This window comes from Engystomops pustulosus, chromosome 2, assembly GCF_040894005.1.
Source record: "Engystomops pustulosus chromosome 2, aEngPut4.maternal, whole genome shotgun sequence".
NCBI lineage: Eukaryota > Metazoa > Chordata > Amphibia > Anura > Leptodactylidae > Engystomops > Engystomops pustulosus.
Window position 1 is genome coordinate 220,979,220 of NC_092412.1, and position 574,907 is coordinate 221,554,126.

Sequence of the window (574,907 nt, forward strand, 5' to 3'; positions counted from 1 at the left end):
GTCCATGGTGCTGAACTCATAGTAAAAGTTTTCTATAATGTGGCCTCTGCTCATTTTTAGCAATACAATAATAGGATATACTCATTTTGATCACATATGTATAATGTATTTCTGTGATTTAGTATCCAGTTAGTGCTGCTGGTACACGGCCGGTCTGTGCAGTTCAGGAGGTGTCATGTCATGCTGAAAATCAATTTTACCTTTTAAAAACTATTGATTGACATTGTGTTGTTTACATGACTCAGTGGTCGTCTGAAATCATTCAAGCCGTCTGTTCGACATTCTGCGTAGATAGCGACAAAATCACCAATACGCTCTGCAATTCAATGTCGGCAATGTGTGTGTATGTGTTTTTTTCAGGAAAATCAATACTTTCCGAATCTTTTGCAATGTTCTTACTGCAGTTACTGACTGACCATTATGTAATAAACACTATTTTTGAAAATGAAGATTTCTTCCTATAATGAGTATTTAAAAGAGTATCCTGAGATTTTATAATTCTGTACCAGAAATATCTCTTTCACAAAGCCTGGCTATAGCTGTAAAATGAGTTGTAATCGGTTTGATAGATGACCAATATGCAAATTAGACAGCTACCACTAATATCTATAACCTTTAAGGGAGTTCTGACTTCAGACAGAGTCTGTGCCAATAAGCATGTTTCATTCTGGATGACCCATCACAAATCACGTTAGTTGTGGATAGCAGATCCTCTTGTCGATGATGAAACCCCCGGCAGTGCTGAGAACACGGTCCGACAGGAGACTTATCCTAGTGAATCTCTGCAGCGATTACACTGAAACACATCCTCAACATGACACTTTCAAACATAATCCCTAAGAGCCCCCCTAGGCCCCCCCCCCCCCACCCGGGATTATGTTTTAAAGTGTCATGTCAAGGTTGTGTTTCAGTGTAATCGCTGCAGAGATTCACTAGGATAACTCATTACCTTTGAGGAAAGGCTTTTCTCAAATATCCATCCTATAGGACAATATCGACATGGGGTTTTAACGTTTGAGCATGATTTAGATATGATTACTTTTTATTAAAAAACCCATAAAGGTTATATTTTAGGTCTAACCATGAGGCTTTATCTGTATGAGGACAGTTTGTAATTCAGTTATTAATTAGCCTTGGCAGTCCTAAAAGGGTTAGTTAGTACGTAAATAAACTGATAGGAGACTTTGCCGCAGGGCAGGCCAGCACCTCCAATGCCATGGCCACTGTTCAATTTAAAAACCCAGAAACTGAACTGGGGGGACCCATCGTTCAGTACTAGGTGACATGTCAATTGATAATCATCCATCATGCGAGTCAAGAATCTTCCTCCTACTAATATGGGCCATATCCGATAGTGGTGGATGTTGCAGGCAAGTAAACAAGGTGTTCCATATCAAAATGTCCAAATCATTCCATGGAAGCGTTCAGTTTTCTATCCGCCACACAATGGAGAGAAAGCAGAAGTTTGGCCCATCTCACCCATGAGCCTTGGTCTTTGAAATGCTCCCATTCAGGCTATTGGAGAGCTTTACGTATTTTATGTTGGTGGCTGTCCCAAGATATTTCTTTCCCAGTTGCTGCTACTTTTCTTGGCAGGCTATATCTTCACCAACAGGTTGTAGAGAACTGGGCAATCCTCAATGCCATTAGTAGCAAGGTGCACATTACAACTGACATTGTGGGACATGGAAAGTGAGTAAGTAGGACATGGACAAGTGAAGGCTTGAAAATGCCTTCATGGATAAGGTAAAATGTTGCCTACTTCTACTGACTTTTTTGTGGACCCGAACATGAACTCTGAGCTGAAGTCTTAGTTTGGTTTCCCGAACCCTGAACCCACAATGTTCAGAATAGAGATGAACAGTGCAGTTTAGGTCCTCTCATCAATACTAACATTCCTAAAAGTGATCCCACAAAAAAAGATTACATGATATAGCAGGTGACTCAAGTATCCTGCAAGAAATAATATCCTTAATCCTATTGGAAATAACATTTCTCCATGGCCTGTATTTCCAGCTGTGACTCAGTATGTGATCCATGGTAATTTATTTCTGCACCTCTTCATTTTGAGTCTAAAAACTTTCTTCATAATAGACAATTATCGTCTGCTCATTTTCACCTCCGAGGGAGAAGGGTTTAATTTGCAGCTTGACCAGTTTGCCCTCACCTATGATTATTACACCACTTATGCACTTGTCCAGCGTTATAATCACTTATGTCTCAGTTATTTAGTTTTCAAATGTAACCAAATGTGTCTCTCATCAAATAGTTTTAATAGAAGAGATATTACTTTCATTTGTTTCAGAAGTGGGATGGTGAACTTTAATCATATCTGAATGAATCACCTTATATAATTATAAAGATCACCAATTATTCAGCCTGACCAAACCTTATTTAACGAAAAAAATAAGGAGTAGGATGCAGAAGAAATACTCTATCATGTACTAAAGGACATTCATGGTGAAAAGTAAAGTAGTCTTCCATCTCCACCAAGTGTTATGATTTGTTTGCAATAAGTTGTAGCGAAGTGCGATATGATTTCCAACACATGTACTATATACTACAGGGGGCTAGCTATATACTACAGGGGGCTAGCTGGTTATATACTACAGCTGGCTGGCTATACACTACAAGGGGCTAGCTACATACTACAGAGGGCTGGCTATATACTACAGGGGGCTGGCTAGCTATATGCTGGCTATCTACTGGGGAGGCTGTGACAATTGCATTTCCCACCCTAGGCTTATAATCAAGTCAATAGGTTTTCCCAGTTTTTGGTGGTAAAATTAGGTTCCTCGGCTTATACTCGGGTTGGTTTATACTTTATTATATATACGGTAGACTTGAAATCATTTGAAGATTGCAAAATAGACATAAATAATAAACTTCTGTATGATGGATTTTGAAAAAAGAAGACATCCAGAATAGTGGTATACAGGAACAATAACACAAAAGATATTTATGAATTCTAGGATAAATACTATATAAAAATATTTTATTACAATACAGTATCATATTTAAAAGAAGTCATCTGCAATCCGCACCAATTTCTTTAACTAGAGACTTGCCAATTCAATTGCATATACGATAAATTGTCATTATCTTAGCAATTGCATCTCTATACAAAGACCACAATCTACATTGTGTGAAAGTCAAAATATAGAGTTTAGCTCACCGGAGCTTTGCAGGATCCCTCCTGTATTCGAGACGAGAGTACTCCAAAGTAAAACATATGACCTAGCGACAAAACAATTACAGCTGTGTCTTCAAAGGCAGTGCTTCATGTTTTATTATGGACCGTGATCATATATATACCGTATATTCCGACGTATAAGACGACCTGGTGTAAAAGACGACCCCCCTACTTTCCTGTTAAAATATAGAGTTTAAGATATATTCGCCATATAAGACTACCCCTTTTCCAACGCATACAAAACACCGGTAAAAATTTAAAAAAAAAACAGATTTGAATTTAACATGGTCCTTTTTTAAATTTAAATTCTTATGACATGCAGGTATATAGCAGGAAAACTGTCGCTCATAAACATAAGGCATACAACAACAACATTACCATCGTCCATTTTACTGTAAATGTTACCTTACTGTACCTTAAATTTTTATTTTATTAAATATTCCATGCCATGTACTCCATTCCAAATGCAATGAAAATGGTAAAAAAAATCCATTTGCGCCATTTTCTTGTGGGCTTGGATATTACGTCTTTCACTGAGTACCCCAAATGACATGTCTACTTTATTCTTTGGGTAGGTACGATTAAGGGGATACCAAATTTGTATAGGTTTTATAATGTTTTCATACATTTCCAAAAATGAAAACCTCCTGTACAAAAATTATTTTTTTGATTTTGCCAACTTCTGGCGCTAATAACTTTTTTATACTTTGGTGTACGGAGCTGTGGGTGGTGTAATTTTTTGCGAAATTTGATAATATTTTCAATATCATTTTTAGGACTGTACGACCTTTTGATCACTTTTTATAGATTTTTTTCTATTTTTCAAAATGGCAAAAAAGTGCCATTTTCGACTTTGGGCGCTATTTTCCGTTACGGGGTTAAACGCATTGAAAAACTGTTATCATATTTTGATAGATCGGGCATTTTCGGACGCGTCGATACCTGATGTGTTTATGATTTTTACTGTTTATTTATATTTATGTCAGTTCTAGGGAAAGGGGGGTGATTTGAAATATTAGGTTTTTTTATTATAATTTTTTTTTTAACTTTAACTGCTAGCACCGATTGCGGGTGTTACCGGTAAGCCTTTGCTGCAATATGCAGCAAAGACTTACCAGCTATGGAGAGGGCTCAGCCCGTGAGCCCTCTCCATGCAGCGCGACCCGGTCGCGGAATATACGGTATGTATATACCGGCGTATAAGACGACTTTTGAAGACTGAAAAATCTTCAGTCTGGTCTGGGGTCGTCTTATACGCCAGTAATGTTTCCCACCTTTCCCGCGATCCACCGAAGCTCCGCTGCTACACTCCGGCCGCCGGTGACAGCTAAGTGGGTGCCGACGTTGCAGAGAATATGACGTCGGCACGCGGCTGACGTCATATTCTGTGAGCCACCAGCGCTCAATGAGCTGTCACCGCCGGCTGGAGTGTAGCAATGGAGCTTCGGTGGATCGCGGGAAAGGTGAGAAGCTCTAGAGATCCACTTGCCATGCGGCCAGCAAGCCCCCAGTATACAAATATACGGTAATTCAGCAGAATACTTTTACAGGCTGGCAGTATACTGGGGGGGGGGGGGCAGTTTGGCTATATACAGGGGGTTGGCTGTATACTGGGGGGACTGGATGGCAAAATACAGGGGGAGCTGGCTGGCAATATATAGGGGGGGCTGACGGTATACTGGGGTGGTTGTTTGGCTATATGCAGGGGAGGGCTAGATATATACTGGGGGGGGCTGGCGGTGGTATATGGCATAGTAGTTATATTCCTGTACATAAGGGGCAGTATTATAGTACAGTATGGTAACATTTACAGTAAAATGGACGATGGTAATGTTGTTGTTGTATGCCTTATGTTTATGAGCGAAAGTTTTCCTGCTATATACCTGCATGTCATAAGAATTTAAATTAAAAAAGGACCATGTTAAATTCAAATCTGTTTTGTTTGTTTTTTTTTACCGGTGTTTTGTATGCGTTGGAAAAGGGGTAGTCTTATACGGCGAATATATCTTAAACTCTATATTTTAACAGGAAAGTAGGGGGGTCGTCTTATACACCAGGTCGTCTTATACGCCGGAATATACGGTATATATATATATAATGGCCAATGCTTTTCAAACGCACCATGCATTCTTCCTCATGGCTACTAACAAAGAATGTTGCAACAGCAACACATACACTTATATCCATACAAATTGATAGATTTCGGTACATTTTTTGAGGAATGCTTGTATATGTAATTATCATTAGACACCCATTTAACATCCTTGTTAAATTCTTATCCCTATGCATACTTATGGATACCATCATATTTATATAATTATATAACCCCGGCTTTTACCACATTATTCATGTTTAACACAATTTATTTTTAGGGATCTAGATCTGTAAGTAGTGAGCGTAACCTTTTAAATGTAATCTATGGAATAGAGGCGATCCCTTAGCTCCTGCTCCACTCCCCATGTTGTAACCTACCTAACCTGGCACTTGCGTTTGTCCTCCACTCTCGCCATGAAAAGGTGAACGCCATGCATGCGTGTGTCCGCACCTCTGTAACTAAGAGACAACAGAATCCATGCATGCGCGCAACCACCCGCCCGAAAGTATAAAACAGTTATTAGCGCCAGTAGATGGCAAAATGAAGAATATTGGATAAAAACATTATAAAACCTATATAGATTTGGTATCCCCATAATCATACAGACCCAAGGAATAAAGTAGACATGTCATTTGGGGCGCTCAGTGAAAGCCGTAAAATCCAAGCCTACAAGAATACGGCACAAATGCATTTTTTCACCAATTTTACTACATTTGGAAAATTTTCCCGCTTGCAAGTGAACAGCATGGAATATTAAATACCGTCAATATAAAGTGAAATTTGTTACACAGAAAACAAGCTCTCAAACAGCTCTTTACATGGAAAAATAAAAAAGTTATAGATTTTTGAAGGTCGGGAGTGAAAAATGAAAATGCAAAAAGCAAAAAGGGCCTGGTTGTTAAGGGGTTAAGACATGTTGGGGAAAGAAGCCAGACATTGTTGCATAGTGACTGACTGATTTTGCAGATTTTTTAGGGAAATATGAAAATATGTTTTCCAGGATGGGATAAGAAAAACATAGTTGCCTATTTCCCACCATCCCCTAGTGGAGCATCAATAGCTATAAGTCTCCACACACCTGCAAGGCGGCCTTAACTGTCTCTGTATGTCTTACTCCCTTCACAGTTCTTCAACAGTTCTAAGTAGAAGATCCAGCTGGGTGTGGGGTGTGACTGTGCACATCTCACACAATGGACTGGATTTATATACCTTATATATACCTTATATTTATATACCTTATATATCATTTATAATGTGATTCCCATCAGGAGATACATTTGTTGCATATTTATCTCGCATAATTTTCTTACATTAATGCATGTAAAACTTCATGCCTATTCTGTTGAGCGCCATGCCATTGTAGATCAAAAAGCAAAACACACTGGGACAGAATTATCAATCTGTTTTATTTGATCTTTACTTGACCTTTCACCACATTTATCAAAAAGTCTCAGACAGTTGTAAATGATGCACCAAAGGAGCACCAACTAACAGGAGGTGCAAAGTATGATTAGTCTTAAACTGTGATAAATCTGGCACAGTATAAGGGCTCATTCACACGGCCATGCGGTTGCCTGGAATCCAGTCCGGAGCGGGAGGAGGAGGTGGGAGGAGTGTGGCCAGGAGGATGAGGTGGGGGATGGGGCCAGGAGGAGAAGGCGGGTGGAGTGAGCGCTCATCAACCCTCCTCCTTCCATAGGCAGAAGAGCGGCTACAATGCTCACTGCGCTGTGACCAGGAGCCATTGAAATTTATGGGACCTGTGATCTGGTCGTAAATCATGTGACCAGTTCACGGCCCCCATTGTGGCCATGTGAATGAGGCCTAAGACTGATGATCAACTTGAACAATAATTCTGGCACTTTTAGCATAGAAAAGGTCCCCTACTATGCTACTAAAATAATATGATTATTAGTAATATAATTCAATATGATTATTTATTATAATACAATTACATTGTCTTTCCATGTGTCTGTAATGCTGTGAAAACTTTTTACCCACATTGATATTTTTACATAGTTTGTTGAAATAAAGAAAAGTAATGAAATACTTTCATATGATGATCATGAATTGCTTGTGTTGACTGCAGCTCATATTGGGTTCCCAAGTGTAACATACAGTAACATACAGCGTACAGATGATTTCTGATCTCTATGAAAATAGATTTTTATACTTTAGTTTTTCTTCTTCTTCCTTTTCTTGCATCCTCATCTCCAGCATTCTTATTTCTTTCTTTACTTGACGGCTCATTGTTGGATCCAGATCTACGACTTTCTCAAAATCTTTCTTTGCCTCAGTCTCATTCCACACTTCTGCATTAGCTTTAGCGCGAAGAAAATAAGCCTTCACCAAACCTAGGATGAGACGAGCAATTCTGATCAGTGGAGCAGTGCAATACAGTACTTGATGTTCTCAACAAGTCTTAGCTTACAGCATGACATTAGGAAGTAGGAAACTATGAGCACAAGGGAACAGAGAATTACTCAGCTAAAACTAGACAAGAAACAAATCACACATATTATTTTGTTGATCTTATTAGAGTCTAATGTTCTCAACAAATCCCCATCCCCATAAAATAAGTAAGTCTTCTGTTTACATTATGGTGGAATAATACTACAGTATGTCCAAGTTAAAGTCACAATACATGACCAGGGCCGGATCAAGCAGTGGGCTACCCAGGCTAGTACCGGGGGCCCAGAGCTGCTGGGGGGGGGGGGGCCACATAAGGCTGTACATATGGAATCTATAGGAGGGAGGGGGGATTTATATGAAATAACTGTGAGGGAGCTGTATATAAAATAACCATTAGGGTCTGTATACAAATTAACCATGAGGGGGCTGTTTGGTAACTAGGGAATATTTTAGGAAACAGGGGACTGTTTTAGTCTCTGAATTTTTAATGCCGCCATGTGCCTGCAAAGGGGCCCACTGAGACTCTGTCGCCCAGGGGCCTACTGAAACCTGGAACCGACCCTGTACATGAGCATTGTTGTTATGGTATTACATGATTTTATACACTGTTCAATCTTATACTATAGGACAGAGCTCTTTACCAAGAACTATGCGGAGACCCCTCTTCACTTCATCAGTGGGACACAGAAGTCAGACATTTATCTCCTACCATGTGTGTAGGGTAAGGGATTTGCCAGGGTTGGGCATGGAGGCACCAACAAGCAGAGTAAGGACAGTGAGCTATTTTTTTTCAACAATAGTTATAACAATAGGTAGTAAAGATTACATAATCACCTTTGCAGAGGTGGAGAATGATATTTAACAATGTATATAGATCATTTACTGTTAGTTGAGTAGTGATATTTTGATTTATATTTTGAAGAGGGTCAATGTATTGGCCATAAGGTATTTGCTGTGATAATAAACAGAGAAACAGTATAACAGTAACATTGTTTGACCATTACTTTGCAGTACTGGTGTAACCACTTCGCTCCACATATCATTCACCACTAAGGCTTTCTTTTGTTGGTTTGTGTGGTTTCTTAAAACCTAGACAACATTTCTTTATAATTTCAGAATAAGATCTGCAATCTAGTATATAACGCTGAGTGTATGCATGTGTGTGTGTATGTATGTCCGTAAAGGAATCTGTATCGTCATGTTTACAATCACCAAATGTTGCACAGCCGCTCTCTGTGACTCAGGGAACGTCATAGCCTTTTGCTGTTTTGCCACGGGTCATTAATATGAACTCTGAGCTTTGATTGGTTAATATAGGGAATGAGTATAAGAAAACTTATGTGTGAGGTAAGATGGATAAAGATGGTAAGATGGATAAAGGCAGGGAGACAGAGAGAGACAGCCTGTGACAGAGACTGACAGACAGTTAGTGACAGATAAAATATTTGTTGTTAACCCATTCTATTTTGTTAGAACTAAGAGCATTTATTTACTGTCCTGAGCAATGCCAGGAGTTACAGCTAGAACTTAATATAATTCAAGAATAGAACAAAAAAAGAAGGGAACTCCTCCTCTGCATCTATCCCACTGTCTATTACTACAAATTTCCATAAGATATACTAGTAATATAAAACCTTTTGGAGCATAACATGAAAACTTTATGATATTTCGTATGATAATTGGATACAAGTAATTCACTCTGTTCTTTTGGATATATATATTTGGTAGCGATTTACCATTAATCCCTCATGAGTGCCAATAATTACATCTACCTGGAGAAACAAAGAATAAACCTTTGAGATCCATTTGTTTCAATATACAGAACGACAATACATCAAATTAATTACTCTCAGAGATTTGGAGAGAGCTCCTCATAGGCTGTTATGTGCACCGCATGTTTTTATGATGTTATATACGGAATATTGGATCTGTAAATTGGCCAATTTTCTTTGAATTTGTGTCCTTCAAATCCTCTGGCTTTGAAGTAGTGCTAATCTCCCAGCTCAGAAGATAATCTCGGGTTGTAAGATGTTTACAGTTTTACAATTGCCAGTGGAACAAGAAGGCGCTTAGACACTTTATGGGAATTTTCTTTATTTTGTATATAAAAAATAATGCTTTCCTTCAACAGCTGAAGAAAATCTATGACTGTTATTAATGTACATTACGCAATGGTGTCCTTGCAAGGAGAATTTGAGAAAGCTATTGGGGAAAATGCTTGACATAAAGACAGAAGACAAGATGGTATTTGTGCTTGTTACTTTAGCAACTTAACCGTATAAAGACGCCTTTGTTTACTTCATTCAATATCTTGATCTTGAAATGGCCTTAGTTCCTTTACAATATACATACTGTATGAACATCACATGGAACATCAGAAAACGTATTCCACATATTTACTTAAAGTGCCATTAAGACTTAATTTATTTATGTTTTTAAACTTTTTACTTTTTTTTTTACAGTTTTTAGGGTACTTTAACCCTAGGCTGATTTATCCTACCAAATGCTGCCATACTACAGTATAGCAGTATATTGGGATTTAACTCATCATTCATTACAATGTGCAAATCCCACATTGTTATGAAAGGATTAAATTCACGGGGAGCGACGATCTTCACCGCAATGGCAATGCCAGTACAAACTTGCACCAATTGGGGGTGGGACCAGTAAGTGTTTGCTGCAATATGCAGCAAACACCCTCTGGGTATGGAGAGGGCTCAGCCCATGAGCCCTGTCCAAAAATTGCCAAGCGACGTGTGATGTACTAGTGTAATCATTTTAATGTCGTTAAGGGGTTAAAGAACAAGTCTTTTTTGTATAAAAATCCATAGCCCACCTCTAGCTAAAATCTCTTTTAGTTGCTGGCACCTTGCCAGGACAAGTAACGAGGGACTTATTCTCTCTTGCTCAGCTCCCTCATTCCCCTCTCCTTCAGGAATGAAGAAGGGGGCATGAGGGAGTTGAGAGAGAAGTTGGCTGTGTGTGGGAGTCACTGAAGAAAATTCCAGAGTCACCTGAAAAGGTGGCAGCAACTTTTTTAAAAGTGATTTAAGCTAGATGTGACACATGGATTTTTAGACAACAAAAGCATTGGGCATAGTACGAAGACTTCTGTCGGAACCTCTAATTAGGTTTAATGGTAGAAACCTGATGACAGGTTCCTTTTAATAGAATTGTGGGAACTGTAGTATACCCACTGATGAGTGTGAAGCATACAGCTCTGTTCTCTATTTAATTGTCACAGGTAACTGAGAGTCAGCTTCAAATCATTTAAATGGGAGGTAAACTACACAGAGAATGCTTCCTGCTCTATTCAATCAGTTGCTTAGAATGGCTAATCTGTGGGGGTGCTGGTTGTTGGACCTCCAATATGATCTGGTAACTCTGAAACTTCCTATAAATAGGTGGATACACAACAGATATTTATGATCAGAGAGTCCTAATGCATTCACAACAAAGAATCTACGGTGCGAACTCATCATGCCATGCCCAATCTCTGTATCATCCCCCGCAGAGGTGCTTCCATGGCCAAAAACTTCTTTATAGAGAGCATGGTTGAAAAGTGTGTTGACTAATGCAGATTTTCATAAAACAAAAATTGCAGCCAATTTAGCAGCCAGGACATAAAAAATAAAGGGATTGTCTACTTTCAGCAAATAACTTATATTGCTTGTGCATTGAGAAGTTATACAATTTTCCAATATACTTTCTATATCAATTCTTCAAGGTTATCTAGATCTCTGCTTGCTGTCTACGTGCTGACATTGTATTTGAAGCTTCTTCGTCTACTTCCTGTGGATAAAAACTGTCATTTGATGTCACACAGGTGCACGGCTGGTTAGTATCACAGAGAGTAATCAGAGCTGTGTGATATACCAAGCTGTGCACCTGTGTGATATCACATGACCATCCACAGGAAGTAAACAATAAAGTTTCCTGTTGAATGACAGCAAACAGAGATCTAGGAAACCGTGATGAAAGTATATTGGAAAATTGTATGACATATTATTACACAAACAATATCAATAATTTACTAAAAGTGGACAAACCCTTGAACCAAGCTAACAATTTTTTAGTTACTCATGTTAAACAGGGTTTTTTCAAGAAAACAAACCTCTATACGCCCCATGCAAAACGCCTGATGTATGGATATACACATCATAGGTGCCCGCAGATCATGTGGGTCTAGCACGCTGGAGCTAATCTGTTATGATCCGCTCTATTGTGCAGATAAATACAATCTATTTTCCCTTTACATGTCCCATGGTAGTGCCAAAGAGAACAGTGCTCAGTGTATTCTGGAAGTACCATTGAGAATAAAATGGCGAGGCAGGGTGCAGGCATAAATTAGGGGGAACCACAGCCCCCGTTTTTGTGATCAATGGTAGTCCCAGCAGTCAGTCCCCCATTTATCGGTAAAGGTGGTATAGGGATTGGTGCATGAATGTGCAGGCAGAAGAGGTGGTCCTGGGGTGCAGAGGTCAAGACACAAATGTAATAAGATTTAAACTTGGAACAAGCTATTGATTGGGTAAGAGATTGGGTAATATTTCTCATTGGGATTTTTAACTGGGTCCTCCTATAATAGACCTCTGTTATACTATATATCGAAGCCGACTCATATTATTCTGGAAAAACAAAAAAAAGTGTAAGGTCGTGGCTTCCCCTTATTTCATCTCCAGCTTTCCTTGCCCGTGAGAGTTCAGACACAGATATCCCCACAAACCAACTTTGACAATGAGCAACAGAACACATAACCTCAGTCTTCAGGGAGGCACAAGAGGTCACGGGAGCCATCAGATCTAGCTCTAGTAGCACAGACTAGCCTATTCTGCTATGTCACATTTTATTAGTGTGTAGGGGATCAAATTGTCCAGAGAGAGTGAGGAAAGTGAATCTTCTTGTATAGGAAACAGTATTAGGACAAATTTACCTGGAAGGACAGATGGGTACAAGAGTAGGCAGGTCCATCTGCTCTCACATAGACTCATTAAGGATGCATCACAGCAATACATAGCTTGTGGATTATGGTCGGGAGCTATGCCAAGTGGAAATACAAACAGTGCCACCCTGTGACCTTTGAAAGGAAATTAAAGAGAAAACGCAGAGCGATCCGCTCTCATCCTAAGTCATTCTGCAGCCCCTTGTCTCTATAATCTTATCTTTACACTGGCTATAATCCAAGAACAGAGACAAATAACAGACAGCAGTGATGGGGAGCGCAGTGTTTTCCAGCTAACACATGTTATTTCCCACTGTTGCATATGGCACAAAGTAATAATAATCTTAAAGGAAATGGATGTTTTCTCTTGTCTTTATTTTTGGATGTTTATAATGTGGCAAGTAGATTTTTTCTTAGCGATAGATTAGTTTAGATGAAGTAAAAATCTATATGAAACTAAGTTGTATATTTGGGTTCCAGGTATGTAGGGCATAGGACTCTTCTCCATCTTGTATATGCCCATGTAAGACTGGGACATTGTATGCACTCCATGATATTCTATGCAAGTACATTTGAGACATCACATGGAACATGACTAGGAGTTATCTATATAAGATTGTGTAGTGGCTAAATAGATTCACTACAGCTCAGTTCCCATTCACTATAAATAGGAATTGATAGTAACCAGGTCTGACCAGCACACTATGCACACCCTGTTTATGACTTCAGAATAAAGAACATACTGTTTAAATAATTTAGCAATATATTTATCCTAGATTATTGCTTTAAAGGGAACCTTTCAGATAAATCAACTCATACTAACTGAACATATCTGTGAAAACTGCTATTATGCAGCAGTACAACTATCCCTATATTGTTCCTCTCCTTGCCATATGTTTCACCGTTCATTTATAAAGTTGATCCAGCATCTGTGTATATGACCCTATGTGAAACCAATCATCGTTTTACCTCTTAGCTAAGTCCAGCATATTCATGTCTTTCCTACTCAGCCTGTGATAAGAAGAATTCTTTCGGGAGGGGTGGATGAGGAGATGATATACAGCGAATCAGTCACACAAAGAGGGGATAACGGTGCAGCATAGCTTAGTTCACTCAGTTGAAGAGAAAATACGCCCCTTGGCAATAGGGTAGCTTAAAGTGTGGCTATGCTAGAAGAACATTTGCATAGATGGGTTAACTTTACGAATGGACTGTGTTACTTTACAGACAGGGGAGGAAAAATATAGGGATAGTTGCACTGCTGTATGATAGCAATGTTTAAATATATGTAAAGTAATTGTGGGTTAGTTTATCTCTTCAAGCCAAGAGGGCAACATGGGGTAGGTTTTATTAAGGGAATGCTATGTACCCTGGATACTTGCATCTAGATACATTTTCTAATTACTGTATATACTCGTGTATAAGCCGAGTTTTTCAGCACAAAAAACGTTCTGAAAAACGTCCCCTCGGCTTATACACGAGTCAATACTTGTAAAAAAATAATTAAAAATGGACTAAAAAAAAAAAAAAACTATTTACTCACCCTCCGGTGGCCCCCATGCGCAGCGCTGCTCCCCTGATGTCATCGCGGCTCCTCTTCTGGCTTCCCGGCTCCTCTTCTTGCTTCCGCGCTGTCTTCTGTCTTCTTTAAAATCTTGCTGGGCGCCGCCATTGTTCTTCTCCCGTGCGGCGCCTAGTATGACGTCAGCAGCGGCGCGTCATACTAGGCGCCGCACAGGAGAGAACAGTTGCGGCGCCCAACGCATGTGTCGCTGCTGCGCTGAGGTCCGTCGGAGTTCACCTTCTTCTTCCCGATGCATGTGAGTGCTTGATATTGCGACACAAATCCTTTTTTAAATTCCGTAGTTTGTCCGAATCTGTCGAGTTGTCCGACGGCCCCGACCCCCGATTTCTGTCACATGCAAGCCGGCGCCAATGCGCCAAAATCCGATCGCGCGCACCAAAATCCTGGGGAAATTCAGTGCAAAATGGTAATATTCGGGAAACCCGACGAAAGTTCGGCATTCTGACCCTTAGTAAATGAGCCCCTTAGTAAATGTGATCCCTGAATACCTTGTACACAGTAAGTATCCTATGTGCGGCATGATTTCTACATTCTAGCTACCAGCACAGCTACCAATCACCCCGGATTCGGCGGGACCGTCCTATTTTTTGGGCAGTAGAGAGAATGTCCTATGCTGTCCCGCAATGTCCTCTCTCTCGGTCTCTGCCTCCTCATCTTGGAGCCCCTGGGAGAGGAGGAAGCAGGACTGTGGGGGAACAATGGAAATGTTAGGAAAAGAGAGAGGCCGCAAGATAAGTGAGCATGGGGAGCAGAGAGCATGGGAGGGGTAGCAGAGACTGGTTCATAATAAGAGAGGAAGCAGAGAAAGAAACCACAATAAAAGGGGATGGGGAATGGGACTGGGTGAGAAAATACTGTGTAAGAGCCATTATTCTAGGTATTATACGTTGTGGGCATACAAGGGGGTGGGATAAGGTGGAGGGACAATGGATGCCACTCTTTTTGTCCCTCTTTCATCAACCCAGAGGTTGGGAGGAATGCACCAGTGACATAACTTATTCAATTTGTAAAGTTTTAGTACACACAGCAGAGAACAGTGAAGGGGGCTGCTCTGGTTTTAAAATTTACAATCATGTAGCTTGGTAAAATGAATTGCATTGATAACATGCGCTTCTCCTGATGAAGCTGCCACAGCAAATCATATCTGGGACCATATCTGTTTTGAGACCTGGGTCTCACAGTTCCGGTGTCTTGAGAGGTGGTCCTGCATACATGGCTATCTCTTTTCACTCCTATGGGAGATCAGAGAGCATACAAGCACAAATAATCAACTATTCTGAAATGCTTATATAACTTAAAAAAGGGGAACTACCCTTATATAACAAAGAAAAGTTTGTGAACCCACTGTGTCATTTAACAAGTATGTTTTTGGGCTAATCCCAACAGTAATATCCAAGTGTTGCAGTTTGTATTCATCTTGTATCTGCACTGCTACCTCTCAGAGTAGTCCTAGTGTAGGTCACAGTTAGCCTGGGTGGCTTAGAGATGCACCAAGAGTCAGATAAGCATAGACTGAGGCAGCCTAACAGAGACTAGAAATATCCTCATGACAATCCGTAGGTCAGGGACAGGCAGCAAACAAGCAAAATCCAAGCTACAGGGCAGAGATTGGGGCAAGCAAGTCAGAGTAGAATCAGAATCATACTCATAGATATGCCAAGGAGTATGTCCAAGTGTACTGGCCCTTTATCATGTGTATGAACCACTTAGGACACAGGCAACATACAGTCAGGAGGCCACATCCAAGCATGAAAGGAAGTATGCTGGACTCATTTCCACCTAGACCAGGGGTGGCGAACCTATGGCACGGGTGCCAATGGTGGCACTCGGAGCCCTTTCTGTGGGCACCCAGGCCTTAACCCCAACATAGAGTTTGCCAGACAGGACTCAGGGCTTCCTCCTGTGGTTCAATGCAGCCCAGGACGTACCATGCTCAGCACCATTTTAAAGCATGTGTGGACAGAGATTATTGTTGGAGCGTCTGCTCTGGGAACCCTTATTGTTCCTCTTCAGGGGTCCCTGAATCCAAGTTCTCCATCATCTTTCTATTGTATTGGTGAACTCAGGACACCAATACGATTGAAACCTGTTGCCACTTTGCAACATATAAGTGGTTTTTGGTTGCACTCCAAAAGGTTTGCCATCACTGACCTAGACAATGTGGCCATGCACTGCACACATATGACAGAACAGTCAGTCCTTCAATAGATACTGGTCTCAGAGATGGGACTTGTAGTGTCTCCCAAGGAAGGATATGCTTGTAAATATTATATTCAGTAAGGGTAACATAAGACCTATACGTTGTCTGTAGCAGCCATCCACGCACTGGCTTTCTAATAACCATTTGCTGCAGTTACAGAAAGATCACAGAAATAAAGTAAAGATGAACTACAGTAAAAGTAAAATCATAAGAAAAATACTTCAAATTACACACAAATAATGAAAATATAATGTTGCATTCTAAGATGATTTAGGGAAAATAGACAAAATTGATGATGTTTGAGGACACTTGCAGCAACATGTAAAAGTACTGATAACATTCATCTGTCAGACCACATAAGTCATTACCTGGGTGGTGCTGGATGAGGTCAGTTGTGTGCTCCAGAACCTCGTAATATTCCTCCATGCGGAGCAGGCACTGGCAGTAATTCAGAATCAAGGTGTTGATCATCTTCTCCAGCTTCATCCAAGGCACCTCCCAGGGCTTCTCCTGGAAGCAGACATCAGTATGTCAGGGGCACTGTGACGGCCATAAATCAGGCACTGTCAGCGCTATGTCGGCTACGCTATAAATCTGATCTTCTCGGCATTCAGTTATAACTTGTGAAGTGTTTTGTAAGATTTTGTGACCTCCTGAGGGTTTTTAAGATCAGAAGAGGTAAATCAATACCAGTGCGATGACTTGGCAGCATACTGCCTTCTGTCTATCCTATTAAAGAAGAATTTATGCAGTATATAACAATCTGCAGACTTCTATCTTTAAATTTTATTGTGTCACTAATGTTCTAATGGTATCCCATTAGAATGGTATCCCTTGTAATAAATGTCACGTGTAATGGTGAGCGGGACACACAAGCTGGAGAGGGGTCTATACAGCAACATTACAATAAAACATAGAGGCCCCAGTATCCTACTGTAAGGGTCAGGAGCACTGCTCCCCTGCTAGACAGTGATATTCTCTCCTTTCTTAATACACTGAATTTATAGCAACTGCAGTCTAATATATAACATAATGGGGGTCATTTACAAAGGGCCCGATTCGCGTTTTCCCGACGTGTTACCCGAATATTTCCGATTTGCGGCGATTTTTCCTGTATTGCCCCGGGATTTTGGCGCACACGATCGGATTGTGGCGCATCGGCGCTGGCATGCATGCGACGGAAATCGCGTGCATTCGGGAAAACCCGACAGATTCGGAAAACCCGCCGCATTTAAAAAAAAAAAGTGTCGCTGGACTCGCGCTTACCTTCACCAGGAATAGGCCGGTGAACTTCAGTGCATTCCGGCAGGCCTCGGCGGACTTCAGCGCAGCAGTGACACCTGGTGGACGTCGGAGAAACTACTTTAGTGAATCCCGGCCGGCAGGGCCGATTCTAGCATATTTGCTGCCTGAGGCGAATATTAAAATGCTGCATCCCCCCCCCCCCCGCTCCCTGTTAAGTAAATGCTGAAAACTTTACTAACAAGTAACAACCCTACAGACAGCTCCCTGACACTGTGTGACTGACTACAGGTTCTGGGACTCATTGGTGGCATCTAGTACCTTATAGATGACAATCTCTTCCATCAGGAGGACTTTATACCGGTTTCTCCAATCCATGACGTATCACAGGTGAATTCACGGCCAGATATCTTCAGCTCCGTGCAGCATCTCCACCCGGCGTCCCTAAAAATACCACAGTCACTTACAGTATGAAGTATATACCTCTCACAACACAACTGACTGCACTCTCCACACATATAAAACATCCCTTCATTATATATATTCTACTGGAATTATAGCATACACAGCACCAATCAATATACAACACCCCCAATTTATTAATACAGACCCCTAACATTTAGTTTAAATGATGAAAAGTAATCTATTGTATCCTATAACTAATATATCCCACCCTGTTATTATGTTACATGTGATTTCATATTCAGTGCTACCCTGATTAATGTAAATATATAGCATCCCCTAATATACAGACCCCCCCAGCTTAGTAATATACTGTATCCCATATACATCCCCCCAGCTTAGTAATATACTGTATCCCATATACAGCCCCCCAGCTTAGTAATATACTGTATCCCATATACATCCCCCCAGCTTAGTAATATACTGTATCCCATATACAGCCATCCCGCTTAGTAATATACTGTACCCCATATACAGCCCCCCAGCTTATTAATATACTGTATCCCATATACATCCCCCCAGCTTAGTAATATACTGTATCCCATATACATCCCCCCAGCTTAGTAATATACTGTATCCCATATACATCCCCCAGCTTAGTAATATACTGTATCCCATATACATCCTCCCAGCTTAGTAATATACTGTACCCCATATACAGCCTCCCAGCTTAGTAATATACTGTATCCCATATACATCCCCCCAGCTTAGTAATATACTGTATCCCATATACATCCTCCCAGCTTAGTAATATACTGTACCCCATATACAGCCTCCCAGCTTAGTAATATACTGTATCCCATATACATCCCCCAGCGTAGTAATATACTGTATCCCATATACAGCCCCCCAGCTTAGTAATATACTGTATCCCATATACATCCCCCCAGCTTAGTAATATACTGTATCCCATATACATCCCCCAGCTTAGTAATATACTGTATCCCATATACATCCTCCCAGCTTAGTAATATACTGTACCCCATATACATCCTCCCAGCTTAGTAATATACTGTACCCCATATACAGCCTCCCAGCTTAGTAATATACTGTATCCCATATACATCCCCCAGCGTAGTAATATACTGTATCCCATATACAGCCCCCCAGCTTAGTAATATACTGTATCCCATATACAGCCTCCCAGCTTAGTAATATACTGTATCCCATATACAGCCCCCAGCTTAGTAATATACTGTATCCCATATACAGCCCCCAGCTTAGTAATATACTGTATCCCATATACAGGCCCCCCAGCTTAGTAATATACTGTATCCCATATACATCCCCCAGCTTAGTAATATACTGTATGCCATATACAGCTCCCCAGCTTAGTAATATACTGTATCCCATATCCAGCCCCCCAGCTTAGTAATATACTGTATCCCATATACAGGCCCCCCAGCTTAGTAATATACTGTACCCCATATACATCCCCCCAGCTTAGTAATATACTGTACCCCATATACATCCCCCCAGCTTAGTAATATACTGTATCCCATATACAGCCCCCCAGCTTAGTAATATACTGTATCCTATATACAGCCCCCCAGCTTAGTAATATACTGTATCTCATATACATCCCCCCAGCTTAGTAATATACTGTATCCCATATACATCCCCCCAGCTTAGTAATATACTGTATCCCATATACATCCCCCCAGCTTAGTAATATACTGTATCCCATATACAGCCCCCCAGCTTAGTAATATACTGTATCCCATATACATCCCCCCAGCTTAGTAATATACTGTATCCCATATACAGCCATCCCGCTTAGTAATATACTGTACCCCATATACAGCCCCCCAGCTTAGTAATATACTGTATCCCATATACATCCCCCCAGCTTAGTAATATACTGTATCCCATATACATCCCCCCAGCTTAGTAATATACTGTATCCCATATACATCCCCCAGCTTAGTAATATACTGTATCCCATATACAGCCCCCCAGCTTAGTAATATCCTGTATCCCATATACATCCCCCAGCTTAGTAATATACTGTACCCCATATACAGCCCCCCAGCTTAGTAATATACTGTATCCCATATACATCCTCCCAGCTTAGTAATATACTGTATCCCATATACATCCTCCCAGCTTAGTAATATACTGTACCCCATATACAGCCTCCCAGCTTAGTAATATACTGTATCCCATATACATCCCCCAGCTTAGTAATATACTGTATCCCATATACAGCCCCCCAGCTTAGTAATATACTGTATCCCATATACAGCCTCCCAGCTTAGTAATATACTGTATCCCATATACAGCCCTCCCAGCTTAGTAATATACTGTATCCCATATACAGCCCCCAGCTTAGTAATATACTGTATCCCATATACAGCCCCCAGCTTAGTAATATACTGTATCCCATATACAGGCCCCCCAGCTTAGTAATATACTGTATCCCATATACATCCCCCAGCTTAGTAATATACTGTATGCCATATACAGCTCCCCAGCTTAGTAATATACTGTATCCCATATCCAGCCCCCCAGCTTAGTAATATACTGTATCCCATATACAGGCCCCCCAGCTTAGTAATATACTGTACCCCATATACATCCCCCCAGCTTAGTAATATACTGTACCCCATATACATCCCCCCAGCTTAGTAATATACTGTATCCCATATACATCCCCCCAGCTTAGTAATATACTGTATCCCATATACAGCCATCCCGCTTAGTAATATACTGTACCCCATATACAGCCCCCCAGCTTAGTAATATACTGTATCCCATATACATCCCCCCAGCTTAGTAATATACTGTATCCCATATACATCCCCCCAGCTTAGTAATATACTGTATCCCATATACATCCCCCAGCTTAGTAATATACTGTATCCCATATACATCCTCCCAGCTTAGTAATATACTGTACCCCATATACAGCCTCCCAGCTTAGTAATATACTGTACCCCATATACAGCCTCCCAGCTTAGTAATATACTGTATCCCATATACATCCTCCCAGCTTAGTAATATACTGTACCCCATATACAGCCTCCCAGCTTAGTAATATACTGTATCCCATATACATCCCCCAGCTTAGTAATATACTGTATCCCATATACAGCCCCCCAGCTTAGTAATATACTGTATCCCATATACAGCCTCCCAGCTTAGTAATATACTGTATCCCATATACAGCCCTCCCAGCTTAGTAATATACTGTATCCCATATACAGCCCCCAGCTTAGTAATATACTGTATCCCATATACAGCCCCCAGCTTAGTAATATACTGTATCCCATATACAGGCCCCCCAGCTTAGTAATATACTGTATCCCATATACATCCCCCAGCTTAGTAATATACTGTATGCCATATACAGCTCCCCAGCTTAGTAATATACTGTATCCCATATCCAGCCCCCCAGCTTAGTAATATACTGTATCCCATATACAGGCCCCCCAGCTTAGTAATATACTGTACCCCATATACATCCCCCCAGCTTAGTAATATACTGTACCCCATATACATCCCCCCAGCTTAGTAATATACTGTATCCCATATACAGCCCCCCAGCTTAGTAATATACTGTACCCCATATACATCCCCCCAGCTTAGTAATATACTGTATCCCATATACAGCCCCCCAGCTTAGTAATATACTGTATCCCATATACAGCCCCCCAGCTTAGTAATAGACTGTATCCCATATACAGCCCCCCAGCTTAGTAATATACTGTATCCTATATACAGCCACCCAGCTTAGTAATATACTGTATCTCATATACATCCCCCCAGCTTAGTAATATACTGTATCCCATATACATCCCCCCAGCTTAGTAATATACTGTATCCCATATACAGCCCCCCCCCCAGCTTAGTAATATACTGTATCCCATATACAGCCCCAGCTTAGTAATATACTGCATCCCATATACAGCCCCCCAGCTTAGTAATATACTGTATCCCATATACATCCCCCCAGCTTAGTAATATACTGTATCCCATATACAGCCCCAGCTTAGTAATATACTGTATCCCATATACAGCCCCAGCTTAGTAATATACTGTATCCCATATACAGCCCCCCAGCTTAGTAATATACTGTACCCCATATACATCCCCAAGCTTAGTAATATACTGTATACCATATACAGCCCCCCAGCTTAGTAATATACTGTATCCCATATACATCCCCCCAGCTTAGTAATATACTGTACCCCATATACAGCCCCCCAGCTTAGTAATATACTGTACCCCATATACAGCCCCACAGCTTAGTAATATACTGTACCCCATATACATCCCCGCAGCTTAGTAATATACTGTATCCCATATACATCCCCCCAGCTTAGTAATATACTGTACCCCATATACAGCCCTCCCAGCTTAGTAATATACTGTACCCCATATACAGCCCCCCAGCTTAGTAATATACTGTACCCCATATACAGCCCCACAGCTTAGTAATATACTGTACCCCATATACATCCCCCCAGCTTAGTAATATACTGTATCCCATATACAGCCCCCAGCTTAGTAATATACTGTACCCCATATACAGTCCCCAGCTGAAATCTGGACCCATATAAATATATAACCCCCCCAGGAAAAGAATAATCTGGCCTCATACAATATATACAGCCCCCCAGTATAAAATTATTCTGGCCCCATATAATATATAGAGCACCCCCCCCCCCCGCCCCAGTTTAAATGAATCTGGCCCCATATAATATATACTGCATCCCCCCAGTATAAAGCAATTCTGATACAGTGCCCCCCCCCCAGTATAAAGCAATTCTGGCCCCATAAAATATATACAGTACCCCCCCCCCCCCCCAGGATAAAATAATTCTGGACCCATACAATATATACAGTACCCCCCCCCCCCAGTATAAAATAATTCTGGACCCATACAATATATACAGTACCCCCCCCCCCCAGTATAAAATAATTCTGGACCCATACAATATATACAGTACCCCCCCCCCCCAGTATAAAATAATTCTGGACCCATACAATATATACAGTACCCCCCCCCCCCCAGTATAAAATAATTCTGGACCCATACAATATATACAGTACCCCCCCCCCAGGATAAAATAATTCTGGACCCATACAATATATACAGTACCCCCCCCCCCCAGTATAAAATAATTCTGGACCCATACAATATATACAGTACTCCCCCCCCCCCCCAGTATAAAATAATTCTGGCCCCATGTAATGTATACCCCCCCCTCCCCCCCCCCGGTATACATCAATTATGGCCACATATAACTCCCCCACATAAAATAAATGACAGTAAATGAAAAAGAATAAAATCATACTCACCTGTAGGCAGCTGCTCCCTCGGCGCGCAGGTCCCGTCTTCACGCGGCTCTTCTCGCAGCCGCCGCTCCGCACAGTGACACAGGCGCATGACGTCATGACGCCTGTGTCACTGATTAGAACGGAGCGACGCAGCTGCCGGAAAGGCGCTGCGTCGCTCCGAATATAAATCGCGCCTGTGTCTTAAAGAGACAGGCGCGATTTATTTAACTGGTGGGCGATTCGGGCGTTAATGGACGCCCGAATCGCCCACTTTAGAGCGGCGAATTTCGCCGCCCTTTACAGGGACCCGCATTCTGCCGCCTGAGGCGAGATTTTCATCTCGCCTCATGGCAGATGCGGCCCTGCCGGCCGGACCCGAATCCACCGCAGAGAACGCGCCGCTGGATCGTGAATGGACCGGGTAAGTAAATCTGCCCCAATGTACCTAATTCATCTAAATTAAATGACCTGTCACCTGTAAAAATGGAATTAGGAGCTGCTTACTACAGCAAGCAGCTCCTAGTGCTACAACAGATATGCAGTGTTACACTGCTAGCGTTATCGGAAACCTCCGATAATGTTAGCAAACACTGCGGCGCTGTACAACAGGAATGCCGGACCGCGATCAAAGCCTGGCAGTCCGGGGTAGAAGCAGTGCCTCAGACCGCCCCCCTCATAAATACGCCTATTAAACAGCACGACAGGGTCTTCTAACATTATTAGTGCTATCATTCTAACACTGTGGCATTTGTTGTAGTGCAGGGAACGTCAGATTCAAGAATAACATGCGCCAGAAATCCTGAATCTGTCACGCCCTGCACACTACACAGGCTATCTGCACATAATGCAGTTTGCACTGTTTTTGATAAATGGGGGCCAATAAAATTCCATAATATTGTCACAAATTGTTATGCTCTATGTGTCTAGGTGCCATCCCCCAGTCATTGGCCCATATTTATAGTGTAGGTAGGGATTCATGAATTGCGCTGCATGTTATTCATGAATATGGCGCCCCCTGTACTGCTCTGAACTTTTTTTTCGATGCACCTTTAACATGGAGCGTGCAACACAATTCTGTCGGACATTGCTTGATAAATGAGTTGCATGGTCCGATGGACTGCCCCTTTATGTGCAATCAGTTTTCACTAAAAATTTGCAAAGCCCCACAGAAATTTGGTGGAAAGGCTGTAATAAATGTGGGCCCATGTCTTGAAAGGCTGAACATCTCCTGACACATACATCTGATGAGAGAAATACAAGAAAGGGCACAATAAATGTGCATTCCATGTGTATAAGTCAAGAACATACATGGTGAAAAACAAACAATAAAAAATATTTTATTGGATGGATTTATATTTCCTACCTTGGTCTGTACATTTTTTAGGCAGATGAGCGCTTCCCTGTACTTGTTAGTTGCATCCTCATAGCGTCCTAACTTGAAGAGCCTGTTCCCTTCTCCATGTAAGACTGGTACAGCTTTGAGTTTCTCATCATTGTTCAGTGCCCATGTCTCTCGTTTATACATACTGGGGGATTCTACCTGTAGGTAAAGAAGTAGAGTAGAAGCCACAAAAACCAATAAGATCTGTGGATACAATATATTACCTGAAACAATAATATTACACAGAGCTACTTATAGCCACTGATAAATGGACCTACAAAAGACTGACAGACACTGTAACTTCTTCCTCAGAGGAAGACCGCTAACTTCCCAGGGTAAGTACAAGATCCTAATAGGGCCACCCATATAGTACTCCCAGGTAAAGTTTGTGTAAAGCTGTGGGGAGCCACCGGTGGAGGTTGAGGGAGCGTGTAAATGTCCTTGGCATGACACTCCAACCACTGATATGGGATTGTTCATGACAGAGTGGGCATGCATACAGTAATAAGTGCCTGGCTCTCCTCCAAGTGCCAGAAGGCAGCAGGACACGGAACTATTCAGGAAGTCCTAAGCCCTGCTGTCGGCCAGTCACGTGAACTGCGGGCCTTGGAGGCTTTACAAAAACTACCAAGGTAAGGCCCCTTCCAAACTTGCGTTGCAGATCAGGTCAGAGTCTGATCAGGGTGCGATCAGGGTTTGGTCAGTGAAAAACTGACATTTTGCATCAGAGTTCAATCAGTTTTCAGTCAGAGTTTGTTCAGTGTCTCAGTTTTTCACGTGCATTTTTAATGCAATTTCAATGCAATTTCAATGCGTTTTTCACACGCAGATAATGGGGGTCATTTACTAAGGGCCCGATTCGCGTTTTCCCGACGTGTTACCCGAATATTTCCGATTTGCACCGCTTGTACATGAATTGCCCCGGGTTTTTGGCGCACGCGATCGGATTGTGGCGCATCGGGGCCGGCATGCGCGCGACAGAAATCGGGGGGGCGTGGCCGAACGCAAACCCGACGTATTCGGAAAAACCGCCGCATTTAAAACCCGAAAATGTGTCGCTTGGGGAGCGCTCACCTTCACCTTCTATGGGATGGTGCATTCCGGGGCGTTAAGATTATTTTCGGCGCTGCAGCGCCACCTGGTGGACGGCGGAGGAACTACCATCTTAAATCCCAGCCGGACCCGAATCCACCGCAGAGAACGCGCCGCTGGATCGCGAATGGGCCGGGTAAGTAAATGTGTCCCAATGCGCGTGAAATGGACTCAGGACTGAGCTCTATCTTTTCTATGGCAATTGATGCGTGAAAAACGCATTGCACTTTCATTGCACTTGCAAGTGTCTCTGAGTGCAATGCGTTTTTGATGTGTCTCCATAGACTTGTATTGTGCGTTTTTCACGCGCGTGACTTGCAAAAGTAGAGCATGCCGAGATTTAAACGCACGTTCTGCATGCGCAGAAAACACGCGTGAAAAACGCAATTGTGAAAGGGGCCTAAGTATTATATAAGGTGACCCTTATTGAGACTTACTCTGGTAAAGTTTAGTGATAGCAGCCAACCCATTTAAGGCCTTCCTGTTAATGCCATTTTTTACTCCGCTTCTTTAAAAATCCATTACTTTTTAAAATTTTTCTGTGTATAAAGCTTTATAAGGCCTCGTTTTCTGTGTAACAAATTGTACTTCCTATTGGCAGTTTTTAATTTTTCATACCGTGTACTCGGAAACAGGAAAAAGAAATCTAGATGCAGTGAACTAGATGAAAAAAAAACACTTTGGTGTTTGGAGTTCTGTTAATAAGGCTTTTACTCTGCTCTCCAAATGACAGCTTCTTTGGGTTGGTGCAATCACGGGGATACCAAATTTATATAGGTTTTATTAGGTTTTAATAAATTAGAAAAATGTAAACCACTTAGTATGAAAATTTTTATAAGTTGCAAAATACAAAGGCCCACATTTATTAATGTGTTTGCACCAGTATTTTAGGGTCGTGTACACATCAATGCTTTGCATATGTGTTTAGGATGTGTGTGTGCACATTTGTGTGCCACATTTATGTTGGCAAGTCTGACATAATTGTGGTGCACTCGGTTTATGGGCGCTTTGCATGTGCAGGGTGCCCAGATTAATAAAGATCGTGCCTGATCTTCATTAATCTGGCGCACTCTGTACATTAGTGATGTAAACTGCACCAAGTGGTGTTTCGGAAATTTGGGTGCCAATTTTTATTGTTTTATTGTTTATTTTTATACCAGTTTGTGTGCCCGATATCCTGCATGTGTCGCTTCCCCACTCAGGTCCGCCGGAGTTCACCTTCTTCCTGGTGCATGTAAGTGCATTGTCTTGCGACACAATTTGAACGTTAAATCCTGCGCTCAGTCCGACGGCATGCCCCCCCTCCCCCGATTTCTGTTGCATGCCAGCCAGTGCAGTTGCGCCAAAAAACTTTTGCGTGCGACAGAATCCCAGCACAAACCCCTGTTAAATACCTGTCAAAGCTGCGCAAATCCCGAATAAAGCGCCCAGTCCAACGAAAGTGCGACCCACTGCCACTGCCACATTGTAACAGATCTTCAGAAATGACAAGATGAAGTTGCAGACTAGTTGGCAGCACCAATACATGGAAAGGCTTAACACCTGCGATCAGTGTGATTGCGGGTGTTACTGCTGGGTGTTTATCCATTCTGTATGTCGTTGACCCCTCACCATACACACCTTGCCCCATGCCAATGTACAATTACGTCAGTTAGTGTTTAATATTTTAATACATATATTTCCTTTAGTTACCTTTAAAAGTTCAATAATGAATATCAAAGGTTGTGGTTCTTTCTGCAGTTCATCCAGATCTTCATATCCCAAAGTATGATAAGCAAACATATTAGCCAGCCCGCAGGTGTGCATGTGCCAGTCTGTTGGGTCCTTCCCTTCCGCAATGCGTCGTAAGCTCTTGGAGACAAGCGGGTACAAACCAGTGTGCTGAAAGAGTAAGACACAGAGGAAATTGAATTGCGATAAAACACAAAAATTTAGAAGCATGTGGCCACTATGCTCAAACATTACAGACTTAGTGAATAGCTGGTAATTATTAGGTTAATATTAGTCATAGTAAACATTCGAGGGTAGTTGTTGGCTGAAGAAGGGAGGTTGGAACCAGCCACCTGTCAATAGACACCTAATTGACATATCGGGGGGGGGGGGGGGGGGTTTATTTATCAGGGCTTCTGCGCCACGGCAGTGGAGTAGAAGCCCTGAAATAATTGCAAATGCTAACTCATTGCTTGCACTTACGATTATTTTACCCTATCCACCACCTCCATGTAAGGGGAATGTGTAGGGCGCAATCGGCAGGGAGTGGGCCGGCGCGGGGCATTCCTGTCCCTGCGTCTGTGTACTTGCTGGAGCCAGTGAATTTTCATAATAAAATATATGACATATATATATATGTATTTATATTTTATATAAATATATGACTAATATCTTAACCTGCTCTCAGATAGAACAAATATCACATAACAATATTGCTTTTATTGAATGTTATAGACAACAACATCAATTTCCAAATTCCATAACTCTAATAATTGCAAAAAAAACACATTAATCTTACTATAACAAAAATGTGTTTGTTTATTTTTGTATATTAGTGATTTTCTTTTAACAAGGCCGATATAAATGATCTTCCTTCCATGTAGATCCATTTAGACAATCTTGCTGCCTTTACATATTTCATTCAAGTTCCTGCTCTCAAAGCAATATATTGAATTAAGCAAGATGCAGATATCCACATCATTAAATGTCAGCGTGTCTCTGAAGGGAGAGAGATTGCCCGCGCTCACTGTTAGACGGCATAATTAAACCTCCAATCAAAGTCACAGGCAGATAATTTTGCTGATTTTCCAGCAAGCACAGAGGAAATGATTAGAAGGTGCTGACCACATATAAACTTCAATCACTGCTTAATAACAAAAGAGAAATTTCCCTAAGGTCTATGGATGCAAAGTACACGAATGGTAAGTATGTTAAGCAGGGCCGCCATCATGCTAGTATCAGCACCACTGCCATGACAGGCTCGGTAAAGGCTCCAAGAACATAGAGTCTGGTGCCCCATATTTTTATTACTAAAAAAGGGCACTTGATTTCTAATTTAGTTGTGAGTAAAATTATAAATTGTTCCAGCGCCACAAGTATAATTAGTAAGACACTAGTATAATTGATTATGTAAGCTGAACTCTCCCAGATGCAGGTGGTGATGTGATGTCATAGCACCGCCAGTAAAGTGATGTCATCACGGCCAAGCAACGTGAGGGTATCAAACGCCAGCTTCATGTTGGTGGGTTGCATATATATAATGATAATTGTGGAGGGCAGTATATATACCGTACTACTTATTTTCAAGAACCTACTGTATATATAAAATATAGTTATTTGCGGGCAATGTGTATATTACAGTTCATTAGAGGTCACTGTACATGATATAATTCTTTGCCAGGAATTATATATACAGTATATATTATTAATCATGGGGACATGATATATCATTTAATTAGAGGGTTAGGACTGCATAAAATATAATTTTTCCCAAGGTAGGACATATAATATGTCAGACACTGCTAGTACTATAACTATTAATGGAGGCAGCAAAATATTCAGCCACGCACTGAGGTAATAAATAATCAACTCTGCCTTTCATATCATCAGCTATAAACGTGCATATGGTATGACATGTAGAAGGGATCTGCCTTTCTCTATAAATCGTGGATGTATAGTATAGTTTGCATTGAATGAAAGGTCAGCAAAATTGGAAGGGGGAATTCTCTTCAAGGCACAGGGGAGCCATGGTGGAACATGAGGTCTATCCATTTAACATGGTCAGTCTTTCACTTTAATAGCTGACACACAATGACATACAAATTTCTTCTGCTGCTACCACCTCTGGTGGTAAGAACTGATCACTAGGGAATACTGGGGAAATACTGGGGCACATTTACTTACCCTGTCCAGCGGAGTTCCCGAAAGGGCATTGTCCGATGAAAATGTACTCTGCCGCGATTTACTAAGGCCGTGCATCCGATTTCCTGCATGTGTCGCTTCCCCACTCTGGTCCAACAGAGTTCACCGTCTTCCTCCTGGTGCATGTAAGTGCATTGGTTGCGACACAATTTTAAAGTTAAATCCCACGCTCAGTCTGAATCCGTCTGATCGCCCTACGGCCCGCCGCACAATTTCTTTCCAGTGCGATTACGGCAAAATCCCCTGCTAAATCCAAAACCCAAGGCACACAGAGCAATCTGCCGCACAAGCTTTGTGATTCACGCCGGACTTCATCTTCATCGGACCATCCGAATCGGGGATCGTGACCGGACCAGGTAAGTAAATTCAAGGCCGTGACTACCCAATGCGCGTTTCCTCCTCTTCCTGGGAGAGAGGGATTAATTGGTTCCGACACTGATAATATAAATGCTCGCTCAGCTAATATCTTTCCATCCCAACAAACAAATGGTTGTCAGGAAAGCCGACAATTAGAAATGGGATGGGTGGAGGGGTAATGATATTACGGAAGACTCCTGGTAAGTGCACCCACATAAAAGCTTATTCTGAAAATTCACCTGAAATGTACGCTGTAAACTCTATGTAGCTTCAGCTATAATTATTATACTATAAGTCTCTGTTCATGTATACGAGGTGATAAAATTAATATCCTGGTAAATTAAAGGCAAGTTGTTTTCTTTTTGCCATATTATTTTTATACCTCTTTGTAAAAAATATGTATCAGATTGTTACAACCTTATTAGCTCTTTTCTCCTGATACTTAAAATGCTTGTAAATGATATTTATTTTCCTGTAAATAAGGCCTTAGAATTGGAGGCTTAAGTAACAACCTTTGTACAGCTAGGTTTTACTATGTGGTTTAAATTTTATAAAAATAAAATATAAAAATACAGTAGGGATCATGTTTTTTTATAAGCAAATATCATAAAGCAAATGTATCACTAATTCTTTATTACATTTTGAGGCATCTTTTCCTGATCTGCTTTTTTTCCTCAATATAGATTTTGGTTTCTTTTCATGGCTATAGTTGCTCTGTTATCCAAATTAACATGATATGTAACAAAAAAATCATCAAAAGTTCTCCCAAAATATCTTTAACAACTAGAGATGAGCGAGCACTAAAATGCTCGGGTACTCGTTATTCGAGACGAACTTTTCCCGATGCTCGAGTGCTCGTTTCGAGTAACGAGCCCCATTGAAGTCAATGGGAGACTCGAGCATTTTTCAAGGGGACCAAGGCTCTGCACAGGGAAGCTTGGCCAAACACCTGGGAACCTCAGAAAAGGATGGAAACACCACGGAAATGGACAGGAAACAGCAGGGGCAGCATGCATGGATGCCTCTGAGGCTGCTTAATCGCACCATTATGCCAAAATTATGGGCAACAGCATGGCCATGACAGAGTGACAGAATGAAGCTAGATAGCATCTAAAACATCCAATAATTGACCCTGACACTATAGGGGACGGCATGCAGAGGCAGCGGCAGCAGCGGAAGGCTAGAGAGTGGCATGGCGACATACCCTAAATGGACTCAGGCTTCAAACCAATGGGTAGCAGAGAGGAACCAAAGAAGGTGAGCAAGAAGCGCTCAAATAATATTGGTACATGATAAAAGTTTGCCAGTATATTTTGTGGATTACACAGCAGGGTGGCGACAAAGTTAACATGGAAGCCATGAAAACAATCCAAAATTCTGCCTGACACAGCTCGTTTGATAAGGGGACGATGTATGGAGGCAGTGAACTAGTAGTAGATTAAAGGTACTGCAGTTAAAACTATGTTAGTTGGTTCTTGGCATGGAGCTGGCGCTCCGCTGCCAGGCGAGCTTTCGCCAATCCAAGCCCCTGTCTCTAGGCTACTCCCCAAACAGCACTTCTAAGAACCTTTCGGATAAGATCAAGTGTAGTAGCGTTCTTATAAGTTTGGGATATGGCGGGTGAGGGGAATGTAAACATCTGCGCAAGAAGCGCTGAAATAATATCCGTAAATGAAAAAAGTTTTCCAGTATATTTTGTGGCTTACACAGCAGGGTGGCGACAAAGTTAACAAGTTTGATGTGGAATGCCCTGCAATAGCTCTTGGGCGGTGTGCCTTTTATCACCAAGGCTCAGCAGTTTGAGCACCGCCTGCTGTCGCTTAGCAACGGCACTGCTGCTGTGCCTAGAGCTACCGACTGATGGCGCCATGCCCACGGATGGTAATTCGGAGGAGGAGGAGGTGGAGGAGGGGTGGGAGGATTTGGAGGTATAGTAGGCCTTTGAGACCTGGACCGAGGTAGGCCCCGCAATCCTCTGCGTCGGCAGTATATGACCAGCCCCAGGGTCAGACTCGGTCCCAGCCTGCACCAAGTTAAGTGTAGTAGTGTTCTTATAAGTTTGGGATATGGCGGGTGAGGGGAATGTAAACAGATGCGCAAGAAGCGCATGGAGCTGGCGCTCCGCTGCTAGGCGAGCTTTCGCCAATCCAAGCCCCTGTCTCTAGGCTACTCCCCAAACAGCACTTCTAAGAACCTTTTGTATAAGATCAAGTGTAGTAGCGTTCTTATAAGTTTAGGATATGGCGGGTGAGGGGAATGTAAACAGATGCGCAAGAAGCGCATGATGCGCATGGAGCTGGCGCTCTGCTGCTAGGCGAGCTTTCGCCAATCCAAGCCCCTGTCTCTAGGCTACTCCCCAAACAGCACTTCTAAGAACCTTTTGTATAAGATCAAGTGTAGTAGCGTTCTTATAAGTTTAGGATATGGCGGGTGAGGGGAATGTAAACAGATGCGCAAGAAGCGCATGATGCGCATGGAGCTGGCGCTCCGCTGCTAGGCGAGCTTTCGCCAATCCAAGCCCCTGTCTCTAGGCTACTCCCCAAACAGCACTTCTAAGAACCTTTTGTATAAGATCAAGTGTAGTAGCGTTCTTATAAGTTTAGGATATGGCGGGTGAGGGGAATGTAAACAGATGCGCAAGAAGCGCTGAAATAATATCCGTAAATGGTAAAAGTTTGCCAGTGTATTTTGTGGATAACACAGCAGGGTGGCGACAAAGTTAACAACTTTGATGTGGAATCCATGAAAACAACCCAAATTTCGGCCTGACAAACCTCGTTTGATAAAGGGACGATGTATGGAGGCAGCTATATGGACGACTTTTGGAGGTAGCAATGGAGACAACGTGTGGAGGCTGCTATGGAGACAATTCAATTTGGATAGTGCCTGTATGTGGCAGTCCAAAAAATTTTTCAAACCAGAGGAGCAGGTAGGTGGCCCTCCAGAAAAATGGAATAGATTGAGTGCCTGTATGTGGCAGTCCAAAAAATTTTTCAAACCAGAGGAGCAGGTAGGTGGCCCTCCAGAAAAATGGAATAGATTGAGTGCCTGTATGTGGCACTCCCAAAAATTGTTTAAAACAGAGGACCGTGTCGGTGGCCCTCCAGAAAAATTAAATGCATAAAGTACTATACCTAGAGCCAGTGGGCCCTGTCAAAAAACAGCCAGTTTCCTCTGCTTTACTGTAGAAAGAGGAGGAGAAGGAGGAAAATGAGGAGGAGGAGGAGTGGATAAATTATTCAGGTTGAGCTTCCTTCACCTGCTGGAGATTTGAAATTAGGAGAAATCCATGTTTTATTCATCTTGATAAGCGTCAGCCTGTCAGCGCTGTCAGTCGACAGGCGTGTACGCTTATCGGTGATGATGCCACCAGCTGCACTGAAAACCCGCTCTGACAAGACGCTAGCGGCAGGGCAGGCAAGAACCTCCAAGGCGTAGAGCGCCAGTTCGTGCCACATGTCCAGCTTTGAAACCCAGTAGTTGTAGGGAGCTGTGTGATCATTTAGGACGATGGTATGGTCAGCTACGTACTCCCTCACCATCTTTCTGTAAAGATCAGCCCTACTCTGCCGAGACTGGGGACAGGTGACAGTGTCTTGCTGGGGTGACATAAAGCTGGCAAAAGCCTTGTAAAGCGTACCCTTGCCAGTGCTGGACAAGCTGCCTGCTCGCCTACTCTCCCTCGCTACTTGTCCCGCAGAACTACGCACTCTGCCGCTAGCGCTGTCAGAAGGGAAATACTGTTTCAGCTTGTGCACCAGGGCCTGCTGGTATTCATGCATTCTCACACTCCTTTCCTCTCCAGGGATGAGAGTGGAAAGATTTTGCTTGTACCGTGGGTCCAGGAGAGTGAACACCCAGTAATCGGTGCTGGAATAAATTCTTTGAACGCGAGGGTCACGGGATAGGCAGCCTAGCATGAAATCTGCCATATGCGCCAGAGTACCAACGCGTAAGAATTCACTCCCCTCACTGGCCTGACTGTCCATTTCCTCCTCCTCCAACTCCTCCAACTCCTCTTCTTCTGCCCATACACGCTCAACAGTGTAGGACTCAACAATGGTCCCCTCTTGTGTCTCGCCAACATTCTCCTCCTCTTCCTCCTCATCCTCCTCCACCTCCACCTCCTCCGATATGCGCTGAGAAACAGACCTAAGGGTGCTTTGGCTATCAACAAGGGAATCTTCTTCCCCTGTCTCTTGTGAGGAGCGCAAAGCTTCCGACTTCATGCTGACCAGAGAGTTTTTCAACAGGCCAAGCAGCGGGATGGTGAGGCTGATGATGGCGGCATCGCCACTGACCATCTGTGTTGACTCCTCAAAGTTACTCAGCACCTGACAGATATCAGACATCCACGTCCACTCCTCATTGTAGACTTGAGGAAGCTGACTGACCTGACTACCAGTTCTGGTGGAAGTTGACATCTGGCAGTCTACAATCGCTCGGCGCTGCTGGTAAACTCTGGATAACATGGTCAGTGTTGAATTCCACCTCGTGGGCACGTCGCACAACAGTCGGTGAGCGGGCAGTTGGAGGCGGCGCTGCGCTGCCCTGAGAGTGGCAGCATCTGTGCTGGACTTCCTGAAATGCGCACAGATGCGGCGCACCTTCGTGAGCAAATCAGACAGATTGGGGTATGTCTTGAGGAAACGCTGAACTATCAGATTTAACACATGGGCCAGGCATGGCACATGTGTCAGTCTGCCGAGTTGCAGAGCCGCCACCAGGTTACGGCCGTTGTCACACACAACCATGCCTGGCTTCAGGTTCAGCGGTGCCAGCCACAGATCAGTCTGCGCCGTGATGCCCTGTAATAGTTCTTGGGCGGTGTGCCTTTTATCGCCTAGGCTCAGCAGTTTGAGCACCGCCTGCTGTCGCTTAGCGACGGCACTGCTGCTGTGCCTAGAGCTACCGACTGATGGCGCCATGCCCACGGATGGTCGTTCGGAGGAGGAGGTGGAGGAGGGGTGGGAGGAGGAGGAGGCATAGTAGGCCTCAAACACCTGGACCGAGGTAGGCCCCGCAATCCTCGGCGTCGGCAGTATATGACCAGCCGCAGGGTCACACTCGGTCCCAGCCTCCACCAAGTTAACCCAATGTGCCGTCAGAGATATATAGTGGCCCTGCCCGGCAGCACTCGTCCACGTGTCCGTGGTCAGGTGGACCTTGTCAGAAACGGCGTTGGTCAGGGCACGGATTATGTTGTCTGACACGTGCTGGTGCAGGGCTGGGACGGCACATCGGGAAAAGTAGTGGCGGCTGGGGACCGAATACCGAGGGGCGGCCGCCGCCATGAGGCTGCGAAAGGCCTCGGTCTCTACTAGCCTATAGGGCAGCATCTCCAGGCTTTGCAATCTGGAAATGTGCACATTAAGGGCTTGGGCGTGCGGGTGGGTTGCACTATATTTGCGTTTCCGCTCCAGCGTCTGGGGTATGGAGAGCTGAACGCTGGTGGATGCTGTGGAGGATCGTGGAGGTGACGATGGGGTTTTTGTGGCAGGGTCCTGGGCAGGGGGCTGACTATCAGCTGACACAGGGGAAGGAGCAGTGGTGTGCACGGCCGGAGGTGAACGCGCTTGTTGCCACTGAGTGGGGTGTTTAGCATTCATATGCCTGCGCATACTGGTGGTAGTTAAGCTAGTAGTGGTGGAACCCCTGCTGATCCTGGTTTGGCAAATGTGGCACACCACAGTCCGTCGGTCATCCGGTGTTTCCTTAAAGAACCTCCAGACTTCTGAAAATCTAGCCCTCGCCGCAGGAGCCCTCGCCACGGGAGCTTCACTAGTTGACACATTTGGCGCTGATGCACCAGCTCTGGCCCTGCCTCTCCGTCTGGCCCCACCACTGCCTCTTCCAACCTGTTCTGGTCGAGGACTCTCCTCCGTCTCAGAAGCACTGTGTTCACCCGGCCTCTCAACCCAGCTTGGGTCTGTCACCTCATCATCCTCCGATCCCTCAGTCTGCTCCCCCCTCGGACTTCCTGCCCTGACAACAACTTCCCCACTGTCTGACAACCGTGTCTCCTCATCGTCGGACACCTCTTTACACACTTCTTCCACTACGTCAACAAGGTCATCATCACCCACAGACTGCGACTGGTGGAAAACCTGGGCATCAGAAAATTGCTCATCAGCAACCGGACAAGTGGTTTGTGACTGTGGGAAGGGTCCAGAAAACAGTTCCTCAGAGTATGCCGGTTCAAATGGCAAATTTTGCTGGGAGGGGGCAGACTGGGGGGGAGGAGGCTGAGGTGCAGGAGCTGGAGGAGTGCCGATTTCGGTGACATGGGTGGACTGCGTGGAAGACTGACTGGTGGACAAATTGCTCGAAGCATTGTCGGCAATCCACGACATCACCTGTTCGCACTGTTCTGGCCTCAACAGTGCTCTACCACGAGTCCCAGTAACTTCAGACATGAACCTAGGGAGTGTAGCTCTGCGGCGTTCCCCTGCTCCCTCATAAGCAGGTGGTGTCTCACCCCGCCCAGGACCACGGCCTCTGACCCCTGCAGTAGTTGGACGCCCACGTCCCCGCCCTCGTCCTCTACCCCTAGCCCTCGGGTTAAACATTTTGAAAATGAGAGTTATAACTTGTATTTTTTTTTTAACTTTTTTTTTTTTTTTTTTTTTTTTTTTTTTGTGTTTTTTAGTTTTTAAAACCAAACGATGCTATCCTATTGCTATGGCTATTTTCTAGCCAAGTATTACAGCACACTACTATGCCAGATGAGATGACGCTGAGTTATGAAAAAAATAAACGTAAAATAAAAAAGGAAATGGCAGACTGTGCCTAGTTGAAATACAACCCCGGGCCCTAATAAATTTTCCCACTTCGGTCTTTGCGATGGATATGTGCGTCACTAAAACACAGTGGTCGCAAGTCTGACTCCAAATTGCTCCCAATTTGATAGTAGATGCACTGCAGCAAGTACAGCCACCAGCAGATCAACCAGAAATCAAATATATATAACGCTACTGTAGGCGTAATTAAGACGTTTGTATTCTCCTATGGCTATTTTCTAGCCAAGTATTACAGCACACTACTATGCCAGATGAGATGACGCTGAGTTATGAAAAAAATAAACGTAAAATAAAAAGAAACTGGCAGACTGTGCCTAATTGAAATACAACCCCGGGCCCTAATAAATTTTCCCACTTCGGTCTTTGCGATGGATATGTGCGTCACTAAAACACAGTGGTCGCAAGTCTGACTCCAAATTGCTCCCAATTTGATAGTAGATGCACTGCAGCAAGTACAGCCACCAGCAGATCAACCAGAAATCAAATATATATAACGCTACTGTAGGCGTAATTAAGACGTTTGTATTCTCCTATGGCTATTTTCTAGCCAAGTATAACAGCACACTACTATGCCAGATGAGATGACGCTGAGTTATGAAAAAAATAAACGTAAAATAAAAAGAAACTGGCAGACTGTGCCTAATTCTACTCAAACCCCTAATAAATTTTCCCACTTTGGTGTTTGAGGTGGATATGTGTGTCACTAAGAGCTAAACACAACGGTAGCAAGTCCCCCTGCTAATTCCTCACAATATGGTACTAGCTGCAAATAAAAAAAAAAAAAAATTATAACGTTATTGTAGCCCTAAGAAGGGCTGTTGGGTTCTTTTAGAATCACTCCTGCCTAACAGTAAGCTAATAGAACACCCTAACGCTTTCCCTGAGCAGCAGCAGCTCTCTCCCTAGCGGCATCCAGACAGAGAATGATCCGAGCAGCGCGGGCAGCGGCTAGTCTATCCCAGGGTCACCTGATCTGGCCAGCCAACCACTACTATCTACGTGTAAGGGTACCACGTCATGCTGGGTGGAGTGCAGAGTCTCCTGGCTTGTGATTGGCTCTGTTTCTGGCCGCCAAAAAGCAAAACGGCGGGAGCTGCCATTTTCTCGAGCGGGCGAAATACTCGTCCGAGCAACGAGCAGTTACGAGTACGCTAATGCTCGATCGAGCATCAAGCTCGGACGAGTATGTTCGCTCATCTCTATTAACAACCTGTTTTTTTTATGTCAGTTCCTTGTAACACATTTCCTGTCATAACTTCTGTTGGAATTCTTTTGGGCTGAAGTAAGTTCAATTGTTTAGTGATTTTACTCTTCCATCCAGCTCATTAGGCAGGTATAAAACCTCATTCAGCCTGGGTTTCCATGCCAGGTATTGGTTAACCTTCCTGTGTGTAGCTACTTCCTGATAGAGTGGAATAGTTACCTGCCATCTGCTCTGTTTTCTGCCTGCCGCTTGAAGTTCTAATTTGGTAACACAGTGCCATCTTGTTGTGACTGTGGTTGGCAATCTTTGTAAATTTTTGTATGACACTCTTACTGCATAAATATTATCAATTACTGTTTGTTTAGTTCATTATATAGAAATGCTGTACTGCTGCAGAGAAAACAGTTTTAAAAAAAACTAGGCCCAAGGAAAAAGTCTAGGTGGCTCCACTGTAGTACCTTTCTAAACCACTTGGTTTGATTGCACTTCCCTCTAAATTGTAATTTTTGAAATGCTAGGATTTTGTTTTTGATTTTTTTGACTACATTATATTGAATATTGAACAGTTTTTACAATCACTGATATATGTAAAGCAAAAATTACTAAAAAAAATGCCTCCAAAAGGGATCCAGCCACTTCCTACAGAACTACAGTAGTTTAACGACCAAATCAATTTTCATTTTCAGAGCAATGTCAGACTGTGACATAACCAGTTTAGCAATTCTTCACAACAGAACTTTGTTTTGATTCTGGTTTAAATGACTCTTCAATATTGATCTACCTTATTGCCCAAGACGTTAACAGGCTACAAAACCCAGCAAGCAATGTCTTTAGATGCTGTATTATGGTGCCTTTGATGTGTCTCCAAACTTGAACAGAATACACAACCCCTAAGCAAGGTGTATAGATGCTGTATATACACATGGATACAAGCAGTACTGTCTGTCACCCCCACCAAAGCTCCTGGTCTTCCACAGGCAGGTTTAATCTTCTATCCCTTCACTGTATCTATAGCATCCCTTCTCTCAGCGTCTCTCCCCGTGTTCAATCAGCAAGCAAATGGTGGAGATGGTGCCGTGAGATGCAGTATATAATACAGCAGACACCTGCCCTGCATGGAGCCTTGGACATTCTCTCTCCATACAGTCTCCATACAATAGCCAACCTATTAATTAAGTTGAAGGGGTATTCCAAGGAAGACGACATTCTTAAATATAATTAGGATAACAAAATAACACATTCTCTAACTCACTGTTATTAACAAAAATACAGCATTTCACAAGTATAATTCCAATTTGTCTCTATCAGCCCTGCTGTTTACAATTTCGTTTGCCCTGGAATCCAAACATAAATCTTCAGGTATTTATGGTCGGGCAGGACAGATTCTTCTCATGAATTGCTTCTGTTGTCTGCTCGATGCAGTGTGATCTCTGCCCCTCCCACTTCATTACCAGAGAAGCTCACACATTCACATACACTTCCTGCAAGCAAGCAGCGTGCACATACTTACTCTACAAGCTACAGATAAAATAAGTAAGTTATAGCAGGGGAAGGAGGCCACTTTGTGTGTTATATCCATCTTTATCTATTTTTGTTAGTGCTGCTTGGATCTTTTCTTACTGTATCTATCTATCTTTCTATCTATCTACCTACCTAAGGAAAACTTCAGCACAGCACATGAGGGGACAGCTTGAGTACTTTGAGAGTCTCTCCTGCCATTTCCTACTGTGGAATGTGTGGTCATGGGGGAGGGGGGACTGTGATCACTATGCTGCTTGTGTCTGTGGATTATGTGTTTATATACAAATGTAGGGAAAGCTGAGGGAGAGATAAGTGTAGTTGTAATATAACTACCACATTAGTTAGGGTGTCTGTCTGCACATGACTGAGTGCTGGAGCACTGATCCATGAGGTAAACAGCTGAGAGCAGGGAGAGGAGAAGAAAGAAGAGAGAAGGGGGGTGTCTCCCTTTGTCGTCGGCTCCTTTGTGAAGACGGAATGTGCCTAGCAACAGCCATATAAAGAGTCACTGACATCAAGGGGAAGTCTGCAGAATACAAGAGGAATGAACCGGATTCAGTTAACTAATCCAATAGCAGAATTGCTTAAAATTACCTGCCCTACAGCATGTGAAAAGTTTTTTGAAATGACGGTTACTCTTTAAGATTAATATTTCTATCACACCTTCTCCTCTAAGATTAATATTTTCATCACAAGGACCCATAGACTTTTCGTGATCTGCATCCGCGTAAAAATAGAACATTTTTCATAATTTTTTCCATGGACAATAGATCATCGAAAAAATAAGCCAATATGAAAATGTAAACACCCATCGAAAACAATGGCTTTGTGAGGCATCCGTGGAAATCACTGAGCTATGGAGGTGAAAATGAACGCCAATGTTAAAGAGCTCTAAGACCGAAGTCATATGAGGATATTCAGGCTTACACATCCGCACACATTTATACAAATCAGAGGATCTGGAGCAGATAATTGTTTAATTACTCTAAGATGAAAATCATTTACTGCTCATCTTATGAAGACTCTTATCCCCTACATGCCAATGTACCTTAATTACAACTTGGATTACACCAATCACTCATTATAAGCTTACATAAACAATTGCTGATTTGCCATGCATGGTTACCTGCTTTCAGTAGTATATCGAGTTCAGCACTACTAATGTTCAATACATGTGTTTCTGTATATTATCAGTATGATTAATATCTAATTAATAAAAAATTATCACTATGAGAAGACATGTTAGGAGTCGTCAATAACTAATATCAAATTAATTAGCTCAATTTATCTTATTTATCTTGTTCATTTCATGGTGGGTTCCAAGTACTGGAACCATATTATTTTTAAGAATTAAAGGAAACAGCTTTAATCTCTAGAAGATAGGTTTGCCCTTGTTGAGGGCAATAAAAATAAGGTATACTTGCCCCACTCTGGGTCCCACATCACTGTGGTACTTATAATTTTCAGGCCTGTTCTCGGCCTGAAGTTCTAGAGAGCCTGGCTTTTCAGTCTTAACATTGCAAAGAGTGAAATCCATACCAAAATCCCCAGCTCTTAGGCTACAATCACGTCTTGTTTTATAAATATGTTCATCATATATGCCAGGAAAGTGCTGAACATATCTGTAGACATATCCTTTTTGCCTCCTTCTGCCCAGTATATGTTGGATCCTGGAGGAAACACAGGATGAAAAGACGCCCCAATCTAAGTCTTTCCATTCTGCTTCCTCCTGCTGAATGATGTACTCGTAGATGTTCAGCAGAGGCCATAATAGCCTAGGTGGGAAGAATACAACAGTACTGCATCCAGCTGTGGCCTGGGTGTGGTGGGATGTCCCCAGTGATGTAACTGTCCATGTAGGTGGTTACATCACTGAGAGACACCCTGAACATCGATAGCAGCTAATCCCTGGCTGCTGCAGATCTTCACTCAACTTCCCACTTTGTGCATCAGGGAGTGTGTAACAGGGTAACGTATCCCACCATATAATTCATCCTAACCCTCCATTATAAGGTCACATTCGGAATCTGTCCAACGTATACTTAAAGGGGCAATAAATGAGATATGAATGTAGCCTAATTAACATGAACCAAATCGTAAGCCCAAAGTGCAGACCATTTTGCACTGCAGATTCTTTGCTATCTTGCAACAACTCTTCTATGATTGTTCTACCTCATGTGTCCTTAGCTTGAGATTTTCCCACCAGTGACATTTAAGTGAGTAGGGAATAAGTCTTTGAACATGAGAATAAGGATCCCAGGGCATCCCGAGAAGTGATGGGGCACTTTAGTCCAGTGAACGAAGCTGTGGTCAACCATACAAAATAAACAGGTGATTGCTGTCCTGTCCATATATCCTGGGTTACTAAGTATTGTGTCTTTGAGGGCTAGCCTGCTCATCTGTAAACTTGCTGAAGTAGATACACTAGTAGAGGTAAAATAAGGTTATAATGTGTGATGTGAGAATGTCTGGGATAAAATATCATCAAATACATAACTACTTGGGGAACATAAACTCATTATATGTGAATACCAATGCATTATTCATGGCGGCTTGAAAGGTGGTAGGTAGTGCAGCTCCTGGTAGTTCTGTATGCTCTGTAAGGCTCCGCCGAGCTTAATGCACCTGTACACAGTGTAGCCTGCAGCCTGCCAGCAGAGGGGAGAGGAATCAGCACCATATGTTATGCATCTCATCTCCGCAATCACTCAAGGACTGCTCTAATCTCCTTACGAAATGATGAGCCCGCAGTTAAAAGGATTTAGAAATGGTCCCAAAATAAACCTTTGTGAAAACCTTTCCATAAACAACATACACTGAGGTTCAAGAAACTATTCTTGGGTTGGCATTTATCTGGATTATAGAGCGTGAAAAATAAAATATCACGACCTTTACAAAATAGTAGGATAACAATGCTGATGCAGGACGAAATTAATCAAAAATTTCATACCTAAATATTAAAATTTTTTTAACAATGTGAATTATTTGCTTATTTACCGATTTTGGGGGATTTTGTTTTTTGCTTGTACATTTAAGGAGTTATTTACATACTTCCCAATCCCAGTTCCTGTACTTTGCCTATGATAAGGCTCCATTCACATGAATGGGTGCCCGCCGTACCGTAGCATGGCGGGCACACGTTGGCGCCTGGGAGAGGAGAAGGTGGTGAGCGCCCCCCGCCCCTCTCTATAGAGAAACATGGCGCACAGCCCCGTATTAAAGGGAAAGAAAGAACAATATAATGAGATGTCCTATCTTTTCCCAGGGTACGGAACGGTACGGTACATACCACTCCGTACGGCGGCGTGCCTCCATTGCCGGACTATGGGGGACATATATACAATGTATATATATCGGCCGTATATACGTCCCCCCACCGGCCGTGTGAGTGCAGCCTAAGTCTTTTAACAGGACATGTGATGGAATCATGATAGGCGAATCAGAGATCTGCTCTGGCTGATAATGTGTTTCATAACCAGGTCTACAGATATTCCTATACAGATTTGTATGTACAGTTTTCAAACTTTGTTCTTCTGCTTTAAAGAGAACCAGTGAAGGGTTTTTAGCTGCTCCCCAATTATGACATTATCAAATTTCCTTTTGCAAAATCATTTATGTATGCTATGATGCATCGCCCAGTATACAGGTTATGCTCCCTCTAGTGCTGAATATTGGTAAATAAAAAATAGAACATTTCACATTTTTTAATATTTACTGAAAGAAAAAAATGCCCCAAAAATTCTATAAAAATATTTAGTAAATAATAAAATAATTGTTACTTTACTGCATCCATCCAGTAGCAACATATCGTACACTTTTATACTTTTTCAGTAAACCATAGGTCTGTATGGCAATACTACTAGTAAGAGTTGTAAAAGTTATTCAAAAATTACAGGGCACTAATATTTAGACAGCATTGTGTATGGTACTTACATTTAGGTAGTGTTTAGTTATTTGCATGTTTATAGGCTAATACTCCTTTTTAACAGAAGGTACTGGAGGGAGCACCATTCATCTTTACACTTAAAGGGGTTAACCAGGTTTTCAAGTTAACTGTATAAATCACTGGAAGACTTGCTACAACCTCTTTAAAGGGAACTTGTCATCAGAAATTGGCCTAATAAACCGCTAGCAGTATGTTGTCAAGCAGCTGAGCAGCTTCTAGATGATGTTTCTTTCATGGCCCAGCTTGGTGGCATCATCCAGAAAATCAACTTTGCAGACAGATGGTTTTATGAAGTCAAGAAGGCGGAGAGTTTAAGTCAAGCTTTTCCTACATTAGAAAGCCCCCTTCACTGTAATTGGTGGTCCTGAATCCAGGGACATCATTGATTAGATCCCCTGAAGTCTGGTGCATGATGTCAGTCAAATGGGAGGAGGCGTTCAGAGGCAGGGAGAGCTTGATTTCAATGTTAAACTCTCCGCCTCCCTGACTTTATACATCTAACTTCAAATTTGATCTTCTGGATGAAGCCACCAAGCTCGGTCATGAAAGAATCATGATCTAAAAGCTGTTCAACTGCTTGAAAACATACTGGTAGTGGTTTATTAGGCCAATTTCTGATGACAGGTTCCCTTTAAGGCTATCAGTGGATACAGGAACAGTCATTTTAGATGACATTAGAATATCCTCTACAACTTACATTTCTGTAAGTAGAAAATAGATTAGCTCACTGTATATAAAAAGCAAAAAAACTTTCTAGACTTTTCTAAACTTTCAAAAAGACCTTTTTTATTTCTAAGCATCGTTCCTACTTCATTCACATATCAGCATTACATTACGTCTTGTTTGAAGAAGCTTTTTGTGTACATTTATTTTATATTTTTGATTTGCTTTTGTATTTTACTTGAAGATGGTAAGTGTACGCTCCAGTAAAAAGCTTTCTAACTCTTTGTGATAGCACTTACTGAGCACTCCGTCTGAAAGGAAGCAATCTTCTTTATATTTACGTACGACAGACAATAAATTCACAGAAATATTATTCGATTGGTGACCTTTAAAAACTGTCCATCTCACATAATGGAATCTGTACTTTATATGTAGAGCTGGCTGGTGCTGAAGTTTTACACAGCCAGAAATCATAATGGGGGGGGGGGGGGGAGAAACGGTAGAAGTATTCAGATGACAGGAACAGTACAAAAGACAGGATTCACACAGTATTCATAGATGAGATACAGTAATAAATCAGAGAAAACAATGGCTTTCTGAGCAGACAGACCAGGAAAAGGGTGTAGCTTGTATATAACAGATTGGGGCACATTTACTAAGGGACCAAACACTGCATTTTCTTCGGGATTCCCGACTTTTTACCGTTTTGCCCTGAATTGCCCTAGGTTTTTGGTGCATGCGACCGGCTTGTATTAGACACAAATCGGGGGGTGTGGACGTTGGTCAGCCCGACTAATTCGGACAAACCACGGAATTTAAAAACAAAATTGTGTCGCAAGATCAGCACTCACATGCACCGGGAAGAAGAAGGTGCACTCCGGCGGACCTCAGTGGGGGAAGCGACACATGCAGGAAATTGGATGCACGATCTTAGTGATTCACGGCAGACCCGAATCCTAGTCGGACAACGCACAGCGGGGATCGCGACTGGACGGATAAGTAAATGTGCCCCATTGTCTTTTCTATTAATAAAAGATTTTTTGAGAAGTCAGAATTCTAAATCCATTTGAAATTGCTGAAGATCCATCACTGATTGGCAGCTGCTAAATAGAGAATGGAAAAGGAAGCAGACAACTTTCTTCTATCGAAACAATACACAAACGGTTCAGCTCACCATCAGAAAGATCTACATTTCAGTACAATATCATGTGCTGAGCTAGCAAGGTGCAATGTGATGGCCTGCCGGAATCCAGGGGCTTCATATGATGGGAAACAAAAAGTTGGATCCCAACACTATAATAAAATCCAGAATGTCTTAATTGAAAATCCTTTAAAGGGAAACTGTCATATTTTTCACAAATACAGCCAGTGACAGATTCCCCTAGAGCCCTATTAACTAAATACCACCCTTCTTTTAGCTAAAAATTGTTTTTCTCACATCCCCGTAAATCATCTTTATGTTATCCTACCTGGCATCAGCTTGGCCATTTCCTCCCACCTACTACTCCCCATGCCTTATGTCTCCTTACTGTTCAGCACGTCATGTCATATGGCCAGGGAGATGTCATCAAAGGTCCTTTGCCCAGTAGATTATCATCTACCCCATAAATATGTCTGATCACATGAAATCACAGCATGCCACCATGGACTTCTACTTCTCTTCATCCTCAATGTAGGCAAGCAGTTATTTCATGTGATCAGATAAATACATGAGCTGAAGCATATGTTGCTGGGTAAAGGGTATTATATTACATCACACTGGTCACATGATATGAAGTGCTCAATGATGTAACAGAGCTCTATTTCAATTGTACAGCCAGGCACTGTGTATAACATTTGATACTGCTTTCTATACCCCTAATCATAAGTAAACAGATCTGTATATGTCTGTAATTGAATATTGGCAGATAGTCCTTAAGTACTAGTTCCAGAAGTATATCCTAGCAGTGAGTAATTTTATAACATTGAAGCCATTTAGGAACCATTTAAGGTTAAGGGCAATGCTCGATAATCACAGTTATTTATGAGATATTTATTTTGGGTGGGTTAATTTAAATGGCAGGATACCTTTAAAATCATTGCATGGAATGGTAGACGCTGGACCTATGTGTTTCAAACAACAACGTTCTTTGTCATAGCCAAATTTTAACTTTGTTCTATGTCTATGCAGCATAGGAGTGAATGGGAGATTATCACAGTAACCAGTCACGGTGGAGGTGCTGGATGTTGCAAATCATCCAATCTGATAGTCAATACATGGGTTAGGCTATATGCTGAAGCAGAAATTCCAGAAATCCTGGAAAAACCAATGATGGCTTGGGCAGGGTTATTAAAAAAAATGAAGTTTTCTTACTCTTGTCAGGCTTCTGATTTCACAGATGCTTAATCGAGTCATACGACCCCTGACACTTATGGCCCTTGCCAGGGTTTTGCTTGGAGTAGGGGATCATTGAATCATAGGAACCAGGAGCCATAGCAAAGTATCAACCTCCCTACTCTTTTTTCACAAACCACGATTTAAATTTCAGTTAAAAACTGAAGTCAGTCAACGCCAAGTTTCAACTGCCTGTAAATATAAATATATATATAATTATATTATTATATGTAATATATATATATATATTATTATATTTATTTGTTTTTTAAATACCAAGCAGTCCGGACATTTTACAGGGCTGGGGTTGAGAGGCAGGGGAACTGTAGCAGAATGATTACAAATCAGTGCTCCAGAAGTTTTAACTATGCATTATATTTTATTTGTGAAATGTTTTATATACTTACTGTGACATCACACCAGAATTCGGCAACCTCTCCAATTCTCATTGAAGCGAGCAGAGTTTCCCACACCTCCAGCTTGAACATGTTGCCAATAATAATTTCCATTGGCACGCCGACCTTTTTGCTGTCATCAATAACTGTTCTATCACTATCACATTTTAAAGTCTGAAAGTGGAACGTCACCTAGTAAAACAAGAATAAAACCATGTTAACATCAACTGGATACACAAACCAAGTGTACAAGCTGCAATGAGCCACAAATTAGCACAAGGTGGACAAATTTACCTGCTTTGCGCTACAGAAAACTGGCGCACAAGACATGCAAAAAGTCACAGTTTCTTGTACAAGTATAGAATATAGTGACTTTTTTGAGATTTGGCGCACACTCACCACTTTGGTACTCTTGCTCCCAATTGGGGATGAAGGCGAGCTGGAGAAGGGGGACCTCAGCCCAGACAGATTTATTATCACTTGCAGCAGAACATTGGTATAAGTTACACTTAAATTCGATACTAATCCCCGGCAGGCACAAGGTGAGATGGCTGAGATGAAATTAGCATTGTCTCTGCCACACTTGTTCTATACTGTTTCTGGTAAACCCATAGAGGTGAACAGTAGTTTCTGTAACTCAGCATGACAGATGAATTCAAATATGGGAAAACCTGAGACCAGGTTCTAGAGTGTTTTACACTAACAGGCCTGATCAATAAAAGTGGTGCAGGGTCCACCTGCGGCATATACCGGCAAGTTCCACACTACTGGTTTTTTCCAAGTGAGTAGAAATAGAAAGGCTGTGTTTGGCGCCCTTCCACCCTAACTTCTACTTATGGTACTCCCACCACATGCACCTCTACTGTGTCCCATCTCCTTCACGTTAAAGATATGGAGAACATGTTCAGCTAAGATTGCCCTGATAACACAGTGCTTACCCATGAAGACCTTTCTACATACTCCATCTACACTCACCGGCCACTTTATTAGGTACACCATGCTAGTAACGGGTTGGACCCCCTTTTGCCTTCAGAACTGCCTCAATTCTTCGTGGCATAGATTCAACAAGGTGCTGGATTTTGGTCCATATTGACATGATGGCATCAAACAGTTACCGCAGATTTGTCGGCTGCACATCCATGATGCGAATCTCCCGTTCCACCACATCCCAAAGATGCTCTATTGGATTGAGATCTGGTGACTGTGGAGGCCATTTGAGTACAGTGAACTCATTGTTATGTTCAAGAAACCAGTCTGAGATGATTCCAGCTTTGGTGGTTTGCAGCCAGATCTTGTGCAGTGAGCTCTGCAGATTTTTGTGGCAGATAACTTTTAAAAAAGCATTAGCAAAGCGAGTGTGTGAGCTTGGCGGCGAGTGTGCATTGATCTGAAGTGTGTGCAGTGTCTTAAGTGTGACTTACGTTTAAGGGACTTAAGTTTGAGGGGCTTTAGCAGGTAACTGCTGTGTTTTGTGTTACTCTGACTGTAGATTCTTCTTTCTGTGCATATTTCTATTGTAATCCCCATTAGAATAATGGACTCCATAAGTGGCATTGCTACACGGTGTACATCCTGTGCCATGTATGCTTTCCTTGAACAGCCATTCGAGGGGGAATACTTCTGTGTGGGGTGTGTGAAAATTGCTCATCTGGAAGCCCAGATTCTGGATCTAAATGAGCAAGTTTCAAGGCTACGGGCAATTGATAATATGGAACGAAGTTTGCTGCTCCTGGAGCACAAACTCTCTGGGGAAGATGGTTGTGGGGAGGGAAGTATGGAGGTGCAGAGTGAGGGGGCAGCTAGTTGGGTAACATGTAGAAGGCGGGGTAGAGGGAAGAGTTGTAGAGAGTCTAGTCCTGATCTGGTGCACCCCAATAAGTTTGCCAGGCTGGCGGATGAGGGGGATATCAGCTCTGGGGTAGCAATGCTGCAGAAAGATGTGGCCGCTAGCAACCAGGGGAATGTGTGCTCCAGTAAGAAGGGTAATGGGAGCACAGGCAAGGTCAGACAGGTGCTGGTAGTGGGAGATTCGATTATTAGGGGAACACACAGGGCAATCTGTCACAAAGACCGTGCATACCGAACAGTGTGTTGTTTGCCGGGTGCTCGGGTTCGGCATGTTGCGGATGGGGTTGACGGATTACTGGGAGGGGCTGGTGAGGAACCAGCGGTCATGGTCCACATTGGCACTAATGACAGAGTAACAGGTAGGTGGAAGGTCCTTAAAAATGATTTCAGAGATTTAGGCCATAAGCTCAGGGCAAGGACCTCAAAGGTAATTTTCTCCGAAATACTGCCTGTACCACGTGCCACACCAGAAAGGCAGCGGGAGATCAAGGAGGTAAATAAGTGGCTCAAAAGTTGGTGTAGGAAGGAGGGGTTTGGGTTCATGGAGAACTGGGCTGACTTTTCTGTGGGCTACAGGCTCTACAGTAGGGATGGGCTGCACCTCAATGGGGAGGGGGCTGCTGTTTTAGGGGAAAAAATGGCTAGAAGGTTGGAGGAGTGTTTAAACTAGAGACCTGGGGGGAGGGCAACTACACTTGTGCAGGGCAAATAGACGGTGTACATAGAGAGCTGGGAAGAGCCATAGTCCATGGGGGAGGAAGGGGGGCTGGAATGAGATTGGGGAATAAGGACAAAAGGAATACGGACAGGGAAAACCATATAAAGTGTATGTACACAAATGCCAGAAGCCTCACAAACAAAATGGAGGAACTGGAACTCTTGATGTTGGAACGGAAATATGATATAGTGGGTATCAGCGAGACATGGCTGGACAGCAGCTATGACTGGGCTGTTACTATAGATGGTTATAGTCTTTTTAGAAAGGATCGTATAAATAAAAAAGGGGGAGGGGTTTGTTTATATGTGAATTCTTGCCTCAAGCCCGTCTTGCGAGATGACATCAGTAACGCAAATGTGGAGTCCCTATGGGTGGAGATAAGAGGAGGGAAAAATAAAAATAAAATATTACTAGGGGTTTGTTATAAGGCTCCAAATATAATGGAGGCAGCAGAGGAAATGCTGATAAGTGAAATGGATGCGGCTTCAAAGCATGGTGAAGTACTTATCATGGGAGACTTCAATTACCCAGATATCGACTGGGGGGCAGAAACCTGCAGGTCCTTCAAAGGCAGCAGGTTCTTGTCAACAACAAAAGACAATTACCTGTCGCAACTAGTCCTGGAGCCAACAAGAGGGGGGGCACTGCTGGACCTTATCCTTACTAACAGACCTGATAGGGTATCAAAACTACAGGTTGGGGGGAACCTGGGGAATAGTGATCATAATATCATTGATTTTGTATTACGCTTTACTAAGAGCGTTAGTGAAGGGGCAACCAACACTCTAAACTTCAGGAGGGCAAATTTTCATCAACTAAGGGAAGACCTTAAAGGCATAGACTGGGATAATGCTCTCAAAGACAAAAGCCCCCCCCAAAAATGGGACTTTTTCTCATATATTCTGAAAAAGTCCTGTGAGAAACACATACCTTATGGGAAAAAGCATAAAAGGAACAAGAAAAAGCCTATGTGGCTAACTAGTCTTGTAAGGAAAGCAATAAGCGAGAAAGATAAAGCGTTTAAGGTGCTAAAACGTGAAGGTAGCGATGAGGCATTACAGGATTATAGAGAGAAAAATAAATCCTGTAAAATACAGATAAAGGCCGCAAAAATAGAGACTGAAAGAAATATTGCCAGGGAGAGCAAAAATAATCCCAAATTATTTTTCAAGTATATAAATGATAAGAAACTAAAAACAGAGAGCGTGGGTCCCCTTAGAAATAACATGGGGGTCATGGTGGAAGGAGATGAGGAAAGGGCCAATCTACTGAATGTCGCCTTCTCAACTGTCTTTACCCAGGAAAATCCCCTGGTGGAAGACACAATGAGGAATAATGTAAATTCTTTTTATAATGTCAACAGTTTAACCCAGGAAGAGGTACGGCGGCGCCTCGCAACCACTAAGATAGATAAATCACCTGGGCCAGATGGCATACACCCCCGGGTTCTGCATGAATTACGTACGGTGATAGACAGACCGTTATTTTTAATATTTGAAGATTCACTGAGGACTGGTTATGTTCCACAGGAATGGCGCATAGCAAATGTGGTACCAATATACAAAAAAGGATCAAATAGCGATCCTGGAAACTACAGACCCGTAAGTCTAACTGCTGTGGTGGGGAAAATATTTGAGGGGTTTATTAGAGATGCTATCCTGGAGTATCTCACTGTGCACAACCTTATAACCCAGCGTCAGCATGGGTTTATGAGAGATCGGTCCTGTCAGACTAATCTGATTGGTTTCTACGAGGAGGTAAGTTCAAGACTGGATCTGGGGGACGCTGTGGATGTTGTATATCTGGACTTTTCAAAGGCATTTGACACCGTGCCACATAAAAGGTTGGTATATAAAATGAGACTGCTGGGAATAGGAGAAAATCTGTGTATCTGGGTAAGTAATTGGCTTAGTGATAGAAAACAGAGGGTGGTCATTAATGGCACATTCTCAGATTGGGTTGATGTTACCAGTGGAGTGCCACAGGGGTCAGTATTGGGGCCACTTCTTTTTAATATTTTTATTAATGACCTTGTAGTGGGTTTACACAGTCAAGTTTCAATATTTGCAGATGATACTAAGCTGTGTAAAGTAATAAATACTGAGGTCGATAGTTTAGCATTACAGAGGGATTTGTGGAAGCTTGAGGGATGGGCAGAGAAATGGTTGATGAGGTTTAATGTAGATAAATGTAAAGTTATGCACTTGGGCCATGGAAACAAAAAGTATAATTATGTTCTAAATGGTCAATTACTTAGTAAAACTGAAGCTGAAAAGGACTTGGGCGTATTGGTGGATGGTAAACTTAATTTTAGTGACCGGAGCCAGGCGGCTGCTGCTAAAGCAAATAAAATAATGGGATGTATCAAGAGAGGAATAGATTCTCATGATAAAGACATAGTTCTGCCCTTATACAAATCCCTGGTCAGACCACACATGGAATATTGTGTACAGTTTTGGGCACCAGTATATAAAAAGGATATAGTAGAGCTGGAACGGGTGCAGAGGAGAGCAACCAGGATTATTAGGGGAATGGGGGGACTAGAATACAATGACAGATTACAAAATTTGGGATTATTCAGTTTAGAAAAAAGACGACTGAGGGGAGACCTCATTACAATGTACAAATACCTGAACGGACAGTACAAGGATCTCTCCAAAGATCTTTTTATACCTAGGCCTGTGACCAGGACAAGGGGGCATCCTCTACGCCTAGAGGAGAGGCGATTCTACCATCACCATAGACAAAGGTTCTTTACTGTAAGAGCAGTGAGACTGTGGAACTCTCTGCCGCAGGAGGTTGTTATGGCCGACTCTATGTACATGTTCAAGAGAGGCCTGGATGACTTTCTGGAGAGAAAAAATATCACGGGTTATGGGGATAAAACATTTATTTAATTCTTGAAGGTTGGACTTGATGGACTTGTGTCTTTTTCCAGCCTTATATACTATGATACTATGATACTATGACATGGCGCATTATCCTGCTGAAAGTAGCCATCAGATGTTACCGGGTACATTGTGGTCATAAAGGGATGGACATGGTCAGCAACAATACTCAGGTAGGCTGTGGCATTGCAACGATGCTCAATTGGTACCAAGGGGCCCAAAGTGTGCCAAGAAAATATTCCCCACACCATGACACCACCACCACCAGCCTGAAACGTTGATACAAGGCAGAATGGATCCATGCTTTCATGTTGTTGACGCCAAATACTGACCCTACCATCCGAATGTCGCAGCAGAAATCGAGACTCATCAGACCAGGCAACGTTTTTCCAATCTTCTACTGTCCAATTTCGATGAGCTTGTGCAAATTGTAGCCTCAGTTTCCTGTTCTTAGCTGAAAGGAGTGGCACCCGGTGTGGTCTTCTGCTGCTGTAGCCCATCTGCCTCAAAGTTCGACGTACTGTGCGTTCAGAAATGCTCTTCTGCCAACCTTGGTTGTAACAGGTGGCGATTTGAGTCACTGTTGCCTTTCTATCAGCTCGAACCAGTCTGCCCATTCTCCTCTGACCTCTGGCATCAACAAGGCATTTCCGCCCACAGAACTGCCGCTCACTGGATGTCTTTTCTTTTTCGGACCATTCTCTGTAAACCCTTGAGATGGTTGTGCATGAAAATCCCAGTAGATCAGCAGTTTCTGAAATACTCCTTAGACCAGCCCTTCTGGCACCAATAACCATGCCACGTCCAAAGGTACTCAAATCCCCTTTCTTCCCCATACTGATGTTCGGTTTAAACTGCAGGAGATTGTCTTGACCATGTCTACATGCCTAAATGCACTGAGTTGCCGCCATGTGATTGGCTGATTAGAAATTAAGTGTTAATGAGCAGTTGGACAGGTGTACCTAATAAAGTGGCCGGTGAGTGTATGTAACACATATGGTCAGGGACCGATATCAAACCATGGCATGGTAAAGGATTGTTTATGTTTGCAGATATTGTAGACTACAGGGTTAGAAAAATACTTCCTTTTGGCACCCTACAAGAAAAATTTGTCCTTCGGCATTCCTCTTATTTCCATTACACGCGCATTCGACATGTACTCCAATCACTTAACAACTTTGAAGAGTCTCTAAAGCTATTAAGTTTGTATAGATATGTAAGGTCCTTGCTCACACCTCAGGTCTCATTTCTGACATTTACCTGATGTTTCTGCACCCTGACCCTGATGCACTTGTTCCACATTCCTTTAAGGAGAAATGCGATGACATGGCAACAGATTTGGCGTATAGCGGCCAAAACCTCCCTGTGTACTACACAGAAAAATCAATAGAAGCTGATGATTCACTGGTATCACACACCCTGCCTATTGGACAGATTATTTCCTCATGCACCCGATAAGTGTTGGCGCTGAATTTCAGTGGGGGGTTCCTTTCACCACATATTCTGGGCATGTTCCCGGATACAATGCAATTGGCAGGAGGTACGTGCCCTTCTCTGCCCAGAAATTACGGTGGATATCCTGCTCTCTCTGGGCAAGAAAGCCACCAAGCTAAGGGTACATTCACACAGCGGTATGCCCGCCGTGCGGGCATACCGCCGTGTGCTGGAGAGGAGGAGGAGGCAGCCCCTCCTCCCTCCATAGAGAATAGCGGCGCACGGCCGCACACACGCCAAAAGATAGAGCATGCTCTATCTTTTTGCGGTGTGCGGGCTGGATCGGTGCCACACATGTGTGGCACCGCATCTGCGCCGCGCCGCTATTGCCGTCTATGGGGACGTACATGCGGCCGCAAATTTGCGGCCGCATGTACGTCCCCGCAGACGGCCATGTGAATGTGCCCTAAGCCTATACAATCTTACTGCAGGGTGTTTAATATCACAATTCTGGAAGAGAATGCACTCCCCCCCCCATCTCACCTAGAACTCCTAACAAGAACCCGAGAAGTCTGAAGTATTGAATCTTTAACTGCCTCCTTAAATAATCAAGTTTCTTGGAGGGTGTGTGGCAGTAACAGGAAATTTGCCTGATCACATAGCTGTTAATATTGCATTCACATAAAGGATGCATTAATGCAATGTTAATGCAAGTGTTAACACATTCATTTGTTAACACTATGTTAACACGTGTGTTAGCACATGCTTTTGTAAACACAATGTAAACAGCTATGTAATCATTCATATGTCCTCTTCTCATCTGTTCTGAGTAATGTGCTAGGCTTAATATATAGCTTCAATATTTAGCCAAAATAAAGTTTATAAGACGAGTAGTTGAAAAAATGAATGCATATAAGTCCTTATAGAAACAGAAGGGATGCAGTTTGTCTGTACAAATGTCTACACAATGGAAAAACCAGACTATGATATCAATTGTGATCATGCGGTGATTTACTGAGCTCATAAGTGCGTGTGGCATCTGTGCGATTACACAATTGCAGAGCTGTAATCTCCGGATCTTGTATACACCACATAGAGCTATTACTCTTAAACTAGCAGAAAATCATTTTATATTTCTTATCTCTGTTTTAGTTGGGAACATTCTCCCTGATTATTTCGATTGTTCTTTTCTGATACTGTTAGGCCATTATTTTAGAGGGTCTTGAAAATCATTAGCGACCTCATCAAGGCGTCTCCTATAGTGTCTTATGAATAATGGACTATTCATGGACAATTCTCCAAATCTTTTATCCTCCAAAAATCTATTTTGTTTACAACAAAGAAAAGGGAATTATCATACAGATAAAAAGGGGACAAAGAGCATATGTCACAGTTAATAAATTACACAAATATAAAATATATAACAAATGTATAAAAGTAAATCTACCATCAAAATCAGGCATGATAAATCAAGGACACTTACTCATAGATCCAGGCAGCCTATGAAGCTATAACACGAATGGGCTCAATAATGCCCCAGAGCCATTCTGGCTCATTAACATAATTTTCAACGTTGATTTTAGAATGAAGGAGGCCATGGATACCAAATACAAGATGGTTATCACAGTCACAGTGCCTTGATCTATGTATAAGTTTGCCTGGTTCATCATGCCTGATTTTGATGGTACATTTCCTTTGAATCCATATAGAATATTATTCAGTGACTTCTGCACACAAGGTCCTTTATATATTTTGATCAAAGTCTATAAGACTACTAACCACTTCACTGTGACCTCATACAAGGGTTTAACTAGAAGAGGCAGACTTCTAAATGGGGTCCCCCTACTTCCCCCTCCCCCCGAAAATATGCATATTTGTATACTCACACATTTATACACTATTACACACAAATATTTATAGACTTACACAGATCTGTCCCAGTAGCTTCTGACCACCGGTGTACTGAGGAAGATGTGCAGTGTTATACACAAACTTTGCTGTACAATGTGCAGCATAATATGTATATAACGGTGCACATTCTTTAGTGTGTCAGGCTGGATGCCAGGGCCCCCTGACACTGTGGGCCCCATAGTAGCTGCTATGGCTACTACCACTGTAGTTACGCCCCTGACCTCATTTTACACTAAATTGAGGTGGTCACTAGTACAAACTAGACATGAAGTAGTTAATTCATATAAATGTGAACCTTGTTTTCAGTTTTATGAATATAAAATGGATCACTGTATAACATGTGCATGTTTTTTCATTACAAGAGTTTCCAAAACACGTAGCTAAAAATAATTTTTTTGTCAGTGGTGGATTTCGTATCTCTAGGCCCTCATGCTAATTATTCCTTATAAATAGCTCCCTGTCCTGCCATACCTGTATTGGAATACTGAGGTCTTTAGTGTGGCCCCTCTTGATATCTGGGGCCAAGCAATTGCATGGTTGCATTGTGGTCCAGGTTTCTGCGCCAGGGAAATTTAGAGTGACCCTGTCTCCACTGAAATTGATAGTCTCTTTACATAATGCATGGATCGGTTGGCTATTGGAAAAGAGAAATACTCTTTGTAGCCTGCTACTACATTTCTATAGATGCAAGTATTGGGTCACTCTTCCATTTCCGTTTGTAAAAATCGATTTCCTAAAACGGACAATGATTGGAGCCCTTTTATGAGACAAATAAGATATTTGTTGAAAAGTCAATTGTGGGTACCACGCTGTATAAGGCCATGTTGGGAGATCATTGGTGGCTTATTCGTCCACAAGCAACAGCCACCAAAGGCCAACCAAAAAGAAAATTGCCATGTCTGAATAGCTTAAGTTTGGTAGAGGGGGGTTGTACAAGACCGTTATTGAAACCATATTTCCAATTTTTTTTCATGCGTTATTGTGACTGTGCCAAGGACAAGTAGGAGCAATGGGTAGAAAAATGAGGGAAGGAAATATAAATCCAGGTTTGGTTAATTTCCCCTTTAAAATTGTTAGTGCAAGTGATACAATTTTATAAACACAGCAAGATTAATTACTCCATGTAGCAATGTGCTGCCACCCAGGGCCTATATAACACTGGCAATGAAATACAATTAAAAATGGATGGGATCAGGGGACTTATTTCATTTCTGTTGTAGCCTAATTAACTGAGGAAATACGCTGACATAGTTCTTCTACAAGTTATTTAGATCAAGAAAAACATATTTGAGCATAAATCCTCAGAGGGTGTTTGTATAAAACTATTTTGTCGCAACCTGAATGACAATTACATTTATTTCTCCTTTACAGCAATTTTTGGTATTTTATCACAAGCCAAGCTGTTCCCTTCTTATTTCTATTACACATGCAGAAATATTGGGCACCACAATTCACCCCACTAAGCTAATTGTCCCTAAAATTCCAGAAATCTTCCTTGGAATAAATTTCACATCATCATAGTGTGGCAGCTTTTCTGCTAAACAATGTTCCAATACCATCTATATGTATGGAAGCTACTAACCTTTCATTGATTATTACATGGACAGGTATATATTTACTGCCTGAAAAAGGCTTAAAGGGAACCTGTCATCAGGAGCCATTTTTTGTCTTCCCCATAGAGAATAGTGTACACATTGCCAAAGAATTGTTGTACTAAAACAATAAAGAAAAAAGATAAATTACCTATCTGTATGCAGAGTAGTTTCCCTAGTCCCATGGGAGGGGCCAGTGAGGAGTGGAGTAGACATGTATAACGTCCTGATGGGGGAAATAACAAGGGGGGGGGGAGATATGGGGGACATGGAAGGTTTTTTTCTATTTGGAATCGATACATGACAGAGCACTTTTCTGAAGGTTGGGGGAAACCGCTCCTCACTGACCACTCCCATGGGACTAGGGACACAGCTCTGCATAGAAATTCTGCCTGAAAAGAAGAACACTTAAAACTACAATTTAATGAAAACCTTTAAAATTGGGCCACTCTTCAGCCACTGAACTATCAATTTAATTCAGGCTTTCAACACTGTGGGGATAGTGACACAGGGTATGGATGTGTCCACAGTCTCACTCTCTTAGTATCTCCTCCTCCACTGCTGAACTAAGCTGTAGCTATGTTCTCATAGCTGTTGTGTACTCCTTTTCAATTGTGGATCACAGAGTTCTGCCGAATACAGATTTTTACATGAATGCTGCAGATAGTAGCGATCAGCTATCCTAGTCTCTCTATGTATCCCATTTCTGCAGCCCCAGTCAGAGGGTGCTGTGTCATCAGAGGCAAAGGGTTAATTCCAGGTATACATAGTGTATACACAATTTATATTGGTGCAGCCGCCGGCATAGTCTCAGCAATACTGGGCCCAATATAAATTGTGTGGTGTGCAGCCGCAACACTATGTATACCTGGAATTAACCCTTTGCCTCTGATGACACAGCACCCACTGACTGGGGCTGGAGAAACGCGTCAGGCATGGGATACATAGAGAGACTAGGATAGCTGATCGCTACTATCTGCAGCATTCATGTAAAAATCAGTATTCGGCAGAACTCTGTGATCCACAATTGGATAGGAGTACACAACAGCTATGAGAACATAGCTACAGCTTAGTTCAGCAGTGGAGGAGGAGATACTAAGAGAGTGAGACCTGAAAGCCTGAATAAAATTGATAGTTCAGTGGCTGAAGAGTGGCCCAATTTTAAAGGTTTTCATTAAATTGTAATTTTAAGTGTTCTTCTTTTCAGGCAGAATTTCTAATCTCTTGGGCAATGCTTACACTATTCTCTATGGGGACATGGGGGATCTAGAAAAAGAGCTCCTGATGACAGGTTCTCTTTAATGGACAGTGAACGAAGCACACTGATCATGAGAATTGGCCCTTGTCAATCACAATACCAGATCCACCATTCTCATTAAAGGGGCAGATGTAGCATGTATCCTGGTGATCCAGCCAATACTATAGGAGCTATATAAATTACTTGGCTCTGGCACACCCACTGACAATGAATGAGAGTGCTAGAGATAGCCTAGAGATGTGCTCTGTCATCGTCGGACCCCTATCTTTGGACAATCCCTCTCAGCATTCTCATGATGTCTTATTTAAAGGGGCTATGGTTCCCAGCCTCAGCACAACACCTCACAATGGGTATTGACTGTGCTTGGCACTACATTTAGCTCTGTCCTAGTCACCTGACTAAAATGTAGTACCAAATACAGCCACTATAATAGATGTGGCAATATGTCTGGTAGACAAGATCACCTAGAGTCTAAAAGGAAAATTGGCCCCTTTGCTGAACTAATACTGATTTGATCCCTTTTTGAATAAGATCATCGCCGGTGAAGTTCCCTAAACAGATCTGTGTGACCCATTCCATAGTGTGACCCATAGTTCATAGTTCTTACTTCAATACCAAAAAAACAGGCATTATTGTAATCTTAATTATAAAAACTAGTAAATAGCTACATTGCACTTATTCAATTGTGAAGCCTTTCCCTCACTCCCTCCACGGGATAGAGCCTAACTTGCTGATCAGCGGGGGTCTCAGTGATATGATCCCCACAGATCAATAGAACGATGGGGTCTGATGTACCTCAGTCTTACCCCTCATCGTTTCTCAAGATGAACGGTACAGCAGGACGTGCATGTCTGGGCTACCCCATTCATCTTTGGGAGCAACGAGGTACACCGGACCCCCCCGTTCTAGTAATCTGTGAGGGTCTCATCACTGAGACCTTCACAATCAGCAAGTTAGACCCTATCTTGTGGATAAGGCCGAACTTGTTTTGTGGGAAAACCCCTTGTAAAGAGTATTTAGATGCCACAAATACATTGACTAATAACACTATGCAGTCTATGACCTTTCTTCCAACCAGCCTGCAGGATCACAGATATATAGGCAGCTCAGATCTGCATACACATAGTTGCTGATGCTATTAGTGCAGGTCCTTGTCTCCCAAAATCCCATCATTTTTGTGACAGGGGTTTTCTGCAAATACTTAACGATATTTACAAATTTCCTAGACCATAAATTCAATCAATAAGAGTATTAATCACAGCTGTCATTATATGTGTCACCATCTGCTATGGTGTAATCTGACAGTCCTAAGTGATAAAGCCACTGAAATCCCAGGTTACACACGAGCAGCAAAAGATCATGCGGTGCAGGCACTTCTGGCTTCGTAAGTGATGGATTATATTATATGGATATTACAAGCGTCTATCCGGGTGTTTGTGATATAGACCTACAGTATTTTATACGCATGGATGGTTAGTTTATAAGAAAGGTACATTAACCCAGTAATAAGTAGATAAGGATCCAAGATAAAGAAAAAAAATCTCATTTACATTATCTATCTACAAAAAGAAAGTTCTTTGGAAGCACAGTACATTAAATTTGTGGGTGCACGCTTACAAGGGCCAGGCAGAGGTCCTCCCAAAATAGTAAAAATAATGGTTTTAATCCAAGCTCATTGCGAGGTTTGGCTCATGGAGAGCCCTTCTCAAGCTTGTAAAACCTTGAAAAAGCCTCTCCATGAGCCGAAAAGTCACATTAAACATGCATTAAAACCATTATTTTTTCACTGGATCTACTGGAGTGCTGTTATCTATCTATCTCATATCTATCTATCTATCATATTCAAAAAACGGGCAGCACTCCCAATTGTGGAAAAATGTGATTCTTTTATTCCATGGTGAGCAACAACAGCAACGTTTCGGCTCTAAAGAGCCTTTAGAGCCGAAACTTTGCTGTTGTTGCTCACCATGGAATAAAAGAATCACATTTTTCCACAATTGGGAGTGCTGCCCGTTTTTGAATATCATTATTGGAGGATCGGAGGCCTGATATCTATCTATCTATCCATCTATCTATCTATCACATATCTATCTATCTATAATCTATCTCCTTTCTATCTATCTATCTATCTATCTATCTATCTCCTATCAATCTATCTTTTATTTATACAGTTGGTACATAAACTATTCAGACCCCTTTACATATTTCACACTTTGTTTCATTGCAACTGATTAGTAAGCCATCTTGACTGGAAAAAACTGAAATGTAGATATTTTTGCACATTTATAAACAAGAAAAACTGAAATATCACATGGTCTTAAAGGGGTATTCCAGGAATCAGCATAATGCATATGCAAATGCATACTCAAAATATAAGCTAATGTGTAATTAGTTGTTATTTAAAATTTTGCTCCCCTTAGCAGAAAAATGCTGGTGACATAGACTGTAATGAAGAATTAAAATGCTACTGGCCCTTTAATCAGTCCGTCGATTTCCTCCGCGCGGTCCGTCGCAGAACAGAAGATGGCCGCTGGTCACATGTCCACATCACATGTCCTGCACCTGCCTGGGCAGGTCATGTGATCACCACTATGTTTGGCTGTAGTCGGTTGCTTGCAGTGCATCCAGTATGATCAGTGTTGTGGTGATGGCAGTTACACATCATTACTATGGTAACAGAGCAAGAAAACCTGTTACATCATCACTGGGAGCAGAGCATAAGAGGGAGGAGGAGCTACTGAGAACTAAAGCATCATGGAACTTGTATTTTCCAGTGGCGGCCATCTTAGTGATAACTCCACCTACTTTAGAGAGGACATAAAATGTTGTGAATCATAAAATCAAACAATTTATGCTCCGTTTTGTGACTAATGACATTGAGTACTGTTGTATTCATTTATTTATATCATCATGGGTTTTTGTGTCAGACATTCATATTCCCGGAATACCCCTTTAAGTATTCTGCCCCTTTGCTCAGTATTGAGAAGAAGCTTTGGAGCTAGTACAACCATGAGTCTTTTTGGAAATGATGCAACAATTTTTTCACACCTCGATTTGGGGATTCTCTGCCTTGTCCTTGCAGATCCTCTCCAGTTCCCTCAGGTAGGATGTTGAAGAACTGTTCTAGTAGCCCATGGCAACCAATTAGCGTTCAGCTTCATTTTACCACAGCTGTTTATGAAATGAAAGCTAAACTCTGATTGGTTGCTATGGGTAACTAGAAAAGATCAGCTCTCCCCTAAATTGTCTTGTTGGAAGATGAACTTTCCGCCCAGTCTGAGGTCCAGAGCACTCTGGAAGAGGTTTTCATCCAGGATATCTCTGTACTTGGCCACATTCATCTTTCCTTCACATTCCATCTTCCTGCCGCCATAGCATGATGCTGCCACCACCATGTCTCACAGTTGGGATTGTATTTGGCAGGTGATGAGCAGGGCCTGGTTTTCTCCACACAAACCACTTAACACCAAAAAGTTCAATCTTCATCTCATGAAACAGAGAATCTTATTTTTCATAGTCCAGGAATCCTTCAACATGGCAGGTGTCCAGATTGCAAAAGATCCCTGTGGCCGAATTGTCTCTAAAGGCTTCAGCTGATTTTCCCTCCAATTTTCAAACAGGAGACAAAGAGTCATAAAAACTCTAAAACCAATACGTTGATTAGGGACAGTTATGGAGCTATGGTCCATCTCAGCCCAAAGGTTTGGTATCAATGCGATCCAGGGATTCACTCAGATCCAATGATACCAGAACCATCCCCTTCTTCAGGGTTTGGGACGTAATACCAGGTAGGATGGACCCATGAAGTGTGTAGTGCTACCGTGATACGTGTAGTGCTACCTTTGTATTTTGTACTTTACTTAACTGTGTATATCTCTATTGTATATATTGTTTTGTCTAGTGTGCCCTTATCTCGATACCGAACCCAATTGTCCATGTTTTTCGGTCATATACATGCTACAGGGTTAGTTCCTCACCCTATATAATCCCTTTACAGACTGGGCTTATATTAAAGGAGAACTGGTGGCGGCTCAGGGTTGATAAGATTCTGTTTCACTGAGGCTGGTGAAAGGGATCTTATAGCCATTCAGGGTTGTGATATATTGTTGTGCAATATCCGAAAGTTGTGTGGACAACTTTAAATCACTTCCTGCGCCTCTCAGAACCCGTGCATCCTGGGAGTGTCTATAAAAGGATAACTAAGGGACCTTGTGTACCCTTCAGGGGTCCGAAATGTCACGGTTTCCTATACATTGGGCTTCCATACATCTTGAGGAAAGGCTTCCGTTGGCACACTCTGCATAGTTTTGCTGAACATCCGGTCAAGGAAGAGTAGTGTTTGTCTCAAACTTCTTCCATTTAAGGATTATGAAGGCTGCTGTGCTCCTAGGAACCTTGAGTGCTGCGGATAGTCTCTTTTAACCTTGGCAGGTGAGCTCCACGGCAGTTCCTAAGACCTCATGATTCTCATGGGCTTGAAATGCCATGAGAGCTGTGAGGTCTTATATAGAAAGGTGTGTGCCTTTCCTAGTCAAGTCCAGTCAGTTTAATTAAACACAGCTGGACTCCAATGAAAGAGAAGAACCATCTCAAGAAGGAAATGGACAGAATGTGAGTTAAGTAAAGGGTCTGAATACTTATGACCATGTGATATTTGAGTTTTTCTTGTTTAATAAATTAGAAAAAATATCTACATTTGTTTTTTTTCTGTCAAAATGGGTTGCAGAGTGTACATTAATGAGCAAAAAAACTACTTTTTTTATCCTACCAATTGGTTGCAATGATACAAAGAGTGAAGCATTTAAAGGGGTCCAGGATATCCAGGCTATCTCTGTATTTTGCCGCATTCATCTTTCCTTTGACACAAAGTAAAACATTTATAGGGTCTGAATACTTTCTGTACGTACTGCATATTGTATTTATCCATATTTCCCTCTTTTATCTATATAAAGAATACATCCCTTAATTATCTATAAACAGATATATCAACTATATATCAATATATCTATCAATCTATCTGTCCAGTCTTATCTTTATACAGTATCTATCTATAAATTCCTCTATTATCTATATACAGAATTGTATCTATCATCTATTTTCAATATGAATTAAAATGTTCCACTACTATCTATAAACAATATCTATTTATGCCATATTCATGTATAGCATCATGTTCTGTGACAATAATACAGCTGTACATACAGATTCCCAGGAGGGGACACATAAAGGTTGTTAGTGTGTTGTCTTCTGTGATAATCTTCCCACTGCCCTTTTACAGTACATACAATAGTAACACAGCAGATTAACGATGACTCCTATGGTCAGTAAATTTACAAAACAACAAGACAAACCTTGGATCCGGTGATAAATTTAGGCAGGTCTCCTGTGCCCCCATGATAAATTCTCTTCTTTACACCTTCTATGTTCAAACCTATTGCTTCCTCCATTGCACCTGCTATCTGTGGATGAAAATGGATTCAGACTGCGAGATTAACCTTTATATAGAGATAAGGAAGGATCTACGAAACTGCCTTCAAGGCATATGACCTGAGGATTGAGCGGTCTTAGCACAGATTGCCTGACTTAGTGAGGGAAGCTGGTGTTCTTATATAAGCAATATTTCAAAATGTCTTTCTGGAGCATAGGGAAATATTTCCTTTGTAGGTAGGTTTTCCTGTCTTGTCCGAATATAATCCTCACAAAATAACAAAATGAAAATTTCCTGGATGTATTTTTTCTTGTAATGGAGAATGCAACATATGAGAGGGTCAATCTTACTCTGACTTATTGGGCCAAGCTTAGAGGTATAGAACCCCATGTAGCAACAATTAATGGGCTTGTACAACAAAAGACAGAATAGGGCAGTGATGGCGGACCTTTTAGAGACCGAGTGCCCAAACTACAACCAAACCCACTTGCTTAAATGCAAAGTGCTGCCAAGGAGTAACATGTTGCTACCTGTCTTGTCATGGCTTTTAATTGTATCAGCGTCCTGAGGACACCAATACAGTTGAAAGAAAGAGGAGAAATTCAGATTACTTTATATACTCGTGTATAAGCCGAGTTTTTCAGCACAAAAAATGTGCTGAAAATCCTCACCTCCGCTTATAAACGAGTCAATACAGCACTTAAAAAAAAAAAAAAAAAAAAAACTTTTATACTCAACCTCTGGCGGCCCCGATGCGCAGCGCGGCTCCCCGATGTCAGCCTGGCTCCTCTTCTGGCTTCCACGCCCGTCTTCTTTCTTCGGTAACAGCCTGCAGGGCGCGGCTATGTCTCCTCTTGTCCGGCAGGCGCATACTATGATGCGGACGCTGCTGACGTCATAATATGCGCCGGCTGGAAGAAAACCTAGGCCAACTTTAGGCTACTCTTACTGATAAATAGAAAGTAGGATTGCTCCCAGCCATGACTAAGGATATACTCTCTGTCCGTAGGTGGGAATATCTGATGGTGCTATATAAATAAAGATTATTATATCTGTTTAATGCTACCTGCTCACTTTTTGAAGTTTTGAGGAAAAGGAAATCTAAAATCCAAATCCATCCTGATAAACCAGGGACATTACTCATAGATCCCGACACTGTGCCTGATCTTCTTATATTTGTTATCCATGGCCTATTTCTTTTTAATGAGGCCTATTTCTTTTTAAATAAAGCCCTTCCGTGCTCTTTCTTCACAGGCTGTTACACTGTCACTCCCTCCCCCTGCTCTATCTACACTTACCCTCCCTCTTTCTACTGTAATCTCACAGCAGCACATACAGGGAGGGGGAAGTGCTGAGGAAGCAGGGGAGAGGTTGAGGCAGTGTAACAGTCTGTGGAGATGGAGGGGCACTGCTAGGGGCACAAATGTTTTTATATTATCCTCTAGAAGAAGAAAAAACAAAGTAGACCAAAAGAGTAAAAAGGAGATTCTGTGACCCCTTTTTCACTTGTCCCTGCCACAAGGCACAGGATGAGCACAGTTATGTCACAGGTTCGGTAAATCATTTAGTGTGCATGATTATGCTTGTGTCTGCGCATCATTTTGAGATTAGCATTGCCTTGGTGCGAGCAATGTTTTTTGAGCATCTAATAATAAATTAATAATAATAATTCCTTTATTTATATAGCGCACAGATTACACAGCGCTGCACAGAGCTGCCAAATCAGTCCCTGTCCCCAATGGGGCTCACAATTTAATCAACCTACCAGTATGTTTTGGAGTGTGGAAACCCATGTAAACACAGAGAGAACATAAAAACTCTTTGCAGATGTTGACTCTGGGAACTGAACCCAGGTCCCCAGCGCTGCAAGGCTGTAATGCTAACCACTGAGCCACTGAGTGTTTAATAGTAAACAATCAGTGGACAGTTTGAGATGGCCCTTGTTTTGCAGATGCTGCATTTTAGTGTAGGGACTCCCTTTTAACGGATAATCAAAAGTTGAACACACCACAAAATTATAAATAAAATAAAGCTTACCCAACACATATGATTAGCAAAAGGCGTGGTCCCTAGCCTTCATTCTAACCAAGGGAGTGAAACAAAAAATTGACCATTAACCAATGGTGCTCATTTGTCAAAAATTGAAGTTGACCACCAGATCCTTTCATCTTCTCTGCTACATCTTTTTGAGGTTCTGAATCATGTGATGATATCATTGCGTGTGTCAGCTTCAGAGCCGAACACAGCCGTGTCTTTAGTCACGGCCATGGACTAGATGTACCTCTTGGTCCAAGCCCTGGCAATTGGGTACTAGAGGGACAACAGACCCTTCATGTCTTGTCATGAGGATGAAATGGTGCTATGAACCATCTGCATTTTGCTATGCTATCCTAGGATACTCCCTATGAAATGAAATGATAATGGTCTAAATGTCATCTGACTTCATGTTATAATAATAATAATTCTATATTCATATAGCGCCTACAGATAACGCAGTGCTGTACAAAGAATGGCAAATTGGTCCTTGCCCCCATAGAGCTCACAATCTAAACAACCTACCAGTATGTTTTGGAGTGTGGGAGGAAACCGGAGGACCAAGAGGAAACCCATGCAAACATGGAGAGAACATACAAACTCTTTGCAGATGTTGACCCTGATGTTGACCCTGGGACCCCAGAGCTACAAGGCAAAAGTGCTACCCACTCATCCACCGTGCCGCCCATCATGTAAAATGTGAACAATTTTCAGTGGTTTCAGTATGATGTGGGTTTTTTTATAGACAGACTCTCTGCAAGTAAACCAAGACCTTCTTCTCATTCTGAACCTCAGTGTACAGGCAGTCCCCGGGTTACATACAAGATAGGGTCTGTAGGTTTGTTCTTAAGTTGAGTTTGTATGTAAGTCGGAACTGTATATTTTATCATTGTAATCCCAGCCAGAACTTTTTTGGTCTCTGTGACAATTGAATTTTAAAAATGTTGGGTTGTCATAAGAATCAATATTAACACTAAAGCTTCATTACAGACACCTGTGATAACTGTTACAGCTGCTTATTGTAGCCTAGGACTAAAGTACAATAAATTACCAACATCCAGGGGTCCGTTTGTAACTATGGGTCGTATGTAAGTCGAGTGTTCTTAAGTAGGGGACCGCCTGTATGACAGTGTAATTTCAAAGACTAGAGAACCTATTATTTTGTTAGCGACTCATTTCCTTTAATCAGTATAATTAACTGTACTACACATAATTATTTAACCTATTCATTATCACACAACATATTGTCAGCATCATTGTGTTACCAGTGGATATGGAACACGCACTAAAAAAAAAATCCCCAATCCCTTGAAGAATGAAGTGCGCTGCTCTAATGACAGGAAGATGTGTAAAGCTGCTGGAGAGGTGACCAAGTGCTCCAGATGGTATTTAATAATACAAAACATCGCCTTATACAATGGGATATAACCCAGACAGAAATGGATGTTATAAATGGCTGCAGCTTTGTTTTGCTTGACAATGTGATTGTATAGTAGAAGTCTGCTTCTCTACTGGCACAGACTTGCAGCAAATTCACACCAGAGAAGTTCACTGATAAATGGCCGAGGTGAAGTGGCTGCACAATTACCGTGACTGCTGTATAATGGTTTGTTGAAAAGGAAAAATGTGGATTCAAAAATTATGTTTTCATATCACAGATTTTTCTAAATCTGAGATGTGTTGGCATTTTCCAACCAATCGTGTTCTGTCTGCAGTAAATATTGATGAAAAATCTAATATAATTTTGTGCATACAGCTCCTATACAAACCTATAACTCCTTACATATACGTATGTTACAGACCTCAAACGTAGTCAGATCCGGCAGTCTTGTATTATTTGCTTCCAACTCTCTCCTCATTTATTATCTATGGCTTAGAGCGATGTTTACACTGAGTTTATAATTCTTATAAAGTAACAATATTCCTCAAAAAGTTATGTACAACACCACTGCCTCCCTCACTAATATACAGTATATGCAGCAGCGGCACTCATTCATTAAGTTATTATGTAATTAAGTTATTAAGTTATATGTAATACTGCACCCCACCATTAATTAAGGTACGAGCAGCACCCCCTTATCAATCCATATGTAGTCAGCATTGCCCCCATTAATTAATATGCAGCTTAACAGCCCTTATTAATATAAAATTCAGCAGACCTTCTTATTAGTTTATACAAAGTTGAGTAGTCCCTCGTTCTTTATTCATTAATAAACTGTCCAGCAGCCCCCTTATTAATGTACTATCAAGTAGTTAACAGGACCCCCACCTTATTAATGGAAGCCAGGCCCCCTACATATACTGTCCAGTAGCCGCCTTACATACATATAATATCCAGTAGCAGCCAGGCTTCCTAATATATATTGTCACGGGTGCTCCTGCGACACAAATCCCGGGTTGCAGACGCACCTGTGCCCCCTCTGTTGCGGTCCCTTCCCCTGGCATCACTCACCTCTCTACACTCCTGCTCACATCCTGGCTTCCCAGCGCTCACGTCCCCGTCTGCTATGTTGAGCGCGCAATTGTAAATTTAAAGGGCCAGCGCACCGCTGATTAGCATTCCTCACCGGACCTTTGTGCTATATGCCTAAGAAAGCTTGTTCCCTTGCTATATTTCCATTTATTGATCTCCCGTTGTGACCCCGGACCTGTTCCCATTTACACTCCTCCGCTGCCAGCCCTGACCTTCTGCTCCGTCCCTGACCCTGAACCTTTGCCGCCTGTCTTGACCTCCTGCCAGCCCCCGACCACAAACTTGCCTTCTGACTCTGTACCCCGCCTTGGCTGTCACCGTGGACAAGTTGCACCTGTGGAACTACCTGGTGGTACCACGCCACAGCAAGTCCAACCTGCTTTGCGGCAGGCTCTGGTGAACCTGGTGCCATTTAAACTCCGGTCCCAGAAGCCTGACATACACACTGTCCAGTAGTATCCAGGCCTCCTTATTTATATACTGTTCAGCAGATCCCTTTTACATATAGGGTCTAAAAGCAGCTTGGTCCCCTAATATATACTCTATCCAGCAGCCTCTTTTTACATATACTTTGCATGGGCAGCCAGGGCCCCTTATTTATGTACTGTCTAGCAGCCTCCTAATACATATACTATATAGTAGCAGCAAGGCCCCCTAATATACATACTGTCCAGCAGCCTCCTTATACATATACTGTCCAGTAGCAGCCAGTCTCATATATATGAAATGTCAAACAGCCTCCTTATACATATACTGCCAAGTTGCAGTTGGCCCCATTAAAGACACACGTATAATTGATTATCTATCCCTTCTCTCGGGCCAGCATCTGATGGCTGGCAGTTGCGGCCCCCCTCCAGCTCCTTATGCCCCTGCCCTTGATAGAGGGGCATATGATTACCTCAAAAAAAGCTTCTGCACATGCACTAGATTCATGACCGTTGAATCGAAAGAAAATAAACCCAGGTGCAAATGTTGCAAAATGACATCTCTTGACACACATCCATCATGTGGTATTTCATGGACATTAAAATGAATTTGTTACCATGTTTAACCCGTTCATGACCCGTGACGTAATAGCACGTCACAGGTCGGCCGCGGGTGCATGGAGAGGGCTCACGCGCTGCCGCGATCGGTGCTATCAGCACATTGTAATGTATGAGTAGTAACATCCCCATATACTGCCATACTGTAGTATGGCAGTATATGATAGGATCGTGCAGACACCCTAGGGCAGTGGTGGCGAACCTATGGCACGGGTGCCAGAGGTGGCACTCAGAGCCATTTCTGTGGGCACTCGGGCCATCACCCCAGGACAGAATATGGATTAAAACTAGATTGGCTGTTTAGAACTGTGGGAAAACTGAGAACTGTTGAAAGAACTGCAATGTCTTTGGAGGTCATCCTGCTCGACCAATTATTCTTCCTCTACAAAGAGGAAAGGCCAATACAAATGAAAGATGTGGAAGAACAGGTAGCAATAAGTTACTGCTTAAAATGCCATGTTGGCACTTCACGGTAAATACGTGGATTTTGGCTGTAGTTTGGGCACTCGGTCTCGAAAAGGTTCGCCATCACTGCCCTAGGGAGTCTGAAAAGTACTAAAAATAAAAATAAAAAAAAGTTAAAAAAAAAAAAATTATAATAAAAAACCCTAAAAACTCAAATCACCCCCCTTTCCCTAGAACTGATATAAATATAAATAAACAGTAAAAATCATAAACACATTAGGTATTGCCGCGTCCGAAAATGCCCGATCTATCAAAATATGATAACGTTTTTTCACTGCGTTTAATCCCGTAACGGAAAATTTTTTTGTCATTTAAAAAAATTTAAAAATTCTATAAAAAGTGATCACAAGGTCGAACAGTCCTAAAATTGATAACATTGTAAACGTCATCAAAATCCGCAAAAAACGACACCACCCACAGCTCAGTACACCAAAGTATAAAAAAGTTATGTTATTAGCGCCAGAAGATGGCAAAATCCCCCAAAAAATTTTTGTACAGGAGGTTTTAATTTTTTTAAATGTATGAAAACATTATAAAACCTATACAAATTTGGTATCCCCGTAATCGCACCGACCCAAAGAATAAAGTAGACATGTCATTTGGGACGCACAGTGAAATCCGTAAGATCCATGCCCACAAGAAGGCGGCACAAATGTGTTTTTTTACCAATTTCACTGCATTTGGAATTTTTTTTCCCGCTTCCTAGTACACGGCATGGAATATTCAATACCATCTCTATGAAGTGCAATTTGTTACGCAGAAAATAAGCCGTCACACAGCTCTGTACATGGAAAAATAAAAAAGTTATGGATTTTTGATCATGGGGAGTAAAAAATGAAAATGAAAAAATAAAAAAGGACCAGGTCCTGAAAGGGTTAAAGTGGATCTGTCAGGTATGAAATTCCCATTTTAATCTGTATGCTAATGAGGCAGTTGGTGCACCCAGGGCGTGTTCTTAGCACTTGGAGCACAGCTGTTCCTGAATGGACCACTACTGTTTCCTCTACATACGTGATTAATAGCATCAGAAACAATGACCAGAACCCAATGCATTAACTCATAGACAATCATCTGTGCACAGTGGGTACCACTTTAAAAAAAAAAAAAGTTTCATTCTGCACCCCATCTTGACACAAAATGAAATGTAGATAGTTTTTCAAACTTATTAAACAAGAAAAACTGAAATATCACATGGTCATAAGTTTTCAGCCCCTTTGCGCAGTATTCAGTATAAGCAGCTTTTGAGCTAATATAGCTATGAGTCTTCTTGTGAATGATGCTACAAGTTTTTCAAACCTGGATTTTGGAATCCTCAGCCTCTTCCTTGCAGATCCTCTCCAGTTCCCTCAGGTTGGATGGTGAATGTTGGTGGAGGCTATTTTCAAGTCTCTCCAGAGATGCTCAATTAGGTTTAAGTCAGGGCTCTGGCTGGGCCAGTCAGCCCAGTCTGTGGTCCAAAACACTCTGGAAGATGTTTTTAACTAAGATATCTCTGTATTTGGACATCTCTGTACTTTTTCCTCAATTGCAACCAGTGGCCCTGTCCCCGCCCCATAGCATGATGCTGCCACCACCACATGCCACTGTTGGGATTGTATTAAGAAGGTGATGAGCGGTGCCTGGTTTTCTCTACACAGACCACTAAGAATAAACACCAAAAGGTTCAATATTCATCTCATCAGAGCAGAGAATCTTATTTCTCATAGTTTTGCAAACTGTACATGGACTTTCATATGAGTCTACTATAAAACGCAGACTGGTAGAAGCAGCAGTGATAGTTGACTTTGCGGAACTTCCTCCCATCTCCCTATTGCATCTCTGGAGCTCAGACACAGTGATCTTGGGGTTCTTCTTCACTTCTCTCACCACAGCTCTTCACCTACGATTGCTTAGTTTGGCTAGACAGCCAGGTTAAGTAAGAGTTGTGTTTGTCTCAAACTTCTTCTATTTAAGGATTATGGAGGCCACTGTGCTCTTAGGAACCTTGAGTGCTGCAGAAATACTTTTGTAGCCTTGGCCAGCTCTGTGCCTTGCCACAATTTTATCTCTGAGCTCCTTGGGCAGTTTCTCAGACCTCATGTGCTCTGACATGCACTGTGAGCTGTGAGATCTTATATAGTTCTGTATCTGTAGTTTAATTAAACACAGCTGGACTCCAATGAAGGAGTAGAACCATCTCAAGGAGGTTTAGATGGGAATGGACAGCATGTGAGGTAAATATTGGTGTCACATCAAAGGGTCTGAATAATTATGACCATGTGATATTTCAGTTTGTCTTGTTTAATAAATATCTAAATTTCTACATTTCAGTTTTTTTTCTGTAAGGATGGGTAGCAGAGTTTTTAATGAGCAAAAAAGAACCTTTTTGAACTTAGCAAATGGCTGTAATGATATAAATAGATAAAAATTTTAAAGGGTCTGAATACGTTCCGTTCTCACTGTATATGCAAATCAGCCTGCAAGCGCATCAGGGACATGGGTTAAAATGATAAAATTGCCCACCGATATCAACAATTGCTCCAGCTCTCCTCTAGAAAAGGACAATTTTATGGGGCTGCTTCTTCATTTTATACAATCACAGAGACCGAACCTTATTATGGATCCCCCTTTATCTGGGAATCACATGTATCTAAAAGAAGCCCCTTATATGCTCATCTCCCAGTTTTGTTTTACATGAAACATTTTTTTCCACAAGAGCGGAGAATTGCTATTTTGTTTTCACAGTTATCTACCTTACAGTTATTTCATATTTAAAGCCACAATAAAAAGTGACTATATGCTATCATCAAGGCTACAAAACCCAGCACAATAATGTCCCTGGCAATGTTATCTGACAAATGATTGTGACAATATTCTGCAATATTGTAAATATTTACCGCTAATGAACAGGAAGAATGAAGTTAGAAGGTCTTCTCATTTCAGAAGCATGGATGGAAAATATAGATGGGTTACTGGCTCCCTCCTGTGTTCAGAGGAAAGCTGTGCCCGAGCGTCACATTCTTCTATTCCATCTACAAAACAATGACAAAGCTGCAGCAACCTCTCATTGTAAGAAGCTACATCCCTATAAATGTGGGTCGGAGGAGTTCACAGAAAGTACATTGTCCGCCGATAATATACCGTGCCACGATTCGCTAAGATTGTGCGCCCAATATCCTACATGTGTTGCTTCCCCGCTCAGGTCCAACGGAGTTCACCATCTTTTCTGTGGTGCATCTAAGTGCATGGACTTGCAACACAATTTGAATGTTAAATCCTGCGCCCAGTCCGAATCAGTCGGCACGTCCAACGCCACGCCCCCTAATTTGTGTTGCATGGGAGCCAGCGCAGCTGCACCAAAATCCGATCGTATGTGGCAAAATCCCACTGCAGACACTTGCTAAATACCTTGTATATAGCGAAGGTACCGCACTCTCAATAATGATGTGATATTCAAGCAAATCTTCAAGTGTGTGCCAAAAAAATCTGTCTTTACTTGCTAAATACCTGTCCAAGCCGCACAATCCTCGAAATGGTCCGACGAAAGTGTGCTCCGCGACCCACAGTAAATGAGCCCCATTATGTTTTACTCCAACAACTTCTCACCTGTTACCTCAGGATAACTAACACATGCTAAGACTTGTAGCAAAACTGCACCTTAAGTTGTTTCACACAGCACACGGATGCATACAAACATGAGCGCTTAATTTTTTTTTCTTTCTTTTAACATTTCCAAAACATCTCACTCAATCCTTTCAAAGGTTAAGATTCTGCTTCAAGGGACTCACCAGAGTCTTTTTCTAGAATTCCCTCTTGTATGTGAAAGCTCACCCTTTTACCTATATAAAGCTATATAGAGGACAGAAATTGACCATGGTCAAAGAAGCTCTAGTTCAGTGGTGGCGAACCTATGGCAAGGGTGCCAGTGGTGGAACTCAGAGCCCTTGAAGTGAGCACCCAGGCTGTTGCCCCATGGCAGAGTTAGTCAGACAGGGATCCTCCTAAAGTCCCAGGACTTGCCATGCTTAGCATTATTTTAATGTGAAGCATCCTGGTCTACCCGAGACTACAGGAAGAGAAAAGAGGTTTGGACAGGGTCAGGTTATCATTGGAGCTCCTTGTGTGAGACCCCTGAATCTTCCTGTTTAGGGGGCTTTCAAGGAAAGTTCCAATGGCAATACAAATTTGCTCTCCTTCTGACAAAGATATTTGTGCCCTGGTGTCCATTGAAAGGTGTGGTATAGTACGGAGCAAGAAGATTGTAATAAGTTACTGCTTGGATTGCTGTGTTGGCATTTTGCAAAAAATATGCAGGTTTTGGGATGCAGTTTGGACACTCAACCTGTAAAAGGTTCGCCATCACTTCTCTAGTTACTCTCATATATATAATGAGCCCTGCACCTGTGTGACCACCATCAGCTTTTTGTCCACTGGAATTAAAGAAACTTTTATACAATGACAGCATGCAGAGATTTTTTGCCATTAGGTCACGAAAATCCTATGATAAATGTGCTCTATAGTTGGATATATGAGCTGAAAATAAGGATCGAGTTCACGTCTATTTCTTTAACTGCCAGTATCTCCGGTTCTGATTGCAGTTTCAATAGATCCAAAGATAGAAGCAGTTGAAGGGTTACTCTCCTGCCGCCTCTAACTTTTCATATTTGCCATGATTTTTTTTTTTTTAGGTAAATGGAAACAGGAAATTCTGCAAAGACATTTCATACCAAACGTTCCAGGGCTGGTAGTTTAATTAACTGAAATCTGGTGACAGTGCCCCTTTAATCCATGATGAAATGCTGGGTATGTCACACAATGGGGCTCATTTACTAAGTGTCGCATGCTGCACTTTTGTGGGCTTTGCACCTTTTTTCGGGGATTGCACGGAAGGTATTTAACAGGTGTCAGTGCTGGGATTGTGTTCCATGTGATTGGATTGAGGCTAGCTTCCATGCAACACAAATCAGGGGGCGGGCCATCGGAGGATCCGACTGATTCGGACTGAGCGTGGGATTTGACTTTCAAATTGTGACGCAAGACAATGAACTTGCATGCATGAAGAAGATGGTGAACTCTGTCGGACCTGATCGGGGAAGCGACACATGCAGGATATCAGGCGCATGATCCTAGTGAATCGCGGCACAGTGCATTATCATTGGACAATGTAATTTCAGTGAACTCCAGGGGGAATGTAAGTAAATGTTCCCCAATTGCTTATAAGTTCTGTCCCTAGTGCTGTGGATACATACTGAATCTCAAATACGTGCTTGCCCCTGACACCCCCTGAAGTGTAACAGTATTGGCTCTTCTGTCAGTAAGCAAGAATTCCTTGCATCATATCCCGAGGCGCTGTGCTAGGTCCATGGAATCCAACCGCCACACTGTCCGAACATAGTTATGTGCTGGCAACCTGACTCCAGAGTACAAACATTCCCACAGAAAAGACTTTATAAAAGAACATATGAATTTAGAAGTTTTGGATCTAGTACAATGTGCATGTATCCTGTCTGCGTGTATGTTTATACAGATCACTTATAACAGTGATCCTGGGGTGTCAGCCATAGTCTTGTCTGGGGGGTCTGGTGCTGCGTCCATAGTCTGGTCTGGGGTGTCAGCCATACTCTGGTCTGGGGGGTCTGGTGTGTCATCCACAGTCTGCTCTGGTGCGTCATCCATAGTCTGGTCTGTCAGTCATAGTCTGGTCTGGGGGGTCTGGTGCGTCATCCAGTCTGGTCTGTCGTCCATTGTCTGGTCTGGGGCATCAGCAATAGTTTAGTGAGGGTGGTCTAGGGCATCAGCTATAGTTTGGTCTGGGGGTCTGTAGTCTCAACTATAGTCAGGTCTGGGGGCAATGGTGTTAGACAGGGCCTGGTCGGGGGAACTTCTACATAATCATAGTCTTTTCTGGGAGGCCTGGGTCATTAGCCATAGTCTGGAGTGACAGCCATAGCTTGGTATTAGGATGGTGTCAGCCATATTCTGCTCTGGGGGTGACAGCCATAGTCTGAGCTTGGGGCGTCTAAGGCAACAGACATAGTCTGGTCTGGGTTCAGCGGAATCTATACAAATTTGGTATCCCCAGTGATCACACCGACCCAAAGAATAAAGTAGACATGTCATTTGTGGCGCACAGTGAAAGCTGTAAAATCTGAGCCCACAAGCGCAATTTCACTGCATTTTGAATGTTTTTCCCGCTTCCCCGTACACAACATGGAAGAATAAATACCATCACTATGAAGGGCAATTTGTTATGCAGAAAACAAGCCGTCACAGAGCTCTTTACGTGTGAAAAAAAAAACAAAAAGATTGTGGGGAGATTTTTGATTGTGGGGAGTGAAAAATAAAAATACAAAAATAGGGTGAGGTCCTTAACCCCTTCCCGCACCCTGACGTGATTCTACGTCATAGGATGCGGGTAGTTCCCGCACCTTGACGTAGAATCACGTCATGGCGATCGCCCGAGCTCAGAAGCTGAGCCCTTGCGATCGCCGCGGGATCCCAGCGGTACGCGGTAGCTGGGATCCCGCAGTACCAGCCGGGATCGCGACTATCGCGATCCCGACTGTTAAACCCTATAGACGCCGCGGTCATAGTGACCGCGGCGTCTATGGTGTATTGGCGCGACGATCGGCACCCTCCGTGCAGGGCACGGAGGTGCCGATCGTTGCCATGGCAACCTAGAGGCACGATCAGGTCCCCTGGGCTGCCTATGGCAGCTGCCTGCTAGGATCGTGCACTGTGCACGATCTAACAGTGCAGCTGTCAGCCTATGCAGAATGCATAGGCTGACTATGTCATATGCTGCAATACATTAGTATTGCAGCATATTACAATGAACAAGTGATCAAATGATCACTTGTTCATGTCCCACCCTGGGACAAAATAAAACAGTAAAAAAAAAGTTTTAAAAAAAGGTGCAACTAAAAAAAAATTATTTAAAAAGAATAAAAGTCCCCTTAAGTCCCGTCCCATGCAGTAATCATATAAAACATAAAAAAAGTGAAAATCACAAAAAAAACACAACATATTGGGTATCACAATGTCCGTAACAACCCGTCAAATAAAATAAAATGGTCACTGAACCCGTACGGTGAACGCCGTAAAAAAAAACACAAAAAAACCTCACAAAAATTATTAAATTTTCACATCTGACCGCATAAAAAGTGCATAAAAAGTGATCAAAAAGTAAAATGTACCCCAACATGATACCAAGAATAAGTACAGCTTGTCCCGCAAAAAATAAGCTCTAAACCAGCGCTGTAAACAAAAAAATATAAATGTTCTGCCCATTGTTACATGGCGATACAAAAACAAGTAAATGTCTCACAAAATGAGTTCTATATTCTGCAAAACAAGTTAACCATAAAAAAGGCATGTAAATGGGGTATCGCCGTAATCGTGATGACCCGTAGAATAAAGATAACACATTATTTTTATGGTACGGTGAACGTCCGAGGAAAAAAATGCTAAAAACCATAAACAAGAATTAATGATTTTTTTAACCATCACCAAGAAAGAGTTAATAAAATCTGATTATTGGCTATTGAGCCCCCCCGTAAATGATGTACCTGAAAAGTGGATCTCATCCACAAAAAAATAATCTCCCATATGTCCAAATTACAAAAAAATAAACATTTTATAGCCTGTAAGATGTGACGTTGCAGATCTGCTCTGAATGGCGCCTCCTTCCGTTCTATGCCCGGCTGTGCGCCCGTACAGCAGTCACCACCACATATGGGGCATCCTCATACTCGGGAGACATTGGGTATCAAACTTTGTGGAGTTTTTTGTCATTTAATGCTTTGTGACGGTTTAATTTTTGGCCAAAATTAATATATTGTCTAAAAAAAATGACAGCTTGTAAATTAGACTTCCATTTTGTTTTAACCACTGTGAAGCATCTAAAGGGTTAACATACTTCTTAAAGTTGATTTTTTACACATTGAGGGGTGTAGTTTCTAAAATGGCATGATTTATGGGGGTTTACTGCTGTTTAGGCCACTCAGAGTCAGTTAAAGCTGAGCAGGTGCCTCTAAATAAGGGTTTTGGCGTTTTTCATAAAAATGAGAAAAATTGCTCCCAAAATTCTGAACCTCCTAACAACCTAGAAAAGAGAGAAGATGCATAAAACCCTATGCCGATATAAAGCAGACATTCGGGAAATGTTAGTTATAAAGTTACTTGGGTGCTATGACTATCTGCCTGAAAAGCAGAACATTTTGAACTATGAAAATGAAGAATTTTTAGAAATTTTTGCCAAATTTAAGTTTTTTTCATAACTTAACACAAAAGATATCATCAAAATTTGAATATTACTTTGAAGTACAATGTGTGACGGTAAAACAATCTCAGAATCCCCTGGATATGTTAAAGTGTCAAAAAGTTATAACCTCCTATAATGACACAGGGCAAATTTTAAAAATCAGGCCTGGTCCTAAAGGTCTAAAATGGCATAGACACGAAGGGGTTAAAGGGTTAAACAGATCCAAAACGCAAGTGGGAGGGGGTTTTGCCAAAACGCATATGCATTATCTATGAAATGCACATGCTTTTTTGGCAAAACCCCCTCCCACTTGACTTTTGGATCCATTTTAAACGCAACAAAACCGCCACATTGGAATCTGCCCTGAAAGGTTCTTCATTTAGTGCTGCTGTATGACATCTGCTCAAAACCACGTCTGATTTTCACCATCTTCTGCCTCTACATTCCTACGCCCCAAGCTCAGGTGTCATTATAGGCGCCAATTTCCTTTTCCTATCAAGTTTACTTTGTTTTACTTACACTACACCTAAATGGTGTAATAAGAGGTCATTCTGTGCCAGCGCAAACAAAAAGCCTTCACACGATGCATTGTCATTTTTTTTTATGTGTTTTTGACGCATTCCAAAGGGTGGTGGCACACGTGGTGCTTTGAACCCGTTTTTGGGCCAATTTAAGCTGTCCGTTAGTAAACGCATCCATTTTTGACCAGTTTTAAATAAGATATTTGGTAAAACCTGTCAAAAACGCATGCAGTTTTTATCGCACAGCTTAAAACAGCCCAAAAACAGGTTCAAAACTCCACGTGTGCCACCACCAAAAGGCGTCAAAAACGCATTAAAAAACGTGACACAACGCATCATGTGAAAATGCCCTAATTTTCCTGAAATAGAAGCAAGGCATGTGGCACATAAACCTCGCACCTAATCCTGGTCTGTTATAGGATCAGATGCTGTCACAAAAACGCAGGAAATCCCCATTCACACACGCAGGTTTCATTAGTGCAGTTTCGAAGCCAAAATTAGGAAAGGATATTTGGAGTTCATGAGATACGGAGTCAATTACTGCATCCTAAATCCTGCACGTTTGAATTCACCCTAATGGCACCCTGCATCCCCTCACATCCCTTCCTCCCCTCACACACAGGACTGTACTATCAGGACACCGCCCGCTCCCACTGAGGCGCAGTCTCCCGCCCAATCCTTGTCCTGTGTAACCCTACACCTCCCGGCATCTCCACTGCTCCTACTGCAGCATCCATAATGATGTCTCAGCACACAGCACCGCAATGGTTAACGCCTTTAGAATCCGCCAACCAATGGGAGCGGAGCAGCGAGGAGCGGGCGGGAGCGGCGCCGGATTCGAACACACAGAGAGACAGATACGCAGAGTGTGAGCGGGTGAGTAGTGCAGCCGGTACCGCATGCTATAATGTACCATGTACACGCGCCCTGTGTGTTCCCGCGGCTTGTGCCCAGTGCTTAGCGTCACCTCTGGGGCAAACCTTTGTCTGGTTGCTCTCTGTGCTGTTCATTGTGTGGTTTCTGAGGCTTCTGATATTATGTAGTGTGTTTTTCGCTGCAGAAGTGCATATTTTTTTGCATAGCGTCATTTTTTTGGGGGGTGGGGTCCATTTAGACTGCAGACTGATGTATACATTTTGTCCACCTGCTGGAATACAAAGCCTGATACTTTGTCCCCCCCTTTGTACTATCCTGCTTTCCATAGCTTATCAAACATATAGGAAAAAAAGTATATATTTAAAAATTATTTTTAAAAGGCTTCTGTTGAAGGTTTTTTTTTTGTAATTCTAGGTGGAGATTTGGTAAAACAAACAAAATTCCATAGTTTTGCCCCCCACTTATCCCAGTCTCTGGGGCTTCCTGAGACCCCTGAGTGATGTATGATCTGACCACCACTTGGGTTGAGTGTGATATCAGGAGCCTCCCAGTGTTTCTTCTTAGCCGTCAGCCTGTAAAATCTTTCCCTTCTGGAGAGTCTGTGTGTGCGATTAACTACATGATCTTTCTCATGACAATGATACATTTCTATATAGCACCGTTGTATTCTGCAGCACTGTACAAATCATTGGGGACATATACCAATAGAATACTACATTACAGAGTACAGCCATATGGAACAGTCTATGAGGATGAGGGGGGGGGGGGGGTGACACAAGACCTTACAGTCTATGAGGATAAGGGGGTGACACAAGAGCTTACAGGCTATGAGGATAAGGGGGTGACACAAGAGCTTACAGGCTATGAGGATAAGGGGGTGACACAAGAGCTTACAGGCTATGAGGATGAGGGGGCGACACAAGAGCTTACAGTCTGAGGATGAGGGATGAGGAGGTAACACAAGAGCTTACAGTCTATGAGGATGAAGGGGTGACACAAGAGCTTACAGTCTATGAGGATGAGGAGGTAACACAAGAGCTTACAGTCTATGAGGAAGAGGGGGTGACACAAGAGCTTACAGTCTATGAGGATGAAGGGGTGACACAAGAGCTTACAGTCTATGAGGATGAAGGGGTGACACAAGAGCTTACAGTCTATGAGGATGAAGGGGTGACACAAGAGCTTACAGTCTATGAGGATGAAGGGGTGACACAAGAGCTTACAGTCTATGAGGATGAGGGGGTGACACAAGAGCTTACAGGCTATGAGGATGAGGGGGTGACACATGAGCTTACAGTCTATGAGGATGAGGGTGCGTTCACACGTTGCGTTTTGGTTGCATTTTCATTGCGTTTGAAACGCATATACAACAGCTGATGTGAGGTGATTTGCCTAATTACATTACCGTATGCGTTTTGTAAACGGAAACGTTAACAGTGATGTAATTAGGCAAATCACCTCTCCTCAGCTGTTGTATATGCGTTTCAAACGCAATGAAAACGCAGGTCAAAATGCAACGTGTGAACGAGCCCTGAGGGGGGGACACAAGAGCTTACAGTCTATGAGGATGAGGGGGTGACACAAGAGCTTACAGTCTATGAGGATGATGGGGTGACACTAGAGCTTACAGTCTATGAGGATGATGGGGTGACACAAGAGCTTACAGTCTATGAGGATGAGGGGATGACACAAGAGCTTACAGTCTATGAGGATGAAGGGGGTGACATAAGAGCTCACAGTCTATGAGGATGAAGGAGTGACACAAGAGCTTACAGTCTATGAGGATGAGGGGGTGACACAAGAGCTTACAGTCTATGAGGATGAGGGGGTGACACAAGAGCTTACAGTCTATGAGGATGAGGGGGTGACACAAGAGCTTACAGTCTATGAGGATGAGGGGGGTGACACAAGAGCTTACAGTCTATGAGGATGAGGGGGGTGACACAAGAGCTTACAGTCTATGAGGATGAGGGGGTGACACAAGAGCTTACAGTATATAAGGATGAAGGGGTGACACAAGAGCTTACAGTCTATGAGGATGAAGGGGTGACACAGGAGGTAAAGAGCTTGTATAATGGTCCAACCATTCGTTATAAGGGAATGGAATAAAATAATTTATTGAATTAGGATGCTGCTACTAGTACAAGTCATCAGCCCCCATCACATTTTGTTTCTTGTATACACTCAGCATTTACATCAGGAAAGCTCCTGGCGTATACATTGATATATACTGGCAGATGGAGGCAAAGCTTTTGCCTCTGTTTGACCACTATACGTCATATCCGGTGAAAAAGCCAGGATGGATAGATGTAGCAATCTAAGTCTTTCCATCCTGCTCCCTCCTGCTGAGTGATGTATACGATCAGCGCAAGTAATAGAAGCCCGTGGGGAGCGGATGCAGCATGTTGCATCCGGCAACCCCAGATGCCAAGCACAAACATCGTTGCGCATGAGGGGGGAACCTGCCGTGGTCACTCTGAACAACCTGTGGCAATTACTGGCTGCTGCCATTGTATACTTCTCCCCCGCTGGATACGTACTTTGTGATGTATGGTGAGGGGCGGGGCTTCAATTGTAAGGCCGCACACAGTAAATCTACATATCTTCAGAGTGGATCGGTGCACTACTCCTCCATGCATAACTATGGGCCTGTCAACGTGCCTTGTTGTCCCAGTGGAGACCTCCATGCAGAATTTTCCCTTTTTTTTTTGTGCATAGGGGATAAGTTTAGATTTTGATGAAGGATGTATGGATGCACCTAAAGGCACAACCATCTACAGCTGTTTTCTGGATCCCTAGCTGCTCTCTTTCAGTGATGTCACTACTTGGTGGTCTTGTCACCACAATGTGTTAGACAAGGTTCACACCACTTTTTGTTTATATGCTGAGCATATACCAGGAAATCTCCCCAGGTATACATGGCCGTATACTGGCAGACATGGGTATAAATCTTGCCTTCATCTGCCCCCAGTGGGATATGCAACATATGGCCAAACTAGGTATGATTGCAGCTTTAGGAGCAGTGCACACCTACATTTAGACCTCCATTATTATCTTAGGCTGCGGTCACACAATGCGTTTTGTTTGCGTTTAATGCTTGTGTTTTCAAACAGTTGAAGAGGAGATTTGTCTTAATTACATTGTTGAACAAATGCATGTGTTAAGATTGTGTACGAGTATAAGCAATGTTGACAACCATGTAATAAGACAAAATATTTGAGAAGGCCAAGAAAGATGATGCGTGGCTATCGCAAAATATCAATTTTATTTCAATACAACATTAAGAAGATGAATAAAACAGTGTAAAGACAAAAATATTTAACAATTGGTGAAATGTATAGACCACACAGAGGAATAAAAAACATGTAGGTCACCAGGTAACGCCCTTATGGGCTTCCGGCAGGTTATATGGTCAAATAAGGTGCAAACAATGTAAACAACAAATATGCAGCTGAATGCTGCTGTACAAAAATGCAAAGTGAGCAAACCAGAGACCAATACCATACCAATAAGTAGGACCCCACACGTAAGACCCCGACACGTGTTTCGCCGTCGCGCTTCTTCAAGGGAGTGAAGAAGCGCAACGTTTTTTTTTTTTTATTCCTCTGTGTGGTCTATACATTTCACCAATTGTTAAATATTTTTGTCTTTACACTGTTTTATTCATCTTCTTAATGTTGTATTGAAATAAAATTGATATTTTGCGATAGCCACGCATCATCTTTCTTGGCCTTCTCAAATATTTTGTGTCATTGACTTTGACGGATGGCGAGCTGGCCTACGCTTATTTGTCATACTTTCTTTTTTGGTAACCATGTAATAAGGTAAATCTCCACTTCAGCTGTTTGAAAACGCATGTGTTTAACGCAAAGAAAATGCAACGTGTGGCCGCAGCCTCAACTAACAGATCTGTTAAACCATCCATTGATTTCAATGAACTTGCAATGGCCTCTGTTGATGTTCATTTGTACCACTTCCATTGGTGCTTCTGCTTTTTAAGTTGAAAGGAAGCTGCAGCGCTATTTTTTTTTTTTTTTTCTAGAATCCATTAAAAGTCTATTGGCGTTAATGGACATTATAACAGATTCTTTAGACTTCTATTATTAACAGCCTATTGTACCTCCTAACATCTAGGAAGAGTGTAATCCAAACGAAAGCATGAAATAATACAAAAATGAATGTGTATTCAATAAAGTTTATTAAATAAGACAATTTACTGGTTAAAAAACTTGGCCCCACAACAGGGGGAACACAAGGCAAAAACAGTTTGAAAACCAGGCAAACAGATCAGGTAATTTAGACAATGTAAGTTAGTGATGTTGCTATAATAGCCATAGAGATACATACATAGTGCGGAATGGGAAGCACAAGAGGATAGCATGTGGACAAAGGATTACAAGTGTAATTGTCAGCAGTATGAGAGCGGCTTACCCATATTGAACCTGATCGCTGCCTGGAAGTCAAACGCCCCGACGCGCGTTTCGGCTGCTGCACAGCCTTCGTCTGGGGGTAGAGTCTTCAGGGCAGCGAGCCACATTAAAAATCTTTTAAGAGCCAATGAGCGTGCTGGATGAATTGTCACGTGACCACATGGTTGATCACACAGTGACACCAAGATATCGCGTGATGTGGGGCATGCCGCGCGTGCGCATAGTGCTTGCTTCGCCTGGTGGATGACGCAAAGTTAGGTGCGCTGTGATGTACGGGTATCGTGAGACTTAACGTACCGCGCATGCGCATCACGAGAGGACAGCTGGAAAATGGATAAGGGTAAGTTTTATCGTAGAAACACATTAAAAGTGGACAATTGTACATGTTCATTGAAAGACATTTCATATTAAAGTACCTAGAGTAAAAAAGAGATTCTCGAAAGAACCTACAAATGTGCTTATTGAATATATACAGGGGGAGAGGCATCATCAAGCCACTGTATAAGAGAAATACATATGTGCAACAAAAGGCTGTCTAAACAGCGAAAAATATACACGATAAATAGTGTAAAACATGTGGTAATATTATGGTTAGCATTATAGTGCAGTTTAAAACAGATATAAAAGAATTGTTTATGACAGTACAAGAAATAAAAATTAAAAATAACAATGATACCATAAATAATGAAGATGAATAGGGATCAGCATAGAATAAAATCTATCCTTTTACATTATTAAGAATCAGTATTCTAAACCTAACATATAGTGGTCAATTCACGCTAGAAATATCTGTATATAAGTGCTAATTACTATTAAAATGCAAAAAATGCAAACAATGAAGTGGATTGATGCATTACATATTATACAAATTGTTTGGAAAAACAAAAGAAAGTATTGTGATGTGAATTGGGGAGGGAAGGTGAAGGAGTGATGGACGTGATAGTGAAGGGAGTGAGGTGAGTGTCAAGGGAGGTGTGCTACATACACAAACATATAATGATAATACAAAAGAGTTAGTGCATTTGTTCATCAAAACGAAAATTTATGATAAATTTATAATGAAGAAGACCCAGCTGTACAAATGATGGATTTTTCTAATTGTTGAAACACGTACTTAAAGAGCAGATTATCCACTCGAGATTCATAGGAGATGGTTGTTCATAAAGGAATATATGGCGAATGAGTAGAACACTGAGGTGGAGAATTCCTACAGCGCCCATACATCTAACACGGAAACTCAAAGGGCTCGGAGAGAAACTGTGGCAAGACAAATTGGAAAATGAGTTAAAAACATAGAAATACAACAACACATAAAAAGTGAGGGGAAGCCGTGAACGCGGTTACCTCACTATTACCCTGAGGGATAACTCAGGTCAGGATCGGTGGAGTGTGGTACACAGAGCAGAAACAGATGAGATTCTATAAAAAAGGAACAAAGCTTAATGTTTCATTTAATCCTTTGGGTTGAAGTGTGTTCAATGTCCAAATCCATCGTGCTTCTTGTTGCGCAAGTCGTTTTTGTATAGGGCCTCCTCGAATATTGGTCATAATTCTATCTATGCCCCGCACAGAGAAGCCACGAGGGTCAGCATTGTGATGGATTTTGAAATGTTGGGCTATTGGTCTGCCTTCAGTGTTATAATCATCTTTTTTCGCAGAAATGATGTCTCTTATGTGTTCCCGTACGCGAATTTTTAACTCGCGTGTAGTGAGGCCTACGTAGATCATGCCACATGGGCAGGTGGCATAGTATATGACTGCCCTTGTGTTACAGGTGATTGTTTGAGTGATTTTGAACTCTTTTGTACCTGTGGAATCATGAAATGTTGTGGCACATACTATATTGGGACAGGCAATGCACCTGCCACATGGTCTGCAACCCCATGCTGGTGGTCTAGAGTTGAAAATGGTTTTGGGTTTGGCTGCCTCGTAATGGCTGCGGACCAGTAGGTCTCGTAGGTTTTTCGAGCGACGTGCCGTAATGCTGGGTTGGACATTAATGTATTGAGATATTGTGTGATCAGTTTGTAGAATCGACCAATGTTTTCGCAAAACATCCCTCATATGTTGCCATTGTGAATGGTAATCGGTGATGAATCTTACCTTAGCTGGATTGGACGTCTTAGGCAACGGATGTAACAGAGTTTGGCGTGTTGTAGATTTCGCTCTTGAATATGCTTGTTTTATTGATCGATTACTATACCCACGCTGTTGAAATCGTATTTTTAATTCCTTTGCTTGCGTCTCAAACTCCTCATCCGTGGAACAGATTCTGCGTACCCTAAGGAACTGTCCAGTAGGGATCGCGCGAATTGTCTGGGGAGGATGAGAGGATGAAGCGTGTAATAATGCATTGACCGCTGTCTCCTTTCTAAATACATTGGTTTGTAAGAAACCATTACTGTCTTTTGTTAACTTCACATCTAAAAACGTCACAGTGGTCCTATGAACTTCATAGGTTAATTTGATGTTGTATGGGTTCTGATTTAATTGACAGAAGAAGTTTTTCAATTCCTCCCGGTTGCCTCTCCAGACGATCAAAATGTCGTCAATGTACCGGGCCCAAAACGTGACCCGGTCCATTAACGACAGATGATCGCCCGCCAGAAGGTCCCTCTCCCACAGCCCCAGGAACAAATTTGCATATGAGGGAGCGCATGCTGCCCCCATAGCTGTCCCCTGGAGCTGTAGGAAAAAGGACCCGACGAACGTGAAGAAGTTATGGTAGAGGATAAATTCCAAAAGTTGTATTAGGAAATCAGTAAGATCAAGAGGCAGATTTTCCATGGAGAGGAAGTAGCGTGCTGCCCGTATGCCATCAGCATGTCTAATGCATGTATATAGTGATTCTACATCACAAGTCACTAGATACATATTGTCATCAATGTGCAATCCATCGATTTTGCACAGTAGATCAGTGGTATCTTTGGTATACGAAGGCAAACATTCCACGATTTTTTTCAGATGGTGATCGATAAATTTACTTACATTCTCTGTCAAAGACCCTCGTCCAGAGATTATTGGTCTTCCCGGAGGTAGTGTGGCATGTTTATGAATCTTCGGTAGAAGATACAGTGTGGGAGTTACGGGATCGGAGACCTGGAGACAAACAGACAGTTCTTTACTGATGGTTTTACTGTGCACTGCTTGTGCCAGTATCTTATTCAATTCATTTGTAAATTTGATGGTTGGATTGTAGGTCAAACGCTTGTAACATTGCGTGTCATTAAGCTGGCGATACGCTTCCTTTTCATACATTGTATGTGGCCAGATAACCAAATTCCCCCCCTTATCTGCCTGTTTAATCACAATAGATTTATCGCGTTTGAGATTGTTAATGCAATGTCTCTCTTGATTTGAGAGATTGTCGCGACTAACCTTATGTTGAATTTGTGAAAATTCATTGGAGACAACCTTGACGAATAAATCAACAGCTGGGCACGAATTGAGTGGAGGAAATAGTTGGGATCTTCTCCTAATGCATTGTGGAATGTCATTCTGTGGGATGTTCTCGTTATGTAGTTCTTCAAGAATCCTTACTGCTTCAATTTCCTCCGGAGTATCAAATATTTCGCTTGCGTCGATGGTGTGGAACCATTTCTTAAACAGTAAAGTTCTTCCGAAAATGTGAAGGTCTTTTATGGCTGAAAAGGTGTCAAAGTTAGCGCAGGGAGAAAAAGATAAACCTCTTTCTAAAACACTAATTTCATTCTGTGTTAGTACACGTTCAGACAGATTTATTACCTTTAGTGAGTTGTCCGTTTTTGTGCTGCGTGTCTCTAAGCGTCGTTTGTTGGCAGATTGGGGGGGGATAGTATTTCCTCTTTGTCCCTTGTGGTCTTAGATCCATTCGAGAGTTGTCATCTCGATCACTCTGGGAAGCTAGAGAGGATACAGATGACGCCTGACTCATCGTACGTCTTCTCCCCATATTACTGGGAGAGCGTCTCCATCTATACATATTTTTTTGTGTTAAATCATTTAGGTCTCTTTGGAACTTTTTTGACTTGAAGTCACATATCTCTTTTTCCCATTTGGTGAAGTCCGTGTCTAATGTTTTTTCAAAGGTTTTTAGACTCTCAGGCGAAGTCAAAGATGTCAAGGAATTCCGTATAGTTTCAATTTCCAGCTCTATCTGCTCAAGCATTTTTTTGTTAAGTTTAATGAGCATCTCCATAAATTTAACTGAGCCGTTTGTGCAGATATCTTCCCAGCCTGTGATGAAAGATTCATCATCAATGGCAAAAGACGGGAATACTTGTATGCGTAGCCCTCTAGGTATCAACCCGCGTTCAATATATTTTTCCAAAAAAGCTTTGTTCCACCAAACTTTCATGCGTTTATGTAGCAAATTCTTCAATCTGCTCTGTGCCACACTTACACCGACCTGACCGCTTGCATCCCCACCTGATGCGGCCTCATTAAAAACCAGATTAAGTTGTGTGAGCCAGGATTGTTCTCTGGCTTTAAAATCCATGGTGGTGGTAGTTCCAGAATCTGTGAAAAATCCACAGTACAAATTAATGACAAAAGAGTTTAGAACAAGCCAGAATATAGGGTAAGGTGAAATGTAATATATTATACAATATATTGTATTGTAGCATATAGCTATTCTGTGTTCAATGTTATAACCCTATATATAGATAGGCACCATGTAGCTATGTTGGTGATTATACTAACAGCCTATTGTACCTCCTGACTTCTATTATTGTTTTGGTGACTGCAGGTAATAACAGATGTACAAACTCAGGTGTGTACTGGGCCTTACACTTCTTTCTAGTGCAGTGCCGAGCAGGGGGGCCATGGTCCGGAGTATTCAGGTTCCCTGACCTTAGCATTTTTTTCTTCCCTTTTGTGAACCAGTTTTACAGGATGTGTACATGTGAGCCTTCTGTCAGTACAGTACATATTTCTGGTTTCTTACTGCTAGTAGCGCTACTCTGTGCTCCTTCCTCCATAGATTTGGCAGCAGATGATGGGCTGAGTTCTTCTCTTTTTCTAGGGCACTTTGTTTATTTGTACGTTTCCCGCCTGTTACTTAGTTATTGTAAACCTTACAGTATCCAAACCAGATACAGTGTAGCAATGCCGCAGGGATCACACTACTGACATTCCAGCTGTTACTGTACACATGAATGGGGAACTGATACTGTTTTATTAACATAAAAAGCGCATGTTTGTGTTTTCCATTACTGAATGATAAATGTTAATCAATAAACAAGAAACACACATTATTGGGTAAGTTTCTGTGATGCTTATGTGTAATAATAATTTAGGCTGGAGGTTTAATCTCAAAGTTTTGTCATTTCTTTACCTCAAAACCACAGCAAAAATCACTACAGTTGTTATTTTTTTGTGGTAAAATTGCATAACCCTGTAGTCAGGCCACACACAGGATCTGTCATCAGTGTTTTAATTCTCTGTTAACCAATATGTCCATAAAAACAGTCCGTGTGTCCTATATTTTTGAAAACCCCCAGAAAAAAACAAGGCTGCCGAATAATGTCATTGCTTGTCCCAACCTTCTGAAGAAGTTTCATATGAATTTATTTTAAGGTAGTGCAGAGCCTCAAACATCAGCAGGAGTATAACCTGCCCTCTAAACGGATCAGTGAAAAATATGCCCGGTTTGCGGTTGTCCCAAACGGTATGCTGGGTCTCCCAGACACTGTTATGGTGTCGCCACAAGTTGCTGCTCTCCGGAAGGGATGGTAAGGTGGGTGCACCCCAATGGAAAATAAGTCCAGAGAGTCAGGGTCTGCAGTGAAAGGTTTCATTCTTCAATTGTATAGATTCGGGCACAAAGCAATTCAAGCAAATCAAAGGGCTGAAATCTGCAATCTCCTCCCAGGCAGCAGAAGGGTTAGTTTCCTAACTGCAAGACAATAAGGACTGGGACTATTCTCCTATATACTTTCTACCACGGGAGGAGCGGTTACATTTTAGCACAAAAACAATAACAAGCAGTTTCCCATAGACTTACATTAAGTCCCCCATAATATAGTATGGCAGCAGGTTTCTAAAGTGTAAACAACTTACCAGACAGCACCTGTCATTTCTGACAATCTGTGGAAAATGATTGGCTTCTCTGATAGATACACAGTCAGAAATGTGTATTCAATGTTCATTAACCCTTTCTAGTAGTTTATACAGATACAGTAATAATAAACAGAATGTATATAACAAAACACAGTAATGCGAGTATAGAGTAATACAAATTTACCCTTGATGTAGAATAAAGTAAGAAGTGCTGAGTTCGCTTAAAGGAAATATACAAATGTTCAAAGTTCCTCTTTTATAGAGCACTACACTGATCCATTAAAATTAATTTGTCCGTGTGCCATCAGAAAAAAACAGTGCAGGGATAAAAACTTTTTAGTGAGCTGGCGGATGAGGCTTGAGCCTCCTGGTCTTTCAGGCAGGGAGGACGCTCATTGTATATTTTTAGGAATATTACGCAGTATTCCAAAGTATATTCCGCACTTCTAAAAGTTTCATGAGCTGTAGCGAGTGCACCGACGTGGGGCAGGTAATGCCGTGCACCAGCCCACTCTGCTGCTGACCACGCCCCTTTGACATGGAGCTGGAGTAAAAGGAATATGCTGGCAGTTCTCAGGGCATTGCAATTATTGAAGGGCATCTATGCCAGATTTATGGTGTAAAAGCCCTGATAAATGCCCCCCAATGTCTGTGTGCATGTAGCCTAATGTATAGTCTGACTTTACACTGTTTACTTTCTCAATTGCTTCCATTCATCTTGTGATTGTAGCAGATTTCCACATTTACTTGGTATATGCATAAGACTTACATCTCTTTTGTGTCTTCAGTGTCTTATCAGGGAGAAGAAAAATGTCTTCAATCTTTCAAAGTGTTGGTTGGAGGAACCACAATGTGTTGGAAAATATTGATGAGCAGGACAGTCCTCTGCCAGACAAGTTCAGAAAGCGACCGTCATCGAGCTCCCTTAATACAATGCGCATGTCCCTGCGGAAGAGGATGCCGCTAAAACCAGTGGAAATCAACATAGAGGCCGTGCCAGACTGGAGCAGGGTGGGAGTAAAGGAGAAGCAGCGCCCCCTGCAGTCCATGACTGTTACAGCTAAGAACATGTTTGGAGCCATGTCAAAGGTAATAGTTGTGTATCTCATATATATTCAGATATTGTAACCTAGTATGTTGTCACTTTAACCTGCATTGTATCCATATTTAGCCCTCCTAAAATTTATCAGCATGCTATCCGTTGTTTCAACACATAGCACATGGACGAATTCATTTTATATGGGCTCATGCACACAACAATGGTTTTCTCGCCCTTTGTATGATCCCGAAGCGACTTCTGGAACAGCAATGTTTGGAGCAGGTCCTATTCCTGCACGTTTGCACCTCAGGCAGGCTACATTGTGGTCTTCACACACTGATGACACACGGGCCAGAAACAACAGACATTGGATCTTCTGCTTACGCTCTGTGAAATAGTCATATCCACTGTTGTCCACTAGGCTTACATTTATAGCTGTTTTGTGTGTGTATTTCTATAGGTTTATGTCTGCCTGCCAGTAAATACTAGGCTGTGTCACACAGTCCATGATCAGCCCTTATCAGGGCAGACCACACTGCTAGGGACAGGATCCCATGCATCATATCAGTCTATTATTATCCTATCCCTCTAAACAGCAGATAAGTCCATATGATTGGCCCACGCTGTTGCTTACTATTGCTCCAGAGTACTAAGCACAACCGTATATAACTCGGTATAAAAATTTGGTGCAACCGAATAATTATCCTCCCTGCAGCAGCCATCCTCATCAATGATGGCTGTGATCTGTTCATTGCTGGGGTGGCGTGGACAACCCTTTTAAACTTGCCTGCTGTCTGGGGGTTTCAGACCTTCATATTATAAAATATGAAGTATGTTTTCAAATGTTTCCAAGACCAGAAATGGTTACAATAAAAGAGGGGGCAGTAGCACCTGTTCTTTATATATCTTCTCCCTTTATGGCCCACACCTAGTTTTGGCCTCAGAAACATTATCCTGAACATGTAAATGCACAATCCCCCATCCCCCAGTGAGATTACTGGATTCTATCCCGGAATCATGGGGTTAAGTAATAGGAAACAGATGTGTGGTGGATCGGTTCAAGGAATTTTACATGACATTCCTTACAGAAGTGTGATACATGTATGGAAAGATTTCAATGTCAGCTGAAGACTAAATAGCAAGGTGACTTTGTGACTATTGTCCATGTATTTCTGTAAGCAGCTGTGTATTTACAAGACTTACCCTTTTATTTTTTTCCTTTACGCATACTTTTACTATATCCAACTTACTGGGGCTTATTTGCATGCATATTCTATGTTCCTCACTTCTAGTCTTATCCAACTATGTGGCTATCTGTGCAGAAGACGGCTCTATGGTTTCAGCAGTGATAACGCCGCAGCACAGAGAAGAGCACCCAGGATTTTTCTGCTTATCACAAGATTAAAACTGGAGACTCTGCTTCCCATGGTCATACTGTATCTCTAATATAAAACTGGAGACTCTGCTTCCCATGGTCATACTGTATCTCCTTCCCATGGTCATACTGTATCTCCTTCCCATGGCCATACTGTATCTCCTTCCCATGCTCATACTGTATCTCCTTCCCATGCTCATACTGTATCTCCTTCCCATGCTCATACTGTATCTCCTTCCCATGCTCGTACTGTATCTCCTTCCCATGCTCATACTGTATCTCCTTCCCATGGCCATACTGTATCTCCTTCCCATGCTCATACTGTATCTCCTTCCCATGGCCATACTGTATCTCCTTCCCATGGCCATACTGTATCTCCTTCCCATGGTCATACTGTATCTCCTTCCCATGCTCATACTGTATCTCCTTCCCATGGCCATACTGTATCTCCTTCCCATGGCCATACTGTATCTCCTTCCCATGGCCATACTGTATCTCCTTCCCATGGCCATATTGTATCTCCTTCCCATGGTCATATTGTATCTCCTTCCCATGGCCATATTGTATCTCCTTCCCATGGTCATATTGTATCTCCTTCCCATGGTCATATTGTATCTCCTTCCCATGGTCATATTGTATCTCCTTCCCATGGTCATACTGTATCTAATATATAACTGGATCAGAAACTTAGTTGTGGTTGAATCAAATGTTTAACTATTTATTACAGTGAGTTCTCTTCGCCCAGAGGATAGAACAATGTGCTATTTGTCTGCAGTGTTCTTCTCCTCTCCTGTTATAGGGGATTTTTCACTTTTCTCTAATATCTGGGATACATTGTTCCCACTTGGGCGTGAGCCCTTGGGCGGGAAAATGCAAGGCATCTGTGGAATGTATCCGTTATTTTGATAAGTTTGCAGAAATATTTCCCTCTTCAATACTCTGTAAAGGTTTCAAGGGCCCGAGATAAAGATAAGACTGTCTGCTCTGTTGTCCTAAGTGCAGGAAGGCTGTGTGCGCTGCAGGTCATGTGATATATGACTTGCATGTATAGCAATTCTGTAAGCTCCTTTATCCAGAAATGTCATATAATAATAATAATTTAATTTATATAGCGCACACAGATCTCTGCTATCTGTAATACAAAATTATTGCTGTAGTCTTAGGAACAACGTGGCTACATTTATGGAAAATTATGCTCACAAGGGAACATTTTAATAACATGCAATTGAAGAAATATATATATATATATATCAGTTAAATTTATGTCCATTAAATGTCGTCTCAGTCTGTCAAAAACAAACAAAAGAAGGTGGAGTTTAATGTTGCCCATTCCTAACATAAAGAGATCCTGTCTGTGGGTCCATTCTAGTTGAGTAATGAACAGAACAGCACCCTGTAAGGGTGATGCCACACATGGCGTTTTTGGTCAGTTTAAGTCAGTTTTTCCCAATTATCTTAATAGATAAACAGGTTGTAAGCAGCCAAATGCAAGGTAAACAGCCAAAAATGGACCAAAAACGCCATGTGTGGCATCACCCTAAAGGATCCATCTTGAAAGCCACCTTCTACTCGGAAGGACTTTCATCTTGGAAAACATAGACTTCAATAAGTTTCCTTTGAGAATCTTATCCTTGTTCCTGCTCACTCCTGAAACAGCATCCAATCTTCATTTTGCTTCTAATAGCTTATTTTTTGAGAATAAGGTCTTTTAAAATTGTGCAAATGAGCCTCGGGGGGGGGGGGGGACTTCTGTCTATGTCACAGGAGCCCCTTCCGGCTCCATCGTCCGCCAGTTATTCACACCTCTATTTGGTGTTTGTGGAAGGGGAGGGAGATAGTGTAAAGAAACGCAGAATGCAGCAGGATGCGTAGAAAGGCGCCCCTGAGGCTCATTTACGTAATTTAAAAGAAAGACTGAGCTATCAGAAGCAAAATGAAGAACGTGTCCTGTTTCAGGAGGCTTATATGTGAGTGTGCTTGGGTTTGAGGCCCTGCATCCATGTGATAGATTTCCTTTACATGCAGATACAGAGAGACATGGCTGCGCCTACTTGACATGATAGGGGATTCATCTTGTTCCAGGCTAATTTCTTTCACTATGTTCCCTCATACCATGAAAATGAAGAGGCTTATAATATTGTAACATGTCTTTAGACGCTAATGTGGCCCTTACTGCATACTGTCATGTGTATATGCTCTACTGTATGTTTTCTATAGCCCTAAGTAATGCCAATTTACTCCCATATATCAAAGATATATGAGGGGCACTGTACCTTGTGCAATATCCAAAATACGTCCTCAAAGTCTATCTCTCCTATACACACACACATGCACACACAGGCTGCAGGGGGTGTGGCCACCAGCACCAGGAAGCACATCATTATACAGCCTCACATCATTATACAGGCTGTCAGTCAAGCACTGGGGGTGTGGCTGTGCCTCCCACTCATGAATAGAGTGGACAGCTTGAATATGCTAATGCTTCATTGGACATTTCACAGGTCATTTGCATACAGCTTTAGGGCCTCATTGCTTAGGTTTACAGGCATGTAGAGGGACAATGAAGGGATAGATGCAATGCTCTCTAATGGCAGTTTATGAAAATATATTTAGTTTAGGGGGTTATTTTGCATGACGGGTTCTCTTTAAAGCGTTCAGTCTTAATTCCAACATCCCATTAAAAACAAAGCTGCGGGAGAGAGGAGTAGAGCAGGAACCCACTGGAGTCCTGCCTTCCCTTTATATCATCCTGACCTGTAAACGTTTCATTAATGAATGTGGTAGAAATAATGAATTATTTCCGTTGAATAAATTCTAAATTGATACATTTTCCTTATTGATGTTGACCCCAGTGCGGTAAGGGGGCAGGGCTATGGTAACAGACTAGGAATGTTTGGGGGCAAAATATCCTAGCTTCTTTCTTCCCAGACAGCACCATGCCTGTGTACAGGTTATTTTTGGTATTGCAACCTTATTCACTTCAATTGCACTGGCCAGAAATGTCAAACACAACTAATGGACATGTTTGGTGCTGTTTTTTCTTTTTAGTTTTTGGTTTATTTATGAATTAACTGGGTTTTTCTTTTTTTTCTAATCCTGGAACCACGTTTTTGATCTTGTTTTTGTCATGTGGAATATTCATTAGAGATTAGAGATCTTCCCACCTGAAAGGTAACAGCACACTCATTACAGCGGCCCTTTATTGTGTGTTATTTTATGTTTTGCTGTAGTAGTTTTCTGTCTGTTGAATATATGATAAACCAGCGCTCAGACGTACGTGTTATTTCAGGTGAGCACATTACCTTCTTTTAACCTTCAGGCATTTGATAGGATCCTTCATATTCTCATTCATCCAATTGTAGATATTGAAGTCTCCACTACAAAGGGCCGTGTGAAGAAGTAATCCCCTTAAGATGTTCACACTAGCGGCACCTAACACATAAACATAAAAGGGAAAAAGAGCAGCACAAATTACTCTGCAAACCAAATGCAGCCAAGCTAAGCCCGGCAGTGGGATTATGGGAAATGTCTCTGAAACCTTATATGTGTACAAACCAAAAGTTATTGGAAGAAAAGTGAAAACTTTTATAAAGTTTGGTATAGATCATTATATTTTTATTAATCCGGGGGACAATTCATTTATCAGCCATACAAAGAATAGGTGATAAGTGTTTCATTGCTGTTCCCATGTTTCCCATGAGGGATACACAACCTCTTTGTTAAAACATTGCACAACAGTTGCAAATGTGGCACAACTAGTTGGTAAGTTTTGTTCTACGTCAGGAAGGGACTGAGTGTATCTGTACCTAAATTCTGAACTTTTTGAAAAGTTGCACATCATAAATCTGTCTACCACATCTGAGTTCACCCGATAAATCTTGGTTGAGTTGTATGAAGTGAAAAGTGCAGAGGTTTGGCAAAAAGTATAAAATTCTTCGCCAATCAACTGATGTGACTGCAATGATATATCCCCCAATGATTTTTGTTGAAACTGAATGAAATTGATTCATTTTCTATATTGCAAAATTTTTCAGAAAATAAAGAAAAATGGCAGAAAAACAAGTTCGTATTTATTGGATTCGCCAAACCAGATGAGAGGTACCACGAAACAAAGCCGCACTCCAAAAAGCAGCAGAAGGTCCTCTACTCCAAGAACTCCTCGATGTCGGCGTTTGGTAGAAGAAGCAACCCCTGATAGTAGGGTCACCCCACGATCCAGCAGGAGGGTTTCGCCCTATACCAGAAGAGCAGGAGGCTCTCAGTGGAAAAGCTTCTCCAATATAGTGGGGAACGGAGGACTGAACCTCAGGAGATCTGTGAGGGCAGCGTCCCTGAACAGCCCCTATGCCTCTCCCGTCACAGTTAACAGAAGGAGGTATGTCACATGATGGATCTGTAAGGTCATACTAGCTCATTGCGCCAAATCATGCATCAATGCTTCAACAATTGTTAGCAACAATCCAGATTTTCAATGGGGAAGGTAAAGAACAATCAAAGGGAAATTGTCAACAGAATTTGACATAATATACCATCATTATGTTGTCAAACAGCTCAACACCTGGAGGAAAGTCAATTGTTCCAAAGAACAAGCATCCATTAATATATATATGATTTAAAGGGAACCCAACAGCAGAAATTGACCTAGTAAACCACTACCAGAAACTTCTCAAGAAGATTAAAACCTTCCACATTGTGGTTCTTTCATGGATCATCAACATGGCATCATATAGAAAATATACTTTAAAAGAGATATGCAGGCGGTCCCCTACTTAAGAACACTCGACTTACATACGACCCCTAGTTACAAACGGACCTCTGGATGTTGGTAATTTATTGTACTTTAGTCCTAGGCTACAATAAACAGCTATAACAGTTATCACAGCCCTTAAAAGGGCTATCCTCATGTCCCATTGATCCACCTACCAACCGATCTACCTTTTATAGGTAATTTGTGGTGGTAGGTTCCCTTTAAAAGGCACTTTGAAAGTAATAAAATGTCAGCATAAATAAATATCGATGTCAATAACTGTGGCAAAAATATATAAATACAAGCACAGGATATACAAAAGGTGTTTATACAAGTAAGCAGAGTTACTCAGGCAAACATGCCATATTAAAGTATTAGCTTAACTACCTGCGCAAGCGCACGTTTCAGCTTTTTTAGCCTTCTTCCCGGGGACACAGTTACTGAAGTTGATATTTATTTATGCCTACATTTTATACTTTATATAACGAAAAAGAAAGAGAGTGTCATACCAGCCCAGCAATTGTCAATAATAATAGCAATCTTTATTAGAACAAATATAACGACACAAGACCTCAAAAACATAAAAACACTTAAAAGGTGCAATGAAGCACACTGTACACGACTCGGTGAGGTGAGTACAATATAGTCAACCTCACAAATCCCCTCTGGCTGTTAGAGATTCACATGGTGTTTATGTAAACAAATGTTGTAAACAAAACAGTTAACATGCAATACAAGAGTATAATAACCAAGTGAAGCAACCCTCACTATATAACCTGTCAGAATCCTATGTCACAGGGTAAGTAGGTCCAAGCACAGGCAGGGTGTAACAGGAAGGTAAGATACACCAAGTACAGCCAGGGGCCTAGGTAATCACCCCACGTGTTACGTCACTAGATGTGACTTCATCAGGGGATGTAGTCCCTAGTGACGTAACGCGTGGGGGGATTACCCCTAGTGGTTTACTAGGTCATTTTCTGCTGACAGGTTCCCTTAAAATCTTTTATATATATATATATATTAATGGATGCTTGTTCTTTGGAACAATCGACTTTCCTCCAATATGTCTGACTAGGAGAAGGCGTCTCCATTGCAATAGTCTGATCATTTCTTCCATGTCTGCATTCAGCCATTTTGGTTGTTTTTATCACTTTCTTTTTATCCGTGTTTGCAGGCAATTTGAAAGAGACCTGGAATCTGTATCTGCAGGAATCCGGCAGCTGAAACGCCTCTCCAGGGTTTTTGATGATGCCATCTTAAGGGAAGAAAGGTAAAATAGATTATTTTTGTGAAGCATCCCCTGAGTATGACACTGTCTGAAGCTTAGATCTGATATCGGCGCGCCATTATCCAGGGCTGCTCGTGCTCTGACCCCCTTATCCCCAAGAGAAAGTACATTTTAGCTTACACTATATCATCAGTTTAAAGAACAGATTGTTAACCATTTTCTGCTCCCTAATGTGCTGTATATGTATAACTTGCAATCCCTTTAGTTTAAAGGGGTTGTCCCCTATTCACAGCATAGGGGATAACAAGCTGATCAATTAGGGTCAGATTTCTTGGACCCCCAACAATTCATAGATGGGAGTCCATTTCTTACCTAAAGTATAGAAGTGTCAGAAATTCCTGAACATGTGACTCTTCCATCTCTGGACTCCACTATCTCTGGTGGTCTCTTAGATAAGTACAGATCATCACTATCCCTGTTTATCCACTACTCTTTTTAAGCTTAGGATACAAGGGACCTCTCGCCCTTGTGACTAATGAGTCATCCACACTGATCAACATGTTTTTCCCTTTACTGTGGAAAAGGGGATAAGTTGTCTACAGGTAAATCTCATAAAGTGGTTTGCCCAAAATTAGCCTAGAGCCCCCATCATCTCGTCCCATAGAGAATAATTCAAGCAGCCGGCTTCTCTATTAATTTTGGGAAGTGTTACCCACGTTGTCATGAATGTTTATGTATGGGTGATAACTTTGATTTTTAGCCCAACCCCTTCAAGTTCTGAAATAGGCCATAGAATAGAGGCTTACTTGTCACTGGAGAACCCCTTTAAATTAAATCTACCATTAAAATCAAGCATGATAACCAGGGGCACTTACTCATAGATCCAGGCATCATGACTGTCGTTATCATCTTATATTTTTTATCCATGCCCTCCTTCCTTCTAGAATCAACTTTTAAAATTATGGCTACTTGGGTGTTATCAAAGCCCCTCCATGTTGTAGCTTAACAGGCTGTTATGATGCATGAGAACTTTTCGCCCCCTGCATTATGTGCAAAGGAAGCAGGGAGGAGGGTTACATGCTACTGCACAGTGTAACAGCCTGTGAAGCCAGAGCTTTAAGTGGCACAGATAACTCTGCCCTTAGCATAGCCCACTGCCTCATTACCATAATTCTAAAAGTGGATTTTAGAAGGAAGTAGGCCATCGATAATATATATAAGAACATTAGCTCAGTCACAGTGCCTGGATCTTTGAGTCCATAGATCCCTGGTATATCCATGCTTGATGTTGATGGTAGATTTTCTTTAAAGGGGTTCTCCAGTGAAAAGTTAGCCCCTATTTTTGCTGATCAGTGGGGGTTTAAGTGATGGGACCACCGTGGATCACAAAGATGCATTGTACCCTGCGTGGACAGTGCGCCAGTTGCTGTATTCATATCAATGACGCTGCCGGATATAGCGCTCTGCTATCTCCATCAGCGCCATAGAGATGAATAGAAAAGCTGGCAAATGTGCAACCGGTTGCACTGTTCATCACTGATTAAGATGGACCCCCATCCTTGTGATCAATGGTGGTCCCATCACTGAGACTTGTCACCGGAGAAGCCTTTTTAAGGGATATAGCTACACATATTTATAGTAAGATGTTATAAGACACACAGACACTCATTATGATTAACTGTATTTAACGTTTTACGAGACCTGCAGACAGACACATTTTAGGATTCCTGGCCTCTTAGTTGGCAGTGTCTGAAACCAGAAACACACACACAGGGCTGCATTTATAAGTTCTGTCCTACTAAGGAAAACTTTTCAGGAAATGTAAAAACTGAAGAATTTGTTCTCTGTGAAAGTTGCTGCCATTGATTACTGTGAATACATAAATTGTGATTAACTGCCTAAATATCTTATGTAAAAAATTGCAACATGTAACGGATCCAACCTGTAGCAAGAGTTTTTTCCTTTTCATTTTAAAGGGAGTCTTCCAGCTCCTAAAAGAAATCTTCCATCAGAATCCATCATGATGAACCAGGGACATTACTCATAGATCCAGGCACTGTGACTGTGGTCATCTTCTTATATGTGTTATCTACCGCCTCCTTCCTTCTAAAATAAACCTTTTAAATGATGTTTATTAGCCAGAAGGGCTCTGGGGGAGTTACCAGAGCCCCGACTTTCTACAGCTTCACAGGCCGTTACACTTTGTAATGAGCACTTCCACCACCCACTGTGCGTTGAAACTTCCTCTGTTGCACTGAGATTACATCAGGCAGAGGTAGGAGAAGTGCTGAGCGTGAAACAGTCTAACAGCCTGTGAAGCTGTAGTAGGGGCTCTAGTAACGCCTCCAGAGCCTTTCTAGCTCAATAGCATAATTGTAAAAGTGGATTTTTATAAGGGAGAAGGCCATGAATTATAAATATAAGATTACCATAGTCGCAGTGCCTGAATCTATGAGTAAGTGTCCCTGGTGTATCATGCTTCATTTTGATGATTTGGTAGATTTTCTTAAAACCACCTTACAAGTAAACATAGCATTTTGTAGGGTATTTTATACATTTCCCAGAAATGCCTTCCAGTTTCCCACTAATCTTTATGCAAATGAAATTCTCTGTGCATCGGGGGTGTGGCCATTCCAAAACCGGTGCACAGGAAATGGAGCCCCGCCTCAGGAGCATTGGGAATTTGCATAAAAATACAAATAATTTTTTCTTCAATGTAACAGATAACTGGGAAAATGGAAACCTTATAAATTGCCCTACGCAATGCTGGTATTTAGGAGCTGGTAGGTTCCCATTAAAATAACACCTCAGATCCCCCAGTCACTGTAAACCCTACTACAACTATAACTAGAAGAAACCCAAATCTGGCCTGATGTACACCAAACCGTACAATCTTTGCTGACACTTCTTGTTCTTCCATCTATCATCAGCGACATGACAGTTTCTCTCATTGATAACTGAAGAATGTATTGGGCAGGTAAAGTTCCAGAATTTTATTTGATGTCTTCTACAAAGCTTTGCATGACGTGGATGTACTCACTAACCCCCCGGGATGTTCTCCTCCTTCCTTAAACCCCCTTATGTCTGACTCTAAGGGCACTAGTATTCCTTCTTCCTGTATATGGTGCAGTATTGTCACATGTAACAACACTGTAAAGATTGTTGTATCAGGTCCCTGATGATGTGTCCCCCCCATGTAGTGTAATGTTTTTCATTTTGTTGTTGGTATTTTTTTTTTTTATCTCTTTTTTGGCCTTTGCAGAATTAGCTGTTTTTTTCTCTTTTTATAGTGGCAATAAAAAAAGCATGTAATAGTCCATCCTAGATTATTGCCTTGTTAGTGTTATGTTGTACCAGGTTAATCAATCTGATGGAGTATACGACTATCTAGTTGTACATTGCTTTTCCTATCCTTTACACCAGAAAGGTGCAGCGCTTTTTTTTAGGTCAAGCAGTATTTTTTTTTAAATTTAATTTGTTGGATACCCGTGACCTCCACTGATCAGCTGATCGATGATGTGGCCTGTGCGCAGATTGGGGTTATTCAACTATATGGTGGAGGATAATACTACCAAGCACAGACACTTTTCAATGTATTGCACTGGGCTGGGTGAGGAGCTAATAAACATAACAAACAGCCGGCTCTCTTACCCCTTGCTGCCGCTTGGATAGACACTGTCCGGACACAGCGAGGTAGGTAAATACTGCATACAAGGAAATCCAGCATGATGTTCTTTTCCAAACAATTCAGGCTATTTTTGTGGCTCAGCTCATATGTTGGATAAAAACATAAGACCGATCAACATGTTTCGGTCTTGATCTACCACAAATTTTTTGGAGAAGAACGATGTTCTGAATTTCCTTGTATGCTTTTTAATAAGCTAATAAGGCACAGCATTTGTCTGTACATGATACATAGGATAGGTCAGTGATGGCGAACCTTTTACAGACCGAGTGCCCAAACTAATACAAAAAACCCACTTATATTTCACGAAGTGCCAACATGGTATTTTAAGCTGTAACTTATTGCTACACGTTCTTCCGCATCTTTCAACCGTATTAGTCCCTGAGGCCACCAATACAGTTGAAAGAAGGAGGGCAAATTCAGACTATCATTGCAGCGTCTCTCCAGGGTCTGTAGAAGAAGAATGGTGGGTCCCGCAGGATGACTTTCAAAGATAATGCAGCCCTGTCCACACCTTCTCACTTTCCCACCATTCCAAACAGCCAATGAAGTGTTGCTTTAAAATAGCGCTAAAAGCAGCATCTCTTAAGTCGCCTGGGACTGCAGGAAGATTTGTTGGATTTGTTCCTGACTGGTGACCTCTGTCTGTTCTGTGATGGCTTGAGTGCCCACAGAAATGGCTCTGAGTGCCACCTCTGGCACCCGTGCCATAGGTTCCCCACCACTGGGATAGGTGATCAATAACAGTCAAATGATTTTATTTTTTTTATACCTGAAATGTGTTAAACCTTAAATGGCTGCTATAACTTTCCTGCTTTTCGATTTTCCTTTTCTCTGTTTGGAACACTTGAGTATTTTTTGAAGACGGCCAGGTTGGGAGAAAAGGCAAATACTTACCCTACTGCAGTTCTCAGTTCCCACCTGGCTCTGCTACTTCCAATGCTCCAGCTTATGCCTGCTGTAAGTGCAGGATGGTCATTGAATTCATTTTAGCCAATGAGTGGCCTCCTCGGATCAGGGAAGAATAACGAGGGAATTTAAGTCCCCTTGGAAAATGGAACTGATATCCTGGGTCAAGGAGGCCACACATTGACTTAAGCAGGCCCCGGGACTTCTGTCTAGGCTCAGACCAAAATACTAAAAATACTGGAGCGGATTCAGTAAGTGTTCCTTTTTTTTCCAGCACTGGCCCCTTTAAATGCAAAAACTTAATTCATATGCAAAACAATGTTTATAGACACAAAGCCGTTTCCTATACTAGTATGGAATTGTGTCTGCAGCATGTGCATTGTTTTGTAAAAACCAGCATGTGGAAAGCACAGACATTTCTGCACTTAATCTCTCATGTAATAAGAGACAAGAAGCTATTGTATATTATCTACAGGCTATATTGTTGGTCGTGGGGAATGCTTACACTACACTGTGTGGATTACACTTTTTAGCCTGTCTGTGTTTTTTCACTAGGAAAGAAGCCATTTTGAATTACCACAATGTAATGGCCAAGAACCTGCGTTGTAATCGCAATTCTCGGCTCTCTTGGAGAAGTACAAGGAGACTCCAGCGTACACTTGAAGGCTGGACTGAAGTGGCTTTAACCAGTATTGGCAACATTGGCGCACGTTAATATATTATGTGTAACCAGCTTTGTCATATATATATGTGTGTATGTCCATATATCTGTTACTAACTTCATCTGTTTGCACTTGGATTTTATGTTTTTCTACAAGAAATGTATTCACTACACTCCATCCCAATGTTACGGTTAATAGCGTATTTAAAGCTTAACGATATATTAGATAGTATAAGGTTATTATAGAGTTTATATGGCCAACACAAATATATACCCCTACACCTACTTCCCTATGGGAAACCCTGAACTGATGAGGGTCTTATTAGCACCCATGGCATCTTCTAATAGATGACCATATGTATAAACGTGGGATCTCTAAACCCATAATAGGTTCAAACTTTGAATAAAATGTCACATTACACTGAGCATTGTAAATGTAAAATTCCATAAACCTAAGAAAATGTTCCCCTGATATATCCAGCAAGGCAGCAGGGCTCACATAATTTGATACATTTCCTCATTTTTGCCATAAAATTATTATTACTTTTTTAACTGAACACATTTTATTATTTAGAAGTTATTAAACCTATACAACAAAAGTCAGAATTTTTATTTATGCCAACTTGTGCATTGCACTATATTTCAAACAACAAACAGGGCAATACTCCCAATAATGGTTAATTAAAATGTATTCAGTAGCTCGGTGTCATGCAAAAGCTTCAACTGTTCCTGCAACAAAAACAACCCCTCAACAAAAAAAATGGGCAGCAATGAAAAGATATGAAATCATTGGTCCTTAAGGTCAAAATAATCTGACTACTAGGTGTTAAGGCCAGCTTCATAATTGCCTCAAAATCTAATAGAAAATGCACATGTTGAGGTTGATGACGCGAGATATACCCAAAGGAGGGAAAAATGGGGAATTCTGTTTGGACAAATTCTGAAGTGTCCGTGCTTAGCTTTTCACAAGTTTTAATTCAAAGTTAGTCAGAGGAGAAGTTAAGAAAGATGCATCAGTAGGTCCGCCATGTTATAGGCACTAAATATTTCTCAAGTGTTGCCCCACTTTTGACAGAATAAGATAAAATCCTGTGTCGCTCACTATGCGGTTAAAATTAGATTGAACAAAGTGATGTGATCACTGCCACACTGCAGCTATTTCTGGATGTTACTATAATGAATTGTGATCAGCTAATAACTTGCTCATATGACGAGAGCTGTTCACTACTATAATGCAGTAACCGTTCTATTATAGCGCTACTCTTGTCTACCTATGCCTGAAATGAAGGAAACCCTTTTTTTATACTTTTTATATATCTGAATTGTGTATATCTTTTGTATTATAATTATATCCTTTTCTGGAATGTGGCTTTTGTGTGTTATTTTTTTATTGTGATTTTTTTTTTTTTAATACCTAAATCAATATACGTGTCAAAGAAAATATTGCCAATTATGTGATCAATTCCTGAAGTAGAAAATGGTCACCTGCTTCTTAAGGCTTCCATAGGCGCAAAAGAAAAGTTATAAAAAAAAACAATTTAGACTTTGTTATCTGGGGGAGTAAGAATTTGCCAACATCATGTTGTGCGACAAGGGAATTCTTTCTGAATTTCATATTGATACAAACTGAGCGGTTTATTAGTTGTAACTGAAAAGGTAGTTCTGGCTATGACCTTACAGTTCCTCTATGATGAAGAACAATCTTAAAGCTTGTGTATGTCCACACTGGATTACTCTACTGTGCTAGGAGGTGTTCTTTACTCACAGTGGTCAAGCGTGTGTAGCATCTGGAGCAAACTACTGGGCAGCTGTATCTCCCAATCTTGCAATGTACTCTTGCGGTGTATATGCTGCTGAGGGAGGGAGTGCATCTGGTGACTTAAATCACACACTTTTAATTATTATTTCAAATCCATTATACATCTGGTTTATTCAGCTAAAGCCTATCACTTTACACATCACCTAGCACACAAGAACATTAATAAACAGTTATGGCAAACTCCTTTAGTTTTTTTAAAATTCTGATTCTGCCATGATTTTCTACCGTGGGGCCGGTGCCAGCACCAAGCATACCCAGACAAGTGAAACACACACCTGAAACTCGGAACCCAGAAACATGGCAAACATTTGATGGGGGGGGGGAGGTATATAAAAGAACACTGATAAGTCTTTATATACTAAAGCCTGTGAGCGGGCAATATATAAAATAATAGTTTATGAATCTTTAATGCCTCCACGTGAGTTCACTACAAAGGGACCCACATAGGCTCTGTTGCAGAGGGGCCACTTGGAGCAGGCCCTGTTTCTACCTATACCCTTTCAATGTGTTACTTGCAATTAGGATTGAGCATACCTAGACAGCAATGTTTGGGTCTGGGTTCCCAAACCTAGACTTGTGTCAGAAGGTTGGCTTCAGCATCCAGGTTGTAAAGGATGTTTGAAGACAACCTTGTGGGTTGTGCTGCATTAGCACCTGAGATCTGTGCCGCCGGCAAAGCTCAGGATCACCATTCAGGACTGATGACCCGTTCTCATGACAGCCTGTAGTCTCACAGCGTGAGTAGCCAGTTACTGTAGTACTGCACTATATGGTAGGAGCGACCAGAACCCCGGGTTCCCGAATGAATCCGTTCATCAATACTTGCAATTCAGACAGAGCCTGGGAATGTATCCTTCTAAATAACAAATATATCATGTTAAAACAATACTCTGTGATTTTGTAATTTTATTCTGTTTGAGGGTGCAACTCTCCCTCCCCCTACCCAATATAAGAAATGGGGTTTGGATCCCGTCCATAGACTTGTTAAGTGGTGCAGTACAGCAACAGCACATTCTCTCTTCCTGCATGAACATGGCAGTCCACATGTAATTTTTCAATTTACCTTCTTAACAATTATAATATTTATATTAGCGTTAACGCTAGAAAGCATACTGGCTGTCATATGATTCACAATCCCTATCAATCATGGAGAAAGTAAGGAATACAAAATGACACTAAAATACAAACATGTATATATAGTGCGGTACATTGCAATTTTTTGTTTCTGGGGAGAACCAAGACATTAAAATATAAAAACTGCAGTTTGTGGGATACTTTTTATTTGTTTAAAAACAAACAGACATCAAAAAGTATACTGGCTGTAAAAATTGTACATTTTCATTTTAGAAATACTTACTAAATTGTACATTGTTTTTTCTTCTGTATTTTACAAGGCATCCATAAGAAATATAAACCATTTGTCACCGGGTATAACTTTTTTTTTTTAAATTTTGTATGAACAGACACATTTTTTTTAATTTTTAAAACTAGACGCATAGTTAAAACTCTAGACCCAGAAACCAGTCTCTATTTTTCCACTGGAATTCACAGACCAAGTAAACATCTTCTCACAAATATATAAAAATAAAATACTTGCTTCGGTGGCGGTGGGGAGGTTGTGAGTCTGCCGAGGACTATGATGTGAGCTCTGCTGGGATAGTCTATTTACTCTTTATGGTCAACATCAGTATTAGATCTTGGAAAGGTCAACAACAGGTTTTTGTGGGCAAAATCTACATTTTAGTATGTTTTTAAGAAATTATTTGATGTATTTTGTGAGATTTTTTTTATATATCAATCATGTAGCAAGTCATGTTTTAATGTTTTTATATAGAATTCTGTGAATATTCAATCTTCCATATCCATCACACTGACCATAACCCCCCTTTATTTGGGCACTTAGAAGAGCAAGACATCAATTTATTGAAGGATAACATATATTACCTTGGTATTCATTATATTGCAGATGCTGCAAAACAGTTGCAATGATATTTTTAGTGAGCAGTCTTGAGGTTGAAGTTGCAGTTTTTGAAAGAAGTTTTAGACATTTTCCAGCTGATACATGAACACACAGGACAGGTGTGAGTTTTTGCAGTAACTACACACAGATAAGATATAATGGAAAGACTTGCGTCTGCTCTGTGTGTTCAACCAATCCTGGTTGGCTCAAAACACCTTAAGGAAATAATTGAGCTAATTGAGGTATGAACTGGCCTTTAGTGGAATGACCCAGTCCAGCTATACAGTTAACTTGGATGAAGATTGACTTGGGTCCTACTGTCAAATAAACTTCACCCAAGGTAACTGTATAGCTGAATGAGGTCATTCCACTAAAGGCCAGTTCATAGCTCAATTATTTCCTTCAGATGTTTTGAGCCAACTAGGAATGGTTGAACACTCAGAGCAGATGCAAGTCTTTCCATTACGTGTAATCTCTGTGTAGTTGCTGTAAAAACTTGCACCTGTTCTGTGTGTCCCTCCACTCCTGGTTTTGGCTCAAAGTAACTGAAGATCTAATGAAGATTTAAACTGAACTTATCCAAAAAAATAAGGCTTCTAGCTATGTAGAAGACATATAGAGGTCACATCAAAGCTCTATTGGGAAACTATGTTTTTTTTATTTAGTTTTTTACTAAGATTGAAATTGGTTGAATAGGTATTTTATTGACCTGTAACTCCATTCAAGTGGGTGACCAACGAATTGGGTTCTTACGATCATCTGAAGTCCTTGAGGTTGGTCCCGTGATTATCCCAAAAACTAATGTCATGAGTCTCCCTATTTGAATTGCACAAGTGCTCATCTCTGATGTACACCCTAAAGAGAATACAAGAGCAGAGCTTCAGTAGATCATTTTACCTAGAAAGGTAAATAAACGTTTTCTGGATTATTCTGATATCTAGAGTAGACGGATTAGAAGGTGAATTGATGTTAATTCTGACTGCATTTGCTTACTGTGCGAGTCTTATGTGTCTGCAGTCAAAATGCTTTATAACTCAATATAATTAATATTAATGAGTCTGTTGGCATGCATAGAACATGTAGAGGCTGACATTCCCACCAGATAGGTGTCCTTGATGGTGCTTACATCAAGTGAATGCAAAGCATGATAAGTAAGAATTACTATTAACAAGATCACATTGCACGTATAACCCTAAGGCTCACAATATCAACACAGAATGAAACCTGTCAAACAAGTGCAGTCCCTGTAGCTTTGTGCGTGTGTTTGATTCCTAATACTTTGACATTTCTGATAATCTGGTTCTGGGCGTGAGACCGACCATAGAGACCCTGAGCCATCATAGGAAAGTGTGCCACCAAGTCCCATGTGTACCAAAGTTTCATCTTACTTGTAAAGTTTCATCTTACTTGTATGGGACTGCCAGAGTATTGCAATTGGCTCTAATAGAGGGTTTACACATGCTTTGCTTTATCCAGTTGGGGGCTCTAAGACCACTGTATTACAAAAGTGGTGGTAGCAGAGGTTAAATCCTTGGCAATCTCATGGTTAATCTAAATCTAATAGAGTCCTGAAAGTGCTGAACCCCTTAATGTGCAGCTGAACAGAGAGAAGGAATAGTGGCCCTATGACGCTGTGCCATTGTAGTAGTTTGATATCCTGGTATTCATACAGAGCATCACATTATATTCCAAGCTGCAGACTCACAACTCCCCGTATAAGAACACAGAATAGTGGGTATAGAAATCTTGACGCCAATCACCTGGAAATATAGAGATATAACATGCCACACACTAAAACAAGAATACTTTGGTCAAGCAATAAGATATCTTTTCCAGTACCAAACACGTAGGCGGACATATCATCAACACTGTAGACTGAAGTAGCTGTTTTATTTTGCTTAGAAGATGCCATGTGGGTAATACTATGGCAGAGAAGTCCCTTACATACAGAATACAAAACTGGTGTTCAAAGATCTCATTGAGGGTGCTGGGTTACCATCAGGTGAGCTTCAAGGTTCATACATGGAATATGCCTGGAATGCTATGTACACAAACATATCTATAGGGTAGTGTTTAACCAATAAATGGTAAAGAAGTGACCATTTTGAACTCTGGTCGGTTTATATGGATATACCCTTTTCCATCTCTATATACAATTTTGAAAGTGAACCTGTCATCCATGTGCTGTTATTATCAGGGGACAGATTGCTATAGACAAAGTACAGTATATGTCAAATATGTTTTTTTTTTTTTTTTTAAGTCTGTGTTATATGGTGTTTGAAATAAAGTATGTAAAACTTTACCTGGCTCCCTGCCAGATACCTCAGCTCAGAGTCCCATAGAGTAAAATTTAAATGACAATTTCTGTCTGCTCTGTAATATATTCACTGCTCTCCTGCTCCACTACCCCCTAAAATGCCAGAGGGAGAGATTGTCTCCAGTGAGTCAGGGGGTGGGGCAGGAGCCAGGAGAGCAGTGAATATATTATAGAGCAGACTGAAGTTGCCATTTGAAATTTTGCTTTCTGGGACTTGGCTGAGGCATCTGGCAGGGGGCGAGGTAAAGTTTTACACACTCTTTTTTTCAAACACCATATAACACAGACATTTTTTATCAACATCTTTTCCATATACTGTACTTTGTCTATAGAAACCTGTCCCCTGATAAAAAAAAAATAGCCCTCTGTAACCTGTCCCGCCTATGTCCCGCGTTGGGGTCAATCTGATCCGTGCCCCTCTTTGTTTACAGAGGCACAGAAGCGGCGCACATGGAGATTCTGTCCGGCTCCTCCCATTCGTCCCTTTCTCTCAGCATTGTAAGTGCTGGGAGATGGTGTCGGATGGGAGCTTCCGGCCAGCCAAAAGCTCCCTGTTCGCCCTTGTAATCAATTCAGCGCACAGATCAGATGGACAGTGTCGCGAGGTAAGTACAAGTTTATTATTTTTAAATATCCCGTTGCAGCCTGGCGTTTAATTATTAGTTAACTCGGATAACCCCTTTAAAATAAACATTAATATTCCCCATTCAATTTTAATGCTATAAAAAGCATATAGTTGCCCTGTTTGCCCAAGACTATACATATTATATATCAAAACAAGCATCACACACTAGGGAATTAATTTATAATTGTAATTTTGAGTTAATTTAAAAGCTGAAAAAAATATATACTATACATTACAAATAATTATATATTTCGCTCCGGTTTTGTAACTTTAACCCACCCAAAAAAAAATAAAAATGAAAAAAGGTACTTTAACTTTTTTTATTTTTACGAAGGAAAACTTTTACGTATTGCACAAAAAAAGAAGCTGTGGCCCTTAAACCAATAAGTATGAAATTCTATGGTCAGTAACGTCCTTTAAAGCCTTGTCAGAATGGGATTAAAGGGAATTTTAAAAATTCTATATTCTCTAAATTTATAGGAGAGGCATAGATTTCTGATAATGCTGTAAAATCATAGAAACGGTTATAATTGCCCCCTGAGAGTGATTTTTTAGAATGCACATTTTTTCTTTAAGTGTTTTGTGAGGTGGAATGGAGAATATAAAGGAAGAACTGAACTGCCGCCCCCCCCCCCCTCCTTCCCTGACTAGACCAGCTTATGCCATAAATTATGTGTGTGGAAACCCCCTCTAAAGTGAGAACAGATTCTTATATTTCGTCCCAATGGCCTTTTTCAAACTGAAAAAAAACGTACTTCCTTATGTAAACTTACATGGTGCGTTGCTTACAAGAGACCTAACATGTAATTTAATATATTCGCTGGTTCATGTTTAGTAGACATCCTGTAGATGGCAGTATTGGCGCACTGAAAGTCATGTTTTTTTTGAGCGTAGACCAGAATGTGATTAGAGTAGATACAGATAGGCTGCAGAATCTTGGTATCTGATCTTAAATACAGTATTTGCCCTGTTGATTTATCAGTCGTGTTAAAGGGGTTTTCCATTCATAAGTATGTATTATCTTTTTTATGTTTAACTAAATTTCAGGGGGTTGACCGTTTTTATTAACTATAGATGAAAACAATTTTCAAAACCTTAAAAAAAAAAGCTAAATAAAATTTGGTCAACAAGTAGGCAGATTTTCTGGAGACACCTTGTCTTTAAGAACTAATTTAATGATATGGACCCCATGGGGCCATGAGCTCAACATAATATAATCTATTTAGGATTACATTAAGAAAATGATTGTGCCTATAACTAAAGTGATCAGTTATCCAAGATTTTTGGAACAACCTCCCTGTCGAGTTCCTTGGTACAGGCAGTCCCCGGGTTACATACAAGATAGGGTCTGTAGGTTTGTTCTTAAGTTGAATTTGTATGTAAGTCGGAACTGTATATTTTATCATTGTAATCCCCAGCCAGAACTTTTTTGGTCTCTGTGACAATTGGATTTTAAAAATGTTTGGTTGTCATAAGAACCAGGATTAACAATAAAGCTTCATTACAGACACCTGTGATAGCTGTTATAGCTGTTTATTGTAGCCTAGGACTAAAGTACAGTAAATTACCAAAATCCAGAGGTCCGTTTGTCACTAGGAGTCGTATGTAAGTCGAGTGTTCTTAAGTAGGGGATCGCCTGTATTGCGCCTAGTAGAACGTTTTCTCTTCTCTTGTCCTTTCACTAATCATGTGGTTAATTGGGAAACTTAAACTATTCAAATTTATATTTTTGAACATTAAGTTGTAGAATTTATTCCATTCCTGCCTAAAACTTTCGCACAGTATTGTACCAATTAATCAATTTAATTGTCATCCTTATGAAAAGCAGTATGGTTTGAAAAATAACTTGGTATGAATTTTGTTATTCCCATTGTGTATAAAGCTCATAATGTATGTTCATAATCTACCCCTCCGTTAAGATATCCACGTGATTTTTGGCTTTTGAGTTAAATATAACAATCCCGATGTATAACCATCTCCTGTTGGTAACCCAGCAAACTAAGTGCATTATTGCAGATTAAAAAACAAAAAAGTTACATAATTCAAGTTGTGGCTTCAGCCATGCTCTATATGAAACGTTTAACAGCTCTACCTTTTATATAGATAACATATCTAACAGAACATAGCCAACCAAACAACTATTAAAGAGAAAGCATATACAGATCACCAACTGCTGTAATAGCTTTGACTAAAAATATCACGGAAGGGTTTACGAAACTTGTAATTATATACACACACGCTGCCTCTGCCGAGAAGGATCGGTATATGCCCTGTGCAGAATTCAATGTGGTTTCCCAACATTACAAAAAGAGGTTTCCTGGTCCCTTTAAAACAATGACCTTCTATTTAGAGAAGGTCGGTTTGGTCTACAAAATAGGTATTAACCTTGTCTTGGTCTTTATAATTGCTACCCTGCACGTACTCGTTCCATACAAGAGGCACTAGGAGGTTTAGTGGTTAATGAATGAAAATCAAGTCTTACAAGAGGTAATGCTGAGTATTTAGAGTGATATCTACAGAGAACCTACCATTAGTACTACACCACTGATGTGAATCATGACGTTAACTACTGTTTTCATCGAACACAAGTGAAAACCTGCCAGATTCTAGTGCACTTTAATAAAATGACTCAGTATTGGTTATATTTAACAAGGCAAAGCTGGACACTACGCTGTTTCTTCGAGGAGTCGCTTAGAACAAAAGTCATAGTAGATGATAATCTCCTGAAGTGCAACATCGGTTATAATATTCAAGGCCATATTTCCGGAGGCTAAGACAAAATATTGCCCAGCTGTCCAAAAATTGACAAAATGCATAATTATTGGGATTCTGGAACAGAACAAAGCAAAATGTGTGTTCTTTTTGCTAGGATTGCTCAACTTGTGGGCCCTAGTGCAAAGTTTTTTAACAAATGCCCCCTATCTAGCCCATCCATTTATAGTAGTAATGTCTTGGGACAAACGTATACATGATAGCTTTACCCCTCCGATAGCTGTTTCTTCTAAAGATATTGAATGGGTTTTCTGAATATAATAAGTTAATATGTATAGTTCATATCTGGTAGATCATTGGTGGTCCATCCGCTGGCACTTCCGATAATTGCATAACAGAGATCCCATGGGCAATATTACCTCCTGCCAAAAGACCAAACCATAGAGCAGTGATGGGTGCCCAAACTTCAACCAAAAGCCACTTATTTATTGCATAGTGCCAGCGCAGCAATTTAAGCAGTAATTTATTTCTCCTTGTTCTTTGACAACTTTCAATCGTTCAGCCTCCTAAGGACACCAACGCAGTTGAAAGGAGGAGGGCAAATGCGCCTATCATTGTAGGAAGATTCTATAGGAAGATTCTTTGAGTCCTGTCTAGTGAACTTCATGCTGGAGTGATAGCCTGGGTGCCCACAGAGAGGGCTCCGAGTGCCGCCTCTGGCACTAGTGCCATAGGTTCGCCACCACTGCACTAGCTTTTCCCAAAGTGCCGACACTGCAATTTAGGCAGTAACAAACTAATTGCTACCAGAATCTTTGAGCTCCAATCCGATCCTGTCCACACCTTCTCACTCTTCGGACAGTACCAAGCAACACAGGATAGGTCACTTTAAAATAGCAGGGCACTACTTGGACTGCCTGAGACTGCAGGAAGGTGCCATGTCAGGCAAACTCTGTGCCTGGGAGACAGCCGGTGTGCCCACAGAGAGGTCTCCGAGTGCCATCGCTGGCACCAGTGCCATAGGTTCACCACCACTGCTATAGAGAATACATCCTCAATCACCGCTCCATCCAACTACAGCCGGTAACAACCTCGTAGCTGCGGAGAAGAGGACATGTGGGAGTCTGAGTTGTTGGACTCCCTCTGATATTGTTATTATTCCATTCAGTGGATAGTAGTAATGCCCCTTTAAGCTAGATCCTATTATCAAGATATGGGGGTTCTATCTACTATACAGTATAATGTGCACATTGACCTACAGGAAGGAATCACAGCAAAGTTATAAGTAGTGCAAGTTACAGTAAAGACTTTGTGTTGTCTTTATGAAAATACAGCATTTTTACCTTGTAAGCATGTAAGTAATCCCCATGTAATGGTTGCCTGCAGAGACTATTGTTTTAAAGGGTTTTTCCAACCATGTCCTGGTGATAATAAATATACATTTACTTGGGCTGAATAGGTACATATAGCAGTATGAAACAACGTATTATTAAAACATGAACAAATCACATAAGATGCACCTGACACTGCGAGATCCATCCAGAATTTGGTGAAGGATGTCATTCAGAGTTTAAATCTGTCCTATCTACATGTAGACGTAGGCTCATATAGTCAAAACCATGGCACAATTGTTCTTTAAAACCTAGTGCAGGTGCACCATCTCCTGGGCATCATGCTCATCTAAGCCAGGGCAATAATAGAAGGCATTTTTCTAGTCAATCAGATAGAAAATTATAATAAAATTCACCAACTGCTCCCAATAAATTATGCCAGAAGATTATTTTGTCCAGAGTGTTTTAGTCCTTTCAGTTCAACCACAGAACAGCAAAACTAGGTTTACCCTGCCATCAAAGAAAGTTGGTCATTGAACATTGGCCTGATACATTAAAAAGAGTAAAAAAAAGCATGAAAGAGGCAATACTTACCCCACATCTCTCTTCTGCTGCTGCCCCACTTCCCTATCGGGTCCCTCTCGGGTCATTTTCTCTAGGAAATGCTATTCAGCCAATCACTGACGGAGGTGGGTCACCATTGTAGTCAGTGATTGCCTGAGTATTTTTTTCCAGTGTGTAAAAAGTAACTAGAAAGTAGACGTGAAATGGGGCCAGGAAAGCAATGGAATGTAATCATTGAGGTAAGTACTGCCTCTTAAGTTTTCAATCCAATTATGAGCCATCTGAATAAACAGTTCTGGAATAACATTTGGTCCACTGTTAAAAAAAATAACCTACAGTAAATCACAGTGTAAATCATATCGGAACATAAGATATTTGAGATGTATAGAGAGAGATTAAGCGACCTGCAAGTGCCTTTTGGCTCTCCTCAAGTAACACTATGCAAAATACCATTGACTTAGAGGGCATCACTCGGGCTTGATTTGGAAACATCTACAATTCTCATGACTAGTGAATCCCATTCACTAATCTTGTATAACATGAGTTATGTAATTTTTTATCTACTGAGGAATATATCTACTTATTCTGTGGGTTATTGGTATAAGAAGCCTTGGTTATGAGAGTTTATATCATTGGTCACTCTTTTATTGACTATATCTAATGTGTGCTTGTTCCCTGTACACACAAGTGAAACTTTTTGGTTCCTGAGCACCAAATTTAAGCAGATTTATGAACAATTGTTAATGAGCAAGTTCTAATACATTATTGATATATTCATTGGCTTATAATGCAAATGTGGTGACCATAAATGTGATTTGTTGTGTTTTTGATGTCCAAAACTTGGTTTAAGTGCTACAGGGTGAAGCAAAACAGTGTGCCACATCTTAAATGCATCGTATACTTTATATCAGAAAATACATTAAAATGTCCCAAAATCTTCCCAAAGCCTTCACTGAAGTGGTTAGCATAAGGAAAGGATCTTATTGGAAGCCACCACAGATCCATCATATTGCTGTTTGACGCTGCACAGCTTCTCTGCAATCCTACAAGGCCTACTTGCAATGTGCACTACAACCCATGGACATCTCTGAGTCTTTGTTATGGTGAGGGCTCAAATTTGTGACTCGCATTCCTCACCCAGGAGAGTGGGTTTAAATGTCGATCATGATCTTTATCAGACTCTGGTTGGCTCTGTGCTCGCTCTGGTTTGGGGTTTGTAGAGGGTGGTTCAGGCTGTTGAACAGACATAGTCCTTCGAAGGTGGTTCCTTTTCCTTAGAAATTCTGGTTGTGTGTGCAAACCAAAGCTACCCTTCCTCAGGATCATCCTGGAGTTGTTCTTTTTAGGGCGAGAATGGTGACCAAATTCCAAAGTAGCCAAATGTGCAGCATATCCGTCACTGATAAACTATAAAAGATAGAACATACATATGTTACCTTAGGGAGGTCTCTATCTGTTTGAGACTGTATTTTTTAAAGAAGTTAAACATCCCAAAAATATCTCCCTCAGCCATGAAGTCAATGTACTCTTTTAAATTAGTATAAGAGGCATCATGGATTAACTTGTAATTATTTGGAGTACATAGATATATAAGAAATGGGCTAACATGGTTACCTGACATTGATTCTGATACTTCTTAGCAGGACGTCCAACTATATAGATTTGAGATGAAGATAATCCGAGAACATTGTACACTGAAATATCTTTCATTGAACCGTAGGCAGCGCTGATTTTAATGTGACACTAAATTAAAAGGAAGATACATTGTAAAAATAGGAATTTAGGTATTTTAGAATTATTCATCTTTTTACTCTATTACACGTAATTGTGAGTTGAAGTTGTCCATAAACTTTGCCAAAATATATATTAGACTCTTGAAGGAAATCTACTGTACCATCACAATCAAGCATAGATAAGCCAGGGACACTTATTCATAGATCCAGGCACCGTGACTGTAATAATCTTCTTATATTTGTTATCCATGGCCTCCTTGCTGCTAAAATAATCTTTTAAAATTATGCTAATGTAAAGAACCACTATTTTTAAGTGTCAAGTTCTGCTTTGTAGCTAGTGATTGCACCCCTGATGTTGCCTCCCATCTTCTTGCGCTGCCTGAGGCAAGACGATCAACTCACCTTATGGCTGATGTTCCAGTGACCAACACTATGGTCCCATGCTCTATGGAGGCACTATTGTGGCTCTATTCAATACAGAAATCTAAAACATTAATTTACCTAATATTGTCATTTTATATTAAGTATTATCTTATCCACTTACCGAAGTGTGACATATTAGTACGTCACACGTCAGCTGTTGGTATATGGAGAGGCTCACGGGCTGAGCTCTCTTCATACAAGGTAACAACCTTCAGTAATAACCCTTCGAAAGCTACCGGCGACAGTAAAAAGCTGGCGGTGAGTGGGCACCGCCATGTTGGTGATGATGTCATGGGGAGCAACGATCTGTCTCTATCACAGCCTTGGGTCTTTGTAAGACCCATGGCTGTATGTTTTCTGCCCATCTGTTATAATATGCCAGTGGCACATTGTAATATATGGGCAGTAAAGTCACCTTATTTTATCATACTGTAGTATGGCAGTATGTGGTAGGATCAATCAGACAACCTAGGTTTAAAGTACCCTAGGGGGTCTGAAAAATAGTAAAAAATAAACTGTAAAAATCATAAACATGTTAGGCATCGGTGCATCCCAAAATGTCAGGTATATCAAAATATAATGTGGCTTATTTACTAAACGTCCCGCGGCTGCATTTCCGTTGGGTTTACCGAGATTTTCGGGGCATTTAGAAGGCGATTGTGTTGCACACGATCGGATTGTGTCGCAATTGCGCCGGCTTTCATGCAACACAAATCGGGGGGGGGGGGCGTAAGATGATACGACAGATTCGGACAAATCGCAGGATTCAACTTTAAAATTGTGTCGCAAGCCAAGCACTTACATGCACCGGGAAGAAGATGGTGAACTCCAGCAGACCTGAGCGGGGGAGCAACACATGCAGGATATCGGGCACACCATCTTAGTGAATAGCGCTAGACCCCCTGATCGTCGGACACTCCAGGCCTCATGAACCTCAGCCGGGTAAGTAAATGTGCCCCAATATATTTATTCATGGCGTTCAAACCCATAAAGGAAAATAGTGCCTAAAGTCGAATGTGCCACTTTTTTGACATTTTGCAACACATAAAAATGTAATAAAAAGAGATTGAAAGGTTTAACAGTCCTCAAAATGGTAGCATTGAAAACGTCATCTGATCTTACAAAAAATTACACTACACACAGTTGTGTACACCATAGTGTGAAAAAATTATTAGTGCCAGAACACGAAGAATTTTTTTTGTGACTGGAGGTTTTACTTTTTTGTAAATTTATCCCTGTGATCGTACTGATCCAAAGATTTTTGAAGGTGGGGAGTAAAAAATGTAGATACAAAAACAAAAAAGGGACCGGTCGTTAAGTGGTTAAAAGGGTTTTGCCACAAAAGAAAATTCTCACTTCTCAATCCCCTAGTGATGTTAACACAATAAAGATCATTTTAACCCCTTACTTTACAATGTTACTCAGTGGTATTGCTGTTTTAGCTCCTATCACTCACTAGGCTGCTCAGTGTAATATTCCAGGGTGTGGGAGGGGACTCTCTAAGCAGACACATTACTGTATTATCCATCTAGTTCTGTGGGGTGACAATGTAGTTAGATTATCATGGTACAGGTGTATATACATTTTCATCTGACTTCTGACACTGTACTAACACATTGAAAAATAGAAGGTGAGATGAGACAGATGAGAGATAAATGAGATACCTATTACACAAAGGCTAACAGACAGAGGCAGACAGAAAGAGGCAGTTTGTAGTTTGCAGCTTCTCTCTTCTTAGGATGTGTTGGCAGAAAGTGCTGAGTGTCTGTGAGCTCCGTGCAGGGGGCGTGGCTACATGCTCAGAGCAGAAAGACACAGAAACTCAGCAAGCACGGCCTCACACAGAAATCCAAGATGGCTGCCGACCCTAAAGTCAGAAGTTACAGGGTCGTGTCTAGGCGCAACTGAAATTGTGTACACTAGGACTTATAGAGACAGGTTGTGCTTATATCTGTGAAATGCTGTATTTTTGTTAATAACAGTGAATTAGAGAATGTGTTATTTTGTTATCCAGAGTATATAAAAGAAAATTGTCTTCATGGGAATACCCCTTTAAGTTTAACCGTCCTTCTGGTCCTTCTTTGCAAACAAATCTTTCCATCAGATAATTTCTGATAAATCCTCAGTTTGATGTATGATGTATAATTTGATTACAGAAATCCCTACCTCTTGCATGAGGTTTCGGAGAAATATTGTCTTCTGACGCAAGGGGTCATGTACCAGGCCATCAGAAAAAAAGATCATCCCTTGTGGGAAGTTGTGCTGGGATAACCAGGAAACTACTCGTTGCTTCTGCATGTCTGGACGGCCAGTGATGTATATTATCAGATAACCCAGATCTTGCCAGTGCCTGGAATTTAGAATAAAAGCATAAAAATGCTGATTAACAGTATTATATTATTTGTATTGTACAGTCACACAACGATTACGGGTGCTCGGAATCCCACCCCTTGTATCAAGTAAAAAAAAAGAAATATTGAGCATTCCTTGACAATTTAAAGGAAACCTACCATTTAGAATGGTCGGTGTAAGCTGTAAGTACTGAGCACCAGCTCAGGGTGAGCTGGTGCCGGTACTTACTTTCGTTAGTGTTATAAACTGCGGTATCACGGTTTTAACACTTTTTAAACATTAGAGCAGAAGGGGCTTCGGCGCTGCGCGCGACCGTGCGCGCGCAACATCTTCGCTATTTCCTATGTAAGCGCGCGCACGATCGTGCGCACGCAGCGCCGAAGCCTCTTCTGCTCTAAAGTTTAAAAAGTGTTAAAACCGCGATACCGTGGTTTATAACACTAACGGAAGTGAGTACCGGCACCAGCTCACCCTGACCTGGTGCTCGGTACTTACAGCTTACCCCTGCCATTCTAAATGGTAGGTTTCCTTTAAGATCTTAAACTTTGTATTCTCTGTCACTTTTGGTGAAGTTTTGGTTGCAGTGCTGCTTCTGTGGATCTTTGGAGCACTTCTAGATGCAAATGGGGTGACAAAACTGTGTTGGCTATTGGTCTTGTATTGTACATCTATGGAAAATACATTACCTGACAACATCCACTGCTCCTGCCCTTACTTTGGGATCACTACCCATGATAGACACACTAGCTGCAAAAGAGCCATCAATGCTGAAAACGACACACTCCATCCCTCGAGGAAGCACAGTGAGGTAACTCTGTGCACTGCTCTGATCTCCTCTGTAGACCAAGAAGAAAAAGACTAACCATTAATCAAATAAAAGTTATTTATATGGCAAAATATGAAAGTGCTCTACGGTCATATTATATAGGATGACCATAGCCTGGAAGAAGCCTAAGAGAAAATTAGACCATGACTTCCTATGGCTTCTGTTAAATAATATTAAAGTTAAGGATAGCTACATCTGTGTGATTACATACAGTCTGTACGGAAAGTATTAAGACCCCTTTATATTTTTTGCTATTTGTTTCATTGGTAAGATGAAAAAGTTCTTTTTTTATGCTTATTAATGTATGCTCTGCACCCCTTATTAACAGAAAGTTTTTAAAACCTGGATTTGGGGGTTCTCTGACTCTTCCTTGCAGATCCTCTCCAGTTCCCTCAGGTTGGGTGGTAAATGTTGGAGCAATTTTCAAGTTGGTGTAGATCAGGTCTCTGGCTGGGGAAGTCAGGGATGGTAACAGAGATGTTCTGAAGCCACTGCTTTGTTATTTTAGCTGTATGTTTAGGGTCATTGCCTTGTTGGAAGGTGAACCTTCATCCCAATCTGAGGTCCAGAGCATTCTGGAAGAGGTTTTCATCCAGGATATCTCTGTACTTGGACTCATTCATCTTTCCTTCAATTGTGAGCAGTTGTCCTGTCCCTGCAGCTGAACAACACCCCCCTAGCATGATGCTGCCACCACAATGTGTCACTGTTGGGATTGTATTTGGCAGGTGATGAGCAGGGCCTGGTTTTATCCACACTTACAATTAACGCCAAGTTCAATCTTTGTCTTATAAGACCAGAGAATCTTACTTTTCATAGTCTGGAAGTCCTTCATGTGTTTTTTGTGCAAACTGTATGCTGGCTTTCCTATGTCTTGCACTGAGTAAAGGCTTCACTCGACAGACTCTGCCATAAAGCCCTGACTGGTGGAGGGCTGCAGTAATAGTTAACTTTGTGGAATTTCTCCCATCTTTATATTGCATCTGGAGCTCAACCACAGTGATCTTTTGTTTTTTCTTTAACTTTCTCACCAAGGCTCTTCTCACTTAATTGATTACTTTCGCTGGATGGCCAGGTCGAGGAAGAGTTGTAATTGTCCCAAAACTTCTTCCATTTAAGGATTATGAAGGCCACTATGCTCTTAGAAACCTTGCGTCTGCAGATACTATTTTGTTACCCTGGGCAGATCTGTGCCTTGCCACAATTCTGTCTCCAAGCTCCTTGGGCAGTTCATTAGACATCATGATTCTCATGTGCTCCGACATGCACTGTGACCTGTAAGGTCTTATATAGACAAGTGTGTGCCTTTCCTAATCAAGTCCAATCAGTTTAATTAGTCCAACAAGGGATAGAACCATCTCAATTAGGATCAGAGGGAAATGGACAGCATGTGGGTCTGAATGTCACAGCAAAGGGTCTGACTAACTGATATTTCAGTTTTTCTTGTTTAATAAATAGTCAAAAATATCTACAGTGTACATTAATGAGTAAAAAGAGGACTTTTTTGATCTTACCAATTGGTTGCAATGAAACAAAGAGTGAAAAATGTAAAGGGGTTTGAATACTTTTGGTACCCAGCGGGGAAAAGAAAGGCGAGGGGGGCATTTTTTAATAAATAAATGCAGCAATTATGTGTCGCACCTTGAGGTGCTGTATATTACCTGGCAGTTTATTAGTTTTGATTAAACAGGATGATTACTAAAGATGCCGTACATCTGCATGACATGGCAATTATAGGTAATGGACTTCTTTGTACACATAAAGTCAATAAACATAGATCTTACTAAGTTCCTGTTATAAACATTGTTTTAATTGTCTGTTCTTTTGTATTGATCCTTTATTCTTATGCATTCAGTCTTAAATCTTGTTTGCAACTCTGTGCATTCATTCTTCTGCCTCCGGGGACACATCCTACTACTAGTAACTTCTAAAGGCTCACAGCTTTTAGATGTGTAATCCATCCTCCCAACATGAGAAGCAAAAAATCATTTTCCCCTTAAATACCGGGGTGAGCTGGTGCCGGAGCTGGTGCCGGAGCTTTTTTCGTTAGTGTTTTAAACCGCGGTATCGCGGTTTAAAACACTTTTTAAACTTTATAGCCGGCGCAGGCAGGTACGCGCTCGGCGCTTACCGTGCACGCGGCTACATAGGAAGTGAATGAGAGCCGTGCGCATGGTAAGCCCCTAGCGCATACCTCCCTGCGCCGGCTATAAAGTTTAAAAAGTGTTTTAAACCGTTATACCGCGGTTTAAAACACTAACGAAAATAAGCTCCGGCACCAGCTCACCCTGAGCTGGTGCCCGGTATTTCCATCAGAAACCTGCCACTACAAGTGGTAGGTTTCCTTTAAGTGTTCTGTGTAGTTTCATAGTTAGGGTTTGAGATCACTGTGATAAAAGCTCATAATAACTGTTTGAGGTTATCTACTGCCAATATTGTGAAATAAAGCTGCTGTAGATGATCTATCCTTCCATTGTGGTCTGTTGTAGATTATATTTCCTCTACACTGTACTATTAGTTGCCGTTGAAGTATGTTCTCTGCAGTGTACTGTGAGCTGCTGTTGGTGATCATTTTCTGTGCTATAAACTATTGTAAATGATCTTCCCTCTGACTGTCTGTAAGTTTCTGAAAAAGACTTTTTCCCTGCACTTTACATTGAGCTTCTATATGATCCTCTGTAGATGATCTTCCCTCTTCCCTGCGCTATACTGTGAGTTTCTTTAGAGGATCTTTGCACTGCTCTGTACTATGAACTGCTGAATTTAATCTTCCATCTGTTCTGTACTACAAGCTAACTGTACAGAGAATGGATATGTTACACCTTCACTGTATGATCAGTAAGTCTTCAATATTCTGTTCTTAGAATGTTCTTCAATTTTCTGTTGTTAGAGCCAACCAACTTCATTTGTGTTGGCTTAAATATTAGACTAGTAATATTGATAACACCAAGCACAAAAAATTACAAAAATTCTGTAATAAATGATCCATTTATCCAAGTATCATTACGCAGTGTCCAAAAGCACTGTATGTATGTATAAAGTTATAGTAATCGAGTAAGCTCTCACCTTACAACCATCTTGATGGGGTATACTCCAACTCCTAGTCTTTTATCCTCAGGTAAGGTATAAGATACTCGCCCGCTACTATTAGATATTTCTGTATCAAAGTAAACCCATCTTCCACTCGATGGCTCCATCATAATAAGAATGTCTACCTAGAATACGAGATTCTAATTCTTAAATTTGATTGAATTAAAGCAAGTTAAGCTAACACGGAGTGGACGAAAATCATAAGGAAATTCAGTATAAATGAGATTAAATGAAGATGCAAGATGCTTAATATATATAATATATATATTAAGCTTTTAAACAATAAGCAAAAGATTAAACAATAAACAAAAGATTAAACAATTAACAAAAGATATCCAAAAATATCCGAGTCTCATCTCTGTTGTCATTTGCAACATGGGTTGCATGGTACAGTGCTCCCTACTCTACTTTTTTATCCTGTTTCTGAGGAAACAGATAAAACTGGCACCTTCACATACCTACCACTATGTGGGACATCAGCTGAAATCCTTGACTGCCCCAGTTCACTCTCGATGGTTCTGTACATGCAGTTTCTCAGGGACTTTCTAGTCCGCTTAAGTGGGTATGGGCAGGTCAATGTTGGGGAACTAGACAGTGGGTCAGCCACAAGAGGGTTCAATATTTTCAAAGCTCTGCTTACTAGGGGTGTGAGAAGACACTCAAACCATCTAGTGAGGAGGATCTGGAGAGGGGGTAGATGCAGGTAGTGGTGATAGTGGTGGTGGTAAATACCTTTTCACCTGTCAGAGCTACCATATCGAGAGGACCATACATGAAGCGACCAACCAAGATCTGAGATCCTCCTTCCACTGCAATCACATCATTGACTCGGTGATTGGCTGTAACATTCTAAAAATAAACAAAAAACAATTATATTATTTAAACTTAAGTTATTCATCTCACAGTTTTTTTTTTCCATCCATATACTAGCCAAACCTTAAAGCATAACTCAACATCTGTTAGTGGAGAGCAACTATAGCCCCCTACACCATGACACATGGGCAATTATGTGTAATAAGGAGGACTTGTCATCTGACTGGGATTACAAGATATTTGCAGTCTTCATGAAATCACAATCCTAAGGGAATCTTTTTGTTTCCTTGTTACTATGTCTGGTGCTATCCATTGTCCTTCCCCCCACAAGAAATCTATAACTAAATTGACAACTGGGTGTTAACACTTGGGGGTAAATCCTTCAGTTCTGACAGTATCAGCCTGTGTAGAAACATATGCCGTGCTACTTTCCAGAGCCCTTAACTCTGCCTTGCAGATAAAAGTATGGTGTGAAGTGTCCATTATAGCATTTTTATATGATGGGGAATACAAAAACTTTTCAAACAAAACTGTCAAGAGGGGTGATAGGTCCATTTTAATAGTCCTAGATATTTAACCCTGCCGTATCTATCTCTATTATAACGACTCTATTATATACTAAGCTGTAATAATATTTATCTATGTCTTTGTTGTATTGTGCTCATAAAGCTTTGTTACTGAAGGACACTTAATTGTAGCGGAATGACAGAAAAATAAAATTTGATATCAACAAAATCACGCATTATCATTGTATGTAACCTGCAGGACATATAGGTGACTACCATCTGATTAGCGTGGAAGGGTTTTATTACCCCCAGCGGCCTTTTTTACTGTTGGTTGACAGTAAATATCTCTTATTTTGGTCCCTTCATAGAATACCATGCGTTTCTTGAATATATATATATATCTCAAGCTTGAGAAAGGCTCCAGGCCATGGGAGCCGAAACGTAGCTTGGCACATGTTGGAATAAACTACACTTTTTTATTCACAAGCCTTTGGAGTGCTGCCGTTTTTTCCGATAACTAAGTATTTTGGGACCTCTCGTCCTGGCCCCTGGATGTGCACCCATACCTGAATTTCTTTGAGTGCTGCGACTATCTTTTCTATATATATATATATATATATATATATATATATATATATATATACCTGGGCAAGTGCCGGGGCCCAGAGCTGCTCTGGGGGCCCACATAAGGCTGTACATAATGAATCCATGGGGTAAGGGTGGCTTTTATAAAATAACCAATGGGGGCTGTGTATAAAATAATTATGAGGGGTCTTAATGCTATGATAAACAAGGGAAAATTTTAGGGAACAGGGGACTGTTTCAGTTTTCAAATTTCTAATGCTGCCAAGTGAGTTCACCACAAAGAAACCTACTGAGGTTATATATATATTCAATAGGAATGACTTGCAGCTAGTGCAATGGAAGGTCTGGTAAAACACATGAAATTCATGTAATCAGTATTTTGCATTAGTATTTGAAAATCATAACTGGATGAGGTACAAATCTTGCTATTACATTTTCTCTCAGTAAACTGCTCTCCTGTGAGTTTTATGGCTATTAGATGCATTTTTTCCATTTGAGGACTTAGCTTTAAAACATCTGGTGTCTCAGTCTCTCTTAAAGGGATTGTATCCAATTTAATTGTTATCCCCTCTCTCCCCAACCTTTTTGTGACAAGGTACCGCCTACACTTAAAAAAAAAATTTCCGTGGACTGGAGGAGGTGCACCTTATGTGCCCACAAAGGTTACTATTACACTATTATGTCCCCCCTTATTGTCCCTCTTCCTTTAGTCCCCCTTACATTGCCTCTTTTCCTCCAACTGCCACCCATATTGCAATACCCCCTTATAGAATACAATAGAATAGAATATAACTTTATTAATCCCGTTGGGAAATTGTTTTGTGCATGTGGAGAGGGTTTGGGAGGAGCAGGAATGAGGGTGTGACTTAGTCCTTCACTTTAGCCACCGTATGATTAAATAGCAGATGCCGCGTCTCCCCAATAGTGCTCTGGGCTCTCCGGATAACCTTGTTGAGCCTGTTCTTTTCTCTTCTGTTTAAGCCTCCTCCCCAACAGACAACCGCATAGAACAATATGCTCCCCATCATCGTTTGGTAAAATATTTTAATATGAGGGTGGAGATTTGGAATGACCTCAGCTTCCTCAACAAGTGCAACCTGGTCATGGCCTTTCCGCATAACCAGTCAATATCATGACCCCTTTCCTGTAGCTCCCCGATATATTGTCCCCATTCCTGTATAATTGCCCTTATAATTCCCCTCTTTCATGCATCTGCCCCTAATTATGCCCCCTTTACTGCAGATGTTCCCTTATACTTCCCCCTTTGCTGCAGACCCCCTGTTATAATGTCTCCTTTCCAGGAGCCCCTCTCTTATATTACCTCCTTTCTTGTACATATTTTATTTTTCTGCTTTACTATGATATTATTAATATTATGGCATTTACTCTGTAAACTTTGCAGTAGGTTTTTACACAGCACATGCTGCAAACCGTCTGGCTGGCGCATAGAGCTGGATGTCATTGCCAGCAGGTGACACTACTAGATGTCCCCGGTAGATAGAGCAGTGTCACTCAATGTGCAGTAGAAAGGCTTTAGGTTTGAGCGACTCGAATTGATATGCAACACCAGAGATACCCAACGCCATCTGAGATGGATAGATGACTATCGGTCCCCGGGGCCTAGTGTAAAGTTCTATGCATGTAGTTCATCCTAAATAATGTAGAGTCCTTGACTTGATGACATACGCGCAGTTTGACGTGATTCCTCTTTCGCAGCCATTTCTCCTGCCGACTTGAGGGGCTCATATTCATAGCGTCGATTCCTTCTTTCTGCTGGATCTGCACACTCTCATATCTCATAAGCTGAAAGACAGTGAGCAATGATTAAAGGGGAGAACAGACATCATACGGTAGTACAATAATGAGTCCCAGATCAAAGCCATTAATAATTAAAAGGAATATACATAAGATGTTGGAGCTTTAATATGTCTGCATATTAAATATATATTAAATAATATATCTGCATTGTATACCATTCATTCCCATCACAAGGCGACAGGTAGTGTGATGTCGGATATATATTGGCCCACATTGTGCCAGACAATGCTATGGGCAACTAAGAACATTCTTACTTTTAGACAGCTTGATAAATCTGCCCAACTGTTCTTGATAAATGTGGGTCATTGTGCGTAATGAAGTGAGAAATTAGAACTGTGTATATAATTCCTTCTTTTGTGATCTAGCTTGTTAAATCATCCATTTCAGCATTGCTGCTGACGGTGCCCTACTCAGCTTTTCATCTGTAAAGGATCCTGCCAAAGTGTATACAATTTTTGAGCAGAACCTTTGTATTTAAGGTGAACCAATCAACAGGGGTGTGATTTTTGGCTAGTGACAGTTTCCAATAGCCTATGTAATTTATACTAGTATATTTTATATTACCTGGCTCCCTGCCAGCAGCATGTGGTTAGTCCCGGGAGTGGGCAGCTGCAGCCTGTGTGTGCCTGTGTCAGACACCTCTCCTCCATGGTCATCCAGCTCTCTCAACCCCTCCCTACTACTTGTGATGTGCATTGAGCAGTCAGAGGAGGGAGGGAGGGGGATGGTGTGCAGAAGAGGAAGAATGCATGAGGAGACACAGGTACACTAATTGCAGCTGCCCCCACCCAGGACTCACCACATGCTGCTGGCAGGGAGCCAGGTATTGTGTAATAATTCAGAATGGGATTTTTAAAATCAGAATACCATACACTATTGTTACCTGTCACCAGCTCAAAATGACATCCCTGGTAACAGGTCCGCTTTGAACTAACTAGTAATATAAAATCTTACCTGCCGTAGAATAAAAGCCACCACATCTGTTGATTCCCAGTAACTAGCATGGAAAAGGTGGGGTAGTGCTACAGTTGGAAAGGCAGTGAGTACATCCGGACAGTACAGGGCATAGTCTATGCGCTTGGTTCCCCACCAGTTAGCTGTAACTGCATAAGAAAAATACATATTTAAACTATAAATTGAATATATTATAAAGCAAGTGGAGCAGAACAGCAGCAGCTCTGTACTATAATGTGGGTCACAGTTGGAATGTACAAATCATGGAATGCTATGGAAAGTTTTTCCACTGTAAAACTGAAAAAACTACTTGATACAATCCATTCAGATTCATCTCCCCAGATTGCATCTTACCTTTATACTCATTCAATGGAAGATACTCTACCTTTAACACATCTTACATTCTGGGCTATAAAAATGATTTTCATCTTAGCTCCCTAAGTTTCAACAATTCCCAAAACACGTTTGAATACAATAAACCCTTTTACAATAAACCCTTTTATGATTTAGCAGCAATGCTTTGAGAATTATCCACATGTAAAAATATAAGCATTTTATCACAAAGAATCAGCACAGAAGCCGTGCCTAGCGATAAAAGAACATTTTATAAAAGCAACAAAGTAAACCTATTCTTAGATTACACCACAATCTAACACAACCTTTCTGCTATTCTATTGACAACATGTAAGTTTTCCAGTTCTAGAGATTTGCCTGTATGCGGTACAAACATCTAAATGTACATTTAAAGTAAATCTTCCATCAAAATCGATCATGATAAACCAGGGGCACATACTCATAGATACAGGCACTGTGACTGTGGTAATCTTCTCATATGTGTTATCCATGGCTTTGTTCATTCTAAAATCAACTTTAAAATTATGCTAATGATTATGAAAGGTTACTCGGGCGTTTCCCAGAGCCTCTCGTCATGCTGATTCACAGGCTGCTAGTCTGTCTACCCTGTTCCTGCTCGGCACTTCCCCCTCTCTAGCACAGGAAGTTTTAGCACACAGTGGGTGGGGTAAGGGGTCCTGCACACTGTAACAGCCTTTAAATCTGCAAAATGGAGGAGCTCTGGGAATCATTCCAGTAGCTTTTCAGTCTTGTTAGCATATTTTTAAAATCTTAGAAGGAAGGAGGCCATGGATAACAAATATAGAAGAAGATTACCATAGTCACGGTCCCTGGATCTATGAGTAAGGGTGCCTGGTTTATCCATGATTCATTTTGATGGTAGATTTCTGTTAAAGGGGTTGTCTGGCATTAATAAAAACTTTATTATATTCAAAATATGTTTAAGACCCTCACTGTCTGCTACATGTTGTTTGCGGACAGGTGGGTGTCTTTTCGACATATGTAGTCCACTCTTGCACTAATGATGGCAGAAAAGATTTCCCAAGCTTCAAACAGGAACAGGAGCTGCTTGGAGCTTTGTGCTCAGGTAGTTGGGTCATATGGGTCTATGGAAACCACATATGTGTGTTGAGCTAATACAAATGAATTTGTGTGGTAGCCATTGAATCAATAACACATGGACAAAAAACATCTGTGTGCTAAGAGTAAGGAAAGGGGAGTGGACATAGGGCTCAGCCAATCACTGGCAGTGGCTGATGCTTGGTAAAGGAAATGATTGGGTGATTACAAGTGGGATCAACAAGTTGAACACAGCAGGGAACCTGGGAAAGTTTTAAACAAGAACATCGGGGTATCTGTGAGGCATATCTGAAGTGGTACCTTGGGAGAAGCATCTTCTATGTTAGGTTGTCGAAACGTTTTACCCACCTGACACCCTCTTTAATGTTAAATTTGATAGCACGTATAAATACCTAGGCACAAATATTGGAATGACTTACTGTTAGCAATTTTTGCAGAAGGTAGACTTTCTGACGAACTTGACATCTCGCTGCTCATGCTCACCAGGCTGGACCGCCTGGCTTTGGTTTGTGTCGGGGTTGACTGGTCGGAGCATGTCGGAGGCTCTGTAGAGTTGTTGTTGGTTGTAGTCTCCACAAATGCTGCACTACAAGCTTGTATAGCATCCACTAGAGGGAAAAAACACAGCACAGAAATAAATTGTCTGGTTTTGTGATATCCACCAGAGACAAAATTGTATTTATGTGTTATCAACACCCATTGCTGTTTAGAGTATTATCTTGTAATTAGACAAAGATTACAGTAACAATAGTAACAAAATGAAATTACGGTATTTTAAACCAGAGAAGAGGAAGTGACCCACAACCCCAAATTGTTATATCACACTAAACATCTGTGGTAAATATACCACAAATGACCAGAGCAATGACCTAACTCATATATTGGGGCACATGTATCATAAGTCTAGCTTTGCCATCTGTTTTTTGGGACTTTTCTTGGCTTTTCTGCTTTCTGATGTATCCTAGCGTTTTTTTCTTAGTGATACATGTGGCGTTTTGTCTTTAGGGAATTTGTGACAAATGAGCACAATGAAAAGTCTCAAAAGTTAAAGAAAAAGGCAAGCAAAAAGTTGGATATATGTGTCCCATTGCGTCATACCATGGTTAAACCTTTATATATATATAATTGCAGCCCTGACTGCAATAGGAAGCGAAAAGGTAGATTTATTGACCTGCACTTTTACCACAATGGTAGCAACATATTGGAGATGGATGTCCCAGAGATTTTCCATCATTCAGAAACATGGACATGAATAACAAACACAACCTTAAAGGAAACCATCAAAATCCATCATGATAAACCAGGGGCACTTATTCATAGATCCAGGCACATTGACTGTGGTAATCTTCCTATATTTGTTATACATGGTCACCTTCATTCTAAAATCATCTTTTTAAATTTACCCCTTCCCACTGTGAAGCGAAGGGAGACGTAAAGTGCTGAGGGAGCATGAAGATAGTTTTCTCCTGCACTGAATGATAGTCTGTGAATCTACAGCACAGTAACATGGGCGTCATAGAGCACATCTGGCTCCTTAGCATAATTTTAAAAGTTGATTTCAGAAGGAAGGAGGCCACAGACAACAAATATAAGTATATTACCACAGTCACTGTGCCTGGATCTGGATCTATGTCTGGTTTTCGTTCATGCTTTTGATGGTAGATTTCCTTGAAGCATCAGAAGGCTGCGTGATAATGAAAACCAGAGTGCAATGTGCTGACATTGTCGCTTGCTGATGTCAACTATAGTAAATGTATTATTATCCATTAGCCAGAGCCACGGATAAGAGAACAATTCATGAAATGTTTCCATATACACATATAGGAAATCCAATTTATATTCAATTATTCACAGTCCCTTTAAAATGCTTGGACTGGAAAAAAAAGAAAGTTCTTTTCATCACATGGCGGCGCTTCTTCCATATCTGAGCAGCATCTTCCTCTGCCTGGAGCTATTCCGTGCTCTATTTCCAGACTGGGGGGGGGGGGGAGCTGACGCCCAATTGGAACAGCTGTTTGCAGACTGGATTTTACTGTACCTCTCCCAGGAGTCCTGCCTCATGAGCACAGCATTAATACTATCAATTATTTACTTTGTTACATAGAGACTTCTGTTCTGAGCGGAGCTGATTCACTCTTCATATGGGTTCAGCGGATATATGAATGCACATGAAGTTTATGTATAAAACTAGAATAGGCACTTGTAAGGACCAATCAGTGTTTACTTTTCGTCTTTTTGTGGACAGTTTAAAAATGAATACAGCAACCTGATTGGCTGTCATTGGCAACTCCTCTACTTTCTTCCCGTCCAACAGTAAGCCCATGGGGAAGGGCCTATTTATTACAACTGGTCCACATGTGGGACTCTCTACTGGTTGGACATACTGTACACCGCAACTGCAAAGAGAAGGAGGTGACTGCCAAGGATGTCATGGAGACTTTAAGTTGAATACTTAAAAATGTATATGTGGGGCTATGTAGCTGCAGACAAATGTCTATGTAGACCCTTTTGCACCTAGATATGTGACCTCCTGCACCTATAAAACACCATAAAGGTTGCACATACTTACAAAAATGTAGGTCATGCATTAAGCACCAACTCCATCAACATTGTTGGAGGCCAAATACACCAATTTTGTAGGACTTTTGTATTGCCTTTGGCAATGTCGGTAACATTGTGTCCTAGTGCACTGCAAAATTGTTAGGTATTGGTACGTCAGACATGACAAAGACTTTAAGCTATTAGGAGCTATTTAGTGTCGGTTTTACTGGGCTTTTTGGGCATTAAAAAATTCTAAAAGTCTAAAAGCCGCATTGACTTTTCACTGCTAAAAAGTTGTACAGGACTATTTACACTTGACTATTCTGGTGTAAACATAGAACTACTGCTTGTGCGACGCTGTCTCATGACTTGTGATTGCGATTTTGCGACTTTTTTGTGAGTTTTTGAAAAAAAAACAAAAACATGTAGCTTTAATGAAGCTGATGGGCAGGGAAGCTTCAAAGACGAACAAATAACTGTCCCAAGAAGCTGCCTAATAATAAATAGCCCTCATTGACTTGACTTGAAAATTGGCAAAATCTCAAGCCAAAAAAATGTCTTATCCATAGAGGCCCTAATTTGCAATTTATAGGATTTCAACGGTCTACATCTAACATCCTGGTGTTACATACAGCACTGCAAGACACCTACAAGGATCTTGATTTAAAAAAAATGTAGGGGCATACATGATGATAACTGGTGATTTTTTTGCTATATATTGTTTGTATATACCAAATGAAGGATGGTGTATGGAGAGGAACTGCATAATAAAACAGACTCTATTGCAGACACTTGGTTGGATGACTATCTAGTCCTGAGAGCTTTGATGGGGATGAAGATAGGCTGATGATGAAGACAGCCAGGGCAATAAGAAAATTGACAATTTGATAGCTATCATTTTGAACTTTAGGAACCTTTGTAAAATTAATCCAAACACTTCTTTGTTTAGATCAGGGGTGAACCAAGCCTTTCTGCTGCCTAAGGCGAGCCATAGAGATGCCCCCACCCCCCATACATGTAACATATCAGGGAGTGTCAGGACCAGATCCATCATATTGGTTTGGTGTGAAAGTAAAGCAATGCAGGGACATTCAATAACACTAGATCTTAATCGTTCTAGGATATACAGATGTGATAACCTCACAATAGACCATACCGGGGACAATATATAATGGTGATGCCTCCGGGTTATTTCATATATTTGGGAATCAACTGCAAAAATTTATATAATTTATATAATTATATAATTCTTTACAATATACCCTACTGCTATACCCTACTGCCGGTGTGTGCTCCAAGTACCAATGCTTATAACCTCGCTATGTTCTCTATGCATGTATATGTCTGACTGTTATTTTCATAAGATTTATGTTTACAATATGCTATCAATACCCTGTCTTGTAACTACGTTATGCTCTTTATTGTCGAATTTGTCCACTCTGTGTACATTAATTTTCTCGTATTCTTCATATTTTCATATTATTCATTTGTCATTATTTGATATTTTTCATTTGATTCATTCGTAGTATTTGACAAAGGCCGAAACGTCACCAAATGATTTCTTTGATCGACAGATATTAATAAAATTTCACTTGGCATCTTAACAAAGGAGTGCTTGGATTAATTTTATATTGGACTTCTCTTGGGGTGGATACCCTAGTCCAGAGAAGCACCCATTATGTAACTCAAGGTGCAATCGCACAGTTGTGAATTTTTAGAAGCCTTTGGTAAGGTTGTGCAACACCCCTGCCAATGCATGGGATAGGTAGGTGTTGCAAAAATGTCCCTCTCCATGTCAGAAGCTACCTGGTGAGATTGATCACCTCTTTAGCATGGTAAACTTGGTAAATGCAGCTGTAAGTCTCTGTCAGGGAGGCTAAGAGTTAACTGTTTTAACCAATGATGTGCCCTGTAATTACTGTAAGGAAGGAGTAAGCTGGTTATAAAACCCCTTGTGGGTGGGAGCACAGGGTCCACACTCACAGAGGTTCCAGTCTTTGCCAGGAGGTCGGTCTGCTGACATAGTCAGTCAGAACAGGAAGTCAGCCCAGGAAGAAGCAGTGTCTGCGGCAAGCTGCCCTGACACCACACCAGAACAGAGGTCCACATCAGGGCTCTGTTCTTACCTAACCAACCCAGGCTGAAGATACTTTACCAAGCTGTGAGCAACCACCTTCCTGCAGATCTGCTCCAACCAGCTACTTCTATCAACCTGTAGTCTGATGATGTTTAGGGCCATTACCTGCTGGTTGCTGAATAAAGAACTGTAAGTTATTCTTCCCCAACGTACCTCAGAGTGATGCCTGGATTAGGCTGTTTACCACCACGGGCTCCCCATCCTTCATCTCCAAGGATTCCTTCTACACATTAGGTTTATCACAGAGAGAAATCAGCCTCTCCCTCCATTTTATTGCACACACCTCCTGCTGGAGACCTGCCAGACTGTGGACGAGGCCTCTGCTCCTGATACCAAGGCCGCATTGCCAGCCACTCCGGTAGTTAGGACTCCGGCTTCCTCCAGCCATCCCAAAAGAGGTCAGGCTCTGGTCGGGGATGTTGCAGTTGCCTTACTTAAATGTTCCTGACCTTCGCTTATCAAAAGGTTGTCCAACCTACACTCACCGGCCACTTTATTAGGTACACCTGTCCAACTGCTCGTTAACACTTTATTTCTAATCAGCCAATCACATGGCGGCAACTCAGTGCATTTAGGCATGTAGACATGGTCAAGACAATCTCCTGCAGTTCAAACCAAGCATCATTATGGGGAAGAAAGGTGATTTGAGTGCCTTTGAAGGTGGCATGGTTGTTGGTGCCAGAAGGGCTGGTCTGAGTATTTCAGAAACTGCTGATCTACTGGGATTTTCACGCACAACCATCTCTAGGGTTTACAGAGAATAGTCCAAAAAAGAAAAAACATCCAGTGAGCGGCAGTTCTGTGGGCTGAAATGCCTTGTTGATGCCAGAGGTCAGAGGAGAATGGGCAGACTGGTTCGAGCTGATAGAAAGGCAACAGTGACTCAAATCGCCACCCGTTATAACCAAGGTAGGCAGAAGAGCATCTCTGAACGCACAGTACGTCGAACTTTGAGGCAGATGGGCTACAGCAGCAGAAGACCACACCGGGTGCCACTCCTTTCAGCTAAGAACAGGAAACTGAGGCTACAATTTGCACAAGCTCATCGAAATTGGACAGTAGAAGATTGGAAAAACGTTGCCTGGTCTGGTGAGTCTCGATTTCTGCTGCGACATTCGGATGGTAGGGTCAGAATTTGGCGTCAACAACATGAAAGCATGGATCCATCCTGCCTTGTATCAACAGTTTATCATCAGATAAATGATTGATAAGGAATATGACTGTTTAGCATTGTCCTCATTTATCGAGGCATTTAAATATTTATGTGCACCTATATTTGAGTGTTCCGTCAATATGTGGTGTATGTGTGGGTAGTGTATATATATATAGACATTATACAATAGATTTCACTGTTCTCCCAATGGTGATCTCTAAGTCATGGACCATTGCCATTTTAGTGTAGCTTACCTAATAAGTATGACTTTCCATCTCCCAGGGGATCCTTTTGGTATCGGGGAACATTGAACGGAGGAAGCATGTGGAAGGTCTTCTCGAGCAAAGGTTCCAATCTTGAGGCAGATGGATCAGCAGAATGGAAAAAACTGTAAACTTGACTACAAGCAGGACGGGCCCGGCACACTGCAAATACAAAAAAAAACCTTGTGCATTAGAAAAAGGATGTGAATCAATATGATGATTTATATGTAAAATTTAGACATGTCCGCATATAGTTCTATTGTGGTCTGGTTAGTAAGATGTATAATGACCACAGAGATAATTTATGGTTACCATCCAAGTGTGGATCAATAGAAGGAATGTATTAGTAACGATTTTCCATGGTAAAATTGTTTTGATTACTGCGATACAATTTTGCTTCTGTAGAAGTAGTGAATGAATATGTCTAAACTGTGAAATATTTCATCTGATTTGAAGGAAGTATTTAAATGTAAGCTAGCCACAACATTATGGACAACATTTCCTGATCATATTTTATTTTACCAGCATAAAAAAAATCTTGTCCAAAGTCATATGCAAACGAACATACAAGACTCATAATTTGCCTGAGTTGAGTCAAGTTTAGGGGTTGCAGGGGTAGTGTCAGTTCAGACACAGTTGATCTTTGCTTCTATAGCACATAGAAACATGCTTTCTAGATCAAAATCTTTTCAGATTGCATCGTCTGTGATTCTTTGAGCTACCAACTGGATGCACAGGTGCAGGTAGTAGGCGTAAATTGGGTCTTTATCTGAAGCTTGCATTTCCAACTATGTTTTTAACTGCTCACAGGACCAAAAGCCTCATGTGATCTGGAAGAGAAGATTCGAATTCATTAAAGTGTGGCTCTGAAGTGACACTCCTGCTGCAGCCTCTAAACTTGACTCATGTCAAGCATATATGACTCTTCTCTGCTCATTTTTACATGACTCTGGAGGAGATCTTGTATAGTTAAATGGGTGAGTATAAAAGAGGGAATTCTAGAAAGGATAATTAATACCTACCTAAAGGTTCTAATTTAATCAGGTAAAATAGTGTCCCAATAAATGAGTTACGAGAAATTTGATGATCTCTACTAAGGATAGGTCATCAATGTTAAATCCTTGGGGTCTGACACCCACTAAACATCAGCTGCTCTCAATTACCTCCAGGCACAAATAGCTGATCAGTTAGGAAGAATTCAATCTACAGGGAGAAATCTTGGTGGGAATGCTAGAGGAGACCACTGATGAACCAATATGATCCCCCCAATGCACTTATTTGTGATCAGAAAAACTAAAGAAGAGAAGACCACATCAGGTAGCAGCACAGGGTCCCACGGACAACTCAGATCACATCATATTCTGTAGGGATGTGGAGTCGGTAAGCCAAACTCCGTTTCCAACTACTCAATTTCCCTAATCTGACTCTAACTCTGACTGTCTGTTGTGGGGTCTCCAGTATTTGTCTGCTTTGGGTTTCTCCAGCATTAGGACACATTGGGGCAGATTTATAAAAAGTGTCCTAAGGTAATACCGTGCAGAGTTAGACTAGACAGTCTTATTCTGCACCAGATCCATGTAAGTGTCTGGTACTGGATGATAAATCTGTCTTAGTGTAAGATTGTCGGGCCAGTATAATTTCTGGTGCATGGACCTTTTTGGTGTGAGACCATGTCCCCTTTTATTAGGTCATGCCTCTTTTGCCAAACTATTCGTAGGAGAGCCAGAAAACTGTCTAAAACCCTTTATAATCCCAATATGGATATTTATGAGATGCTGTTGGACCAATAATTGTTGTTCACCCCTGGTTTAAATCCTAGTGGATTGGATCAAGAATGGAACAGACTTTTAAAGGAAATTCCATAATTTTAATATATTATATATTTGTGGTGTCAGTCCCTTTTATCACTACTCCAATGCCATAACTCCAACTCCACAGCGGTGATATTCCGACCTGAGACACTACATAATACTTGGTAGTACATAATTCACCAAAGTTCAAGCCACTCCATACATTGCTTGTCTGCAGTGAATAACAGACAAAATACATGTAATGTATGTAAAAATGGGTCTTCTAACTCCTTTTTTCACTGCATCAGGTAGTCTCTATCATTCCTAAGAAAACAGTGTCAAAATCTCTGTACTGTTAAATGGGTGGAGTTGCTCCCGCCTAGGACCACCTATAGTTTTAGGGTGGTTTTGAGTAAACAAAATGCTTATTGATATCTATAGCCTCTAACGAGCTATAATTATTCCTAGTATTAGCCAGGACACTTGGGGGCATATTTATCAGGAGCCACATCAGAGGTTGCAAATGCTAGGCTATTGCTAGCATTAGCACTTATTTGCCCCAATCTGCCACCTTCACGCCAGTGGGGGGTTGTGGCCGGCCGAGCGGAGAGCACAGCCCGGCCGGCGTGGGGCGTTACTGTCTAGCATAGAATAAACGCTGTGCAGCCTCCTGCCCTGATACGGCTTCGGCCTCTTGATGTATCCAGCTGCGAATATGCGCACGAGCGCTAGCGTATGATAAATTTCCCCCTAGCAGTTGGTTTCCTATTACTCCGGTGGCCCCGATGCATAGCGCTGCTCCCCCGATGTCAGCGAGGCTCGTCTTCAGGCATCCGCGCCCGTCTTCTGTCTTCTGCAGGGCGCCGCCATTGTTTTTCTCCCGGGTGGCGCCTAGCATGACGTCAGCAGTGGTGCCCAGGGTCCGGTAACATTTGTCTATATTTGGTTTCACAGGAGCATAGTACAAAAGGCCTTAACAACCATGCGTTGTCATATATGCCCCTTATTAGGTGAGGTGTGGCAGAGATGGCTTTAGTGCACTTATATGGGCAGAAGAGTAGAGGTAACTTTGCTTTCTTCGAGGAGATGAGAGGTCTAAGGGTAAGTGTGCAAGCTCCAAAGACATTCCTTCTAGTGCAAAGTCAGACAGGAAACTGATCTGGTCTAATGTCTCCTAATGTACGGAGCCCACTTCTACTCTCCTTGCCAAATTTTTGGCTAGTAGTAGGAACTTCTCACCCCATACACTCTCTGCATCTGGTGCCACTTGCATCACTGCCCTTCCCAATCCATGTCTAGGCACAAGATTGCAATGGGACGAGTTATGGATGGTACACAAAGCCAAGAGTCTGGCTAATGCAATTGGACATCCATATATAGTTCCTCCTACCATCTGGGTTTATCAGCACAGATTATGACTGCAAGGGAATGACAACTACAATGTAACCAACCCACCATGTGAATTATTTGAAACTGGGAGCAGTAAAGAGCCCCCCTTCTACTCTTTTCTAAGATTCCAGCATGTAGGCTGGGGTACTTCTGAGACAAGAAGATGAAGTTTTGGACGCATCTTTAGTGTAGCATGCAACCGCTGCAAAACTGTTGTTATTAAAACAATGGGAAATAAATAGGCTAAGATCTGTTGGCCAACATTTTCCTATTTACAGGAGAAGTTATGTGACTTGAGTTACATAACAGGACTTAATTTCAGTTTAGTTATTTAAGTCAGTTTAGTTATTTCTTGAAGTCTGTTTCCATGAATCTGAGTTGGTTTATGGTGTCATTTCTACAGCTACCAGTGTGAAAGGTATGAAACAATTCACTCTAGTTTAAAGGAAAAGTCACATGAATGGTAACTAAAATAAGGAAAAAGATGTTGCCCTTTGTGATAAATTGAATTCCCCAAAATAAAAATTTGGTCTTAAGTGAATTTGTGACTTTTTTGCAACTTTCACATCTGGATTCTGGTGATAATTCAGGTAGCACTCCCGAAAACTAGATAATGGCGAACTTTAAAGGAGACTGATTTAGGTGCGAAAAAAGTTGCAAATGAACACAAGGACCATGAAAAGTCTCAAAAATTAAAGAAACTGACAAGCGAAAAGTTTGGTACATGTTCCCCTATATGCTCAGCACATTTTCCAGGATGAATTTACAAATATAGCCATTCCAAACACCACTGAAATTTTTGGCGCTCAACACCCCAAAGGTATCTAAAGACCCTGGTCGTAGTTTCATCGACAAGGAATTGACAAGGCTGGCTTTGAAGTATCGTTTGGCCACAATCTTAAGCAGCCGTTTTAAAGGACCTGGTAAATCACAGATGTGAAGGAGTCGCAGAATCTGCATTCATTAACATTTCTTATTCATGGGCAGGGGAAGCATAAGGGGGGACAGGATAAGTATTTGACTTAGTTGGTAGGATTAAAAGATTACAAGACCCCTCTGTTTTTTTTTTTTATCAACGCCTAGTAGGGAAGACCCACAAATAGAAATCCCATCCTCTTCCAAATTGTAAATCTATTTTGCTGATGTAATATATATATATGAGAATGTGGAGCAAAATCAATAATATAAGAAAAATGTAGTACACGTGTAAGGTTATCACAATAAAAATATTATCACAGTGTGAAATACTGTAGTTAAAGTAAAAAAATGTATCACTTCATTTTAAGCTGCATCCTTTGCTGAAAAAATCTCTCATTAGATCAAAATAGCACAAACAACCAAGGCAATGTTTTTTCTGCCCAATGTTTCCCAAGGTCTCATGACAATGACAAGATTGTTTATTTTGCACAGTGCAGCAACATCTTGTTACTCAGTTTCAGAAATGGTTACAATTACACAGACGATTTACAGTAGAGAGATGAAGATTTCCAGCGTCTCTGGGTAATTGTTTTGTTTTTCTTCCTGTCATCCTATTTTTATTCGTAGCACATTACAATGACATCAAAAATATGTTTAATGAAATGTGGAGCTGAAGAACAGAAAAAGTTTTTACTGGCAAATGTTTTTTTTAAGAAGCCAATTACCTTAAGAAGCCGAATATTGTGTCCCACAATATTGGTAAGTAATATAGTGGAAGCCATTTTGAATACAGGTCTGAGGTGCCCTGTATTATTAGTTTTATTGCATACTAGCTGTAGCTCCCGGTGTTGCCGGGGATAGTAAATAAATGCTGTTAGCTATAACAAAATATAGGTTAACAAAAAATATTTTATTTGCATCTCTCTCTCTGATTGTCTATCTGCGTCTATCTGTCTGTGTCTCCGACTGTCTCTGTCTTCAACTTTCTCTGTTTATGTCTCCGTCTGTCTTTGATTGTCTTTGACTTTCTCAGAATGTCTCTGTCTCTGACTGTCTGTAACTTTGTCAGACTCTCTTTGTCTCTGGCTTTCTCTGTCTCTGACTGTCTCTGTCTCTCACTGTCTGATGTCTCTGACTTACTCAGACTGTCTCTGACACTCTGGGAGTCATTTACTAAGGGCCCAATTTGCGTTTTCTCAAGGTGTTACCTGAATATATCCGATTTCCTGAATATTGCGCAGATTTTTCGTGAATTTTGGTGCATGCTATCGGATTGTGGCGCATCGGCGCCGGCGTGCACGCGACGGAAAACGGGGGGTATGGCCGAACAAAAACCCGACGGATTCGGAGAAACCGCCACATTTAAAAAAAAAGTGTCTTCTGGACACGCGCTTACCTGCACCAGGAATAGGATCGTGAACTCCGGCGGACCTCGGCAGACTTCAGCGCAGCAGCGACACCTGGGGGACGTCGGAGGAACTGCCTTAGTGAATCGCCGTAAGACCCGAATCCACTGCAGAGAACGCGCTGCTGGATCACGAATGGACCGGGTAAGTAAATCTGCCCCTGTATGTCTCTGATTGTCTGACTGTCAGATTGTCACTGACTGTGTCTGATTGTCTCTGACTTTCTCCGACTGTCTTTGGTTAACTCTGTCTGTCTCTGACTGTAACTGACTCTGACTGTCTCTGTATTTGCTTGACTGTCACTTCGTCTATGGGGGGATTTATCAGAAGTTTCTGGGAGCAGAACTGTTCTAGTTGCCCATGGCAACCAATCAGAGCTCAAGTTTCATTTTCGAACAGCTGTTTATAACAGACATGATGTTATGCATGAAACAGAAAATTCACAGCATTTTATACACAATAAACAGTGATCATCAAAGGATATTAAAAAAAACAACAGTTTGATAAAAAAAGGGACATCATATTTGATGGCAATAAAAACATTAAGAACCTGTGAGGCGAGACACATGAGCCCTGGTTCTTATCTGCTTATGGCCTCCAGAAGCTCCAACCGATTCTACATAAAGATACAAGACTAAAAGAAATATTTCCAGTCCCTCCTCTCCTGTCCTTCTGGCAACCACCAAACCTGAAACAACTGGTTGTCCGGAGTGCCCAGAGACCTCCATCAGAAAATGGTACCTCTCCCTGCCTGCAAAGCAGGTGTAAAACGTGCCAGCACATTCTCACAGGTGACCAGGTACCTGTACCTCAATCACAGCAGGTACATCAGATCAAGGGGACCTTTTCCTGCAGGTCCTCTAATGTGGTCTACCCTATTATGTGTCAGCAGTGTCCAACCACAGGACTTTATCTTTGGGGAAACAGGTCAGAGACTCCATCAACATATGAACTCACACAGATCTGATATTAAAAATGAAAGGAAAGATCTCCCAGTGGCTGCACATTTCTCCAGAGAGGACCACACTATGGAAGATTTGCAGATTACTATTTTAATGGGACATTTTAAGACACAGAGAAAAAGGAAAGAATGGGAGTATAAATTAATAAGGAGACTCAACACCTTTCAAAGTGGTCTTAACATTCATGCCAGCTTCATGACCTCCTACCTCTGACCTGGAGGCCACAAGCAGATAAGAACCAGGGCTCATGTGTCTCCTCTCACACGTTCTTAATGTTTTTATTGCCAATCTGTTGTTTTAGAGGGTTTTTTTTTTTAAAATATTCTTTGATGATCACTGTTTAGTGTGTATATAGCTGTGAATTTTCAGTTTCATGCATAACATCATGTCTGACGAAGAGAACTAGTATTCTCGAAAACTCACCATCAAATATACTCAGTCAGCCTCAAAAAGGTATCGCCTGATTTTTTCACTCTTCTTCTGCTCTCCATGGCTAACACCCCTGGGGCATTTCATTAATGAGGGGGAGCGCTGCTGGGGGCATGTTATATGGTGGGGAGCACTGCTTGGGACATTGCATTGGGGATTCTCTGTTTCGGACATTTCATTAAAGAGGGGAGACTGATGGACATTTTATTAAAGAGTAGCAGCTGCATTTTCCACCCTAGGTTTATACTCAAGGCTAAGTTTTCCCATTTTTTTTTGTCGTAAAATTAGGGGCCCTGGAATAATCGGCTTATACTTGCGTATATGTGGTAGCTATATTTTTTCCTTGCAGTGAAAAGCCCAAAGACAAGATGACATTATAGGTGTGTGAGGGTTGCTATAGAAAAAGGGATATTATAATGTCCCCTTTTCTGTAGCCCCCTTCTTATCAAGACATTTAAATGGGACTTCAGAAAAAGGGGCACTATAGAATGATCTTGAGTGGCCTAGCCGGAGCCTTGTGTTGAATCCAACTGATGATTGCTGAAAACATATGAAAATGGCAGTCTATGAACAGTCCCCATCCAAACTTGAGAGGACCTGAGGTGAAGAATGCCACAAAATACCCCCAGGCCCAGTGTAAACCTGATAACCAAGAAGACACAAGGCTGTAATTCTTCCAAAAGATTCCTCATCAGAGCAGTGATCAATGATCAAATATCTCTAACCATCGCCAGTTTTCACTGATGAGTATCACACAATCCTCCCATTAAATATTAAATATTGAATGTGTATTCACATTCATTTGCATGCACAGTGCTCATAAATAGAGATGAGCGAACATACTCGTCCGAGCTTGATGCTCGATCGAGCATTAGCGTACTCGTAACTGCTCGTTGCTCGGACGAGTATTTCGCCCGCTCGAGAAAATGGCAGCTCCCGCCGTTTTGCTTTTTGGCGGCCAGAAACAGAGCCAATCACAAGCCAGGAGACTCTGCACTCCACCCAGCATGACGTGGTACCCTTACACGTCGATAGCAGTGGTTGGCTGGCCAGATCAGGTGACCCTGGGATAGACTAGCCGCTGCCCGCGCTGCTCGGATCATTCTCTGTCTGGATGCCGCTAGGGAGAGAGCTGCTGCTGGTCAGGGAAAGCGTTAGGGTGTTCTATTAGCTTACTGTTAGGCAGGAGTGATTCTACAACAACCCAACAGCCCTTCTTAGGGCTACAATAACGTTATACTTTTTTTTTTTATTTGCTTGTGGCTGGGCTTGCTGGCACTAGTAGTGCAGCTAGTACCATATTGTGAGGAATTAGCAGGGGGACTTGCTACCGTTGTGCTTAGCTCTTAGTGACACACATATCCACCTCAAACACCAAAGTGGGAAAATTTATTAGGGGTTTGATTTCAATTAGGCACAGTCTGCCAGTTTCTTTTTATTTTACGTTTATTTTTTTAATAACTCAGTGTCATCTCATCTTGCATAGTAGTGTGCTTTAATACTTGGCTAGAAAATAGCCATAGGAGAATCCAAACGGCTTACTTACGCCTACAGTAGCGTTATATATATTTGATTTCTGGTTGATTTGCTGGTGGATGTAGTTGCTGCAGTGCATCTATTAGCAAATTGTGAGCAATTTGGAGTGAGACTTGCGACCACTGTGTTTTGCGCTTAGTGACGCACATATCCATCGCAAAGACCGAAGTGGGAAAATTTATTAGGGCCCGGGGTTGTATTTCAATTAGGCACAGTCTGCCATTTCCTTTTTTATTTTACGTTTATTTTTTTCATAACTCAGCGTCATCTCATCTGGCATAGTAGTGTGCTTTAATACTTGGCTAGAAAATAGCCATAGGAGAATCCAAACGGCTTACTTACGCCTACAGTAGCGTTATATATATTTGATTTCTGGTTGATCTGCTGGTGGCTGTAGTTGCTGCAGTGCATCTACTAGCAAATTGTGAGCAATTTGGAGTGAGACTTGCGACCACTGTGTTTTGCGCTTAGTGACGCACATATCCATCGCAAAGACCGAAGTGGGAAAATTTATTAGGGCCCGGGGTTGTATTTCAATTAGGCACAGTCTGCCATTTCCTTTTTTATTTTACGTTTATTTTTTTCATAACTCAGCGTCATCTCATCTGGCATAGTAGTGTGCTTTAATACTTGGCTAGAAAATAGCCATAGGAGAATCCAAACGGCTTACTTACGCCTACAGTAGCGTTATATATATTTGATTTCTGGTTGATCTGCTGGTGGCTGTAGTTGCTGCAGTGCATCTACTAGCAAATTGTGAGCAATTTGGAGTGAGACTTGCGACCACTGTGTTTTGCGCTTAGTGACGCACATATCCATCGCAAAGACCGAAGTGGGAAAATTTATTAGGGCCCGGGGTTGTATTTCAGTTAGGCACAGTCTGCCATTTCCTTTTTTATTTTACGTTTATTTTTTTCATAACTCAGCGTCATCTCATCTGGCATAGTAGTGTGCTTTAATACTTGGCTAGAAAATAGCCATAGGAGAATCCAAACGGCTTACTTACGCCTACAGTAGCGTTATATATATTTGATTTCTGGTTGATCTGCTGGTGGCTGTAGTTGCTGAAGTGCATCTACTAGCAAATTGTGAGCAATTTGGAGTGAGACTTGCGACCACTGTGTTTTGCGCTTAGTGACGCACATATCCATCGCAAAGACCGAAGTGGGAAAATTTATTAGGGCCCGGGGTTGTATTTCAATTAGGCACAGTCTGCCATTTCCTTTTTTATTTTACGTTTATTTTTTTCATAACTCAGCGTCATCTCATCTGTCATAGTAGTGTTCTTTAATACTTGGCTAGAAAATAGCCATAGGAGAATCCAAACGGCTTACTTACGCCTACAGTAGCGTTATATATATTTGATTTCTGGTTGATCTGCTGGTGGCTGTAGTTGCTGCAGTGCATCTACTAGCAAATTGTGAGCAATTTGGAGTGAGACTTGCGACCACTGTGTTTTGCGCTTAGTGACGCACATATCCATCGCAAAGACCGAAGTGGGAAAATTTATTAGGGCCAGGGGTTGTATTTCAATTAGGCACAGTCTGCCATTTCCTTTTTTATTTTACGTTTATTTTTTTCATAACTCAGCGTCATCTCATCTGGCATAGTAGTGTGCTTTAATACTTGGCTAGAAAATAGCCATAGGAGAATCCAAACGGCTTACTTACGCCTACAGTAGCGTTATATATATTTGATTTCTGGTTGATTTGCTGGTGGATGTAGTTGCTGCAGTGCATCTATTAGCAAATTGTGAGCAATTTGGAGTGAGACTTGCGACCACTGTGTTTTGCGCTTAGTGACGCACATATCCATCGCAAAGACCGAAGTGGGAAAATTTATTAGGGCCCGGGGTTGTATTTCAATTAGGCACAGTCTGCCATTTCCTTTTTTATTTTACGTTTATTTTTTTCATAACTCAGCGTCATCTCATCTGGCATAGTAGTGTGCTTTAATACTTGGCTAGAAAATAGCCATAGGAGAATCCAAACGGCTTACTTACGCCTACAGTAGCGTTATATATATTTGATTTCTGGTTGATCTGCTGGTGGCTGTAGTTGCTGCAGTGCATCTACTAGCAAATTGTGAGCAATTTGGAGTGAGACTTGCGACCACTGTGTTTTGCGCTTAGTGACGCACATATCCATCGCAAAGACCGAAGTGGGAAAATTTATTAGGGCCCGGGGTTGGATTTCAATTAGGCACAGTCTGCCATTTCCTTTTTTATTTTACGTTTATTTTTTTAATAACTCAGTGTCATCTCATCTGGCATAGCAGTGTGCTTTCATACTTGGCTAGAAAATAGCCATAGCAATAGGATAGCATCGTTTGGTTTTAAAAACTAAAAAACACACAAAAAAAAAAAAAAACACAAAAAAAAGTTAAAAAAAAAATTAAAGTTATAACTCTCATTTTCAAAATGTTTAACCCGAGGGCTAGGGGTAGAGGACGAGGGCGGGGACGTGGGCGTCCAACTACTGCAGGGGTCAGAGGCCGTGGTCCTGGGCGGGGTGAGACACCACCTGCTTATGAGGGAGCAGGGGAACGCCGCAGAGCTACACTCCCTAGGTTCATGTCTGAAGTTACTGGGACTCGTGGTAGAGCACTGTTGAGGCCAGAACAGTGCGAACAGGTGATGTCGTGGATTGCCGACAATGCTTCGAGCAATTTGTCCACCAGTCAGTCTTCCACGCAGTCCACCCATGTCACCGAAATCGGCACTCCTCCAGCTCCTGCACCTCAGCCTCCTCCCCCCCAGTCTGCCCCCTCCCAGCAAAATTTGCCATTTGAACCGGCATACTCTGAGGAACTGTTTTCTGGACCCTTCCCACAGTCACAAACCACTTGTCCGGTTGCTGATGAGCAATTTTCCGATGCCCAGGTTTTCCACCAGTCGCAGTCTGTGGGTGATGATGACCTTGTTGACGTACTGGAAGAAGTGTGTAAAGAGGTGTCCGACGATGAGGAGACACGGTTGTCAGACAGTGGGGAAGTTGTTGTCAGGGCAGGAAGTCCGAGGGGGGAGCAGACTGAGGGATCGGAGGATGATGAGGTGACAGACCCAAGCTGGGTTGAGAGGCCGGGTGAACACAGTGCTTCTGAGACGGAGGAGAGTCCTCGACCAGAACAGGTTGGAAGAGGCAGTGGTGCGGCCAGACGGAGAGGCAGGGCCAGAGCTGGTGCATCAGCGCCAAATGTGTCAACTAGTGAAGCTCCCGTGGCGAGGGCTCCTGCGGCGAGGGCTAGATTTTCAGAAGTCTGGAGGTTCTTTAAGGAAACACCGGATGACCGACGGACTGTGGTGTGCCACATTTGCCAAACCAGGATCAGCAGGGGTTCCACCACTAACAGCTTAACTACCACCAGTATGCGCAGGCATATGAATGCTAAACACCCCACTCAGTGGCAACAAGCGCGTTCACCTCCGGCCGTGCACACCACTGCTCCTTCCCCTGTGTCAGCTGATAGTCAGCCCCCTGCCCAGGACCCTGCCACAAAAACCCCATCGTCGCCTCCACGATCCTCCACAGCATCCACCAGCGTTCAGCTCTCCATACCCCAGACGCTGGAGCGGAAACGCAAATATAGTGCAACCCACCCGCACGCCCAAGCCCTTAATGTGCACATCTCCAGATTGCTAAGCCTGGAGATGCTGCCCTATAGGCTAGTAGAGACCGAGGCCTTTCGCAGCCTCATGGCGGCGGCCGCCCCTCGGTATTCGGTCCCCAGCCGCCACTACTTTTCCCGATGTGCCGTCCCAGCCCTGCACCAGCACGTGTCAGACAACATAATCCGTGCACTGACCAACGCCGTTTCTGACAAGGTCCACCTGACCACGGACACGTGGACGAGTGCTGCCGGGCAGGGCCACTATATGTTGCTGAAACATTGGGTTAACTTGGTGGAGGCTGGGACCGAGTCTGACCCTGCGGCTGGTCATATACTGCCGACGCCGAGGATTGCGGGGCCTACCTCGGTCCAGGTGTTTCAGGCCTACTATGCCTCCTCCTCCTCCCACCCCTCCTCCACCTCCTCCTCCGAACGACCATCCGTGGGCATGGCGCCATCAGTCGGTAGCTCTAGGCACAGCAGCAGTGCCGTCGCTAAGCGACAGCAGGCGGTGCTCAAACTGCTGAGCCTAGGCGATAAAAGGCACACCGCCCAAGAACTATTACAGGGCATCACGGCGCAGACTGATCTGTGGCTGGCACTGCTGAACCTGAAGCCAGGCATGGTTGTGTGTGACAACGGCCGTAACCTGGTGGCGGCTCTGCAACTCGGCAGACTGACACATGTGCCATGCCTGGCCCATGTGTTAAATCTCATAGTTCAGCGTTTCCTCAAGACATACCCCAATCTGTCTGATTTGCTCACGAAGGTGCGCCGCATCTGTGCGCATTTCAGGAAGTCCAGCCCAGATGCTGCCACTCTCAGGGCAGCGCAGCGCCGCCTCCAACTGCCCGCTCACCGACTGTTGTGCGACGTGCCCACGAGGTGGAATTCAACACTGACCATGTTATCCAGAGTTTACCAGCAGCGCCGAGCGATTGTAGACTGCCAGATGTCAACTTCCACCAGAACTGGTAGTCAGGTCAGTCAGCTTCCTCAAGTCTACAATGAGGAGTGGACGTGGATGTCTGATATCTGTCAGGTGCTGAGTAACTTCGAGGAGTCAACACAGATGGTCAGTGGCGATGCCGCCATCATCAGCCTCACCATCCCGCTGCTTGGCCTGTTGAAAAACTCTCTGGTCAGCATGAAGTCGGAAGCTTTGCGCTCCTCACAAGAGACGGGGGAAGAAGATTCCCTTGTTGATAGCCAAAGCACCCTTAGTTCTGTTTCTCAGCGCATATCGGAGAAGGTGGAGGTGGAGGAGGATGAGGAGGAAGAGGAGGAGAATGTTGGCGAGACACAAGAGGGGACCATTGTTGAGTCCTTCACTGTTGAGCGTGTATGGGCAGAAGAAGAGGAGTTGGAGGAGTTGGAGGAGGAGGAAATGGACAGTCAGGCCAGTGAGGGGAGTGAATTCTTACGCGTTGGTACTCTGGCGCATATGGCAGATTTCATGCTAGGCTGCCTATCCCGTGACCCTTGCGTTCAAAGAATTTATTCCAGCACCGATTACTGGGTGTTCACTCTCCTGGACCCACGGTACAAGCAAAATCTTTCCACTCTCATCCCTGGAGAGGAAAAGAGTGTGAGAATGCATGAATACCAGCAGGCCCTGGTGCACAAGCTGAAACAGTATTTCCCTTCTGACAGCGCTAGCGGCAGAGTGCGTAGTTCTGCGGGACAAGTAGTGAGGGAGAGTAGGCGAGCAGGCAGCTTGTCCAGCACTGGCAAGGGTACGCTTTACAAGGCTTTTGCCAGCTTTATGTCACCCCAGCAAGACACTGTCACCTGTCCCCAGTCTCGGCAGAGTAGGGCTGATCTTTACAGAAAGATGGTGAGGGAGTACGTAGCTGACCATACCATCGTCCTAAATGATCACACAGCTCCCTACAACTACTGGGTTTCAAAGCTGGACATGTGGCACGAACTGGCGCTGTACGCCTTGGAGGTTCTTGCCTGCCCTGCCGCTAGCGTCTTGTCCGAGCGGGTTTTCAGTGCAGCTGGTGGCATCATCACCGATAAGCGTACACGCCTGTCGACTGACAGCGCTGACAGGCTGACGCTTATCAAGATGAATAAAGCATGGATTTCTCCTAATTTCCAATCTCCACCAGGTGAAGGAAGCTCAACCTGAATAATTTATCCACTCCTCCTCATTTTCCTCCTTCTCCTCCTCTTTGTACAGTAAAGCAGAGGAAACTGGCTATTTTTTGACAGGGCCCACTGGCTCTAGCTATAGTACTTTATGCATTTAATTTTTATGGAGGGCCACCGACCCGGTCCTCTGTTTTAAACAATTTTTGGGAGTGCCACATACAGGCACTCAATCTATTCAATTTTTCTGGAGGGCCACCTACCTGCTCCTCTGGTTTGAAAACTTTTTTGGACTGCCACATACAGGCACTCAATCTATTAAATTTTTCTGGAGGGCCACCTACCTGTTCCTCTGGTTTGAAAACTTTTTTGGACTGCCACATACAGGCACTCAATCTATTCCATTTTTCTGGAGGGCCACCTACCTGCTCCTCTGGTTTGAAAACTTTTTTGGACTGCCACATACAGGCACTCAATCTATTCCATTTTTCTGGAGGGCCACCTACCTGCTCCTCTGGTTTGAAAACTTTTTTGGACTGCCACATATAGGCACTATCCAAATTGAATTGTCTCCATAGCAGCCTCCACACGTTGTCTCCATTGCTACCTCCATACATCGTCCCTTTATCAAACGAGGTGTGTCAGGCCGAAATTTGGGTTGTTTTCATGGATTCCACATCAAAGTTGTTAACTTTGTCGCCACCCTGCTGTGTTATCCACAAAATACACTGGTAAACTTTTACCATTTACGGATATTATTTCAGCGCTTCTTGCGCATCTGTTTACATTCCCCTCACCCGCCATATCCTAAACTTATAAGAACGCTACTACACTTGATCTTATACAAAAGGTTCTTAGAAGTGCTGTTTGGGGAGTAGCCTAGAGACAGGGGCTTGGATTGGCGAAAGCTCGCCTGGCAGCGGAGCGCCAGCTCCATGCCAAGAACCAACTAACATAGTTTTAACTGCAGCACCTTTAATCTACTACTAGTTCACTGCCTCCATACATGGCCGCCTTATCAAACGTGCTGTGTCAGGCAGAATTTTGGGTTGTTTTCATGGCTTCCACTACAAACTTGTTAACTTTGTCGCCACCCTGCTGTGTAATCCTCAAAATATACTGGCAAACTTTTACCATTTACGGATATTATTTCAGCGCTTCTTGCGCATCTGTTTACATTCCCCTCACCCGCCATATTCCAAACTTATAAGAACGCTACTACACTTAACTTGGTGCAGGCTGGGACCCAGTCTGACCCTGGGGCTGGTCATATACTGCCGACGCAGAGGATTGCGGGGCCTACCTCGGTCCAGGTGTTTCAGGCCTACTATGCCTCCTCCTCCTCCCACCCCTCCTCCACCTCCTCCTCCTCCGAATTACCATCCGTGGGCATGGCGCCATCAGTCGGTAGCTCTAGGCACAGCAGCAGTGCCGTCGCTAAGCGACAGCAGGCGGTGCTCAAACTGCTGAGCCTAGGTGATAAAAGGCACACCGCCCAAGAGCTATTACAGGGCATTCCACATCAAACTTGTTAACTTTGTCGCCACCGTGCTGTGTAAGCCACAAAATATACTGGAAAACTTTTTTCATTTACGGATATTATTTCAGCGCTTCTTGCGCAGATGTTTACATTCCCCTTACCCGCCATATCCCAAACTTATAAGAACGCTACTACACTTGATCTTATACAAAAGGTTCTTAGAAGTGCTGTTTGGGGAGTAGCCTAGAGACAGGGGCTTGGATTGGCGAAAGCTCGCCTGGCAGCGGAGCGCCAGCTCCATGCCAAGATCCAACTAACATAGTTTTAACTGCAGCACCTTTAATCTACTACTAGTTCACTGCCTCCATACATGGTCCCCTTATCAAACGAGCTGTGTCAGGCAGAATTTTGGATTGTTTTCATGGCTTCCATGTTAACTTTGTCGCCACCCTGCTGTGTAATCCACAAAATATACTGGCAAACTTTTATCATGTACCGATATTATTTGAGCGCTTCTTGCTCACCTCCTTTGGTTCCTCTCTGCCACCCATTGGTTTGAAGCCTGAGTCCATTTAGGGTATGTTGCCATGACACTCTCTAGCCTGCCGCTGCTGCCGCTGCCGCTGCCTCTGCATGCCGTCCCCTATAGTGTCAGGGTCAATTATTGGATGTTTTAGATGCTATCTAGCCTCATTCGGTCACTCTGTCATGGCCATGCTGTTGCCCATAATTTTGGCATAATGGTGCGATTAAGCAGCCTCAGAGGCATCCATGCATGCTGCCCCTGCTGTTTCCTGTCCATTTCCGTGGTGTTTCCATCCTTTTCTGAGGTTCCCAGGTGTTTGGCCAAGCTTCCCTGTGCAGAGCCTTGGTCCCCTTGAAAAATGCTCGAGTCTCCCATTGACTTCAATGGGGCTCGTTACTCGAAACGAGCACTCGAGCATCGGGAAAAGTTTGTCTCGAATAACGAGTACCCGAGCATTTTAGTGCTCGCTCATCTCTACTCATAAAATATGGGCTATGAAAAACCCTCAGTGTAAATTAATTTATTTGGGAATTGCAGGAAGCTGGCACTGTAATTGGTTTCAGATACGCAGGCCTGTATGTAGAGTTATCATGTATAGACCTAATATTTCATTTTCTGAAGCCTTCACTTACTCCAAAGTCACATTGCAGGCAAGCATTTACCTATCCAATACAGTCAGAACTGTATCTGAATGCCTAAGAGTAAAGCATGTGGTGCTGTATGATACCTTTGAATCTTCTGTTTTATTGTGGGTTATCTGGTAACAAGTCACATTTGCATTCTCAGAGTTTTAACTTAAAGCCACTGGACTCAAAATTCTGTAACAGTCCCACTTTCAATGGATCACTTCATGGGCAGACAGACTTGGCAATAAATGGTTAATACTCCCAACAACATCAGGGTGTCCCAACAACGTCAGCACCATGAGTTTTTCTAAAAGTCAGTTGGAACTACTTTATTGTATTCTTTAAGCTATGTGCCCTTTCTCAGATACAAATCATGTTTCCTTATGCTGAAAGCATTGCACATTGTAATGTAACCAGAGCCGGACTGATAAGGTCTGATAAAGAAACTAAAGCATTCTACCTATAATATTGGTGAAAAATTTACTTTTTACAGCTTATAAATGCCATCTCTGCTATCTACTGTAATATGCAGCATTACATCACATGTGCATTAACCTTTACAAATTCTGCATTTTACAGTATGCACACCCATAGTGCTATGATACCACATTTTCAGGTGTCTGGATGGCTTTCTTTCCTATGTTTTATCTGGAATCAGAACAGGATAATATTGAGAGGATGGGAAAGTGTCCTCCAGGTCTCATATTTTCTTTGATGACATGACCCCTGGACAGCTCTTTTACATGTCTTTAGCAGTAACATACAGGGAAATACAGCAATCTGAATGCTGTGAAACAGTGCCAACCTGAACAAATTAAAGACCTAACATGGCTATCTTGAAAGCAACTGATTTATGGTACAGGTAAGGCCTGTAAACAGAGCAGCCCATATTATCAGTAGCCAACTGAGAATCTGCCGGGGCCTGATTGTAACCGTCAAGCCCTTAATCCTCATGTTGGAAAAAAGTCCAAAGTCCTGCTAAAGTGAGCACTGCTTGTGGTGGTGGTGTCACAATTAAACTTATATTTCTAAACTTGGGTTAGTGGGCACTTATAAAAAAAGATTATACTTCTTTCTGGTTTTGGCTTCAAAAAAAGCTTTTCAAAACATTTTACTAAACATGTACGAGGCATTTATCATAAAGATTTTATTATAAGGAACAAAGTTAATTTTTCCAACTCAAAAGACAAGAAAAGTGACTGAAAAGTTATTAACAGGGCTGGATTAACATTCAAAGTATAAATACTACAAAGTAGTAGTAGTCGTAGCAGTGGTAGTAGTAGTAGTAGTAGGGAATGCTGTGGCCAAACAAATTTTTTGGTGCAGGGCTATAACTTAAATCTTAAAGTTCTTAAAGGTACAGACTAAAACTTGAAACTAAGATTTCAATTTTGATTGCACCTGAATTTGCAAGAGATCTGAATGTCTTAATTCTGACTTCTCCCATACTGGCGCACAAAATGCCACTCCTGACATATTGGGGCACATTTACTTACCCGGTCCAGTCGCGATCCAGCGGCGGGTTCTCCGGCGCTGATTCGGGTTCTGCCGGGATTCACTAAAGTCAGTGCGCCGAGATTCACCAGGTGTCGCTGCTGCGCCGAGGTCCGCCGAAGTTCACCTGCTTTTTTCTGGTGTATGTGAGTGCTTGATCTTGCGACACAAATGGCTTTTTAAATTCTGCGTTTTTTCCGAATCCTTCGGGTTGTCCGGTGGCCACGCCCCCCGATTTCTGTCGCGCGATTGCGCCAAAAATCGATCGCGTGCGCCACAATCCCGTGAAATACAGCGCAAAGAAGAAATATTCGGAAAAACCCGACGGATTCGCGGCTGCGGACCCTTAGTAAATGTGCCCCATTGACCTCATTCTTCTCAAAACTTTTGCAAAACGAGTATTAGCCTAGTTTTTCAGCACAAAAAAATGTGTTGAAAGCCCAAACTCGGCTTATACTCGAGTAAAAAAAATATAGGTTTTAACAGGTTTTGTGGTAAAATTAGGGGCCTCGGCTTATACTTGGATCGGCTTATACTCGAGTATATACGGTATATAAAGAGTAGTTTCCACCTTGTGGCTTTTCCTGCATGATAATCCAGACATTGAGAGTTATATCTGGCAAGCCACACTTGGTGAACATACTGGCTCCCATTTATTTAAGTGTTTTTGCCAGTTTTCTGTCTGACTTTGCATTGAAAGGAACGTGCATACTGCTTGCAACTTGTGTTTGTGCAAGTTTTATGTTACATGTATTCAATAATCTGATGCACCCTGCACACTCTACTATTTTTGAGAGATCTGGACCATTACATGTTATTTTAATATACAATAATAATCTTTATTTATATATCACCTTCACCGTCACATTCTGTAGCACTTTACAACTCATAGGGGACATGTACAAATAATATAACACATTACAAACAGTCATATGGAACAATACAATTCAGAATGAAGGTTATAGCAGTTACACTATGACTGCGGGAACCAATGTGCAAGATCCTGTCACCCAGAAAGCTTCCAGTTCTGGTTATGACCGAGATAATAAGATATAGAAAGATTAGGGGGAATGTGACAATAAGTCACATAATGACAGTGAAAAGAAGACAGAGATAAATAAGAAGCTGAAATGCTTCCGAGAATAGTTGGAAAGTATTAGAGAAGTTAATCAATGAACCAGTGGAAAGCTGCTCAGATTTGCTTGACTGCACAATTGCATCATAAATGCTGTGCACTGAAGAATCACATCTGCCGGGAGACACATAAATGCACATTACTTATGCCGGCGAGGACTTCTGGTAGTCATGTGTGCAATAAATGGCAAATATGATTTTTGCTACCACATGAGCACTTGAACACAAGAATGCTAGGCCAATAATTGTAGCTTGAACTTCACATAAGTCTATTGTTAAAATTTTTTCAATTGGTTTAAATGGGTTAAAAAGTATAATGTATATGTCACAGGTGACCTCGCGATCCATGACTCGGGTCGCGGATGCACCCGTGTTCCGCACGGGACCCTGGCCCGGACCTATGTCACAGATGTCCCTACGATCCACATTGCGGATTGCGGATACACCCGTGCTCCACAGTGGCATGCCTACCCCGTCCCCCGTTCCCCGTCCCAGAACACTAGTGATTGTCTCTCTGCCATCTCTAACATCATGTTCTCTCTCTTGTTGAAAATTAAAGACTGAACTTCTTGTCTTTCCACCATTTACTAACTGACCCAATCCAATTTGGTCTGTGGGATCACTATAGCACCGAGGCAGCAGGCCTGATGTCTTGGGGTTGTGCTGGACTCGTTGTGCTGGACCTCTTCTTTGCACTGCATATTCAATCTCTTTCTCACTCTTGCATCTCAGAAACATCTCCAGAATCTAACCATTTCTACCCACTAAAATAATTACCCTCATCCACAAAGCTCTGCACAATGCTGCACCTTGCTATCTCTCCTCTCTTATCTCTTGACCCTCTCGACCAACCCTTGCTCTTCGATCTGCCAGTGATATTAGATTAATCTCTACCTTAATTCTAACCTCTCACGCATGTCTCCAGGACTTCTCCCGAGCTGTACAAATTCTCTGGAATGCTCTTCCCTGGACTATCAGACTAATACCTAACCTCCAAAGTTTTAAATGTGCTCTTAAACCTATCTCTATAGGCAGACCTATGACACTTGCTAACTGCATGAAACTTCAACTCCCTTTTTACTAGGACCATCCTATGTCCTCCTTCGTCTGTCATCCAACAACACCCGATACCAGGCTCCACGCTTCTCTGCAGTCTCCTTGACCTTGGACTTTGTATATCAGATGGCAGCTGATGGCTGGTTCAAGAAGCAGCATTTTCATTTATTTATTAAATAATTTTATTCTGTTCCTTATAAAGAATGGTGAGACCATTATACAAGCTCTTATACCTCTTGTGTCACCCCTCATCCTCATAGACTGTAAGCTCTTGTGTTACCCCCTCATCCCCATAGACTGTAAGCTCTTGTGTCACCCCCTCATCCTCATAGACTGTAAGATCTTGTGTCACCCCCTCATCCTCATAGACTGCAAGCTCTTGTGTTACCCCCTCATCCTCATAGACTGTAAGCTCTTGTGTCACCCCTTCATCCTCATAGACTGTAAGCTCTTGTGTCACCCCTCATCCTTATAGTCTGTAAGCTCTTGTGTCACCCCCTCATCCTCATAGCCTGTAAGCTCTTGTGTCACCCCCTCATCCTCATAGACTGTAAGCTCTTGTGTCACCTCCTCTCCCTCATAGACTGTAAGCTCTTGTGTCACCCCTCATCCTTATAGACTGTAAGCTCTTGTGTCACCCCCTCATCCTCATAGCCTGTAAGCTCTTGTGTCATCCCTCATCCTCATAGACTTTAAGCTCTTGTGTCACCCCCTCATCCCCATAGACTGTAAGCTCTTGTGTCACCCTTTCATCCTCATAGACTGTAAGCTCTTGTGTCACCCCCTCATCCTCATAGACTGTAAGCTCTTGTGTCACCCCCTCACCCTAATAGACCGTAAGCTCTTGTGTCACCCCCTCATCCTCATAGACTGTAAACTCTTGTGTCACCCCCTCATCCTCATAGACTGTAAGCTCTTGTGTCACCCCTCATCTTCATAGACTGTAAGCTCTTGTGTCACCCCTTCATCCTCATAGACTGTAAGCTGTTGCAAAAAGGGCCCTCACTCCTATTGTTCCATATGACTGTTTGTACTTTTTAATGTAGTATTTTATTTGTATTTATTCCCTATGATGACGCTAAATAAAGATTATTATTAGAAATCAATTATATTACTTTAAATAATAGACCAATAGCCACCAGGTGGGCATTGTCTGTCAACCAGGCTTCCTCACCCTGTGGGTTGAATGATGCAGGGGCTGCATTGGTAGCATCCATGAACAGGAGAAAGAGCTAATCCCCATTTCACTGAGGGCTGGTTATTTGTTTCTTCTTAGACCTGACTCTATGTACCTCAGTATGATCTGGTACTTATGTGACCTGTGGTTCTCCTGCCTTAACCAGCCTGAGCTGGTACCCTGACCACCATCTCGACCTGGAATCCTGTGTCTAGCCTGTGACGTTACATTGAACCCCATTGTGATCTGGAATCCTGTATCCAGCCTTAGCTGGTACCTTGAACCCCACCCTGACCTGGAATCCTGACCTGATCCAGAACCCTGTTTCCTGAACCTTTTTCAGATCTCTGTATCCTGACCTGGTCGAAAACCCTGACCCTGATATGTTAACCCTGAACTCAAACTTGTATCTCGAACCCTGATCATTCACCCTTCCTGAGTTTCTACTTCTATTCCGTTCCTGTTCCCTGATACTCATATGGCTACATATTTGTCTACCATGACAGAATAAATAAATATTTATCTGCAACCGACAAATACTTCATAAAATACATTGCAGTTATAGACACAATTACTTTACAATTTCATTATACATTTAGTTATTAATTCATGTCAAGAAATTACTTATCTTACAGAATGATCTAATTTTAGTGAGTGGAAAACACATATTTCCATGATAAACATCATTTTCACATCTTAACTTGATTTCATTAACCTATTACAACTTCCATTAAACACCTATTAGCGAGGTGAGAACCAGATAAAATAGGCTTCAGCAGGAAAAGAAAGAGGATGGTAAATAAATGTAAGTAATGCTCATCTCAGCTATTAATATAGGTGTCCTACTTAATTGAATACATGAAGTAGAAAAATCTATTAGCAATGTACAGTATATTTTCATATTTGTTCGTTCACAGAGCAAATTACTGAAGTGAATGGTTGTTATACAGCAGTTTTGCAGATAATGTAGTAGATAATGTTCCCAGGTGAAACATTGGCACTGGCCCGTCGGAGGAGAATAATTCTCCAGGGGTCAAGCTCTCTCTGGAGACAAGACCTGTGGGCAGCTAATTTACATGTCATGTGCAGCTTTTCCCTGTAAGCTGAGATACAGTTTTGCAGCCTCCAGAGCTGATATGGCTACTTATGGAGCGATGGACGGACTTGTGTCCTATTTTAGAGCGAATATAACAAAGGTTATCAAAGCAGAGATTTGCTTGGCTGGGCAGATTGTGATCAAAGGCCTGCAATGAGTAACTGCTTCCCCGTTGGAAAACACTTCCATACTATTACCATGTTTTTAGCATGAGATGGAATTCCCAAATGGAGAAATAGATCTGTGAGCCAAAGTGTCACGCTTGGAAAATTAGCTCGCTGTATCCTAAAATGTACAATAGGTTTTTTTATATGTAATATTTGTTCATCTGTTTCTGACTTTTGTGATTAGCGCCAAAAGGCTTTACAAATGTTATGAAGTGCATGACAGCAACATTATTAAAATCCCTAAATCAAGTACCTAACACAAAAGGATGCAACACAGAGCGGAAAATGGAGAGTGGGAAGGAAACATCTTGACATGCCAGTGGTGCTAATTAACTAACTTCAACTGATCTTGTTCTCTCTGTAGGTCAAAATTCTGAGCTATTTTTGGAAATTCATTGACAGGCAAAATGCCATTCTAGCACATAAATAAAAACAGACATATGTTCATAGCATATTGTGGAAAGTGCCATTGAGGACTGACCACCACCCAATTAGCATGTTGTGTGCCAAAACATATTGCGCTGACCATCATTTTCTTTATATTTTTATCTCAAGTTATTAGCTAATAATTATAATGGAAAACCTTCTTACCATCCAGTCCAGGCAAAACTGTCCTTCTCATTGCCAACACCAGGCCCAGCGGAGAACCAAAAAGGAAAAAGTCTGACACCTCAAAGTCAAAACGGCCCAAGTTTTCTTCACAAAGATTGGAGCTCCCAGTTCTAGGAAAGTCCATATCGTCCTTTAGTACGCTTGAATGGATGCTGGAAAAATAGAAAAAAAATTATAAAAAAATCAAAAGTCAACTGGACACATTTTTAATCAGTTCGAGATAGGACCTTTTTTTTCATTCACCTATTATATTCTTAAAGTTTTTGTAACATATTTTTGTATTTGGAGTTGCCTCTCCGGGCAGTGAGATCAAAGGTTACACTACGCTGCAATAGCCTTTGCTGTCCCTCCTACCTGCCACTCAAGTTGAAGCTTCTGAAACACCACAGTCTCCCGGAGCTCTCCTCATGCTTTGTCACGCATAAACGTGTTCATGGTCGCTCTTGCTGACATGGAGGTTGTAACTCTCGGAGCCGGCGGTGCGACAGAAGCTTTGACCAGGGCGTGCAGGTAGGAGGGACAGCAGAGGCTACTGGGTTATGTAAAAGTTTTTGCTCCCACAGTCTGGAGAGGGTACTCCATACCCCAGTAGCCTCTGTCGAAAATTAACATATTAGTTAAAGTGTAGATAAGGTTAGAAAGTATTATAGGACTATAGAAAAGATAGTTTAGGATCTACCTCAATAGGTAGATGGTAGGTTTCCTTTAAATGTACAAATATAGAAATACAATACAGATACCTTTAATAATTGTTTTCCCTCAGTCATAGTCATTTTACACGGTGGGGATATAGGTTTTCTATGGTCATCTAGGGAGAGCTACAAGCTAAAGTCAAAATTAACTGGTGCCCTTCTTTAATTATTGATTTCCTTAATTTTATTCTATTCTATATTAGACGGTGCCCCACATTAGTTCTCAAAAGTCCTCGTTGGCATTGTAAACCTTGTATATTTTTCTATATTGCTGAATTTCCTGGTAATTGAAACATATAAGTCCCTGTCCCAAAAACACTTAAGATAAGTAGTGGCCCAGGTACAAATCACAGGATATACTACATTTATTAAATACAACTACTACCTCTGCATCTCCACTACTGTTACGCCTACACTTATTCCGATCAGCAGGACACAGACTGGCCTGTAATAACCCGTATTTACCTGGACAGGAAGGCATGGTGCTGTGTAATGGTATCACAGTCATAGGTAGAAGAATCGCTCTGTTTCCTCAGTAGAGGCGGCCGGGGTTCTCCATTGTCCAAAACTCCTGAGATGTCAATATTGCTTTTGCTGAGCCGCTTAGTACCTCGCAGATTGGCGATGCCTTCATTTGACAGGATAGGATTATCCTTATAAAATAATAGAAAAAGGAAACCGTTAATAAGTAGAAAATAATTGCAGAAACCGTGTAAACCAAGGCAGTGCTTACATTTGATGTTGTAATAATGTGCTGAATTTGTGACAAGATTACAAATTGGAAAATGGAACCCTACAACTGAAGATGTTACTGCTTTGCTGAACGAAAAATTGAACAGCTTGAGTCATTAGGTTTAATAATCTTGCTGAAAAATGGCATTTACCAGATTTTGTAAATTTAAGATGCAAAAACTAAAAACAATAGAATAGTAGAAAGTCTATACTTCCCCATAAGGGTGTGTTTTCTTTTCTCTGGCTCCCCCTGAGTGTCCTTCTTTCTGTGCAAGATTCCCAAATAGATCACAGTGATTGGAGGGGTTGAAAGTCGCACCACATATACCAGAGTCACCGGCCTCTTAGTATACAAGGCTCACGACTGTGTGGCCGGGTATTTCTATGCCTGGCCCTGAATTGCACTATAACCTTTGCCAGAAACCACTGCAGGCAATTTCACCAGTTCACCAATGCATTCCCTGTCCCATGTGGGCCCACTTGCAGCCAGGTACGGCCCAATACACACCCCTCCATGCACACTTGGTATGAAGGTGGCGTAAGGGGGAAAATATTCCCAATATTTGGCCTTGAAACTTCAATCAAAATACAAGCCTTGATGAATCTCCCGCAATAAATTGTAAAACTTTGTTTTTCACAGTTTATTGTATGTCTTTTAGTGTGGATTTTTTTATTTGAAAAGTTAAATAAATAGGAAAAAAAAGGGCCATAAAAGAGTCGGCGTCCAAGCCAATATGAGGCCAATATCACAGAAAACGAAAGAACGAGGCAGATTTAGTGATATGAGGCAGTAAATGTAGATAGATTTCAGAAACTGACCTCACTAGCTAAACTAGAGGCAAACATTAACACGTACCTCTGATGAGTCGCTAAACTTCTAGGGCGATGAAGTGTGCTACTCCATGTGAATGAACATATTGGGGCTTATTTACTAAGGGTTTTTGGGATTTGCATGGCTTTGACAGGTATTTAACATGTGTCTGCGCTGTGACTGTGACGCACGCGGATTTTTCCATAGCTGCGCCGTGGGACGATGCGACTGATTCGGACAAAGCGCAGGATTTAACTTTCAAATTGTGTGGCAAGACTATGCAACTACATGCCCCAGGAAGAAGATGGTGAACTCTGTCGGACCTGAGCGGGGAAGCGACACATGCAGGATATTGGGCGCACAATCTTAGTGAATCGCGGCACAGTGCATTAACGTCGGACAATGCACTTTTGGTGAACTCCAGTGGACGCATAAGTAAATGGGCCCCATTGTAACCTGGCGTGAAGGTGGCGGGTTGTGGCTAATAATCAATAAGCAATAAGCTAGCATTTGCGATTATTTCAGGTCCTGAAATATATGTCCCCTATTGTGTATCCGACCATAATCCTGGGCTTGAGAAAGGATTATGAACAGGATCCGAAGCGTAGCACTTGGGTAAATAAAGTACCCACTCTTTACATTTTGGTGTGCGGTTGATTTTTGCATTTTTGTACTAGGAAGTGGAGAGTCAAACCACTCAGGAGGGCAAGCACCCGCACTGAACTTACTAAGTGGTGCAGTTGTGAAAATTGTTTTAATATGCGACCATAATCCTGATTATCTAGTAATAAATTACCCCACTTGTATTGTCAGTGTTTCCCTGAAACAATAAGGTGGCTTAGGAAACTGGTAGCCAAATTTTTAAGTATAAATAAAGTATCTGTTTTTAGTGTTCTCTTCATGCAAGACTTTAATCTTAAATAAAAAAAATAAGAACTACTTGGATAGAAAAGTGCTGTATTTTCCACACAAAATCTTATTTTCTATATATTTCAGGTGGAAGTTTTCCTATTACAGTACTCAGAATGCAGTTCAAGAAGTGTTTTAATTGCTTTCTCATACAAGGTTACAGGTGGCACTATGGCTCATGGATGGGAAATGGCTGATTGTAAATGTTTTAAGTTTTATCCGTATAGACTGTGCTTTATTCTATATTTCCAAACTGTTAATAAAAATTGATGGAAAGAATAGTTGATTAATTAAAAGAATAATGTCACTAAAAAAATCATTTTTTTATTAATATTGTGAATTGTTGCTTATTCATTTATTGATTATTGGAGGCATTGGAGCACATTTACTAAGGGTCCGCACGGCACATTTTTGTCGGGTTTCCCGACTATTTCCCATTTACGCCACATTTAAGTGAGTTTGTTGGCGCACGCGATCAGACTTTGGCGCCGACTTGCATGCGACACAAATTGGGGGGCGTGGTCGAACGAACAACCCGACTGATTCGGACAATCCGCAGAATTTACAATTCAAATTGTGTTGCAAGACAATGCACTCTCATACACCGGGAAGAAGAAGGTGAACTCTGGCGGACCTCAGCGGGGAAGCGACACATGCAGGAAAATGGACCCACGATCTTGAAGAATCACGCTGGATTTCTTCCTTGTCAGAGAACGCACCTCGGGGATCATGACAGGACCGGGTAAGTAAATCTGCCCCATTGTTTTTATTGCTTTGAATATTCTACAGTATATTTTTCAGTATATCAAACTGTCTTCCATACAGTCTCCCATGTTTTGAAAAATAGTTCTCCTGCTTTCAGGAGAACAAGACCAGGATATCATGAAATCATCAGAGGTTCTTAAAGGAAATCTACCATTTGTTTTCATGCATTATGAACCAAACACACCTTGAGAATGCTGTAGCTTCCATGATGCAGAAACACATCTTGTTTAATGCCTGAATTGAATGGTTTTGCTGAAAAAGCAATTATAAAATTATGATAATGAGACTCTATTGCTCCTGTGGCTGGCTCAGAGATTCTCCTCACCCTAATTATTCACTGCTCCAGCCTTGTCCTGCCCAGCATAAGCCAAGAATAAGTAATCAATCGCTGCACCATCCCCCAGTTGCGGTGTATGAATCAGACAGCTGAGGTTGATTAGTCCTGTCTGGACAGTTCAGGATGCTACATGTAATGTGTTTATGAATGGCAGCCAGCCTGCAACCCAGCTCTCCCAAAGTCCTGAATTTTATAATAGTTTTTTTTAGCAAAACCACTCGGATCATGGATTGCACAAGATATGTTTATGCATCTGTGGCACTACAGCATCCTCAAGGTATGTTTGGGTCACAACGTATGAAATCAAAAGGTAGATTTCCTTTAACCAAATACAAATTATTTGTGTTCGGTGACTTATATCAATATAAAAAATTAGATGTTTCCCTTCTATTGAATAAATATCCGTTGCATCTAGTTTATCAATTAAACCACCAACTATATATTAAGCTCAGCGCATAAAATAAGTGAATTTCAAGCTACTTATGTAATGTAGTGTGGAAAACTATAAAAATTTTTCATCTTTCAGCAGATTTCGGGAAGTAAATATTCACATAGGATTGTACCGTATGAGACTTTTACTGGTTCTGGAAAACATAATAACAATGTTTGTTTCAACATTCAGCACTCACATATTATTGCAGGGAGAATATGATCCCAATTTGTTTATTGTTGCAAATGATCATGTTCGTGGGGTTTTGGCACTGATTTGTGCTAGCAAAAGCAGTCAAGGGGACAATAAAACAATCCCATTGCATTAGTTCTGCATAAAACATTGTATGTTAACAGCACCAGTCAGAATAAGCTTTGTTTTATTTCCCATTTATAATAAATACAAAAGAACAATATAATCCAAAAAAATAGCTTTTACAACCCCTTCTCCGGCACTCTAGCTACCGAGAAGGGACATTAGGAAAATATATGAAACCTTGTAATTTATTTTATTAAAGGTAAATGTCTCTTTCTCCACGAATAAGTTTTCTTTCCTCTCTGCATGAAGACTCTGAGTTGTTTATTGTAAATTCACCGATGGGAGAATTTTTGGCTCAATGAGAGATCAATTTACAGTTCTAACTTATCCATCGAAAGTCTGTAGAAGATGTGAGAAGGGTGAAATAGGAACAAAATACTAGCTGATATGATATTTTCCATACATATTTTATGATAATGTAATATACCTTCAGAAGTAGCAACATGGCGTACGTAATAGGGCACATTTACTTACCCATCCTATCGCGATCCCCGCTGTGTGTTGTCCGACGAGGATTGGTGTCTGCCGCGATTCACTAAAATCGTGCATCCAATTTCCTGCATCTGTTGCTTCCCCGCTGAGGTCTGCCGGAGTTCACATTCTTCTTCCCGGTGTATGTAAGTGCAGATCTTGCGACACAATTTCGTTTTTCAATTCCGTGGTTTGTGCAAATCAGTCGGGTTGTCCAACGTCCACGTCCCCCCATTTGTGTCACATGCAAGCCGGTGCTGATGTGCCACAATCTGATTGCGTGCGCCAAAGACTTGGGGCAATTCAGGGCAAAATTGGACGAATCCAACATGGATGAATAGAAAATTTATGAGAGCATTATCTAGGAGTTCTTTACCTCCTTCCTACCTCCACATACAATTCTTTGGCGACCTCCTCCTTCACTCTCTATGGACTTTTATGGTAAGATGTAATCTGATCTCTCAGTGAACTCATAAAACTGGATGCTCTTGGAAAACTGATTTTATCAATTGTTTCATAGTAGTTATACAATTTATGAAGCAAGTATGTCAAGGAAAGGAACTAAACAGAGGAAAAAGTTGGGTTTTGTTTTTAATAAAATATATTAAAGTTTCTTTATTTTTGCTTAGATGAATGGATAGTTGTTTATTATACAAAGTAGATGTTAAGTAGGTTAACACTTGTTCAGGGACAAACAGGTCAGTATTCTGGTTAATATTCCAGTTTTGGCAGTGCTTGTACTACTCATACGCACCATATAGCATTTAGGAGAGAACTAAACATCGAGGGCTAGGTTCTACAGCCAACAGGAGATGGAGAGGATAAGACGAAGAGCCACAAAAATGATAAGAGGTATGGAGGGTCTCTTATAAGGAATGAATAATATAATAAGATTTATTTAGTCTTGATAAGAGATGACTATGAGGGGTCATGATAAATTTATATAAACTCATACCAAAATATGGTAAAAGTCTCTCTGTCTCTGGGTCACTCTCTCTGTCTGAAGAACAAAAGATTTAAAGTGTTACTGTAAAGCTCTAGTGATTTTATCAAATTATTATATGTGATTCCCCCTTTGAAAACAAACAGAATGATGCCTACTTTGTGCTGATAACCTTTTTCTTTCCAAAGTTATGGCATTTTCTGTTCTGAAAAATCTTTCTCATCAAAGGTGCCGGTGGAGACTAATGTCTGTCAGTCTATGCCCTTAGGCTGATGCCAGTTTGCTTGCCCTCAGATCCCATGATGCCTTGTGTTCTCTGTCAAAGTTATTTAGCATTAAATCCATTTAGTTTAGCACAAGTAAATCCAGTGAACCCTGCACATGCAGCCATCACATGGAGGAGCAGGGGATATGTAATAAGTGATAGAAATCATTAGAATATAAAGTATATGCCTGTGCTGTGTGAGCTCTAAGGGTTAATAGCTTATCTGCACAGAGCTGATTCTGCGATGATAAGGTGGGGAGAGTGAGCAGCATGAGGTGCAGAGAGAGACAGAGAAAGTTCTGTAGAATCACAGACTGGGATGGAGGGACTGATGAGGAACAGTGAAGATTTTGTACCTCAATATTCTGTGCAGGAGACAACTGCATTCCCGCATCCAGCTCTGCTTCATACACTGTCACATGACCTCCTTTTCTGTGAGCAGGGAGCAGCAGATCCTTCCCTCCCATGAAACCGACTCAGTAACAAAGTGTAAACAAAATACAGATTCATGTGGCTTATCAGCACAGGCAGAGCAAGCAGCTACTGCAGCCGTGAGGTAATCTGAGGGTTTTGATTTCCAGATGTGAGAAGGCTTCTCAAACATAAGAACTGTGAAATCCTGGAATGGCTGAGCTCAGGTGCTGATCACAAGAGCTTCAAACAGGGTCTAGATGCCTCATTACAGAAAAATAACATTTATGTATCATCTGGAGGTGCATGGTGGGATAACATAATAATAATCTAATTTGTTTTTAAAGGAATAAAGGCAAATTTGATAGAAAAAAGGCAAAGTACATATTACTGAAACTGGAAAATATGTTTGTATTTTATGATTGTCTGACTATGTTAAAAACTCTGCAGGTGGGGAGAGCTGATAAAAAAAATAAAACTGTACTTGCCTACTCTGGCGCTCCTCGTCTCCCATCCGTCATAACCGTGCCGCTGTTTGTTAGGATGATCATGGCTCCAACAACTTCCAGCGGGCTGGCACGCCCAGCTGTCCCCTGTCCCAGCAATGTAAACACAAAGGGGCATGGCATCGATGGACCAAGAGTACAGGTTTTTTTTACAACCCACTTGTAGAGTTTTTAATATAGTCTACAACCCCTTTAACTTTTTCTTTATTGAAAAAAAAGACATTGCAGCACCTTTCAATCAATGTCTTACGTAAGTAAAGTAAAACGCTGGATTTGCTGTACAAGTCACTGTAATATCATTTTACTGTGATTAACCAAATATCAGGACTTTCTGGAATGATCTAGATGTTTCTTGAAAGGGGAACTTTAGTTAACACATTAATAAAACGAGAAAGACGCAGAAAATCATGGATTCTAGATTTCTTAAGGCAGTATCAAGTTTTACCACTAGATGGCAAACACACAATTGTCATAGGCCTATGCTGCAGGACACTTCATCAGTAGACTGGATAGGAAAAAGTTGATATGGACTTTTGGTTTTAAAAATTACTATCAAAGTATCTCCAAAGCAAAACAAAATTATAAACATATTGATTACATTATCACTGGCCACAAACAATTGTGCTTTTAGCAGCACTATAGAAGCAGTGAGATGGTAGCTCCGAGATTGGTAGGATAGGTAGTACAAACATGGATTTGCTTTCTACAGTTGGAAAAAATGGAAAAAATTTAATTATTGCTTAAAGGAAATCTACCATTTGTTTTTATGCTTTATGAACCCAAACATACCTTGAGAATGCTGTAGCTACACTGACGCAGAAACACATCTTGTTAAATCCCTGAACCGAGTGGTTTTGCTGAAAATACAATTATAACCCTTATCGACGTGTGATGTATAGTTATGTCACATGTCGGCCAAAATGAACAAATTCGAAAATTCCACTTTTTCAACATTTTGTAACATTGTGACACTATGAAGTGCAATTTTTTTGCGCAGAAATAAAGCCCTCACACAGCACATGAAAAAATCCAAAAGTTATAGATTAGAAAGGAGAAACAAAAGGAAAGAAAGGAAATCTACCTCTATAATACACTAAAACTAAGCTAAACATACTCACCTAATGTCCTCTTCATCTTGATCCGGCCACCGGTCTTCTTCAAGCTTGACATGTTGGGATCGCCTGAAAGAAAGACTTATAAAAAGTATACTGGTGCTGCTAATTATTCACACCCCTCGCCACCTCCCTTTCCCATGTTGGAGAGGGAGGTGACATCACTTATGAGGCGTGAATAATTAGCACCAGAGCGCCGGGCGTCATGCCCCACCCTTAGTCTTTTTTTCATGCGATCTCGACATGTCACGTGGTGGGGTTAAGATGAAGGTGTCACGGTTACACCCGCGATCCTTGGTACGGATTGAGGGTGTACCCATGCCTGCTGCTGCGGTCCCTGCTCCCCCAGCCCTCACCTACCTCTCCTGGCTCCGGCCTGCACTCTGGCACCCAGCATGTAGGCCGCATGCTTCTTCCCTGCAGTTGTCCGCTCCCACCACTGGGGGTGGGGCGCGCGGGGACTTCTCCCAGCCTTAAAGGGCCAGCGTCCTCCTTATTGGCTCTGGCATACCTGGCTCGGCTATATAGCCTGGCGACTCCCAGCATCCCCTGCCGGATCTTCAGGTCATTCTACTGGAGAGAAAGCTTTCCTGAGCGTTTCCAGATGCCACTGTGTTTCCGTGTTCCTATGGTGATTCCCGTGTTCCATGTTGTTCCCGTGTTCCTGGTGTCCTGTGGCGGTCCTGGTGTCCTGTGGTGGTCCTGCCAGCCATCCGAGGTCTTGCTAGCCATCTAAGGTCCTGCCTGCCACCCCGAGGTCCTGTCTGTCATCCCGAGGTCCTGCCTGCCATCCCGAGGTCCTGTCTGCCTTCCCAAGGTCCTGCCTGCCTACCCATGGTCCTGCCTTCCGGTGGTCCTGCCTGCCTTCCCGTGGTCCTGCCTGCTTTCCCGTGGTCCTGCCTGCCTTCCCGTGGTCCTGCCTGCCTTCCCCTGGTCCTGCCTGCCTTCCCATGGTCCCGCTTGCCTTTTCGTGGTCCTGCCTGCCTTTCTGTGGTCCTGCCTGCCTACCCATGGTCCTGCATGCCATCCCGAGGTCCTGCCTGCCTTCCCGTGGTCCTGCCTGCCTTCCCGTGGTCCTGCCTGCCTTCTCGAGGTCCTGCCTGCCTTCTCGAGGTCCTGCCTGCCTTCCCGTGGTCCTGCCTGCCTTTCCGTGGTCCTGCCTGCCTTTCCGTGGTCCTGCCTGCCTACCCGTGATCCTGCCTTCCCGTGGTCCTGCCTGCCTTCCCCTAGTCCCCGTGTCCCTACCCTGGCTGCCACCGAGGGCCTAGTCGCACCGGCGGAGCGACCTGGTGACTCCCCGCCGCAGCAAGACCATCCCGCTTTGCAGCGGGCTCTGGCGAAGACCAGGAGTTCACTTAGAGTCTGCTCCCGGGTTGCGGCTAAGGTCGGTATTCCCCGCGGTGGTCCAGGGAGTCCACTGTCTATTCCCCTGAGACTGTTACAGAAGGTAATGTTAGGTGAGTATGTTTAGCTTAGTTTTACTGTAATATAATGGTACATTTTCTTTAATGCTTTTTGCTTTGCCACAGCTCGTCACAGTTTTCATTACCAATGAAGAAAGAGGGGAAATCTTGATTCTCATTGGAGCATTCTTACAGGGTCAAGAAAAAAAAAAAAAACCTCTGGCACTACGTCTCTTTATTTAAAACATTCAGTTCTTTATTAGGAGCATATACAATCCACAAGGTAAAGAAAATGGACACAGACCGACGCGTTTGGGGGTGTGTAGCTCTTACTCATAGTCATAGTAGAGTTATAGTCACAATTCCTTACAGGTTCCCCTGAACAGGGAAAGCTGTGTGGCCTCGAGCATGAGGTCCAATGTTAATTGGTCCTGTCTACACGGAGCGTTGCACATTCTGAGCTACCAAGGACTCTGGTAAAGCCTGTGCTGGATCAACAGTTCTTGTGCCCACATAGAGTGACAGCTCTGTCTCTAAAGGTTTGTCAACACCAAGGCATTAGTTTAGAAAAAAAAATATTTAAAAGCCCTTTTTCCATTATACTGGTCTTGGACTAGAGCTTCAATTAATGTTATCTTTCCGCGAAACAATTTTTAAAAACCCTTTAAGGTTTTTTGATAGCTAATAAAATAACAGTTTCAACATATAGTGCATGTACCAAAATAATAACAGAGTGTGTCATGGGAAATGCACCATACGAGATCTCTGTGACCTTGTCAAGTAATGTATCATTCCAGACTCAATTACTGGATATGAAGAAATGATAGAAGAAAATCTACTTGTTTTCTCAGAGATGCCATTCATGCAAGGTGAAGGTTAGGTTGTTCTAAATGGAGTATGGATATGATGTGGATATCCTGAATTACAATCATAGGTTTAAAGAGAAAAAACATAAAATACATGTACGTCCTTGAGCGTATAATACAAAAATTGCTACAGATTCTATTTAGCAGATTTTTACTTCTATGTTTCTAGGAAAGTGGATTTTAAACCTAAATGGACACTGACAGCTCCCATAAGGCATACCGACAAATCCACCCTCCCGTAAAAGGGGTCCGGAAATAATAGTGTACCCTAAATTCTCTTAGATCACACGTATGTAGCTACTCTCCTTATTTTTCTTATCTCCCATGGTATTCTCATATTATACGTACTGCATCAAAACTTTACCGTGATGTACACTCTGGGGGCATTTATTATTTTTGGCGCTAGATGTTGTTATTTCAGATTTTAGCAGTGCTTTTCAATTGGATAATACTAGAAAAGGGACCTGTGTGAATATAATTTCCAAAAATGTAGCCATGCTGTCCCTTACAAATAAGATTGTTGTCCTTGGATACAACCACCACTGCTGGAACAATTGCACAAAGAAATAAATAGTTTTTGCATATAAAATGGTCTAGAGATACTCCATGACTCACAACCGTCCTGTGGTAATGAACCCTGTTATGTAGGCATTAGTAGGGCATGTCATGCAGTCGGATTGTGGTGCATCGTCGCTGGCTTGTATGCAAGAGAAATGGGGGGGGGGGGGGAGTGTCGTCGGACAAACCAACGGATTTGGTAAACCGCAGAATTTAAAAACGAAATTGTGTCGCAAGATCAAGCACTTACATGGACCAGGAAGAAGATGGTGAACTCCAGCGGATCTCAGCGGGGAAGCGACTCATGCAGGAAATTGGACGCACGACCTTAGTGAATCGCGCCAGACCCGGGTAAGTCGGACAACGCACAGCGGGATCACGACAGGACCGGGTACCTAAATCTGCCCCATTATCTTCACACAGGATTTTTTTTTAATAACATGCAATTGAAGAAATGTTTATATATTATCTATTAAATTAATATATGACATAGTTGTGTTCCCACTTTCTCTTGAGAAGTTTACCCTGGATCTTAACCCCCTTATGCTCACTGTCAGAATATAAGTGAAACCGCAGGATCTGGGTATTGATTTAACAGACAAGTTCCTTTGAGAAGAGAATTATCTAGGGCATCTTTGGAGGTTTTTGTTTGATTCGTTGAGGTCTCTTAACAGCAAAAGCGAAAGGATTAGAACTAATTGATTTAGCTGACAATTTGATCTTTCAAAAATATTTTTGAATTCTGGCCAGACATGTGTATGGGTTTTGCTAAGAAGTTTCTTTGTGGTTAATACAACTGTTTTATATTATCATCCAGTAAAAGGAGATAAATATCTGAGACAATAATTGCTAGATGGTGCACTATCAATTTAAGCAATTTTTTTTTTTTTACTACTATCTACCCAAATTGTTCACTACCGGTCAACTCCTAAAACACAGACTCATTTGGACTTTGCTTTCCTACTTAACTTTATTTAAGATCAACTCTTTTTAACCCTTACAGGACTCAGCCCTTTTCTTTGGATTTGTGTGTTTCTGTTTTTACTCCCCTTGATTCCAAAAGCAATAACTTTTTTTCTCATTAACAGAGATGTATATGGGCTTTTTATTTGCAGGACAAATTTTACTTTTAAGTGACAGCATTTCATATTCCATGAAATGTACTGTAAAGCTGGAAAAAAAAGTGTGGGGAAATTCACAAAAAAACCCCATATGCAGTATTTTCTTTATTCTTTGGGTCAGTATGATCACAGGGATACCACCTTTATATAGGTTTTAGTAGATTTTTAAAAATGATATTCTTTACTACAAAAAAATAAATCAAAAAAGTGGCATTTTGGATACTTGGGTGCTATTTTCCGTTAAGGTGTTCACTGCCTAGAATAATCTTTTTAATATTTTGATAGAAAGGGCATTTTGGGATGTGGTGACACCCAACATGTTTATGGTTTTTACTGTTTATTTAGGGGGGTGATTTAAACTTTTACTCCTTTATATTTTTTTATATTCAATTTTTTTAAATATTATTTCAGACCCCCTTGGGTACTTTAACTATGGAGGGTCTGATAGCTCATGCTATATACTGATATACTGCTGTATTGCAGTACATACCGTATTTTTCGGCCTATGAGGCGCACCGGACTATAAGGCGCACCTCTAATAAATGCCTGCTAAGACATCTAGGTTCATATATAAGGCGCACTGGAGTATAAGGCGCAGGATCAAATGCAGTACCTAAAAATGACCTGTGCACAGTTCAAGCCAGCTACACTTCCCGGGAAACTTGTCTTCAGCCTGTCAGAGAGCTCCGATCTCAGAGGTATGGGCTGCTGGGGGTTAATGCAGGGTGATGCAGCAAGGGTTAAGCGGTCTCCCTCTGCCCCTTCTCCTTCCCTCCTCAGCCAGGGTGTTATTCCTGTGGGGTTCCCTGTGGCTCCTTCTCTTTCCCCTGTTACAGGGCTGTCAGGTATGGGGGATTGTTTACTGATGATGATGATGATTGCCTCGTGGTCGGCACTATGGCAGCTCCGGTCTCTCCGTGATAGGGGAGGGCAGGATGGGCACAATGTTAGTTGTGGTGCCAGGGCACTTCAGGAGCTAGGGACCCTGTATACTGTGGGGGAAGGTGCAGGAAATTTCTGGGGTTGGAGCTATTAAACACTGGTAAATGTACAGTACATCTTGTCTGTAGTACATTTCTGTATAAGTTCATATATAAGGCGCACTGGCCTATAAGGCGCACCTTTGATTTCTGAGAAAATTAAAGGATTTTTTGATGCGCCTTATAGGCCGAAAAATACGGTAGTCATTTTACTGCTCAACTCTAATAGCCTATTAGAGACTAGTATCCACGGCAGGCCTACGGGCCTACAAGTCCTATCAGACTGTAGGTTTGTATTGCAACCGATCGGTGCCCTCTGACATCAGCTTAATTGCCGCAATTGGTGCCACCACTGACCGCATCAATTACAGGCGGGTGTCAGCTGTGTCATAACGACACCTGCTGTGTATGAAGAGAGTTCAGCACATGAGAGTCCATACACCCCCCCCCCACCCTGTAATTATATGTAATAATATGTCCTGGTGCCTGGAAGGGTTAAAATATGATCATGTAACATACGTGTCTGTTCAGGTTTCAGCGTCATCCTCAGTATATCAGAAGATATAGTGCTTCCTACACTTAATTTTCATTCTGTCCTGTAGTAGTCTGACTACTGTCTTATTCCACGCCTAGCTGAAAACAACCACTGAAAAAAAACAAAAAAAGGTGCATAATACTTACCTCTGCTTCTATATATCTGGATCCCGGCACTGTACATCGCTAGTCTTGACACCTAGAAAGAAAATCTTATTATTAGCAGCACGGAGGATGGGAAGAAGACATGCGGCACTCCGGAATGCTAATTATGTATGCCCTCACAGCTCCCTCTCCCATGTTGGGAGCATGGGAGAGGGAGGTGATGTCACCCAAGACGCGTGAATTCATGCCTCTTGCGTGACGTCACCTGACATGTGAGAGGGAGGTGCAGGGGCATGCATAATTAGCAGCCCAGTCCCCGACATCTTGTTCCCATACTCTGTGTTGCTAGTTTTAAGTTTGATTTCTATGTGATCCCGGCGTGTGAAGACTAGTGACGGAGAGTGCAGGATCTAGATAATGAGGAGCAAGGGTGAGTATTTCTAGCCTTTATTTTGTTTTTTTAAGTGGTTAATTTCCATTAATTGATTTTCACCACACCCATCTCTCTCTTGTTGACTATGTTCTTGACAGTTAAGTTAGAAGTGATGGACAGATGTCTCCACCAATCACTTTATGGACTGGGACTCTATATCTAACAAGAGCATTGTCTACCTATTTCCGACTACTTGTTAGGCTACATTCACACGGACGTATGAAAACGGCCGTATCCGGACGGTTTTTTTACGGATTACATACGGCCACATTCATTTCAAAGGACAATACGTCTGACCATTTATATTGCCGCTGTTAACTCCGTTCCGTACCGTACCGTATACTGGCCGTATAAAAATATAGAGCATGTCCTATTTTCTCCCGTATTTCAGTTCCGTATGCCCTAGAAGTCTATGGGGACGTATAAAATACGGGTTACATACGTGCTGCATACGGATGAAAAACGTCACGTATATACGGCCCGTAAATACGGGACTGGAGAAATCATACGGTCGTGTGAATGTAGCCTTATAAGTCTTCCTTGCAGCTTGCTTTGGATTTTAGGGCTGCAGTATTTTTGATTCTTTGACCTATTGCCATTCTTCTGACCACCTGCTTGCCTCTTGGCAGTATAACTGTTTTTGTGCATTTGTTTTAATCAGTTTTTGTCTCTGTGTTCTTGCTTTGGTATAGGGAACGTTGACCAGTTATCACCTACCACGGGGTTGGTCTAGCTTTAAGGCTCACTGTCATGTCTGTCCTGCCTTTCCATCCTTGTCTATTCGATCACAACAGCATTACAGTTCACAATTTAAATAATATTGAAAAGATTATGCATCTGAGCAGCAAAGCTATGTATATTAGACGTCTTGTGTTTGTGAGCCTCCAAATTAAGTTTTGTCATTAGGGTACCATGATATTTATGCTGTCATTACTGCTAACATAAAGAGAGGCAAAACCAAACCGCTGGACATCCAATTTACCTCTAGTGTTACATGACTTTTGGCTGGCATACAACAGTATTTATGGGGAAAAAAGAAAAAAACGAAAAAACAAACCGCTATAAATCTACAATTTTAATTGGATAACAACTAATATACTCTGTTATTTTAGTTTTATCAATTTACGCTGTAAAGTTCCAGACGTGAAAATAATCTGTGGATGTGATTCAATTAAGATTTTAATTATTGTCTGCAATCGGCATAAACAACATTAAAGTATGTGTAAAGAATTTTTCATCTCTGCAGTAAACTAAAATATTTACAAAAACATTAATGATGTATCAAACTATGAAATCTTTATTAAGAAGTTGGCTAGTTGCCTTTAAGTATTTGGGTGATTTTCTGCCTGATTTATTTCTACAGCTTCCATTTGCTTTCCACTCCTCTCTTACTAAAGGTTATAATCTAGACAGGGTTGTCAGAAGAAAGGCAGCCTTATAAATGAATCTCATCCAATTACTTTCTTTGTCAATATGGGGCTTGACATTACCTAATACTCTCTTTCTACAATATAGATTTATTTCATCCTGACGTCAGTACTTGACCTTACAAAATGTAAAATAACGGATTTACTGGAGAAGATGAAAGGTTGTAGGTCACAGAACTGTAATTAAGAATTAAAGTTCAAGAGCAACTTGAGTCTTATCGGGCTTAGTTAGCTTTGGTAGTGGCATCTCAGAACTCTGCACAAATCAGGAGTGCAGTGTGTGTACACGAGGATTTACAGTGGGGGGAATTTTTGGATGCCAGTCTTAAATGTACCCCCACTCGTGGTTCTGTGCCCAAATCCTCTAAGAGGCTCTGGCCTCTTAGTAAATACAAGTGCAAACTCTGCCAGATTGGACCTGTAGACCAGGTCTCCACCGGAGAACCGTACTAAATCTGGTGGGCGGGCGTTCATACCTGCTCTTCATCTACGACGCTCCCTGTTCTCTCTCTGCCCCAACACACCCAAGTGTTTTGCATGTGGGAGAAGCCCAAAAACTGACAGAGAGAGGGAGAAGGCATGATAAAACATTTATAATCTTCATTTTCCATCAGTCCTACTCTGCAGGTTCTGTCTGTAATCGGAATTTCTGTAAATCTAAGAGGAAATCTAACTTCTGTGACACACTTCTTCCCCTCTCCAATGTCTACTGAAACCTCAGTCAACTTTTGTCCATTTAACCAACAAGTCAAAATTTAGGAAAGTTTACAAAAGATGGGAAGAGCTGATTAGGAGAGGAGGTAAGAAAAAAAGGGTCAAAGTAAGCAGAGAAAGAGGCGTCTTGGAATGATGAGTCAAATTACCAAGTTTACTGTATTACTTCTGAATTCAGAGGCAGTGGACAGCTAGATAGAAATATTAGACAACATATCAGAAATTTAGTTACCGTACCGCAGCAGAGCTAACCTAGACCGATCTATAGGAGTCACTGGCAGCAGAAAAGTCAATTCAGACCAGCCCATAGAGATTACTGGCAATGACCGCATAACATCGTGGGGCCCCAACACTAACCTAACGTGGGGTGTCCCCACCGCTGTTATAGCGGGTATACCTCTCTACTTGAGGGCTGTCTCCATATCAGCCCCCCTCCTTGTGGGTCACAGTGGCCATAAGCTGCCTGATAAATTCTACCTACTTGAAATATAAATTCTAGCACCCGCACTCTGTGAACTTTTAAACTTTTTGGACGGAGCACATTCATCTTTTAACATACACCAATAAAAGTTATATTTTATGTGACAAATGGGTTTATATGTCCACGTAGGACAACTTTTTTTGCTATGTTGAATTTCAAACCCAGTCGCACTGTGGTCCTAGTGATAAAAACTTTTTCTGACAACTATATTGTTGTAAACCAAGCACACTCACATTTAGCTGAGTGCACGCGGATGCCTGACTTCTTTTCTTTATCCATAAAACAATGTCAATTCAGCAAAAATTATCTTTAAGTTATGCAAATTAGTGCCGGCCACTACAGTACACATCAGACAGTGCACCAGGTGCTCTTTGAATAATTCATTTATGCCTCCTGCTAATTTTAGTTCCTGCACCCTCTCTCGAATCCAGCAGTTACCGAGAGCCATTGACACCACCCAGCTTTCGGGAATGCTCATACATGTGCACGCTGTTAACCTTACTTTGTAAGTAGAATAAAAAGATTTTTTTTGTACCTGTACCCAAGGGTTTTGCACTATCCCCGATTTCCCAGCAGGTCTCGCTTTGAAAGATTACATACGAGAATAGGTTGGCCTCAGGAGTGGTGCCAGAATATTGGAATTAAACTATCAAATCAACAGTCAAAGATTGGTGAAATTTCCTGTAAGGTGGAATTCTTCTTTTTCCATTTTGTAGAAGAGTAGAGGGATTGGATGCCTCAGAAAGAAAGCCCAGACTGATAGGAGAGAGCTCTGACAGAGAGTGGAACCATTTTACAACCTAATGCTGGTTTTCAGAGATGCCAGAACTTTGGAAGGAAGGGGGTGGATATAAAATTAGCAGACACATGAATAAATTATTAGAAGAGCGACTAAAAGGTTGCATGTGATAAATTTGTCTTTCAGACTAACCACCCCCATTTTCAAACCACTTTGAAAAGTGTGTTGCAAAAGTTGACAATGCTGATATATATTTTGGAAAATAATATGTTAATGTGTTAAGTTGCAAATTCCTGTATCGTAACTTGTATATTTTTTGTTTGGCGCTGATAGCTGTTGTACATGGCACTTTAATCTGCTGCAGGGATGATGGGAAAGTGCTGAGGAAGCAGAGGGAAAGGGGGAGACAGTGTAATAGCCTGTGAAGATATAGCATTAAAATTATGCTAATGAACCAGAACCAGAGCCCTTCCGGTTCTTAAGCGTAATTATTAAAGTTGATTTTAGAAGTAAAGAGAGGTTACACTTTTCGTCAGACTTGTTCCAAGTACCACCTAAATAATGTTGTTCTCTTTGTAGCGTCAACCATGGGGAATAGTGTGAAATGATTAAACAGATGGGAATGTGAGCTGATACATGGAATTACTGCACAATGCCCTACACTTTCCAATTTGGTGTTAATGATTACTTATATAGGAGATTTTATCAGAAAAGTATATTACATTTCCCCATATTAGAAATCCCCCAGAGCACTAGATATCTTAGAAGTTGAGAAAGTTCCATGTCAGTTTTGGATAAATTCCGGCAAATGGGTATCTCTCATCATCACCAGCACATTGTGCATATTGAATTAAGGGAATGTGTTCCGTACATGTTCCCCACAAATCTCTGCTTTGTGTTTTACAACTGTGTCTGAAAAATGTTATAGATCAATCCTGCAGTTATCATGGGGATTCACTGGAAAAGGGCACAATTTTATCATTTCACTTACAGGAAACAGCATTCCTGTTGTCGCAAAGGTAGAGTCTATCACTATAAAAAAAGGCCCTACTGCAGGAGAAAATCAATAAACCAAAAATAAAAGTAAATCTACCATTTCTTTTTTTGCATTGTGAATCAAACATACCTTGAGAATGCTGTAGCAACACTGATGCAGAAATATATCTTGTTTAATCCCTGAACCAAGTGGTTTTGCTCAAAAACTATTGTAAAATTCAGGACCTTGGGAAAGCTGGGTGCAGGCTGGCTGCCGTACAAAAATACATTTCTTCCACATACAGAGCTTCCTGAACTGCCCAGACAGGGCCAATGAATCTGAGCTGGATGACTCATATGGAGCAGCTGGGGTTGGTGCAGTGATTGATTACTTCTGTCTGTAGGGACAACACAGTAATGACATATTCTCAGCTTATGCTGGGCAAGATAAGGGTGGATCAGTGCATAATTAGGGTAAGAAGCACCAGGGCAGCCACAGGAGTGATAGAACCTAATTATCATAATTGTATAATTGCTTTTTCAGCAAAACTACCCATTTTGTGGGCTAAACAAGATATGTTTCTGCAACAGTGTAGCTACAGCATTCTCAAGGTTTGTTTGGTAAGGCATCCTTACTCTAAATCTACTTTTCATTGTAAAATTTCTGCTGAATTCCAACTAGAAAACAGGACAGAAGCTCAAAGCGGTTTCAGATTAGATAAAAGCTTGGAAAGGGGAACAACAAGTCCCAGCATCCAGATCTCCATCAACCAGCTTTGAGAGGATTGCAAACTAGAGATGGTGGTCATTATATTGCACTGATAACATTATTCAGAATACTTTTTGTATTTTGGTTTGAAGATGTCTGACGTCTCTTGCGTATTATATTCTTTACTACTACTACTACCAGATCCATCTATTAATATAATCATCTGCTTTGCATTTGATCCTCACACGGCGCAGAGAAAATGATTAAGTATATCTAATTTGTTATAGAAACAAAACGAATGCTATATGGGAAATATTTAAGAAGCAGGAATCTCAAAAGTACTCAAAAGCACAAATCTAGTGAGTGATTGAAAATCCTCCCATCAGGCCCTTAAGGCGTCATTACGTTTTCATGTAAGCCTGAAGACCTCATCTTTCGGACGCATTACTTTTGGTATGTCCTTTGTCTGTGTTTGAACTAAAGTTCAATTTGCTACCATTGGTTCTTTACAATTAAAAATTTCTAAAGTTTTCACTTTTCTTTTTTTTCTAATTCTTTTTATGTTTCCATTTTTATTGCAGTTTTTAAGGGTTATCTATAAACACTGGGGTGCCAATATATGGTACATGCCTATTAAAAGGTCTGGCCAATTACTAAACAATTTTCTAAAATGTGAGAAAGTGTTGGGCACTATTATAGGAAACCATAACCCACAGTACAGGGTCCACTACTAACCATGGATACTGGGGCACATTTACTAAGAACAGGGCAAGCTGCACTAAATGCAGTTTGGCTGTGTAGTGTACAAGGGGTGCCCCTGAATCTTGCGCCCCATGCACTGCCTTGACAGAGTGCACCACTTTTTTTTTGGTGCACCTTTAACATGGGGCTTGTGACACATTTCTGTCGGATTTTGCCTGTTAAATCCGACACATGGTCTGAAAGAGCGCCGGAACAGCCCCTAATTTGTGCAGCTGTGCCACAAAAGGGTCGTGTGCGACACAATTGTGATGCGGACCCTTCTTAAATACCTGTGCAAGCAGTTTGCACCTCAAAGAATGTGCAAAGTATGATGGAAAACTGGAGCGTGTGCCTTAGTAAATGTGCTCCACTGTGTGTAAACATCAGCCAGATGAACAATTTCTGATTTCGGTCATGTTTGCCACTTCACTAATACAGCAACTGCACGCTGTCCGTTTGGCAAACACTCTGAACATCCCCCCCCACCACAAATGGGACCCTACAGTAGTGTAGCATGAGAGGTCTACAGAGAAGTGTATATTGGTATTAAAAAGTGAAAATTGTTTGTATGAAGGTATCAAAATTATTCACGTGTAGAAGGAAAAGTAGATTGTCTCCAGCGTCACCATAAGATTTATTGCTTTTATGCATTGATTTTATGAAAATCCATGGCAGCATTTTTAGTAAATATGTCTTTAAGGCCCCTTCCACACTAGCGAGTGTGATGCGATGAACTCGCATCACACTCGCAACGCAAGCTGCCGGGAATGCACGGCCCGAACGCTGCACCGCGGGAGTGAACTGACATGCTGAGTTCACTCCCGCGGTGCAGCGTTCGGGCCGTGTGTTCCCGGCAGCTTGCGTTGCGAGTGTGATGCGAGTTCATCGCATCACACTCGCTAGTGTGGAAGGGGCCTAAGACTTTTCATATCGGCATTGAATTTTGCCTCTTCTATCGTTGCTTCATGTAGAGACGCGATCGATCACATAGATCTATGGAGGCACACTGGATCAACATCCAATATTTAAACATAGGCTTTGGGGGGGGGGGGATGTATCATTGTTTCTACACTAGAAGCAGTGAAATCACTGTAAATTCTTGCCCAGTGCAATACGCCAACTCTACACCATGTGGTCGTGGAAGGGGCGTAGAGGGGCACAGTGGCTGGTGGAGGGGACATTCCCGCCCCATGCATGCGTTCTTTTTAAAAACCAGCGATGCCGCTGTCATAGGCCGATAAATCCCCCTCTAGAAGGGGATATTTCTATCATAAAGAATCATGAACGACCCTACACGTCTTTAGTAATTTACCTGTATGCTACTGACACTTCCTCGCCGGCTGCTGTTCTGACTCTCTCCAGGTGTCTTTGCACTATAACATAGAGCATCAAAACCCAGGATTCCACCAACACAGTCTCCAATAAGACAGACCTGCAAAAGGACAAACAAAATATTATTGCAGGTAACAGTTGGAAAGTATGTAAGAAATACATCAAGAACCAGACAAGTTAAAGCAAACTTGTTACCAGGAATGTCACTTTTAGCTGCTGACAGATTCCAATAGTCTATTCTATACTTATTTTAAAAATGGCATTGTCAGCATTCTGAATACTTCCACTACTTTATAAAACTTTATTTCACATTACCTGGCTCCCTGTCAGCAGCGTGTGGTGTATCCCAGGGGTGGGAGGCCATCTGTAGCAGGTGGTGTGCCTATGTCTCAGTCTCCTCATGCATTCTTCCTCTGCTCCACACTCATCCAGCTCCCTCTGCCCCCCTCCTTTCAATCCTACCCCCAATAAGTCTTGACATTTCAAAGCCACCGTTCTGAATATGGGACTTTATTGTCTACATTTAGCCAACATATTACAACAAAAAGACAATGGGGCAAATTTACTTACCTGGTCCCTGCGCGAACAGCGAGGTGCGTTGTCCGACGAGGATGAAGTCTTCAACAAGATCGCGTGCCCGATATCCTGCACGTGTCGCTTCCCTGCTGAGGTCCGCCTGAGTTCACGTTTTTCTTCCCGGTGTATGTGAGTGCATGTCTTGCAACACAATTTGACTTGTTAAATCCCGCGTGTAGTCCGAATCAGTCGGATTGTCTGTCGGCACGCCCCCCGATTTGTGTCAAGTGAAAGCCGTTTGTGACATAATCCGATCGCGCACGACACAATCCCCAGCGCGATCCCGAAAACGTCGGAAACCCCGACGGAAATGCGGCCGCAGGACCTTAGTAAATACGCCCTAATATCTCTTGTTTCCTATTTCAACAGGCTTTATCACCACACATGGGCATTGATCTGGAAGCCTACACATGTTTTTATGAAGTGAGATATAGCATATGTAAACTAATACTAAATGGCTTTAGTCGAGTTATATTTTAGGTGTTTTTTTATCATTATTTTTATATTATTATTGTATGGATGTAAGTATTTAATGAGTTTAGTAAAACTGATAAATGATTAATATTTTCCATGTTTTCTGATGCCAGACTTTTTACATTCTTGTTCATATAAAGAAAGTCCAGCTTAATGTGCACCAAAAAATCTTTAGCCTGTAACGTGGTTAAAACATCCAGCATTTCATACAGATAATGATCACAATACATCTACACGTTCCAGGTAATCAAAAGTGTCCTTAATCATAGCTGACACACTGAGGGAGCTCTCACTATTCAAGCAAGACGGCTACTTTAGGATATTTTTTTCAAATTTTTACTGAATTTCCCCACCGCTGGGAGGCCAGTACTTTGGTTACAAGCCAACATAGGGGAAGGTGAACTGGAATTTCTGTGTTTTGTGTTTAATCCCTTACTGCATTTGGATGTTCCTGAACGTCCTGTAGCGGAAGGGGAAGTATGAAGACGAGTATGAAGAGGGCCCACAGGCTGACACCCGTTGCTAGCACCCGGGATCAGTACTAGCACCATTCATGGGTGTTAATTCTTTAATCCGGCTACTCCACACCCCAGTAGCCTCTTCCACTAATTTGCATATTATGACAATAAAAGATTTACAAACTTATCAGGCACTGAAGGATTAGCCCTAAAAAAGGTCTCCAATGGCATTTATTAGAGGAACCTGCCACTGGATCTACCTTAATGGGTAGATCCAAGATGGTAGGTGTCCTTTAAGTCAGGGACTGCCTGTACTTAATTTATTGTTTCCAAATGTATGCCAATGAGCTAAAAACGGCCCCGGTTCGTGAAAACTCAATGAAAGAAATCTCATACTGTACAAGACGGTAACACATTGAGGAATGATAATAACTGTCCCTTCAAGCAATAGAAGGTTTGAGAAAATGTATGATCCATTTTCCAAGAAGAGACTGCTATTTCTCTATGTGTATAATACCCTCTTCTAATTGGTGTAATATTTCTTCTCCTAATCTTGCTATTCAGCGCTCTCGGCAGGCGCACTATGCTAGCGCTTATTAAAGTGGCTGTAAGCCAGAGCTGTTTTGGAAATTCGGATATCCTCCAAAATAGATCATATAATTGTTATTAAACAAACAGATTACATTGTAGGCAATGTGGGTGTTCTTCAGTATAATTGCACAGAAATTAAGGGGCTGGCTGGTTTTTCATGTTGCTGGATGGTGAAATTGGCCATATTTTCCCATTTTATCCTTTTATACTCCATATTTCCATGTCAAGATGCAAAGACTAAACATTATAATGACAAACTTGCTCCTCTTCGAATAAATTTTTCATGGGCGCCGTTCCCACGCTTGCACTCTTGACAGAAAACATAGCTTTACTGGAAGAAGCACAGCCATTATGGCACTAATAGGATCTTTAATGAAGGGAAAATAGTGCATTTCATATATTCTAAAGACTAATGAGAAATGCAAATTGTAAGTTAAAGGGGCCTATCGTTTAATGTGATGGCAAATAGGATATTATATAACATTATAACTAGCTGGGGGGGGGGGGGTCAGACTTCTTGGAGATTAACCAGTCACAGTAGCAGGATTTACATTGGCATTCCAGTCATTAAAGGGGTTGTCCACTTTCCCTGCCCGGGCCATTGGAATGGTGAGTACTTAGTTTATTTTTTTTATATACCCGAGTATAAGCCGAGTGAGGAATTTTCAGCAACAAAAATTGTGCTGAAAAACTTGGCTTATACTCGAGTATATACAGTAATAAAATTACCTTCACCACCTGTGATGGGTGGTAATCTTCTTATATTTGTTATCCATGGTCTGTTCCTTCTAAAATCAACTTTTTATTATGCTGTAGTTTCACAGGCTGTTACGATGAGCAGAACATTTCACACCCAACTCCAAGCTCTTTGTCATCTCTCTCTCTGCCTGTGTAATATAGCAGCAGCAGGAACTGCAGGAGAGGTGGGCTCTGCTGTGGACATTTTATTAAAGGGGGGGCAGTATGTATTGCAGTGGTGTCTTTGAGTGGAGGAGATTATGGATTGGGGCATGAGGTTGGTGAATCTGAAGCATGGAAGGGCTCTGGTAAACACCCCCCAAGGCCCCTAAAGATCATTCGGTTAATTTTAAAAGTTGATATTAGAAGGAAGGAGGCCATGGATAACATGTATATGGATATTACTACAGTCACAGTGTCACAGTGTCCCTGGTTTGTCATGCTTAATGTCAATTTTAATGGTAGATTTCCTTTAGAAAAAAAGGGTAATGGGCATTTTATCTACATGTTATGGAGTTACATTATGAAACAAAAGGTCACATTTTGTGCTTTCATTATTTGTCTGTATTATTTTTGCCCCTATGAAACAAATTAAGCTCCATATATACAGCTTTTAAGAAGGATATAATGGAGGGGGATTGGTTTATCTCCCAGGTTTGGCATGGTGACATCACTGCTAATTTCCTCTCCGGGCCTTTCTTAATGATTTCACAAATATTTTTAATCATTATGGAGTCTTTTTTTTTCTTTCAACAATAAATAAAGTTTTTTTTTAGCGCAGCATCTTTTCTGGAAATAGCTGCATTTGGAGTTTGTGTCAGCGCTGGCTGGTGATTTGTCGGAAGTTAGCAATAATGATGTGTTACCAGTGTCTGGCTGTAAATGGAATGGAACAGCTGGATTTCTGTAGAGTACAGGCTCACCGCTGGCCTCCTCAACCTTTTCATACTGTCTTCAACGGAGACAGGATGGATTGTATTGTTTATATAGAGCTTTTGCTTGTGCGGTGTAAAATTAGAAGCACAGAGTCAGTACAAAGTAACAAATGCCCTGTAAAAGCAATTTGAGAAGAAGAAATTTGGCGGACTGGGTGATTCAATGACTTTTACCTGAAAAGTCCTGATTGAATGTATCAAGTGATACTTGGATGCAATACTTTATTGTAGTCAATGTCATGGATGTCACATTCAACAATGTCATTGCGGTCTCCCCCTGTATATACATATTCCAAAATGCAGACGTATCATTGCTGCTTAGCTCCGTCTTACCAAGGACAGAGAATCGGTGAGAGACAAAACACTTATTGGGCCCCCCAGACCCATCTGCCTCACCACAAGCTTTTTGGCTGCATTATATATGAAATACATTGTATAATTGTATAATCGCTCATCGTATTATTTACAGAACATTCAGCTGAGTTTCCTCTGGGCACATTTTAAAGATGCTCCAATAAACTTTGCACATGTGACTTCAATTGATAGCATTTTTCTGGTCTACCATACACCATCGCGCCCCGGGGCTGTCACGTAGACATCCTTAAAACAGGGAAGGAATGTTGGGAGATGTCATAGTGACATGCACATGAGGAAAAGGGAATTGGAAGGAATAAGAAAAAGGCACATATAAGTGTGTATCTTAAAAGGGTTGTTGGTAGAGCGGAGCTGTGAAGGTTCTGTTTGAGTTCAGGTACCAAACCTGAATGCTCATCCCCTTTGATAACACATGCATTCAGTATTACCCTTAAATGGCCTTACAACACAGGGGGTGCATTCTCCTTAGCATAATTGCTCCTCTGATGACACTTTGGATTGGAGGCGCACTTAAACTTTAATGCTGCCGGCGCCATTTTTATACTTTATACCAGAAGGATGGGGTAAGCACAAACTGTGGGGCAGAAACCCCCAATAACAGAACAGGTCCTCTCATCCCTAGTTGGGACCATTACCAATTACCATTACTGGCCTGGACTCAGTCTATCCATGTCTCATTGTGGTGGTGGTGGGGAGGGGGGGCATGACACCCAAGCCCACACTGACTACCTGTTTATCTCTGTGTAAACACAGGGCACAGAGCCGAAAGCAGTTGCCTCATACTCTTGGTTCTGCCTGGAAACTCCAATTCCAACAGCCATCTTTCCCATAGAATAGGTTTCCTCTGGGTCCTCCGGTTTCCTCCCTCACTACAAAAACATATTGGTAGTTTGATTAGAATATGAGCCCAATGGGGACAGGGACTGATTTGGTAAGCTCTGTGTAGCGCTATGTAAAGAAATTATTATTATTATTATTATTATTATTATTATTATTATTATATGCATACACAGTGCATGGACTAATTCAGTTTTACTGTCTTGTGTTAGTTTATACATGTTCTATTATTCCTATATGTACTGTGTTAAAGAAGGGTTGCTTTCTGTAATCATACAATATCTTTTTTGCTTTGGTGCTTTTGAACATTTTTGAAAATTCCAATTAAAAAAAAAAACTGTTAAAAAAACCCCCCTGAATGGCGTGGAGGTCAGTTGTGGCTCCTCTTTCAGAAATGATGGCCTGTAAATAGGCCAGAAATTGTGTTACTTGGACAACGCCTCGAAGAAAGTATAGATCTTGAATTTTGTACCTGGTACCAGTATATATAGTAGATACAATATTTCATTTGCTTTATTAATTTCATCATTGTCTGTGATGGATGATAGAGCATAACATGGGTGATGCTATAATTCTATTGACACAGAAGCATCTTGCCCACTATTGGGAATATCTTGACCCAGAGGCTAGAGGTACAGATCTAGCAGAATGAGTTAGGATCTAATTTGTGAATAGCACACATGTCCTTGGGGATACAATATGCATCCTCAATGGTATGAAAGTAATAATGTAATGTGGGAGAGTAGCACAGTGTACTAACATTGAATACGAATCCACATGAATAAGTGAATAGGATTTCAACAACAGAATGATGAAAACAGAATTTTTATAACAAATTTCATTGTTAAGTAGATTGTTACAGATATTAACTTTTTTCGGAATGTTAATGTAGGATGGATATTCTCTGACTTTTTTTGTCTGAGTTTGCAGGTGGATAATCCACAGTATAGAATAGCAGCGAAGCAGATGAGATTTAAAGAAATATTATCTGCCCAATGCAGAAACGTGCACAATTAGAGATGAACAATGTTGGCCTGTAGATAAGATATGAATCTGACATTTTTCAGGCACCAAAGCAAATCTGAATCTTTTCTGCTTCGATTCAGACAAATCTTTTCTAGCTATTGCTGTCATTCCTATCAAATCTTAGGGAAGGATATGAGGGGAGGGGGGGTGTGGCCGAGGAAAAATGAAAAACAATTGTAAAGAATCATCAAACGTGATGGGACCTTTTCATGACCGTCCTTATATACCAATTTCCAGGACCATTGGAGCAACATCAGTTTGGAATGAATAAATTGGAACCAAACTAAATCTTTTGAAAAATTGGGTAAAGTTTCAGTGAATCTTGGATGATTCGCTCTTCTCTTTTCACAATGGAAATTGGTATGCAGTGCAAAACATGGCATGGAATTCATACTATAAAACTACATGGGTTCCCTGATGGTAGATGAATAGTCCGCCCTCTGTGCAGTAATCTTAGTCTGATATTTCTTGGAATGACCGCATTTTGAATAAAACAACATTTTATAAATATTTAAGTTAGCCAGAGGGGCTCTGCAGAGCATCTCTTGGGTCTGTTGGGATGTAATTTATGTATGCCCACTCCCCTGTGCTTGCCCGTCGTCAGCACCGCCTACAGAGCTTGCAGAGATCTGGCAATCTACAAATCTCATGAATGCAAGATGATTCCATTCCTTATAAAGCCGGATGGGTAGCAAGTATTGTAATCATTTTGCATTCGCAAGATATGCAGAGAGCGGTGTGTAGCACTGTGTTTCTGCAGGGTATGTAGGTGGTGCCAGTGTGCAAACTCAGGGCGTGGGGCATACATAAATTACATCCTGGCAGAGCAGAGAGGTGCTCTGCAGAGCCCCTAAGGCTAATTTGAATATTTTGGAAACATCTTCTTCAAAATGCGGCCATTCTAAGAAATAACAAGATTACTGCACTGATAGACGGTACAGGGAGGTGAGTACTAATCATCTACCATCAGGGAATCTTATAGTAGATGTCCTTTAAGAAGTCCACATGTAATACATTTAGTTTTTTTTTACAGTACAGCCCGTGAGCCCTCTCCATGCACCCGCGCCCGGGATGTGATGTGCTATTACGTCACATGTCAGTAAGGTGTTAAGACTGCCATGGGCTCTGGGCTGTATGAATATTATAGCCCAAACAAGTCTGGAAGTAATTTCCTACATATGGTACTAGAACCAGCTTCTTGGGGAATGGAGGACGTGTCCTTTCTGGCTGCTTACAATCTGCAGTTTCAGGACCTTTGGATCTTCAAAGGTCTTGAAATGGCTCTTGTGTACATGTGTATCGAGAGCAGGAACAGATGAACAAGGATTTCATGAATGAGGTCCTTTTCAGTATAAAATTTGGTGGGTGGTTTGGGTGACCTCGGGCTACTGACCAAACCACCTATCTTAAAATTCACTACTGCTGATATTTGAAGAGTTTAACACTGGGATCCCCAATAATGAGTAGAAAAATCATCTCTAAATCTCAAGGTAATTGGAGCTAAAATTTTTGACCACTACTGTATTCGATTGTTTGGAAAAGGTCCATCAGTCTTCCTGACGGACTAACATTAGTTGGGAAGGGCCTTGATTTCTGGATTGATGAGAGCCCCAGCAGATGGAACCACAAAGTTCTCAGTCCATGGGAAAAACCTTTTAAAATTGTTCAAATTTTTCATTTTTGTTTGTTTGAACAAACTTTAATCTATGAATGATCCAGCCTGCAGAATAAATTTACAGAAGTTAAAGCGTTTTCAGACTACATCATTACCCTGTGCATTTTGTAACAATGTCAAAATTGTTCACATTCCTCTGAATAATGACCATGAAAGTGGATGGCACTGATGTTTATTCTATTTCCCTCATTGACAGATGGTAAACCTAATTAGAGATGAGCAGCTTGGATCTGTGTTTTCGGAGCTGGGATTTATTCAATGATATGAGCAAAGTGGACTGGATTTCTAAAAGGATGAATTGACCTCAACAGAAAACATTTACCCAAAATATGTCTTTCAGCTGCATGCATAATAATAAATTATAGGAAAATGTGCGTAGGTTGCCTGGGTGTCTATTGCTGCCTGCTGTCTAAGGAATTAGACATCCATGTTTTATAGATATTATGACATTAAGCAGTTTTGCATGGGAAAATAACTGTCTTTTTAAGCTTCGTTGTAACTGTATTGTATGCTAGGATTTGGGGAAAAACATTACTACAACCATCAGGGATGTCACTACGTCAAAAGATCCGGGGCTCGTGCCACTGATCTTTTGGCAGGAGCCCTGCATCTCTCCGGATCAACAGGACATTTGTCTCACTGCCAGGCATTCCTCACCACTATCCTAGCCACTATCCTCATGACACAGATCGTAATGAGAAAGTGTGCACCAGGCACTGATTTCCCTACTGGTCCTGTAGCCTCGGGAGAATATTACTACCCGGAGGCTTCATGACCTGTGATGTCATGTGTCACATGACCTGCAGGGGAAGAACTGCACCAGTGAGGTGAGTGGGAAACATGATAGGGGCTAGAGGATGGGGGGGGGGACATAAAGGGCAATTGTATGAGGACATTACTGGGGGGATGTTTTGGGGGCTGGGTGGGCACATTCCTGGGGGGATGTGTGGGGGACATTACTGGTGGGACATGTGCAGGACATTACTGAAGGGCTGTGTGGGGGACATTACTGGGGGATGTGTGGGCACATACTGGGGATATGTGTGGGGGACATTACTGGGGAGATGTGTGAGGACACTACTGGGGGGCTGTGTGGATACATTACGGGGGTGTGTGTGGGCACATCACTGGTGGGGTGTGAGGATATTACTGGGGGCTGTATGGGGCACATTACTGAGGGTAACTGTGTGGGGGATATAACTTAGGAGCTGTGTGTGGACATTACTGGGGGGCTGCATGGGGGACATTACTGAGGGGATTAAAAATGATCTTTATTGTGTAAACATCACTAGGACCATAAAATATGAGAACTTTCTTTTATGGGCAAACCACTTTAAGTTTACAGAGATGTATGAGGGCTTGTTTTCTGTGCAACAAAAGTATGTATTTCCTAGTGGCAGTATTTATTATTCCGCACAATGTACTGGAAAGCTGGAAAATAATTTCAAATGCAGTAAAAGTAACAAAAAATGCATTTGCTGCATATTCTTGTGGGATCTGCTTTTACAGCTTGTAGGGTCCAAATGATACCTCCAATTTAATCTTCTTGCCAGTACAATCATGGAGGTACCACATTTTGTCACATTCTAACGACAATAACACCTTGGTAAGGTGTCATTTTTGTGGAATACGCTGACAATTTTTTTACTACCATTTTGGGGACTTTGCAACGATTTGATCACCTTTCATTCAAGTGTTTATGTGTGACCTTTTTTTCATGATGGTCAACGCTGCAGGAAATAATAATTTTTATATTTTGATAGATCTCGCGTTTTTGGATGCAGATATACTGAAAATGTTTATGATTATGTATGTTTATTTTTATTACTGTTCTAGGGAAAGGGGAAAAGGGGGTTGATATGAACTTTTAATTTAAACAAATGTTTACTTTTTTTTACAAATTTTTTAGACCCCTAGGGTACCTAAACCCTAGAGCAGTGATGGCAAACCTTTGGAGACAGAGTTCCCAAGCTACAACCAAAACTCAGTTGTATGTTGCAAAGTGCCAACATGGCAATTTAAGCAGTAACTTATTGATCCCTGCTGTATCACCGGTTGTAATCGTATTGGTCTAATGAGTTCACCAAAACAATAGAAAGATGGAGATATTTGGTTTGTAGTTTCCCTCCAGGTTCCCATGAAGAGGAAGATCCAGAGGACCCAGAGCAGGAGCTCCAATGACAATCCATCTCTATCCACACCTTCTCGCTCCTTCTGTAGTTCTGGCAGTGAAGGATGTCACTTTAAAATAACGCTAGCATGCCATGTCCTGGGCTGTATTGGACCACAAGAGAAAGCCTTGAGTCGTATCTGGCAAACTCTGTGTTGGTTTGAAGGCCTGGGTGCCCACAGAAAGGGCTCTGAGTGCCACCTCTGGCACAAGTGCCATAGGTTCGCCACCACTGCCCTAGAGGGTCTGATCGCTGATACAATGTACTGTAATACTACTACTGTGCAGCAGTATATTGAGATTTCACTGCATCTAAAAAAGAGCCTGCCCATTGCTTGCTTTTTTACGCCAACTCCGAAAATAAAAATGATGGGATGAATGCAAACCAATGATCAATGCTCAATACCTTATTGTATTACCAAAATCTTGTGGATTAATCTATTCCTTTACACTGGTAGAAATCCCTCTTCTGAAATGCTTCAGTGGCAAATTATTGATCTTTGGTCTTTTTATTGTTCACTGCTATATTCCACTAATGTACTGAGCCTTAGTAATGTACATCTGTATCTCACTTTAACTGGACATCTGACTCTTCATTGGGTTTTGCATGTAACTGTATTCTATAATTATGGAGAACATCTGAAGAAAGCTTAGTTTAGTCATTTCAAGCATCTTCAAAGATCACAAACCGCTAAAGGAAACATTTTTTTTAATAAATAAAATTATTATTTTAAAAACAAATTAGCAGGCTCCTTGATATATTTTACATAAATGACCTGATTACATCACTACTGACAATTGATGATGTCACATCTTATCTCCTCCTCCCTATACAATGACCTCTACATAGATAACCCTGTTCCATCATTACATCACTACTGACAATAGATGATGTCACAGCTTATCTCCTCCCCCTCCCCGCACAATGACCTCTATATAGATGACACTGACCCATCATTACATCACTGCTGACAATAGATGATGTCACAACGTATCTCCTCCTCCTCTCTGTACAATGTCCTCTATATAGATAACACTGACCCATCATTATATCACTACTGACAATAGATGATGTCACAGCTTATCTCCTCCTCCCTGTACAATGACCTCTATATAGATAACAATGACCCATCATTACATCACTACTGACAATAGATGATGTCACAGCTTATCTCCTTCCCCTCCCTGTACAATGACCTCTATATAGATAACACTGACCTATCATTACATCACTACTGACAATAGATGATGTCACAGCTTATCTCCTCCTCCTCCCTGTACAATGTCCTCTATATAGATAACACTGACCCATCATTACATCACTACTGACAAAAGATGATGTCACAGCTTATCTCCTCCCTGTACAATGACCTTTATATAGATAACACTGACCCATCATTACCTCACTGACAATAGATGATGTCACAGCTTATCTCCTCACCCTCACTGTACAATGACCCCTATATAAATAACACTGACCCATCATTACATCACTACTGATTAAAGATGATGTCACAGCTTATCTCCTCCTCCCTGCACAATGACCTCTGTATAGATAACACGGACCCATCATTACATCACTACTGACAATAGATGATGTCACAGCTTATCTCCTCACCCACCCTGTACAATGATCTCAATATAGATAACCCTGACCCATCATTACATCACTACTGACAATAGATGATGTCACAGCTTATCTCCTCTCCCTCCCTGTACAATGACCTCTATATAGATAACACTGACCCATCATTACATAACTACTGACAATAGATGATGTCACAGCTTATGCCCTACCTCCCCCTGTACAATGACCTCTATATAGATAACACTGACCCATCATTACATCACTACTGACAATAGATGATGTCACAGCTTATCTCCTCCCCCCTCCCTGTACAATGTCCTCTATATAGATAACAATGACCCATCATTACATCACTACTGACAATAGATGATGTCACAGCGTATCTCCTCCCCCTCCCTGTACAATGACCTCTACATAGATAACCCTGACCCATCATTACATCACTACTGACAATAGATGATGTCACAGCGTATCTCCTCCCCCTCCCTGTACAATGACCTCTACATAGATAACCCTGACCCATAATTACCTCACTACTGATTAAAGATGATGTCACAGCTTATTTCCTCCTCCCTGTACAATGATCTCCATATAGATAACCCTGACCCATCATTACATCACTACTGACAATAGATGATGTCACAGCTTATCTCCTCTCCCTCCCTGTACAATGACCTCTATATAGATAACACTGACCCATCATTACATCACTACTGACAATAGATGATGTCACAGCTTATCTCCTCCCCCTCCCTGTACAATGTCCTCTATATAGATAACACTGACCCATAATTACATCACTACTGACAATAGATGATGTCACAGCTTATCTCCTCCTTCCTCCCTGAACAATGACCTCTATATAGATAACACTAACCCATCATTACATCACTGCTGACAATAGATGATGCCACAGCTTATCTCCTCCTCTCTGCATGAAGAAGTCGGCTATGGGGTCCAGCCTCTCCTAGTTACGTCTCTAATCACCAAGTGGCATGCAGTAGTCTCAATACGCCATTATTGTGACAGTCCGTATTTTATCAGCAAGACATGAGAACTGCAGGTGAAAGACAACTCTGCCATCTGTCTAATAGCCTGATGTCCTTCTAAGACAAGGTCTTGCCACTGGTGTCACTTACATTATGTTCCTTTTATGTTATAGTTAGAGATGAGCGAGCACTAAAATGCTCGGGTACTCGTTATTCGAGACGAACTTTTCCCGATGCTCGAGTGCTCGTCTCGAATAACGAGCCCCATTGAAGTCAATGGGAGACTCGAGCATTTTTCAAGGGGACCAAGGCTCTGCACAGGGAAGCTTGGCCAAACACCTGGGAACCTCATAAAAGGATGGAAACACCACGGAAATAGACAGGAAACAGCAGGGGCAGCATGCATGGATGCCTCTGAGGCTGCTTAATCGCACCATAATGCCAAAACTATGGGCAACAGCATGGCCATGACAGAGTGACAGAATGAAGCTAGATAGCATCTAAAACATCCAATAATTGACCCTGACACTATAGGGGACGGCATGCAGAGGCAGCAGCAGCAGCGGCAGGCTAGAGAGTGGCATGGCGACATACCCTAAATGGACTCAGGCTTCAAACCAATGGGTGGCAGAGAGGAACCAAAGGAGGTGAGCAAGAAGCGCTCAAATAATATCGGTACATGATAAAAGTTTGCCAGTATATTTTGTGGATTACACAGCAGGGTGGCGACAAAGTTAACATGGAAGCCATGAAAACAACCCAAAATTCTGCCTGACACAGCTCGTTTGATAAGGGGACCATGTATGGAGGCAGTGAACTAGTAGTAGATTAAAGGTGCTGCAGTTAAAACTATGTTAGTTGGATCTTGGGATGGAGCTGGCTCTCCGCTGCCAGGCGAGCTTTCGCCAATCCAAGCCCGTGTCTCTAGGCTACTCCCCAAACAGCACTTCTAAGAACCTTTTGTATAAGATCAAGTGTAGTAGCGTTCTTATAAGTTTAGGATATGGCGGGTGAGGGGAATGTAAACAGAAGCGCAAGAAGCGCTGAAATAATATTGGTAAATGCTAAAAGTTTGCCAGTATATTTTGTGGATAACACAGCTGGGTGGCGACAAAGTTAACAACTTTGATGTGGAATCCATGAAAACAACCCAAATTTCTGCCTGACACACCTCGTTTGATAAAGGGACGATGTATGGAGGCAGCTATATGGACGACTTTTGGAGGTAGCAATGGAGACAACGTGTGGAGGCTGCTATGGAGAAAATTTAATTTGGATAGTGCCTGTATGTGGCAGTCCAAAAAAGTTTTCAAACCAGAGGAGCAGGTAGGTGGCCCTCCAGAAAAATGGAATAGATTGAGTGCCTGTATGTGGCAGTCCAAAAAAGTTTTCAAACCAGAGGAGCAGGTAGGTGGCCCTCCAGAAAAATGGAATAGATTGAGTGCCTGTATGTGGCAGTCCAAAAAAGTTTTCAAACCAGAGGAGCAGGTAGGTGGCCCTCCAGAAAAATGAAATAGATTGAGTGCCTGTATGTGGCAGTCCAAAAAAGTTTTCAAACCAGAGGAGCAGGTAGGTGGCCCTCCAGAAAAATTGAATAGATTGAGTGCCTGTATGTGGCACTCCCAAAAATTGTTTAAAACAGAGGACCGGGTCGGTGGCCCTCCAGAAAAATTAAATGCATAAAGTACTATAGCTAGAGCCAGTGGGCCCTGTCAAATAATAGCCAGTTTCCTCTGCTTTACTGTACAAAGAGGAGGAGAAGGAGGAAAATGAGGAGGAGGAGGAGTGGATAAATTATTCAGGTTGAGCTTCCTTCACCTGGTGGAGATTGGAAATTATGAGAAATCCAGGCTTTATTCATCTTAATAAGCGTCAGCCTGTCAGCGCTGTCAGTCGACAGGCGTGTACGCTTATCGGTGATGATGCCACCAGCTGCACTGAAAACCCGCTCGGACAAGACGCTAGCGGCAGGGCAGGCAAGAACCTCCAAGGCGTACAGCGCCAGTTCGTGCCACATGTCCAGCTTTGAAACCCAGTAGTTGTAGGGAGCTGTGTGATCATTTAGGACGATGGTATGGTCAGCTACGTACTCCCTCACCATCTTTCTGTAAAGATCAGCCCTACTCTGCCGAGACTGGGGACAGGTGACAGTGTCTTGCTGGGGTGACATAAAGCTGGCAAAAGCCTTGTAAAGCGTACCCTTGCCAGTGCTGGACAAGCTGCCTGCTCGCCTGCTCTCCCTCGCTACTTGTCCCGCAGAACTACGCACTCTGCCGCTAGCGCTGTCAGAAGGGAAATACTGTTTCAGCTTGTGCACCAGGGCCTGCTGGTATTCATGCATTCTCACACTCCTTTCCTCTCCAGGGATGAGAGTGGAAAGATTTTGCTTGTACCGTGGGTCCAGGAGAGTGAACACCCAGTAATCGGTGCTGGAATAAATTCTTTGAACGCGAGGGTCACGGGATAGGCAGCTTAGCATGAAATCTGCCATATGCGCCAGAGTACCAACGCGTAAGAATTCACTCCCCTCACTGGCCTGACTGTCCATTTCCTCCTCCTCCAACTCCTCCAACTCCTCTTCTTCTGCCCATACACGCTGAACAGTGAAGGACTCAACAATGGTCCCCTCTTGTGTCTCGCCAACATTCTCTTCCTCTTCCTCCTCATCCTCCTCCATCTCCACCTCCTCCAATATGAGCTGAGAAACAGACCTAAGGGTGCTTTGGCTATCAACAAGGGAATCTTCTTCCCCCGTCTCTTGTGACGAGCGCAAAGCTTCCGACTTCATGCTGATCAGAGAGTTTTTCAACAGGCCAAGCAGCGGGATGGTGAGGCTGATGATGGCGGCATCGCCACTGACCATCTGTGTTGACTCCTCAAAGTTACTCAGCACCTGACAGATATCAGACATCCACGTCCACTCCTCATTGTAGACTTGAGGAAGCTGACTGACCTGACTACCAGTTCTGGTGGAAGTTGACATCTGGCAGTCTACAATCGCTCGGCGCTGCTGGTAAACTCTGGATAACATGGTCAGTGTTGAATTCCACCTCGTGGGCACGTCGCACAACAGTCGGTGAGTGGGCAGTTGGAGGCGGCGCTGCGCTGCCCTGAGAGTGGCAGCATCTGTGCTGGACTTCCTGAAATGCGCACAGATGCGTCGCACCTTCGTGAGCAAATCAGACAGATTGGGGTATGTCTTGAGGAAACGCTGAACTATCAGATTTAACACATGGGCCAGGCATGGCACATGTGTCAGTCTGCCGAGTTGCAGAGCCGCCACCAGGTTACGGCCGTTGTCACACACAACCATGCCTGGCTTCAGGTTCAGCGGTGCCAGCCACAGATCAGTCTGCGCCGTGATGCCCTGTAATAGTTCTTGGGCGGTGTGCCTTTTATCGCCTAGGCTCAGCAGTTTGAGCACCGCCTGCTGTCGCTTAGCGACGGCACTGCTGCTGTGCCTAGAGCTACCGACTGATGGCGCCATGCCCACGGATGGTAGTTCGGAGGAGGTGGTGGAGGAGGGGTGGGAGGAGGAGGAGGCATAGTAGGCCTGAAACACCTGGACCGAGGTAGGCCCCGGAATCCTCGGCGTCGGCAGTATATGACCAGCCGCAGGGTCAGACTCGGTCCCAGCCTCCACCAAGTTAACCCAATGTGCCGTCAGCGATATATAGTGGCCCTGCCCAGCAGCACTCGTCCACGTGTCCGTGGTCAGGTGGACCTTGTCAGAAACGGCGTTGGTCAGGGCACGGATGATGTTGTCTGACACGTGCTGGTGCAGGGCTGGGACGGCACATCGGGAAAAGTAGTGGCGGCTGGGGACCGAATACCGAGGGGCGGCCGCCGCCATGAGGTTGCGAAAGGCCTCGGTCTCTACTAGCCTATAGCTAGTACAGGCTATACAGCATCTCCAGGCTAAGCAATCTGGAGATGTGGACATTAAGGGCTTGGGTGTGCGGGTGGGTTGCACTATATTTGCGTTTCCGCTCCAGCGTCTGGGGTATGGAGAGCTGAACGCTGGTGGATGCTGTGGAGGATCGTGGAGGCGACGATGGGGTTTTTGTGGCAGGGTCCTGGGCAGGGGGCTGACTATCAGCTGACACAGGGGAAGGAGCAGTGGTGTGCACGGCCGGAGGTGAACGGGCTTGTTGCCACTGAGTGGGGTGTTTAGCATTCATATGCCTGCGCATACTGGTGGTAGTTAAGCTATTAGTGGTGGAACCCCTGCTGATCCTGGTTTGGCAAATGTTGCACACCACAGTCCGTCGGTCATCCGGTGTTTCCTTAAAGAACCTCCAGACTTCTGAAAATCTAGCCCTCGCCGCAGGAGCCCTCGCCACGGGAGCTTCACTAGTTGACACATTTGGCGCTGATGCACCAGCTCTGGCCCTGCCTCTCCGTCTGGCCCCACCACTGCCTCTTCCAACCTGTTCTGGTCGAGGACTCTCCTCCGTCTCAGAAGCACTGTGTTCACCCGGCCTATCAACCCAGCTTGGGTCTGTCACCTCATCATCCTCCGATCCCTCAGTCTGCTCCCCCCTCGGACTTCCTGCCCTGACAACAACTTCCCCACTGTCTGACAACCATGTCTCCTCATCGTCGGACACCTCTTTACACACTTCTTCCACTACGTCAAGAAGGTCATCATCACCCACAGACTGCGACTGGTGGAAAACCTGGGCATCGGAAAATTGCTCAGCAGCAACCGGACAAGTGGTTTGTGACTGTGGGAAGGGTCCAGAAAACAGTTCCTCAGAGTATGCCGGCACAAATGCCAAATTTTCCTGGGAGGGGGCAGACGGGGGGGGAGGAGGCTGAGGTGCAGGAGCTGGAGGAGTGCCGATTTCGGTGACATGGGTGGACTGCGTGGAAGACTGACTGGTGGACAAATTGCTCGAAGCATTGTCGGCAATCCACGACATCACCTGTTCGCACTGTTCTGGCCTCAACAGTGCTCTACCACGAGTCCCAGTAACTTCAGACATGAACCAAGGGAGTGTAGCTCTGCGGCGTTCCCCTGCTCCCTCATAAGCAGGTGGTGTCTCACCCCGCCCAGGACCACGGCCTCTGACCCCTGCAGTAGTTGGACGCCCACGTCCCCGCCCTCGTCCTCTACCCCTAGCCCTCGGGTTAAACATTTTGAAAATGAGAGTTATAACTTTAATTTTTTTTTTACCTTTTTTTGTGTTTTTTGTTTTTTTTGTGTTTTTTAGTTTTTAAAACCAAACGATGCTATCCTATTGCTATGGCTATTTTCTAGCCAAGTATGAAAGCACACTGCTATGCCAGATGAGATGACGCTGAGTTATTAAAAAAATAAACGTAAAATAAAAAAGGAAATGGCAGACTGTGCCTAATTGAAATCCAAGCCCTAATAAATTTTCCCACTTCGGTCTTTGCGATGGATATGTGCGTCACTAAGCGCAAAACACAGCGGTCGCAAGTCTCACTACAAATTGCTCACAATTTGCTAGTAGATGCACTGCAGCAAGGACAGCCACCAGCAGATCAACCAGAAATCAAATATATATAACGCTACTGTAGGCATAAGTAAGCCGTTTGGATTCTCCGATGGCTATTTTCTAGCCAAGTATGAAAGCACACTGCTATGCCAGATGAGATGACGCTGAGTTATTAAAAAAATAAACGTAAAATAAAAAAGGAAATGGCAGACTGTGCCTAATTGAAATCCAACCCCTAATAAATTTTCCCACTTCGGTCTTTGCGATGGATATGTGCGTCACTAAGCGCAAAACACAGCGGTCGCAAGTCTCACTACAAATTGCTCACAATTTGCTAGTAGATGCACTGCAGCAAGGACAGCCACCAGCAGATCAACCAGAAATCAAATATATATAACGCTACTGTAGGCATAAGTAAGCCGTTTGGATTCTCCGATGGCTATTTTCTAGCCAAGTATGAAAGCACACTGCTATGCCAGATGAGATGACGCTGAGTTATTAAAAAAATAAACGTAAAATAAAAAAGGAAATGGCAGACTGTGCCTAATTGAAATCCAACCCCTAATAAATTTTCCCACTTCGGTCTTTGCGATGGATATGTGCGTCACTAAGCGCAAAACACAGTGGTCGCAAGTCTCACTACAAATTGCTCACAATTTGCTAGTAGATGCACTGCAGCAACTACAGCCACCAGCAGATCAACCAGAAATCAAATATATATAACGCTACTGTAGGCGTAAGTAAGCCGTTTGGATTCTCCTATGGCTATTTTCTAGCCAAGTATGAAAGCACACTGCTATGCCAGATGAGATGACGCTGAGTTATTAAAAAAATAAACGTAAAATAAAAAAGGAAATGGCAGACTGTGCCTAATTGAAATCCAACCCCTAATAAATTTTCCCACTTCGGTCTTTGCGATGGATATGTGCGTCACTAAGCGCAAAACACAGTGGTCGCAAGTCTCACTACAAATTGCTCACAATTTGCTAGTAGATGCACTGCAGCAACTACAGCCACCAGCAGATCAACCAGAAATCAAATATATATAACGCTACTGTAGGCGTAAGTAAGCCGTTTGGATTCTCCTATGGCTATTTTCTAGCCAAGTATGAAAGCACACTGCTATGCCAGATGAGATGACGCTGAGTTATTAAAAAAATAAACGTAAAATAAAAAAGGAAATGGCAGACTGTGCCTAATTGAAATCCAACCCCTAATAAATTTTCCCACTTCGGTCTTTGCGATGGATATGTGCGTCACTAAGCGCAAAACACAGCGGTCGCAAGTCTCACTACAAATTGCTCACAATTTGCTAGTAGATGCACTGCAGCAAGGACAGCCACCAGCAGATCAACCAGAAATCAAATATATATAACGCTACTGTAGGCGTAAGTAAGCCGTTTGGATTCTCCTATGGCTATTTTCTAGCCAAGTATGAAAGCACACTGCTATGCCAGATGAGATGACACTGAGTTATTAAAAAAATAAACGTAAAATAAAAAGGAAATGGCAGACTGTGCCTAATTGAAATCAAACCCCTAATAAATTTTCCCACTTTGGTGTTTGAGGTGGATATGTGTCTCACTAAGAGCTAAACACAACGGTAGCAAGTCCCCCTGCAAATTCCTCACAATATGGTACTAGCTGCACTACTAGTGCCAGCAAGCCCAGCCACAAGCAAACAAAAAAAAAAAAAGTATAACGTTATTGTAGCCCTAAGAAGGGCTGTTGGGTTCTTGTTGAATCACTCCTGCCTAACACTATTCTAATAGAACACCCTAACGCTTTCCCTGACCAGCAGCAGCTCTCTCCCTAGCGGCATCCAGACACAGAATGATCCGAGCAGCGCGGGCAGCGGCTAGTCTATCCCAGGGTCACTTGATCTGGCCAGCCAACCACTGCTATCGACGTGTAAGGGTACCACGTCATGCTGGGTGGAGTGCAGAGTCTCCTGGCTTGTGATTGGCTCTGTTTCTGGCCGCCAAAAAGCAAAACGGCGGGAGCTGCCATTTTCTCGAGCGGGCGAAGTATTCGTCCGAGCAACGAGCAGTTTCGAGTACGCTAATGCTCGAACGAGCATCAAGCTCGGACGAGTATGTTCGCTCATCTCTAGTTATAGTATTTACCCAAGAAACCTCAAAAACATCCCTCAGCTGCCTTAGGAAATGTGGTTTTTATGTGCATCTTTTTTTGGACTTCCAATTGTTTAGTATTTTTCTCACCTTATTTTTATCAATAACTTCATGGGATTAGGTCATATAAAGCTTGTGTATATTATACTTATACATAGCTACAGCACATGATATATTTTATACACAGCATAAATATTCATACATTTTCCCAGGCCATGGAATATTTGTATAAGATATTCAAATGAATCCAACCTACTGCAGTATTACCTGTCCATTAAAGCCAGCTCCATCCGGAGACTTGAGAAATTCATTGTAAACTTGGTTTGCTCTGCTGATCACCATAGCAACTGCATCTTGGTATTGAGGGGAAGAGATGGCCAGCAGTGGCAAGGCAGCTAGTGGGATGTGATCTTCACTAATGTTTAGGCAGTTCTCATCGTAGCTGTAAGGGTTAAGACTGGAAGGACAAAACATCAGAACGTTAGTTGGTCATAGTGATCAGTGAAGGAGACACTAGGATAATATAGCAGATCTAGACTAGCATAACAATTGCATTTATAGTAGTCAGGGTCAACATGTCTGCAGGGTTGGCAAATTGTAGGAAGTATCTTAAGGGTACTATTAATACCATATGTTAATCACTGAAGAGAGTTAATAAAGAATGGCTCCAGTTTTGGTGGACTGTATACTACTAAGCAATGTTACCTATGGTCCACCAGTAATATTTGATCTTGGGGCCCACCACCGCACAGCTATGTTTAGAGTTTCTTATATAGCCTATCCATATTATATAACGTATACATAGGATGGCTGTATGTAGGGTATCTGTATGAAGAAACATAAGGGTACCCCATCAAGCATGGAGTGGATGCCCACCTAGAACTAGTGGATTCTCCTGTTCAAGTGAGGCCCAGTCGGAGCCTACTACCAAGGATTATGTGATCACAGAAATGTCTCCCTTGGTCCCAGAAATTATGAGTTGGGTAGGTTTCTGATGCTACCTGTCTGGGTCACAATTCTGGTCACAGTGCTCAAGACAGCAGCTTTAGTACTTGGTGATTGGGTGTCATCACATCATCAGTGACCCATAAAATACTCCCGACTGGACCATGATACTACCATATCACCAGGATTTCCCACTGTAGAGATAAAGTCCAATGTACCCCTGTTGATGTAGTCAAAGGGGGTTGGCTGCTAGGGTACAGTGGCCCACCAGAGCATCAAAGGATCCTTCAGTCAGCACAGGCTCTACTGCAATAATAAGTCCTAGAAGGGTTTACCCTCTGGTGGGCCCTGGGAGCCCCTGTCAAATGCTTGTTGACTGTCTCAGTTCATTAGCTAAGTTAACCATCTCCTATGAAGAATTGTGCAAGAATAGACAGCTACCCTCTACAGGCCCTCCATAGCCTAAAAGCATAATAATAATAATAATAATAATAATAATAATAATAATTCCTTTATTTATACACTGCACACAGATTACACAGCGCTGCACAGAGCTTGCCAAATCGGTCCCTGTCCCAATGAAACTTACAATCTAATCAACCTACCAGTATGTTTTTGGAGTGGGAGAGCCCAGAGGAAACCCACACAAATACGCAGAGAACACCCAAACTCTTTGCAGATGTTGACCCTGGGAATTGAACCCTTGTCTCCAGCGCTGCAAGGCTGTAATGCTAACCACTAAGCCACCGTGCTGCCCAATAGCATAGCCAACAAGGAGTAGGGAGTCTGTGCTATAATAAGACACTTCATGCCAATCTACTAAAAAGTATAAATGTAAGTGAAATTTATTTTACAGTTTAAAATAAATAAAAAGAATTTTTTTGTCCTTTGACAACACCTTATATATTCTCTATTTATAGGTTGAATGCTTGTTCTAACTTAGTACTTTCAAGAAATCAATATAAGCAGTCATGTGTGAGAAAAGGACAGTGTGACAACTGAATCTAGGACAGATATTTAGCTATGTGAGAAGCATTGGGGTCGGTTCACTTAGGGCTGGTTAATAACAAAGATTCAGGAAAAGAAGTATTTTGGAACAAGGGCAGCAAAAAATATAAGCAGATATTTAAAAAGAATCAAAGACTCACAATACATTGTGCTACTGATTGTTTACTAAAATACTAAATATATAAACCAACATTTATAAAGGGAATCATAACTAATTTAAGTCAATCTCCTTCCTGAGGTTTTTCCTGTGATCTGAACACCATACGTATATTCCATATATAAAGCAAAATGTTATCATTTCAGATACATTTACTGTGTTCCACTCTTTTGTAGAACAATTCATACACTTCATCAGTTGGACCCGACCTTCATGCCTTGTGTTCTATTATTCATGTTATCTTATCCTTCAGGTGATAGATTATATTATTTTCTAATATTCCTTATTACAATTCTCTTTCTTTTGATGACACACTACGCAGAAGAACAAATAAGTCTAGTTTCTTACCAGATGTGCCTGTACTTGTTCAATACATCTAAGGTTTAATCTAATTCTACCGCCTTGTTGTGTTACGGTATATATATAAATGTCATTTTACCATAACAAAGTAGTCCAATGAAAATTCCTTTACAGGCGGTCCCCAGGTTACGTACAAGATAGGTTCTGTAGGTTTGTTCTTAAGTTGAATTTGTATGTAAGTCGGAATTGTATATTTTATAATTGTAACCCAAGACAAAATTTTTTTGGTCTCTGTGACAATTAGATTTTTAAAATGTTGAATTGTCATAAGAACCAGAATTAACAATAAAGGTTCATTACAGACACCTGTGATAACTGTTATAGCTGATTATTGTAGCCTAAGGCTAAAGTATAGTAAATTACCAACATCCAGGTCCGTTTGTAACTAGGGGTCGTCTGTAAGTCGGGTGTTCTTAAGTAGGGGAATGCCTGTATTTATATAGCACACACAGCTTGCCAAATCAATCCCTGTCCCCAATGGGGCTCACAATCTAATCAATCTACCAGTATGTTTTTGGCTGTGGAAGGAAACTGGAGGACTCGGAAGAAACCCACGCAAACATGGAGAGAACATACACCATCAAGGTGGGATCAAACCTTGAAGTAATACATTTGCCCTATAATTGTATGCTATTCGATATAGCCCTACAGATTTGCCATTGGACCAGCCTCTCTTTAAATAGCTGGGTTGCCAGGCTCCTGAAGAAGCAGATGAAGAACGTGCGTCGGAGGGAGAGGAACCAGCGCTAAGAAACTGAGGTAGAACTTTAATCTGTGCTTATATTTTCTGTATATTCAAGTTGTTTGGTAGTTGTAGGATGTACAAGGAAGCAGATATACAGGACAAAATACATTGCAATATGCTTTTTTATACATCCCACCATTTTCTAAGTAATATATACTGTATGCTATATTCCTGGTTTTCTAGAGCTCTGCCTTGAATTCCCACATGCATTTTGATAGATTTTTAGAGTTACGTATAATTTTAAACTTGAGTTAATAAAATTGATATGAATTTATATCTATTTATTGATTAGGGACCTATACCCTACCACTATAGAGCAAATATATATAACTGTAGACCATCCACAGAAAAGTTAACCAAAGTTCAGACTCAATGCTTTGGACTCTATGTGGGAAATTATGATTGGCCACATATAAGAAAGTATACCAAGGTAAGTGCAATAGTCTTATAGGGCCATCCATATTGGATATACCCTGGAAAACAGGCTGTGAGCACTACACCCAAATCCCTGGTTGGAGGAGTGAGCAATAGGAGTGGGCAATCATTAGAAGTGAACAATCCAAGGAATGTCTGTTCCTGATCATATCCCGCTGGGTCTTAATTGTCTGATCAGTGGGTGTTTGATCTCTAAGACCCAACCAATCATAAGGAATAAGGTAACACAGGGCCCAATATTTCATGAGATCCAACAGTTAAGACCCCCATGGGGTTGATAAAAGAATTGTTTTCTTCATATCAATGGAAACCTCTTCTGTGATCTGTATTGTACTTACTTAAAGCTAATAACTTCAAATAATAGAGGATGTGAAGTAAATCTAACTGCCTCAGCATGTGCCAATTATGCAAATAAAGTGAATACAAAACTATTTACATAACAAATACATTTATTTTTATTTTTTAAAGGAAATAATGTATTTATTAGAGATGAGCGAGTATACTCGTCCGAGCTTGATGCTCGTTCGAGTATTAAGGTACTCGAAACAGCTCGTTGCTCGGACGAGTATTTCCCCTGCTCGAGATCGAGCATTTAATTAAAAAAACACAGTGAAGAACAATGAAGAATAGAATAAAAACAGTGAACACTGTGAACACAGGATCATTTAAGTGAAAAACACAGTAAAGAACACAGTGAAGAATAGATTACAGATGTTCGGCACATCTGCTTACTTGTCGGGAGATACGCGCGGAACGGTGCGAACAAAATAGTATGTGAAGAACAATATATATGTGTGAAGAACACATTGAAGAACACGGTGAGCAGGACAGAGACACCGGGGAGCAGGACAGAGACACCGGGGAGCAGCACAGAGACACCGGGGAGCGGCACGGAGACATCGGGCAGTGGCACGGAGACATCGGGCAGCGGCACGGAGACATAGGGGCACGGAGACATAGGGGCACGGAGACATCGGGGCACGGAGACATCGGGCAGCGGCACGGAGCGGCATGGAGACATAGGGGCACGGAGACATAGGGGCACGGAGACATAGGGGCACGGAGACATCGGGGCACGGAGACATCGGGGCACGGTAACATCGGGGCACGGAGACATCGGGGCACGGAGACATCGGGGCACGGAGACATCGGGGCACGGAGACATCGGGGCACGGTGACATCGGGGCACGGAGACATCGGGGCACGGAGACATCGGGGCACGGAAACATCGGGGCACGGAGACATCGGGGGAAGGTTACATCGGGGCACGGAGACATCGGGGCACGGTGACATCGGGGCACGGAGACATCGGGGCACGGAGACATCGGGGCACGGAGACATCGGGGCACGGAGACATCGGGGCACGGAGACATCGGGGCACGGAGACATCGGGGCACGGAGACATCGGGGCACGGAGACATCGGGCAGCGGCACGGAGACATCGGGGAGACTTCAGTGGAAGAAGAGCAGCGGATCCCGGGACAGCGTATCTCCCGACAAGTAAGCAGATGTGCCAAACATCTGCAATCTATTCTTCACTGTGTTTTTCACTGTGTTTTTCACTTAAATGATCCTGTGTTCACTGTGTTCACTGTTTTTATTCTATTCTTCACTGTTCTTCACATCTGCTAACTTGTCGGGAGATAATATACGCGCGGAACAGTGAAGAATAGATTGCAGATGTTTGCATACATCTGCTAACTTATCAGAAGACATTCTTTTTCAATTAATTAACACATTTTATTCCCGAACCATGGTCCCTTTGAAAAATGCTCGAGTCTCCCATTGACTTCAATGGGGCTCGTTATTCGAGACGAGCACTCGAGCATCAGGAAAAGTTCGTCTCGAATAACGAGCACTCGAGCATTTTAGTGCTCGCTCATCTCTAGTATTTATCTGTCACTAAAACGTCTAAACTGATTTTGAATCTATAATTTATGTCATTCGAAACTTAGTCAATTGAAACAGAATACAGAAAACAGAATGTTCATCCATACAAAAATTTTCAAAAATCATAGTTACATAAATATATGCAATGCACTAGAAAAATGGAATCACCATCAGTAGGTGTGACAGCACATAAGTAATTACAGCAGCAGATGTCAAAATAATAAAAATAACAATGATGTATCTTAATTGCAAATTTTTGTGAGACTTTTCGCAGTTTGAGACTTTTTGGGCGCAGAATCAAGCAGCACACCAAAGTTCGTTGTCTCAAAGATTTAGTGCCGTGGCCGGATTTATCTTTGTAGCCCAGATGTTTGTTCAACTTGTGAAACTTTTGGGCTCTGAAATTGTCTCATTCTTGCACCTAATAAGTCCCAAAACAGAGTATGCTAGATCCAGACTTACTTTTGGGACTAAATAGTGGCACACTACAAAAAGTCACAAAACTGAAATAAACAGACAACTCATCTATCACATGCGGAAAAAAAGTTAAAGGGAACCTACCACCACAAATCTACCTATAAAGGTAGATCGGGTGGTAGGTGGATCAATGGGACGTGAGGATAGCCGTTTTAAGGGCTAATCCTCATGTCCCCGCACTTCTTTAGTAACTTTTATTTGACTTTTATGGTAATTTTATTATGCGGCTACTGGGGCGTGGAGTAGCCGCATCTGAGGTTACACGAGGCGGCTACTCCAAGCCCCGGTAGCCACTTTACCCCTCCTACTCACCATCTTCGGCGCGCAGCTGCTCGTAGCTGCGCGCCCTCGTCCGCATGGGCAGAACAGCAGGCCCGCGCCTGCGCGGTCACTGCTCCGAAGCAGGATCGTCGGACGATCACCGAAGATGGTGAGTAGGAGGGGAAAAGAGGCTACCGGGGCGCGGAGTGACCGCCTCGTGTAATCTCAGATGCGGCTACTCCACACCCCAGTAGCCGCATAATAAAATTACCATAAAAGCAAAATAAAAGTTACTAAAGAAGTGTGGGGACGTGAGGATTAGCCCTTAAAAGGGCTATCCTCACGTCCCATTGATCCACCTACCACCCGATCTACATTTATAGGTAGATTTGTGGTGGTAGGTGCCCTTTAAAGAGAACCCGTCATGCAAAATAACCCCCCTAAACTAAATATATTTTCATAAACTGCCATTAGAGAGCATTGCCTCTATCCCTTCATTGTCCCTCTACATGCCTGTAAACCTAAGCAATTAGGTCCTAAAGCTGTATGCAAATGACCTGTGAAATGTCCAATGGAGCATTAGCATATTCAAGCTGTCCACTCTATTCATGAGTGGGAGGCACAGCCACACCCCCAGTGCTTGACTGACAGCCTGTATAATGATGTGAGGCTGTATAATGATGTGCTTCCTGGTGCTGGTGACCACGCCCCCTGCAGCCTGTGTGTGCATGTGTGTGTATAGGAGAGATACAGCAGCTCTAGGCAAGCCATGTTACAGCAGAACATGTCAGATTCATGTGTAGCTGATGTCTGTGTCTCTCACATGTCAGCAGATGCAGCACACATATAGCATCTTTACTATACATTACACACAGACATGAGCAGGGGGAGGAGAGGGGAGGGGTTACAGGGGTGACATCACTGCCTCTGACCATGTGACCAGCCTCATTTACATGATAAAAAATATGTGATTTTACAATGAATAATGTATGAAATAACTAGATAAAGGCTGGGATGGGATCCTTGTGAGCTGCTCCAACAGGAAGAGGTGACAGGACTAGTGGCAGGGACCTGATGACAGGTGTCCTTTAAGGTACATTGCAATGATTAAGTAGACCAACTTCAGGAAACTTTAAAAAGTGGCAGCCAAAAACCTATGATACATGTGACCGTATGAGGATTAAGGAGATGGCAGCGCTTGTATAATGGCCCAACCATTCTTAACTTGGTGCCACTCAGCGACGGATATATGAGTCACCGAACTCTGCTAGTTAATGTTCAGTGACGAATATATAGGTAACAAGAAGCACTGTAACAGTCGGAGTGTGCTCCAATTGCGGGTGTTTAACCTGTTAAATGCCATAGTCAACCACTTTTTTGTGAGGGGGGATATATTAATTATAATTTCTTTATTATTCCTTTATATAGCACACACAGATTACACAGAGCTTTCCAGACCAGTCCCTTTCCCAATGGGGCTCACAATCTGATCAACCTACCAGTATGTATTGGAGTGTGGGATGTTGACCGGGATGGGAATTGAACCCAGGACCCCAGAGCTGCAAGGCTGTAGTGCTAACCACTGAGCCACCGTACTGCCCTATTGTTGCTTCAATTTTTGCTACATCCTACAAAAAAGTGGATACATTTTCATGAATAGAGCAAAGCCATTCCAAAATAGTATAACTGAAAAATGCATCCCACCCTGCAAAAAATAAGTCCTCACATGGTAACATTAACAGAAAAACAAATATTTTATAACTCACTAAAATTTGTTACATCCTATAGGGCAAAACTGGCTTCTGCATGGTCCTCCTTCCCATCTGTGCCCCTCTCTGCACCCATACAACAAAAAACATCAAAACATATGGGGGGTCATATACTAAGGGCCCGAATCGCGTTTTTACCACACGTTACCCGAATTTTTCTGTTTTGCGCCAATTTTTTCTGAATTTCCCTGGGGTTTTGCCACACGCGATCAGATTGTGGTGCATCGGCGCCAGCGTGCATGCGACGGAAATCGGAGGGTGTGGCCGTACGAAAACCCTGCATTTAAAAAAAAAAGTGTCGCTTGGTGAACTTCAGTGAACTCCAATGCAATTCAGCGCAGCAGTGACACCTGGTGGACGTCGGGGGAACTACCTTAGTGAATCGCCGGAATCGAATCCTCCACACAGAACGTGCTGCTGGATCGCGAATGGACCGAGTAAGTAAATATGCCCCATGGTGTCTCTGTACTCAAAAGAAATTGCATAACAAATTTTAACATGGGTTTTCTCCCTTTATCTTTTGTGAACATGTAACATTTAGGGCTAAATGAACATTCTAAATTTTACCTCCATTTCGTTTTATTTACTATGAAGCTCTCAAAGTGTTAACAAACTACAGTATGGCAGTATATGGGGATTTTACTCCTCATGCATGGGTTAACCCGAAGTAGCCTACCCGAGTGAGACCCGAGGCTACTATGGCGACCGATGGAATCACGGGGAGGGGCGATCCTCGAAAAGATGGCGACGTAAGATTGAAGCCGCCGGCAGGTTTGCCTGCGGCGATCGCGGGTGTAACCGGTAAGCCTTTGCTGCAATATGCAGCAAAGACTTACCGGCTATGGCCGACCCGTGACGTGCTATTACGTCACGGGTCGTGAACGGGTTAATGGATTTGGTCGAGTGCTGGACACATCTCTATGTCTCTCTCCTATATCTACTGACTCCGGCTCAGATACTCCGTGAACTGGCTACACAGGACATCGAGCTGAAGAAATATCTTTGTTCTCTTTTCTCTGTAGAAAGAGATGTTTTTTAAAGTCCTGTTTGAAACTTTGGTATTTAGTTTACATTCCATTATTTCAAAAAATGTTGAATCAACCTCTTAATTTCCTAAAATAAAGTCAAGAACATGGGGAGGTGGGGACCTCAGCCATGCAGTCAAGCTTTCACCACCTTATCACCTCCACCACCTCCTGCGACGGGACTCTCTTTTTCCGGCAAACACCCATGTATGTGCTGTTGCCGAACAAGCCGGACGTTCCGAAATGACAGGAGCTTTATGACGTCGGCACTTAGGGGTGGTGTTAGGAAGCTAAAAGGCTGAGAGGAAGCGGAGGGAGCCTGACTACATCATGTAAACTGGAGCTCCCCCACCTTCCTGACTTTATCTTACTGAACGAAGAGGCTGAATAAAAAGGATTATTTCGAAGATTGGTGCATCCTAAGAAAATAAGAAGAGCAGCCATTACTACTGTCATTGTCACGGACATTGTCAAAGTAACAGATCCCTTTAACTTCACTTTTGCTATCAAAATAAATTTCTGTGATATTATTCCATTTGCTATGGCTCGGCAGAAGAGGGCAGGTCTGGATTCTACCAAAATATCCTGGTCATACCGATCCCGATGAAATCAGTTGTTCTGATAAAATAATGTGTCTTTCAGATGTAATGAGTACAGACTATTACACAGCACCTGTTTCCTTTTTACTCCCTGATGTTTGCTTTCTGTCATATCTCAAATGTGCGCATTTATTATGCTCCTACAGAAAGGAAAATAGCGGAAAAGCAGCCGCCAAAGAAGTTCAGACAAGCTGTAATAAAGCGGAGTTGTTTCAGTTCTTTGTGTCGGCCCTTTGATCATACTAATGCACACATGAGAAGGGAGCGGCATTGAGAGGAGCCTCTTCAGCTTCTACTACACACAATGAGCTTTTTAGCTTTGTAAAAGAAAACACTGTGGGGCAGATTTACTTACCCGGTCCATTCGGGTCCGGCCGGGATTTATTAAAGTAGTTCCCCCGCCGTCCACCAGGTTGCGCTGCTGCGCTGAAGAGCATCGGAACGCACTGGAATACACCGAGCCGGGCTGAGTGAAGGTAAGTGCAATTTTCGCTACACATTTTTTTTTCCGAATCTGTCGGGTTTTCATTCAGCCACGCCCCCCGATTTACGTTGCGTGCATGCCAGCACCAATGCGCCAAAATCCCGAGGCAATTCAGGGGAAATCGGCACAAATCGGAAATATTCGGGTAACATGTCGGGAAAACGCAAATCGGGCCCTTAGTAAATGACCCCCTATGACTTTAGCTGTTGCACAAAAAGTTTTTGAGGTTTTTGCACTTTGGTTTGGTGCACTTTTTGTGTGTATTTTTGGGCTAAGGTTAAAATGCTAATTGTCATGACAAAAACTGTTTGTAAAACCACTAAAAATATTCACTTTTCATACCGATTTGTGTCATGTGCATTTTTGGTGCCGTTTTTACATGTTTTTTTTCCCCTTGTTATTATATTACCTCTATTTTTCGCTTGAGTTTCAATTGCAGGAAAAATCTCCATCAAAACAAAGTTTTAATGCAGATTTTCTCTAGCCCAACGTAGAAAGAAACACAAACAAAAAGAAGCAAAAACAAGGCAGAAAAGTGACATGATCATTAATTTGTTTTCCTGATTAGACATCAATTTCTGCACAGAAAAAAACATAATCTTCATTACTTTTTCCAAATCAAATGTACTTTACTGCTACTGTAACGCTGCAGATTTTGGGCAACAAAATCTGTCCTGGAAACTGTATGTAATATGTAATTTGTGAAGATAGCCTAAAGCAATACATAGCAGGGAATGCAAAATATAAAGAAAGAGCTTATTCTTTTCTTTCCCGCAAAATTAATTCCTGGATTTCTGCAGATTCCGCACCAAAAAAAGCAGTTATCAAGACGGAGTTGTGATTTGTGCACCGATATTAATAATTTAAGACCCAAACATATTGCCGGATTGGTGGCCTTGCAGCCAATGAGCCAAATTGACACCTCTAGCTACAAGCCAAAATTGTGGATGGTCAGGGGGACACTTGGCCAATCGCAGCCATGACTAGTAGCTAGGGGTGTCAATTTGGCTCATCGGCTGCACGGCCACCAACTCGGCAATATGTTCAGGTCGCACAGGATGCACTCGTACCTGGACCCTAACTTAAAGTTCGGATCCACTCATTTCTATTTGGAAACATGTTGGGATATTCTACTGGACTTTTTGCTATTTTAACTACTTAGGCTTTGGTGAAGAACTGTAGGGTTGTCAGGAGTTTTCATTTTTTTTTTAATGGCGTCATGGTATATTACCAGTTAGTACACTGAGCCATCAGTACATTAGGACTTGCGTGGTTTCTACTACCCATCCGACACGGTGGGATGAATTTAGTAATGCATTTGTACCAGAATTCTCATGGACTTGGCACTTTTCCGACTTGTCAAACTACGAGGGCATGGCCTTTGGAAAATGGACAAGGCCTCGCGAGAAGGGGGCAGGGCCTGCAGGAAATTGTCAGTGTGCCAAAAATTCTGGCCCACAGTTTGGACCAACTTAAACTAGGTCTGAAGTAGGAACTGACAGTCTTACACTTCACCAGAATTCATCATCACAGTGGTAAATCTGGTGTAGCAGAGACAAGTGTTTTCCAACTAGAGATGGCGGAACCTGAGAATAGCATCCAGAGAGCTTCACCAGAGGTCACAGTGTAAGTCGGGTGTTCTTAAATAGGGGATTGCCTGTACCATTAAGTCTTTTTTGCAACTAGACAAACAACATGTAGTTGTAGTGACTTTTACTGATACTTACAGTTACGCCATTCCCTCAATGTACAATTTAGATTCCCACAATCTATTCCCATCTCATACATTGTAGGTCTTACCTGTACTATACTACATATACTTGTGTATAGGCCGACCCAAGTATAAGCCGAGGCTCCTAATTTTACCACAAAAACCTGGGGAAACCTATTGACTCGAGTATAAGCTGGGGGTGGGAAATGCATTGGTCACAGCATCCCCATTATATAGCCTGCTGGACCCTGCCCCATAGTATATAGCCAGCACCTGCCCCCAATATATAGCCTGCCAGCCCATATCCCCCAGTATATAGCCAGCCCCCTGCCCCAGTTTTGATATATTTTTTTTTTTACTCGAGTATAAGCCGAGTTTGGGTTTTCAGCACATTTTTTTGTGCTGAAAAACTAGGCTTATACTCAAGTATATATGGTACTTTGTATATTTTACATGTTACATTCTTTCTACTGATTAAAAAAAAGAATCATACAAAAATATTGAGGGTAAGCCAATGTCAATTTTGCCTTTTTTTCACATGTGAAATCCTTTTCCCTTGAGTAATCTTGGGAACAACAAGAAGACTTAAGCTCATCAAATCAGACTGATATCCCTCTTCACACCTCCAATAAAGAATGGATCAGTGGATGCATTTATTAGCTTATTGAGGCATGATATTAGAACAAACCGCTGGGGGTAAAACGCAGTCAATTTCCCAATGCTGACTTTCATCTCTATACAACAATCAATCCCTGTTGGCCCAAAAAACGACTCAAGAAAAAGCTATGGTGAAATAAAGTTAGTAAATGTATTCCACATATTACAAATATGTTCCGATAAATATGTAATAAATCAAGAAAAAAGGAAAAAAAAATTGGGAAATGTAAACTTTGTTCTTTGTGCCCTGTACTTTTGGTATCATATACTGAGCGTTGGCTCTGGGCTGTGGCTGAATTGTAAATACTTACTGTAATATGTGAATTATTTTTCCCAAAATTCTCTAGGAAACTACTAGCACTGAAAGTGATGTGAACAGTTTTATATGTCTTTGTGATTATGACGCATTTTTAAATGGGTCTCTATTCAACAACATTCAACATCTGCCTAAAGGGGTAGGTGACAAATAGGGGCCAGACCACTGGGGCCCCCACAAACCATGAGAACCATTAGGTCACCGATATGAAAATGGAGGAGGTGAGACTGACATGGACAACTGACCATGAAGCATCTCCCCTGTATGATGATATCACTGTGTGCATTATCTCTGTACTGTAACATCACTATGTGTGTTACCCCTGTACTGTGACATCACTGTATTATCTCTGTTCTGTAACATTACGGCCTGTATTATTCCTGTAATGTTACATCACTGTGTGTACAATCCCTTTACTATGACCTCACTGTGGGCATTACCGCTGTAGTGTGACATTTATGTGTTTCTTATCTCTGCATTGTGACATCTCTGTGTATTATTTCTGTTCTGTGATATTACTGTGTGTACTATACCTGTACTATTACCTCACTGTGTGCATTATCCCTGTACTATGACATCACTGTATTTATTTTTATTGCACTGTGATTGCACCATAATGATTATCTCTGTACTGTTACATCACTGTCTTTATTTTTATTGTCCTGTGACATCACTGCTTTGAATATTTCGGTACTGTTGCATTACCATAATGATAATTATTACACCTTTACTATGACATCATCCTTAGTATAAATTCATTACAGTGACATCACTGCATTGTCATCTCTGTACTGCAACATCACCACAATAAATATGTCTACACTGTGGCATCACTGTCTAACTGTCAGGATTCAGGTTAGTGGACCCATTGAACCACTGAGGCCGATGACATAAGCCAACACAATGGAGCGGAGTCTAAGTGGCACCCGGTCTTCACCAGAGCTTGTCGCAAAGCAGGTTGGACTTGCTGCGGCGTGGTACCACCAGGTCAATCCGCAGGAATTGGATCTGCAGTTCATATTCTCAACTCTGTGTTTAATTGCTCACAGAATCACGCACCTGATATAGAAGATGATATTCATATGTGTGATATAATACCAAAAGCATGGCTCTAGATAACGATGGAGCCCAAGATATAGTCATCTGAAGTGACATCAGACTCTATACATGACTCGTCTCTGGTCATTTTCACATGGCTTTGGAGGAGATTTTTTTAAAATGTAAATGGAGGAGATTTCACATAAAAGAGGGAACTCTGGAATGGATATTTCATTCCCTACCTGAGGAGTGTATTAGTTTAATGGTGTAAAATCTGGTGGAAGGTTCCCATTAAAGGGGTATTCTGGGAAAAAATATATAATCCTATAAACAGAATGCAATGTCATTAATCACTTAATAGTTTAAATAGTTTGCTTTTATGTTGCACAACATTTTATCGGGTTAGGCGGAGTTTTCTCCAAGATAGCCACCATCTACAACTACATCTCCCATGATCCTTCAGTTTTCAGTAACTCCTCCTCCCACTTAGGCACTGCTCCCACTGATGGTATAACAGACTGTCCTGCTCTGTTACCATAGTAATGATGTGTAACTGCCATCACTGCACATTACCTCACTGAGATGATGTCTCACCAGAACACTGGTCATACTGGATGCAATGCAACCAACTAATTACAGCCAAACTTAGTGATTATCACATGACCTGCTCAGGCAGGTGCAGGACATGTGGTGGGGACATGTGACCAGTGGCCATCTTCTGTCCTGTGTCTCCTCCACAGGGACAAAATAACAGGACTGATTGAATGGGTAGTAGCATTTTAATTCTTCATTGTAGTGTAGAAAACAAGTGTCTGGAGAAAACAAGATTTAATTATCAGAGGTGACAAGACTTTTTTACTATGAGAACTGTCTGTGGAATAGCCAAGCAGAGAGCTTCAAGAAAGGTCTAGATGCATTTTACATCTAAATATCATTGATGGTTATGTTTCCTTCAAATTCCTTCCTCAACCAGTCCCTTTCCTTCCTTGGTTGAACTTAATGGGCATATTTATTTTTTCAACCGTATAAACTGTTTAACTATGTCCAAAACATTTTTCCGTTAAGGGGAGCAACATTTTAAATAACAACAAATTACATATTAGCTTATATTTTAATGACCATATATACTCGAGTATAAGCCTAGTTTTTCAGCACCAAAAAATGTGCTGAAACTCCAAACTCGGCTTATACTCGAGTAAAAAAATATATCAAAACTCACCTCTCTGGCTTCCCCTGCTGCTGGCTATTTACTGGGGCAGGGGGCTGGCTATATACTGGGGGATATTGGATAGCAGGCTATTTACTGGGGGATATGGGGTGGCAGGCTATTTACTTTGGGATATGGGGTGGCAGGCTATTTACCGGGGGATATGGGCTGGCAGGCTATTTACCGGGGGATATGGGCTGGCAGGCTATTTACCGGGGGATATGGGCTGGCAGGCTATTTACCGGGGGATATGGGCTGGCAGGCTATTTACCGGGGATATGGGCTGGCAGGCTATATACTGGGGGCAGGTGTTGGCTATATACTATGGGGCAGGGTCCAGCAGGCTATATAATGGGGAGGCTGTGACCAATGCATTTCCCACCCTCGGCTTATACTCGAGTCAATACATTTTCCCAGGTTTTTGTGGTAAAATTAGGGGCCTCGGCTTATACTTGGGTCGGCTTATACTTGAGTATACACGGTATGCTTATTCCTAGAATACACCTTTAAGTATTATCTAAAATTACATAGCAGTGCAAAGTAGGTCTGCAACTATTACACTTTGGGAGCTAGTAGACTCCCTAAATTGATCCATCTTGTTGCTGGTTGATATCTTCTTTATGTATCTTTAACAATATCTGACATAATCCTTTTTAGTGAACTAAAGTAAGTTTTCCTCGTTTTATCCCCATATTTGACCTTACTGAGAGAAGAGTCTTGTTTTGGACAAGAATCCAATTACCCATTTGCTCATTGTTGTGATGTAATAAACGTAATCCATAATCGACCATATTCATAATTTCTGAGTAGTGACCTAACAACATCTTAATGGGTAATTTAAAGTTAGTTTAGGAAAGTTAGCTCCCTAAACATTTATACTTGAAATTATATATTTTTTATTATAAAGACCAATTGCTGTGTTAAAGTAAAGCTTCTTAATGGTAAGTACTGGAAAATTCCTGGAGGTTCTAGAACCCACTTATCTTAATGATAGAGCGAGAGGGAACAGTAGGGGGCCTTGTTATGTATAGTGATTGCTGAAGGCCATCCAGCTAAACAGCATGGGATCTTTGTGTTCGCAATGTAGAGTATGAGATTCCCTACGGATCATTTCACAAAGTTGATATTGTGTATAATTCCTAAGAAACTAAGTCCCGTATTCTGTGTAACAGACTCATAGCTTTCTTATCCGTGGAAGATGTGTTAATGTCAGTCCGTGTGTGATGTATGATGTGGCCCAGGGACAGTAGATACAACTGTGTCCTCCTTGTGTCAGAAGAAGGCAGAAGAGACTTCACCTTCATTGTTCCTTTGCCAAAAGCTATTTTCTGCAAAAGGAAGCAAAAGTACCAAGCCCCAATCTAGACTCAAACCTCACCGGCAAGATGCCCCTGGTAAGAGTTAATGGTCCCTCATGCATCATTTATAAGTGTTTTATCCGGTGAAATTTCTGAAGAAACAAAAAACTTTCCAGATATTTGTAGAAAAGGTGGATTATAAAATTTAGTGAAAAAAAAACTGCTTAAAAATTGTGCATTATGACACAGCCAGTAACTCTCAGGGCAGATTAAGGCTGTGATGGGCCTTGGGCAGGATTAATACTGTGCGCCCCCCATCAGCCAAATTCTTCCAAATGGTTTGACACTGCCCAGATACAAAACCAGAACCAAGCTCCCTGCATAGATAGATTTTTTTACAGGGAAAATAGCACAGCATGCTCCACTTTTTATCTGTCTACAAAGGCAGATAGTCGACTGAGGCTTCTTCTCTTCTAATTTTTATATTGCCGGCAATGATGCTGTAGGAAAGTCTTCAGCGTGTATCCATCTAGCATTTTTATTACCAGAAGTTGTGATGTTTTGACAGATAAGAAAATCCTCTGATGAGACAAAAGTGCTTGTGGACTCGGAATAAGAGTATTAGTACTGTGCAGCACCAATATCTACAGGATTGGAGGAGTATTAATGTGCAGTGCTCATTTATACATGTTAAGATTAGAAGCATCAAGGGTTAAAGGGTTAAGCCAAGGGTTGTCCCATTTCAGCAAATTAATGTTATTGCTTGAATTATAAAAAGTTATACAACTTTCCAATATACTTTCTGTATCCATTCTTAATGATCTAGATCTCTGCTTGCTGTCCTTCTATAGAAAGCTTTTTTATTTACTTCCAGGGGACATCTGACCATGGTCGCACAGGTGCGCGGCTCGTTAGAATAACAGAGAGTAATCAGAGCTCTGTGATATAACAAGCTGTGCACCTGTGTGACCATGGTCAGATTTCTGTTCACTGGCAGTAAACATGGAAGCTTTCTATAGAAGGACAGCAAGCAGAGATCTAGAAAAAGGTGAGGATTTGATACAGGGAGTATATTGGAAAATTGTATAACATTTTATCATAAAAAACATTAATTTATTGAAATAGGAACACCCCTTTAATTTCAGATATTTACCAACTTTTACTAAGCCCTACCCCCCCGGCATTCCTACATGACAAAATGGGAGACCTTCACCGAATCAACACTATCAATAGATACGTAGAAACAGATATGGCGCAGAGTGGCTAGAACATCTATATGCATAATGCAGGGGAAATAATTTTTTTTATTAACCCCTAATGAATATAGCCTTTTTTAGACTTTTCCATTGTTTACTCCCACTTTCAAAATTCCACAACTTTTAAATTTTTCTGCATACAGAGCTGCATATAGGCCTGTTTTCTGCTTAACTTCCTTAACTTAACTTAAGTGACGGTATTTCATATTCCATACCATATACTGGGAAGCTGGAAAAAAATTCCAAATGCGGTGAAATTGACAAAAAAGATTTGTGCTATTTACATTTTACTTTATAAAGGTTTAATTGTGTTTTAGTAGATTTAAAAAAAATGTAAATCCTTTGTACCATAAAAAACATTTTGCCCTATTCTAAAACCAAAAACTTTTTCATACTTTTTTATACAGAGTTGTGTCACCATTTTGGAGACTTTTGATCAGTTTGTATTTAAATTTATATGTGTTGGAAAAATGGCAAAAAGTGTTGATAATGACTTTTTGGTGCTATTTTCCATTAACAACCGTTTTTATACTTTCATAGATCAGGCATTTTGGGACGTGTTGATACCTAACAATGTTTATGATTTTATTTGTTTATTTTTATATCAGTTCTAAGGAAATGTGGGTAATTTAAGCTTTTAGGTTTAAGTTATTTTTTTTTATAGGGTAATTTTAGACCCCCTAGGGTTCAAGTACCCTAGGGCAGTGATGGCGAACCTTTTTGAGGCAGAGTGCCAAAACTACAATCAAACCCACTTGTATAAATAGAAAGTGCCGACATGGCAATTTAAGCAGTAACATGTTACTACCTGTTTTGCATGGTTTTTAATTGTATTGGCACCCTGAGGACACTAATACAGTTGAAATAAAGAGGAGAAATTCAGATTATCATTGTAGCTTCCTTCCATGGTACCCTGAAGAGGAAGAACTGCGGGGCCCAGAGTAGGAGCTCCAATAATAACGCAGCCTTGTCCGCACTTCCTTGCTCCTCCTATAGTCCTGGGCAGCTAACTATGTTTAGCTTTAAAATAGCCCTGATCACAGCACATCCTGGGTGGCCAGGGAGTGCAGGAGGAGGTTGTGAGTCCTGTCTGGAATCTCTGTGCTGCGGTGATGGCCTGGGTGCCCACAGAGAGTGCTCCGAGTGCCACCTCTGGCACCAGTGCCATAGGTTCGCCACCACTGCCCTAGGGGGTCTGATGAATCCTGCCATATACTACAATACTACAGTATTGCAATACATGGGGATTTTCCCGATGATTTGGCACAAGATGGTGGTGCCCGTGTGCTGTGTTTCTGGCGTATTTGTTAGTGATGGGTGTTTGCTGCATTATGCAGCAAGTACCCAGTGTGTATGAAGAGGAGATAGCACATGAGCCCTCTTCATGTACCCACTGCCGCACCATGACGTTAGGGAACACCATGGTGTGGCAAGGGGTTAGCTCTTTCTTGAGCAGAAAAAAATAGCATTTATGCAGTAAATAAATAACATGTTATCTTTATTTTTCAGATTGGTACAATTATAGCGAAACCTAATTTATATTGCTATTTTTAAATATAATCTTATATCTTTTAATATTTTCTTTGCATTGCCAGATTTTGAAAGTTATAACTTTTTCAGTTTTTCATCAGCAGAGCAGGGGGCTTATATATTTGTGTAGCAATCCCGCAGCCATGTGTATAGAAAGAAACGGGGATATGTGTCTTAGACACTGAAAAAAAACCACTAGCTCATGACCTCATTCAAGATCGTGTACCTAAGGCCTAAGACAGCAGACATGTATTGCAATGACTGGGTCCAAAAGAGCAGTAATTCCCTACAAATCCCAATGAACTCTGAAGCAACATTGAAAAAAAAGAGTAGGGCAAAGTTCCTTCAGGACAATGAACGTGAAAGAGTGTTAGGGGCTGATATATCACGCTTATGCAACAGTTTTTTGGCATACAAAGCATGAAAAAGTCACAATTCCTGGAAAACGCCAAGGAATATGCAACTTCTTAGCCCTTTGGACCTCTTTGTCTTTTTTAGTGGTCCCGGAGTAGGGGTAGGGGGGGGGGGGGCAGGGAGAAATCCAGATAATGGCTGACCAGCCAAAGTACGGTAGCTGTGACCTGCATTGAAAAATAGAAATCTGCAGATTACTACGCCAGATCAGACCAGTCTACATGAGTGCTGCCCCAAAAACACTAATAGGTCAGAAAGACTTACTAGTACCAGCAGGTTGTGTCGCGACAATTATGTTTGACGCCCAACGCGCAGTTTTAATAAATCAACCCCTTGATCTTTTCCATTTTAGTTTCATTTTTGTCAAATTATGGCACAGTGGAATATGTTGTTAGGTTGTATTTACCCAACAAAGGTGTGATTTTTTTTTTTTTTTACTTTTTTTGCCTTGTTTAAAATGAAAGTTATTATTCTGTTTTTGGTTAGACTGCTGTCAGGAAAAAAAAAACAATTACCAGGTTTTATTGTATATTTCTATGCATGTTTAAGAAAGCAATGCAAACGGCAATTGAAATGTTGTTTCCTGGAGAACATATCCGTTTTATGATCAGCTCTAGACTGGATTAGGAGATTAAAGCCACAAATAATATATTGGATGTTTTCCCTCTTACCTAAGGCTATGGGTTAACTGCTTTCATATAAGCATGCATGTATTACAATGTATTCCAGGATGCTTTATAAAAGATATTGTATCTTTTTCATTACTCCTATATTCAATCAAGGGGGATCTGCAGTTTCCTATTGCTGAATAATATGAGCTTTCCCTCACTATTCAGTAACTCTGATATGATACGGGATTATTTCTTTTTATTATTCTGATTTCTGACATCTTACTGATCTTATGTTAGGGTTAAAAGTAATGGATGTGATTTTTAATCCAACGTCAAAATTAAACCTCCAGATTTCCTAAAAATCGCCGGTTTTGCATGCACTAGCTGGTTCTATTGTGGTCTACATACAGAGCAAAGTGAGAAGTTAAAACCTATTTAAGGCAATGACAATGGGGTCCATTTATCAGAAAACACTAAAATGTGCATTTGTATTCTAAAAAGCAGAAAACTCAAAGTCTTTTTCGCTTTGAAGCGCAGCATGTGATTAGGAAGAAAAATGGAAAGCAAGGCGGCATTGTAATATTCAAAGGGGAACGGGGCTTCTTTGCTTATTGGAGCTGCTCGTGGCGCTGTGTGAAGTATGGAAAGCTTTTGGACACTAGATATACAATAGAAGCACAACTGAATACTGATTTGTGATGCATTTCCTTCTACTGTAACTACAAGGGACTCTAGTTTTTCGACAAAAATGCTACATTGAGACTTGCTATGCCATTCAATGTTTCAGCTAAATCTATTCAAGGCCATTGTAACATCAAGTTCCTTCAAAAAGTATGAAACTTTAACCTTAAGGACGCAGCCATTTTACAGCTTAAGGCTCAGTCCCATTTTTTAGATTCTGACCTGCGTCTCTTTATATGGTTATAACTTTTGAACACTGTTACTTATCAAAGTGATTCTGAGATTGTTTTTTCCCCACATGTTGTACTTCATTTTAGTGGTAAATTTTGGCTGATAAGTTTTGCGTTTATTTACAAAAAAAAGAAAAAAATGATGAATTTTTAGAAAAATTTGCCATTTTCGAAATTCAAAATCACCGCTTTTTCAGGCAGATCAATTTACCACCTAAATAACTTGCAGAATAACATTTCCCATTTGTCTACTTTACATTTTCATAATTGTTGAAATGTCTGTATAATTTATTTTGACGTCACGCGGCCTAAAAATCGAATAGCGATTTTCCGTATATTCAGAATTTACTATTTTGGGGATAAATACTGTTTGAAATCAAATTTTACATATTTAGCAACAAAAAACCCCTATATAACCAACCCATTTTCAAATCTGCACCCCACAAACTATCAGAAACAGCATTTACAAAGATTGTTAACCCCTTGAGAAAACTCACCATAAAATTTGTTCTACAATTTCTCCTGAGTGCAGCGACCCCCCACACGTGGCCGTTACTTGTGTTATGGGGGCACAGCAAGGCGCAGAAGGGAAGGTGTACCCTGCAGCTGCCAAAATTTTAGTTTTCTCGTTGCCCCCTTTTGAAGGCTATAAAATTTTCGCTTTTCCGTTATTGGGGCCATGTGATGGCATTTTTTTTGTGGGACGAGATGCTTTTTCCAGTGTTACCATTTTGGGGTTGGTATCACCTATTGTTGAAAATTTTTGAACTTTTTTTGAGGTCATGAGTAGAAAAGCATCAATTCTGTACTGGATTTTTTACTTTTTTTTTTGTGTTCACCGTATAGCCTAATAATCATGTTATTTTTATTCTATGGGTCGATACGATTACGGGGATACCAGACATGAATATTTTTTCTTATGTTTTACTAAATTTGCCAAATAAAACCCTAATGTGGGGAAAAATCATTTTTGCATCGCCGTCTTCCAAGTGGCATAACATTGTTACATTTTTGGCTACAGAGCTGGTTGATAGCTTGTTTTTTGCAGGACATGTTGTTCTTTGCAAAGGTATCATTCTGGAGTACATATGTTTTGTTGATCACTTTTTATTGCATTTTTAATGGGATATAATAGGTAAAAATCATAATTTTTGGTGGGTTTTTTAACGTTTTTTTTTACAGCGTTCATCATATGGGTTCAATAGTTATTTAGTTTTATTCTATGGATTGTTACGGACGCGGTGATACTATATATGTGGGGTTTTTGTTATGATTTAGACTTTTTTGAGCGTTATATGTCTCTTTATATGTTTAGTGATTTATAAAGTAATTTTTTATTGAAAAACATTTTTTTTACATTTTTTTACATGATCCACCATGGGATATGAACAAGCAATCATCTGATTGCTTGTTCTTGATAATACTCTACAATACTAATGTATTGCAGGGTATTAGCAGTGCCAGCCTATGCAGATGCATAGGCTGACACTTTGCCTTTAAGATGACGTCACAGACGCCATCTTAAAGGTAAACCCTCTAGGCTTCTCTGGGGTCCCGATCGGACCCCAGAGGTGCCAAAACAGCGATCGCCCCCCCCCCCCGAAAACGGTGCGGGGGGGGCCGATCGTGGGGTAAAGACCCCCAGAAGGCATGTTAAAAGCCGCGGTCGCGTTGACCGCGGCATTTAACGGGTTAAACACCCGCGATCGGAGCCCACTCCGACCGCGGGTGTTAGCCGGGGATGTCAACGGTAGATTACCGTTGAAATCCCGCGGCTAGCGATGCCGGTTCGGCTGCTATGCAGCGCTGAACCGGCATCGTCTCTGCGCAGTAGCTGTACTGCGCTGAGCGCTATTCGCGGGACTCAGCGCAGTACAGCTACAGCGCAGAGCGCTAAGGGGTTAAAGGGTAACTGTAAATTTTTTTTTTCCATAAATCAATAGCTTTTGGGATGTAAAACAACTTTGCCTATTGTCTTTGTTACCTTTATCAGTAGTTTCTTTGGTATCCCCCTCAGATTACCTCATTGCTGCTGTACCTCCTTCCTCTGCTTGTGCTGATAAGCCCTGTCTGTCCATAGTTTGTTTATCTGTCAGTTTCATGGGAGGGGAGGAGCTGCTCCCTGCTCACAGGGGCGGAGGTCATATGACAGATCTCTGTGTATGTAGCATAGCTGGATATGTTCAAAACAGTAGATAAAGATGTCTCCTGCGCAGAATAGTGAGGTACAAGATCTCCCCTGTTCCCTATCAGTTCCTCCATCCCAGTCTGTGATTCTACAGAGAAAGTTCTATATAATATAATAAAGGCTTTTGCAAATTGTCTAAATTGTCCCTTTTCAAGGAACATCTGGAGGTAACGCAAATGCAAAAATTGCTAAAAGAAAAAATTAACAAGTGTACTGTATTTTGAGGCATCCTGTTTTCAAAAAGGACCTTTTAAAACATCCACTAACTCCAAATGTTTTCATCCTTTAATAAATGATCCATACATAGTTGGGAATTTTACTCAACTCCTAACCATCCGAAATGTCTTCTAGTTTCAGCATTGAGTATGTTAATAGGCTACAGGTGGGTGAAACCAAGGTATGGAACAGCCCAATTTACAGTTTAAAGTATAATTAGAATATAAGAGGCCATTTATAATATTACTGATTTAAAGGAAAATGAAAAAAAATTAATCACTCCCACAGAATCCGTGGAATGGCATTTATACTTTAAAAGGACCTTTTTAAGGTACAGCGCATAAAGCCCTGTAACATTTCCCATGCACACATTGAATGGTTGTTGAGTTTAGAGAACATTATTGAGCTCAAGATAAACAAAACCCTTGACAAAAATCACGCCACTAAAAGCATAAGTGACCAGGTTCAAGTATATTATTTTGGATAGTTTATGAATAGGCTCGAGTTATTATTATGAATAAAAAAATAACCAACCAGGAGAGGATATAAAACTACTTTCATTCTGCCTTTCTTAAAGTGAACCTGTCGCCAAGGATGTAATTTCTAGCTGCTGACAGGTTACAATAGCCTGTGCTACGCTGGTTTTAAAAATGCCTTTGTCAGCATTCTGAATCATTTCAGTTGTTGATATAAATTTATTTCACATTATCTGGCTTAGCATCATGTGGTGAGTCCCTGGAGAGGGGGCAGCTTCAGGCTGCGTGTACCTGTGTCAGTCTCCTCTACTCCACAACAGTAGTGTAAGTAGGAGAGGCAGGGTCCCATAGAAAACTTCTTAAAGGGGACCCCCTTCTACATATTTATACACTCACAAATGTGGATTACAATCACACACATTGATTTATTTATATACACACATTTATATACTTATACACATATAACATATACACACCATATGCACAAATACAGCAAAAACATACATATAGTATATACACAGCATATATACATACATACAGCATATATACAATACATACACTACCTTAAACACCCATGGAGCATATCCACACACATACAGTATTAACACACCACACATATAGCATATACATCTCAGCATATACAAACATCAAGCATATACACATCACCCATACACACACATACATACAACATATACATACCCAATACCCCATATGCCAGGGCCCACTGACACTGTAGCTTCTATGGCTGCTACCACTGTATTTATGTTCCTGCTCCACACTCATCTAATTCTCTACACACTTCCTGTCATGTGCATTGAGCAGGCAGGGGAGGGAGGGGGGTGGTGTGGAGAAGAGGAAGAATCCATAATGAGACACAGGCACACACAGGATGCTGAGGCTGCCAGTCTTCCCCCAGGACTCACCACACACTGCTGGCAGGGAGTCATGCAATGTGAAATAAAGTTTTACAAGGTTGCAACAGTTTTAGAATGCTGACAAAGGCATTTTTAAAATCAGCACAGCTTAGGCTATTGGAATTTGTCACCAGCTAAAAATTACTTACCTGGCGACAGGTTCCCTTTAAAACTATATATTAACTCCTGGTCTACAGTCATGGCCAAAAGTTTTGAGAATGACACATATATTATATTTTCACATGATCTGTTGCCCTCTGGTTTGTCAGATGTTTTTATCACATACAGAAATACAAGTGCAATCATATTATGAGTAACAAAAGCTTTTATTGACAGTTAAAATTAGTTAATGCAGCAACTCAATATTTGCAGTGTTGACCCTTCTTCTTCAGGACCTCTGCAATTCTCCCTGGCAGCTCTCGATCAACTTCTGGACCAAATCCTGACTGATAGCCGTCCATTCTTGCACAATCAATGCTTGCATTTTGTCACAATTTGTTGGTTTTTGTTTGTCCACCCGTTTCTTGATGATTGACCACAAGTTCTCAATGGGATTAAGATCTGGGGAGTTTCCAGGCCATGGACCCAAATTCTCTATGTTTTGTTCCCTGGGCCATTTAGTTATCACCTTTGCTTTATGGCAAGGTGCTCCGTCATGCTGGAAAAGGTATTGTTGATCACCAAACTGCTTTTGGATGGTTGGGAGAAGTTGCTCTTGGAGGACATTCTGGTGCCATTCTTTATTCAGTCTCTCAAGACTGTGAGAGAGCCAATTCCCTTGGCTGAGAAGCAACCCCACACATGAATGGTTGCAGGATTCTTTACAGTTGGCATGAGACAAGACTGGTGGTATCGCTCACCTTGTCTTCTCCGAACAAGCTGTTTTCCAGATGTTCCAAACAATCGGAAAGGGGATTCATCGGAGAAATTGACTTTACCCCAGTCCTCAGCAGTCCACTCCCTGTACCTTTTGCAGAATATCAGTCTGTCCCTGATGTTTTTTCTGGAGAGAAGTGGCTTCTTTGCTGCCCTCCTTGACAACAGGCCTTGCTCCAAGAGTCTCCGCCTCACAGTGCGTGCAGATGCACTCACACCTGCCTGCTGCCATTCCTGAGCAAGCTCTGCACTGCTGGTAGCCTGATCCCGAAGTTTAAACACTTTTAAGGTACTGGCGTTTGCTGGTCCTTCTTGGGTGCCCTGGAGCCTTTTTGGCAACAATGGAACCTCTCTCCTTGAATTCCTTGATGATGCGATAGATTGTTGACTGAGGTGCAATCTTTCTAGCTGCGATATTCTTCCCTGTTAGGCCAGTTTTGTGCAGTGCAATGATGACTGCATGTGTTTTTTTTAGAGATAACCGTGGTTAACAGAAGAGAAACAATGATGCCACACACCAGCCTCCTTTTAAAGTGTCTAGTGGTGTGATTCTTACTTAATCATGACAGATTGATCTCCAGCCCTGTCCTCATCAACACCCACACCTGTGTTACTGGACCAATCACTGAAACGATGTTAGCTGCTCCTTTTAAGGCGCCTGCAATGAAGTTGAAAAGTGTTTTGGGGAAAAAAGTTCATTTTCTAGGCAAATATTGGCTTTGCAATTAATTGCTGTTAAGCTGATCACTCTTTATAACATTCTGGAGTATATGCAAATTGCCATTATAAAACCTGATGCGGTAGACTTTGTAAAAATTAACATTTCTATCATTCTCAAAACTTTTGGCCATGACTGTACAATGCTCTGTGCACTGCTGTGAATGTATTTTTAAAGAAAAACTGAATAAAGCAATAATTAATACTAGTTATTAAATAAATATGCTAAAATATAATAAAAACAATGAGAAATTTTCTTCTCTTCATCTGTGTCATATGCTAATATGAAACAGCTAATTCCACCTTAACTGGATTATCATGCATTAACCTAGAAGCTTAAATTCTTACTTGTAAACCAAGGAGAAAGCTTCAGAACATATTGCTGGACAAGGGACCAGTTTAACCAAGATGTGTCCAAGAGCTGCTGGGAAATGGGCTCTGGTCACCTTCTCAAACACTGAGCTGAAGGTGTTGACATCGGCCATCTTGCTGTTCATATCCCCTCCTCCTGTATCTAGTATACTGCCTCCATGAAGGACAAGAGCGAGGACATGTGTTTTACAGCTGTTTTGTGAGAGCACATCCTAGTGGGAAAAGAAAAACACATTTCTGTGTTATAAACTGTTCAATATTCCCAGGTGGGCTATATACACATATATATTGTTGACTGTTGTGTTGCTTCAGATTTGAAGCCCTCCTAATGACAAACTTGAGGCCTCCTGTACCTGACTATTTGCAGTTGGTAGAAAAAAAGGGCTGTGTGTAATGGAAGGCTATGAGAGCCATGAGCTAGTTGAAGTTAGGTGGGGTTCCATTAGAGATTATCGGTGGTCCAGCAATGGTTAAGGCCCTTCTTTATGCATTTAAAGTGAAAACCAGACAGTAAAAGTTTTCTATAAACAACCGTTTTTATTTATTTATTTTTTTAACTGGATGGGCCAGGGGAGGGTAGAGAGAAAAAAGTAAACGTTACAAGGCTTCTGGTGCATTAGCATAATTTTAAAAGTTGATTTTAGAAGGAAGGAGTCCATGGACAAGAAATATTGCCACAATCATGGGGGTTTATTTACTAAGGGTCGCGGATCGCACATTCGTGGGACTATTCATGGTTTTTGGGATTTGCGCAGCTTTGACAGGTATTTAACAGGGGTTTGCACTGGGATTGTGTCACACGCAATCAGATTTTTGCGCAGCTGCACTGGCTTTCATGCGACAGAAATTGGGGGCGTACTGTCAGACGATCTGCGGATTCGGACTGAGCGCGAGATTTAACTTTCATGCACCAGGAAGAAGAAGGTGAACTCCGTCCGACCAGTGGATTATCGTCGGACAATGCACTTTCGGGAACTCATCAGAACCGGGTGAGTAAATGTGCCTCATGGTGTCTGGATCTATGAGTAATAGGTGTCTCTGGTTTATCATGATGGATTTAGATGGTAGATTTCTTTTAATATTTGGACTTGAGGTCCTTGTCAGCAGAAATTGTTTATATTTCTTTATAGTGAAGAGACAAGAAAATTCCCTCACCTCACTGTCTTCATGTATATCAAAGCTGCTCTGTCTTGGACACCTGTGTTTTCTTCCGGGTACCCGATACAGTTCTCCTATTAAGCAGAAGAAAATTTTAATTATTTTTTTGTAAAAACACAACAGGGCAATATCCCAATATAAAGAAATATTGCATAGTGCATTGCATAGATATTAAAAAGCAATGTTCCACAGCACAGTTTAGAGATTGTTATAATACAAGTCCCTGCCCCTGAGGAGCTCGGAGTATAGTTTTATCTTCTAATGAGTACACAAATTAAGCATAAAAGACCCTCTCAATCACAACAACACCATACAAATATCATTTAGATGTGTATCTGGTTTCTACATGGTATTTATACCATGACTCCAGCACCACAAACATGATGTACTAGCTCTTAAATCATTATGCCTTTCCTTAAAGGGAACATGTCATCGGGATCATATATTTTGATATAATGAAAGGTTCCCATATACATTTTATTTCCCAATATATACTATATGTATAATAATAATCTGCTTTTATAATTAACATTACTGCTTACACTCACTTTTAAAAGCTGATAAAAGTTTACCTGACTCCCTACTAGCAAACTGCATCAAGTCACGGTGTCATCATCATTATTATCTCCTTTCTGTTCTGCAAGCTCTATTCCTCCTTCATCCATCATCCCTCCCTCATGCAAAAATGAGCTGACCCCATGCTTTAATCAAACCTCATTCAGCTCACTTCTATAGGAGGGAGGTGGGATAGAGCTAGCAGAGGAGAGGAGATAATGATGATGATTGCAGCGTTATAACAGATATCCCTGTGACCTGATGTAGTTTGCCGACAGGGAGCCAGGTATACTTTAATATACTTTCAAAAGTGAGTGGAAGCAGAAATGTAAAATATAAAATCAGAGTTAATATTAAAAATCTGTGGGAATATGTGATTAGATGAAAGGTATCATAAGCATTACTAATTAGAGCCATACAGTTGTTCATCAATAGAGAAAACATGCATACAATGATATGTAAAATGGTTGTATAAATTTAAGGATGTAAAGAGGTTATCACTGAAGTGAAGCTCTCCCTACCACAGAATGCCCCCTTCACTTTAATTAATGTATCTGCACCCAGGAACATCACTAACCAACTCTGCTTTTGTCTAGTAAATGATGTCAAACACAGCAGAGGAGAGCTTGACTAATGTGAGGGGAGCTTGACTTCGGTGCTAAACTCTCCACCTCAGTGACTACACAATTGTGATGACACAATCATTTTACATCTCTCTTCTAAGTTGATTTTCTGGGATCTGGGAGCTGTTTAACTTCTTCACAATATACTGGTCATGGTTACATTTCTTCTGACAGGTTCCTTTTAAGAACTAGTGATCAAGAATTTCTTTTTGGTCAAATTTATGGTTTCCATAGATTAAAGAGACTAAAATAACTGAGATTGTATTTGTAAAAATGTAACAAAGACTAGTCAAAGGGGTGTGTCTGAGTGTTTAAAAAATACATTGGTGACCTGGGGGCTGTAATAAAAATAAACTTATACTTACCTTTTCAATATTCCCGTTGTCCCACGCCACAGCCCATGTGTGGCGTACCACTGTTTGTTTACAGAGGCAGACACGCTCTGCTCCGATACTTTCCGCCCAACTGGCGCGTCCACCCATCCCCTGTCCCCGCACCTGATAGGACACTAGCTTTAATGTGTATAAGATGGGTGTGCCACGCTGGCAGAAGTTGTCAGAGTTGAGCATGCCTGCTTCTCTTAACAAACAAGGGCACGCGGTGGCGCAGCCCCTCCCCCAGGCCCCTATATATTTTTTAAAACTCTCGGACAATCCCTTTAATTGTTGGATGCATCCCTTGGGGTGCAAAGGGTAACTGCCCTTAGTTTCAACAACCTAATTATATCCCACCTGCCTAAACCCAACTAATAATGAAAAGATACAATGCTAATACAATTCCCTGTTCCAAATTAGTCATTTCTACATTTTGTTATCTAGATTTTAAAATCCCTTTTAACAATTCAAGGATGCTGAGTTTTGAGAGCATTTCAACCCATGAAGTGAGCTACAAGTACAGATAAACTGAGCTTGGCCTTCCCACACAATGCAGGCAATACAAACAATCAGCCGCTCACAACGCTACAGTGAAGGAAGGTTAATTAGTGTCTGCCCCGTGGTGAATCAATACCTTAATCCATTAAATCATAATTAATGCGCTTTTCTTAACAGCAAGTTGCGGATTCTGTATTAGCTGGAAAATTACTGAAGTGGCTGTGTTGTTCTATCTCCACTGACCTATATCCTTTCATATCTTACAACTACTGGACAAAAAGACGACATGTCACGTCAAAGTCTTCCAGCCACGTACAGTAGACATCCACACTATAAATAGTCAAAGGGGCTGTCCCACAAAGGATTCAAGTTCTCTTAATTTTCAATTGGAATTTTTTTTTAAAAAAAGCCGTTTCTCAAGATCTGAGAAACAGATTAAATGCATTAAATCTTGACTACCTAACCCCTTGTTCCTTCTCCAAACGAATGCAATAGGTTTGTGCTGTTGTGTTACCATTCATTTGTATGGGAAATTTTTAATAGTAGTAGTCCAGGTTGCCTCCTTGGCTATTGAATGCTTGTTATATGCACTTGCACCCGTGAATGGTCACCCATTTTATGAAAAATACAGGTCTCTGGACCAGGAGCTATCTGGTGTTTATGGCAGATAATATGGATATAGCTTTTCATCAAACGAGGTAAGGAAACTACTTACCTCAAAGGGAACCTGTCACCAGCTTTTACTGGCAGTCCCCAGTTTACGTACAAGATAGGGTCTGTAGGTTTGTTCTTAAGTTGAATTTGTATGTAAGTCGGAACTGTATATTTTATCATTGTAACCCCAGCCACAAATTTTTTGGTCTCCATGACAGTTGGATTTTAAAAATGTTGGGTTGTCATAAGAACCAGGATTACCAATAAAGCTTCATTACAGACACATTTAATAACTCTTATGGCTGTTTATTGTAGCCTAGGGCTAAAGTACAGTAAATTACTAATATCCAGTGGTCCGTTTGTATCTAGGGGTTGTCTGTAAGTCGGGTGAACTTAAGTAGGGGACCGCCCGTACTTCACTTAATTACCACCTCCCAAAGTTAGGGTATGATATGTACTTTCCAGAATTCCCACGTTTATATGAAATTTCAACCATTTACCAAAAACACAATCTCCTTCAAATTAATGTGAAAATGAGCAGAAAAGTATCATCCTTTGTCAGAGATGAGTCAGGTTAAGAGGCTGGTGGGGAGCTTCAGTTGAGATGCCTATTTTATAGCAGCTAGAACCATTGTTCAGAAGAAAATATGAATCAGTCTTGTGGTTTTGTAAGCTACAAACCAGAGATATGGGCAGGTAAAGTTATAGTTGGGAAAAAGTTTAGTGGGCTTAAAACAGGTTTACCTCATGTTTTTTGAAATGTGTGTAAGTGTGGGGGGGGGGAAGGGGGAGGATATTAGGTAATTTACCCATATCCGTGTATTAATAGTTCTGCTCCACTTTCTTGAAATGTAAAGTGAAGCCTCCGATCTTCACTACAGATACCTTACAGCTGATCATTGCAGCCTGAACTAAAGTAATACATCCAGAGAGCTTCACCAGAGGTCACAGTGGGCAGAGAGGTCCATCCTTAACTAGGGGTCGTCTGTAAGTCAGGTGTCCTTACATCAGGACCACCTGTATAGAGTTAGTCTGCCATCAAACCTTCTTATTATTTTAGCAGGCCATTGGGAGAAAAATAGTGGTGTATAGTCAAAAGTTATTTCCTACTTCCGGTCTTCCTTTACTTCTCTGCTGGTCTACTCTGTGGAATTGATGCTATTTACCCTGAGTATGCTACGAATCTTTTTTGGAGCTTTCTAACATTAATTTTTAATTTCTTAACCCTTTGCCAGTTTTCTTACTATCCGTTTTGCCTATTGATTCTGTAGTACATTGTCTCCTTGGTTCCTGCCCATATCTGTGGACTACTTTTCTATTTTTGTATTCTCCAGCCTCACTCTCCCTTTTTGCACCTTGGTGCAGGAAGGGAAGGTCGACCAGTTTTCACCTACCAGTTAGGCTGGGCAATTAGGCAAGAACAACTGGAAAGGGAATTCAACTTTAGGGCTCACAGTCTTTGTCTGCTGTCCCAGTCCATACTAGTCGTTCCGTCACTGCATTACATGCTTTCTAAAGGATTGATTTGTTTTGTTTTCGAAACCAATTTGCATCAGAGTGTCTAAGAATGTCAAATCTGGATCTGATAATAATCCAATAAGACAGCTGAAGACAACTAGGTCATGAGGTATAACACTTCAAAGAAAATAAACATAATTTTATGAACATTTTCAATGGAATATGCTCAGATTTTTCCTTCTTATGCAGCAAGCTTTACAGGATATCTAGAAGCGAGGCAATGCAATTTATTCTCAAACTGTTTCATTTTTACTTTGACATAATGCAGAATTTTGACTGTCGGATGAAGAAGCCAGACAGTACATCATGTACTGACATTTTAGGGGCCAGTATGATTATAGAACAATTTACCTGCTGGAAGGCCAAAAAGAGATGGGCACTCATTGTAAAATGTCTTCTCTCTTGTCAAATGCCCAGATAAAAAGACAGTGAACTTCTTCTTCTATAAATACACAAGATTCAGATCCTGCCAAGAACAGGTCTATTTCCAAAAGGAGTGGAAAATTCATTTTAAAAAGGGCACTACTTTCAAAAATGTAGAAAAATGACAGATCATATAACTTATTTTAAAACTTAAAAAAGAACATGACCTACAAAAAAGTTTTTGGAATATTCCTCGGCTTTGGATTTTAATTGACAAAGTCATCATGTCTGTTCTATTAGTTAGAGGATAAACAGATGAGTCAAAGGCAAAACATTATGGATCAATAATTTATTTACTATGAAAGCTATGTGGGTTTTTAGATAAGTGATCTCATGGAAAAGGAAAAGAAGCAATGATGTAGCTACCAGGGGGTAGAGGGGAGCAGGGACTCCAGGCCTCTGAAGCCAAACCATGACTAAGGATAAGATGATGTAGTGCCCGTAATGCGTAGGTCAGCCTACAGTTTATCCTGCAAGCTTGCATACCTAATATATTTTGTATGTTTCTTATTTTAACACAGGATATCCTCACTACAAAAAAACTGGAATTGTTCACAGACAACGTGGAACCAAGAGACATTGCAACGATATGAAACCGGTGAGCTTTTTGATTTTCTAATTCTATTGTAGTTTTGTGTTTGTAAACACTCTTTTTGGACCACCACTGATTCCACTGACAACACTGACAAATATGTATATTGTATACATATTATTGTATATATATATATATATATGTATCCTGTAAATCCTAGTAAAACACTCTTCACTCATGTCCACTAGCTGGTAGACATATTAAACTACAGATTCTTACCTACACTCCTCTTGATGTTGATCTCTGTGGTTTCCTTTTCTAACATTGGCACGCCAGGATCACCAAGAAAAGAAACGTATAATTAGCAGCCCGGAGCGCAAGCTGTCCTGTGCTCCTAGTTGTTAGTTATGCACATCTCCACACCTCCCTCTCCCATGCTGGGAAAGGAAGGTTACATCACACGAGAGGTGTGAATTCATGTCTCCTGCATGACAGATGCCTCCCTCTCTCATGCTGGAGAGGGAGTTGACATCACACAGGAGGCGTGCATAATTAGCAGTCTGGAGCCAGCCATTTCTAGCTTAGAGAAGGACACTGAAGGGATCAACATCAAGAAGAGTGTAGGTAAGTATTTGTAGTTTAATGTTTACCAGCATGTGGTAGATTTCCTTTAAGTGTCCTGCACCGTAAAGAAATTGCAAGCATGCATCCCCCAACTCTATTCAGTTGTATGATAGTGTTGGAAATTGGCAGGCAGAGCAATCTTCTGTCTCCACCACTCCCATTGAAAGGGCCAAGGGCTATGCTCTGCAATTTGACACTACCATAAATATTAATTGAGCAGCTGGATGCATGATTGTCCTACCACTTAAAGGACATCTATCACCAGATTACTGGTGGTAGAGTGTTCTAATTAGAAGGTTTGTTCGTTCTAGGGGATGGGGGATTGTTTTAAGACATTTTCTTGCCTCTTTATAAATAAAATATAAACTCTGTAAAAGTGCTGGAGGTGCTCAGGCGGTTGGTGCCCGAGCACCTCTCGGCTTCCATGGACTTTAATTTATGCACGCTCCTGTTGCAAGCCTCCTCCTAAGTCCGGCTGGGGAATTACGATCCGGCCGATGCCGTCAGAGGGCCGGGGTGTCAAGAGAGCAGGGCTGTGCTCTCTCCTAGGGGGCGTGCATAAATTAAAGTACAGGGAAGACAAGAGACACTCATGCGCCATCAGCCTGAGCACCTCCGGCACTTTTGCAAAGTTCATATTTTGTTAATAAATAGTCAATCTTTGTGTAAAAGGTGAGCAAAAACTTTACTTTTATTTCTAGTCTCAATTAAAAGCAAGGACACAAATAACCATCTGTGTTCTAATCTAAAGCTGAAAATATCCTGTAAACTGATTCATCCCTCGTCAAGGTTGCTGCACACTGGACAGAACGAACCTGTCATCCATAAAGGAGAATAAAGTGTGACCACATCCAGCAAAGCAGCACAGCACAGACGCTACTAGTGTAACACATACCTCAAAGCAACATAACTGGAAGAGTGAGCGTGAGATTCATGATCTGTAATAGTGTCCCCTACACTAACCGCTAACTTACACACTTTAAAAATGATTAAGGGTCTAGTTTTTCATTGAGTATTTTGGTATTTAGTGAGCATTCACCTATATGGAAATGTTGAACCTGAATCTGGTGCCTGCAACAAAAGCCAGTGAAAATGTTATGGTGAAGTTTGCTGAAACTGATTATTTAACTAGCTAAAAGTCAAGTTAAAGGGAACCTGTCACCGCCTCCCACCCCAAAGATCAACTTGTCTGTCAGTTTGCAGGTGTTAAAAACTCGTTTCCTTGGCGGCCAATGCTGCAGCATGCCTATAAGACGTACTTTTATTCATCTGCTCTCCTCCATAAGATGTAGTTTAGGAGGTGCGGGAGCTTTACCATTAACTCAAGTTGGCCTGCCCCATGACGGACGTTTCCACTCTCACCCACCCAACTGTGTGCCATTTGAACCACCCACCCTTCCTCCTATCCCCGCCCACTGGAGTTCATGCACAGCTACTGCTAGCCAGGTTGATGCTCTGCTGCGACGTGCACTCACGTGACTGAGCATACCCGGCTAGCTGAGAGCCTCTTCTGCACTTCTCTAAAATGGGGCATGCACTGCACGCCTGTGAAATCTGCTGGGTATGCCCAGGGCCAGCGCAAAGATCACTATACTGACAATTCAGACATTTAGTAGCTATCTTTCATTATGGGGTTCACCACCAGGAATAATTGCTCTGAATCAGATCTCCAAATCAATAAGCGAAATTGTAAATAATGACTTTTTAGTTAGTTCTACGCTATTGATTAAGTTACACATGCTCATTTATATAGGGAATATGTTATGTATGTTGTTGTTTTAGATCTTCTTAGGGCAAGATGTGTTTTTTAAGTCCTGTTATGTAAAATCATAGACACAATATAAATAGCGCATACCGTACTTTTTTTCTCAAGACTGTATTGAGCAAGACAAGTCTTATGTAATAGACATTCCTCAATATTGGAATGGGCTGTCAATCAAGGACTGGGAGGTGTGGCTGTGCAGAAGAGTCATAAATAAGCCAGACTCGGCTTCAGGAAAGATGCTAATCAGACACACCTCAGGTCATTTACATACAAATTTAGGAACAGAATGCTTAAATTTACAGGCATTGGGGAGGAACAATGTAAGAATAGGAGAAATGCTTCTAATACCTGTTAATGAAAATATATTTAATTGTTGGTAGTTAATATGTCAGATTGCCTTTAATATAGTTTCAAAAATAACTTCTTCTAAAGATGATTTTTTTTAAATTCTGTATGTTTGTACTAGAGACTTCTGGTTAATATGAGACACAGCCATACAGGTTATCGGTGCAAAAAGTATCACTTTCCCAAATGGATTGAGTTTTATTTTTGAAAAAAATAAATTTTGTAACAAAATCCCTTCTCGAGGATATGTGAGAACAGAAGCTCACCTGTTCTGGTTTCAGTCCTTGGCACTAATGACCTTTTGTATAGTTGATAATACATTACTATTCTCTGGATATCTGCCTTGATGCAGAGAGAATTTATTTTCCTGAATCCTAGATAGGATTTTAATGTAGTCCAATTAACTTAAAATGGTAATAATAATTTCAGCCGGAAAAATGTATCTTGTGGTTCCCTAGGTTGTAAGCACACACACAGGAATTAGCATTCCGAATGCAAACCGACTGCCATAATACATAACACCGCTATCTCTCAGTCGACCCCTTCTTCAGCTTATCAAGAGCTGCACACTCTGGTTCAGCTTGTGTCAATGCTGCCAAGTAAACCGGTATTAGTTACGCACTTCTCTCATCACTCACATGTGACAGGCTCTTTTGTTACATAATACAAGGGTTTTTTTTTCGAGGTTGAGGATAATATATCTATTGCTTTACTACTGTGGAGGTTAATGTGTGGCTTTCTGGGGATGTGAATGATGCAGATTTAGATTAGAATTTTACATGGCGGTAGACCATATGTACATTACCCGATAAGACAATATAAACACTGCAAAAATGAAGGCCTTTTGGAATACTTTATAACTTATATAAGCAGTTAAATAAATGTATAATGTAGATTTTTTTATCAATTCCTTACTGTTTTTGTGACCATAGCAACTGGATGGTACTTTTACCAGAAACTGAAAATCTGTCTTGGGCATGAAAATGCAATCAAAAAATATACATTGACTGGTTTAGGACCTATTCTACATATGCTTTAAAAATGGACTTGTCCTTTCTCTTAACGTGTACATTTTATTTAGAGGGGCTGTACTTACATTTTTACCCCCATTCCCTAGAACTGCTATAAATATAAATAGTTCCCAAAAAACTCCTCTTTTTTACCATTTTGCAAAATATAAAAAAATATATTAAAAAAAGTGATCAAAAGGCCATACAGTCCTCAAAATAGCAGCATTGAAAATGTCATCAAAAGTTGCAAAAAATGACACCACATACATCTCCTTACACTGAAGTATGAAAAAGTTCAACCTGTATAATTCCAACCTGTCTCTATCAGTCCTGGTGTATACAATTTTGGTTGCCCCTGGTCTCGGCCCTGGATCTTCTGACGATGAGAGAGGACGGCGCCTCGTGTGATAACGTCAGGGAAGTTGGTAGCCAGGTAAGTATTGAAAGGTGCTGACCTGGTGGCCACTTGTAAGGTTGCAGAAAACAAATGTGGGGGTATCAATTACCCTTAGTAAAAACTTCTCCTTAGGGTTATCTCAGCAGCTCCCAAACGCTCCAATAACCGGTATCCAAGGGAACCGTAAGCATATAGGTAAGGCAGAAGAAAGAGTTTTGTGCTACGGATGGGTGTGCTTGTACTGTACAAGGAGGAGCGGGAAGATGGCGGAGGAGTATGTATTGGTCTGATGAAGGGTTATCCCGAAACGCGTTACCAATGAACCTAAACATTTTTAATTGTTTATAATAAATACGAAACAGTCTTATACCAAACCGTGCTTTGGTGAATTATTCCTAGTTACAAGCGCACCCATCCGTAGCACCAAACTCTTTCTTCCGCCTTACCTTCTAACTTTAGGGTAGGCAGAAATCTTGTACTCCGGTTTGACACTGCACTGCGCTGCTATCTGCCTCCAACCCCCACCCAAAGCTATATGCTACAGGGAGACAATGTCTTTATCCAGAGGAGGGGGAGGGAGGTATATAACAGAGCTGTGTATGTTATGGCTGTGATGGAAGAGCTGATAATGTCATGTATTATTTGGATCTCATGGATCTCATCATCTCTTTATCTCTGATCTGTATGATCTAATCACACTGTCAGCTCACAGAACTAGAGGAATCATAAAGTGTCTGCTTAGAGAGACCCCCCCCCCCCCCACACACACACACACACACACACACACACACTCTGGAATCCTACACTGACCATCATTGAGTTATTGGAGCTAAAAGAGAAAAAAACAGAGTAAAATTGTAAAGTAAGAGATTAAAAATGATATTTATTGTGTTAACATCACTAGGCTATTCAAATTTGAAAGTTTCCTTTATGGGCAAACCCCTTTAAGGGAATGAGAATGCAACAGGTTAACACAGGAGATGCCTTGGTAATAAGCTGATCATTGTTCTTCCAACGTACGACGAGTGTTAAAAATAATGTAAAAGCATCAGAAATCTATTAGCTAAAGTAGAGATATTGAATTAAGAGTAAAATATGCAGCGGTAGGCAGAATGGAATATGTAGAAAGCATTCAATAAATAAAACATAAGATAGTAACATGTAGCACTAATAATGCTAGAGGCTAAATAAAGTATCCCTGCTACAGCAATGTTCGTGTTTTTGCTTTATAATCTGATACCATCTGGAGGCTTCATTTTAACAGGACCATAATCATGAGATCATATGTAACTGCATTACTAGTGGAGAGGATTAGCGATATGAGAAACCACCTGTAGCTTGTGCCTATTCACCGCAATGACGTTCTCTACTGGTCAACCTCCCATTAAGAAGAGATGAATTATTTTTTATCTCTCGTCTAAATCAATTCATCTTCTAAGCTGGTAGAGGATTTTTTTTTTTTTTTGGGTTGTGTCCCAGTGTGCAATTTCCCTGACTAAACATATTCTCCTGATGTGATATATTACACAGTGCACAGTATAGATGTGGGATGATTTACTGGTGTGCGCTCTCCACAATCAGACATCCCAGGACTCGCTGCAGACACTTCACTTTTTATTATTCCTCCGTCAGCTATAAAAGTTTTCACGGCCTATATGAAAACATTTAGAAGCAAATAGCATTTGTCTTATTTTCACTTGGTTCCGATACAGCAGGGATGAAATTGTAATTTGAAGGGGAGGTCTGGTGATAGTATTTTTTCCCTTCTTTCTCCTGCTGTTTGTCTGCAGAAGATTTCTGAATGTCACTATCACAGTGATGATAAAATATTAAAGGGAAAAGTTCAAAACGTTTAGAGCTTTACAGAAAAATTGGTCTAGCTAGAAAGATTAAGTGTAAGTGCACGAATGGGCAATACTAACTGGGCAGCAGAAATTCGGAAAAGTTTAGGAAAGAATCCCAGGACATACCAGAAATGGTTACAGGAGGTTGGCAAGAGAAATTGGTGACTCTCAGGGCCAGTTTAAGACAAAGTGGGGCCCCAGGCAAACCAGAAGTGGGGCTCCAAAATAAAACTATTTTATGAACACATTCGGTAATATTTCTCATTTTAGCCCTGCACAATAGTAACATGTTATAGTTTACTACCAGTAGTATGGTAAGGTAATCTGTAATATGAGTCAATACAGTACTACAATACTACAATCTGTAATGTAGATCAATACATCCTCTGCCCACTGAAGTCCACATTCCGGGGCCCATTTAGGGCAGGGGGCCAAGGGTAAATACCCAGTTTGCCGCGTCTTAACGCCGCCCTGGTGACTCTTTCACACTGTGTCATTATCCAACATCCTGGTACCCTTTTCAGCATGGACTTGCTGGAATTGGCTACTGAAAGTAATCATGGCTTCTGCGAGCTCCCAGTCTTCTGTATCACAAATCACCTAGAAATTCATTTTCATGCCGAATCAAATTTTTCCTGAAACTCAGATCTATTTCCACTCGACCCCGATTCGCTTATCTTTACAAGGGGCCATATTTAAAAGGAAGACGTCCATCTCCTTATGTGTCATCTAATAGAACACCATTCTACTATAGAGCCCTTGCAACTGCACATGATATACATATAGTCTATCAGCACCAATCTGAGACCAAAATATACTATAATCAAATATCAGCCTAGTCAGATCCTTGCATAATTTGATAACAGTTCTTTTAAACAAAGAAAGGATTGAGTAAATCCACTACTAATTGACAAAAGTTGATTGGTTGTTTGGGTGGTACCCCAAGGCCTCCAAATTTTATGCTAAGAAGAACCTTCAACCATGAAATCCTTGTACATCTGTTCATGCTCTCATGCAGTTTAGCACTGGGCTACCTTGGGCCCCCCCAGTAAAATCTTATCTTGGGATGCATCACAGCTATAAATTTGTTACATAATTTATTAATATAATCATATAAATACATAGGATAGTTGCGCTATGCTATCTATATGTATAAATTACAGAGGCCTGGGGGCCCACCGGGGGCTCCACCTGTTCACCTGTGGGCCAGGCTGAGCCTGAATACTTGTGTACCCCAGAGCCATTTGAGGACTTTTGAAGGTCCTTCAAAGGTCCTGAAAGTGCAGAAGGGACAAATAGCTTGATTCTAGTACCATAAGTAGGAAGCGACTCCAGACTTGAAGGGGCTAGAATATTCACACAGCCCGGGGCCCATAGGAGTCTTAATCCACCCCTGCTCCTTGACTGACCATAATGCTTTGAAAGGAATTGATAGTAAATCCCACAAACCTAAAGTGCGTAATGAAAATAAAATTCAGAACAACATCCTGACTAAATGAACCATATCTGTCCCTGCGACCCTTATGTTAAATATGCAGAATTCCTTTTGCTATGTGATGGCAGAATCTATCCTTCTGTGTTGACATCAGTTTGGATACTTGTCAAAAATACATTATGTAAAGTAGCCACTTCTGTTGCTTTTATTATGATGGTTTTCACTGCATGGCAATTTCGGTATATTCGCTGCTTGGTATATATGCAAGTTATTATTTGACACAACATTGACTGGGAATTTGTGCTCAGGGCAAATTACATGTCAATTTTCTTCACACATTTTCCAATATAATTTCCGTCCCCTGAGGTGTTGTGCAGAAGGTCACAGACAGAGAGTTTTAATCGGCAATGTCTTCATTTGGTTTCTTGTTGAGATGTTCTATGCTTCTTGCTTCCTGAACATAAATGCAAAACAAATCAAGAACAATAGGCAACCTGGAAATGAGTATTACTAGTGCTTGATCCCACAAAGAATCCTACAGCCTCAGGCCATCTGGCGCACAGTTCAGATCTGTTTACTAAAAGTTAATCTGTCAACATTAATATCCCCCTTGGTGTAAGTAACATATGTTCAGTGTTTCCTCATTCAAGAAAAAAATTAGCTTTCTTCTCAGGTCTTAAGTTTCCATCCCATCCAATATGGCAGATAAGTTCAATTATCATAATAATGTCAACAATTATAACTACTCTAAAAGTATCTTCTGGTTCTATGGATGTCAGTGATCCATACAAATGTGTATACAGTATTTTCAAACAACATAACTTTGCCTTACACTAAAGATATCTACCCTGCATTTGGAGAGAGAAAAGCATGCAGACATTACTCATGGTACCTGTGTTCTTAATTCACCTGTCCTGAAGAAGGATGAGTGAAACGCATTGCAGACACTGGTCCAGCATGGGTATGTTATTACTTGGTGGGGATGTGGTAGCACTTAAGTATCTTCAGTTTGCACCCTCCCCCCTCCCATTTTCGGGGACAAATTTGTCAAGTTTTTAGATTTCCATGTATAATTTAAGTATATTATAATAAATCATATAATATATACATTATATACATCTAAATGTATTAGCTTACTACTTATAGTATATATATATATATATACACACAAATTGGAAGCCGAAAAGGTGTCCAACACCGAAACGTTGCCACTTGCCTCAATAAAGTTCACCAACTTTTGAACTCTACCTCTGGAGTTTTGCTCGCTTCTTCCAATTTGTATCTGCGTAAGGACCAAGCCAGGACCTTTGTGGGCTTTGCACCCCCCTCCTTAGGGGTTCCATAAAGCTGTGCGGACTTTAACTCTGTTTTTTGTATATATATATATATATATGTGTGTTTTGTTTTTTAACTGTCTGGATTACTGCCATTCATTGAGATGTATCCCAAAACATCATAAAGTTGAGATAGATTCCGATCAAAGGATATAAGAAGCAAACTAGAGTTTAGGTTAGGTTTATCAGGAACTATTAATTTAGTAGGTGTCTCTGGTCATCTTAAAACATCAATGCATTTTGGTGTGTTGGATACCCCATTTTTCAAGATAATGAGATTTTTTTTTGCAACTCCATCTGGAGAAGAGGAGAAGACAGAGATGCAAGAAAAGTCTCGTTACTAAGAGAAACTGGAGTCCTTAAAGAGGAACTAACCCTTGTTTTATTTCAGAAATGATCATATACTTTGTAATATATACTTTGCAGCTTATCTGTGCTTATCTTCAGTTACTTTCTCCTGTATTTAGCAGTGTATCTGAAATCCTTTGGAGCGCTATCCACTTCAGACAGATAAGGAGGCTAATGATTAACTATCTCCATACATAGAACATTTATCAGTTGATGGTTCAGCTCTCTGAGTAGATTAGACTATCCAGGGACTGTCTGTATAGAGTGATATCATTAGACACTTTATCAGGTTTCTTTATTTCTCAGTTGTCAGTGGATATAGGACAGAAAGCCGATTTATACAAACCACTTAAATAAGGGAGAAAGGCAGAGGGGGAAAAGTGCTATGATATTACAAAATTGACTTTTATCATCTGCATTGTAGAATTAAAAAAAAACTTTGTTGAAAGTTAAGCTACAATTAATTGAATCTGAGCTAAGGGAAAGGTGGATACATTAGTATTCAAATTTATTTCAATGAAGTAATATGTATTTTTAGTAAAGGTCTCATCTGTCAATCTATCTCCAATTGAAATTCCTCAATAAGCTCTAAGTAATGATAAAGACCAGTTGTTTGTAACCTGAAGTCCTCCGGCTGCACATGTCACAAAAAACTGTTTGACCCAATAGAGAGACTTCAAAGGGGAGAGACATCATTCCCCATGAATAATGTGCACAATGATATCACATATAGCCACTGCTCTATTCACTTATATGAAGGAATGGAAGTCTAAGAGTCCCATAGTTGTGATAATAGATTTGAGATAGCTATGATAGATAATAGATAGGGGATTGATAGGTTGATTGAAGATACATAGATCAATAGACAGATAAATAGATAGGAAATAGACACATTATAGGAGATAGATAACTAGACAGTTAGATGATAGATATATAAACAAGCAATATATGATAAGCATCTTCAACTGGGTATTCACCCAAGGGGTATTAAAAGAGCAATACATCCTGTGCCCACAAAAGTCCACATGCAGGGGGCCCTATGCCAATGCCCAGTTTGCCTCCCCCTTATGCCGGCCCTGCAGAGCACTGTACATTGTATTGTGTCAGTTCCAAACATAGTGGGGCAGATTTACTTACTCGGTCCATTCGCGATCCAGCGACGCGTTCTCTGTGGAGGATTCGGGTCTTCCGGCGATTCACAAAGGTAGTTTCCCCGATGTCCACCAGGTGTCGCTGCTGCACTAAATTCCGTCGGAGTTCACTGAAGTTCAGCAATTCAGGGAAAATCAGCGCAAAACGGTAAAATTCGGGTAACCCGACGTAAAAACGTGATTCTTTGTGTGCATGTCTGCCTTTTCTCTGCATTATTTTGGGGTACAATAGACCCTCTTTCTCGTGACCCACAGGGTTCCCAACACTGGAACCCTCGCTGATCAGCAAGGTATACCCTATCCTGTCTGATTAAAGTAAAAATCTGTCTGGTTTGGATGGTTATACAGAACTGTTTCTGAACTGTTACAAAATATCCTCAAACTTGTTCAACCATATTACATTCTTAAACTCCTGTCAACCCCTTTGCTTTTACACATGAGATCATGTTCTATCTCTTATATACTTACGATGATCACAAAATCTCTTATGTTTCCACAGTTCCACAGTATTAAGCCCGGTTGAAGTGTTTGGGCTCATGTAGAAAAAATGAATTAATGAGGAACTTGATTATTTTAAGATAAAGATTCAAGTGGAATAATCTGGATAATCAGACATCTTCCATGTGCTCAGGGGAAACATTTGGATAATAGATGCAATTATGATCAACCGTTGCTTTAATGTCAGAGTGGTCACCATCAGTGACGCAAATTATGCCAAACATCAAAGTCTAATTTAAAAAAAAAACATGATTTTAGGTTTGCATAATGTACTCGTACAAGTGTTATCAATGTTGCAGGCTGATTAACTTAATTTCGCATCGGCCTCATACCCCTTAGAAAATGGCACATTAGCCCACATAACAACAGATACATGATGGAAGAGTATACCCTATATTTATTACGCTAAGGCCCCTTCTACACTCACGAGTGTGATGCGATGAACTCGCATCACACTCGCAATGCATGCTGCCCGAATCGCACGGCCCGAACGCTGCAAACCGGAACTGAACTGACATGCTGAGTTCAGTTTGCAGCGTTCGGGCCGTGCTATCCGGACAGCATGCGTTGCGGGTGTGATGCGACTTCATCACATAACACTCGCGAGTGTAGAAGGGGCCTCAGACCTTCTGTTCCCCTTCAGTATATAGTTTCTGTGGAAAAGTATAACATGAACTTTTTGCACTGATATGAACTGGGCCTAATGAAGAATTCGTCTTTGGATATGCTTCACATATGAAGGGGGAGTTTAAGAGTCACTTATGGCCAAAGTATTCCCTCTGGACAAATATCATAATGGCATGAATTTCATAATTACCTAGATAGGCTCCCTGCTACATATATTAATAAAACCTGCAGACGCAACAGGATGTGCAATATCCGCCTTCATAAAATATGCTTGTCCCTAGATGTGGCTCATGTACAAAACGTCTAGACTTAAATTACATTTTCATTTCAGGACAAAGATTTCTTTACTTTCAAAAGTGTTACAAAATATTCAAATTGAATGTCTTTTTTTAAGTAAGGCCAATAATTAGCTGGTAAAACTAAGTTATAATGTATTATATAGTGTACCTTATACTGTACAGGTTTTGTGAATAGAGACTAAGTGCCCAAATTATAACCAAAACCCATTTATTTATTGCAAAGTGCCAACACATCAATTTAAGCAGTAACTTATTGCTCTCTGTTCTACCACAAATTCAACAGAAGAAGGACCTCCATCGATAAACAGCCCCTGTCCATACCTTCTCAATCTTTCTACAGTCCGAAGAAGCCAAGGATGTGTTGTTTTAAAATAATGCTGAGAGAGCCATCTACATTGCCTATGACTGAAGGTGAATTCTTTGAGTTGTGTCTGGTGAACTTGTTGGGGCAATGTGGCCTGGGTGCCCACAGAAAGGACTCTGAGTGCCACCTCTGGCACCCGTGCCATAGGTTCGCCACCACTGCAATAGGGCATTATAGGATCCAAAAAAACAAGAGTTCCGTAGAACATCCAGATAAAATAATGATTCTTTCCTTTATTTTGTCATCATTAAAAATTGTACATGGTGTACAAGTAGGTCCAAATACCTGCGTTTCGGCTATTACTTAAGCCTTACTCATGGTATAGTTATATTATATAACTTTGTATATAATCCTAAAATGAAGAAGAGAATTATCTTATAATAAAGTAGTAATAACCAGTAAGTAGTAACCAAAGGCCAGAATTAGTAGCTTTCTATGGATAACTGACAAGTGGGGGGGGGAGGGGGGTTCCGGTACTCAGTCAGACTGTGCGCTTGATTCAACATGCAAAGTCTGTTGCACCCTGCACTCAGCTCCTGCCATCCATATAGAGGACCCTGCACTCAGCTCCTGCCATCTATATAGAGGACCCTGCACTCAGCTCCTGCTCCATATAGAGGTTCCTGCACTTAGCTCCTGCTGTCCATATAGAGGATCCTGCACTCAGCTCCTGCATACATATAGAGGATCCTGCACTCAGCTCCTGCCATCCATATAGAGGATCCTGCACTCAGCTCCTGCATACATATAGAGGATCCTGCACTCAGCTCCTGCATACATATAGAGGACCCTGCACTCAGCTCCTTGCATCCATATAGAGGACCCTGCACTCAGCTCCTGCCATCCATATAGAGGATCCTGCACTCATCTCCTGCCATCCATATAAAGGACCCAGCACTCAGCTCCTGCCATCCATATAGAGCAGTGATGGCGAACCTTTTGGAGGCCGAGTGCCCAAACTACAACCAAAATCCACTTATTTACCATGAAGTGCCAACTTGGCATTTTAAGCAGCAACTTATTGCTACCTGTTCTTCCTCATCTTTCAATCGTATCGGCCCCTGAGGACACCAATACAGCTGAAAGAAGGAGGGCAAATTCAGACTCTCATTGTAGCCTGTCTCCAGGGTCTCTCCAGGTCTTGAGAGGAAGAAATGGTGGGTTCAGCAGGATGACCTCCAAAGATAATGCAGCCCAGTCCACACCTTCTCACTTTTCCCACAGTTCCAAACAGCCAATGAAGTGTCGCTTTAAAATAGCGCTAGGAGCGGCATCTCTTTAGTTGCCTGGGACAGCAGGGAGATTTGGTGGATTTGGCCCTATCTGATAAACTCTGTCCTGGGGTGAGTGCCCACAGAAATGGCTCCAAGTGCCACCTCTGGCACCCGTGCCATAGGTTCGCCACCACTGATATAGGGGATCCTGCACTCAGCTCCTGCATCCATATAGAGGATCCTGTACTCACCTCCTGCCATCCATATAGAGGATCCTGCACTCAGCTCCTGCCATCCATATAGAGGATCCTGCACTCAGCTCCTGGCATCCATATAGAGGATCCTGCACTCAGCTCCTGCCATCCATTTAGAGGATCCTGCACTCGGCTCCTGCATCCATATAGAGGATCCTGCACTCAGCTCCTGCCATCCATATAGAGGATCCTGCACTCAGCTCCTGGCATCCGTATAGAGGATCCTGCACTCAGCTCCTGGCATCCATATAGAGGACCCTGCACTCAGCTCCTGCCATCCATATAGAGGATCCTGCACTCAGCTCCTGCTGTCCATATAGAGGATCCTGCACTCAGCTCCTGCCATCCATATAGAGGACCCTGCACTCAGCTCCTGCCATCCATATAGAGGACCCTGCACTCAGCTCCTGCCATCCATATAGAGGATCCTGCACTCAGCTCCTGCCATCCATATAGAGGACCCTGCACTCAGCTCCTGCCATCCATATAGAGGACCCTGCACTCAGCTCCTGCCATCCATATAGAGGATCCTGCACTCAGCTCCTGCTGTCCATATAGAGGATCCTGCACTCAGCTCCTGCCATCCATATAGAGGACCCTGCACTCAGCTCCTGCCATCCATATAGAGGACCCTGCACTCAGCTCCTGCCATCCATATAGAGGACCCTGCACTCAGCTCCTGCCATCCATATAGAGGATCCTGCACTCAGCTCCTGCCATCCATATAGAGGATCCTGCACTCAGCTCCTGCCATCCATATAGAGCAGTAATTTTCAACCAGTGTGCCGTGGCACACTAGTGTGCCGCGACACATGGTCGGGTGTGCCACGGGGAAAGTTCCACAAACTATGGTGCCCCCTGTGTTTTGTTTCCCGGCAATGTGCAGCGATGCGCAGTCATGGCTTCTTATAATGTAGGAGACGTGTAGAATAAAACATGCGCAAGCTTTGAATCTCCCGCGACAACATGACGTCACCGAGGCCGGCGCATCATCCTGAGAGCGGAGAGACTCTCGCATTTGCCCACCGCCAAGGTAATGCCCACCAATAATGCTGACTATATGAGCTTTTGCCTGAGTATATGAACTGTTGGCAGAATACTCAGCATATGAGCTGGTACTTTTAGTACTCCAGCTGTATACTGCATATAACAATGAGAAATGTAAAATGAGAAATACTATAGTCATGAGGCTGGAGTACTACAAGTACCAGCTCATATGCTGAGTATATGAGCTGGCACTTGTACTCTGGCCTCATGGCCATGGTACTTCTCATTGTACCCCTTTATTTTGCAGTATATGAGCCACATAATAATCAGCACCATATACTAAAAACAGGGAGAAACTGAGAACTGTTGAGGAAGAGCTTCGTGTGTGTCTTTCCACCATTCCTGTCAGGATATCCCTTTTGTGTTTATCGAAACAGGCCCAGGTTTCACACTGAGTAAAATAAATTTAGAATCTATATTATTAACTATATGTATAATATGACTGTTTTAGTGTCATTTTGTGCTATTTTGGTTGGTGTTGTGCCCCGGATTTTCTAAGTATAAAAAGTGTGCTGCGGCTCAAAATAGGTTGAAAATCACTGATATAGAGGATCCTGCACTCAGCTCCTGCCATCCATATAAAGACTTTCTGCTCATAGTTTGTGAACTGTGAACCCTCTTTATCTAACCCCTGGACAATCACCTACTGGTATAACTCTATATCGTATACCCTTGCGATATGGCATAACATTTTAAGAATGAAACCCCTCTTTTACATTTATGGCAATCGTCTGTGGTGCAATAACAGATAACACAGGGGCCACACAGAATATGACTTTCCTCCAGTAAAAGCTCTACACTAAATTCAGATAACTTTTACCGCTAATGGGAAAAACTGTCATATTAATAATAAGAAGAAGAATATTGTGTATGGAAATGCTGGTTGCGCTATCATTTGTCAGAAACGGCAGAACCAGCAGGACCAGACTGATTGTAGCAAAAATCATATTTCAGTGACTAAACTGTATACTAATACAAACTACACCGACACAAAGAAGATGTTCTGACTGCAAACTGCAATATCCTTCTTCTGAATACAAATGATGAGAAGCAACAGCTGGGTAGAGCTATATCATCTTCCCAATGCATTAATAAAATGTTTTAAACATTATCCTTCCCTTCATATTCAATCATTTAACACCCCGGAGAGCTCAACTTTGCTTTCCGAAATGTAGAAATGGCTGGTTTCCTGTTGTAAAAAATATACATGAATTCAGCTGATCAAGAGTCCTATGCAAATGCAGCAGAGTTTATGCAGAATATGTAGAAAGTAAGATTAATAGAAAATCGTATGGAGCTATTTTTATGCAATACGTCAACAGGTCCCTTTTCCTTCTAATGTATGGATCCGATATGATGATCTTCTAAATCTCATTGTACCATATTGTAAAAAGAAAATGACAACTAGAACAAGGCCATTTTTTACAGGTTTACTGGTACTAGTACATTCAGTCCCCGACTTACAGACAACCCCTAGTTACAGACGGACCTCTCTGCCCACTGTGACCTCTGGTGAAGCTCTCTGGATGTTACATTAGTCCCAGGCTTCAGTGATCAGCTGTAAGATGTCTGTAATAAAGTTTTATGGATAATCCTTGTTTAGTTAGAGAATTATGAAAACCCAATTGTCAAAAGGACAAATACTTTGTCTGGAGTTACAATTATAAAATATACCAGTCTAGACTTACATACAAATTCAACTTAAGAGTAAACCTATAGAACCTATCCTGTACATAACCTGGGGACTGCTTGTACAAGCTAGATACAATGGGGCACATTTACTTACCTTGTCCATTTGTGATCCCGCGGTGTGTTGTCTGACGTTAATTTCAAAGCTTGCCGGGATTCACTAAGGTCGTGCGCCCGGTATCCATTAGGTGTCGTTGCTGTCCCGGAGTTCACTTTCTTCGTCCTAGTCTATGTGAGTGCTATTCTTGCAACAAAATTTTTTTTTTTTAATTCAGCGTTTTTTCCGAATCCGTTGGGTTTTCCGATGGCCATGCCCCTACAATTTCTGTCGCGTGAAAGCCAACACTGATGCGTTACAATCCGATCGCGTGCGCCAAAATCCCAGGGCAATTCGGCGCAAATCGGAAATATTCGGAAAACCCAACGAAAATAATTGACTTATTGCCACTTTCCCAAAAATTCTGAGGTTTGAGAAAGCGCCCATGCATGCATGATGCCATTGCCCCCTGCCAGTGTTTCGCATCAGTGCGTGATGCTCTTTTAAGCTACATAGAATATTTACAGTTATTGGTGATTGTCATAGCTCTGTCTAGGACAGTGATGGCGAACCTTTAAGAGACCGAGTGCCCAAACTACAACCAAAATCCACTTGATTACCGCAAAGTGCCAACATTGAATTTTAAGCAGTAACTTATTGCTACCTGCTCTTCAACATCTATCAATCGTATCGGCCCCTTGAGGCCACTAATACAGTTGAAAGAAGGAGGGCACATTCAGACTATCATTGTAGCTTCTTACCAGGGTCTCTCTGTACAGTAAGAATGTAGGGTCCAGTAGGATGACCTACCAAGATACTACAGTTATATCAACACTTTCTCACTTTTACAGTAGTTACCAACATCCAATGAAGTGTCGTTTTAAAATAGCACTCATTGTAACATCTCTTAAATTGCCTGGGTCTGCAGAAAGATTTGGTGAATTTGGTACTGTTTGGTGAGCTCTGTCTTGTGATCAATGGCCTGAGTGCCCACAGAAAGGGCTCTGAGTGCCACCTCTGGCACCCGTGCCATAGGTTCGCCACCACTGGTCTAGGACTTACTGCTATAACACAAGTTTGAGCACCTCGGATGAGGATGCATGCATCCTGCCCCCATTATTCCTTGCAGGTAGCTGAGCCTAACCTTTCATTAAACAGCAGCGCCAGTATCACCTCTCTCTTTTTGTGGTTAACAGCCCTACCCCTAATTATACAAGGAGCTGAAACTCTCCAAAAGTGTCTCACAGTGTTCTCTCTACTTCTTAAGCACCGCTCTGGCCTGTCCCCACTTCCCCTCCCTGGGGAGGGGCAGCTGCAGCCTGTGTGTACCTGTGTCAGTCTCCACATTCATGCAGCTCCCTCACCCCTCAACACTTCTTGCATTGCACTGGCAGTGGAGGAAGATGATAGCGTAAAGGAAGAACGTAGGAGAAGACACAGTCACACACAGGCTGCAGCTGCCCTCTTCCCTGGGACTAACCACATACAGCTGGTAAGGAGCCAAGTAATGTGAAATAAAGTTTTAAACTACTATAATGTTTAAGAATACATAAAGTATTTTAAAATCAGCTATGGTGCCCTGTAACAGAGGAGCATTGAACGTTAATACATTAATCTTTAGTGTTTTGTTATATACATTCTGTTTGGTAGTACTGCATTTGAATAGACTAGTAGAAAGGGTTAATGAACATTGAGAAACATTTATGACTACGAGATTGTTTTGCAAAAGAAAAACAGACTTGTTTACCAGAAAAGCAGACAGCTTGACCTTTAGAATGACAGGTTCTGTCTGGTAAGTTGTTTATAATTTAGAACCTAGAATATTCTGGGGACTCAATATAAGTCTATGGGAGAATGCATTTGTCATTGCTTTTGTGCTGAAATGTAACCGCTCCTCCCGTGGTAGAAAGTATATAGGAGAATAGTTCCCTTCCGTTGTGTCTTGCAGTTAGGAAACAGAGCTTGAAGGAGAAGAAGAAGTCTACCTAAGCACTCTGAAGAAGAAGAAGCTGAGACCGGGAGGCTCTGCCATAGACCCAGGGCTCCTAGCCTGTGACCAGGTCACCAGCCTTCTAACATAGAGAGGGACAGCTAGCCCAGGCCTTTTTTCAGCATTAACCCTTCTTCTGCCAGAGAGGAGATTGGAGTCAGCCCTTTGATTTGCATTGATTGCTTTGCACCTGAATTATTCTGTAAATATGGAAATTGCTCACTGAAGACCCGGACTCTCTGGACATACACTCACCGGCCACTTTATTAGGTACACCATGCTAGTAACGGGTTGGACTCCCTTTTGCCTTCAGAACTGCCTCAATTCTTCGTGGCATAGATTCAACAAGGTGCTGGAAGCATTCCTCAGAGATTTTGGTCCATATTGACATGATGGCATCACACAGTTGCCGCAGATTTGTTGGCTGCACATCCATGATGCGAATCTCCCGTTCCACCACATCCCAAATATGCTCTATTGGATTGAGATCTGGTGACTATGGAGGCCATTTGAGTACAGTGAACTCATTGTCATGTTCAAGAAACCAGTCTGAGATGATACCAGCTTTATGACATGGCGCATTATCCTGATGAAAATAGCCATCAGATGTTGGGTACATTGTGGTCATAAAGGGATAGACATGGTCAGCAACAATACTCAGGTAGGCTGTGGCGTTGAAACGATGCTCAATTGGTACCAAGGGGCCCAAAGTGTGCCAAGAAAATATTCCCCACACCATGACACCACCACCACCAGCCTGAACCGTTGATACAAGGCAGGATGGATCCATGCTTTCATGTTGTTGACGCCAAATTCTGACCCTACCATCCGAATGTCGCAGCAGAAATCGAGACTCATCAGACCAGGCAACGTTTTTCCAATCTTCTACTGTCCAATTTCGATGAGCTTGTGCAAATTGTAGCCTCAGTTTCCTGTTCTTAGCTGAAAGGAGTGGCACCCGGTGTGGTCTTCTGCTGCTGTAGCCCATCTGCCTCAAAGTTTGACGTACTGTGTATTCAGAGATGCTCTTCTGCCTACCTTGGTTGTAACGGGTGGCGATTTGAGTCACTGTTGCCTTTCTATCAGCTCGAACCAGTCTGCCCATTCTCTTCTGACCTCTGGCATCAACAAGGCATTTCCGCCCACAGAACTGCTGCTCACTGGATGTTTTTCCTTTTTCGGACCATTCTCTGTAAACCCTAGAGATGGTTGTGCGTGAAAATCCCAGTAGATCAGCAGTTTCTGAAATACTCAGACCGGCCCTTCTGGCACCAACAACCATGCCACGTTCAAAGGCACTCAAATCACCTTTCTTCCCCATACTGATGCTCGGTTTGAACTGCAGGAGATTGTCTTGACCATGTCTACATGCCTAAATGCACTGAGTTGCCGCCACGTGATTGGCTGATTAGAAATTAAGTGTTAACGAGCAGTTGGACAGGTGTACCTAATAAAGTGGCCGGTGAGTGTATTTCCCATTGGAGTGCATGGTGCCTTACCATCCCTTCCAGAGCGCATCCACACATGGTGACACCTCAACGGTACCTGGCGTAACCAGAATAGCGTTGGGGCCACCCCTAACCTGGTCACTGCACAGCATAGCATCGGCTAATGGAACCTGATACAAGATAACAATCACATTACTAGTTATAGGTTTTCTTTAAGCATATCTCTTCTAGAAAATCACAGAATACATAAGGTGCTATAGTCTCCAGAGTAAGGGCCTCAATGACATTAATGTCTTGGTCTAATATGGTTGGGAGAAACCCCTTTTAACAAACCCCTTTAACCACCAAATAAAAGTCTATTGGTATAAAATGAGATCTCCGAAGACACAGAGAGAAGTGAGTTAACCAAATGACACATGGAACATTTTGAACCAGTGATCTTTGCTTTTTCACTGCAGGATATCATCCTCCTACAGTCACATAAAGAACATATAAGCTACAAATCTATCTCCTCCACAGCGTGAGTGTTACTATTATTACACAGCATAATACAAAATCACATTATGAGCAGTATCTCAATGCTTATGATAGATTCTTCCCCCTGAGGCGTTATTTGTCATGTCAAAATACAAAAGCGAGATAATGGATCTGTTTTCATTTAACCTGGCCAATTATCCAAGTGAGCATTCCCCTATGCCCCTATATCCTGGCGCTCTACATTGTGTTTTGCTTACTGACATGGTTCGTGTCAATGTATCTGCAGATGGGAAATTCCTATTTCTATTCTCCTGGAGTCACTTAAGTCATTGTATTTATTAAGTACAGTATAGAGGCTAAAGCTATAGACTTAACCGTGTAATTGGCATTTTATGATCTAACAAGGGATACGTTCACGCCATTTTATGTTTATCTCTATGACTTTATGTAACGTGTTAATAGAAGTCATTGGGGGGGAATTTATAAAGCCACTGTGGCCACACTTCTGGCATAATTACGTAAAAAAAACGCCATTTAAGAATACTTTAGACCATTTTCCGACTTGTCTGACAAAGAGTGTGTGGACAACAGAAAAGGGGCAAGATCTTTGTAAAAGGATGCGGGGCCAAGCGGAAAATAGTCACAGCGCCAAACACAACATTGTGCCAAACAATATGACCAGCTAATAGCAGATCTAGAATAGAACCCAACAGTCTTAAAGAGGACCTGTCACCCTCAAAAGTGGCACTAGGAGCTATTTACTAAAGTAAGCAGCTCCTAGTGCTACAACAGTCCCAGAAGTGTTACACTGCTAGCCTTATCAGAAACCTCTGATAACGCTAACAAACACTGCTGCACTGTTCACTTCAAACGCCGGACCGCTCTCAAGCAGTCTGGTGTATTCATGAGGGGGCGGGGTTAGGGTGGGGACTGCTGCATGACATGCGGCATTCACCGCTGGCCTATTGAGTGGGTGGGGCGGTCCGGGGTAGAGGCAGCGCCTCACACTGCCACCTCATGAATATGTCGGACCGCGCTGGTGTACAGTCTGCATCTGTTTAAGCACAAGTTGCTGCTTACTTAAAGGGGTATTGCAGGAATCAGCATAATTCATATACAAGTGGGCACTCAAAATATAAGCCAGTGTGTAATTAGTTGTTATTTAAAATTTTGCTCCCCTTGCAGAAAATACTGATGACATAGACTGTAATGAAGAATTAAAATGCTACTGGCCCTTTAATCAGTCCGTTAATTTCCTCCGCGCGGTCCGTCGCGGAAAAGAAGATGGCCGCTGGTCACAAGTCCACATCACATGTCCTGAACCTGCCTGGGCAGGGTCATGTGATCACCACTACGTTTGGCTGTAGTCAGTTGGTTGCAGTGCATCCAGTATGGTCAGTGTTGTGGTGATGGCAGTTACACATCAATACTATGGTAACAGAGCAAGAAAACCTGTTACATCATCACTGTTAGCAGAGCATAAGTGGTAGGAGGAGTTACTGAGAACTAAAGGATCATGGAACTTGTAGTTTCCAGTGGCGGCCATCTTAGTGATAACTCCACCTACTTTAGAGAGGCCATACATTTTGTAAATCATAAAATCATATTATTTTAGCTCCGTTTTGTGACTAAAGACATTGAGTATTGTTGTATTCATTTATTTATATCATCATGGGTTTTTGTGTCAGACGTTCATATTCCCGGAATACCCCTTTAAGTAAGCAGCTCTTAGTGCCGTATTTAAGGGTGACAGGTCCTCTTTAAACTGCGCCAGAATTTGTCATCACAGCAACTAGTGTTGTCTAGATATGCATTGTTAGAGTAGGCAACATGTTAATAAATTCCGCCAGATGTGTTGTATTTTATGGTAGGGTTTGCTCTAAGGGTGGAATTTTGCAGTTGAAGCATGATACAAATTTGCAGCTATTAAATACAGTAATTGTCAGATTCTGAATCCCCTATCTTGTGTAAAAAGGTAATCTCAGCCTGAAGCATCTAGATGTTAATCATGTTTCTTACTACTTGGTCACCGGGAGAGAAGACCAGAATAGAAGGCTTAGGCGGACAATTTTCCCCAACCATAAAACAACATCTATGAGGAGTTTGAGTGGAGAGGCATCAAGACACATGTATCCTCACTGCCAGCAGAGCGTTTAAAGTCTGAGGTATATAAAGGAAAAAGCCAACCATTGGTACCTACAAAAATCCACCAGTGGTTGGCTTAGCGTTATCTCTTTGCAGTTTGAATATTGAATATAGGCAGTCAATGTTCTCCTGGCAATCACAAGACCAAGACCTGTCCAATAGACTGTGAGTTAATAAAGAAGGATAAGTGACTCCAGAGAACAATGCTCCTGAGTCCAGTAGTGGTTGTACACAAAATAGTGTCACTTTCCACCTGATGTCATCATGGGGTGTTAGACACTGCATGGGGAACCCATTTACTGAAAAATAACCTGATATATTAACCCCTTTACGTTCCACGCCATACATACACAAGAGGGACATATATGAAGAGGGTTCATTGGCTGAGCCCTCTTCATACACAGGTGGGGTTTACTCTATATTGCAGCAAACACCTACTGCTAATACCCTTCCGATGCTGCCGGCAAAGAAAAGACAACGGCTTGTGGACGGTGCCATCTTGGTTCCGATCGTCACTCCACAAAACATCAACGGGTGGGGGGGGGATCGGTTGGCAGTGGAAATAGTGGCTGTAGTTTGTCTAGTGAGTAATAATGTATAATGTATGTTTCTATGTACATCTACCCAGTGGTTATTTCATGAAATACAGCCTTACAAGTGTTCATTATTACATCATTAAATATGTTTATTAAGGAGTCCTTGACTATGGTATTGAAAGAGAAAGATTGTTCTTCATTCTACCCTATCATGCCCATGTCCTTATTTTTTCTGTGTATGTATGAGCAGCATATATTTAATTGAATGACAATTCTTTGTGCAATAACTGCCAATAGTTAATCAGAAAGTTTAGACATTGGAAAACCTTGGTCTTCCCAATGGTCAAGTGGCACTCATCTTTTCCGTAAGCAGATTAATCCAGTAAGGAAACTCTATGATACAAAGATTGTAAATTGTTATACAGTGACTCACAGTAAACCTGGTTTGCTCTAGTGCACTGGAGTGACTTGTACACCTACTACGTATATTTGTGGCTACTTTTTCCTAATGTTATGATGTTGCCGGTGCAGTTTTTACTGGTCTGTGGTAACAACAGTTGCCTTGAAATTTGCATTGTACTGGCATCTATTTATAGAGTCATGCTTTCTCAAGTAGAACATTCCTGAAACTGACACATTTTGGTTTTTCAATAAAACTGCATGTTCCTTTTTTCTTCAAGCAAAAAACCCTTACATTCCCCAAATAATGAAAGATAATACTATCACTTGCTGTGCAAGTTCCTTGGATTACTGCACCCTTCTGTGACAAAATGTTAATTGGCAGCATCATAATTAGCGAACAAGTCATTTAGCTATAGGATGTGACTTGAGTTTCATTTTTGGATATGTGAGTGATGAGAGGTAAAATTAATTTGGTACCATCTTGGGGTACATATCAAATATTGCCAAATCGGGGCTACCTTGCTGCCTTGGAAACCTTACCTGCCCAATTTGTTAAAGTCATCTTGACAGCTTGTAGTGTACTTGTCTTTTTCCATGATATGTTTTTTTTTTTAATTAAAAATCACTTGAGCAAAATTTCTCAACTGTGGTGACTCCTCACCACACGCCCTCTCTACATGTTCTAAATTTCAGATTTAAATTTGATAAAGGTCGAGATGACTGAAACATCTTACCAATTGCGATCTCATACAATATGTGAACAATTTGCTATATATCATGGTGAAGTCTTAAGTTTGTTTTTGCATAAAATAAAGACAACATATACAAATTGGTGTGAGCCATGCTATAATCGTTTGTACAGATGAATAAGGCCCCCTTAAAGGAAACCCTTTTTAGGGCTAATCCTTTAGTCACCACAATCTTTTTTAAAGTTTAGCCTTGATATGCAAATTTTCTAAAGTGGCTACTGGGGCGTGGAGTAGCCAGCGCTGAGCTACTCCACGCCCCAGTAGCCTCTTTGATCCTCCTACCAGATATCTTCAGCGTGCAGGTCTTTGTAGCATGCATTCTGCATGCCTAGAACAGCTGCACGATCTCAGCCCCACAGCCAGAGTTACTGCACATGCACATCCGGCTTCACGGACGAGTGCGCACAACTCCTTGTAGCTGTGCGCTGAAGATGTCTGGTAGAAGGAGCAAAGAGGCATATCAAGGCCATTAAACTTTCTAAAAGATTGTCCTTACATTCGTTAGATGCACCTACCACCGGATCTACCTTAAAAGGTAGATCCGTGGTGGTAGGTTTCCTTTAAGGGGTCTCATTCATCTGTACAAACAATTATACGCATGTACAAACAAGATGGGAATGTCCAGATTCCAGTCTCCTTCCAGCAACCGCTCAGGAAGGAGATTGGTTCTGTTTCCCAGAAATGAACAAGGTCTGTGCCGAAATGTTCATATCAACTCAAAAACATAAGAAAAAGACCTTGTGAAAATGCTGGCTGAAACTGGTAGGAGTGCTTCCTCATCTATAGTGAAACAAGTCCTGTAATGACATTGGTTGAAATACCACTCTGAGAAGAGGTCATCACTCCAAAAGATACATTAAAAAGCTACATTAACCCCTTCACGCTCCGCGGCGGATATATCCGCCACGGAGCGCAGTGACTTAGCGCTCAGTGGCGGATATATCCGCCACGGCGCTTATGCCGGCTCGGCTCTGGATCAGAGCCGAACCGGCATCGGGAAACACAGGGTGCCGGCTGTAACTAATAGCCGGCACCCCAGTGTAACACCCGCGATCGGAGTTGTCTCCGATCGCGGGTGCTTAACCCTTTAGATGCCGCGGTCAGCGCGACCGCGGCATCTAACAAGTATCTGGGGGGTCTTTCCCCCACGATCGGCCCCCCCGAACCGTTTTCGGGGGGCGCCGATCGTTGCTATAGTAACTCTGGGGTCCGATCTGGACCCCAGAGTTACTAGCAAGAATTGCCAGTAAGATGGCGTCTGTGACGTCATCTTACTGGCACAGTGCCAGCCTATGCAAGTGCATAGGCTGACACTGATAATACTCTGCAATACATGAGTATTGCAGAATATTATCATGAACAAGCAATCAGAGGATTGCTTGTTCATATCCCATGGTATAAAAGTAAAAAAGTAAAAAAAAAAGTTATTCAATAAAAAAATAAAGTCATAAATCACTAAAAATGCCCCAAACCCCCAAAACATATAAAGAGACATATAACTCAAAAAAAAAGTCTAAATCATAACACAAACCCCACATATATAGTATCACCGCGTCCGTAACAACCCGTAGAATAAAAGTAAATCATTATTGAACCCCCACGATAAACGCCATAAAAAAAAACTGTTATAAACCCTCCAAAAATTATGATTTTTACCTTTTCAATCCCACAAAAAATGCTATAAAATGCGACCAAAAAACCATATGTACTCAGACATGATACTGGTGCAAAGTACAACATGTCCCGCAAAAAACAAGCCATCAACCAGCTCCGTAGCCAAAAACGTAACAAAGTTATGCCACTTGGAAGATGGCAATACAAAAATTATAGATTTTTCCCCACATTAGGGTTTTGTTTGACAAATTTAGTAAAACGTAAGAAAATATATTCATGTCTGGTATCCCCGTAATCGTATCAACCCATAGAATAAAGCTAACATGATTATTAGTCTATACGGTGAACACCAGAAAAAAAAAAGTCAAAAATCCAGTACAGAATTGATGCTTTTCTACTCCTGCCCTCAAAAAAAGTTCCTAAATTTTCAACAATAGGTGATACCAACCCCAAAATGGTAACAATGGAAAAAGCATCTCATCCCGCAAAAAAAATGCCATCACATGGCCCCAATAACGAAAAAGCGAAAATTTTATAGCCTTCAAAAGGGGCCAATGAGGAAACTAAAATCCTGGCAGCTGCAGCGCCCTCCTTCCCTTCTGCGCCTTGCTGTGCGCCCATAAAACAAGTCACAGCCACATGTGGGGGGTCTTTGTACTCAGGAGAAATTGCAGAACAAATTGTATGGTGGGTTTTCTCTTTTTATATTTTGGAAATGTGTAAATTTTAGTGCTAAATGAACGTATAAGGGAACAGTATGACCATTCTAAATTTCACCTCCATTTTGATTCAATTACTATGAAGATCTTAAGGGGTTAACAATCTTCGTAAAAGCTGTTTCTGATAGCTTGAGGGGTGCAGATTTGAAAATGGGTAGATTATATAGGGGGTTTTGATGCTAAATATGTAAAATTTCATTCAAAACTGTATTTATCCCCAAAATAGTCAATTCTGAAAATCCGGAAAAGCGATATTCTATTTGTAAGCCGCGTGACATCAAAATAAATTATCCAGATATTTCAGAAATTATGAAAATGTAAAGTAGACAAATGGGAAATGTTATTCAGCAACTTATTTAGGTGGTAAATCTATCTGCCTGAAAACGCAATGATTTAGAATTTCGAAAATGGCAAATTTTTCAAAAAATTTATCATATTTTCTTTTTTTTGTAAATAAACGCAAAACTTATCTGCCAAAATTTACCACTAAAATGAAGTACAACATGTGGGGAAAAAACAATCTCAGAATCGTTTTGATAAGTAACAGTGTTCAAAAGTTATAACCATATAAAGCGAAGCAAGTCAGAATCCAAAAAATCGGGCTGAGCCTTAAGCTGTAAAATGGCTGCGTCCTTAAGGGGTTAATGTCTGCACATACACAGGTACAAAAAATTTAGACATATACCTGTGGTCTGACAAAATGAAACTATTTATCCATAAGACCATCATTACGTTTGGATGAACAATGAAGATGCTTCCAAGCCTAAGATGACCATCCTAACAGAGAAACACAGGGTGGCAGCTTGTTGTGGCATTGTTTTGCTGTAGGAGGGATGGTGCACTTCACAAAATAGATGGCATCATGAGGAAAAAACATTAAGTGACAATACTGAAGCAAAATCTCAAGAAACTAGCCAGGAATTGAAAGCATGGGTGCAAATGGATCTTCCAAATGGACAATGACCTGATGCAGGCTTCCATCAAAAGTTTGTGAGGTATTTATCAATGGAGGGGGAATTTATCAACTATTTATGGCGCATTGCCTTGGTCCATCTAACCAGATTCTTGACCTTGACCTCTTGATATATTCAGCGCCTAACCCTGAAACCATCAATTCCATGAATGGAAGCGCAGGTGCTGCCCTGCAGTGAATTTCTCTATATTCTGTAGTAGGAACGGCACAGGTTATAGCTAGTCTGCAGACATGGGATAAGATCCGCCCCCCCCCCCCGTTCCGAGACTCCTTCATGCCACTCCATGCACATTTGCTTTAGGGATGATGTAAGTGGAGAAATTGTCAACTTCACTAAGGCTTCTACACTATGTATTCTATAAGTGAATAAATGCATTTGTAAGTGGCCTGACATATTACTCACTTTTCTTCACCATTTAGCTACTTGAGTGAGGATGCAACAACAAGGCAAGAGTAAGTATTGAAAAACATGTTAACTTTTTCAATTTTTTTGTAAAAGTCAGGCCAAGTACCCCCATTTTTCAATGATGCAATGTTGTGGATTCTTTTGTGAATGTAAGTTTAGGAAATAATTATTTATATAGCTTTTTTGTTTTGTATTTTAAATTTTATTACAGTTTATATTTATAAAAAAGGGCAGAATTCTGGAGTGTTGGGCTTGGTAAAACTACCCCCAAGAGTTTCTATAAAATTCAGAATATGTTGAATGCATGGAGTGAATTGAAAATATATGGATGTAAGAAGCATTGTTAAGTTAAGGAAGCTAAATCACTTATCAGTCACATCCATATTTCCTTTCCAGAAATGTAACTTCCTTATGATGTTATCCCACCATGCATTTAGATGGGAGGGAAATATGTTGCAGTATTATTTCTATAATATTTGTGTTTGATGATCTTTGTTATGGTTGTGTTCATCTCCATACCCACAGAGGGCAACATAGGGTTTGGTATATGAAAAATATATTATGGAAGCATATTCTTAATACTCAAGTTCATAAAAGTCACATGAGGAAAGACTTCTTTTATGCTATGCTTATTTTATAGCCTCTAGGTTCTAGTGGATTAAGTCTATGCTCTGTAAGAAAAAAAAAGTGTTGAAGTGTTTTACTGATATACAGGGATGGCGTTAGGAGGCGGCAAACTGGGCATTTTCCGAGGGCCCCCTGTTCGTCTCGTATTGTATTGCCTTACTATACTAATGTTTGTAAACCTCTTACTGTTTGTGAGCCTCTTACTGAATGTGACTTCTTCATGCAACAGTTTTATTTTTGGGCCCCACTTTTAGTTTTGCCCTGGACCCCACTTTGTCTAAAACATGCCCTGCTGATATATAGTATATAGACTAAAATGTCTTTCCTGAAAGAAAACGGAACAAGAATAAATTTTAGCTTCTGAACAAATAATTAGGAAAATTTACAGGAAAGTAGTTTATCTCATACTCAATTGGAGCATCCACATATTTATGATTTATTTATGATTACGCATCCATATGTAAGACTATGAAATATAAATCACAACTAGGCATTCACATTCAATTGTATTAATCTGCAATATATATACATTTCTTCAATTAGATGTTATTTTAAAAAAAATACCCGTGTGAAGATAATTTCTCATAAATGTAGTCTTATGGTCCCTTAGAAACAAGACTGTGTCCTTGGATACCACCACCTCTGCTGGAGGGATTGCACGGTGGCTGAGTGAGTAGCACCCAGGTCAACATCTGCAAAGAGTTTGTATGTTCTCTCCGTGTTTGTGTGGGTCTCCTCCGGGTATCCGGTTTCCTCCCACACTCCAAAATAGACATGCTTTGTGCAGCGCTGCGTAATCTGTGTGCACTATATAAATAAAAAATTATTATTATTATATTACAAAGAAACAAAAGGTCTCTGTATATGAAATGTCTGGGAGTTACTACAGGTCCCACAGCCGTCCTGTGGTAATGATCGCTGAATCCTGGTGGTCCGGCAGGACTCAGTAGCGCATGTCTGGCCACCACTGCCAGAATGTGAGGTGGTCGTATCCGAGGAAGCCATCTCGTTTCTAAGGGACAACATGGCTACATATATGAGAAATTATCTTCACACAGGAACTTTTTTTAATAAAATCCACTTGAAGACATGTTTACATATGGCAAATGAATTAAATTAAATGTGAATGCCCAGATGGGAATACCCCTTTAAACTTCAAGGGCTCTACCATACTGTATCTTTAAAGGGCTTGTACCAACTTATGCAGTAATATCCTATCCACAGGTTAGGGCAGGGTCAGACTGGGGGGGCCTAGGGAGACCCTCCTACAGCTACATGGAAATATTTCCTGTATATTCTTAGACCTCTTTTATAGAATGTGTTTTCATCACATTTTTAAAGGCACAGCAATTTAGCAATATGCTTTACAGCAGCCTCAGAGTTATAAACAGCAAGAGACTGGATTGAGGCTTGTCGCAAGTTTTTTAGGCAGGATCAGTGCAAATAGAACAGTAGTCATCATCTATCGTCAATAGTTGATCTAATGATGATGCTTCCTATATACACAAAATAAGGAAAGGCCACAGCATCCAATGCAGTTTAAAGAAGGCTTTATGCCTTTATTCACATGGGCATGAAAAAAGCAGCAATGTTTCGATTCACCATGAATCTTTGTCAAGCATGCTTGCTGCTAGCGCAGCTCCGCCACAGAAGGGTCGCGTGCTACTCAATTTTGGTGCAGACACTTCTCAAATATAAGCCGTTTTCACCTAAAAGAATGTGCAAAGTCTGACAGATAACCGATGCAAATCCCTTAGTAAATGTGCCCCATTATGTGATCGCAGCTTAAAACCATGTGCACAACATACGAACCCGAAACTTTTTGGTTGGGGTCCACTATCTATGAGCAAGATATGATACTACAAATTAATCCAAGGAGCTCACAAAGTAACATTTTGAATAAATGTATTTTGAGTAATATTTTTAAATTGTAATATTATAATAGATTGCATTTATAAAATTCATATTACACACAGCCGGCTACACACAAGGTCACACTATGGAAGTGGTACAGTTTTAGATTTCCTTTGACAATGCATTTGTATGATTTGTTTGTTGTAGACCCTGGAAGTGAGCAGACAATACATTTTGTGTTGTAAGTCTCCTTTATGTATGTATTTATTCATCTCTCTTCAAGGTTCTAAGGTCTAACATTCTAAATAATAATAGACATCTGCCTATTTTATACGGTTAGAGAGGTGACACGCTTGCATAGAGACCTAGACAAAGAGCACTTTATGCCATGGCAGATACCATCATCCAGATATGTTCTGGGGGGAGTTTTCAATAAAAGAGGGACAACATGTAAGAATATTATATATTATAATAAAATAATAATAATATATTAGTAATAATTAGAGATGAGCGAACATGCTCGTCCGAGCTTGATGCTCGGTCGAGCATTAGGGTACTCGAAACTGCTCGTTGCTCGGACGAATACTTCGCCCGCTCGAGAAAATGGCAGCTCCCGCCGTTTTGCTTTTTGGCGGCCAGAAACAGAGCCAATCACAAGCCAGGAGACTCTGCACTCCACCCAGCATGACGTGGTACCCTTACACGTCGATAGCAGTGGTTGGCTGGCCAGATCAGGTGACCCTGGGATAGACTAGCCGCTGCCCGCGCTGCTCGGATCATTCTGTGTCTGGATGCCGCTAGGGAGAGAGCTGCTGCTGGTCAGGGAAAGCGTTAGGGTGTTCTATTAGCTTACTGTTAGGCAGGAGTGATTCTCAAAGAACCCAACAGCCCTTCTTAGGGCTACAATAACGTTCTACTTTTTTTATTTTAATTTGCATCTAGTACCATTTTGTGAGGAATTAGCAGGGGGACTTGCTACCGTTGTGTTTAGCTCTTAGTGGCACACATATCCATAGCAAAGACCGAAGTGGGAAAATTTAGTAGGGGTTGGATTTCAATTAGGCACTAACTCAGTGTCATCTCATCTGGCATAGTAGTGTGCTTTGATACTTGGCTAGAAAATAGCCATAGGAGAATACAAAGAGCTTACTTACGCATACAGTAGCGTTCTATATATTTGATTTCTGGTTGATCTGCTGGTGGCTGTACTTTCTGCAGTGCATGTACTAGCCAATTCTGAGCAATTTGTAGTGAGACTTGCGACCGCTGTGTTCTGCGCTTAGTGACGCACATATCCATAGCAAAGACCGAAGTGGGAAAATTTAGTAGGGGTTGGATTTCAATTAGGCACTAACTCAGTGTCATCTCATCTGGCATAGTAGTGTGCTTTGATACTTGGCTAGAAAATAGCCATAGGAGAATACAAAGAGCTTACTTACGCATACAGTAGCGTTCTATATATTTGATTTCTGGTTGATCTGCTGGTGGCTGTACTTTCTGCAGTGCATGTACTAGCCAATTCTGAGCAATTTGTAGTGAGACTTGCGACCGCTGTGTTCTGCGCTTAGTGATGCACATATCCATAGCAAAGACCGAAGTGGGAAAATTTAGTAGGGGTTGGATTTCAATTAGGCACTAACTCAGTGTCATCTCATCTGGCATAGTAGTGTGCTTTGATACTTGGCTAGAAAATAGCCATAGGAGAATACAAAGAGCTTACTTACGCATACAGTAGCGTTCTATATATTTGATTTCTGGTTGATCTGCTGGTGGCTGTACTTTCTGCAGTGCATGTACTAGCCAATTCTGAGCAATTTGTAGTGAGACTTGCGACCGCTGTGTTCTGCGCTTAGTGACGCACATATCCATAGCAAAGACCGAAGTGGGAAAATTTAGTAGGGGTTGGATTTCAATTAGGCACTAACTCAGTGTCATCTCATCTGGCATAGTAGTGTGCTTTGATACTTGGCTAGAAAATAGCCATAGCAATAGGATAGCATTGTTTGGTTTTAAAAACTCAAAAAAAAACAAAAAACACAAAAAAAAAAAAAAACACAAAAAAAAACAAAAAAAGTAAAAAAAAAAATAAAGTTATAACTCTCATTTTAAAAATGTTTAACCCGAGGGCTAGGGGTAGAGGACGAGGGCGGGGACGTGGGCGTCCAACTACTGCAGGGGTCAGAGGCCGTGGTCCTGGGCGGGGTGAGACACCACCTGCTGATGAGGGAGCAGGGGAACGCCGCAGAGCTACACTCCCTAGGTTCATGTCTGAAGTTACTGGGACTCGTGGTAGAGCACTGTTGAGGCCAGAACAGTGCGAACAGGTGATGTCGTGGATTGCTGACAATGCTTCGAGCAATTTGTCCACCACCAGTCAGTCTTCCACGCAGTCCACCCATGTCACCGAAATCGCCACTCCTCCAGCTCCTGCACCTCAGCCTCCTCCCCCCCAGTCTGCCCCCTCCCAGGAAAATTTGGCATTTGAACCGGCATACTCTGAGGAACTGTTTTCTGGACCCTTCCCACAGTCACAAACCACTTGTCCGGTTGCTGCTGAGCAATTTTCCGATGCCCAGGTTTTCCAACAGTCACAGTCTGTGGGTGATGATGACCTTCTTGACGTAGTGGAAGTGTGTAAAGAGGTGTCCGAAGATGAGGAGACACGGTTGTCAGACAGTGGGGAAGTTGTTGTCAGGGCAGGAAGTCCGAGGGGGGAGCAGACTGAGGGATCGGAGGATGATGAGGTGACAGACCCAAGCTGGGTTGAGAGGCCGGGTGAACACAGTGCTTCTGAGACGGAGGAGAGTCCTCGACCAGAACAGGTTGGAAGAGGCAGTGGTGGGGCCAGACGGAGAGGCAGGGCCAGAGCTGGTGCATCAGCGCCAAATGTGTCAACTAGTGAAGCTCCCGTGGCGAGGGCTCCTGCGGCGAGGGCTAGATCTTCAGAAGTCTGGAGGTTCTTTAAGGAAACACCGGATGACCGACGGACTGTGGTGTGCAACATTTGCCAAACCAGGCTCAGCAGGGGTTCCACCACTACTAGCTTAACTACCACCAGTATGCGCAGGCATATGAATGCTAAACACCCCACTCAGTGGCAACAAGCCCGTTCACCTCCGGCCGTGCACACCACTGCTCCTTCCCCTGTGTCAGCTGCTAGTCAGCCCCCTGCCCAGGACCCTGCCACAAAAACCCCATCGTCGCCTCCACGATCCTCCACAGCATCCACCAGCGTTCAGCTCTCCATACCCCAGACGCTGGAGCGGAAACGCAAATATAGTGCAACCCACCCGCACGCCCAAGCCCTTAATGTGCACATCTCCAGATTGCTTAGCCTGGAGATGCTGCCCTATAGGCTAGTAGAGACCGAGGCCTTTCGCAACCTCATGGCGGCGGCCGCCCCTCGGTATTCGGTCCCCAGCCGCCACTACTTTTCCCGATGTGCCGTCCCAGCCCTGCACCAGCACGTGTCAGACAACATCATCCGTGCCCTGACCAACGCCGTTTCTGACAAGGTCCACCTGACCACGGACACGTGGACGAGTGCTGCCGGGCAGGGCCACTATATATCGCTGACGGCACATTGGGTTAACTTGGTGGAGGCTGGGACCGAGTCTGACACTGGGGCTGCTCATATACTGCCGACGCCGAGGATTGCGGGGCCTACCTCGGTCCAGGTGTTTAAGGCCTACTATGCCTCCTCCTCCTCCCACCCCTCCTCCACCTCCTCCTCCGAACTACCATCCGTGGGCATGGCGCCATCAGTCGGTAGCTCTAGGCACAGCAGCAGTGCCGTCGCTAAGCGACAGCAGGCGGTGCTCAAACTGCTGAGCCTAGGCGACAAAAGGCACACCGCCCAAGAGCTATTACAGGGCATCACGGCGCAGACTGATCTGTGGCTGGCACCGCTGAACCTCAAGCCGGGAATGGTTGTGTGTGACAACGGCCGTAACCTGGTGGCGGCTCTGCAACTCGGCAGACTGACACATGTGCCATGCCTGGCCCATGTGTTAAATCTGATAGTTCAGCGTTTCCTCAAGACATACCCCAATCTGTCTGATTTGCTCACGAAGGTGCGCCGCATCTGTGCGCATTTCAGGAAGTCCAGCCCAGATGCTGCCACTCTCAGGGCAGCGCAGCGCCGCCTCCAACTGCCCGCTCACCGACTGTTGTGCGACGTGCCCACGAGGTGGAATTCAACACTGACCATGTTATCCAGAGTTTACCAGCAGCGCAGAGCGATTGTAGACTGCCAGATGTCAACTTCCACCAGAACTGGTAGTCAGGTCAGTCAGCTTCCTCAAGTCTACAATGAGGAGTGGACGTGGATGTCTGATATCTGTCAGGTGCTGAGTAACTTTGAGGAGTCAACACAGATGGTCAGTGGCGATGCCGCCATCATCAGCCTCACCATCCCGCTGCTTGGCCTGTTGAAAAACTCTCTGGTCAGCATGAAGTCGGAAGCTTTGCGCTCGTCACAAGAGACAGGGGAAGAATATTCCCTTGTTGATAGCCAAAGCACCCTCAGGTCTGTTTCTCAGCGCATATCGGAGGAGGTGGAGGTGGAGGAGGATGAGGAGGAAGAGGAGGAGAATGTTGGTGAGACACAAGAGGGGACCATTGTTGAGTCCTTTACTGTTCAGCGTGTATGGGCAGAAGAAGAGGAGTTGGAGGAGTTGGAGGAGGAGGAAATGGACAGTCAGGCCAGTGAGGGGAGTGAATTCTTACGCGTTGGTACTCTGGCGCATATGGCAGATTTCATGCTAGGCTGCCTATCCCGTGACCCTCGCGTTCAAAGAATTTATTCCAGCACCGATTACTGGGTGTTCACTCTCCTGGACCCACGGTACAAGCAAAATCTTTCCACTCTCATCCCTGCAGAGGAAAGGAGTGTGAGAATGCATGAATACCAGCAGGCCCTGGTGCACAAGCTGAAACAGTATTTCCCTTCTGACAGCGCTAGCGGCAGAGTGCGTAGTTCTGCGGGACAAGTAGCGAGGGAGAGTAGGCGAGCAGGCAGCTTGTCCAGCACTGGCAAGGGTACGCTTTACAAGGCTTTTGCCAGCTTTATGTCACCCCAGCAAGACACTGTCACCTGTCCCCAGTCTCGGCAGAGTAGGGCTGATCTTTACAGAAAGATGGTGAGGGAGTACGTAGCTGACCATACCATCGTCCTAAATGATCACACAGCTCCCTACAACTACTGGGTTTCAAAGCTGGACATGTGGCACGAACTGGCGCTGTACGCCTTGGAGGTTCTTGCCTGCCCTGCCGCTAGCGTCTTGTCCGAGCGGGTTTTCAGTGCAGCTGGTGGCATCATCACCGATAAGCGTACACGCCTGTCGACTGACAGCGCTGACAGGCTGACGCTTATTAAAATGAATAAAGGCTGGATTTCTCAGAATTTCCAATCTCCACCAGGTGAAGGAAGCTCAACCTGAATAATTGATCCACTCCTCCTCCTCCTCATTTTCCTCCTTCTCCTCCTCTTTGTACAGTAAAGCAGAGGAAAATGGCTATTTTTTGACAGGGCCCACTGGCTCTTGCTATAGTACTTCATGCATTTAATTTTTCTGGAGGGCCACCTACCCGGTCCTCTGTTTGAAACAATTTTTGTGAGTGCCACATACAGGCACTCAATCTATTCCATTTTACTGCAGGGCCACCTACCTGCTCCTCTGGTTTGAAACATTTTTGGGACTGCCACATACAGGCACTCAATCTATTCCATTTTACTGGAGGGCCACCTACCTGCTCCTCTGGTTTGAAAAATTTTTGGGACTGCCACATACAGGCACTCAATCTATTCCATTTTACTGCAGGGCCACCTACCTGCTCCTCTGGTTTGAAACATTTTTGGGACTGCCACATACAGGCACTCAATCTATTCCATTTTACTGGAGGGCCACCTACCTGCTCCTCTGGTTTGAAAAATGTTTGGGACTGCCACATACAGGCACTATCCAAATTAAATTGTCTCCATAGCAGCCTCCACACGTTGTCTCCATTGCTACCTCCAAAAGTCGTCCATATAGCTGCCTCCATACATCGTCCCTTTATCAAACGAGGTGTGTCAGGCAGAAATTTGGGTTGTTTTCATGGATTCCACATCAAAGTTGTTAACTTTGTCGCCACCCTGCTGTGTTATCCACAAAATATACTGGCAAACTTTTACCATTTAGGGATATTATTTCAGCGCTTCTTGCGCATCTGTTTACATTCCCCTCACCCGGCATATCCTAAACTTATAAGAACGCTACTACACTTGATCTTATACAAAAGGTTCTTAGAAGTGCTGTTTGGGGAGTAGCCTAGAGACAGGGGCTTGAATTGGCGAAAGCTCGCCTGGCAGCGGAGCGCCAGCTCCATGCGCATCATGCGCTTCTTGCGCATCTGTTTACATTCCCCTCACCCGGCATATCCTAAACTTATAAGAACGCTACTACACTTGATCTTATACAAAAGGTTCTTAGAAGTGCTGTTTGGGGAGTAGCCTAGAGACAGGGGCTTGAATTGGCGAAAGCTCGCCTGGCAGCGGAGCGCCAGCTCCATGCGCATCATGCGCTTCTTGCGCATCTGTTTACATTCCCCTCACCCGCCATATCCCAAACTTATAAGAACGCTACTACACTTAACTTGGTGCAGGCTGGGACCGAGTCTGACCCTGGGGCTGGTCATATACTGCCGACGCAGAGAATTGCGGGGCCTACCTCGGTCCAGGTCTCAAAGGCCTACTATACCTCCTCCCACCCCTCCTCCACCTCCTCCTCCTCCGAATTACCATCCGTTGGCATGGCGCCATCAGTCGGTAGCTCTAGGCACAGCAGCAGTGCCGTCGCTAAGCGACAGCAGGCGGTGCTGAAACTGCTGAGCCTAGGCGATAAAAGGCACACCGCCCAAGAGCTATTACAGGGCATTCCACATCAAAGTTGTTAACTTTGTCGCCACCCTGCTGTGTAATCCACAAAATATACTTGCAAACTTTTACCATTTAGGGATATTATTTCAGCGCTTCTTGCGCATCTGTTTACATTCCCCTCACCCGCCATATCCTAAACTTATAAGAACGCTACTACACTTGATCTTATACAAAAGGTTCTTAGAAGTGCTGTTTGGGGAGTAGCCTAGAGACAGGGGCTTGGATTGGCAAAAGCTCGCCTGGCTGCAGAGCGCCAGCTCCATCCCAAGATCCAACTAACATAGTTGCAGCACCTTTAATCTACTACTAGTTCACTGCCTCCATAATAATAATAATAATAATCTTTATTTATATAGCGTCATCATATTCTGTAGCGCTTTACAAATCATAGGAAACAAATACAAATGTAATGTAACAGAGCACAACATTTGTATGGAACAACAGGAGTGAGGTCCCTGCTCGCCAGAGCTTACGGTTTATGAAGATGATGGGGTAACACGAGGTAAAAGAATATTTAATGGTCAAGCCATTCTTCTTAGGGAATAGAAAAAAATATAATAAATGGAATTGCTGTCGCTTGAACCACTCAGCCGTCATCTTATATACCAGGTCCAGGGTGAATGGGACTGCAGAGAAGTCTGGTGCCTGTTGGTTGCTGGATAACAGATGGGAGGACGACACAGGACGGGTTAGTAGAAGAGTTAAAACTTCATGCAGTTAATGAGTGTTATAGGCTTGCCTAAAGAAATGGGTTTTAAGAGCACGTTTGAAACTTTGGAGGTTAGGTATTAGTCTGATAGTCCAGGGCAGAGCATTCCATAGAATTGGTGCAGCTCTAGAGAAGTCTTGGAGACGCGAGTGGGAGGTCCGCACTAGGGTAGAGGTTAATCTAAGATCACTGGCGGATCTAAGAGCACGGGTTGGGCGATAGACTGAGATAAGAGAGGAGAGGTAGGGGGGTGCAGCATTATACAGAGCTTTATGGATGAGGGTTATTATTATTTTAAACTGTATTCGAAAGGAGACTGGCAGCCAGTGCAGCGACTGGCATGAACTGTAAGCATACATGGTCCCCTTATCAAACGAGCTGTGTCAGGCAGAATTTTGGGTTGTTTTCATGGCTTCCATGTTAACTTTGTTGCCACCCTGCTGTGTAATCCACAAAATATACTGGCAAACTTTTATCATGTACCGATATTATTTGAGCGCTTCTTGCTCACCTCCTTTGGTTCCTCTCTGACACCCATTGGTTTGAAGCCTGAGTCCAATTAGGGTATGTCGCCATGCCACTCTCTAGCCTGCTGCCGCTGCCTCTGCCTCTGCATGCCGTCCCCTATAGTGTCAGGGTCAATTATTGGATGTTTTACATGCTATCTAGCTTCATTCTGTCACTCTGTCATGGCCATGCTGTTGCCCATAATTTCGGCATAATGGTGCGATTAAGCAGCCTCAGAGGCATCCATGCATGCTGCCCCTGCTGTTTCCTGTCCATTTCCGTGGTGTTTCCATCCTTTTCTGAGGTTCCCAGGTGTTTGGCCAAGCTTCCCTGTGCAGAGCCTTGGTCCCCTTGAAAAATGCTCGAGTCTCCCATTGACTTCAATGGGGTTCGTTATTCGAGACGAGCACTCGAGCATCGGGAAAAGTTCGTCTCGAATAACGAGTACCCGAGCATTTTAGTGTTCGCTCATCTCTAGTAATAATATAATATTATAGAGGCTCTTTGAAGTCTAATGGCTGCACTGTCCAAAGGGGCAAGATATTCCCTCATTTATGGCTTCTCACTGAACATTAAGCTAATCCAACCACTGACCTTTAACTAGAGTGGGAAAAGATGCAGAAAAAAGAGAATTATAATAATAATCTTTATTTATATAGCACCATCATATTCCTTAGCGCTTTACAAATAATAGGGGACATAAATATAATATTACATTACAGAGTACAAACAGTCACAACAATAGGAGAGCCCTGCTCACAAGAGCTTACAGTCTATGAGGATGAGGGGGTGACACAAGAGCTTACAGTCTATGAGGATAAGGGGGTGACACAAGAGCTTACAGTCTATGAGGATGAGGGGGTGACACAAGAGCTTACAGTCTATATGGATGAGGGGGTGACACAAGAGCTTACAGTCTTTGAGGATGAGGGGGTGACACAAGAGCTTACAGTCTATGAGGATGAGGGGGTGACACCAGAGCTTACAGTCTATGAGGATGAGGGGGTGATAGAAGAGCTTACAGTCTATATGGATGAGGGGGTGACACAAGAGCTTACAGTCTATGAGGATGAGGGGGTGACACAAGAGCTTACAGTATATGCGGATGAGGGGGTGATAGAAGAGCTTACAGTCTATGAGGATGAGGGGTGACACAAGAGCTTACAGTCTATGAGGATGAGGGGTGACACAAGAGCTTACAATCTATGAGGATGAGGGGGCGACACAAGAGCTTACAGTCTATATGGATGAGAGGGAGACACAAGAGCTTACAGTATATGCAGATGAGGGGGTGATAGAAGAGCTTACAGTCTATATGGATGAGGGGGTGACACAAGAGCTTACAGTATATGAGGATGAGGGGGTGACACAAGAGCTTACAGTCTATGAGGATGAGGTGGTGACACAAGAGCTTACAGTCTATAAGGATGAGGGGGACACAAGAGCTTACAGTCTTTGAGGATGAAGAGGTATAAGAGCTTGTATAATGGTCCAGCCATTCTTTAAAGAGAACAGATTATACACTGGATTAGATTAAAAGCTTCCGGGCCATATAATGGAAACCTATTAACATGCAAAGAAAGATATTGACACAAAATACAATTAAAATTATTTATGAATTAAAATGTTTCCGAATAATTTGCAATAAAACATTCCACTTTTATGGTATTTTGACACCTTTTTGACAACATGTAGTGGAGGGTAAAGAGTCACCAGGGTGTTGGAAACCCGCAAGCAGGGGTTGAACATTGCAAGATGATGGGAAATAATTGGGCTAATAGAATCCATGAGGTGAAGACTTCTCCCTGAGAAGTCTATATAGTGGGGGTCATGGGATGGATATATACTGGGGGCTTGCTGGCTATATACTGGTTGCTGGCTGGCTATATACTGATGACTGTCTGGCTATATACTGGGGTCTGTCTGGCTATATACTGGGAGCTGGCAGGCTATATACTGGTTATAAATAGACAAGGAAAATCCCGGCACTTCGAGGTAGGTGAAAATCAAATATTCTTCTTTTATTTAATAAGACATCATAAATCAAGTATAACACGCAAGGAAAACGTGTTTTTTCAGCTCCACCTGAGCCTTCATCAGCTCAAAGGCTCAGGTGAAGGCTCAGGTAGAGAATGGATCTGCTGCAGAACGGCCGTGAAAAATCCTGCATCTGCTGAACACTGGATCTTTAAAAGAGCTGAAGTCCCTGCAGCAGATCGGGGACAAGAAGGACAAGCTGATCGTGGGATGTCTGTCAAACTTGTCAGCTCTTTCTTAAAGGTTAACATCCTAAGCATAGCAGCGAGCTGAAACCTGCACGAGGAACAGGTGACCGAGTGCCGAACCATCACAACTAAACAGGCTATATACTGGGGAAGGGGCTGGCTGGTTGGCTATAAACTGGAGGGCATGCGCTGATTATATACCGGGGGCTGTCTGGCAATATACTAGGGGTTTGCTGGCTATATACTGGGGCATGGACTGGCTGGCTATGTACTGCGTGCTGAATAGCTGGCTATATATATATGGGGCTAGCTTCATACTTGAGGCTGGCTATATACTGGGAGGCAAGCAGCTGGCTATCTTTACTGGGGGGCAAGAGGCTGGCTAGCTATATACTGCTGGCAGGAGGCTGACTAGCTATATACTGAGGGGCAGTGAGATGGCTATATAATGGGAGCAATATCTAGCAGGCTATATACTGGGGCAGGGAGCTGGTTAGCTATATACTGGGGGCATGGGCTGGCACCAATGCATTTCCCATCCTCGGCTTATATACGAGTCAATAGGTTTTCCCAGTTTTTTTGTGGTAACTTAGGTACCTCAGCTTACACTCGGGTTAGCTTATACTCAAATATATACAGTAAATCCGTTATTTTATACTTCCGCTTTTCTATTTCCAAGATAGTATTGGGTCCTTCAGTAGATAAGGCACCTGGACACATGGGTCACATGTTCATAATAATGGTCATCATATAATATAGCTACCTATGATATCAGAAAGCTATTGGAGAACCATTTATAAAAGATATTTAAATTTTTCATAGGCTTTAAATAGATGCGCAAAAGAAGGACTCACACTTTTCTAGCCTGTAAAACTTTGGACCAATTCTGCACCTATAGCTTTAAAGTTGTACAGCCTCTGTGTGTTTCTATGAGAAATTTTCTCACCAAATTTTTATTCTGAACATATATATTTGCTTTTTTTTGGAGGATTGTTAAATTTTTTTCATTTCATTACAATATTATGTGTTTTTAATAAAAATTTAATAAATACCTTAAAAAATGTATACTTCGACGGGGTTGGACTGTTCCGTTAAACGCAGCAGTGGGCCCTGACGCCTATTAGCTCCACCCCCTACCACTGACGGCCTTCGCACGGGCCACAATATGATGAGGAGATGAAAGTGGTTACAATATGAGGAGGATATGAGAGCTCTCAATATGAGGGGGAGGCCACAATAGGATCTGGCAGAGGCATTGATTGCTTTGAATAGGTCCTACCCGGTGCTGGATCCATGTTCACAAGACTGAATTCCATTTCAGACATATCTAGAGAATCTCCTCCTTGAACGCAGATGTGTTTAGACCTAAATGGTTGTGTTGTGTAAGTAACAAGTGTGTTTTTTTTAACAAGGCAAAACACTTTTTGCGTTTTTGCTTGATACATTTGCTGTGTCTTTCAAAATGCTATAAAAATGCACTCTGTAAATAAATATTTTCATATAGCTGTAGGTGGGCCTCCAGGATAAATTTCACTAGTGGGTTCTAGGCCCCCCAGTCCAACCCTGTACTTCGACCAGTAAGCTTAGTAATAGGCTAACACTTTCTATATTGTATTCTGTAGGAGGTTTAAATAAAACACTCTCCTAATTTATAAGAAAGGTTTTTCATGCTCAGTTACTTACAGCCGGGTCCTGCCAGGAAGGTAGAACCCGGCGTGAAGGATTGCCGGCAGCCTCGTTAAACACCCGGGATTGGAGTTTTTCCGATCCCGGGTGTTAGTGCCGGGTCTGTGCTGTGACAGCCCGACACCGGCACCAGACTGACCCGATTTCCCAAAATCTTCTTCTGCCGCGCCGCCGTAGAAAGGCGTCGTGTCAGAAGAAGTACCCTTAATGACTGCCATAGAATCCCGATACGGCGGTCATTAAGGGGTTAAAATACAAGAAATCCCTATATAGGAAGCATCATCATTAGATCTACTATTGACAATAGATGATGACTACTGTTCTATTTGCACTGATCCTGCCTAAAAAAAAACTTGCGACAAGCCTGAATCCAGTCTCTTTCTGTTTATAACTCTGAGGCTGCTGTAAAGCAAATTGCTAAATGGTGTGAACATAGCCCAGACAAGATGACGGCCCCTGTAATCAAGGTCAGTAAAAAAGTTTGCAATCAGAAAATAAAAAAGTTAGAAAAAACGAACATAGCCTTTTATTTTGGGCTAAAGAAAACTGTCATTACCTTCCCTTTACATTGCTTCCTATAAAGGGCCTGTAGAAAAATCTTCAAGTTAGGTTTCTAATGACACAAGAAAACTGTTCACTGACTTTGTATTTACTCTAAGGGCTTTGTATCCATTGTTGTATTCTCAAAAAAGCTCTTTTCTGTCATTTTTCTACATTTTGGCAACAGTGCTCCACACGTGACATAGTTGAAAAGATGAAAATATCAGATCCAATAACCTGTGGCAAAACCTTTTTTACCCAACCATTGTATGAAGCAGCATTTCCGTTCGCGAAAACTTCAAGATTGACAAAATACAGGCTATAGCAGATTTTCATTAAAAAATATAATGGGAAATTGATTGAATGTTTGGAAAGCAATCACAGCCCTGGTATATTATGTAAGTATGAATGTTGTATGGACTGTGCTCTTAATCATGCGCTCCCACTAAAATATTGCCAATTACTACAATCTAATCCTCTTTACTTGCTCTAGATATTGTGTGATTCCTCAAATGGAATTATCGATTCATAATTAATAATTGGTGGAAGCTAAGGGACACAAAATACATTCCACGCTGATGTGAGTTTAAAGGTTAAATGCAATTTTCTGGCTTTAACAGCTTTTTGTTAACAATGCACTGAATCAAAAAAGAAATGGCAAAATGACATCTTGTCTTATATTCATAAACATTTTAAAAAATTCAAGTTCAAAATATTGGATGCGATGACGAATACATTCTTTGGGAAGATATGTCTATCGCACGTAATAGTACTATTATAATTAAAGCTATTATTATTAGCCTGATGAAGACTCCTGTCTGGCATCGAAACGTGTCAAAATTTTATCATTGGGAATGAGATTTGATGAGACATACACATCTACCGTATATACTGGAGTATAAGCCGAGTTTTGCAGCACAAAAAATGTGCTGAAAAACTTCACCTCGGCTTATACTCGAGTCATGAAAAAAAACCTGTGCTCACCTTCGGATGTCCACCCGGCAGGTCCAGCATCAGCTCCGTGTCCCTGCACTGTTCGTCGCAAGGATCGTGCCGTCAACCGCTCAGCACAAACAATGATGTCAGCAACGGACCATGCAGGGACATGGAGCCGATGCCGGAGCATTGCGGTATAGAAGAGGACCTGCCGGGTGGACATCAGAAGGTGAGAACAGTGTTTGTTTTTTTTTCTTAAATGAATTGTACTGGGGGCAGGGGGCTGGGCAGGCTGTATACACTAGGGGGCTGGGCAGGCTGTATAGACTTGGGGGCTGGGAAGGCTGTATACTATGGGCAGGGGGCTGGGCAGGCTGTATAATATGGGCAGGGGCTGGGCAGGCTGTATACTATGGGCAGGGGCTGGGCAGGCTCTATACTACTGGGGCTGGCTATATATTAGGAGGCTGTGACCAATGCATTGCCCACCCTCGGCTTATACTCGTGTCAATAGGTTTTTCCAGTTTTTTGTGTTAAAATTAGGGGTCTTGGCTTATACTCGGGTTGGCTTATACTCGAGTATATATACGGTAATTCTTTCATGGAAGTTGAGCTTTAAAACCACAGAAGATAGATATGTAGAAAAAAGAAATTATCCAGACCACAGAGCCAGACTGCTGTTATAGGAGGAGGTCCAGACTACATATTACAGATTGCTCTTATAAGAGTCCAGACTACATAGCCAGTCTATAGGACATCTTCCATCCATCCATCTACGTAGCCAGACTTTCTGTTACCAGCAACAGGTCCATTCTACATGTGCTGTTTTAAAAAAATAGTCTAGGCTACAATGCCTGACAGCTTTTTACAATGACTGCATAGCCAAACAACTGTTAAAGAGAAAGGTCCAGGTTCCCTAATATGGCAAACCATTCCATCTAACTGGAGAGAGGAATTTGTTGGCCATCTTTAAGCTGTTACATTTTTGTCACCAAAGAGATTCGACAGCTTGTTAAATTGATGTCAGAACCCATATAATGAACATTGGGTTGTGCACCTTCAGTAGTATCCAAAGTATCCAACTGGTTTGGGGTCCCACATTAAGGATGTTATTGCTGGACCTCTAAGTTATCCATCCTTTCACTCCTTATACTGGGACCTGGACATTACCTCCGGTGGTTAGCAGCTGGCCCAGCTGGGATAGGAGATGTCTATGCAAAGCACCAAGGGTCTGGCAATGAAGTTAGGATAGGCGAGAAGTAGCCATGGGTAAGGGCCAGGCAGCAAACTGGCACAGTCCAAGATGCAGGCCAGGTACATAATAGAATCAGGTAGAGCCACTGTCCTCAGCAGAGCACAGGACAAGTATGGACGTCAAGGGATAAAGGGATGATGTTTGGGTCAAACACAGAGAATCCAAGCAATAGTCACACCTTTGCTATGATCCAAAGAATCTCAACACTAATGCACCTGCCATTGGGGAGGAGTGCTTTTTATTACCAGAAGTTTGCAAAGATCGGCCAAGGACACATCAGTAGAAGACCCTCCAACTCTATAAATACAGGGGACTAGCGCGTTCCCTAGGATCCAGGAGTCGCTGGCTGGCAGAAGCAAGGTAGTGTTAAAGCCAATTGATGTAATAGGTGTCTTTTACTGCATTTCAGTGCAGATTTTTTATATAATATTTATCTAGAATGTCATATATTATAGATGCAATTCTATAAAGCTGTTCATCTTTGATACTTTTTTATATTGACCGGCAGTGCAGCATTGTATATCTGGCTGCTGTACAGCTAATCATTTAAGTACTCTGCCTATGGAGTAACATTTATTTTATGCAGCTGTGAATCACCCAGGTTAGAGGAGGCAGAGCCAAGATCTCTAAATGTCTAACTAAATAACCACCAGGTCTTGGAGGGAACCTTGGTTCGGGACAGATGATGTGCAGCATATTGAACTAGAGGTGCATTTAACTTCCGCTCATCTGTTCATGTGTGTGCAAATAGGACAACAAACGGCCATGTTTTGGCTGGTGGATATTGGCGGAGGTGGGCACCATGCGTCACCTCACTATGGCCTCAAGACCGTGAGTTAGCTGTAATTTGTGTGTCCACAGCTCCTAAATACGGTCGTGTTCATGAGGCTTTAGGAATCCCTGTTGTTTTCCCTTGTGACCTTGTAACTTTTTTTGTAAATATATTTATGTCTCATAAAATATTAGTACTTCGGCTATTTTGTAACTTACTGTTTTGTTTTTACAGTTTCCAAACTCCAAGTGATGTTTCGGATGAATGAGATATACCAAATAATTCCCAAGGGTATTGAGGATTTGCTAGCAAACACAATTGTTGTGAAAAACTAATTCTCACATACTGATGTAGTATCTCCTGAATGTTAATAGCGGACCCCATGGATTTTAGACAGAAGACTAGAAATTAAATAGTTAAGGTCATTTCATTAAGAAATCAATGTAGTGTAGTCTGACCATGTCCACAAAATATACTCTCCTTATTCCCAAGTGAAGCTTATGCGATTTCCTAATGTAAAAGTGTGAGTCACAATTATTTGCGTCCTTTGTGTCATTGTTGAGTTAGCACAACTCGTCTGATAGAGCAGGCCGAGTTTAAAGCTTATGCAGTCCGCTTATGCATAGGCCCACAGAAGGGAATGGGAAACCAAAATTCAAATTTGTGTCCATGAAGTCTGGGTATCTTCCGAAAACAGCTGTATCTTCGCCCTCCTTGACCACCTTCCTCCCAAAGCGGAGCAAATGTACATACACTACTATATGAGAACTGTGCAACCATCCTAATGATGTGCGATTGTATGAGCATAGAGCAGCCATCCTAATGACGTGTGATTGCATGAGCATAGAGCAGCCATCCTAATGACGTGTGACTCTACGGGAATAGAGCAGCCATCCTAACGACAAGTGGCGCTATGGGTATAGAGCAGCCAACCTTATGGCAGGTAACTGTATGCGCATGGAGCAGCCATTCTAATGACAGGTGACAGTATGAACATAGCACAGCCATCCTCATGACAGATGACTGTATGAGTATTGAGCATCTATCCTAATGGCAGGTAACTGTATGGGTATTACACAGTCATACTAATGCTAGGTAACTGTATGAGCATAGCACAGACATCCTAATAGCAGGTGACTGAATGGGCATTGCACAGCCATCCTAATGACAGGTGACTGTATGGGCATTGCACAGACATCCTAATGACAGGTGACTGCATGGGCATTGCACAGACATCCTAATGACAGGTGACTGTATGGGCATTGCACAGCCATGCTAATAACAGGTGACTGTATGGGCATTGCACAGCCATCCTAATGACAGGTGACTGTATGGGCATTGCACATCCATCCTAATGACAGGTGACTGTATGGGCATTGCACAGCCATCCTAATGACAGGTGACTGTATGAGCATTGCACAGCCATCCTAATGACAGGTGACTGTATGGGCATTGCACAGCCATCCTAATGACAGGTGACTGTATGGGCATTGCACAGCCATCCTAATGACAGGTAACTGTATGGGCATTGCACAGCCATCCTAATGACAGGTGACTGTATGGGCATTGCACAGCCATCCTAATGACAGGTGACTGTATGAGCAGAGAGTATCCATCGTAATGGCCACATTTCAATTTGCTTATTAATTAAACTGGATAGCCATTTTTGACATTGTGAAGCTAGAAACCATCAGAGTATAGAAAGCCATCTGGTTAGGTAGAGGGGAAATGAGCCCATGTAGAAGGTTGACAGCCAGATCCATGCTACTGTCATTCTCATTCTGAATGTACAGTAGGTGCACATAAGTAAAATCCCCCAGGCGCATCACATGTCCTATTTTAAGCCAGTAGTGTCAGGTGAGGGGGAGGCTGTTATTCTCTAACAGTGGAGCTCCCTGGAGTGTCAGAACCAGTGCTGAGTCCTGCAGTACCTGAAAAGGTCCACCTGAAAGATGGTACTATACTTTATAACAAGTTTATTGTTATTTATATTGTTATTTGTTTATAGCGGCTCCAGAAAGCTTTTTTTTCTTTGGTTTTGTTTTTTTGCATTTTTGACAACAATAAAGTTAACCATTTTTTGCTCATCTGCGGACTGCTGCCAGGTGTTTTCTTTCAAGGTTGTAGTGACTTAGTTCAGCCACTATATAGAAGATGGAGCTAGCATTTTCCTGTTTCATTCTCGGTTTATTAGCTTCTGAAAACAGTTAAAGGGGATGGCCACTTTACCTCCTGGCTTCACTTTATCTATCAACTGCAGACCTATTCATAGATGTTTATTGGTAAATGACCTAATATCCTGCCCCCCACAATTACACACAAGCTGGATGTTGGACCCCCATCTGTAGGATATGGAGGGGCTATCATCGATAGTCTTCACGGTATTTTTAACAATATTGCTTTCACATGGGCTCTTGTATTACATAGGAGGTGATGGATGTATACTGTAGTGCTGTTCTGATAACAACTTCTTTTCGGAAATCTTGAGCTATTGCCTTAATGTGTACAAACTCCATACAAAACCTTTCAAAGCTGTGTTTTCAATGCATCTAAAATGCCATATACAGTAGCCCTGCTATTTCTCAAAACTACACAACAGATCTTATAGCAGCCGAATGCTCTAATGAAAGATGATCACAGGAATAAAAGAGATGAATACATTTTCAGGCATTGCACACGGCAAACTGGGGCGACTTCAGAGGAATATATTATTATGATCTACGGCTGCATCCATCAATAAGCCTCCATTTCATAATTCAGCACTGAATCGACCCAATTGTGAGAAATTATTTTGGTATTATGGTTCACCGACTTCCAGAAATCCATTGTGCTAGACAGCGAGTCACAGGAGAGCGCTGGAATTTAGAGTAAGCTCAAGTCTAAAGGTAAAAACATTTGTGTCTCAGAGGAAATATCTCCCACGCTTTTTAGAGGGCACATTTGATCATCAATGATTGGAATACATGGATGGCATACTTGATGAATGTCCTCAAATTTTGTCTTGGGAAATATTTTAGTTTTTTGGATCAACTGGAGTAAAGTTCTGTTAGAGATTATAAACAAACCATAACAAACAATTTTAAATCAGAAGACATTCATTTTTTTCTCCTCCGATTCCATGCTAATGGCAAGGCTATCATCAAAACTTGACATTATGAAAATTTGCATTCATTTATTCAGAAGAACAACTGTGAGAACCAACTCTGATGTAGGACAAAGGGTATAGCTCTCTCTCCATTATGGTTCACCTAAAACAGCGTTTGATATGGTACAGGTGAAGACTCTGTGCCCCAAACTTACCCGACCATGAGTTTATGGACTATGCGGAAATGGGACCAAACAAAATCTCAAATAGCATGTAAGATTACTTGCAGTCTCTTTGCACATTTGTGCCCGTAGCATCTCAGAAAAGAAGACGATGAGACTCATTTACTAAGGGCTCCACGGCCGCACTTTCCTCGGGTTTCCCGAATTTTTCCGTTTTGCGCCAAATTCCGCTGGGATTTTGGTGCACGTGATTGGATTTCGGCGCAATCGCGCCGTCTTTCATGCGACAAAGATCGGGGGTGTTTTCGTCAGACGCGGAATTTAAAAAACAAAATGTGTCGCAAGATCAAGCACTTACATGCAGGGAAGAAGCAGGTGAACTCCGGTGGACCTCGGCGCAGCAGCAACACCTAGTGGATATCGGACACATGATCCTGGCCCAACCTGAATCCACATTGGACAAAACGCTGCGGGATCGCGACTGGACCGGGTAAGTAAATGAGCCCCATTGAGTTTATAATTGGTACATTGAAGATTTTGCACTTGAGCCCAGGAGCTTCAGCGTACATCCCTCTGTCTCTCCACTAGTGAAAAAACTGTTCTCTACACTATACTTAAAGCACACCTGTCATCAGGTCTCTGTCACTATTTCTGTCACCACTACCTGTTGGAGCAGTTCACAAGGATTCCATCCCAGCCTTTATCTAATCAATTCATACATTAATCATTGCAAAATAATTATATAAATGAGGCGGGTCACATGGTCAGAGGCAGTGATGTCACCCATGTTCTCCCTCCCCTCTCCTCCCCCTGCTCAGGTCTGTGTGTAATGTATAGTAAAGCATGGCTAGTGTGTGTGCTGCATCTGCTGACATGCTGCATCCTCCCAATACACAGACATCAGCTACACAAGTGCCTGACATGTTCTGCTATAACATGGCTGCCTGGAGCTGTTGTATCTCTCCTACACACACACATGCACACACAGGCTGCAGGGGGCATGGCCACCAGCAAGCACATGGAGCAGCCATTACACCATTATACATAACACCATTATACAGGCTGTCAGTCATGCACTATGGGGTGTGGCTGTGCCTCCCACTCATGAATAAGCTGGACAGCTTGAATATGCTAATGACTCATTGGACATTTCAAAGGCCATTTGCATACAGCTTTAGGACCTCATTGCTTAGGTTTACAGGCATGTAGAGGGACAATGAAGGGATAGAGACAATGCTCTCTAATGGTAGTTCATGAAAATCTATTTAGATTAGAGGGTTATTTTGCATGACGGGTTCTCTTTAAAGCCTAGCCCTCAAGTTACCTGACCAAAAAAAGTTTTAGCACAGCTGGAGAGAGCCTTTGACAACAAATCCAGTGATACCAATATCACGCTATTTATTTCTTCCTTGCCTGAGATCAGGTCTGACACATACATATCAGCCTTACCTACAAAATTATCTTCAGCTTCTTCTAAAGCGGACGGTCACTTCTTGGTTGTGAAATCAGCTAAGGGCATTGAGGCCATGGCACTTTACCCTCGCTTCCCATAATGCTGAGCTCTCCTCTCTATCACCAGCAGCTCAGAAAATCTGAACACACACGTTCAGGATGAATACTCTCTACAGTGTTACTTCTGTAAAACACAGATGTGACCCTAACCTGTCAGATAAATTCATTGTCAGTTTTACATCTTCACTTCCCTACTAACATGCATTGCAGTTTGTGGCCTATATACATAGATTATTACATATACTTACATAAACATCAATGCACTGTTACACAGATAGACCTATAATCTAATAAAGCCTTATGACTACTATACACACACCATCTGCCATGATGGATGTGTCAGCCAGGGTGTTCAGCAGAAGCTATCACTCTCCCCTCCTCCCAGGATAGTGCGGGATATGGAGTACAGAGAATTGAGGAGACATAGCACACAAAGAAGTAAATAGTCTGCGTTCTGTGTATCAGACTGATGTGACGATCCTACCTTGTAGAGAGATGGAGGTGGTTTGCCAGGCAGGATTATGGATGATATTCTGGGCACACTAGATTATTAATATGAGGAGCTGCAGGGAGAGGAGGTGCCCTGTGTGTGGGAACATAAGAGCAGAGTGTAGACAGAGCAGGTAGGCTCTCAGCAACCCACCGACTTAGCACCCCAACTTATGCCACATTGGTGAGTCTACCACCCAGGGCTGCCCTATGCTGCTCCTCTAGGCACAACAGAGATCACGTCAGTCAAGAGTGTCACTGTGGGCATTACAATACAACACTGCACTGCAATACAAAGACTTCGCTGGCAGTCAGTACCTGGGCAGCACGAAGCAGGTTGTGTAAATGGGGCCTAACTGTTCCTATCACTATGCCTGGACACCTTGCACAAAAGATCTCTCCCCCAGGGAATCAATAAAGGTGTATCATATCGTATGTGTGTATATATATATATATATATATATATATATAGATTATGTTTGTGTATATACTGTATATATTAGTGTATGAATGTATATCTGAGTACATATATGTATGTATGAGTTTATACCTGTATGCAGTATGTACATGTGTGTATAAGAGTAAATGAAAGTGTGTGTATGAGTATAGATATATAAATGTGTATGATTGTATAAATGTGTGTATACAAATACATATCTAATTTTTTCAAAGGGGAAGGGGGCACCATTCAGAAATCTGCTACGGGGCCCTGCATCCCGCATTTATGCCCCTGTGTGAAATGCCGGGGGAGCAAACAGGAGACAGTGTAACAGCCTGTGAAGCCAGAGTACGGAGGGGCTCTGGTAACATCCCCCAGATCTCTTCTTGCTCGTAAGCATAATTTTAAAAGTTGATCTTAGAAGGAAGGAGGCCACGGATAACAAATATGGGAAGATTAATGCAGCCTCACTGCCCCTATCTATGAGTAAGAGTCCCTGGTTTATCATGATGGATTGAGGTTTTAACCCTTAGTTAGTAGAGCTTATGATAATTCTTGGTTTATTGTTAGTTTTTCTGAAAGGGGATCTAATTTCTTTTTCCATGTTTTCAAATCCAGACAAGGCCTACTCAACCTTTCTCACTCCAAGAAAGATAACATACGAGTGTTTAGTAATAACTGCACTTACGTGTAAATTGGATCTATAAAATACTTCCAGATATGAGGCTGAAAAGGGCAACCTGTGTGCAAGTTATTAATTTATCCCATGACCTTACCAGTTCACACTTGACTGCTGATATTTAAGTGACAAGAAATGGCGGTTACCCACAGAGGGTTTGCTCCTAAATGGAAGTATTTGTCAGAATTTTGAAAAGGTTACCTATATGGTGAGAAATTATAATTTATTGAATAAAATGTAAAAAAAAAAAGCAATTCAAAAGCAGTTAATTTTAAAGAAATGTTCAGTTTTGGCCCAGAAAAATAAATATATCCACGTCTTCATGGATTCCCATTCTTAAAGGGCTCACCTGAGATTAAATCTAAGAGCATGGGCTGATAAAAAATAACAAAAAGTAGTTATATTTACCTCCCTTTTCCCTTGTGGTGCCTCCAGGGGCGGATTAAGCCTGTCCAGGGGCCCATGTGCTGTGTCAATATTATAGCCATGGAATACTTCCTACATATGGTACTAGAATCAAGCTAGGAGGCCATTCAATGGTCCTAAAATGGCTCTGGTGTACATGTAAATCGATATCATGAAAAGACATACAAGGATTTCATGTGTCAAGGTCCTTCTCTGTATAACATTTAGTGGGTGATTTGGGTGGCCTTGGGCCCCCTAGAAGGGTTTTGCCCTACTGCCCTAACTACCGATATTATAATCCACTACTGAGGGCCTCTGTTGGTATATGGAGGCTGCAGTGGTGATGTCATGCCAAATTCCCCATCCTGCTGAAATCTGATATCGATAAAACGTGACCTCTTCAGCCTGTCACAGGCCTCAACAGTGTCACACTGACATCAGTATTAGTCTTTAGTAGGTGCCTGTTGTTGACACAATGAGGGGAATTTAATATGACTTACTGACCCAATTCTGGCGTAAAACACAATGCCTTCTTACAGTTGATATAAAGAGGGTCAGTGGTGACGTTATGTTGACAGTGCAGAATAAAGACGGCAGCCAGAGGCTGTAGCAGGACCGAACTGTCTATGTCATCGTTACCTCTGTACAGCAACAATGACTGGAGGTAACTGGAGGTGCAATGCTGTACTGGAGACATGGACCTAGGTAAGTATTACTTCTTAGACCTCTTGGCATAAAAAAAATACAGAAATCAAATCACCCCTTGTCGATTTTTACAGTTTTCTTTTCTTGTTCACAAGTAGCATGAGAGTGCATTGAGTCGTGGTCATGAATTAAAAAAAAGCATAAATTAAAAAAAAATAATAATTATAAGAAATCCCCCGCTAGCTAATAGTATTGTTAAACTACAAATACTTACCTACACCCAATTGATGTTGATCCTGGCAATGTCCTTCTCTAAGCTTGACACACCAGGATCACCCAGAAAAGGAACTTATAATTAGCAGTCTGGAGCGCAAGGACAAGATGTCCGGCTCTCCGGGCTGCTAATTCTTGGTTTCTTTTTTAGATGATCCTGGCATGTCAAGCTTAGGCTGCATTCACACGGCCAATGTATATACGTCATATATACGTCCCCCGTAGGTTTGCAATGGGCGCACAGCGCCACACAGAGCAGTATGGTGCCACACACGTGCGCCACCATACCGTTCCATAGCCGGGGAAAAGATAGGACATGTACTATCTTCTCCCCTAATACGGCGCAGTGCGCCATGTTTCTCTATGGAGAGAGGCCATGGTGAGCAGCCCCTCCTCCTCTCTCCAGTACTGACGTGTGTCTGCTGTGCTACAGTGCGCCGATCACACGTTCTTGTGAATTTAGCCTTAGAGAAGGACATCACCAGGATCAACATCAAGATGGGTGTAGGTAAGTATTTGAAGTTTAATATGTCTACCAGCTAGTGGTAGATTTTGTTTAAATTATTCACAATGTATGCAAGAGGCTTATTTGTATGGACTCTAGCATTGTCTTATATGTTTTTTATATTTTTATATTTTATATTTTTATTTAATATTATTTAGGTGTCATCAAGATAAAGTTTTGTTTCCCCTGAGTATAGCTGCAGGCTGTACTAAGAACAGGATGGTAAGGTCAAGAAATTGGTCAGACTTTGGTTAGAAAAGTCCCAGTGAATGGCTAGATTGACATAGTCAGGTAACTACATTTGGAACAGGGTATATTAGGTTAGATAGGGAAAAAAAAATCACAAGTGACTGCAGTCAGTCCACACATGGTCTCAGATCAGTGTCGGACCGGCATGTGTTGGGCCTAACAGTGGTGGTGATCTTGAGGGCCCACCCTTCAACCATAAAAAAATCATATCACGTAGGATGTATCATGAAAAAAATCTAATAATCTATAATATCGGAATTGTCCTATAAGAAATAGCTCATAATATCCAGTGATTACTCCATTCACTTCTAAATGAAGATCTTTGGGGCCCATTATAAAGTGTTTGAACTAGGGGCCCACCGGAGGAATCTCTGATGCTCTGGTTGGCCAGTCCAACACTGCCTCAGATTGTTACTCTATTAAAGTATATAGTGCAAATAAATGTGAGTTAATATGCAATAAAATCTGTACATTATACAGTGCACAGGCTGCCAGCAGATACTCATAATTTCATGCTGATATGCAGTCCTACACTGTTGTAACCTATTGTTAAATGTATCATCCTCTGCTGAATCAGTAAAACTCTGCTATAAATTCTTTTGGGATGTTGGAACGCAGTTGGGCTTTGCTATACGGTTTCCTGCGCAGAGAATACAATTATTACCCTTACCGAGCATGAAAATACACAAATGTCCACACGTTCTCTCGCAGGCACATCTGAGCTACTTTAATGACCAATAATTGTATTTGTGACGATTGCCTCTCTAAGAACACGCCTTGTAATTTCATTAGCTGGCATATCTAGAGTGAAAATGTAAAGGAAATTCAGGCTTAATTGGTTAATAGCTCTTAAAATGTCATCAAGGGAGAATGATTAAATAAACAGCTGCGTAACAGAAGGAAGAGCCTTCATGGTAGGATGCAGGGACTTGGATTCCACAGATTATTGCAGTCTCGTTTGTCTTTTGAGAAAACTTTTGTTTAGGTGTGAAATGTAGCAATAAAACTGTAAACAAATTTTAAACAAAATGAAAACGTAAAATGTGAATTTTCTTAGTCAGACCTAATTTGTGCGTATTAAAGCCTGATAAAGCTGTATAAAAGTGTGACTGTTGTAATCTTCTAAAATGTATTATACATCTCCCCCTTCCTTCAAAAATCAACTATGCTAATGAGCCAGAAATGCTATGGGAGGCGTTAACTTTACCAAATGTTTCACTGTGCAGGAGAACATCTCCCCCTCAACATCTCTCCCTCAACACTTTTCCTCTTCTTATTGTATTGTCATCTTTCACAGTGTAACAATCTTTGAAGCTACAGCAGAGACCTTTTGATTCATTAGCATGATTTTAGAAGTTAAGATGCCATCAATCTACCATCAAAATCAATGATGATAAACCAGTGACACTTATTTTTCGATCCAAGAATTGTGGCTTCAGGAATCTTCTTATATTTGTTATCTATGGCCTCCTTCCTTCTACAAATCAACTTTTAAAATTATGGTAATGAACCAAAAGGGTTATCCTAGCCCCTCTTGCTCTGGTTTTACAAACTGTTGTTACACTGTAAAGCAGCATGACTCAGTCTCCCCCTGTACTCCCTGTAATCTCAGCAACAGTGAGTACACAGTCTGAGGAGGGAAGTGCTCCTTCACACGAACAGCCTGTGTAGCTTCAACATAGAGGGGATAAGGATAGCCCTTCTGACTCATTAGTATAAAAGTTGATTTTAGAAGGAAGGAGTCCATGGATAACAAATATAAGAAGATTACCACAGTCACGGTGCCTGGATCGATGAATAAGTGTCCCTGGTTTATCATGATGGATGTTGACGGTAGATTTCCTTTAATAAATGCTATCGCCGGTATAACTGTTACTTCTTTACACATTAATATTTCAGGAACACAATACAAACATCATATATGAATGAACCAGTCCAACAACACAGGACACATGAGGGAGTGGTGCTGTGGTGGTGGTCTGGGGCTAATCTGGTCTGTGGCACAGGTATACTATTTTGACATTGTGTCTGATTTGGTATTGGGTTTATATTTTCTGTGCCCGGTATAGCCCTTATTTTCATACTTATGGATTGATGTTGTAAACCATTATGACGTGGTATTTATTGTTTACTATGGTTAATAGACTGACCACCACCATGCTGTTTGTTTTTGTGGTTTTAATGTGTATGTTTTTAAATGTCCAATTTTTGATTGTCTATATGAATTAATAAAGGTGTAGATTTTGAATCTATTTTTTGGTACTTAGAGTATCATGTGTGATCTCATATGTTTTTTGTTGGTATTTATCACATGAGGGAGTTAAGCTGACAGTCACCATTGGGTTTCAACCCACATTTAAGCCTATTAATAAATGTTACAAAGATTCAGAAGTAAAGTATGGCTACCAAACCAATACAAGATGTTAAGTAGATGTTAAGTAGTGAAGTATGAACCCAAAAGCAAGATGTTCGCCAATGTATCAATCCTAACCCAGCACAGTGGTCATGTGGTCATGATCATGGTCAATGTATCTATCCTAACCCAGCACAGTGGTCACATAACTTGACCCGTATCATTCTTTATACCCAAAACCTCCAAGTAGTCTGAAAATGGGATTTAATGAAATGTAATACATGTCTTTAGCCTTGTCATCACATAGTGGTCATCAATATTGTTAAGTACATTTCTACCTAAAAAAGTACAGATGGAAAATGAAATGTGATATTGAATAGGGAAGGAAATGGTGGATTCTTTTATTTTTCCAGCATGACAAGTTTTTATTGATTTGAAAATGAAGAAATGTCCCTGAATGCGAATAGAAGAAAGCTTGAAGGATTAAGCTGTCTTCTAGCAGAAGTTACTGAAGTGTACACAGCGGTGGGACTAACAATTCCAGGACTTTGTCATAAACAAAACAAAAAGGAAACATGTTGATTATAGCGATTTGTAGAAAGTTTTTGCCTACCTGTTATGATTGCTTGACAGCCGTACAGTATTAAAGGGACTGACTATAATATACAATTGGCCATTGCCTGGAAACTTATAATGAGGCATTAAGCATTCCATGAATCACCAAGTAGCTGACGATAGCAGTGGAATGGAAATAGTATTAAAAAGGTTTTACCTAAAAGCAATGGGAGTCCAGGAATAATTAAAATATACTGACTTTGGTTTTTCTATGCTCTAAGCCGGACAGGAAGTACTGGAGATCCTGTGAATGTGCCCAGCATCTTCAAGATGGACTGTCACTGAAATTGTACCCCTCACACCAGTAATAGCTGCTGGTAAAGGGTTAAAAGTCCTCCACATATCACCAAAAATTGTCTGTCACTGACGCACTGTATCTTAATTACAGCAGTTTTTCTGATATGCAAAAGAGAAGACACAAGTCAACTGCTGAAGAAAAAAGTCAAGTTTTTTATAGGCTGCCAGTGAACCATGTCTCCCTCCTTTTATTGAGAGCTCAGTGTCTCTTCAAATCTCTGCCTGAGCAGACAGGAAGTCCTCTTCCTGTCCACTTCCTGTCCTTACCTGCATGCTGTCCCTCTCACCGTAAGCTGTACTTAGCAGTGAGCAGTTTATTTAGCAGTGAGCACCGCGATGATTACGCGATGTATAATTTGATTTTACTGGTGGAGGAGGCAGATTTTAGCAGGGACACCTGCACTGCCCTTTTTAACAAAGACACAGTGGGGGTTGAATAAGTTTTATTGTGCCAGTTCTTGAAGACAGGTTCCCTTTATGGTTTAGTCAAGCTTTTCCCTAGTTTTCAATATTTTATACTGTAACTAGTACCTTTGACAGGATTACAAACCATTAAAAATAATGTTGGCAAATCAAATGTAGGGGAAAACTGTCCTTACTAGACCTCCCCTTTAATAATACAGAATAGGGAGATGGCCCCAAATCCAGTAGATCAAGTGAAGACCACTCCTGTTATTTTCTGTACTTTTATGGTCATTCATTTAAATGGATTCCACATTTACAAGGCATTACACATTCCCAGGCATGATGGCTGATAGGCTGTCCCAGCTCCTCATTGTAGCCATCTTTTTCTGTGTGTGCATAAAAGAAAACTTTATCAACAACATTACACTAGAGATAGGATAGGAGTTTGGTTGGATTATGTCATGAACTAGAATTAAAATTGAATTAGATAAGATTACAAATTTCAATTTCCTTATACCTTTAAGAGTTAAGGGACTAGAGTTTATATACCATTTATATGAATTTAGGCACTAATTACTAATACTGTTTTTAAAACAAAAGTCCTCAAGTTTTATGTTCCAGGGACCACCTTTTCTAATTGTAGGGACCGCAATAAAACTTTGCTTCAGCCGTAACATTTTATTCCATCGCAAACATAGATGAGTGGTAATATTTAACACTACTATATTTGACTAAATATCTTGTTTATCATAAAATATATAATTTGTTTTAAAGGAATAAATAACACCGAAAGTCTACATTTTACCTTTTTTCATAATTTTTAGTAGTGGAGTCAATGCTGTGTCAAATGGAGTTCCCTTTCTTGGTATTGATCAGTTAGATGTTGTGAGCACTTTTGAAGGCAATATCTTACCAGACAACTGCCACTGTCGTAAGAAGTTAATGTCCATCCGTGTCGTCCTTTGCCTGGTGGTGGCACAGAACAGAATCTCCACCCATATAATCACTGAACTATACATTTACTATGCTGTAGCCCTGGAGGAAAGAAAGTAGACAGGACATGACTGACTTAACCTTGGGCGTTAATGTGTCATGAGTTGAGTGGTTGGCTGAGTTATTGTAGAAGGGCTCACATTTGCTCAAAGGTCCTCTATATTACTTGTCCATGTCACCAATGGACATCTTTTCTCCCTTTTTCTATGAAAAACTTTTAATTTTCTTATCATCTGTGAATGTGAGTGGATGACAGTGGGCAGCTCAAGAGATTGTCCACACAGCTGTTACTGGTGCTATTTCATGCCCCACCTATAATGACAGTGATTTCAAAGAAGAGTCTGGTGTAGAGCTAGGGTTGTAGGCTGATATTTACGACAGCTGTATAGTACTTCACCTCTTCCCCATGTATTCATGTGATCCGGAGAGCATCAATCCCATATAATAATCCATCCAATACCATATTTTTCGGACTATAAGACACACAAAAAATCCTTTGATTTTCTCAGAAATCAAAGATTGCACCTTATATGTGAACCGTTCTTATAGCTGTGCACAGGTCTGCACTTGCTAGTCAGTCATCCTTATAATCAGGTGCGCCTTATAATCTGGTGCGCTTTATATATGAACCTAGACATTTTAGCAGGCATTTATTGATGGTGCGCCTTATAATCCGGTGCGCCTTATAGTCCGAAAAATACGGTAATACTTTTTTCTTTCAGATTCTTACTGCTGGTATTGAACCCCTTAGCTTTTTCCATCCCGACTAGCCAACCACCTCTAAAAATAACCAGAGAGCTTAGGTTCTACTTGTAAAACACAATAAACTCTACATGTGTCATCTCAGTTGTGTAATGATCTTTATGTACTATCAGACATGTATCCACAGCCTCCCATTGTCAATACTAAGCACTTTATTTGCTCGATACTCATCTGCTATTTCGAGGACTGCATTATTGATAGAGCAGTTCTTACGATAAGACATGGCAAATTTTCTTTCAAGTTTTCTGAAGGTCTTACTCCGAAGACATCAGGAACCATGAACAAAACTAACAAGTTCTATTTTAAGATTTTGTACTTGGTCAGGTCACAGCATTCCCTTGGTATCCTGAGGCCTTTAGAATTTATTACTTCTGCAGTATACACAGCACATAATGCACAGGAAAGGCTGAAGCTTCTGCACGCAATCACTTATGTCAGCTTCATCAGCCTCTCCGGCTCTTGTTTATGTCTGCATACGCTGAAGACATTTTCTCCACAGAGTGTTTATTTCAGAAAAGAGAACACTGACTATTTTTAGCATTTGCTAGAAAATATCACAATAATTAAAGACAACATCAGATGTTGCGGTATAGACATTGTAAGGATAATATAGAATACACAATAATATTTGAGGTAAAAATAGTAGCAATTTATTCATATCACTACTTCTAGTCTATAAAAATGGGGGACATTTATTATAAGTGTCTGAGGTAAAACTGTTCTGGTTGCCTATGGAAACCAATCAGAGCTCAGCTTTAATTTTATAAACATCTGTGGGAAAAACAAAGCTGAGCACTGATTGGTTGCCATGGACAACTGGAACTCTTCTGAAAATTCTCTCCCATGGTTTATATAGTCTTTTTTTTTATAATAAACAAGCTGTAGTTCCCGGCATTTCCCAGGATAGTAAATAACTGCTCTTAGCTACAACAAAATAGAATGGGTTTACAAAAAATATGTTATATGTATCTATAGACTGTCTCAGACTGTCTCTGACTGTCTCTGTTGCTGGCAGTCTGTTTTAGTGACTGTCTGTCGCCGGCAGTCTCTTTCGTCAGCACTCTCATTCAAGTGACTGTCACCAGCACTCTCATTCAAGTCTCTATCACTTTGTCTATGGGGAGATTTATCAGAAGTGCCTTAGAGCAGAACTGCTCTAGTTGCCCATAGCAAACAATCAGAGCTCAAATTTTTATTTTTGCACAGCTGTTTATATAAAATTACAGCTAATCTCCGATTGGTTTCCATGGACATCTGGAACAGTTTTACTTCAGACATTTCTAATACATCTCCCCCTATCTCTGTATCCCTATCCATCTTACCTCACACATAAGTTGTCTTCTACTGATTGCCTTTAGTAACCAATCACAGCTCAGAGCTCATATTAATGACCTGCGGCAGAACAGCAACCAATCACGGCTCAGCTTCAGCAGCATACAATGGCTCCAGTATATGGTGGTTATTAAGTGGATTTTGGAAAGCGGAGGGTGAAAATTTCGGCTAAAAACATGGCCTATGACAAGTCACCGCCAACTATTGTGCAAAATTTGGTGATTGTAAACAAGATGGTACAGATTCCTTTAGCAGACATACATTCATATATACACACACTCAATTTTATATATTAGATTTACTAGACATTACACAGAGTATTGGCTAGGTTTTCTGGGGCAAATGATCAGTTAACCAAATTTTTCAGATGATTAGATGCACCCCAGATTTGGACATAAAAAAAACTGAGAAATATATGTGACACCAGTTAAAAATTCTCCAGTGGTCACACACAACTCTATGCAATATCTCCACTACATGCACACAAAGATATTTCTTCTATGTTAATCGCACAGAAAGCTATGCTACATTCTTTTACAGCCCCTGATACACAACACTAGCTTTCAACCCTTTATAATGGCTAACCGCCGCTCGTACCACTCAGCTTCCTATATACCAAATATACTAAAGCCTTTCAGCCCCCCATCCCCCAGTGTATCCTCCACATACAGTCAGCTGGCAAACACTTATAAATAATAACACCCCTTTATAATTAATGACCCCTCTTTATCCCCTGTGTATTACAATCCCCTCAGCTTCTCAACCCCTCAGTATATCCTTCCCTCCTAACTACTCCAGCTCAACAGCCGGCAGCCTAAAGCTTCTAATGTAGCTGCAGATACAGCTCATTCTATGTATACAGAGTCTCAGATCTCGGTCATTTGACTTGAGAATCACATGACCCGATGATGTCAACTGATGTTCTCAAATTTTACGGTCTTAGGCGCCCCAGAAGACAGAGATAGCACTTCAGAGGCTCTGCTCTCTAAGATATCCAGGGAAGCAGTCTGTGAGTGCTTTCCCATCCCTATGAAAGGCCTCAGGAGGGTCTAACAGGACTGGATCCTCCTGACCTTCGCGCAATATGACACAGACACTTTTTGGCAAGATCTTCTTTTATAGTTCAAAAAATACAGTGTATAAAACTAGCTTTTTATACCCTGCTAGCAAATTGCACAAAGGGTATCTGCCCTATTTGTTCAAAATCCAAACCCCCCTCAGATACACCCCTTCACATTATGAAGGTTTCGAGAAAACATACATACAAAAATTGTAGAAAACATTGTGTAATGCTTATACCGGCTCTGCTGCTGACCAACTATTGATGATGATTGATGGCCATTCTATGGTTATGAATGTCCACTATGAATACCACCGGCAACCAGCAGTCATGGTGCCAACACATGCCTGGTGTCATCCGTGCCCCATAATTATATAACAGCTCGCTTCTTAGGAAAAGAGGCAAGGTGAGAGGTTATTATCTCCTATCCCCTATCACAGTGATGGCGAACCTTTTAGCGACCGAGTGCCCAAACTGCAACCCTAAACCTCCCTCATTTATCACGAGATGCCAACCAAAAATTAAAGCAGTAACTTCTTGCTCCCTGTTCTTCAACAACTTTTAATCATACTGGCCTCCTGATGACACCAACATAGTAGAAAGGAGGGAAAATTTGCATCATTGTAGCTTCTTTCCAGTGTCCCTCTCTACACAGAGAACCAATGGGGCCAGCAGAAGCTTCTCCAAAGATAATTCGGCTCTGTCTACACATTCTCCACAGTCCCGAGTAGCCAAGTAAGTATCACCTTAAAATATCACTGAAAGCAGCATCTTTTAAGTTGCTTGGAACTGCAGTGATGTCCTGTGTGTCCTGGGGCAATGGCCAGGGTGCCAACAGAAAAAGCTCAGAGTGCCGCCTCTGGCACTTGTGCCATAGGTTCACCACCACTGCCCTATCATATGGATTACAGGAAAAGTACAATATTACACTTTTGATAAGTATAAACTAATATTTTGAATATGGCTCAACTTTAACCTCCCTCAATATCCTTTAATAGGTGTTTCTACAATATCCAGCTCCAGTAAACAACCACTCCTGAGCTATCAATTTTTTTTTATCCAATATGCAGACTTGGTTCTCCAATACTAGTTGAACAGTTCTGAGTTGGAGCAGATAGTTTTAAGACTACCCACCTGACTGATGTCAAAATAAAAGTCATTGAAATAGTGTAGTAAAGAAACAAAATCACTATGTTCGATTTACGAGTGGATGGTTCTTCGATGACTTGAACTTTGAGATATATATCTGAAGAGATACATGTTCTAGCAGCTGCTCTATATTTGACATAAATAGCATCATCAATATATATAATCAGTTTTCAATTTTTATAAAATCTTTTTACACCACACAAGAAAGAGATCATTTTTATTGACAACCACCATTCATCTACCAATATGTCTACTTCTTATGAAATTCAAAGAGAAACATTTGTATTCCATTCATTAGTCTCATTGAAATTCACAGAGATTTGCTCATATGACTTGATGAAGTTCATTGATAAATGTCTTTAATATAATGGATATTCTGTACCATGTCCCAAATTCACTTCTGGGTCCGTTTTATGAAGCTTTAAAAAGTCCATGATTTTATTTTTTTTTTACCGGCTAGTTTTTATTATATTTATATTTTGTTATTTTTATATTTTATCTTGAAGCCTGTTGTTTTAGGCAATATTTGAGAAGGAACTGTTGTGCGTGTCATTATGTGTTCCACTATATCTAATATTTGTGTGATATATATAGATGACACATTTCAGGAAATTCGCTCTCTGCAGTTTTTCTTTTTTTCTTTTTAGATGTCCTATAGTTAGTAAGTGGAGACTAGATGCTATCATGTCGGCTATATACTGCAAATAGAGGAGATCAAGCTCCCTGGTTCTCACAACCTCAAAGGCAGGAGTAGCAAGAGGGCATCATGGAGAAGTACAGAGCATTATTGTTATGAATCCAGTGGTTGTTACACAGTCAAATACTCCCATTTAGCAGCATTATATCTGTGTCCTCTCCCTGCCTCTTCCCCTCTCCATAGACTTTTATGCACTACTTATGATCTGATCCTTATTCTAAGCTCCATGCCTTGCTCATGCTAGATGTACTGGTAAATGCAGAGAAAATGGCAAGGGGGGGGAGGGTGTCTAATAAATAAAGAAAAAATTTATTTTTCTATTTTATATTTACAATGAATTTATACTTAAAGATAATCTACCATTAAAATCCATCATGATAAACCAGGGAAGGAGGCCAGAGATAACAGATATAAGATTACCACAGTCACGGTGGATTGATGGTAGATATAAATACAAAAGAAGCCACTGACTGGTTTAGAGGTCTGTGGGTCAAAAAGGACCTTGAAGTAGAACCTAGTGAGAACCCAACACAGAAACAGAGTACAGGATTGGTAAAAAGGGAGTGAATCGACCAAATACATAAACAGTGGTTTGTTGGAGCCACAAAGTAGGCAAAAGGCAAATAGGCAAATAGGCAAAAGCTAGAGCTTGTTTACATTCAAATCCTCCTAAAATCCTAGATTCGCTATGAGAAGTTAAAGAGATTTGCTCTTTTGAGAAATGAAGGTGTTTCACACAACAAAGGTCGAGCCACTATGGAAAAGCATGGTCAGGCTGGGAAAGTTTTATTGCTAAAAACCCAGATTTATTTATTTGTGGAATCTTACTAGACGTGGAAGATGATTCATCTGTTCCAATAGGTACATCCACAATATTATGATACACATGAAAGCTGCCTAATGTATATAGTGAAACGGTTTACATTTCTTGTATTGAAAATAAATACTGTTTATCCTTTTATCAATGCAAATGGGCTTTATTTGCCTACTTGCTGTTTCCCCTATCCCATTCTTCCTTTCTGTTTCCCCCAATAAATCCTAAAAAAATTCCATAATATAAAATTTACAAAAAATTCAAAAATAATCATTGGCTCTGCATCTCTATAGAGGCGGCCCCCTACTTAAGGACACCTGCCTTACACATGACCCCTAGTTACAGACGGACCCCTCTGTCCACTGTAATCTCTGGTGAAGCTCTCTGGATACTTTACTTTAGTCCCAGGCTGCAAAGATCAGCTGTAAGGTGTCTGTAATTAGGCTTTATTGATAATCCTTGGTACCATGACATCAAAATATGTTAAAAATCCAATTGTCACTCGGACGAAAACATTTTTTTGTTTGGAGCTACAATTATAAAATATACCGTTCCAACTTACATACAAATACAACTTAAGAACAAAGCCAAGGAACCTATCTTGTAAGTAAACAGGGAACTGCCTTTACATAGAACAACAAACGGATCATATTGTACATATTTCAAACATAATTTAAAAAAATATATATTTTCACATTGTTTATATTGTAATAATGGCAGTCTTACCTGGACTTTCATCCAACTTCCCAATTGTTTCAATCTGTTCAACCAAGTCATTGGAGTTCCATTGACTCATCCCAATAAGGATGGCACTTTTCCCTTCGACAATCTCCTCTGTAAGAAGGAAATAAAATGTGAAAGAATAAAAATGTTGTTAAGAATTTAAAACTTGGCAACCACAAAAAAAACTAAATGCAGAGTTTACTTTCAACCAAATTTTTTTTTATGCCCTAAATTCCCAACCATGAAGGTGATTTCCGATATTGGACAAAATGTTGATTGTATTGAGGGTGTAACTAAACACAGGTGGCTGCAAACACTTGTCACACCCGCCATTTCAGCAAATACAGGCGGTCCCCTACTTAAGAACACCCGACTTACAGACGACCCCTAGTTACAAACAGACCTCTGGATGTTGATATTACTGTAGCCTTTGGCTATAATAATAAGCTGTAACAGTTATCACAGGTGTCTGCAATGAAGCTTTATTATAAATCCTGGTTCTTATGACAATCCAACATTTTTTAAATCCAATTATCACAGAGGCCAGAAATTTTTTTTCTGGAGTTACAACTATAAAATATACAGTTCTGACTTGCATACAAATTCAACTTAAGAACAAACCTACAAAACCTGTCTTATACGTAACCCGGGGACTGCCTGTAGTTGATATTATTCATGTAATTAAAAGTTATCCAATTTTACAATGTACTTTTTGTATAAATACCTTTATCATGGTTTTCTAGCTTGCTAAGAAAAAAAAAGGACAGGAAGCTTTCATTGTTTACTTCCTGTGGATAAACACCGGTCCTGGGCTCTAATATCTAATTATCAAATGTTTGGACTCTGTAATGTAGGATTATATTTATATAATCCCCTATGATTTTTAAAGCGCTACGGAATTTGATGGTGCTATATAAATAGAGATTATTATTATTATTATTAATTGTCTGCGATACTAATGAGGCACCACCTGTGTGACATCACATGATCAGGGATAGGTTTTTAGCCACAGTAAGTAAACAATTATTCCTTTTGAATAATAGAAAGCAGAGATCTAGAAAACAATGAGGAATTGATACAGAAAGTATATAGGAAAATGTTATAACTTTTAATTGCACAAACAATATCAATTATTTGCTGAAAATGGACAAACCCTTTAATGTTAAGAAGATAAAATAAGATTTTAACAGATGCAAGTTGCCAGTTTGTCAAGCCTTGTAGATCATAGATTTCCATTGATGTTTGATATTTACCTGTTGCCCTATTTCTCCTTTTAATAAAATGCAACTTGAAAAGACCCATTATAAGAGACCCATCAACGATATCTATCACAATCCGTAACACAATAGACTCATGGTTTCATGCTGTTTACTCCCACATAATAAACTGTGAATTCTGTGACAAAACAATTCATGCTGATGCTTTGAGGGTTTTTTTGTTTGTTTCATTTTTTTCCTGGTGATAATTTTGTGATTTGGCACAGTATCTCATTGAAAACAACAAGAGGCAACTGAAAAATGTGAAAAATACTCCTAAATGGATGTGAAAAAAAATCTGCAATTTGCAAATGACATACATTTTCCTAAAAATCTATTAATCTGCCCCCAAAACTGTCTTAAAACTTTTAAAACCCATTGTCAAAAATTTGTCGGGCATCATAAAAGGTGGCATTGTTCTATAGGATGACGCCTACATTGAAAGCAAAATCCTGGAAATAAAAATCAATTCAATTAAGGCAACTTGTAGGAGGTGTAAGGTTCGACTAGACCAGTGGTGGCGAACCTATGGCACGGGTGCCAGAGGTAGCACTTAGAGTCCTTTCTGTGGGCACCCAGGCCTTAACCCCAGCACAGAATTTGCTAGACATGACTCAAGAGTTCCTCCTGCGGTCCAAGACAGCTATGGACATGCTTTGCTCAGTGCTATTTTAAAGCGACACCCCCTTGGCTGCCTGGACTACATAAGAAGCGAGAAGGTGTGGATAGAAATAGATTATTATCGTTGGACCTCCTGCTCTGAGTCCCTTGATTCTTCCTGTTCAGGGGACCCTGGAGGAAAGCTATAATCCAAATGTATCCATCTTCTTTCTATTGTATTTATGTCCTCAGAACCATAATACAATTGAAACTTGTGATACAGCTGGGGTCAATATGTTACTGCTTAAATTGTCATGTTGGCACTTTGCAACATCAAAGTAGGTTTTAGTTGTAGATTGGGAACTTTAACCATCACTGGACTAGACAGTCTCAGTCCTCATGCAGATGACCATATATGGTGGCTGTGAACCGGCTGCACAAACTGCCTTTGACTTACATTAGGCACAGTCACAGTGCAGTGAGCATATTGTGGCCGAGCGAGCAGGTCTTATTCATTGCCCGATCTCTGACATGGCCACCAGACTGCTATGGAGCACTTACCACTCCAATCTCCAACAGGCTGTAAACTTCCCCCGGCTAAGCCTTTAACTACATCAGATGTATTATCCAGCATCAGACACTGATAAATCTGGTTCCATTTATGACTATATGACTATTACTAATTTTTGCCCTAGTTAACTATTCAATCACTCGCAGTATGAACATATCCTAGCAATCACTTCAATCAAGTGGAAGCATCGCTGGGAAAGCCATTTCATGTCATTCTATCTCCAGTCCATACGGTCAACCATTGAGAATAATTGGCCAACCATGAGCATTCAAGCATTCCATGGCATATCCAATATCTGTACTGAGATAACCCCTTCAAAATATATTCTGAGATCATTCATAAAAACAAATTCTAGTAAAAAAAAAACTGGAAAAGATGGTTTTGGGCCAATGTTTCCTGTACGTGGACACATTTTGCAAGCGGCTCATGTCTTATTCATTCCGCGCCTTCTAGAAATGATTATTTATGCTCAGCACCACAAACAGCTCATCAAAAGCCATTCTCTATGTCAGATCTATTTTAATCCGCTGCTTGTTAGTAAACATTGTTTCAGCCATTAACCTCTTCACTGCAGTGTTTTGCTTCCCTGCAGAAGGACGACATGCACAATAAGTGATATCGGACACGATCTGGCCATGTAGCAGCGGAGGGTGTAATAAAATATATTTCTATAGAGAGAAGAGTCAGTAAGACACGCTGGCGTCGTAGCAGCAGGAGCGACACAGTCAATGGATGGACACAGAACTATTGTCAAAGTCTTCCGGTTGCCATGGTTACACTTCAAAGCCTTGCAGCAAATACCCATGTGGTGCGAGGCTGCTTTGGTTCTAAAGAATACGGTCAAGAATAAATCCAATAATAGCTGCTCATTATGAGGACAATAATGAACAGATTTCACAGCGGTTCTCCAGAAAACCATCCCCTTTACAGACATGGGGGCTAATGATATTAATTTGTAAATGATACACTACAGCATATGTCTTATCTATTATATAAACCAAAATACTGCATCTCACTCTTCAGCTTAGAAAATGGCATGCTGGGAGATCCAGTTCTGAACGATGTTAAGCATGAAAACACAAATGTGTCTAATAGTTAGACTAGACAGTCTTAGGGCAGATGCACACGACGGGAGTGTGACATCCATTTTTAGAATGCAATACTCATGGATGTTATTTAAATTTGAAACCCATCCGTTAAAAAGTAAAGCATGTTCTATTCTAAACTGTGCTTCACAGATCTCTCCTAGGGGTGCACCAACCATGAGACGAGTTGAACCTCTTGCCTCAGGCAGCACCACCTGCAGCAAGATGTCCTACCCTCATATGGACATTAAGTGCTAAGAAAAACTTTTTTTTAAGTGTCAGGTCCTGCATTGTAGCATATGACTGCGCCCCTGATACTGCCTGCCTGCATGAGGCCAGTATCAGGGGCACAGTCACATGCAACAATGCAGGACCTGACACTTAAAAATAGTGTTTCTTAACACCAAATGTCCATATGAGGACAAGACACTGGATGGAAAACCCACTTGACCTGATTTATTACTACTGGAATAACCTAATATATTATTAGTGGAAGGAGCTGTGGGGTGACCCTTCTATAGCTTGCCTCAGACAGCAGAGAGGTTTAGGTTCACCACTGATCACTCATAGACAATAGGTTATGTGAATCTGCGAAAAGCGGGTGCTAGACTGTAGCAAATCGACCATGAAAAAACAACTGTTAATGTTTGTATTTCATGGAAGATTTTGGACATGTTCACATGCAGTGTGCCTTGAAAGGCACCAGATTTATCAAAGTATCTTAGGCTTAATGATAAATCTGGTGTTAGTTATAACTATCTAGTATGACTTTGTACTTGCCGTTAGTTGGCCTAAAAATAGAACTACTGCTACTGCAACACCATGCAAAGCCAGATTCAGTCCCCTGCTGGTGTATGTGCTGAAATTTTTATGCATTTTGAGACATTTTTGAGACTTTATGAAAGAAAAAAACCCAGACAAAAATAGACCAAAAGAAAAGGTTGAAGCATTTATAATGAATCCAATGGGCAGCAGAGCTCCAAAAATAGACTACCATATATACTTGAGTATAAGCCGAGTTTTTCAGTGCAAAAAATGTGCTGAAAAACCATAACTTGGCTTATACTTGAGTTTTTGGTGGTAAAATTAGAGGCTACAACTTACACTCGGGTCGGCTTATACTCTAATGACCCGCTAAATAACCCCCTATAAAGTTTATTTTGTGCAAATAACTACATCATCATTTTGAGCTGATTTGACATAAATCTGCCCTAATATGTCCCACATAAAAGGATGTGTTACAGGTCAAAAAGGCAAATAGTAGAAAACAGTAACTAATATTATAACATGAATGTAAAATCTTCAATGGCAATAAGATGTTAAGATTAGTATTCTTAATATTCATAAAAAACTATCCATTGGCTTTTGAATGTTCCCTATGGGGCACATTTACTAACCCGGTCCAGTCGCGATCCAGCAGCGCGTTGTCCGCCCCGATATCCAGCTGGTGTCGCTGCTGTGCCGAGGTCCGCCGGAGTTCACCTTCTTCTTCCTGGTCCATGTGAGTGCTTGATCTTGCGACACAGATCGTTTTTTAAATTCTGTGTTTTTTCGGAATCCTTCGGGTTGCCTGACTGCCACGCCCCGGTTTCTGTCTCGTGAAAGCCGGCGCCGATTCGCCACAATCCAATCTCGTGCGCCAAAATCCCAGGGTAATTCGGCGCAAAACGGAAATATTTGGGAAACACGACGAAAGTGTGGCATTCAGACCCTTGGTAAATGAGCCCTTATGTCTCTGCAGTTTCCAGTCCCCGTTGCATTTACATTTGGATAACTGCTTAACTGTCAACAGAGGCTTGTGCTTCCAATAGACATGCATGGTATTAAATGTATAGAAATCCAATATTTTCCTATTCTTTTGATAATTCCTGGATTGTGTCTGGCGCAGCGTTTTGGTTGGGCTCTCTGCTGACACTTTCTATGATTTTGCTTTGTTTATGGAATAAGATTTGTTAAATTATTTCGGGGGTTGACCTGCACATTGAATATTTTTGATTGATAAAAAGATATTCTCTTTGAAAATTATTCTCAGACAAGTCTGGTGAAGCCAATCCTTATTGAAGGCACAAAATGATGTGATTTTGAGCTACCAGGTGGTAAAAGTATTGTAGTTACATTGGCTATAGGTCATTATTATTGTCACTTAGTTCTCGAACAAGGTTGTTGTGTTATATAAGTGACAGAGGCATAACAATGATTTAATGTTATATCCACAGTGGGAAAGATTCTTTTTTTATATAATAAACATACCATGGCCTTGCTGTTGCAATGTGACAGGTCATTTATTTCAAATCAACTATGTGTATAACAATGCAGTCTTTAGTAGGTAATGAAATGTATCCAATGTAAAAATATAGAGAGCCTAAGAAACTCTTTGAATATGTGGCAGAGATTTACAGTGAGTTGCAAAAATATTTAAACCCAGTGATGAGTAGACTCAGAGGGGATTCAGGTCTGGCTGGGCCGGCCGAACCTGGACCAAAAGTCAACGTTTATGCATCCAGAACTCAAACAACCCCAATCGGGGGTTAACCCTTTAAATGGGTCCATTCGTTAACAGCTTCAATCGGTGCTGGCACTGATGGCAGGTGTTATCCCATATGTGTTGTGGGTAAAGCTGCCAACGGCATGTAATTGCAGTCGGCGCCCCATTTTGCTTGGGATCTTGACACCCCCCATGACACTGGCTTTGCTCATGGCATGTACAAACTCCAGCACCGATCGGGTCCACTCATCAATATTTACACCCCTTCAACCTTTTCTCATTTTTAAATGCTACAGCCAAAAAACTCAAAGGAAGTCTACCATGAAAATCAAGCATGATAAAATCCAGGGTCCAATTTCCTTTAGAAGTAACTCCATTCATTGAGTCCATCTGTAGTTAGTTTACTCTCAGTTTGACTACAGCTGTTTTATTAAGTCCTCAGAGGTTTAGAGAACATAAGTGCACAAACAGCATCACAAAAACCAAGGAACACAGCAGACAGTTCAGGAATAAAGTTGTGCAAAGTGTAATGCACTAAAAAACAATCTCATGTCCTCAACTCATGGTCAATTGTTGAATCCATCATCTACAAATAGAGGGAGTGTGAAACAACTGATAACCTACCAAGACATTGATGTAGTATGTGAAATTGAAAAAAAAAAGCATCCTCACTCTCAGAATGGATAAAATGGAATGCATCCGATTGTCTATATAGGCTAGCTCCTGTCCACTGCCCACACATTGCTTCACACATCTCCCTCATCGTCTCCTGCTTGTAAGAGCTGACAAGGAAAAACCCAGTGGCATAACTCGAGGCTGATTTGCCCCAGTGCAAAGTCTGTGCCAAGCGCCCCCAACTCTAATGTATGGTTTATAGTAATAGTCTTCTCATATGGGAAAGTGACACCATAAGAGCCCCCTAAACCTCTTGGGCCCTGGTGCGACCGCAATCTCTGCATCCCCTCAAGTTAGGCCCCTGGAAAAACCTATCACATACAGAAGGAAGCAAAGACCATATGAAGCTGTATATCATCGGAATACTCTGACAGAAATTCTGCAATGTGAGGATATATAGGTGGCTTTAGATCACTGATTTATCTGCCCGAACAGAGTGATCCATCTCTACGACCTCCATCGTTGCCTGGTCGGAACTCTAGGCTGCATTAGGAGAAGGAGTATTATTATTGAGAATGTCGTAGAAAAGATGTGGGCAGCCCATCAACTGCACATTATCCAAAACAGCGATACATAGGGCTTACATGGAGCTTCTCTATTATTCTTTACAGACTGTGCTTCGAAGATCATTGGTGTGTTCCTTTAAATTGTATTTTATTATCTGCCATTTTTCTTTAGGGAGAAGCAAATGTGTTTTGGAACTTCTTCAAGATGACTGATCACTATCTATAGGAGTATCCAACTCCCGCCTAACACCACATTGCAGAAAGCTCTTCCATATTCTAATGACAGAAAAATAATATTCATCTTACAACAATACTCCCTTTCCAGAATGTTCATCTCGATAATGCTACCCAGGGATTCTCCGCGTCCAGTGAAATGTCAACAGACTTCTTCATTATCTCCTGTCAACCAGTGATAAATCTAATACAACTCTGATTCGATGCCATTTTTCTCAATGCATTACATGAAGAAGCGTCATTGGATCTTGTGCAAAACTAAATGGCCTATTTTCGAAATTGTATCATTTCACCAGTTCCCCGTAAAATCTAGTTAAAGGGATAATTATCGGTAGAAGTGTAAGCTATTCTATCCACTTTTATACCAGCCACAATTATTTTTCTGGATTGTAAAGAGCAGGAACTGCTACGTAACAACTCTTAAGAAAGAGGCATTAGGAACAAGGAGGTAAAATGACAGATGAGGAGAAATGTAATAATCTAACACCTGAAACTCATGAACAGAAAGAAAACAGATTGGAAAGTAAGGATAAGATGCTGGTATTGTTTGCCGAATGCTCGTGTTTTTATGATTTAAAAACATCAATTGTAGATAATATACATTGTTGTAATGTAATGTAATGCATTTTATATGGCCACCAATCCCAGGAGGAGGGGTAGGTATAGGTAGACAACCTCTTCTCTGCCTGTGGGGGGTCTTAGGTTGGATGTGCAGGGCTGACAGCTGAAGTTGAAGATTTTCCACCGTTTCGGTACTGCCAGCCCTGCCCCTCTCTTCTTGAGGCAACATCTTTGTATGCAGCTGGACTGGTGATCGCCCCACCTCCAGCTACAAGGGACCCCACCCCACAGCAAGTGCTTCTAACTGGGTGAAGAAGCATGCAGAGGAAACGGAAAATGGAGGTAAGTGACGTGTGTCCATGAGGCCGCATATAAATGTGATATGCAATATCTGGTTGTATCTGTTATTTATAGAATATTCCCAATGCAGCTAACAATCTAATGAACCTACCAGTGTGGTTTGGAGTGTGGGAGGACACCGGAGAGAACATACAAACTCTTTGCAGTTGTTGACCTGGGTGGGACTTGAACCCAGGACCCCAGCGCTGCAAGGCTGTAGTGCTAACCACTGAGCCACGTGCTGCCCTACTTATTCTTACTTACCTCCTCCCTTTTATTTTTTTCTATCAGTATAAATGATTTCTTTTCTTCTTTTAATTTGCACCAAAGTCGACATATTTTTAAAAAGTCTGACTGATTCGGACTGAGTGCGGGATTTAACATTCAAATTGTGTCACAAGATTAAGAAGAGGAAGAAGAAGATGAACTCTGTCGGACCTGAGCGACACATGCAGAATATCGGGCGCATGATCTTGCTGAATTGCAACACAGTGCATTCCGGTCGGACAATGCACTGCGGGTGAACCCATAAATACGCCCCTATATGTTGTTATCCATGTGATACTTGATGACAGGTCATCTTTTTATGTCAACGATAGCAAATAACATAAAATGGAAATGTTTTTAATATGTTTTTTAACTGATCATTAATATGTAAACTTATGAACAGAAATGTATTTCATACAGATCAGAAACGAAAGCTAAGCCTAAAACATCGGCACCGTAGTTTTGCTAAAGGTCATCTTGAACTGACTAGTAAAAGCAATGTAATAGTAACAACTGGATTATAAACAGGCAGGTTCCCTTGGGCTGAAAAAATGGTAGTTTACAAAACCGCCTCTCCGATAAGTTGAAAGTACATTTGACTGTGTTTTCCACTTATTTCTAAGCTAAGAATAGCTTCAATTCACTTCAGCATGGAAGCAATAATACTTTGTAATACTCTCTTCCTTGTTAAAGGAGGATATGCTTTAAAAATAACAAAGACATGTACAATACTTGGCATTGAATCCAGACTACAAGAAGGTCCAAGTTCAAAATCATTAATGCTACCTTAGGCTGCATTTGCACGAATGAATGTGGCATACGTTTGTCGCAATAGAGAGGAGGAGGGGTCACCCCTCCCCTCTCCACAACAATGCATGGCGCACGGCACCGTAACATGGGGAACAATAGGACATGTCCTATCTTTTCCCCGTGTACGGAGCGGTATGGTGCCACACATCTGGCCATTGCCGTACATGGTCGTGTGAACTAAACATACACTATACTTCTATAAATCTGGGTTCACGTTTAGTTTTTAGCCCCCCATTGTTAGAATACTTCAGGTGGATTTTTAATGTCCTTACAACAGAGGCTGGGACCTATCCCACTTCATACACATACAGTGGGATAAGTCTTGCTGTCCCATCCCACCCCCTTAACCTTTGTCCAGGATGTCTTCAGAGTGATGTGATGTCACTGCGGACCAGCCAGAGCACATGCTCAGCGAAGGCTGGGGATAGTTGCATTTGTTCCCCTCAGGCTATTATGGCCTCTGCTATAGTACTAATCTCTTTGTATGGGGAAGTAATACTCTCAACTTATACTATGCCTTTGGGGGTTAGTAATACATGACTGGGTGAGATCATATATAGGATTCTTTTGTAATCTGTAATCATAGAAATGTATAGAACTGCATAACGACTGTGCTCACAAACAGCGTCATTTATCAAGTCAATTGAGCAAAAATGTTGTAAGTTTCTGTGCAATATTTTGTGTGGTTTGTACGATGCGCATCTAAATTAAGCATTAATCTGCACAATTTAATTTTTTAAAATGAAGAATAAAAAGGTGCAAATAATAAAAGTTAGGAGAGGTTATATTAAATCTAGATGGATAGATGAGTGTGGGCTAAGAAAAGTAGCACCTCAAGAAAGCGGTGCAACATGTTGCTTTAAAAACTATTCTCACTTGGACATTCAAATTTAATTTACTTCCTCTGCTGTATACATACATTTCTTCTATTGCATGTTATCAAAAATAATTTACCTGTTTAAAGATAATTTCCTATAAATGAAGCCTTAGAAATGCCCCTTAGAAACAACAGGGCTGTATTTTGATACAACCAGCCCGCACTCCTCCATCAGTGGCCACGCATGAGCTATTGAGATGCCCGACCACCCGTATTCAGCGTTCATTATCACAGAATGGACGTGGGACATGTAGTAACTTTCATCCATTTCATATGCAAAAATTATTTGCTTCTTTGTGCAATCACGGCAGCGGTGGTTGTATCCAAGGACAACAATTTTCTTCACACATGTAAATTTTTTGAATAACATCCAATTGAAAAAATATATCTATGTGGTGGTCGAATTAAATTAAATATCAATGCCCCGATAATAATACCTCTTTAAATTGTAAGTGATGTAGGGTCAGACAAAGGTATCAAACAGTGCACCAATCCAAATTCGTCATCAAAGATGAAACACTATGACACTATTGCTCACAGTGGAAGTTTTAAAAACACAATAAAATTGTACCAAAACACTGTAATTTTGTAATTTGTAAAAATACCAACATACCTCTGGCATCAAAGAACTCATCGTCTGAGCTGTCCACTGAGTCATTGACAATTTTCTGCAGGTGCCACTGTGCACCACTAAAGCGTCGTGTTCCCCCTGGAAGAGTAAGTAAAAAACAGGTTACAGTGTGTTCAAAACGAATGAGCCCTAAGCCTGTCATCAGCCGTATCTATATGTTCAGATACACAGTGCATGGGCATTCAGGGTAACTTATTGTATATGAAGACATCAGGCCCTAAGAGATAATGAAGGGGAAAGGAATAAACATAGAAAACTAGTTATTCAAGAGTAAACGTTAGATGAGGTTGTGATAAGCTTGCCGAAAGAGATGGGTTTGTTTTTAGATCACATTTTCATCTTAATTAGTTGGGAACTAATTTCAATTGCCAGGGCAGGAAATTCCACAGAATTGGGGCAGCTCCAGAGATGTCCTGAAGAAGTGAAGGTTCAGATGGTAATAATAATTCCTTTATTTATATAGTGCTCACTGATTACACAGTGCTGCACAGAGCTTTGCCAAATCGGTCCCTGTCCCCAATAGGGGCACAATCTAATCAACCTACCAGTATGATTTGGAGTGTGGGGGGCAAAACCGGAGGACCCAGTGGAAACCCATGCAAACACGACGATAACATACAAACTCTTTGCAGATGTTGACCCTGGGACTTGAACCCAGGTCCAGGTAGAAGATATAAATCTTAAATGACTTAATGAAAATACACAATTTAATACTATTCTGTCTATATTGTTTTACCAGACTTTAATGCAATACTTTTATTACATGTATTACACTGCTTTTTTATTACAAGGATAGTAATGCTTTATTATTATGATTGTATACTGTATGTTTTGTTGTATATGAAGATAGAGTAATATTTCCACAGTCAGTATCAACAGAAGGACATTTCGTACAGTTCTGATCCATATATTACATTATCTTTCACAAGTTTCATCTATACAAAATTCATCAAATTTTGGGGGTCTTTTTTGAAGTTTTCATATATTCAGTCTGGCTGGTTATTCCACAGATAACGGAAAAGCACTAGTTATTTTACCCCTGTTGAAAAAATTGGGGTTCTTGAATTGGTTCCTTTTGTCATCTATCAAAGAAGATTGAACCAACTTGTGCAGAACCCCGTTCCTCTAAGGGCCCCACAGGAGTCTCATGTCATTCTCTATGGTGAGTTTGCCCTTGGATGTCATTAAAAAATTCCCGGACTATGAACTGAATCCAAATCTTTATTATATTTAAGGATGAAATATTTCTTCTTAAAACAGTCCTCTGTCTACAGCTTTGATTATAAGTTAGAAGTTGTTCCTAAGTGTGGTTATCACATGTTAACCATTCCCTTACCATTTGCACAAGCCATTTTTTTAAAAAATTTTCTGTGTTCAGGGACAAATGAGGGCTTGTTATCTGCAGGACAATTTGCACTTTCTAGTGGAATCATTTTAGATTTTATTTAATGCACAGGGAAGCTAGAAAAATTATCCAAATATAGTACAAAAAACACTCCTAAGACCTTGTTTTTACATCATTTTCTTCAAATGACACCTCCCATTTGTTCTTTTGTTCTTTGAGTTGGAACAATAACTGAGATACAAAATTCATATATGTTGTATTTTGTTGTAATACTAAAAAAATAATGAAAATCATTTGTACAAAATAAAAATTCTTAGTTTTGCCATATTCTGAGGCTAATAACATTTTCATACTTCGGTGTACGGATCTGTGTAATTTTTTGCAGAATGGCCAATATTTTTCTAGCTGCCATTTTGAAGATTCTATCCCCTTATGATCACTTTATATTTAAAATTTTTAAGTGTTGCAATATGTCAAAAAAGCAAAATAGTATTTTCACTTATGGGAATAATTGCTTTTATATTTTGATAGATCAGACATTTTGGGACTCAAGGATACCCAACATGTTAAGGATTTTACTTGTTTATTTATTTTTATATGTGTCCTAATAAAAAAGAGGAGGGATCTGAATCTTTATTATTTTTTAATTCTTTTTTATATTTTTGGGTTTTTAATTTTTTTTTTTTACTCTTATTCAGACCCCTAGGGTCGTCACACCCTAGGAGGTCTGATCACTCATACAATATACTGTAATTTATACTACTTTTGCCTTGCATACTGTAATATGCCTAATGACAGACGGGAAACAGTTAAACAAAATGCTCAAGATGTCTAGAGAAGAGAATAAAATTGGGGCACATTTAAAAGACCTGTATCACTTATTACCTATTTATATCAATGATCAAAAATCAATGATCTGTATATGTTTACATTCTATAGGGGTCTTGGCTTGCAAATGGCTCTTTACCAATTGCATGGATTTTAATTTACTGTGGTACAAGTGACACATTGACAAATGACATTTACACGATCCCTGATTCTTTAGTATTTTCATAGGCAAAACAACTTGATATTTAGAGTAAGGCAAGTGCTTTGTCTTCTTTCTTATTCATTTCATACTTCAATTAGCCTTTCTGTCTTTTGTATGGTTCATAGCTTTGTGGCCCCTTTCACTTCATGTGTAATAACTTATGAGTAACTGTACATAGCTCTCTAATGAATGCTATTCACTGCACGCTTAAGTCACGCTGACTTATGGTGACATGACACACTAGATGTCATTCAGTAAACAAAAAGCAGGCAATTTACTTGTGCCGACTCCATTAAATGCAATAACAATGGAACAAGAAGAGCGCTTACGTAATATGTGACACATATATTGTCGCCAAATATCTTTATAATGGCGCATGAAAACTTCCAGAAGATAGTGCCTAAGCAAAACACAATCCAGTTCATTTGTAGCAACATTACCTTCCACAATGTTCTGTTTTCTATGCCCCGGAGGGAATCAGAACAGTTTATTACATTCCAACTGCAGTGAAGTAATGTATGTTCTATGGGAAGCAGATTAACCTCCGGACACCGCAATAATTACATGGTTTTATGTCACTTTAGTTAAAAAGCACAGACCACATGGTATATTTTCTAAATGACTGTTCTGCACTGATTCTAATGCAATGTAAAGTAATATAATATACCACATCTACACAACAATTTGTGTTGGCTAAGTACTGCATTAGGAGGTGGCACATGGCTATGTAGATCAATGGGGTAACCTATAGATCAATGGTAAAGCCAATCAGGGTTGGCTCCAGGTTTCAGTAGGCCCCTTGATACAGAGCCTCAGTAGGTCCCTTTGCAGTGGCACATGGTGGCATTAATACTATTAATTCAGACACTAAAACAGTCTTCTGTTCCCTAAAATATTCCCTAGTTTATCAATCCAAACAGCCCAAACATAGTTATTTTATATAAATACACCCTCACTCCCTATTGATTCATTAGATACAGCCCCCTTCACCCCCATGGATTCCTTATGTAGGACTTGACAAGGTATGCCCAGTGCTGGTGCCGACCCTGTATCCAATATCCATTTAGTCTTCATAATTCAAGCATTTTCCATTGGATGCCATATGCTATAATTTTTTAAAAAATTAAAAGTCCAAGAAAAAAAGAATTTATAATTCTTACTTCTTAATAATACTTTGTTTTATACATACGACATCCATATTATTAATATATGTTAATTTTAATATTTAATATTATTTGTAATAATAAGGAATAGTGAAGTATCTGCATCGACTTGAATCTCTGTGAGAATCATAGTACCGGTGCACAGGTTCAGCGGTTTTACTCTTTCTTGAGAAGTCTGCAAATGACAAATTGTCCGCCCTTATCATTTTGGTTTCTGACATTCCCAAAGTTGATTAACAAACATTGTAGTGACCGTTTTGAAGACTGGACCAGAGTCTCCATATATCCTGGAGATGGGGGAGATGGAAAAGCCAGAATTCTGGCACCCCCCCTAACTCCTCCCCTTAGCACTCTGGCACTCCCTTCTTTCGTGGGGATTTGTATTCGGACTCCTCCCCTTAGTCTCCTCAATAGACTGGATGGTGTTTGTGAGGTGTTTTGTATGTTTACTACAAGGGTTTTGTAAGAGTGTTGTAAGGACAGGACTCTTTAGGGAATATTCGAGGGACTTTTATGGACTTACACGCCTTGACAACTTTTACTATCTGGGGTAACCTCACTGGATTAGGGACCACTCGGACCTCATGTGGAAACATGGTCATGATAAGACCGTTCCGATTCTGCTAGGTTTTGCAACTATGAATTTGTATGATACTGGTTGTATTGCTTGGACTAAACCTTTTAAACTATGTTTTCACACTTTGGTCAATATAATGTTTAAACTGTTTTGAATGATTAACAGCAATTATCTGCCCTTAGATCAATTATCCTGTCGGCTTCAGACAGTGTCAACGTGGAATATCGAACATTATAGTGACTGGATCCAAGACGGGACCAGAGACTCCATACTGTGGGTAAAGAGTAAATAGGGAAGACCAACACTCTGGAACTCCATTCTCCCCTTGTGGAACTGCACTCTAACTCCTCCCATTAGTCACCTCAATACTCCGATTGAAAATGAGGTGTTTCATATGTTTAGTACCAGCATACTAAGAATCAGCTAGTGCATCTGCCCTTAAAGGGGTTGTCCACTTTAAGTACATGACAGCAAATAATTACCGTATATACTCGAGTATAAGCCGACCCAAGTATAAGCCGAGGCCCCTAATTTTACCACAGAAACCTGGTAAAACCTATATTTTTACTCAAGTATAAGCCGAGTTTGGGATTTCAGCACATTTTTGGTGCTGAAAAACTAGGCTTATACAGGTTTGTGTACTAAAAAGTTATTACGTTTTCCAATAAACTTTCTGCATCAATTCTATATGAAATTTCTAAATATTCTTTCTGTCAGAAGTTTTTATGTTTACTTCCTGTAGATAAACACCGGTCCATGGTCATGTGATGTCACACAGCTTGTTAGCGTCAACTAGCTCTGATTGCATTGTGTATTATAATGAACATGACCATGGATCGGTGTTTATCTACAGGAAGTAAACAATGAAGATTCCTGTTGTATGAAGACAACAAGCACAGATCTTGGAAACCGCAAAGAATTGATACAGAAAGTTTAAAGGAAAAATGTATAACTTTTCATTGCACAAACAATGTCAATTATTTGCTGGAATGGCAATGAAGGCAAAGTTTTAGTTATTTTTTAATAATAGAAAACGTACAGATGTAACACTTCTTATCAGGACTGGTTTTGCTTGTTAACTAGATGTGGTGGCTCTATAGTACAGTTAGGTAATACAGGGGACTGCTCCTTAAAGGGGTATTCCCATCTGAGCATTCACATTTAATTATATTCATTTGCCATCTGTAAGCACTTCTTTAATTGGATGTTATTTTAAAAAAATGTTCCAGTGCTTAGATAATTTCTCATAAATGTAGCCATGTTGACCCTCGGATACGACCACCTCACATTTTGGCAGCCTTGGCCAGACAAACGCTATTGAGCCCTGCCTGACCACCTGGAATTAGCGTTCATTACCAAAGGATGGGTGGGGGACATGCAGTAACTCCTTGGACATTTAATATTCAGAAACCTTTTGTTTCCTTGTGCAATCACTCCAGCAGAGGTGGCCGTATCCAAGGACACAGTCTTGTTTCTAAGGGACCATATTACTACATTTATGAGAAATTATCTTCACACATGAACATTTTTTTAATAACATCTAATTAAAGAAATGTTTATATATGGCAGATTCATGAAACTGAATGTGAATGCCCAGATGAGAATACCCCTTTAAGTCAATGCAATTTACATCAAGTGCTTGATCTGTATTAGCATATATAATTCCCAGAATCTGTGGTGAAGCAAGTATAGCTTATAAAGGCAATCCCCTCAACAAGACATATCCCCCTTTTTGTATATATGACACACTGGGGGACATGTCTGAAACTTTTGGCTTACCTTTATCTTTAATTTTTGAGACTTTTCATGGTGCTTGTGCTCATTTGCAATTTTTTTTGTGCCTAACACAGTCTCTCTTTAAAGGTCACAATTGTCTATTTTCTGCTGTGTTCGCCCAAGTTATCACCTGAATCCAGATGTAAACGTTTTAAAAAAAAAAAGGCTCCAATTTTTGCACAAATCTGCCCCTGACCAGGTGTACAAATTAATTTGAAGCCCATTGCGACTTTTGGAGACTTTTTTTTTGTGACTTTTGGTTTTGAAAAGTCACAAATTTACTAAAGACCAAACACCACATGTATCACAAAGGCAAAGCTGCCAAAATATATCTGACCAACAGAAAAGCCAAAAAAAAAGTCCCAAAAAACTGACGCACAAAGACGGACTTCTGATACATGTGCCCCACTGTTTTATATGTTTTTCCTAATAACGTAGTAACGTAGTTATTCTTGTCATATTGAAAAATCTGTGATAAACTTTTTATGATATAAAAAGTTTGATCTTGTGTCACAACATTTGCACTGGATGTTGAAAATATATCAGAAAAATGATCATTAACTGTAAAGGAGCAAATTCCAGGAATCCCATATTGTGTTTACACATTAGATCTTATTAATCACTACTTCCTCTGGTACCGGAGCGCCACTTGATGATTGATCATCATTGATAGTTCATAGTTGTTAACTGCAGGATAGAGACATATCATCCATCAATAATTTCTGTATCATTATTAGTGAATACTGTAAATTACAGATCTTCTATCCTTTATACCACAAGGTCAGCTTTTTAGATTTATATATTTGTGCTTTGTGTCTCAGAGACCAGAGGCTGAAAAACACTGATCCATCCCCAATTCTGTGAAATACAGAGGACTGACTTCAGCTGCCAGCAATACACAGACCATCTGTGCTATAGGGAAAAGCTTAATGAATCCTGGCAGCGGAAAGCAGTATGCTGGCACTTACTGTACTATATTTTTCATTTCTGGAAGAAATCTGTCTTAGGATGTCTAAGTGATATGCTTTGTGAATTAAAAGAAAAGACAATATGGAGCATTATCAGATGTAATTAGACATCCGGAAATGCTCAGACTACGTGAGGGGGATATAGATTGACTCTGTGTATTATGATCATTTTGTGGACTTAAAACATTTCCACGGAAAACGGCAAATTACATGTTAAATTGTGTCCTAAAACTGGTATCAACTGACAAGGTAGACTATATAAATTGGAAGCCAGTTACACTAAATGTTTTTGATGGGAGTATCTAGAAGAATCTCACACAAACTATAGAAGAACCAAGGCCTCCTGCACACAACCATGTGAAATTTCTTGGCCGCAAGCAACGGCTGTGATCAGGGGCGTAACTACAGCGGTAGAAGCCATAGCAGCCGCTATGGGACCCACAGTGTCAGGGGGCCCCGTCATCAGACCTGACACAATAAAGAATGGAAGATGTGCACCATTATATCTATATTATACTGCACATGTCCAGCATAACATACACTGTATGTGAGTATGTTGCATATGGCACTGTATGTATGTCTATATGCTGTGCGTGCACATGAGTTTATTTATATGTGATTTTAACTCTCTTGTGTGAGGATACTAATATGTATATTTTTTGGGTGGAAAGGGGCCCCATGCAGAAGCCTGCTACGGGGCTCTGTCTCTCCTAGTTACGCCACTGGCTGTGATCAGTTGTTTGTGGCATCAGCCAGTGAGCACCACTATTCCCGTGAATGTCCACAGAAATGACCGTCCACGCCTCAATTCCGCACAAGGACCTGCATGATCATTTTCACCATGGTCGGTCGTAACGTTCACAATGCCACCCGGAATGTGAACAATAGAAGCCTAAAGTACAAAGAATTAGCCACCATTTGTGCGGCTAGTTCACTATGCAAAACTATTGTTGTGTACATGAGGCCTTTCCCAGATTCATATATGCTGAAAGCTTTTATTTTTATACTCAGGTTCTTGAGAATCTAGGAAATGCTGTTTTTATCATCTTTTTATGCAGAGAATGTCATGATTCATATGTTACAATAGTTTTCCCATTGACAATAATCTAGTCAATGTCTGACCCATTATGAGGCCTTAAAACAGAACTGCGGACATCAGGTTGTAAACACCTACCATCTCCCATTATGTTGCATTTGGGTCTCCTCAGGCCCCAGGGCAGTACTACTGTTTGACCCCTGAAACAAAGCACCTGGATATCAGCCACACCAGAAAAAAACACCAGTACCTTCCAAAGGTTTTCTGATCCAGAATACCTAAAGCATTGTATTGCCATGCTGGGTTCCCACACAGCTGAATCTTACACTGAGCAGCTAAGGTCAGACAGTAGGTTTTCTCCTTATGGAGAGATTGCCAATTAAGGCCACATTAAAGGCGTGTGGAAACTTAAAGCCATAGATGCCGCACTAGGGAATTCTGGGAAGTATGAAAAAATGTTTTCCAAGGTGTTAAATGGAAAACATTGGGGGTCATTTACTAAGGGCCCGAATCACGTTTTTCCTTTGGGTTACCAGAATTTTACCATTTTGCGCCGATTTTCCTTGAATTGCCCCGGGTTTTTGGCGCACGCGATCTGATTGTGGCACATCGGCGCCGGCATGCACGCAACGGAAAATGGGGGGGCATGGCCGTAAGAAAACCAGACATATTCGGAAAAAACGCCGTATTTTTTTAAAAAAAGTGTTGCATGACACGCACTTACCTGCACCCAGGATAGCTTGGTGAACTCCGATGGACTTCAGCGCAGCAGCGACACCAAGTGGACATCGGGTGCACTACCTTAGTGAATCACCGGAAGACCCGAATCCTCCACAGAGAACGCGCCGCTTGATCGCGAATGAACATGGTAAGTAAATCTGCCCTAATGCCTCCTTTTGCTACCTTGAAAGGCAGCCCCCTTAACACCAAGTATGACCTATGGTGTGGGATTAAGCCAAACCAGAATATCTATTCCAAAAGGAACAGACTCCCAACTGTAGACAGCACTGTTTCGACCTGGTTGGGTCTCCTCAGTACAGCGTAGGGAACTGGATTGGCTGTTTGAGAGGCCATTGATTAGGGTCAGACAGTAGGTGTTCTCAGCTTATGCACTGATTGCAAAGTGAGGGGGTTGAATGTTATCTTTATGCTGTTATCATTACTAGGGGATTGAGATTTGAGAACTTTCTTTTATGAGAAAACCCCTTTAATGCCTCTGAGTTGCAATGGTCGTGGCCATTGCACAAACTTTTAATATGATGTATTTTCAGGGATAGTTAACATACACTGAAGGGATTGTTTATCTTTATTTTTCTTCCTGATTTTCTTGCCTTTTTCAAGAGCAATTTTTGCACATTTTTGGGGACATTTTAAAATTTTTCTTTCGTCAGTAAGATACATTAATCTTCTTTTTCAAATGTGCTACATGTCGCAAATGACATTTATCATTTCAAATTGTCTAAAATCTGCAACATTTTTTGGAGCAAAAAACTCCGGACGACACCATACTTAGAAAATGAAAAGAAGTGACTTGAGACATTTGTGCAACAGTTTTGAGACATTTGTAACAAATGTCTCAAAAAGGGAGCTGAAAAAGAAAAAAACATTTAACACAAGGAAAGAGTGAGATTGATAAATGATGTAAAAAAGACAAAAACTATCCAAAAAAAACAGAGATGAGATAAATGACCCCCTAAATGCTGTAATAATGGGGTATACTTTTATTAGGGAAGTGAAAAAAGTAGAATTTAAAAAAAAAAAGAATGCTTTTTTTACCTAATGACCTAATAGGCAGATATCATGGCCAACATGATCTAGTGATTTATGGAAATCCCAGGGGGGGGGGGGGGGATCCATTAATATATATTAAACTTTAAAAAACTCCTTTCAGTCTGTACTTGTCAATCTGATGTTATACAAGCTTGGATCTTCAAGACAATAACCCTCTTGGAATAAGAATAATGGTATTAACTTTGACCCTGGCTGCAGCGCATATGTTAAGAGAGGTGAGAGATAATGGAAAAGTTCAATACAGAAAGCCGCAATATCTTATCATTTGCCTGGAGACACTTGCTGATTGCTTTTTTAGATGATAGTTTTATGAAATGCTTCATCCTACCTTGGGTCCTGGCCAGCAGTTCTAGTACCAGTCATCCCACTATTATGGACAGCAGTATCAGGTGCTTTGTACGGACGAAGATCGATTCATTGTTTGTCGTACAATACACACTCTTGTTATATGGGATGAAGAGTGATGAATTTAAGACATTTTTTGGAGTCTAGGGACAGCGATGAAGGACCGGCGAATTTGTGTGAATCATTAAATAGTTTCAGGTAACCGTATTGTCAAGGAAAATGTATAATTACTTATTGATATCTTGAAAATCTATTGCTGACTGTCAATTGTTTCCATTTCTGCCAAAGTAAAACTAGTGCTGTGATAAGATTGCAGTAACTGCTGGGCTTGTCTTTCCTTTATACACATTTTGAATTCCCTATGTGAGCACAGATGTGATGACAGGGCACCAGGAATGACTTCCCTCTTTGCTGCTCTGTTTCTGCTACCTGTAGTTTACATCAGCAGAAGGAAGACAAGGAAGAAAGGTCAGGGGTGGGAACTTCAGTATCAAATGGATAATAGTCATCTATAATAATAATCTTTATTTATATAGTGATATCATATTCCGTAGAGCTTTACAAATCATAGGGGACACATATAAATAAAATAAGGCACTACAGAGTACAAACAGCCATATGTAACAATAGGAGTGAGGGTCCTGCTCACAAGAGCTTACAGTCTATGAGGATGAGGGGGTGACACAAGAGCTTACAGTCTATGAGAATGAGGGGGACACAAGAGCTTACAGTCTATTAGGATGAGGAGGTGACACAAGAGCTTACAGTCTATGAGGATGAGGGGGTGACACAAGAGCTTACAGTCTATGAGGATGAGGGGGTGGCACAAGAGCTTACAGTCTATGAGGATGAGGGGGTGACACAAGAGCTTATAGTCTATGAGGATGAGGGGGGACACAAGAGCTTACAGTCTATGAGGATGAGGGGGTGACACAAGAGCTTACAGTCTATGAGGAGGAGGGGGTGACACAAGAGCTTACAGTCTATGAGGATGAGGAGGAGACACAAGAGCTTACAGTCTATGAGGATGAGGGGATGGACACAAGAGCTTACAGTCTATGAGGATGAGGGGTGACACAAGAGCTTACAGTCTATGAGGATGAGGGGGTGACACAAGAGCTTACAGTCTATAAGGATGAGGGGGACACAAGAGCTTACCGTCTATGACGATGAAGAGGGTGACACAAGAGCTTACAGTCTATGAGGGGGGGACACAAGAGGTGCCTTCTTTATAAAGGCATGGAATAAAATAATTTAATAAATAAAAATGCTACTGTTTGAACCAGCCGTCAGCCGCCATCTTATATACAAAGTCAAGGTAAAAGTAACTGCAGAGAAGCCTGGAGCTTGGTATCTGGTGTTTGCCATAGGAAGGGTAAGTAAAAAAGAGTTGATATTTCATTCAGTAAGGGAATGTGATAGGCTTGCCTAAAGAGATAAGTTTTAAGAACACGTTTGAAACTTTGGAGGTCGAGTTTTAGTCTGACAGTCCGGGGAAAGGCATTCCACAGAATTGGTGCAAGAGAAATCCAGGAGACGTGCATGAGAGGTTCAAATTAAGGAAGAGAATAATCTATGATCACTGGTAAACCAAAGAGCATGGGTTGGGCGATAGACTGAGATCAGAGAGGAGAGGTAGGGAGGTGCAGCATTGTGCAAAGCTTTCTGTATGAGGGTGATTATTTTAAACCATATTCAAACTGGCACAGACTGGAGGCATCCATTTAGTAATTAGTCTGAAAATTGGCTCCATCCATTATGATCAGAATTTTACAACCAGAGAACCATTAGTTACACAGATATAAAATGGCTACATGCTATATGTTTATAGTATAGACGTTGTGTAGCTAGATGACCGTATGCAAAATTACATAAATTATTAACTCATATACAGTACAGAGGCTTCTGATCCTTCTTGACATGGTTCTACTCCTTTATTGGTGTCCAGCGGTGTTTAATTAAACTAATTGGACTTGATTAAGGAAGGCACATACCTGTCTATATAAGAGCTCACAGTGAATGTCAGAACACATGAGTTTCAAGAGGTCTAAGGAACTGCCCAAGGAGCTAAGAGACAGATCTGGCTAAGGTTACAAAATAATTTTGTTGTGCCAAAATAGAGCTAGCTCTCAGAGAGTTTCTCCAGTTTAACGACAACGGGGAAGCTGACATCTTCTCAGTCTAGATAATTCATAAGGGATATATAAAAGACGACATGGTGAAGCTGAGTAGTAAAATCAGGAAAGATAGAGAAAGAGAAATCAACTCCTCCTTATTTAAAATACAAAATAATTTTGTAAACACTAAAGGTCTCTAAGAACATTGTGACCTCCATAATCCTTTAATTGAACAACTTTGTGATGACTTGTTATTAAAGATATCAGATATATCCTGCAGGAAAATCTCTTCCAGCATCCTCGGGATCCCCCATGAAATTGACCCTAAGCACACAGCTAAATAACAAAGCAGTGGCTTCAGAACAACTCTGTAACCATTCCTGACTGGCCCAGCCATAGTCCTGACACCAATGGAGATTCAGCTGAAATTTAAGATTGCGTATGTAGTTTAAATTTGTCAATAAAAATAAAAAAAATAATACCCTCACAAAATTATTACAAATCTGGTTGTACCTTGATCCCATCATTTCCAATTTAGGGTTTTCCGCCACACTGCCTTGCACTCTTAATATTGGGACAGTATTATCGTGAAATGTTACTTTTCCTCCACACCTTAGGAGTTAGTAAACCCACCACTACACACAACTTTCTGAATCTAGTTCTATATTCTGTACACATTTATGCAATCCTGTTTGTAAATGATTATATGCTGCGCATGGATTTATTCATTCAGCATTACAAATATAACATTTCCTTCGGCACAAAAACAAATCTATGTCTAGACAAGTTGTAAGCATCTATGCCGCCTAATTACAATAGTGGGGCTGCCATATCTTCCCTCAATCTGCTGATTGGAGATCAAATGTTTATACTGTATAATCCCCTTTTAATGACCGCCATGTGGATGGAGATAGATTAATTCTGGTATGTTTAGTCGAGCCGCCGAGCACTTTAAGCTATGCAAACACGCAGCTGTTATATAGTCATAAGTAAAAATAAAAACTAGGAATTAAAAGGATATTTAACTGCCGGCGTTCAGCACTACATGAAACGCAATCAGAGCAATTAGAAGTTTCTTTCGTGGAAAACATGGACCAAATTGCTGTTAATGACCAATATCTACTAAGTGTTTCCTAAACAGAAATCCATAAACTGCAGGAGTCATATAGAGGGTTGTACATAGTACGGGCCATACTATGTCATTTCTTTCTTAACTTATGTTTATTTGTCATGAGATGATTGACTTTTCAAGACAATGTAATTTCACAATGAAAAGTATGTGTCACCAGTTAGTGGTCATGTTGGGAATTTAGTCTAGTTAGTCGAGTTAGTCACAATACTGGGGGGAATTGATTCAGTCTAATGTATAAAAACGACTTAGTAAATCCAGAGGTGTGCTTCGCCACCGGAATTAGATCTCTGCCAGGATAGATTATAGTAAACACAGCGGAAGAGAGTGTTTATGTTCCCGTCAGCCCATGCCCATCCCAACTGACAAAAAAAAGTCAGAAATGGGGTTTGTACATGCCAAAAAACTGGTGGACAAGGCATGTTAAATGTCCCCCATTGTGTAGAATGGCTTTTATGAGAAAATTAAGTGCTTAAAGAATACCAAACTTTGTCTTATTTTTGCGAAAGAACAACAACTTTTATTGGAGTCAATAATAATGCACAATAATCACATGGATACAGACTAAACTTTACTTTAGGTCTCATTCAGACAAATGTAATGTTGACCGATATTTGGGGGCACCATGTGTTGCCGGATATAGGTCCCCATTGACGTATAAGAGGAGCCCGTCATTGTGCGGTGAGAACAGGTTGTTTCAGTGCCCAGTGACCATGCCCAGACAAATATACCCTGTTTCCCCGAAAATAAGACAGTGTCTTATATTAATTTTTGCTCGTCAAGAGGCACTAGGTCTTATTTTGAGGGGATGTCTTATTTTTCCATGAACAAGAATTTACATTTATTGTTGAACAAAAAATCTACTTCTCTAACCTCCTTATAACTCTCCAAACTCTGAGAGTTTGCAGAATTTCTTGTGACTCCATTTCTATTAGAATCATTGGCCCAAATCTCTCATGTTTAGTAAAAGCACTTTCCATAAATGACTCCTTCTTATCCTGGTAGCTGCTGGTATCACATTAGCAGCACAACACTCAGTGATTTATCCCATGAAGTCTTCCCCATGTCACAACCTTCTGCAGCATTTAAAGAGGACCTGTCACCTAAATTTTCGGCACTAGGAGCTGCTTTCTAAAGTAAGCAGCTCCTAGTGCTTGATCAAACGCCCCAGTGTTATAGTGATAGTGTTACCGGAAACCTCCGGTAACGCTATCTAACACTGCAGCGGGGTACAGTGTAATCATCGGACAGCTTGCAAAACTGTCCGATGTATTCATGAGGGGGCGATCCGAGGCGCTGCCTCTTCCCCAGACCGCCCCGCTAGCTCCACAGACCGGCAGTCACCGCCCCTAGCCACACCCCAACCCCGCCCCCTCATGAATACGTCGGACAGCTTTGCGAGCTGTCCGACAATTGCATCCTACCCCCGCCGCAGTGTTTGATAGCGCTACCGGAAACCTCTCTCTAACACTGGGGCGTTTGATCGAGCACTAGGACCTGCTTACTTTAGTAAGCAGCTCCTAGTGCCGATAAATTGGGTGACAGGTCCTCTTTAAAAGATTTCCTAATATTAATGTATGGCGTGGGGGAGGCTGCTGCAATGACTTCCGCTAGGTCCTATTTTTAGGGGAGGCCTTATATTTCTAAGCCGGAGCAAAATTGTACTAGGTCTTACTTTTGGGGGATGTCTTATTTTAGGGGAAACAGGGTAGATGCTCTCTTCTCTATGGAGAGGGGAACGAGAGCAGTGTGGCTATGGCCTGGCAAACATACGTTCATCTGAATAAACCCTCACATCAATGTGCTTGAATCTTTTGATCCTCTTTTAAAAAAAACTTTTCTCTTCCAATACAATTTTAATCTGTACCAGAGCAGAGAGCAATAGACTTAGATGTAACTTTGCTTTGTGCCAGAAATGCCAACTCCATCCATAAACTTTATGTCTGATACACTATATCCAATTCAAGAACTGAAATTATGTGTTACTTGTGTAGTCATTCTGCTTTGCAATGTTTCTTAGTATTTTTAGAATATAAGAGTTTCTAGGGGCAGATAACAGAAACAGAAACAGTAACGCATATAACGTAAAAGTACAACTTTTTGGTGCATGCCATGAAAAATAGGACTTTTTGTGATTTTGCACTCTGCTTAATACTTTTGAAAAATGTTGGGATAATGGAACAAGGTTTAAGACAGGTTAGGCTTATAGTTAAAATCTCTTGCTGCGGTGCGTGCTGAGAATTATTAATAATAATATTTTAATAATTATATTTTTTAAGAGACCATATACTCTTAATAATTTTAACACATCTCAAACCAGGTGGCTGACACCAGTCATGTTGTACCCATAAAACTGGCCAAAAAAGTTGTTCAACCTGGATAACAGAGTTTCATTCTAGTGAAATATATTTTTTGATTTTTCATGTTATGACCCACTTTGGGCTGTTTTTCCCTACTACCCCAGGTTTATTATCTACACCAACCCCTAAGAGATGCACTAAGTTTCTGATCCCCTGCCCTAGTCAGATGACTTATGACCTATAGCCAGATAGTCATAGTCAGATGATATGTTCGTCTTCACAGTTTTAATAAACATGTATTTTATCCTTCATATTTGTACATTGATTGTAGCATTTACCAAATTTGCCATTTTTTACTTACCTTAAGACAAAAAATGAAAATGGCAAGCTGGAGACAAAAAAAGCTTAATGTAAGTGAGTAATGTAATTTCTATGAAGGGGAGGCAGCGGGAAGCATTTCTCCTTCTGTTTGTTTATACACAGACACCGGGAAAACATATTTCTGTAGATCTGTTAGTCTGTTACAGCTCTCTAGAGTGAAACATACTCTACCATGATTTGTAACAATATCTGGAATTGTATAACGCTGTGTAATAAATTCTGCTGGCTTGGAAGTGATTTTAGAAGACCCCGTGTGGTGCAATGTGTAGGAACTTCTGCCACGTAATAGCTGAGAATTTTCTCATTATTACCACATTAATTTGTTGGGTAAATGGGATTTACGCTGTAAACTAGCACATTTCTAAGTACAGCATTGTACATGTCTAATAATGGCATAACCTATTATAACACACATCTTTAATAATAATGCCGGCTACTTATAGGAATGTGGGATCCATTGGGCTCCAAAATGTTTTTGTATATAAATTTAAAAAATCTGTGATCTTAATCCAAAATGATATGCAGGTAATGCAGAGCAATTCATCTACAAAGACAATGGAGGTTACTTTTTATATGTTTGCGCATGGTGCATCAATGAACAATGTTCTCCGCCCTTTGGCAATTGAATTGAGCTTTAATCTAAATGGGCATAAGCTATAGCTAGTGCACATGTGCAGGGACAGGAATGGCCAAAACTGGCCCAATCAGCAGCCAGCTGCATCTACCTTCACACCTCTCCACACCCACCTGGCATGGAGGTGGCGTGACGGGGGAAATAATCGTAATTTCTTGCCATGCGCCATGAATTGCGATTATTTCACAGCTCATAGATGTAGTGTCCCTTTAGAAGGCTAGTGTGCCTTTTGGCTATTTATTTACTTGTTTTGTGATACCATTGTATCAGGAATGGCTATGCACATTTTTGTCCACCAGGGATTGTTTTTATGGGTTGTTATTTAGTCTTGGTGATCATACGTATGTAACTTTTTGCGTATCATTAATAAAATATATTCTTTGTACAAAATTGTTGTTTATCTTCTGTTCTATAGTACCTAGAAACATGTGACATATTAAAGATAAGAATCTCATATTTTAGATCAAATCAGCCAGTTCTGTGGAACACAAAGCCATAAGCCTGATGTGATCTGAAAGATGAGATCCATATCTTTAATATGACATCAGCAGCAAGTTTCTACATACTATAGAACAAAAGATCTGAAGTGACACTACCCCCTGCAACCACTAAACTTGAGTCATGGGGGACTTTCAGGAAGATTTCTTTTTATAGGTAAACAAGTAAGATTTCCCATAGAATCTAGGAAATCTAGGAAGGACATTTCATACTCTACCTGAGGGCTGATATTATACTGGGGTAATACCTGGTGAAAGATCAAATTATTTGTTGGCAATGTAGCAATCAATAAAGTATGTTGTTTAGCATTTTAGATCAGGTGACAGATACTCTTTAGATATGCATTTTAGTTAGGGGGTTTCAGGTGTTAGTAACTTTTGAGTATTATAAAAGAGTATAGAAAGCCAATTTTGGTCATGTTGAAAGAGTCTTCCAATGTTGAAAAAATAAAAGTAGCAATGTCGTGTAAGCTGTGACAGCTGAGCCAATCGATGTACCCCTACAGTCATCAGCCTTGAGTTGAGCCTCTTGCCTCAGGCAGCACCACCTTCAGAAAGATGGAGAACCCTCTTACTAAAAAAAATACTAGATATAGCACCTCAGGCAGCAAAGAATTTCGGTTCACCCCTACCTACAGCTATAGGAAAACACTCTCAATGAGACGGTAGCCTAACAATCCTATGTAAGCTGCATTCTGATCCTCGTAAAGGTTTTATTGAGGTCTCAATAGTATTTTCATAAATGTGTGCTTGAACAATAAATATAAAAAAAATCAAACCTTTTAGTTCATTTGGGAATAATACGACCTTGAATATTTGCCAAAAACTTTTCACATTGTGCATTTGTGATTTTTATTGCACATTTCTCAGTAGAAGTCATGAGTCACTTGATAACAAATGCACTTGTAGGAAATACAAGGTTTATTGCTTTTTTTAGTTATATACCTAGAAAAGCAGCCAAAAGAGATGGTCAAAACCAACAAATGATCAAAGCAGATTTGATCAAAGCCGCCAGAGTAGCCACATAGGTTACAGCTAAGAGCTTCTGCTGCTACATTTATGTAACTGTTAGGGGTCACAACCCCAGACCCTAATTGATCAAAGCTTCTGACATTTCACTATGACATGTCAAACATTTTATGAAATGATGAGAACCTTTAAAAGTGGATATTCCAACAATAAACCTCATTTTCAGGCACATTTCTAGGGAATTTAGACTAAAATCTTCTATGAATATCATCCATGATAAACCAGGGGGACACTTACTGATAGATCCAGGCACTGTGGCTCAGGTAATCTTCTTACATTTGTTATGCATGGCCACCTTACTTCAAAAACCAACTTTTAAAATTATGCTAATTAGTCAGAAAGGCTCTGTTAATGCCCCCCCCCCCCCTTCATGCTGTAGCTTCACAGGCTATTGCTGTGTGCAAAGGGGAGGTGCTGAGGGAGCAGGTAGGAGGGGATACTGTAACAGTATTTGAAGCTGCAGCATGGAGGGGCTGCTAAGATCCCCCAGAGCTCTTCAGACTTATTCATATATTAAGAATTGATTTTAGAAGGATGGATGCCATGAATGAAAAATATAGGAAGATTACCACAGTTACAGGGTGGCTGGTTTATCAATGCTTGATTTTGATGGTGGATTTTTAAGTGGGATATTTTGTTAAAGGACCTAAGCTCTGCCCAGTGTGGAGAGTATTTATAAAAAAATAAGACCCTTTCTGTGAAGGACCCGCCTTGTCCTGCATTACAAAGATCTGCCCTGCCCTGCATTATAAAGATCTGCATGGATATTGTGTAGTACTTGATTTCTCCTTTGGCGGTGCTGCTGAGAAACTAAAGAGTTATTGCCATGGTTTTTCTTAGCTAAATGCTTGGCGCTTGCTTGGGGTTTTAAGATTTGTACCTAATTTTAAAACCTATTGACTTGAGTAAAAGCCTAGGTTGGGAAATGCATTGGTCACAGCCTCCACCCAGTATGAAGCTAGCCAGTCCCCTTTACCCAGTATATACCTAGCCAACCCCTTGCCCCCCAGTATATAGCCAGCCCCCAGTATACAGCTAGCCCCCTGATCTCAGTATATAGCTAGCCAGCCCCCTCCCCTCCAGTATGTAGCTGGCAAGCCCCTTGCCACCCAGTATATAGCTAGACAGCCTCCAGCTCCCCAGTATATAGCTAGCCCCCTGATCTCAGTATATAGCTATCCAGGCCCCTCCCCTCCAGTATATAGCTAGCCAGCTATTGCCCCCCAATATTTTTTTTATATTTAACTCGAGTATAAGCTGACTTTGAATCTTTCAGCACATGTTTTGTGCTGAAAAACTCAGCTTATACTGGAGTATATACGGTACATGGTTGATAAGGTTAAAAAAGGACAGAGGTCTATGAAGCGTGCAGTGCTTTTATAATCATTGTATGTTTTTGATTCAGAGGCTCAAGTTACTGACTGTATCGTGGACTGCTAGTTGGAAAAATAACTTGACATTCATTATTCTTGAAGTGGCCAAAGACAAAGATTTCTCTAAAGAAAATAGCTTGCAATATAATGGGGGGAGGTTATAATAACGAGTCTTTTTTTTCTGAAACAGAGTGTTATTTAATAGACTACTGCAACAGGTCTGGGAATATGGGTTTTAGTATAATTTGAAACGGATATTGTTCCGGCAGTGTGACGCAGAGCCTGGAAAAAGTGGATTGGTTTGGAAATACCCAGGGAAACAAAGAAATGGAGAAAAACTCAGTGTAACTGCATTCAGGAGTGAATGGTGGTAAGAATTATGTTTCTTCAATACAATTCAATGAATTACAAATTAATTGTTTAAAATGTCAATAAAAAAACCATTCTGTAAAATAGATTTGACTAAAGAGATTCCTCGGTATGGATTATTCATACAGCTTAAAGCTTAAACTGCACAGTATGGCCTGTATGGTGGGGGAAGAAGGGGAAGAGAGATTTTACCAGCTTGGTGAAACATAAAATATAAGGATTTTCTTATTATATTAACACCGATGACAGGGCTTTACATTAAGGCCACCTGCACACATAGATTTCTCCTATGAATTACTGGAGAATTTGCAATAGCTGTGATGTGAAAGCCACCATGTACAGATGTAGCGCTTGTTAGCATGAGGTTTGGAAACTAATTAAAGGGGTTGGCAACTTTTCAATAAATCTCTCATTTTAGACTTGTCTCTAAATGTATTTGTAACTGTGTCTTTGCCTCCATTGAAAGTGCAACACCCCTGTCGATGCAAGGCAGAGTGGTTGTTGCGAATACGTCCCAACATGTAGCTCACAACCTGTGTGGAGTCTGATCAACCCCACAGCAGGTCACTACACAACACAGGGAACACTGCAGCGGTAGATCCTGCCTGGTAAGGTAGGGGTTAATTGTTTAATGTGATGTCATTCCATCAGCCAATCGCAGCTGTTATCATATTGTATTGTAAGCTGGGATGCAATTGGAGGAGTAACCACCACCTGACCAGTGGGAGTAATAAAACTTCTGGTCAAGAAAGTTCTAGAGGTCAGTCAGGGAGTCTAGTGAGGTGAAGCAGACAAGACAGAGAGACTGACTGAGAAGACTGACAAGAGTCTAGTCAGACAAGTCCAGGTCAGGGAGACTAGTGCAGTCAGATCAGAGCAATCAGACAAAGCAGAGAGCCCAGCTCACTGCCTGAGCAGCTCTGAGGAGTTAGTGAGATTAAATGGGTATCATCCTACCTTCAAGGGTGATATCTGAAGTAACCCAGGAGAAGCTGAAGCATCCTACTAGGACACAGCTGCCTCCCAGCCTGCCCTTGCATCCAGGCTGGTGATCAATCCCTGCATTCTACTATTTGTCAAGGCACGTTATCTACTGTTCCTGTCGGTTCCAATAAAGAACTGTAAGTTACGTTTGTTCAACGTCTGCCTCTGTCTGGTCCCTGCTACTACCATCACGGCCACCCTATCCACTACACAGGGACTCATACTCCAGACCCCAAAGGGTTGCCCCAGGGAGAACCACTATAGCAGCCTCTCCCTCATCATTTCTTGCCAACACCACCCTGCTAGAGACCTGCCAGGCTGTAGGACAGCCCTCCGGTTCCCCCGTACCAAGCACCGTGACACTAGTGTGCCTAGGCCGCAACCGCCAGCCACTCCGGTATCCCCGGCTCCGGCTGTCTCCAGGCCCCAAGAAAAAAGCTAGGCCTCGGTGGGGGATGTTGCATAAGGCTTTCCCTGTATTCTACCTGTTGCCCTCAGAAGATACAGACAGCTCCTCTCAGTAGTGGCACTGCCGGGCGTCCGTGTGACGTCACTTCTTCTTCACTTCTCACACAATTCATCCGCTGCAGCCCTATCATCTGATTCCTGGAAGCCGCCCATTGACTGAACTATGGATGAGGTGGAGGGGTGAAATATGATCTGAAGAGAAGAAGGAATAGAGTGTTCCAGCTCCACCTACAGCAGAGCTCAGGAATATAGATAAAGAAGGATACAGGCTCTGCACACATTACAAAAAATAAGTTGAAGGACTGCTTAAGCGGGTTTTCCCACAAATCAAGTTAAGCCCTATCCTGTGGTGTGCGGTGCTCTGCAATTTCCGTCGGCTCCATTGAGATGTACGGAGCAAAAAGGTCATGCGCGGCCGTCTACTCCATTACTCTCCATGAGCGACAAGGGGTCTGACTGAGGTAACTGGGACCGCATCAGACCCCTCGTTTTCATCAATAAGCCCCCCACTGATCAGCACTTTGATTCATGGGAATACCCCTTTAATGAATTGAGAAACTTTCAGGGATTATGTACTAGGGAGTAATGGGACAAGTGCAGCTTAAGTAAATGAATGGCCAATCACCAGAGAAACAGTAACCTGTATTAGCTAGCAATACTGAGTGTAGCACGTCTGTATACTCTTGGAAGTGATATTACATGGAAATTGACACTGTTTACGCCATGCAGGCACATTATACTACAGTAAGACTTTTCTTGCCTTCTGCATGAGTACCTTTTATATTCTTTTATAGGGCAAATTCCCACCCAAACCCCTGTGTACTCAACTATCTTCACTGCTTTTTTTGATTAAAGAAGAAAAGGAATAATGTGGTTTCTAATTCTCTAAACAATGTTTTACACACATAGATGTGTCCCCTACTGAAGAACACCCGACTTACAAACAACCCCTAATTACAAACGGACCTCTGGATGTTGGTAGTTTACTGCACTTATTTACTGTAATAAACAGCTATAACAGTTATCAAAGGCGTCTGTAATTAAGATTTATTATTAATCCTGGTTCTTATAACAACCTAACATTTTTAAAATCCAATAGTCATAGAGACCAAAAAATTTTTGACTCGGGTTACAATTATAAAGCACACAGTTCCATCTTACATAAAAATTCAACTTAAGAACAAACCTACAGAATCTTGTACGTAACCCGGGGACTGCCTGTATATTTATGCTGAGCACCTCTCATCTATGGCTGCCTTTTTTCCACATTTTTTAAGCAGACTGTGAGCGGTAAAGTCGCTTAAGGTATAATGCTTCTTCTCTACTTCTTGTGCATGTAGGATATCACTTTGTAAAGCATCATCAAACATACACAACAGCATTGTCTTTTTACTCGTGACATACAAATGTGTTTATCACCTTTTTTGATGAGAAAATTAAAAATAAATCAAATAAAATTATCAAATCCAATACAATATCAGTATGTATTCTCCTTTTATAGCTGCTAGTGTTACAACTTTTTAACCTGTATGAAAGAAAATGTGATATCCTGTTTTAGATGTTCTATTCTGAACTAAATTGCTGATTCTCTTCTTCACACAGTATTACTTGTACAGAAAAAAACCTGTAATAACCAAATTGTAAATCATTATTGTGGAACAAAAAAAAGATAATTATGGATAGAATTTGTAGGAACCACCTTAAAGATCGTAATTGCTTGATATGCTTGTTTTGTGTCTACATATAGTGCCAGTTGATTGACATTAAGGGAAATGAGCCTATAGATTCTATAGGTCCTCTAAAGCAGTGGTCCCCAACCTTTTCTTGCTCAGGAACTGGCTTTGAACATACATTTTATTCAGGGATCGGTGGGTCTGGTGTCAGTTTCATAGCCCAAAACGTATGTTTGCATGCCCCACTGTAACTCCCTATGTGCCTAGCTTATATTGTCCAATTTCCTGAAGAAGCACCCCCCACTTATATTGTCCCCTTTCTTGTAGCATGCACCCTCCCATGTCTCCGTTCCTGCCTATTGCCTTCCTCCCATGTCCCCTTTCCTTTGGCTGCCACCCACCCTCTGCTTCCAATGTCCCCTTTCCCAGCCGAACTCTGTAACAAAAAAAAATACTCACCTTCCTCATTCCCCTGCAGCATTCTTCTCTTCCTTCACTTCTCTTCCACATTAATGCATGGTTCTATTGTCGGTAGACACGATGTGATGACATAATGACTCTCGCTGTCAAAAGAGCAGTGCATTAACATGAAAATTAGGGAGAGAAGACTGCTGCAGAGGAAGAGGGAATGTGAGTATTGTTTTTTTTTTGTTTTTACAGAGGTCCAGTCTTAGGCTGTGGACCGGTGGTTGGGAAACACTGCTCTAAAGGAAATGTATCAACTTATTTAAATTGATGTGATTTGTAAAAAAAAAATGTCACATGCATTTTTTATCATACCCTTTTATATTCTATTTTCTTTACGTGGTATCTGATTGGTTGAAGTGGACGGCTACATGTCCCAACACAACAAACAATGGGAACCGTGCGAAAGTTGCTTTGGTGGCTTGTTAAGGGAAAGTTCACGTGATTGGGGCAGATTTACTTACCCGGTCCATTCGCGATCCAGCGGCGCGTTCTCTGCGGAGGATTCGGGTCCGGCCGGGATTCACTAAGGCAGTTCCCCCCATGTCCACTAGGTGTCGTTGCTGCGCTGAAGTTAGTCGGATTGCACTGAAGTTCACCGAACTCCGCTGGGTGCAGGTAAGCGCGTGTCAAGCGACACTTTTTTTAAAAAAATGCGGTGGTTTTTCCGAATCCGTCAGGTTTTTTTACGGCCACGCCCCCCCGATTTCCGTCGCTTGCATGCCGGCACCGATGCGCCACAATCCGATCACGTGCACCAAAATCCCGGGGCGATTCAGGGAAAATCGGCGCAAATCGGAAATATTCGGATAACAAGTCGGAAAAACGCGAATCGGGTCCTTAGTAAATGACCCCTATTATGTTGCTAGCCTGAATTTGGGGGGGGGGGTGTTAAATGTTTTAACTGGGCAGATAATACTGTTAAATAATACCAAAGATAAATGGAACTATAGCAAAATATTAATTCATGCTTCATCTAGACAACATAAAGATATCAGACTGCAAAAGGGAAATGGCTTATTTCTCCTGTGTAAGTTCGGAATCCACAGGCTTCCAAGAATCCTTCTCCTGTCCCACCTAGACAAGACACGTAGACACCTGACCAGCTGTCACCAGTTAAACATTGGATGACGCCAGAAGGTCTCAGCTGTGAGCGCCACACAATGAGAATTAAAGTGTCAGCTGAGAAATCTTCACAGCCCATTCCAGATGCAGAATTACATGGTTGAGCGTGAGTGACAGAACTGAACAAGACAGTGAGAGCAGAGCTGAATGAGGAATAAATAAGAAGGGGAATGAGGAATACAATGGAAGACAATGCTTTCTAAATCAATTATGTAACCACCTGATATACTGTAACCAACACTTCTATAGTAATGGTATGAACTCGAATTTGGCAAGCACATTGCTATCTCATGCACAGGATAATAAAGGCCTGGATATAGAACACATTTAGATGTAAAACAATCTGTGGTCATGAAAAGCCTAAAAATTTTTATAAGAATCCATTTGTTATGGGCACAAATTATACATAGTAGTTTGTGAGGCAACAGCTGTCAAAGTATTGAGAGAGTCTATGTCATTCTTTCAGTCATGTTGACCTGGGTGGGACTTGAACCCAGGACCCAAGCGCTGCATGGCTGAGCCACCGAGCTGCCCGACTGATCCGACAATCCGACTGATTCGGACTGAGTGCAGGATACACATGCACCGCTAAAAAGATGTTGAACTCATGAACTCAGAAGTGACACATGCAGGATATCAGGCGCACAATCTTAGTGAATCGCGGCACAGTACATTATCATTAGACAATGCACTTTTGGTGAACTCCAATGGCGTGGTAAGTAAATGAGCCCATATTTTTTCAATTCTTTGCGTCATTTTTTTGTCTGACTTTGCACTAGAAAAACGTGAAAACTCATTGCACATATATTTATGAAGTGTTTGTACTACTGTTGTGTCACAGCTGCACTGTGTCCTCCGCACCATCAATTCTGCACCCAAAGGGGCATTTTGATGCAGAGTTGGACGGTGAAACACATTTGTTACTGTGACTCGACAAAATTGTGTTACATACAGACAGTAATCACAGACAGATGCCATCCCTCTAGATCAGTCAATCATTTATATGTGTCTTTCCTAGTATTACAGATATCTGTCTCCAGAGAATTCCATTTCCATCTAGCTAATAGTATTTTGTGCTATTACGATGACAATACAATAAGTGTCGGCGTGTGCCTGTACAGCGGTTGTGTTGTGCATTGCAACTTTTGATGGTTTTTGTAACCTTGTTGTGATGTTGTAATGTAGAGTTTCATAAAATATTGAACCAAACTGTAGATTCATCTGTCCTGGAATGAATGGTGCCTTACAATTAAAGGGTTATTCCACTTTCATCAGATAATTGATATTGTTTTGTGTAATTAAAAGTTATATATCTTTGCAATATATTTTCTGTATCAATTTCTAGATTCCCTCGATCTCTGCTTGCTGTCATTCAACAGGAAATTCAATGTTTACTTCTTGTGGATAATTAGCGGTCCGTGATCATGTGATGTCACACAGGTGCCACAGCAGTAATCCGAGCCTTGCACCTGTGAGACCTCATATTTATAAAATAAAGCAAATAATAAATGATGGTAATATAGCACGTGGCATTTTGTGTGATTTCCTTTTTGAAGAGCTATTGTTTATAAAGCAGAAATATTTGTAGAAGGTTAAAACTTTCAATTCTCGACAGTAACAAGATTTTACACAGTGAGCCATAAGATTTATGCGGCTAATATGACTTTTTTTTTATCTCTTAACCACAAGGCTGTAATAGAAAACTAGCCCCTACCCACCAAGCAGTCATCATTTCTAAACCCTAATGCAGCGAGGCAAAGAAAAACTGTCTGGACAGGCGACGCAAACAAAATGAAGTCAATTAAAACAAAACAAAGCACAAATGTGACAGGTTCAGCTTTGCCTCCCATCAAAACACCCTCATCACTTCTTGTTTCCTTGACAACAGGTGTAATATCCAGTAATGTTTCCATTCTCTCACACTGCATAGTGATTTCACGTATAAGACAAGAGCGGAATATTAACCAAAAAATTAGATAATATCTCTTTATCTATCTAAGCAAGGTAGAATTATTCTTCTATAAAGTAAGTACTGTGCACTTTTCGCTGCTCTCTGATATAATGGAAGGAGGAGATTCTGTGCTACAGCTTTGTAGGTTACAGGTTTAGTAAAATAACTTTCTATTTCCTAATACAAGGAGATAACCTGTTCATGGCTCAGTAACCAAAGTACTGGTATTCAGTGCAGTATTTTAAGTGCAGATTATAAGTGCACATCACCTGAATTATTCCAGAATGTGGCATTACAAAATATGATCCTGCCTCTACCATTATCTGCAACCTCTGCCAGTGTTTTCATCTTTACCTATGATTATTGGTAGGTGTGAATGTATAACTAATTCCCTACTGTTCTCTGGAGACTTCATTCTTTTTTCCTCCATCCATTTTTCACACCTAATAGTAGTCACTAATTAATCTTGGATGGATACATTTACGTCTAGAGATCTTCTAACCTAGGTCTTCAGTGCAATCTTTTAAGTGCAGATCTTAAGTGCACATCATCTGAATTATTTCTGAATGTAAACCAGGATTGAACCAGGTTCGAACACAACAAATTATATGTGAGTCCATCACTAATTTTGAGCATTTATAATGTTATTTGTAGCAATAACAATTATCTTTACCCTAGTCTCACATCTCCACCATTATACCAATATTCCACCCCCTACTAGTGAATTCTCTAAATCTCTTCTGCCCTCTCATGTAATGGTCTCCGCTGATGCGTACCTGAGCATTAGACTCCGGCTTTGCAAAAAGGAGCAACCACCTAATTCTAAAGCCTTATCCCACCTGCTATCACAATTCCTCCAGCCTTTTGCCACAGACTTATCTCATCCAAATCTTGTAACCACTCTAATCTACAACCTATCCATCTCCACCACCTCCTTCATTCTCTCTCTCTGGAGCATTCTAAAAAGGATTCTCCATTTGCAACAAAGTCTTGACTTCAAAAACTTCTTTATTTCTCAGCAACTGTCCTTTATGGGCCTGACAGAAATGTGGCTACCTCCTTCAGGCACTGCTTCCCCTGCTGCACTTTGTTATGGTGGCCTCTGCTTTACTTACATTCCCCGTCCCTGCAATAAACCTGGTGGAAGAGTTTGCATCCTCCTGTCTGACAACTGCTCTTTCAGGTCTATCCCACCCTTACCCCCTCTCACCTTTCCCTCTTTGGAAATCCACTCCATCCGCATCTATACTCTCTTTAACCTCTATGTGGCTGTCATATACCGACCCCCTGGCCCTGTCACTGCTTTTACCAATAACTTTAATACCTAGCTTCTTCACTTTATCTCCTCTGGCATCCCTTTCTATTATCATGGGTAACTTTAACATTCCCATTGATATAACTCATTCTGCTACCTCTAAACTCCTCTCGCTTACCACCTCTACTCTACTCTCCTCCCATCCAACCACAACTTACTCACTTTCTCTGCCAATTTGGCTTCAACCACTTCTGCCGTCCGCAAGCCTATGCACACATGTAGTAATCTCAAAACTTCTGGACACCTGCAAACTCTCTGAGACTCTCCTACCTCTTTCAACAGTATCCTCATGCAAGGAGGTAGAAACTGCTGCTACCTTCTACAACAACAATTTCTTCCTCCTTGGACTCTGTAGCCCCTTCCTCCCTCACTCTCACTACAACTAGACAACCCAACCGGAAATCCTTGCACACCGACCTCACAAAAAATCTGAGGCAAAGTGGCAGGAGTACTGAACGGCATTGGAAGAAATCCTTCTCGAAGGAAGACCTTCTTTTATAACAAGCAGGTGGTCTTCACCTACAAATATGCACTTGCATCAGCTAAACAGGATCACTTTATTAATCTTGTATCTTCTTTATCTCACAATCCCAGACGACTATTTTATACCTTTAATTCCCTTCTACATCCTCTGGCACCTTCCGCAACCTCTCTCCTTAGGGAAAGTTTCAACCTTCATACCATGCAACCCACCCAGGTTTTCCAATTCCCGACTCTGTTAACTAACGTCTTTTCCCTTAATGATGAGAAAGTTTCCTCCATGCCGTCATGCTCCCATCTCACTACTTGTGGGCTTGACTCAAATCTGTCACATCTTATCCCTATTCTTATCCCACTATTCTCTCCCTAGCCTTAACTCATTTTTTTAACCTTTCTGTATCAATTGGTATTGTACCATCATCCTTTAAAAACGCAACTGTCACACCCATCTTAAAAAAGCCATCCCTGACCCATGAACTATCCCTCTCATTCACTACTTCCATTTGTTTTAAAACTCCTGGAACAGCATGTCCATCGAAAACTATATTCCTACCTTTCTTCCAACTTTCTCCTTGACAAACTATAATCTGGTTTTCAAGGAACAAAGGAAATACGTCTCGAAAGTGGACTCCAATCCATTTGGGTAAAATTGAAGAACTTTATTGAAAATGCGTGCATAACATCATAAAAGGATTGGCATGGATAGCAAGGAAAATCTCTTAGCGCCTACGTGTTTCGGATAAACTCTATATCCTTATTCATGGCTAACGAAAGTTGAAATAGTTCACTATATAAACTGACATCACATAGGGTCACACCCTCGCTATGGGCCAATCAGCTCCAAGACGAGGGAGTGATCCGAAAACATTAAAACTTGCTTATTAAAATGAGGACATGAACATGCATCATACAATACAGAAAAAAGTACATATTAGAGACATGATGTTAAAGTTGATCACAATTCATATCTGGCAAATCACATCAAGGCGCTTGTTCAGACCGGTAGGAACCCGTGTCTCCAAACAAAAAATCCAATATGTTTCACGGTTAAACATAATCTGGTTTTCGACCTAATCACTGCACTGAGACTACCCTGACTAAAGTTTACGATGACCTACTGTCAGCCAAGGGAAAACATCTGTCCTCTGCCTTTGATAGTGTTGACCATCCTCTCCTGCCGCAGATGCTATGTTCTCTTGGTATCTGGCCAGGATCGCCTACAATGCACAATAACTGCACTGCTCTGCTCCCTCATATTTCCATCTACCTTCCCATATAGATTGTGAGCCCTCACGGTTAGGGTCCTCCTTCAGCTTGTCTCCTGACCACTGTTGTTTTGTATTTTGTACTTGCATTTGTTCTTGTCTTAATGTAATGTATGTGAACCCCTTACTGATTGTACAGCACCATGGAATTAATATTACTCTATAAATAAATAATAATAATAAAGTATGAAAGTGTTGCCAACATCATGTGGAGAAGCCAGCAGAGAGCGGTTCCAGAAGTCCTACAATGACTGCTGGCTGCTAAAAGTCTATTTATATCCAAAACCATAAAGCTGTATTAACATTTTATACAGATCTATGCTATATAATCCATGGAGGCAGCTGGTATGACTTTAGGATCCACTTTGGATCTCTTTCTTGTGCTTTATTCATTTCTATGAGTCTTCTGGGTGTCTACGTCCTGATAGTCCAATTTATTTTGTAGAAGAGTGAAGAAGTCAGATGATACCGTTTTGAGGCTAACTGAATATATTTGATAGTGAGCTTTCGAGAATACGAAGACATTTTCTTTGTCAGACATGATGCTATGCCATAACTAGTATTCTCAAAAAACACTTAGCCTAAAAAAAGTTATCCCCTAATTTCTTCGCTCTTCTTCTGCTTTCCATGGCTAACACGGTACAAATCTACACTACCGGCCATTTGTTTTGTGACAGGTCAATGGAGCTTTTGGTTCTATATTTTGCCATGTACAGGGGGGATAAAAAGATAAAAATGCAATAAATAACTAACTGACAGGACATGTTAAATTCCTTCCTATATATATATATAGTGGTGGACCACACTTCATAGACTTCATATATACTTGCACCTCCCATCTTTCGGAACTCCTGATAGAAAATTTAAAAAACTTCTTACACATCCAAGGAATACATGTCTAAAAGATATTTTTTTGTCAGGAACAGTCAATTTTATTTTCGTTTTTTTTAACCTCCAGTGGAGGAAGTTTCCAGGCACAGAACACAGATGTATGTTTACAACCAGAATTGAAAACTGATATATTCTTAAGATCCACATTTTTGTTAGAGTTAATGAAAAGTGAATATAGCAAACCCAGTCAAAATGTATTTGCATTATAGAGTTTGTATTGTGACATATAAAAAAAGAAGTAAATAGTTATACAGTGGTCTTATAAGGTATCGGTATTCCTCCTGTCCCAGGGAGAATCATTGTTCTGCCAGGTGAATGATGAATAGATTACTTTTCTTCAATGTCTAATTTTGTCTACATATAGAATCACTTTGTAAAGCACTTCAGAATATTTTAGCAATTTAAAAATGTACAGGCGGTCCCCTACTTAAGGACACCCGACTTACAGACAACCCATAGTTACAGACGGACCCCTCTGCCCACTGTGACCTCTGGTGAAGCTCTCTGGATGCTTTACTATAGTCCCAGACTGCAATAATCAGCTGTAAGGTGTCTGTAATGAAGCTTTATTGATAATTCTTGGTCCAATTACACCAAAAATTTTGAAACTCCAATTGTTTCTGGGGCAAAAGAAAAAAAATTGTCTAGAACTTCCATTATAAAATATACAGTTTCGACTTACATACAAATTCAACTTAAGAACAAACCTCCAGACCCTATCTTGTATGTAATCCGGGGACTGCCTGTATTAGTATTATAATAGAAATTCTCTAGCAACTCTCATTTCAGACATTGCTAAGGGAAATCCTTACAGACAGTTTATTTTTCCATATTTATTACGTATCCCCCTATATTATCCCATATACATATTGCAAAAAAAAATTCATTTAGGACTCAAAATTGTAATCATAATAATTGTCGGCAAAGCGAGTGAGTGCCACACGTAGCAACATCACAAATAATATTGTCTTAAAAAAAAACAAATCATGGAACATGTGTCCATCTAAGAGGAAAGATCTTGCTTTGGACTCACCAGCAATTTGTGGAAGGATGCACTATGAAATTTTTTTTTTTCATTAAGCTGAAAAGATGGTATGATGCAGAAATCAAAATCTACACTTGCTCAAAGGTCCAGGACATTGGCTGTGATAATCATTTTATATCTGAGTCTGAAGGGCTCCGAGGGGTGTTATCAGACAACCTCTATGCACTGGCTTCACAGGATGTTACACTTCCCCCTCTGCTCCCTCAGCACTTCCCCATCCCTTTGTCTGATGTAATCTCAGTCTTCAGTAGAGGAAGTTTCAGCAAACAGTGGGTGGTGGAAAGTGCTCCTTTCACAATGTAACAGCCTGCGAATCTGGAGCACAGAGGGGCTCTGATAACACCCACAGGAGCCCTTCAGGCTTTTTACCATGATTTGAAATGTTGATTTTAGATCTATGAGTAAGTGTCTATGAGTAAGATCTATGAGTAAGTGCCCCTGGCTTATCATGCCTGATTTTGAGGGTAGATTATCCATTTTATCGCATTAGCTTAAAGGGCTTAAATAACATTGCCATAACATTGTAAATAAAAACCACTTAACAGAAATTAGTCAACTGCTTCATTGAATGCCCAATGACTATAACTTATTATATCCATGACCTTAAGACCTTTAGCTTTTATTTAATAGGAGTCTTATTTTTTATACCAATTTACTGGAGTTACTTATAAATCACTTATAAGCAAGATTCAAGGACAATAAACAGCAGCACATCTATTAACTTGTCAGCATAATGAAGAATGTACTACAGACAGTGTATGAAATAGCAAAATGTTTGTGATACAGTGTTTCTAGTAGAATGTTTATCATGGTATTGTGTGATATAGAAGAACAGAAGCTTGATATTACATATAATCCTTTGACAGTTTGATGTAATAAAAGAATCTGAAAAGAATAACAAAAGTCTATACAATATATGGAAACTTAGAAATGATCTTAACTGTTTCATTGCCTAGTTGATTTAACCCCTTGTGGCAGGGTGGCTGCCACTAGAGAAGCTTTTGGGCATAAAATGTGCATTTTGCCTTATGAAAAGCTGAGTAGAAGACAGACCTGGAAAAGGTGGGTCTGTCTAATTAAGTTGATTAGTTTTCAGCTGGAAGGGCTGCACTAATACATGGGGCAGACTTCACACTGGGCTCCACCCTGGGGAAGAGACAGGCTACGGCAAAGGCCTGTGGAGCGGTGGCAGTAAACGGCTACTGTGTTTTTGGGGTGGCTGGCAGTAGGCCAGCACCTGGTGAGGTAGGGAACCTCGATGTGTAGTTAGTGCCGGAGAGGCTTAGGTGTTATTTTTATGTTTTGAGTTTGTGTACTGCCAAATAAAGCTGGCTGAGGCCAGTTTTAAACTTACTCACATTGTGTGAATTCCCTGTGTGTGCTGGTCGTCTGCTTAGGAGACGACGATCCCCGGAGCTAATCTCTTACATATGGTGGAGGATGCGGGCATGGAAATCAGCACACACAGCGAGATTTAAAGGGCCAGTAGCCCTCATGTGAGAGACTGTTGTTCCTGCTGCTGGAGGCGCTGTGGTCACGGGAAGATTTGTCTTGGTGTGAGAGATATACAGAGACTGCTTGTTTGCTGTGGGAGTAATCACCATGGGTCCGATGGATGAGTTCCAGAGACGCTGGCGGCAGATGATGTGGGAGGACCTTGGAATGCCAGAAGCCATTCGGGTTATGGAGACCCCAACTGCCAAGGCGAGCGGATCCCAGCCAATGGTTCGAGATGTCTGTGATCGGTCTGCAGTTCCTGAGGAGAGGTTGCTATGTGCCGTTGCCGGGGGCAACCGACGGGAGCAGCTTTGCAGATGTCTATGGATGAACCGGTGTGTGGCGGAATGTCCGGCGGCCAAGTGGCCACGTGTTGCAGCGTGTATGCAGCAGCGCAAAGATGTGGTTGCTAGGGGCAACCAACGGCAACAGCATGCGGCTGTGCCATGTGAGGTCAGTGCACCTCATTGTCCTCTGGTCAGGAGACCAGAGAAGTTGCCAGTCAAGACCTGTGAGATGATAGTGGGTGGAATCCCGCTGATGGTGGAACTGGACTGTTCTCAGGATGTCTCCAGAGTTAATCCGGACATCTTATTGTTCCTGAAGTACCAGCCAGGGAAGGGTAAGACTGTCTGGATTGACTTTGAAAGTGATATTGCGATTGTGACACATAAGCTGGAGATTTGTGCAGATCTGGAGGTGGAGTTCATCCTGGGGAAAAACCTCTCTTTTTTCTGGGACTTGTGGGAAAGTATTCCAAGTAGTGGGAATAGCTGCTTTTCCTGGGAGACCCCTCTGACATCGGGTACAGTCCCAATCTCCCCAAAGGACGATCTGGAGAAGTCTCAGCGACCTGAGGTGATGGTGAGTGGAGTCTCAACAGGTTGCAGTCTGAACTGTGACCAAGGGGTCTTGATCCCACAGAAGGAGACTCTGCCACTGAGACTGATAAAGTCTGATGGACTATGTGATGATGATAATATTTGTGATGCCTTAATTTCTGAAGTTAAACCAGAAAAGTGTAATGTTGTGCATAATCTGCCTCTAACCTGTGAACTAGGTGCAGCCCTAGATACTGAGAGAGTTAGCTCAGAGGTGCCCCTAGAGGTTGTGAGTTGTAATGACACAGGTAGCGAGCCTGAGATGTGTAATGTAGCTAATGGCAGTTCAGATAGGGATACCGCCATAGCAAGGGCAGGTGAAGATAATGAGATCCTGATTGTTAGTGGTTTCCCTTCAGCCCAGAGTTACACAAACAGTGAGTGTGAACAGAGCCCTAGAGAAGCAGCTACTCGCTCAGAACCTGCAGGAGGTGAGGATAGCCGGTGTCAGTCACCTGTGGAGGAGTCTCACATCAGTGTTCAGGAAATGTCAGGGGGAGACCAGACATCTGATACACCTGAGGCTTCTGAGGAGATTGATGTACTGAGTTCGTGTGTGAACAAGGCCAGAAGAAGCATCAATAAACTGAAGCGTCATGTGAATACTGGTTTACGGAATAACTGGTATAAATGCTACAATTGTCACGTGTCTTATAGAAGAAAAGATGACCTAAAGAGACATATATTACAGAAACATGAGATGAAGATTGATATCTCGTACTGTCTTTTCTGTGATGCAGTGTTTGCAAAGAAAAGTGAATGGGAGGTTCACATGTGTACGTGTTCGGGGAACAAAAGAAAGTGCCAAAATGGTGATGCCGACCTCCAGGTGTGTTCTGTCGTGATGTGGCACCAGAAGTGTCCTAGGAAGGAGACCAGGCGTAAACCAGACCCCTGTACACCTGCTGATGAACCGCAGAATACGCATGATGGCGTGCTGACTGAAATTGTGTGTGAACAGGGTGGAAGCGCCACTCTTAATCATACACCTACGGATGAGGGGATCCCAGATCCCCAGAAGGTGGTGGAACATGTGATGCACCAGCCCTTTGGTAGTTCTGCCTGCAGTGTGGTGAGTGCAGTCTACAACTCTGTGAGGGAAGGTCGCCCATGCATCCGCAGTGATCGTGATGTTGCTGAGAAGGAGGAGAAGCCCTTGACTGACGTTACAGTGACTGGATCAAGGCCTCTCATAGGCATTCTGGAGCCACCGGTTGCCACAAGTAATGACTTTGCTTGCAAAGGTTTGGGGAAACAGGAGTCCAACCTGGCTTTTCTTCAGCAGCCAACTGGAAAAGCCGTATTGAAGACAAATACAGTGACTGGTGCCCGAGACACTGTTACAGGTGCGACGTCCGATATATTGGGCTGGGAAGCTGGTGCAGTACAAGGCGGTGTGGGTGTGACTAAGTCTGTAGTCTCAACCGTGATGGCCACCCAAGTGGGATCGCTTATAACCAGTAGCCTGAATACAGTCTTGGGAAAATCCGAAGAATGGGTTAATGGTTACCCCCCGAAGACAGGTGAAGAGCTGTCTCAGCCTGCTGAACCTGTGGAGAAGGTTGAAGTGGCGCCAAGTCTACAACAAAGGGACCAGCCGAGTTGCTGTGTACGTGTGGAAGCTCTGTCGTCTCGTCTTTGTCATAGTGCATGCCAGCATTCTCTGGGCAAGTGGAGGAATACCCAGATGGGCCCTACAGAGACTCCAGGGCAGCTGCACCCAACGGTAGATCTGCCTGATCATCTGAAGAGCGAAAGTGAAGATGGTCTGGATGGTGAGAAGTGCCTTGAAGATATACCGGGTGATGACTGCAGTGGATGTGAGGAGACGGTGTCTGATATAATGTCAACAGAGCCCTCGAAATTCCTATACAGGAAAGACTCGGTGAAGACTGAGGTGTTGGCCAGCAAGGCGTATGAAAGACTGACCGAGGAAGAGGTTAGCCAGGAACCTAGTGCAAGCCATGAAGAGCTTAAGGCTGCCATTGTGGAAAGTCCATGCCAGGACTTGGGTCCGAAGTCCGAAGTGTTAGCTGGAGGTGATGAGGATGATGCTGATGTTGAGATGAGTTTCACCTACACCGAGAGCAGAGGTTGTGGCCTCAGAGGTAGCAAGCGCACAGCTTTGCAGACATGTGACCAGAAGCTCACCAATGTGAATCGTGCCCTGGTTCTGAACGGTAATGCCCCCTTCAATGACAAAGAAGGTGCCGAAGCTGAAGACTGGAAAACGGGCAAACCCGTGCGTGTCGTGTGCAATGCTAAGGGGAAAAAGCACAGTGCATATGCCTCAGTGGATGGTAACCGGTGTGATGGCATCCACAAGGTGATGAAGAGATGGTGCCTAACCATGCCAAGCCCTGAGGGGTATGTGGAGTCTCCAGTAAAATGCAAGAGAAAGAGGAGAAGAAAATCTATCATTGTTAATAGAGACATGATTGAAGATGATCAGTTGTGTGAAGGAAGAGATGCTGGGACTAATTTTGAGCTGTCTGTGTCTCCTGCAGTTAAGGAAAAAAGCTGTCATTTTCCAGGTATAGAAGATGTAGTAGATAGTAGGGTCTCTACAGTGCTTCTAGGAACCGTAGGGATTAGACCCCAATATAGGAGCTTTGACCCCGGAGGGAGAATTAAGCTTATTGATCAGGCCTACGGCCTTGATCACAGGGGGAGGATATGTGGCAGGGTGGCTGCCACTAGAGAAGCTTTTGGGCATAAAATGTGCATTTTGCCTTATGAAAAGCTGAGTAGAAGACAGACCTGGAAAAGGTGGGTCTGTCTAATTAAGTTGATTAGTTTTCAGCTGGAGGGGCTGCACTAATACATGGGGCAGACTTCACACTGGGCTCCACCCTGGGGAAGAGACAGGCTACGGCAAAGGCCTGTGGAGCGGTGGCAGTAAACGGCTACTGTGTTTTTGGGGTGGCTGGCAGTAGGCCAGCACCTGGTGAGGTAGGGAACCTCGATGTGTAGTTAGTGCCGGAGAGGCTTAGGTGTTATTTTTATGTTTTGAGTTTGTGTACTGCCAAATAAAGCTGGCTGAGGCCAGTTTTAAACTTACTCACATTGTGTGAATTCCCTGTGTGTGCTGGTCGTCTGCTTAGGAGACGACGATCCCCGGAGCTAATCTCTTACACCCTTTAAGTTGGTATCTTCTGTACATTATTGTTGTTTTGCCTACTTATGGATCACATTTAGGGATACCATAAAAAGTATGGCATTTTCAATTTGTCTTTAGGTGTTGCTATTCTTGTATCAGCACTTACAACTTACAATTTCGATAATATTATCCTGTTGAAAAACATTACAATCATTACAATTACATCAGATACATTGGCATGAGGTAGATTTGCATACATATGTGTTTTTCCTTAGATTTACTCTAGGCTGGACATATTCACATATGTGTATCATTTGATTATTGTTTTTTCAAAAACACATAGGGGGAGATTTATCATACGCCCATGCGGCCTGTGTCCCGTGGATACATCAAGAGGCGTAAGAGAGGCAGCGTGGCCAATGGTAAAACTGTGCCAGGTCCGACCTGGTGTAGCTTTGTGGAAAAGTATGCACATTAAATTCCCCAAAATGTTGTACTGCTGTGGGAGATTTATCAGTGCTTCTACACTTATTTCCTTATTTCTGCAATTATGCCACATCCATGCCATGTTTGAGTGGTGGGGGGGCGTGAAGGGGGCCCAGCTTCCTTGCAGAGTGTGCCGGAGCAGGGCATTCTGGCCCCCCACCTGCAGACTTCACATAGCCTGCGAACATTGTTTTACGCAAAACAGGGCTAAGTCCGGTGTATGAAAAATCTCCCCCTATACATGTTTATCAGAGTCTGTTGAATTGTGAAATGCAACCTGCCAATATTTTCCGTAGAAAGTGTAAATGTTGATTTAATGTTGACACACAATCATCTAAGAATCTATGTGTAGAAACTTCACTGAATTGGTCCAAACTGACGTTGCTCCAATTGTCGTGTCTGAAAAAATCCAAATCCATACCAAATCTTTGAAACTAAAATTTAGATTTGATCATCTCTACTATGCACCATCAATGAAAAAAGGCTACACATTAGAGAATCATCCAAGAATCTATGTGTAGGTAGAAACTACATTGAATCGGACCAAACCAATGTTGCTCCAATTGTCCTAGAAATTGGTGCTTGAAAAAGTCCAGTTCCATACCAAATCTACGAACCAACATAAAGATCTTCTCATTTCTACTAAACACCCTCTACGATTCCTTCAGTGGCCTGGTTGCAATGCTGTCAAAATCCCTCGACACATTAAAACTGACAACTTAGCCCATCACTGGCCGTAGAGGTGACATGTGATTGGCTCATAAATTTCCAGGAATTTTGTGTAGGTTAAAAAACCAAGAATGGTGAACACATCTACTACTCACGCAACTTTAGTATACAACAGAAAGTACAGAAAAATGTCCAAAAACTCAAATAAGGAAAATTGTAATTATTTTTAACATTATTAGTAGATTATTTTAATAATTTACGAAAACAACAACAAGTTTTCAGTTTGTGCCATTCATCTATATCCACTCCTGAATATATTGACAAATTAGTGTCCCCATAGTTCAGCCTTTGGGAGTCCTTTGAATTATAAACCCTGTCACATAAATTTTTATTGTATAGTATTTTTCAGTTAAAAACTTGAAAAAGGTCCAATATATGGTAAAAAGAGCACTCATAGCGGGCCCATACATTCAATGGGAGAGGACATACATTGAAAAGATATGAGGACTTTTGTCACAAAGATATTATCAGAGATTTCTGCACAGTAGTCACTTGAAGATAAGGCACAACATAACAATTCTATCAAGGAGTGTCGTAGGGCAGACTTAGTGATTGTAAGTATGTACAGGCAGGAGGAGAGGAGAAGTTCTGTCCATCCTCTATTGTCCATGTGATGACAATATTGACCCGGCTTCTACACAGTCCATCATAAAAACTGACAGGCTACCTGCAGATGAACATGCCAAATCTCGTAAAAAAAAGAACATCCTCTGTTTTGCATCAGTCTGGCATCATTTTTCATGGATCCTCATAAACTATAGTCTACTAGTGATCCGTGAAAAATGGTTATGACTAGGACATGCTACATTTTTTAATCTATCATTCACACAGTCCACTAAAGTCAAGTCCATGGGCACTGGTCCATTAAAAATGATTGTATTTAGTGCAGCCGTGTGCCATCTGCTCACATAACGGACGGCACAAGGCCAAGTTTCACTGTCGAGTGCTTCTGCCCTTAGTACTCAGTGGTCGGTAATTCTTTCACATAGAGAGAGCGATGGGAAATTGTAAAATAAAATTAGAAATGTAACACTTTAACCTCATGTGTAACTATATATCACAATAATGTGCTGCTGCTAACACACACAAATGGTGCTGAAACTCACTGTGGGTGTTAGCCGCATGTGCATTGTCAACCCCCTGTTGTGGGGTGGCAATCCATTACTATGAAAGTCGTTCATTCTACCGCAACTGCAATGGTCTGCCAAAGCTACTGTTATTGATGATAAGGAAAATGAGGAAGGAAAATAATATCTTGTCTTGCAGTATATGGAGTAATCATACCCCATGAAGCCTTCTACCTCTGTTATTGTGCATGCCTCACCTCCCTACGCTTTGTTATTAGGCAGTAGTATCAAAGCGTAGGTAAGCGATGCATGCACACGGAGAAGCGACGAGGGTCGTAATATTGATGATAGGGCACTGCTAACAAGGAAGCATCCAATTTTGAAATAAAACACCCGCGGGACTTGAAGGAAGATACTGGCAGGGAGCAAGGTCAAATTTAAGATGGCATATTTCCTGAACCCATTAACACATAGTAATTATATAACCCTGTCTGTAGTCCATATTACCCATCCGGTGATAAGTTCCCTTTAAAAAATGTTTTTAAAACATATACTTTATATAACATCAACATGTTAGGTATCACCACATCCTAAAATGCCTGGTCTATTGAAATAGAAAAATGACTATTCTCGCTGGAACATGATGACCAAATCACCACTATTTGCAATTATACAACACATAAATATGTAAAAAAAAATCAATCAAAAGGTCATACAGTCCCCGAAATAAGTAAAAATTAAAATGTCATATTGTCCCACAAAGTGTGTAGCTCCATACATCTTAGTATGAAGAAGTTATAAGCATCAGAATATGAAAAAACACTAAGGATTCATTTTTTAAAAATTTAGCAAAACGTAATAAACACTTTATAGATTTGGTAGTTTCTTGATAATGCAAAGAATAAAGGGAGTGGAGTGTTCATATGGCCCAAATGTGATTTTTTTTTTGGTAAATTTCAATCACATTTGTATGTTCCAATATAGGCAGTCCTTAAGTTGAATTTGTGTGTAAGTCGAAACTGTATATTTTATAATTGTAGCTCCAGATAAAACTTTTTTAGCCGCAGTGACAATTGGAGGTTCAAAATTTTCTGCTGTAATTGGACCCAGGATTATCAATAAAACTTCAGCTTACAGCTGATTATTGCAGTCTGGGACTAGAGTAAAGCATTCAGAGAGCTTCACCAGAGGTCACAGGGGCAGAGAGGTCTGTCTGTAACTAGGGATCATCTGTAAGTCAGTTGTTCTTAAGTGGTGGACTGCCTGTACACGTTTTGGGACAATACTGACACTAATTTTATATGTACAAAAAAGCCGTTATACAGGTATGTACATGTATAAATTAAAAACAAAAGTTTGGTATTTTTAAAAGAGGGGAACAGAAAACTGAAAAGCAAAAACTAAAAAGGTCAGCAGGGGTTTAAGAAATATTCAGATATTTTTTAATTGTAGACACAATTAATTTCTTTAATTGTGCATCCAATTGACTGAAACTAATCAAATGTTGCAAATTTTTCTTAAAAAAAAAAAACTCTGAACCCTTCAATATTGGTTAATTCTACTGTATTCTAGGTGAAAGATTTTAGGATTTACTGACTTCCACAATACCACTAAAACACGCTTTGTTATCATGTATCATTCTGGAAAAAGAGAAATGAAGGTCTTTGTTAAAACACGAACCTGACAATTTTGTACTGAAGTATCACATCTTATTCTTTCCTTTGTTCAACAAAGACGTTCATTTCTTTGGCCGTTAATCGTCTTCTTGACAATTTCGAAATAGAATGGTGAGTGATGGAAGTAATTTCCAAATTCTCTGAGCAGAGATGCTGAATGCCGGCTTATTAAAGAATTGTACAATACCGGATTTAGTTATAGAAACAGGAAAACTAGGTATTTTGTTAGAGAAGAAAAAAAAATTATAATTGGATCAAAGGGGAAAAATCCCCGGCACAATATATTTGATAAAGTAGGTCATTTGCAAGTAGACGGAAACAATAGAAGTGCAGAAAAAGTCATCTCTTTTATTGCTTTGCTTGGGAGGAATGTGCTAAAATTCACATTACAGTAAACATGATATTTTCTAATAAAGCCTATAAAATAAAGTAATGAGCCTATTGAAAACTTAAAGGTTAGAATTAAACAAAAGTGACGCTTGTATTAAACCTTGAGATGTCTTTGGTCGGCAGGAACTAGGGAGTTGTAGGATTGAAGAAAAGCCTAGTTTATAATGCAATCTGTAGCTTTTGTATCAGCTATTCTAGGTTTCATGCAATATGGACAAATTAAACTAAACACATATTAAATACCCGGCTGTCGTGCCAAAAAAACTCAGAGCAGGTCCTATTTCTGCCCGAGATTGCAGCTTGAGCAGGCTTTATTATTATCCTTGGCACATGAGCGGTGGTCGGACGTGAGTGGTGGTCACACACCGATGACATCCAGGATGCAAACAATGGTCCACATTCCTGTGCAAGTAGTCTATGGCACCAAGTTTTGTTCTCCAACACAAACTGTTATTCAAGAATATTGGGTTAAGAATATTTATACAAAAATAATATATAAATTTAAAAAAATACTAAATTGACAGCTTAATACATGGGATTGGGGTTTTAACACCATTCACATATAGTCACATTAGGTGGCAATGGATGAAGTATCCAAAGTGATCTATGACTATTTCATCGGTATATGAACATAATTGAACACTTACCCCTGCGCTTTACAGCTGCTGGATCAATTCTCTGGGACAAAATATTAACAAAGAATGTTTTGTATAAACTTGAGTATGAGTGGACCCAAGTATAAGCTGAGGCCCCTAATTTTTCCAGAAATAACTGGGAAAACCTATTGACTTGAGTATAAGCCGAGGGTGGGACATGCATTGGTCACAGCCTCCCCAGAAATAAAATACCCAGCAGCCTCCCCCAGTAATGAAATGTCCGACCCCTAGTAATGTAGTGCCCTGCAGCAGACCCCCAGATAATGAAATGCCCAGCAGCCTCCCCCAGTAATGAAATGTCACACCCCCTAATAATGTAATGCCCTGCAGCAGACCCCCAGATAATGAAATGCCCAGCAGCCTCCCCCAGTGATAAAATGTCACACCCCCTAATAATGTAATGCCCTGCAGCAGACCCCCAAATTATGAAATGACCCACAGCCCCCCAGTTAAAGAAATGTCCTGCATCCCCCCATATAATGTAATGCCCTGCAGCCCCCCAGATAATGAAATGCATCAGTGAACCATGTATAAAGGCATCTAATAGGTGCTGTGTGTTGTTTGGGGGGGGCAATGGTGAAAGGTTCTCTTTTACACAAGCATTGACCTACAATTGCTAAGAATATCAGACTTTATAAGGGCAGACACCCAGTAGACAATTTATTCATAAATATCTAGGAAGTGTTATTTTATAATGCTACATTTTATAATAAGTAATAGTATAAAAACATTATACTTTAGTCCTTTATTATTAATATTTTTATAGGTATTCATTTTCCATTTTTTTTCCCCATAACCCGACCTGTTAAATGTGGATCCTACATATATAATATTGACAATCCCATACTTTTTAACAATTAATTCAATTCCAGATCCTGTAGTAAAGTGCTGTCAATCTAATTTCATCACAAAGCTCAACAAGACTAATGCATTTTGGTGGTAAGATTTGCTGAGAGCCTCCGTTGGGAAAACAGGCCGTATGTGGTTTTACACTTTCATTCATATGACAACGTTCATATCTTTCAGAAAGTGACTGAATAGGCTTATGACTAAGCTTATATTCCATGTAGAATGTAAATGACTTTCAAAATGTGGACAAAATGTTTAAAACGTGCATGAATGTTGCAAAAAGGATTAATTTTAAACTCCGATATGGCAGGGAAATGCTGAGAAAAATACTAAAGTTGATATAGACAAACGCTCTGACTAGAAGTGAATAACACTTGTGTGTCTTTTCTTGAAGCCTATATGCACCCTTTTTTGCACAAATTTTTTGTTTGGTGAATTTTATTCCTAAATTAATAAATAAGGAGTAAATTAGCATTTGGCTAACCATTTTCTTGTTGTAAAATCTGTGCAACTCCTTTACACAGCTGCATGTGCTGTTGCATCCCGTACGGTTCATTGATTTTACTACTACCCTGGTTTATCTTGTCTCTTCCGTTTCTCACTAGATTTTGTAATTCAGAAGCAGAGTTTTTCAATGTAGGAGAGTATAACATTTTTTTTTCAGAATAAAAACAGTGCGTATTCTATGGGGGAAGCAGTCACTTTGGCAACATCAGATTCTGAAAAAGAATGCTAGTAAGTGTGACATGTCATTGCTTAGCTGCTGATTTGCTAGGGCGATCAGCTGCTACCCACCTTACAGCAGAGTACTGCAGCTCACAGGAGTGCTGCAGTACTACATCACCATAAAATTATTCCTTTATATAAAGAAAAATCCGACTCTGTTACAGAAAGTAATTAAGAGTATGGGGGGGGGGGTTCTCACCTATTTTTGTCTTCCTTCCTCCACCAAACTATGGGGGAGAATTATCAGTGCTTCTACGCCACTTTTTTCGGCATAGAAGCACTGAAGTAATCGCAATTTTTTTCTGGCGCTATGTTTACATAGAGGAGTTGTGAAGGTGCGTGGGCCAGCATGGAACGTTTTGGCCCTGTGCCTGCACCCTTTTTAAAAATCTGTCAACAGTTACCACAAAATGTTCACAGATTTTTACTCAAAACTACACCAGTTCATATCTGGCGTAGTCTTCTTGGCCAACCAGCAGAGCTAGCAGGTTGTGGTGGCAGGGGCGGGGCATTATCATATGACTGCACACAGATAAATCTCCCCCTATATTTATATGTTTGCTATGTAATTCTGCATTGTTCTCAGCCACATCAGCTTTTTTTTCCCCAAAGTATAACCATTTCACCGCTCAAAGTATCTAACGTTGTCCAAAATCTAGGCTTCACTCCTAGGTCAACTATACAACGAAGATGTTACGATTTGAAACAGAATAAACAGTGGGGACTTGGGCATGCTGGAGTCTCAGGGATCTGTGAGATAAAAAGTGCGGCTCTGGAGCATGGCTTCCTTCTGTCATAGAAGAGAAATGATAGACCTTGCAGATTACATTGTTCACCTACTCAGCAAAAGGTTTACAAATTCACAACACACGTAGAAATGCTGAAATCAGGATGTCAGGACAGGACGGAGAGTTATTACAGCACATAAGGCTATTTTTGTGGCTGCTTTTATTGCCGCCTGCAGCTAGCGTTACAATATTTTATCATTTCTTTCCTCCCAGCCAGTATTACATTTGGCACTTTCTCTATTAATCTCTCATTTTAATTAGTCTTTCCCATGCTTGAGGGATATGTAAGACAGTCAGTAGCTGCATTTCCAAGGAGTCCAGGGATTCAAAGCTTCCGGGTGATTTAAAATGATGAATGAATCTCTATTAAGGGACTATTAAACATAAAACATAAATTGATCCAATGTTGAAAGGGATTTTCATAAAATATACCAACAGGAGTAGAAGACTTTGCAGTTTGTGTATTTTGGAGGGGCACCTAAGAAAATTGCCGCAAAAATAAAAGTTTGGTTTTATTGCATGTTTATATATTGTCAGGATAGGCCACTTATATCTGATAATCACAATTCATAGAAAAAGAGTCTTGCCGCTCACCCACAGGATACACATTTAGCCGCTGCTTAGATTACCAGCGTCTGGAATCCAGTGCAATAAATCAGTGATCTTCTTTAGTTAAAACCCCTCTTTATTCTGACATCTTACAACCGATACAGTGCATGTCCCCATATTCGGGCTAAGTGCAGACACAGAAAGCATCTCCAACGCGTTTCTAACGTTACACCATACTCTTATTCATGGCCGGAACTAAAGATCATCACCGATTTATTCTGCTGGATTCAAGCTCTTTTTACCTCGTTGATCAATATCTGATCCAGCTCCATGAAATGGCCCAAACAACTGAAAGGAAATAGGCCACATGTTACACATACTGACACGATGGGCCAGTAAAATGGATTTCCAGAAATGTTTTTCAAAATAATGAAATAGTGACAATATTTGTCATTGGGAAGCATTAAAAAACTCCACTTAGCAGAAAGGAGTTTCCCAGGCCAAAAGGAAAACCTATCGGTGGACAGATATTTAAGAAGGCCAACTTTCCACCACTCACCTATTTTGAGCCATGGCCACTGTTCCCTCTGTTTCTTGTGATACTCCCTTGAATGTGGCAGCTAAGCACTGGTCTAAGAAGTCACATGTGGCAAGAGATGTGATGTCAGCAGGGATGTCATTGTTACACATTTGACATCGGAGGCCATTGATAGGGTAAGACCAGAAGTAGAGGGAAAGTTGAGTAGAGAACTAGGGATAAGTGAGTATGACTATTTTTTTTTTAATTTTAATGCCTACTATAGGGTATACTATACTATAGTATGGATACTATAGGGGATACTATAGATTAGCCCAGTAACATACTAGACGGATTGTCCGAAGTTATCAAGCTAAATGTGAGGATCTGACCGAAATGATCACATGAAGCACAGGGATCCCATTCTTGGAGCAGAAAGTTAAGCATGCATTCTGCCACTTCATTCAACCGAATGGTAGTGACAACATTGCTGAGAATATTAGACAGCTATCTCTGACACTAAAATTTATGGAAGTTGCATATATAGCTGAATGGAATGGTAGGATGCATGCTCAACCTTCCAATCAATAATGAGAAGGAGACTCAAGTTTTCTGGATTACTGGGCACCAAACTAACACCAAACGCATTACTTAAAAAGTTGGTCCAACCCCTTTAAATGTTGATGGGATATTGAGCAGCATAGATCTATTTATGTATTTTTTTTTTACAATCTATTCCAGTTCTATTTCCAATGAACTGAACAAAAGCCGTCAGATACTTATAATCCCAATGTACATATAAATGAGGGTATTATTAATTGTAATTACCTTCAACTGAATCCATACATTTTGAAATTTTAGTATTCCGAGCAACTCATTACCACATCTCTCTGATGACAGAAATCATGGGGTTATGGGAAAGTTCAAACTCTAATAATAATGAATAAAATATATATTTGACTTTTTTGTCTGTAATTAGAATTGCTATATTACTGCCCATAATGAGCTCTTATGTAACTGTACAGAAGTTCACAACGCAGCTGTCACAATGGATTACATAAAACACACAGTCTACACACCATTTGCTCCAGGATTTATTGATGGTCGGGATGTTCTGAAGCTTATCTCATTGACACTTTGAAACCCTTTCATTTGCACTTTTCTTCCTTATAAAGATACATTTTCGTGACATTAGATTTTGAATGATATTGGACAGCTTAGTTTGGTGGATGCATTCAACATCCTCTAATTTTAGCACTAAAATTACAGTAATTACAGTAAATTGTATGAGCAATGAGACCCTTCAGGGTAAAAGTACTCTAGGGTGCCTGAAATAATAGTTAAGAAAATTATTTAAAATAAATATTTCAAAATGTAAAAAAATTTATAAAATCTATTCACCCTCTTTTCCCTAGAATAAAAATAAATAAACTGTGAAAATCATAAACATGTTTGGTATTGCTACGTCCCACAATGCCCATTCTATCAAAATATAAAAAAGTTTATTCCCGGCCATGAGCTTCCTAATGGAATATACAACACAAATGTCCAAATTGCATCTTTTGTTGCCATTTTTCCATTCATTAATATTTGAAAAAAAAGTATCAAACAATTATATACATCCCAAATTGATGTATTTTTGACCTCAGAATTTGGCAGAATGGCAAAATTGGCCAAAGATACTCTTAAGGCTGCATTTAGATGAACGTTTACCTGCACGGCTACTGCCAGGTGGGCATAGGTCCAGTTTGCTGTAGAGGAGGAGTGGTGACTCCTCCGCCCTCCATAGAAATGCACAGTGTGCGGGCCATGTCCTATCTTTTCCCTGTGTATGGAGTGGTACGGTGTCCACGCGTGCGGCACTGTATTGCTCCGTGCGGCCATTACCCTTTATGGGGGACGTATGTACGGCCACAAGTTTGCGGGCATACATACGTCCCCCATACATTCATCTGAATGCAGCCTAAGTCTGACCTCCTTTCAATGTTTCCGTCAGATTTCTGCTTCAAATTTCAAATAAAAAGGACTCATGTCTCCTTTCACCGGTAATAAAAGGGACAATTCTAATATAAAATTATTTAATATTTTCCTAATTATTAATAAAGCATCTGCCATACAAGACAGAGATAAAAGCCGACTGTAGCATATGCTTCTATTTCTAGCAAATTAAAAATGTATGTGTATTTTGTTAGACAATTTATTGAACCCATTCTGCAAAATTACATCTCTTTTTCACAATCCATTCATAATGAAACTAATGAAAAATTTGAGGACAGCTGTGTAGGAGGTCATCCTCAAACCTATCACAGCTTGCAGGCTAGTTTACTAATGCGTCAGATTTCTTGTGTAATTTCTCAGGATAGGTCAGCAGTAGTGGGGCCTCTGCACCCATCAGCTATTTAGCACCCTGGAAACAGGGCCAATAAACCCAACAGCAGGACCTGCATATAGGCCTTTAATACTTAGTTATTCTTGGCCAACCACTTTAATTGAGAAACATATTAAAACATAAAATGACTTACCTGTTTAATGCCCCACCCAAACCCAAATCCATGGACTAGTTTAATTTCCCATAGAATTGACATAGTTTAACATAGAATAACTCCCCTCACTCGAGATTGGCTGTAGAGGAGCAGGGGGCGTCGCTAAGCCAAGTGATGGGTATTTTCATATATTTGAAAAGGACACATGGAGGAGCAGTTTCCCAAGGGTGGGGGAGAAACTGCTCCTTTCCAGCCACTCCCAGGGGACGAGTGCCTATTCACACAGCAGATGCTAATGAAATGTACAATATAACATATCTTTTTTTCTGTAAAACCTATTTTTTATACAAAAAAAACTTTGGCAGTGTATGTACTATGCTCTGTGGAGACTGGGGGAGTGCTAAAAATGGGTCTCCTGGTGACAGGTTCCCTTTCAAAATAATCCTGTCTTATATAAACCCCATGTTTGTAGGCACGTTACATTCTCTCCACAAGAATAAAAGAGTAGCGACCAGGCAGCTCACAACTGTCATGTGAATTAATTGTTGGTGTTAATAGGCCATGTATTATTCACAATGAGAGGGAGCCTGAAGGTCACTTTTCAGGGAGAACAGAATGTAGAGACATAATAAGCATCTGAGCAGTGTCCCTTCTTATTTTCCAAACAAGTTCATCAAATTATTCTAGACAAACAAAGGCCCACATTTATCAAAACTAATGCAAATTGCAGAGTGTGCAGGGTGCGCCAGATTCATCAAAACTGGCTCCCGGTCTTCATGAAGCTGGCAGCCCCTGCACTGCTCGGGAAGTGATCACCAATTTTTTGGTGGGCACTTTGTTCATGCTGCAGAATTGTGGAGCAGACAGAATTGGGCGCACATCAGCAATAAGTGTGTCGCACCAATAACTCCTAACATACCCCTTTTGGTGGACATTTTTTCTACCTTGTAAGACACAAGACTGGCGCAGACACTTTATAGCTACAAGTGCAAGCAGTTTGCACGTCCTTTTTAGTGCAAAGTCAGACAGAAAACTGGCACAAACACTTTAATAAATGTGGGCAAATGGGTCATTTCGTTTCGTAAAGGGAAACTCCATATTTTTATAAAACGTTGGGGGACTTGTATCAAACTTTTGTCTTTCCTTTGTCTTTACTTTTTGAGACTTTTCATGGTGCTTGTGCTCATTTTCAACTTTTCAATCTCCCTTCAAACTTCAGAATTGTCTAGTTTTCTGTAGTGTTCCCCGAGTTATCACCTTAATCCAGATGAGAAAGTTGCCACCTTTTTTTAGAGAATAAAAAAATTTGTCTTTGTCAAACTAAGTTTTTTTGGTGCAAATTTTAAAGAAGGCGCCATTTTGTTGCTCAAATCATACCATTGCCTTTGCTAAGCATGGTCTGGACTGGCGTGTTATTGCACAATTATTCACACCCATATGGGCACAAATCAATGTTAAATAAGGCACAAACATCTGTAAAAAGGCACAATGTAATGACAAATAGGGTGCACCAACACACAATGGTTACACAGCAAATTAAGGCATAACATTCCAAAAAAAACCAAAATAGGCGCAAAAAAGTTATTACGCAGCTAAAGGTGTAGAAGTAATTAAATAATCTCAAATTCTTGTGCAAAGCAATTCTGGGTGTGCAGAGGGCATAGAGGGGCCGAGTGGTTAATGGATATGGTGGGCACGGGCACGCCCCATGCCTGTTTTCTTTTGAAAAACCAGAGAACATTTGTTCTATGCCAGGTTTTGCTTGACGTTCACGCCGCCTGCCAGATGCATCAAGAGGCCTAACCCTCTTGATGAATCCGGTGCGACAAACGGGGGCTATAACAAATCTCCCTCTATGAGAGTATGATACAAAGATCACATTTCTGTCTACTAGCCAAAAACAACCAAAATATAATAAAACTACAAATAAAACGGTACAAAGTTGTGAGACTTTGGAAGAAAAGAGTAAAAGTAGCAAGTGCCAAAAAATTGGAAACAGATTCATCTCTGTCACAAAAAAATTGGCGAGCAGGATAACGTTTTTCAGCTCCCTCGATGCAAACAGCTGGCCTCTGCTTCACTGCCAATTACCTCGTCCCCTGCAGGGCCTATGTTCCCGGCGTAATAATTCATATATTTTTAGCTGTCTGCTGTTACTTCATTGTGACCATGAAATAAATTCAGGCTGAAGTTGCAAGTCTTATACAATGTAGATGATAACTAAAGATATTTCTAGCCAAGCACTTATTGATGCAGTAGGAACGGCGTCTTGCTTAAGTTTCAGTTTTGGACTTGGGGATTAATCTGACACTTCTGAGAAGCTCCATGATGTGCGAAACCGGGGTTGATGGCCAGGATAAGGTATGTAAGATAAACAAACCTGGTAAAATGTGATCAAGTTCTAATATGGTAACTGTGCATCACAAATCTTGAGAAATCTTAAAGAGGTTGGGTCTCTAGAATCGGTGGGGTCATGACTTTCTCCATTCCCTGATCAGCTGATGCAGAGACAGAGAGAAGGGAACCAGAAGTCAAGGAGATGTAGCATAGCACCAGCACACCTGAAGAAGAGCTAGTCTGTAGCGGCTGCACAGAGAACTTGGAGTGTGATTTTATGTGTTGCTTTATGACCCTTTGTAAGAAATATCCACTTTTTGATTCCTTTGGGCTCTTGTATGCAATGTGCTGGTGATTCTATGTGGACCAACTTGCTTCTGAACAGAGAAAGGCAAAGTATCCTCAACCACTAAAATGCATTAAAAATCCATCAAAATTTATTTCATAGCATTATAAATTTCACATGATGACAACATGATGCAGAATAAAATTTATGCATTACAAGCGAAACGCGTAGATTTTATCCTGCTTTATCTTGAATATTACACATCACATAATGATCATTGTTACCCCTCATGTACACACACTGGACTACAAAATCCTTTATAGAAGGTGATTTATGATTTAAACATATTCTTATTCACCTTTACAAAAATTTAATATACATGTCCAAAAAAGCAGAGCATTGAAGGGAGGACAGAAAGCTTCAATGTCCTATGTAGGGAGCAATGAAGCCAATCCTGCTGACATTGCCCTGGCACACAAAAGACATTATGGATATAGAAATAAACGTCTCCTAGCAGCCAAAGAAAAATACTATAACATCAGCATCTAATGAACACTGTCACACTGTCACACGTATCCCTAGTGGGAGAATAGTAATGGAAAAAGTACAAATTATTCTATCACAGATTGTACAGCACAGTTAAATATTCGGGGGAGGATTATTATTGTTATAAACCTTTAAATGTAAATGAATACATTTCAATTTCTGTTTATTATGGTGTTACATTCTGTGAGTGACCTCCATATTAGAAGCGCCAAAATGTGTAACAATGTGCAACTATAATGATAGTGTTGCACATGCAGTAGTATGTATGTGGTTGCATATCTATCCAAAAACCATGGAATCCATTTCACCTTTGAATTGTATATGCACATTATGGAGTACTGCCTGCAAAAATTTCACCTATCTATCTATCTATCTATCTTCTATCTATCTATCTATCTATCATATTGTGCTAGCCTATGTATCCTCCTTTATGGTAGTGTCGTTCCCTTTTGCCAATGGATCCCTGTACTGTCATGTCTTCTGTACCCAGTGCTGGGCTGAGAGATAGAATAGACATGGTTTTGCTCAGCTGAATCTCAGTTAGCACATTAGACAACTATACACTATTATGCCCTTTTCTGACCAACCCTTGCATATGGATTATGTACTGTGCTGCCATCTGGTTGTGACCTTGGTTTGTACCACGGACTACAAAGTTGAATACGATTTTGTCTATGACGTACTCTTTCGGTTTGATTAGACTTGACATTGACGTTGGTTTTCCGGTCTCTCTATGCATTAATCAGCATAAGGAATGTTGTCCAGTTGAGATCTATCATTTAGTGCAGCCATCAAGTTGGCAGGGACAATAGGGGGTTTAGTAACAGGTTTACGCTCCCTTACAGTCCTGAGCCATACTGTAAACTGATCAGGGATTTTTATTGCATCGTCTTGGACTCAAAATAACCCAAACCACTATTTGACCAAGTATTTGGGGAATTTGTTAAAAAAAAACAACCCTCCTTGTGAAAGCCACACCTCTCAATTAACTTGGACATGAGTTACCTACTGCTAATGCCACAATAGGTCAAAGGGGATTTTTAAGTCAAATAACTAGAACCAAAGTTGGATTAACTTCATGAAATTACTCAGCTGAATTCTGTTTCTCATGAGTCATAGAAAATTAATAAGAAAAGTGGAAATGACAGCAATTAAAGTGGATATTTTCTGCATTGTATTCAGAAGTAAAAAGTGGATGAGCTGAACATTTATAGTGTGTGAATGAAAAATAACCACTAAATGAAAAAAACATTCTAATAATAAAAAATAATGGGCCAATTTTATGAATTCAAAAGAAAGACAGTTTCTCACTAGAGAAGAATAAATTGAATCATAGAATTAACTTGTTGCATTTAGATCACTGCTCTTTTAGTCATCATTGTGTCTCCTGTGTAACTTAAGGTAAAGCTTATGTATTAAATGAATTGTAAGTCTGTAAAGGAGCAAAAATGGGGGAGATTTATAATAGCTACTAAAATAATTACATGTTTTAGAAACTTTTTGAACTTTCCTTGACATTTAAAAATAAGAGTAAATAATAAAATAAAAGTATAAAAAAAAGTAGCAGAATGCATCAAATTTTATTGACGTCATAAGACACAGAGAAAAACTATTTCTTGTGATTAGAATTACCCTCGGCAGCACAATTTGGAGAAGAGAGCAAAAATATAATTTCATTGATTTTAGTCTTGTCACCAGCAGGAGCTGGTTGTAGCTAAAATACCATCAAAAAAACACATGTTACCATTGTTTGGAGACATTGCGGTAGATATATTATGCCTTCTCGGTCAATTTTTGGCTGATAAGTTAAAAGTAATAATAATAAATAATTCCTTTATTTATATAGCGCCAATGTATTCCGCAGCACAACGCAGAGCTTTTTGCCAAATCATACCCATATGTTTTGGAGTGTAGGAGGAAACCCACACAAACACAGAGAGAACATACAAACTTTTTGCAGATGTTGACCTTGATGGGACTTAAGCCCAGGACCACAGAGCTGCAAGGCTGTAGTGCTAACCACTGAGCCACCATGCTCCCCTAAGTTAAAAAAAATGCTTTTCCACCCCACCTTATTTACTACTACTGTATTGGTCTCCACCAGAAATCTATGTTAAAATCTGTGCCAGGTCAGACCTGATCTAAACAAGTCTGGAGGATCTACTAACTCTTAGTAGGTCCCAGAAGCCATCCATTTGTGCAGGAGAATTCTAAGATTGGCATGCAAAATTCCAGTCCTAATAAATTCACCCAATTATACTTATAATTTCCCCTGAATTTAACCAGCTCTATGGAGCACCTTTCTCCTGTATACTTATCATGTGTACTAAAAGGATTGCCTAAGGAGACAAAAACTGTCCAGTAAAACTTTGGCTATGGCTCTCAAAATTATAAATTTGACGTAATTTAACAAAAAATCTTCCCGATTGTGTTTAACATTACAATGTTTACATTCTATCCGGCTTCAGTGATAGTAGTAAGGTGTACACAATAAATGTGGTGATATTAATAAACTTAGTTATCTGTATCTTCATGGTCTCTCAAAGACGGAACTGTTAGCAAACAAAGCAGTAATGAATTCCAGCAAACAATATGTATCCAGTACTGGGCAAAAGTAAGGCTCAGTTCACACTTGATTTTGGAAGATTCTCTTACTTCGTTACATTACGATATAGTGGAAAACATAGTGGAGCAACCAGCGTCCTTTTTTTCCACTTTTATACAGGAATTCTGATGGAAGAAAATGTTCCAACCATGGAAGTCAATGGCAAATGGAAGGTGAATTTATGCACGACTCTTGAATAATGTCACCAATCTCTTCAGCAGGGAAGAGGAGGTAAGTATGGCTGCTGGAGGCGTGCATAATTATTAACCCAGAGCGTTCTGTGTACGTCACAGGGGGCCAAGGTTAATTACCATATTTTTTAACTTTTTCTTTTTTCTTCACAGGAATGCTGGCGTGTGAAGGCTTAAGAAGACGTATTTCAAGGGAAGGCACCAAAAGGTAAATATAGTTATGCAAGTGGTAGTTTTCCTATAAGTTGAGTTTGGATGTTGCCGCTCAACTAATTTGAATGGCGATGAGTTGCACCAGCACATAACCTCTGGACAGGTGTGGCAATGTTTTCGGAAGAAGGCAGCTATATACTATATTTCTAATCCGAAAGCCAGTGGCGTAATTAGTAGAGGCAGGGCCCCATAGCAGTTACAATCACACATTTATACACCCGTGCACACATATAGAACATATACACACACGTACAATGCCATATACAAACGTACAGTATATATAAACATAAACAGTATATACACACATCATACAGCATATACACATGTAGCAAATATAAGCACAAACAGTATATACACACCATACACCGTATACACATACATCATATACACATCACAGATATAGCACATATACATCACATGTTATATATGTATTATGCTGTACAGTGTGTAGCAAAATATATATATATATATATATATATATATATATAAAATGATGCACATCCTCCACTCTTTAATGTGTCAGGTCGGATGATGGGGCCCCGTGACACTGCGGGCCCCATAACGGCTGCTGTGGCTGCTACCCCTGTAGTTACACCCCTGCCTAAAGCAGATATGACTTCTACATAATTTTATAACTAGTAAACATTATTAATATCATCTGTGTTGCATTCAATTCCCAGCTACATGTATATTTTGGTTTATCCCAATAGCATCTAGAAAGTAGCAGAACCAACTCAGATCCGCACCAGCTCCTGATTGTTTACAGAAATCCCAACCAAAGATACAAATTCTCTGAACGAACTCTTCAGGTGCATTTCTCATACAGGATAAGTATTCATTCAAAAATAGACAATCTTCTACTGCGACCTATTGTCACAAGGTTGTCATGACCTCCCTAATATACCACATGAGCTTGACCTGTTTGTTCCTTAGATACGGAGCAGGTGCTGTAATATGAAGCATCTCATCTAATAACAACATCAGATAATACATCCGACCTTATCTAGTAAAGATAAGCTCTCCAGTCATGGGCAAACGCTACTAATCTCCCGATTTCCAGAAGACTGTCAAATTAGTGACAATTATTCCTAACATAAATTTGATGTACAATGTTTGCCAATGGAAACTGTTCAAAGGAAAGAAGATTAGATACAGGATGGTAATTAGTATGTTGTTGTGAGACACATTCATGCAGGTAGAGCAGCTTTCCCTTCAGCAAATACATGAGTGACAGGACTTTCCATGGCTGATATTTGACTGGAACCTTTTTCAATTTACAAGTGGAAACATAGAAGTGGAGACATAGAAATATTTGTCAGTAGTTTTCATGAGATGTAGGCAAAACTGCATAATATCTAATCCTACTCATGTTGATGGTCTCACATCTTCTTGTGGTCACACATGCTCAGTAGCTCAGTCTAATTCTCTTGTACATAAGCAGATTAATAATTATTGCTATAATGTAAGCAAGATGGATAACTCTAAAAGCTACCTTCCCTCCAGCACTGGATACATTTGGGCACATTTATTTTTGCACGATCCCCGAAGTGCGTTGTCCGACAAGGATGAAGTCTGCAGAGATTCAACAAGATCGTGAGCTGGGGATCCTGCAGGTGTTGCTTCCCCACTCAGGTCCGCTGGAGTTTAACCTTCTTCTTCCCGGTGTATGTGAGTGCTTGTCTTGCGACACAATTTGAATTTTAAATCCAGTGCTTATACCGAATCAGTCAGGTTGTCCAACAGCCACGCCCCCCGATTTGTGACGCATGAAAGATTGCACCAAAATCCGATATGTGCACCAAAAACCCCTGTTAAATGCGGCTCAAAACAGAAATAGTTGGGAAATCTGACGGAAATGCGGTCCATGGACCCTTAGTAAATGTGCCCCTTTAGGTCAACTAAGAGGCAATCTAAACCCATATAAGCTATATAAAGAATGTACAAATTCTATACATTACTGTATAGTTAGTTACTGGTCTTGGAGGGTTATGTAACTGCACCTTTGTGTAAGTGTGAGCAGCAAAACTTGCGTTTGATCTTTCATTGACCCTGCTGAACAGCCCCTTCCCTCTGAGTAAGTGCAGTATCGGGATTCCGGTTAGATATTATAGTAAAAAGGGAAGGGCTAGGAAAGCTGTTTAAATGCAGAAATAAAAAAAAAAAAACATTGCAATTGTGAAGTCTATTCTCCCAGTGCCTCAAATCCAGATACAATCTGGGGACTTGGGTTCAAGTCCCAGGTTCAAGATCTGCAAAGAGTTTGTATGTTCTCTCTATATTTGCGTGAGTTTCCTCCGGGTCCTCCAGTTTCCTCCCACACTCCAAAACATACCGGTAGGATGATTAGATTGTGAGCCCCATTGGGGACAGGGACTGATTTGGCAAGCTCTGTGCAGCGCTGCATAATCTGTGTGTGCTATATAAATAAAGGAAGGAGTCCAATACTGCTACTAACAACTTACACCTTGGTCAATACCTAACACTGTTGACAAAAATGCCAGTAGGCCCTCTGTAAACATGATAGGCTCAACAAAATACATTGATGATCCTTAAGTTCCCAGTCCTGGGGGTCACACATGCCTAGTAATCCACTTTCTTGCCCATAGGCAGAGGAGTTATTCTTTCTGTAATGCAGGACTGAGAGTTAGAAAGCCAAGAATTGGCTCAAAGAGTAGGAATCAAAGCGCTGGAGAGTATCCTCACAAGTGTTGTCCAAAATAAAAGGATCTAAGAGGCAATTAAAATAAAATAAAAGTGGGACACCATCACCAGTATTTAGAGTCTATAAGGCATATTCTTGTCAACACATATGTAGACAATAAAGAGCTTGTGTTGCTTTTCCTGTACCAATTTTGGATGACTCTTGGTAGACGGACCCTCCCACAAAAATAATGGGGAGGCCCTTGACATAAGACATTCATTTTCCCATCTTGCAATCCTTCCTGTAGTTTAGTTCACAAGATATCACCCTCCCATTCAGTGCATTTTCCATTCCAAGCCATTATTTCTTCAACCTTCTATTCCAGATTCCTCACCATTATGAAGTGTGGCTGAATGCATCACAAATCTATAAATCGGTAACAATGGTGTCTATTTATAGCTGTGCTGAGGAAATGTGACCCAGAGTCTGTTAAAAGTGTGCATGCTTTTTCTGTGGTTGAACAATAATGGTCAATGAACCTGATGTGAGGTTGAAAGCAATGTAATGTGTCACAAGGCGATAGGAGCTGGAAGGTCAGCGGTAATGATACAAGAGACGGTGGAACAAGCCGCGTTGTCTGTTATCCAAGTGTCATAAAATGGGTAAAATGATTGGTATTCAGGCATGAATTAAATACAGCCAGACGATGTGAGTCTCAGATTAGATTTATAGGTTGCCGTTTTAATTAAAACTTAACCAAGGAAAAGGCGAAAAATAATGATAAATTGTCTAATTGCTGAAAAGGTCCAAATAATCAGAACTTTCCAATCATTCACGCCATTCTGATTACCCAAACTGCCAATAAATTTTAACCTTCATCAGAATTATGAGGAATAGAACAATTCTTTGTCTTTCCTAACAAGATAATCCTGTAGGTAAGTCATTTTAAGGACAAATGCAGGCAGTCCTCGGGTTAAGTACAAGATAGGTTCTGCAGGTTTGTTCTTAAGTTGAATTTGTATGTAAGTCGGAATTGTATATTTTATAATACAACATTTTTTTGGTCTTTGTGACAACAGGATTTTAAAAATGTTGGATTGTCATAAGAACCAGGATTTATAATAAAGCTTCATTACAAACACCTTCAATAACTGTTATAGCTGTTTATTGTAGGACAATAGTACAGTAAATTACCAACATCCAGAGGTCTGTTTGTAACTAGGGGTCGCCTGTAAGTTGGGTGTTCTTAAGTAGGGGACTGCCTGTATGTCCATAAAATTACACTGGTAGTAATAGAGCTCTATGCAATTCCAGGCCACATCGAAGATGAAAAGAAGCCCAGTTTTTGGGGGGTTCTTTGTGAAATTTATTGTGTTTCTGTGTTTCACAATATTTTGGGTTATGCACAAAATGGAGCATCCTCAAAATATATTCAATATATATCATTTTTCAAATATAAAAGATAATATAAGACAGAGGTGGTTATCACGCTGCAATAGACAATATAGAAGCTAAAGCATAAGTAAAAATTAGGATACACAATACATAAACACCCTCATAAACTAAATAAAAAGCTCTCTCTATGTGTTACTAGCAAATTTCATAACAAAATAGGTCAAAAGGAAAGCTCTATCTAGGGACTAATATGGAGTTTCATCATAGTCATAATTCTAACACCAATCAGTATATTGCGTATGTGTATATCATGTCCAATGCCAGTTGACCAATAAAGGTAGTTTTCTATATATATCAAAGTATTCAGTCACTCCATTTTTAACAAGAAATTTCACTTAAATTATCCCAGTGTGAGAGGCAATACATCCGAGCTAAGCCAATGCTTTAGAATTATCTGTAAGGAGCTGCCATTTTCCCTGCCCAGGAGAAGTCACATGTGAGGGACACAGAATAATAACTTAGAAATTGTAAATATTCTTGCTATGACATATAACAATGACATGTGGGTGTTGGGGGGATATGCAGGGGGTGCAGCCGCTGGCGGAGCGGACCAGCGTGGGGCATTCCTGCCCTATGTCTGAGCACTTGCTAAAACCTTCAAACATAAGCCACTGACTATTCACAGATTTTTACACCAAATAACACTAGGTCAGGCCTGGTGTAGTTTTGCCCGGGGACACAGCCATCTGATGGATACATCAAGAAGTTTAAGCCTCTTGATGTACCCGCCGTGGTGGGTGGGCAAGTTCCCCACTACCGACTTAAAGAACTCTCTAATTTTTGGGCATGCCCAAAGATGTTGAAAAATGTTTGTATCTAATTCTCTGCATTCAAAAGAATATTTTGGATACATGTTGTGATATACACCCTATAGAAAATCATTCAAGCCATGAATGTTACTACTTTAGATAATTTTAACCAAGGTTTTCTGAGTCTTCGAAACCAGGCAATGAGAAACGGCTACAGCAGGTTTCTTGTCAATTGTTTTTATTCGCATAATATTTGCCTTTATAGAAGTTAAATGCATATTTTATCCTGAATGTATAAACTGATAATGATAGCTAATTCAGTGTTACATACAGTACTAAGGTGGGGCCCTTAGCAACCATTACCCCCTTCTTACAGGATACCTGCAAATTTATTTTTCACATATATAAGAAAGCATTTTCTATGCAAAAAGATATTCTAGAAATACATGTTATTCTCGGATATTGAAGGGTCTCTTAGAATATCCTATGTCGTCTAGGATAGTGAGGGGTTTCTTGGTATTACTTATTATAGTGTAAGGTAATGAAGTGCTTAAAACCAACATCCATGGCGGTCTTGGGCAAGAATGGAGTTAATAATAAACATACCTGATATTACATTGTATAAGAAGACTAGATAGATTGGTGAGGGAACATTCGCCTGTTGCTGAACTAGATTCCCTTCCACCTTAGGGTCCCTTGTCAACTAATCAGACTACTCAGGCTATCTGTAAACCTCTGATACATATAACGTATAAATCCTGGTAATATATCTCACAATCAGTTGGCAGTTACCAGTATATGTGTTTTCAGAAAACCTTTACATCTTGCAATTGGTGCCATTCCATTGATTCTGGTGTACTTAATATTTTCTCTCTACCACCCACCAAACAATCAATGTCAATATTTTTGAAAACTCGCTCTCATATTCTAACATTGTACTGAATATTTTTTCTGCTATCAGATGGAAGATTCTGGACTGGAACAAACAGTTTAGCTCCACTCATCTGACAGCACCAAGATACAAAATGTACTTTTATTGTTCAAGAACGATGGTGGCATTGGTGCACCAGCTATGAGGCAAGCTGAATCTGTTGCCTCAGGCAGCACCAACTGCAGCCAGATGGGGGAGAAGCATCAGGGACAGAGTCATCTCTTATAAAGCAGGACCTTACACCAAAAATAATGGGGCACATTTACTTACCTGGCCGACGGAGTTCACCCGAACGGCACTGTCCGACATCAATGCACTGTGCCGTGATTCACAAAGATTGTGCGCCCGATTTCCTGCATGTGTCACTTCCCCGCTCAGGTCCCCAAGAGATCACCATCTTCTTCCCGGTGTATGTAAGTGCATTGGATGCAACACAATTTAAATTTTAAATCCCGTGCTCAGTCTGAATCAGTCAGATCGTCCGACGGCCCTCCCCCGATTTCCGTTTGCATGAAAGCCAGCGCAATCGCGGCACAATCCAGTCACATGCGACACAATCTCCAGTTAAATACCTGTCACAGCAGCCCAAATCCCGAAAATTTTGAAAATCCAACGAAACTGCTATCCGTGCACCCTTAGCAAATAAGCCCCAATGACTCTTCACACCCAGTGGCAGCACGGGATTTTTACACTGCATGGAGAACTCACTTACTAAAAAATAACCTGATAGATTATTTCAGCAGAGTTTAGGTGCATCCCTGAAAAAAAAATTATTCCAGATTATTTAAAAATTGATTTTAAGAAAATATAAAGAGTTCTGGTTGGCAAAGCTGGTGAAAGTATTTCCCTAAATATATCCATATTATGAGATGCTAAAAAGGGAACAGGACATATAATGTTATTCTAGACTATGTATCCTATTCTACTTGATGTAAACTATAAAAGTTATCTTTCTGTATTATATCCTAATCTCAGTTTATAACTTGGCATTTGTTTTGAATTTATGGTTTTCCATCATATTTTTATTTTGTGCAGTAAATGGTCAAGCCTCTGATCATACAGCTCCTGGACGCTGCTGCTCCGGCCTATAATTACCAGAGTAAATAGGTCTCCAGTTGCTGGGCAAACAAAGAGATATGAGAAATTAGCACTGCACATAAACTCATTACTCTGCCGACTTATAAATAGCCACAAAGTGCAAGGGAGAAAGCAAAAACAGTAATGACTCCTTGGCTGCGTCGGGGATGGTCTCCTGCTCTAGTTTTACAATGCTCCCCTAATTGTTTGACTTTAATGACCACTTGAACAGGCCCCTCACGTGTACAGAGCAAGTGTGGTAGGCACACAGTGTACTAGCTAGGAAGTCGAGACTGAGAAAGTAAAGCCAATCAGATACATCAATCTTTTCACATCTCAGTCCATTTTTTCTATACGGTTTTAATAAAAACGACATAAGCGCGTTGTCATGAAGTGACACACACCGTACGGATCTCCCTTATATCGGACTAAATCAATAGGCTAATGCGTTTCGGAGCTCCCGTAAGCTTCTTCTGCAGTAGCAGAACAATATATTCTAGTCTTTTGCACATGTGCCAGAGATGACGACCTTCCAAATCTGCAGAAGTAAAGCATGAAGATAAAATCCATTCTTCGCTTCCAGTAAATTTCTTTATAGTGGATTGCTAAAAATCCTAATTTAGTCATAACAATTATATAATCTTTATCTGAGAAGTCATAAAAGAATCATCAGACATAAAAGCCCTTCACACCAAATCCGTATCCCTAGAGGCCAGTACAACCTTATTCTGAAAAATAGCAAAAATTAGTAATTATTACTCAATAGTTTATTATTTAACTATATAATTAAGTAGAATGCATTAATATTAGTAATTTCCCCATTTCACCCACAGCCACACTAAGGGGGTGAGCCTTGGTGTGAAGGGGCGGAGCTGTAATATACATACATCCCAGGACCCATGGCAATCTCAATCTGCTCCTGGTGCCCATTCATGCCACAAGTTATAGCACAAACAGACAGGTCCTGCCGTAGAATTCTCCGGCTCCACAGTCAGGCACCAGATACACTAAGAGGCTATAGCCTCTTGATATATCCGGCGGAACCAAATGGGCGCGGGGGAGGGGGGGGTTGAGAGATCAAATGTTTGATATTGTGATCTAACTATTTTTGTTTGACCATTCCAGCATTTTCACTTGCTCTCCAATGGCTAACTCTCCTAAATGCCATTTACAGGATCCCTTTAAGTTACAAACATAGCTCTCCAGTACAATATTGTATATCACTAATGTCACTGAGCAGACCAATGTGCTGTGAAATGATGAAGGTGAAGTGGATGAATCAGTTTTAATAAGTTCATAATGGGGGTCATTTTCTACTGTCTAAATTATCTAATGAATGATAAGACAAGTGATCACATCCTGTAAAGTGCAGATTGATGAGCATCCATCATCCCACGTAACCCAATGTATTTATTGTTCTCAAAACTGAGGATGGTTGAGATGAGGTAATGAATAGTGATCATACTGATAGGGGGGGGGGCTGTAGTAAAAAAAAAAAATAGTAAAATTGAATCCGTATTTGCTACCAATCCCATTCACATCAGCTTATAGACAGATGATGAATGTAAATAAGAAATTAAAGGGGTTGTTATTGTTTGTGTTTGTGTAATGAAGAGTTATACAATTTTCCAATATACTTTCTGTATCAATTTTTCATGATTTGCATGGTCATGTGATGTCACATAGGTGCACGGCCCGTTACATCACACAGTTCTGATTACACTGAGTGTTATAACCGGCCGTGCACCTGTGTGACATCACATGGCCATGGACCGGTGTTTATCTACAGGAAGTAAATGATGAAGCTTCCTGTTGTATGACAGCAAGCAGAGAAAGCCATGAATAATTGGTACAGAATGCAAATTAGAATATTCTATAACTTTTCATTACACAAACAATATCAATTATTTGCTGGAATGTCCTTAACCCCTTAGCGCCCTGCGTCCGATATATCGGACACAGAGCTGATGCTGGTTCAGCTCTAAATGTGAGCCAAACTGGAATTTGGATACACAGGGTGTCGGCTGTAACAAACAGCCGACACCCCAGTGTAACACCTGCGGTCAGAGGGACTCTAATCGCGGGTGTTTAACCCGTTAAATGGAGCAGTCAGCACGACCCCAGCGACCCCCACGATTACGACCCCCCCCCCAATAGCTAGTCTATAAAGTAAGAAGATACACCATGAGCCACATTGTGAACAGAAAACTCATGTATTTTGCCAAATAAGTGGACTTCCTAAAGTCAGAATTGACATCTGAATGTGGACAGCAGGTTCATTCTCTGTTCCCCATATACTATAGTGGACATTTTGTGACCTTCCTTTTTACATCCATTATTGATAGCAGGAAAAAGACATTTGCTGCTGCATTATTTTCCCCACTTTTGCAGTAATGGAACCTGCTGAATGTAGGTGTGAACTGAGCCTAAGGAGATTTAATTATTTGACATTTGCTGCAATGGAATAGGCAAAAAAAACCATCATACAACTAAGAATAATATTGGTCTAAATTTTCTGTTTACACAAAAATATGCCTACTTGGGGAAGAAAACTTTCTTTTCATTTTAAGAGTTCAAGACCTTCTCTCCCTTGAGGTGATGCCTTGCTGTTAGCAATTAAAAGCTATTTACACACAAGTAGGTATCGATTTTTGATCAATAGGCCATTTACACACCAATTAGAAATGGATTAAGAATCTGTATGCACAAATGTACACTTACCTGCAAGACAAACTACCATTATGTCCTCAGAACATGAATAAGCTGGGGCTTTGTACCACTAATTGTTTTATTTATGAAGCTCCTTAAAGGGAAATTCCCACAAAGACAAGTTTCTTATTTCTTATATGTACTCAGGATAACAAAATAACACATTTGTTTAATTCACAAAAAACAGAGCTCAGAGACACCCACAGATCACTTCCTGCCAGGACATTGTGAGCAGAGAGAAGCTGTAAAATACAAACTACAAGGAGATAAGTGATCTGGGGCAAGGGGGAGGAAGGCACATATCTGTGAGAACACAAATGTAGCAGTGCTGTGTGTGTAATAGGCATCTAATGGAACTTATGCATCTCTGATCTGTCTCATCTCTTTCTATGTGTCAGTGTGTTAGTACAATGTCAGACACCAGATAAAAGTGTATATAAACCTGTACCCTGATAATCTAACCACATTGTCCATCACTGAGTGATAGGAGCTAGAACAGCAATAAAACTGAGTAAAATTGTAAAGGAAGGGGTTAAATATGATCTTTATTGTGTTCCCCATCACTAGGGGATTGAGATGTGAGAATTTTCTTTCGTGGGAAACCCCTTTAATCTTTTACATACTGTATTAATAAAGAATTTTTATATAAAGCAGAGAAAGATTTATAAACAAATAAATTACAAGTCATACAAACTATGGGGGGCATTTTTCATACGCTGGTGTTCGTGTGCCAGCGTATGATTGCCCCGTGGCTGCATAGTCGCAGGGGCATACATCAAGAGGCAGAAGCCTCTTGATGTATAGGGGCAGGAGGCTAAGCCGCATTTATTGTATGCCAGACAGGGCCTGCCTTAGAAATAAATGCAGCAGGCGACTTAAAAGCGCTCGCCCCCCCCCCCCCTTCATGCCCCTTCACACCCCATTGGCGTGAAGGTAGCGAAGAGGGCTAAATGGTCGCAAGTGCTACAATCTGCTCAGCTGCTCTTATTATATGAGAGACTGTCTGCAGATAAAACACCTTGTACAAACAGTTCTGCTCTTCAAAATACCCTGCTTACAAATAGAACACCATGTACAATCTGCTCAGCTCCTTCTGCTTTATGACAAGCTGCTTGCAAATTGGACACTATGTTCAATCTGATCAGCTCCTCCTGCTCTATAACATGCTGCCTGTAGAAATGACACTATATACAAAGGTGCACATTTACTAAAGCCCCTGCGCCAATTTTCTGTCTGACTTTGCAAGTTCTTTTTAGTGCAAATTGCTTGCACAGGTATTTATAAAGTATCCACGACACGTATGGCGCATGCTGTACTAAACCTGACACAGCACAGAATACTGCACTGAAGGGGGCGTTCCGCTGCAAAGTCGGACCATGCAACATGCAGAATTCTGTCACACAACCCATGTGAAAGGCGCACCAAAAAAAGTTGGTGCACTCTGTCGGAGCAGTGCATGGGGCACCAGATTCATGCAGAACGTGCACCACAATTCATGAATCTGTCGCACACTACACCATCTACAGGCAAACTGCTCCCTCTACAGGCAAACTGCACTAGTTACATGGCTTCCAATTTCCCAGTCAAAGGGTGCAGTCATGCATGGCATCGATATTGCATCTACAAACACAATTCAAATGCCTGAGGATCGGCCCAGTTGCAATTTGCATTTCCATTGAGCCGCATGTGATTGGTAACCTGCACAAGTTGTCTTGTACTTAAAGGGGTATACCGGGAATATGAACGTCTGACACAAAAACCCATGATGATATAAATAAATGAGTACAACAATACTCAATGTCATTAGTCCCTCGCGGGGACCGCGTGGGGAAAATTAACGGACTGATTAAAGGGCCAGGAGCATTTTAATTCTTCAGCTAATTCTAATTTTCTGCTAAGGGGAGCAACATTTTAAATAACAACTAATTACACATTAGCTTATATTTTGAGTACCCATTTGTATATGAATTATGCTTATTCCTGGAATATCCCTTTAAACAAAGCAAAACACTCGGGGGGGGGGGATTTTTAATTTGGGCACAGGGTGGCACAGGAAGTGTGCTATATTTTTCAGTGTGATTAAAGTTTGTTGCGAAAGGGATTAATGATTTGGTGCCCGAGAAAAAAGGATTAGAACTGTCTTCACATTCATGAAGGTAAAGTAGAACTCCCTAGAACAGCTTTTAGATCTGTGTATTGGAGGGGTTTATGGATGTCCTTGGCACATCCAGCCCCTTTCATCCACTAGAAGGCAGCAGGGCACAGGATGTAACAGGAAGTCCTGAATCCTGGTGCCAGGGGGTCATGTGACCTGGGTTCCTGGCCACTACATAAACTTGACTAGGTTGTGTATAACATATGTTACCCTACTAGGATGGAATACTTACCCTGGTGGCCAACCCCCAGACATCCAGTTTTTTATGACTTATTAATTTTTTTTTTATTTAATTGTCATATAACAGGACATTCAATGGACATTTGAACTGTAGGAAAAAAATGAATTAGGCGCTTGTCCAGTATACATGGGGATGATGACATCTGACACAGTCGTGCTTATGGCTTTTGGCCAGCTGTCATCAGCTTCATGTTACTTTTATGTTACACTGGATACATATCAGCTGTTTTTGCATCATGTAATGGAAATACTGTGATAGTAATAGGGAAAGCAACAATGCAAACTAGGAACGGTTTTTGGCGGATATTTGTTTTAAACAATGGGAATGTATTCTATTATTTTAAGTGCGATCATTTTACACAATTATGAGAATTATATTTTATTTTAATGTTTTTCGGTGTGTTACTTTTTATAAGCCTATGGCTTACTTAAAAAGTGGTGATTCTGATATTTGGATGCTATTATCTATTACAGGGTTTACCTCTGGGAATAATCATTTATATTTTGATACATCAGATATATTGGGTTGTGAAGATCATACCTATGATTTTACTTGTTTATGTATTTTTATATGTGTTCCAGGGAAATTAGTCAGAATTTTTATAATTTTGATTTTTTTTTTAACTTTTTTTATTTATTTTTTTTACTATTATTTCTGGCCCCCTAGGGTACTCACACAATATACTGTAATACAACTTTATTGCCATATTTAGGGAATATACTGCTTCTGTCTCAGAAGATTGCAATACAGAATGACTAATGATAGCTACGGGAGACAAGATGGTGCCACCTATTTGAAGCAACTTTTAGGTGCCATGGTCCGGCTTGACCAGAGCACCAACCAAGTTAGCTGTTGTGATCGGTGCCAGCACTGACCACGGCAGTTACTGGCACATGTCAGGTATATAAAATAGTTGACTCATATGTAAAGTTCTCAGCCTGTGAGTCATCTGCATACAGCCCTTACTGCTATACAATGTATATAGTCATACACAGGGAAGGAAGGGATTATTTTTTTTTTTATTATTCAAATATAATTTATACATTATTTAAATAACAAATATTTTGATCGCACGACTTGGACATGATTGATGCTGTTTTGATTGACAGTTAGGTTATATCTGAACCTTTGTCACTTACTGATCAGATAAGTTTCCTCTGGTGTCCAAGATAATAGTGCTGAATCATACAGATGCTCTTAATGGAACCATACCGAACCACTTCCATAATAGCAGAGGTGAATGAGACATAATGATTGTGTACTAGACTGTCTATTTAGCTGAAGCCGAGAGATGGGATGTTCCACATACTGATACAGTTCTTGAAAAGGAGAAAATTATTATTATAGCCTTAAAAAATAATAATGTGAGAATATGCCTCCTGCGTGTTCTTATATCTAACGGGCTCCTTATTAGGAAATGGCTGTGAGTTTCCTAATGGAATTGAAGTTGCGTCAAAGCTTTTATATCAGTTTTGGTCAAAGCGAAGGAGAAATCTAATCATATTCATTAAAAGAATGACCTAGCTTAAAGGGACAAAAGCTTTTACTCCAGTAACTACAAGCACCATCAGGTATTTCAGGAATCAGCATAATTCATATACAAATGGGTCATTAAAATATAATGTAATATGTAATTAGTTGTTATTTTAAATTTTGCTCTCCTTAGCAGAAAAATGCTGATGACATAGACTATAATGAAGAATTAATATGCTACTGGCCCTTTAATCAGTCCATTAATTTCCTCCTCATGGAGAAGACACAGGACAGAAGATGGCAGCTGGTCACATGTCCACATCACATGTCCTGCAGATGCCTTGGCAGGTCATGTGATCTTCACTACATTTTGCCGTAGTCGGTTGGTTGCAGTGCATCCAGTATGGCCAGTGTTATGGTGATGGCAGTTCCACATCATTACTATGGTAACAGAGCAAGTCTGTTACATGATCACTGGGAGCAGAGCATAAGAGGGAGGAGGAGTTACTAATAACTAAAGGATCATGGGATTTGTAGTTTCCTGTGGCGGCCAGCTTGGTGATAACTCTGCATACTTTAGAGAGGTCATAAAATTTTGTGAATCATAAAATCAAACTATTAAAGCTCCATTCTGTGATTAATGCCATTGAGTTTTGTTATATTCATTTATTTATAGCATCATGGGTTTCATATTCCCAGAATACCTCTTTAAATCTCATTGTTAAGATCACATCAGGCTTGTGATTCTGTAATCTACTGAACGGACAGTTAAAGGAAAATTTTAAAAAACATAAAAAAACACCTAGAAATACTCACCTCCGCTCCTCTTTATGTTGATCCCTGCGTTTCCATTTTCTAAAATACAAATAAAGTTTTCTAGCACTGAATATCACTAATGTCACTGAGCAGACCAATGTGCTGTGAAATGATGAAGGTGAAGTGGGTGAATTAGCTTTAATAATTTCATGATTGAGGTCATTTTCTACGGTCTCAGTTATCTAATGAATGATAACAAGTGATCACATCCTGTAAAAGTGCAGATTGTACACAGAATAATGAGCATCCATCTTCCCACGTAAGCCATTGTATTTAATGTTCTCAAAACTGAGGTTAGTTAAGATGAAGTAATGAATAGTGATCATACTGATTGGGGGGCTGTAGGTAAACTTTTAAAAATAGAAAAAATGTAGAAAATATTTTGAAATCTGCAAAAATAAATCAAAGGAAGCTGTTCCGATTGCAAAATGGTCTATTGATTGGCCAGTCATTATTGATTACCAGATTTAAGCTTCTTATTCTTTTGTGATTCTGTAATCTACTGAATTGGAGATAGATTAGGATAAATCAGATTCAATTACGGAGCCCCTTAAATAATACTGATGACTAATCCATGAGATACGTATTAAATATTATGCCAAAAAAAATTAATTTTGATGTCAATCAGCATAAACCCGAGCCCATTTTAAGGTCCAATATGAGGGGTAACTGTATCAAACTTGTAAATTTGATAACCGGCAATTTACTTTACCCTACACCTCTCTGTTTTATGTTTTATTTGAAGGATTATTGAGGTAATCAATGTATTTAAAAAAAAAATTATCAGAACATTTAAAAAATAACCCCCCTCTCCTGCCCGATTAGGATGGGGCATTAAAAAAACAAGAAATTTTCTAAATGAATTTTTGGTCACTAGTTCTTTTGCATTTCGCCTCTACTCATGCAGCTGAGATATTCAAGAGTCACTCACGCTTCTAGGACACTGTAATCATTTGAATAAGGTGAGTTGTGTAAGGCAAAAGGTGTGCGATCAACAGTGATGCATAAAATATGTGCAAATTATTGGAAGCATTAAAGAATGCAGGACAATGGGGAGCATTTATTATGCCTTGTCCACCAGAAAACAAGGCCACATTTCCAACATTTTGACCATGCCACTTTTTCCTAAAGTGGGTGTGACAAGCATAGATGACCTGGCCAGCCGTATTTACTGTAGCCTCTGCCAAAAACTAGGAGAGACTATAGCTAAGGTCTGAATTGGCAGAGATTGCTTTTTGGCACATGTAGTGACAGTTGGTTTTAGTAAGAGGCCAAAATCTTTAAATGAATCTGGCATCTACTTTTCGGCCGCAAGAGATAGCACTGTTGCTGCACGTCGCAGATAGACAAAGTGTACTCATCGCGCCGTGACCCAGTGCCATAGACCTCTATTGTGGGTGCAATCTTGTGCGGCCAGATCACGGCCACAATAATGGGGCTCATTTACTAAGGGTCTGAACTCTGCACTTTCGTCGGGTTTCCCGAATATTTCTGATTTGCGCCGAATTGCCCTGGGATTTTGTCGCGCAATTGGATTGTGTTGCATCGGCGCCAGATTTCATGCAACAGAAATTGGCGTGGCCGTCAGACAACCTGACGGATTCAGAAAAAACGTGGAATTTAAAAAAGAATTTGTGCCGCAAGATCAGCACTTACATGCACAGGGAAGAAGAAGGTGAACTCCGGCGGACCTCAGCACAGCAGGGACACCTGCTGCATATCGGACGCACGGACCATGACTGAATCGCAGCTGACCCGAATCAGCATCGGACAACGCGCGACGGGATCACGACTGGACCGGGTAAGTAAATGTGCCCCAATGTGTGCATGTAGCCTTAGTTTTCATTTCTTGTTTTCTTTAGCTCAATTAACAGTGTAGAAAAAGACAGATATTGCTTTGTCACATAATTTTTTTATTGGAGTGTTACTCGAATATAGCTTTATATTACTGCTGTACATCTAAATTAGGATTAAAACTGAAGTGGCAGTATTCTACAGTAGTTGCTGCCAAAATGCACTCACCCTGCCTAGAACAACCTGCCTAGGAAAACAAATGTGTGTCTCCAATATGTCTCTCCTGGGATTGTGTTAAATAAAAAAAGTAAACAAAAATGGGACCATATTTATAAGCCCAATATTCTTCCACTTTACAAAGCCTCTCAAAAAGTAAAGAAAGGGCCCCCCAGTTGTCAAGGGACATTTATCTGTGCTTCTAACTTAGAAAACTGGCATAGGAGCCCTGATATAATCTCACTTTTTCCTTGTGTTAAATGGGTTTTTTTTAAGATCTTTTTTTGAGACATTTGTTACAAATTTCACCAAAATGTTGCACAAAGGTCGCAAGTCACTTCTTTCCAATTTCTAAGTTTTCCTTAAGTGTGGTTTAGTCTGGAGTTTTTACACCAAAAAATGTTGCAAATTTTAGACAATTTGAAATGATGAATTTCATTTGCGACATTTAGCACATCTGGAATAGAAGATAAATGTGTCTTACTGACAAAAAACAAATGTCCGGCGAACATTTCAAAATGTGGAAGGTACAAAAATTGCAATGCACAAAAAAATGTCTCAAAAAAGACAGAAAAACTGGAATAAGATATATTGATAAAGATAAATTACCCCCAATGCCTTGCAAACTCCAGGGCATTGTGATTATCATCCCCTTTACGCCAGCTCCACACCAAGAGGGCATGGATCTGCAGACTTACTAGACCATGTGAACAATCACACGTTTTTTGTACAAAACTATACCAGCTAGCAGCTACCTGCCAGGTACATCAGAAGGCCTAATCCTCTAATCTTCAACAGTTACTGTGATAGGAGTATGTGCTCTGCTCTGTGGATAGTCTAAGTGGTTTCTAACTGATTGCCTTCCGGATTATAGTTGTCAGGGACAACTAGGAGACTTTCCTTCCCAACCTCAAAGTGCAAAACACAAAGACAGAACAAGACAATAGAAACGAATAAGACAGCAGAGCCAGGTCAGAACCAAGAGGACAAACCAGTACAAAATTGCAATAGCAGAAAAAACTCAGAACACAAACCAAAAAGTCAGGATACCAGGAGAGGTACCAGATAAGAATAAAACAATGATATAGAGCTTGCTTAGAAAAAAAACTATAGCAGGCACCAGTACTACAGCAGCATGAATGGTGGGCAGAAATTATATGTAATATCACAGTCCCGACCACAAACAGTGATTGAGACAGAATTATGAGATCTGGACAGAGCAGGAAGGGAGTAATGGTATCTTCATTGTGACTGTAAGCTTTTGTGTCACCTCCTCATCCTCATAGACTGTAAGCTCTTCTGTTCCCCCCTCATCCTCATAGACTGTAAGGTCTTGTATCACCCCCTCATCCATATAGACTGTAAGCTTTTGTGTCACCTCCTCATCCTCATAGACTGTAAGCTCTTGTGTCACCCCCTCATCCTCATAGACTGTAAGCACTTGTGTCACCCCCTCATCCCCATAGACTGTAAGCTCTTGTATCACCCCCTCATCCTCATAGACTGTAAGCTCTTGTGTCACCCCCTCATCCTCATAGACTGTAAGCCCTTGTGTCACCCCTCATCCTCATAGACTGTAAGCACTTGTGTCACCCCTCATAGACTGTAAGCACTTGTGTCACCCCCTCATCCTCATAGTCTGTAAGCTCTTGTGTCACCCCCTCATCCTCATAAACTGTAAGCTCTTGTGTCACCCCCTCATCCTCATAGACTGTAAGCTCTTGTGTCACCCCCTCATCCTCATAGCTTGTAAGCTCTTGTGTCACCCTCTCATTCTCATAGACTGTAAGCTCTTGTGTCACCCCCTCATCCTCATAGACTGTAAGCTCTTGTGTCACCCCCTCATCCTCATAGACTGTAAGCTCTTGTGTCACCCCTTCATCCTCATAGACTGTAAGCTCTTGTGTTACCCCCTCATCCTCATAGACTGTAAGCTCTTGTGTCACCCCCTCATCCTCATAGACTGTAAGCTCTCGTGTCACCCCCTCATCCTCATAGCTTGTAAGCTCTTGTATCACCCTCTCATTCTCATAGACTGTAAGCTCTTGTGTCACCCCCTCATCCTCATAGACTGTAAGCTCCTGTGTCACCCCCTCATCCTCATATACTATAAGCTCTTGTGTCACCCCCTTATCCTCATGGACTGTAAGCTCTTGTGAGCAGGGCCCCCAATCCTATTGTTCCATATGAATGTTTGTACTCTTTAATGTAGTATTTTATTTTTATAAGTCCCCTATGGTTTGTGAAGTGCTGCGGAATATGATAGCATTAAATGAATAAAGATTTTTATTATTAGAAAATCTACCAATGATAGCAGGCTAACTATTGATGAACTAGAGCTTAGCTGCAGGCGAGTGGTAGGTGTGGTTTTAATCAATCAACCCAGCCAGCAAGCCTAAGCCAAGTTCACATTGACAGGGTTCAAGAGAAACGCAAAGAGACAATCTGTGTCTACTCCACACCACTGACACCGACACAGATGTTACAATAAATCTAATAGACAAGTTGATAAATCTTCTGAATAAAAGACATTTGGGAGCTAAAACCAAAAAACATTTAGTAGTTTCCAGTATGCAAATATCCTTGTAAAAAGACCATAGAGTATGATACAGAAGCAATACCGCATATGAGATGTTCTTGTTATGTGAAATATGTAAACACTGACATTTTCTAGGATTTGGAGTCATCTTCTGGGCATCTTCATGCTTTCCATTCACTCCTAGGGTGCAATGTGCTGACAGCTCTTCAGACATTGCTGGGATAATCCGCTTATGATTGTAGGTTATGACATTTCCTTAAAATTGCTTTTAACTTTCACTGAAATTCACTGAATCCAGATGGTCCCTGAGTGTGCTCCAGAATAACATAGGTATTTCTGCATCGGAGACCTGCACCAACACAAATGATTCCTATTGTATGATAGATGGATGTATGTATCTATGGATAGAGAAAGTTTTCAGGGGACTCTGGGGGACTTCATCACAGAATAATTTAGAAATGAGAGAGAAACATTTTGGCTTACGTTATGCAACACCCCTGCCAATGGATAGGCAGGGTGGTAGTTGTGAATAACGCCCTCTCCAGGTCAGGAGCTGTAAGGGGGAGTCATAAATCCTCTAGAAAGTTTCAGAACTGAAATACTGTGTAATTTCAACTGTAGACACTACCTGGCAAGGCAACAGTTAACTGGTGTATATAATTAGCCAATGATCTGTCTGGAGTGTGATTGGAGAGGTGCTACCACCTGACTAGGGGGAGTATAAAAACCTTTGCAGGGTGAGAGCACATGGTCTTAACCTCGTGGTCTTAGGTCTTAGCAGTCAGTCAGACTGCATGGTCTTATCCTAAGGAGAGTGTGCAGCACACCTTCTGTGCTGCTACAGCTAACTACTAGTGGCTCAGGTCTACTGCCTGGCAGACAGGGCAAGTCTGGAGACTCAAGCCCTGAACTGCAGCTTCCACCACTTGGGCTAAGTTCCACCTGCATCTACTATCAAGCTGTGTAAACCTTTCCTGCAGACCAACTTTCCATGACCACTCCAGCATCCAAGAATCTGCTATTTCATTATGATAAAGAACTGTAAGCTGATTTGCACAATGTTGCCTCAGTTTGATCCCTGGATATGGCTGCTTACCACCACAGGCTTCCCCATCCATTACCCAGGAACTCATCCTACAGACACTCAGGGGTTGCCCCAGGGAGAAACCAGTACATCAGCCTCTCCCTCCTTATTTCTTGCACACACCACCTGCTGGAGACCTGCCAGGCTGTAGGACAGCCCTCCGGTCCCCATACCAAGCACCGTGAAATCAGCGTGTCTAGACCGCAACCACCAGTCACTCCAGTATTCTGGGCCCCAGCTGACTCCAGGCCCCAAGAAAAGGCCCCGGTGGGGATGCAGTTACAAGTGGTCTGAAAGTGAAAACCTATTAGTCTACACTAAAGCTAAGGACTTTGAATAGATGTCATGGATGTACATTTATTCAAATCACTATCTCCTGCATTTCCCGAATATATGTTCATTAATTGTTTTAGTAGACATCGCCTCTTACATTCACTACAGCTTTGTTTTATTCTTTGCAAAGAAATCCTTCAGAAAAAAAGACTTGTGGTTCTATGTGCAGCTCTGTTTAGTGCTTAGAAGCATTAATGTAAGTGGATGTATGGTCGAATACATATCTAACTTTTGAGCAAAACACAGTCTTGTGGGATTTCTCTGTGATGGGAGCGAACAAGCGAGAAGTGAATGTGAGAATAAGCATCTACAGAAGAGAAAACAAGTAAAATGTACAATTGTGCCAACAATCAGTTTGTTCAGTAGAATGCTGTAGGAGCTTTACCTCTATCAATGGCTTATAGAATAGTTCTTCATATCAATGTGCCATAAACATCTTTAACTTTTTTTCACTCACCCTGTACAAACAAGTACCCTATATTCAATTTGGCAAATTGCATTATGAAGATTGTCAATGTGCATAACCATTCCCACCTATTATTGTTTTCTCTTGTCTACAAATGTAGATCCATCCTTACTGCTGCCAAAGCAAATCTTACACCCAACTCTTTGCTGCATTGTACTTATTTAAACTTCAAGAAGATGTTTCCCAGCATTGACTAAGACAAATGAAAGCCTAGAAAATGCATTAAACTAAATTTCCTTATTCTTAACTTGTTTGGGTGATAGAATTTGTTTTAATAAAAAGCATTGTACATTTAGAAAACTTTATTCAAAAATGTGCAGAAATCTCATACACACTCCGGCTTCCTGGCTTATTTCACAAATATTGGGCCGCTCACACAATACTTTGAGAATGCCACTAAAATACCCCAAATACCTTGACCTTTTGTCTGTTATTGTAAATAAGGTTTTTATATAAAGGGGTTTTCACACCAAACAAGTTAGGCTTTATCCACAATTTATGGCCTAACTTGCTGATCAGTGGGGTTCTCAGTGATGAATGAGGGGTTGAATGGGGTCCCAGGTACCTCCGTCAGGTCCCTTGTCGCTCCGCAAGAGTAATGAAGCAGACAGCCGCCCATGACCATTGACCATTTTTGCTATTTGCCTACAGAAACCTGACGAATAGAGATGAGCGAGCACTAAAATACTCGAGTGCTCGTTACTCGAGTCGAACTTTTCCCGATGCTCGAGTGCTCGTATCGAATAACAAACCCCATTGAAGTCAATGGGAGACTCGACTGCAATAAAATGTGCCTTTTTATTGAGACATAAGGAAGTCAGTCCTGTTTGTTGTTTTTTTTATTCAATGGAATATTCGTGGAACTTCAAAAAGGGAGAATGACCCGTGTTAAATATCTGCAATGTGTTCTTCACACATATTGTTCTTCACATACTATTGTGAAGAACACCATTCTGCACTAATGTCTTCTGATAAGTTAGCAGATGTACGGAAACATCTGCAATGTGTTCTTCATTTAAATGATCCTGTGTTCACTGTTTTCACTGTGTTCTTCATTGTTCTTCACTGTGTTTCCTTAAGTAAATGCTCGATCTCGAGCAGGCAAAATACTCGTCCGAGCAACGAGCCGTTTCGAGTACGCTAATACTTGAACGAGCTTCAAGCTTGGACGAGTATGCTTGCTCATCTCTACTGACGAAGCATTGTGTTGCTACACCAGCATCCTGACGGCATGGCAAGTATTAACCCAAACTGAAGAACAGGAGCAGAACAGGAGCATCTTGTCTGGGTTCCATAGCCTTATATATAGTCCCTTAAAAAGACATGATTTATAAATAGAAGAAAATAAAGTTTATCTACCCCTTTTCTACAAGCCGAGCAGAAAACAATGAGTCTTGGACAGATTTCCATTAAGATTACAGACTAAACACTGATTGTGCTAAAATTTAGAACACTATTTCAGAGCTGTCAGCAGATTGAAGTTATATAACCAGCTAGCAGCACTGGAACTGGATGTGACCAAGAATACAAATACCCATTGAGGTTGGGTTTTAATAGAAAAGGATTTTATTTTTTTACTTTTCTAATTGTTTTTTTACGGGCAATGTTAAACTTTATTTAACCTGTAAGCCATTATTTGGGAAGGCAGTTTTTATCGCCATTCTGCAATATGCTGTAATATACTATATCAAATATATCAAACTATAAGACAAAATTCAATCATCTAACAATACAGTGATTAGACTGAGAACTGTGTAATGACTAAAGACTTACTGATAGATATCTCAACAAACTATTACCTAGTTTTGTGCCTCAGAGCCTGAGGGGCTCACAGTACCCACTAAACCCCCCCCCCCCATTCCCGGGCCCTTTCAGCTTCTTCTCCCCAGCCCCACGGCTCCTTCTTCTGCTCTTCCGGCCCGGGCGCTTACAGTATGACGTCGGAAGAGCAGAATACAGAGAACACAGAGCTGAGGGGTAGGGGAGAGGAGGGGGAGTCTGGCAGGACATTTCATTAAAGGGGGCATGTGGCAGCACATTTCATTGAACGGCAAATCTGGCTGGACATTTCATTAAACGGGGAATCTGGCAGGATATTTCATTAAAGGAGGCATCTGGGGTGAACATTTCATTACAGGGGGGCATCTTGGTTGGACATTTCATTAAAGGGGGTATCTGACAGGATATTTCATTAAAGGGGGCATCTGCTGTGAACTGGGGGGCTGACTTGGGGCTGACTATGGACTGGTGGGGCTATCTATATACTGAGTGGGCAGGGTCTATCTATTTACTGAGTGGGCATGTGCAGGAGCTATCTATATATTGAGTGGGCACGTGAAGAGTCTTGCTTGTCATGGCTCAAAAATGTTTTGGTCAAAAAAACAATGTAAGAATTGATGCCGGTTGGGGGGGGGGGCACAAAAATCTTCCAGTCAGGGGCCCCAAAATTCCTAGTGGCGGCCCTGCATACAGTTGCTTTTGGCCTGAACTATGAAGTACAATGGGAGCTTTAATGGTAGCCGAGCTTCAGTTACCTGGCTTGACAACTACACTGAAAGACATTCTTGCTTTGTTCTGTGTACTAATAAAGATACCCTGCCATATGGATATGCCATAAGTGTCAACAATTGGTTCAACCCATTAACTCTACAAAAATTATCTGTAGATCTGTAGACCCCAATAATATTTATTTCTTTCCACGGGCTGATAAAGTGACAAATAAAGTACAAACTTTACCAAATACTAGTACTCATATCTCACCTTTTAGGACTTTTAGGATATTCTCATCTTGACATTCATACTTAATTCAATTAACCTGCCACATTTTATCAATTTGTTGTTATTTTAAAAAAATGTTCCTGTGTTGAGATAATTTCCTATAAATGTAGCCATATCTTCACACAGGGACATTTTTTGATAATTCAAGAAATGTGTCAAATGAATTAAACTAAATGTGAATGTCCAGTTGAGAATACTCCTTTAATTATAAAACATGCATCTGACTTCAGGAGATCTGGCTATGGATGTCTCTTGATGCAGGACCATCAATTACAGTGAAGGGGGCTTCCAGAGGACAATGACAATACTATGTAATGTCTCTCTTTCCTGGCTCCTAGTAGGGAGCCCTATTAACAGTGCTCATTTGCCCCAACTGAGCAAATGGGAAGGAGTTGTTAAAAATGTTCATGTTAAAAATTCTGTGATGAATGTGTATTCTATTAAAATAAGCAGGTATGCAATTTATAAAGTAAAATCCAGAGATAATGTTGAAAGTCATGTTTTGTATAATTAGATGACGACGTAGGCCATGGCAAAAGTGCTTATTACGAAATATTGAGCCTATTCCCGGCTATCAGAGTCAAAGAACTCAAAGAACAGGTTAAGTTCTAAGTGTCGGAAAGGCAACATAGGCACAAACCACAGGCCACATCTCCAAGGTTTACCTCTAAAGGGAGATAAAGAAGGTTCTTTGATCACAGGAACAGTGTAGCACTGTGTTCTCTTCAATGCACTTCTACTTATTTCTTTGATCCAATCTGTTCTGCATCTGTGCTGTAGATCCGGCAGGTGTCAGACACCCTGCCAGCAGTTTGTCGCTCTAATGAGGCTTCACAGAAGAATATATGGAGCCATTTATTTTATACTAGAGAAGAAGAGATATTGAAATTGTCACCTCATGTACAGATATGTCCAATATAAGGCGGAATTATAAATAGCTACTAAAAATTCTACTATATAAGGGTCCAATTACATATACTGGTAGTGAGGAAGGGGGAGGTGATATTTAAGAAAATGTTTCTGATATTGTGAATAGTTTTTCCCCTATAGCAGTGCCAAGAGGATTGTATCTATGGAAAACTGCAATTATATAATTATATTGTATCCTTCAAATAACCCAATTCCATTTAAGTCATTGTAATGGCTTAAACTTAGGTTTCGTTCAATCCCATACTTGGATTTCTGTTATTCTGCTTCAAACAAGTAGCAGAACGATAAAAAAAATGGCAAGTGTAACAATGGAGACAAATGGAACCAAAAAGACCCAGTCTAAGGGGTTTTCCCACTAAGGAAAATTCTCAAATTTGAATCCCCTAGTGATGTTTACACAATAAAGATCATTTTAACCCCTTACTGTAATTGTTAATTTTCAGGTATCTGATAATATTATTTTTTTACATTATACAGTATGTATTTTACAATCAAAGATGTTTCCTAACCATAAGAACTGATAGAATACGTTTTTGTTATAAATTTTTGAGGTTTTTTTTTATGTAATTGGGACTTGTAGTTGCTGGAGATTCTCTTTCTATTCATTTTTCCTTCTACATGGCCTGCTGCCCTTAGTAGAGGCTGAAATACTCACAATACATAATGGGGGAGATTTATCATTGCTTCTACGCAAGTTTTCTGGTTTAGAAGAAGTGAAAGAATTGCAAATTCTTGCGCAGTGTAAGAGGCTCCGTCCTCTTAGTAGATCCAGGAGTTTTCTCCACCGCTCTCTACCAGGTTACACCAAGTCAGACATAGTGAAAATTTCAGTTATAGTTTTGCCTGGTTTTTGTGATTACGGCACGCCGGATTGTCCACCAACTCTACCACCCTGCCCACCCCTTTATATTCAAAGTGGGATATGGGGGCAAAAAAACATCAAAAATGGTGGTTTTAACATACTTTGTCTTCCACAAAACATCCAGACAAGGCTTGTTAAATTCCCCCATTTTCTTTAACATTTTCTCACTGGTAGAGTTATTGTAAGCACCAGGACTGATAGAGACAGGTTGGAATTATATCTGGGAAATGCTGTATTTTTGTTAATAACAGTAAATTAGAGAATGTGTTATTTTGTTAGCCTGAGTATATTTAAGAATCTTGTCTTCGTGGGAATATCTCTTTTAAGTAAGGTTACATGGACAAATCTGGATGTATTATTTAAAGGGATGGTCCTGTTATCATAATTCATTTGAATACAGTTTCGCAATAGACAAGTATTTCAAATACTCAAATACAGTTAAACATTTTTAGTAAATGAGTGTAATAGATGCTCTCAATTGAAGAGAAAAGAAAGTTTGAGCCTTCTGATCCTGAATAACAAATCCGTAGTGGAACTGAATATGATTAAATGTTTTGCAATACCACAAACAAATTAAGTTAAAAGATTTATATCCCTCTAAATTTAATAGGCAAAAATATAAATCTTAAGGAAATAGCAGCATATTTGGTAGCAGGGATTCTAGATTGGAGGTTTCTGTGAAGCTTCATCTTCAGTGAGAAATAATTAGGTGCCTCTGCTCGGAGTTAATACTGCACAACTAAATTACATTTTCATTACCTGACCACTGTAGTCGTCCTCAGGATTTTTTTTCTCTGGGTAATTCACTTTGGGTTTTTGTAAATGCACATTTAAAAAAAAAATTATTTTCCATTCCAATTTTGCATTCAGATTTATTTAATTGAACATTCGCTGTTTTGTGAACTCCCAGCTCAGCTGCCAGCCCGCCGAAAAACAATTTTAAAAGTGAATATTAATATAGATTGCTATCAAAATGTTATTGTGATTTAACAACTGATAGGAACAAGAATCACCTAATGTTTTCAAATGGAATAATCCTAATTTATCTGATCAAATTTAAATGGTGAAAGGCAATTTATTAACTTATCAATTTATATAATCGATCTGAATAAAGCCTTATATGTATTACAGTTTACGAGAATTTATGTTAGTGATAGTGGGAGCTGGATGTAGCAGCCTCATGGAACTGTTTAATCATAACTTTGTGTATCTTGTTAGTATCAACTGGACCGTAAACATTTTAATTATATTTCAAAATTATAGCTCTTCTAAGCACAAAGCGGCATGTTCGTACACTGCTGTGCTCTTAGCTTTAGTATCTAACCAGAAGTCTGCTTCAGCTTTTATTCACAGCAGTGTAAAGACACATTACATTTGGCTAATCTGTAATCCTAGAATTTAAATGCATTTTTCACAGTCTTGCTGCTACTACTAACACGCAGGAGTTGTAGGTACACAGATCACCAGTCTTTCTACCTAACACTGTTTGCAATTTTGCATGGTCTTTATGAGATAAAGGCACATTTCTGAAGTGTGTGATATATCCCATGGGAGTAGTAGCGGATTATAATTCAGGTTGTTTGGCAGGTAGCCCGGGGTCGAAGCTTCCAATGGGTTCCAGGGTCACCTTCTGTATTTTGGACTGAGGAGGTCCTTTACCCATGAAATTCTTGTACATCTGCTCAGTTGAAGACCTTTGAGACAGTATAAAGATCATGCACAACCAATGACTTCTAGACTGAAGGATTACTTTACATGGCTGTCAGTCACATATAAGCAAATATATATATATATATACAAATTTAAAAAGGCCAAGATAAATATACCAGGCGTGTAATTATTGTATTACAGATTATATTGATAGGAAAGTTTGTGTTAAGCATATTCTTCCAATTAAAAAGAGAACTCAAAAATGTACAAAACCAGGAAATGCAACTTTTCCACCCTTGCACCAGGTAAGGGCAGTTCCTGATGCAGGTTATAACACAACTCTATAACAGGCTGGGCCTCTTATTTTATACTGCAGGTCAGGTGGGACAAACATCAAGCGCAATGTGCCAGGGCTCCATAGGGTTTCACCTAAAATTCTTTTATTTTTTTTATATTAGCATTCATTATAATATCAGGGTGGAGAAATTCTTCACAACATATATGGTAGCAATTTCTCCTTATTTGTCTGTGGAAATCGCGGGGGGGGGGGGATATATTTATGCGCAGTGATACATTTTGGCATGGAAGAAGAGAAAAACAGGACAATGTTACAGAGTTTACTATTATCACCATAACAGATGATTTGGGAAATTACAAAATGGTTTTAAAGTTGAGCTACAGATTTACTGTCCAAATAGTACAACCCTATCTCTTTTATTTCTATTTTCTATTTTTTTTTTTATTCTAAGTGGATGGAAACTAATATTTGCCAGTCTATAGGCTTGCCCATAGATCCTAAGATGCCTTGTGTTCTCTCTCAAAGTAATTCAATCCATTCAGTTTCCCACAAGTAAATCTACTAAATCCTGCACAGAGCACATACAGGATGTGTATGGTAACCAGCCTGCCAGCTTCTATCACATGCAGGATCAGAGAACGTGTAAAAAGTGGAAGAAATCCAAGTAAACCAGTTACATGAAGTCTATAGCCTGTGCTGTATGAGCACTAAGGGTTAGTAGCTTATCTGCACAGTGCACAGCATGAGGTGCAGGAGAGACAGAGAAAGTTCTGTATAATCACAGAATGAGATGGAGGGTCTGATAGGGAACAAGGGAGATCATCTTTGAACACACTCAGCTCTGCTAAATACACAGGGAGCTCTGGCACATGACCTCCTCCCTTGTGAGCAAGAAGCAGCAGCCACTCCCCTCCCAGGAGTCTGTAAAGTTTTTTTATACTAGGACTTATCAGCATAGGGATATGAAGCATCTACTGTAACACTAAGATAATCAGAGGGGTATAGCAAAGAAACTGATGGATAACAGATAAGAGGCAAAGTTGTTTTACATCCCAAGAAAAAAAAAACTGTTACAGTTACTTTTTAACATAAAAACTTGGCTGAAAATAAGCCATTTTTGGTGTGACTGTCTCTTTAAGGGCATTATTCACCAAAATATTTAGATATATTTGTATGTGTCCCCTGAGACATCTGAAATGTTGTAGTATATGACCGGTCGTGACAATTGCTACTTTATATTATTTTACTTGACTTTAGTATTTGTTTGTTGTATACAAGTACATTCCAGTGTGTATAACATGTACTATTATCTGTTGTGCACCATTTGTCACATGGTCACAGAATATATATATATATGAATGTGCATGAATGCAGTAGAGAGAATTGCATTTAAACTGGAATATGTATTTAGCCTTTGCAGATATTCCCCATTTACTATAGAAGGAACGTTGCAATCAAGACCCAAGAAAAATGGTTTGTACTAAGTGAACTAAACTATGGACACTGAGCCAAAAATCCTGACATTTCAGCTATTTTTGCCTTGGTGATTTTCCATTATCCATAATACAATTATAGTTACTGCAAAGTGACTTGTAGTCGATGTCAGGAACCGTCTGTTCTCCTGAACTCTGTGATATTTCCTGTGTTGATCTGTTTCCAGAATCACTGAAGGAATGTGGAATAAGGCGTCTCACCGAGCATCTACCGAGCTGTTCTCAAACACCACAAACCATCATGTGGCAGGTGCAAACAACATTACAGTGTCTCCGTTAACCCAACTTATTTTGGCTGACCATACATTTGCTTTCTGAAGTTAATATTTTTTTATTTTGTTTTTGTTTTTATTATTTTGATGAAACCTTTAAAAGCAGTGTTATTTCTTTTGTGGAACAAGTTGCCATTTCTACACTCACAACCGTTCAGAATTTCAATATACAACCTTTTACTTTTACATTTTTGTCTGCTTTTGATGGTAATAATAATAATTCCATTATTTATATAGTGCACACAGATTATGCTGCGCTGCACAGAGCTTGCCAAATCAGTCCCTGTCTCCAATGTAGCTCAGAACCTAATCAACCTACCAGTATGTTTTGGAGTGTGGGAGGAAACCAGAGGACCCGGAGGAAACATACCAAAACACAGAGAGAACATACAAACTCTTTGCAAATGTTGACCCTGGGATGTAAACCCAGGACTCCAGTGCTGCAAGGCTGTAATGCTAACCACTAACACACTTACACACTTACACACTGGTATATGCTCCCCTGGAAAACTCCCAAGACACATCTGACCAGCAGAAAAGCAGAAAAAGAAAAGTAAAGCCAGGAGCACAAAGCCAAAACTGAGATACATTTGCCTACTAAGAATAATGTCCCATCCTATTCAGATTCAGTTAATTGTTAGTAGTAAATCAACATCAATGATCCTTGCACAGTTCACCCCTTTAAGTTACTGAATCTCCAAATATTCTTTTATATAACTCTTTCTATATGCTCTGACTCATACAGATGGACGTATAAGCATATATATTATAGCCCATACCAGGGGCATAACTAGGAGAGGCTGGGCCCCATAGCAGACTCCTCAATTGGGCCCTCCTAACCCCTCCTAGGGCTCTTTCCCGTTGGCGCTGATGTTCAGCTTCAGTTGCGCATCCGTTGCATTTTGTCTCCATTGTGTCTCAGTTTTTCTTCTGTTTTGTCTCTGTGATGCATCAGTTTTGTCTCTGGCTTAACATTGCTTCGAAAACATCACACCTGGTTTTTCAGCCTTTCCAGTGGAAAAAACGGATAGACTTCTATTGCCTTCCGTGATCATCATCCGTGAAAAATATTGGACATGTTTCATCATTTTTTCCATGGACAAGCAAATGTGAAAACACTCACAGAAATCAATGGCTTTGTGAGGAATCCATGGAACCATCACTGAACCATGTACGTGAAAAAAAAGCAAAACAAAGCACATACACATACCTATACAATTATGCGCACACATCTATGCACTGATAAATATGCTTTTCAATGTGTATATAATAATGCACATCGTCCATTTTTTAGTGTGTCAACTCGGCTGCTGGGGCCCCCTAACACTGGACCCCATTGCAGCTGCTATTACACTCCTGGCCCATGCCACTTTTGTCTTTCTGGATTTTTTTATCACCGTTTTGTTAGACATTATCATTCGACTGCGCTTTGTATATTCTGCACTGCCATCAAAAGTTAAAATCAGGTCTTGTGAATGGGAGGCAATCAGTCAAAGTAACTGCTCTGCGGTATGTTAAATCCAGGCTGAGCAGATGTGACATGTTAAAGCCCAGAAAAGCCCAGAGGACAAAATGCATCTGTCACTGGAAGTGGTTTGGGATAAAATACCAAGAGATGAATAATACTGTAAGATCAACAAATAAACAAGCTAGCTCATACTGAAAGCACCGGCCCCTCCGGAGCTCAGAGGCAAAGGTCAGAATTAGAAGCAGTGCTCTTCTACAATGCACTCGATACACCAGACAACATGGAGCAATTTTCAATAATGAAGAAAGTTTCACACATAAGGAAACTTCCAAGTTTATTTCTATATGTTATTGTATTAACTTAAAAACAGGCGAAACAATGAAGAATGGGTAGGGGATATCGGGCCACATTTATTAAAGTGTTAGCACCAGTTTTCTGTCTGACTTTGCACTAGAAAGAACGTGCAAACTTATTGTATGTATATAAGAAAGTAGATTTTAGAAGGAAAGAGGCCATGGATAGCACATATAAGAAGATTACCACAGTCACTGTGCCTGGCCCCTTGTTTATCATGCTGGATTTTGATGGAAGATTTCCTTAAAGGCATTGGATTTGAGAGAGTACATACCATAGTTGCTGACTTGTTGCTTTTATGGACCCTGAAACAATGGCATTTCAACTTCCCAAGCCTGTCAAGTTTGGAGTTCTAGAATAGCCCTTTATTACCACTTTATGATACGATGTCATCAAGGAATTGGTTCTGGGTATTTTTTTAAGTAGCTACTTTAGACTAGGTACCAGGTGCACCGAACCATTACTCCAAACCATTACTGATAAGCACTGATTGTTTTCCAATAGCACCCATTTACTCCTGATTCAGCTAGTGGAGACCACATAATATAGTAGCCAAGGCAAGTCACAGGTGAGCAATGGCACAGGTTCCAGCTAACTCCAGGGCTCCAATATTTCTGAGAACAAAACTTTATAAAAAATTATAAATGAGCCTGAGGCACTCACACCCCTATGTCTCCTTGCGCAGCCGCACTATTAACCTGCAGGCTGTGCAAGGGGCCCGCGCTTATGCGTGATTTCCACACAGATGGCTTACGTCACAGGATGTCTGAGGTGCTCAAATTTTTATGAATGTGTCAGTCATAAAAAGAACTAATCTCCGTCTTTGCTATGGGCCCCATTTCCTATATGTAAGTCTGAACACATTCAAAGTTAAATTTTCCCTCAAACATTATCGTAACACATTGGGGGTCATTTACTAAGGGTCCGATTCGCGTTTTTCCGACGTGTTACCCGAATATTTCCGATTTGCGCCGATTTTCTCTGTATTGCCCAGGGCTTTTGGCGCACGTGATTGGATTGTGGCGCATCGGCGCTGGCATGCACGCAACGGAAATTGGGGGCGTGGCCAAACGATAACCCAACGGATTCAGAGAAACTGCTGCATTTAAAAAAAAAAGTGTAGCGGGACAAGCGCTTACCTTCACCAGGTATAGGATGGTGCATTCCGGCGGACCTCGGGGAACTTCAGCGCAGCAGCGACATCTGGTGGACGTCGGAGGAACAACCTTAGTGGATCACAAATGAGCCAGGTAAGTAAATCTGCCCCAGTGTGATCAACTGCTCCATCCAGCGATCATGAGACTAAGGTGCCCAATTAATGCACCATCCACTACATTCACTTCTATTGGACATGACTAAGTACAAAAATATTTCAGTCCTAAAAAGTCAACGAGGTGGTAGTGATCCAATGGCTGAACCCCTAAAATCATCCATGGTCATCAATTTATCTTGTTGATCAGGATAAATTAGTTTATTGGGACAGTATCTTGTCTTGGTATGTGGTCAGTGAACTTCTTCACTTCCCTAGATCACAAAAAATTGCCAAAAACATTTTCGACCCTTAAAGAGGTATTCTCCCCAGGGCATTTACATTCAGTTTCATTAATCTGCCATATATAAACATTTCTTCGATTAGATGTTATTAAAAAATATTCCTGTGTGAAGATAATTTCTCATAAATTTAGTCATACGGTCCCTTAGAAACAAGACTGTGTCCTTGGATATGGCCACCTCTGCTGGAGAGATTGCACAAAGAAACAAGAAGTTTTTGTATATTAAATGTCCGAGGAGTTACTGCAGGTCCCACAGATTTTCTGTGGTAATGAACCTTGAAGCCAGGTGGTCAGGTAGGACATGTCTGGCCACTGCTGCCATAATGTGAGGTGGTCGTATCCGAGGAAGCCATCTTGTTTCTAAGGGACAACATAGCTACGTTTATGAGAAATTATCTTCACACAGGAACATTTTTTTAATAACATCCAATTGAAGAAATGTTTACAATAGGCAAATGAATTTAATTACATGTAAATGCCCAGATGGGAATACCCCTTTAACTACTAAGAAAGTTATGGCTACAGGCAGTCCCTGAGTTACTCTTAGGTTTCCTCTCAAGTTGATTGTTTATGTACGTCAGAACAGAACTTATTTTTTGGGGCCATTTGACAATTGAATTTAGAAAATTTAGGGTTGCATTGGGAACAAGGATTGACAATAAAGCTTAATTTTAGACAACTTGATAACTTTTACAGTCTGGGCCTAAAGGTCAGTAAATTACACAGATCGCTTCACCAGAGGCCATGGTGGTCCAAGAATGCAACAAGGGTTCTCGAAACAGAGCCATGTGCTGGTCAGAGAACAAAGCAGTGGACAGAAGTCCTTGAACCATAGTGAAATATTATGCAAGGACTCCCTGTCTGCCGGGCAAATATTAGTGCCGACACTGTAACAGCTGTACGGTGCAAGGACTCCTGCACATTGTACTTTGCTCAAATTATGGGATCTGACCAGCACAAGGTCTTTTTCCATGGACCCATGGGGGGGGGGGCTCACTGGGAGTCATCTGTAAGTCCGGTGTCCTTAATTTAGGGACTGCTTGTATCCGTTTAACAATGTTACTTATTTAGGTTAAAGAGAACCCGTCATGCAAAATAACCCCCCTAAACTAAATATATTTTCATAAACTGCCATTAGAGAGCAATGCCTCTATCCCTTCATTGTCCCTCTACATGCCTGTAAACCTAAGCAATGAGGTCCTAAAGCTGTATGCAAATGACCTGTGAAATGTCCAATGAAGCATTAGCATATTCAAGCTGTCCACTCTATTCATGAGTGGGAGGCACAGCCACACCCCCAGTGCTTGACTGACAGCCTGTATAATGGAGTGAGGCTGTATAATTCCTGGTGCTGGTGGCCACGCCCCCTGCAGCCTGTGTGTGCATGTGTGTGTGTATAGGAGAGATACAGCAGCTCCAGGCAGCCATGTTACAGTAAAACATGTCAGATTCATGTGTAGCTGATGTCTGTGTCTCTCACCTGTATATTAGGAGGATGCAGCATGTCAGCAGATGCAGCACACACACTAGCCATGCTTTACTATACATTACACACAGACATGAGCAGGGGGAGGAGAGGGGAGGGGTAACAGGGGTGACATCACTGCCTCTGACCATGTGACCAGCCTCATTTACATGATGATTTACAAAAAATAGATGATTTTACAATGAATAATGTATGAAATAACTAGATAAGGGCTGGGATGGGATCCTTGTGAGCTGCTCCAACAGGTAGTAGTGACAGGACTAGTGGCAGAGACCTGATGACAGGTGTCCTTTAAATACAAGAATATGTATTTTGCAGTCAGATGGGGGTCCACACATGCACAGGACCTACAGGTGGCTGCACCAGCCCTCCCCCCCCCCCCTGCACAGTATTGCTAACCTTCTATGGTACTTTACAAAGAAAATGAAGTATTTGATCCCTGCAGGGCCATCAGCACAGTAATATGAAATATAAGCACTTGTACCCCCTTTGTAAAATGTTATTATTTGAAGATTTGTGTGGTCTTGATAATCCTTATTAGCTTGTTTTATGTAGCTACCCATGGCCGACAGGCTAAACAAATTGGGAGCTTCTTTTCGGCCATCTCCATAGCAACTATGATCCTTCTTCTGGTTTCCAGAGCTGATGTGTTTTGGAAGCCGGTTAATCTGTGGGAATGTCGATATTATACTTCAATCAGGAATATGGACTAACTTTATGTCTGTGTCTTTACCAGAATTACACCATTGTTAGAGTATTTTGCAAAAAGTGTTCTCCTCAAGTAATGGTTCTGGAATCAATCTTAATGTTCATTTTCTATGATAAGAAAAAGAGATCCATTAGATAGAGACTTGGTAATTCTTGCTGCAAAATATTTGTGCTTAGTAAGTGTTGTAAACAGTACAGACTCAAGGAATACTTGAGGGAAAGCTAGCGTCCCGCTATTGACTTTGACTCTTGTGAGTATGATGAATTGAAATAAATTTTAACTTGTTGGAACGTACCACACCATCTGCCTGTATATTTCTTCCAGCGATAGCGCTTTACAAAACAATTGAAGGAGGATAAGAAAAGTGCGATGGTGCTAGTCTGAATAGTGACATACTTTCAGCAGGAGGATTTGTGGATTAGTGCTGTTCATCGGTGGATAAAGAGTGGATATAGTGGGAGAGAAAATTACTGGGAGCTCTGGCTATAGTGAAAATTCTTTTTTGCTATTTTTTGGACTTTTACTGAGACTGTGTGGAGTAGCTCCATAAGGGGCAAATTGTGCACCACCAAAATTTGTTTTTTATACTGCAAGGAGGGGCAGCAACAACATCCGGCAATAACCCTGTCCACATAAAGAGCCCAATGGCCATGCAACTTAACATATAAGACTAATTCTTGCCTAAAAAATCACATAGCTATTAGGTGCTACATGCAGGCATGTTATTCAACGGGATTGAACCAAGTTTGAATGTTATCAATATGATCAGTGGAGCTCCAATTACAGCATGCGTCCTGACACTCACTTCAAAAGGGTGTGTGGGAAATGGCTCAGCACTGGGCTTCGGTATCTCTGGCACTCCCATTCACTGTCAATAAGAGTGCCAGAGGTACCTGAGTGCAGTGCTAGGCAATTTCCAACACTCCTTTAGTATTGAGTAGAGTAACAGGATGCATGTTTAACCTGCTGTCTCATCAATTAGTAAAAACGGGAACTCCGTTCTCATGTTCCAGCAATAGGACAGCTACTGATCAGATTGATCTCCCCTTTCCTTTGAATACGGAAGTGATGGCGGACCTTTTGTAGACAGAGTGCCCAGTCTACAACCAAAACCCACTTATATGTCGCAAACTGTCAACATGACAATTTAAGCAGTAACTTATTGGAGCTGTATCACAGGTTTTAATTGCATTGGGATCCTGAGTTCACCAATATAAGAGAAAGATGATGGAGAAATTTGGATTGTAGCTTCCCTCCAGGGTCCCATGAAGAGGAAGAATCAGGGCACCCAGAGCAGGAGCTCAAATGACAATCCATCTCTATCCACACCTTCTCGCTCCTCATGTAGTTCTGCAGCCAAGGATGTCGCTTTAAAATAGCGCTGAGCTTGGCACATCCTGGGCTGTATTGGATCACAGGAGAAAGCCTTCAGTCCTATCTGGCAAACTCTGTGTTTGGGGTGAAGACCTGGGTGCCCACAGAAAGGGCTCCGAGTGCCACCTCTGGCACCCGTGCCATAGGTTCGCCACCACTGGAATACGGGATAATAATCAAACTTAATACAAACCCTATATTGTAAACTTTCTCTAAAGACACGTTCAGCAAAGTTCTATGTTATACCAGACTAAACTGGTTTCTGACAAAGACTAGTAATATAGCGATCTGGCTTCAGGGCTGGCGTTAGGGGGCGGCAAACTGGGCAGGGCCCCATTTCCTTAAAGGACACCCTGCATGACGACTGGGCAGAGGATGTATTGCTCTTTTAATACCCCTTAGTATATCTGTTTATCTAACCATTCATCTATTTAGCTTTTTGTATATCTATCTATCTCTCATATCTATCTTTAATGATCTATCTATCCATCTATAAATATAAAATCTACTTTATATTTATGCATCTATAAATATATCTATCATCTATCTATAAATCTATGTCATATTTATCTTCTATCAAGTACACAGTGTTATTATTGTACGGGGCTAAAGAAGCCTCTTACTGACTGTAACTGATCATTAAATAGTTTTATTTTGGGGCCCCACTTTTAGTTTTGTCTAAAACCGTCACTTTCTGGGTTATCTCTGCCAGCTTTTTGCTCCTGGTGCTGGGTCTTTCTGATACTTTTTACACTCCTGATGCCCCTTTGCCTTTTCTGGTTTATATGTTTTACACCACATTTATTCATTCCCTAGATACTTTCTAAAAGTTTCTGTGCCTAGTCTGACAAAGGTGCAGGGATTATCAGAAAAGGAGACTGCAAAATGCATTTTGCTTGAAGTCAATTATTAGGTGGTATAAAGTGTAACAAATTTTTCACACCCACCCATGAGACAGCCTGAGATATATGGAGATTTTTAAATTATTTTAATGCCTTTATCTGCCCAATAAAATCATGGAATTGCGCAGTTTGATTAGATCATTCTTTGTTTTATTTATACATAGTTTTATTTAAGACATAGTTAATTAATTCGGGTGAGCTAAGCCAATATCCCACCTACATGTAATGGCAAGTGGTCCCATGACTTTTCAGATAGTTGAACATGATGGACATGCATCTTTTTTCAACCGTATAAACTATGATACTAAGATACTATGGCGGTCCCCTACTTAAGAACACCTGACTTACAGACGACCCATAGTTACAAACGGCCCTCTGGTTATTGGTAATTTACTGTACTTTAGTCCTAGGCTACAATAATCAGCTATAACAGTTATCACAGGTGTCTGCAATTAAGATTTATTGTTAATCCTGGTTCTTATGACAACCCAGCATTTTCAAAATCCAAAAGTCATACAGACCCCAAAATTTTTGCCTGGAGCTACAATTATAAAATGTACAGTTCCAACCTACATACAAATTCAGCTTAAGAACAAATCTACAGAACCTATCTTGTACGTAATCTGGGGACCGGCTGTATATGAGCTATTTCCTACAGAACCATACAACCATTACCTTCATACATGGGTTCGAATCTGGCTGGCTGTGTCAGTGATTTTGCCAGTTTTTTACCTCCTGAACATCATGCAGGCAGCTCCCTCTAGTGGTGACTCCGGCAGATGCCCCTAACAACTAATTATTAATTATGGCTACACCCTTGATCAATCATAGCCATGTAAAGTTGTTAGGGGCATTGGCCAGGTGGACGAACCTGAACTCTGAACCCAAAATCGAATTTCTGGGCACTGGGTAACCACACGTAGACAGATGTAGCATTGACATCTGCTTACAAAATATCATAAAATCTATTTCTATCTGATTGTCTCAGGACATGTATCTCAGGATACACAGGCTCAATCTGGAAAGGTAAAGCAAGACACATCTGTAGGAGATATGTAATCACTAGTCGATAACCTTGAGTATCTGAAAGAATCATGAGTGGGATATGAAAAATGACTTGCAAATGTATATTATGCATATTAATGTATATTATATTATGGTATTAGAAAATACCATTAATAATGATGAACAGTTACTTGTATTGAAATCTGTGTGTAATGAATATTAATAGTCTCTATCAGGAGGTAATTAGCAGTTAATGGTCTTGGCATTTTTTCATTTACACAATTAATTAGGAAATTTGTTTCTGCCCACAAAAACTACAATTTCATTATTTAATGTTGGATCCATTTGCTGGACATATGGCCGGGAAGGGAGCCATGTAGCAACAACTACTCAAAAGGGAAAATATAAGCCATGCCAAAAACGCAGATCTGGCATTTCAACCAATGGACACTGGTTCAGCTGGCATACATTTCCCAGAATGCTGTAGGAGAATGATGAGGATAATAACATGTAATTGTGATGTTAAGACTTAGATAGTTAGAAATATATTAATTACTCACAAGTTCACATAAAAGTGCTATACACAAGTGACTCCGTGTACCATAAATATATATAAACCTGCTCAGCTCCTTCTGCTTTATAACATTCTGCAGGATATTCCTGTTATGTACAATCTGCTCACCTTATTCTTCTCTATCACATGCCACCAAGACAGGGCACTATCAACAATCTTCTCAGCTCCTCCTGCTCTATAACATGCTGCCTGCAGATGGGACACTATGGGGCACATTTACTTACCCGGTCCGCTGCATTCACCGAAAGAGCATTGTCCGACGATCATGCACTCTAGGATCCTGCGCCCAATATCCTGCATGTGTCGCTTCCCCACTCAGGTCCGACAGAGTTCACCTTCTTCTTCCTGGTGCATGTAAGTGCATGGTCTTGCAACACAATTTGAAAGTTAAATCCTGCGCTCAGTCCAAATCAGTCGGATTGTCCTACGGCCCGCTCCCCCGATTTTCGTCACACGGAAGCCGGTTAAATACCTGTCAAAGTTGTGCAAAATCTGAAAACGGTGCAAAGTCTGACAAAAGTGCAGTGGGTGCACCTTAGTAAATGAGCCTCTATGTATAATTTGTTCAGAGCCTCCTGCTCTATACATGCTTCCTAGATATAGGACACCATGACACTATAACATCCTGTAATCAGGGCCTAGTATACAATTTTCTCAGCTCCTTCTATTCTAAACCATGCAGCCTGCAGATAGGACACTTTGTACAATCTTCTCAGCCCTCCTTGTTCTTTAACATCCTTCAGGGACAGGAATATGTGTACAACCTGTTCAGGTCCCAGTGCTCTATATCATGCTTCCAGCTCCTGATCAATAACATTGTCCATACAGACAGTACCATATGTTCAATCCGAACAGCAACTCTTGCAATATAACATTTTGCCTGCAAATAGGACACTATGCACAACCTGCTCCGCTCCTCCTGCTCTATAACATACTGCCTAAAGATAGGACACTATGCACAATCTGCTCCGCTCCTCCTGCTCAATAACATTATCCCTGCTTACAAGACACTTTGAACTATCTCCTTGCTTTTGCTCTACATACTATCTGCAGACAACCTACTCTGCTCCCCCTGGTCTATAACCTCCTGCCTTCAGATGGGAAACTATCTGCTCAGCTTTTCTAGTGCTATAACACACTTGCAACTAACTATGTGCAACCCAATCGGCTCCTCCTGCTCTATGAATTCATAAGGTTAAGGAGATAACATCCATGATTCCTATTCTACACCATAAATAATTTGCCATGTAATAGACCATGGGAAATGGTAACGCAGATATTTCATCTGTACATTTTACTGTATACCCATTAGTTATTCTAATAGGTTTCTTTAAAAGCATGCTTCCCTAGTAATGTAATAAATTAATCATCTCATGCAGATATTGTTAGTACATAAGTTATATCATGTAAATAAATTGCATTTGGTAACTTCAAGACAGTTAATGAAAGTAATTTTCTAATCTAATTTTCCCTTAAGTTGAATGTAGTAATGTGCCTGATAGAATTAAGCAGGGACCAGCTCCTGCCAAGGGAAGAGGATCACTCACTTAGCTGTCACATCCAAGGACGGCCACTATGGGGCTTATTCCATAATCTCTTCCTGATGGGCATGTACAACTCAAGATGCAGAATTATGTGGTCATACATCATGAGAACCAATTGGATTGTTACATAATCCTAAATCTAGTATTCTAGTTATTGCAGTTGTATGGCCAGTATGGGCACTTGGTGTTTCACTACCAGGATTCCACGTATTATTATATACCACATGCTCCCTCATATCAACCATCTTCAAAGTACGGCTATAAAAATGTATTAGAATCATGAACAGCATTTCCACTTTATGGAAGCCATCTTTGCGATTTATGACAAAATGGGGCTTATTTACTAAGGGCCGGGGATCGTACTTTCATGGGTTTGTTCGCTGTTTTCGGGATTTGCGCAGCTTTGACAGGTATTTAACAGGGGTTTGCGCTGGGATTGTGGTGCACGCAATCAGATTGTGGCGCAGCTGCGATGGCTTTCATGCGACAGAAATCAGGGGGGCGTGCCAATAGACGATCCAACTGATTCGGACTCAGCGCGGGATTTAACTTTCAAATTGTGTCGCAAGACATTGCACCTAAAATGCACCGGGAAGAAGATGGTGAACTCTATCGGACCTAAATGGGGAAGCGACACATGCAGGATATTGGGCACACGATCTTAGTGAATCGCGGCAGAGTGCATTATAATTGGACAATGCACTTTCTGTGAACTCCTCGGCCGGGTAAGTAAATGTGCCCCAATATGTTTCACATATTCACACACTGAATTGTTCCTGGGCCCTTGAGTCCTTTGAGTTTACAGGTGTTTTCTACCTAACACAGCACCCCATCTGCCTGTAGGCTGTGCATGGTATTGCACTTCAGCTCCCTTATAGTGAATGAGGCTGAGCTGCCATATCACATGCACCTATGGAGTTAAATACAATGCATACAATAGTACAACAGCGATTATGCTTTTAGTCCAATTAAGAACAAAAAGATATACCTCCCTATTATTTATGCTTATTTTGCTTGTTATCATAAACATAATTAGCCAGTGTACAGCTTAGGAAAATCAATGCTTAAACTAATGTTTACCTTTATTGATTGTGACAATGAAAAATTATGACTATTAGAGCATGTAAAGTACATTAACTTGATTCCACTTACTGCCTACGCCATCGTTCTTGGGTGATCAGTGCTGCTTCTTGGCCAAGAAAGTAGCGCAGGCTACAAGGATTTTCCTGATGAACAGGACAGCACAGCCTGATGCAGTTTGAAAGATGAGATTCTTATATTTAATATGACACGAAAAGCATGTTTCTACAAAACTGAAAATAAAGACACCTGAAGTGATGCTCCCCTCTAAAAGGGACTCATCTCAGGCAAAATATGACTCTTCTTAGCTCATTTGCATATGACTTTGGGGGTGAATTTAAAGATAATCGGGTGAGATTCAACATAAAAGAATGAATGCAAGAAATGATATTTCATACCAAACTTGATGGCCCTGACAGTTTAGTGTCGTAAATGCTGGTCACTGTATTCCTTTAATTCTAACCTTCTCCTCTGATACATTTATTGCACAAGAAGGAGGCATCCTCAAATGAACCTTAAAATATGATGTAAGTGATCAGGAGCAGCTGCATACGCAGAGGGAAAATTCTTTTTTTTCACCCAAATCCATATAAGTTAATAGAAAAACTCTGAAAAAATCTTCAATAAATCCTATTGTTTTGTTTCTAGAGTTGTGCAAGCTCAAGTGTTTTCATAGCTACAGACTACAAACAAACCTGTTGTAGTCTGACAGATACAGCAAAGTATCCTGGGATCAAAATAATAACAGATTTTGAATCTGTTTTTAATGTTCCTTTATTTTTCATTTAACGTCTTTTGGTATAATAGTAATCATATTCAATAATATTTAAAAGTGCCTGAAGAGTTGCACTTAGAAATAGGGAAAGGTAACAGGAGACTAGTGAAAACCAGCAAGGTGTAATGGATCTAGGGAGATATATAAAGGAGTTTCTGTACACCGCCCCTAGCAGTTGACTGTCCAACACTCAAGTTAACCGTTTTCTGTACAGAGCTGAGCTCCAGAGGAACCGGGTGTGGTTCAATCATCCCAATACAGCAGCACCCCAGCCACAGTTCACACACACAAATAAACACAGAGGAAAATCAATGCCTTCTAATTTGCATTCTGTGGACAGAAGACAATGATGGCACAGGTCTTACACATAGCCTTTATATTTGTAATATATTTCATTTTCTGTAATATAATGGAGCTTAATGAAGTTAAGTTGTATTTATTTCCACATTAATACGGTGCATGGTGTTTTGACAAATATAAATGTAAATTGTGAGCCTCACACTACAACAACCTGTGCTGTGTGACCAGATTCAATGTTATCCTCCTTGCGGTCTATGACTAAAGCCATACATTACAGCTGTCTGCCATCAGCCTGCGGTGCAATGAATCTGTCAGTCTGGGATGACTTGGTTGCTTTGCTTGACATTCACTTTATCCTAATGTTTGCACATTTCCTTATGTTGATATAAAAATTCACTTTAAATTGAAAAAAACCAAACATTATGTTATGAAAACATTCTACGGTACAGGATGTCGGTGCGCATTGTGCCGGTACCAACCAGGTTATTACCAGCTATCTCAGACTGCAGCGAAAATAACCCGAAATGGCCTAGTCAAACTACTATTTCCTATTACCATCCCCAATAACATTTCTCAGAATATAATGAAAAGAGTCAGAGAACTGCAGGAAGGGAGAACTGAAACTTTTATTATGTTTTATGAATGTGGAGCATATCACAGAGGTAAACACATGCAATGTTCTGGATGTTTGCCATTCACTTACTCTGCAGTACTTGAACCATAATAAATACAACAGGAGAAAGGGCTAAGAATCATGTATGGAAGTGATTGCCTTATTTTTGTGCAAAAAATTTCAATGCCAGAATTTTGGGTTGTTTAGTTGTTTGCTAGTAAAGAACCTTGCATTAGCGAATATTATATAAAACAGTACACAATGTTGACGGACAACATTTGGCTTGTTCCTTTGTATTAAAGAAAACCTACTGCAGTATTTGATTTTATACATTATGAAGCAAACAGACCTTGAGGATGCTGTAGCTACATTGATGCAGGCACATATCTTGTTTAATCCCCGTGCTGCGTGGTTGTGCTGAAAAAACAATAATACAATTATGATAATGAAGCTCTGTCGCTTCTGTGCTGGGGCTCGGCGCTTTTCCTCTCACATTAGTTTTGCGCTGCTGATGATGCGATCACTGTTCTCCCTGCCAGGCAGAATAATCAATTGCTGCACCATGCATCAGTGTAGCTACAGCATTCTCAAGGTATGTTTGCTTAATAATGCATCAAATCAAATAGTAGATTTTCTTTAAGCTGCAAAACATCTAGTCAACAACAAAAAGTAGATTGAATCTTTTGACCATCCTCCTTCATTTATGTTTTTGATGTGATGCAGGCATTCAAATTAAGTCCACCTCTGAATCCAGTTAAATAGGAAATTAAATGATTTTAATTTCCATTTTTTTAAGACAAACTGATACTGTAGATAGACTAGAAATAATGGGGCCAATGTACTATTCAAAAAGTAGCAATTTCTGGTGCACACTAATGAGAAAGTAACTTTTTAACTCCCTATGGGGTGTTTAAACATAATAGGCCAAGGCAGAGCAAGCCAAATTTACTATAACCAGCACAATTATAGCTGGAGGCTACACTGAGATGGGATTAAAATAGAAAAAAGAGGACAGTGCAGTACAAAATCACAAGACAAACGGATTGTTAGAGAATGAGGCAAAGGATCAAAGATGCCAGAATAGAGAAGACAGAATGAACACTAGCAAGCAACCAAAGAGCACAAAACTTTTTATGAGATTTCAGAGCCTTGGTCGAGAAGATGATCAGTCATCTGAAAGTGCAACATTGAAAGTGGGGAAAGAGTCTGTCCATCCTAGTAGAATGTTAGGGAACCAGAGCAGGAAAAAGACAGGTTCTGTGGATATTATTCAAGAAAAGGAATACACCAGTGTTCAGACTTATAAAGACCGAATGGAGCAAAATGACACTTATCAATGCATCCTCTGCTATACTTTAAAGGGGTTGTCCGAGTTTAAAAAAAAAAAAAAATATGTGGCCGGGAGCGGGGTTACTAAAACAATAAAGCTGTACTTACCTCCCGGTGCCCTCCCGTATCCAGCGCTGCTGTCGCTCCGGTCCGGGGGCCATGTAAACAAACATGGCCGCCGGAGCAGCGCTGGACTCAGCTTCCGGCCGGCCGTGGCCGGGTACGCCTATCCGTCCCTATACACAGCATTGTGTATGGGGACCGGAAGGTTGTCGCATCCGGCCGGAAGCTGAATGCTGGATACGGGAGGGCACCGGGAGGTAAGTACAGCTTTATTGTTTTAGTAACCCCGCTCCCGGCCACATATTTTTTTTTTTTTTTTACTCGGACAACCCCTTTAAGGACAGAGCATGACGCACAGTATCTTGATGTATCAGTGTTAGAGGGGTCAATAAAACCAAACAAATAAAGGGAAAGGGGTTAGATCACCAAGGGGAGATAAATTTCTCCAAGTGCTTATAAGCTCAGTTTATGACATATAAACCCCAAAATGCATCAGTAGATGAAAACCAGATGCAGCGTTACATGAGAGACAACCCTGTTAGTGATAGAGACACAGGGGGAGATTTACCAGAAGTACGTAAGACGAAAAATACTCTAGTTGTTCATAGCAACCAATCAGAGCTCAGCATTCATTTCTTAAATTGCTGTGGCAAAATGAAAGCTGAGCTCTAATTGGTTTCCAGTTTTGCTCTCAGACACTTATGTTACATCTTCTGGCTATACACAAGTATAGCTCTGCCTAGCCAGGAACTGTCTGTCTTGTGCTATTGCCCTAAGGCGCTACAGACTAAATGCATATTGTAACATCTAGTGGTATCGTTAGTTTTTAGGGAATGGCATATGTAGTAATAGCAGCACTCTCTGCGTATCTCTACAGCTTGTTCTATGATGGATTATGCCCCAAAATACAAAACTCTCTGCTAATATATATATAACAAATATAAAACCCTAAAAAGATAGAGTAGATATTATCTTAATAAACACTCCAATAAACCATAATGCTCCTTTATAGTTTGTCCGATAGACCCAAAATAGCCTAATAGAGAAGGCTGAGTCATGAACAAATGAAAGGAACATGAAAACAGACACAACAACATTTATACTAGAAGCTAAATTACTAAGAGAGAATGTCCTCTGAAAAACAGTTTTCTGTATACTACCATAGTATATACTGCTGATAGATAACCTCCGTTTCTTTTACAATGTCCCATTCATGTCCTGTATTGGCTGCATCAAAGTACATATTTGGATACTAATGTAATATGAAAACTATATTACTGTAGATCATGCATGACATATGCTTGTTGTTTATAATAATCTGATTTTATCATTACCCATCATGCTCTGTAATAGGAAGGAGCCACTATCACGTGACAGCCTCTCTGTATACAATATATAGAGTATAGTCATCTGACTGTCACGACGCTTTTTTTTCCAGAAATCACAATGAATAAGGCTTTGTAATATACATCCCAATGCATATTTATCCTGAACTCATTCTAAGGTTCTACCAAATGTAGAAATAAAAGATGAGCCAGAAATGAAGAAAAAAATCTCTAGAAGTTAGAAAATTCAAAGAATCAAGTATCAAGTATAAAATAAATGCAATAACAATTGTGCAAATTTACATTGTAGGAAACCTACCATCCAATATACCTATTAAGGTAGATCCCATGGTGGTTTCCCCCTGAACTATCTTTCTCTAATCTTTTAATACTTCCTTACCAAAATTTCTAATACCAAATCAAGAACAGCAAGGAGGATACATGGCACTTTCATAGTAACCATAAAAGGTAGCAACAAGGATGAGTACACAACAAGATGGTGCTGGGAAGCAGGAAAAATTTGTTTGGTCATAAAGCTAAAGTGCAGGCAATGTGTCACATGGCAGCTCAATGCATGAAATAGTCCAACAATAAAGTGCAAGTGCCACAAGTTAAACTATGGAGTACAACATGGACTATGCCTACGAGCATAATATTCCAACGCAACATGAAATATACCTACAAGCGAAATATACCAACGCAACATGGAATATACCTACGAGCGTAATATACCAATTTTTTCAGAGGCGGTTGAGGGGGTATAGCCCCTGTGGGCTGTGGGAGCAAAGGCTTTGGTAAAAACTTATTTTAGCAAAAATACCGTTAATGCCGCAAATGTAGTAAATAGAGATGAGCGAGTATACTCGTCCGAGTATACTGCTCGGTCGAGTATTAGCATACTCGGACCGGCTCGTTACTCGGACGAGTATCTCGCCGGCTTGAGATCGAGCAGTAAATTAATAAAATAAATTGAATAAAAGTATTTTTATTGTAAAAAAAAAATATTACACATGTTTGCAGATGTTTTACTTGTAAGAACACATTGAAATAACACTATTCTTCACTTTCCAGGTGTTCGCGCGTGTCTCCCGCTAGGTTCGGAGATGTTCGGAACATCTGGAATGTGAAGAATATTGTTCTTTCAATGTGTTCTGCACTTAAATGGTCCTGTATTCACTGTTTTTAATGTTTTAATTCTATTCTTCACTTTGCAGCTGTGCGCGCGTATCTCCGAACCTATCGGGAGACACGCGCGCACACCTGCAATGTGAAGAATAGAATTAAAACATTAAAAACAGTGAATACAGGAGCATTTAAGTGCAGAACACATTGAAAGAACAATATTCTTCACATTCCAGATGTTCGTGCACATCTCCTAACTTAGCGGGAGACACGCGCGAACAACTGCAAAGTGAAGAATAGTGTTATTTCAATGTGTTCTTACAAGTAAAACATCTGCAAACATCTGAAAAATTTTTTTTTGCACTGTTCTTTTACTGTTCAGTTTTATTAAAAAAATGCTCGGGTCTCCCATTGACTTTAATGGGGCTCGTTATTCGAGACAAGCACTCGAGCATCTGGAAAAGTTCGTCTCGAATAACGAGCACCCGAGCATTTTAGTGCTCGCTCATCTCTAGTAGTAAACATTCATTTCCTCTCTTTATAATTCACTTTGACATTTTCCTGCACTGAATAAGTCAATGAAGGTAAACAGCCACAAGGTAAAAAGTCAATGAAAATAGACATTTACTGCAGTTTGTTTTTCAATGCTTTCCTTTCATACAAAAACCAATATGAGAAATGCATTAATACTACTTTATTCAACATTTTCCTGAAATGCTATAGTTTTGGGCGACATTTGCATATCTGTACAATCAATTAATTAATGAGGTACCCAGGAGTTGGAACCTGGAATTAGAATTAGAAAAAATGTGCAGTTTTATTATTTTGCTGTAATGCGTAATGCTAAAAGCATTGATGTATCACATAGAAATCAACAGGTGTTTTGGTAGGTGGTAAACTCATCATTAAGTACCAGAGCCAGGAAGCTGCTGCAAAAGCAAATTCAATAATAGGGAGAATCAGAATAAGCATACACGCTAAGGTACGGCTTTGCTTTTTATAACTTGTAAAATTTGCAAACATACAAGAAGAACATACAGCTAGATATTGAGAGGTTGACCAAAGTAATTAAGGGAATGGTTGGATTAAAGTAAGTAAAAAAAGCAATCTAATTACAATGTACAAATATTTGGACAGTAGAGTAAAGATATCCTGATGGTCCTTTCACACTTAGACCTGTATCTACAGGGAAGAATCTGCTACGTCTACATGAAAGAAGATGTTACCACTGTCTCATAGTGGAAGGGGATTCTATACAGGGCAGGCAGTGGGACCATTGAGCTCTGCTGCAGGATGTTGTGATGATTAATTAATTGTACAATTTCAAAAAGATCTAAAAATAAGATATTTTGGCACATTTACTACGGGCTGTGTGCCAGTTTTCTGGTGGACTTTGTACATTTTTTTAGGTGCAAACTGGTATTGAAGAAGTGTCTGCACCACATTTGTCGCATGCAACCGTTTTGTTGCTCGGCTCCACTTTGCTTCACGCAATACAAATTTCTGCAATAAGGGGGCGTTCCGGTGCTCAGGTGGATGCCCATCTTAGGCATATTTCAGTGCTGCATCACTGGACCCATAAGCCATGATCAAAGGGGAGGGTTAAGCAAAAAGTCCCTTACCTGGTAGGAAGGAACCTTTTCACTTTCACAATTGGTTGTGGGACCCCCACAGATAAAAAGAACAGGACCTTAGCAATCAAGGGAATGGGGGTCCCATTGTATTGAGTATCGGAAATTGTGAGGCACAGAGCTCAGCTATATCTGACACTCATATAGACAGTAAATGGAAGTTGCTGGAGATATGGGAGTGCATTTTCTGACACTCCCAAACGATTGACCACAACCCCCATTCTCCAGGTCATTTTTGGGATTAGTGGAGATCTCAGCAGTCTGACTCTCTTCTATAAGCTTGTTATCTCTTTTCCCGTGAATAAGGGATAACTTTAAAACTTAGCATAAACCCTTTATTTTGTACTTTCCATTCCAATTGTGCGAGAAAATGAAAAGATAAATGAGGCATACGACAGCTTATGGTTTGGTGAAAATAGACAACAGAAATCAAAGGACACACAATATGATTTTCCTACATGCACTGTGTTCATCCATTGCAATGTTGCAGCTGGGGTCTCAGTCCTGCCAAAAACTAATAGGAAAGCTTGGGGGATTACAAAATCTCAAGTAGAAAATTTAAGATTCGGAAGTAAGTGTGATTGATGTCATGAAGCATCAGTTCAAGTCCCGCTTAGAGAGAATTGTAGCAGCGTTCTATGATCAGAGGACAAACTGGTGCCTGGAAGGCTGAGATCATAGCCAAGACTTGCTGTTAGGTAAGAAGGTGAGAGATGACTCTGCTGCGTGTCCTGCTGTAAACTTGTCATGCTGACATTGCTGTGCCCTCCACAGATAACACATTGCACAGGATAATTCCTTAATATTGGATACGTGAATGCTCACTCTCTAAAAGGGGAGAATATTGTAGGAAGACATCTTGTTATACAACTAGTTGTTCAAGAATTACTCCAGGAGGCCACTGGTATATAAAATAGTCAAATTAACATCTACCTTCACTTCTGTTTCCCTCGAACATTAACATAGGGCTGTTGTCAGGTCTAGTAGCCATAGATTAGCCAGGTTTTCAATTCAACTTAGAAAAGTAGGTACAGCTATTTCCATTGGTCCCATAGATTTTCGGTCTTCAGCTGTATTCTAATGCGGACATGTAATCCCATTATTTTGACCCCTCTGATTAAACATTCAACCCCTCTCTTGTGATCCAGCTTTTTTTTTTTTGCTTAAGCTTGACCTTCAATTTAGCCCCAATGCCTGTTTTTTATTGGGGTACTCCAGACATTGCAATGTCCTTATAGTACTGTGTCAAAAGTGGTTTGGGGTCTCAATAAGATTCCACAACTTCCATATCTGCCTAATCTGTAGTTTTCCTACTGGGTATACAATTACATACTTGATCAGAATCTATATTTGGACCGATCCGTATAAATAGAAGTGATACAACTGATGTACAACTGGAGGCATAGATGGTGCAATGTTACATTTTTAATAGAAAATAGGGTGCACCTGTATATGAAGCAACATGAAATGCTTTGGGTGTCAGAGGGAATAGACTGGGTAACACAGTGCATGAAGTTTCCAGACCCATAACTGGAAATTAGATATTAGATATAGATCTAAAAAATAGATATTAATAGGCTACACATGGGGCATATATCTCATATATCTCTCTCAGATGCTGCACTGCTTCGGATCAGATATTGCACCACAACACTCCACTCATTGGTCTTCCTACACTCAAGAGATGCCCATTTGGCCAATCATTGTGATGGCTTGTCTTAGACATTTTCTTTGGTTTAGGAGACACCATGAAGTGGATTGTAGATGGGAACACACAGGAGGGAATTTATTATGTATTAAGACAGCCCCCCCCCCCTCCCTGCCACATGCTGCATGTCATATTTATCAAGAGGCACCGGCACTATCAAGATGTGCACTTTGCTGCTGGATAAAAATCTCCGCAAACTTAGACCTGGCAGAGATTTGTGCTATAGTCTCTGCCGTTTAAAGTAAAATATGGCACCCTGCGGCATCCTGCTCTAGACCAACCCACTCACAGAGTAGGGTGACAAAGTCACAAAACTGTCAGTAATGTTGCCTTCTAAATTCCCTCCACAGTGTTTGGACTGGACCCCAGAGCAGGAGAAGAAGGGAGAATAATCTTTATCTGAATGCCCAATAGTGTGGCCATTTCTTTGATGCACTAGGAAACTTCTACTAGGAGGCAATGCTGGTGCATATAAGAACAGCATTAGAAGTAACCAAGCAGGGGTGGATTAAGCCTGCCAGGGGCCCTGGGCTTCCTGAATATTATAGCCCCTACAAGTCTGGAATTCACTTTCTACATGTGGTACTAGAATCAAGCTCATTGGGGAATGGAGGATGCGCTCGTTCTGCCTGTTTTGAATTTTCAGTTTCACGACTTTTGGAGAACCATCAAAGGCCCTGAAATGTCTCTTGTGTACATGTGTATTGAGAGTAGGAACAGATGTACGAGGATTTCATGGGCGAAGGTCTTTCTCCGAATAAAATTTGGTGTGTGGTTTGCGTGGACATAAGCCTCCTAAAAGCCTCCTAACCGCCATTATTATATTCCACTACTAAAACCAGCAGCAACACCAGCTACATTAGCCACAGGAGAGACTACATACAATAGAAACTATTGTTCTTTTGAATAATTTTCACAAAAGACTGAAGGAACTAACTGCAGAATATGAGTTTAAAATATTGCTACCCCCTCTGGGTTGTGATGATTAAAGGGGCCACACCCAAGGTATGATTTTACCTACAGAGAAGCTTCATCCCCAGACGAAGGCTTTGCGTAGCCGAAACGCGCGTCGGGGCGTTGCAGTCGTCTCGGACACCGGAACACCCCATTCCATTATTTGGTAAGGACTGGTAACTACACTATCCTAGATACCTCATAACCCGTTATTCCTGCCACTTCAGGCATCTCATTCCATTGCACTCAGCAACTTACCCTGGTATCTCTAGGATCTTATACAATCCATCTCAGTCCCTACACTTACCTTTTCTGATAAGATTTTCTCATTGTGTTCCATGTATTGTCCTTGAGATTTGTGCTATAGTCTCTGCCGTTTAAAGTAAAATATGGCACCCTGCGGCATCCTGCTCTAGACCAACCCACTCACAGAGTAGGGTGACAAAGTCACAAAACTGTCAGTAATGTCGCCTTCTAAATTCCCTCCACAGTGTTTGGACTGGACCCCAGAGCAGGAGAAGAAGGGAGAATAATCTTTATCTGAATGCCCAATAGTGTGGCCATTTCTTTGATGCACTAGGAAACTTCTACTAGGAAGCAATGCTGGTGCATATGAAGAACAGCATTAGAAGTAACCAAGCAGGGGTGGATTAAGCCTGCCAGGGGCCCTGGGCTTCCTGAATATTATAGCCCCTACAAGTCTGGAATTCACTTTCTACATGTGGTACTAGAATCAAGCTCATTGGGAAATGGAGGATGCGCTCGTTCTGCCTGTTTTGAATTTTCAGTTTCACGACTTTTGGAGAACCATCAAAGGTCCTGAAATGTATCTTGTGTACATGTGTATTGAGAGTAGGAACAGATGTACGAGGATTTCATGGGCGAAGGTCTTTCTCCGAATAAAATATGGTGTGTGGTTTGCGTGGACATAAGCCTCCTAAAAGCCTCCTAACCGCCATTATTATATTCCACTACTAAAACCAACAGCAACACCAGCTACATTAGCCACAGGAGAGACTACATACAATAGAAACTATTGTTCTTTTGAATAATTTTCACAAAAAACTGAAGGAACTAACTGCAGAATATGAGTTTAAAATATTGCTACCCCCTCTGGGTTGTTATGATTAAAGGGGCCACACCCAAGGTATGATTTTACCTACAGAGAAGCTTCATCCCCAGACGAAGGCTTTGCGTAGCCGAAACGCGCGTCGGGGCGTTGCAGTCGTCTCGGACACCGGAACACCCCATTCCATTATTTGGTAAGGACTGGTAACTACACTATCCTAGATACCTCATAACCCGTTTTTCCTGCCACTTCAGGCATCTCATTCCATTGCACTCAGCAACTTACCCTGGTATCTCTAGGATCTTATACAATCCATCTCAGTCCCTACACTTACCTTTTCTGATAAGATTTTCTCATTGTGTTCCATGTATTGTCCTTGAGCACGTCTGCAATTTTCTGTGTCTTACCGCTTGCATGTCTCTGCATTGTGTATTAAATTTACTCACATCATGTTTTTATATACTTCACTAATAAAGGTTTATTGTGTTTCTAATACTTTTGTTGTTGGAGTCTTCCCTCCCTTCCCCCTTTGGGGGATATTTTTGGCCCTACAGAGAAGCTGGTACAAAAGCTGGTCCTAAAGACAAAGAGAGCCCAATAATTTTAATACTAATATAAATTTATGACAATATTATTGTAGGTCATAATTTGGAGTTTGGAATTGGAGACTTGTTGGAAAATATTGATAAACATTATTTTCTTTACAACTAAGCGATATTGTCATGGAGTCAGAGATGTCAGAATCAGGTGAAGGGTTGCAGTATATGTTTTGCTATAGTTCATACTTTAGATGTACAGGAGGTGGTTTTTATCATGCAGCTAGTCTATCACTGTGATATTCTGACATGAACTGTAATATTCATCCTGTCAGTGAATCCATTAAATATGCTGTTTACTTTCGGGAGCCAATTAACTTCCCACTCACCAAATTTCTAGATGAATCTTTCCCAGACGACAACAAGGCCATCTCCTCCTTTGTATGGAAGTGCTGTAGCTGCCAGCTGAGAGGATGTTCCTGTTGAGTATCTTTCAAACTGTCACAGGTAAATTACTAGTTGATTCGTACCCCAAGGACACGTAAAATTGGAAAAGTGAGCAATCTGTATGTGAAATGTTTAAAAATGCATCAACACTTTAAATATTTTAACAAACCGGTTTGAGAGATAGAAGCATAGGACGCTCAATGTAACTGCACAATGGTGTTGCATTTAAGATTCTAGTATTGGGTCACTGTTACATTTATTATTAGACGTTATTAGTTGTAAAGTTACATTTTTTAAGATTTTTGGACAAGATTAGAAGAGCAAGAGCTAAAGTTATTATTATGACACTGACAATGAGAGACTAAAAACAGTGTGTGTGCTCTGTCCTATCTGTGTGTACTGCTCTTACATTTTATATTAATATAGAACACATTATGTATATTTAGTGTTACAGGAGGCCTATCATAACATCTTTATATTAGAATTATATATTAAAAGCCTTAAAGGAAATGTACATTTAGAAACTACTTACCCAAATAGTTCTACTGGCAGATTTTAAAGGGCACAGTGATGCTGTATCCATTGTTTATTAGTGAGTAAAAACTAAAAAAAAACTTTTTAAAGTATGCATATTAACTGCAAGTGCTAAGGAGGCGTCACCACAGCTCCCATAGTTTCTGGGACTATGACTATAAAACGCCCCCCCCTGAGAACTGCTGAGACGCCCTCCTTGCGCTTCTCACCATGTGCACAGGCCTGTGCTGTCAGCTTCAGAAGACATTGCAGAAATGAGCAAGTGAGAATCGCAGCAGTGTTATAATTATAGTCCCCGGAGCTTACTGGGGCTATGGTGACGCCCTCTGTAGCACTTACAGTTAATCTGCATATTTTAAAAAGTGTTTTCTTAGCGCATAGGAGGCCTTTAAATCCACTAATAACCAACATATTCAGCATCATGGTTCCCTTGGGAATCTGCCGTTTGAGCTACATGGGTTAGTAGTTTCCTGATGGTAGGTTTCATTTAAACAGTTTCAGATGCATTCAGTATTGTCTTTACGACAGATTTTTGTTGGTCTTGGGTCCATAGTTGTTTTTGGAATGTCTGTACCACCTAATAATTAACTGTCTACACTTTTGACTGTCTACACTTTTTTGGTCACAAAATTTGGACACAGCTGTGGAATCCCAACATGTTTTCTGCACTTCTACTTTACCAAAACTTTTTAGGGGGCACAATGGTTGGCACACAGCCAGCAGATAAAAGCTGGTCTATCAAGTTCTATATTACCTTTATGAATGTTGAGTTAGTTCAGACCATTTTCGATTGTGCGCCAATTCATTAAGCCTTTGCACCACCATCTAACATCCCAGTGTTAACTACTGCAGAATTTGTGCGCCAAAAAAAGGACCCTTCTCCACAATGCGTTGGGTTTTATCAGAATTCTTTTGTATGTAAGATACTACTGTAAAATTTCTTGGTTTACCCACTCAAGCTACTATTTTAATAAATCGCTTTTTACTATAGTTGTACAGCCTTTACTGGCTCTTCTTAATTTCCTTTGACAGTGCACATAGAGGTTGCTTGGACTTGATGGCAATTTATGTCTACATAGTGTTATTTGAAATTTGTGAGAATCGCTAACCAAGCATAATAACCTGTCATTTGTGACATTTACATTGTGGCTAAAAATAAATGTATACTACAGAAGGAGAATGCTTTTAGGAGTGTAACATATCTTTATGACAATCTAGAAGTCAGGATTAATACATCTGGTCATGACTGCATCAACCATCTCAAATACAATTTTTTTAATATGGAGGATAAGGGAATGTGGAAAATTGTTGGTCTATGAAGGCAAAGTAAAATATTGAGACCAGAACCAGAAGCCTTTATTCATCATAATAACTGCTGACATAACACTGGAGAGAAGGCATATAGTCATACTTGACAACTCTCCCGATTCCTATGGGAGGATTTTGCAGCGTGTCAGTCTCATAGGGGACCCTTTAAAATTTTGGTAAGTAGGCATTTTAGAAATTTGAGTCAAGTTAAGTTGTTGCAGTGGGTGTTAATTCAGAAGCCCCTATCTTCTGTTTTATTGGACCTAGAAACATGTTTTTGTGTCATATTAACCCCTTAATGTTGTGTGACTTATTAGTATGTCATACATCTACTGCGTATGTATGGGTAGGTGGGTGTTTGCAGCAAACACCTACCAGCAGGGCCGGATTATAGGCGGGGCTCGCGGGGCTAGAGCCCCGGGGGCCCCCACCATCTTGCCCCCCCTAGGGGCCCCCACCAGACCGCATCCCCGCTCCTCCCGCGCACACCCTCCTGAGCCACCCGCCGCCCCTAGACATAGGTGACCGCCTCCCCGCCCATCTCTCTGCATAGGTGACCGCCTCCCAGCTCGCCATCCCCCTGCATGGCCTCCCCGCCCGTCTATAACGCTTCATGGTGGAGCCGACCGCTGCCCGCCCATTGCCGCCCACCCCGCACGGCACAGGTGACTCCGCCTCCGCAAGCGCCCTCCCCTCGCCACAGGTAACTGCTTCCCAGCTCGCCCATCCCCTGCCCCGGCTCGCCCCGCGCAAGCATCCCCGCTCGAACCGCCCCGCCCCCGCTCCCGCCCGGCCCGGCCCCGCTCCAGCTCCGCTCCGCTTGAACAAGCACCCGCCACCCCTCCTCCCCGGCCGAGCAAGCAACCCCCCCCCCCCGACCGAACAAGCAACCGACCGACACCCCCCACCCGAACAAGCACCCACCCGAACGCCAGCCTGATGCCACGGCCGGTCACCGAGGGTAAGTATATACATGTATTTGTCTGTGTATATATATGTGTATATATATATGTATATGAGTGTATATGTGTATATACAGTGTATATAGGCATATACAGTGTATGCAGGCATATACAGTGTATGTAGGCATCTACTGTGTATATGTGTATATATGTATATACTGTGTATATAGGCATCCACTGTGTATATATGTATATACTGTGTATATAGGCATCTACTGTGTATATGTGTATATATCTATATACTGTGTATATAGGCATCCACTGTGTATATGTGTATATATGTATATACTGTGTATATAGGCATCTACTGTGTATATGTGTATATATCTATATACTGTGTATATAGGCATCCACTGTGTATATGTGTATATATCTATATACTGTGTATATAGGCATCCACTGTGTATATGTGTATATATGTATCTACTGTGTATATGAGTATATATGCATCTACTGTGTATATATGTATATACTGTGTATAGGTGTATATACTATTTATGTGTATAGACTGTGTATAGGTGTAAATACTGTGTGTATATGCATCTACTGTATTTACACACGCATATATTTACATAAGCATATATATGTGCACATTTATATATATGAATGATGTGGTTTTTGTATATGCTGTGTATATGGTATGTATTTATAAGCTCTATATACTGAATGTGTGTAAGTGTATACTTGTGTGTATATATATGGGTGCAAGTATACGTGTGTAGAACTTTATTTGTGTGTATATAAGTATATAATGGTGTGTATATATCAGTGTGTAATTGGATAAACATGTCTGTATAAGGGTACATTCACAAGAACGTATGGGGGGCGTATATCTGGCTGCAAATTTGTTACCGGATATACTTCCCTCATAGGCATCTATAGCGCATGGGCCTGGTACGATGAGCACAACGAGTACTCACTGTTTCGTGCTGTGGCCGCAAAAGAGAGAGAGCGTGCTCTATCTATGGCCGTAAGAACGACTATGCAGCTCTATTCTCTATGGAGAGGGGAGTGGTGAGCCGCGATCACCTCTCCTCCTCTCCACAACGCCCAGCATGTGCCTGCCAGGCGATAGGCCACCACACGTTTATGTGAATGCAGCCCCATGCAGAAATATGCTATGGGGCCCAATCTCTCCTATTTACACCACTGCTTGGGACTGCATGGCTGTGTGGGCTGAGGTGTATGTTATGTGGGACTGTATATCTGGTACGGGTGAAGGATGTATGTAGCTGTGTTACTGGGGATGAGGCGACTGTATGTAGCTGTGTTACTGGAGGTGAGGCGGCTGTATGTAGCTGTGTTACTGGGGATGAGGCGACTGTATGTAGCTGTGTTACTGGGGGCGAGGCGGCTGTATGTAGCTGTGTTACTGGGGATGAGGCGACTGTATGTAGCTGTGTTACTGGAGGTGAGGCGGCTGTATGTAGCTGTGTTACTGGGGGCGAGGGGACTGTATGTAGCTGTGTTACTGGGGGCGAGGCGGCTGTATGTAGCTGTGTTACTGGGGGCGAGGGGACTGTATGTAGCTGTGTTACTGGGGGGGAGGCTGCTGTATGTAGCTGTGTTACTGGGTGCGAGGCGGCTGTATGTAGCTGTGTTACTAGGGATGAGGCGGCTGTATGTAGCTGTGTTACTGGGGGTGAGGGGGCTGTATGTAGCTGTGTTACTGGGGGCGAGGAGGCTGTATGTAGCTGTGTTACTTGGGGCGAGCGGGCTGTATGTAGCTGTGTTACTGGGGGCGAGGCGGCTGTATGTAGCTGTGTTACTGGGGGCGAGGCGGCTGTATGTAGCTGTGTTACTGGGGGCGAGGCGGCTGTATGTAGCTGTGTTACTGGGGGCGAGGGGGCTGTATGTAGCTGTGTTACTGGGGGCGAGCCGGCTGTATGTAGCTGTGTTACTGGGGGCGAGCCGGCTGTATGTAGCTGTATTACTGGGGGCGAGAGGGTTGTATGTAACTGTGTTACTGGGGCAAGGGGGCTGTATGTAGCTGTGTTACTGGGGGAGAGGCAGCTGTATGTAGCTGTGTTACTAGGGGCGAGCCGGCTGTATGTAGCTCTGTTACTGGGGGCGAGGGGGCTGTATGTAGCTGTGTTACTGGGTGCGAGGCGGCTGTATGTAGCTGTGTTACTAGGGATGAGGCGGCTGTATGTAGCTGTGTTACTGGGGGCGAGGGGGCTGTATGTAGCTGTGTTACTGGGGGCGAGGCGGCTGTATGTAGCTGTGTTACTGGGGGCGAGGCGGCTGTATGTAGTGGTGTTACTCTTTGGATAGTGGAAAGGAAGTAGGAGGACGTGTGTGTACGCTACACTCAGTGGGGGCCTCCACCAGATTTTGCGCCCAGGGGCCCCCACCAACCTTAATCCGGCCCTGCCTACCAGTAAGGCCCCATTCACACTTGCGTTGCAGATCACGTCAGAGTTTGATCAGGGTGCGATCAGGGTTTGGTCAGTGAAAAACTGCCATTTTTATATCAGAGTTCAATCAGTTTTCAGTCAGAGTTTGTTCAGTGTCTCAGTTTTTCACGCACATTTTCAATGCAATTTCAATGAGTTTTTCAAGCGCAGGTAACCCGCGTGAAAGGACTCAGGACTGAGCTCTATCTTTTGTATGGCAATTGATGTGTGAAAAACGCATTGCACTTGCACTGGCCTTGCATGTGTCTCAGAGTGTGATGCATTTTTGTTGCATCTCCATAGACTTGTATGGTGCGTTTTTCCCACATGTGACTTGCAAAAGTAGTGCAAAAAAAACCTGCGTGTGTGCGTGAAAAAAAATGCAAGTCTGAAAAAGCCTGTTGATTACAATAGGTCAGAGTGCAATGCGAGTTCTGCAAGTCAAAAGCACGCACAGAAAACGCATGTGAAAAACGCAAGTGTAAAAGGGGCCTAACACCTGCAATCGTTGTTAGCACCAATCACAGGTGTTAACTCTTTGACAATCTGTCTCCATAACAGCCTTGGGTATTTGTAAGACCCAAAGCTGTATGTCTTCTGCCCATTTGTTACAATGTGCCTGATGGAACTCTAGAAAGAACATGTAATACCCTACCTGAGGGGGTAAAAGTTTAGTGGGGTAAAACCCAGTGACAGGTCTTCTTTAAGGTAGTACTCCAGCAAGAGACAGTAGTCTGAATGATTGAGAAAGAACGTAACATTGGTCTAACATGCTAGAGTTAGGGAAGAAACTCTTGTTTGGTTCCATACCTCCAAAGTCTAAAATAAAGTCTTCAGAATTTCACTTTGGAGAATACAAGCAGGAACATAACAGAATGAAATTAACCTCAACAAAGGTTACATAAAAGAAAACACAATTACAAAGGAAGCAGAAGGACCCATTTTACTCCATCAGTTATTGCATGACTTGTATTATCTGACACTTGACTTGTTACTTCTTTGTGGCTATTGAGGCTCCAACAGGACATTAAAAAACACACAATGACAACCACGATGGTGCTATGTAACCCTAATGATCTGGCTCCCCATTTCCAGCTTACAAAAGAAATAAAGTTCTGCCCTTGTAAGAAGAAACACAAGCAGTAAACATCTTCCGGGGGGGTGAACTGATCAATGCACAGCATAATTATGTTTCTGAATTACCAGCGCGCGGAGGTAGCACACTGTTTTCATTCCTAATGGCTGCTAAGTGGTCTTAATTAAATACTTAAGACCACAGACTGAGGACTATACAGAGAAACAGAGGCACACAGAGGAACAGCATGTTCCAGGAAATGCTATCACATGTTCCTCTATAAGACTATTCTAGACACTATGCATTATATGGTGCCCTAAAAAAAAAAAAACCAAAGACATCGATAAAAAAAAACATCAAAGAGGGTAGCCTCATGACCCATTTTTAAGGGGAGAGGGGCAGAATGGTGAATAAAAATAATAAAAAAAACATCATACACACCTCAAAAATCCCCAGCTTATCCCTTTTCTGACATTCCAAGGGGAACCAGAAATTAGAGGCTGGCAAATGCAATTGGAGGGGTGGCTATTTATTTTTATTTTAATTCCATTATCACACAGGCTGGACTGTTTTATTTTGTGTTTCTGAAGTACATATTAAAGGAGCTGGCCACTTCTTTGTATAAGTTGCCCACATGCCTTCACTGCCTTGTAGATAATCCCTGACTGTTCATCAAGTGATTCAGCAGTCCTGCTGCTTACTTTTGTACTGTGTGCAGATTCTCCTTGTGTCTTTCTTTACATTTCATAGCGCTGGTGAATAGGCAGAGCCTGCAGTAGCAGAGTATGACTCATGATGTTCCCTTAAAGGGGTATTCCGACGAAGATTCTTAAATATACTCAGGATAACAAAATAACACATTATCTAATTCACTGTTATTAACAAATATACAGCATTTCACAGATAGAATTCCAACCTGTCTCTATCAGTCCTGCTGTACACAATATCAGTTGTCCCCCCGGGATCAGACCGTTACTCTTCTGACTTTAGGGTCAGGTAGACATATTGTTCTCCTGTCTGACCTCTGCACTCAACTGCTCTCTGCACACCAGCCCCTACCCTTGCTTTCCAGGACAAGCTCACACAGAGACTTCATGCCAGCATGAAGAGAGTAAAGCTACAAGCTATGGACAGATAAGGTCTTTATCCAGGGGAGGGGAAAGGAGGCGCATCCAATCTGACAGTGTGTGTGTATGTAGCTGAGGTGTAGTAGAGATAAGAATGTTATATTTATCTCATGGATCTTATCTCTGATCTGTCCCATCTCTTTTTCTTTGTGTCAGATACTACTACAATGTTCAGAAGCTAAATGAAAGTGTATATAAACCCTGGACCCTGATAATCTAACCACAATCTCAGCACTTTGTATCTAACAGCACTAGAAGGATCATAATAGTGATAGGAGCTCAAATGACAATAAAACTGAGTAAAATTGTAAAGTAAGGGGTAAAATGGTCTTTACTGTGTAAACATCACTAGAGGATTCAAATTTGAGAATTTTCTTTCATGGGCAAACCCATTTAAGGTCCCTTTCCCTGTCTCTCTTAGTATGGATGTCACATGGATGTCCTAGAGCAGTGACAGAGCAGGTAGCTGTTTGTGTATGCAGGTAGCTGAGGGTAACATGCTGAGAATAGGGAAAAGCTGGAGCTTTCAATAGAGGCAAATACACAGGTACACATACATGGAGAGACACGTATAAATGAAGAGAATCACTGAAGTGGCCAACCTCTTTAAGAGATTAAAAGTGCCCCCTGATAATTCAGTAAACATAGCTAAAATAATAACTGACAAAAACCCTCTTGCCCAGATGACACCAAAAAAGACACGGTGCAGGTCCTGACATTTATCATACGCTGAGGCTATGTCCCTGTAATGTATTTGGCGGGTGGCTGCACTATAACCTGCAAATATTTAGGCCTTAGGGGAGGGCCCCCTTCTGGCCCTTCCATTCCAAAGATGGCGCAAATGGGTAAATAATATCAAATATTGATTATTTCAGGACTTATGAACCAAAAAACTAGCATACAAATCCTGATAAATGTCTCACCATGAGTCGTATAAATTTGTAATAATGATAATAATAATTATGATTATATTCTTTGTAATAATAAAATCAAAATATAAATAACAGCAACAATAAAAAAATATTTTACTATTGTAAACTCTTTAGCATGTAGACAATAGCATTCTGAAAGTTCAGAACGATGGCATAATTGTATGAGGGCTTGCTTTTTGCCACTAAAGTTTCATTTTTTAATGGTTCCATTCAGAGGTATAGATATAATTTTATTTTCTAGGGCAGTTATTCAAGGAGTTAACTTTTTAATGACCTCGGAGGGAGAACACGTCTTCAAGAACCTTTCTACTTTCTTTGTCTACCACCATGTAAAGTAGATGCATGTATCACATGATACTTCATAGCTTATGCGCACATATTCGGAAATCTGACCGAGATAAGCTATTTACAACCCTTGTGGGGGGGGGGGGGGGGGCTACCTTTCTCTACGATAGATAAAAAGCACTGTCATAGGGGAATGTAATAATAATAATAAATTAGTAGTTCAATAATAAATTAGAGAATCTTGACTCAGATACCGAAAATGTCTGTGTGTGGTTTCTTTCATGCGCACACATTATAATTATCTGATTTGGAGCAGAGATCAATAAATTGATCAACATTCAGGTCTTACCGTGCAATCCACAATACAAGTTTTATTTTTTAATGGTTACCTTAACACAACACTTATTTACTTACATTAATTAACCATGTCTTTACAAATTGGGCAAAAAACTGCAAATTTTTCCATGTTTTTAGTTTAATTGACTTGAGTCATAATTAACACGTTAGCATTTTTCTATATGTCATTAGGATTGTGGTGATGCCAAATATGTATAGGTTTTGTTTCTCATATTCGGACAATAAAATCCATTTAAGAATATTTTTTTTTGTATTTTGGTGTTAATATACCCATAAAACACAATGGAATTTTAGATGTACCATTATCAGGGTACCTGAGACATTTTAATTATCTCTGTGTTTTTTTCCTGTAGTGATTTTTTACTTTTTATTTATAATTCCCACTTGGATACATCACATCTCCATTATGGTTCATGGTTTCATGGTTCATATCATACGTTGGTCAGCCTTTCCATATCCCCCGTTAGGACAGTAAAGACTAATACTTCTGTCTTTTGTATTCACTCCTGAGCTACCATAAAAACCTTGAATATAGGTTTATTATACTACATAGAGAAATAGATTTGTTGTAATAGATACTGTGAAATCTCCAGCTTTGAGCTCATTGTTGGCTTTGGTTTATTATGAGAAGTCAAGGTTTCTTCTACTCATTTTTTCAGGGAAGTAAAACCAAAAGTTTAATGTAATTCTGCGAGTCCCTGATGTGCACTTTACACCATCCACTTCCTCAGAGTTTATCTAAAATATACTGCGGACGCGCAACTTTTACTGCTGGCGGAGGATTAACTTTGATAATATATTCTCCACCAAGCAGACTTTCAATGATGCTCGGGGCATATAACCAATTTATCTTGGTGGATTATTTTCCATTTTGCTAAGAATATTATACAGATTTTGGCCACAAGAGATTTTTTTCTGTTCAAATAGTTGAAAAATGTGTTACAATCACATTTTCAGGCTGCACTTGCATCTTGTAAAATGGCTATGTTCTGAAAAGTAAAGGGTTTTTCCAAGAAGTACAGGGGTCATGGGACTCATGGGACTTCGGTTTTACTTTCTCTTTGTTACAGTCGACCTGTGATCTGACGAGACTACTGATTGTCTGAAGCAGGTTGTGACCCATGACATGTCCAACCCAGTCTTCACTATTGAAAACTGTAAAATCGGCACACCACTAGAACTGGGGAGTGTGCTTTATTTTTGTCCCCTCTGCCCATGTCCCTAGGGGGTATTCCAGGATTCCCTGAAAATGCAGTTTAAGAAAGGAGAGATACATCAGACTCCATAATATAAAAGTCTGTTATATTGAAATATTGGGGCAGATGTACTTACCAGTCCCTGTGCGTTATCCAATGAGAATGCTCAGCTGCCATGATTCACTACCATCGTGCGCCCGAGATCCTGCATTTGTCGCTTCCCCGCTCAGGTCCGCCGTAGATCACCTTCTTCTTCACGGTGCATGTAAGTGCAAGGCTTGCGACACAATTTAAATGTTAAATCCCGCGGTTTGTCCGAATCCGTCAGATCATCCGACGGCCCGCCCTCTGATTACTGTCGTATAAAAACCGGCAGCAATGCACCAAAATCCGATCACGTGCGACACAATCCCTGACACAATCCCCGAAAAGTCGGGAAACCCGACAAAAATGCGGCTGCGGGAGCCTTAGTAAATAAGCCCCATTGTTTTAGTGTTATCAGCATTGATCTAAGGCCAGAACCCGTGTGCCTAGTCATAAACAGTACAGAGTAAGAACTTCCAAGCAGGAGGATTAAAACTGTCCTGGGCCCAGGGCTGTTTTATATTATATCCCCTGCAACTCCGGAATCCACTACTTGCATATGGTAATAGAATAAAGCTTTTTGGGTAATGGAGGATGTGTCCCTTCTGTCTGCTTTCAATTTGCGCTTTCAGGACTTTTGTAAGATCCTAAAATGGTTCTTGTGTACATGTGTATTGAGAGCATGAACAATGTATAAGGATTTCATGGGTAAAGGTCTTTCTTGGTTGGTGGGTGGTTTGGATGTCCATGCCCGCCTATATTATAATCCACCACTGCTTTGAAGAAAAATCCAAGTAGGCTGTAACATCTGTGGCAGCGTCCCCGTACTGACAGGAGGAGTGTTTCACTTCAGTCAGCAATCTGAACAGTGCTCTAATGGCTTGGCATCTGATTGAATTAGGGATGCTCCAAGGTGTCATTAAGGTGGTACACTATGAAATAGCAGGTGATAATAAAATGGATATTTGACCATTCGACATACATCATGTTGAATTTCAAGAGCCAACAATGGCAAGAGGCATTAGGAAGCCATCACCTTGGCCACTGTCCCCAAGCTCAATTTACCAAAACCAATGTTGGGAGGGAATATTTCTACTCTTGCTTTGGGGCCCCTAGACTTCTTTTATTTAACATTTTAGATTCCTGTCATAAGCGGAGAGTTGCCTTAGTCTTCTCCCTGTATCCCCATAGTCTCTTATTTGCTTAAAAGAAAAAACGGAAACAGTGTATATAAAAAGCAAATGAACAGTAACCTACTTTTCTGACTTCCCACCAGGAAATTATAAATGCATCAACAAAAACTGCAAAGGCGACAGAAGCTGAAGGCATCAGTTTTATTCTGTTCATCACATGAAGATCATTTTTGCATGTCCAAAATGTAGTTACATTAGTATACATGATGCATGTTCATATGACACATCAATTAATACAGTGCATTGTATGAAGATAAGTTCAGTACTGTACATACTGTATCCAGTACGCTGGCAAAGGGGTTTATATAGTATAAAAGAAACCAAACTAATTGGTGTTTGTTATCTTTGCATAGATTTGTATTACATTGCTCAAACTTTTGAGTTATATAAAATAATCCTGGATTATGAAGGATTATCCCTATTTTCATAATCCAGGAGGGATAGGAATCATAGTTGGACTTATTCCCAAATATGAAATGGTTTTAGAAAATCCAGGACTAGAGATGAGTATTCAAGAATCATTGAATCATTCAAGAACCGAACTTGTGAGGCTTTGCCAAATTTTTCCTAAAATTCGATTGGAGTCGGCGTTTTCTTGTTTCTTTAGTTCTAAAACACATATGTTTTTTTTTTTTTTTAAGATCCTATCTTGTTCATAACATTTTTAGGAATCGTTTTCCCTCACCAGTACCTGCTCCTTAGATGAAATATTGAAAGAATACAATACTGCTACTGGCAGACAAAGATACCCATATCCGGACAATAGATATAGTATTATCACATGATAAAACTTAGCGTTTATTAATCTCAAAGTTAAGAGAGTATGTTGTTTAGTAGCGTTGCTACCAAGTGCTCAAAAGGAAGGTGTGTTAAAAACAGAGTAGGGTAGGCTCATTGAGTCACAAAAGTAGCGTTCATGAGTTGTGGATCAAACTCTTATGAACGACAAATAGACCACGAACAATGACCAGGATAACAGTATTGTAGTGCTCAAAGGACAGGTGTCCCTACTATATTTGGCAGTGTATTAGTTTAGTGTCTAGATAGAATTCTACACTCTCCCTGATAGATCATTAATCGTGGTTGCTAATGTATGAACTAGCTCAGAGCCTAACCTAACTGCTAGTTAAAAGAGATGCACTTTAGCCCCCCGACATGTTTCACCAGCAAGCTGGCTTCATCAGGGGTAATAGCCCTACCCCTGATGAAGCCAGCTTGCTGGTGAAACACCTACTGTGTTTTTAACACACCTTCCTTTTGAGCACTTGGTAGCAACGCTACTAAACAACATACTCTCTTAACTTTGAGATTAATAAACGCTAAGTTTTATCATGTGTTAATAATATATCTATTGTCCGGATATGGGTATCTTTGTCTGCCAGTAGCAGTATTGTATTCTTTCAAGAAAAAATCCCTGCCGCGACATCTGGTCCATCTCTTTACAATAAAATTAGATGAAATATTCCATCAAATTCAAGCATGATAAACCAGGGGCACTTACTCATAGATCCAGGTACCACGACTGTGGTAATCTTCTTATATTTGTTATTTATGGCCTCCTTCCTTCTAAAGTCAACTTGTAATGCTAAAGAGCCTAAATGGCTCTTGGGTGGTATTTCCAGTGCTCATCATTTTTGTAGCTTCACTGCTATATTCACAGGAAGAGGGAGTAGGGAGAGCAGGGGGTTGGCAGAGGTATGTTCCACCAGAGCCCTTTAGGGGGAAGGAAGGAGGCCATGGATAACAAATATAAGAAGATTACTACAGTCACGGTGCCTGGATCTGAAACTAAGGGTCCCTTAAAAAAGTAAATTATATATGCAGGACTATCAGTGGCCATGGGCACAATGGGTGGCATCAACCATGCAGTAATATGGAAATGTTTTTTTGAAATTGACAGCAGTTTTCTCTTCCTCTCTTGCCTGAGCTTTAACAAAACACAAATGTAAAGTTTTGGCACACTAGGTAGCAACTGAAGTGGCAGCGATTACTGGGGCATTTTCTGGACTTGGCACCACTTTTCATCTTGCCTTCCTGGTACTGGTGAGTGGTAACAGAGCACTATAAATCTCCATGTTACTCCATACTAGACCTAAATCTCAAGAAAAGGAATTTTCTTGACAAGTATATGTCACTTATATACATTCATAAATGCAGATGTAACATCATGCTGTTTTCGACCAGCAACATGGTCAATGACTTTAGTCGAATGAGCCAAAGAGGAAGTAGCGAGGCACTTTCATACTAACACAGATACTTTATTGTAGCTATATACCAGGGGTCAGGAACCTTTTTGGCTGATTGCCACATATTTTAAAATGTTATTCCGTAAGAGCCGAACAATATGCACATGCCCCCCAATAGATAGGGTGTCACAGTTGCCCCTGCAATCTACGTCTCGTATCGCAGGCACAGTTGTGCCCCTCTCAGTGGCAGCGCCGGACCTGTTCCTGATTCTGCTCCTTTGCTGCCAGCCCTGACCTCTTGTTCCATCCCTAACGTTGCATCATTGCCGCCTGTCTTGACCGTCTGCCTGTTCCTGACCACGAGACTGCCTAGTGATCCTGTACCTCGACCTTGGCTGCCACCATGGATAAGTCGCGCCTGTGGAACGACCTGGTGGTACCCTGCCACAGTAAGACCATCCTGCTTTGCACCGGGCTCTGGTGAAGACCGTGTGCCACTTAGATTCTGGTCCCTGGTGTCTGCTTACATCATAGTCCGAGGTGGTCCAGGGGGTTCACTACTCCAAATCCAGACACCCACCACATGCCTCCCAGTAAATAGGTAGCCTCAGCACATGCCCCCAGTAGGTAAGTAGCCATAGCACATGCCTCTGAGTAGAAAGGTAGCCACAGCACATGCCTCCCAGTAGATAGGTAGCCACAGCACATACCACCAGGAGATAGTTATCCACAGCACATACCACCAGGAGATAGTTATCCACAGTACATACTCCCAGGAGATAGGTAGCCACAGCACATGCCCCCCGGTATATAGTTAGCCACAGCACAATTCCCCCAGTAGATAGTTAGCCACAGCACATTTCCCCCAGTAGATAGGTAGCCCCAGCACATTCCCCCAGTATATAGGTAGCCACAGCACATGCCCCCAAGTAGATAGGTAGCCACAGCACATGCCCCCAATTATATAGGTAGCCACAGCACATGCCCCCAAGTAGATAGGTAGCCACAGCACATGCCCCCAATTAGATAGGTAGCCACAGCACATGCCCCCAAGTAGATGGGTAGCCACAGCACACGCTCCCCAGTACATAGGTAGCCACAGCACACGCTCCCCAGTAGATAGGTAGCCACAGCACACGCTCCCCAGTAGATAAGTAGTCACAGCAAAAAAAAAATTAATATAAACTTACCAGCACTCCTTGCAGCCAGCTCCTCATTGCTCCCACGCTCTTCTCTTTGACCCAGTCTTAGACAATGGCGGCAATGGCGCCTGGGTTGTACAAAGGATGTAGGCAGCGTCAACATTGTTGTCTGTGTCCAGTGATCAGAGACACACAGCTGCCATCATTTAAATGCCACACAGCTGCCATTTATTTATTAAAGATCTGTCTGAGAGCCAGATGCAGCCAACAAAAGAGCCACATCTGGCTCCCGGAGCCATAGGTTCCCTACCCCTGTTATATACTGAAGTACACATACAAGAAGATCACATTGTTAAAGTCCATCATCTTCATCACCACTTATTTCCTGAAAAAAGTTCTTAAATCTTTTTGTTAGGATTTAAAGAGCTACTTATTGAATATCTAACACAAGGTCAAGGTCTATTTAAATCAATGGCAATGTGCTTAGACTCTTAGGTAAGATTACAAGGCACAATAGTGCCAAAGGGGTTTTAGCACAGTATAGAAACTTTTCGTTCTAAAAATCAATAATGGTTGGAGATCACAGACCTCGCTATAGGATATCAAAGGATCATTTTGAGGTGATGTCCCTTTAACCCTCTACACAGCCAGTTTTGGTCTTGAAATAATAATATTTTTTTTTCAGATTTTAGCTTTTTCTTTCTTCCATTCTAAAAGCAGTAATTTTACAATTTTTTTGTAGGATTTTTATACGGAATAATTTTTTTTCTAGGTAGCTCTTTGATCTGTTAAGAGGTCATTGCACAGTGAAGGGTAGGAGATGAGATATAGCATCACCTATTGTCAATGGTGGATCCTATAATAGGGGCATTATCTTTCATTGTAATCTTGCTGGTCATGACATGAGATTGCTGCTGAGAAGTGAAACAAATAGAATATTGTGTACAGTGTGTTAGACTACGATAAGGTTTGGTAATCAGTGTGAAATTGCTGAAATTTAATGTAATAATGATAATGATGGACATTTAAAAAAAAAACATATGGTATTTTCTGACTTTTGAACCCCTAAAAATCTTCTCAAAAGTTGGGGGTTATCTTAGATGCCGGGTACAAGGTCGGTATTTGCAGCATTTTGCAAGAAAACACCCACTGGTAACAGCCACAGTAGCATCCACCAGTAACCCATTGATCGGCTGACAGCAAAGTTGCCAGTGGTGGTAAAAAGCCGTCAGTGCTTGGGTGCCACCATCTTGGCTTAGATCGTCTCTCCCCGTGATGTTATTGAGGAGTGATGATCTGTTGCCATGAAAGCATCTGGTCTTTGTAAGACTGCCGCTGGCACATTGTAATAAATGACCAATATAATCCCCATATACTTCTATGGTACGATCAATCAAACAACCTAGGGTTAAAGTACCATTGGGGGTCTGAAAATTGTAAACAAAATAATTTAAAACAAATAAACCTAAAAATTACCCCCTTTCCCTAGAATTGATATAAAAATAAACTGTAAAAATTATCAACATGGTAGCTATTGCCACGCCTCAAAATATCCGATTTATCAGTTTTTAACAGTTATTCCCAGTGTTTAACCCTGTAACAGAAAATCAGAATTCTTATAGAGCCATTAAAATGTCTATTAATTTCAATGGACTTTTTATTGGCTTCGGTCACTGTCCACTTACACCACTTCTAAAGGCTTCTGTTTCGAGGTGGAAAAAATATCAATGAAGCCACAGTCCAATATTATGAGCGAATACCGGAAACACTAACGGAAGTGGTGCAAAAGGAAACTAATGGAAGCCTTGAGAAATCTGTTAAAATCAAAGGACATTCCAACAGATCGGTTATTATTAAAATTATGTCCATAGTTTGGTCGTCACTCGAAATATTCTTACCTCCTGCATCTGTTATTATTGTTTGAGTGAAGGTCCCAAGGCAGGTGTGAACTGGGCTGTACATAGTGCCCTTACCATCATTACGTATGCAACCTACATACATGGTGGACCAAGAAGTCCTATGCCAAAGGGTACGGTGTCATCTCCGAGGTAGATGTGTACAAACGCCAGACATCATGCCTCAAAGTGGATTTATCATATATACTCGAGTATAAGCCTAGTTTTTCAGGACAAAAAAATGTGCTCAAAACCCAAACTTGGATTATGGTCGAGAAAAAAAATATAGGTTTTACCAGGTTTTTGTGGTAAAATTAGGGGCCTCGGCTTATACTCAAGCATATACGGTAGTTTCTTTGAAACTGCTTAAAGCGTACAATTAGACTGAATAAGATTGCAGCTCCAAATGATTTGACATGTCAGACAACAGACAGATCTTTATCCTGTCAAAATAGAAGATTCTCCCTTTCCACTGCCAGATTTTCATTACAGCCATCATTGCAAGGGAGGAATCGGGGCTGACAAACATGATATCCAGAGCCGACAAGGGTCGGGTAGGTTCAGGTAGGTTTGTACTGTGTTCCGAAAGTTTTAACAATGTCATTGCTACTTGATAGGAAAAAAATACATCCATTGACTCTGGGAACTGTATGTAAAAATAGAAAGGAGAAATTTCTCGCAAGTGTCTCAGGTGATGAAAGATATATAAATGCAATATCATTCTCTCCACTCTATCAAAGACAAAGGCAGAGAAGACGTCAGAGAGCAGTCTGGTCAAATCCATCTCAATGGGAAATTTAGCAAAAATGAATTGAATAGCAAATTTCTAGGTGACAGTTTTGTAAGGTGGATGACTTGCAAGTGCAGGGAAATTTTACTTGGAAAAATGAATATTATTTTTCATGTTCAAACAGATTCATAAAAGATCAAAAGGGAAAATAAGACATATATTACTCCAAGTACTCAGAATAAGGTAAAAAGTGAAAAAGTTTCACACCAAAAAAATAATTTGAAAATACATTCAAAGACTTGAAATAATATACCTACAAACAATTTGTATTCACAAAACCAACACGGCATGTTGTACCATTAAAAAATGACAATAGAAAGTTCAAGGAGTCCCATAAAAACAAGCCCTCGTAGAGCTAAAGTAAAAATAAAAAGTTATAAATGGCAGAATTTGGATAGGTTTTTAATGAGACACACATGACGTGGGTTTGTTGCGGTTAAGCTGCAGTATAAAGGTCTTTGGCTAATTTGCAGTGCAATGTCCCGTTGCATGGAATAAGACTTGTCAATCTTAGGCCCCTTTCACACAAAATTTCAGTCATGTATTTCAGTGCCATATTTGGCTGTATATATGACTTTTTTTGCAGGTATGTTCTAAATCCACATAAAATATGATGGGCTGGCAGATAAAGGCACTAGCTTGCTCAACCCCAAAATCCCTGGATACTACACATATACACAGTGTACAACCATATGCAACACATATTTTAAATGTTCCCATGGATTGTATGGAACAGAAATAAAGGAGACATATATTTTTTTACGTCTCACTGGCGGTACGTTATGGTAGGTTCGGCCATTTAAATGGATGACTGTATTGCCCATTGTAGTAAATGTGGCTGTGTGCTACCGGTATGAAAATGGTACGGTACGAGTAGCACATGGCAATTTTAATACATTTGTGTGAAATGGGCCTTAAAGGGGTTTTCCCACAAATTCAAGTTAGGCACTATACATAGGATAGGACCTAACTTGCTGATCGGGGGAGGTCTCAATGATGAGACCCCCACAGATCACGAAAACAAGGGGTTCAATGGGGTCACATATACCTTAGTAGGAGGCCGCGCATGACCGTTCTACTCCATACATCTCAATGGAGAATTTGCCGTCCGCCATGCTCTGCGATCTCCATCAGCTCCATAGAGATGAATGGAGCAGAATGGTCATGCACGGCCATCTACTCCATTACTCTCAAGGAGTGACAAGGGATCACACTAATATTCATGAGACCCCATCGGACCCCTCTTGATTTTGTGATCTGTGGGGGTCTTATCACTGAGACCCCCACCGATCAGCACGTTAGACCCTATCCCGTGGATAGGGCCTAACTTGAATTCATTGGAAAACCCCTTTAAGCTTGCCAGATTTTTTTAATTGTCTGATACTGTATGATGCTTCTGGCATAGTTTAAAATGAATCTGTCATAGGGGATGAAGTCCACAAACTGTGATCACAATGTCAGGATCACAATGATGCTCCAATTGCAGCTACAATACTAGAATATAAATGCATTTTCACAGTCCTGCTGCTACTAACAACACATACAGGTATGATTACACAGATTTCTAATACCATCTGCAGATTTGTATGGTTAAAACTCCCAGATATATATATATAAGTCCTTCTGGTGATTCAAAGTGTTGAATGCGATCTTTATGATAAACACCATGATGATAGTTGTGAGCGTTTGAGCTGAAAAAGGAAAAATCTGCCCCATCATTTTTCTAATCTAATCTATCCCATTTAAGTGTTCTAATAACTAGAGTATATATCCTTGTAGTATAGGGGAAAAGTCACAAGGCACTGAAGCCGAAGGCACTAAGAGACAGCACGATTCCATAAATAATAAATTCCATTATTGTTCTGGTCTTGGAGCACAAATGTGAACAACAATCATTAGCGATGCTATTTTTATACGTTATTTTTAAGGACAGAAAACTGTGTATATCGAGCAGCTGTAAGCAAGGTCTAATATATTCAGAAGAATATTGCCTCCTGAATACAAAGAGACACTTAGAGCACAGCACAGATTTTAGAGAGCTGACGGGCTATCAGTTTTACATGTTTTAACCCTTAGGGTTGTATCATTTCGAGGCTAAACTGCGTCGAAATGGATCCTGAGATGACTCATCTGGATACATCTAGTTAACAAATATGTGAAGCACCCTCTAGTATTGAGAAGATCTGAGAGTGGACAGTGCTCTGGATAACAATAAGGGCTGACAGGCGCCTAGATACGGAGATAAAGTGCTTATTATCTGTAAAGAGACATGAAGCGTGAAGTGACAAATCTCGAGATGGATTACGAGGACATTTCAGTTTTTATTTTAGCATTTGGGTAAAAGCCTGTTTTGAGTTTTTCTCTCAATTCTCATAATTAATAAGGCTAAAAGGGTCACACTTCAATGCTATAATGTACATTTGTATCAGTGAGTCAATTATCTTGCGAAATGAACTGCTGGAAACCCATGCTTGAAATACATAGAGAGTCTGAAGAACCAGGTGTGACTATGTCTATGGGTCATGAAGAAAGTTAGAGGGAGTTCCAGCACCATTGCAGATAAAAATGGAAACTTTGTTATAATCATAAAAGCTTAGGAATCGGAAGTGGTATGGATAATCCACATTTTATAAGGCACATATCAGACTATAACTTGTCCTTAAAGGACATCTACCATAGGTTTACTATGCTCCTCAGGACTCCTTTTATTATAGTTATTATAGTTCTAGAGCAGTGGTGGCGAACCTATGGCACGGGTGCCAGAGGTGGCACTCAGAGGCTTTTCTGTGGGCACCCGGGCCATTGCCCTAGCACACCAGACCGGACTCAGACTGGACACGGGACTGTTTCCTGCAGTCTCAAGCAACTTAAATGATGATGCTTTCAGTCATATATTACAGCGATACTTACTTCGCCACTTGGGACTGTAGAAAGAGGGAGAAGGAGTAGAAAAGACGAATTATCTTTGGTGGACCTTCAGCTGGCCCCACAATTCTCTGTGTATAGAGGGACACAGGAAAGAAGCTTAAATGATGCAAATTTTCCATCTTGTCCTTAGGAGGCCAATATTATCAAAAGTTGTGGAAGAACAGGGAGCAATAAGTTACTGCTTTCATTTTTGGCTGGCACCTCACCATAAATAAGGGGGGTTTTGGGTTGCAGTTTGGCACTCGGCCACTAAAAGGTTCGCCATCGCTGTTCTAGAGTTATTAAAAATATGCTAATCAGTGTGGGGAGCTCTGGCTACATCCCTGGAGCACCTTGTGTTATCATTTATTCACTGCCCTGTACGCCACAAGGTCCACCTGGCCTCGCCCATCAACAGTGCTGACGGGCGAGACAATGTGGGGCTTGTATTGTACGGGGGAATAAATAAATTATTAGATTAGTCGCTATAAGGTGCCCCTGTGACCTAGCCATAGCACCTCACATTTGCATAATTTCTATAACTCTATATTGCCTCAATCATAGTGTATATAGTTATAATAAAAGAAGGCCTGAAGAGCTTTGTTCCCCGGGAACTTCTTAGTAGGGCACGTCTGCCATGATTTCGTTGAAAAAATGGTAGTTCTGAACCTTCACAATTTTTTGTCAATGATGGAACCTGGTGCTGACTAAACTCTGCTGTAGCTACACTAATGCAGAAACATATCTTGTTTAAACCCTCAGTGGTTTAGCTCAAAAAACAATTAGAAAATTCATGACCTTGGGAAATCTGGGTTGAATGCTGATTGCCGTTCATAAACACATTAAACTGAGCTTCCTGAACTGTCCAGACAGGACTTATCAAACTGAGGTGGATCACTCGTACACAGCAGCTGGGAGATTGTGTAGCAATTGATTACTTCTGCATGTCACAGCACAGTGACATCATTCTCTGAAGCAGTGCGAAAGGGAAAGTGCCGAGCCAGGCACTGGAGCAACAGAGCTTCATTATAATAATTTTATAATTGTGCTTTTAGCGAAACTACTCGGCTCGGGGATTAAACAAGATATGTTTCTGCATCAATGTAGCTACAGCATTCTCAAGGTATGTTTAGGTTGTAATGCATGAAATCAAACGGCAGATTTCCTTTAAGAAATGTAATACCAGATGTGTTCTAAGCAGTGAATTCGAAAAAGCATCGTTTTTTAAATGTATTTATGTGCCTATAGTCCATTTTACTGGACAATTGGATTTCCTTAAATTATACCAGGCATGGTGAAGGATCATTAACTGTAAGCTTAAACAACCCCAAGATTACATTAATAAAGGGTGAGGGGGCCCATTCTGATTACAGAAAATGACAGCTATGATACTGTCCCAAATTCTGGGATCTCTGGGATCTCTGATCCCACTCCTCATTAGACAATAGTGAGTTATAGAGTGAACCGTGAGATATGTTTCTTCAAGAGGGGAAAATCTGAAAAGATTTTGATTCAGGTTGGTGCCTGAACTAACCAACTAATAGGTTACTAAATTTTATCAATTTCAGTGTCACTAATGTCCAATTTACTAGTGTTTTTGTCAAAATAACAGAAAATGAAGACACAAGAAAAACTATTTAAACACTTTTGCCATTAATAATTTTATTGTAAATACTTTGCAAATCTACATTTAAAAAATTCAAAGTAGTTGCAAATTATATTGTCTAAAAGCAAACACACAAAAATAATGTTCATAATGATGAAAAAGAAGAACTTGTTCTTCTCGCTAAGGCAGCGAGTCCTCCGTTCTTACAATGTCTTACATACCTTGGTGTAAATACTTGTCAAATAATTTCCTCATCTGACCTCAGGTCAGGAGGCTGCCGAATAGATGAGGAAATAAGTCAGACAAATATGAAACAATTTCCCCAAGGAAAACAGCATGACACGGATCTGGACCACTGTCACATACAAGGTGGCCTTCATATAAACAGAGGATAGATTAAGAAAATGAATGTGTCCTCGTAATAAAGTTCAGGCTGTTTTCATGGTCAAGGAAACAAACTATCATTAGTTTAATAATACATAAACATTCTGGAATATTCCTTTCAAATGAATGCCCACTCTGGAATGTGAATTTGTTTTCTATTTTACAAATTTCTGGGGTATGTCAAATATTTATGACTGAGTTTCATGCTTCGGCTAGCGATCTCCTAAATTAGGCCTGCAGCCACTATTTAGTGCTTAAAGCTTTCTTATTATTTTACAAATTTCCCTTTCCATTTAGAGAAGATTGTTTTGCGTGTGTAACATTGTTGTTCTCCGTTTGAATCTCTCCGCCAACATACAGTCTGTAATCCATGCTATTTTTGGAAGCTCTGGTTCTCCCTCATCCCAACCTCTGGTTATGTGAGGGGAACAGCTAATCCTATACAGAGGCGACCAATATATATTTTGTTGGCTTTGAATTTCCTGATGTATGATTGATCATAATTTCATAGCTGGGTTGTGGAAATTATGAAGATCTATTAATAATGAAAGCATTGGCTTTGTAGTATGATTTTTCTTTGTTCAATTAGGCCATTTCCGTGACATAGCAGTCACATGGTAATCATAATTATTACAACATGTGTAATAATAATAATTATTTATTTATGTAGCACACACAGATTGTTCCCTTTGGGCTCACTATCGAATCAAACTACCAGTTTGTTTTGTAGCGTAGGAGGAAAGTGGAGGGAACCATGCAAACATGGAGAGAACATACAATCTCTTAGCAGATGTTGACTTGGATGGGACTTGAAATCAGGATCCAAGAACTGCAAGGCAGTAGTGCTAAGCATTGAGCCACCATGCTGTCTGTGGACTTGCATGTTTTAATCCACTGAAAAAGCAATTCTCCAAATTCTGAAAAAAATAAAATTGCAAGGGGACAGTCACCTCCAGCCATGACCTCAGATGTGAGTAATAGAGATTGATATGTTGGGTTCAGATGGAAATTCAAAAACACTACTTACCTCTTTCCCCTGTTGATGTTCTCTGCAGCTATGGCAATCACTCAGATGGGAACCATTTCAGTAAGTATAGAATGTCACTGCTTAGCTGATCATTTGTCAGTAAATACATCAGAGCCGGAAGAATTGTAAGAAATGCTATGCTGTAGTAAGAGGGAATAAGGGAGGTAAGTAATGTGATTTTTTATCTCATACATTTGGACTTAATTATTTTCTCAAAACATGGATATCTCTTTAAAGGGAACCTGTCACATCAGAACTCCCCCCCCCCCCCCCCCAAAACCTCAAACAGTACCATATGGACTAATATCCTAGTATACCTTAGGTGTCTTCATATCTTGTAAGCTCTGGAGCATTTCTTCTAAAATTACATTTATTAATGTCTCGTCTCTCTTGGCATGCAATCAAGTAAGTGGGGAGCTCAACCATGCAGTCAAGAGCTACCTTGGCGCTACCCAGCTTTTTAAACTCGTAACCCTGGTCCAGTTCTTGGACTTCATGGTCCTCCTCGTCATGGACCTCGTGCATGTACTGTGTGCCAGTGAGCTGGTCCTGTGCGCACCCTACTGGCCAAATCTACAGATGCACCACATATGTGCCAAAGTCAGCTCTTGGGATTTATGAAGTTTATGAAGCCGTCCAGATCTCAAGACAAATAGACCATTAATAAATGTCATTTTTGGAAGAAATACTTCACTCCATACAAGATATGAAAACACCTAAGACATAGTTGGATAGTAGTCTATAAGGTAATGTTTGGGGTTTGTGGGGGGTTTCTGATGTGACAGGTTTCTTTAAATTGCAAATTGACACCTTCTTCCATCAGACTTTGGCATTAGACAAAGCAAAATAGAGAGACAAAATACATATTTTTAAAGAACATTTACTGGGAAAAACAGACTGTCAGAGAAGCAGGAGGGGGCACTCACTAAAAGAATGGCATTTTAGATGAAATTAGCTATTAAAGTGCAATTTTAGAAATGACATTTGACTGTTCTATTGAACTTGGCATGTAAGCGCTCTACAGATTTTATGAGCAGTGAAATTATTTTCTGATAAAATTTTTCTTTTTCATTTCCTAGATCTTGAATATGCTGTTCACTTTAGGTACCAGAACATGTCTAGTATTTGTTAAAAATGTAGAATTAAGGGCCTTTGTTGACATCAATGGACCTGTTCCATTTTATGGCTGTGAAATCTTAATTTATTTGTCTACTACTGCACTTATTATGACTTGGCCATGTTAGGCGTATCATAGTCATAGAGGGGAAGCATCTTCTGAAGACTCCACTGAAATACCAGAATGGAGTTGTCACCAGGGGTGTAACCTGAGAGCGTGGAGAGAGTATAATCAAGCCTGTGCCAACGAGCCTGAGGAGGGCCATCCCCATATCCGGAGAATAGTACTATTAACAATGATTTACAGTTTGGTTGTCTGGTACAAACTTGGCAATTGGGAAAACAAGTTTCAAGTTATCCCTGTGATTTGGTGTTCCCTTTTTCACCAAAATAGCAGCCGGGTTTGGAGTGCATTTTTACTATGACGCCGCTGATGACGTCATAGTGTGCGTCACGTGGACGTGTCTCTGCCGCCTAATACAGCAGAGAGAAGAACAAAGAGGAGCCGCAACGAGCATTGGAGCACCATAGGGCACCGGAAGTTTGTTTTTTTGCATATGCTTGGCAAACTGCAGGCTGACTGTATACTACATGGGGCTTGCTGGCTGAATACTGCATGGGGCTTGCTGGCTGTATACTACATGGGGATTGCTAGTTATTTACTACATGGGGCTGGCTGGCTGTATGCTAAATGGGGCTGGCTGGCTGTATACTAAATGGGGCTGGCTGGCTGTATACTAAATGGGGCTGGCTGTATACTACTTGGGGCTGGCAGGCTATATACTACATGGGGCTGGCTGTTTACTACTGGGAGCTGGCTGGCTATATACTACTGGGGGCTGGCTATATACCATTGGGGGCTGGCTATATACTGGCAGACTGTGACCAATGCATTTCCCACCCCCGGCTTATACTTGCGTCAATAGGTTTTACCAGATTTTGGTGGTAAAATTAGGGGTCTCGGCTTACACTCAAGTACATACGGTAAGCTTTATTGTTAACCCTGGTTCTTACGACAATTTTAAACACTTTTAACACTTATTAAATCCGATTGTCACAGAGAACAAAAAAAATTTGTCTGGAGTTACAATTATAAAATACACAGTTCCGACTTACATACAAATTCAACTTAAGGACAAACCTACAGAACCTATGTTGTACATATGGACTTCCTGTATTTATAAAAGAAAACATAGCACTGCAGCCTTCGCACACCGCTAACATTGGTGTGAAATTAGCCCAATATGGTTATATATGTTATAGTTTCTGTGAAGCAAGTTTTGTTATGTCACTGTTTTTATACACTAAATGTCAGACCATTTAAAAACCTTCGGCCATTGGGGAAACCCACAATCTCTTTACAGCTCAGTGCTTTGGTAGGCTTGAATGGATGTTTGTGTTGTAGTATATGATGGAAAAATAATGAGCATGGGTGGGGGGTCAACAACATTTGCCAGTCAGGGACCCTGATATTACTAGTGGTCACCCTGCATAGACTCACTGTCAAGATACCTTTGAGGTTTCCTTTACTGCTGCAATATCCCATCTTAGCTTTGCCCCCTTGCCAGACATACCTTTACTTGGGACCCCAGAAATGCCAATTCTGCCCCTGTCTGCTTCAGGTTCATGTGACCTGCAGTAGTTCTGACCCACTGACAATCTAAGAGCGGGGAGTACCTGGTAAATGTGAAGTAGCCAATCTACGCATCTTAGGGCTGTATAATTCTCAGCAACAACATGATTCCCCTTTAGGAGCTGATTGTAAGGACTAAAAGGTACCAATTACATCGCCTGCAATGTTTATCAATGGCATAGACCAAATGTTGATCACAAGCGCAAAGCTCGCACCGGACAGAACCATTATGGAGTACATGGTCAGCGCTGGGTAGCAAGGCCAATTCCATTTGTGTTGAATAATCATAATCATGAATAATACTGTTTTGAATTTGGGAACTTAGGTTCCCATTTATATAGAGGTCTGAATCTACAGTGTACAATAATATGGGGCAAATGTAAGAATAACATACAATGCATCAATATCTTATTATAAAGACATAAGCAAAGAAACAATTTAAAAAAATGGTATCGTTGTATTTTGTAAAGACGAATCTGAGCTGGTAGTTTGCCATAATCAATACACACCCAGTTCTCCTGCTCGACTTGTTGTACTGCATGCCTGCACATCTAAAGAACAAGCCCGCAAATGATTTAACTAGATTTTACAGTCATCTAGTTGTAAAGTCATTTTAATGGCCTGCGCAACCCTTGTGCTACAAAATCCTTGTAAATTTGTCAATTCATATGCAAAAATAAAAATGCCTCCATATATAGGAGGAAGTTATAGGGTTAAATGTATGTATTTGGAATGATTTGCTTGCCTTAGGGGGTAAGAACATATAATTGAGAGCCACGATTCCTGGTTCGGACATCAAAAACTGCATCTGAAAAACTGATTGTGTAAACTGAGCCTCAGCATCTCCTGACATTCCTGGGTCAGTTGTCTTCTACAAAGGGACTTCATCAAGAGGTAGCACCCTGGTGGCACATACTAAAGTCTAGATCACAGTAGAGGGGTTAAAGGGCAAAAATGAAAGGGCTGCCCGGGGCAATTTAGCGCAAAACGGAAACCCGACGCTAATGCGTGCGACGGACCCTTAGTAAATGAGCCCCAATTTTTGTTCTGCGGTGAGTAACACAAGGCTCCTTATACATTTTTAGCGGATCTGACTGAAATCAGAAGGTTCCGACAAGTATTTATGTGTATAGTTATAGCTGTTAGTATAATGATTGATACGATTCATGTCTTTCCTACATAATTTATATCATGTTTTGAGGCTTCGCTACTTTCCACATTTATGACTTTTTATGGCTTTTACAGTCTGTAGCAATACGTGGCTACAGAATTCCACATTGCTCTTCTTGCCTACAAAGGCATAAAAGCACTCTGCAACCTTTTCTCTGTGAACAAGACATTCCTAAAAACTTGGCAAAGAGAAACAGCATGGTCACATAAATAATTCTACAGGCTTCCTATTATGAGCACAGTCTTCCAGCCAGAGAAGACTTCACAGGGAGACAAAATGTGACTTCTGTTAGAAAGCGAAGAGCGTAGTTTGGGAGGACAGGTAGCTGACGTACAGGCAGTTGAATGGTGTCTGGTAATAGCCCTGGATTTGTCTGCAGTAACCTAACATTTCATTAAGGGGAGGCTGCTGCTGGACACTTTATTAGAAAGGAGAGGATGCTGAACATTTCAAGAGGAGGCTACTACTAGACATGTCATTAAGGGTAGGCTACTACTGGACATTTGATTAAGGGGAGGCTTCTGGAGATTTAATCAATGGGCTGCTAGACATTTCATAAAAGGTAGGCTGCTGAACCTTTCATTAAAAGTAGGCCACTGCTGGACACTTCATTAGTGAGGGGAGGCTGCTTAACATTTCATTTAGTGAGGGGAAGCTGCTGGACATTTCATGATTAGGCAGAGGCTGCTGGACATTTCATTATTAAGGGGCCATTGTATGTCTCATTTGTGAGGGGAGACTGCTTCTAGATGTGGAGGTTGTTGCACATTTCATCGTTAATTGCTTGACATTTCATAAATGAGGGGAGGCTGGTATATGGTGCTGTGAGTATATGTCTGTGTAGCATATATCTATTCTCAAATGTAATTTGCGGGAAGGGGTGCCATGGAGAGTCAAAGTATACGAGGGCCCCAATCTAAAGTGTTGGGCAATGGTGATCGTGCATATTCTCAATATAGGTGTGAGACACATTTATTCATGTATTTATGTCAAGCCATTGTAATATGCCATAAATATTAAACACAAGAATACCCCTTTAAATTTCAGATACCGGTATATCTATAACAAGCCAAACATAAATGGTCATTCTAAAAACTTAAAAATCATCCCCGTATTTGGCCAGTTATTGTGTTTGTGTATACTACTTTGTTACCTGCCTCTTCCAGTTCCATAATTTTAGTGTTTCAGTGTTCCGCTGCCATTTGTCGTGAGCCTCCCATAGCTTGTGTTTTGTTCTGTATAATGCCTCGATACTTTTAGATTCCATTATATCCCCAGTCTATCTCTAAAAAAAAATTGGTTCTCTTTCTCTATCCTTGTAACCCAATTGTCACTCAGCTGGAGATGAGTGCAGCAGTGTCATGGGCACATAATAAGATGTGTGAGACAATAATTGTTCCCATTCTCATATTGTTTAACTTGAAAGGAAGAAAACGTCAAAAGTAAAACAAAGTAAAAGGAATGTCACTTGTTAAATGTGCATGATAAAAAAATTATGATTCATGTTTCTCTAGCTGGAAACCAATTTTCACAGTATTATCACGGATACCTAAGAAAACAGAAAGGAAAGTATGCAGATTTAAAGCGATATTTGAAAGTCTGTTCATTTGCATATTCTCTGGACTAAAAAACAGCCACAAAAAGTGGAAACTCAATCCCTTAATGGATCACACTGCTAATTCCCATTCTAAATGTAAAAATCCTGCAGAATGAATTCTACCTTCACTTGTTCGTTGTCACTTTTGAGCATGAGCTCTTAAATGAAATAAATTATGGGCGCCTTCATGCAACTTTACATCAAAGTGTAAATGTTTGTAAAAGAAAATGCATAAGAATTCATTTGTGACTAAAATGCTGACTAAAGGTGAGATGCTGGAACACAAATCCTGGAAAAAAAAGGTAAATATTAAGATGTGAAGAATTATGTGCACACACAAAATCTTCAGAACCAAGGATACCAAAAATCTATCTGATTTATCGAGACATTTGTTGAGCTATGTGCAATAAGGCACTAGTGTTAAATACATAGTTGAATCTAGAAGCTTACATACAATATATAAAAAGAAACCTATGAATGTTTTCTCGGTTTTTCGTTTATATAAATTAGGATTACCAAAATTATTTATATTTGCCAAATACCACATTAATGACAGAAAGATTACTGTGCCTTTAAACAATTTGGGACCATTCACATGAAGATTCTATGCCTCTGGAAGCTTATGATTGGTCAATTGGCAACATCTGAGTTAATTACATGTGAATGTATTTGAAGGCACATCAGAAACACACTGCTTCTTTGTGTAACATCTTGGGAAAGCTAAAGAAATTAGCCCAGATATCAAGAAGAGAATTGAAAAATTCTGAAGACTGTTTCAACCTTGTGTGTAATTTCTAGAAACCTGAAGGTGCCTCATTAATCTACACAATCAGTTATATGCAAGTAGAAACAAGATGGAAATGTCCAGCCATCGTCTCTTTAATTAAGGAGTCAGGTTCTGGTCCTGTGTCTCAGAAATTAAAGTGCTTAGGTCCAAAATGTTTATATCAACCCAAGAACAAAAGCAAAAACCTTGAGGAGATGAAGATTGTAGGACTGTGTCATTAAACCGAAGTGATACGAGTTGTGTATCGACATGGGCCATGTGTGTTGATTTTGTTGCAGGAAGGACTGGTGCACTTCACAAAATTTATGGCATCACGAGGAAAGACAATACTGAAGCAATATCTCAAGACATCAGCCAGGAAGTTAAAGCTTGGGCACAAATGGGTCTTCCAAATAGACAATGACCCTAAGCTTATGGCCAAACTGGTTACAAAGTGGCTCAAGCATAACAAAGTCAATGTTTTGGTGTGGCCATCACAAAGCCCTGAAAAGTTATGGCCCTTAAACCGACGCTTAAGAAAATTCGCTAAAAATGCCCGGTCTATAGAGCATTTTCATGCTGCATCATTAAGGGGTTAAGGACAATGGTACCAAATATTAATGGAATCCATGTAAACATTTGACTTTTCAGAAAGGAATAAAAATGCAAATGTTATTTGTAGTAACTGTGGCGAAATCTTAGTTTCTTAAAGGTAATCTACCATCAAAATCCATCATGATAAACCCGGGACCCTCAATCATAGATCCAGGCACAGTGACTGTGACAATCTTCTTATATTTGTCATCCATGGCCTCCTTCCATCTAATATCAACTTTTAACTTCGGGTTTTAGTGCCAAGAAGTTCCTTGATATTTCTTGTAGCTCACACAACTCCTAACTTCAAAAATTTCTCATCAGTTTCCAAAAGGAATAAATGAACGGCCCAACGTTGGAGTTATACGAAAAGATGAATCCAATTATTTTCTAAAGCATACATCATTGGATTGATGACAGGTTCTCTTTAAGGTATGGGGAAACCTTTCAGGTACTTCAGTATTAAAGCCCATCAGGACAGTGAAAAATGAAGGCATGTAACTGATTCATCTCATTATATTATATTATATTATGATTACAAGTCATAAAAAGTGAAAAATGCTGTTGAAAAGCAGACTTAATGATAATTCACCTTACAGTACATTGATCATACAAGCTTCTTCAGATTGTAAAATAAATGTCAAAAATCACTATTAGGAAATAATCAAACTTGTAGAACATGTCCAATAAATTTCCTTAACAAAGCTGTAAGTCATACATGGCTTGATGGATACAACCCCTATTAAGTTGTATCATTAGTCATATTGTTAGATCCATGGTTTAACTTTAATCATCCTTCAAGGAAATCTACCATCAATGTCAAGCATGGATAAACCAGGGGCACTTACTCATAGATCCAGGCAGTGTGACTTAATCTTCTTATATGTGTTATCCATGTCCTCCTTCCTTCATTATGCTATTGAGCCAGAAGGGTTATGGGTGTCTTACCAGAGCCCTTCCGTGCTGTAGCTTCCCAGGTTGTTGTTACATTGCAGCAGCACATCTCAGTCTCACCCTCCCCCCTGCAACTCCTGTAATCTCAGCAGCCGTGAGTACACAGTGGGGTGGGGAGCTATTTGAGATTGCAACAGCCTGTGAATCTGAATCACGGAGGGGCTCTTATATCTCCCATTTCTGGTTAATAAGCATAATTTTAAAAGTTAGCATGAAGGAGGCCATGAATAACAAATATGAGAAGATCTGGATCTATGAGTAAATGCCCCTGGTTTATCATGATGGATTTTGATGGTAGATTTCCTTTAACTTTAGTTGATGATCTTCTACATATAAAATACTCAATAGCACTCAGGAATTCATGTGAATGTGCACAAACAGCTCAGCCAATCAGGCCAAAGAATCAGCACTGGAACTCTGCATCATACAGTAATAAACTACATCACAAAGAAAATAATATATCAAAACATTTCCACCTATACTATAAAACACCTATGAATAAAAAGATGAAAATATGGCAGCGTAACAGTATGTGTAAATATATATACAGGCAGTCCCTGGGTTACATACAAGATAGGTTTGTTGAATTTGTATGTAAGTCGGAACTGTATATTTTATCATTGTAACCCCAGCCAAAATTTTTTGGGACTCTATTTTGGATTTCTGCTACATACCATTCTTGGTGTGTAATTGGATGACCTTATGACATCACTGCAGGTCTTTTGTCATGCTGCTGGGACTGATATTCTCTTGCACTAATCATGAGTGTGCATGTGCTAGTAACCCCACCTAAAAACTTCCACCCACCCTCCGCTACTCTCCTCCGGCTAGATACGGATTTCCACGTCAACCAACCAAACAAAGACAGCCAGAGGAATAAGGTAACTGCATCTAGCCTGCTAGCTGACAAAGGGCTGCAGACAGCTAATGAGTAGAGATGAGCGAGCACTAAAATGCTTGGGTACTCGTTATTCGAGACGAACTTTTCCCGATGCTCGAGTGCTCGTTTCGAGTAACGAGCCCCATTGAAGTCAATGGGAGACTCGAGCATTTTTCAAGGGGACCAAGGCTCTGCACAGGGAAGCTTGGCCAAACACCTGGGAACCTCAGAAAAGGATGGAAACACCACGGAAATGGACAGGAAACAGCAGGGGCAGCATGCATGGATGCCTCTGAGGCTGCTTAATCGCACCATTATACCAAAATTATGGGCAACAGCATGGCCATGACAGAGTGACCGAATGAGGCTAGATAGCATCTAAAACATCCAATAATTGACCCTGACACTATAGGGGACGGCATGCAGAGGCAGCGGCAGCAGCGGCAGGCTAGAGAGTGGCATGGCAACATACCCTAAATGGACTCAGGCTTCAAACCAATGGGTGGCAGAGAGGAACCAAAGGAGGTGAGCAAGAAGCGCTCAAATAATATCGGTACATGATAAAAGTTTGCCAGTATATTTTGTGGATTACACAGCAGGGTGGCGACAAAGTTAACATGGAAGCCATGAAAACAATCCAAAATTCTGCCTGACACAGCTCGTTTGATAAGGGGACCATGTATGGAGGCATTGAACTAGTAGTAGATTAAAGGTGCTGCAGTTAAAACTATGTTAGTTGGATCTTGGCATGGAGCTGGCGCTCCGCTGCCAGGCGAGCTTTTGCCAATCCAAGCTCCTGTCTCTAGGCTACTCCCCAAACAGCACTTCTAAGAACCTTTTGTATAAGATCAAGTGTAGTAGCGTTCTTATAAGTTTGGGATATGGCGGGTGAGGGGAATGTAAACATCTGCGCAAGAAGCGCTGAAATAATATCCGTAAATGAAAAAAGTTTTCCAGTATATTTTGTGGCTTACACAGCACGGTGGCGACAAAGTTAACAAGTTTGATGTGGAATGCCCTGTAATAGCTCTTGGGCGGTGTGCCTTTTATCACCTAGGCTCAGCAGTTTGAGCACCGCCTGCTGTCGCTTAGCGACGGCACTGCTGCTGTGCCTAGAGCTACCGACTGATGGCGCCATGCCCACGGATGGTAATTCGGAGGAGGAGGAGGAGGTGGAGGAGGGGTGGGAGGAGGCATAGTAGGCCTGAAACACCTGGACCGAGGTAGGCCCCGCAATCCTCTGCGTCGGCAGTATATGACCAGCCCCAGGGTCAGACTCGGTCCCAGCCTGCACCAAGTTAAGTGTAGTAGCGTTCTTATAAGTTTGGAATATGGCGGGTGAGGGGAAATAGATGCGCAAGAAGCGCTGAAATAATATCCGTAAATGGTAAAAGTTTGCAGTATATTTTGAGGATTACACAGCAGGGTGGCGACAAAGTTAACAAGTTTGTTGTGGAAGCCATGAAAACAACCCAAAATTCTGCCTGACACAGCACGTTTGATAAGGCGGCCATGTATGGAGGCAGTGAACTAGTAGTAGATTAAAGGTGCTGCAGTTAAAACTATGTTAGTTGGTTCTTGGCATGGAGCTGGCGCTCCGCTGCCAGGCGATCTTTCGCCAATCCAAGCCCCTGTCTCTAGGCTACTCCCCAAACAGCACTTCTAAGAACCTTTTGTATAAGATCAAGTGTAGTAGCGTTCTTATAAGTTTAGGATATGGCGGGTGAGGGGAATGTAAACAGATGCGCAAGAAGCGCTGAAATAATATCCGTAAATGGTAAAAGTTTGCCAGTGTATTTTGTGGATAACACAGCAGGGTGGCGACAAAGTTAACAACTTTGATGTGGAATCCATGAAAACAACCCAAATTTCGGCCTGACACACCTCGTTTGATAAAGGGACGATGTATGGAGGCAGCTATATGGACGACTTTTGGAGGTAGCAATGGAGACAACGTGTGGAGGCTGCTATGGAGACAATTCAATTTGGATAGTGCCTGTATGTGGCAGTCCAAAAAAGTTTTCAAACCAGAGGAGCAGGTAGGTGGCCCTCCAGAAAAATGGAATAGATTGAGTGCCTGTATGTGGCAGTCCAAAAAAGTTTTCAAACCAGAGGAGCAGGTAGGTGGCCCTCCATAAAAATGGAATAGATTGAGTGCCTGTATGTGGCAGTCCAAAAAAGTTTTCAAACCAGAGGAGCAGGTAGGTGGCCCTCCATAAAAATGGAATAGATTGAGTGCCTGTATGTGGCAGTCCAAAAAAGTTTTCAAACCAGAGGAGCAGGTAGGTGGCCCTCCAGAAAAATTGAATAGATTGAGTGCCTGTATGTGGCAGTCCAAAAAAGTTTTCAAACCAGAGGAGCAGGTAGGTGGCCCTCCAGAAAAATGGAATAGATTGAGTGCCTGTATGTGGCAGTCCAAAAAAGTTTTCAAACCAGAGGAGCAGGTAGGTGGCCCTCCAGAAAAATTGAATAGATTGAGTGCCTGTATGTGGCACTCCCAAAAATTGTTTAAAACAGAGGACCGGGTCGGTGGCCCTCCATAAAAATTAAATGCATAAAGTACTATAGCTAGAGCCAGTGGGCCCTGTAAAAAAATAGCCAGTTTCCTCTGCTTTACTGTACAAAGAGGAGGAGAAGGAGGAAAATGAGGAGGAGGAGGAGTGGATAAATTATTCAGGTTGAGCTTCCTTCACCTGGTGGAGATTGGAAATTAGGAGAAATCCAGGCTTTATTCATCTTGATAAGCGTCAGCCTGTCAGCGCTGTCAGTCGACAGGCGTGTACGCTTATCGGTGATGATGCCACCAGCTGCACTGAAAACCCGCTCGGACAAGACGCTAGCGGCAGGGCAGGCAAGAACCTCCAAGGCGTACAGCGCCAGTTCGTGCCACATGTCCCGCTTTGAAACCCAGTAGTTGTAGGGAGCTGTGTGATCATTTAGGACGATGGTATGGTCAGCTACGTACTCCCTCACCATCTTTCTGTAAAGATCAGCCCTACTCTGCCGAGACTGGGGACAGGTGACAGTGTCTTGCTGGGGTGACATAAAGCTGGCAAAAGCCTTGTAAAGCGTACCCTTGCCAGTGCTGGACAAGCTGCCTGCTCGCCTACTCTCCCTCGCTACTTGTCCCGCAGAACTATGCACTCTGCCGCTAGCGCTGTCAGAAGGGAAATACTGTTTCAGCTTGTGCACCAGGGCCTGCTGGTATTCATGCATTCTCACACTCCTTTCCTCTCCAGGGATGAGAGTGGAAAGATTTTGCTTGTACCGTGGGTCCAGGAGAGTGAACACCCAGTAATCGGTGCTGGAATAAATTCTTTGAACGCGAGGGTCACGGGATAGGCAGCCTAGCATGAAATCTGCCATATGCGCCAGAGTACCAACGCGTAAGAATTCACTCCCCTCACTGGCCCTGAGAGTGGCAGCATCTGTGCTGGACTTCCTGAAATGCGCACAGATGCGGCGCACCTTCGTGAGCAAATCAGACAGATTGGGGTATGTCTTGAGGAAACGCTGAACTATCAGATTTAACACATGGGCCAGGCATGGCACATGTGTCAGTCTGCCGAGTTGCAGAGCCGCCAGCAGGTTACGGCCGTTGTCACACACAACCATGCCTGGCTTCAGGTTCAGCGGTGCCAGCCACAGATCAGTCTGCGCCGTGATGCCCTGTAATAGTTCTTGGGCGGTGTGCCTTTTATCGCCTAGGCTCAGCAGTTTCAGCATCGCCTGCTGTCGCTTAGCGACGGCACTGCTGCTGTGCCTAGAGCTACCGACTAATGGCGCCATGCCCACGGATGGTCGTTCGGAGGAGGAGGTGGAGGAGGGGTGGGAGGAGGAGGAGGCATAGTAGGCCTGAAACACCTGGACCGAGGTAGGCCCCGCAATCCTCGGCGTCGGCAGTATATGACCAGCCGCAGGGTCAGACTCGGTCCCAGCCTCCACCAGCGATATATAGTGGCCCTGCCCGGCAGCACTCGTCCACGTGTCCATGGTCAGGTGGACCTTGTCAGAAACGGCGTTGGTCAGGGCATGGATTATGTTGTCTGACACGTGCTGGTGCAGGGCTGGGACGGCACATCGGGAAAAGTAGTGGCGGCTGGGGACCGAATACCGAGGGGCGGCCGCCGCCATGAGGCTGCGAAAGGCCTCGGTCTCTACTAGCCTATAGGGCAGCATCTCCAGGCTTAGCAATCTGGAGATGTGCACATTAAGGGCTTGGGCGTGCGGGTGGGTTGCACTATATTTGCGTTTCCGCTCCAGCGTCTGGGGTATGGAGAGCTGAACGCTGGTGGATGCTGTGGAGGATCGGGGAGGCGACGATGGGGTTTTTGTGGCAGGGTCCTGGGCAGGGGGCTGACTATCAGCTGACACAGGGGAAGGAGCAGTGGTGTGCACGGCCGGAGGTGAACGCGCTTGTTGCCACTGAGTGGGGTGTTTAGCATTCATATGCCTGCGCATACTGGTGGTAGTTAAGCTAGTAGTGGTGGAACCCCTGCTGATCCTGGTTTGGCAAATGTGGCACACCACAGTCCGTCGGTCATCCGGTGTTTCCTTAAAGAACCTCCAGACTTCTGAAAATCTAGCCCTCGCCGCAGGAGCCCTCGCCACGGGAGCTTCACTAGTTGACACATTTGGCGCTGATGCACCAGCTCTGGCCCTGCCTCTCCGTCTGGCCCCACCACTGCCTCTTCCAACCTGTTCTGGTCGAGGACTCTCCTCCGTCTCAGAAGCACTGTGTTCACCCGGCCTCTCAACCCAGCTTGGGTCTGTCACCTCATCATCCTCCGATCCCTCAGTCTGCTCCCCCCTCGGACTTCCTGCCCTGACAACAACTTCCCCACTGTCTGACAACCGTGTCTCCTCATCGTCGGACACCTCTTTACACACTTCTTCCACTACGTCAACAAGGTCATCATCACCCACAGACTGCGACTGGTGGAAAACCTGGGCATCGGAAAATTGCTCATCAGCAACCGGACAAGTGGTTTGTGACTGTGGGAAGGGTCCAGAAAACAGTTCCTCAGAGTATGCCGGTTCAAATGGCAAATTTTGCTGGGAGGGGGCAGACTGGGGGGGAGGAGACTGAGGTGCAGGAGCTGGAGGAGTGCCGATTTCGGTGACATGGGTGGACTGCGTGGAAGACTGACTGGTGGACAAATTGCTCGAAGCATTGTCGGCAATCCACGACATCACCTGTTCGCACTGTTCTGGCCTCAACAGTGCTCTACCACGAGTCCCAGTAACTTCAGACATGAACCAAGGGAGTGTAGCTCTGCGGCATTCCCCTGCTCCCTCATCAGCAGGTGGTGTCTCACCCCGCCCAGGACCACGGCCTCTGACCCCTGCAGTAGTTGGACGCCCACGTCCCCGCCCTCGTCCTCTACCCCTAGCCCTCGGGTTAAACATTTTGAAAATGAGAGTTATAACTTTAATTTTTTTTTTACCTTTTTTTGTGTTTTTTTTTTTTTGTGTGTTTTTTAGTTTTTAAAACCAAACGATGCTATCCTATTGCTATGGCTATTTTCTAGCCAAGTATGAAAGCACACTGCTATGCCAGATGAGATGACGCTGAGTTATGAAAAAAATAAACGTAAAATAAAAAAGGAAATGGCAGACTAATTGAAATCCAACCCCGGGCCCTAATAAATTTTCCCACTTCGGTCTTTGCGATGGATATGTGCGTCACTAAGCGCAAAACACAGTGGTCGCAAGTCTCACTCCAAATTGCTCACAATTTGCTAGTAGATGCACTGCAACAACTACAGCCACCAGCAGATCAACCAGAAATCAAATATATATAACGCTACTGTAGGCGTAAGTAAGCCGTTTGGATTCTCCTATGGCTATTTTCTAGCCAAGTATTAAAGCACACTACTATGCCAGATGAGATGACGCTGAGTTATGAAAAAAATAAACGTAAAATAAAAAAGGAAATGGCAGACTGTGCCTAATTGAAATCCAACCCCGGGCCCTAATAAATTTTCCCACTTCGGTCTTTGCGATGGATATGTGCGTCACTAAGCGCAAAACACAGTGGTCGCAAGTCTCACTCCAAATTGCTCACAATTTGCTAGTAGATGCACTGCAACAACTACAGCCACCAGCAGATCAACCAGAAATCAAATATATATAACGCTACTGTAGGCGTAAGTAAGCCGTTTGGATTCTCCTATGGCTATTTTCTAGCCAAGTATTAAAGCACACTACTATGCCAGATGAGATGACGCTGAGTTATTAAAAAAATAAACGTAAAATAAAAAAGGAAATGGCAGACTGTGCCTAATTGAAATCCAACCCCAGGCCCTAATAAATTTTCCCACTTCGGTCTTTGCGATGGATATGTGCTTCACTAAGCGCAAAACACAGCGGTCGCAAGTCTCACTCTAAATTGCTCACAATTTGCTAGTAGATGCACTGCAACAACTACAGCCACCAGCAGATCAACCAGAAATCAAATATATATAACGCTACTGTAGGCGTAAGTAAGCCGTTTGGATTCTCCTATGGCTATTTTCTAGCCAAGTATTAAAGCACACTACTATGCAAGATGAGATGACACTGAGTTATTAAAAAAATAAACGTAAAATAAAAAGAAACTGGCAGACTGTGCCTAATTGAAATCAAACCCCTAATGAATTTTCCCACTTTGGTGTTTGAGGTGGATATGTGTGTCACTAAGAGCTAAACACAACGGTAGCAAGTCCCCCTGCTAATTCCTCACAATATGGTACTAGCTGCACTACTAGTGCCAGCAAGCCCAGCCACAAGCAAATAAAAAAAAAAAAGTATAACGTTATTGTAGCCCTAAGAAGGGCTGTTGGGTTGTTGTAGAATCACTCCTGCCTAACAGTAAGCTAATAGAACACCCTAACGCTTTCCCTGACCAGCAGCAGCTCTCTCCCTAGCGGCATCCAGACAGAGAATGATCCGAGCAGCGCGGGCAGCGGCTAGTCTATCCCAGGGTCACCTGATCTGGCCAGCCAACCACTGCTATCTACGTGTAAGGGTACCACGTCATGCTGGGTGGAGTGCAGAGTCTCCTGGCTTGTGATTAGCTCTGTTTCTGGACGCCAAAAAGCAAAACGGCGGGAGCTGCCATTTTCTCGAGCAGGCGAAATACTCGTCCGAGCAACGAGCAGTTACGAGTACGCTAATGCTCGATCGAGCATCAAGCTCGGACGAGTATGTTCGCTCATCTCTACTAATGAGTGTAAATTAGAGAATTGATTATTTTGGCTTAGTGCAGAGCTAGGCAAAAGTTTTTATACTCTACAGTTGTACTTTAAGTGGTGAACGGGTGCTAAAGGGCAAAAAATCCATTATTTTAATGGCAGCGTTTTCATATTTTTCTTGCCAGAAAACGTAACATTCATTGTCCCCACTGTGCTTAAAATCTAAAGCTTTACCACTTTCTAATATATAGCCTAATTTAGATATCATAGAATTTTTGTGCCCATGTTAGACCCCAATTATTAAAACCACCACCACAGACTTCTATTTCTGTTCTTGAAGCTAATATGCCATAGATCTCTCGCAGCTGATTGTAAACATTTTGTAGGTAAAGCGATGTCCTACGTCCTGCACTGCGTGTTTACTCCCTATGGGTGGTTATTGATCTTTGCATATGAGGGGACCTTGATACAACAGAATGCACTTGTAAGGAGAAATAGAAAGTGATTGTAGTAAGTGCAATTTGTAGCCCACCACAGGAGGCTCATCTTGGCCAACTGAGTGGTAGAGGCAAAGTAATGGCTTGGCTTGGCTGGTGGATTGAGCAAATAAAACTAAGAATGTGTGAGGTTGAAAGTTTTTCAAAACAGCACTTTGTATTATCATTGCCTTTTTTGGAAATTTTTTATATTCCTGCATAAGGATAATCCCATGAAAACTCCATGTTCATACTTTGGAAATAAAACGCTGAATGAAACACTACACAAAACAATTTCCTTTTCTCTCTTTTTTAATATTTATGAGGTTCATGAACAGTGGACTACAATCGCTAAAATTTATGCCATCACCTTGGTTTGCTTAAGTCAAGAGTTTAGCAGAGGTATTATTTCATGAACAGACTGTTCTATTAAAATGGCAATTTACAATAATTATGGGATTTCTTTATTCAGTCATTTTATAGCCACAAGACTTGGAGAGAGAAATCCAAACATAGAAGAATAAATTAAGATGAAAACTTTTAAAAAATGGCCACAAAGAAATTAAGAAGCAAGGACACATTGCTCATAACTGGAGGCCAAATTCATCTTTTTCAAGGTTTCTGATGACCGCAACTGCACTCACAGGGGAACATTTAGTTCTTAGATATCTGTATTAAATGATTTTATCAAAAAGACGGTGAAGGTAAGAAGACCCAAAAACATACTGGCAGCATCGTCTCTTATCACTCCCTAGAGCCCTAGTGGACACTTAGAAATGACAGGAATAAATATACTGTTCCCTTCCCAGGGTGTGACATGTTCCATTTAGCCAAAGGAGTGGAAGCTCAAAAACATATCCCAATACAAAGTTTATAAATAATATATTTAATGCTGCCTATAGTAATCAATCTGATATCTCCAATACCTGTGATGTGTAATTGAACCAGGTGTAATGGTATTGGGCAGGTATATAAAGGAGTTCCTCAACGCCGCCCCCAGTAGCTGAGTGGACCAGCCATCTATTATTTGAATAACTCTTGCAGACAGGGGAAGACTTCGGCATGGATGTTATAGTACATCATAAATAATAAAAACTTAATGTGATTATGTGCCTCGGGCTTACGTTTCTGCCACTTCAGAAGCACTATCCACAGGAAATACTCTCCAAACAAAGACTAAGTTACCACCTCTATTGTTTGCTTTGCTTAAGAGACATCCACGAAAAGTAGTGGGATGAGAATCATGGTATCAGAAATTAGTGTAGCTACTTGGCTAGTATGCATGATCTGCCCCCCCCCCCCCAAAAAAAAATAAATAAACCAAAGTATCCTGATGAGGGTTGATGGTCTTCAAGAATGATCGCCCCCAAGATGGAAATCACTTTCATGATGAATTTATTCTTCCATTTCAAGAGGTAAGCAAACAACGTACGGGGAGATTGCCAAGCAATCATGTGCAACTGCAATCTTACATCTATGGGTTTTTGAGATGATGACTGATATTTTGGTTGTGATTGATAAGTTCATTTTTCAGATACAACCTTTGGAGTTTCTTAGTTTTTTGATTTACATACAAGGTAAGGGTAACTTCATTGTAATTCTGCCTGCACCATCATCATTGCCTAAGCCTCTACCTCATTATCATATATCAGCCGAATTTAACTATCTATTTGTCCGGGAACAGTTTTTTTTTTCTATTGCGGTGGCTGTGGAAGTTGTTTAATTTAGTAAGTCATCAGCAAGGAAAAAGCAGAGTGTTCTTCCAACCATTCTGCGGAATAGATTTGCATTGGATAGACTGCTGACTCTAATCGAGGGCAAATTGCTCCGCGCTCAGTAATGCTCTGCTGCTGATTGATTAGACCATTGTTTTTATCCTTTTTGATTTGTATATAATTGCAAAGAGCCACAGCATTGATAGACCACGCTCACAATGTATATTACAGGGATTTCTTTTTAAAGATGATTCTTAGTACTCAGGAGGTAATTAAGATAATCAACAAAGAGCTGGGCATGGAAACCTGCTCCAAAGAACAGCTTGTTCATTAGCAAACTTATCAGCAAGACCTTGTAAAAAGTGTGCAAGAGGCTTTATGGAGGTATTGGACAGAGTCATGGATATCTGCATGACCCTATATCACAGGGTGAGAATCTGCTGTTTCCATATAAAAATAAAAGTATTTGAAGATACATTATGAACAAGTCTTATGGTTGACACATTGGCTCTCATTTACTAAGGGTCCGTGGACCGCACTATTGTTGTAATATCCGACGATTTCCGATGTGCGCCGCACATCCTCGTCGGGAAACGCACCTCAGGGATCGCGACGGGACGGGTAAGTAAATGTGCCCCATTATGGCTCTTTTCTGCAAAACTGACTGCCATCAACTTAAAGAAGGCCTTTCAATAACCCAAACTCTTTACATCACTCAATAGGTGTTGCTTAACTTATTTTAATACAGTTGCAATTTCTACTCTAGGTTTCACTGTTCCAGAGCTATCAGCGTCATTAGTTTCAGCACTTATTAGGCACTAAATTAGGTGGGCAGTCCTAGGCTAAAGCCAACAGCGTGTGACTTCCCACCTAACAGCAGATTATTAGCATATTAGCTTCCAAAAGTAACAGCAAAGATTGCTTGGGATTGATGAAAATTAGATAAGATCATTGTTCATCGATCATTGATCATCATGAACTGTCAGGACTCTCTCAGTCAGATCTGGTTTCAAGCTTTGGGGCTGAACACCACACCTAGGGCTGCTTTTGATTGACAGCTGCATTTCAGGATGAGTTCTTTCAGGGAAAACTGGCTTGTTATTTAATTCAGTTTGTGTTTAGCTGAGTGATGAGTGATGGACGGTTGACCCAGTCAACTATTGGGTGCTGCATACTGCTGGTTAATTTCAGCTCTCTGAAACATGTTGTTTGTTTCTTTTGCTATTGCTCTTGCTATTTTTTCTATTCTGTGTATCCGACCTCTGCTACGTTAGTCCTATATCTCTTGCCACTTAAATTTGTATTTTGCAATCATCTAGAATTTGACCCGGTTCTGTCTGGCTTTGCTTGTCTGTCTTCTCTATTTCTTGTCCCTCTGTACTTTGTAATCCTTTATGTGCACCCATTCAGTGCAGGGATTGACAACCAGAAGTCCCTGTCCATTAGGGTTTGCAAGGCTTGTTAGATAGGTGACAGGGATTGTGGGTGAGTTTAGGGCCTAAACCCCATTCTCTGCCTGTGACAGTAACTGAGTAATAATCTGTGGAGGGATCCCAATTGCAGCTTGCAAAAATTTAGAGCTGATGGGTGTGGAGAGAGGTCCTTTTTAAGTGCTACATTCTAGGTGGGATGGATTTAACTTCTGTTTATTTGTGTTTTTTTCAAGGTTTAAGTGTTTGTGTATGAAAATTCATCGGCTAACTGGAGTGCATTAGGAGCCCACAGCTCTTCCAAATATATGTGTACCACTGACAGAGGTTACATGTACACAAATATTGTTTTTGGCCTGTGCTAGCTAATTAAATAGCTAGCACTACCCTACATATTTGAATGGGGTCTTACACATGGCTGTGGTCTACATAACTCCATGTATGGGCTGACTGCCCAAACAACAAACTGTAGAGCAGGTATTTAGGTCTATGTTTGTGCCTCATGCAGTCTTCTATAATTGTTATCAATGCATGTGAGGACTTTACATGCTGATGACACATGGCTGCAAACAATGGACTACAGGGCTAAAAAGAACCAACAATCTATTGGGGACATTTATCAGGGTGTGTACACCTATTCTCTGGTGTAGAAAACCTTAAATGAATTGTAATTCCTTGCAATCCACTATGAATTGTGATTATTTTTCCTGTTTACGCCACCTCCATGCCGTGGGTACGTAGAGGGGTGTGACGAGGGTTGTGCCTGATGAACAGTGGACAGGTATAATGTTACATAATTTTAAAAGTTGATTTTAGAAATATAAATATAAGAAATATAAGAAGATTACCACAGTCATAGTGCCTGGATCTATGAGTAAGTGTCCCTGGTTTATTGTGATGGATTTTGATGGGTTAGAAATGTTTATTTCCCTATACTATTCGAAACAGATTCTGCAGTCTCAGTGCACAACATTACAATCTGTATTCAGAACATTACTGAATATTCAGTGATATTTCCCAATATAAATTCCTTTGATGCCTTCAGTCTGGTTTAGTTTGGACCCTTCCCTGTTCTCCATTACCAGACAGTGGTAGGAGGCCTGAACATGGTTGAGACCTGTAATAAGCAGAATGCTATCATTTTCTTTCTAATATGAGTGACAGTTCTTGTTAATTTAATGTACAGCTGACATACATTTGCAAGACCAGGGGCGAATTGTTCCCTTTCCCATTCAGAATTCTTACACCACACTTGATATGTTCTTACCACGCACCCCGGGAAAAAATGATTTCCTGAACTAAATGATTTCAAAGTAGTGGAAGCTAATTCTTGCTATTCTTCCTGGAGCCGATGCTTGCTGCAAGGCTATTAAGGCATCCACTCTGCTAGGGTGTGATGGGTGAACCCAGACTGACAAGGCAGACATTCAGAGTCACGGTGAGTGACGGATAGGGAGATGCGGTCACAATGACTGACACAGAGAAAAAAAAGGCAAAAAAATTGCAAGCAGATAGTGTCCTGAGTAAGGAAAAACTCATTATCCCAGCTGGTAGTCCCTGACGTCCTGCTGTGCCAATACATTACAGGCCTTAATATATTATACTGTAAATGCAGTCAGAAATGGTAGACGCTAAACGGGTTTATCGCTGAGCCTCTAAATACAGGTTGTCTGGAAAATAAAGTAAAATCAATGTTTCAAGGCACCGAGAAAAGAGGAAGAAAAAAATCTCTGACCCAGCAATGAGTTGATTTGAAACTAAATTTGGAAGTATAAATCAGGTGTATTTCGTGCTTGAGCCTTTTCATGGCTTGAAGGGAGTCTACAACCAGCCCCCATCTCTTCTATACTGTAACAAGCCCCACACAGTGACACCTAACTTACCTGCATCATGATCAACTGATATTCAGTTTCCAAGAAAATCGACATATGTAAATAAGGTGATTGGTGCACACAGGGCATTGGCTTCTCTCCTGAAGCACTCCTCTGGCACATCTCCTACCTACCATCCTGTATGTATCCTTCATTCGCTTCCTCGTGATGTCTGTCCTAGCCTGCTCAAAATGTTGTGTGTATAAATCATGCATGTTAATGCATGCTTTACCCTCTTACAAAGTCCACCCCATGTATGTATCTGATCACATGAAATCACAGCATGCCTCCAGGGACCTCTACTCCTCCCTATCCTCCATGGAGGTATACTGTGATTTCATGTAATCAGATACATACATGAGGTAGATGTTAAGGTTACTGGGTAAAGGACCTTAGATGACATCATCCTGGTCACATGGCATGTAGTGCTCAATGAAGTAATAGAAGTCTCTCTCAATGTTTCAGCAAGGCACTGTGTAAAAAACATTTGACACCGCATTTTATACCAATAATAATAAACAGAGATATATATTTCTGTGGTTGAATAGTCCATAAATACTAGTTCCATACAGCAGCATGTCTTAGCAGTGAGACCTGTCAATCAGGAACAAGGAGGCAGAGCAATGCAAGTCAAATTACTATCATTGGAATCCCCTCAGGTCAGTTGCATATAAGTTTACAAACTTATTTTTTCAACGTTGCAGCAATGCAAAGGAACCATTCAGGGATAAGGGCAAAAAAGTTCATAGTTTTTTTAATTAAGTATTTATTTTGGGTGGGTTGATTTAAATGTCATGTTCCCTTTAAGTTATATGTTCCCTTTAAGTTACATATAAAAAAAAAGATATAAACAACAGAATATGGCTACCTGTGGTTAATTGTTTGCGTCCCCTGAGTCATGAGTGTGTGCAGTCCGAAGAAATGACTGCCTGAGCAGCAAACGCAGCAGGAATAGGACTTGCTCTATAATTTGAGGCTCGGGCAGTCAGCTCATACCTGAGGTAGTGGAAGCCACTGCCACTTGTGATGCCATGAGTCCATTGAAATACAAGGGCTAGCTGTTGTGACAACGGTGAGAACACGCACCAAAATACAGTTTATTTGCATGAGCCATAAAACTAAGAATCTTGCTTAGGAAAAATCAAGGGAAAAAAGTCCAACAAGAAAAAAAACAGTCAACAATAGCATTGATGATAAAGTTTGTAAAATTTTGCAAAGTAGATTAATGAATTGTACTTAGCCTATGCCTATTTTACCAAAAAAAAAAATTGAAGGACCTGTCACACATGAGGACTAATTCTACTTAATCATTTCAGAGAAAAATACACACAGCAAAAAAGGTACAAAAATATGCAACATTTATATTGTTACATGAACAGTTCTTAGTAGAGGGCTTTGGATTCTCAAGTAGAAAAATACTTTTTGGAAAGAATGATCCCACCACATTTTTTCTTCAGAGCTTTGTGATACAATTTGCTGCAAACTTTTTGTTGTTTGTTGGGTTTCAGAAAAAGGATTTAATCTGCAACGTCAGATCAATATAAAGTGAATCCTATATTTTTATGCTGGCCATACAAGTTACATATCTATGAAATGAATATTTGTTCACCCGACAGATATATACGCTGTGGTAGCCAAGTGTCCATGGGTGCTCAATAGGGAGAGGGGAAGTCTCCCACTTTATTCAGTGAAAAACAGAAGAATTGGGAAATTAAAATGTAAGTGTCCGTTTTTTCCCTGACATTGATGTAAGTCAGGAGTATCCCATACACATTACATGGCCAGTTGATCCAGTATTCTCTTAGAAATGGTCAGATTCTATTCCAAGCACACAAAGATACGAGCAGACTCTTTCCAATTGTATCCGTAGTCAGCTTTAGGTAAAGCGGATAGAATTTCAGAAAGAAATAACCGATGACAGGTTGAGGTTACAAAACAGGGATGAATGGATATGAAGTGTTCTCATATTTCACAGCCATGATATTATATGTTTGAGCGTTGGATTCACAAAACATTACGCCTGGAACTCCTACAGCATGTAAAGACTTGACCTCTCACATCCTCCCTTCTTTAGATTGTGTCACCAATGCATAGGAAATAGAAGTTCCTCCTACAGTCTTCTGAAAAGTTCTGTTCTATAAACTATAGGTTCAATTCCTTTCCATATAGAGCAGGACAAAGCACTTATGTAACACAGCCCACTTACAAGATGTGGTTGGAGATTACACTTCATGACTCAGTCTGTTAATAAGTCACATTATGTAACAAAGTTTGAAGAATTAGTCGTCGAAACACAAAAAGACCAACAGAAATGTACAATACTGTAATCTCTTAACCGAAACATCAGCAGCCACAGGAAACAAAAAGCAAGATTAATTTTTTTGTGGATCTATAACATAATCATCTTCAGAACTCATTGAGTAAGCAGCTTCTTTAGACAACCACAACCTGGTCTGCTTCATGGACCATAGAAATGTTGTCACCAGGTGGGACAAGAGAAAGCGTCTGCCTGTCAACGGCAACAGGCTCGTGTTCCGCATTCCAACACATTAGTTAAATTCCTTCCCAGCTGCCAATGACTTTGTCTCTCCCAGTGACAATGTCCTCGGAGCTGAGATGTTCTCAATAACTCACAAAGGTGACAGCCAGGTGACGGCTGCAAACATCAGGTGACAGTCTGGTACATGCGATACTTGGCAATAAACAAAGTCATACGCAAAAGCAAGCTTTCGAGACTACTCAGATCTCTTCATCAAGCTGAGAAGACTTATGAGGGACACGCCAGCCAGAGGTTAAACTGCACTTACTGTTCCTGCCATGCCAGTTATCAACCCATGTCACATCTGATTGACTCAAACTGCAACCCTAGCCGTCCAGAGGAGGCAAGCAAGCAGCAGCGCCAGTGCTTACCTGCTTGTGGAGCCCGTGCCATTGGTGCGTACATACAATCACAACAAGTCTGCTGCTATTCCAGGCTCTTGGTGTCTGCAGGCTTCCCGCAAGCTCCCAGTATTTCTTTCCTGCAGCTGATCTCTGGTTGAGATTTCATAGCAGTGAAAGCTTCTATGTGCTTTATTCTAATCCTCCCCCCTTTCCTTATTCGTGCACGGACATTTATTTAGCTTGGCTGCCTCTAGTGGCTCTGAAGAGGCTGAAATCCCTCACAGGCTTTTATTACTGTAAAATAGACACGGACATAAACATAGGTGTCTACTGCTGTCTTATTATATTCTTACCTTTGTCACGTAATAGTTGCAAAGCTTAATGACATTACAGCAATGACAGCCCAGAGATCTCCGCACATTCCTCCAGTCCACCAGATCCATCTCACGGCAACATTTATTAGCTAAATGCTACATAATTTAATAGGCGGAAGGGCCATATTTATTTAATGAATTGCAAATCTGACGTCATAGGGGAAAGTACTGGGCAAATTACTGGAAAGACGATGTATAGAAATAAAGAGAATGTTGCAGTATTTGCTCGGAAAATTTGATTTCCTAATATAAAGTTATCAAATTCTCTGGTAAATGAGAGTAAATAATATCTATGGGCAATGTCACATTATTATGGAGACATAACAGACGCAGCTGATGGCGTCCTGCATCTTCAGTCTGAGGCAGATCACTTGCATCGGAAATTTCTTCTCCTGTGTCAGTCAATGATCTGCTGATATTTAGTGCTCGCTCTGACTTTATGATGTCACTTGGTGTGGAAGTGGAGCTCGAAAATAAGAGAAAGATCGATTTTTGCTCTATATTTTTCCTTTACTTTGTTTGACTTAAAATGGGACATAAATGGGCCACATTTGAAAGAAATTAAAAAATACGGTCCGTAATTGAAAAATATAAGTGCACTTTTAGCAGCTATGTGTGCACTAAACAAGTTCGCATTCACAGCACACATGTGAATGTGAACTGTTTTCATATCGATCATTTAAAAATCTATTATCAAAGGAATTGTCTGAGATCACTAAGAAAAAAAAAATGTATACTTACCTTTCTTAGGTGCGTTGGTCCAGCGCATCGCTTTTCATTACTACCGGTCTCTGTTGGTATATAAATGCTTAGCAGTGACATCATGACCATAGCACTCACTCGCTACAGCCGTATAAGGGTACATTCACAATAAATGCGGCTATTGCCGGGCAAGCCACGTCAGTGCGCTGCAAAGGAGGAGGGATGAGTGTTACTCACCACTCCCCTCTCCATAGGAAATAGCGCTGTATGGCCGTTATTATAGCCAAAGGTAGATCAAGCTCTATCTTTTTTGTAACAAGTATGGTACAGTGGGGCACATTTAATTACCCGGTCCCTGCGCAATCCCTGATCCGGACTGTCATGAGCCCGATTTCCACAGTTCACCTTCTTATTCCTGGTGCATGTAAGTGCATGGCTTGCAACACAAATTTAAATGTAAAATCCCGGATGTAGTCCAAATCCATCAGATCATCCAATGGCCCGCTCCCCTCCTCCATCTCAAGAACATCTCACATCCAACCCTTCCTCAACCTGGAGTCTACAAAGTTGCTGGTCCATGACCTCATCAGCTCTGCTTGGTCTGTGGTCTCCATTTCTTTGTAGTCTCCTAGCTAACTCTTTAACACCCAATCCATCCTTAATTCTGCTGCCTGTCAAACCCATCTCTCTCCTCGCTTCTCCTCTGCCTCACCTCTCTGCTAGTCTCTCCACTGGTTACCAATTGTCTAACTAATTCAGTTTAAAATATTAACCGTGACAAAGCTGTCCTTAACCCGCCCCCTGCTTATATATCTGAACTAATCAGCTTATACCATCCCACAGGTAATCTCCATTACTCACAAGATCTTCTGTTAAAGGAAACCTACCACTTGAAGTGGCAGGTTTCAGATGGAAATACCGAGCACCAGCTCAGGGTGAGCTGGTGCCGGAGCTTATTTTTGTTAGTGTTTTAAACGCGGTTTAAAACACTTTGCGGTATCGCGGTTTAAAACACTTTTTAAACTTTATAGCCGGCGCTGGGAGGTACGCGCTCGGCACTTACCATGCGCACGGCTCTCCTTCACTTCCTATGTAGCCGCGTGCACAGTCGCGCGCATGGTAAGCGCCGAGCGCGTACCTCCCTGCGCCGGCTATAAAGTTTAAAAAGTGTTTTAAAACACTAACAAAAATAAGCTCCGGCACCAGCTCACTTTGAGCTGGTGCCCGGTATTTCCATCTGAAACCTGCCACTTAAAGTGGTAGGTTTCCTTTAAGATCCACTCTTCTCAAGACTATCTCCAGGATTTCTCCCATACATCCCCCAAACTCTCTTCCAAGATGTGTCAAACTGTCCTCACCTTCCAAACCCTCAAACATAACCTGGAATCCTACCTGTTCCGAATTAGCTCCATCACTCAATAACTTGACTGCTCTGCTCCCTCACCTCCACGTGTCCACCTACCCTCCCAAATAGATTGTCATCCCTTAAGACCAGGGTCCTCCTTCCACGTGTTCCACATCTCTTTTGTACTTGCACTTGTTTTTGTCTTACTGTAATGTATGTGAACCTCTTATTGATTGTACAGCACCATCTAATTAATGATGCTCTATAAATAAGGAATAATAACCCCTTTAAGGTTTTGTAGCTCAATAAAATGGATGATCTATCCACAGGATGGGTTGCCAACTCAAATCAGTGGGGATCTAACACTAAGGACCCCCACTGAACTGCTGATTCCACCTGCCTACAGCACCAGAATAAACACTTTTGTAGGATAAAGCAGAATATTCCACTGCTGAGTTTTATATGTGATCTTCCAGAGCTAAACTGGCAATAGGGTCACGTTCATACAATGCAGTTACATGCTTGATCCTTCTCCATTAGCTTCCTTAGGGGAACAGAAAACATCTGCACAAGGTGGAATTTTTAGCCTCACATTGTTACATGAATATTTTATAATATATACATCATTGTATATGAAACCTTCAATACTTTTACACAGCAGCCAGATGTTACCCAAGAGTGACGCCAAATTTGTAAATATTCATGTCAATTCATGAGAAAAAGCCAAGCATAGATTCAAAAAGAAGTATAAAGACAAAGCATATGTAATATGCAAAACTGCAGAAAGTTACGGTACAGTACAGTGGATGGGTTTTAAAAGACACATCCACGTGGAGCTGAAAAATTACTCAGAATCAAAAGGATGCTACTTCTGTTACAGAAATGCTGTTAAACTTTAATGGAGAAATTAGATGGAAAAAATTTGTAGGATATTTGCACCAAAGTTTACAACAATATTTGGATATTCACTTGCAGTAGGACTGTTGAAGAAATGTTTGCAATGTTATCTGATTGGGGTATTTGGACTGCAAGCCCCTTTAAGACAAAAACTGCATATGGATTCAGCATAAGAGTTATAAATAAGGGGCAATCCAAAAGGTACTAGATCTCAGAAACACAATGTAACATGTCAACACCTTGTATGGCCTGAAATCACAGCACAACAACGATGATGCTGAGCTGCATTTAGTCTGGTCTATGCAACTATCCCAAGGATCCAGTATCTTGCATCATTCACGGGCATTTGAGTTGACCCTAAAGGTATGTAGGACGCATTTGGTCATATGCGTCACCTGTGCAATGAAAAAGGGTGAACTCTTTGGCAAATCCCTGAATGATTATGATCTACCTGCACATGAACTTGTGATTTGAGCTTAGTTTGAGGTCAGTGGGAGGTCTGCTCACACACCAAGGACAACAGAAAAAGACTGTCTGAGCCGCAAACTCGGACAGGAAAAGAACAAGCTCTGAAATTTTGGGCTCGGACAGTCATCTCAAACACAGGGGCGCTAGAAAGAATGGCCATGTGTATCAGCCTATAGGAATACATGGAGACCTGGATGTGCTTGTCGTTAAAATGGGGTGGGAGGGCTTACAAAATCAAATGTGTTGCAATAAAAAAGCAATACATATTTTGCTAATGGACACTTTCTCTGAGGTGGCAAATCTTCCCGCTGTCTGGATGTACTCTGATACTTCTATTTTGCCACTACATCTATGTTTGAAGCTGCATTTGTGAATTCAGGCAAATTTTTCTCACCTTAACTTCCCTCTTCCATTCTTATATATGAATTTTTAATTCTTTCCGGTTCATTGGAGAGTGTTGTAGAATTATGTCCAATAGGTGTCAAGGGGCTTTTAATGTCAGAACTTGGGGTTGCTGCTCATCAACCACTCGGATTGATGCCATTTGCGCTTTTACTGCAGCTAGTTACTACCACTATTACCCCTTTATTTAAAGGATATAATGGATTTTGGCCAAACCTAGATTGTTTCCTGGATTATAGACAACACCAGGTCTGGTCCTTGAATTATAGACAATTGAAGGTCTGCTCCTCTGATTGTTGACAACCCCAGGTGTCCTCCTTGTGTTATAGACAACACAAAGTCAACACTTTAAATTTTGGACAACCCTGGTCTTCTCTTCTCTAGGCATTATTAATGACTTCAGGTCTACTCCTTGAATATGGACAATCCAAAGTCTTCTCTTTGCATTATGAACAACAACCCCAGGTCTTCTCTATGTATTACGAATTATAACAAATCTAATCCTTGAATATGGACATGCCCAGGTTTTCTTTTTGCATTATGAAAGACATCCGATATGTTTGTTAGAAATGAACAACATTTTGACCAGCCCCACCAGCACCACTGCTCCTTCAACAATGGACAACTCTGAATCAGTTCTTTGGATTAGCTCCTATCTACTCATTGGATTTTTCTTTTTTAGATAAACTCAAATAAAAGCTGTGTATGCCGTGTGAAAGGAAAGACCCACATCTCAGCCTCTGCTGCCCATGGGTACTGACTTTCCTTTGCCTTCTGTTAAACCTAGCCCTGAGGTCTGTACACCCAGCAATGGAGTAATTAATGCCACATCTGTTGAGCGCAGCATGACAGCAGCTCTTACACTGTCTCCTGCACTTAATGTAAATCCTGCAACATTCAGGCAGATTAGGATAAAATATAAAATGCCATTTAGACCATGACACCGTAAGATCTAATTTATGGGAAGAGCAGGATGATGTTCTTTACCTTCTAAGCAGCCATACAAGACGTATTGTATAATAAGCTGTCAGAGTGTCAGAGCGCAGGCAGCATTAGAGATGTTCTCCAGAATATTGGCATGTTATTGTAATGTGACATTTCTACAACTTCAAAGGCACTTGTATAACTTTATAGCACATATTCTAAGAAGGTGGATGAGAGCATTGCTACATGTAATCTATTATGTTACCTAGGAAGCTGAAAAGAGGCACAGAGAAGGAAAACTCCATATCTTACATGCACAGTAGATGTGCATAGTATATCATCTCCAGTATTATACACTAAGGAGTTTATAATGAACAGGAAGCAAAACAATACAATAATATAAATAAATAAAAATACCCCAAAGCAGGGTATAATGGGTTGTTCCAAAAGGATACATATGGTAGCCACCCACACAACCCCCTACCAAAGTGAAGGAAAAAATAAATAAATAGCAGAGAAAGTTTGTAGTAATGCTAAAGTGAAATTAATGTACAATAAGACACAAAGAGGCAGATTTACTTACCCTGTCCCATCGCGATCCCGCGGTGCTTTGTCCGACGAGGATTCGAGTCTGCCACGATTCACTAAGATCATGCGCCCGTGTTCCTACATCCTTGGCTTCCGCACTGAGGTCCGCCGGAGTTCACCTTCTTCTTCCTGGTGCATGTGAGTGCTTGATCTTGCGACACAAATCTTTTTTAAATTCCGCGATTTGCCCAAATCCATTGGGTTGTCTGACGGCCACACCCCCCGATTTTTGTTGCATGCAAGCTGGCGCTGAGGTGCCAAAATCGCGTGCGCCGAAAACTCGGGACAATTCAGAGCAAAACAGAAATCGTTGGTAAACCCGACAAAAATGCGTCCGACGGACCCTTAGTAAATGAGCCCCAATATGTGTCTCAAAAGGATTTGAAGTGTTCGTTTTTATCTTTATTTTAGGATGGAATTTATTCTCCTTACATATTTTCAAGCTTATGGAGGTTTAAACGCCATCCACCACTAGAGATTCTGGGTAAGGAATAAGGAAAAAAAACATTTAGACTGTGCGACTACTATAACCTAATTTCATATTAATTCATTACAGGTGGGGGTGGAGTATACAAGATTGCTTCTATAGGTTTGTTCTTAAGATGATTTGATTTGTATGTAAGTTGGAACAGGTATATTTTATAAATGTAACTCCAGACAAAGTATTTTTTTGTCCCTGTGACTATTGGATGTTCATAATTTTGATCTGTCAAGAGAACAGGGTTTAACAATAAAGTTTTATAAAGTTTTATAACTGTTACAGTTGATCATTGCAGCCCAGGGGCAAAATTCAGTAGCTTACCAGCATCCAAAGGGCGTCATCAGAGGTCACAGTGGGCAGAGAGGTCTGTGTGTGATGTGTGTATCTGTGGGGTCTCTTGTTTCCACATCATGCAGAGTAAGCTTCTTTTGTGATGGGATAGGTAGTTAAGAGGGAGGATGAATTCAGTCATTTATTTAATCTCATTTTCCCACAATTGATAATGTTTTTTGGTCCACTTACCTATTTTATGTTCTAATTCTGAGGAAATTGGATGAGAGCCAATCTGGTCAATATAAAAGGGTTGACATGAGGGTTGTCAGAGGTATATATTACCAGTGATGCTGGATTGTAAACAGTACTACAGTACTAACTAGTTCTACTAAGTAATAAATGCAACAGGACAACGTGTATGTTTCTTTCCCTCCAGAAATTCTTATTTTATAATGTAAGTTTTAAGAAACATTTTATATTGAGCTAAATCAAGCTTCAGTACAGACTGATTACTAATAGATTTTATTTATTACTGTGGAACATCTACAATAATTGCAGTGGTTGATAGGCTGTATTCAAGGTACACAGTGATCTAGAATCACACAGTGATTACACAGAGGGAGGGGGAGTTGAGTGTTCAAGACCCTCAACTTTTGGCAAAATTAGAGAATGGCTACAAAGAAGGACTTTCTCCGAATACAGGAAAGTTATATTCACCCACCTACTCTGTCCGATTCCAGAAGTGGTAATGATCATGTGTCAGCTTCAGAGGTCACATGAACAGAAACAGTGAAGTCCAAACTATAAATCCTAGAGTGGTGATCCAGATGGAGACAAAAAAAAACTCTACAAGGCTGAATTGGCACATAATAGATAGAAATTCTTTCCAGACTCCATATGGCAGTCAATCCCTGGATCAACTTTAACTAATTACAAAATGTTTTATTCCCATAACCTTTGTTATTTTTGCACTGTGATGGCATCCAAGCCCCTATTTAGCATGTACAATGTATCAGCCACCACAACATCATATGGCAGAGAGTTCCATGGTCTCACTGCTCTTACAGTAAAAAAAATCTCTGTCTATGGAGACGGTATAACCACCTCTCTTCTAGGTGTAGAGGATGCCCCCTGTCTATGGTGATGGCAGTACCACCTCTCCTCTAGGTGTAGAGGATGCCCCCTGTCTATGGTAATGGTAGAACCACCTCTCTTCTAGGTGTAGAGGATGCCCCCTGTCTATGGTGATGGCAGTACCACCTCTCCTCTAGGTGTAGAGGATGCCACCTGTCTATGGTGATGACATTACCACCTTTCCTCTAGGTGTAGAGGATGCCCCTTGTCTATGGTGATGGTAGAACCACCTCTCCTCTAGGCGTAGAAGATGCCCCCTGTCTATGGTGATGGTAGAACCACCTCTCCTCTAGGCGTAGAAGATGCCCCCTGACTATGGTGATGGTAGAACCAACTCTCTTCTAAGTGTAGAGGATGCCCCCTGTCTATGGTGATGGTAGAACCACCTCTCCTCTAGGCGTAGAAGATGCCCCCTGTCTATGGTGATGGTAGAACCAACTCTCTTCTAAGTGTAGAGGATGCCCCCTGTTCATGGTGATGGTAGAACCGCCTCTCCTCTAGGTGTAGAGGATGCCCCCTGTCTATGGCGATGGTAGAACCCCCTCTCCTCTAGGTGTAGAGGATGCCCCCTGTCTATGGTGATGGTATAACCTCCTCTCCTCTAGGTGTAGAGGATGTCCCCTGTCTATGGTGATGGTAGAACCACCTCTCCTCTAGGTGTAGAGGATGCCCCTGTCTATGGTGATGGTAGAACAGCCTCTTCTCTAGTTGTAGAGGATGCGCTCTGTCTATGGTGATGGTATAACTACCTCTCCTCTAGGCATAAAGGATGCCCCCTGTCTATGGCGATGCCCCCTTCTCCTGGTCACAGGCCTAGGTATAAGTATACCTCTGGAGAGATCCAAAGATGCCCATTCAGGTATTTGTACATTATAATAAGGTGTACCCTCAGTCATCTTTTTGTAAGATAAATAATATCAAATTTTGTAATCTATCATTGTGTTCTAGTTTGCCCATTCCTGTAATAATCTTGGTTGCTCTCCCCTGCCCTTATTCCAGTTCTACTACGTCTTTTTTATACACTTGTGACCAAAACTGTACACAATGGGGCACATTTACCAAACTGTCTAAAAGTCAGAATATTCTTAGTTTCCCATGGCAACCAATTACAGCTCAGCTTAAATTTTACCAGTGCTCATGAATATTTTAAAGGTGAGCTGTGATTGGTTGCCATGGTCAACTAAGAATATTGTGACTTTTAGACAGCTTGATAAATCTGGCCCAATATTCCAATATTACCCAGTTTTACCAAGTAATTGACTGTTTGGAACATAATTCAACTTTTTATTTATTCATCCCAAGTGAATAACCTTACAATTATCTACATTATACTTCAGAAGCCATTTATCAGCCCGGGCTAGCTTTTGTAATAGATGTATGTGTTATGATAAGTGTGTGAATGATGCTTTGCTGGAGATATTTTGGGGGTTGTAGTTGGCTGGACAATTTGACTGCTTACTCTTTGGATCACTGTAAGTCATTGTTAAAAATCCTCCAATGTGTCTCTTACCTCTAAAAACCTCAGCACATGTGTCCATTATTATTTTCTTTCCAGTAGTACAGCTTAGTTAATCTGAAATGAAAATAAATAAGTTGCAAACTTTCCATGAATCAGTCGCGGCACTGTTTTTTATGAAAAGAAAAACTACCAGACAACCCCTTTAAAAGTAAGGCATAGCAAGATACTTTTGTAGATATCTCCCATCTACATATTATCTTTGGTTCTCTTGCAGTCTGCAGGATGTATCCTCTTCATCAGAGCAATAAAAATTCACATTTGTGGTACCTTCTGCGGAGAGATAATAAGATGACCTGTTTTAAACAGCTCCAAATGCCACGGGGAGCTTATATTAGAAAAGGCATAAACTTTACTATCCATTTAACTTCTTTGAAGGTCACACATGAGTAAAGCTAGACTGTGTGAGCTGAATATGGGATTACATTATCCTGCAACACGTACTGTAATTCAGGTAATAACAAGCAGAGTGTGTCTAAGTGTTGATAGCTGCTATGCCGGGCACATAGTACCACATCTGATACCACGTCAGTCCTGATGGAACGAGATTGTGTCAGTTACCGTGCGTTTAAAGGGGCATTAAGTATAAAAAATCATAATAAATCCTCTTCTTCCTTGGTCTTGTGCAGCACTCTATGATGGTGATAGGTCACAGTCCAAAGTTCATAAAAATCCCCATCTCAAGGCAAACCATTTTGCCTTTACGTATCTGATGCATGTGGCTTGTGATAGGGTTTTGCTTCCTCTTATTTTTGCAGTCAAGCTTTGATCAGGACAACACAGAAATTGCATAAAGCAGCCATCCAATCCCTGGCAATTGAAAGAAACATGTCACCTGAAATCCACACACATTATACAAGACTGTAATTGTGTCTCTATGGTTCCAGTGTGGCTCCTTATGATTGCTCTGCCTGGAAAATAGTTTGCCCCTTGCTCTTTGTCAAGTATTTTTGTAATGCCTTGCCCAATAACATTCTGCTCTTGGGACCCCCACCAATCAAGAGTGTGAACCCCCGCTGTTTATGTGCGTCGGAAATTGTAGACCACAGCGCTCCCATCACTGAAGCTGATGGGCCCTGGTGCAAGGTCTGTGCCAGGAGCTCGACTATAATGTATGGTTTATAGTACTAGTCTTCTCATAAGGGAAAGTGACATCTTATTGGCCCTTTAAGCCACTTGTGCCTGGTTGCCACCACACCATCTGCACCCCTTCAAGTTACGCCCCTAAATCACATTCACTATGAGTATGCCAGTGAAAGCCAAGCGTTGTTCCCCACAATTTATAACATACTACGAAATGGAGCAGACAGACACATGTTTGACCTGGTGTTTTGTTCAATCGGTGAGAAAAGAGCCCCTGTTCTCCTGATCGTAGGGGTCCCAGTGGTCGTTATCGGCTAACCTGTTGTTGATATTACTTAATACAACTAACCCCTTACAAATCAACTTAGGTTTAGACTCTTTATTGACACCAGCAGCTCATTTCCGGCTTATGTGTTCCCTATAGTCATTCAACTTGTATGGAGCATAAAATGTCAGCCAATCACTGGGCACCACGGGTCACAACAAGTCCAGTCATTGGCCGCAGTGTCCAATCAACACTGTCAAATAGCAGCAAGCATTAAAGCAAATTCTGTGTGGGAGCTGGACAACCCTCTTAACTAGTTACATATCACTGTACAAAGACAAGGCTTCGTACTAGGGACAGCCTGTGAGATTGAAAGGTAAGAAAAATATTTTTTTATAGTTTAGTTATAGTTTTATAGTTTGTACATTGGTATTAGTAGTAGATATAGGTAGGTCATATTTCATGGGAATACATGTCATTTTATGGGAAAAGAAAGTTCTTACTCTCTTTTATAAGAAAACAAAGTATGTCACCTTACAGAACTTACTCTCAGGGATTTGGAGGTTGTCCATGGCCTAAAGTCATAAAACTATTTTGACATTATAGAGACAGATGGCAAAATACTGCAGGGTGATGAATCAGAGTGAAACAAAGCAATCCAAAGCAGAAATGAGGACATACGGAATTAAAAAAAACATCATGCCTTACTGTGTCTGTGTCTGTGTCTGAGAGAGAAAGTATAAGAAGAACATGTTGTCAGGCTCAAGGGTTGTGGATCCTCTGGACCACTGCAGACGATGACACAAGCCACTACCTGGGACCGGAATCTAAGTGGTACCCGGTTTTCACCAGAGCCCGCCGCAAAGCGGGTTGGACCAGCTTCGGCGTGGTACCACCAGGTCGTTCCTCAGGCGTGACTTGTCTGTAGCAGTGGCCAAGTTCGAGGTACAGAAACGGCACGCAATCTCGTGGTCAGGTCCAGGCACAGGGTCAGGGCAGGCGGCAGAGATGCAACGTCAAAGTCTAATCCGAGGTCAGCAACAGATGGGTACGGGAACACGGCACACAGAATAACAGCATGGAGGAACACTGGTACACAGGAACATGGAGGGACTCAGGTTGACACAGGAACACGGAGGGACTCAGGTAGACACAGGAACACGGAGGGACTCTGGAGACAGGAGACGCAGGAATGCAGGAGACACTGGAACGCAGGAGACACTGGAACGCAGGAGACACTGGAACGCAGGTAAATCGCTATAGAGCTTTCTCTCAGGCTGTGAGGCACAAAGATCCAGCAAGGCAGTAAGGAATTTGCTGGACTTTTAAAGGGGAAGTGATCAGCCAGTGCACCAATCAGCGGTGCGCTGGCCCTTTAAGCTGAGAGTCCGGAACGGGGTGAGATGCGCTGGCGCTGCGCCTGCAAGCCCCAGGGGACACATATATATATGTGTGTCAGGATCTGGGGTTGCTGGGTGGTTGGCACTGACACAGACTCCAGGAAAAAAAACCAAAGTTCTGTCTTTCCAGCCAAGCTCTGCCATTGTCTGCTCGCCTAGAAGACTTCTCCTTCTTCACTAATGAAGGCAATCCCAGTCACCTGAGTTTCCCCAGGTGTGTCCATAAGGTGTGGACTGAGGGGAATGGGAATGGCAAATCCCTCTACAAGCCTACCTGCCATTCCCTAAAAAATACAGCCCAGCGTCTAGCACATAAACAATGCTCAGCAAACATAGTTGTTTGCTGAGAAACCAAAAATCTGGATCTCCTCATCTCACCCTTCAAAGCAATCTGGGTGAGATGTACATCCCTTCCATTATCTGACCGGCCATCAACTTACATACCCCCCCCCCTCTTCTCCAGACCAGAGGGCTGGGAATTTGTGGCCAATACAATGTATTTTTGATAGGGCCTCAGCATTTCCCAGTAACTTACCTGGTCTGAAAACACAGAAAGACAGAAACCATCTGGTAACATTGGCATTTCTATCCTTATTTATTTTCATCCTTGTTAGAGGGGCATAGTCCGTTACCAATTTAAACTTTCTGCCTAGCGGGAAGTATTTCAGCATCCAATGGCCAAGCAATCCCTTTCCACTATGGGGTAATTTTTCTCTGCAGGGGACACTTTCCTGCTCAGATACATCGTTGGATGCTCCTCACCATTTACATCCTGGGACAGCACTGCTTCCAGGCCTGCATCTGAGGCATCGGTCTGCACCAGGAACTCCTTCCTAAAATCAGGGGTCATCAGTACTGGCTGTTGGCATAAGGATAACTTTAACCTGTGGAATGCTTCCTATTACTCTGGAGTCCAGTGGATCATCACTGACTTCCATCCTCCCGTCAGGCCAGTGAGAGGAGCCACACTGAATGCAAAATTTGGCACAAACCTATGACAGTACCCAGCAAACCCAAGGAATGAATGTTTTTTTTTGCTAGCAGTGTTGGCCACTGTCTGTCTGTATTGCCTCCGCCTTATTGATTTGGGGCTTTATTACTCCTTTGCCAATGAGATATGCCAAATACTTGGCTTTCTCTAGCACATTTCTCAGGGTTAATAATAAGACTTGCCTCACTTATGGAATCGAGTACTGCTTGTAGAGGTGGCTTCCCCAGTCCAGGCTGTGAGTAATAACTTTGTCCAGGCAGGCCACCACATAGTCACAATGCAGCTGCAAGATTTGGTCAACCTCTGAAAGGTATCAAGATCTCCATGCAACACAAATTGGCATCACCCTGTGCAGGTATAGCCCTTCTGTCACGACAAAGGTCTGAGGAGGCTCACACATGTTCACCCCATGTAACCCCAAGGACAGTGGGACACTATACTTAAAATACGTTACCATGTGAATATGGACGTTGAAGAAGTTTGGTGATATATAATCCCTTGTTTTATTGAGATGTGAAAATAAATGTAAAGAGTTTTTATGCTAGAACGGCTTGCTGAGGAAATTTTTTCTACAGCAGCAGAATCTCCGGCCATGTACTTGACAATGAAGTGATCATGAAGGGTTCCGGCCAATCTCTGTAAACTCTGTGGCTGTTCTCCCACCAAGAACATTACTAATCTTTATAACGTGTGCATGGCGGATTATTTGTGATCTTACTCATTGAAAATAGACTGGTGGAGACTTCTCAGTTGTTTTCCCTACCTTGTAATCCTTGTTGCTTTTGAATGGCCAAATAAAGTCACCTTCTTGAGATTGTGATACCTTTTAATGGCTGACTTAATACCCTGTAGTAAACTAGGTCAACAGAGATGGAGAGAACAGCAGTGTCTTGTTGGGCTAGACATTAATGTGTTGAAGTGTTGGTTTGAATAGGTCTTCTAAAGAACATTTCACCTTTGCATTCGCTCACCATGATACTTCGATGAGCATGTAGAATATATGTCTACACACAGAATAAGATCCAGTTCTCCGTCCTAGGAACATTGGTCCTTTCCTTTATTCTTCATGACATGTTGTAGTCTGGTCTAACTTGACGTTCTAACATCAAGTAGAGAACAGGCAATTCATTTCTCCTTTCTATGAATTTCCTATGTCAGCAGGTGTATGGGCCACACGCCTCTTGTGTTTGATGGGTTTGGAATAGTGGTATAGCCCTATTGCACATTATTCTGAGAAGAAAAGTGCCCTTTTGTAGGACTTGGTGGGGGTCCATGTTACATGCATGGAAATCAGAAGATGAAACATGTACTGAAAACTCTCTGTATTTATATAACTTCAGTGGATAATGTACTGTCATATATAGTTGATATTTTACATGACATGAACATTATAATACAAAGTGAAAGTGTTAACGATTATATCCATTGCATTTGTGGTAATAGCCAAATGTGGTAACACAGGGAATTCTTTGATTATGCGCAAAGGCTTTGTCTTAGTCCACTACAGATAATTACCATTAAAGCTAATGACATTCACTGCCCTGGAACAAGTGATATTAGCGATTCCCCTACAGAAACCACTAAGAAAGTCTTCACTTGTATGAAATTTTGCATCTGTTTTCTTTCGTGCTGGATCCTACAGTCAGAAAGATACATGCTTACTAGTGATATTATATTATCGCTTGTCACTATTGCCATAGCACATTGCCTCACACCATTAAATAGTGTTTGTAAGGTTATGGAAAGCTTGACTTTGTGTGTTGTAGAACATAAGTATTCTATGCAATGAGTCCACTGAGAGAACGAAAATAAGTGCGGTTTAACACCAGCGCTTCCGAGATTTTCATTATGGAATTTCATCCTCATTCTCCCTCTCGCTTAGCAGTCAGTTGGGATGAATGATCACACGACACTTAATTTCTTTTCTAATGGAATCTGTGGCTTTTTATATAAGCGGGAAATAGACTTAAATTAGTATTTTCTTTCCCTCAAGGTAATGGGTCAGAGAGTGTGTCAGACGCCCCACTAATTACATGATGAATATCCCTGTATGATATCTTACTGAATCCAAGATCCCTGGAAGAGAACAGATACCATGCCTGCACACAGATGACGAAAAAAGCTTTTATTGATAGTTAGAATCAGTTAATGCAGCAAGTCAGTATTTGCAGTGTTGCCCCTTCTTCTTTAGGACCTCTGCAATTCTCCCTTGCAGCTCTCAATCAACTTCTGGACCAAATCCTGACTGATAGCCGTCCATTCTTGCACAATCAATGCTTGCATTTTGTCACAATTTGTTGGTTTTTGTTTGTCCACCCGTCTCTTGATGATTGACCACAAGTTCTCAATGGGATTAAGATCTGGGGAGTTTCCAGGCCATGGACCCAAAATCTCTATGTTTTGTTCCCTGAGCCATTTAGTTATCACCTTTGCTTCATGGCAAGGTGCTGCATCATGCTGGAAAAGGCATTGTTGATCACCAAACTGCTCTTGGACGGTTGGGAGAAGTTGCTCCTGGAGGACATCCTGGTCCCATTCTTTATCCATTGATGTGTTTTTAGGCAAGACTGTGAGAGAGCCGATTCCCTTGGCTGAGAAGCCGCCCCACACATGAATGGTTGCAGGATGCATTACAGGTGGCATGAGACAAGACTGGTGGTATCCCTCACCTTGTCTTTTTTGAACAAGCTGTTTTCCAGATGTTCCAAACAATCAGAAAGGGGATTCATCAGAGAAAATGACTTTACCCCAGTCCTCAGCAGTCCACTCCCTGTACCTTTTGCAGAATATGAGTCTGTCCCTGATGTTTTTTCTGGAGAGAAGTGGCTTCTTTGCTGCCCTCCTTGACACCAGGCCTTGCTCCAAGAGTCTCAGCCTCACAGTGCGTGCAGATACACTCACACCTGCCTGCTGCCATTCCTGAGCAAGCTCTGCACTGCTGGTAGCCCGATCCCAAAGCTGAAACACTTTAAAGAGACGGTCCTGGCGCTTGCTGGTCCTTCTTGGGGGCCCTGAAGCCTTTTTGGCAACAATGGAACCTCTCTCCTTGAATTCCTTGATAGATTGTTGACTGAGGTGCAATCTTTCTAGCTGTAGTGTATTCTTATATCTGTTTGTATTGGCTTGTTTTGTCTTTTTTCTGTCTACTTAATTTATCAATCTGACCTTTATCTCGTGTTAAATGTCTCAAGGCATTTCTTTCAATTTTCTAAGATTTCCTTAAGTATGGTTTCGTCTGGAGTTTTGGGGCCACATGTATCACTGTTTTTTTCTGTTATTTTTGCGCCTTTTCATACTGGCACACCGTTTTTGCGCCATTTTTGCGATTAAACGCCAAACTAGCCATGCAGCAAAAATAACCATTTTTCACTCATTTATCCTACAAATCCAGATGTTTTGCTGCGCCTAATGATATTCATCAATTGCGACTTTTCATTTAGGCGCAAAAAAGGGCACAAAAACACTCCAGCCCGAAGGTGGTGTAAACAATGAGCCACTTTGCAGAGCAGCTCATCCCCAGCAGAGCTCAGCCAGACACTGCAGACACTAGTACAGACATTAGACACTGCAGACACTAGTACAGACATTACATACACTCCAGACACTAGTACAGACATTACATACACTGCAGACATTAGTACAGACACTGCAGACACTGGTACAGACATTACATAAACTGCCTGCAGACTCTATTTACATTTCATCAACTTCTATTTACAAAACATTCTGCAGAATCCTCAGCTCAGAGCAAGAGATGAGAACTTTGACGAATGTTGCAGATAGTACTGACAAGTGTCCCCCTTGTAATTCTGCACAGTATCCCCCTCTGACACCAGTGTGTCTGAGGGGGATACTGTGCAGAATTACAGGGGTGCAAGCAGAAGATCAGCACTGGGGGATCCCCTCCAGGAGAAGCCACTACTGAGGAGATCACTGGGTGCTGGGTGTCACACACCTAGGTGCTGCTGTGAGTGTTATCTTCATTCTGGGATGTGGGAGAAGCAGAGAGGAGCTTATAGCATGATCACATGTAAGTGCCCGAATCTAACATTGCGCCTAAACTGCGCCAAAATTGCGCCTAAACTGTGTTAAAGTAAAGTGATTAATAAGAGGCAGGAAATTAACTTATCACAGATGGTTGTAGCTTGTGATAATTCTGGCAAAACAGTGCGCCAGAATTTAGGCGCAACTACTACACTTAGGCGCACAAAAGTAATAAATGTGGCCCTTGGTCGCCAAAACATTTTAGAATTTGAAATGATAAATGTAACATTTAGCAGATCTGGAATAGAAGATGAATGTGTCTTACTGACGAAAAACAAATGTCCGGCGGACATTTTTTAAAATGTCCCCAAAAAGGCGCAAAAATTGTGATGTCCCAAAAAATTTCTCAATAAAGACAGAAAAAATAGGAATAAACGGAACTATGGGTATTCCGTGAAAATATACATTTATGGTTTAATGTTGTGTTATTCACAGTGTATTATGTAATTGTGTTCTCTGGCACTGTGTGGGACCCTATTTACTAAGTTGTAAGGGGCTGGCAGCCTACTGTATGTAGTTTTGATGCTGGGACATGAGCAAAGTAGATATACAGCAGAAATGGTAATTAGCTTTTTTCCATTCTTGCAGTAATTGGCTTTGTGGCTGAAAGCGATGACATACACATTTGCATAATCACAGCAGACATTATTTGGGAGCAGTTCCCTGGAATGCCATGTATCATGGATAAAGTTCGCAAATAATGTAGGTCCAATCTCTAAATCCCACAGTGTTGATACAGAGGAAGGGAAAAAAAATAAAAATTCCTTCTCGATCCCAATATTGAAGTCAGAAAAACTCCTTCGATCAATGTCAAATCAACAAAATGTTTTATTCCCAGAACAGGAGATATTTTTGTTCTCAAGAAAGTCATCATGACCCTTCTTGCACATGTATAAGTATCCACCATGACAACATATTGTGGGAGAGAGTTCCACGGTCTCACTGCTCTCACAATAAAGAATCGGTGATAGTAGAATCATTTATGTGGGATACATAGATTTTTTTCTTTAAAAAATTCAATAGCTCTTAAGAAGTAGAACAATTAGCCTATTATCTTGATTACTGTATATACTTGATTATAAGCCGAGACCCCTAATTTTAACACAAAAAACTTGGAAAAGCTATTGACTCTAGTATAAGCCTAGTATATAGCATGCCAATTCATGCCCCCAGTATATAGACAGAAGCCCCTGCTCCCCAGTATATAGCCAGCAGCCCCTGCTTCTCAGTATAAAGCCAGCTAGCCACTGCCCCCCAGTATATAGCCAGCATCCCCTGCCCCTCAGTATATAGCCTGCAGCCCATGTCCCCCAGTTTATACACTTTATCTCCTCGTATATATACTGTAAGAAAAAACACAAAATGTGTGTGCCGATCCCGATATGTGCTAATCCCGGCGCACACATTAGAATGTCTGCGAACGGCTGACGTCAAGATGCCTGCGACAGACATCGCAGAAAAGAAAAGGACCTGCGCAAGGGGATGTCAGAAGGTTTTTTTTTATAAACTCAAGTTTAACCTGAGTTAGGGGTATTCAGCACATTTTTGTGGTAAAAAACTCAACTTATACTTGAAACATACGGTACCAATTTGCTGCAGTTTAGTCTGTCTCGGCACCAGCTTTGTCCCCTGGATGTGCTGATTTCTCCTGTGATTCCGTACAGTTGTTTAGAGATATGGTTTCATGAAGAAGAGGGGGAAGTCATGTGACCCTCAGTGCTCTCAGTGTAGCTGAATGTGTTCAGGGCTGTGGATGCAGAAGTCTCCTATACAGAATAGGGAGGTAAAAGATTTCATAGTATCATAGTATATAAGACTGGAAAAAGACACAAGTCCATCAAGTGCATCCTTTAAGAATTAAATAAATGTTTTTTCCCCATAACCGGTGATATTTTTTCTCTCCGGAACATGTACATAGAGTCCACCATAACAACCTCCTGCGGCAGAGAGTTCCATAGTGTCACTGCTCTATTGCAATGGTTCAACCGCCTCTCCTTTAGGGGTAGAGGATGCCCCCAGTGTATGGTGATGGTAGATTCACCATCATTGTACTGTCCGTTCAAGTATTCGTACATTGTAATGAGGTCTCCCCTCAGTCGTCTTTTTTTCTAAACTGAATAACCCCAAACTTTGTAATCTGTCAGTGTATTCTAGTCCCCCCCCATTCCTCTAATAATCTTGGTTGCTCCCCTCTGCACCCGTTCCAGTTCTACTATATCCTTTTTATACACTGGTGCCCAAAACTGTACAGAATATTCCATGTTTGTTCTGACCAGTGATTTATATAAGGTGAAAACTATGGGGCACATTTACTTACTCGTCCCGTTCCCTGACGCGTGTTGTCCGATGAGGATACGGGTCTGCCGAGATTCACTAAGATTGTGAATCCAATTTCCTGCATCTGTCGCTTCTCCTGCTTAGGTTCGCCGGAGTTCACCTTCTTCTTCCCGGTGTATGTGAGTGCTGATCTTGCGACACAATTTCATTTATAAATTCTGCGGTTTGTCCGAATAAGTCGGGTTGTCCGACGTCCACACCCCCCGATTTGTGTCACATGCAAGCTGGCACCGATGCGACACAATCAGATTGCGTGCACCAAAAACCTGTGGCAATTCAGGGCAAAACGGAAAAGAATTGCGAAACCCGACAAAAATGCAGCGTTCGGACCCTTAGTAAAGGTGACCCTATGTCTTTATCATGAGAATCTATTCCTCTCTTCATACATCCCATAATTTTATTTGCTTTAGCAGCAGCCGCCTTGCTCTGGTAGCTAAAATTAAGTTTACCATCCACCAATACCCCCAAGTCCTTTTCAGCTCTTTTTTTCTTTCCACTCTTCAGTATCAGTCCCTTCATCACAGTCTGTGATTCTGCAAAACTTTTTCTGTCTCTCTTTGTACCTCATGCTGTGTCACGGACTCCTTTGCAGTCCATCACGCCCACCTTCTGCTCTCCAGGAACTTTCTCCACATCAGAAAAGCTTCACAGCAAAGACTATACACTTTATCTGTTTCACTAATGCTTTCTACTACTTAATACATGGTGCATGCTTCATCATGTGATAAAAGCTGCCAGACCAGTCACTATATAGATCCTGTATGGAAATTATGCAAAGTTCACTGATTTTACTTGAAGGAATATCAGTGTATTTACTGCTAAATTACTGAATGAGAGAATACAAGACACTGTCGGAATTGTGGACAACCTAAATTTGACTCAGCTTCAGGACAGATGCAGGAAGTGGTTAGTCTCCGCCCACTTCACTGCTGCTGAGAAAGATTTTTACAAGCAGTTTCAGTCAAAAGCAATTTCAGAGCAGAAAATTCCATAACTTTGAAAATTAAAGGGTGAGCAGCACAAGGAGGCCTTTGTTATGTTTGTTTTAAAAGGGGAATCACATATAACAAATTGGTCGAAAGCATTATGGCAAGCTTGACCCTTGCAACATCAAAAATTACTTCAATAGAGTCAATTCAATTCAACCAATCTGTTGTCTGAAAAATGCTCAATATTTCTAAACTAGGTCCTTCTCTGCTGCCAGCCATGCCCCCCTTTACATCCCCTTTGCTTGGAGATGGTTTAAAGGGGCAAATAGTCCCAAATTCAGGTGGTTCTCTAGCAATTTTGGGGCTTCTACACCAGTTTTCTGGTGTAGAAGCCCTGATAAATGTCCCCCAAACAGTCTGGTGCAAACACAAACTTGTCATCTCCTAAATATGCAATGACTATTATAAACCATGTGTGAGAAAAGACTGGAGTTACAGGTAATCATCTTAAGATGTCATCATGCTGTTCTGTAGTTGTGAAAAGAAAATGGCAATAATATAGTGTGGTTAGAGGAGATTACTACATGCACCCTCTCCCCTCTACTCGTCTTGCTTTGTATAATGAGCACTGTGGGGTATTGCTCAGGTATAAGCTAGGTAGCGGTCGCAGACAGAGGGAAAGAGACAGTTCTCAGTTCAGTTCAGTGTTTATTCACACCACAAAACAAATGGAACAAAAATCCAGCATTGTCTTCATGCTTGTTTAAAACATAAACATACAGACCAGGCTTGGCCTTCTCACCCAGTAGCAGGGTCTTCACAAATAGTCCAAATTGTTGGTGTAAGTTCACACCTTGCAGAAGCTGCTGCATAGCACTTAGTCCATTTAAAGTCCAAAACAGCCAACCTGTCCTCCTAGACAGGACACGTGTTTGCTCTTGGAACAAGCTTCTCCCTCCGAGACTAGAGCTCACTCCACACTCTTGTGCACACTTCCAGCTCAGCTTTGTTAGCTGGAACACCCTGAAAACCCGGTTTGGACCGGTGCTTGAAGTTTGGTCCGGTGCTTGATTTCAGCTTGCTGCATTCCTCTGAGCAACACAAGCTGAGAGGATAATACCTCCCATCCAGCAACAAACCCCTGACTGTGTCACATACCCCCTCCCTTTGTTCAACCTTGAGGGGATGAACACTCGCCAGACAGTGCACCCGGGACAGGGCATCTGCATTCCCCTGTAGCCGGCCTGCTCTGTGTTCCACTGTGAATTTGAAGTTCTGTAGAGACAAGAACCATCTGGTGACCCGAGCATTCCTCTCCTTGGCCTGGCTCATCCACTTGAGAGGTGAATGGTCAGTCACCAGTCGGAACTTCCTCCCCAACAGATAATAGCGGAGAGACTCGAGTGCCCACTTGATGGCTAGGCACTCCCTCTCCACTATACTGTACCTGGTCTCGGCTGGGGTGAGCTTGCGACTCAGGAACCCAACAGGATGCTCTTCCCCATTAACTTCCTGAGATAGTACAGCACCGAGGCCCACTTCAGAGGCATCGGTCTGTACTACAAACTCCCTCTTGAAGTCGGGTGTCACCAGGACTGGTGACCCGCACAAGGCCGACTTCAAAGCGGAAAAAGCCTTCTCCGCTTGGTCATTCCAGCGAACCATCACTGTCTTACGTCCCTTCAGGAGCCCTGTCAATGGAGCCGCTACAGTAGCAAAATGGGGAATAAATCTCATATAATACCCCACCATCCCCAGGAATGACTTTATTTGCCTGGTGGTGACAGGTCGTGGCCAACTCCGTATTGCCTCTACCTTATTCATCTGGGGTTTGATGACTCCACGCCCAATGATATAGCCTAAGTACCGTGCCTCCTCTAGCCCTATGGCACATTTCTTTGGGTTAGCAGTTAGCCCGGCCCTACGGAGGGAGTCTACTACAGCCTGCACTTTTGCCAGATGACTCTCCCAGTCAGCACTGAAAATGACAATATCATCGAGGTACGCTGACGCGTAACGCCGATGTGGACGAAGTACAATGTCCATTAAACGCTGGAACGTGGCCGGGGCGCCATGCAGGCCAAAGGGTAACACTTTATACTGAAATAGTCCCTCAGGTGTGATAAAGGCAGTTTTCTCCTTGGCAGCCTCCGTCAAGGGCACTTGCCAGTACCCTTTAGTGAGGTCCAAGGTAGAAAAATACCTGGCCTGTCCTAAGCGCTCAATTAGCTCGTCCACCCGGGGCATGGGATAAGCATCAAATTTGGACACTTCGTTCAGTTTACGAAAATCGTTACAGAAACGTAGCGTCCCATCTGGTTTGGGTATCAAAACTATTGGGCTTGCCCACTCACTTCTTGACTCTTCAATTACGTCCAGCCGCAGCATCAACTGTACTTCCTCCGTGATGGCTTGTCGCCGAGCTTCGGGCACCCGGTACGGCTTTAGCCGGACTTTTGCCTGGGGCTCCGTGACAATGTCATGTTGGATTACGGAAGTACGTCCAGGGAGGTCAGAGAACACGTCCGTGTTCCGACTAATGAACTCCTTGGCCTCTTGAGCCTGTTTAGGGGAAAGGCTGTCAGCAATGTGCACTGTGGCAGCCGCTTCCCCGGGAACAGTTGGAGGTACTGGTTTCCCTTCCCCTAAACATACCGGCTGCGGGGTGCTCCCAACGCAGGTCTCCCTATCTCTCCAAGGCTTTAGCAAATTGACATGGTAGACCTGCTCTGGCTTCCGTCGCCCTGGCTGATGTACCTTGTAATTTACATTGCTTACCTTTTCCAGAATTTCGTAAGGGCCTTGCCACCTTGCGAGGAACTTACTGTCTACCGTTGGTACTAAAACCAAGACTCTGTCTCCTGGGTTAAAGCTCCGCACCTTAGCTACTCTATTGTAGACCTGACTCTGGGCTCGCTGAGCCGCCTCCATATGTTCCCTGACAAGGGGCAACACTGTCTCCATCCGCTCCTGCATCTTAGTGACATATTCAATGACACTCTTATGCGGAGTGGGCTGTTGCTCCCATGCCTCTTTGGCCACGTCCAGCAAACCTCGGGGATGTCTGCCATATAGTAATTCAAAGGGCGAGAACCCAGTAGAGGCCTGGGGCACCTCTCGCACTGCGAACATAAGATAGGGCAGAAGCAGATCCCAGTCCCTTCCATCCTTGGACACTGCTCTTTTCAGCATATTTTTCAAAGTTTGATTAAATCTCTCCACCAGGCCGTCTGTTTGGGGGTGGTAAACTGAAGTCCTTAACTGTTTAATCCCCAGCAACTTGCAGAGTTCCTTCATGACCTTCGACATGAAGGGAGTCCCCTGGTCTGTCAGAATCTCCTTAGGTATCCCAACCCTTGAAAACATCTCCATTAACTCCTTAGCTATAAGTTTGGCAGAGGTATGACGCAGTGGCACTGCTTCTGGATACCGGGTTGCGTAGTCAAGGACAACTAAAATATGTTGGTGACCCCTAGCAGATTTAGGTACTGGACCCACAAGGTCCATGGCAATTCTCTCAAAAGGTACCTCGATAATTGGGAGGGGTACTAGGGGACTGCGGAAGTGCTGCTGGGGGCTAGTTATTTGACAGGTCGGACAGGACTTACAAAACTCTTCCACCTCTTTGAACACACTGGGCCAGTAAAATCGCTGTAGTATACGGTCCTGGGTTTTCTGCGGCCCAAGGTGTCCACCTAAAACATGTTGGTGAGCAAGATCCAGTACCATCCTACGATATGCCTGAGGCACTATTAATTGTTCAACATTCTCACCCCGTAGTTGGGTGACCCGATACAGTAAATTATGGTGAACCACAAAACGAGGAAAAACTGCCTCAGCTCCTGGTTGTTGTGGCTCACCTTCAACCATTAACACATTCCCCCAGGCTCGGGACAGAGTCTGGTCCCGGAGTTGCGCCGTACCAAAATTGTCACCAGAGACGTTTAAGTCTGACAATTCAGGGCCTGGCGGCAAGTCCTCTACTTCCCCAACCATTACATTCATTGGTAGTGTCTCCCCATCATCCACCGAAGTGGCGGTCACCCCTACCGCTGGCCCTTCCGCCTCGGGTTCCCAAGGTTCTGGTTCTAGGTCTGGAACATGACCTTCAGCTATTGCTCTTCCTGACCCCTGGGGACTGACATGCAGTAACGATGGCCATAGTGCAGAGAATAATGGAAAGTCTCTTCCTATAATTAGGTCATAGGGCAGATTTGATGCTACTGCCACCTCGTGGACTTTCCTCCCAGCAGGTGTTTTTATGACCACCAGTGCGGTTGGATAATCTTTTAAGTTCCATGAATACACAATACTCGAACCTTGCGACTAGTGAACTGAGAGGGTAGCGCCAGGGTATCCCGTACTATGGTCACTAGGCTCCCTGAGTCAAGTAATGCATTAGCCCTGCACCCATCAACGGACACTGGGCACATGGGAGGTGCCCTATCTGCATCCAGGACGTCAGCGGTACATACAGGCCGTGCATAGAAGGAAGTACGGCGAGCGTACCCACAGTCCATAGGTTCGGAGGCCAAGGGGCAATTTGCAGCCATATGTCCCAGGACATGACAGCGCCAACAGCGGAGTGTGGGGATCTCACGAATCTTTGTGGAACGTTGTTTGGACATCGTTGGGGAGCTACTCCCAGCAGAAGGTCGGGGCTTTTCCTCAGTCACTGCAAGTGGGGGTGAGGGACGGGGTGGCTTACGCGTAGGGGTACAGTCCCGCACAAAGTCCTGGGTGGCTATATAACGTTCGACCAGACCAACCAGCTGGTCTAAATTACCTGGGTCACCTTGACCTACCCAGCGCTGAATGGCAACCGGCAGAGTGCGCACAAAACGGTCTACCACCACCCTCTCCACTATTTGGGCTGGGGTTAAAGTCTCAGGCTGAAGCCACCTTTTTACCAGGTGCAGTAGGTCATAAGCTTGAGACCTGGCAGCTCGGGATTCCACAAACCCCCACTGATATACACGTTGGGCCCGCACATAAACATTGACTCCCATGCGTGCCAGGATCTCACCTTTCAACTTCTTGTAGTCCAGGGCATCCTCCTGAGTGAGGTCAAAATATGCCTTTAACGCATCGCCAGTCAGGAACGGGGCCACCACTTCAGCCCACTGGTCAGGCTGCAGCCCCTCACGCTCTGCCGTTCTCTCGAACACCGCCAGGAAGGCCTCTACGTCATCCTCCGCTGTCAGCTTTCTCAGCGCAGTTCGGACTCTCTCTCTGGCCGCAGGCTGTAGCTGGGTCACCACTGTTGGAGTCTCACGCAGCGCCTTTATTTGTTGTAGCAGTAAGTCGTTAGTCTGTTGCTGGGCCTGCATAGCCTCAGAGTGTGCCATCTGCTGTTGAACATTAGCTTGCACAAGTTGTTTAATCAGCTCCTCCATCTTGTCCGGTGATGCTAGCTGAAACTTTGCAGGTTTAATCCACGACATGCAATGGTGCCCAGAAAAAAAAACTCCGGTTTTGCACCACCCTCACTGCGTTTTGCCCGCTCCAAGCCACCAATTGTGGGGTATTGCTCAGGTATAAGCTAGGTAGCGGTCGCAGACAGAGGGAAAGAGACAGTTCTCAGTTCAGTTCAGTGTTTATTCACACCACAAAACAAATGGAACAAAAATCCAGCATTGTCTTCATGCTTGTTTAAAACATAAACATACAGACCAGGCTTGGCCTTCTCACCCAGTAGCAGGGTCTTCACAAATAGTCCAAATTGTTGGTGTAAGTTCACACCTTGCAGAAGCTGCTGCATAGCACTTAGTCCATTTAAAGTCCAAAACAGCCAACCTGTCCTCCTAGACAGGACACGTGTTTGCTCTTGGAACAAGCTTCTCCCTCCGAGACTAGAGCTCACTCCACACTCTTGTGCACACTTCCAGCTCAGCTTTGTTAGCTGGAACACCCTGAAAACCCGGTTTGGACCGGTGCTTGAAGTTTGGTCCGGTGCTTGATTTCAGCTTGCTGCATTCCTCTGAGCAACACAAGCTGAGAGGATAATACCTCCCATCCAGCAACAAACCCCTGACTGTGTCACAGCACATACAGGGCAGCGGCTTGTAAACACATCACATGCTTTCTATGCTTTCAGTAGCAAATATTATATCATCTTAAACATTGAAGATTATCCCGGAGGCAAATTACACTGGTTTATATCGACCTCACAACAAGGGATGTCACCATGGAAACTACAAAAAAGCAAACAAAACAATACATAGGTGAAAAGAGAAGTAAACACATATTAGTGCTAATATAGAAGGGACTGGCTGCGGATTGTTGTGCCATGTGGGCAGTCACTCTCTCAAAGGACAAGCTAATCCGATGCTGCTGTGTATTATGTGTGTGTACACACAGCGCTTAGAAGACTGCATATCCTATTCAGCATAAAGGGGACATAGTCACAGATAGTCATAGGAGTTTTCTCCTATGATTGACCTCTCCGTTAGAAAGGTCATTAATAGGGAATAGGTGATCTGTGGGCAGAGGTGGAAGCAAGAAGCCCCCTCCATAGTGTGGCAGCTGTTCCCCATCTTGCTGCATTGAAATAAATGAGATCATTAACGTCAGTAAGGCCTAATTCAACAAAACCCTAGGGGGATGCAAGCTTCCGGCTGTACATATGTCCCCCATAGACAGCAATGGCCGCAAGGAGCGATACGAGAGGTGTCAAGTGTACTTACCATTCTCCAAAGCCTTGTTCCAGCATCTTCTGGACCCACTTTGGTCAATCAGAGGAGAGTGGCACCTAAGAAAAAATGCAATGAGTTGGAGTTGATGGATGTCATGAACTGATCACAGGGCAGTGGACAGTGCATCTTCAAAAATATGAAACAAGGACTCTCCCCGGCAGCGGTGCTCACCTCCGCCCTCTCCATAGGATTATATGGGTCACGGCGCCCATGTCCTTTCTTTTACCGGGGCAAGGAGCGGTACGGTGCCGCTCCCCTATGATGCCGTGAGCCCATAGAAGTGTATGGGGGACGTATATCGGCCGTATATACATCCCCCATACATGTGTGTGAATGTAGCCTTAAAGTGAGGCCTGCTAAGGACACCAACCTGGGCGTGCAATTCTGCCCAGGGATGCCAGCATCCAAAAATAAATGAAATCTTAGCACTGATAACTTTTCTATATTCATGTAATGGGCTAGTCGTACCTCTATAACTCTTGCACTGCACTGGTCACATCTCTATATTTATGTAATGGGCTGGTCTCACCTCTATACTCTTGTACTGCACTGGTCACACATCTATATTCATGTAATGGGCTGGTCTCATCTCAATAACCATGAAATGGGCTGTCTGCACCTCTATATTCATGTTAAGTGCTGTTCACTCCTCTATATTCATATTAGGGATTGTTGAACCTCCATATTCATGTAATGAACTGGGTGCAACCTAATGGGCAGGGCACACTTCTATATTCATGGTTGCTCTATATTCATGTATTGCATTGGTCACTCCTCTATATTCATGTGAAGCACTGGTCACTCCTCTATATTCATGTAAAGCGCTGGTCACTCCTATACATTCATGGGAAGCGCTGGTTACTCTATATTCATGTGAAGCGCTGGTCACTCCTCTATATTCATGTAAAGTGCTGGTCACTCCTATACATTCATGGGAAGCGCTGGTTACTCCTCTATATTCATGTGAAGCGCTGGTCACTCCTCTATATTCATATAAAGTGCTGGTCACTCCTCTATATTCATGTAAAGTGCTGGTCGCTCCTCTATATTCATGTAAAGCACTGGTCAGTCCTCTATATTCATGTAAACCGCTGGTCACTCCTCTATATTCATGTAAAGTGCTGGTCACTCCTCTATATTCATGTAAAGTGCTGGTTGCTCCTCTATATTCATGTAAAGCACTGGTCACTCCTCTATATTCATGTAAACCGCTGGTCACTCCTCTATATTCATGTAAACCGCTGGTCACTCCTCTATATTCATGTAATGGGCTGTGCTCACTTTATACTCATGAAAGGGCTGATTGCACCTCTATATTTAAGTAAAGTGCTGGTCGCTCTTCTATATACATATAATAGACTGGTTGCACCTTATGAACTGTTCCCAACTTTATAGTCATGTGATAGGTTGTTTGTTCCTCTATATTCATGTTATGCACTGGTCACACCTCTGCGGGGGATAAGTTAATCTGAGTCACCAGCCTCGGAAATCGCAGCTCCGATTAGAGACGAGGTCAATGCCGCACAGAGTTCAAGCAGCAGACACATCTCTACAACAACTGGTAAGAGGAGACTGTGTGCAGAAGCCTTCATGGTAAAATAGCTGCTAGGAAACCACTGCTGAGGACAGGCAACAAGCACAAGAGACTTGTGCTAAAGAATAAAAGAAATGAACATTAGACCAGTGGAAATCTGTGAGAGTCCAAATTTGAGATCTTTGGTTCCAACCACCGTGTCTTTGTGCGACGCAGAAAGGGTGAACAAATGGACTCTAGATGCCTAGATTCCCACCGTGAAGCATGGAGGAGGAGATGTGAGGGTGTGGGGTGCTTTGCTGGTGACACTGTTGGGGATATATTCAAAATTGAAGATACACTGAACCAGCATGGTTTCAACAGCATCTTGCAGCGGCATGCTATTCCTTCCAGTTTAGTTGGACCATCATTTGTTTTTCAACAGGACAATGACCACAAATACACCTCCAGGGCTATTTGACCAAGAAGGAGAGTGATGTGGTGCTGCACCAGATGACCTGGTCTCCACAGTCACCACACCTGAAACCAATCAAGATGGTTTGGGTGATCTGGACCTCAAGACTGTTGGAAGACCATTTCAGGTGACTACCTCTTGAAGCTCATCAAGAGAATGTCAAAAGTGTGAAAAGCAGTAATCAAAGCAAAATGACCTAGAATATAAGGTATACTTTCAGTTGTTTCACACTGTTTTGTTAAGTATATGATTCCACATGTATTAATTCATAGTTTTGATGCCTTCAGTGTGAATCTACACACTGAAATTACAGAAAACTCTTTCAATGCGATGGCGTGTCCAAACTTTTGGTCTGTACTGAATATATACAAACATATACTACGGTATATGATTTTTTTTCCTAGGGTATTTCAAACAATGTTGGTGAATATCTGTTTTATTATTTACTCATTGTTACTTAATATTTCTGAATAGCATCTGGTGAATGTCAGCCGTCATGTGGTATATTCCTCATTTGTCTAGGTTTATTCTCTTCTGTGCCACAGCAGATAGACAGGGGGAATGTAGGATGCCAGCTGTCTGGGCCGGTGCCTGGACACAATCCCTGCACCTTACAACATCCAGTCCATTCTGTGAACTCTGCTTAAACCTGTCCCTCCATTTAGCCAAATGTCAGATTGCATTTTAGATTGGTCCATCACTTGCCTTATGTTGGTGACACATGGACAATGCTTCCACTTAGGATCTTATATATGGAAGCATAAGAACGTCGTCCACACACAGACCCAACACCCTAATTTCTTAAAGGGCATCTTAAAGGGAAATACAAGATACCTTCCAGGTTGTGTGTTGCAGCCTCTACAACTGTTAATATGGATCCCTATGGAGCTGTAGGCCCTCTATACACCTCCGTGTGCCAGTACAATATACACTTTAATCTAACCTCAGAGATTTAATCTGATCTCCAGAACTCAAGGAAAACAAGTAAATGTCCTGATTATCCAGTATGAATTGCTGTAATATTAATTCAACACTCGGCTCAACATTAAAGGTGAGGGAAACAATTTGCCGTTAAGCGAGGCTCATGGCTTGGAATCAGTCCACAACTCGTTGGCCATTACTGAGTAAATTAATTTGCGGACTCTGAGATTTCATTATCGCACTTCAAGCTTTAATGTTTACAAATCAATTTACTTATCTCTAGTAGTAATGGATAAATTGTAAATGTATATAATATCTGCGAACTACAAGTTGTAGTCCGTCATCTTCACCATATGTCCATATATTACAGGAGAATTATATGGGAGAACCTTTATAAATACAGTGATATGAAAAATGGACTCAACTAAGGACTGAAAAGGAAATATCACCGTCAATATTATGTACATAATAAAGCCAAATAAATATGTAATGTGAATGTTCACCTTTTAACCATAATTTGTTATTTTTCACCTTTTGGATCTCCCTTTATCACGGCTCCAAATCATCTGCCGAATGATAATTGATAAAAATCCTGCTGCAATCACTAGAGGGAGCTATGGTATATAAACCCATTTTATTACAACCACAATAATCTTGAACTTGTGAGCTGTGAAATGTTAAAAGAAAAATTACTCAGAAGTCATGACATCTTATTAGTCAGAACATAGTTATATACAGGTACCTAAGTGGCCGGTGAGTGTAGTTACATGGTTACATTGGCCTCTGCAGTCACATGAGACTGTGTACTGCTGACATCACTGTGTGTATTATCCCTGTGCTGCAACATTACTGTGTGTATTATCCCTGTATTATGATATCTATCTCTGTATTGTGACAATCTGTGTGCATTGTCCCTGTAGTGTGACATCACTGTGTGTATTATTCCTGTACTGTGACATCACTGAGTGTATTATCCCTGTACTGTGACATCACTGTGTGTATTATCCCTGTAGTGTGACATCACTGTGTACTGTAACATCACTGTGCGTATTATCCCTGTACTGTGACATCACTGTGTGTATTATTCCTGTACTGTGACATCACTGTGCGTATTATCCCTGTACTGTGACATCACTGTGTGTATTATCACTATACTGTCACAACACTGTGTGTATTATCCCTGTACTGTGACATCACTGTGTATTATCTCGGTACTGTGACATCACTGTGTGTATTATCCCTGTAGTGTGACATCACTGTGTGTATTATTCCTGCACTGTGACATCACTGTGTGTATTTTCCCTGTACTGTGACATCACTGTGTGTATTATCCCGGTACTGTGACATCACTATGTTTATTATCACTATACTGTCGCATCACTGTGTGTATTATCCCTGTACTGTGACATCACTGTGTATTATCTCTGTACTGTGACATCACTATGTGTATTATCCCTGTACTGTGACATCACTGTGTGTATTATCACTATACTGTCACATCACTGTGTGTATTATCCCTGTAGTGTGACATCACTGTGTGTATTATCTCTATACTGTGACATCACTGTGTATTATATGCAGTATTTCTGTGCACTGAGATCACTATCGGTGTCCACTAGAGACACCAAGTAGATTGTTTTCAGAACATGCAGTGAAATTGGAAATGGACCCCATGAGGTCCCATTGTTACTTATTACACCTGTTGTACAACTCTGTTCATGGTTGACTAATAACTCATAGCTTTCTATGTGAATTTGAGGTGAACATGGCTTTGCCAGTGGTCAGACGGATGAAACCTATGGGCCGGCCATTGTATGACCTGCCTAATGTAATACCTGGGGTCACTGGCGTCTCTCACCTACGGCAGTATCAGAGTAACTAAGACTCACGAGCAGGGGCTTGTCAGAACATTCAGGGATGGAGCCTGGCGTTCTCCTGCTTCTATTTTTAGATCCCTAAATATTCAGCATGCAGCAAGCGATGCCGCAGAGGGTGGGGTGGCAGCCAAGTGCGTGTAATGACGCCGAGATGGAAGCAGAGCAGTTTCATTAACTTCGTACACACCGAGAAACATAGATTTTACAAAGCTGAAACACTGTAGGCTTCACAAAAAAAACGAAAATGTCTTTTTTTTCCCCCTATATTCCCCTTAGATCTTGAAAATCTGCTTTTCAGACACGGCTAATGCGTCACTCCGGTTATTACTCCCCAATTTTATCTGGGCTTCTTTAAGCTTTCAGTTCCAGTGGGACCTACAATTCATTCATGATGCAGATGGGGAGGATGTGAGCCGCATGCTTAAAGAGTGATAACAAAATTAAAGGCAATTTAATCCATTGAGTCGAGAGAGAAAAAAAACACCCCGGGAACACTCAGCGCTGCAAATGACCATTCACATATGTGCGTCCCCTAATTACACATCCGCGCGCACAATGCCGCAACGCCGGACCTATCTCTGTGCCACCGAGACAATTGCACAATTAGGTGACTGACGGATCCCCGCGCCGAGCAGGCGGCTGCACGGATCGGAATTATACTCGCAGCTGTCAGGCGTCTAACGTTATTATTTTACATGTTACGTTACACAATGTGAGCTCCGTTTAATTATTGCACTTCATCGTGTACTGTGGATACAATTTCTGTCGGGTCTCTTCCCTACAATACAGAATAATGCCACTCAAGCAACGCTGACAGGTAAAACGTCAAACACAAACTAAACAGTGCAATTTATGTGACTGTACATCTTTCATCATCGATGGGAGCGCTTGTCTATTCACAGGACGGATACGATTAGTTGAAAGAGACTGTTGTAAAGTATTACTATCCCCATCACCATTTTTCATTAAAGGGCATCTACCACTGTATGCAAATGAGCCTGAGGGGCTCCATGCTCCATAGGTGTTAATGGAGCCTGGAGCCCCTCAGTCTAATTTGCAAACAGTTTTCCATCCCTAAGGAATCCAAAGGATTGACCTACCCAAACTAATGGCTATGTTTTGTAGGGCTATGCTCACACGGCACACCATGCCAAAACTTCACTTTATTAATATGCAAATTAAAGTAAAGTGGTGGTGGTGGGGGCTTAGGGTTCCGGCTCCACATCTTGCTGAACCCAGGTGAAGGATAAGAGAAGATGATGGGTGGTGGCGGTGTAGAAGGGTCATTGTTATTGCTGTGAAGCTGGAGCTTGGAGGCACTCTGCTAATGCACCCACCCCACCCAGAGCACTTCAGCTTAATTTGCATATTTCTTACATAAAGTTTTGGTAGCTTGAAATGAAAAACAAAGATATGGGTGGCTTGTAGTTCATGTTTTAGGTTGCTGCTTCTGAGTGTCATATCCAATTGTCTGGTATACCACCCATCTAAACCAAACCTAATGGTACAAGAAGAAGAGGTGGTCTGGTTTCAACAGGTCCTTGTTTGGGATAAAAAGCTTCATATAATTGTGAAAAATACAAGAACAAAAACAAGTAATGATCATCAGTTACTTACCTATCCCTATTCCCAGCAGCAGCTCTCCTCTACTATTTTCTGCTTGATGCTTGACAAAGATTCATAGTGAATTGAAACATTGCTGCTTTTTTCATGTTCATGTGAATAACGGCTCACCACCTTCTGCAAATTCATCAAATGCTGTGGCTTCTTCTTATCTTGTGAGTACTTCGGACCCTATACACCAGCATCTTGAGCTGCGTGCATCACCCATATCAGCGTTGAGAAATTATACTAGCTGCTGTCTTTTCTTCTTTTTTGGCTACTTTCTCTGCTGTCCTTATGTGCAGTACTGAAGCCGGATGGCATCATATCATCCCGCCCGCATGCTGGCCTCTGCAGCACACAGCAGCTGAGGAACAATGATGATGAGCTTTTATTGTATTCAACTCTCTCTGCGCCTACAGTCATGGCCATAAGTTTTGAGAATGACTTGGTCTTGGATGGTTGGGAGAAGTTGCTCTTGGAGGACATTCTGGTACCATTCTTTATTCAAGACTGTGAGAGAGCCGATTCCCTTGGCTGAGAAGCAACCCCACACATGAATGGTTGCAGGAGGCTTTACAGTTGGCACGAGACAAGACTGGTGGTATCGCTCACCTTGTCTTCTCCAAACAAGCTGTTTTCCAGATGTTCCAAACAATCGGAAAGGGGATTCATCAGAGAAAATGACTTTACCCCAGTCCTCAGCCGTCCACTCCAGCCTGTCCCTGATGTTTTTTCTGCAGAGAAGTGGCTTCTTTGCTCCCTGAACCAGGCCTGTGCAGATGCACTTACACCTGCCTGCTGCCATTCCTGAGCAAGCTCTGCACTGCTGATAGCCCCATCCCCAAGCTGAAACACTTTTAAGAGATGGTCCTGGCGCTTGCTGGTCCTTCTTGGGCGCCCTGGAGTCTTTTTGGTAAGAATGCGACCTCTCTCCTTGAATTCCTTGATGATGCGATAGATTGTTGACTGAGGTGCAATCTTTCTAGCTGCGATATTCTTCCCTGTTAGGCCAATTTTGTGCAGTGCAATGATGATTGCACGTGGTTTTTTAGAGATAACCATGGTTAACAGAAGAGAAACAATGATGCCACGCACCAGCCTCCTTTTAAAGTGTCCAGGGGTGTGATTATTACTTAATCATGACAGATTGATCTCCCGCCCTGTCCTCATCAACACCCACACCTGTGTTATTTGAGCAATCACTGATGTTAGCTGCTCCTTTTAAGGCAGGCCTGCAATGAAGTTGAAATGTGGAGTATATGCTTATTGCCATTATAATATCAGACTTTGTAAAAATTAACATTTGTATCATTCTCAAAACTTATGGCCAGATAGAGAACAGATAGAGTTAAAATCACAAGATGGAACCAGCAGATATCAGGGGCAGAGTAGGCAGGTTCGGGGCCCAAAGGTTAGCCAGTCTAAGTCTGACAGTAGACTAGGAAGTTTACTCAGAAATATCCCTTATAGACTCATTAGAGGGAACCTGTCAGCATAAATTGATGTCATAAAGCATTACCAGTATGTTATCATGCGGATTTACTTTCACGCTTCTCTCATGGCTCAGTGTGGTGGCATCATCCAGAAAATCAAATCAAATTTGAAGTAAGATGTAAAATCATTGTATAAAGTCAGCAGTGGAGAGTATAGCACTGAAGTCAAGCTCTCCCTGCCTCAGAGCATCCCTCTCCTGTGATTGACATTATGCATCAAATTTCAGCGGGGCCTTATAGTGATGTCTCTGCATGCAGGGCTGTCAGTTAGAACATCGGGAGGATTCTGAGGCAGAAAAAACTTCTGTGCAAAACTCTACAACCATGATTTTATCAAACCAAGTTACATCTCACATTAAATATGATATTTAAAAAGGTACCTGTGTGAATTTCCCATAAATGTAGCCATTCCCTTTAAGTAGATTACTATTTAACTGTTTATGTATTGAATGGAGAAACAGCCCAATGGAGTGAAAGCTACTGCTAAACATTGCTGTATAGAGACATTTGGAGACTTGTGCATGAAGCCTTAAAGGGAACCTACCACTATGGATCTACCTATTAAGGTATATCCAGTGGTAGGTGCATCTAACGTATGTAAGGATAGCCCTTTATAGGGTTGATCCTTTACTCCCCTGTATCTTTGCTAATCTTTAATCAGGGTAATATGCTAATTTTCTAAAGAGGCTACTGGGGTGTGGAGTAGCTGGAGCTGTGGCTACACGGTGCGCCTACTCCATGCCCCAGTAGCCACTTTGATCCTCCTACCTAGACATCTTGAGTGCGCAGCTACAAGGAGCAGCGCCCACTGTGCAAGCGCAGTAGCTCCTGCTTTGGAGCCGAGATCGCGCAGACGCGGGCCTTTTTGCGCATGCACAGAACTCAAGATGCACAGAACTCAGGCTTTGCGGACGAAGATATCTGGGTAGGAGGGTCAAAGAGGCTACCCCAGTAGCCTCTTAAGTAAATTTGCATATTACCCTGATTAATGATTAGAAAAGATAGAGGGAGTAAAGGATTAGCCCTAAAAAGGGCTATCCTTACATACGTTAGATGAACCTACCACCGGATCTAACTTAAAAGGTAGATCTGTAGTGGGAGGTTTCCATCAAATTGAATTCGAACCAGATAAAACCAAGACAAAAAACCTCTAAAAGGTCACTCCATTTCTGCAGTGTGGACCTAGTAAATGGGTCAAAGCTTATCACATACTAGATTAGAAGGGTTACAAAGCAATTGATACTTAACATGTCACCTTAAATAACCTGCATATAAACTTGTTATAGAAATGCAACTGCCTTTCTATCAAGCAGTGTATAAGGGCTTATCTATGCAGCCTACTGTATCATAATATAAGGTATTGCAAATGTGCCCAATTGCTTATGAGTACATTTTATTCCCAAAAGTGTGAACATAGTACAATGTCTCTGCCATCTAGTGGCGTATAAAACCAAAATGCTAAATTATCACTTTAGTAACTTAAATGGTATCTCCTGATTCAGTATACAACCAAAATCAATCCAGAAGACTGCAAAATATATCAGTGAAAAATAGTGATGGAAGCCGCTGTACAAGTCCTGCTCCCTACTCTCTGACTGATGTCATCCTAATACACTTTGGGGAACCCTTATTTAGGTCAATATACACTCACCGGCCACTTTATTAGGTGCACCTATCCAACTGCTCGTTAACACTTAATTTCTAATCAGCCAATCACATGGCAGCAACTCAGTGCATTTAGGCATGTAGACATGGTCAAGACAATCTCCTGCAGCTCAAACCGAGCATCAGTATGGGGAAGAAAGGTGATTTGAGTGCCTTTGAATGTGGCATGGTTGTTGGTGCCAGAAGGGCTGGTCTGAGTATTTCAGAAACTGCTGATCTACTGGGATTTTCACGCACAACCATCTCTAGGGTTTACAGAGAATGGTCCGAAAAAGAAAAATGCCTTGTTGATGCCAGAGGTCAGAGGAGAATGGGCAGACTGGTTTGAGCTTATGGATCCATCCTGCCTTGTATCAACGGTTCAGGCTGGTGGTGGTGGTGTCATGGTGTGGGGAATATTTTCTTGGCACTCTTTGGGCCCCTTGGTACCAATTGAGCATCGTTGCAATGCCACAGCCTAGCTGAGTATTGTTGCTGACCATGTCCATCCCTTTATGACCACAATGTACCCAACATCTGATGGCTACTTTCAGCAGGATAATGCGCCATGTCATAAAGCTGGAATCATCTCAGACTGGTTTCTTGAACATGACAATGAGTTCACTGGACTCAAATGGCCTCCACAGTCACCAGATCTCAATCCAATAGAGCAGTGATGGCGAACCTTTTAGAGACCGAGTGCCCAAACTGCAACCCAAAACCTAATTACTTATCGCAAAGTGCCAGTACGGCAATTTAACCAGAAAACTGACGGTTTAGTTTAGAATCAATTTACACAGGACTGTCTGAGCTGGGATTCCAGCAGTCCTATACACACTGAAACGCCACTTTTACACCATTTTACATCACATAAAAGAGTAATAAAAAGTTATCAAAAGGTCACGCAGTCCTCAAAATGGTAGCAATGAAAACAACGGCTCATTAAGCAAAAAAACCCAAACCTCCCCAGCTCCGTGCACTAAAGTTATTAGCGCCACAAGATGGCGAAACTATTTTCTTTTTCGTACACTGTTTTAATTATAGAAAAAGCATTAAAACACAATAAAACCTACAAATCTGGTATCACTGCGATAGGACCGAACCAAAGAATAAAGGACACAAATGATTTGGAGCGCACAGCGAAAGTATTAAAATCCAGCTTCCCAGTACACGACATGGAATAATAAATGAGAAGTAAAATATGTTATGCAAAAAATAAGCCCTCACACAGGTATAAATATATAATATAATGTGTATATACATAAATACATACATAGAAATACATATGTTACTTACTCTTGCTCAGGTGTCTGTTGTTCCAGGGGGGGGTTGCAGCATCTGGAGTTCGGTTCAGTGTGGTTATGAGGCATGAGTTCCAGGGGAGGGGGTGATGGGGGGCAGTGACCGGAGTTGAGCGGGGGGGGGGGGTGAGTGAGAGCGGCCGGAGTTCTTGCGGAGGGGGGGGGGGTTGGGCGCCGGGTTGCGGTAGCGGGCATAACAGGCTGGGGTTCGGGCGCGCGGGGGGGGGGGGGGGGGCTTGTGGTAGCGGGCGCAGTTTGTGTCGTGAGTTTCGGCCCGGTTGCGGGCGGAGTTTTATGGGAGGTGCGGGACCGGGCAGGATGGATGCGCTGAATTAAAAAAATAAATACACTCACCTCAGACTCGTTCCTCCGGCTGATCACTGCAGCGCACACGGAGTAAGGTTGCCCATTACGCTGCCAGCGCGGGGATGCTTACCGTCCTGTGCGCTGCAGTGATCAGAGTGACAGCAGGCAGTGTCAGCGCCCTGCTCTGTCATGGCTGTTAGCAGTATCGGAGCGCAGCTCCGATACTGCTAACAGCCATGACAACCAGGTGTGGACAGTGGTTGTCCGCACCTGGCAGTGGTTGGGAGGATGGGGCGCGTGCCAGCAGTGAGGGCTCTGCGTGCCCTCTCTGGCACGCGTGCCATAGGTTCGCCACCGCTGCAATAGAGCATCTTTGGGATGTGGTGGAACGGGAGATTCGCATCATGGATGTGCAGCCGACAAATCTGCGGCAACTGTGTGATGCCATCATGTCAATATGGACCAAAATCTCTGGGGAATGCTTCCAGCACCTTGTTGAATCTATGCCACGAAGAATTGAGGCAGTTCTGAAGGCAAAAGGGGGTCCAACCCGTTACTAGCATGGTGTACCTAATAAAGTGGCCGGTGAGTGTAAGCCATAATGGAATCTTTGGTCAAGGTGAAGATGGAACATGACAAGCAGAGACGGGGGAGGGGTGGGAGGACCTGTATTACACAACCAGTAGCAGATATTTATACTGCCGAAAACTTTGATAAAAGAAAGCGATCAATATTAAAATTCTCATTCGATGTCCCACATTTATTGAAATGTTTGCGCCAGTTTTCTGTCTGACTTTGCACTAGAAAGAACGTGCAAACTGCTTGTACATGTATTTATAAAGTGTCTGCGCCAGTTTTGTGTCGCGGCTGCTCTGTGTCCAACAAGAAAGAATAAATGTGCACCTAAAGGGGCTGTTAGTGTAGGTAGAACCAACTTGGGGTTACAGAGCCCTGGCATGTGAGCTGGAGAGATTACAGAAATACTATACAGGCGGTCCCCTACTTAAGAACACTCGATTTACATACGACCCATAGTCACAAACGGACCTCTGGATATTGGTAATTTATTGTGCTTTAGTCCTAGGCTACAATGATCAGCTGTAACAGTTATCACAGGTGTCTGTAATGAAGCTTTATTGTTAATATTGATTCTTATGACAACCCAACATTTTTAAAATCCAATTGTCACAGAGACCAAAAAAGTTCTGGCTGGGATTACAATGATAAAATATACAGTTCTGACTTACATACAAATTCAACTTAAGAACAAACCTACAGTCCCTATCTTGTATGTAACCCGGGGACTGCCTGTACAAGTATTATAATTCTATTATACTGAGATCAACACAGAAAGCAGTGGTAAATTAAAGGAAATTACCTCCAGATTATAACTTTATTACCTCTGTGGCGGAAATCGGTGAACTTGAGCTACATGGTACAGCACAGTGTCGTAGTGGTTAGCACAACAGCCTTGCAGCGATGGGGTCCCGGGTTCAAGTCCCACCCAGGTCAATATCTGCAAAGAGTTTGTATGTTCTCTCTGTGTTTGCGTGGGAAGCGGCGTAAAGGGCAAAATAATCGCAATTACTGAAGGTTCACACGTAATTGCGATTGCTTCAGGACTGATAAATACCCCCACTGTCCTAATGCTTTACCTGTATCTTGCTATTTTTTGGATATAAATAGGTGTCTTGCACTGACTTGGAGTCACTCTTTCATACTGGTCTCAAGTTGCCCCAGCTTATCTTCATTGGGACTCACCATATGTACTAATTATCTTGTAACATGCCTCAAATGTTGTGTTTTTCTCTCAGTGCTTCATTTGTATCCATGCTTGAAGGGGCCTGTGTGCCCTGAAAGCTTGCACCAAATATAATTTTTCTGTTTAGCCAATAAAGGTATCATTCCTTAAAGGACACCTGTCATCAGGTCTCTGCCACTAGTCCTGTCACCTCTACCTGTTGGAGCAGCTCACAAGGATCCCATCCCAGCCTTTATCTAGTTATTTCATACATTATTCATTGTAAAATCATCTATTCTTTATTATGTAAATGAGGCTGGTCACATGGTCAGAGGCAGTGATGTCACCGCTGTTACCCCTCCCCTCTCCTCCCCCTGCTCATGTCTGTGTGTAATGTATAGTAAAGCATGGCTAGTGTGTGTGCTGCATCTGCTGACATGCTGCATCCTCCTAATATACAGGTGAGAGACACAGACATCAGCTACACATGAATCTGACATGTTCTGCTGTAACATGGCTGCCTGGAGCTGCTGTATCTCTCCTATATACACACACACATGCACACACAGGCTGCAGGGGGCGTGGCCACCAGCACCAGGAAGCACATCATTATACAGCCTCACATCATTATACAGGCTGTCAGTCATGCACTGGGGGTGTGGCTGTGCCTCCCACTCATGAATAAGCTGGACAGAGGTTTACAGGCAATGTAGAGGGACAATGAAGGGATAGGGGCAATGCTCTCTAATGGCAGTTTATAAAAATATATTTAGTTTAGGGGGGTTATTTTGCATGACGGGTTCTCTTTAAGCACTTTTGTAGTTTTTACACAAAAGTATTTACATCAGATTTTTGATACTGGTCTCAACACATTCTCTGAATACTCGTTGATCCCTACACCCCATGCATTTGGAAGCATATAGAAACGAGAGGTTGTAATATTTGAGATGTAATATTTTTAATGCTCAGCACTCATCACTCACATACTACTGAATGGCAGGACAAATACTCATCCTGTCGCCTCAAACAAATAAGCAGTCGGACCCCTCTGACCATACGGTTATCTTGTATCCTTAGAGATTTCTTCTCACTGCCTGCATTATCCATGTATGGGGGTAAAAACATGAAGCACATCAGCAGGTCACAATATAGAACAATTGCAGGTCTGTTCGCATATGAAAATTTATTAAAATAATAAATACAAAATAATTTACCAAAGAGAAATTTTTCACATTAAAAAAATTTCCTGATTTAGTATGAACAATGTCAAGAAACTACATATTAGTGGTAAAATGTTGTCCCGAATCACAGTAGTCATACAAGGTCACAGATTTTGGAATAAAACACATGGAAGGCGGAATAGATCTGGATATTTAACCAACACTGGAAAATTTCAATAGCACGGTCTTGGGCCATATAAGGGGGGCAGCATGTATAAGCCAAGACCCTTAATTTCAACACACATGGGAAAACCTATTGACTCGAGTACAAGCAGAGGGTGGGAAATGCATTGGTCACAGCCTCCCCAGTATATAGCCAGCCAGCCCCTAGTAGTATACAGCCTGCCCCCTGTAGTAGGAAAAAAAAATTAAAGAGAACACTGTACTCACCTTTCCGAGGTCCCCCGTAGGTCCTCTTCGGATTCTTCCGCACAACTTCCTGAAGAGGATCCAAAGGACCCGATGCGGCACCGGAGCATAGAACCTACGAGTGACGTCGGAAAGGAGAGTTTTGACTTTCTTTTTTTAATTGACTCGAGTATAAGCTGAGTTTTTGTGCAAATTTTGTGCTGAAAAACTCTGCTTATACTAGAGTATATACGGTATGTAGTTTACAGTTTGTTTCACAGCAGGTGTCCCCAAGACTGGGACAAGGAACACTTGGTCCCGGGTCACAACCCCAACAATTGAGGAACGCTGATATATCTGACAAACTAATAAAAACCCTCCAAACAGACCTCTCCTCTCCCACAGCGTCAGAGGGGAAGGCCAGGACCGCCACAGGGTCAGAGGGGGAAGGCCGGGATCACTTTGAAAGGGAAGAAAGGTCAATATGGCTTACAAAAAGGTTGGGGATCCCTGTTAGAAATGATGAATTTAATTTGCAGTAATATATAGGTTTAAACAAATAAAGGAGCATTATATTATTTTTTTGCAAAGCGGCATCACATTTTTTCATTGGAGGTGACGGGTGACCTGACACGTGCTACATTAACAGCATGAGGTAAAAAGTATTAGCTGGAATTTATCTGGCAAATGAACTATAAAAGAAGTTACTACCTTTAATCTATAGCAAATATTTGTATAGTTCTTATTATGCGAAGTGACATTCTCTTTTTCCCTTACTTTACTACACTTTCTGCAGTCCCTCTTTGTAAACTTTAGAATGTGATCTGTGGACCATATAATACTATGGTATAACCCAAATACAAAGGAGTTATCAGTCAGTAACAAACTGCCAGACAACCAGGCGGTGCCTATAAGCTTATAGCCAGAGGTTACCTACAGTAGGACATGTGTGATAGAGTGTCTCCAGCATCCAATGGAAATAACTTTATACCCACTGGCAGCATGGCACCTCAAGGGTAAACATAGTTATGTCTATATGAGACAAAGGGTTCAATATCCTCCCCTCAAATGTTGGGAGTCACACCAGCACAACCCCATTTGATCTAGATTGTTCCTCTAAGATGAGCCATTTAATAGAACCTGCTACAGCACCTAGAAGCCAGCTAGTGTCATATTAAAGATAGGAATCTCATCTTTCAGATTGTATCAGGCTTGCGGTTTTGTGAGCTACAGAATCAGAGATACAGACAGCTAAAGTAACGGGTAGGAACAGCTCGTTTACCTGACTCTCTCTTTAGACTACATCCCCTATTCTGCAGAACCATAAGCCTGATGTAAACTGAAAGATGAGATTCTTATCTTTAATAGGACACCAAGTTTCTAGATACTATAGATCCAAAGATAGGGGCATCTGAACAGAAGCTCCCCCATCAGCATCTAAAAGGGGCTCGTCTCAGGCAAATATGACTCTTCTCTATTCACATTACTTTTTGCAAAGTACCATAGTAAAATCTTCAAGCAGTTAAATAAAAATGGAAGACACTACAGTTTCCTTCTTCATGGACATTCATGAAATTGGCCTCTTGCTATGTTATTACTGCCATTATTGTGAGGTGTTTCGCTGCTTTGTATTAAAGACAAGGGGTAAACCCACGGCGGGTCAGTTTGCGCTGCAGGTTTTGGCAAAATCTTCACCATTCAGCAGGTTTGTCAGTTCCCTTCAAGTTCCCATGTAAGATGATAAAAAGACTGCCCATACAAATTATGCTTAAAAACTTCCACTGTTCACAAAATTCCAGATAAAAAGAATCTATTTGATAAAAATAAATATGTAAAAAATTAATTGCAATAATCCCGGTTCCTTAAACATTTTCAGACTCGTTTCCTGCAGGTTTCATGAACTCTGATGTGAAGACAGCTTCTGCGTAGCCCTCGCACAGGTCCTGTAGTTCTGCCGCCACCTCACCGAGGGCGTCCTCTATCAGATCCTCCGCCAGGCTGCAAAATAATAGTCATTGTCACTTACAGGAGTGAGGGGGATCTATTCAATAATTGAATTAAAGGGGAGTCACACTATATTACTTCTTTTTGTTAGGGTACAAGTCTGCATTCCTATCGCAATCATGCCCCATTTACACTCCAGCATTGCAGCTGGACAACTCTGGTGCACTGCTGTGTGAGCTCTCTTCACTGAACACAGCGCAGCTCCTCCCCTCTGCTCTGAGTAAGAGATGTAGCAGGCTTTTGGTAATTATTACAGCAGAAGGGAGCAGCTGGGGAGCAATGAGGATGCAGAGTAGAACACAGAGCTCCAAAGTCCAGCTATAATCCTGGAATATAAATGCATTTTTCACAATCCTGCTGCTACTAACAAGAAACACAAAGGTCTGGCTACTACTAGCTAGAGCCAGGACTACTACTGAACACAGTCTACAGCTTGTATGGTCAAAACCGCTAAAGGTACCCCTTTACCTCTCTGTGATGTGCCATGGGTTGAAATCTCCCACTTCCTCATGGGACGTCAGTCTAAGGTGTCGGTCAAAGTTCTGGTTATAATTGTGAATATTCTGCAGCATTTGTGAGGGGACAGACAGACGCAAGAGCCCTTTGGTGCTCTCTGGGGGACGTTGAATAAAGTGGTAAGGAGAGCGGCGAGCCAACTCGTCTTTGTGTATTTGTAGTGAACTGTAGTAAAAAAACAAAAAAACAAAAAACAACAAATAAATGACAAAATCTCCTAATAATTACAAATACCCACCACCATGTATTGTAGGATCAAAGCTTTGGGACACATTTACCTCCCTTCTATGTTCACCCATAAAACATCAAAACCCAATCCGCTTTCTGAGTTTTTAATTTTTATTTTGAAAATGTTTTTTTCTCTTATATTTTTTGATGTATGTGTTTAATAATCCCACTACATACAAGTTTTTGATGAAAAAAAACAAAAAACCTCAAGGACCCAAATCCAACCGTATGGTGACCAAAGGTCCTGTGATGCAGGTCTCACATCTGCGGTCGGCAGGGAAACGTCTGCCTGTATGTCTCCATTGTCTTCTATGGGAGGAATTCTCTGAAGCCCCACAGAAGTGGAGAGAGGACACCACTCACTCCACAGTATATATAGCGCACACAGATTACACAGCGCTGCACAGAGCTTGCCAACTCGGTCCCTGTCCCCAAGGGGGCTCACAATCTCATCACCCGACCAGTATGTTTTGGGAGGAAACCAGAGGAAACCCACGCAAACACAGAGAACATACAAGCTCTTTGCAGAGGTTGAACCTAGGAGCTGAACCTAGGTCCCCAGCGCTGCAAGGCTGTAACGCTAACCACTAAGCCACCGCGCAGCCCAAATACATCAGTTTTTAGGCCAAATTAGATCATGTTGAGTCCGTAAATCATGGACTGTGGGCTGGCTGGATTCCAGTTTATATATATATCATAGTAGTATATGATGCAAGGAATCCTTTGCGCTAACAGTGCCAAACTGTAATCATATTCTCAGAATGATGCTGTTGTCTGGAGGTTTTGTGGCAACTCTATGCATCATATATCAGTAGGATGCTTAGAGTCCTGTTCAGTCTATGACCACCACACAGTCCTTTGTTCATGGTCCAAGCACATGTTTTAGGATGAGAGTCTAACCTAAAGTCACTGCAAGTAATACAAATCTTATTTAAAAGAAAATCTTCCATCAAAATCCATCACGATAAACCAGGGACACTTACTCATACATCCAGGCAGTGTGACAAATATAAGAAGATCACTACAGTTACAGTGCCTAGATCTATGAGAAAGTTCCCCTGGTTTTTTCATGACGGATTTTGATGGTAGATTTCCTTTAATACATAAATAAAATTCATAGAATATTTTTGTGATTGCATAAAATGATAATATCCAATTCTTACACCAAGTTTTCAAAAACTCTTTTGTATTCAATCTTGGCCTTGAGACAGACATGAAATAAAAGGGGCGTAACTACAGGGGCCCAACAACTATGGGGCCCAAAGGGGCAGGGGTCCCCGGCATCTGACTAACATTCTAAATAATGGGAGGATGTGCACCATTATATACTTATTATGCTGCACATTGTCCATCATAATATTAATAGAACAGGCCACATTATATGCAGCTACTGGGACAGACCTGTGAGTGTACATAAATAGGTAGATTTCCAGAAGGGGTAGGAGGCTCCATTCAGAAGTTGGCTATGGGGCCCTGCCTCTCCCAATTACACCCCTGCATAACAATATATTGTAAACACAGTAATACTACAAAGCAGTATAAAAAACAGACCCTACAAGGTGCTGAATCTGTATCCTATGTTGCAATAAAATAGGATGGGGGCAGACATCCCGTGTGCCAGGTACAGTACAATATATATCAGGGTGGTTCCCAACACTTACTCTCCTTCATATGGCTCCTCAAGCAGAATGTCCACCTCCGGCTCCCGCCGTCCTACAGGCTTTGTGATCCTAATGGGGTGGGGGGATAGAGGTCTCTCGCCTACGACTGTATAATTTCTCTCTGTAATGAAACATCCAAATAATAAAAACACAGATTTGAAGAATGACAATAAACACAAAGCAATAAAATGCATCATTCTACAAACCTTTCTCTTCCTCTGCCCAGAAATCCGGGTCAGAATATACTATCCGAGTGAATCGCTGCCGAACCGCTTCCTGGTATTTCTAAGGGTTAAATGGACAATTATTACAAATTCCACTTGTTACTATGAGACAAGTTATCAGTAATGAGGTGGATGAGGTCCTAACGTGAACACAATGTAATTTTCACTGCTCAGAAGAGATGGGATTTGAAAAGATATATGATCTTCCAATATACTTTCTGTATCCATTCCTATAGGGAGCTTCACTAATTGAATTTGTCCATGGTCATGTGATGGGTGACAGGGGTACGGTTTAACATAACACAAATATAATTATAATAAATCTATATATAGCCCCATCATATTCAAAAGCGCTGTACAGATCATGGGTTACATATACAGACAATAACTCGGTCAGATGAACTAATATGAATGAGGGCCCTGCTCACAACAACTTACAATCTATATCTTATTACTCTCTGCGATAGAGCCATGCACCTATGAGGTGATCTGACCAGTGGGTGTCCATCTCATAGGACCCACTCCGATCACAAGAACAGACCCTTGCACTTCACTGTGTGATGGAGCAGCAGGATGGGATCACATCCGGCTCACACTCTCATTCACTTTCTAGGAGAATGCCGGAGGATGAATGCCGCTTCATTCAATTAGTGAGAACTGTTGGGTCCCAACTAATCGGATTGTTATCCCCCATCGAGTGGATAGGGAAAACAATCATACTTGAGAGAACCCCTTTAAGGCTATATTCACACTAACGTGTGCCCGCCGTAGTGATATATGGTGCATGGAGCCGTATTCCAGGGAAAGATAGGACATGTCCCATCTTTCTCCCGGCCACGGAATACTACAGTGCCACTATGTACGGCGCTGTGCACCCATTGCCGTCTATGGGGGACGTATATACGGTGTTTATATGTCGGCCGTATATATACGTGCCCCATACGGCAGTGTGAATGAAGCCTTACAGCAAAGGAGTGTGGATGTCCTCAAATCGTGCGGAAAAGGGTGGATGCGAAAAATCTATGGCACCAATGGAAGCCAGAGCTTTGAATACGGTCCAAATCTGCCATCTGTATATATTCGTTCTCTAGGTGAAACTTGTTATTAAAACACGATTAACCTTACCTCCATTTCCTCCATTCTCTGGATCATGGCGTCCAGGTCACTATCAGGCTGTTGGAGGCTGTGCGTGTTCGCCTTGCTGCTCAGGCCGGGTTCCTGCAGACCGTCATCCGCTTCCTTCTTAGAGAACACGTCCTCCTCCAGCTGAAAGTATTAGACTAGGAGTAAAGCAGTTTGCAGTATAACAGATACTTATAGAGAAGCACTGAACGCTATATCCTACCTGGCGTCTAGCTGTCCTTGTATAGTGTCCATATGGTACAGCATGTGCCTCTTCCCTGTACAATAAGGAAGGGAAAAAATCTCATAAAATTCTGTAAATATGATACATGTAAAAACATCAGGAGATCGGACACTGTGCTGTCACATGACAGGGAAAATTCTACCTACCCAGCCCAACTTATCCTATTATCCCCCCCCCAAACTCCTCTACCTTCTACCCCTCTCCCTCACCTCAGATTCCGTAAATGGGCTATTTCTTCCCGGTAGAGATTGTCAAGTTGTTGCAATCGTCTTGAAGTTTCAGATTCCAGCCAAGCCAACCTTTGTAAAAGAAAGTCAAAACTTTTAACTGACCATACCTTAAGAAAGATTATTTTTGTCATTAAAAAAAAACTAATTTTAGTAAATTAATTTACTCAAAAACTGTAGAAAATCTGTCACTTTTTTTCCAGCAAAGTAAGGGAATCTCATTTTAATTCCCATACAAAAAAAAATGCTCCTGTAGCTTCTAAACTGGACTCATCTCAAGCAAATATGACTCTTCTCTGCTTATTTTTACATTACTTTGAAGGAGATTTTTTTTTTAATAGGTAAACGGTTGAGAGTTCACATTTAAGAGGAAATTAAACATTCAACATTTCATACCCAACCTGAGGGGGGGGGGGGGGGGGGGTGAGGTAAAAGCCGGTGACAGAGTAGCTTTAAAAGTAAAATTAGAAAAGATGCGGATGCACCAGGTTCACATGTAGCAGAAGACATGAGGAAAAAAAAAAGGGCCGATAGAGAGGAAAGAGAGTGAACACAAGAGAGGCCCATGCGGAGCTGGAAATCACAGAGTCTACATTAGCCAATGTTGATGCAAAACTGTAGTAAAACTGACAGGGCAAGTGGGGAGCTTCAAGGAGGAGATCCTATTGGTGAGAGATGATGTCCATAAATTAACTGACTGGACAACTTCAGTGGAGAACAGGGTGCTGGAGGAAGAAGGCGCAATATCTGGATCTATGAGTGTTTATCACGCTTGATTTTGATGGTAGATTTCTTTAACAATACAGATGCTACGTGATAAGAAAATGCAGTTACCTGGAGTTTTCATTTTCCTTGTCCTCTTTTTCAGCTTCCTTTCTCCGTAAAGAATCGCTTTGATCCACTTTCTTAGATGGAGACGCGTTAAAACTTTTGGTTTCCACGTTCCAGCTCACCCTAAATTGAGAACAATGTTAGATTCTCGCATGGGTCTCCATTATGTAAAGGAATAAATGACAAAACCTGATCATCTTCTTTAATCACCGACTTTACGTTCCTTGAATGAGCATTAGTATTTCTATATAATCGTCATAAAAGAGAGAGAGGGGAAAAAAAAAGAAAGCTGCGACAGCAAAGAACACTCAAAATCTAAAATCTAGTGGTATTTGCTGTGAATTAAACACAGGCAAATTCTGCAGGTTAGTTGGATGGTTAGACTTTACCTATAAAATAGGGTATAACAATATGATCAATAGGATTTGACAGCTGGAACCGCCACCCACCACAAAAACAGGGTTACGATTCCCACTAATAGATGGAGCAGCAGGTGAAACATAAGTCTTTCTAGAGCCTTCAATATTATGGGAGCATCAGACATTTCTGAGCACAATGCTCGGGTATCTCCATGATCGTCTAGGAGAGTGCCCATGCTAGCCAAGCAAAGTACTGGGCATCTTCAGGAACTCTATGAATTTAGGGGCCGGGCTCATAGTGGACCTGTCACTCAAATCTCCTTACAAGACATTGCCCCACATTTACTAAGAGCCGTGCTCAAGTTTCCTGTTGGAATTTGCACATTCTTTCAAGTGCAAACTGCTTGCACAGGTATTTAAGAAATCCTGAATCTGGCGCCCCCTGCACACTACACAGGCAAACTGCACATAGTACAGACTGCACTGTTCTTTGGAAATGTGGGCCTTTGTAGAGGGGTTTCTGGTTTTCCCACTGGATTTATTTCAGCCAGTGTTTATAGCACCTCCATGGGTTCTTATGTGGTTTATGTGTAGTACTTTATGTCTATGGTCAGTGTAACTGTATGTTCATATCTACTTTCATTACAAACCTTTTTGGGGAGGGTGAAGGAGATGTTGGGTTGGGTGGTACCCAAGGAATTTTCTTCTCTTTGACAACTGGACGATTCTCTTTCAGTTTGAACGACACCGTTTTCTGCTGAAATCGTGTCCTTTGGGATGGGTCGATCTTTTGAGGTGGCCGGAAACCCTAGATGGAAAGGAGTAGAATACGACTTATCTTACATTCAATAAAACTGCAAGAATGTATCAGGATGTTATAAAACACTACAGCCTCCAATAGTCAGTACTACACAGAGGCAAATGTATTGGTAGTCCTCAGGTGATAGGTCCATATTGGAGATTTTGATGTGCTCTCCCTCACTTTCAATTCTACTGCCCCATATGGGTTGTCAGTAACCTTGCAAAGCAATATATATTATATACACGTGCCTATACCGTGTCTCTTTGGAAATTAAACAGGGTCTTCAAATATAATTATATCTTCCCCTTGTATATCATCATCATCATGATTCTCCAAACCCTGAATTACACTGTGAACTTCTTGAGACTACTGCCTTTAGAACCATTGGCTCCCGATTTCTCACGTCTAGTAATATTACTTTCCTTACATGAGCCTCTCTTGTCCATGTATCTCCTCTGACCGGCTGGAAGGGGCAGACTACAAACTGCGATATCCTCTCAACCATGGCATCTAAAAGCACAGACGTGTCTGAGAGCAGAACTGTTCTAGTTGCTCACTGCAACAAATCAGAGCTCAGCTTTTATTTCTTTACAACAGTAAAAGCTGAGCTCTGATTGGTTTCCATGGGCAACTAGAACAGTTCTGCTCCGACACTTCAGATAAATCTCGGCCACTGTACTTATGATATTCAGACAGAGATATCCACTGTTAAAATTACATCTGGGAAGTGCGAACTGAATATGTAATTCACGCTCCGGACTTCTATCTTTAGCAGTGTATATCTCTGGGTCTGTAAGACCAATGGGGGTTTCCCTTTTTAAAATTACATCAGAACTGGTTTTATAGACGCTGCGGTTCTAAAGATGTGTTGTGGCTGAAAAGTCTAGCTAGCTTATTTTTTGGAGAAACAGTACATAAATATGACAGAAAAAATATTTTAGACAAGCAGGTACACGCCCACATGTCAGGCACTGGTGGCACTAGTGACGTGTGTGTGTGTGCGTGCGTGTAAACAGCATCAGGAAACAGATACCAAAGATGACCGAAGTCAAAGTTTGGTGAAGCTGTAGTCTACAAACACAGCCAGCCAGCATCAGCTGCACACCAATGATGCCTTCTTTAAAACTAGATAATTTTTTTTAACCTAAAAAAAAAGACCCGTTTAGCAAGCAACAACATTTTATACCTTGGGTTTCTGAGGAATCAGCACTCCTTTGCTTTTGCTCTGCCCCACACCACTTCTGTTTAACCCCCTCAGGCGTCCAGCTTGGATTAACGCTTCCAGTCCTGACCTCAGAGCCGCTCGCCTTTCTGGAGGAGATGGTGGTTGCTGCGGCAGGTTAGATTCTGCTTCAGGAGGGTCGTCTGTAGAACGAATATTGGAACAGAGATGATATAGGTCGCAGTCTTCAATGTCAGAGTGAGTTTTGCATTACACAATGTTGCCCATCATCTGGGACAAGTTATCAAATTGCTGCATTAATACAACGGATTTTTTTAAAATATATCAATTAGGCAATAAACGTTACATTTTACATTGCCTACTCAGTCTTGCAAAATTCACAAATGTGTCCAAATTCTGACCTAGCTACCAGCCATGCTGCTACAAGAGCTTTTTTTTTTTTTTAAACTTTTTATTGGTTTTTACTTATTACACAAAGAATAACAACTCGTAGGCGACCAGCCTACAACAATAATCCGAACACAGTCGGTAGAACATTACATAACCATAAGCTCATTGTTTAACACTAGAAATCTTGTTTTAAATAATTTCTTGTTGATTTGTAAATATCTTTCATACATAGTTCACCTAAATCCGGATCCACCTTAGGGGGTACTGGAGGATAACAACTCTCCTGTTGATTTTGTTCTCATTTCCTTCTCCTGGTATTTCATCACAGTTGTGAAACTCAGTCCGGATTGGCGTTGTTTTACATATGCAGAGTTGAGATAAGTATAGTATATGCTATTACTCTGAATTCAACCGAATAAACAAACTTTAAGAAATTCCAATCTAACCGATCGGGTGACCTGTAATAATCCTGACTTCACTGCTCTTTTCCTTCTGGTGTGTGTGACCTGTTTTGGAGACCATACTTAGTTCTTAATTCTGATTAGTTAAGACAGTATGGGGAGGAGGACCATATCGCCCAATTTTTTTGGAATGTAGTGGACCGCTTGAAACCGAGTGCCAAAGCTCGTTCATATGCATAAGTGTTGTTCATGATATCTATTACCTCTGAAATGGGGGGACATCCCTCCTGTTTCCAATGACGAGTAATAGCCAATTTGGTGGCAATCAGCAAATGGCCCACCACCATTCTTTGATCTGGTTTGAGTGCCCTCAGATCTATCAGTAATAGCGCTGTTTTAGGGGTTAGAACAAAGGGTCTGTGGAGTAGGGAGGAGATCATTGAGCTTGTTTGTGCCCATAGAGGGGAGATTTTTTTGCACTTCCATAATATGTGAATGAGTGAGCCCATGTGTCCACAATCCCTCCAACATTTGGGTGAGGAGGATGGGTATATGAGATGTAGCCTGGACGGAGTGTAGTACCATCTCATCATGGTTTTGATAGCTGCCTCCTGAAATTGCGTGCAACGGAATGTGGCATAGATATCTTTAAGAGCGTGTCTCCATTCTGCTTCTGAGATGTGTATGTGGAGATCCCTACTCCAATTTTCCATTGGTTTGTTCAAAATTAGGAGATTCTTGTCCTCTAAGTTATTGTATATTTTGGTTATACCCTTTGTTTTACCGTCCCTATTTGTCCATGCTTTTAAAAGATCGTTATTCATAGCAAGATGGTAGAGATGCGAAAAAGTCGTTAACTCTGACTTTTTCTTTAAGGTGCTGCATTTCTAACTTACGTACGTCTGGTTTTAAGTCGTAAATAGATGTCATCGCTTTGGCCCTCCACTGCTTCAAATTTAAATCCTCAATCTGTTCTTCTAGAAATTCAATAGGTATGTCCTGCAATGGGAGTTTGGTCAGGTTTTTTGTTCTGCTCTTAAAGCACGACCAACTCTTGTCTGAGGCCTGTATTGTGTGCATGTCAGAATGGGGGGGTTTCAGGTTCCATAATCCCGATATCAGTCTGTTCCTCAGTGATGTGGATTTAGTTAGGGCTAGTTCTAACCGGACCCATGCTTTCTCCCTGTTTGAGTTCCACCAGTGTGCCAGTTGAGCTACAATACATACTAATGGTAGTCCTCTAAGTTGGGGACTCCCAGCCCACCTGCTAGTCTGTGTTTTGTCATGATAGACATGGAAGTTCTTGGTTTCTTACCTTGCCATATAAATCTATACATTTGTTTCCTGGCTTGTGACAAGAAAGAGTTTGGTAATGTTATCGGGAGAGTTCGAAATAGATACAGATATTTAGGCAAAATCATCATCTTATAGAATGCTATTTTCCCAAACCATGAGGTGATAACTTTTGTATAATCCTCTAATTCTCGGGCTGTATTTCTCAGCAATTCAGGGAAGTTATGTTTGAATAAGTCTGAGGTGGGGTACGCCAACTTGACCCCCAAGTAATCTATGGTATCAGATCTTCAGTCTAACTGAAATTTTTGTTTCAGTAGAGTGATCTCTTCCTTCTGCATGGCTAGCGGAAGCACTTGCGTTTTGGAGGCGTTTAATTTGTAGAGTGATATTGCCCCAAAATCTTTTAGCAGGTTCAGTGAATTTGTCAAAGACGACATAGGGTTCGTATGCATCAAAATCACATCGTCTGCGAATAAGGCAAGCTTATGTGATTCTTTCCCCACCTTTATACCCTCTATACTATTGTTGGACCTGATTGCTTCCGCCAATGGTTCTATAGATAAATTGAAAAAGGTCGGGGATAGAGGGCACCCTTGCCTTGTTCCATTGGTTAACTGGAAGGATCTTGATAGCACCCCATTGACTAACACTTGGGCATTAGGGTTTGAGTAAAGCGCTTTTATAGCAGAGAGGATCGGACCTGTGAAACCAAATTTTTTGAGAGCCGAAAAGGCATATATCCAGCTAACACGATCGAACGCTTTTTCTGCGTCCATCGTTACAAACACGGATGGTATCTGTTTTTTTTTCACAATACTGCATTAACGAGATAATCCTACGCGTGTTGTCTGGGGCCTGTCTCCCCGGGGTGAACCCCGTCTGGTCGTCTCTGACAAGATCTGGTGTAACCTTCATCAACCGGGTGGCTATTATTTTAGCGTAAAGTTTAATGTCCCCATTTAATAGGAATATAGGTCTATAGTTCTGGATTTCCTCTGGATTTTTACCCAGTTTAGGAATCGTCGTGATTGTGGCTCTCAACATATCTATTGGGAAGTTGCCTTCTTTCATGGCTTTATTGAACACAACCTCCAATCTTGGAGCAAGAATATCCGCATACTTATGGTAGTAGTCATTGGCATATCCGTCGGGTCCTGGTGCCTTATTCTTGGGCATCTTTTTAATTGTAATATTAATTTCTGAGCATGTTATTGGGTCATTCAACCTCTGTAACTGCTCCGTAGACAGCTTTGGTAATTTAAGTCCCCCAAGCATCGATGTCTTTCTGAGAAGGAGCTGAAATATCCGGGTCTTTTTCTAGATTATATAAGGCGCTATAATAGTCCTTGAAAGCATTGGCTATACCTCTTAGTGAGAGGATTTTTTGTCTGGTTGTAGGATGCTAGGGATTTTATTTTTTTGCGCCAGTTTTTTCACTCTGGAGGCTAATAACTTTCCCCTTTTATTATCCTGTGAGTAGTATTTTAGTTTTAGTCTGCTACAAGAGCTTTTGACTTTATTTGGACATTCTGACATGTGTGGCAAGCAAACAGGGTTTTTATCATAAAAAAAAAAGACATTTACAAAAGTCTAATTACAGTAGGACCAACTGCTGGGACCACTGGTGATCAACAAAACAGGGAACCGCGACTCCCCTGGTGCTGCCACCATTAGTCCTCATAGAAGCCATCTCCCACAGAAATCAATGGAGCAAAGAGCAAATTTGTCCTGGACTAAACAATAAAATCTCTCACTAGATGCCACAACTAACATGTAGGCTGTGATTGTGGACTATACATATCTCCTTATATCCTCAAAGTATGGAAAATGTTATCGATTTGTGATGGGTCATCAATTTGATGTAATAGTTGGTGTAACGTTATAAGAATGTTTTAAAGTTTTAGGTAAAGTTTCATCCAGTATTAGAAGCACATTTTAGGATCTTCTAGTCTCATTTACAAGGTTAGGGTTTTGGCCACTAATAAGAAAAATTATGAAGATAAGTACAATATCCTAATAAGGTCACCCATATCCCAGGACGGCACTTCCTGTGTCCATGCACTGGTTGCTGTATGCCCCATTCTGTAATACCCCTTCCAATGTCTCTGGCCTGAGGGGCTTGCCAAGGACATTGGTGTGGTTATCACAGGAGAGATACAGTAACCAGTTAATGGACTTGGAGACAGTAAGTCATGTGGCCCACGGAGACCCTATTTGGGACATTTATATACTTTGGTAAGGTTTATTATTAGTGGAAATTACTTACCATATGTTATATTCAAATACAATTGAGAACACTTACAGAGCTAAACACTTGTAGGACCCTGTTCACATTGCTGTAATAGGCTCTAACCACAGTATTGGCAACAACAATAGCCCCACACCAGGCCACATCCATCAAAACGATGGAAGTGATGACAGCAACAGACAGATTCCATCATATGAAAACAAGGTTTGTTATATTATAACAATTGTGGTACAACACTTGTGGTGTTCATTATGTATCCAGTATGGGAAAACCAGCGTGAATAGAGGTAAATACAATTGCAGAAAAATTACCAGTTTTTCATCCGAAGTATAAAGCAGACTACAAGGTCTATAAAGGAGGAGAATATATATCACTTACCAGCCACAAGACGTCTATTCACACGTATTCGCTTCTCCTCCCGAGGATCTTTTTGCTTCTGAACAGGCTGGGGGTAATGACCATCTCTCACAGGTGATTCACTATTTTTGGAAACCTTTACAGCAGGTGGAGACCTACTTGTGGATGTATCTGCCAAAGACTGTCTTGCATCTGCAGACATTTTAGCTTCAAGAAGTACATCCAAGTCCTAAGTGGAGAAGAAAATATGAAAATTTGGCAAATCGAAGTCCAGTATATGTATATTTTTGAAGAAACAGTCCAAACTGAAGATCTGTGCTGCTTGTGTGGACCATTAACAATGCTCAGAGTTTCCCCCCTACACAATGGCCACCCTCAGTTACCTCGACTTGCTGGAGAATAGAGATAATAAGCTTAGATGCAGCCGGATCACTTCCAGTCCCAAGCTTTGCGGTGCACAGGGATAACTGACGGATGAGGTGTCCCAGATCTTTGTAGAGAGAAGGAATCTGCTGCTCGCCACGTTCACTCAGCTGAGAGATGAACATCTGCAGGGCACGAATGGCTCCACGGTGAACAGCTGCCAGTCTAGACATGGCACGAGACTGCAATAAAAAGACAATAGTTGTATGTCCCTATTTTACAATATCAAAATATTACAGAGAAAATAGGAAACTTATTCAAAGCATTAAAGTGGCACATACTGGACATCCCCAACAATGTCTGGGTATGGGAAGAAAACTCCCAAATTTTGACCACAGGAGTGCACTTTACTGTTAGGGCCAATTCCCAGCTTGTTTTTTTTTTTGCTACATTCACATTACACATTCACATGTTTTTTTGTTTGCATTAGTATTTTTTGCTACATTTACATTATGTTTTAGCCCTCCATTAGGATACTTTAAGCGGATCCTCAAGATATCCTTAAAAAGGAGGGTTAGGACATAGAGTGGGACAAATCGGCCTGTTCCTCCCATTCTCCCTGAAAGTAGTGATGAGTAGTGATCCCTGGGCATTCACTTTGTGGAGGCCGGGGGTGGATGCAATAAGTGCATACGTTCCCCATAGGCTAATATGGGCTACATCTTTTCATCTTGTATTTTCTGTAACTTGCAACATATATATACTAGAGAGACGGAGGCATCCTTTTTGTATATGTCTATGGGTATATTTAGCGTAAATGCCAGTAAGCTCCCGGTGTCTACGCTGAACATACATTAAGGTATCCATTAAATGTGGTGTGAATGTAGCCTTACTAGGACACAAAACTTACGGAAGAAGATTACCTTCCGCTGTGGATGCAAGTTACCAATGTTGGCAGATGAATCAACCAGTTCCTTCACGTTACAAAGAAATAATCTGCTACCAAGGTCTTTGGCAGCGGATTCCTACCCTCTGTAAACATGCACACTCGGCCAAGCTGAGCATGCATGGATATAAGGGTATTAGAAGGAATAGCGGTTGGTCAAATCAGTGTCTAACATATCTTATGTATAGGACCATCGGTAGTGACACAATATTGTGCTATATCTTTACCTTCTTTGTGTGTTTGATTTTCTGAGGGCTGATCTTCTCTAAATCTTCTTGAATTTCTTTTACCTATTTAACGTGAAATGGAAACATTATACAATAGTCAGCAACATATCCAATGTATACTGTTACCCTTATTTTTTATTGAATTACAATTGGCTATATGGCATTTTCTGAACAAGACAAATTAGAAGGTGCAGAAATTTATACACCGCAATAATACAACTATCTTACTTTAGCTCCTATTTTATCCTGGTCCAATACCAGTGAACACACAACCAAAGCAAGAAGACATTGTATACTCATATTCTGTATGATTCAAAGAGCTGGCCAATTGCTACTTTGATATATTATTCTATGGGCTCAATGAAGGAGACTTGATTTTAGTGGACTAAAATGCAGAAAAGTGTGCCTGTAAATCTAAAACACAACGTTTACAAAGCAAGTAGCTTGACTCCACTGTTCCATCCCTGGCCATCAAAATCAGATTGTTGGTAACATGCTGCTGAAATCACCGGCCTCATCTGTGACCTCCACTCCTTACATGACTTACTAGAATCAGAAGTTACAGCGGTTATGTGTGGACAACCCCTTTTAGTGGGACTTCAGATCATTACAACTTGGTCTGTGTATATATTCCTACACTAAAGTCAAAGGAAGTTAAAGAATTGTACAGAAGTGTTGCACTATTTTTTTAGAGAAGTAATGAAGTGGCGCTATCGTACTTACTATAGATTTAGTAGCGCTTTTGCATTGTGAATGGCCCGCCTCAAATAACTAATAAAATTTGCCTGAAGCGAAGAAGTCCTGACCACTAATAAGGCAGAAAAATCACATTACAGGCTTTTTATTTATCACCTGCTGCTGTAAGACATAGAGCATCCTGGCGGATCGCGCTGCTCGCTCCTGCTGCCGTATCCGGCCTCGGATTTTTTCTGACGGATCTAATAGGTCTCCATGATGATCTGAAAATATAAATGGCAGGATTTGTTTGTGGAAGGACCTCACTATGGGACGTTGTTCGGATGGGTACAACAGGGCTACCCTTGTCTATAGGCCATATACCTCAGGCGGATCACTTAGTGGGGATCACCCTCAACACAAAAGACAGAAAAGCTGACCATTTGCTTCTAACCTTAGAAACCTCTGAGAAGATTTCCTTATGTATATGGAGCAGTTGTTAAGGGGCCGCATATGGAAAATATTCTGTATATTATCTATTTATGTAAAAACAGTTCACAGCTCTGAAAAATCCAATAGTCCATTTTTACCTTTCTTAGCAAGTTCTTCTATTTTCTGCATGCATGTATGCAGCTCCTTCTGCAGGCGCCTCACTTCTCGCTCACTGGGATCCAATCCTTTCTTGGGGCTTTCTCCCATACCAGGATCCCTTGTAGGTGGGGAGTCTGATACACCCATGTCTATCCTGCTCCGATCTGGGGTATATACATATACATGCGCCCCAGATCTGGTCACCTCATGGCTGATTGTTTTCCGCTCTTTGTTCTGCAGCTTCCTATGAGACTTGTCAGGACTGTGTGACCCCCCGCCTGGTTTGGGATGGGGTTGTACTTTGGATTCCAGCTTCCCATGTAAATGCTTCCGTCTGACATCTCTCTTTGCAAGTTGGACAGCGAGGTTCAGCCGCTCCTCAGAGACAATACTAAAGGACACAGATGAGCAGGAATCTCGGAGCGAATCTAAATTATCCAAGGACTTATTCTGAGATGCTGAAAGCTTTTCTATTATGATGGGAGATGGGTTTGTGTATTGGGCGGCTAGATTCGTCGGGTGCGTTAGGACATCTAAATTAAATTGAAGCTGTGGGGAAAGGAAAAGAAATGATATTATAATAAATCTTTATTCATCTTTATCAATCATATTCTTCAGCGCTTTAAGAATCATGAGAAACATATACAACCAAAATAAGACATCAGAGGGTAATAACATGGTCAGATGAATGAATAGGAATAAGGGCCCTGCTCACAGGAGCTCGCAATCTATGAGAAAAGTCAGGATTGCCCTCTTCTTTCATGTAAATCTATGTTGACAGCGGTAACTTCAATGTACAATTCAAAAATGACAACTACCGATTGAGAACATGGTCAAATTTCAGTTTTTGTCAAGGATTGAGTCACGTTATTATGCCAGTTACACAACATTCATTGTCATTAAAGGAAATCTACCATCAAAATCAAACACATGGGGGCTCATTTACTAAGGGTCACACTGCTCACTTTTGTGGGACTATCCGGCTTTTTCGGGTAATGCACGGCTTACACAGGTATTTAACAGTTGTCTGCGCTGGGATTTTGGCGCACTGGATAGTTTTTTTGGTGCAGCTGCGCTGGCTTCCATGTGACAGAAATCGGGGGCGTGCCATCAGACGATTTGACTGATTCGAACCTAGTGCGGGATTTAAAGGGAACCTGTCACCGCTGTTTGAAAAAATGAAGTTGCGGGTAGGTTCCCATAGAGCCCTTATAGCATAAGGGCAAGCTTTCTTCAGCTAATAAAATCGCTGAGCAGAAAAGGAAAAAAATTAACATTTATTCTTTTCCTGGTAACCAGGCAAAGAGACTAGCGAGTCGAGATGGGCGGATACATTGGTGCGAGTCCCGTGGCTTGCTCACACCTCCTTGCCCTACGTCATCCGGCTGTCAGCGGAATTATAACAAATATGCCTACGGCTGTCATGCGCAGAAGCTAAGCTAAGCAGTAAAGCTGCGCATGCACCGTAGGCATTTCGGTTATAATTCAGCCGACAGCCGGATGATGTAGGGAAAGGAGGTGTGAGCAAGTATGTATCTGCCCACCTCGACTCGCTAGACTCTCTGCCTGGTTACCAGGCAGAGAATAAATGTAATTTTTTTTTCCTTTTCTGCACAGCGATTTTAATTGGCTGAAGAAAGATTGCACTATAACCTGCCCGCAACTTCATTTTTTTCAAACAGCGGTGACAGGTTCCCTTTAACTTTAAAATTGTGACGCAAGACAATGCAGTTACATGCACCACTAAAAAGAAGGTGAACTCTGTTGGACCTGAGCGGGGAAGCAACAGATGAAGGGTACGATCTTACTGAATCGCGGACAAAGCACTTTCGATTAACTCCAGGGGACGGAAAAGTAAATGTGCTCCATAGATCCAGGCTCCGGGACTGTGCTAATCTTAGAATTGGTATCACATGGCCTCCTTCCTTCTAAAAATCAATAACAATAATGAACCAGAAAGCCTTTCAGGGTCATTAGCATAATTAAAAAGTTGATTTTAGAAGGACATCACAAAGCCCCTTCTTTAAGAACAAACTCATTACACATACCTTTGCATTCACTTTCAGCACCAGTAATGGCTGTCGTGTGGCCAGCCAACGCATATCATAAAGTGATGGTGTATCTTATCAATTTGTCAGTACCCTATGAAATAGTAAGAGCCTTTAAAGGGGATAATTTGATGATTGTGAGGCTCCAAGCACAAATCATGAGAACAGGGGTCTGTTGTACCCCAAAAGAGAATAGAAGCTGGTGGCACTTGTCCCTGCTGCTCTCTATTCATCATTATGGCTGTGACAGATAGCAGGGCTCAGTGCTCAGCTGTCACCCTCATGCCAGTTTCCCAAGTGCCATTTTTGTCGTGTTTTTAAACGCATCTAAAGTGCAATTAGGAGGTGGTTGGCTAAAACTCATGCGTTTCAGAGAGATGATTTGGAGGGCAGGGAACTTGTCTGATCTGCCGCTCCATTCATCTGGGGTACAATACCCCGTTTTCATGATCTGTGGGGGTCCCACCATTAGACCCCCCTGATCAGCAAGTTATCCCCTCTTCTGGGGAAAACCTGCAGTGTGACAGGACAACCCCCTTTTAATGTATCCCCCCTGCAGATGACATCTCACCTGTGTCCCCTTGTTGGGTCTCATGTGAGGATGTGCTGCTCCCTCCACAGCCATGACAGACAGTGGTCTCTACCAGCGGGTCTCAGAGAGCCGGCCTGTCAGCCATACACCGCACTGGAGCCCTCCATGCCGCCTCCTCCTCTCATTCAGGGTCAATGTCACCTAAATCTCTCCATTTCCCACCGATACAGCAGTTGAAACCGGCGCCATGACAACTGCCTGCCAACTACGGTTCCTCCTCCGGACCAAACTACATAGGAGATCAGTTACGCGGCGGGAAGATACGGAAGAACGCGGGTGAATTATCAATCAAGTTTATTTAGTTTGAATACTTACAAATAAGTTCGTGCTGCATAACAAAAAGATAAAGACTGTATCGCTAGCGTCTATTTTTAATCATAATATAACGCAGTCTTTTGTTAGACCCTACATCCCTCACTAAAGATGGCCGCCACGGCATCATTACTATTGAAATAGAACATTTTCTTTACTGGTGTAAAATGTGCTTCTGCGCATGTTGTTTGTTGAAAATATAAGTCATTTATCTTACTACGTGTAGAAAAAAATAAAAGTATATGTTGTCTGCCCTTAATTACCTCAGTAAAGATGGCCGCCCGCGCTTCATAGACATGTAGGAAGCCGCCCCCTTCCGGGTTCATTCAGTGTTGCAGTGAGTCCAGTGTCAGCAGTCATGGCGAGTTACACAGAAGTGAAGGTGCACGGATATGAGGAGTACGACAAGGAGGTGGAGAGGCATCAGGGGAAGCCGCTGTACGCCTTGTTCTGTGGTGATAAGGATGAGCAGGGGGTGAGCTGGTGCCCGGACTGTGTACGAGGTACTAACATGTTATAACTTCCACTATAGGGGGGGCTCTGCTGACATATGGGGGTCTAACATTGACCTCAGGACCAAACTTCACTCTGAAATTGGCTCATGATGGTGACTAAGTTTTACTACTATAAATCAGTTATCTGAATGAGGTTTCGCCAACACCGCGATTTCATGAAATAACAATCAGCAGGGGCGTAACTTGAGGGGGCGCCCGGGCCCAAGAGGTTTAGGGGGCCCATAAGGTGTCATATGAGAAGGCTATTACTATAAACCATACATTATAGTCGGGGTCTGGCACAGACTTTGCACTGGGGCCCGTCAGCTTCTAGTTACGCCACTGACAATCAGATGAATAAGAGACTTGTAAACTTCCGCAGCTTCTCCTTCTGATGTCTTTTGTATGATTGGGAAAGTCATTTCTTATAAAACCTCATGTACAGAGACCCAGTGATGTGATGTGAAGAGACCCAAGCCTTCCCGTTCCCCTATCTGTACACATGGGGGAATAGCAGGGGGATTACCGCTGCGGTAAATTTTGCGAGCATCAAAAACCAACCAAAGTCGCCTGGATACTGATGCATTTTATTTCCGCACCTTCATCCACAGCAGGAATAAACCTGTCACTTATCTGCCGCAGGTCAGAAATCCCCAGCAGCAAGGTGTTACTTCTTGTAGTAGTCGTGGGATTGTCATTAATTCCCGACACCACTGTTCACATATCCATATTGTGTGTGGAAAAAAAAGCACCCCATGTTTACATGTTTTTTTTTTTTTTTTTTTTTGTTCAGTATTGACTGTTTTTCAACCATTACCTGTTTCTAGTTAAAAAAAATATATATATGAAAAGTGCAGTGTGTGCTATACCATAAGAATACAATGACAACACAAGTTACTTCCTCCATTCCGCCACTACGTCAGTGAATATGGTCAGTTTGTGAAGGAGAAGTTGTTACATTCCCTTATTTTATTTTTTTTTGTATATTTTTGCAACATATGTGTTTTATATATTTGTATATTATACTTATTTTTGTATCTTTGCCAAAAGCATTGTAAGGCTACCGGCATAGCAAGGCATAGAACAGGCTGGTAAATGATGTCACTAGCTTGGTCAAACCCTTGAATGGTCACATGATTGTGTTATCCAACAACGGACTCACAATTACGGATCGCACTCGGATGACAGAGGTGTAATAATAATGATAATCTTTATTCTGTAGCGCTTTACAAATCATAGGGGACAAATACAAATATAATAAAACGTGACAGAGCACAAACATTCGTATGGAACAAGAGGAGTGAGGTCCCTGCTCGCAAGAGCTTGCAGTTTATGAGGAAGAGTGGGGTGACACGAGGTAAAAGAATATTTAATGGTCAAGCCATTCTTCTTAAGGGAATAGAACAAAATATAATAGATGGAATTGCTGTCGCTTGAACCACTCAGCCGTCATCTTATATACCAGGTCCAGGGTGAATGGGACTGCAGAGAAGTCTGGTGCCTGTTGGTTGCTGGATAACAGATGGAGGACACAGGACGGGTTGGTAAAAGAGTTAAAACTTCATGCAGTTAATGAGTGTTATAGGCTTGCCTAAAGAAATGGGTTCTAAGAGCACGTTTTCACGTTCCAATAGACTTTGATGGGAGGGCAGAGCCGCAAACACATTCTATGAGTTTTATGGTTTGGGCAGTCGTGTTATACACAGGGAAACCACAGCCGTAGCTAGGAGGTGATAGATAGACATGGGGACATGCAAAAGACATTGAATTAACAGATAATAAGGGTCCATAAACATTGCTTGTGTGTATTAAGCTTTTACTCTTTAGTAACTCTTCTACTAATGTTTTGCTCTTAGAGAAAGAGTCAAAGTTCCCGTTGCCCGACCAAGTTCAATCATTTGTGGAATGTCAGCGCTGAGTATATCTTTCTATCTTTTTTTATCAGAACATGTTGTAAAATGGGAACGCTGTGTATTCTGGTCCTTAAAGAGGACAGTTTACCTCCATAATCTCTAATTCTTAGCATCCTTTAAAGCAGCGGACCCCAACCACCGGCCCAAGAACTTGCCTCCAGCTCTCCTTGCAGCACCTCTTCTTCCAAAGGCTCTGCCTTCTACTTTTCACTGTTTTCTGGCAGTGCAGGGAGGCACATCTGTGCCCCTCTGCCTGATCACTGTGCCCCTCTGCCTGATCACTGTGCCCCTCTGCCTGATCACTGTGCCCCTCTGCCTGATCACTGTGCCCCTCTGCCTGATCACTGTGCCCCTCTGCCTGATCACTGTGCCCCTCTGCCTGATCACTGTGCCCCTCTGCCTGATCACTGTGCCCGGACAGAGAACATAAATGTTCCTCTGCCCACTCTGCCAGGAAGACGAGGGCGAAAAAGCCCAAGTATTATTTTAATAAAGGGGCATTATATTTAAGGGGGCTCTGCTGTGGACATTTTATTGAAGGGTAGAAGCTGCATTCCCCACACTAGGCTTATACTTGAGTCAAGTTTTCAGTTTATTTTATGGTATAATTAGGTGCCTCAACTTATACTTGAGTATGTATAGTATATATTTTTATTTTCCGCATTGAAAAGGCCAAAAACAAGGGGACAATATAGGTATGTGTGGGAGGCTATAGAAAAAGGGGTATTATAATGTCCCCTTTTCTGTAGCCACTTCTTATAAAGACAGAAAACGGAGCATGAGGGGCTACAAAAAGAGGGAGGAGCAAATTTTAGACTGGGGGCTGGGAGAAATGGCACATTATATGGGTTGAGGTTAGCTATGGGGTATTTTCCCAGGCACACAATTTTTTTTTTCAGGGACCAAGGTAAGCGGGTTATCCGACCGGTTCTTGCAGAAAAACTTTAGGTACAGCCAGTCCCTGAATACAGAAAGGTTGGGGACCACTATTTTAAAAGAAATCGACCATAAAAATCCATCATGACAAACCAGGGGCACTTACTCTTAGATCCAGGCACTGTGGTAATCTTCTTATATTTGTTATCCATGGCTGCCTTCCTTCTAAAATCGGCTTTTAAAATTATGCTAATAACACATAAGGGATCTAGGGGGTGTTTTTTCAGAGCCCTTCTATGCTGCAGCTTAACAGGCTGGTGAAATGAGTTGATTAGTTGTTCATGGCCTCCTTCCTTCTAAAATTATGCTAATGAGTCTGAAGGACTACCTTTGCCCCTCTGCGATCTGGCTTTACGGTCTGTTACAATGTCTCACAGTGTAACAATCTGTAAAGCTGGATCATACAGGGGCAAAGGTAGTCCTTCAGACTCATTACCATCATTTTAGATGGAAGGAGGCCATGGATAACAAAAATAAGAAGATTAATACAGTCACAGGTGCCTGAATCTGTCAGTAAGTGTCCCTGGTTTATCATGCTGGATCTTCATGGTAGATTTTCTCTCATATTCCCTTGATATCAGGGCTGCTGAAAGTTCCTGTTGGGTTCATACGCAAGATTTTTTATTCACATGATTTCAGTCTCACGAAACTTTTTAGGTTTGTTGCGCCTGCACAAAGGTCCTCACTTTTTTCCAACAAACGACGGCCCCTTTCGGGTTTGTCATAGGACTGATGTGCTGCAGAGTTTACGCTTGTAGAGACATATCATCACATCTCATCTACACCCGGCAAGAATAATTTGCACTGATCCACCAGACAACTTACTAAGATTGTGTTGGATCCTTGTGCTGCATATCCCTATATTAGGGAGGTCCTGTGTATGTCTGTCAGTGGTCCAGCTGTGAGGGGCAGATGCTTCTACTGCTGCTATCACCACATGAGTATAAAGGAGGCTGCACTACGCCCTGGCCGCTGTGTACTGTGTCATGTGTGTTTTCCGCTCTAATTGAGCTCATTACTTAATCTGCGTTTTGTTTTCTAGCTGAGCCGATTGTACGAAAGGCGCTGCCACATCTTCCTGAAGGGTCTGTATTCATATACTGCCAGGTTGGAGAGCGAACCTAGTAAGTAATATCATATGGCTACTGCCTGGTATCTATAGACTTTGGGTGGATATCATATTGTATATTGCTGTATTTGAGATGGCATTGCCTGCACCCACAATGATGCCAGATCTGCCCCCTAAATGTATTATACTTATCATGAATCTAAATTTACTGAACATGTAAAGGCAAAGAAGGAAAAAATGGGGGGTCAGAATGATAGACGCGCTACATCCAGAATGAGGTGATGAGAATTTTATTGATATTTTGACAACACGTTTCAACACCGTATTGACGTCTTCATCAGGTCAGAGACTATGGTGGTTAAATGACATAAAACAAAACCTAACATACCATGATTAGTAATTAGTAACCATAAAATAGTTAGTAAAAGTGTTAGTAAAGATGGAAGCTAGTCATATCAATGGACTTAAGTAAAAAAAAACTTTTAAATGTACGAGTAGATGAGGGCAAACATACATGTACATGGACATGTACATTAAACTCCTTGGGAAACAACTGAGATTACTAACATTTAGCCTACTTAAAGTAAATCTACCATCAAAATCCATCCTGATAACCCAGGGACACATACTCATAGATCCAGGCCCGTGACTGTGGTAATGGTCTTATATGTGTTATCCATGGCCTCCTGCCTACTAAAATCAACTTGTGAAATTATGCTAATGATCTCATACATTGGGAGGGTGAAGTGATCATGCACAGTTTAACAGCCTATAAAGCTACAGCACGGAGGGCCCTTCTGGCTCATTAGCATAATTTAAAAAGATGATTTTAGTAGGCAGGAGTCCATAGATAACAAATATAAGAAGTTTACCGCAGTCACGGTGCCACGGTTTCCTTTACTTGTAAAAAAAAATGTTAAAAATAGTTCAGCATTCGCCACATTTGAATCCCAAGGTTCACATGGATCATTTCACATTGAATTAATCCTTGCTAACTCATACAGTATCTTCCTAACGAATTAATGTGAAGACTTGCGCCCCCCCCCCCCCCCCCCAGACTTCATATGATGTAGTTAATATGGCGCAGATTTTCCCAATAAGTGATACTGGATAATGTGGATTCCCCATAATTTTGTCTGGATTAGGGCAGGGTGGTCTTTTGGAGAGGTCTCCTTGTGAACTTGCATCACTGGAACCCAATCACTTAGTGAGACACATTTTTAAACAATATTACTGTCTAGTATGTTGGAGCTTTGACATACAGATAAAGGCTCAGCTGTTAAATTGGTTGACTGCTCTTTTACATAAGTTGCCCATGTGCCTTTTGCTGCCTTAATAACAATCCCTGAATGCTCATTAGGTGATTCAGCAGTTCTGCTTTTTACATTTGCGCTGTCTGCAGACTCTCCGTGATTCTTTGTTTACTTATATTTGCAATGATGAATGGGAGGAGCTCCAGCACCAGAGATGTGACTCCACCTGACCCCCCACTCCCTTTTCCTGTGTCTGTCGGTGAGGACAGAGAGTAAAGAGGGAGGCACAGTAGGAGACGTCATTAGGACGGACGGACGGAAGGAGTGAGGGAGAGGAAGTTCTGTATATATGCAGAGGGAAGCATTGTGAGAACGGGCAAAGGCTGAAGCTCTCAATGGAGGCAAAGACATATACATGCGCAGAGACCTGTCTAATGGTACATATTTATTGAAAAGTGGTCAACCCCTTTAAGAAGTAGTGTCTGTGGTCTACCAGCAGATGTGGTGAGATTGGCACTTGGGGTGTGTGATGAATGAAATATACAGCAATGGGGGGCACAGAATTTTTTATGTACATTGATGCACCACAAAAAGCAGAACTCTCCACCACCTCCCCAGCTTTATCCTGAATAAAAGCTGGATAGAGTAATTGACTGCATGGGGGGCGCCTCCTCCCTCCAGAACCCGATGGTTCTCCGGTCTCCTGATATATTAGGTGAAGCCGCCTCACCCTCCAAACTCTCCCTTCTGAAAGTTCGCTGGCTGTAGCAAGTGCAGAGACGCGTGGCAAGAACTACAGAAGGATATATGGCCAATAACTTCATGTGCCAGTTAGAGAAATATGGGCCACCCCAGTCACATATCTGGTACAGTTCTTTCTATGGAGACTAGAGGTCCAGATAGGTCTGATAGCACAAGAAATGTAGTCCTATGACCTCCCATTGAGAAGTTAGAATTCACCCAAGGTCCTGGAACTGGTCCAGGTAGGGGGTGTTCTAGAACCCCCTAGGGGTGGGAGGGGTGTGTCTACACAACCTATAAAAGAAAATCCGCCCTCTGGCCATTGTTCTTGTCCTGGGGGATTATTATTACAACACGTGATCACATTGAAGTGCTGATCATCCGTCCCCATTGGTGCAGCACAAGCTATTTAATTTTTGTTGGATTGCTTACTTATTGTACTCCACTTGTAATGTACACTCTGTCTACTGTACATCTATTCTTGTGTGCATTGTTTTGTCTAGTGTGCCTCCCGAAACCCATGTGTTCATAGGGTCTTTATGAAAACCAATATGATGATAGTAAGTTACAGTCTTCAGTATGTGACCAGAGATCGCATCTTGTTTTCCAGTTGGAAAGATTCCAAAAATGAGTTCAAAAGAATCCTAAAGCTAACAGGAGTTCCCACTCTTCTAAAGGTCGGATCGGTAAGTCTTCTGCCTACAATCAGAGATGAGCCAGATCATAACAGCTCTCCATCCAGCCAATAATCCATTATGTAACAAGATTTCTGGGAAGGAGTGGACTTAATATGCATTTTGTACGCCCCAAGGTTTCTTTATCGTGGTCTGCAGCGATGACTCTACTCATGATATCCTTGCTTTAATGTTCATTAACAGTAAAGGTTTATAGCAAATAATGTAACATAATGCCTTTTGGACCACCCAGAAGCTGGAAACTAAACGCGTCCTGTGACATTATTTGCTATAAGGCTTTTCTGCAAGAATATCCCTGAAAATATTCCAATACACACAGATCCATGTGCACCGCACTAGGGTGATGTCTTTTACCACTTACATCTAGTGATGCCTTTGACAAGTCCCCATAAAACCAATCGTGTACCGGTAACTGTCACAGCCTGAGCTCCCAAACATACTGGAGGACATTTACATAAAGTGTCGGTGTCTGCATTGGCTTTGTTACCGACCTGCTCTCGGAAAGAAGATACACATTTAATATTGTGGAGCTGTGCACGTACATTTCTGGTGTAAAATCTGTCCCAGTGCAAAAGCACTGTTTTGTGTCCCTGTTAGACCAAATTTCTTTTGGTCTACTTTCCACCGATTTCCACTCCGCCAAAGCCACGCCCCTTTTCAGAGAAGAGTCGGAGCAGGCGGAAAAAGCCATTTTTTCTGGCGCTGCCAGCTAATAAATAGGTTGGAGAGCAGAACATGCGGTGAGAGCTCCAAAAAAAATAGCGGAAAGACCATAGTAAATGTCCCCCACTGGGTATTTTCTGCATTACACAGGAAGTGCCCACTGGAAACACCAGCATTCAGTGCTGGCCCCAAATGCTGGTGTTTACCTGTTAAATCCTGCGAGTGGGATTTAAATCCTCATTGGTGTGTGGGCACTGCCATTTTGGCAGGATCAGTGCACTGTATCAGATTTTCAGCAAAAAAAAAAAATAATAATCATAATGGGATAGCAGCTGTCAGTGTCACCCCGTGTACCCCATTTTGAGGTTTTAGCGTAGAAGCCATCACAATTCTGCTAGATGTGATATTGTTAGGGGTCTGATAGGTGCCCACTCCTCCCAGCTGTGGTCTTATTAGTGAGGGAATGGGAGTCTATAAAGGGCTTGGTGCGATTAGGAGCTTAAAGTAATACAAAAAATGTATTTTCTTTGCAGCCACAGAAACTAACAGAAGACGAATGTCTCAAGTCTGACCTGATCGAGATGCTGTTCTCCGACGATTGAACACTCTTAGGACAGTGCTTTTTCCATTCACACTGTACACATGGAGGGTCAGTGGTGTCAGAAGAATTACTAATCTAAATCAGATTGAGGATGGACTCCAGGATATTCACCACATTCCAAAGATTTGATCAAAAACTAATAAACCTCCTTCTGGTTATGGCTGCCTGTGTATTACTCTTATATTGCATATTTAGGGTGCACTCACTGTGTCATCTGCAAGAGTCCAAGGGAGATCTGGAACAAATCTCATAGGATGGAACATGGAAAAGAATTATGAAATAATGCCCGAAACTATGGTGGAGTTGTTGCATAGAATTTCATAACTATTTTGTTCAGAAAACCTTCCTCTGTATTACAATTAGAGGGTTGTCCCTTTATTCGAAAATAAGTGGTAGCATATTTTTTTTCCCCCCTGCCCTTTGCCCCCGTCTGTGAACCTAGAAATACAATCCTTAGGAACCTCGCAACAGGAATTGACATTTCTACCTCATAACAGGTTCCAATCAACGGTCTTTTCTATCATGGGTTTTCTATCTCCCCCTCCCCCCCATGGCCTGACCCCTATAGAACTTGATGGTACCTGCTGGGAGGGAGCCAGGTATTCTTATAAAAAAAATATGCATATGGAAGATTGTTAAAAGTTGTACGCTCATGATAGCAGAGGCTATTGAACATTGCCGTCAGGTAGGAGGATCACAACCCCCATTTTATGGAGAGGAATGTCCGGCTGATGAGGTAAAAGACAGGAGGCTTAACTTTACATATCAAGAAAGCAGAGCAGAACTATTAATGATGTATATTGGTAAATTACCTAATATCCTGCCCCCCACACACATTACAGAAACATGAGGTAAAGTGGTCAATCCCTTTAATAACAAATATCTGTAGAACAAGGACCAAGACAGTAGATAATATGAAACATCCTTTATTTCCAAACATACTCCACATTTCTGTAGATTATCTATAAATAAGAAAAATGTTATACAAAAGGTAAATGCTAATGTAACAATGAATTTATTAGAGACAAGATGGAACTAAATTCTCTCGCATGGTTTAAGGAGATGTGTATCCCTATTAAAGTTCTGTACAGCAGCAGCACGACCCGATGTGCAGGGAATTGCAGCTGAGTGAAGATGCACTAAAGAGAGCAGCATGGCCGGGACATCACAGTGCAGCTACAGCAGTCCCATCACTCCCAGAGGTCTGAACCCCCCCCCCCCCCCAAATTATATATTACAATATTTCTGCATTTTGTTTCCCCGAACCAAGGCTTAAGTACTTTGATGAGAGATCTCTATGTTCCTAACAAGCACCATTCACACTGTGCAGAGACAGGGGCATTTTTCTTCAATTTTTTTTTAGATGATCCTTTAACCTGAGACAGAACCTCAGGTCGCTGACCATACGTTTCACAAATCATCCAGACTCTGATCCAAAAATTCTTCTCACTCTCCACAACAAATTTTAATTTTTGCCATCAGAATGAGGAGTAATTCTATGTACAGCCCATGGCCATTATGTATCTTATACTTGTGCACAGTCGATTCCTCCTATCTGAGGAGCGTGAGAGATGTGATAGATCATGAGAAGGTTACGGGCAGAAGTCCCGCTGTGTATAGTCCGTGACGCTCTGCAGCGGGCTCTTATTTCCCCATAGTGTTGTTCTGTGGCTGCTGCTCGGCCAGCGCCTGCTGCAGCCTCATCCTCTTGCGGGAGTAGTGCTGCCAGTGTAAGATCTGCTGCTCGTCTATAAACTTGGCACACTGGGCGTTCACCAGCTCCTTGCGGAAGTGTTCGTATTGCAGTAACTCCAGCATGTGCAGGCATTGTGGGTATCTGGGGGCACAACCAAAGTACAGCTGTTACCGGCAGAATAGGACATTAGATATCAGAGTCCCATATGTCTGCACATCTACAATCAGGCTACCTCCTGCTCCCTGCCGAGGAGCTAGGGGAGAGCACGACCAGCTTTATCCACATCCCGGCTCTTTGACATCGCAGGTTAGCTCCTACCTCCTCGGCCGGGGAGTTTGTGCAGAATAAATAAAAGTCCACCAATAATAATAAGAGGTGCTCGGGCAATGTAACCCTGGGCGCCTCTGGTCATTTACATATTTTTTTAAAAAAGTATTTATCTTAGCCATTTATACACTAAAAAAATATCACCCATTTATCTTTAAAAAAAAATCTCTTACAAAGTCTGGATAATACGAGGAGAAAAAAAAAATTCATATTTTGCCTTAGAGGAGTCAAGTTTGAGGCTGCATGGGTAGTGTCACTCCAGCCCAATCTTCAGAACCATTCTGTGTGTCATATTAAAGATGAGAATCCCATCCTTCAGATCACATCAGGCTTCCAGCTCTGAGAGCTACAGAACTGAAAATACAGACAGTTAAAAGGACATCTACCACCAGGATGAAGGATTGTAAACCAAGCACACTGACATACTGGTGTGTGCCCACTCTGGCAGGATCTGCTCTTCTTTTAGCTTCTTATCTCCTTTAGCTTTAGAATTATGCAAATGAGCCTCAGGGGATCAGAGTTAATTTAACAGCTATGGGCCTGGAGCCCCTCAGCCTCATATGCATAATTTTTAAAGCCTTTCTTTTAAATAATAACAAGAGCATAAGGAGCTTAAAGAAAAGGGGATCTGCAAGCAAGTGTGCTTGGTTTACAAACCTTTATCCTGGTGGTAAATTCCCTTTAACCCCTTAACGCTCTGCGCCGTAGCTCTACGGCGCAGAGGTATAAGGGATGTATGAAGAGGGCTCACGGGCTGAGTCCTCTTCATACAGAGGTGGGGGTTTTTGCATTTTGCACAAAACCCCCACCGCTAATAACCGCGGTCGGTGCTTGCACCGATCGCGGCTATTAACCCTCTAAACGCCGCCCGCAAAGTCGCGGGCGGCGTTTAAAAGACGGCGGCGCGCGGGCGCCGCCATCTTTTTTTCGAACCCCACGCCCCCGAACGTCATCGGGGGGCGGCGATCGGTTACCATGGTAGCCTCGGGTCTTCTCTTGACACGAGGCTACATGGTTTATGCAGGTTCGTTACAATGAGCCAGTGGCTCATTGTAATGTAAGACCTGCAAAAACGCCATATATTGCAATACAGAAGTATTGCAGTATATGGTAGGAGCGATCTGATCATCTAGGGTTATTGTACCCTAGATGGTCTAAAAAATAGTGAAAAAAAAAAGAAAAAAAAAAGTTTAAAAAATAAAAAAAATTAATAAAATATTAAAAGTTCAAATCACCCCCCTTTCCCTAGAACGGATATAAAACATAACAAACAGTAAAAATCACAGACATATTAGGTATCGCCGCGTCCCAAAATGCCCGATCTATCAAAATATAAAAACGGTTACGGCCGGCGGTGACCTCCGAGGCGGGAAATGGCGCCCAAATGTCCGAAATGCGACTTTTACACCTTTTTACATAACATAAAAAATGAAATAAAAAATGATCAAAATGTCGCACAGACCTCAAAATGTTAGCAATGAAAACGTCGCCTCATTTCGCAAAAAATGACCCCTCACACATTTCCGTGCGCCAAAGTATGAAAAAGTTATTAGCGTCAGAAGATGGCAAACATTTTTTTTCTTTTTTGTACACATTCGTTTAATTTTTGAAAATGTATTTTAACACAATAAAACCTATATAAATTTGGTATCACCGCGATCGCACCGAACCAAAGAATAAAGTAGGCGTGTTATTTGGAGCGAAGAGTGAAAGTCGTAAAAACTGAGCCCACAAGAACGTGACGCACGTGCGGTTTTTTTTCAATTTTTCCACATTTGGAATTTTTTTTCAGCTTCGCAGTGCACGGCATGTTAAAATAAATAACATTACGGGAAAGTAAAATTTGTTACGCACAAAATAAGCCCTCACACAGGTCTGTACACGTAAAAATGAAAAAGTTATGGATTTTTGAAGTTGGAGAGCGAGAAATGAGCCGGAAAACCCTCCGTCCTTAAGGGGTTAAAGTTGTAAATATCAGCTGCAGAGTTATTTTTCACATAACTTAAAAAAAAAAAAAAAAAATGATGGATTTCACATAAAAGTGACATTTTATATGGGGAAAAATATAGAGCAAATAATAATTAGGGAGACATTTATGAGCCCCAAAATTTCAGCTTTTTCAGCAAGCCTTTATGTACACAAACGTTTGTTATGGTGATGAGCTAGCCATACAAAATGCGGCTAACCCACGGCCCCCACACAGCCTTCTATTAGGCACGGTACAGAAAGCCGGACTTATTCAATCGACTTGTGTAAGTGGTGCTCACACTCATGTCATACGGACTGCAAACAACGTCACACGCCACGCAATACATACACAGTTGTGTACACGAGGCCTAAGCCACATATCCAGACATTTCTGACTTACTTTAAATATTTGGCATAGTCTGGATCCTTCCAATACAGTAAATATTTTAGGTAATTCACAAATGCTTTATCCTTGAAGTATCCTCTTTGCGCTAGAACTGGTGGGAAAAAAAAAACATGATCAACACTAGATGGCGCTTGATTTATTCAGCGATATCAGCAGTCAACTTAAATTACAGCACAATCCGTTTTACCATTTTTGTTTGGGAAAAACATTAATAATAATAATTCCTTTATTTATATAGCGCACACAGATTCTGCAGCGCTGCACAGAGCTTGCCAAATTGGTCCCTGTCCCCATTGGGGCTCACAATCTAATCATCCTACCATTATGTTTTTGGAGTGTGGGAGGAAACCCACGCAAACACGGAGAGAACATAAAAACTCTTTGCAGATGTTGACCCCCGGGACTTGAACCCAGGATCCCAGCGCTGCAAGGCTGTAATGCTACCCACTAAGCCAGCGTGCATTGGTGCGGGAAGTACTGTTTTTGACTTCAAAATGCCCCCCCGATGATACTACTGCCTACGCCTGATAGGGATTGAAGTAGAATTGCAGGGGTTTTGTGGTAAAACCATGCATTCATATTTGGAAACAGGCAAACACAAGGCGTGTTCACAAACAAAGAAAAGAAAAAAAAAAAAAAAAACACAGGCAAAATGCTGATAAGAAAAGCACGCCAAAAAGTGATAAATCCCCCTCCAACGTGTGTCACATTTGTCAAGCTGCCTATAGCCCCCAAGATAAATCATATGATCAAAATACAACTAAAGAGACTTCTAATAGATTGTTAAAACTGGAGTAACTCCAATCTTTATTTTTCCATTGAATGGTCGCAGTTCTACTGTAGTGACAGATCGGCACAGAAGCGTCCGGCCGCTTGGGAGCTTATTGTATCATAACTCAGTGTAACATAAGCCACAGTGATCAGTATACATATGGCGTCTCCAGGCCCCTGTCCACCACATCCAGGCCAAGAATGAAACAACATGGCCGCAGATCTTCGGATTCACTTTGGTGGTTTATATTTTCTCTGTGTGTTTTGGATAGTGTTTGCCTGTCTTTTTCCCATCTGCTTCTTTGGTAATTTATCAATCTCACTTTTTCCTTATGTTAAACATTTTTATTTTATTTTTTTTCAGATTTCATGACAAAAGTGTAAAAAATGTCGCACAAATGTCCCTTTGATGCACAGAGTTCTTGTGTCCCGATATGTTCCAGAGCCGACACTGTACATGTCTGTACTACTTATCAGTAGAAACAAGAACTCTGTGCATTATAAGTCAATATTATGCACTGAATTCAGAGGGATCTGTCTGTGGCCGTCACTTAGAGGGTTAAAATAACCAAACACAGACTGGAGAACTCATTTTGAGGACTTTTGGCTCAGACATTTCGTTGTATTTTTACTTTTGGAACAGGTTTCCAGGTTACACTGGAGAACCACAAGGAAGATAACAGAATTAGTAATCCAGCAGTGCAGACGTGTACATGACTCCCCACAGCGCCCCCCTCCTATGGTCACCACCATACAGACCCCATTATAGCTTCTCCGGACACTTACAGTTCAGATAATTCGGATTTGCCAGACACTGAACAAACTCCAACTCCAGCTGGAAGCGAATTCTTGCTTGTTCCTCTGAGGGAGGGTTTAAAAAAAAAAAAAAAGAAAATCATTAGCATTAAATATAATGGAGACATTTTTATGCATTAGACCCTATTTTATTATTCCCTTAGGGCTACGGAAACTGCTGCGATGCACAGGCTGCATTATAACTGCTAGTTCAAGGGGTTTTCCATTAATATGCTAATCTGGAAAAAAAAAAGGAACACATTCTTATCCCTCTCTGGTAATTGTGGTTTCGGGCCCAGCGCCAGACCAGAAGTTGTGGAGGGTCACTGGACCTGCTTCATCCAATAACTGGCATCCTCAGACACAGGATGTAAGGCTTTTCTTCACTTCCTGTGGTGCCCCACTGTCCAAGGAGGTCACTCATTGGATATAGTGGGTCCCGTGACTCTCCAGAACTTCTAACCAGGTGCAGAAACAAAACTTAAAAGCAGGAAGAAAAGCAGGGCAAGTGTCCCATGTACATGGAAAATACCGCGTCCATTCACTTTTACATGGTGTCAGAGATCACTGGATTATAGGAGTTCCATAGACGGAACTAGGAAGGCTGAGGGTGCATGTACAGAGGGAAGTTGTGGACCCCAATCTGGTGATGGCTGGGGGTGCATGTACAGAGGGAAGTTGTGGACCCCAATCTGGTGATGGCTGGGGGTGCATGTTCCCCTAGAGATCACATATTATCAGCTGATTTGTGTAGGGAGAAAATGATGCACTAACACTAGTGATTAGCAGTCCAGGCTGTAATGTAGGGTTCTAGCAGCATATTCACATCACTGCGGTATCCATCACACTAGTGTTATCATGAGTGTCCAGCGCCGCCTGCTCATAACTACATACATGACACATACCTGTTTCCATAGAGCCGGCCGCCATGTCTGCTCGCACAGCCGCCCTCCGGTGTACAGATACACAACTTCCTGGAGGTGTGACGTAACGGGAAGGGGCGGGGTGCACGCATTAAGGGAGTGAGCGGTTGTCCTCGCGACTGCCACTGCGCATGTGCAGAGAGGATGCCGGGGGGCTGTGCGTGGTTGTACCCTATGTCATGGGGAGGCGGGTCAGCAGTCACGTGATGTAAATCGCGCTCTCAGTGGTAGGGGCTGATGGTACGGGAGGTGTTATACAGATAGGACTGATGTATTTACATGGGACTGCACCTCTGTATGAATACGGATCTATGAAAGAGCTAAGCTGGTATAAAGAAAACCGCAGATCGTGTATAGGCTACAATGGAGCTATATGTATGAAGCTCTGTAATAAATCTGATATACAGCAGGAATATAATAACACAATGCGCTGGAATTACCATAAAATTCCAATTAAATGTACACCAGATCCTGCTATTAGTGTCTAGAAAGGGGAAAAGTCACAATTTCCTGGCTGTATGCAACATTTTCATCCCTTGTCCGCAAATTTTATGCCCCTGGTTGCTGGCTCCGGGGGGCATCACTGTGACTGCTGACTACTGGGGGCACCTGGCACTGTGACTTCTGGCGGGGATCACTGTAACTGCTGACTACTGGGGGCATCACTGTGACTGCTGACTACTGGGGGGCATCACTGTGACTGCTGACTACTGGGGGCATCACTGTTATTGCTGACTGCTGGGGGCATCACTGTGACTGCTGACTACTGGGGGGGATCACTGTGACTGCTGGGGGCATCACTGTGATTGCTGACTACTGGTGGCATCACTGTGACTGCTGACTACTGGGGGCATCACTGTGACTGCTGACTACTGGGGGCATCACTGTGACTGCTGACTACTGGGTGGCATCACTGTGACTGCTGGGGGCATCACTGTGACTGCTGACTACTGGGGGGCATCACTGTGACTGCTGACTACTGGGGGCATCACTGTTACTGCTGACTACTGGGGGCATCACTGTTACTGCTGACTACTGGGGGGATCACAGTGACTGCTGACTACTGGGGGGATCACTGTGACTGCTGACTACTGGGGGAAGCACTGTTACTGCTGACTACTGGGGGCATCACTGTGATTGCTGACTACTGGTGGCATCACTGTGACTGCTGACTACTGGGGGCATCACTGTGACTGCTGACTACTGGGGGCATCACTGTGACTGCTGACTACTGGGTGGCATCACTGTGACTGCTGGGGGCATCACTGTGACTGCTGACTACTGGGGGGCATCACTGTGACTGCTGACTACTGGGGGCATCACTGTTACTGCTGACTACTGGGGGCATCACTGTTACTGCTGACTACTGGGGGGATCACAGTGACTGCTGACTACTGGGGGGATCACTGTGACTGCTGACTACTGGGGGAAGCACTGTTACTGCTGACTACTGGGGGAAGCACTGTGATTGCTGACTACTGGGGGCATCACTGTGACTGCTGACTACTGGGGGGCATCACTGTGACTGCTGACTACTGGGGGCATCACTGTGACTGCTGACTACTGGGGGGGCATCAGTGTGACTGCTGGGGGCATCACTGTGACTGCTGGGGGCATCACTGTGACTGCTGACTACTGGGGGGCATCACTGTGACTGCTGACTACTGGGGGCATCACTGTGACTGCTGACTACTGGGGGCATCACTGTGATTGCTGACTACTGGGGGCATCACTGTGACTGCTGACTACTGGGGGCATCACTGTGACTGCTGACTACTGGGTGGCATCACTGTGACTGCTGGGGGCATCACTGTGACTGCTGGGGGCATCACTGAGACTGCTGGGGGCATCACTGTGACTGCTGACTACTGGGGGGCATCACTGTGACTGCTGACTACTGGGGGGCATCACTGTGACTGCTGACAACTGGGGGGCATCACTGTGACTGCTGACTACTGGGGGGATCACAGTGACTGCTGACTACTGGGGGGGGATCACTGTGACTGTTGACTACTGGGGGAAGCACTGTGACTGTTGACTACTGGGGGAAGCACTGTGACTGCTAGCTACTGGCTGGAACACTGTGACTGCTGACTTCTGGCTGGATCACTGTGACTGGTGACTACTGGGGGCATCACTGTGACTGCTGACTACTGGGGGGATCGCTGTGACTGCTGGCTACTGGGGGGTCACTGTCACTGCTGGCTACAGGGGGCAGATCCTGTGACTACTGGAGCATCCCTGTGACTGCTGACTACTGGGGGCATCACTGTGGCTACAGTGGGTCACTGTGACTCCTGGCCCCTGGGGGCAGGTGCTGTGACTACTGGGGCATCCAATTGACTACTTGGGGCATCACAGTGACTACTGGTTACTCTGGGCAGGTGCTGTGACTACTGGGGGCATCCCATGGCTAAAGAGTGTGTCACTTTGACTACTGGCTACTAGGGGCATCACTGTGGCTACTGGGGGCATTCCTGTGACTGTTGGCTACTCGGAGCATTATGTTGCCTACTGGTGCCTATGGCTACTGGAGGCATAACTGATTCTGGCTACTTGTGGCATTACTGTGACTAAATACAATTGGGATTTATAACAGTAACAAAGTTACAATTATGAAGTAGCTATAAAAGCAATTGTATTGGGGAGGGAGGGGGTCACCAGAACATCGGTCCCGGCATTAGGAATATTGAGAACCACTGCTCTAGGTTATGTTTCCATATAAGTCAATGCTCGATTCATGAAGCCATGTGCCATCTTCTCATAAAGGAGATAAGAATGAATATCTTTATGCCTTCTGTACCACCTGTAAGCCTGTTTTATCCCATACAATCCCTGAAATAATCGTAATTCCAAGTGGTCGTGAACAGGAGCATTTTTGGCAGAGGTGGCATGCACACACTCGCTATAGCCTGTGCCCGTTCAGGACAGAATTGGAGGAGGTGAAAGTGTAATTCTATGCCAGACAGGGCCTAGTGTGCAATTGTACGAGGTGGAGGTTGGAGCCTACAGATATATCCGGAGTGGCAGGGGTTTCATCATAGGCCGGCATATGGTATATAACCCCAATAGTAGACTTTGGTAACCCTTTCACAGCTGGTCCTCAAGGGAGATATGGATAGGGCTCACAGACAGATCTCTCTATAATGTAGCATACACCCGCTGGAATTGGTGCTGGCTTAATCACAGCATTTAACCGATTAGGGTGATGGCACATGTGGCGTTTTGAAAGCGTTTTTGGCCTGTTTTTAAGCAGTCCGTCAAAAAACGCATGCCAAAAACGTGTTCTAGACGCCAAGTGTGCCATCACCCTTAGATAGAAATGACTGCATCAAATATTACAGCTTCTGACTGCAATAGAGGATCAATACATTCACACTGCAATACTGTAGTATATTATATAAGAAATCAGACTACCTATGGTCTTATATACCCTTGGGGACCTAAAATAATTCTAAAGAATAGAAACAGTATAAAAAATATGAAAAAAAGTACAAATTCTAATCACCACTCTTTCCCCAGGACACACATATAAATAAACCATTAAAATCAGAAACATGTTGGGTAACGTCATGTCTCAAAATATGTAATCTATCAAAATATATGAATAAATGTTACGCCGTTTGGGAAAAAAAACACCCAAATTGGCACATTTTTACCATTTGTATTACAATTTGTAATAAAAAAATTATCAGAAGGGTGACAGTAGTCCAAACGGTATAAGTAAAAATATCATCTTGTCCCACTTTGCTCTGCTCCATGCACCAAACTATGGAAACGTTACCAGAACTTGACCATTCAAGATTTTTTTTTTTTTGAAAATTTCTAATTTTTTTTTTTCACAGGTATTAAGTCATTACCAAACTCTGTAAATTTGGTATCTCTATGTGTAATAAATACAGTCTGCACAGAATCTTATTCTCCTTCTCTAGTGCACAGGATGGTGTCGCTATAATGGGTTCTGTCTCTGGTATTGTGGGGCCCTCGCTCCGGGGACACTGTGCCAACAAGAATAACTGCTGACAGGAGAGGCGCAGAGTAAGCCCGGTCTCCTCTGCACGGCTGCACTTGCTGAATAGGATGAATATCTCATTAAGCTACCAGCGCCGCTCTCTCTATCCATTCCGGATATGTGTTTCCCGTTTTTTGTAAATGCTTTCCTCCTATTCATATGAGAGGACTAAATACGTTGTATTCTAAATCCACTGAGATTTTTTTTTTGTCCCACAGTTGACCTGATGAAATCAGTTATTCCTCAAATCAATGATTTTTTTGCCTTCAGGTTAGGTATTATAATAACATTCATACTTTTTGCAGCAGGTGGAGAGCAGAAGTTTGATTTCCAGTGCAGAAAGGCGAAATTAGTAAATGTTACCTGTATCGCCACTAGATGTCACCACGTGTAAGTCCTGCAGCACATCACGATATTTTATATTCATTACATCCTGAATAGATCTGACACAAGGAGCTGCAAAAACAATTTGACTTCTGTATCTTTGTATTGATTCATAACATCTGTGAAGCTGAGAAGACGCTGAATTCACCTGGTGCGTTTCAGTCGGCAGTCTGAACACTGCTCTATTGGCTGGGCGGCTGGATCTCTGCAATCTTTACACTAAACCAGCAAGGGTTAGGATATGAAGAGGCAGGCAGGGCTGTTGGGGGACTGGATTTTTAGGGTTCAATGTCCTGTCTGTGTCTCCATTACAGTTGTGCTTGATCTTTAACTTGGACAAGTTGTTATATAGTCTCATGAATACTTTTCTTGCACAGTTCAGAATTAAATGGGTTGTCTGGCCCCCTACTTAATTTTAACATACATACTGGCCATTAGTATGTGATCAGTGGAGACCTAAGAGCCAGAAGCAGAACTGCAATGTGGCAGCCATTGAATTGAATAGTAGCTGCACTGCGGTCCACTGGCTTGGCCACTACACAGTGGATGGAGGCCTCTGCTTCTGTATCTATCCACTGCACGTGTAATATCCTGGACTTGGGCCGTTACTAAATTTATCACTAGTATTATTGCCCCAGGGATTTAGTGGGACTGATCACCCCATCGGCTTCCCAACTCCGTCACCAAAGCGAACCCGTCACCAGGAATGCCATTTTTAGCTGGTGGCAGGTTCCAATAACCTATTCTATGCTAAATTTAAAAAATGTCTTTGTCAACATTCTGAATCATTTCAGTAGTTCCTATTAGTTTATTTTACATTACCTGGCTCCCTGCCAGTAGAATATAATGTGTCCCAGGGGGAGGGTCAGCTGCAGTCTGTGTGTGCCTGTGTGAGTCTCCTCACTCATACAGCTCCCTCCCCACTTCCTGTTATGTGTATTGAGCAGTCAGGGGAAGGAGGGGGATGGTATGGAGTTTAGGAAAAATGCACACACAGGCTAAAGCTGCTCTTTCCCAAAGACAATACATGCTGCTGGCAGGGAGCCAGGTAATATGAATTAAACTTTTATAAATTACTGATATGATTCAGATGTTAACAAAGGCATTTTTGAAATCAGGTTACAATAGCCAATGCTATGCTATCACCAGCTAAAAATGACAACTGCATATTAAATCCCCTGGCTTAGGCTGCATGGTGCATGGTGCAATACTACCACCAGGTGGCGAGAATAGCATATACCAATGTGCTTCTATAGTTCTATGTTTGTTAACTCAAGTTTCAAATACTTTTAATTACACTAAAATGATTACATATATATATATATATATATATATATATATATATATATATATATATATATATTCCTGAGGTTTTGCAGGCTGTGACTGGCTGGCGGCTTAGAATGTGCCAGAACTGAGAAGGTCATCAATACAAGATCAGTCTGGAGTTCTGGGTATCTCACTCTTGGGATTCGCGCTGTGAACACACAGATTTCTGCATGCTGCTATTCTGTCCTGCTGGTGCAAAAGATCTGATGGCAACCAATTACAATACAGATTTTTTTTTTTTATAGTTGTCCTCCATTTAACACAGTTTTTATAAATCTGCCCCAATTACTTAATAAAAGCCCTATGGGGGTCATTTTATTAGCGGTTTCAATAATGTTTTCGTTTTATAGAACAGTGTGTTACAGATGCAGCAATACCATATATGTGGGGTTTGTATGGTAATTTAACCTTTTTTTTTAATGTTATCTCAATTTTAGATGTTTAGGGGCTTTGGTGGCATTTTTATTGATTTAATTAATATATTTTTTATTTAAAAACATAATTTTTTTTCTCTCACCATGAGACATGAAGCAATCATCTAATTGCTTGTTCATAATAATACCCTGCAATACTAACGGGATAGGGTGCTGATCGTGGGGGCTAAATGCTGCAGTTACTCTGACCGATCCAACCGTGTGTGCTCCACAGAGTGCCGGCTGAAACCTGTTGCAGGTTCAGTTCTGCTGATGAGCTGAACTGACACGTGGTCCTGTACATCGTGGAGCGCTAGGTTTTAATGCTCCATGACGTACCTCTATGCCATGAAGGGGTTAATAAAACTGATGGCAGCGGAGCAAGGAGCCTGCATTACGATGAATAACCCCCATGGAATCCATATGTGGTAAACACCCGTGTCACAATACACCCTGCTCTACATGGTGCAGCTCTCTGCCCGCCTGCTTTAGTCCTAGCTCTTGCTTACAGTGAGCATCTCATCTTTGGATACAAAAGGTATATTCTTTATTTTGGAAATTTGTAGGTTGCGCAGTGCGTTTGGAGCTTTGTCGTTACTGTCGCATTTAAGATAGCAGAGCTGTCATTAAAGGAGACCTACCACTACGGATCTACCTATTAACCCCTCCCCGACATTTGACGTAATAATACTGCATGGCGGGAGGCGCTTTCCCGCAATTTGCAGTATTATTATGTCATGCTTATGGTAACGGCTCCTGAACGTGTGACCGAGGCGTGCAAGGGTCTGGTGCGCTAACCAGGTTGTTTTACATACATTAAGTTTTTTATGAAAATTTGAGAAATCGTAAAGTTCAAAGCACCATAACATCTTACAAAAATGAGAGAATGCATAAAAAACCATGGATACATAAAGCAGACATTCTGTTAATGTTAGTTATCAAGTTTTTTTGCGGTTATGACTATGTATGGAAAAAGTAGGACATTTTCAATTTCAAAAATCAAGACTTTTTCCAAATTTTCACCAAATATCTGTTTTTTTTTTTTTTTTATAAATAAACGCAACAAATACCACCAAAATGTTTAAACTAACATGAAGTACAAAGTGTCACGAGAAAACAATTTCAAAATCACTTGGATATGTTAAAGCGTTCCGAAGTTATAACCACTTATAGTCACACAGGGCAGATTGGAAAAAATGGACCGTGTTAGGAAGGTGAAAAGTGGCAGGTGTAGGTGCCTCTAATGTATGTAAGAATAGCCCTTTTTAGGGCTAATCCTTTACTCCCGCTATCTTTTCTAATCTTTAATCAGGGTAATATGCAAATTTTCTAAAGCGGCTACTGGGGCTTGGAGTAGCCGGAGCTGAGCCTACACCTCACAGCTACTCCATGCCCATGACCCAGATATCTACAACTACCTCATAGCTGCGCACATTTGTCCAGATTTAGGAGTTTTGCGCATGCGCAGTAGCTTCAGCTTCGGAGTTGAGATTATGCAACTGTCGGCCTGCTTTCTGCGCATGCGCAGAACTCTGGCTTCATGGACGAGTGGGCGCAGATCCTTGTAGCTGCGAGCTGCAGATGTCTGGGTAGTTGGATTAAAGAGGTTACTGGGGTGTGGAGTAGCTGTGTCGTGTAGCCTCAGTTCTGACTACTCCTCAGCTCTGGCTACTCCACGCCCCAGTAGCCTCTTTAGAAAATTATAAAAGATAGAGTGGAGTAAAGGATTAGCCCTAAAAAGGCACCTACCACGCATTGGTTTTTGAGCAGAAAAACCTTTTAACATTTGGCTTTGGATGCTTATTTACTTTAAATGTATTACCATTAGATGTAAAGATGGTTCAGTAGTGCAATTTATATAGTGTTCATTGTACAGGGAGGAGGAGGAGATAAGCTGTGACATCATCTATTGTCAGTAGTGATGTAATGAGGGGTCAGTGTTATCTATATAGAGGTCATTGTACAGGGAGGGGGAGAAGATAAGCTGTGGCATCATCTATTGTCAGTAGTGATGTAATGAGGGGTCAGTGTTATCTATATAGAGGTCATTGTACAGGGAGGGGGAGGAGATAAGCTGTGACATCATCTATTGTCAGTAGTGATGTAATGAGGGGTCAGTGTTATCTATATAGAGATCATTGTACAGGGAGGGGGAGGAGATAAGCTGTGACATCATCTATTGTCAGTAGTGATGTAATGATGTGTCAGTGTTATCTATATAGAGGACATTGTACAGGGAGGGGGAGGAGATAAGCTGTGACATCATCTATTGTCAGTAGTGATGTAATGAGGGGTCAGTGTTATCTATATAGAGATCATTGTACAGGGAGGGGGAGGAGATAAGCTGTGACATCATCTATTGTCAGTAGTGATGTAATGAGGGGTCAGTGTTATCTATATAGAGATCATTGTACAGGGAGGGGGAGGAGATAAGCTGTGACATCATCTATTGTCAGTAGTGATGTAATGATGGGTCAGTGTTATCTATATAGAGGTCATTGTACAGGGAGGGGGAGGAGATAATCTGTAACATCATCTATTGTCAGTAGTGATGTAATGATGGGTCAGTGTTATTTATATAGAGGTCATTGTACCGGGAGGGGGAGGAGATAAGCTGTGACATCATCTATAGTCAGTAGTGATGTAATGATGGGTCAGTGTTATCTATATAGAGGTCATTGTACAGGGAGGGGGAGGAGATAAGCTGTGACATCATCTATAGTCAGTAGTGATGTAATGATGGGTCAGTGTTATTTATATAGAGGTCATTGTACTGGGAGGGGGAGGAGATAAGTTGTGACATCATCTATAGTCAGTAGTGATGTAATGATGGGTCAGTGTTATCTATATAGAGGTCATTGTACAGGGAGGGGGAGGAGATAAGCTGTGACATCATCTATTGTCAGTAGTGATGTAATGATGGACCATTGTTATCTATATAGAGGTCATTGTACAGGGAGGGGGAGGAGATAAGCTGTGACATCATCTATTGTCAGTAGTGATGTAATGATGGGTCCGTTATCTATATAGAGGTCATTGAACAGGGAGAAGGAGATAAGCTGTGACATCATTTATAGTCAGTAGTGATGTAATGATGGGTCAGTGTTATCTATATAGAGGACATTGTACTGGGAGGAGGAGGAGATAAGCTGTGACATCATCTATTGTCAGTAGTGATGTAATGATGGGTTAGTGTTATCTATATAAAGGTCATTGTACAGGGAGGAGGAGATAAGTTGTGACATCATCTATTGTCAGCAGTGATGTAATGATGGCTCAGGGTTATCTATATAGAGGTCATTGTACAGGGAGGGGCAGGAGATAAGCTGTGACATCATCTATTGTCAGTAGTGATGTAATGATGGGTCAGTGTTATCTATATAGAGGTCATTGTACAGGGATGGGGGAAGAGATAAGCTGTGACATCATCTATTGTCAGTAGTGATGTAATGATGGGTTAGTGTTATCTATATAAAGGTCATTGTACAGGGAGGAGGAGATAAGTTGTGACATCATCTATTGTCAGCAGTGATGTAATGATGGCTCAAGGTTATCTATATAGAGGTCATTGTACAGGGAGGGGCAGGAGATAAGCTGTGACATCATCTATTGTCAGTAGTGATGTAATGATGGGTTAGTGTTATCTATATAGAGGTCATTGTACAGGGAGGGGGAGGAGATAAGCTGTGACATCATCTATAGTCAGTAGTGATGTAATGATGGATCAGTGTTATCTATATAGAGGTCATTGCACAGGGAGGGGAGGAGATAAACTGTGACATCATCTATTGTCTGTAGTGATGTAATGATGGGTCAGTGTATATATATATAGAGGTCATTGCACAGGGAGGGGAGGAGATAAACTGTGACATCATCTATTGTCAGTAGTGATGTAATGATGGGTCAGTGTTATCTATATAGAGGTCATTGTACAGGGAGGAGGAGATGAGCTGTGACATAATCTATTGTCAGTAGTGATGTAATGATGGGTCAGTGTTATCTATATAGAGGTCATTGTACAGGGAGGAGGAGATAAGCTGTGACATCATCTATTGTCAGTAGTGATGTAATGATGGGTCAGTGGTTAAAAAAGTCTAAAAAATAGGTGCAAAATAAAAGATTATCTAAAAAATGTTGTTTCTGGTGCCGCCTAATTTTACTAGGATTTCATGGACCCACCACAGTGTAAAGGATGGGACTCAGAGTATCATAATGATGTATGGAATCATTTTCATTACGATTACGGTTCGGCGCTGCTGTTTTGTAGGGAAGATGGGATTCCTTGTATGAAATAGTACTATGATGCATGGAGTCCCGTCCTCTGTGCTATGGTCATCCAGCACACTGACGGTGATTCATTGACTGACCATAATGGGCCACATTTATCAAAAGTAGTGCAAACTGTACTAGATGCAGTTGCCTGTGGAGTGTGCAGAGTGCACCAGATTCATCAAAACTGCCGCATGGTCTTTATTAATCTGGTGCTCCCTGTTCTGCTCGGGAAGTGTTCACCAACTTTTTTTGGTGCACCTTTAACATAATAAATATTATGTTATATTATTGCAGTAATAAATGTGTCACATGATATGACTTGGCACTGGAATGGCCCTTTAGAGGCAGAATTTTTTGGCAGATTGGGCTTAGTGTGGCTGCGACACAAAACTGGCGCAGACACTTTATAAATACATGTGCGAGCAGTTTGCACGTTCCTTTCAGTGCAAAGTCAGACTGTAGTGACCTATAGTAGCATTGGTTAAATAGCCCTGGCCCCTTACAACCTCCATCTAAATATCAAATTGTGTAAGTCTACTGATATCATATAAGCCCAAGACTGTATTCATGTGTAGAAATAATAATCACTGCTATATATGGTGTCTCCAGCATTGAAAGATGGCAACAAAAAAGAAGGCTAATTGGCATCTGCCGACTATTGGTAAAAATGAAGATTCTGTACCTACAGAATTGGACCTGAAGAAGTTACAACAACAATGTAAAGTGTCCGAAATGGCTGTCATGTCCTTCAGGAAAGAGTCAGAACAAAACATTACCAGTCAGCAGTAAGTATGACCCTATTCCGTTATTACTTTCTGACAGCTGTTGATATATTATTGTAATGGACAAATAGTTTTTCCTATTTAATAGTCTGTACAGTGTCCGTGGGAGATGGAGAATGATTCCGAATTCAATAAGATTACCACAAACAAAAAAACAAAGTTGTGCTACGTTCTTATAGGTGTTTCCATGGCTCTTATGGTGCAGCCCAAATAACATAACCACTTTATAGGGAAGAGATAATGGGGCAGATTTACTTACCCGGTCCTGTCGCGATCTCGCGGTGCGTTGTCCGATGAGGATTTGGGTCTGCCACGATTCACTAAGATCGTGGGCCCGAGTTCCTGCATCCGTCGCTTCCGCGCCGAGGACCGCTGGAGTTCACCTTCTTCTAAATGTATGTCTTGGGACACAATTCAGCGTATGATCGCCCCTCCGCTGCAAATTCGCAACCCAATACATCAAGAGGCTTCTGCCTCTTGATGTATCGGGCTGCCAGCAGCGCAGCGTTTATCCTACGCCAGGCAGGCCCTGGTGTAGAAAAAAACGCAGCCGGCCCCTTTTCACGTATGAAACGTCGCCGGCAGCAGCGAGTGCGCAGGCGTGGGGACAGTAACGCCCCGCGCCAGCCCACTTCCGTCCGGCCGCGCCCCCCGCTCGGCCGGCCGCGCCCCCCCTTCACGCCCCACTGGCGTGAAGGTGGCGGATTGGGGAAAATAAGCTAGCATTTGCAATTATTTCAGGGCCTCTGCGCCACTGGCGGTGCGCAGAGGTCCTGATAAATATGCCCCCAAGTCTCTATTACCTATTGGGTCCACTAGTCCAGATGTGTACCCAACATAACAAGTCCTGTCCAAGTTAACTGAGTGAACATCTGCTGTTGGGCAAGAGGCAGTCTCCTACACATAAGATGACAAAACCAACCAAAATTGGAGGAATCAGACAATTATCATGGGATTTATATAAATGTCCTGAACTTTCATTCAAAAACAGCTCCACGTCTGACCCTGGTTTGTGCCGACAACTCATCTCCATTCATCTCAATGCAGCTACGTTGCAATACTGGCACAAAGCATGGTCAGGTGTGGCTGTGTTTTTTGATGAAATCAGACAGGTTTTCCAATGTCCGGATAACCCCTTTAGTTTTTGCTCTCAGGACACCCATATAAATGACATAATTGCGTGAGTTTGGCTGGGTTGGGCCATTGTATATGTATCAGACTTCTTGATTTTTCTCCGCTGTCCTGACTCCCGATGTTCTCTGAGGTAACCCCCAGCCGGCAGTGTTTTCGGCCATTCTCTACACATCTACCTATGGCTAAGAAAATAGTATTTTATGTGAACGGAAAGGTAAGTGAGGAAGATTGTAGTGAAGGTAAGTGGCTAATCCAGACCTTTTTTGTCCCAGAGACCAGTAGTGTACATGTTAGTCTTCCCAGGAACTGAGAGGGGAAGTGGACAGAAATGGGATAAGGCAGGATAGCCTGCTAACTGAAGGTGAGGTGGAGGTGCTTGCTCATGGCGGTTTTGCTCTTCACACCTTCCACCCTACCCACCAGTATTGCACCCTTACAGCACCCACAGAGCACCAGTACAGCACCCATACAGCTCCAGTGGAAGGTGTGAATATCAAAAGCACCATGGGCAAGCCCCTTCCCCCATACCATTTAGTCAGCAGCCTCTCCAGCCTTATCCTCCTCTTGTATACCAGGCCCCGCGTTTGGGAACACTGACCCAATCTATAATCTTCTATGTGAATAATCACTTTGCCACTTCATATTCCATCAATAAGTACAGAACTGCATATCCAAAATAATATTCCCTGGAAAATCTTGACTATATTCATTGGCACTAAAATTATCATTACACCAAGTGACGAAAACATTGTATCATGGCAGAAAGAAAATCAATGTGCTGCGGGAGCAACAGAAAGAGCTGAAACTTGCTATCCTATTCAGCGGATCTAAAAGAATTCAGCTGGAGGATCAAGAGAACGCCAAAAAGATGTATGAACTCACAAACGCCCTGGACAAATATAATCAGCTTATAGAAGAGAAAAAGAGCTGCATCAGTGATTTGGTAATGAAGGTATGTGGACTTGTTACTAGCAACAATAATTGGACACATCTTTGTTATCGATCCAGGGAGATATTCTATCAGCCATATTTGGCAACAGGAAGAATTTTTCTGTACTTTGGGCCAATTGACATCAGCTTTTTAGGGTTTTTTGACATCCTCTCCATCAAGACTATAGGATAGAATTGAGGGACCAACCTCTTTTTTTCAACCTTACCTACTTTGGATACTGTGACGCAAGTGTATAATCACTGGAGGTCTATCTACAGAGGAACCCAATGATCGCAGGTGCCTTGGACCATGGGGGTAATGTGCCTGTACATGGCGTATCTGGGCAGATTTAAAGTAAATCTACCATTAGTTTTTATGCGTTTCTAACCAAACATACCTTCAAAATACTGTAGTGTTACTGATGCAAAAACATATTTTGTTTAATCCCTGATTTGAGTGGATTTACTCAAAAAACAATTATACTGTAAGATTCATGACCTTGGAAAAGCTGGGTGCAGACTGGCTGCCATACATAAAAGAGCTGCCTGAACTGTCCAGGCAGGACTAATCCATCTGAGCTGGATGACTCATACAAAGCAGCTGGGGGATGGTGCAGCGATTGATTACTTCTGCCTTTTGGGAAAACCACAGTGATGATGTATTCTTATCTTATGCTGGGCAGGACAAGGCTGGAGCAGTGCATAATTAGGGTGAGGAGAAGCACTGAGCCAGCCAAAGGAGTGACAGAGCCTCATCATCATAATTTTATAATAGTTTTTTCAGCAAAACCACTCAGTTCAGGGATTAAACAAGATATGCTTCTGCATCAGTGTAGCTACAGCATTCTCAAGGTATGTTTGGTACATAATGCATAAATGCAAATGGTAGATTTCCTTTAATTATCTTTTAGCAAAATTAAAATCAGTATTGATATAAGTTTTGCCCACTAACTACTTTAGATCAAAAGCTCCTGTTCATTGATGTATTGAAGTTGATGATGTAGTGTGTTACTAATGTAACTTGTGTTTAAAATTTATTACAGATAAGGGAAAAAGAGGACGAAATTGTGAACCAAAAAAAGGCAATTTCTAACGCCAAGATCTTAAGACAAAGTACAATTGATCATCTTGAGAATCAAATACTCCTTGTAGGTATCCCACATCAGATAAGAAAAAGCATTGGGTGGGGGATGTTTGTGCATTAGATGAAAGATGTTGTCTACTCCTTTTGTAGTATCTGTTGTGGTCAGTTCTTTGGTACAAAGGTACCACAAGGTAGGGACTAAAATTTGATTAAACATTGGTAGGAAATCTACCTTTAGAATCAAGTATGATAAACCAGGGACACTTACCGTATATACTCGAGTATAAGCCGAGTTTTTCAGCACAGTTTTTGTGCTGAAAATTCCCCACTCAACTTATACTCGGGTATATTTAAAAAAAAAAAAAAACTCCTGCAGTGCCTCTTCTTACTTCAAGCCGGCACCAAGGCCAGGACGGCTCCCTGCGCGCGGCCCAACTAGCGCACTCTGTGATGTTAGGAGCGGCTGACATCATAGTTGTGCGCCAAGCGGGTCACGTGCACGGAGCCGTCGCGGACCTGGCGCCAGCTTGAAGTATGAAGAGGCACTGTAGGAGGAGCTGCCGCGGACCTGCCGCTGCCGGGCTGTTGGAATGGTGAGTACAGAGTTTTTTTTTTCACGGGCAAGCATCGACAGGGGGCTGGCAGGCTGTTACAGGGGGCTGGCAGGCTGTTACAGGGGGCTGGCAGGCTGTTACAGGGGGCTGGCAGGCTGCTACAGGGGGCTGGCAGGCTGCTATCTGGCTACTACTGGGGGATGGCAGGCTATAGACTACAGAGGGTTAGCTATATACCAATGCATTTCCCACCCTCGGCTTATACTTGAGTCAATGGGTTTTTTCAGTTTTTTGTGTTAAAATTAGGGGTCTCGGCTTATACTTGAGTATATTCGGTACTCATAGATCCATGCACCTTGTCTTTGTCTTATATTTGTTTTCCATGGCCTCCTTCTGTCAGGTTCGCTGGGGAGAATGCTGAGACTTCTGGTGGTGCTAGCAGCGTTCTCCGACCTCCAGTGCATATCCACGCAAACTCCACCTCTCGTCCGCTACCAGCGGTCTCTGGTGTGCGCCCCGGGCAGCGGCTGCTAAGACCTTGCGCTGTCTAGGAGTTGTGTTCTGAACTGAAGAGACTTGTACCTGTGCATGGTGCCTGCTATGGTGCTTGGTTATTCTGCACCATGAGGGGTTAATTCTCAGTAGTTGTCCAGCTCCTATCAGGTTCTGGAGGTGGAGTTCTGGCTGCATAAATTACAGCCTCACTAGTCACCTGTGCCAGTGTTTGAAATCCCTTCATCACTCGCTCGCTGCATTAGGTTGTATTGCTCTGTATCTGTATTGGAATTGTTGTGACCTCGGCTAGTTTTTGACATTGACGTTTTGCCTTCTGACTTTGTTATTGACGTACCCTCTCGTTGTGACTCCGGCTAGTTTACCACTCTTTTGTGTTTTATGTTTGTCAGTCTGTTTGTGTTTCCCTTCCCACACTTATCCAGTGTATTTCGAGTCTTCAAGTAGGTTTAGCTCGGGGGGGCTATAGGAAGGGGCAGAGGTTGGGGCAAGCTCAGGGCACACTATCCCCTGTCTTCTGTGTTACCCAATCCGAACACCTTCCTTCTAATATCAACTTAAAATTATACTAATGAACCTGAAAGGCTCTGGGGGCATTACCAAAGCCCATCCGTGCTGTATCTTCACAGACTGTTAGACTATATGTTAGACTTCCCCCTCTTCTCCCTCAGCACTTTCCCCTCCCTCTCACAGCAGCAGAGGAAGTTTCAGCACACAGTGAAAGGGGGAAAGTGCTCCTGCACAGTGTAACAACCTGTGAAGCCATAAAGTCACTCAGGCTTATGAGAAAAATTTTGAAAGTTGATTTTTAGAAGGAAGGAGGTCATGGAAGATTACAACTGTCACTGTGCCTGGATCTTTTGATGGTAGATTTCCTTTAACATGGGCCAAACCTACGGTAATACTTTCAATGGAATCTTTAGACCTTGATAGCAGCAATATCAATAATAATGCATCTTCATTTCTATATCCTCATTATATTCTGCAGCGCTGTACATATCATGAGGGACATAAATAATATTACAGAATGCAGTCAGATGAAATGGTCAGATTAATTATACAATAACAAGGTCAGATAAAACAATAAGCGCAAAGACTCTGCTCACAAGAGCTTACGATCTATGACACTGCTTGTATAATGGTCCAGCCATTCTGTAGATAGAATAATTAAATATATAATTGAATATATAATCAATGAAATTATGGATATACAACATGAAGATAATGCTGCCAAGATCAGAAAGCCACATGTAAATGCTCATTGCTTTGGGGGGTTTTTTTTAACAGATTTTTCGGACTATAGGGCGCACCGGATTATAAGGCGCACCATCAATAAATGCTTGCTTAAATGTCTAGGTTCATATATAAGGCGCACCTGATTATAAGGATGAATGTCCAGCAGGTGGCAGACCTGTGCACAGTTCAAGGCAGCTGTTGTCTGTAAGTACGGTGCATATATAAGGCGCACTGGACTATGAGGCGCACCACTGATTTCTGAGAAAATCAAAGGATCTTTTGTGCGCCTTATAGTCCTGAAAATACGGTAATTAAAGTAAGATGTTTACATACATCATCAATAACAATAATACAATTTATTTTCCATCTCTCCTTCAACAAACGCCTGCTGAGAGGCCATTCCCCGTTAATAACTTCTAAACCCCAATCTGCTATTATTGGATTGGTATTTTTTTTTAAACACATTTGTGACTGAGGGTCATTGGTGCCTGAATGTCCAGGTAAATTTTAGCTTGGGCTTGCAACACAATTTGAAAGTTAAATTCCACCCTTGGTCCGAATCAGTCAGATCGTCTGACGACACCCCCCGCAATTTTGTGATGCATGGAAGCCGCCGCAGCAGTTCTACAAAAAGGTCGCATGCGACACATTCCCAGCGCAGACACTTACCTGTGCACGCCGTTTAGCCCTGAAAAAGGTGCACAGTCCGACAAAAGTGCACACCACAACCCTTAGTAAATGAGCCCCAATATCCCCTTTAATATGATATCTGGATTGTGTATGGATGCTTCACAGAACTGGGGATATCCATTCCTAAAGTTACAATCAGACATTGCAGAAATAGAAAGCTGTATACAAAAATCAAGTTTTACAGAGTGTATCTCTGCTCTGCTTCTTTTAACCTAAACAGCCATATTTAGTAGAAAAAAAGGGTTTTAAAATATTCAAATGCGCCTGAGCTGCTCTGCAGTCGGGCCAGGGGCGTCAATAAATCACTTTTCAGAAGAGCCCAGAGGTGCTCTGCAGATATCTGTTTCCTAAGAAATACAAGACCATATTTAGATACTGTAGAAGTTCTGAACGCCCATTAAACATTATATGTGCTTTAACACAGGTCTCTCAGAGATTTAATGTGCTGAATGCTGAAAATGAGACACTAAAGACTGGTATTGAACACCTTCGCTTCAACAAGAAGGAATTTCTAAAACTTATTGGTAAAATACAGCAGAAAATCTCCCATCAGAAGGCCACTATGGAGAAGATACAGGAGCAGATCATGTCCTTACATGAAGAAAAGTGAGTGGCTTCTCTGAGAAGTTCAATGCATGACCAGAGATCCATTTGGAATACAAATTTACCACATATTAGTAAATACTTATATCAATTACAGGTAGGGGGTTATGAGGCAGGGAGAGCTTGACTTCAGTTTAATTGCAACACAAAATACTGGTTGTGGATTATTAGTTCAATTTATGGTCATAGGTTCACTTTAAAAGGGGCAAAAACAAATAGGGCCTCTACCTACTACCATCATAAGGTCCTTCTTTAATATTCCGCATCTTCTCATGTTTTTAATGACTTTCCACGATACAATAGACACTTACATTTAAATATATATATTATTTTCCAAAAGCGGGATTTCTAGTTCTGAAAATGAGCACCTCCATAATGATAGCTTTTATAACACTCGAATATGATGAGGTATTTGTCCAGACCATTACGCCATCTAGTGCATTATATTTTTATAGACATGTCGTCCAGGCAGAAAGCTTGTCTTTCCAAGAAATTACAGACAAAGTGATGAAAAAAGTGGATGTAAAGATTGAAGAATTATCTAGATATATTGACCATCTGAAGAAACAACAGAAATTTAATGAGGCCAGATCATTTGATCGTTATGCAATTACAAGGGAGCTAGAACAAAAGAAAAGAGGTAGATGGGAAATAACATCATATGTCTGTCATTAATCCTCAGAAGAGTTGTAGTTATACACCTGTGGTATAGGGTCCCAAGTCGGTCTGTTGGCCCCATGTAAACATTTATGCTTACCTAGATGTGAGTATAATGGGGCACGTTGGACTCATATCTGCAGCGGTGCCCGACGTGTGCCTCTTCTCACAATGCTGTTTGGAGCCGGGATAAGACCCCTGGTTTATTATACATGAGCTGTACCCATGGCACATGCTGTGTTAAGCCCGGGCTGTACTACTTCGGCTTCACCTTCAGTAGAGTGCCAGTACAGGGAGGTCGGCAGGGAAGCTGAGTATAAAAGTTTATTCTTACAGCACCTCATAAAGGGCGATTCGGGGAATTCAACCACCACTCCATAAAGCTCAAGTCATTTAACACTGTTTTTGACCAAATTATGACATACTGTGGCACATTTACTTACCCATCCATGCGCGATCCCCGAGGTGCGTTCCCCGACAAGAATGCACAGCTGCTACGATTCACTACCAGCGCGCATCTGATCCCTGCATGTGTCGCTTCCCCGATCAGGTCCGACAGAGTTCACCTTCTTCTTCCCGGTGTATGTAAGTGCATTGTCTTGCGACACAAACTTTTCTACGGTGTCCTGTTGCTGAGCTCAGGCTCAAATGTCCTCTGGCCAATGAGTTTATATATTGGGGCACATTTACTAAGAACAGTGCAGTCTGTACTAAATGCAGTTTGCCTGTGTGGTGTGCAGAGGGCGCCAGATTCAAGATTTCTGCAGCACCTTCTGCATGAATCTGGCGCCCCCTGCACTTCTCTGACAAGGTGCACCAACTTTTTTTTTTGGTGCACCTATAACATAGGGTGTGCGACACAATTCTGTCGGACTTTGCATGTTAACCCCTTATCACCGAATCTAGTTTTCAGCTCAACGAGCAGACTCAATTTTTCGAATCTGCCTTTTTCACGATAATTGGTTATAATTCCGGAACGCTTTAACATGTCCAGGTGATTTTGAGAATGTTTTCTCGTGACCCATTGTACTTCATGTTAGTTGTAAAATTTAAGTGATAAGTTTTGAGTTTCATTTTGAAAATTTGGAAAAAATTTGCAAAAATTCTTCATTTTTAAGTTTGAAATGTCCTGCTTTCCAGACAGGAAGTAAAACTACCCAAAAAGCTTGATAATTAACATTTATGGAATGTCTGCTTTGTGTTGAGATGATATTTTATGCATCCTCTCACTTTTCTAGGATATTATGAGGTGCAGAACTTTAGGTGCAATTTTTCTCATTTTCATGAAAATCGCCAAAACTCACATTTTGAGGGACAACTCAGCTTTCAGATGACTTTGAGAGGCCTAAATAATAGTAAAACCCCATAAATTACCCCACTATAGAAACTTCACCCCTCAACGTATGTAAAACAACTTCTATTAAGTCCATAAACCTTTTAAGTGTTTCACATGGGTTGAACCTGCGATTTAGAAACTTTAGAATTTTTTTTGAAAATACATTCATTTAGGCCAAAACTGACAGTTTAATAATGAATAAAATGATTAAATGCTCCGCAAAGTTTGATGCCCAATTTCTCCTGTGTGTATCGACACCCCATATGTGGTGGTAAGCTGCTGTATGGGCGCACAGCTGAGCATAGGATGAATGGAGGTGTCATTCACAGCAGATTTGTATTGTCACATTGTACAAGCTATACATTTTTATTTGCAGGGTGAGACACACTGTATAGATAATTTATATGGGGGGTCTATAGCTTATCCATGAGATTTTATTAACTATTTCAAGGGGGACACAAACAAAATCATCAATTTTTATTTAGGATTTTTAGCACTTTTCCCCCCTGCGTAAAACTAAAATTTTATCTTTATTCTCTGGTGATACTTCATTTATATAGTTTTTCTTATCTTTGCTCAATTTTACTGAGCAAAACCAATGGGGCTCATTTACCAATGGTAAGCTCTCTGGGGGGGGTTCAATCCACAGGGGACATACTTACATGCCGGGGTCATGCTTGACCGCGGCGTGTAAGGGGTTAAACACCCGGGATCAGAGTTTTTCCGATCCTGGGTATTAGTGTGGGCTGTGATGTCCCCAAATCCCGCCGCTGTAGAAAGGCATTGGGGGTCATTTACTAAGGGCCCGATTCGCGTTTTCCCGACGTGTTCCCCGAATATTTCCGATTTGCGCCGATTGTACCTGAATTGCCCAGGGATTGTGGCGCACGCGATCGGATTGTGGCGCATCGGCGCCGGCATGCGCGCGACGGAAATCGGGGGGCCTGGCCGAACGAAAACCCGACGTATTCGGAAAAACCGCCGCATTTAAAAACCGAAAAAGTGTCGCTTGGGGAGCGCTTACCTTCACCTGGTCCGAGGTGGTGCATTCCGGCGCGATGAGATTACTTTCAGTGCAGCAGCGCCACCTGGTGGACGGCGGAAGAACTACATTCATAAATCCCGGCCGGACCCGAATCCAGAGCAGAGAACGCGCCGCTGGATCGCGACTGGACCGGGTAAGTAAATGTGCCCCATTGTGTCAGAAGAAGTACCCTTAATGACCACCGGAAAAAGCCGATAGGGCGGTCATTAAGGGGTTAAATCTGGCACATGGTCCAAGTGAGCACTGAAATGCCCTGTAATTTGTGTTGCTTGAAGCATAGTGCAGCTACGCCACAAAGGGTCCGCGTGCGACACAGTTGCGGTGCAGGCACTTCTTAAATGCCTGTGCAAGCAGTTTGCACCTAAAGGAACTTGCAAAGTCCGACAGAAAACAGGCGCATAGCCCTAAGTAAATGTGCCCCATTATTTATCTTTACCATAGAAAAAGAACTTGAAAGAACTAAGAAGTACAAGAAGGATGTCTCTGACAGATACAACAGAATGTGTGAGGATCTAGGAAACTTCTTTGGATGGCAGGATGTCAACCTCTACATGATGGCAGATCAATACCAGCTTGATGACATGAAAAATTTTTCGCTTTTCACATTCATCAACGAACTGAATTGGGAAATGGAAACAATCAGAAAGGAAATCAAAGCCACTGAGGTAAGAGTTGTTAGACTCCATTCCTTATGTGAAGCATTATCATCTCATACTTTTTGATTTCCTTTTTGCGCTGCCCATGCCCATGTTGCCTGGCGATGACATAACCAGTTGTGCTTACTGCTTTCCTAGGATGAAATGTCTCTACTGGAAATTTGCAACAAAAACAGCGTAAGTGAGCAAATTCGCTGCAAAAAGGAATTAGAGGTAAGATGCTGTTATCATGGAGGGTAAGTGTTGTCTCTTCTGCCCAACACATTTGTGGTGATGCTTCCTAATGTAGGATTACATGCAGTAGGTGGCCATGCCGTGCAGCTATTCAGGAGAGGTATGGCGTCTTCTCTGATGCATAGTTTAATAGATACTGTATATACTTGAGTATAAGCCGATCCAAATATAATAAGTTGAGGCACCTAATTTCACCTCAAGAACTGGATAAACACATTGACATGTGTGTATGCCCATGGTAGGAAATTCATTGGTCACAGCCTCCCCTTACTAATAAATGGCCCAGCAGCTTCCCTTCACTAATGAATGCCTAGCAGCATCCCCAACTAATGAAATGTGCATGAAATTTGCAGCAGCCTTCTCCAGTAATAAAATACCCAGAAGCCTCCCCTCACAAATGAAATGCCTAGCAGCTTTGCTTCGCTAATGAATTCCCAGCAGCCTCCCCTCACTAGTGAAATGTCCAGTAGCCTCCTACATACACTGTATAATACTCTGTGTAATATTTTAGGCAAGCGGGGACTGTTTTAGTTTCTGAATGTTCATTGCAAAGGGGCCCACTGAGGTTCTGTCGCCTAGAGGCCTATTGAAACCTGGAGCTGGCCCTGGGTGTGGGTCAAAATTGTGAAACACCACCTTGAATGTGATATATACAGTAGTGGTGTTGGAACAGCAAAGGGCTAGAATAAGAAGTATTTTGTATTATAATATATTTTTCTACAAATTATGAAATTCTAAATAACAAACTGCTTAGGGGCTTATAACTGATTTCTCCCCCAAAAAAGTTACTTTTGAGACGATCCCCAACCCATGTTGAAAAAAAACTTGGATGCCAGCTGTTAACCCTTTTGAGTACCATTGCATGATTAAAGTGGAATCTACCCTTTGATTGGGTCACCCAGTTTCTGGAGACACAATTGGAGACTGGTCTTAGGTTAGCCTTTTGGAGTGGAGCCTACAAAGAAAGTAATATAGTAGAGTTAGTTGTTAGTTATACAATCAATACAACCACTTCACAAATAGACATGATTTTGGAACATTCACCTCTCCTACGTATAAATACAGTGAAAGATCACAAGATGCAATATCTCCCATCAGCCCTCTCTTATTTTGTTATACATATGAATATTATTGCAGGAAAATCTGGAGAAAACTTTAAAATTAGCAGATAGATACCAAAGTAAAGAAATGGAATTGAGAAGAGACCATGAACTGATAACATCAGCTTTACAGAATGTGGTAAAAAATCTTAATTGTGACCTCTCAAAAATGACCGGACTGCTAAGGGTAGATGGACTGACCAGCAAGCTTATGTATTTCAGTAAGTATTGAGGAATTAATGACTGTCACATCTATTACTGTAGAAGTGGAGATTCTTAGTCATAGCCTGACTACAAATAAAACTCATGAGGTTGATTCAAAACATGTAAACCTTTGTTGACCTTGGAGTGTTGCTTAGTTCAATAAAGAGGAGACTTTTATTCATTCTGATTAAAGATTTGGTCATGATATATCCCACATGATCCCCCAATATACAAAGTGGCTCTGGTTTCTTGGTATATTGGGCAACCATTTGAATTAAGAGGCAGGTCCTCTTGGCCTCCTCGTCCCCTGGTCCAGGGCCACTTATGTACCAGAGCTGGTCCTGTGACCATCTAATGCAGTTTATACTCACATAACGATTCCTTGAAAAGCCAAAATGAAAGGAGCAAAAATGTCAAACCTAAAGCAGGCAATGATGTCAAAGTCTAAACTAACATTACTAAGAGTTTTAAACAAAATGTTTTGTCTTATTTTTCCTGCCTTTCTTCCTGCACTTCCCAGTATGTCCACATTAGCATAAAGTATGCCCAAAGGAGAAATGCTTAAAGTTTCTAGTGACTTAAAGGGGTTGTCTACAGGATAGGGAAGACTTACTGATCAGTGGGGTCCCAAGTCATGGGACATTTACAAATCATGAGAATTGGGGTGAACTGTACCTCAAATGAATGGAGCGGGAGGTCAGACATGTCCGTTGCCACTCTATTTTCTGCCTATGACACAGATGAAAGTAGCCTCCAGCTAACTCCATCAGTGGCAAAGAGATGGATAGAGCTGCAGGGCGCATGTTGGACCAGCTGCCTTGTTTATTTGGGATACGACAGACCAACATTCACATGGTCAGGGGGGTCCCATCACTAAAATTTCAGAAATTTCAGAAATTTTCCGAATTTATTTTAGTTACGATTTAATACCTGGCATAGACGTGCTCCATAAATATTGTTAGAGTAGTAGTTATAAAAATTAAAACCTGCCCACAAATGGCCACGATTATGGAACCAAATTAGACTCCAATCTAAAGCATTTGCTTGCTGCTACTAGTATTCCATGAGGGAATTCACGGATCTCTAATTTTTATGTAGGCTTGAACAGTTACAGAAGGGGGTCCCTTACTGGGACTGTTGGGGCATCATGGATATGGCATTTGTCACAGATAGAGAGCCACAGGTTTGAGGACACTGGTCCAGACTAAATTAACTGGGCCCTTTGAGTATTGAAAAGTGTACTAAAAAAGGATCCATTTTTCTCCCCTAGAAATCTTGAAGACAAAAATCAAAGAAATCATGCAGATCCTCCAGTTCTGTGCTGTACGGGACATTGTGGAAGGCAGCATTTCCAGTACCTCCATTGCCATCTTTGAGAATATTGACTCCCTGTTCGAAGAATCAGACATATCATATTCTAAGACTCCCGATAGATTTATTATTCCATCCATGCCAAAAAAGATCAAGTTCACTGATGATCCTGGTATGTTTTATATATGTTCTTATAAATCATGTGTTGATTTTATTAGTAGTTTCACTTAATCTATTTTATAATGTCATAATATATTTAATAAAAGTTAGTCTTAACAATAGACTAACATCTGATAATTCTGTAGGGGTTTTCTAAAAAACAGTAACCTCATTTACACCATAGATGGGATTACAGTAGAAGATAAAACCTCTGTATAAAATCCCCTCATTTCATCCGCTACTAACAATATAGGATGTCATAATTTATCTACACCTCCTGCACAGATCTAGAATTAAAACTTTCCTTAGACCTTAATGAGTTGGATCCAGATCATTGCTGCATATGGACATGAGTATCATAGTATCATAGTATCATAGTATATAAGGCTGGAAGGAGACGCAAGTCCATCAAGTCCAACCTTCAAGAATTATATAAATGTTTTATCCCCATAACCCGTGATATTTTTTCTCTCCAGAAAGTCATCCAGGCCTCTCTTGAACATGTACATAGAGTCGGCCATAACAACCTCCTGCGGCAGAGAGTTCCATAGTCTCACTGCTCTTACAGTAAAGAACCTTTGTCTATGGTGATGGTAAAATCGCCTCTCCTCTAGGCGTAGAGGATGCCCCCTTGTCCTGGTCACAGGCCTAGGTATAAAAAGATCTTTGGAGAGATCCTTGTACTGTCCGTTCAGGTATTTGTACATTGTAATGAGGTCTCCCCTCAGTCGTCTTTTTTCTAAACTGAATAATCCCAAATTTTGTAATCTGTCAGTGTATTCTAGTCCCCCCATTCCCCTAATAATCCTGGTTGCTCTCCTCTGCACCCGTTCCAGCTCTATTATATCCTTTTTATACACTGGTGCCCAAAACTGTACACAATATTCCATGTGTGGTCTGACCAGGGATTTGTATAAGGGCAAAACTATGTCTTTATCATGAGAATCTATTCCTCTCTTGATACATCCCATTATTTTATTTGCTTTAGCAGCAGCCGCCTGGGTCTGGTCACTAAAATTAAGTTTACCATCCACCAATACGCCTAAGTCCTTTTCAGCTTCAGTTTTACTAAGTAATTAACCGTTTAGAACATAATTATACTTTTTGTTTCCATGGCCCAATAACTTTACATTTATCTACATTAAACCTCATCAACCATTTCTCTGCCCATCCCTCAAGCTTCCACAAATCCCTCTGTAATGCTAAACTATCGACCTCAGTATTTATTACTTTACACAGCTTAGTATCATCTGCAAATATTGAAACTTGACTGTGTAAACCCACTACAAGGTCATTAATAAAAATATTAAAAAGAAGTGGCCCCAATACTGACCCCTGTGGCACTCCACTGGTAACATCAACCCAATCTGAGAATGTGCCATTAATGACCACCCTCTGTTTTCTATCACTAAGCCAATTACTTACCCAGATACACAGATTTTCTCCTATTCCCAGCAGTCTCATTTTATATACCAACCTTTTATGTGGCACGGTGTCAAATGCCTTTGAGAAGTCCAGATATACAACATCCACAGCGTCCCCCAGATCCAGTCTTGAACTTACCTCCTCGTAGAAACCAATCAGATTAGTCTGACAGGACCGATCTCTCATAAACCCATGCTGACGCTGGGTTATAAGGTTGTGCACAGTGAGATACTCCAGGATAGCATCTCTAATAAACCCCTCAAATATTTTCCCCACCACAGCAGTTAGACTTACGGGTCTGTAGTTTCCAGGATCGCTATTTGATCCTTTTTTGTATATTGGTACCACATTTGCTATGCGCCATTCCTGTGGAACATAACCAGTCCTCAGTGAATCTTCAAATATTAAAAATAACGGTCTGTCTATCACGGTACATAATTCATGCAGAACCCGGGGGTGTATGCCATCTGGCCCAGGTGATTTATCTATCTTAGTGGTTGCGAGGCGGCGCCGTACCTCTTCCTGGGTTAAACTGTTGACATTATAAAAAGAATTAACATTATTCCTCATTGTGTCTTCCACCAGGGGATTTTCCTGGGTAAAGACAGTTGAGAAGGCGACATTCAGTAGATTGGCCCTTTCCTCATCTCCTTCCACCATGACCCCCATGTTATTTCTAAGGGGACCCACACTCTCTGTTTTTAGTTTCTTATCATTTATATACTTGAAAAATAATTTGGGATTATTTTTGCTCTCCCTGGCAATATTTCTCTCAGTCTCTATTTTTGCGGCCTTTATCTGCTTTTTACAGGATTTATTTTTCTCTCTATAATCCTGTAATGCCTCATCACTACCTTCACGTTTTAGCACCTTAAATGCTTTATCTTTCTTGCTTATTGCTTTCCTTACAAGACTAGTTAGCCACATAGGGTTTTTCTTGTTCCTTTTATGCTTTTTCCCATAAGGTATGTGTTTCTCACAGGACTTTTTCAGAATATATGAGAAAAAGTCCCATTTTTGGGGGGGGCTTTTGTCCTTGAGAGCATTATCCCAGTCTATGCCTTTAAGGTCTTCCCTTAGTTGCTGAAAATTTGCCCTCCTGAAGTTTAGAGTGTTGGTTGCCCCTTCACTAACGCTCTTAGTAAAGCGTAATACAAAATCAATGATATTATGATCACTATTCCCCAGGTTCCCCCCAACCTGTAGTTTTGATATCCTATCAGGTCTGTTGGTAAGGATAAGGTCCAGCAGTGCCCCCCCCTCTTGTTGGCTCCAGGACTAGTTGCGACAGGTAATTGTCTTTTGTTGTTGACAAGAACCTGCTACCTTTGAAGGACCTGCAGGTTTCTGCCCCCCAGTCAATATCTGGGTAATTGAAGTCCCCCATGATAAGTACTTCACCATGCTTTGAAGCCGCATCCATTTCACTTATCAGCATTTCCTCTGCTGCCTCCATTATATTTGGAGCCTTATAACAAACCCCTAGTAATATTTTATTATTCTTTTCCCCTCCTCTTATCTCCACCCATAGGGACTCCACATTTGCGTTACTGATGTCATCTCGCAGGACGGGCTTGAGGCAAGAATTCACATATAAACAAACCCCTCCCCCTTTTTTATTTATACGATCCTTTCTAAAAAGACTATAACCATCTATAGTAACAGCCCAGTCATAGCTACTGTCCAGCCATGTCTCGCTGATACCCACTATATCATATTTCCGTTCCAACATCAAGAGTTCCAGTTCCTCCATTTTGTTTGTGAGGCTTCTGGCATTTGTGTACATACACTTTATATGGTTTTCCCTGTCCCTATTCCTTTTGTCCTTATTCCCCAATCTCATTCCAGCCCCCCTTCCTCCCCCATGGACTATGACTCTTCCCAGCTCTCTATGTACACCGTCTATTTGCCCTGCACAAGTGTAATTGCCCTCCCCCCAGGTCTCTAGTTTAAACACTCCTCCAACCTTCTAGCCATTTTTTCCCCTAAAACAGCGGCCCCCTCCCCATTAAGGTGCAGCCCATCCCTACTGTAGAGCCTGTAGCCCACAGAAAAGTCATCCCAGTTCTCCATGAACCCAAACCCCTCCTTCCTACACCAACTTTTGAGCCACTTATTTACCTCCTTGATCTCCCGCTGCCTTTCTGGTGTGGCACGTGGTACAGGCAGTATTTCAGAGAAAATTACCTTTGAGGTCCTTGCCCTGAGCTTATGGCCTAAATCTCTGAAATCATTTTTAAGGACCTTCCACCTACCTGTTACTTTGTCATTAGTGCCAATGTGGACCATGACCGCTGGTTCCTCACCAGCCCCTCCCAGTAATCCGTCAACCCGATCCGCAACATGCCGAACCCGAGCACCCGGCAAACAACACACTGTTCGGTATGCACGGTCTTTGTGACAGATTGCCCTGTGTGTTCCCCTAATAATGGAATCTCCCACTACCAGCACCTGTCTGACCTTGCCTGTGCTCCCATTACCCTTCTTACTGGAGCACACATTCCCCTGGTTGCTAGCGGCCACGTCTTTCTGCAGCATTGCTACCCCAGAGCTGATATCCCCCTCATCCACCAGCCTGGCAAACTTATTGGGGTGCACCAGATCAGGACTAGACTCTCTACAACTCTTCCCTCTACCCCGCCTTCTACATGTTACCCAACTAGCTGCCCCCTCCCTCTGCACCTCCATGCTTCCCTCCCCACACCCATCTTCCCCAGAGAGTTTGTGCTCCAGGAGCAGCAAACTTCGTTCCATATTATCAATTGCCCGCAGCCTTGAAACTTGCTCATTTAGATCCAGAATCTGGGCTTCCAGATGAGCAATTTTCACACACCCCACACAGCAGTATTCCCCCTCGAACGGCTGTTCAAGGAAAGCATACATGGCACAGGATGTACTCCGTGTAGCAATGCCACTTATGGAGTCCATTATTCTAATGGGGATTACAATAGAAATATGCACAGAAAGAATTTACAGTCAAAGTAACACAAAACACGGAAGTTACCTACTAAAGCCTCTCAAACTTAAGTCCCTTAAACCTAAGTCACACTTATGACACTGCACACACTTGGGATCAGTGCACACTCGCTGCCAAGCTCATACACTCGCTTTGCTAATGCTTTTTTTAAAGTTATCGGCCACAAAGTCTGCTGTGAATTTGCGCCTAGATGTCTTCAGCTTCTTGCAGCACATCTCCACACTACACACTTAAAAATACAGTTACTTATAATATAATGTCACTTAATAATAACTATGTCCCACCCTATGCTCCTAAGGAATATATAGTCACAGCACAACTCCCCACACAGGGATGAACCTAAACTATCTGCTGCAGGAGACGAGCTATAGAACGGTGCCCCCTCCACCCCATCCATTAGTAATGTATCAGGTAATTGTTATTGGAAAGTAGGTTCTCCATGGTGGCATCAGTTGGCGACTTTTATCAAAAACAGTGCAGTCTGTACTATGTGCAGTTTCTCTGTGAAGTGTGCAGGGTGTGCTAGATTTATGATTTGTGGCGCACGTTCTTCATGAATCTGGCGCCAACTGCACTGCTCGGGAAGTGTGCACCATTTTATTGTGTGAACTTTGTTCATGCTGCAGAATTGTGGCGCATGATCCGACTAAGCACTAGCAGCACATTTTTGCTGTCTTGTCGGACACAGAACAGTCTCGACACAAAACTGGCGCATGTACTTTATAAATACATGTGCAAGCAGTTTGCACTTTTTTATTAAGTCAGACTGAAAACGGGTGCAAACACCTCAATAAATGTGGGCCACTATTTTTATCCATTAGGTCTTTCTTTATGGCAGGTGACTGCGCCCCTGATGCTGCCACCCATCTTGCAGCAGGTAGTGCTGCCTGAGGCAAGAGGCTCAACTCGCCTCATGGATGGTGCACCCCTGTCCCCACATATATCAAATATTTACTGTGACTACTCAATATATATAGGTACAGTCCCCACCGTAACTCATTATACTAAATGAAGTAAACCCTAACTTAATTGGAATAAATATTATATTTATGCCAACCATTGGCATATTACCAATGTAATAATATATCATGCCACCTAAATGAATAATTGATTCCCCTGCAATTCCACCACAGAAGACTTACATAGGTTGTCTAGGTTTGATCAAATAGTCAGCCTAGGTAATCGGTATCAGACTGGTGGGCAGTTTGACATCTGGACGCCATGCTGGTCCATTGTTCCAGACTACTGGAAAAAGTATGTATTGGATACTACAGCTCTGTTTCTAAAAAAAATAGGAGCACTGCCACCAGACACGGGAGGAGCATTCTGATTCTGGCTCCATCCGTTGTATAAGTTTTGGTGTGTAACAGGAGATCAGTATATGGTTTGGGTGTTGGACCCCAACCATATGATACTGATGATCTATCTATGAGGTACAGTCATTGGGGTCATATATCTTATCTCTGTTTGTTGTAACTGGTTTTTGTTTTGGTCGTTTTTCTGTCTACTTCTTTGGTAATTTATCAATCTCACTTTTTCTTTGTGTTAAATGGTTTCTTTTTTCAGATCTCTTTTTGAGACATTTGTTACAAATGTCTCAAAAATGTTGTACAAATGTCTCAAGTCACTTCTTTCCATTTTCTAAGTTTAATTTAAGTTTGATTTCGTCTGGAGTTTTTTGCTCCAAAAAATGTTGCAAATTTTAGACAATTTGAAATGATAAATGTCATTTGCGACATTTAGCACATCTGGAATAGAAGATAAATGTGTCTTACTGACGAAAAACAAATGTCTGGCAGGCATTTCAAAATGTCTCCAAAAAGGTGCAAAAATTGCAATGCGCCAAAAAATGTCTCAAAAAAGACAGAAAAAAACAGGAAGCAAAATAAAGATAAATGACCCCCAGTGAATCATGTTCTGTATCATCTTTATCAAATATAATGATTTACTTTTCCTTGTTTTTTAAGTTGAAATCCTGACATTTGAACAGCTAAAGAGAAAAGTTCTTAAAGGAGTGAGCTGCAAAACGGAGAAAGCCAAGAGGAAGATCCAGACATACATAATCTAAGTAAATACAGATGCTGCAATAAAAAACATTATCATCATCCACTCATGTAACAATGTTGTCATGTTAGATAGAAATAAGTAAATCTTTCATGTACCGTATTGGTATTACCAGAATAACACTCTTTGGGCACAGTATCTATTCTCTAACTTAATAGACCCCAACATACGGCGCCGGCCCCTATGTTACTCTATGGCAGTGATGGCGAACCTTTTAGAGACCGAGTGCCCAAAATGCAAACCAGACCCAATTATTTATTTAAGTGCCAACACAACAATTCTAGTATTAAATTATTAAAATCTTCATGCTATTCCACAGATTTCAACGGTCCTGAGGACAACAATATCATTGACAGAAGGTAGGAAAATTCAGATTCCCATTGGATCTTCCCTTAACAGAAAGAATTGTGGGGCCAAGAGCAGGAGCTTCAATGGCTCCAATGATAATCTGACCATGTCCACACCTTCTCTTCCTGCAGTCTCAGGTAGACCAAATGTCTCACATCCTGGGCTGCCTGGGCCTGCAGGAGGATCCCTAAAGTCCTGTCTGGTGAATTCTGTGCTGAGTGCCCACTGAGAGGGCTCAGAGTGCCACCTCTGGCACTCGTGCCATAGGTTCGCCACCACTGCTCTATGGAGAGGGGCACGGCATGGTACGCCGCGCATACATTGTGTGGATGTAGCCTAAGGCTGTAATCGATAGAGTACGGTAAGTTATGAATATATTACAGGTAAAGTATAGTATATTTCCATAGATTTCAAGCAAGGCACATAAGATCATTTACATTAATAACTAAAGTTATAGTAAGCTATAGAGTTTTATTTTAGTAAGTATTTGAACATTTACGGTAGTAATTATTTAGTAATTATTAAAACATTATGAATCTTAATATTCCAATAATGTAGTACAAAAAATAGACATGTGTGAATCCAACTACCCGTATATACTCGAGTATAAGCGGACCCAAGTATAAGCCTAGGTCTCTAATTTTATCACAAAAAAATGGTAACACCTATTGACTCGAGTATAAGCTAAGGGTGAGAAATGCATTGGTCATAGCCTCCCCAATATATAGCCTGCCAGACCCTGCCCCATAGTATATAGCCAGCACCTGCCCCCCAGTATATAGCCTGGCAGCTACCATTTCTCCAATGTCTGCTGATGGGGAACTTACATACCCATAATGCTGCTGGAGGAACCTGAATATTTCAGTAGTCCCAATCTGTGTTTATTGTGTATGAGTTAGAAAGGGGAAATATTAAGGAAAGCTTGTAGGGTCTTAAAGCAAGTATAGTCTGCTATCAATTCTGGGTAAGGAGTATGCAAATATGTCTTCCTAGATGGGTAAATGAAAAATATGCCTCGAGTGCTACTTAAATGAAAACTACCATCAAAATTCATTATGATAAAATAGGGCATTTACTGATAGATCCAGGCAATTCTAATGTTCTTATATTTGTTATCCATGACCTCCTTCCTTCTGCAATCAACTTATGCTACTGAGCCAGAAAATCTCTGGGGGACGTTACCAGAGCCCCCCCCCCAGGCTGTATCTTCACGGGCTATGCAGGAGCACTTAGCCCTCCCACTGTGTGCTGAAACTACCTCTGCTGGTGTGACATTAGATTGGGAAGGTGAAAGTGCTGAGGGAGCAGACATTGTAACGGCCTATAAAGCTACAACATAAAAGAGGCTCCGGTAACACCCCGAGAAACCTTTGTGGCTCATTAGTACCAAAACACATATAAGAAGATATCCACAGTCACGGTGCCTGGTTTATCATGATGGATTTTAATGGTAGATTTCCTTTAATCCCAAGTTATGTCATAAGTAGAGATGAGCGAACATACTCGTCCGAGCTTGATGCTCGATCGAGCATTAGCGTACTCGTAACTGCTCGTTGCTCGGACGAGTATTTCGCCCGCTCGAGAAAATGGCAGCTCCCGCCGTTTTGCTTTTTGGCGGCCAGAAACAGAGCCAATCACAAGCCAGGAGACTCTGCACTCCACCCAGCATGACGTGGTACCCTTACACGTAGATAGCAGTG

General features: G+C 41.6%; 7 protein-coding genes and 1 long non-coding RNA gene across 12 annotated transcripts; 4 read left to right on the top strand and 4 right to left on the bottom strand.

Moving 5' to 3' along the window:
* Positions 1 to 6,673: 6,673 nt before the first annotated feature.
* AIPL1 (AIP like 1 HSP90 co-chaperone) lies at positions 6,674 to 64,214 on the bottom strand. Its single transcript, XM_072138213.1, has 6 exons — positions 64,060 to 64,214; positions 47,072 to 47,251; positions 27,580 to 27,768; positions 24,778 to 24,954; positions 16,796 to 16,937; positions 6,674 to 7,642 (listed from the first exon to the last, which is right to left on the bottom strand). The coding sequence occupies exons 1-6, from the start codon at positions 64,153 to 64,155 to the stop codon at positions 7,440 to 7,442; spliced, it is 987 nt and encodes a 328-aa protein (XP_071994314.1). The 5' UTR covers positions 64,156 to 64,214; the 3' UTR covers positions 6,674 to 7,439.
* Positions 64,215 to 79,555: 15,341 nt separating this feature from the next.
* On the top strand, positions 79,556 to 105,271 carry PIMREG (PICALM interacting mitotic regulator). 2 transcript variants are annotated; one of them, XM_072138215.1, is made up of 6 exons: positions 79,558 to 79,790; positions 91,048 to 91,348; positions 96,708 to 97,048; positions 98,595 to 98,690; positions 101,579 to 101,625; positions 103,798 to 103,937. In XM_072138215.1, the coding sequence occupies exons 2-5, from the start codon at positions 91,070 to 91,072 to the stop codon at positions 101,607 to 101,609; spliced, it is 747 nt and encodes a 248-aa protein (XP_071994316.1). In that variant the 5' UTR covers positions 79,558 to 79,790; positions 91,048 to 91,069; the 3' UTR covers positions 101,610 to 101,625; positions 103,798 to 103,937. The 2 variants fall into 2 exon arrangements, with proteins under 2 accessions (XP_071994315.1, XP_071994316.1); XM_072138214.1 differs by lacking the exon at positions 101,579 to 101,625 and having other exon boundaries at positions 79,556 to 79,790; positions 103,798 to 105,271.
* Positions 105,272 to 107,171: 1,900 nt separating this feature from the next.
* PITPNM3 (PITPNM family member 3) lies at positions 107,172 to 465,864 on the bottom strand. 2 transcript variants are annotated; one of them, XM_072138218.1, is made up of 19 exons: positions 465,719 to 465,864; positions 310,724 to 310,819; positions 299,848 to 299,955; positions 229,231 to 229,307; positions 228,052 to 228,287; positions 201,480 to 201,669; positions 181,164 to 181,283; positions 160,521 to 160,708; positions 159,343 to 159,515; positions 135,851 to 136,021; positions 130,185 to 130,373; positions 128,332 to 128,480; positions 127,246 to 127,362; positions 124,388 to 124,504; positions 123,632 to 123,780; positions 120,426 to 120,575; positions 119,554 to 119,737; positions 116,846 to 116,974; positions 107,172 to 116,638 (listed from the first exon to the last, which is right to left on the bottom strand). In XM_072138218.1, exons 3-19 carry the CDS (start codon positions 299,915 to 299,917, stop codon positions 116,330 to 116,332), a joined length of 2,718 nt encoding a protein of 905 aa, XP_071994319.1. In that variant the 5' UTR covers positions 299,918 to 299,955; positions 310,724 to 310,819; positions 465,719 to 465,864; the 3' UTR covers positions 107,172 to 116,329. The 2 variants fall into 2 exon arrangements, with proteins under 2 accessions (XP_071994319.1, XP_071994318.1); XM_072138217.1 differs by lacking the exon at positions 465,719 to 465,864 and adding an exon at positions 465,393 to 465,717.
* On the top strand, positions 217,139 to 237,184 carry LOC140119322 (uncharacterized). 2 transcript variants are annotated; one of them, XR_011853363.1, is made up of 3 exons: positions 217,139 to 217,237; positions 234,400 to 234,476; positions 235,824 to 237,184. It is a non-coding gene; the product is annotated as an uncharacterized lncRNA (long non-coding RNA). The 2 variants fall into 2 exon arrangements; XR_011853362.1 differs by lacking the exon at positions 217,139 to 217,237 and adding an exon at positions 217,260 to 217,690.
* Positions 465,865 to 508,450: 42,586 nt separating the features above from the next.
* KIAA0753 (KIAA0753 ortholog) lies at positions 508,451 to 526,437 on the bottom strand. Its single transcript, XM_072138219.1, has 16 exons — positions 526,172 to 526,437; positions 523,552 to 524,101; positions 523,139 to 523,245; positions 522,287 to 522,349; positions 521,134 to 521,355; positions 520,772 to 520,979; positions 516,062 to 516,240; positions 514,724 to 514,881; positions 513,718 to 513,837; positions 512,866 to 512,955; positions 512,636 to 512,690; positions 512,416 to 512,556; positions 511,273 to 511,351; positions 511,067 to 511,187; positions 509,130 to 509,342; positions 508,451 to 508,655 (listed from the first exon to the last, which is right to left on the bottom strand). The coding sequence occupies exons 1-16, from the start codon at positions 526,223 to 526,225 to the stop codon at positions 508,520 to 508,522; spliced, it is 2,496 nt and encodes an 831-aa protein (XP_071994320.1). The 5' UTR covers positions 526,226 to 526,437; the 3' UTR covers positions 508,451 to 508,519.
* A 364-nt stretch (positions 526,438 to 526,801) lies between these two features.
* Positions 526,802 to 535,020, top strand: TXNDC17 (thioredoxin domain containing 17). The gene is made up of 4 exons (XM_072138220.1): positions 526,802 to 527,007; positions 530,890 to 530,971; positions 533,521 to 533,596; positions 534,802 to 535,020. Exons 1-4 carry the CDS (start codon positions 526,863 to 526,865, stop codon positions 534,868 to 534,870), a joined length of 372 nt encoding a protein of 123 aa, XP_071994321.1. The 5' UTR covers positions 526,802 to 526,862; the 3' UTR covers positions 534,871 to 535,020.
* Positions 535,021 to 535,779: 759 nt separating this feature from the next.
* Positions 535,780 to 541,875, bottom strand: MED31 (mediator complex subunit 31). The gene is made up of 4 exons (XM_072133173.1): positions 541,738 to 541,875; positions 540,824 to 540,898; positions 539,261 to 539,357; positions 535,780 to 536,706 (listed from the first exon to the last, which is right to left on the bottom strand). Exons 1-4 carry the CDS (start codon positions 541,760 to 541,762, stop codon positions 536,514 to 536,516), a joined length of 390 nt encoding a protein of 129 aa, XP_071989274.1. The 5' UTR covers positions 541,763 to 541,875; the 3' UTR covers positions 535,780 to 536,513.
* A 6,452-nt stretch (positions 541,876 to 548,327) lies between these two features.
* Positions 548,328 to 572,904, top strand: LOC140116738 (coiled-coil domain-containing protein 63-like). 2 transcript variants are annotated; one of them, XM_072133174.1, is made up of 11 exons: positions 548,328 to 548,431; positions 552,775 to 552,950; positions 554,844 to 555,033; positions 556,055 to 556,159; positions 559,513 to 559,694; positions 560,147 to 560,331; positions 563,171 to 563,394; positions 563,524 to 563,598; positions 564,757 to 564,940; positions 566,194 to 566,406; positions 572,763 to 572,904. In XM_072133174.1, the coding sequence occupies exons 2-11, from the start codon at positions 552,784 to 552,786 to the stop codon at positions 572,861 to 572,863; spliced, it is 1,626 nt and encodes a 541-aa protein (XP_071989275.1). In that variant the 5' UTR covers positions 548,328 to 548,431; positions 552,775 to 552,783; the 3' UTR covers positions 572,864 to 572,904. The 2 variants fall into 2 exon arrangements, with proteins under 2 accessions (XP_071989275.1, XP_071989276.1); XM_072133175.1 differs by having other exon boundaries at positions 548,329 to 548,431; positions 552,854 to 552,950.
* The last annotated feature ends 2,003 nt before the right edge of the window (positions 572,905 to 574,907 follow it).

Excerpts from the sequence above, each read along its gene's own strand:
- AIPL1 (XM_072138213.1), bottom strand. The coding sequence starts at position 64,155 with ATGGAGGAAGCAATAGGTTTGAACATAGAAGGTGTAAAGAAGAGAATT. Across the intron at positions 27,769-47,071 it reads AATTCTGGTGTGATGTCACA|CACACTGGTTTGTACCCGCT; the intron begins GTAAGTATATAA and ends TTACTCTTTCAG. Across the intron at positions 7,643-16,795 it reads CCTCATCCAGCACCACCCAG|GTTTGGTGAAGGCTTATTTT; the intron begins GTAATGACTTAT and ends GTCTCATCCTAG.
- PIMREG (XM_072138214.1), top strand. The coding sequence starts at position 91,070 with ATGTCTTCAATCTTTCAAAGTGTTGGTTGGAGGAACCACAATGTGTTG. Across the intron at positions 91,349-96,707 it reads TGTTTGGAGCCATGTCAAAG|AAAATAAAGAAAAATGGCAG; the intron begins GTAATAGTTGTG and ends AAAATTTTTCAG. Across the intron at positions 98,691-103,797 it reads GCCATCTTAAGGGAAGAAAG|GAAAGAAGCCATTTTGAATT; the intron begins GTAAAATAGATT and ends TTTTTTCACTAG.
- PITPNM3 (XM_072138217.1), bottom strand. The coding sequence starts at position 465,426 with ATGTACGCACCAATGGCACGGGCTCCACAAGCAG. Across the intron at positions 136,022-159,342 it reads AGTTTTGCCTGGACTGGATG|TGTGCCGGGCCCGTCCTGCT; the intron begins GTAAGAAGGTTT and ends TTGTATTTGCAG. Across the intron at positions 127,363-128,331 it reads TGGCTTTTATTCTACGGCAG|CTTATGAGATATGAGAGTGT; the intron begins GTAAGATTTTAT and ends ACTGTCTTTCAG.
- KIAA0753 (XM_072138219.1), bottom strand. The coding sequence starts at position 526,225 with ATGGCTGTGGAGGGAGCAGCACATCCTCACATGAGACCCAACAAGGGG. Across the intron at positions 524,102-526,171 it reads GACCCAACAAGGGGACACAG|CTTCAATTTAATTTAGATGT; the intron begins GTGAGATGTCAT and ends CTTTCCCCACAG. Across the intron at positions 512,557-512,635 it reads CAAGGACAGCTAGACGCCAG|CTGGAGGAGGACGTGTTCTC; the intron begins GTAGGATATAGC and ends TAATACTTTCAG.
- TXNDC17 (XM_072138220.1), top strand. The coding sequence starts at position 526,863 with ATGGCGAGTTACACAGAAGTGAAGGTGCACGGATATGAGGAGTACGAC. Across the intron at positions 527,008-530,889 it reads GTGCCCGGACTGTGTACGAG|CTGAGCCGATTGTACGAAAG; the intron begins GTACTAACATGT and ends TTTGTTTTCTAG. Across the intron at positions 533,597-534,801 it reads CTCTTCTAAAGGTCGGATCG|CCACAGAAACTAACAGAAGA; the intron begins GTAAGTCTTCTG and ends TTTTCTTTGCAG.
- MED31 (XM_072133173.1), bottom strand. The coding sequence starts at position 541,762 with ATGGCGGCCGGCTCTATGGAAACAG. Across the intron at positions 540,899-541,737 it reads GGCCGGCTCTATGGAAACAG|AGGAACAAGCAAGAATTCGC; the intron begins GTATGTGTCATG and ends ACCCTCCCTCAG. Across the intron at positions 536,707-539,260 it reads GACTATGCCAAATATTTAAA|ATACCCACAATGCCTGCACA; the intron begins GTAAGTCAGAAA and ends TTGTGCCCCCAG.
- LOC140116738 (XM_072133174.1), top strand. The coding sequence starts at position 552,784 with ATGGCAACAAAAAAGAAGGCTAATTGGCATCTGCCGACTATTGGTAAA. Across the intron at positions 556,160-559,512 it reads TTGAGAATCAAATACTCCTT|GTCTCTCAGAGATTTAATGT; the intron begins GTAGGTATCCCA and ends GCTTTAACACAG. Across the intron at positions 559,695-560,146 it reads ATGTCCTTACATGAAGAAAA|ACATGTCGTCCAGGCAGAAA; the intron begins GTGAGTGGCTTC and ends ATATTTTTATAG.